This window comes from Penicillium antarcticum, assembly GCF_028974205.1.
Source record: "Penicillium antarcticum strain IBT 31339 chromosome Unknown utg000003l_segment0_segment0, whole genome shotgun sequence".
Lineage (NCBI taxonomy): Eukaryota > Fungi > Ascomycota > Eurotiomycetes > Eurotiales > Aspergillaceae > Penicillium > Penicillium antarcticum.
Window position 1 is genome coordinate 2,895,844 of NW_026695301.1, and position 424,691 is coordinate 3,320,534.

General features: G+C 48.4%; 148 protein-coding genes across 148 annotated transcripts; 70 read left to right on the plus strand and 78 right to left on the minus strand.

Moving 5' to 3' along the window:
- Positions 1 to 746: 746 nt before the first annotated feature.
- On the plus strand, positions 747 to 2,561 carry N7508_003800 (indoleamine 2,3-dioxygenase family protein; the record flags this gene model as incomplete). The annotated part of the gene is made up of 5 exons (XM_058461866.1): positions 747 to 1,240; positions 1,332 to 1,648; positions 1,702 to 1,862; positions 1,923 to 2,225; positions 2,343 to 2,561. 5 exons carry the CDS (start codon positions 747 to 749, stop codon positions 2,559 to 2,561), a joined length of 1,494 nt encoding a protein of 497 aa, XP_058322443.1.
- Positions 2,562 to 6,420: 3,859 nt separating this feature from the next.
- On the minus strand, positions 6,421 to 9,883 carry N7508_003801 (putative nuclear pore complex subunit Nup85; the record flags this gene model as incomplete). Its single annotated transcript, XM_058461867.1, has 2 exons — positions 6,421 to 6,881; positions 6,934 to 9,883. 2 exons carry the CDS (start codon positions 9,881 to 9,883, stop codon positions 6,421 to 6,423), a joined length of 3,411 nt encoding a protein of 1,136 aa, XP_058322444.1.
- A 521-nt stretch (positions 9,884 to 10,404) lies between these two features.
- Positions 10,405 to 12,534, plus strand: N7508_003802 (Zn(II)2Cys6 transcription factor domain-containing protein; the record flags this gene model as incomplete). Its single annotated transcript, XM_058461868.1, has 2 exons — positions 10,405 to 10,887; positions 11,398 to 12,534. 2 exons carry the CDS (start codon positions 10,405 to 10,407, stop codon positions 12,532 to 12,534), a joined length of 1,620 nt encoding a protein of 539 aa, XP_058322445.1.
- Positions 12,535 to 12,604: 70 nt separating this feature from the next.
- N7508_003803 (RTA1 domain-containing protein) lies at positions 12,605 to 13,624 on the minus strand (the record flags this gene model as incomplete). Its single annotated transcript, XM_058461869.1, has 3 exons — positions 12,605 to 13,068; positions 13,154 to 13,402; positions 13,462 to 13,624. 3 exons carry the CDS (start codon positions 13,622 to 13,624, stop codon positions 12,605 to 12,607), a joined length of 876 nt encoding a protein of 291 aa, XP_058322446.1.
- Positions 13,625 to 14,203: 579 nt separating this feature from the next.
- Positions 14,204 to 15,304, minus strand: N7508_003804 (NAD(P)-dependent alcohol dehydrogenase; the record flags this gene model as incomplete). The annotated part of the gene is made up of 1 exon (XM_058461870.1): positions 14,204 to 15,304. The coding sequence occupies one exon, from the start codon at positions 15,302 to 15,304 to the stop codon at positions 14,204 to 14,206; it is 1,101 nt and encodes a 366-aa protein (XP_058322447.1).
- A 202-nt stretch (positions 15,305 to 15,506) lies between these two features.
- N7508_003805 (uncharacterized protein) lies at positions 15,507 to 17,292 on the minus strand (the record flags this gene model as incomplete). The annotated part of the gene is made up of 4 exons (XM_058461871.1): positions 15,507 to 15,701; positions 15,751 to 16,929; positions 16,986 to 17,066; positions 17,116 to 17,292. The coding sequence occupies 4 exons, from the start codon at positions 17,290 to 17,292 to the stop codon at positions 15,507 to 15,509; spliced, it is 1,632 nt and encodes a 543-aa protein (XP_058322448.1).
- Positions 17,293 to 17,691: 399 nt separating this feature from the next.
- N7508_003806 (Leucine Rich Repeat domain protein) lies at positions 17,692 to 19,732 on the plus strand (the record flags this gene model as incomplete). Its single annotated transcript, XM_058461872.1, has 6 exons — positions 17,692 to 17,829; positions 17,882 to 18,013; positions 18,065 to 18,175; positions 18,252 to 18,379; positions 18,427 to 18,964; positions 19,019 to 19,732. 6 exons carry the CDS (start codon positions 17,692 to 17,694, stop codon positions 19,730 to 19,732), a joined length of 1,761 nt encoding a protein of 586 aa, XP_058322449.1.
- A 1,045-nt stretch (positions 19,733 to 20,777) lies between these two features.
- On the plus strand, positions 20,778 to 21,632 carry N7508_003807 (NAD(P)-dependent oxidoreductase; the record flags this gene model as incomplete). The annotated part of the gene is made up of 2 exons (XM_058461873.1): positions 20,778 to 21,175; positions 21,269 to 21,632. 2 exons carry the CDS (start codon positions 20,778 to 20,780, stop codon positions 21,630 to 21,632), a joined length of 762 nt encoding a protein of 253 aa, XP_058322450.1.
- Positions 21,633 to 25,162: 3,530 nt separating this feature from the next.
- Positions 25,163 to 27,049, plus strand: N7508_003808 (MFS transporter; the record flags this gene model as incomplete). The annotated part of the gene is made up of 6 exons (XM_058461874.1): positions 25,163 to 25,212; positions 25,279 to 25,450; positions 25,508 to 25,870; positions 25,939 to 26,688; positions 26,745 to 26,858; positions 26,915 to 27,049. The coding sequence occupies 6 exons, from the start codon at positions 25,163 to 25,165 to the stop codon at positions 27,047 to 27,049; spliced, it is 1,584 nt and encodes a 527-aa protein (XP_058322451.1).
- A 534-nt stretch (positions 27,050 to 27,583) lies between these two features.
- Positions 27,584 to 27,938, minus strand: N7508_003809 (uncharacterized protein; the record flags this gene model as incomplete). Its single annotated transcript, XM_058461875.1, has 2 exons — positions 27,584 to 27,728; positions 27,787 to 27,938. 2 exons carry the CDS (start codon positions 27,936 to 27,938, stop codon positions 27,584 to 27,586), a joined length of 297 nt encoding a protein of 98 aa, XP_058322452.1.
- A 496-nt stretch (positions 27,939 to 28,434) lies between these two features.
- Positions 28,435 to 29,544, plus strand: N7508_003810 (alpha/beta hydrolase; the record flags this gene model as incomplete). Its single annotated transcript, XM_058461876.1, has 1 exon — positions 28,435 to 29,544. One exon carries the CDS (start codon positions 28,435 to 28,437, stop codon positions 29,542 to 29,544), a length of 1,110 nt encoding a protein of 369 aa, XP_058322453.1.
- Positions 29,545 to 29,652: 108 nt separating this feature from the next.
- Positions 29,653 to 31,024, minus strand: N7508_003811 (uncharacterized protein; the record flags this gene model as incomplete). The annotated part of the gene is made up of 4 exons (XM_058461877.1): positions 29,653 to 30,152; positions 30,211 to 30,665; positions 30,713 to 30,846; positions 30,905 to 31,024. 4 exons carry the CDS (start codon positions 31,022 to 31,024, stop codon positions 29,653 to 29,655), a joined length of 1,209 nt encoding a protein of 402 aa, XP_058322454.1.
- Positions 31,025 to 32,131: 1,107 nt separating this feature from the next.
- N7508_003812 (uncharacterized protein) lies at positions 32,132 to 33,071 on the minus strand (the record flags this gene model as incomplete). The annotated part of the gene is made up of 5 exons (XM_058461878.1): positions 32,132 to 32,254; positions 32,319 to 32,609; positions 32,669 to 32,716; positions 32,791 to 32,934; positions 32,994 to 33,071. The coding sequence occupies 5 exons, from the start codon at positions 33,069 to 33,071 to the stop codon at positions 32,132 to 32,134; spliced, it is 684 nt and encodes a 227-aa protein (XP_058322455.1).
- Positions 33,072 to 34,494: 1,423 nt separating this feature from the next.
- Positions 34,495 to 36,285, plus strand: N7508_003813 (GMC family oxidoreductase; the record flags this gene model as incomplete). Its single annotated transcript, XM_058461879.1, has 3 exons — positions 34,495 to 34,780; positions 34,847 to 36,020; positions 36,078 to 36,285. The coding sequence occupies 3 exons, from the start codon at positions 34,495 to 34,497 to the stop codon at positions 36,283 to 36,285; spliced, it is 1,668 nt and encodes a 555-aa protein (XP_058322456.1).
- Positions 36,286 to 36,630: 345 nt separating this feature from the next.
- N7508_003814 (nicotinate phosphoribosyltransferase) lies at positions 36,631 to 38,188 on the plus strand (the record flags this gene model as incomplete). The annotated part of the gene is made up of 4 exons (XM_058461880.1): positions 36,631 to 36,871; positions 36,924 to 37,543; positions 37,599 to 37,920; positions 37,968 to 38,188. 4 exons carry the CDS (start codon positions 36,631 to 36,633, stop codon positions 38,186 to 38,188), a joined length of 1,404 nt encoding a protein of 467 aa, XP_058322457.1.
- Positions 38,189 to 38,423: 235 nt separating this feature from the next.
- N7508_003815 (uncharacterized protein) lies at positions 38,424 to 39,425 on the minus strand (the record flags this gene model as incomplete). Its single annotated transcript, XM_058461881.1, has 1 exon — positions 38,424 to 39,425. One exon carries the CDS (start codon positions 39,423 to 39,425, stop codon positions 38,424 to 38,426), a length of 1,002 nt encoding a protein of 333 aa, XP_058322458.1.
- A 460-nt stretch (positions 39,426 to 39,885) lies between these two features.
- N7508_003816 (transcription factor domain-containing protein) lies at positions 39,886 to 42,253 on the minus strand (the record flags this gene model as incomplete). The annotated part of the gene is made up of 2 exons (XM_058461882.1): positions 39,886 to 41,604; positions 41,654 to 42,253. The coding sequence occupies 2 exons, from the start codon at positions 42,251 to 42,253 to the stop codon at positions 39,886 to 39,888; spliced, it is 2,319 nt and encodes a 772-aa protein (XP_058322459.1).
- A 1,297-nt stretch (positions 42,254 to 43,550) lies between these two features.
- On the minus strand, positions 43,551 to 44,027 carry N7508_003817 (uncharacterized protein; the record flags this gene model as incomplete). The annotated part of the gene is made up of 3 exons (XM_058461883.1): positions 43,551 to 43,734; positions 43,788 to 43,837; positions 43,899 to 44,027. 3 exons carry the CDS (start codon positions 44,025 to 44,027, stop codon positions 43,728 to 43,730), a joined length of 186 nt encoding a protein of 61 aa, XP_058322460.1. The 3' UTR covers positions 43,551 to 43,727.
- Positions 44,028 to 44,326: 299 nt separating this feature from the next.
- On the plus strand, positions 44,327 to 46,504 carry N7508_003818 (beta-catenin-like protein 1; the record flags this gene model as incomplete). Its single annotated transcript, XM_058461884.1, has 9 exons — positions 44,327 to 44,350; positions 44,399 to 44,453; positions 44,506 to 44,741; positions 44,793 to 44,899; positions 44,946 to 45,180; positions 45,228 to 45,321; positions 45,367 to 45,881; positions 45,930 to 46,214; positions 46,259 to 46,504. 9 exons carry the CDS (start codon positions 44,327 to 44,329, stop codon positions 46,502 to 46,504), a joined length of 1,797 nt encoding a protein of 598 aa, XP_058322461.1.
- A 458-nt stretch (positions 46,505 to 46,962) lies between these two features.
- N7508_003819 (DNA-directed RNA polymerase II subunit RPB2) lies at positions 46,963 to 50,777 on the plus strand (the record flags this gene model as incomplete). The annotated part of the gene is made up of 2 exons (XM_058461885.1): positions 46,963 to 50,564; positions 50,615 to 50,777. The coding sequence occupies 2 exons, from the start codon at positions 46,963 to 46,965 to the stop codon at positions 50,775 to 50,777; spliced, it is 3,765 nt and encodes a 1,254-aa protein (XP_058322462.1).
- Positions 50,778 to 51,027: 250 nt separating this feature from the next.
- N7508_003820 (uncharacterized protein) lies at positions 51,028 to 52,605 on the minus strand (the record flags this gene model as incomplete). Its single annotated transcript, XM_058461886.1, has 9 exons — positions 51,028 to 51,133; positions 51,194 to 51,622; positions 51,692 to 51,878; positions 51,924 to 51,952; positions 52,001 to 52,041; positions 52,092 to 52,164; positions 52,209 to 52,250; positions 52,300 to 52,433; positions 52,585 to 52,605. The coding sequence occupies 9 exons, from the start codon at positions 52,603 to 52,605 to the stop codon at positions 51,028 to 51,030; spliced, it is 1,062 nt and encodes a 353-aa protein (XP_058322463.1).
- A 1,373-nt stretch (positions 52,606 to 53,978) lies between these two features.
- Positions 53,979 to 54,758, plus strand: esdC (GTP-binding protein EsdC; the record flags this gene model as incomplete). The annotated part of the gene is made up of 1 exon (XM_058461887.1): positions 53,979 to 54,758. One exon carries the CDS (start codon positions 53,979 to 53,981, stop codon positions 54,756 to 54,758), a length of 780 nt encoding a protein of 259 aa, XP_058322464.1.
- A 1,835-nt stretch (positions 54,759 to 56,593) lies between these two features.
- N7508_003822 (uncharacterized protein) lies at positions 56,594 to 57,715 on the minus strand (the record flags this gene model as incomplete). The annotated part of the gene is made up of 3 exons (XM_058461888.1): positions 56,594 to 57,199; positions 57,260 to 57,549; positions 57,601 to 57,715. 3 exons carry the CDS (start codon positions 57,713 to 57,715, stop codon positions 56,594 to 56,596), a joined length of 1,011 nt encoding a protein of 336 aa, XP_058322465.1.
- A 1,653-nt stretch (positions 57,716 to 59,368) lies between these two features.
- On the minus strand, positions 59,369 to 60,066 carry N7508_003823 (uncharacterized protein; the record flags this gene model as incomplete). The annotated part of the gene is made up of 2 exons (XM_058461889.1): positions 59,369 to 59,383; positions 59,578 to 60,066. The coding sequence occupies 2 exons, from the start codon at positions 60,064 to 60,066 to the stop codon at positions 59,369 to 59,371; spliced, it is 504 nt and encodes a 167-aa protein (XP_058322466.1).
- Positions 60,067 to 61,451: 1,385 nt separating this feature from the next.
- Positions 61,452 to 62,696, plus strand: N7508_003824 (putative PHD finger domain protein; the record flags this gene model as incomplete). The annotated part of the gene is made up of 1 exon (XM_058461890.1): positions 61,452 to 62,696. The coding sequence occupies one exon, from the start codon at positions 61,452 to 61,454 to the stop codon at positions 62,694 to 62,696; it is 1,245 nt and encodes a 414-aa protein (XP_058322467.1).
- Positions 62,697 to 63,157: 461 nt separating this feature from the next.
- Positions 63,158 to 64,276, minus strand: N7508_003825 (RPC34 RNA polymerase subunit family protein; the record flags this gene model as incomplete). Its single annotated transcript, XM_058461891.1, has 2 exons — positions 63,158 to 63,971; positions 64,032 to 64,276. The coding sequence occupies 2 exons, from the start codon at positions 64,274 to 64,276 to the stop codon at positions 63,158 to 63,160; spliced, it is 1,059 nt and encodes a 352-aa protein (XP_058322468.1).
- Positions 64,277 to 64,603: 327 nt separating this feature from the next.
- sti1 (Hsp90 cochaperone STI1) lies at positions 64,604 to 66,504 on the plus strand. The gene is made up of 4 exons (XM_058461892.1): positions 64,604 to 64,679; positions 64,735 to 64,928; positions 64,978 to 66,269; positions 66,333 to 66,504. The coding sequence occupies exons 1-4, from the start codon at positions 64,615 to 64,617 to the stop codon at positions 66,483 to 66,485; spliced, it is 1,704 nt and encodes a 567-aa protein (XP_058322469.1). The 5' UTR covers positions 64,604 to 64,614; the 3' UTR covers positions 66,486 to 66,504.
- A 1,969-nt stretch (positions 66,505 to 68,473) lies between these two features.
- On the plus strand, positions 68,474 to 73,224 carry N7508_003827 (uncharacterized protein; the record flags this gene model as incomplete). Its single annotated transcript, XM_058461893.1, has 4 exons — positions 68,474 to 68,680; positions 68,742 to 68,804; positions 68,856 to 71,526; positions 71,576 to 73,224. The coding sequence occupies 4 exons, from the start codon at positions 68,474 to 68,476 to the stop codon at positions 73,222 to 73,224; spliced, it is 4,590 nt and encodes a 1,529-aa protein (XP_058322470.1).
- Positions 73,225 to 75,140: 1,916 nt separating this feature from the next.
- Positions 75,141 to 76,866, plus strand: ugp1 (UTP glucose-1-phosphate uridylyltransferase; the record flags this gene model as incomplete). The annotated part of the gene is made up of 2 exons (XM_058461894.1): positions 75,141 to 75,236; positions 75,403 to 76,866. The coding sequence occupies 2 exons, from the start codon at positions 75,141 to 75,143 to the stop codon at positions 76,864 to 76,866; spliced, it is 1,560 nt and encodes a 519-aa protein (XP_058322471.1).
- Positions 76,867 to 77,762: 896 nt separating this feature from the next.
- On the plus strand, positions 77,763 to 83,550 carry N7508_003829 (C6 transcription factor; the record flags this gene model as incomplete). The annotated part of the gene is made up of 9 exons (XM_058461895.1): positions 77,763 to 77,936; positions 78,043 to 78,774; positions 78,891 to 79,042; positions 79,089 to 79,265; positions 79,319 to 79,666; positions 79,712 to 80,337; positions 80,720 to 81,297; positions 81,407 to 82,134; positions 82,188 to 83,550. The coding sequence occupies 9 exons, from the start codon at positions 77,763 to 77,765 to the stop codon at positions 83,548 to 83,550; spliced, it is 4,878 nt and encodes a 1,625-aa protein (XP_058322472.1).
- A 477-nt stretch (positions 83,551 to 84,027) lies between these two features.
- On the minus strand, positions 84,028 to 86,679 carry N7508_003830 (uncharacterized protein; the record flags this gene model as incomplete). Its single annotated transcript, XM_058461896.1, has 1 exon — positions 84,028 to 86,679. One exon carries the CDS (start codon positions 86,677 to 86,679, stop codon positions 84,028 to 84,030), a length of 2,652 nt encoding a protein of 883 aa, XP_058322473.1.
- A 790-nt stretch (positions 86,680 to 87,469) lies between these two features.
- On the minus strand, positions 87,470 to 88,889 carry N7508_003831 (TDT family transporter; the record flags this gene model as incomplete). The annotated part of the gene is made up of 5 exons (XM_058461897.1): positions 87,470 to 87,613; positions 87,666 to 87,951; positions 88,005 to 88,301; positions 88,351 to 88,719; positions 88,765 to 88,889. The coding sequence occupies 5 exons, from the start codon at positions 88,887 to 88,889 to the stop codon at positions 87,470 to 87,472; spliced, it is 1,221 nt and encodes a 406-aa protein (XP_058322474.1).
- Positions 88,890 to 90,559: 1,670 nt separating this feature from the next.
- On the plus strand, positions 90,560 to 90,829 carry N7508_003832 (uncharacterized protein; the record flags this gene model as incomplete). The annotated part of the gene is made up of 2 exons (XM_058461898.1): positions 90,560 to 90,733; positions 90,755 to 90,829. The coding sequence occupies 2 exons, from the start codon at positions 90,560 to 90,562 to the stop codon at positions 90,827 to 90,829; spliced, it is 249 nt and encodes an 82-aa protein (XP_058322475.1).
- A 303-nt stretch (positions 90,830 to 91,132) lies between these two features.
- Positions 91,133 to 92,785, minus strand: N7508_003833 (uncharacterized protein; the record flags this gene model as incomplete). Its single annotated transcript, XM_058461899.1, has 2 exons — positions 91,133 to 91,998; positions 92,062 to 92,785. The coding sequence occupies 2 exons, from the start codon at positions 92,783 to 92,785 to the stop codon at positions 91,133 to 91,135; spliced, it is 1,590 nt and encodes a 529-aa protein (XP_058322476.1).
- A 1,882-nt stretch (positions 92,786 to 94,667) lies between these two features.
- Positions 94,668 to 95,767, minus strand: N7508_003834 (polysaccharide deacetylase family protein; the record flags this gene model as incomplete). Its single annotated transcript, XM_058461900.1, has 4 exons — positions 94,668 to 94,812; positions 94,865 to 94,968; positions 95,026 to 95,603; positions 95,662 to 95,767. 4 exons carry the CDS (start codon positions 95,765 to 95,767, stop codon positions 94,668 to 94,670), a joined length of 933 nt encoding a protein of 310 aa, XP_058322477.1.
- Positions 95,768 to 96,634: 867 nt separating this feature from the next.
- Positions 96,635 to 97,360, minus strand: N7508_003835 (uncharacterized protein; the record flags this gene model as incomplete). The annotated part of the gene is made up of 1 exon (XM_058461901.1): positions 96,635 to 97,360. One exon carries the CDS (start codon positions 97,358 to 97,360, stop codon positions 96,635 to 96,637), a length of 726 nt encoding a protein of 241 aa, XP_058322478.1.
- Positions 97,361 to 97,563: 203 nt separating this feature from the next.
- Positions 97,564 to 100,211, minus strand: N7508_003836 (FMN-dependent dehydrogenase; the record flags this gene model as incomplete). The annotated part of the gene is made up of 9 exons (XM_058461902.1): positions 97,564 to 97,807; positions 98,362 to 98,527; positions 98,582 to 98,869; positions 98,925 to 99,295; positions 99,345 to 99,484; positions 99,532 to 99,653; positions 99,708 to 99,855; positions 99,911 to 99,962; positions 100,021 to 100,211. The coding sequence occupies 9 exons, from the start codon at positions 100,209 to 100,211 to the stop codon at positions 97,564 to 97,566; spliced, it is 1,722 nt and encodes a 573-aa protein (XP_058322479.1).
- Positions 100,212 to 100,629: 418 nt separating this feature from the next.
- On the minus strand, positions 100,630 to 101,768 carry encD (Fe(2+)/2-oxoglutarate-dependent oxygenase encD; the record flags this gene model as incomplete). The annotated part of the gene is made up of 4 exons (XM_058461903.1): positions 100,630 to 100,968; positions 101,017 to 101,183; positions 101,243 to 101,494; positions 101,543 to 101,768. 4 exons carry the CDS (start codon positions 101,766 to 101,768, stop codon positions 100,630 to 100,632), a joined length of 984 nt encoding a protein of 327 aa, XP_058322480.1.
- Positions 101,769 to 102,200: 432 nt separating this feature from the next.
- On the plus strand, positions 102,201 to 103,933 carry N7508_003838 (uncharacterized protein; the record flags this gene model as incomplete). The annotated part of the gene is made up of 5 exons (XM_058461904.1): positions 102,201 to 102,344; positions 102,485 to 102,650; positions 102,709 to 103,250; positions 103,293 to 103,687; positions 103,738 to 103,933. 5 exons carry the CDS (start codon positions 102,201 to 102,203, stop codon positions 103,931 to 103,933), a joined length of 1,443 nt encoding a protein of 480 aa, XP_058322481.1.
- Positions 103,934 to 104,338: 405 nt separating this feature from the next.
- N7508_003839 (uncharacterized protein) lies at positions 104,339 to 106,850 on the plus strand (the record flags this gene model as incomplete). Its single annotated transcript, XM_058461905.1, has 3 exons — positions 104,339 to 104,489; positions 104,539 to 104,952; positions 105,001 to 106,850. The coding sequence occupies 3 exons, from the start codon at positions 104,339 to 104,341 to the stop codon at positions 106,848 to 106,850; spliced, it is 2,415 nt and encodes an 804-aa protein (XP_058322482.1).
- Positions 106,851 to 106,940: 90 nt separating this feature from the next.
- On the minus strand, positions 106,941 to 108,210 carry N7508_003840 (alkene reductase; the record flags this gene model as incomplete). Its single annotated transcript, XM_058461906.1, has 3 exons — positions 106,941 to 107,548; positions 107,598 to 107,928; positions 107,992 to 108,210. The coding sequence occupies 3 exons, from the start codon at positions 108,208 to 108,210 to the stop codon at positions 106,941 to 106,943; spliced, it is 1,158 nt and encodes a 385-aa protein (XP_058322483.1).
- Positions 108,211 to 108,768: 558 nt separating this feature from the next.
- Positions 108,769 to 111,865, minus strand: N7508_003841 (Monooxygenase FAD-binding; the record flags this gene model as incomplete). Its single annotated transcript, XM_058461907.1, has 10 exons — positions 108,769 to 109,641; positions 109,696 to 110,006; positions 110,054 to 110,420; positions 110,475 to 110,649; positions 110,700 to 110,789; positions 110,908 to 111,062; positions 111,107 to 111,163; positions 111,217 to 111,577; positions 111,630 to 111,805; positions 111,857 to 111,865. 10 exons carry the CDS (start codon positions 111,863 to 111,865, stop codon positions 108,769 to 108,771), a joined length of 2,574 nt encoding a protein of 857 aa, XP_058322484.1.
- Positions 111,866 to 112,126: 261 nt separating this feature from the next.
- N7508_003842 (uncharacterized protein) lies at positions 112,127 to 113,684 on the plus strand (the record flags this gene model as incomplete). The annotated part of the gene is made up of 3 exons (XM_058461908.1): positions 112,127 to 113,016; positions 113,260 to 113,587; positions 113,634 to 113,684. 3 exons carry the CDS (start codon positions 112,127 to 112,129, stop codon positions 113,682 to 113,684), a joined length of 1,269 nt encoding a protein of 422 aa, XP_058322485.1.
- A 267-nt stretch (positions 113,685 to 113,951) lies between these two features.
- On the plus strand, positions 113,952 to 115,292 carry N7508_003843 (aromatic ring-hydroxylating oxygenase subunit alpha; the record flags this gene model as incomplete). Its single annotated transcript, XM_058461909.1, has 3 exons — positions 113,952 to 114,754; positions 114,822 to 115,047; positions 115,101 to 115,292. 3 exons carry the CDS (start codon positions 113,952 to 113,954, stop codon positions 115,290 to 115,292), a joined length of 1,221 nt encoding a protein of 406 aa, XP_058322486.1.
- A 162-nt stretch (positions 115,293 to 115,454) lies between these two features.
- On the minus strand, positions 115,455 to 115,790 carry N7508_003844 (uncharacterized protein; the record flags this gene model as incomplete). Its single annotated transcript, XM_058461910.1, has 1 exon — positions 115,455 to 115,790. The coding sequence occupies one exon, from the start codon at positions 115,788 to 115,790 to the stop codon at positions 115,455 to 115,457; it is 336 nt and encodes a 111-aa protein (XP_058322487.1).
- A 652-nt stretch (positions 115,791 to 116,442) lies between these two features.
- On the minus strand, positions 116,443 to 117,963 carry N7508_003845 (uncharacterized protein; the record flags this gene model as incomplete). The annotated part of the gene is made up of 1 exon (XM_058461911.1): positions 116,443 to 117,963. The coding sequence occupies one exon, from the start codon at positions 117,961 to 117,963 to the stop codon at positions 116,443 to 116,445; it is 1,521 nt and encodes a 506-aa protein (XP_058322488.1).
- Positions 117,964 to 118,335: 372 nt separating this feature from the next.
- Positions 118,336 to 119,842, minus strand: rhgB (putative extracellular rhamnogalacturonase; the record flags this gene model as incomplete). The annotated part of the gene is made up of 4 exons (XM_058461912.1): positions 118,336 to 118,811; positions 118,860 to 119,061; positions 119,126 to 119,164; positions 119,216 to 119,842. The coding sequence occupies 4 exons, from the start codon at positions 119,840 to 119,842 to the stop codon at positions 118,336 to 118,338; spliced, it is 1,344 nt and encodes a 447-aa protein (XP_058322489.1).
- A 983-nt stretch (positions 119,843 to 120,825) lies between these two features.
- N7508_003847 (uncharacterized protein) lies at positions 120,826 to 121,259 on the minus strand (the record flags this gene model as incomplete). Its single annotated transcript, XM_058461913.1, has 2 exons — positions 120,826 to 121,184; positions 121,238 to 121,259. The coding sequence occupies 2 exons, from the start codon at positions 121,257 to 121,259 to the stop codon at positions 120,826 to 120,828; spliced, it is 381 nt and encodes a 126-aa protein (XP_058322490.1).
- A 431-nt stretch (positions 121,260 to 121,690) lies between these two features.
- Positions 121,691 to 123,334, minus strand: N7508_003848 (uncharacterized protein; the record flags this gene model as incomplete). The annotated part of the gene is made up of 1 exon (XM_058461914.1): positions 121,691 to 123,334. The coding sequence occupies one exon, from the start codon at positions 123,332 to 123,334 to the stop codon at positions 121,691 to 121,693; it is 1,644 nt and encodes a 547-aa protein (XP_058322491.1).
- Positions 123,335 to 129,311: 5,977 nt separating this feature from the next.
- On the minus strand, positions 129,312 to 129,539 carry N7508_003849 (uncharacterized protein; the record flags this gene model as incomplete). The annotated part of the gene is made up of 1 exon (XM_058461915.1): positions 129,312 to 129,539. One exon carries the CDS (start codon positions 129,537 to 129,539, stop codon positions 129,312 to 129,314), a length of 228 nt encoding a protein of 75 aa, XP_058322492.1.
- A 975-nt stretch (positions 129,540 to 130,514) lies between these two features.
- N7508_003850 (uncharacterized protein) lies at positions 130,515 to 131,890 on the plus strand (the record flags this gene model as incomplete). Its single annotated transcript, XM_058461916.1, has 2 exons — positions 130,515 to 130,549; positions 130,597 to 131,890. 2 exons carry the CDS (start codon positions 130,515 to 130,517, stop codon positions 131,888 to 131,890), a joined length of 1,329 nt encoding a protein of 442 aa, XP_058322493.1.
- Positions 131,891 to 132,013: 123 nt separating this feature from the next.
- Positions 132,014 to 137,498, minus strand: N7508_003851 (uncharacterized protein; the record flags this gene model as incomplete). Its single annotated transcript, XM_058461917.1, has 6 exons — positions 132,014 to 133,008; positions 133,057 to 134,090; positions 134,147 to 135,848; positions 135,905 to 136,226; positions 136,276 to 136,524; positions 136,575 to 137,498. The coding sequence occupies 6 exons, from the start codon at positions 137,496 to 137,498 to the stop codon at positions 132,014 to 132,016; spliced, it is 5,226 nt and encodes a 1,741-aa protein (XP_058322494.1).
- Positions 137,499 to 139,184: 1,686 nt separating this feature from the next.
- Positions 139,185 to 140,659, plus strand: N7508_003852 (uncharacterized protein; the record flags this gene model as incomplete). Its single annotated transcript, XM_058461918.1, has 4 exons — positions 139,185 to 139,271; positions 139,321 to 140,196; positions 140,250 to 140,343; positions 140,403 to 140,659. The coding sequence occupies 4 exons, from the start codon at positions 139,185 to 139,187 to the stop codon at positions 140,657 to 140,659; spliced, it is 1,314 nt and encodes a 437-aa protein (XP_058322495.1).
- Positions 140,660 to 141,469: 810 nt separating this feature from the next.
- N7508_003853 (putative cholinesterase) lies at positions 141,470 to 143,704 on the plus strand (the record flags this gene model as incomplete). Its single annotated transcript, XM_058461919.1, has 1 exon — positions 141,470 to 143,704. The coding sequence occupies one exon, from the start codon at positions 141,470 to 141,472 to the stop codon at positions 143,702 to 143,704; it is 2,235 nt and encodes a 744-aa protein (XP_058322496.1).
- A 646-nt stretch (positions 143,705 to 144,350) lies between these two features.
- Positions 144,351 to 145,944, minus strand: N7508_003854 (uncharacterized protein; the record flags this gene model as incomplete). The annotated part of the gene is made up of 2 exons (XM_058461920.1): positions 144,351 to 145,775; positions 145,846 to 145,944. The coding sequence occupies 2 exons, from the start codon at positions 145,942 to 145,944 to the stop codon at positions 144,351 to 144,353; spliced, it is 1,524 nt and encodes a 507-aa protein (XP_058322497.1).
- Positions 145,945 to 146,498: 554 nt separating this feature from the next.
- On the minus strand, positions 146,499 to 148,784 carry N7508_003855 (Zn(II)2Cys6 transcription factor; the record flags this gene model as incomplete). The annotated part of the gene is made up of 5 exons (XM_058461921.1): positions 146,499 to 147,191; positions 147,243 to 147,749; positions 147,799 to 148,377; positions 148,437 to 148,671; positions 148,726 to 148,784. 5 exons carry the CDS (start codon positions 148,782 to 148,784, stop codon positions 146,499 to 146,501), a joined length of 2,073 nt encoding a protein of 690 aa, XP_058322498.1.
- A 1,679-nt stretch (positions 148,785 to 150,463) lies between these two features.
- On the plus strand, positions 150,464 to 151,375 carry N7508_003856 (uncharacterized protein; the record flags this gene model as incomplete). The annotated part of the gene is made up of 3 exons (XM_058461922.1): positions 150,464 to 150,602; positions 150,656 to 151,144; positions 151,326 to 151,375. The coding sequence occupies 3 exons, from the start codon at positions 150,464 to 150,466 to the stop codon at positions 151,373 to 151,375; spliced, it is 678 nt and encodes a 225-aa protein (XP_058322499.1).
- Positions 151,376 to 152,433: 1,058 nt separating this feature from the next.
- Positions 152,434 to 152,753, plus strand: N7508_003857 (uncharacterized protein; the record flags this gene model as incomplete). The annotated part of the gene is made up of 2 exons (XM_058461923.1): positions 152,434 to 152,540; positions 152,594 to 152,753. The coding sequence occupies 2 exons, from the start codon at positions 152,434 to 152,436 to the stop codon at positions 152,751 to 152,753; spliced, it is 267 nt and encodes an 88-aa protein (XP_058322500.1).
- A 493-nt stretch (positions 152,754 to 153,246) lies between these two features.
- N7508_003858 (putative acetamidase) lies at positions 153,247 to 155,140 on the plus strand (the record flags this gene model as incomplete). The annotated part of the gene is made up of 4 exons (XM_058461924.1): positions 153,247 to 153,287; positions 153,339 to 153,745; positions 153,794 to 154,264; positions 154,317 to 155,140. 4 exons carry the CDS (start codon positions 153,247 to 153,249, stop codon positions 155,138 to 155,140), a joined length of 1,743 nt encoding a protein of 580 aa, XP_058322501.1.
- Positions 155,141 to 156,337: 1,197 nt separating this feature from the next.
- Positions 156,338 to 158,126, plus strand: N7508_003859 (uncharacterized protein; the record flags this gene model as incomplete). Its single annotated transcript, XM_058461925.1, has 2 exons — positions 156,338 to 157,332; positions 157,379 to 158,126. The coding sequence occupies 2 exons, from the start codon at positions 156,338 to 156,340 to the stop codon at positions 158,124 to 158,126; spliced, it is 1,743 nt and encodes a 580-aa protein (XP_058322502.1).
- Positions 158,127 to 159,120: 994 nt separating this feature from the next.
- On the minus strand, positions 159,121 to 161,094 carry N7508_003860 (Zn(II)2Cys6 transcription factor domain-containing protein; the record flags this gene model as incomplete). Its single annotated transcript, XM_058461926.1, has 8 exons — positions 159,121 to 159,251; positions 159,299 to 159,398; positions 159,448 to 159,554; positions 159,600 to 160,383; positions 160,429 to 160,718; positions 160,765 to 160,959; positions 161,007 to 161,035; positions 161,084 to 161,094. 8 exons carry the CDS (start codon positions 161,092 to 161,094, stop codon positions 159,121 to 159,123), a joined length of 1,647 nt encoding a protein of 548 aa, XP_058322503.1.
- Positions 161,095 to 162,422: 1,328 nt separating this feature from the next.
- N7508_003861 (putative MFS transporter Fmp42) lies at positions 162,423 to 164,501 on the plus strand (the record flags this gene model as incomplete). The annotated part of the gene is made up of 3 exons (XM_058461927.1): positions 162,423 to 162,795; positions 162,848 to 163,010; positions 163,058 to 164,501. The coding sequence occupies 3 exons, from the start codon at positions 162,423 to 162,425 to the stop codon at positions 164,499 to 164,501; spliced, it is 1,980 nt and encodes a 659-aa protein (XP_058322504.1).
- Positions 164,502 to 164,743: 242 nt separating this feature from the next.
- On the minus strand, positions 164,744 to 167,430 carry N7508_003862 (putative C6 transcription factor (War1); the record flags this gene model as incomplete). Its single annotated transcript, XM_058461928.1, has 3 exons — positions 164,744 to 165,774; positions 165,819 to 166,102; positions 166,151 to 167,430. 3 exons carry the CDS (start codon positions 167,428 to 167,430, stop codon positions 164,744 to 164,746), a joined length of 2,595 nt encoding a protein of 864 aa, XP_058322505.1.
- A 563-nt stretch (positions 167,431 to 167,993) lies between these two features.
- N7508_003863 (phosphatidylinositol-3-phosphate-binding ubiquitin-protein ligase) lies at positions 167,994 to 169,514 on the minus strand (the record flags this gene model as incomplete). The annotated part of the gene is made up of 2 exons (XM_058461929.1): positions 167,994 to 168,539; positions 168,588 to 169,514. The coding sequence occupies 2 exons, from the start codon at positions 169,512 to 169,514 to the stop codon at positions 167,994 to 167,996; spliced, it is 1,473 nt and encodes a 490-aa protein (XP_058322506.1).
- Positions 169,515 to 170,764: 1,250 nt separating this feature from the next.
- Positions 170,765 to 174,187, minus strand: N7508_003864 (uncharacterized protein; the record flags this gene model as incomplete). Its single annotated transcript, XM_058461930.1, has 2 exons — positions 170,765 to 173,558; positions 173,607 to 174,187. The coding sequence occupies 2 exons, from the start codon at positions 174,185 to 174,187 to the stop codon at positions 170,765 to 170,767; spliced, it is 3,375 nt and encodes a 1,124-aa protein (XP_058322507.1).
- A 5,060-nt stretch (positions 174,188 to 179,247) lies between these two features.
- On the plus strand, positions 179,248 to 184,288 carry N7508_003865 (uncharacterized protein; the record flags this gene model as incomplete). Its single annotated transcript, XM_058461931.1, has 6 exons — positions 179,248 to 182,062; positions 182,112 to 182,309; positions 182,356 to 182,407; positions 182,453 to 182,989; positions 183,053 to 183,197; positions 183,257 to 184,288. 6 exons carry the CDS (start codon positions 179,248 to 179,250, stop codon positions 184,286 to 184,288), a joined length of 4,779 nt encoding a protein of 1,592 aa, XP_058322508.1.
- A 223-nt stretch (positions 184,289 to 184,511) lies between these two features.
- Positions 184,512 to 184,769, plus strand: N7508_003866 (MoaD/ThiS family protein; the record flags this gene model as incomplete). The annotated part of the gene is made up of 1 exon (XM_058461932.1): positions 184,512 to 184,769. One exon carries the CDS (start codon positions 184,512 to 184,514, stop codon positions 184,767 to 184,769), a length of 258 nt encoding a protein of 85 aa, XP_058322509.1.
- A 276-nt stretch (positions 184,770 to 185,045) lies between these two features.
- N7508_003867 (uncharacterized protein) lies at positions 185,046 to 185,730 on the minus strand (the record flags this gene model as incomplete). Its single annotated transcript, XM_058461933.1, has 3 exons — positions 185,046 to 185,130; positions 185,187 to 185,515; positions 185,572 to 185,730. 3 exons carry the CDS (start codon positions 185,728 to 185,730, stop codon positions 185,046 to 185,048), a joined length of 573 nt encoding a protein of 190 aa, XP_058322510.1.
- An 888-nt stretch (positions 185,731 to 186,618) lies between these two features.
- N7508_003868 (FAD-binding oxidoreductase) lies at positions 186,619 to 188,263 on the minus strand (the record flags this gene model as incomplete). The annotated part of the gene is made up of 4 exons (XM_058461934.1): positions 186,619 to 186,945; positions 186,996 to 187,191; positions 187,241 to 187,721; positions 187,771 to 188,263. The coding sequence occupies 4 exons, from the start codon at positions 188,261 to 188,263 to the stop codon at positions 186,619 to 186,621; spliced, it is 1,497 nt and encodes a 498-aa protein (XP_058322511.1).
- Positions 188,264 to 190,369: 2,106 nt separating this feature from the next.
- N7508_003869 (exoribonuclease II) lies at positions 190,370 to 193,683 on the plus strand (the record flags this gene model as incomplete). The annotated part of the gene is made up of 2 exons (XM_058461935.1): positions 190,370 to 190,555; positions 190,609 to 193,683. 2 exons carry the CDS (start codon positions 190,370 to 190,372, stop codon positions 193,681 to 193,683), a joined length of 3,261 nt encoding a protein of 1,086 aa, XP_058322512.1.
- Positions 193,684 to 193,823: 140 nt separating this feature from the next.
- On the minus strand, positions 193,824 to 194,498 carry N7508_003870 (MARVEL domain-containing protein; the record flags this gene model as incomplete). Its single annotated transcript, XM_058461936.1, has 4 exons — positions 193,824 to 193,959; positions 194,011 to 194,136; positions 194,187 to 194,299; positions 194,352 to 194,498. 4 exons carry the CDS (start codon positions 194,496 to 194,498, stop codon positions 193,824 to 193,826), a joined length of 522 nt encoding a protein of 173 aa, XP_058322513.1.
- An 895-nt stretch (positions 194,499 to 195,393) lies between these two features.
- N7508_003871 (Frag1/DRAM/Sfk1 family protein) lies at positions 195,394 to 196,368 on the minus strand (the record flags this gene model as incomplete). Its single annotated transcript, XM_058461937.1, has 5 exons — positions 195,394 to 195,539; positions 195,596 to 195,804; positions 195,857 to 196,126; positions 196,182 to 196,263; positions 196,314 to 196,368. The coding sequence occupies 5 exons, from the start codon at positions 196,366 to 196,368 to the stop codon at positions 195,394 to 195,396; spliced, it is 762 nt and encodes a 253-aa protein (XP_058322514.1).
- A 323-nt stretch (positions 196,369 to 196,691) lies between these two features.
- On the minus strand, positions 196,692 to 198,859 carry N7508_003872 (putative C6 transcription factor; the record flags this gene model as incomplete). The annotated part of the gene is made up of 5 exons (XM_058461938.1): positions 196,692 to 197,256; positions 197,305 to 197,652; positions 197,699 to 198,036; positions 198,087 to 198,455; positions 198,503 to 198,859. The coding sequence occupies 5 exons, from the start codon at positions 198,857 to 198,859 to the stop codon at positions 196,692 to 196,694; spliced, it is 1,977 nt and encodes a 658-aa protein (XP_058322515.1).
- A 524-nt stretch (positions 198,860 to 199,383) lies between these two features.
- On the plus strand, positions 199,384 to 199,563 carry N7508_003873 (uncharacterized protein; the record flags this gene model as incomplete). The annotated part of the gene is made up of 1 exon (XM_058461939.1): positions 199,384 to 199,563. The coding sequence occupies one exon, from the start codon at positions 199,384 to 199,386 to the stop codon at positions 199,561 to 199,563; it is 180 nt and encodes a 59-aa protein (XP_058322516.1).
- A 1,781-nt stretch (positions 199,564 to 201,344) lies between these two features.
- On the plus strand, positions 201,345 to 202,908 carry N7508_003874 (uncharacterized protein; the record flags this gene model as incomplete). Its single annotated transcript, XM_058461940.1, has 2 exons — positions 201,345 to 201,483; positions 201,548 to 202,908. The coding sequence occupies 2 exons, from the start codon at positions 201,345 to 201,347 to the stop codon at positions 202,906 to 202,908; spliced, it is 1,500 nt and encodes a 499-aa protein (XP_058322517.1).
- Positions 202,909 to 203,210: 302 nt separating this feature from the next.
- Positions 203,211 to 205,222, minus strand: N7508_003875 (acyl-CoA synthetase; the record flags this gene model as incomplete). The annotated part of the gene is made up of 5 exons (XM_058461941.1): positions 203,211 to 203,251; positions 203,317 to 203,543; positions 203,610 to 204,526; positions 204,573 to 204,868; positions 204,919 to 205,222. The coding sequence occupies 5 exons, from the start codon at positions 205,220 to 205,222 to the stop codon at positions 203,211 to 203,213; spliced, it is 1,785 nt and encodes a 594-aa protein (XP_058322518.1).
- Positions 205,223 to 205,375: 153 nt separating this feature from the next.
- Positions 205,376 to 205,893, plus strand: N7508_003876 (BolA family protein; the record flags this gene model as incomplete). Its single annotated transcript, XM_058461942.1, has 3 exons — positions 205,376 to 205,510; positions 205,556 to 205,662; positions 205,722 to 205,893. The coding sequence occupies 3 exons, from the start codon at positions 205,376 to 205,378 to the stop codon at positions 205,891 to 205,893; spliced, it is 414 nt and encodes a 137-aa protein (XP_058322519.1).
- A 383-nt stretch (positions 205,894 to 206,276) lies between these two features.
- On the minus strand, positions 206,277 to 207,475 carry N7508_003877 (syntaxin; the record flags this gene model as incomplete). The annotated part of the gene is made up of 4 exons (XM_058461943.1): positions 206,277 to 206,341; positions 206,400 to 206,679; positions 206,729 to 207,409; positions 207,470 to 207,475. The coding sequence occupies 4 exons, from the start codon at positions 207,473 to 207,475 to the stop codon at positions 206,277 to 206,279; spliced, it is 1,032 nt and encodes a 343-aa protein (XP_058322520.1).
- Positions 207,476 to 208,429: 954 nt separating this feature from the next.
- Positions 208,430 to 209,042, minus strand: N7508_003878 (uncharacterized protein; the record flags this gene model as incomplete). The annotated part of the gene is given in 3 exon segments (XM_058461944.1): positions 208,430 to 208,531; positions 208,554 to 208,925; positions 208,944 to 209,042. The coding sequence occupies 3 exon segments, from the start codon at positions 209,040 to 209,042 to the stop codon at positions 208,430 to 208,432; spliced, it is 573 nt and encodes a 190-aa protein (XP_058322521.1).
- Positions 209,043 to 210,863: 1,821 nt separating this feature from the next.
- N7508_003879 (uncharacterized protein) lies at positions 210,864 to 211,067 on the minus strand (the record flags this gene model as incomplete). The annotated part of the gene is made up of 1 exon (XM_058461945.1): positions 210,864 to 211,067. One exon carries the CDS (start codon positions 211,065 to 211,067, stop codon positions 210,864 to 210,866), a length of 204 nt encoding a protein of 67 aa, XP_058322522.1.
- A 296-nt stretch (positions 211,068 to 211,363) lies between these two features.
- On the minus strand, positions 211,364 to 212,281 carry N7508_003880 (uncharacterized protein; the record flags this gene model as incomplete). Its single annotated transcript, XM_058461946.1, has 1 exon — positions 211,364 to 212,281. One exon carries the CDS (start codon positions 212,279 to 212,281, stop codon positions 211,364 to 211,366), a length of 918 nt encoding a protein of 305 aa, XP_058322523.1.
- A 40-nt stretch (positions 212,282 to 212,321) lies between these two features.
- On the plus strand, positions 212,322 to 212,534 carry N7508_003881 (uncharacterized protein; the record flags this gene model as incomplete). Its single annotated transcript, XM_058461947.1, has 1 exon — positions 212,322 to 212,534. The coding sequence occupies one exon, from the start codon at positions 212,322 to 212,324 to the stop codon at positions 212,532 to 212,534; it is 213 nt and encodes a 70-aa protein (XP_058322524.1).
- A 2,065-nt stretch (positions 212,535 to 214,599) lies between these two features.
- On the minus strand, positions 214,600 to 216,422 carry N7508_003882 (peptide MFS transporter; the record flags this gene model as incomplete). Its single annotated transcript, XM_058461948.1, has 2 exons — positions 214,600 to 216,331; positions 216,391 to 216,422. The coding sequence occupies 2 exons, from the start codon at positions 216,420 to 216,422 to the stop codon at positions 214,600 to 214,602; spliced, it is 1,764 nt and encodes a 587-aa protein (XP_058322525.1).
- An 885-nt stretch (positions 216,423 to 217,307) lies between these two features.
- Positions 217,308 to 217,869, minus strand: N7508_003883 (uncharacterized protein; the record flags this gene model as incomplete). The annotated part of the gene is made up of 3 exons (XM_058461949.1): positions 217,308 to 217,331; positions 217,394 to 217,509; positions 217,794 to 217,869. 3 exons carry the CDS (start codon positions 217,867 to 217,869, stop codon positions 217,308 to 217,310), a joined length of 216 nt encoding a protein of 71 aa, XP_058322526.1.
- An 878-nt stretch (positions 217,870 to 218,747) lies between these two features.
- On the minus strand, positions 218,748 to 221,456 carry N7508_003884 (alpha-L-rhamnosidase; the record flags this gene model as incomplete). Its single annotated transcript, XM_058461950.1, has 1 exon — positions 218,748 to 221,456. The coding sequence occupies one exon, from the start codon at positions 221,454 to 221,456 to the stop codon at positions 218,748 to 218,750; it is 2,709 nt and encodes a 902-aa protein (XP_058322527.1).
- Positions 221,457 to 221,915: 459 nt separating this feature from the next.
- N7508_003885 (sugar porter family MFS transporter) lies at positions 221,916 to 223,549 on the plus strand (the record flags this gene model as incomplete). Its single annotated transcript, XM_058461951.1, has 4 exons — positions 221,916 to 221,988; positions 222,033 to 222,224; positions 222,277 to 222,603; positions 222,654 to 223,549. The coding sequence occupies 4 exons, from the start codon at positions 221,916 to 221,918 to the stop codon at positions 223,547 to 223,549; spliced, it is 1,488 nt and encodes a 495-aa protein (XP_058322528.1).
- A 101-nt stretch (positions 223,550 to 223,650) lies between these two features.
- On the minus strand, positions 223,651 to 225,211 carry N7508_003886 (putative C6 transcription factor; the record flags this gene model as incomplete). Its single annotated transcript, XM_058461952.1, has 2 exons — positions 223,651 to 223,995; positions 224,042 to 225,211. The coding sequence occupies 2 exons, from the start codon at positions 225,209 to 225,211 to the stop codon at positions 223,651 to 223,653; spliced, it is 1,515 nt and encodes a 504-aa protein (XP_058322529.1).
- A 1,216-nt stretch (positions 225,212 to 226,427) lies between these two features.
- N7508_003887 (carbohydrate esterase family 1 protein) lies at positions 226,428 to 226,775 on the minus strand (the record flags this gene model as incomplete). Its single annotated transcript, XM_058461953.1, has 1 exon — positions 226,428 to 226,775. One exon carries the CDS (start codon positions 226,773 to 226,775, stop codon positions 226,428 to 226,430), a length of 348 nt encoding a protein of 115 aa, XP_058322530.1.
- Positions 226,776 to 228,480: 1,705 nt separating this feature from the next.
- On the plus strand, positions 228,481 to 228,849 carry N7508_003888 (uncharacterized protein; the record flags this gene model as incomplete). The annotated part of the gene is made up of 1 exon (XM_058461954.1): positions 228,481 to 228,849. The coding sequence occupies one exon, from the start codon at positions 228,481 to 228,483 to the stop codon at positions 228,847 to 228,849; it is 369 nt and encodes a 122-aa protein (XP_058322531.1).
- A 1,754-nt stretch (positions 228,850 to 230,603) lies between these two features.
- On the minus strand, positions 230,604 to 231,420 carry N7508_003889 (eukaryotic translation initiation factor 4E; the record flags this gene model as incomplete). The annotated part of the gene is made up of 3 exons (XM_058461955.1): positions 230,604 to 231,071; positions 231,120 to 231,191; positions 231,247 to 231,420. 3 exons carry the CDS (start codon positions 231,418 to 231,420, stop codon positions 230,604 to 230,606), a joined length of 714 nt encoding a protein of 237 aa, XP_058322532.1.
- Positions 231,421 to 231,915: 495 nt separating this feature from the next.
- N7508_003890 (Mpv17/PMP22 family protein) lies at positions 231,916 to 232,662 on the minus strand (the record flags this gene model as incomplete). Its single annotated transcript, XM_058461956.1, has 5 exons — positions 231,916 to 231,962; positions 232,026 to 232,331; positions 232,386 to 232,491; positions 232,547 to 232,601; positions 232,652 to 232,662. 5 exons carry the CDS (start codon positions 232,660 to 232,662, stop codon positions 231,916 to 231,918), a joined length of 525 nt encoding a protein of 174 aa, XP_058322533.1.
- A 527-nt stretch (positions 232,663 to 233,189) lies between these two features.
- N7508_003891 (40S ribosomal protein uS5) lies at positions 233,190 to 234,181 on the plus strand (the record flags this gene model as incomplete). Its single annotated transcript, XM_058461957.1, has 3 exons — positions 233,190 to 233,459; positions 233,604 to 233,861; positions 233,924 to 234,181. 3 exons carry the CDS (start codon positions 233,190 to 233,192, stop codon positions 234,179 to 234,181), a joined length of 786 nt encoding a protein of 261 aa, XP_058322534.1.
- Positions 234,182 to 234,866: 685 nt separating this feature from the next.
- Positions 234,867 to 236,279, plus strand: N7508_003892 (uncharacterized protein; the record flags this gene model as incomplete). The annotated part of the gene is made up of 2 exons (XM_058461958.1): positions 234,867 to 235,771; positions 235,820 to 236,279. 2 exons carry the CDS (start codon positions 234,867 to 234,869, stop codon positions 236,277 to 236,279), a joined length of 1,365 nt encoding a protein of 454 aa, XP_058322535.1.
- Positions 236,280 to 236,566: 287 nt separating this feature from the next.
- On the minus strand, positions 236,567 to 237,765 carry N7508_003893 (opsin family protein; the record flags this gene model as incomplete). Its single annotated transcript, XM_058461959.1, has 5 exons — positions 236,567 to 236,645; positions 236,697 to 236,831; positions 236,905 to 237,392; positions 237,512 to 237,578; positions 237,623 to 237,765. The coding sequence occupies 5 exons, from the start codon at positions 237,763 to 237,765 to the stop codon at positions 236,567 to 236,569; spliced, it is 912 nt and encodes a 303-aa protein (XP_058322536.1).
- Positions 237,766 to 238,065: 300 nt separating this feature from the next.
- Positions 238,066 to 241,061, minus strand: N7508_003894 (isoleucine--tRNA ligase ISM1; the record flags this gene model as incomplete). Its single annotated transcript, XM_058461960.1, has 2 exons — positions 238,066 to 239,440; positions 239,491 to 241,061. The coding sequence occupies 2 exons, from the start codon at positions 241,059 to 241,061 to the stop codon at positions 238,066 to 238,068; spliced, it is 2,946 nt and encodes a 981-aa protein (XP_058322537.1).
- A 327-nt stretch (positions 241,062 to 241,388) lies between these two features.
- Positions 241,389 to 242,955, minus strand: N7508_003895 (UPF0183 domain protein; the record flags this gene model as incomplete). The annotated part of the gene is made up of 2 exons (XM_058461961.1): positions 241,389 to 242,842; positions 242,892 to 242,955. The coding sequence occupies 2 exons, from the start codon at positions 242,953 to 242,955 to the stop codon at positions 241,389 to 241,391; spliced, it is 1,518 nt and encodes a 505-aa protein (XP_058322538.1).
- Positions 242,956 to 243,283: 328 nt separating this feature from the next.
- On the plus strand, positions 243,284 to 246,929 carry N7508_003896 (putative kinesin family protein (BimC); the record flags this gene model as incomplete). The annotated part of the gene is made up of 3 exons (XM_058461962.1): positions 243,284 to 243,748; positions 243,799 to 245,946; positions 245,997 to 246,929. 3 exons carry the CDS (start codon positions 243,284 to 243,286, stop codon positions 246,927 to 246,929), a joined length of 3,546 nt encoding a protein of 1,181 aa, XP_058322539.1.
- Positions 246,930 to 247,257: 328 nt separating this feature from the next.
- On the minus strand, positions 247,258 to 248,301 carry N7508_003897 (uncharacterized protein; the record flags this gene model as incomplete). The annotated part of the gene is made up of 1 exon (XM_058461963.1): positions 247,258 to 248,301. One exon carries the CDS (start codon positions 248,299 to 248,301, stop codon positions 247,258 to 247,260), a length of 1,044 nt encoding a protein of 347 aa, XP_058322540.1.
- A 524-nt stretch (positions 248,302 to 248,825) lies between these two features.
- N7508_003898 (anaphase promoting complex subunit 11) lies at positions 248,826 to 249,256 on the minus strand (the record flags this gene model as incomplete). The annotated part of the gene is made up of 4 exons (XM_058461964.1): positions 248,826 to 248,854; positions 248,904 to 248,967; positions 249,018 to 249,049; positions 249,115 to 249,256. 4 exons carry the CDS (start codon positions 249,254 to 249,256, stop codon positions 248,826 to 248,828), a joined length of 267 nt encoding a protein of 88 aa, XP_058322541.1.
- Positions 249,257 to 249,396: 140 nt separating this feature from the next.
- Positions 249,397 to 250,478, plus strand: N7508_003899 (sulfurtransferase; the record flags this gene model as incomplete). The annotated part of the gene is made up of 2 exons (XM_058461965.1): positions 249,397 to 250,355; positions 250,421 to 250,478. The coding sequence occupies 2 exons, from the start codon at positions 249,397 to 249,399 to the stop codon at positions 250,476 to 250,478; spliced, it is 1,017 nt and encodes a 338-aa protein (XP_058322542.1).
- Positions 250,479 to 250,922: 444 nt separating this feature from the next.
- On the plus strand, positions 250,923 to 252,244 carry N7508_003900 (uncharacterized protein; the record flags this gene model as incomplete). Its single annotated transcript, XM_058461966.1, has 2 exons — positions 250,923 to 251,043; positions 251,112 to 252,244. The coding sequence occupies 2 exons, from the start codon at positions 250,923 to 250,925 to the stop codon at positions 252,242 to 252,244; spliced, it is 1,254 nt and encodes a 417-aa protein (XP_058322543.1).
- A 590-nt stretch (positions 252,245 to 252,834) lies between these two features.
- N7508_003901 (RPEL repeat-containing protein) lies at positions 252,835 to 253,414 on the plus strand (the record flags this gene model as incomplete). Its single annotated transcript, XM_058461967.1, has 3 exons — positions 252,835 to 252,965; positions 253,027 to 253,127; positions 253,242 to 253,414. The coding sequence occupies 3 exons, from the start codon at positions 252,835 to 252,837 to the stop codon at positions 253,412 to 253,414; spliced, it is 405 nt and encodes a 134-aa protein (XP_058322544.1).
- A 378-nt stretch (positions 253,415 to 253,792) lies between these two features.
- Positions 253,793 to 254,619, minus strand: N7508_003902 (translin family protein; the record flags this gene model as incomplete). The annotated part of the gene is made up of 2 exons (XM_058461968.1): positions 253,793 to 254,444; positions 254,489 to 254,619. 2 exons carry the CDS (start codon positions 254,617 to 254,619, stop codon positions 253,793 to 253,795), a joined length of 783 nt encoding a protein of 260 aa, XP_058322545.1.
- A 251-nt stretch (positions 254,620 to 254,870) lies between these two features.
- Positions 254,871 to 257,600, minus strand: N7508_003903 (beta-mannosidase; the record flags this gene model as incomplete). The annotated part of the gene is made up of 5 exons (XM_058461969.1): positions 254,871 to 255,668; positions 255,716 to 255,951; positions 256,001 to 256,431; positions 256,481 to 257,431; positions 257,485 to 257,600. The coding sequence occupies 5 exons, from the start codon at positions 257,598 to 257,600 to the stop codon at positions 254,871 to 254,873; spliced, it is 2,532 nt and encodes an 843-aa protein (XP_058322546.1).
- A 739-nt stretch (positions 257,601 to 258,339) lies between these two features.
- N7508_003904 (uncharacterized protein) lies at positions 258,340 to 258,546 on the plus strand (the record flags this gene model as incomplete). The annotated part of the gene is made up of 1 exon (XM_058461970.1): positions 258,340 to 258,546. The coding sequence occupies one exon, from the start codon at positions 258,340 to 258,342 to the stop codon at positions 258,544 to 258,546; it is 207 nt and encodes a 68-aa protein (XP_058322547.1).
- Positions 258,547 to 259,223: 677 nt separating this feature from the next.
- Positions 259,224 to 261,609, plus strand: N7508_003905 (uncharacterized protein; the record flags this gene model as incomplete). Its single annotated transcript, XM_058461971.1, has 3 exons — positions 259,224 to 259,453; positions 259,510 to 260,572; positions 260,626 to 261,609. 3 exons carry the CDS (start codon positions 259,224 to 259,226, stop codon positions 261,607 to 261,609), a joined length of 2,277 nt encoding a protein of 758 aa, XP_058322548.1.
- Positions 261,610 to 262,080: 471 nt separating this feature from the next.
- Positions 262,081 to 263,477, minus strand: N7508_003906 (DUF3712 domain-containing protein; the record flags this gene model as incomplete). The annotated part of the gene is made up of 3 exons (XM_058461972.1): positions 262,081 to 262,742; positions 262,797 to 263,221; positions 263,272 to 263,477. 3 exons carry the CDS (start codon positions 263,475 to 263,477, stop codon positions 262,081 to 262,083), a joined length of 1,293 nt encoding a protein of 430 aa, XP_058322549.1.
- Positions 263,478 to 265,421: 1,944 nt separating this feature from the next.
- Positions 265,422 to 266,800, plus strand: N7508_003907 (glycosylphosphatidylinositol-alpha 1,4 mannosyltransferase I; the record flags this gene model as incomplete). Its single annotated transcript, XM_058461973.1, has 3 exons — positions 265,422 to 266,405; positions 266,453 to 266,560; positions 266,615 to 266,800. The coding sequence occupies 3 exons, from the start codon at positions 265,422 to 265,424 to the stop codon at positions 266,798 to 266,800; spliced, it is 1,278 nt and encodes a 425-aa protein (XP_058322550.1).
- Positions 266,801 to 267,274: 474 nt separating this feature from the next.
- On the minus strand, positions 267,275 to 268,980 carry N7508_003908 (uncharacterized protein; the record flags this gene model as incomplete). The annotated part of the gene is made up of 2 exons (XM_058461974.1): positions 267,275 to 268,542; positions 268,593 to 268,980. 2 exons carry the CDS (start codon positions 268,978 to 268,980, stop codon positions 267,275 to 267,277), a joined length of 1,656 nt encoding a protein of 551 aa, XP_058322551.1.
- A 601-nt stretch (positions 268,981 to 269,581) lies between these two features.
- Positions 269,582 to 271,851, minus strand: N7508_003909 (DNA damage response protein RcaA; the record flags this gene model as incomplete). The annotated part of the gene is made up of 5 exons (XM_058461975.1): positions 269,582 to 271,325; positions 271,380 to 271,531; positions 271,579 to 271,658; positions 271,705 to 271,767; positions 271,815 to 271,851. The coding sequence occupies 5 exons, from the start codon at positions 271,849 to 271,851 to the stop codon at positions 269,582 to 269,584; spliced, it is 2,076 nt and encodes a 691-aa protein (XP_058322552.1).
- A 129-nt stretch (positions 271,852 to 271,980) lies between these two features.
- Positions 271,981 to 273,869, plus strand: N7508_003910 (Y-family DNA polymerase; the record flags this gene model as incomplete). The annotated part of the gene is made up of 2 exons (XM_058461976.1): positions 271,981 to 272,103; positions 272,157 to 273,869. The coding sequence occupies 2 exons, from the start codon at positions 271,981 to 271,983 to the stop codon at positions 273,867 to 273,869; spliced, it is 1,836 nt and encodes a 611-aa protein (XP_058322553.1).
- Positions 273,870 to 274,374: 505 nt separating this feature from the next.
- Positions 274,375 to 276,189, plus strand: N7508_003911 (uncharacterized protein; the record flags this gene model as incomplete). Its single annotated transcript, XM_058461977.1, has 1 exon — positions 274,375 to 276,189. One exon carries the CDS (start codon positions 274,375 to 274,377, stop codon positions 276,187 to 276,189), a length of 1,815 nt encoding a protein of 604 aa, XP_058322554.1.
- A 448-nt stretch (positions 276,190 to 276,637) lies between these two features.
- Positions 276,638 to 277,832, minus strand: N7508_003912 (uncharacterized protein; the record flags this gene model as incomplete). Its single annotated transcript, XM_058461978.1, has 3 exons — positions 276,638 to 277,037; positions 277,091 to 277,677; positions 277,728 to 277,832. The coding sequence occupies 3 exons, from the start codon at positions 277,830 to 277,832 to the stop codon at positions 276,638 to 276,640; spliced, it is 1,092 nt and encodes a 363-aa protein (XP_058322555.1).
- Positions 277,833 to 278,836: 1,004 nt separating this feature from the next.
- On the minus strand, positions 278,837 to 279,974 carry N7508_003913 (uncharacterized protein; the record flags this gene model as incomplete). Its single annotated transcript, XM_058461979.1, has 3 exons — positions 278,837 to 279,437; positions 279,497 to 279,712; positions 279,766 to 279,974. 3 exons carry the CDS (start codon positions 279,972 to 279,974, stop codon positions 278,837 to 278,839), a joined length of 1,026 nt encoding a protein of 341 aa, XP_058322556.1.
- A 305-nt stretch (positions 279,975 to 280,279) lies between these two features.
- On the plus strand, positions 280,280 to 280,774 carry N7508_003914 (FAD-dependent oxidoreductase; the record flags this gene model as incomplete). Its single annotated transcript, XM_058461980.1, has 1 exon — positions 280,280 to 280,774. One exon carries the CDS (start codon positions 280,280 to 280,282, stop codon positions 280,772 to 280,774), a length of 495 nt encoding a protein of 164 aa, XP_058322557.1.
- A 2,020-nt stretch (positions 280,775 to 282,794) lies between these two features.
- Positions 282,795 to 285,206, plus strand: N7508_003915 (uncharacterized protein; the record flags this gene model as incomplete). Its single annotated transcript, XM_058461981.1, has 5 exons — positions 282,795 to 283,225; positions 283,282 to 283,624; positions 283,941 to 284,068; positions 284,123 to 284,675; positions 284,715 to 285,206. The coding sequence occupies 5 exons, from the start codon at positions 282,795 to 282,797 to the stop codon at positions 285,204 to 285,206; spliced, it is 1,947 nt and encodes a 648-aa protein (XP_058322558.1).
- A 332-nt stretch (positions 285,207 to 285,538) lies between these two features.
- Positions 285,539 to 286,868, plus strand: N7508_003916 (uncharacterized protein; the record flags this gene model as incomplete). Its single annotated transcript, XM_058461982.1, has 4 exons — positions 285,539 to 285,734; positions 285,783 to 285,917; positions 285,978 to 286,147; positions 286,203 to 286,868. The coding sequence occupies 4 exons, from the start codon at positions 285,539 to 285,541 to the stop codon at positions 286,866 to 286,868; spliced, it is 1,167 nt and encodes a 388-aa protein (XP_058322559.1).
- A 16-nt stretch (positions 286,869 to 286,884) lies between these two features.
- Positions 286,885 to 287,217, plus strand: N7508_003917 (uncharacterized protein; the record flags this gene model as incomplete). The annotated part of the gene is made up of 2 exons (XM_058461983.1): positions 286,885 to 287,012; positions 287,034 to 287,217. 2 exons carry the CDS (start codon positions 286,885 to 286,887, stop codon positions 287,215 to 287,217), a joined length of 312 nt encoding a protein of 103 aa, XP_058322560.1.
- Positions 287,218 to 287,653: 436 nt separating this feature from the next.
- On the minus strand, positions 287,654 to 289,231 carry N7508_003918 (histidine phosphatase family protein; the record flags this gene model as incomplete). Its single annotated transcript, XM_058461984.1, has 1 exon — positions 287,654 to 289,231. One exon carries the CDS (start codon positions 289,229 to 289,231, stop codon positions 287,654 to 287,656), a length of 1,578 nt encoding a protein of 525 aa, XP_058322561.1.
- A 991-nt stretch (positions 289,232 to 290,222) lies between these two features.
- On the plus strand, positions 290,223 to 291,040 carry N7508_003919 (MARVEL domain-containing protein; the record flags this gene model as incomplete). Its single annotated transcript, XM_058461985.1, has 2 exons — positions 290,223 to 290,659; positions 290,719 to 291,040. The coding sequence occupies 2 exons, from the start codon at positions 290,223 to 290,225 to the stop codon at positions 291,038 to 291,040; spliced, it is 759 nt and encodes a 252-aa protein (XP_058322562.1).
- Positions 291,041 to 291,630: 590 nt separating this feature from the next.
- On the minus strand, positions 291,631 to 293,286 carry N7508_003920 (DnaJ domain protein; the record flags this gene model as incomplete). Its single annotated transcript, XM_058461986.1, has 5 exons — positions 291,631 to 291,780; positions 291,831 to 292,870; positions 292,933 to 293,026; positions 293,085 to 293,128; positions 293,181 to 293,286. 5 exons carry the CDS (start codon positions 293,284 to 293,286, stop codon positions 291,631 to 291,633), a joined length of 1,434 nt encoding a protein of 477 aa, XP_058322563.1.
- A 287-nt stretch (positions 293,287 to 293,573) lies between these two features.
- erg9 (bifunctional farnesyl-diphosphate farnesyltransferase/squalene synthase) lies at positions 293,574 to 295,049 on the plus strand (the record flags this gene model as incomplete). Its single annotated transcript, XM_058461987.1, has 2 exons — positions 293,574 to 293,641; positions 293,699 to 295,049. The coding sequence occupies 2 exons, from the start codon at positions 293,574 to 293,576 to the stop codon at positions 295,047 to 295,049; spliced, it is 1,419 nt and encodes a 472-aa protein (XP_058322564.1).
- Positions 295,050 to 295,805: 756 nt separating this feature from the next.
- On the plus strand, positions 295,806 to 296,410 carry N7508_003922 (hemerythrin domain-containing protein; the record flags this gene model as incomplete). The annotated part of the gene is made up of 2 exons (XM_058461988.1): positions 295,806 to 295,919; positions 295,979 to 296,410. The coding sequence occupies 2 exons, from the start codon at positions 295,806 to 295,808 to the stop codon at positions 296,408 to 296,410; spliced, it is 546 nt and encodes a 181-aa protein (XP_058322565.1).
- A 1,415-nt stretch (positions 296,411 to 297,825) lies between these two features.
- Positions 297,826 to 298,635, plus strand: N7508_003923 (A4/G1 family peptidase; the record flags this gene model as incomplete). Its single annotated transcript, XM_058461989.1, has 1 exon — positions 297,826 to 298,635. The coding sequence occupies one exon, from the start codon at positions 297,826 to 297,828 to the stop codon at positions 298,633 to 298,635; it is 810 nt and encodes a 269-aa protein (XP_058322566.1).
- Positions 298,636 to 298,809: 174 nt separating this feature from the next.
- On the minus strand, positions 298,810 to 300,205 carry N7508_003924 (FAD-binding oxidoreductase; the record flags this gene model as incomplete). Its single annotated transcript, XM_058461990.1, has 2 exons — positions 298,810 to 299,547; positions 299,597 to 300,205. 2 exons carry the CDS (start codon positions 300,203 to 300,205, stop codon positions 298,810 to 298,812), a joined length of 1,347 nt encoding a protein of 448 aa, XP_058322567.1.
- A 413-nt stretch (positions 300,206 to 300,618) lies between these two features.
- Positions 300,619 to 301,536, plus strand: N7508_003925 (aromatic alcohol reductase; the record flags this gene model as incomplete). The annotated part of the gene is made up of 1 exon (XM_058461991.1): positions 300,619 to 301,536. One exon carries the CDS (start codon positions 300,619 to 300,621, stop codon positions 301,534 to 301,536), a length of 918 nt encoding a protein of 305 aa, XP_058322568.1.
- Positions 301,537 to 301,718: 182 nt separating this feature from the next.
- Positions 301,719 to 302,252, plus strand: N7508_003926 (uncharacterized protein; the record flags this gene model as incomplete). The annotated part of the gene is made up of 1 exon (XM_058461992.1): positions 301,719 to 302,252. The coding sequence occupies one exon, from the start codon at positions 301,719 to 301,721 to the stop codon at positions 302,250 to 302,252; it is 534 nt and encodes a 177-aa protein (XP_058322569.1).
- Positions 302,253 to 302,753: 501 nt separating this feature from the next.
- Positions 302,754 to 304,340, plus strand: N7508_003927 (uncharacterized protein; the record flags this gene model as incomplete). The annotated part of the gene is made up of 8 exons (XM_058461993.1): positions 302,754 to 302,855; positions 302,906 to 303,031; positions 303,086 to 303,160; positions 303,215 to 303,400; positions 303,455 to 303,713; positions 303,766 to 303,957; positions 304,008 to 304,208; positions 304,258 to 304,340. The coding sequence occupies 8 exons, from the start codon at positions 302,754 to 302,756 to the stop codon at positions 304,338 to 304,340; spliced, it is 1,224 nt and encodes a 407-aa protein (XP_058322570.1).
- A 1,244-nt stretch (positions 304,341 to 305,584) lies between these two features.
- Positions 305,585 to 306,644, plus strand: N7508_003928 (class I SAM-dependent methyltransferase; the record flags this gene model as incomplete). The annotated part of the gene is made up of 7 exons (XM_058461994.1): positions 305,585 to 305,622; positions 305,676 to 305,703; positions 305,767 to 305,911; positions 305,946 to 305,971; positions 306,045 to 306,205; positions 306,261 to 306,310; positions 306,439 to 306,644. The coding sequence occupies 7 exons, from the start codon at positions 305,585 to 305,587 to the stop codon at positions 306,642 to 306,644; spliced, it is 654 nt and encodes a 217-aa protein (XP_058322571.1).
- Positions 306,645 to 306,932: 288 nt separating this feature from the next.
- On the plus strand, positions 306,933 to 308,726 carry N7508_003929 (LipA and NB-ARC domain protein; the record flags this gene model as incomplete). The annotated part of the gene is made up of 1 exon (XM_058461995.1): positions 306,933 to 308,726. The coding sequence occupies one exon, from the start codon at positions 306,933 to 306,935 to the stop codon at positions 308,724 to 308,726; it is 1,794 nt and encodes a 597-aa protein (XP_058322572.1).
- A 188-nt stretch (positions 308,727 to 308,914) lies between these two features.
- Positions 308,915 to 310,077, minus strand: N7508_003930 (TauD/TfdA family dioxygenase; the record flags this gene model as incomplete). The annotated part of the gene is made up of 2 exons (XM_058461996.1): positions 308,915 to 309,924; positions 309,975 to 310,077. The coding sequence occupies 2 exons, from the start codon at positions 310,075 to 310,077 to the stop codon at positions 308,915 to 308,917; spliced, it is 1,113 nt and encodes a 370-aa protein (XP_058322573.1).
- Positions 310,078 to 310,424: 347 nt separating this feature from the next.
- On the minus strand, positions 310,425 to 312,145 carry N7508_003931 (proline permease PrnB; the record flags this gene model as incomplete). The annotated part of the gene is made up of 2 exons (XM_058461997.1): positions 310,425 to 311,875; positions 311,959 to 312,145. The coding sequence occupies 2 exons, from the start codon at positions 312,143 to 312,145 to the stop codon at positions 310,425 to 310,427; spliced, it is 1,638 nt and encodes a 545-aa protein (XP_058322574.1).
- Positions 312,146 to 313,864: 1,719 nt separating this feature from the next.
- Positions 313,865 to 314,992, plus strand: N7508_003932 (zinc-dependent alcohol dehydrogenase family protein; the record flags this gene model as incomplete). Its single annotated transcript, XM_058461998.1, has 3 exons — positions 313,865 to 314,714; positions 314,761 to 314,856; positions 314,901 to 314,992. The coding sequence occupies 3 exons, from the start codon at positions 313,865 to 313,867 to the stop codon at positions 314,990 to 314,992; spliced, it is 1,038 nt and encodes a 345-aa protein (XP_058322575.1).
- A 769-nt stretch (positions 314,993 to 315,761) lies between these two features.
- On the plus strand, positions 315,762 to 317,550 carry N7508_003933 (uncharacterized protein; the record flags this gene model as incomplete). Its single annotated transcript, XM_058461999.1, has 4 exons — positions 315,762 to 316,346; positions 316,406 to 316,605; positions 316,659 to 317,239; positions 317,294 to 317,550. The coding sequence occupies 4 exons, from the start codon at positions 315,762 to 315,764 to the stop codon at positions 317,548 to 317,550; spliced, it is 1,623 nt and encodes a 540-aa protein (XP_058322576.1).
- A 263-nt stretch (positions 317,551 to 317,813) lies between these two features.
- On the minus strand, positions 317,814 to 319,265 carry N7508_003934 (uncharacterized protein; the record flags this gene model as incomplete). The annotated part of the gene is made up of 4 exons (XM_058462000.1): positions 317,814 to 318,109; positions 318,162 to 318,290; positions 318,348 to 319,058; positions 319,109 to 319,265. 4 exons carry the CDS (start codon positions 319,263 to 319,265, stop codon positions 317,814 to 317,816), a joined length of 1,293 nt encoding a protein of 430 aa, XP_058322577.1.
- Positions 319,266 to 321,593: 2,328 nt separating this feature from the next.
- Positions 321,594 to 323,355, plus strand: N7508_003935 (sugar porter family MFS transporter; the record flags this gene model as incomplete). Its single annotated transcript, XM_058462001.1, has 2 exons — positions 321,594 to 322,580; positions 322,693 to 323,355. 2 exons carry the CDS (start codon positions 321,594 to 321,596, stop codon positions 323,353 to 323,355), a joined length of 1,650 nt encoding a protein of 549 aa, XP_058322578.1.
- Positions 323,356 to 325,845: 2,490 nt separating this feature from the next.
- N7508_003936 (uncharacterized protein) lies at positions 325,846 to 326,232 on the minus strand (the record flags this gene model as incomplete). Its single annotated transcript, XM_058462002.1, has 1 exon — positions 325,846 to 326,232. The coding sequence occupies one exon, from the start codon at positions 326,230 to 326,232 to the stop codon at positions 325,846 to 325,848; it is 387 nt and encodes a 128-aa protein (XP_058322579.1).
- Positions 326,233 to 330,450: 4,218 nt separating this feature from the next.
- N7508_003937 (putative pectin methylesterase) lies at positions 330,451 to 336,022 on the plus strand (the record flags this gene model as incomplete). Its single annotated transcript, XM_058462003.1, has 2 exons — positions 330,451 to 330,589; positions 330,639 to 336,022. The coding sequence occupies 2 exons, from the start codon at positions 330,451 to 330,453 to the stop codon at positions 336,020 to 336,022; spliced, it is 5,523 nt and encodes a 1,840-aa protein (XP_058322580.1).
- Positions 336,023 to 337,879: 1,857 nt separating this feature from the next.
- On the plus strand, positions 337,880 to 339,630 carry N7508_003938 (uncharacterized protein; the record flags this gene model as incomplete). The annotated part of the gene is made up of 8 exons (XM_058462004.1): positions 337,880 to 338,031; positions 338,096 to 338,109; positions 338,170 to 338,242; positions 338,297 to 338,987; positions 339,039 to 339,242; positions 339,290 to 339,317; positions 339,376 to 339,491; positions 339,544 to 339,630. 8 exons carry the CDS (start codon positions 337,880 to 337,882, stop codon positions 339,628 to 339,630), a joined length of 1,365 nt encoding a protein of 454 aa, XP_058322581.1.
- Positions 339,631 to 339,831: 201 nt separating this feature from the next.
- Positions 339,832 to 341,971, minus strand: N7508_003939 (alkaline phosphatase; the record flags this gene model as incomplete). The annotated part of the gene is made up of 3 exons (XM_058462005.1): positions 339,832 to 341,504; positions 341,562 to 341,764; positions 341,859 to 341,971. The coding sequence occupies 3 exons, from the start codon at positions 341,969 to 341,971 to the stop codon at positions 339,832 to 339,834; spliced, it is 1,989 nt and encodes a 662-aa protein (XP_058322582.1).
- Positions 341,972 to 343,646: 1,675 nt separating this feature from the next.
- On the minus strand, positions 343,647 to 345,041 carry N7508_003940 (Major facilitator superfamily domain general substrate transporter; the record flags this gene model as incomplete). Its single annotated transcript, XM_058462006.1, has 1 exon — positions 343,647 to 345,041. One exon carries the CDS (start codon positions 345,039 to 345,041, stop codon positions 343,647 to 343,649), a length of 1,395 nt encoding a protein of 464 aa, XP_058322583.1.
- A 2,178-nt stretch (positions 345,042 to 347,219) lies between these two features.
- Positions 347,220 to 348,019, minus strand: N7508_003941 (alpha/beta fold hydrolase; the record flags this gene model as incomplete). Its single annotated transcript, XM_058462007.1, has 2 exons — positions 347,220 to 347,411; positions 347,465 to 348,019. The coding sequence occupies 2 exons, from the start codon at positions 348,017 to 348,019 to the stop codon at positions 347,220 to 347,222; spliced, it is 747 nt and encodes a 248-aa protein (XP_058322584.1).
- Positions 348,020 to 350,299: 2,280 nt separating this feature from the next.
- Positions 350,300 to 362,994, minus strand: N7508_003942 (AMP-dependent synthetase/ligase; the record flags this gene model as incomplete). Its single annotated transcript, XM_058462008.1, has 2 exons — positions 350,300 to 357,049; positions 357,106 to 362,994. 2 exons carry the CDS (start codon positions 362,992 to 362,994, stop codon positions 350,300 to 350,302), a joined length of 12,639 nt encoding a protein of 4,212 aa, XP_058322585.1.
- Positions 362,995 to 364,074: 1,080 nt separating this feature from the next.
- Positions 364,075 to 368,354, plus strand: N7508_003943 (ABC transporter ATP-binding protein; the record flags this gene model as incomplete). Its single annotated transcript, XM_058462009.1, has 8 exons — positions 364,075 to 364,278; positions 364,332 to 364,447; positions 364,503 to 365,210; positions 365,267 to 365,864; positions 365,926 to 366,499; positions 366,552 to 366,724; positions 366,772 to 368,277; positions 368,328 to 368,354. 8 exons carry the CDS (start codon positions 364,075 to 364,077, stop codon positions 368,352 to 368,354), a joined length of 3,906 nt encoding a protein of 1,301 aa, XP_058322586.1.
- Positions 368,355 to 372,403: 4,049 nt separating this feature from the next.
- N7508_003944 (uncharacterized protein) lies at positions 372,404 to 373,684 on the plus strand (the record flags this gene model as incomplete). The annotated part of the gene is made up of 2 exons (XM_058462010.1): positions 372,404 to 372,745; positions 372,821 to 373,684. The coding sequence occupies 2 exons, from the start codon at positions 372,404 to 372,406 to the stop codon at positions 373,682 to 373,684; spliced, it is 1,206 nt and encodes a 401-aa protein (XP_058322587.1).
- A 5,984-nt stretch (positions 373,685 to 379,668) lies between these two features.
- On the minus strand, positions 379,669 to 383,501 carry N7508_003945 (LysM peptidoglycan-binding domain-containing protein; the record flags this gene model as incomplete). The annotated part of the gene is made up of 7 exons (XM_058462011.1): positions 379,669 to 379,882; positions 379,935 to 380,473; positions 380,528 to 380,587; positions 380,636 to 380,821; positions 381,716 to 382,141; positions 382,191 to 382,383; positions 382,450 to 383,501. The coding sequence occupies 7 exons, from the start codon at positions 383,499 to 383,501 to the stop codon at positions 379,669 to 379,671; spliced, it is 2,670 nt and encodes an 889-aa protein (XP_058322588.1).
- A 1,313-nt stretch (positions 383,502 to 384,814) lies between these two features.
- Positions 384,815 to 390,325, plus strand: N7508_003946 (CAZyme family GH18; the record flags this gene model as incomplete). Its single annotated transcript, XM_058462012.1, has 9 exons — positions 384,815 to 384,889; positions 384,945 to 386,841; positions 386,931 to 386,996; positions 387,053 to 387,794; positions 387,863 to 388,723; positions 388,787 to 389,406; positions 389,606 to 389,643; positions 389,700 to 390,093; positions 390,156 to 390,325. Coding segments are annotated over 9 exons (4,863 nt in total), but the record flags the coding sequence as incomplete, so codon positions are not given.
- A 22,727-nt stretch (positions 390,326 to 413,052) lies between these two features.
- Positions 413,053 to 413,412, minus strand: N7508_003947 (uncharacterized protein; the record flags this gene model as incomplete). The annotated part of the gene is made up of 1 exon (XM_058462013.1): positions 413,053 to 413,412. The coding sequence occupies one exon, from the start codon at positions 413,410 to 413,412 to the stop codon at positions 413,053 to 413,055; it is 360 nt and encodes a 119-aa protein (XP_058322590.1).
- Positions 413,413 to 424,691: the final 11,279 nt, after the last annotated feature.

Consider the following 424,691-nt stretch of genomic DNA (forward strand, 5'->3'; position numbering starts at 1 on the left):
CGAACGCTAGGGAAGTTTAATTTTGGCTTATCGTCCAATTAGATGACGGAATTTGATGATCGGGCCTTGGCACGGCATGACATATAGAGCAGACATCATGACTTGTAGAGCGTTCATCCGGGAATTATCCGTAATATGTCCTCAATAAGTGGTCAATTCTTTATTATAAGCAATTTTAAGATCTGACTGGTCATTCGCCACCACAAAATCCAGTCAATTCCAAGAGGAGGATGACAAGTATCTTTGACAGCTTCTACTATATTAGGCCTAGCGCGTCCCCGTGACCATCCCCTGCCCTCTCTCACTGGGCAGTTGTATAGTTCAATTGTATAGACAGAAGAAAGTCGAAATGTCTTGTTTTGGACAAAAAGTGTCCATATGAAGTGCCTCGAGTGTCCTCCATGATAGATGGAACCCATTTGCATCACGCAGCAGAGGATGTCATCAGTCCCACGCTATTCTTAATCTCTTTCGTAATGGTGGACTTGAGGCCGGAATTGATACCGGCCTCAAAGTATTATAAGAATCTGCTCCTCACCCGCCCAAATCCTTGAGTTTCTGTTCTCTCTATCATCCTCACAAGTCTCCTGACTTCTTTTTCCTCTTTTTTTTTCTCATTTTTCTTACTCCCCGGGTTCTTGACTTGGTCTTTGACCTTCATCTACCTTCAATCTACCCTACCTCACTGTCCTACACCAACCATCAAGACATCTTGTCTCATACCTTGAACATTGATACAGTTCATCATGACTCGTACTCAAGTGCCCTATCCCTCCCCTGCTACCCTGAAGCGGTTCCCTCACATCCATGATGACCCTTCAAGCATCTCCCACTCCCTAGACCCCTTCACCATCACCACCAAGACAGGATTCCTGCCCTATGAGACTGCCCCTACAGAGCTCCCGGAGGCGTTCAGTGCTCTGCTGTCTCTCGTCAACCGCCTTCCTGTCGTCAGACTCGATGGTAAGCCCGGTCTGCTGGCTACCTACGAGCTTGGCCCTGCTGTCAAGGCCGAGCTCACTGACCTGACTGATGAGGTTGAGAAGCTTGTTCTCCCTGATGGCTCACCTGATCGTTTCACTGTTGCTGCTGTCTTCCGTGACTATACCTTCCTCGCTTCGTCTTACCTTCTTGAGCCTTGCTGGGAGCACTGGAACAAGGACCCTGAGGGTGGTTACGGTCTTGGCCGTGATATCCTCCCTATGGCTGTTGCCCGTCCTTTGTATCGCTGTGCGGAGCTGTAAGTTCTATCTTTCTCACATTCTTATCCTCTCACCATCCCATCGTCTCATACTTCCATTATATTATGACATTGCCTAACTCTATCCCAGTTTGGACCTGCCACCTTTCATGTCCTATGCCGCCTCTTATGCTCTCTTCAACTACACCGTCGCTGACCCTGCCAAGGGGTTGAGCGAGTACTCCAACCTCCGCCTCATCCGCTCTTTTGAAAGGGGCCTTGACCCAAAGAGCTCCGAAGCAGGCTTCATCCTCACTCACGTGGACATGGTCAAGGAGACCGGCCCCTTGATTGCCGGTGCTCTGAAGGTCGTCGACACTCTTGAGCAGCATGGTTCTCGCCAGGAGATCAACGACGGATTCCGTGAGATCTTGAAGTCAATGGAGAAGATTGAGACCTCCATGGAAGGTATGCCACCAACCCCGTGCCCAAACAAAGAAACCAAAAACTCACATATATAGACATGTGGGGAAACTCCAAGCCATCTGAATACCTCTCCTTCCGTGTCTTCATCTTCGGAATCACCAATCAATCAATGTTCCCCAACGGCGTGATTTACGAAGGCTGCGAAGACGACAAGCCCCTCTTCTTCCGGGGCGAAAGCGGTGCCAACGACAGTATCGTAAGTAGCAGATCTCCAACCCCCAATCCAACCCAAATCCAATCTAACCATTCCCCATAGATTCCCCTACTTGACCACCTCTGCCAAATCCCAATGCCCTCAACCCCCCTCACAAAAATTCTCCACGAATTCCGCGCGTACCGCCCCCTCCCCCATCGCGAATTTCTCACCTACATTCGCGAAAAGTCCGAGGAAATCGGCGTCCAGGATTATGCAGTGCAGGATTCCGAGACGGCAGTGCTATTCCTCCGCACATTGAACCACGTTCGCAGTTTCCGCTGGAGACATTGGCTCTTTGCGCGTGAGTATATTATTCGTCGCACGCCGCATCCTACTGCCACTGGTGGTTCTCCTATTGTCACTGTGAGTTCCCCCCTCCCTACCCAACAGAAGATGAGAAGAGGCTTCCAGAGAATGCTCTTGTTGCATGCCCTATTCTCTTTCCGTTCATGAGGACTTCTGGCTAATTTGTTCGAAAAGTGGCTTCCAAACCAACTCTCCGCTGTCATGGATCTCATGGTTAAGATCTATGATACCCATCTCGCGCCTAAGGAAGGTGTGACTGTTGTTGCGAATGGTGGACAGGATTTGATTGCCTCGCACCGGAAGCAGGTTGAGCCTATGATGGAGGTTGTTCGGGACCAGAGGGAAAAGTTGGCTAAAGAGGTTGAGAAGTGGTGTCAGGAGCGGGGAGTTTAGATCTTTCTTCTTCGGTTCTGGGGGGTTTCTGTTCTTTTGCCAGTTTGCATTTCTAGATTGCGAATTTGATCCTGGGTTTTATGCTTGTTCAGACATATCTATGTTTTGTCGTCTGTTTCTAGCTGTTATCTTTTCTCGTGTAACAATTTTATTTCACAGAAACCCATATCTTGATCTACATCCAGTCCCGATTCAAGCCGATGCATGACGGGATTCTACACGTAGGGTAGCTATCTCCCCGCTTTGAGCTCTAGTTGGCATATTCTGAGTGATTCTACTGGTAAACGAGAATGAAGATCTGCTGATTTGTGATTCTGGCAATTTGACTTCGATTTCTGCATCAGCTGATCCAATATCAGGGGTCTGTGCCAGTTCAGTCTTGACCGCATGTTCTTTTCCGAGGTGGTTGCGGAATCCAAGATTCCTGCACTATGTTCTTTGTACCTGATTGGGGGGGGGGGGGGGGGGGTTTCAAGTGGGTGCTAATCTCAATTTGTGAAGTAGACTCTACAGAAAAGATTATTTGACTGTATGTAAATACCCAGAGTGAAGAGTATCTATCGCTTTGGTGGATGCTCTGTGCGAAGCCGCAGGTATATAAGCAACGTATCGGCGGCATAAAGCTGGAGCAGTAATTGCTCGTGGCTCATATGACCTAGAGAGGTCTTGGCACAGATAGAAAGCGAATAAGAAATGCTTCTCTGTTTCACAGCAGTGGTTCGTATACTCCTACTTCTCTTTGCTCCTCGAGGTCCTCCAAAGTTCTTGAGTATGTGTTAGCAACGTAGAACAGCTTGATATACAGCCAGTCTTTGTCTAGAGCCACATGCTCAACAGTTGGTGGAAGTGGATGCCGCTGGGTGAAAGGCGATTCACCCATTCGAAGAAGTCAACAACCAGGGGAATCCTCTCGGAAAGAGCCTTCGGTAGACAGGAAACACCGTAGAAATATGTGATACCCCAAAGGAGCCATGAAAGCCAAACAATCATATTTGAAGCGGTACTTCGATCTCAACCATAACGATGGGGCATGGCCTGTGGTCTTCCAATGATACGAATAAGGATAGTAAGATATGGTGAGAATAACGGTACGGATAACCGCTAGATCACAGGCCACACACCTTGATATTGCATGTCTGTTTGTCCCTGCATAGGAACTCTGCATTCATTTAGCATATCCAGTCCACCTGTGAAACCAATGCTGTATTAATCCACGACAAATGTAGTCCATGGTTCACTTTCTCCTGCCCACATCTCTCTCGTCTGCATACATCTCGCGTCTGCGCACTTTTCTTATCGGCGCACTTTTCTCTTTACGCAGCATTTCTGTCTACACCAAGGACATTGATACCACAAAAAGAATGGATGCAAAGGATTATGTATCACTAGGGGAACCGGCCCCCTATGCAAAGAACGCAGTACCTATCGACGGACACGCTCAAGACTCACGACAAGAAAACGCCACAATGCATCATCATCATCACTCAAAACATACCCTTCATCAAAACATTATCCATATTACATCCCACATCCAGCATCCCTCAGCCCTCACTCCCACACACACACCTAAGCGTCTCAGACATAACAAACCCTTCTCAATCCGCCACAGGTCACTCCAACACCGGGTTGAATTGCCCCACTAACAATCGAATCAATCGTTCTTGTCGTGGAGAGCTCTCCAGGAGCGAATAACCAAGCATACCAATTTCACAGCCAAGAGCAGCAGGGAACACAGACGAAAGCGAGTACAGCACCAGCACGTCACAGGTCATCCCACAATTCCATCGACAGAGCTTCTCAGTCACAGACTGCCAGCAACCAGTACCGACAAGAAAAAGCCCATCCAAGATCTCCGATGCATTCATCTTGGCATTCCCCTCAGCTGCGTCAACCACCCCGCACTCAATTCACAACAGCAACGATGATCATCCAACAATGATAACAGGCCACCCAGTTCCTCACCACAACATGAATACAACACGAGTACTACCGACAAGACCCCTTCTCACTAGAATACCCCGAATCAAGCCACTTCCCCGCACCAGTCGCAGTAGGTGAAGACGAACTGCCGCGAGTGGAATGCGTGTCACACGCATACCCGACGAGGACAGTTTTCTCTTGTACGGAGTGGCCGCGTTGGCCGTAGGCTTGGCAGGGATCAATGGAGTGTTGAAAGTAGAGACATTTGCAGACGGAGTAGCGTTCAACGACTTTGTAGCACATTTTGATAGCTGGTTCTTGATGATGTGTCGGTATGTTGCCGACGGGATGCGGCCGAGGTGAATCAAATTGGATTGGATTGGTGTTTGGTTGAGATGGTTGGTTTGAACTGGACTCAATGAGTCCAATGGGATATGACGATGCGCGTGAGTCGGGGTATATATTAGACAATGACGAGAAAGAAAAAAGGAATAAGGAATGAGAAAGGACGTAGAGAAGAAAGCACAGAGGAAAAGGGAAAGAGACAGTCAAGCACCAGACAAGACAAGATCAGAGACTCGATAGGGAACGACTGGCACTCGGAAAGACCGAAGAACAAACCAAGGTACATGGGGGTAGGATATAAAGAAGCGAATAACAGGGTCGAGAGAAACGAGTAGATCCCAAACCGGAATAGAACAATACAAGAGAAAAGAGAGTCTCAGCCCTACGGCCCTAGGCCCCAGGCAGAAAGGAAACGGGCCCTGAATCAGAAGGTCGGCTTAGGTGGCTGCCGATCGTCCAGTGACTCTCCTCTACCCTGCACTATGGGCCCCTCATCCGCTTTACCATACATCAATACATACAATCATCCACATGAGAATGTATAAATAACAATCGAGACTCATACTCAGCTGCACTCCCCCAGAAACTCAAACGAGAGCCTCCCTCACCGGGCTAGACATGCCCCGCCGATCACCTGCAGGAGGGCGGAGGAGCCGCAAAGACGGTGAGAAGAGCGAGGAAGGAGGGGACTCTGTGAGTGCCCTGTGCCCATGAGTCAATCCACTAGAATGTTCTGGGAATTAGCTCGGTGGAGAATAGATGGGGAATAGATGTGGTTGGTTAGGGCAAGCTTGGCTGATGGATCGGGCGTCCAGTATCTCAGCCTCTGACTTCAACGGAAGTGTGCACAGCCGGAGTTACACTGCCACCGTAGATTGTGTTTATGTTTGTGTTGATACTCCGCTGGCTGACACCGCTGGATCTGTGTCGGTGACATAGTCAAGTTGGTAATGGTCTTTCTTTTTTTTTTTTGCTTTGGTTTGGCGGTGGGTTTGTGGGTTGATCTTGTGGAGTCGATTAGGCTCCCGCATTTCAGTGTTGGTGACGCTAGCCCTACAATGATACACTGCACTGTTACTGGGATCATGTCTGGGGATTAGGTGCCGGGTACGTTTAATGCTAGCATGTGTAGACAGCAATGGTTCAATGGAGGTGGCAAACAGTAGGACGACCAATAGGTTTAGTTCTAGTTCTATGGTATGGTAGCGAAAGGGTACAGGATATCCAGTGTAGACTGTCATGTCACACTGTCAGGTATGCAGACTGCGTACACATGCATACCGGTACCGTCACAAGCCAAAGCCGTAGGGCTGAGACAAGTGGAGACAGGACGACACGGGGTACTATTCTATTCTGATCCATGGTATTCCGTCATAGTCTACAGTATACGTCGATGCAAGTAGAAAATGAGAGTCTATCCCAAGGATTAGAGGCGTAAGACGGTCCTGATAACGGAATGATATCGTACACAAGAGCCTCAAGGGCGAGAACAAGTGGGGGAGTAGCATGAGTCCCCATCCAAAATGAACAAAAACTCCGATTTTCAAAAGCCGCCCATCTTCGTCTCTTCAGCTTTCACGCCCAGCTGAACAAGCTAAACAGACCCTAAAGCACCGTGACTCAACCCACGTGCCAAACCAGACCGCAACAAGCGCAGAACATCCTCGCCCCTTGCTGATTCAGGCAATCCAACACGCCAGTCCCAGCCGCGATCACCAACTGCAGACATGTCGCTCGGACGAGGGACAAGAACGCCCGATCCACTCATCGAAGCAGGTCCGGAACCGGATCCCGAGCCTGAGCGTGTACGTGCTGAATCGAGCATGCCGTTGCCCATTAGAGAGAAAGTTGACGCGTTGAAATTAGTGACGGATTTTTGAAACAGTGCGCGCGGGGAGGGCGGTGCGCGGGAGGGGTCGGTGGATGATGCTGCTAGGAGGGTTGAGCGGAAACATTCTTCGCATTGGGCGTAGACACGTGGTGTGACTGTTTCCAGGTCTTCGATTGCGGAGAGGATTGTGAATTGTTGGGAGACTGTTAAGACGGAGGTTGGTTCTGTTTTGGTTAGTTTCAATGCTGATAAGTGCTAGTCATGGTGGGAACTTACGGCTCACGAATACTAGGGCTTCGCCGAGTAGTGCTAGCAGCCCGTCGACTTGGACGGCCGAGTCACGGTCTGGGTCGTAGAGGCCTCCGTAGATGTTATCGGCTGCACTGCCGATGACGGCGGCGAGGGCTTGAGCTGCGGCGCGACGTCGAGCTAGGGGCTTGTAGCGTGGTCGCTCGCCTTCTTTCAACTCGGATTCCTCATCGCGGATCTCGTAGAACCGGCGTAGAGTTGCGTAACCACTGAGATAGAACTGGAGGATACGAGCTGCTTCCTCGTCAATCTCGGCAATTGAAGACAAGCATGCCTTTGGTTCTTTCATCATGGATCGGAGGTATGAGTCCAGGTCTGCCGTCGCAGGGTATGCGCGTGACTGGACCAAACTGTATGAAATCAAAAGGTCGACGACGGACTTCACCTTGCGGCGGCTCTGAGCACGGGCGTAGCACACGAGAGCAAGACCGAAGTTTTCAGACTTTGATGTTAGCATGTCACCGAATCGCTCGGAAACTCTGCGTCCCTGTTCCTCCAAGTCAAGATCCGAGCATAGAACAACCAACTTGTCCAACTGATCGGAGTTCTCCAACGGGAGCTTATCAACTATCTCAGAAACAGCCTTCTTCATCTGGTTGGTATCATTAAGTCGGCTTAATACCTCGAGAGCTAACTCCCATCCTTCACGGCTGCTAGTTTCATTTTGAATAACAGGAATGTCATACAGTCCAAAAGCATAGTCACGGAGGATATCGTCCTTGCGCAGATGACGGGATGGAGCCTTGTTATCCTGACCATAGGAAAGAACCATCAAGTCATTCTCTGACAGACCGGGGAACCTCGTCTGTCCCTGGTGAGATTCAAACCACAGCCCTTGGCTGGCAATTTCTGCCACGGTGGCAGCAATGCAAAGAGACCATCTCTGAAGTAATTCCAGAACACCCTGTACATTGCCCTCGAAGACAGATGCGAGACCGACTTCCACACTGCTCAGAGAGTTGGGTTGGAAACGGCTACCAGATTCGCTGGTGGCGTTGCTGGAAGCCAATGCGAGACGATTGATGTAAGCTTCCCGGTAGTTGATGGTGACAGCACGGGTCTGCTTCACTTTGGGTCCACGCGAGCGCAGGAAATCGTTACCGGATGTGGTAGGATCGAATTCCATGTCTGCACCGTCGTCATCCTCACCATCCCACCAGGCGGTCAATGCGATAGTAGCCTCCACCCAGTCCTGGGAGTGAGCCTTGATGGCCGCGGGGTCACCGAGAAGGATTCGGTAGATGGATCTCAAGCTCTGGTAGATAGACCAGGGGATACGACTTTCGGCCATGCGAGCGGATTGAGTGAATGACATGGGTTTCTGGTTCAGGTTATTCAATCCGAAGTTGATGGCTTGGAATCGGTTGTCCGGGACTGGTACGATGGACTCGTCTTTCTCCTCACCCTCTGCAAATTCTTCCAGTTCGGTGATAGATGTCACGATCCGTTTCCGATATGTAGCCCACTCTGCACCATCGACGTTCCAGTTGTCCAACTTTGTCCCGGGGCAAGATTCAAGGATGAGAAGAGCCCTGTTGACCTCGCGCTGGATGTTCTGCAGCTGCGCGCCGCGGTATCCAGGCTGTGGTAGTCCATCCTCCATTGCTGAGCGGGCATAGTTGAAGTCCGCAGAGCGAAGAACCTTGGCAGCTTCGTCCAAATGACCACGCAGCACTGACGCAGTAATGATATCCCAGAAGTTTGACGAGGCAGTCGGGTTTGGTTCCACATATTTCAATTCCTGCAGGCCCTTCGTTTGCGGCGCATGGTTCTCATTAAGCCACTCAAGCAAAATCTGAGGGTAAGGCTTGGGGCTGCTGGATCGTGCCAAAGCTTGTACCATGCCAAGACCCATGTTGGAGGGAGATTCACGGGCAGGTTGGTTTATCTGAAGGAGCAATGAAGCAATGAAGCTTGCTTTGACCAGGTTAGGAGCTTGCTCTCCGGGTCCAATGCCGGACTGCGCATTGTATGGCCGACTAATTCCACTGCGATCAGCAGACGCCTGCCAGGTTGTTGCCAATTCTTGCGAGATAGCAGCCAACACAGCATCGAAATCCACATGTCTTTCTTCTGCGGCCTTCATCTCATCGGCAAGCTTGCCGAGGATATCCTCCGTGGCGAGAATCATGTCGCTCGGCTCTTTGACAGCAGGCATACGGGTCCGGGAAGCTAGGTTGTGCAGAATTGATGGCATGGCGGATGCCTTCTTCGGAGAGAGCTTGGCTTTGCGGGGTGACTGATTAGTCCAGTGTTCGTCAAGCTTTGGTCGCTTGGCGTCACTGGGATTCGAGTAGATGGGTTTGCGCTGGGGAGCAGGAGCGGGAGCGGGAGCAGGTTGCGGTTTTCCGAACATCGACGTGAAGCTAAAAGGCTTTTGCTGAGGCTGAGAAGTCAGGTCCATTTCCTCCTCAGCTTCCTCAACCTCCTCTTCCACTTCATCCTCGAGCTCTGGCTCCATGTCTTGGTTCTCCTCCTGGTAGTCGCTCATTTGTGACGACGCAAATCCATTGGAGTGGCCAAAGTTCATCGAGTCACCAAATGCGGTTCCATTTGTTGCGATACTGTAGCGGAGATTCGACGCGGTAGTTGGTTTGGTCGAGGGTTGGTTTCGGGGCATGGCATAATCGGTCGAGCCAAACGAGGAGCCGAAAATGCTATCATTTGTGTTGATGTTTCCGGACTTGGTAAAGACAGAGTTGGAGAATTGGTTCGTGGAGAAGGAGTGCTCATTTCGTGAAAACGCCATGCGCGAGCCACCTTCAGTCGATGTTGGCAGCCCTTGCGGTGTGAATGACTTCGCGCTGGATGGCGGCGGGCCAGCAGGAGTTGTCGACACGTTACTCCATAAGCTGCGAGAGCGATCTTTCTCTGGGGTCTCTGGGGGACTGGATTCGTAGGGTACTTGGAAGGACATTGTGACGGATATCACAATGGAGAAGAACGGGTAGGAAGCATCAGAGAAAGTAATTGGGCCGCAATACTCTGAGATTGGGAGAGAATTGCAGTTAATCAAAGGGAGTTTTGCACAGTTATTGAAGGGTGGATAATGTTTTCAGTATGAACAGAGCTCCCTCGTCTCCGAGTTGGCGTGTTTTCACTTGACTTGACTTTCTGCATCGACGCGACGGCGAAAGTTCTCAGGCAGCAAGGCATACATCATGTGATTGCCAGTCACGTGAGAGAACCTGGTACTATCACGTGTGGTAGAAGTCACGTTACAAAGTCACGGATAGCATCACGTGGGTGACATTGGCAGTGCATGGGGGCCAAACCCTCATTGGATCGGGGCACTGCCAGACAAGGCTCAGCTCGAAGTGCCCGAGACGATCTCAAGACGTAGCAGCCTTGGCGAGGCTGAATCAGGAGACAGCTTGTTTTATATAATGGAGCGACCCTCCACATGGACACATAGTCAACTACAGACAAACCACCACCATGTCTATAATATCCGCCCAATACTTCGTCAAACAGAGCCTCTTCCGGAACCACTACACAGTGACGCTCGCCGGCGATAGACACCTCTACCATGTCCAGAACTCCAAGCTCACACCGGGCAAGCCCGATTTAGCCTTCCACAAAAGTACCGATGCCAACGGGCCCATCGCGGGGATTGTCAAATTCCGACACTTCTCCAACGATGCAGAGATCGGCCTTGGCGACCCAAAACACGGAGCCAAGCAAGTTTTGCACAGAGAGGGATTTCTTAAGAAAGCCCATTGGTTCCGTGTGGCGCTTAAAGACGGTGCTCAGACTTTCACTTGGAAACGCACCCACTCTCTTGGCCGTGGGTCTGAATGCTATAAACTGGTGGAAGGGAGTAGTCAGGCTGTTGTGGCCATTTTCTCTGCAGGTTCTTTAATGAAGCGGAACGGGAATCTTGAGATTTATGCACCGTTGGGTGAGGAGTTTTATATGATGGTGCTTATTACTGGGATTGCACTGATTGAAAAGTCGAGGCGGCAGAGGGCTGCAAGTGCAGCAGGAGGAGGGGGAGGTGGAGGTGGAGGAGGTGGAGGGTGTTGAGTGTTTTGTTATGTTTAAGCTTACGAAGAAACGAGATAATGCAACTGCCTGGAGGTTATATTGTGGAGAACTGTACTCGATCGATTCAAGACACAAATCTCGGGGAGTCCGAGGGCCCCGAAACCCCCGAGGCAGTGCAGAGACATGTTTCACACTAGACAAGCCTTTTTTCCACGTTTGATCGACAGGGTTCTCTTATGTAATCCTATACAATATCCTGTTGCCTAAGAGAACAAAACTTTAGCCTCATCTTCTTTACTTCAATTTTAACTATGGCCGATTGACATGGCACTCCGACGACCACATCGGAAATCCCGTCACGGCTGTGTGGAATGCAAGCGACGACGAGTAAAGGTAACATCATCACATTGTTACCCCGAAAAAAAATCACTCATTCCCTCATAGTGCGATGAGACCCGGCCCTCATGTTCCAATTGCGCCAAGCGCCACGCAGAATGTGAATATGAGTCGTCAACCTCTCTTCTCTGGGCAAATGAAGAAGCCTCACGCTCTCGCGCCTCCGGGTCAGAAAGTGGCCATCAGGAACTGGGGACATCCCCCACCTCAACAGGAACCGACTCACTCGGCCTCCTCAGCCATCTCAGCAATGCATCATCAATCCCCAGCCCAGCGCTGAACATCCACGATCTAGAGCTGATGATGCAGTGGTGCAACACAACATACCACACGCTCTCCCGCAACGAGCACACCGATCCTGTCTGGCGCAACATCGTCCCAGAAGAGGCTCTCTCCCACCCTTTTCTAATGCACGGCATTCTCGCCGTCTCAGCTCTCCACCTCGCCAGGACAGGGCCGGACCAATCCAATCGAGCCTCGTATCTCAACCGCGCAGTAGCCCACCAGAATCAAGCGCTAGCACTGTTCCGCGAGCTCCTAGGCGATGTCAACGAAAACAATGCGAAAGCGATGTTCGCCTTCGCTGGCATAGTCGTCATCTATACGTTCGGGTTCCCGCATACACCTGACGCACAAGATGCATGGGCCTGCGTCGACGATCTATACCAAGTTCTCATCCTAACCCGGGGCGTGCAACAGGTTATCTACGCGCCACGCGATTATAGGGATTTCCTCCGAGACAGTAATTTTGGACCCATTCTGCAGGTGGATGAAGTCCGCGGCGTAATTCCCGATGAAGCGAATACGGCGTTGCGCAGACTATACGAAGCCAATGATGCCTGTGCGGGTGCCGATCAGGAGGTTTACCGGTTGGCCATTGAGAATCTCGAGGAGATGCTTAGTTGGGTTTATGGCGGGATAAGGGCCAATACGATTGCCGGGCGCTGGGCGATCCGCTTGCCGGGGAGATTTATGGAATGTTTACGCGAGCGAGAACCCTTGGCTCTCGTCATGTTGGCGCATTATGGCGTGCTTTTGACTTATTTGCAGCATCGTTGGTGTTTTGATGAATGGTGTGTGAGAGTTGCTAAGGCTGTGTGGGCGATTTTGGATGACCAGTGGAGACCGCTGGTGCTTTGGGCTATGAAGGAGACTCTTGGTGTTGATTTTCTCGAGCGGCTTTGATTTTTACATATACCCATGCGGCAATTCAATTACCGAGACTAAATTAACCTGAAACACCAAACAAACTCCTTTACCCAGATTCAGTTAAACCATAACACATAACACCATTTTCAACTTTCAACCCACCCATCCGAACAACGGCCCGTCCCCGTCCAAGAAGGTAATTAACCTCGCTAGGATGAACAACTACAAAAATAACCATAAGCACAAACATCAAAAGCCCATCGAAAACATAAATAAACGCCTCATGGCTCATAATATACCCGTACGTCCCCTGGATATACTCAACAACACGAACAACAGAACGAATAAGCACAAGAATACTGGACGCATGCAACGCCCACATATGCTTACGCCAGGGGAATTGATTTGCAATACTTTTCGCAGCAGCATCAGCCCGCATCCGCATTTGGAAGACCAATGCGCTAATTAGGAAGAAGCCAAAGAAGATGATCTGAACGAAGAGACCGCCGATGATGACGTTTTGGCCTGTTGATGTTGAGCTTGAAGAGCCTGTGACCATGATGCCAGCACCTTACCAAACACAAAATTAGCAATTGAACACGGACATCAAAATAAAATAACCTGGAATAGGTTACTCGTAGAGAAGAGATCATACCAGAAGCCTGCATCAAGAAACTAAACACATCGCCCGCGACGAATATCTTCGTCATCCACGAGACACGTACGAGTGCCAATTTTTCTCCTTGGACCATTCTCACTATCCGGCCGAGCTCCATATAGATGCTCGCTGCAAAGAGGGCTGGTGCTATGAGTAGGAGCGTGCTTTGCATAACGTAGGGTCCCAGTGTCCAATTTGGGGATTGGTGGGCTGACATTGCGCGGCCGATGTAGCCTATGAGCTCGACTATTTTATGTTAGTATTTAAATCTATAAGCAGGGAATAGAATTGGGAGGATGACTTACAGTATCCGCCGATCACTAGCGGGATGAAGAACCATGTTCGTGTTCGGATGAGGTGGAATGTGTGGAGGAGGGTTATTACTGCGAAGAGGATGACGAATATCACGGCTGCTGCCATTGAGGGGTTGTATGTATAGGCAACCCAGCCACTTTCGGAGGAGACCATTTTGTTGGGGTTGTGTTGGTCGTTCTCGGATGGTGTGTTGGCGTGGAGTATGCTCGAGTCAATGGAGGTTCGGAGAGTTGGATGAATTGAATGTAATCAGAAACTAGAACTGACTTGTAAAGACTTATATACCCATTTCATTCAGATTTTTCCTGGATATAAAAAGATTGGGCACATGCAATGACTGGAACGTGTACTGTTCGTACACTCGTATCTATGTCCCAATTTGGTTAGTATGTGATCCACTAGTCCGTATATGGAACTAAGTACGAGGATACGAATCTATATTTTCTTTTCTCTTTCAATGTACGCGTCCCATTCAAATTTTCAAGCGGATTTCTGGATTTGAGTGTCTCGATCAGCCCCCTATTGTAATATTAGGGGCCTGGGAATGCTGGGATCGGATGCTTGTCTACTTTACGGCTAGACCCTGAAACGCAGGTACCTCGGCAGTCTGCAGGGTCCTCATTGGTGGCTGTTAACTATATCTCCCAAGGACAATTCATCGAAGTATTCACATTCAAAATTCATATCAACAAGCTACAGCGAATATACATATATAAACCATCAACATCATATTCACAACTTCGCTTGTTCCCCATTCTCCAAAACAAACCGAAACCTCGCCTTTCCCTCATGCATATCCCCCAAAGCCCGATTAACATCCCTCATAGCCCTCCTCTCAACCCAAGGCAAAACCCCCTTCTCAGCCGCCAAAACCAACATATCCCTCACATCCCCAGGCGACCCAATATTTGACCCGGTAACTTTGACCCCCTTCGAAATAAGCGACCAAGCCATAAGCGGCGGCAAAGCCTCCTCAGGAGCCCCAACCTGCACAAAAACCCCATCCCGTTTAAGCAACCGCAAATAGCCCGCAAAGGGCATATCATGCGCAGAAACGGTACATAACAACACATCCATCTTCCGCGACCATTTCTTCTCCCATCCCTTCTCTTCGCCAGTCGCGATGAACCCATCAGCCCCCAGTCCAGCCGCATCACCCTTCTTAGAACTCGATCTCGAAATCCCAATGACAGAATCCGCACCGAGCGCCTTCCCAAACTGAATACCCAGATGCCCCAACCCCCCAATTCCGATGATACCAACCGTCTTCCCGGGTCCAATACCATATTTCTTCAATGGCGCGTACACTGTTACGCCGGCACATAACAACGGCGCGGCGAGGTGACTAGGCAATGAATCTGGAATTCGAAAAACGAAATGTGCAGGGCCGCGCCATGAATCGCTGAAGCCGCCGTAGGATTTGCTTCTGTTGGAGTCGAGATAGCGCCCGTTATATGTACCTGTCATGCGTGCACAATAACTTTCTTGGCCGTCGGCGCACGCCTCGCAGTCGGGTTTTAGGCATGAGCTGCTTTGGGCTCCTATTCCGACTCGTTCGCCAATTTTGATATCCCTTATACTTGGGTTTGTTGGGTGGTTTGGGACTTGGTGTCCGATGCGTCGGACTAGGCCGATTATTTCGTGGCCTGCTACGCAAGGATAGTCTGTTGGGCCCCAGCCTGAGTTTAGGGTGTGGATGTCTGTTCCACAGATTCCGCAGTGGGTTATGTCTACTTCGATGTCGGTTGCTTCGAAGGGTTTGGGTGTGTAGGTTGTGTAGGTTAGGGGTGTGTTTGCTGAGGTTGAGACCCAGCCTTTGAATGTTTCGGTCATGCCGGGTGGTTGTGGATTCAGGTAAGTGATAATTGAGTAGGCAAGAGCTTGGTAGGTTTATGGTATAGAAAAAGGAGTTGTAAAGATTAAGAGCAGGGTTTACGGGACGGTTAACGTGAGGGTTGCATGCGGAGACAAAAAGTTACCGAGGTTGAGCTTAACTCCGACTCCACTAATTGAAAATATGTACATCGGGGTATCATTACCGGGCTACGCCCATCAGATCATCGAGCTCGTCAGTTGTGAGAGTACTTCGTCGCCGGTTTGCTGGCCGAGCTTTTTCTGGACGACTCCTCTTTCTTGATTCGCGCTCTTTGCGTTCATTTTGAGCTGCGCGTGCTTCGTCTTCTACCGCGGCTAGCTTTTGGGGAACGCTCATTTGTGATTCATTGGGGGGCTATACGAAATTAGTCCTGGGGATCTCCAGAAGGGATTTTGGTGCATACCTGATGGGTGTCCTTTGTTTCGGTCTTTCGTCTTGAGGATCTCTGCGTCACGGACGACTCGGGTTTGTATGCTTTGATCGGTAAGGTGTCATCTTCCGGGGCTGACACAGCTGGTGAGCCTTGTAGACCTGGTGTGAAGGAGACCTTTCGGGGACGCTTTGTCATGGCGTTGTCACTCCGCTCTCTTAAAGCTCGGTCTGGTCGCTCGGGTACTTTGCGGATCTTGGACCTGGTCTTTGGTGGTTGGGCCATTTCGGGCTCTGGTGCTTTCTCGGATTCACTGTCCTCTTCGTCCTGGTCTTCCAAAATTGTTGGGATAGGGTTGGACTCTTGCATACTGTCGTCGGTCGAATTAATGCTAAGATCGAGGTTCATGCCGCGCTTCAATTCTTCTGCCCGGATAGAGTCTCCTCCATCTGCAAGGCGACGCTGCCAGCCGCCCATCATAGTAACTGCTTGTTTCCAGCGGCTTTCCATCTTGACCCAGCCTTCCCGCAGTCTCTTAATCTCCTCATCTCTCGTCTCAACTTCTTCCAGAGGCACGAAAGAGGGGTTGGTAAGGAGTGTCCGTAGATGATCCAATACAGTCTCCATATGAGTAGACAACTCTTCGCAAGAAGTTGGAAGCGAAGTAACGGGCCCCGACTTGTTCGGTCCCACACTTGCAGCCATACTTGCCTGCTCATACTCACTCTTCCCATGCTCAGGCTGTGGAATCCCTTGTAGATCCTTCAAAGTGTGAACAGTGCTCCGGGCAAGCTCAATCAATGTATCATTCTCATCGCTGAGATTCTGGCACAGCTCCGTCAAAAAGTCAGTCGTTTCCTGCTTCAAGCTGTATCCGGGATCATTAACTCGATCTCCACCGCTAGCTCCAAGTCGCGATCGATCGGCTGCAGGATTGATGTTGATTGTGGTGACGGTCAAGCCGTCGCGCTTTCCCCGCCGTCTCTCGTCCAGATGCGATTTCAGCTTCTGCATTTCCAGATCCCGTTTGCGGATATCGTTAGCGCATTGCGCGCGCACTTGCTGGACCGTACTCTTCATGCGCTGGACCTGTTCTTTGAATCCTCGGATCGTAGCTTCGGCACTGGAAAGGTTGGATTTGAGCGATCGTTCTTGCGCCTCTGCGAGTGCTACTGAGCGGGTCAATTCTGCGGATTTTGTTTTGAGTTTTCCCTAAAGACATGCGTTAGCACTGTAGTCGGTATCCAAGAAAAGGGGTATGCGCATACAATCTCCATCGTTTGCTCCGCCTCGGTCGCCTGCAACGTGCGAATAGTAGTTGATAAGCTCTCGCGGTGCTCAGCTTCGCGCTAGAATATGTCAGTCAGCGTATAATTGCATGGAGCGCAATACACGCACGTCTCTCCTTAGCACGAGGTCATTCACCAGGTTGATCACCCGGGCCATGGTACCATCCGTCCCTCCGTCCTCATTTTCAGGATCGGCAAAGTCAATAGGCCGACCGCCTTTCAGCAGGCCCCGAGCCAGCAAGATATTGTTGACATAGGTCGAGGCAGCCTCCAAATTGTGCTCCATTTCGGCGTCGGAGCATCTGTTGCTGTGATGATACCGAATGGGGAAGGAAGTAAACACGGCAGGTACGGGAAGCGCGGTGGACCAGGTGTGCAACTGGTATTCTGCCAGATTCATGCCAGATTTCGAAGGCAGAAATCTTGGCCAATCAACGTCTAGCTAAGCCTTGAAAATTCCAAGATAATTGTCTCACAGATAGTATCCAGATGTGCAAAGGTTTGACTGAAAGATTCAGTACGTCCTGTCATTATTAGGCGTAGTACATGCATATGGTGCGTGCGGCTGAAATAAAGTGCGTGTGCATGAGGCTCAAGCCAATCTCCTTTCCGCTAACTTCCGCTTTGTCTATTTATCTCACTCCGCCCCACAGCCTCACTACATCCTTCTCCGTCAATCTTCCTAATGACTACAGGAAACCGCATAGGGCGCGGGCCCAGCTCAAATAGCATTGACCAAGAGAAGGTTGACTCTCTAAAACGCACCGGCCAGAAGGCATTCCAGGCTGGTAACTTCCAAAGCGCGCTCGAGTCCTTCACCCAGGTACGCCCTAGCTTGCTTACTTCACCGAACTAGCCGATGACACTTCAATTAGGCTTTGGCTGAGAAGAAAGACGACATTGGCTTGCTTGATAATCGTTGCGCCACATATGGAAAGTTGAAACAGTACAGCCTGGCTCGCAATGATGCGAGAGCTATGGTAAAACTGGCACCGACTGACGAACGTGTAAGATCCACAAGGGCATCTACAGGATAAATCGTATGCTAAAAGACACAGGGTTATCTTCGTTTGGGACAGGTCTTGATTCGAGATGGGAGCCCTGAAAAGGCTCGTGCAATTTATGAATATGCCCTGCAGAAGCTCCCGGAGGATAATCGAAGCCGTGAGGTACGTTTGCTTCGCAATCCACATGACATACCACCGAGTCATGTTTTCTTTTTGCCAAACCTGCTAACTGACTGAGGCTCTGAACCAACTGCTTAAGAAGGTGCAAGACCACCTTGCTGGAGGTAACCGACGGGATCCATTCACAGTGCTGCCACTAGAGCTTGCAGAATGGACTCTGAGGAGCCTATCATTCAAGGAGAGGGTGTAAGTGTCCGTCCATCATTTACCGTTCACCAACTCATGTCATACAGAGGAATTTTACGTGTCTGCAAAGGATGGAACCACTTTCTAAAGGGAATTCCGAGCCTTTGGATGGACGTGGATCTGACTGGTGCAAAAAAACGCGTTCCCTGGACATCAATTAGAAATTATATACACCAATCCAAGGTGACGCTCACCCATGCGAACATTCACAATATTGTGCCAGCTGCTACGCCAAAAGTCCTCGACATGCTGAGCCGATGCCCTCGCTTGGAACATCTCGAGCTGCACGCTCAACACGATAATCCTGCAGAGTTTTATGCCAAAATCAGAAATTTCAAACGCCTGAAGACCCTGGTCTGCCAAGTTAAGATCTCGCATGCTTGTGTGGGAGGAATCTTGTCAGGTCTTCCACTGCTCGAGAAGGCGAAGTTTAATGATATTTGGGAGACCAGACAGGATAGTACCGAAACCTGGCCAGAGCATCTCCCGAACTTGAAAAGCCTCACTATTGGCTCTTCCTACCGTCACCCCAACAATCATCTTGTCCCATTCATGCACACGAGTGTGATTCCTAGATTGGGCTCGGTGAGTCTATTTTTTCATCCCTTGATGTTATCGCCTGTGCTTATTAGATCTCAGACCACACAGCCCACTTATCCCAATCTGGAAGAACTTGAAATTGCGTGGAATCCACCCAGCTCGGCCTCATTTAAATTCATTACCCTGCAGCCTGGGGAAACTCTACCTCCGATTCGGAGGCTGACACTTCTAGGCGCTCAAATTCAGCCTAACTTTTACGCTACGCTTCCCGAATCCATTGAGTCTCTGCGTTGCTACGCAGGCTCAGTCGAGCATTGGGCTCCGGGCCTACAACTTATGATGGACGAGTCTCCGAAAAAATTCCCCAACTTGGAAGATTTGATATTCGAAAGTGTGCCATGGATCAACAAGAACAATTTATACCTCTTCTTATGGGACTCCCAAGCGCCTATTAAAGCCCTTCACATAAACTACTGCCACAACATCAACGCCGAGGATTTTATCACTATCTTTATCGACGACAGCGCGCACGTCAACACACGAATTCGCAAGATAACCAACCTGGGTATCGCCGGCATGGCAGGTATAGATGACGCTCGTGTCAAACACATCTGCACAAAACTTCTAGATCTGAAAATTCTCGAACTATCCGAGACAAGGATCACTGGATGTACCATTCGCATGTTGGCAGATGCCAAGAATGATGATTCTTCCATGGCGAAGCTTACCGGGGTAATTATCAAGCGCTGCGATGACGTTGATAATGATGCGATTGAATATGGACGCGAGAAGGGTCTTTTGATATTGACGTGATAAATGCGATATTAACGATTTTTGGCTTGTGAGATTAATCTTCTTATTAGTTGGATCTAGATTATGCGATGATTATACTGATTATACCGTGATCAATCAGATTATTAGTATTTCATGGACACGGTCATGTGGGAATCAAATTGACAATTGATAATTTGCCTGGTACTCCATAGCGATCTTTACAATGCATGACTCGTGATACTAGTGTGCGTATGTAGATGCGTAATCAGAACCCGTGAGATTAACTAGTTCAGAAGTTAGGGTTTGTCTAGTAGTAAGCTATAAAAATCTCACAAAAATCCTGTATGATGCTGGTTCCTAGGCACACTGATCTTTCATCGCCTTTAGCTGTTATTTCACAGGACGAAAAAAGTCGTCTTCCATAGTAGAGCGCAATAACAAACGAGCTTCGGACAGATCCAGAAATAGAACCAAAAAGAAAAAAGACAATGACGACCTGAGTCGAGAGCCGGACCCTTACGACGCCGCGGGATAGCTTTGATTTTACCAAACGCGGCAGTGATCTGTATGAAATAGGATGCTACACCTGCTAAGCGCCAAAGATCACTTTTTGATGTGAATCCCTCCTTTTAAAAAGAAAGTTCCGTTCTCCGTAGTAATGGAATGTTCGAGTACAAAGTGAGTATCTGAGTAGAAGATTAAAAGCTTGTCTTTGCATTTGCATAAACAGTGTAGTATGCAGTGCCACTATTACGTGAAATTCTACAAGCGATTTTATCGTTTCACATCTTCGCCAATTTTCTAAACATCAATATGCAAACAGGGGTGAGCGGACTTAGGGTTACGGATTATGGCTGTATACAGTAACTCCGCCTACCGCCGCAGCGTTGTGAGATACAAAGTTACCCCGAAGCCGGGATGACACTTGTTCGCGCCACAAGGCTACCAAAACCATCCGTCGGCACAAACTTATCCCGACCATCTGTATATCGTCATGATTTTCCCGTTTTCCCCGTATTCACTTAGCAGCCTACATCTCATTATACCAACCTTATTTAAATAATTTTACCCTGATTCAAACAACATGCGAGTCCTCTTACTCGGAGCAACCGGTAATCTAGGCTCCCGCCTACTATCAGCCCTCATCAAAAGAGGCCACACAGTCTCAGTCTTTGTTCGAAATCCATCAAAACTAGCACCAGGCGTTGAAGACAAGCTTTCCAGTATCGAGTGCGGCGACGCAACAAAGAGTGACGAAATCAAAGAAGCCGCACTCCGCACCAAGTGCGATGCTATTGTCAACTCGGCTGGACTTGCATCCGTCTCGCCGTGGGGTCGAAGTAACCTGCCTGAGGTCGTTGAGGCGGTTCTTCGCGCTGCGGAGGAGATCGGACGTGAGCGTGGGCATCCTTTAAGGGTTTGGTTGCTTGCTGGTCAGGGGATTTTGGATATTCCTACTCAGAAGTATATGCTTGTGGATTAGTATGTGATTTCTTCATTGATATGATGCTCTACAGTTACCATAGCTACCTAAATTATTGGAAGGTCCGAAGAATTGGCTAACAAGATGATTAGTATTCACATCTTCCCTGAACACAGGTTGACATGGAAGAAAGTTCAGGCCGTGTCGCGCGAGGCTGTTGCTTGGTCTGTCCTTTGCCCTGGAATAATGAACCCCTCGAGTCCGGTCACATATCCACTTGCAGAAGCTGCGTCTGCAGAAAATTTGTTAGTCTCTGCTCGTGTGCCACCTGAATGGTCGCTCAAGTTTCTTGGTGTTCCGTTGATTGGAGGTTATTTGAATCTCTTGAGCCAGGCGTTGAGTTATGGACCGACGACGCTTGAGGATAATGCTGATCTCATTGCGAGTGACCTGTTAGAGGGAATGGATAGCCCGTGGGTCTATCAAAAGGTTGGCGTTAAGGAGCGGAAGAAGTGATAGTGTACGAGGGCCGCAAATCCAAATTTGTTTAATAATGGTCTCCAAATTGAATTCATGCTCCTGCGGGCTTGTCCTATTGTATATGTTCTTACTTTGCTGTGCTTTAAAATCACTTTCTTCACCTCTTTCGCCAGGCTTAGATACTGAACGTGAAATGCTTATTTGTAGTATTCCGATCCGGCTATCTAGAGAGCCTCGCCCCAAGGGACAAAGATAAATGAATCTACGGTGAACTTCAGATCTAGGACAAATGATGTGAAAGAAACTCAAATTGCTATTGGATAGGCATATCACATACTCCAGCCCCAGACTCACCTCGGGGTTCTGGAACGAGTGAATTTTACTCTCTGATCCACTTCACTCTTCTCAAAATCAAGTCTCAATATCTCTCCAATTCTGACTATATACGTGCCGTGAAGACAGAAGGCAGTCTATACGTCAGTGGATCAGACGAGGGTAAGTGGCATCCAGCTCCATCATGCCGGCTATACTCGGTATAGTAACAAAATGGGTGCGAAGTGGGAAGTTGAACTGCCTCTTGGCCTCAATCCACTGGATCATTCCCGGCTCGTTCTTGAGATACAACAGTGAGAAGAGGATCCGGCTTGGACGGGAAAGAGATGGAAGGTTTGCCAAAATATTGAGGATGATCGTGGGACAAACGATACATAAGATTATATCGCAGTAAAGACCATACAATATACGACCATACGCTAGCTTTGAGCTATACATGATATAGGATGATGTACCATGGCAGGACGACCGACGTCTATACACGATCTACGCGACTAGCAACAAGACGAACCGGAACCAGACTTAGTAAAAAGCACTTTTATCGACGGCATGCTTCCTAGATAAATACTACGATGTGGTAGATTAGCTTTGAGTAAATTGCAGCATGCATCTTCTCAGTTTCTTAGTAGCTTTATTTGAGTACGAAGTAGCTGTTTATATTCTCTAACCCCTGTTCAGCAAAAGTTGCTCCAACAACAAGGCGAAATATAAAATCAGTCAGCAGGAATGGCATCTGTCACTTTCCCACCAATTGCCCCGCATTGTATGATCATCAAGAACATTCCCATGAGTTGTCTTATGGGCGACGGTATGCTAATAGAACTCTAGAGATGTCATGATACCTGAGCAGTGAAAATGCGAACATTGAAAGATAAATTATAGTATTGGTTCATATAACACTTTTGTGAGGCCTACTATATGAACTAGCATCATTGGTCTAGTGGTAGAATTCGTCGTTGCCATCGACGAGGCCCGTGTTCGATTCACGGATGATGCACATTTCTTTTTGGTTTTTCCCCCACCTTTCCTGATTTTTTTTGAAGCTTTCAACTTCTTTTGATATTTCTGCTATGTTTCACTGCGAAATTCATGGACATGGTTAAATTTAATTGGCTCGCTATGTGTCCGAAATAACATTTCAAGGTCACAACTGGGTTCATAAGGTCATCGATTTTGAAGCTAGTATGTCTGCACTGTAATCGCTAATTTTTGGCAAAAAAGGGTCGTCTCTTGCTCTATTCGTAAGATGAGAATAGACGCGCTGGGGGTCGAAAGATTTATCGTGGCTTCCTCCAACTTATCTAGATGTGCCTGTTGCAGTCGGAAAGACAATCAATTTCCCGTGTGGAGATGACTGGGTCTCAATTCTGGGCTTAAACTTGGAGCGAAGCCTGTACATGTTGTTTTACTGATTCAGATCTCCAAGGAGAACTAGATAAGCTGACAGAGGCTCTTTGGAGGATTTCAAAAAGATAGGGGTAACAGCCCCGAATCTTTCAGGTTGAAATTGCGTCATAAGAAACCCTCAGCTGCATATATCGCCTTAATGCCTCATTGAGGACTTTACAATTATGAAGAATGTATAAACTACTTTCAAAACTACCCGTGAGATCCAGTGGCTTAAAGCGAATAAAGTCGTCGTTAGTAAGATGATTTATACTAAGTTATTTAAGAAGATGTATACGTTATACAAAAGCAATTACTTACCGTAAAATAGCACTTGGACCCTACCTCCACTCATTTTGACTTGATGAGGACTCATATCGTAATTACGTTACATCAGCTTTATGTAGTAAAATGTAAGATGCTTCGATGTATTATGCAGCGCCCTAGTCGAGATAAAGTACCCTAGCCCTTATTCACCGACCATCTTATACATCGCAGAGCCATAATAAGGAAGTCTATCTTACTTTGGAGCCATAAGCAAATGAGGAACGTGGTTTACAGCGTTTAGCGTGTGACCTACTAAGAATAACTCAATTTTACTACGAGGCATCAAAACAAATCGAAGTATCTAGGACTGATCTTTGCCTTCTTGCTAAACATGTATAGGTAACAAGTCTGCGATATAAGATCTTATAAGGCTTGGAGAGTCCAAACATCGAAGACGTCTTTGCCTTGAACTCGAGGCAGACCTGGCCGCATTGCTCATTTGGCCCTGAATAAGTTCCAACGTCGTTACATCAACATCAAGGGTTAATTCAAACAAGTGCTGGATGTTCATGAGGTCTTGAAATCTTCTTGAAGCCACCCTAAGATTTTGTCTTGAACTTTTTATTGCAGACTGATATTGTATAGAGATTTAGTTGATGAGGTAGCAGCGCTGACAACGGCCATCACAGAAGGAGTAGTGTTAGAGAAAGATTTCTCAAGATGATAGACTCTCTATCTAGCGAAGGGGCCCTTGATAGACTCCCTTTAACAATGAGATATAGAAGAGCAAAGGAGGACTGATAAAGGATCCATGCTAGACTATGTGAGTCTTCTTTCGAGTGGGTGCATACACCATGGTTGGCGCCTACAACTTCCTTTGATCAAAACTCTCTACTAGAGTGATCAAGAATGGAAGTTAGCTAAGTAATCAATTCTGTATTGATAATTGATTGATATGGATATAATTTGCACCGAGAGCCTTTGGCCTTATATAGATGCCAAACATCGGGCCCAAGGTTCGGGCTCGTATAATCTCTTGAAGAGATGACTGACTGGCTATCTTTGGCCCCTCCGGAGACATCCGGCGACCCGTTGAATGTTCCGGCCTACGAACGCAAATCCGCTCGTGGTCCCTGCACAAGGCTACTAGTGCGATGACAGTTATTGGCCTGAAATAGATTTATAATCACCAAATTGTATTATTCTTGATCTAACAGGGTCAAGAGTATTAAGCCGATACGTGCAGACATCAGATTGGTAGGCCTCGAGCAGCGGGATAGTTATGCAAAGTATTACTTGTTATATAAGCAAAAGGGTATGGTATGACAACTTCTGCGCAGTAGTCACAGTGCCTTGTTCTGTCTAATGCGAAATTTGAATCAGTATAAAGCGGTGCCTATAAACCTGACTGGTGGAGAACGATACGTAATGATGAAGGTATCTGACCAACTGCCTTGATACCTGTTTCCGCTCGGTTATGTCATGCTTGAGGCGAATCTTTATACTTCCTATACTAGTGTTCCACGATGATAGCTGCCCGATTAATCAAATTTCCCTCTGTGCATTTAGAATAACACGCGATGGGAGTGGACAATCACCATACACCTGTGCAACAGGGACAATCTTCATAGTAGGCTCAAATGATCTAGAGTGCCCCAAGATTCGTACAGTCTCGCTCAGTATTGACGTTGTACAGTTGTCCAGACTCTACGAGCTCAGCAGCGTCGAGGAGTAACAGCTCAACAGCATCGAGGAGCAACAACTTCTCCCTAGATGCAGACCTTGAGAAGAAACAGACACCTGGAGAGCTTGACGAGGAAACCGACCGTGACCCCAACCTAATCGAATGGGATGGGCCCGACGACCCAGTATGTGTTCAGTCTGCCTTCATGCTTCTGCCCTCGGAACTCACCTCACTTCACTAGGAAAACCCTCAAAATTTCTCGGCATGCCGGAAATGGCTTATAACTGTCGTGCTCGGTCTGATGACCGTCTCTGTAACCTTCGCATCCTCCGTATTTAGCACTGCCTCGGTCGTCACTGCGGAGAAATTCGGCGTGTCGCAAGAAGTGATGGTGTTGGGAACCAGCCTATTCGTTCTGGGATTCGCTTTTGGGCCCATCATTTTCGGCCCTCTGTCCGAGTTATACGGAAGGAAGAAGCCGTTGATCATCGGATTTTACATCTTTGCTATCTTCCAGATTCCCGTGGCTGTGGCACAGAACTTACAAACCATTTTCGTCTGCCGATTCCTTGGAGGACTGTTTGCGAGCGCACCATTGGCAATCGTAAGGATGAGTTCAGTTCCAATGCAAAAGCACCCGCACGTCTTCCTAATTTGTGTTCTCTTCGACAGGTCGGAGGCATGCTCGCAGACCTTTTCGGTCCTGTCGACCGGGGTATCGCCGTGGCCATTTTCGCAGCCAGCACCTTCATTGGGCCCGTCGCTGGCCCCATCGTCGGCGGCTTTGTCACCATGTCGTACCTGGGCTGGCGCTGGACCGAGTACATCACAGCCATCATGGCGTTTTTCTTCGGTACAGTCGGCCTGTTTGTCGTTCCCGAGACCTTTGCACCGACGCTCCTTCAGCAGCGGGCGCGCAACATCCGCTTCCGCACCAAGAATTGGGCCATTCACGCCAAAGCAGATGAGCACGAGGTTGACTTCAAGCATATCTGCTACGCCTACCTGCTGCGCCCGTTCATGATGCTCGCCCTCGAGCCAATCCTAACTCTCATCACGCTCTATATGGGGTTCATCTACGGATTTCTGTACCTTTGCTTCGAGGCCTACCCCATTGCGTTCCAAGAGCAGCGGGGCTGGAATCCCGGTGTCGGTCAGCTCCCGTTTCTCGCTATCACTGTCGGCGTACTCGCCGGCTGTGCTATCATCATTACATTCACCAAGACGAGATTCCAAGCTAAGCTTAAGCAGACGGGCCAGGTCGTTCCAGAGGAACGGCTGATTCCTATGATGATTGGTGGTCTGCTGTTGCCAGCCGGAATGTTCTGGTTTGGCTGGACGTCTAGTCCCAATATCACTTGGGTGCCGCAGGTCATATCGGGTGGATTGCTGGGTGCTGGTGTGTTGTTGATTTTCTTACAGGTCAGTTTTCCTGCCCTCATATATCTTCCGTAACAACTGGATGACGTTTGATTTAGGGCCTGAACTATATTATCGACGTATATGCCATGAACTCCAACTCGGCAATTGCCGCCAACTCCTTCTTTCGATCGTGGCTTGGAGCTGGATTCCCTATGTTTGCGACTGCCATGGTAAATATCCATATCCATTGGTCCAAGTATTAGAATTAATGACTGATGACGACTAGTTTCACACTCTCGGCGTGGATTGGGCGATGACTCTGTTGGGATGTTTGACGGCCATCCTCTTCCCCGTACCCATCATTTTCTATATTTACGGCAAGAAGATTAGATCGTGGAGCAAATTCAGCCCGACTCTATAGAAGGGTTGGGCAATATTAACAGAAGACTTTATAAGCTGGACTGGATGGCGTTTTCGTTCGCCACATGGGCAAGATTTACTTACCAAGGGAGATAATGCTGTCGGCCGAATGGTGTATCTTTTGCTGATAAAAAAATATTGCATTATTCTAGATGCTGGGACTTGCGAGCATGATACTATTGAAAACAACTGCAATTAAATTGTGTCCACATTACTATACTCCAGAACTACGATCATCCAACACCACATCAATTTGACACTTGATACATTAAATGGCGGAAAAAAATCCATGAGCTTCCCAGCTGTGTACCGGAATTAGTAACACTAGGCTACCTCCACAAAGTGGCCACAGCAAGCAGTGTCGAGCAGCACGTTAAAAACATATAGCAAGCATGCTTTGGATCGGGCAGCGACTAACGCAGGAGCCTATGCACCTGCGTTATGCCTAAATTTCAATTATGCACTTTTCGACGCATCGTTCCACCACATTCTCCCTTATATGCCTCTACCAAGTCGAAAGTAGAGCACCCCCGGGTTACCGGTTGCCCTCCGCGCTTTCCTTATACTCTTGGTTGGCACCACGATGCTCGCCCACAGTACCACTGACTGTGTTCGCATCACCACTTCTATGCCACACATAAGCCAAAAACGGTAAGGTGACGCACGCGGCAACAATTAGCCTATAAAGTGATATTGGAGTCAGCCAAGGCCACATTGGTATAACGGAGAAAGACCCACTTCCGTTGACCGCCGGGTTCTGTCTCGTCTAGCTTCCCACTGGTGAAGCATTTCCGAGGGGGATTCCGTAGAGATAGCTGAGCAGGAGCAACTCCTGTCCGGAGCGGCTGCTTTGACGCAGTGCGTGTAATAAAATGGCGAATAAGAGCCATAGTGACCGTTCAGCCAAGAAGAACAAGCTGGAGATCCTTCGGGGCAAGTAGATTGAGCTCTGGGACACAGCGAGATAATTTGATGAAGTTTGAACAGCGACCAGGGGAATTTGGGGAAAGAAATCTGGCCAAGGAAACAGTGATGTAATTCTTATATAAGGACTCTTTCCTTAAATCAACGGATGCATATACGAAGTACGTGTATATCAGGTCGTTTCGTGTTGATGTCATAGTTTTGAATCATGCACCAATGAAATGTTGCTTTCCATTACTTGATCGAGCTTGATCAAGTTCTCCAAAACAAGCTTTATGGCGCCTCATGGGAGAGACAACTGATTTGGTCGCATTATATTCATTGCCATCCGCCATTCATCTTTACCCCAAGCTCTTGCCACAAACAAGGACGAAGCTTGGCATCGTTGCTTCTTAGGTCTATCCCTTGTGACTCGTTGGCTTCACTATTACAGCAGCCTTTCCTGTCTATACGAATTGCTCCATGTTCTCTTCGCCGAAGGACACCTCGATCTTCTTCCTTCCTTTCTTTGCGGTCGCGTACCTGCATCCTGGGCACCGGCAGGACCAGAATTGGACATATCGACAAGCTATTACAAACCATGTTCTTAAGGTCTCTCTGCGAGTATTTTCAGCACTCCGAATGAGACCATCTCTCTCCCTAAGCCCGCATATCGAAGGTGAACGGTTTGTCCTAGTGGAGCCTGCACAGTCCAATCTGTACACCGGCGTCGCAGTAAACGAAAAGATCAAGCCAGAGACGATAGGGGGTACGTGGTACCCAAGACGCTTCTCACAAGGCTGTACCATCCCCAAAGATGAACACGTCGTATTGCATTTTCATGGTGGATCGTACATACTGGGCAACGGCCGAACAGCCTCTTGTGGCTTTTTGGCCAAGAACTTTCTGGCGTACACCCCATCCGCCTATGTATTCTCTCTTCAATATCGATTAGCTGGTGACCAGAAAGGTCGCTTTCCAGCCCAGCTTCAAGATGTCATTTCGGCTTACTCTTACTTGATCCATACCCTGCATATCCCTGCATCGCGCATTGTGCTTAGTGGCGACAGCTGTGGAGGGGACCTTGTGTTGGGACTATTACGATATATCGTGCAATACAACTGTACGTCTCTTCTTCCAGCACCAAAGTGCGGCTGGGTCTTCTCACCCTGGTGCAATGTTTTGGATGCCAATGACCCCAGCGCCTGGATCAAGAGCGCAAACTACGAAACGGAGTGTATTCCCGCATCGTTCCCTGCCTGGGGTGCAAAAAACTTCCTGGGTGACTTGCAGGTAACTGAACCAGTCGAGGAATACGTGGCTCCTATACGACACCCGTTTCATTTGCCTTCGCCTGTCCTGATAATCACTGGTGGCCGGGAGGTGCTATGTCAGGAACATCAAGAACTCGCAGAAGCTTTTAGAGCGATTCCACAGAATAAGTCTTCTGTTGCACTTTTTGTGGAGGAAAATGTGCCTCATGACGTGTTGATGGTTGGCTGGCTCATGGGATTTCGGACAGAGGCGCGTCGGTGCTCAGAAAGAGCTGGGGAATTTGTGAGAGGGCTACAGTCGGTGACAACGAATGCCTAGCTCACGACAACACGATGTATTATCTAAAAAATGCCTCGAATGGATTGTAGAGTTCATTAGGAGTATGTAGACCTGCCTGTCTCTGAGCTCTTCCGATCTGCAGCATCCCTAGTACCAAGTTTCATCAACTGTCCTGCCTCGTCTCTGAGCAGGCTCACTGCCAGGCACGTAAATATCTTCAAAAAGAATATTGGGATGCTCTTCGGGTGCAGGCATCTCCTCTGCCTTTCGAACCTCTTCATTCACCATCGTCCTTATGTTCTTTTCCATTGTCTTGACTTCAGCGTCTGTCATGATGCCCCAATCGATTAATTTCGCCTTCAAATTACTAAGTGGGTCATTGGCACGGTTCTGTTGCAATTCATCCCGGCTTCGATAGGCAATTCCAGGATCCGACATGGAGTGGCCGGCGTATCGATAGGTGACATATTCGTAGATTACAGGGCCATTGCCGGCTTTGACGAATTCTCGTCCGTGTCTGACTGCGGCTAGCACAGCCAGGACGTCCATTCCATCTATCCGGAGACCAGGAATGTATTGACCTCGCTTGTAGTAGTCTGTCATGGCAGAAGATCTTTCAGCCGAGGTACCCATTCCGTATTTGTTGTCTGGAAGGAGAGCTGTCAATGGTGCGTTTCCACAACTTGGGACAATTGGCAAACTTACTCTCACAGCCGAACATCACGGGAAGATTCCACAACTTGGCCATGTTAAAGGTCTCGTGCACCTGTCCTTGATTCGCGGCTCCGTCTCCATATAGATTGACAGTGATTTTTCCGGTCTCGTCGTATTGCTGGGCGAACGCAATGCCAGCGCCCAGCGGCACGCTGGCACCAACTATTCCATTTCCCCCGAAGAAGCTCTTGGTGTACATATGCATCGATCCGCCCTTTCCATGGGCTATACCGTCTCGGCGGGCGAGAAGTTCGCCAAGGATGGACCTGATGGTAGCGCCGCGCATATAGGTAAATCCATGAGAGCGATAGGCCGTGATGAGCTTATCATCTCGTTCAATCGCATGCTCAATTCCTACCGCAACTGCCTCTTGCCCTATCGACAGGTGACAGAAACCACGGATCTTTCTGTCTTTGTATAATCCGTCGGCGGCCAGTTCCATGCGCCTGGAACGGGTAAGCCAGGGTATCAATATTGCACGGAGAGAACAAACCTGACTATTGCCATGTCACGATAGAGCTGTTTGAGTTGATTCTTGGTGACAGTGACGGAAGAAGGTGGCGGCTCGAAGTTGTAGGTGTCGAAGCTCTCGCCCGAAATAGGCACTGTAAAAGGCTTATCATCTTCCTGTTGCCAGTTCAGTGAGCTAGGTAATCTCAATCAGTATCAGAGAAGTTATCCGTACCGTGGGAAAGTTCTCAGAATTCATGACTTGAGCAAATCCGCGCCACCCGGCAACTAAATGCGGCGTGCGGGGAATTTCGCGGCTTAAAGGGAGCCGCATCGCCTTTAGTGCGGCCGACATGGTAGTTGAGAAAATGCAAGCCCGGTGAAAGTAAGTTCCCAAAGTAGGACCGAAACAAACACAGTATTTGGGTTTTCTATATTGATAACCTTCACTGTGACGTAATGAAGTGGAGATTGAAGTCAGGATTACATTGTACGTGCAGTGAGTATGCCGAGTCAGGTATGCCGCTCTTGATCTAGCCAATGAACTCCCAGCATTCGAGAAATATGCTGATATCTGTCGTTTCTTAGCCCCGTTAGGGGCAACTAAGATCCTTTCGAAGCGGAAACTGGTATTCATAATTCACTAGATGATCTAGCAGTTGATGCCTCATAAATCAGCGACATGGATGTTGAATTCAATCATGACGAAACTAACAATCATCTCATCTTCGCTCCCTCCGACAATAAACATGTGGTGATAGCTTGGATGAAGAGCAAAATGACTTCGCCAAAACAAAATAAAGACACTCTGTCCAACGAACATAGAAAATGTCAAATAAAAGCCAGAAAAACCGATAAAATCAAAGAGAGCCGACAATTCTGGTGTCAACTTTATGGGGGAACTTGCAGCCCTTGACCGTACAATTTTCGCGTGGACAACGATGGCCACCGACACAACGCTCGTTATCACACCGCAAGCCCTTTGAGCAGGGAGACAATCGGGCAATCCACATCAGATCAACTACCTCTTGATTAGCAAGCTGTGGTTCATGCTTATGAGTACAAAGCTCTCCATAGGAGCAAGATCCCAATATATGAAACTGATTGCAGAATTTGTGCTGCTTCAGAACATCAAGTTTGGGCCTCGTGGAGTAGTGCAACGGACTATCAACCCGTTCACCATCCACATTCCTCTGCACGACTAACATTGAACTGTGAGGTAACGACGTTTTGGTGGGCGGTTTTGTCAAAGGGGAGCCGATCTCTGATACTAGAGGTGCGGTTCTCGCTACAGAGGCGTAGTTTGAAGTCGGCGTCCGTGGTGGTGTGATTGCTGGTGCGACCGGTTTACTGCCAAATGAAACTCTTCGAGATAATTTCTTCGATCGAAAGACGTGAGGGAACGAGGTTGTCTTGAATTCAGTTGCCAAGTCTCTCAACTCACGAGGGAATGGTGGTCCCTCTACAAGTGAAATATGGGTCGATCCGCAATGGGGTCCCAGTACCCGGGCATAGCCATTATCTGCAGATCCACAGAAAATGATGTGTTGGCAATGGACATCGTGAAGATAGTGCTCAAAATGCGCTGGGTAGTATGTTAGCGATCTCTTCACCCTCGGAAGTAGGAACAGAACATTCTTACCTCCAACCTTCACATCAGAACATTCCTTCCCATTACCTGCATCCACAAAGTCACACAGAGTATTATGCATGTTGAAACCTTGTATAAAGTATCCCAGGATATCCGCTGAGCTCAGAATGCCAGTATCGGAATACGTTTTTGCTAGACCAGCCACATTTGCGTACACCCGAATCTTGAATTGGATGTTCGGATCACTATCCGGTTTTATCTTTCGGACATGATCTCGGGCCGCCTCGATGAGAGCTTTAGCAGCAGAGCGACCCCCCTTCTGTCCCCCTTGAACCAACTCGTCCATGAACTGCGTTATAGATTTTAGTTTAAGTCGAAGCCACCGTCACAGAGAAAACTCATGCTCACGTTCATATGATCGCCATCGACCAGTACTAATCCGAAGCTCAACCTCGCCTGCACGTATATAGTCAATACCAGGCTGGGGTTCACGGAGCTATTCAGCAGAAAGGAATAAACGCAGAGCATACTTGCTTGCCATCCTTCTCTTTCAACTGGCTCATACATCTCTTCACATCTTCTCTGTAAACCCGGACTAGCTTCTTCTGGTCCTCGGACTCGTTCTTCTCGTGCTGAAGTGCTTCTTGAAGGCTTTGTACCTGAGAGAAAAGATCCTATGGTGAGTTCATCTCATTAGTCAAGTATAGCCTGCATCTATACATGAATTACATACCTCGATTATCTTGTCCTTGTTGTCTTCGGTAACTCTGACGAACTCGTACCTTTCTCGCAGCTCGTTCAGGTCCAACATTGTGCTTGCTTCCCAGAAGAGAAAACTGGGACATACGCGAGAAATATACCTGGGATATGGAGCCGCTCCGTCTGTTGAACTTTGATGTTCTAATCTCCTACTGCATGCGAATTCAGCCCCAAAACCAGCTGCCACATAAATTTGGGGCAGTGTACATGCATGCATCCTTGAATCTATATCTACATGGTTAGTTATCAAGAAAGCATTGGCCTAGCGTTAGTCGCCATGTCACCGCCTCATTCGATGAGTGGTTGTGGCAGGGGTATGGTGAAGCGCCGCAACTGCGCTTTTGGTACCCCGCAGTCCGCCTGGAATTGTGGCTGCTGCCTATGCCACCGTCCACACTCTCTCTCCGCTTGAGTCTGTATGCGCAGCGATCGTTGCCTATCAGCACCACCTTTGTATTTCAGTTGGCGTCTTGTTATAGATGCCCACCTCTATCTTGCTGCGGTGCAGGGATAGAGTAATAGGAAGCCTACTTCCATGAAACACTATGTCGGGAGCTAGAGTCTTTTGTACGAAAGTGGGCAGTAAATATGATAACCTTGGGATATTCGATCAACTAGTAGCTAGACTTTAGGGAGTCGATACACTTATGTTGTCTCTCTCCCCTTTCTTTGTTTGATACGTTCGTTTCTTCTGATCCTATACAGGAGCTATGACCTTATCTATTACATAGTGTTTTATAGACATAAAGAAAGCTGAAATACTAGCGTTGACAACACTAGAGGCGATAATAATAAACTAAATATAGCCAAAGCTAGTTAAATAGACTCGTTTTGAACCTGCCTAAATAGCAGTGACAATGTCTAGTATTTTGAGACTCCGAGCGTAGCATAGCGAGTAGTCTGGCTCTAATACACCTTATTTATAGGATGTCTTCGAGCGTCTTATTATTTGCGTAGAGCAGGAATCGACACCGGACACATTAAAGGCTAAGTGGAAGGATACGGATGCGCAGTCTATGTTGATAAAAAGAGATCTTTGTCAATCGCTATTGATGGCTCGAGATGTCGGGGGTGATATAACCCAGGCTCTGTCCTTTAAATGCAATAGTCATTTTTCATGAGATGAAGTTGAAAGATGTCAATAAAATGACTTGGAGGACTTACATATTGCTGTGACTGCAAATGGGTAGCATGTTTAGGGTTCGCCAACACCACGTGGATGCATAGGAAACGACCAACAAACAACCCTGGGGCTGTGGCCCCCTGTGACTTGTCTATAAGTAAAAGTGTTGATCGACCATTATCTAGACCACTTTGATCCTAAGGATCGTTCATGACTTATCCCTGTCGGCCAAGAGATACTAGACGCACGGGGATGTAACGGCCCAATCGATCTCCGGCTACCCCTCAGTAACATATCTCTCTATCACTCATCTCCAACTCGAAAATCTGTCCTTTCTCCTATTCAAATATTCATGGCGACTCAAACATTTGATTATATTATCGCGGGCGGGGGAACAGCAGGTTGCGTAGTAGCTTCCCGTCTCAAAGAAAAGAATCCCACGTTGTCCATCGCGATCATCGAAGCCGGTCCCGATGTTAGCAAGCACCCCCTTGTACCAGATGCAGCAGATTACCCTCAACTTCTCGGCTCTGAGCTCGATTGGAACTATACTACAGTACCGCAGAAACATTTAGATGGGCGCTCTGTTTCCAACCATGCGGGGAGGGCGCTTGGTGGTAGTAGTGTGACTAACGCCGGTGAGTACTGGGACAGTTGCTCAATACAAAAAGCGTCTTGTCTGATCTGAGGCCTTAATTCAACAGGGGGCTGGTTCCGAGGCGAAAGGGCAAACTATGACCTCTGGGGACAGACGGTTGGCGACTCGCGTTGGAGCTACAGTGGATTCTTGCCCTACTTCCGCAAGGTCGAGTCGCATTTTGATCCGAATGGCGATAAAGAACAGCATGGCTTTGGTGGTCCCATGAAAGCAGAATCTGTGACATCCACGGGTCGCAATTATCCCCTGCGTCAGTCGGTGAAGGATGCATGGGCTGCTGTCGGTGTACCTTTAGTCCCGGACATCAATAATGGCAATCCCATTGGATTGGCTGAGATCGTCGAGAACAAAGTCAAGGGTATGCGGCAGACTGCAGCCTCTGAATACCCACTCAATGTTACTATCCTGACGGATACGATGGTCAAACGCGTGGTTTTCGAGAAGCGCAATGGGCGAAAGAGAGCCGTTGGCGTGGAGATTGCGGGAGAGGAATCCCGTGTGATTTCAGCAAAGCGTGAAGTTATCATTTCAACTGGCACATATCGAACGCCTCAGATATTGAAACTTTCAGGTATTGGGCCAGCCGAAGAATTGAAACGTCACGGCGTGGACTTGGTACTTGATTCACCAGACGTTGGCCGGCATTTCCAAGACCATCCAGGGGTAGTCCAGTGGTGGAAGTTGAAACAGCCAGAACGAGGACTCGCAGTTGGATCACCTTTTTTCAAGGATCCCTTGTATCTTAGAGGTCAGCCAATTGACTTCGCAGCAACACAACCTGTTCCCCTGGATGGATTGCGCGCTGCGTTACTTCGCGATGATCCAAATTGCAACCCGGATGAACATCCGTTGATCGCGCAAAAAGGACACCTGGAAATGCTAGTCTTCTACGGAGCAGGAAATCCTGCCAATCCGACAATTGAGATGGACGGTTCTCATATTATCTCCATCGTGGTTGGTATGCTTCCAACTTCTCGCGGGAGCATTACCCTCCGTGATAGCAATCCAAACTCTGCGCCACTTATCGACCCTAACTACCTCGCAACTGAGGCTGATAGGTATATGATGCGCGCGGGGATTCGGAAGATTCGCGAAATGATTCGTGATACAGAAGCCGGACGGGAAATGATTGACGATGAGACGGTCGAAGACGGGGCCACCCCAGTTAGGGTGGATACCAGTGATGCAGAGATCGACAGTATTGTTCGAGGTCGAGCTATGTGAGTTTATGAAGATGTAAAAAAAATCATTGAGCACAAGCTGATACCTCGTTTTAGGACTATGTTCCATCCCGCTGGAAGTGCGTCGATGGGCAAAGTGGTTGACAGTCAGCTCCGGGTACGAGGGGTGGATGGGTTGCGCATTGTTGATGCAAGTGTCATTCCTGTTCCATTGACTGCTCATATTCAGATGTGTGTTTATGCTCTAGCAGAGCAAGCTGCAGATATCATAGGTGATGGTGAGAGGTCTGCGCATAAGCTGTGACGGTACTGAGTAGACAACCCAATTGACAATTTTGAAATAATCACAAGCTGGATTTAACAACTACTAAACAAACAAGCTTAGTAGGAGTAACAAATAGCCAACAGAAAAGGGAGCAGGACAAAAGGTGACGACAAACTATACAGAATGCAAACAGCGCAAACATTTATCGATATCGCCGTTTTCCCCGCGCTAAATGAACGAAGCGACAAAGAAAAAGACCAGAAAGCATTTATAACAGGTCATTTTCCCCTGTATATCTGCTCATTCAACTCTTCAAATTCTGGCGATCTCCCAGATCTCTTCAATTTATTCCACATAGACCTGAACCTCAGGTCAACCAGCAAAATGGGCAACGAGTCCCAGCTGCCAGCAGGCATCGTCACCCTGCTGGACACGGACCTGTACAAGCTGACGATGCAATGTGCAGTCCTAAAATACTTCCCAGATGTTTGTCAGTACTCTTACTCCGAACTGGGCGATACCCAAACTGACACACGAGCAGCGGTGACATACGGCTACACAAATCGGACCCCGCACATGAAGCTGCGCCGCGGGGCATACAAATGGCTCCTGGAACAGATGGACAGTAAGCAATACCAACCAAGCATCCGAATAGCAACTAACATCAACGCGCTCAGAACTAGCCAATGTCCGCGTAACAGCGGAAGAACGCCAATTCCTCCGCGAAAAATGCCCTTACCTAAACGACGCGTACATCACCTTCCTCGAAACCTTCCACCTGAAACCGGCGGAACAAATCGAAATCAAATTTATCCCGGTACAAGATACAGGCAGCGATGACGACGAAGGCAATATCGAGTACATCATCAAGGGATTGTGGCTGGACACGATCCTGTACGAGATCCCGTTACTGGCGCTGACCAGCCAGGCCTATTTCATGTTCACCGATAAGGACTGGGATTATGAAAATCAGGAGGACAAGGCTTACCGGAAGGGCTGTACGTTGCTTGAGAATGGGTGTGTCTTTTCTGAGTTTGGATCGCGTCGTAGACGTGATTATCACACTCAGGACCTTGTTATGAGGGGTCTTACTCGTGCTGCAGAGGAGGGGAAGAGACAGGGTTGGAGTGGTGTTCTGTCTGGTACTAGCAACGTTCATTTTGCCATGAAGTATGGTGTACCTGCTGTTGGGACTGTTGCGCATGAATGGTATATGACCATTGCGGCTATTACAGATGATTATGAGAATGCCAATGAGTTGGCGTTGAAGTATTGGCTGGGTTGTTTCGGGGAGGGGGTACGTGTTCTTGTTGTCTCGACGTTCGATGTGCTATATGCTGACTGATTGTTAGGTCCTTGGTATTGCGCTCACCGATACTTTCGGTACACCTGCTTTCCTGGATGCTTTCAAGAGGCCAATCTCGGTGCCGGATCAGAAGCCTGATCCATCTGCTAAGAGCTATGCTCAGGTTTACACTGGTATCCGCCAGGACTCTGGTGACCCGACCTACTTTGTCAAGATGGCTCGTGATTTCTATGATGGCCAGGGTATCTCCGATACAAAGGTCGTTGTGTTCTCAGATTCCTTGGATATCGAGCATTGTCTTGAGTACAAAACCATCGCTGAAGAGGCAGGCTTCAAGCCTACCTTCGGCGTTGGAACATTCTTCACCAGTAAGTCTTATTTCCACGGATGCGTTGACCACCGCTAATTCTTGCAGATGACTACGTCAGTAAATCAAGTGGTGAAAAGTCCAAGCCCCTTAATATTGTCATCAAGATCGCAACCGCAAATGGCAGCCCCGCTGTCAAGCTCAGTGACAATATGGGCAAGAATACAGGTGACCAGGACAAAGTCCGGGAAGTCAAGAAGAAGCTTGGCTACGTCGAGCACTCCTGGGAAGAAGGCGATGAAAGCAATCGCTGGAAAAAGCAGGAATGAGCAGTTCAATCTCGCTTCACGAATCTCATACTCATAATCTCATAGATTGGGCAGGTTTAATTGCTAGAGTTCATTTCCGTTCAGCATAATGTGACATTCCATAGAGAATAAGAATACATGATATCCTCGCTCAATCGACGAATCTAATACAATCACCAAATACCAAACACCACACATCCTTGGGTATCATCAGTCCACATAAGAATACAAGTAATTCACAACTTGATCCAAGAGCTCAAACCTGAAAGAAAAATCCATCTTCTAGTTTCTGAGCCACATCACCAGCCCATGAAGCAGATTGCATCGTGAAAATATCCTCGCTAACTTCATCAATGGAGCTGTACAGACCTCGCCAGCATTTCTCAATGATATGACTGCAAACATAGTCATCTCTGGGAAACTGGGTATTGCGAAACCGGTACTGAACCTCGACTGCATGTCGAACAGAATCCAACTCCGGAAACACCTCACCGCCCGTGATGATATGATACATCGCCGAGCCAACAGCGAAGATGTCAGTTATTTTCTCGGCGTGATAGGGGAATGGCCGTGGCATGCTGGATTTCGAGCCTTCGCGACTCAAACCGTCCAGCATGTATTCCCCTGCGCTATTTTTCAGAATTCCTTGGAAATCAGCGAGGATGATGTTGAGATTGATGTCTAGAAGGATATTCGATACGTCGATGGTGCAGTGGATGACATTCTTGGAGTGAATGAATGATACCGCTGCAACGAGCTGCTGGCACCAGTCCAGCCGAATCTCGAGACTGACTTCTGGATAACGGATCAGGTAGTCGCCCATGTTGCCGTTGGGGTAGTATTTGAGTACCAGGCCATCTTCGGTCAACCCTTCTGATTTCATGATGGAGGGATGGGGACCCAGCTTATCGAGGATGTCGAGGATTCGAGCTTCGACTTTGATGCTTATCAACCAGTTTCTGTCGTTTTCGTCCCTGGTATACTTGAGAACCTTTGTGCATGGTGGTAGTGGTTTGTTGGGTTCCCTGACAACGGGTGTTTGGTCGTAGAGGCCCACGATGCATCCGCCTGATGAGATGATTTCTCTGACACCGAGTGGAAGTCGACCTGTGAGCTGGAGAGGACCCGTGAGCGAGGGAGGGCTGCTGGAAGACGCCAGCTCTGGAATGGAGCGCATGTCTAGCCGTTGGAGGTATTCGCGTATGGGTGGTACGTGGATGACTTGCAGCGATTCCGGGGAAAGACTCCAGGGTGTCATGGTCACCTGTACTGAATGAATGAAAATGTACAGGCTGAAGAGATAAAATGGATGATTAAAGAAGAATTGAAAGATAGAGACACGCAAAGAAAGGGTCTTCGAGGCCAACCCGCGATATAGAGTAGAGTGCCTTCCTCCTATGTCCTCCCTCCAATGTGCGAACTATCCAAATATAATGGTTTTATCCTCATATCACGACACATATTTAGCCTCAAACGTTATTTCAGAATAGGGATGTAATAGCGAGGTCTCAACTGGTAAGGCTGATATCACAACTCACCGGGAACAAGCCAGTACACGACCTAGTTTATTGACTTTTACCTACCACGGAATGGAAGAAGAACACTTGTATAGAGAATCTTATTTTGAAGCATATACTTTGTGAAATAACACGTCATATAGTACAAGATGGCAGCTGGAGAAGGTAGGCCCGGAATAATAATCAACCTCGTTCATGAGACTAAAACATATCATCCCCGGACTGGAACCCTAGATCCCGATCAAGATCCCCAGTAATACCAGACCTAGCTTCACTCATTGATTGATGGCGCGAGTGTGTTCCAGATATGTTTTCATCCATTCCCTGCAACTCAAACGAGAAAGGGTCCTGCTCTTGTTCTTGCTGGGGTATCTCCTGTGACTCGAAGGTCTGTGCCTTGTCATATTGACTCATGTCCGTGTCTCGGAATAGGTCTTGTGTCCAGTCTAAATTATTGTCTTTTGCGGTTGATGATATATTGTTTCCATCCGTGTTTGGATTCGTGGCAGGGGTGGGTATGTCCGGGAATGAGTCGATATCGATTGAGAAAAAGTTGAAGGGGTTGTTGTCGACGGTGCTGGGGTCGGCAAATTGGTCGAAATCGTTGGGGAAGAGAGGTAGAGAAGTATCCTGGATGGTTTCTGTGGTAGAGTTTCTTGGTGTTGGGAGACCCCCTGAGCCTTGGGTAGGTGTGGCTTGCCTTCGTGAGATCGGGGTGTCAGGCTTGGGAGTAGGTGGCTCGGCAAGGAGTGGATGATATTGCGGTATGGGGATTGGTTCTTGGTTTCTTGGTTCTCGTGTTGTCAAGGATATGGCTGGGGCGTCGAGGTTGTATTGCATGACCTGGAAGAAGGTGCTGGAGGCGCCAGACTGCATTTTAATGGCGGCTTCGATGTTGGCGAACTCTTGGTCTGCGGCCGGATAGATATCCTTGAGACAGTGCAGCACTTGAATACAACGGTGGAAATTGTATACACTGCTTTCGCGGACAGCCGGATTGTCGGACATGGTGTTGGTTAAATGTGCCACGGCAGCGGGTAGAATCACAGTGACCCCGGATTGTGGCAGGAACCGCGTCAGATTGAGTTGATTCAACCCCTGTATAATATGTGTGATTCCGCTGGCAGCATCGTGCATTTTAATGCGGGCAGTGTTGCACAATTCAGTGCGTGTTTTGGATTGATCCTTCGAGGCGACTGCCCAAGGCCGGTGAAGTGCACTACTTGTAGCATGATAGAGCATACGCAACATTGCGCCATGGAGCAAGAGCACGTCCTCTCCATCACGGAAATTATTCTTCGTTTTCGGTATAAATTGAGCATCTTTGGGGAGAGTACTGAGCCATGAGTCGAGCTTCTGACCGCATCGCGCAAACTCAGACTCTGAAGCTTGTCGAGGAACGAGGGTGACAGTTGTCCGATTCGTGGCGCCAAATTGGCGTTGCGAAGGTGTGTATTGGGCAAACAATACCCTGCCAATACCCTGACAAAGCTTCATCTTTTCAATAAACATAATAGAGAGACGTTTTTGATGTGACACATCTTCCAATTGGCGGCAGCGGAAATTGGAAATAACGGATGGAGCGAAGGGTTCAAAGTCGAAGTCGTCTAGCCTGAGCATAGGCACGTTGCTTGTACCATCATTGACTTGAAGTGGGCGACGCATACCCATAGCAATGAGTCGGTCTCGGGAGTACAGGCACCACCAGAGCCGAGCGCGGAGTCGTCGAGTCCTTACGTCCATATCGCCTGATGCAGGGTCTTTGTTCAACCCGATCGATTGTGCCTGTGTGTTGCATACACCAATCCAATCCCAGATGTCTCGCTGTGGGCTGTTCTCCGGATCAGACCAGTAGGTCATCAGTAGTAAAGTTTGTAGAATCACAATTCGGTCCTCTTCGCAGTCAAGAGAGTAGAGTAGCTATATATGGGTTAGCTGGGCTCGAATTTTTGATCACTGGTACACACACCCTTAAGCGAGTGAAGAACGCACTCCGCGCGCTCTTTCGCGTCGAATATCCCGCATCCTGCAGATGTTTAAGATCGACAAATGCCGTGCCGACGAACATCACTGCCTGAAACAGCAAAATGCTAACATTTCCCTCCGGATCATTTTCTGCCACACATCGCAAGAATTCCTGCAAGTTCAAGACCGGCATAAAACTATGCACCCACTGAATATAACAGCGAAGCAGTTCATCCCGCAGACCGCTCTCCGGTAGTGAGAGCGCACCACGAAATCGCAGGAATTCCAAATCTTCCGGGGCGATGCGAGCTGGCAGCGGCTTCAAAAACCGAGGCTCATCGTCCAACATCGCCGTCAACGGATCGAAGTCTGGGTCAATCAGATCCTGCACGGCAGACACCATATTCGCCAGCGGTAGGGAATGCTGCACACCAGGGGTCCCTAATGTGCGCCATCCGCCAGGAGGTTTGCCCTCATATAGCCATGGGGCCTGCGGATCATATCCAGACAGGCTATGGCGCTTGGCCGTCGACTCCAGGCCGGACTCTGCACTCAGTGACTTGCGCTTCAGAGCCTGCGCCCGGTTATCGGGGGTTGAAGCCATTGCCTCTCATATAGGAGATGTTCCTATTATGGTAGGAGAGATGACGATATGGTACCGGGAAGACCGAATCAGAGGATGGCCAAAGATTCAGGCGGTGGCCGGAACTGGGGGGAGATGTGGGGAGCCCGTTTTGCGGAGACCAACCTTGGCGCCCGGGGAAATCGCCACGTTGGATCGGCATTTGTTGATGGCAATTGGTTGTGTAGGTGATAATCATTTATCCACTCGATAGACAAGGTTGGCCAAGGTGGTAAACACCATTTGTTGGACTCAACGCAATATATATACCGCAAACACCATTAGAGTCTCACAAACAAAAGAACAAGACTAGGTCACTTTTCTCAGGGTTAAAATGTAATCGGGAGTCCAAAGCGGATCTATAGATTGTAACAGATTCTCTTTTTAAGCATAAACATGGCACCGCTCAGATCTGCCACCAATCCCATCCTAGATATATGAGCGTCTACTTTAGTCTCACCACTGCAGAACTTCTGAGGAGTATTAATAAGGAGTTTCAACTCACTGATCAGCTTGAACATATAAATTTATATTATCCTACCAAAGTACTTCCAGCATGTGCCGTAGATATTTATAGCAATAATGTTCTGGAGGTTGATCTGTGATTGATACTCTAGAGATGGTCACGGCCTCATGTGCAAAACTATTGTCGGGATGGTTTCATTGCACATAATCGCTGCTATTAGGTTGGATGTTGCACACTGTTCTTCAGTGAAAGATCATTCTCCTGCCTGTACGGTGAAGGTTCTTAACATTGGAGAAGATGTCATAAACCAAGTATAATTTTTTATTTCGATATATCTAGTAAATTGCCACGTGAAAGTGGTGGCAATTTCGTCGTAAGGGTACCCATATATATTTACACATATATTGACGACATTTTGTGTAGATGGGAAGCCAGGGAAATACGACTCGATTGAAGGTGGACTGTCATATGAAATTTCTTGCTAAATATGAAACGTAAGGTTTCAAGTCTACATTATGGCCACTGCAACCCAGCTTATTCTATGGGTTCATTCTGCACCAGCCGCTGTCACATATTGAAATCCATGTCTTTCCTTACGCCCCCATGACCCGGGGACGACTAGCCGAGTCTAGATGCGCCGGTTTTGTACCACATGGCCCATCACCAGCGAGTAACCTCCTCAAGCAAGGCATTGAAGGAATCTTGGAAAGCCCATGTGTCAAGGCACAGGGCACATACGATAGAGCAGTAATGGATTCAAACCACACTGGACACCCAGTAATGGCAAATTCCTGGTATTCATGAAACAGGAGCAAAACATGCAAAAGGATACATGCCCTTCCAATAAACTATTGTACAAATTATCCAATCGAAAACCACCGAGCGAAATGTCTATTCATGTGTTTCCTTTGACCGACGCCGTATGCTTCGACAGGATTGAAAAAGGGAGGTCCGAGTCGTCCCACCGGAGGTATAAAAGGCGTAAAGATTTTACATGCTGCGTCGAGTCAGAGGCTGGTCATTGGGAAGGGACTGATGGGTGCGACTTACGGAGGGAGGAGGAACTCTCCGAGGCTGCTGTGGAGGAATGCAACACCGGCCTAAAATGAATATGTTAGCTGGTCTTATTGCCTGATGTAATGATGATGGAGTCGAACGTACACCGAAGATCAGGAGGCTGCGGACAATGGTCTTGTTCTCGGGGTTGGTGGCCTCATCGTAGACGGTGCTGACGAAGCCCTTCTGGGCGCGGCCAGAGCCGGAGTGGACGATGCGCTGGTTGGGGGCCATTGTGTGTGTGATGGAGGAGCAAGAAATGAGAACGTGAGTTGATGTTGTTGTTGAAGGTGATGATCGGACGTCGAGAAATCTGCGGACTCGGAACGGGCTTGGCGTCACTGCGTCTTTAGCTCCCGCGCGCAACCGTATATCTTTGCCCGCGTGAATGCGACAGCGCCTGCAGTGATCTTGACGTGATTCATTCTATTTCAGCTGTTTTTGCGCGTCTATTCTTCGTTCTCTCTTTAGAAATTCGCGTGAAGGACTCGAAGTCCCAGTGTTGCCTCGCGAACAGGCATCCTATCGCAACCATGAACGTCGACGAGCTCTTCAAAGTGAGTTTGAGAGAACCCTTCAGGCCATTTGCATATCTGACATAATAGAAACCTTCCTCTGGAGGCAATGGAAAGCGCAAGTTCGAGCCTCTCCAAGATCCCAGTACGTCTCCCCTCGCAAAGACGCCGATCGCAAACCTCTAACAATACAACAGACGAAGTTTACAAGTCAGCGAAGCTAGATTCGAATGGCGATGCGCGTTCGAAAGGAAAGGCACCCATGGTTGAAGATGAAGCCGACGACGGCGAAGCTGGACCCGAGCTCCCTCCGGACTTCGACCAGGAGGACGTGCCAGATGACGAGGAGGGACGTTTCTTCGGCGGTGGAATGGACCGAAAGACAACACAGGCAATGGAATACATTGATCAGCAAGAGGAAGACGAAACTGCGGTATGGACAATTTGCTCCATGAACACTGGCCAGGTGCTGACTCTCATCTAGCCCGAGAAGTTCGACTCCGCATGGGTACGCCGTTTCGCATTGAACTTTGAACGGAAGATCTCGAGGAATGCCGAATTGCGGGCGAAGTTCGAAAGTGATCCTCAAAAGTACGTGAAAAGGGCGAGATATTTGTGCTGGTGCTGATTGAGTTAGGTTCATGATTTCCGAGGCCGACCTCGACACTGAAATCAAGGGCCTGTCGATCCTATCTGAGCATTCTGAGCTCTACGAAGAGTTTGCGAAGATGGGATGCGTTGGCTCCTTGATTTCTCTCTTGTCGCATGAGAATGCTGACATTGCGATTGATGCCATTCAAATCATCAGTGAACTAACAGACGAGGACGTGGACGCCGAGCAAGAGCAATGGGATGTTTTAGTGAATTCCATGGTATGTGGAACTCCCAATGTTATTGGGCAACTACTTACTAGTTATAGATGCAAGCCGATCTCATTGAATTATTGGCTCAGAATCTCTCACGACTCGATGAAGCATCAGAGACGGACAGAGCCGGAGTATACTATGTGCTAGGTCGGTCATAAAGCCCAGAGATGAAACGATTGCTAACCAAAACAGGTGTATTGGAAAACCTTGCTTCCCAAACCTCCCACGCCGAGACTATTGGACAGGATGGTTCAATCCTACCATGGATTCTCTCCCGTATTCAAAAGAAAGAAGCCGTTGTCAGTCAGAACAAGCAATATGCTGCTGAAATATTGGCAATTCTTCTACAGTCATCACCAAAGAACCGCTCCAAGTTTATCGAGCTCGATGGTATCGATGTTCTTCTCCAATTGCTCAGCGCTTACAGGAAACGTGACCCAGCGAAAGACTCTGACGAAGAAGAATATGTCGAGAACCTGTTTGACTCTCTTATCTGCCTCGTCGAAGAAGACGTCGGCAAGGAGAAATTCGTGGAAAACGAGGGCATTGAACTAGCGTTGATCATGCTCAGAGAGGGCAAGTTCAGCAAGTCTCGCTCACTGAGGGTACTTGACCACGCTCTAGGTGGAGTCGGAGGTGCTCCAGCATGCGAGAGATTGGTGGAGGCGGCTGGCCTGAAGACCATTTTCGGGATGTTCATGAAGAAGGTATATTTCTCTATGCCCGTAGCATTGGCTAAACTAACATCCATCTAGCAAGAGGGCCAAAATATCGAGCACTTCTTGGGAATCTTTGCTTCCCTTCTGCGTCTTCTGCCTGGTGGCTCCGCACCACGCATCCGGACACTAGCAAAGTTTATGGAGAAGGACTACGGAAAGATTGAAAAGCTCGTCAAGCTGAGGCGTGAATACGCGGCGCGCGTGTCACCTGTAGAAGAGGCTATCGTGAAAGAGCGTAGAACCTTTGACAAGGAAGAGCAAGAACTTATGGCCGGTGAATGGCTGTCAAGGCGATTCGATGCTGGTCTGTTCTCATTACAGGTATGTTTCTCTCGCACAAATACTATTCCCTGCTAAACATGTAGACTATCGATGTTATCTTGGCATGGCTTATTGCGGAGGATGATGGAGCCAAGCTGAAGATTCTTGCACTTCTCGCGGACCGCGATGAAGACCTATCTCTGGTTCGCAGCACACTACAGGGTAAGATGTATGCGCCTCTACCTTTGGACAAAGCTAATTTTCGCAGAACAACTAGAAGGACTTGGGGGGAGGAACCTGGTCAGAAAGACTTCAGGGATATGCTTAGCACACTTCTTCAGTTTGTTTAAGCGATGCAACCTCTTGCATTAAATATAATCTACAATCAATCAACCCTTGAATTCTTAACATAACGCGCAAGTGATTATAATATATGCGACTGAACCATAGTTTGTCTACCTTGTACTCCGAGGCGGTGAGAGCAATTTCACGTGATGGAGACCCGAACAGGACTAGCGTCTGGCTAGCGGGCTCAGAAGCATCAAGAGTCTGGAGATCAGTCCCTTCATCTCATCATTGTCGGGGAGTTTCTTTTCCATCCCTTTCAGATTGTCAGGCTCCACAACGCATCTGCCTCTGACATTCTGATTCCTGCCGACATCAACCTCCATCACCGACAGGCGGGCTTGCAGCGCGTTGGGTGATTCTTCAGATCGTGCACCTGGCCGACGCGCCTCCCTTCGTTTTTTCAGATCAACGCCTTCTTCCATCCGCCTCCGACCTGACCAGGTCGCCTCCGATCGCCACCATGGCGGACTACGACGAAGCCTACGAGGAGGAGTTTTACGATGATGCGGACGAGGGCATCACCTCCGAAGATTGCTGGACCGTGATCTCTTCGTTTTTTGACTCGAAGGGTCTTGTGTCTCAGCAGCTAGACTCATTCGACGAGTTCATTTCTTCGACAATGCAGGAACTTGTGGAGGAACAGGGACAGGTCGTTCTCGATCAAACTCTCCCCCTCAACGAAGACGATATCGACCCCGTCGTTGTGCGCCGATATGAGCTCAAATTCGGAACTGTCATGCTTTCGCGACCATCAGTCACAGAAGGCGATGGTGCGACCACGATCATGCTGCCGCAAGAAGCGCGTCTCCGAAACCTCACCTACGCTTCCCCTCTCTACCTCGGCGTAACAAAGAGGGTTATGGAAGGTCGCGAGCGATCATCCAATCCCGATGACGATGATGCGAATGAAGGCGAAGGCGATCAGAAGAACCGCGGCACATACCTCCAGTGGGAGCAGAAGCACTTGGAGGGTGGTGGAAAGGAAGAGACGGTTTTCATAGGAAAGATGCCCATCATGCTCAAGTCCAAGTACTGTATCTTGAAGGATCTGAACGAGGCGTCTCTTTACGCCTGGAATGAATGCCCCTACGACTCTGGTGGTTACTTCGTTATCAACGGCAGTGAAAAGGTGTTGATTGCACAGGAGCGCAGTGCTGGAAACATCGTCCAGGTCTTCAAGAAGGCCCCTCCCAGTCCCACGCCCTACGTTGCTGAAATTCGAAGTGCCGTCGAAAAGGGCTCGCGATTGCTTTCTCAGCTTTCTCTGAAGCTCTTCGCCAAAGGAGACAGTGCCAAGGGTGGATTTGGTCCGACGATTCGCTCGACTCTCCCATACGTTCGCGCTGATATCCCGATCGTCGTCGTTTTCCGTGCGCTGGGCGTCGTGTCCGACGAGGATATTCTGAACCACATTTGTTACGATCGCAATGATACTCAGATGCTGGAGATGCTCAAGCCTTGTATCGAGGAAGGCTTCGTCATTCAGGACCGTGAAGTGGCCCTTGACTTCATTGCTAAGCGTGGCTCATCACAATCAAACCTGAACCACGATCGGCGTGTAAAATATGCCCGGGATATCATGCAGAAGGAATTGCTGCCTCACATTTCGCAAAGCGAGGGCAGTGAAACCCGCAAGGCATTCTTCCTGGGATACATGGTGCACCGCCTTCTCCAGTGTGCTCTGGGTCGTACCGATGTCGATGATCGTGATCACTTCGGAAAGAAGCGTCTTGACTTGGCTGGACCCCTTCTGGCCAATCTTTTCCGTGTTCTTTTCACCCGAGTGACCCGTGACCTTCAGCGCTACGTGCAGCGCAGCGTCGAGACCAACCGTGAGATTTATCTTAACATTGGTCTCAAGGCGGCTACACTCTCCGGTGGTCTGAAGTATGCTCTTGCCACTGGAAACTGGGGTGAGCAGAAGAAGGCCGCCAGTGCAAAGGCTGGTGTGTCCCAGGTGCTGAGTCGTTACACTTTCGCCTCTTCATTGTCCCATTTGCGACGTACCAACACACCCATTGGCAGAGATGGAAAGATCGCCAAGCCACGTCAACTACACAATACCCATTGGGGTTTAGTCTGCCCAGCTGAGACACCTGAAGGTCAAGCTTGTGGTCTTGTCAAGAACCTGGCACTCATGTGCTACATCACTGTTGGTACGCCGAGTGAGCCCATCATTGATTTCATGATTCAGCGAAACATGGAAGTGCTCGAGGAGTTTGAACCTCAAGTCACGCCAAATGCCACCAAGGTGTTTGTCAACGGTGTTTGGGTTGGTATTCACAGAGACCCTTCGCATCTTGTGGCTACCATGCAGAACCTTCGTCGACGAAACATGATCTCGCACGAAGTCAGTTTGATTCGTGACATTCGTGAGCGTGAATTCAAGATTTTCACCGACACAGGTCGTGTGTGCCGTCCCTTGTTTGTTATTGACAACGATCCCAAGAGCGAGAACTCTGGCGGATTGATTCTCAACAAAGAGCACATTCGCAAGCTTGAGCAAGATAAGGACCTGCCGACCGATATGGATCCAGAAGAACGTCGCGAGGCTTACTTTGGATGGGATGGTCTGGTTCGCTCTGGTGCAGTTGAATATGTCGATGCCGAAGAAGAGGAGACCATCATGATTGTCATGACACCCGAAGATCTCGAGATTTCTCGGCAACTCCAGGCTGGTTACGCCCTTCCCGAGGACGAGACCAATGACCCCAACAAGCGTGTTCGCTCGATTCTCAGTCAGCGTGCCCACACCTGGACCCATTGTGAGATTCACCCGAGTATGATCTTGGGTGTTTGCGCCAGTATCATTCCTTTCCCCGATCACAACCAGTCTCCTCGTAACACATACCAGTCTGCTATGGGCAAGCAAGCCATGGGTGTGTTCTTGACGAACTTTGCACAGCGTATGGAGACCATGGCGAACATTCTCTACTACCCTCAGAAGCCCCTGGCCACTACTCGTTCCATGGAGTTCCTGCGTTTCCGTGAATTGCCCGCCGGTCAGAACGCTATCGTTGCCATTGCCACCTACTCTGGATACAATCAGGAAGATTCCGTCATTATGAACCAGAGCAGCATCGACCGTGGTTTGTTCCGCAGTCTGTTCTACCGAACATACACGGATACCGAGAAGATGGTCGGACTTTCGGTGGTTGAGCGCTTCGAGAAGCCCATGCGGACTGACACCATTGGTATGCGCAAGGGTACTTATGACAAGTTGGATGACGATGGAATCGTTGCTCCAGGTGTGCGTGTTTCTGGAGAAGATATCATTATTGGAAAGACTGCACCCTTGGCCCCTGATGCTGAAGAGCTCGGCCAGCGTACCAAGGCACACACCAAGATCGACGTGTCTACACCACTCCGAAGCACTGAGAACGGTATTGTCGACCAGGTGTTGATCTCGACTGGTAACGATGATCTCAAGTTCGTCAAGGTCCGCATGCGTACCACCAAGATCCCCCAGATTGGTGACAAGTTCGCCTCTCGTCACGGTCAGAAGGGAACTATTGGTATCACTTACCGCCAGGAGGACATGCCCTTCACTCGTGAAGGTGTGGTTCCCGATCTGATTATCAACCCCCACGCCATTCCTTCTCGAATGACCATTGCCCATTTGATCGAGTGTCAATTGTCCAAGGTCTCGGCTTTACGTGGTTTCGAGGGTGACGCTACTCCTTTCACCGATGTCACTGTCGACTCGGTTTCCCGTCTGTTGCGTGAGCACGGCTATCAGTCTCGTGGATTCGAGGTTATGTACAACGGACACACCGGTCGCAAGATGGTTGCCCAGGTCTTCCTTGGACCAACTTACTACCAGCGTCTCCGCCATATGGTCGACGACAAGATCCACGCCCGTGCCCGTGGTCCTACTCAGATTCTGACCCGCCAGCCTGTCGAGGGTCGTGCTCGTGATGGTGGTCTCCGTTTTGGAGAGATGGAGCGCGATTGTATGATCGCCCACGGTGCCAGTGCATTCTTGAAGGAGCGTCTGTTCGATGTGTCGGATCCGTTCCGTGTTCACATTTGTGACGACTGTGGTCTGATGACTCCTGTCGCGTAAGTTCCTCCCTCTTTGATATCTGTTTATACATACTGACTCCTTGTAGCAAACTCAAGAAGGGTCTCTTCGAATGTCGCCTGTGCAACAACAAGCACCGCATCTCGCAAGTGCACATTCCCTACGCCGCCAAGCTTCTGTTCCAAGAGCTGGCCTCCATGAACATTGCCGCCCGGATGTTTACCAACAGGTCCGGGGTGTCGGTGCGGTAATTCTGGGGTTTCTTATCTGTATTTTAATGATCTGCGAAAAATGCGCATATTCTGGCCTGTTTCTGCGGCGTCTGGGGGGTTCGCATTTGAAACTTAGTTCTTCGGCCATACATAGTTGAATCACATCGTGCACATCTGTCAGTATATCAATTTGTACTCTGTAGTCTACATAATCATAGACTCCGTCCATTCCATTTTGTGTCTGACCTACCCTGATAATCCTGAACTATACACCCATCCCATATACACATCACCTAACCTCCTCCCTCTTAATCAAAGCAATACCATCCTCTTCCTGCTTAACATGAATCCCACTCATCTCCTCAACAGTCGGCTTCCTAGCCCAAACCCTCCTCCTAAAATTCGTCAGCAATCAATCCAACAATCCCATAAGAATAAGAAAAGATAAAACCCACGTATGCTGAAACATATGCAAATGAGGATCCTTCAACTCCTTCCTCGCCTTAGCAACAAGAACCTGCACTTCCTCTTTAGTCCAAGGCTTCGGAAGCCCCCATTTAGTAAGAATAAACATAGCCCACCCCTCCATCCCAGTAGCCCAATGATGATAATGCAACCGACCCGCCTCTTTGAGTGTAGCATCACGCGCCCACGGCCCGATAGGACATCGATAGCTCTTTTCATGGATATCTACGAACCCGGCCTTTTCGAGCCCGGATCGCATTGTGCGCACTGTGTCTAGCGGGTGATTCCAGTTCTCTGCTGCGTCTAGTACTCGCTCGCTGAAATTCGGTGTGTATGCGTTTGGCGGGAGGCTGTTGTCGCTGCAGCTTATTCTGGGGTCCATTTCTAGGTGTTCAATCCAGGAGCCGGGTTTTAGGTTGCTTTTGCTTTTGTTAGGGCTTGGACGGGGAGGGAATGGGGTTAATGGCAGGGGTAGGTGGTGCGCTTACTCGTAACAATGCTTGTATACGATATCCCATTCATCCGGTGTGAACGAGCCTAGCATGTGTCGTAGGTGGATCAGATCGAATGGGTCGCGCCAGGTCCATTCTTGGAGGATGTCGTCTACTTCCATTATGCAGTTTGGGGGGAACCAGTCTCCTGGTGGGGGAAAGAGGTCTACGCCTCGGACGATTGCTGTATTTGTTAGCTTTGATGTCATATTGGAGTTTGAAGACTTACTCTCTGGGAATAGATCTGCTGTGTCGCTGCTGTTTGTTAGTTTGGATACATGTATCATGGATGATGGGAATGCGTACACGGCCCAACTCCCTCGGCCTGTTCCTATGTCTAGGATGTGCTGAATTGGTGAGCTTTGGTTTTTTTTTGTGAAGGTTGATAGATACATACCTTGGGATTTTCAACCGGTGCATAAAAAAGCGGATTTTTCCTGTGCGAGTCTAGGATTATCGCGATGAGATGCCTGTCGGGGTCAGCTTTGGTCTCCAGTATAGCGAGTAGACAGACCCTGCCTCTAGACTCTCCCACTGCTGTTCATCTGATGGAAACCTATAAAATAGGTTAAATTTATTCAATGACCTTGCTGCATGGTATATACCAGGATCTTCCCTCCTTGACAACTTGGTAGCTATGCGTAGTTAGCGGGTGCCCCTGGATTGATATCACAGCCCATACCGTCTCCCATTTTCGAAGACCCCGCGATAGATGGTTGATGCGAGGGAGGTTGTTTCTCTAATGGATCAGATCAGATCAAATATATCCTCAGTCGGTGGAGATATCTCACGATTCAAAATCCCCTGGTTTATACGGCCGAGTGTCATAACAGTCGGTATCCTGGCATTGTTAGTCCGGGAGGCGCACGCGGCCTTTGCGGCTTACTTACGACCTCGAGTATGTCCGACATGTTGTATTGGATTGGCTGAAGTCAAATTTATATTAAAGTGCGAAAGATACGCACATTCTCGTGGGCGGATCCCCTGAAACTAAGCTTGAACTCTGTTAAGAGTTTTCTTTGTTCACATCCACTCAACAACGCGATGTCCACTTGACATGAGGCTTGTTGGCCTATCTAGGATCTGTAGGCATCGGGTGATAATCCGAGTCCAATCTTTTTTTTTGGCGGAAATACGTCCCACTTAAGTGTGTTCTACTATGCGGTATACTTTGTCCGCTATAAAGTACGGGATGTATGATCTGTGCGATGTCATATGTTCTTTGTGTTTGTGTTTGTGCTTGTACTTGTACTTGTACTTGTACTTGTGCTATGTAATATGTACGAATATGTAATAAGTGCTATGACATGCCCTCCATGCCCCAAGGCTTCTAAGACCTGCATGCGCCGTCACTCCGTCAGCCCACTTCCGCCTTCTGACTGGCTTTCGACTTCCCGTCTCTGGTCTCGGCACATTCCTACAAGTTGAGAATTCAGAATTGAAAATTGTGAGGGTGGGAACTGAATTATCCGAGATGAACGAGTATGGGATATCGAGTGTGTGTCCAGGTATTCTGCCTGCCTGTCTGCCTGTCTGTTTGGTGACTGCGCAACCACCACCACCGCCATCAACAACAACCAACCAACAACCAACAACCAACGACTAACACAGAGATATACTGCGCAACAGTCTCGACTCTTAATAGCCTCTTCTTTCCTTGGTTGAGGCTGACTTGTCTTCACAAAACTCTCCCCTCACTTGGTCTGACTCCAGCGCGAAATCATGGCCCATCATTGGCCACCGCCACGAGGGTATCTCATCACTGCGCACCACCGCATTGAACCAACCAACTTCGCCAAATAACCGCCCAGTCGAGTCTGTACGACAATTCTGCAGGCTCTGTGGTCAACTTGACTTAAAAGATGCCATAGCCACCCTAGGCGGATTTCTTTCTTCTTTCCTTCAGCGAGCGTTTGTTGTGTTAGTGCTGCATATTCGATCGATCCTGGCACTGGTTGCCCGATCTTTTTTCTTTCTTTCTATACTATCTTAATTCTTCTTTCAACTTTACTCAAACGAGCTGTGCTCTTTGAGATTCTGCCTTGCTTCGGATCTTTCGACTTTTATACACAGGATTACAGCTTGTCGCCGGTCGACCAGTTCTACTTCCTCAGTTTCTATTACAACAAACCAACTTAATTAATCTCGCTCGATTATCTTCATTTCGTGGACCGGTTCCCGAAAGAGTCTTTATCAGCACAACGAACTCTGGTAGTCTCGTTGTCCCAACTATACGATACTCTTTCACCTCTACGATTTATTCAAGTTACTACATTTGTTCATTATGGCCGCCGTTCAACTCAAGTTCTCCCTCCGGACCTCGTCCAACGTCAAGACCGTCCACCTCGTCGGCTCCTGGGACAACTACCAGCGCCAAATTCCCCTCTCCGCAGAGGAGAAGCCCGGCGCCTGGGTCGGCAAGTTCCGCTTCCAGACCTCAATGCTGCAACTCGGAGGCCGCTACTGGTACTACTACATCATGGACGGCTACCACGTCTCGCACGACCCAGCTGTCGAGCACACCGTCGAGCCAACCACCGGCCGCAAGCTCAACATCCTCGACGTTCCCGGCGGCAAGTCTACCAGCTCCAGCACCCGCAAGCCCCGCGCCAGCGTCGCCACCGGCCGTGCCCTGTCCCCCTCGCGCATCCACCACCCCAAGCCCTCCAAGCCCTACGCTTCCCGCCAACTCCGCGAGGCTGACTTCGCACCCACCGTCGACGACTTGACCCGCCGCTTTGCCGGCTCTCGTCTGTCCGATGAGTACTCCTATTCCAACTCGCCTCCCAGCTCTGCCGGCTCCAGTTTGTCTTCCCGCTCGTCTGGATCGACTTCGCCATCGTCGCTCTCGTCTATGAGTGACCCGCCTGTGCAGTGCCGCTGTGAGCGCTACGGCATTACCCGCAAGGGTGACCGTGTCAAGCTTGACTGCGGTGGTTCCCGCTGCGGCTATCTCACCGAGTCTTCCGATGATTCTTGCTCCGAGTCTGAGTATGAAAGTGATGAGGAGTACTGCCGTGCTCGCAACGCTGCTCGTCGCCAGGGTATTGTTGTTCGTCGGTAAATTGCTACCTTGGGGTCTGGATATGGTTTTTGACTGAGATCTGGATCTTGTGTTGATCTGTCTGCGCTTGACTATAAGGTCATTGCGTTTTGATTTTTGGAAATATGAAAAAGAAAAAAAAAGCCCGTAACCGCGGGTGAACCGGTTTCACGCCGCGGTTGGGCGGGGATGATAATTGTGAGATGCGAAGAGGTGAGGAGAAGTGAAGAAGAGAAGAAGAAGATATCGACGTACTCCTACATCGATATACCGACAACACCACCTGGATCTGATCCAGCAAAAGTGGACGCCGACAAACTTATCTTGAACCGGTCAAGATACCGCAACCCGGCACAAGCTATAAGATCCGACAATATTCGCATGGACATGAACATGGATATCAATTCCAGAGTTTATATCCATCCAGCGAAGCATGAATCGGCATCTCAACGTCAATACAACCAAGGAAATCACATATCTTGATGTGATGCGCCTGTTTCTCGGCGCGAGCTTTGGTTTAGATAGATCTTACTCGAGATGCCATGAATTACGAGATATGATCTGCAATTCTTTCATATGCGTAAAAGTAGCTTAGTACATTGTATTTTGTAAAATGTAGATGGTAGCTCTTAAATTAGTTGGCTCTCTATGTAGGGACTATGGACATCTTTGGTATATAACAGGGGTCTTGTCTCCTGTCAAGCCCTCAGCTTTATATTATCTGGGAGGCTATTCCCAGGAGAGCCTTCTAAGTTAAGTAAGAGAATTTCGACACAGGGCCATAGGATACATACACCGGTGGCCTTGAGGTAGCTCAAGATAGTGTCGAGAAAACATCAATGCCCTTAGCGGTCTTGCGAGATAGCTGACGGGCCTGATAAAGTCATTGCAGTCAACCCCTGAAAGAGAGTGTGCTGCTAGAACACGTGTGACACAATTGCCGAAGACGTCTGACCTCGGAGGAGGTCTTGTGAGATTCCAACCTCATATCACATCCCCACAGAACCGATAATGAATGACAAATGGAACCCAAGCAGCTCAATATCCTTTTGGCCATCAAACGACGGTCTTTCAACGCGAGACACGGCCGAAAAAAGATGATTGAAAACTGGCTGACGATACCACAAGGCTGCTGATAGCATAAGATAGCTCTACTCTCTAAGCATCGGTACACGAGAGGTAAGCGAATGGCGGCTCGGTGATAAACCTGGATTACTCACGGTGTCTCTGGCGCAGTAGATATGAAAGGGACGTCCTTTGCACTTCGAATAAACCTAGTGTGATTGAGTCTTGATCGGATATCTTCGCTACAAGGGAGCTGGACCAATTTCGAGCGCATCATCTTTCCGTACTCGTTTTGTGAGGCGATTTTGGCTCTCATCCTGAAGACGAGGCATCTATTTTTTGATATTAGAAATATGAAATAGAGAGAAAGCAACGAAGAGGGGGAAAGGAAAGAGATTCATAATAGAGCATATTATATCTGATCAAGAATCACATATATACTTAATGGATGACTATATAAAGAAGAAGGAAAAGAAGGGGGCGAGAAGGTCAAATGAGGGAGGGGTATTTATGAATAGACATCACTTTACAGTGACAAGCGACAATTGAAGTTTGTTTGTCTTTGGCAGAGTATGAATGAAGTTAAGGAATGTATCTTTGACTGCTTAGTGAATGTGTATCGTTTCAGCCATTCACATTCCATGATTATTCATGTAGTTCGCAGTAGACTGTAACACGAAAAGAATAGCATTAGCAGAGCTTATCTGGTTTAGCTCCAGCATCAAATTTAATCCAAGTAATATTGATAGCTATTGAAAGGCACATATATGCCGGTAAAGTATAGGAAATATCTAATTGAAGGCTGTTGTTTGAGGTCCTTTCCCAATAATTGTCTCCAAGAAATCGAATCCCTCCCTTTGCAACCACCAGGTCTTCGAGCCAACCTTCATGAGCATCGCAAAAGTATGTTCCTCCCCAGGGACCTCGGTCATGCCACACTGTACACCAGCTTCCTTCAATCGTCCGTACAATTCACGACTAAGCCCAATAGGAACCATTGTATCTGCAAGGCCATGGACGATCCACGTAGGAGGGAACTCAGCACTAACATTCTTCACCGGGTCAATCCGGTCCATTCCTGGGTCTGTAGTTCTGCTTTCTGGGTAGATAGCGTCCATAACAGTTCCATTGGCAATCTGAGTGAAAGCGAAGGCGTCGCGTGGTCGGGAGAAATTGGGACCTTTGCTTCCTCCAGCTTCGGATTGGCCTTCTAAGGAGACAGAGCTGTCTGTTGGTACTGGGATTTCCTGATATACTTGAGAGAGGAATGCTGGGTCCATGTTTGGAGGGAGTTTTGCGGCGACGTGGGGAAGAGGTGTTTTCCAGAATGGGTCTGTGAAGTGGACTGCGCCATAGAGAGATAGAATCGCTTTGACTGATTTCGAAACATTGAACCCCTGGGGTCTCAGTTAGCGCCGGTGTTTCTTTTGATGGAATGTATGTATAAAGTGACATACCAGCCCCAGAGCTAGAGTTCCACCAGATGATGTGCCGAATGTAGCGATGTTGTCAAGATCGGCGCTGTATGCTTCATGACTAGAAAGCTCTTTGTCCAGATGCCCGTCATGGATCCAAGTCAACAAGTCGCGTATATCTTGCATTGGTCCTTCGAGGATATTCACTCCCGGACATAGCCTGTGGTTTGGAACTAGCACGATCCAGCCACGTTCGAGGCAGTCTTGCACCTGAGGAAGGGAGACCATGCGTGAATGGCCGAGCATAAAGGCACCGCCATGAATGTCAATTACTGCTTTATGTTTAGTGATGGTACTTATGTTGGGGTTGACGTGGTACTCACACACAGGGTATTTCTGTGGTGACGACGAGGATGTGGGCGGGATGTATACATCTGTGGTGATTTTGCTGCCATTGACCTCTTTGTAGATAACAGTTAAGGGATTATCGAGAGACATGATGTTTGCGTGAAGAACAAATGCCTGACGCGCGGTTCTTATGCAGTGCGGGGACGGAAATCCCAAAACTGGGGATCTCGGCTTTTCCGAATCACCTCGGATAGCTCCATCGCTTATACACGCTCTTTTTATTGTTTCGCTAGTTGTTGATTTTTCGAACGGCCTAAGTCTTCGAGACCCAAGCCTTTAATGCGCTTCAGAGAGTATTTTGCATTTATCCTAGAATATATAATGTCGACTATATATACGTTTGGTTTCTCTCAGTAGGATCTTTGATGTCGTCTTTATACATCCTTAGGTTTGCAATTTTCTGCCTTATTATCGGCTTCCTTCACAATCATTTTGAAGGCTACCTTACCCTACATCGAGCTAGAGTCCTCTACAAGTGCCTCGTCTATTGGGCTAGTATTGGTAATCGTTCAAAACACTCATATACGAACATGTACGTACACTGAGTATCGTGACAGAACTTGAAACTCCACGAAGCATATAATGTTAATCAGTAGTATTATGTTACCATAAGAGGAAAGGGTGGACTGTAGGGAACTGCTGAAGAATGTGTCTAAATTGCAGCTATGAGCCAAATCCGTCGCATATTACGTGGGCTATGAAAACGCACTATTGAAAGTTAGATACATTTCAAGTAGCTTCAAGCCTACCATCTGTGAAGAAACCAAGCGGCAGTATATGTGAGGCTCGAAGGTAACTTTAGAAGCGTGGTCCAAAGCGGGCCTAACGGTCACGTTCAAGAGTAGCACCAACGATGCAGGTATTATGCTTTCCTACGGTTGGAGTAGGCGCGAATTGCAAGAGAAGAGATATATAACAGTAATTGTCATGTAGCACATGGGATATAGAAACTCCAACTCAATGCAACGTAGAACAATACAAAATGGAGAATGAAGGCCCGGGCTAAGAGTTTAGCGGAAAAACTGATAGGAGATGTGTGCTAGATAGATATAACAATCATCCTCGAAAGTAGCAAAGTACAAACTGTGTATAATTAGTGATAGAGGGGGCATAATCGGGCTCAGCTATCTCAAAAGTCCCGTGGAGTGTGATTTATCCCACTGCAGATTCAATTAGGAAATTGACCAAAATACGGGCGACTTGTCAGGTAATTTGAGCAGACATGTGATCCACAAGCCCGAAAGGCTTAAACAGCGAATCTGTCACTCGAATGTGGGACACTGTGTTCATGTTTCGCCAGGCTATCTGCATCTAACTCGCTTGATTCCTCGAGGTCCGTTTGTGCAAGACCAGCAAAGGAGAACCACACCGCACATCCTTGGATCGAGTGACCCATCTCATGTGACTTTGCAGAGCTGTCTACTCATTGTTCCCAAGTCCAATTGCTGCCCGGAATCTAAGTCATTTCTTCTTTGACTCTACTCTCTCAAGGTTCGCCAAGCCTTTGAGCCGCAATTTGTTTCTACAAGCTCCACCTCTACTTATTACCTGCTTTCACCTTCCTTCTTCCTCTCCCTTTCAACCACCAGATAGCCTCACCCAACTCAACCTTCCCGAAATCCCGACAACCGCGTGTCATTTATAATCACCTCTGCACATCATAATGCCGGACGTGTTCAACAAACTCCCTGAGACCCCTCCCCCAGATGAGGGCCTTGCATTCACTGATTTTCCCGATTTTCTTCATGGAATTCCTTCCTGCCCAGGTCAGCAGCTTGCTAGGTAGAAAAACAGAATCACCCGTGAGCTCTACTCAAACTGCGGTCTCATCGTCCACTAGCAGTCGAACCTCGAGTGGCAGTCCCTCGTCTTTCACAAATTTCCCCTCCGCCACATCTGTGAATATACATGAGCCAAGACGCTCTCAAGATTCCCAAATACATGCAGCTTACGCTTCCTCGGCCAGAGACGGACATCGGGTCTTGACCAGCTGTGACAGCAACCAAAACATCGGCGAGTGCTTTATTCACCAAGATGGGTTCATTAACGAAGCAAGCCGGGTCGGAGGACCATACATTTGCTCCCTGTCCCATGACAGGGTGGAGGCTCTTCGAGTTGTCAACACAATGGGAGCATGTGAGGCCGAGGATAACGGTTTTGATGCCTTTGCCACTGTCCTTGAACTCCACTTCTACGAATCCACATGTGCCGTAAGCTAAAAATTCATCGTGAGGCGCGATGCTATTGTCTGAGCCCAAGGTCGTTACCGAACCGTGAGTGAGACGACCAGTGCTGATTGAGGGCTGGAAGTTCCCAATAGCGCGCACTGATTTGCCGCAGGTGACATGAATCTTTGTATGGCAAAAGCCCTGACTATGGAGGAAACTGCGGATAAGCGCCTTGGTTGTATCGGTATTCGGGGAGGACGGGTCGAGGGCCATACCGACTATGGTATGGCTATTTTCCGGCGATGAACCTCTTCTGAAGCATCCCAGACTTGCAACAAAGGTTATGCCAATTGAATACAGGATATCAAATTGCAGTCTGTCCCAACAGGGAATAATCGGATTATTTGTGACCACCGGAAAAAGCCCTGCGGGAGCTGGATGAGTTCATGGCATCGTGCTGGCTATTGAAAATATAGGGTGACTAGCAAAGGAAGTCATTAGGAGGGATGTCCAAAAGGTGAGAGCAACGACCCAAAAAAGGACTTGGAAAAAGAAACGAAAAAAGAACTGAAAAAAGAGCTAAAAAACGAGCCGAAAGAAGAGCTGAAAGAAGAGGGAAGGGGAGACGTGCAGCAAGAGTGAAGAGTCCTTATAGCAAAACCTGAGGATGGACGTGTTGCAAGACTCAAATATTGAATTGGTTGTTTGTTCGCAAGGCTATGGTCAGTTTTGAAAACGCTGTTGACAACATTGCTTCTGTCAACAACACGCCAAGCAGATTGAGTGATATTTACCTTCCTTTGCTTACGTGGTCTATGTCACTTCTTGAGACCTACAACCTACCTTGTAATCTTTCATGAGGTCTTTCATGAGGGCTTCTCTAGGGACTTTTCTAGGGTCCTTTTTAAGGTCCGTGTGAATACTTTTCATTTGGTCCCTAGCTCTACAAAGGCTATGCTTGATTAGCGTTCAGATGTCAAGCTCGAACTTTTAAAGATCCGCTGTAAATTACCAGAGAAATATAATAAAGAGCAAGCGTTCTGATAAAGTATTTCATTCGCGTGGAAACTTGTACGTTTTCGATGTCATTGTACATTCTTTCTAGATGCTCGTTATACTGTGAAGTTGGTTCAATGCATCTATCGGAGATACAACTAGATATTCGACTAATGGAAATACGAAGAGCTGAAGGATCTACGAAAAAGCACCACGAAACTCTATTTTCATAACGATCTAGAACATCGATCTGTTTAAATAGTTCGAATGCTGTGCAAATATTGTGTATAAAGCTAGATTCCCATAATTTCATCATCGCTATAATGTTAGTTGCCTGGATTATCGAAGACATTTTTGTATTCTCCAGCATTGCCAATGTATAGACTTTGACGTCTAGCCCTAAAGCACGGGGTCGCGGGATGCCGATCTTTTCCGTAGATGACTCATTTCTGAGTCAGCAACGATCGACTACGGCCAATTTGTCCCCTGCGATAGACATTATCGACGCGATCGAACCCCAAGCATTTTATTGTTCATCAAAGACTCGACTGGACAATTATTTAACAGGCTCCGGGGTAAAATTAAACCTCGTTGACGCTCGCCCGACACCTCCAGCACCGAGGCACCGGCCAAACCCAACTCGTCCTGCGACCGCGTCGAAAATGGCACATGGCGCGGAGGACTGCGCAACCGTCCTGGAGCAGTTTGTCCACGATGTGGCGAACCTTCCGGCTGAAATCAACCATTTGATGGAAGAGATCCAGGCCAAGGACAAGGTCATGCAGGAATGTCGCGCCACTATCAACTCGCGCGACGGCAGCATCCAGAAATTCATTAAGATGAACGGCAGTCTGGCGCCGAACCCGAAGGAGGAGCAATACGGAAAGACTATTCTGGAAAACATAGACCAATCTTTCGAACTACAGACCGAGAAGATCCAGCTCAGTGAGAAGGCATGCGTTCTGCTCGATCGCCAAATTAAACGGCTGGACGTGCGCATTCGTGACCTGGTCAACGAGGGCCTCCTCATCAACGACCCTCCTCTCCCATCTCTGTTCGACTCGAAGAACAAATACCGCAATCCGCCCAAGGTCTTCTTCCCTGATTCTACACCCTCCGAAACCCCCGCCTACTCCACACCTCTCAATCCGACCTCTGGAAATGCGAATCCTATTCTAGCTGCTGCCCAGCGCCTTAATCAGTCCACAGCACCCCGCACTCCAGGATCTATCACCCTACCAGGCCAAACCGCAGTGCGCAGCTCGGCACCAGCTACACCAGCCGCTGCAGTCGTCCACCTCCAGCAACGACAGCGCGAGTCCTCCGCCGGAGCAGTGGATAGCAAGCGCCGCAGACTCAACCCAGTCCTCAACACCCTCCCTGTCGCTTCATCAAACCTTCGCCAGTCATCCCTTGGTCCTGGAACGCCGAAGCCCGGCACGCCTGCAGGTAGCCGTGCAGGCAGCGCCGGCCCACGTTCCAGTGTCGGCATCAAGAAGGCACTGACCAAAAAGGTCGCGCCACACCACCAAGTCAAGAAGCTGAAATCCCACCATGGCAAGCCTCTCAAACGTTCTTCCAGTGCAAGTGGTCGCATCAAGACGTCTAAGAAGTCTCCTAATGGCGAGGGCGATGAGGATGATGATTCTATGCTCAGCAGTGCGGATACCTCCGACTCCGATAATGATGCCGCAGGAGACGAGGATATGGATGATGATGACGAGGATGAAGGAAATGAGGACTCCAAGGTCTACTGTACCTGCCGCACGGTCAGCCATGGGGATATGGTCGCTTGTGATAATGATGATTGTCCCTACGAGTGGTTCCACTGGAAGTGTGTTGGGCTTACTCGTGAGCCTGTTGGGACTTGGTACTGTGATGAGTGCCGGCGCACCCTCGGCAAGTAATTTACTCTATTCTGCTTCGTTTTCTATGATTTGCATGACGGTTGATATACCCATGGCGTTTGAGGGAATTTTGTGGTGTTAGGCAGGCCGGGGGTGACCTGTCTCGGAATTCATACCTGCTACCTTTGTGCTACTTGAATTTTACCAATGTCTTATGATATGTTGAACAGAACCAAATTTGTATTCGTCTAATATGACAAATCTGGCTTTTATCCTGTGGCCCCCATCCCGTCCCCAAGTGATGGGACCAAGAAGAAATCCTTCGCAAGATTCCTCCCGTATGTCCAAGCAATAAGCAACAAGCCTCCAATCCAGGGAAAGCAAGTGCCTAACCAAACCAAGTCGAAAACGCCATCGCTATATGCACACATATCCCCGTTTTTTCTTTTCTTACATGCAAACGTGTTGGCACACAGGAACATTGAGTGCACCGAAATCAGAAATTCGTGGTTGATACCCACTTAGAAACCGAGCCCGTTGCTCAGCCAGGGGTCGAAGTACTCGCATGTCTCCGGGCTGACTGCACCACCGGGAGAGCAGAGTCGGAAGACAGGGCACTGGCCGCAGGGTGCTTCGGTCATGCCGTTCTTCACTAGGTGCTTGTTCACAACGGCGAGGTCGTCGCCTTCGGTGGGTGGCTTGCGCTTTTGGTTGGCCTGTATGACGCTGGGGCTTTGTAGGGATCGGTAGAATTCGCCTGCTCCGAGGGATACGAGCTTGTTGTCGTAGCAAAGCATCTCCATCAATTGGACGACACTCTCCTCTCCCAGGCGAACAGGTGTGATGCCACTGCTGTTCACAGCGCTGGTGATCATCTCCACGTTCGGGTACCCCTTGTAGCCGTGCGGGTAGGGGAGGTAAGTCTTTTCGTCGGACTTGACGTCAGCCTTACCAGAGGCGGTTTTGATGCGCTTGTTTCGGCCGCTCTCTGAGGCTGGCACTTCGTACCAACTCATTTTGCTGACTGTAAATTCAATGAAACCGGCGACCGTGTTGATGAAATTGGCATCTAGCACACCGTCTGTAAACCATGCTCCGCCTGTGACCTCCTCGCTTGGAGCGAGGCCGGCCAGCATGTACATCTTCCGGCTGGGGTATTTGACATTGTGCAGAGATTTGATGTAGTTCTTTCCTTCGAGGGATTTCAAACAGCGGTCCAGGATTGACTTGTGCAAGTTTGTGCGGCTTCCGATGTGTCGGACCCAGATGCCTGTTCGTCCTGTCGAGTGGATGACATTGTAGACCATGGCCTCGTCGGGTGTCAAGTTGCGGAGTCTAAAGAGAAGTCGGGTTAGTCGATGTCCATGAGCCGGTGTAATACCATGTAATGCCTACTTCTCAGCGTCCTCGCGGTCAATCAGTCTCCAAGTCAATTTTCCATCTTTCTGAAGGAGTCTGAAAAGATTTTGATCGACCAAGCTCTGGGCGCATTGCAACAGTAATGCGACATCATTTTTGGGAATGATTTTGAGATTGAGGAAATCGTTCTGGTAGAAGAGGTGGTCCGGGTCGAACTCGTTCACGCAAGCATCGTAAAGCTTGGAGGCAAGCTCGGCCACTTGGGACCCCGCGGAGGCCATTTTTGAAGGTGCGGAGAGATCAGGGAAAGTCGAAATTCATGCGAAAGGGCTGGGATCTCATATTCAAGGGCGCATAGTTGGTTAGAGCAGCATGGTCAAAATTGAGTCATGAATGAATCACGAGCGATGTTTTTTTGGACTTTTTCGCAGCGGGGAATGACTTTGGCCCGAAATGGTTTAGCCCCGATAGCTTCAGTGTCAGCGTGATGGCCTGAATTGTCAGGCTGTGACGACCTTGGAAATTTCGAGAAGCTGCGGGCGACAAAGCTCACCAACATTCAGTTCTGGTCTTGCTCCATTGACCATTTCACTTCATTTTCATATATCAAACTCTCATAATGGCTGACGCTTTGAAGGCAGAGGGCAACAAGGCCTTCTCTGCTAAGGACTATCCTACTGCTATGTACGAGCTGTACCCCACCTTTGTGACTCCGTGAACAAAGACTGATAGATCGCAGTGAGAAATTCACCGAGGCTCTTGCCATCGAGCCCCAGAACCACATCCTCTTCTCCAACCGCTCCGCTGTCTACTCCGCTCAGAACGAATACCAGAAGGCTTTGGAGGATGCCGAGAAGGCCATTGAGATCAAGCCCGACTGGTCCAAGGGTCACGCCCGTAAGGGAGCTGCCTACCGTGGTCTTGGAGACCTTTGTATGTGAATTCGAACATTATATACGGTGACGTTGCTAACCGATGGCAGTGGCCGCATACGATGCCTACGGTGAGGCTCTGAAGATCGAGCCTGGTAACGCACAGGCCAAGTCCGGTCTCGATGCGACTCAGCGTGCTATCAACGCTGAGGCTACCGCCGACGGTGTTACTGGTGACCCAACCGGTGGTCTCGGTGGCATGTTCAACGACCCCCAGCTCTTCCAGAAGCTCGCCAACAACCCCAAGACTGCTTCCCTACTCGGCGACTCCGAGTTCATGGCCAAGCTCCAGAAGATCCAGAAGGACCCCAACAGTGTTGGCGAAGAGATCCGGGACCCTCGTTTCCTCCAGGTTATGAGCGTGCTGCTCGGTATTGACATGAACTTCGGTGGTGCCCCCGAGGGAGCCGACTCTCCCATGCCCGATGCTAAGCCCAGCACCTCCCAGCCCAAGAAGGAGCCTACCCCCGAGCCCGAGCCCCAGGATGAGGAGGCTATTGCCAAGAAGAAGGCCCAGGAGGCGGGTGATGCTGAGAAGAAGATCGGTAACGACTTCTACAAGAAGAAGCAGCTCGATGAGGCCATTGAGCACTACACCAAGGCCTGGGAGCTGAACAAAGACATCACTTACTTGAACAACATTGGTGCCGCTAAGTTCGAGAAGGCCGACTACCAGGGCACAATCGAGACCTGCCAGAAGGCTATTGAGGAGGGCCGTGACCTCCGTGCTGACTTCAAGCTGATGGCCAAGGCTTACACCCGTATTGGCACAGCCTACGAGAAGATGAATGATCTCACCCAGGCCATTGAGTTCTACAACAAGTCCCTCATGGAGCACCGCACTCCCGATGCCCTGACCAAGCTACGCAACGCCGAGAAGACCAAGGCCACTTCCGAGAAGAACGCCTACGTTGACCCCGCCGAGGCTGAGAAGGCTCGCGAGCTCGGCCAGCAGAAGTTCTCCGAGGGTGACTGGCCCGGTGCCGTCGATGCCTTCACTGAGATGGCCAAGCGTGCACCCAATGACCCCCGTGCTTACTCCAACCGTGCTGCCGCTCTCATCAAGCTCATGGCTTTCCCCGGTGCCGTGCAGGACTGTGACGAGGCTATCAGACGTGACCCCAAGTTCATCAAGGCCTACATGCGCAAGGGTGCTGCCCTCATCGCCATGAAGGAGTACAACCGCGCTTTGGACACTTTCACTGAGGCCTCCGAGAAGGACGATGGTACTCACGCCCGTGAGATTGAGCAGCAGCAGCAGAAGTGCCTGGACGCTCAGTTCAGCGCTCGCGCTGGTGAGACCGAGGAGCAGACCATGGCTCGTATCCAGAACGACCCCGAGGTATGTTCCCCTTGACATATTCCGCCTGATTCCACCTTCAACTTATACTAACATATTTTCTAGATCATGTCCATCCTCCAGGACCCCGTTATGCAGAGCATTCTCCAGCAGGCCAAGAGCGACCCTGCCGCACTCCAGGAGCACATGAAGAACTCCCAGGTGCGGATGGGTATCCAAAAGCTGATGGCTGCTGGTGTTATTCGCATGGGACGGTAAATCCGGCCTGAGGATTGAAGTGTTGGAAACGATTGCCACGAAATATTTGCCATCATAGTTTATTCCATGTTCCATGTTGCTAAAATTCGATGACATACTTAGCATTCTATATTTTTTTTAACCATGCCACGGGGATGTATAAAGCGAATCAGTAGTAACACTCGTAGTATATAAACAGCAGGAAGTGTCAATATCGAACATTGAACATTGACCTGTCTGCAGTGACCAATGTGGCCGGGTGTACACTGTGCAACAAAATATCAAACACATATTTAGTGTAGCGTCTTGGCCGTGTAAAGTTGGAATTGGATCCGGGCAGACGATCAAAATATGCCTCCCCAATCCCGGCACTACAGCCAATTCTCACATGCGATCTTCATACTACCCTCAGTACGGAGTAGAGTTTCAGTAGATCTCAGACAGTTCGCCGATCCAACCCCGAAGAAAATACCGCGAGAAAAAAAGCGCCACATATAAGTGGGCGAGTGGAGATGCACAAAGAATCAGATTTCACCGAACACCTTATCTAGCCAATCGCAACAAGAGAGATACAATTCCCAGACACAGACTACAGCAAGCTACACATGCACGGCATACGACTAACAGAAAAAGGCGAAGAACGGGAGAGAAAAAAGGCAGAGCCGATGTGGCACAACCCCTGCAGTGGGAATAACCTCTGCATCAAGACCCCAGCGTGAAAGAGCCCAGGTCCAGCCCAAAGAACACTTTTCGGCGCGGGACGGGGGACGGGCAGAGGGGATGTGATAGATCGAATCATGCAGCTGCAGTGCGTGCAGTACGCTCTCCCTCGGCAGAGCACAATTGCAGGGAATTGGGTGTTGGTCAACACCGCTGGTTTAGCATATACTGTACAATGTTCTGTCACAGCGCTGCATTGTGATCCAGTATCCAATTGAGTAGTTTAAACCGAGAGTGTAGCGGGGAGAGTCGAACCTGCCACAGCGGATCACCGAATCGGGGTTAGATCGGAGTATAGCCTGTGATGTGCGGTCGATAGTCGGTGATTTTGGGGAGGGGGTTATTGATTTCTTGGGTTGGTGTTCGAGGTATGCCACGTGTACTCCTTGCAATGTGTGTGGCCTGGGAACAGGAATGGGATTCATGTTGCATTCCGACATTCCCCTTCCGGCGTTAGTGAGAATTGTCGCTGCCTGGAGCTGTAGGGCTGGGGTGCCTTTCATGTTAGCCTGTTCGCCTGTAGTCTCTTAGCCTCGGAAATAGCGATCTCCACTTGATTCCTCAAGGGATTGGTCTGTCAGTGGGTTCTGTGGGCTGGAGGCATCCACGCAATTGTCAACCCTGTGGCGGTGCTGTCCCACAGCTCGGGTCGAATCTAATAGTTGCTGTTAGTGGCTGGAGCCCCTGAGGAACCAGGAGATCAGGGGAAGTATCTGTGGCGGTTGTATACTGAGTACAGAGAAATTGGCAGAGATATTGATGTGAATTGTGAATGCCAGAGTAGTTGTAGAAAGAAGAGTTGCCCGATCGAGATACGTCATTGATCTCCGATCGACCTCGGAGCTCGCGATCTTCCTCTTTGCCAACTGCAATGGGAAGTCCAAGTCCCTCTCTGCTGATTTTTCACTCTGTGATTTGTAGAGTAATATATTTAGTTCTACAATTAGTACCAATATGATATCAATATTTGCCCAGCCCACGTAATTACCAGCCACAGTTCCCCTTGACGCAAGCGGCTGGGCGACCTGAGCTGCCCCAATTGGTCTCTCCACCTCTTTTCTCTTCTTCTTCCTTTCTACTCAGTACTCCTTGTGCATACACATACATCCATAGCACAGGTAACATCTCTACTAACCCTTTAGATCCTGGTATGCATGTCAGCATTCACAATCTTCCCCTCCCCCTCACCAAGTCCAGCCACACCCAAGTTACCTCCAGCTAATCACCTTCCAGCCCAACACCTGGCGACCACTCTGATCCCCTGAGCGCCGTATTCGACAACCGGCGACATGGCGTCCGCCGACGCGGAGAAGACGGAGATGAAGATCGAGGGTACACTCGAGGCCGCCGAGGAACTGAACAATGACCCGCAGTCCCGTGTGAACCCGGAGAAGATCGAGGCAATGGTCGTGGAGGACGCGCAAGAAGCTGGGGTGCCTGCATACCAGTTCGACCCCGATGCCTCACCAGAAGCTAAGGCCAATGCGGCGAAAGGGGTGCGTGGGCGCAATTGTTCGAGTTCTGATGCATTCATTCACCTTGCTGACTTGTTTCTAGCGCTTGCCGCCGGATTTCCATCACCCCAAGAAGCCTGCGGGCGTTTCAGTAATTACGGATAAGGTGAAACTGCCGTACACCCTGCGCATTGCCTTACATGCTAATGCGACTTAGGTCGATGGGAAAGCCGATTATGATCTGCCCCCCCCGCAATCCGCGACCGCCATTATGGCTGAGGATGCGACATTGGCTGCGGAGGGAGAGAAGCCTAATGATGACGATCTACGATGGGCGCGCAATCGAACTGGGTGGGCGCCGAAATTCGTTACTGAGAAGCTGGCCAGTCTTGACGAGGAAGGCACATTGCTTGATCACCAGGATTTCCTGGAGGGCAGGCTCCCGGATAAATTCTTCGGTGATTGGTATCACAATGCCGCGATCATCGTATTCGCTTGTCTGTCCTCGTGGATGGTTGCCGTTCTGGGAGGTGGTATTGGGTGGGTGTTGATGGTCATGGCAGCATGCAGCACCTACTACCGAACCTCCATTCGCCGAGTGCGCCGTAACTTCCGTGACGATATCAGCCGCGAAATGTCCAAGCAGCGCCTGGAGACCGACACTGAGAGTCTTGAGTGGATCAACAGCTTCTTGGTTAAGTTCTGGCCTATCTACGCCCCGGTGCTTTGCGACACCATTATCAACTCCGTCGACCAGGTGCTCAGTACCTCGACCCCAGCCTTCCTCGACAGCTTGCGCCTTAAGACCTTCATCCTCGGTACCAAGCCTCCTCGTTTGGAGCACGTCAAGACCTACCCCAAGACCGAACCCGACACTGTTATTATGGACTGGAAGTTTAGCTTCACCCCCAACGACACCATGGATTTGACTGCTCGCCAGATGAAGGACAAGATCAACCCCAAGGTCGTACTGGAGGTCCGTCTTGGTAAGGGTGTTGTTAGCAAGGGTCTCGACGTGATTGTGGAGGACATGGCTTGCTCCGGTTTGATGCGCGTCAAGGTCAAGCTCCAGATCCCATTCCCCCACATCGAGCGTGTGGACGTTTGCTTCTTGGATAAGCCCGAGCTCGACTACGTCTGCAAGCCCCTCGGTGGTGATACTCTCGGATTCGATATCAACTTCATTCCCGGTCTGGAGCACTTCATCAAGGACCAGATTCACGCCAATCTGCAGCCCATGATGTACGATCCTAATGTCTTCCCCATTGAGATTGCCAAGATGCTTGCTGGAAACCCCGTCGATCAGGCCATTGGTGTTGTGGCCATCACTCTGCATGGTGCCCACCAGCTCAAGAACCCCGATAAATTCTCTGGTACTCCCGACCCGTACGCTGTGGTTTCTCTGAACAACCGCTCTGAGCTTGGCCGTACCAAGATCATCCACGATACGGATAGTCCCCGTTGGAACGAGACTATCTACGTTATTATCACCTCGTTCACTGATGCCCTGTCTATCGCTGCTTACGATTGGAACGAATACCGCAAGGACAAGGAAATGGGTACCGCTAGTTTTGCATTGGACAAGCTTGAACAGGAGCCTTCGCATGAAGGTATTTACTTGGAAGTGCAGGCCAGTGGCCGTAACCGTGGTGCCATTCAAGCCGATATCCGGTTCTTCCCCGTCCTCGAAGGCCGCAAGTCGGAGACCGGCGAGGCGGAACCCGCCCCTGAACTCAACACTGGTATCGCTCAGTTCACTGTCGAACAGGCCAAGGACCTGGATGGAAGCAAGAGCCTGGTTGGCAAGCTGAACCCCTACGGTGTTTTGCTTCTGAACGGCAAGGAGATTCACATCACGAACAAGCTGAAGCGCACCAACAACCCTATCTTCCAGAATGCCTCCAAGGAGTTCCTCGTTACGGATCGCAAGAATGCCAAGCTGGGTCTTATCATCAAGGATGATCGTGATCTCATGGCCGACCCCATTGTTGGTCGCTATCAGATTAAGATGAATGACATGATTAAGATGATGGAGCGCGGCCAGCAGTGGTTCCATCTCCACGGTGCTAAGAACGGTCGTGCCAAGATGATGCTGCACTGGAAGCCTGTTGCCCTGGGAGGCATCGGCAGTGCCGGCTACATCGATCCTATTGGTGTAATGCGTTTCCACTTCAAGAGAGCTTCGAACCTGCGCAACCTAGAGGCCATGGGCAAGTCTGACCCGTACGCTCGTGTGCTGCTATCTGGTATGACTCGCGGTCGCACTGTTACCTTCCGAAACAATCTTAACCCCGAGTGGGATGAGGTCGTTTACGTGCCTATCCGCAGCGTTCGTGAGAAGCTGACTGTCGAGGTGATGGATGAGGAGACTATCAACAAGGACCGTACTCTTGGTTGGTGCGATCTCAATGCCTCCGACTTCGTCCGTGAGAGCGAGACCGGCGAGTACGAAATCGACGATGAGAAGCAGCCTATCAGCAGCCCTCTCAAGATCAGCGGTGGTTCACCCAAGGGTGAACTCCACTACACTGTTGCTTTCTATCCCACTGTTCCTGTTGTCAACCCCGAGGACGAGGACGAGGAAGAGGAAGAGTCGGATGCCCTTGGCACTCCAGGCCCTGACGATCCTCGGAAGAGCACCGAGTCCAAGGTTCGGAGCACGCACGCTAAGTCTGCTAGCGTTGACTCGAAAGCTTCCAAGGCCTCTAAGGCTCTGTCGAATGGCACTACTCCTAATGGTACCAATGGCGACTCCAGCGTTAGCCGCAACAGCCTGGAAACGAATGGATCCCGGCCTGCTACTGGACCCCTGTCCGAGACCGCATCTGTGCGGTCGATCAAGTCTATTCCCCGGACTTTTGTCAGTGCGGAGGATCTGGAGAAATATGGTATGTCTTGGATAATTGCCTCTTGCTTGTTCACTACTAACTTTTATAGAATCCGGTTTCATTGTGTTCAAGTTCCACGAGGGTCAACTGGCTCATGCCCATGTGCAGCTGGAGGTCTTGATGGATGACTACATGTTCCCCTCATACATCTCATCGAAAATTCACACCACGACTGCTAAGTTCACTGATGTCGGTGAGGCCTTCGTCCGTGAGCTCGAGTTCTCCAAGATCACCCTCCGTCTCGTTCACAAGGATGACCCCAAGGATTCCAGTGAGGAGAACACTGTCGCCAAGCTAACCGGCGACACCCTGCCTACCCTCATGCGCATGCTGTATACCCCCACCGAACTTGTCCTCCGCTCCAACACCGGCGAGGTGAGCAAGGTCACCGTCAGTGCCCGCTATATCCCCACCCAGATGAAGCTCGACCCTAGGGAGAGTATCAACAACATGGGTACTCTGCGTGTTGACGTTCTCGATGCCGCCGAACTTCCCGCCGCCGACCGCAACGGCTTCAGTGACCCTTACTGCAAGTTCCACCTAGGCGATGACAAAGATAGTGTGTTCAAGACCAAGGTGCAGAAGAAGACTCTTCACCCAGCCTGGAACGAGTTCTTTGAAACCCCCATCAAATCCCGTATCGGCGCCAATTTCCGCGTCGACGTCTTCGATTGGGACTTTGGTGACAAGGCTGACTGGCTTGGTGCTTCTCCAATTGACCTCGAGATGCTCGAGCCTTTCCAAGCACAGGAGGTCACCCTTCCTCTGGATGGCAAGTCCGGAGTCATCCGCCTGAAGCTCCTCTTCAAGCCTAGCTACGTTATGCGCTCTCGCCAAGGCTCCTCTACCTTCTCGGGTACCTTTGCCGTCCCCGGAAAGATTGTGGGTGCCCCCGTGAAGGGTGTCGGCTTCGTTGGCGGCAACGTTGTCCGCGGTGCTTCATTCCTCAAGCATGGCCTCATGTCCCGTCTCCATAAGGACAAGGGCGATGATGCTGCTTCAATCATGGATAGCATTGAAGAGCCCCAAGCCAGAGGCGACCGCCTAACCCCCGCCGCCTCCATCGCCGAAGCCCCCACCACCCCCAACGCCAACGGCTCCTCCCCAAGCAGCCCGAAACAGGAACACAGCCGTAACCGCAGCTCGGCCTCCCAGTTCGGCGATCGCCTCAGCGTATTCGGTGGCAATAGCCGTGCCGACACAGGAACGGCTAACATCACCGTCGTCTCGGCATCCGGATACCCTACCTCGGCCAATGTGCGCGTCATCGTCAGCCGCCCTACCTCCCGTGGCACTAAGGAACTCCACAAGACGAAGGCCCACAAGAACTCCAACGGTAGTGTAATCTACGATGACTCCTTCAAGGTCCCCAACATCACTGCCGACAAGCAGTACTCCATCAAGGTCGTTGACCACGCCACCTTCGGCTCGGACGATGTTCTCGGCGAGGGAGTCTTCTTCGTTGACGATCAGGGTTCAGTCGCGGGTCAAGACAAATCTATTTCTGCTGGCGAGGGTGAGGTTGTCATCCGCTCTAGCTTTGCGCCATCCGAGTCCAACCTCAGACCAACTACCTCGCACTCAACGGCCGGCGCCGGCGATATCTCCGAAGGAGCCGAGAGTCCTGATTCTCGGAAGATGCCTCGCAGAAGTTTCTTGAGTAAGAGAGGTGGTGAGAGGAGCGTCAGTGGGGCGTAAGCCTCGCCACAGCTGAAATAAGATGGGATGAGACTGTCTCTGTAGAAGAGTATATGAAAACATGATTTCCCTTTTTGTCACATTGTTAACGTCTGCTTACTGTTTTGTTCTTGTTTTTGTTCCTGTGTTATGGTGATATCCTTATTTTCTTTTTTTTTTCATACAGTTCTTACTCTATCCCGCTTTCGCTCTGCTACTGCGTTGAGCTGGATTATAATCTGGATAGCGGAATGGAATGGTATAAGAACTTTACGAAGTGGCTGGATAGCTGAGATACTGTATATGAGATAGAGCAACCCCATTTGAAAACTCGATATGGACTTCAGCCCCAAAAATGAGACCTCGAGTATTGCATTAACTATTGAGGCTCTATAGTTATGTCTCACCCGCCCTAACCGGCAATACACGATGCTATACAAAAATAGACGGGTGAACCCCTAAGGCTGAGAACGCCAAGAATAAATGGCGGACATGTAATTAATCAAGAGGTGTAAAAATAACCAAGCTATTGGTCCACCCTGCCACTACCGTACAGCATCGGAACGCCATGTCTTAGACATCCCACTCACTAACCGCGGAACCTAGAGTCCGCCAGGCTATTGGATTAGCTTGGTCTTTGACCCTTGTTTCTTGTAACTGTACTTGTATGCGCTAGGGGCTTGTATATGTATGTAATTCTTGCTTTGCCACTTGTATAAGCCAAGTATACGTGTAGACAACGTGTGCATGTAGATATAAACTGCAATATTGACGTGAAGCCACTTGGACCCCAGCATGAACCCTTCCCCGAAACTCTGTTGCTTGCACAGCCCGAGATGATCTTTGATCTGCGGGGGGGGGGTACGTGTTCTGGAGTATGTACAGTAGATAATGTATACGCAGGTGTATTGTATAGTGTATATAGGTGCAGAGCTATAGCTGTAGCTATAGCTGAGCTAAGCTGAGATACGAGTATATCTACGAATAGAGAATAAGCTAACGTTATACGAGAGGCAATGTCAAAAGTAAAATAAATGAGAGAAATAAATCAAGTAATTTTAGTGTCGAACCTTGGAAGTGCTGGGACTTGGTGGGGGTGTAATTTTGTGAGGTCCACTTGTTCCAGACATTTAATAGGGGTCTAAGAGTAGAGTGCAGCGCAGTAGAGTCATGTACAGTATTTGCCAGTCTGTGGAGATATTTTATTATGTAGTTATTATGTAGGTATTATGTACTGTACCTAGGACTACCTGTGTACGTACCTATGACTACAGGGACATGACGCATTCGGAAGTGTGTAAATAGCTCCCCCCTTCCAACGGTCAACATTCCACATTATAATTAGCCCAAACGTGGCCTATCGGTAGGCGGTCAGCCGAATGCCATTGAAGCCGAAACATTCGAGTCTGAAACTAAGTGCTAAGGGAATTAACCGGAGCTTGCGTGGTGGGGCGTAGGTTGAAAAGGGGGTCTGGACTGGTGTCCTCCGTAACAGTTGAACACTGTTGGAACAGTTGGGGTTGCAATTGTACAGTATGTGCAATGGCTGTAGCTGTAGCTGGAGCTGTAATATGTAGCTATCGAAATGTGTAATTGTGGCGTCTGAATACGTGCACCAGGAAGGAAGTAGCTGAAAACAGGAGAATGAAGGTCAGAGATTAAATGCCTTGACATATCACGGGATCCCCCACCTCTCCTTTATATTATTGTACATCTTCACCTTCTCTCCCTCTTTTTCCCTTCATCCTGCACTTCATATTTTGGTAAGTTCTGTTTGGTCGCCCCATCCCCTCGCTTTGCCAATGACGGCAGCTTGACATCTCGCTTTTCCGAGATCGACAGTGGCAATCCCCCCCCCCCTCCCCTCCTTTCTCTTAAGAACCACGTTTTCCCTCCTTTACTGACTCCCAGTTCAGCAGTATCTTCATCCTATAATCATGGCCTCCAAGGCGATCCCTACTCACCTCCGCGCCCCTGTGGGCGACGGTGCCGAATTCGGTGGAAAGCACCACGGCAAGTCTCAGTCGCACATGGTAAGTGCCGAGTCGTGGTTTCCATGGGTTTGACTGGAGCTCTAAGCTTCACTATTTTGCCTTCTGTCGCGCTTTCTATCACGTTTCCTCTATCGCATTTGTCTCCGCATACATATCCCTCACTATGGCTCTATCCAATCCACTGACGCGTGCTCCTTCTCATCAGGCCTTCGAGAATGCCTCCACCAGCGTTGCTGCGTCACAGATGCGCAATGCTCTTAACGCCCTCGGCGACAGCGTGACCGACCCCAGCGAGAAGAAGCGTTTCGAGGCTGAGATGGACAACTTCTTTGCTCTCTTCCGTCGTTTCCTCAACGACAAGGCCAAGGGTAACGCCGTCAACTGGGACAAGATTGCCCCTCCCCAGCCCTCCCAGGTTGTCGGCTACGACGAGCTTGGTGCTGATGCCTCCGTTGAGTTCCTCAACAAGCTGGCTGTTGTCAAGCTGAACGGTGGTCTCGGTACCTCCATGGGTTGCGTCGGTCCCAAGTCCGTCATCGAGGTTCGTGAGGGCATGTCCTTCCTCGACCTGTCTGTCCGCCAGATCGAGCACCTCAACCGCACCTTCAACGTCAACGTTCCTTTCGTTCTCATGAACTCCTTCAACACCGACCAGGATACCCAGTCCATCATCAAGAAGTACGAGGGTCACAACGTCGACATCATCACCTTCAACCAGTCCCGCTACCCCCGTATCATCAAGGACTCCCTCCTCCCCGCCCCCAAGAGCTTCGACGCTCCCCTCCAAGACTGGTACCCTCCCGGTCACGGTGACGTTTTCGAGTCCCTGTACAACTCCGGTACTCTCGACAAGCTGATCGAGCGCGGCATCGAGTACATCTTCCTCTCCAACGCAGACAACCTCGGCGCCGTGGTCGATCTCCGCATCCTTCAGCACATGGTTGACTCCCAGGCCGAGTACGTCATGGAGTTGACTGACAAGACTAAGGCCGATGTCAAGGGTGGTACCATCATCGACTCCGATGGCAAGGTCCGTCTCCTTGAGATCGCCCAGGTCCCCAAGGAGCACGTCAACGAGTTCAAGTCTATCAAGAAGTTCAAGTACTTCAACACCAACAACATCTGGATGAATGTCAAGGCCATCAAGCGTGTCGTTGAGGAGAACGAGCTCGAGATGGAGATCATCGCCAACGAGAAGTCCATCCCCGCTGATAAGAAGGGTGAGGCCGACCAGGCCATCTACCAGCTTGAGACCGCTGTCGGTGCTGCCATCCGTCACTTCAAGAACGCCCATGGTGTCAACGTTCCCCGTCGTCGTTTCCTGCCCGTCAAGACCTGCTCCGACCTGATGGTCGTCAAGTCTGACCTCTACCGTCTCGAGCACGGCCAGCTCGTCATGGACCCCAACCGCTTCGGTGGTGTCCCCGTCATCAAGCTGGGCTCCGACTTCAAGAAGGTCTCTGACTTCCAGAAGCGCATTGCCAGCATTCCCCGCATCGTCGAGCTGGACCATCTCACTGTCACCGGTCCCGTAAACCTTGGCCGCAATGTCACCCTTAAGGGCACCGTCATCATCGTTGCCACCGAGGGCAGCACCATCGACATTCCCCCAGGATCCGTTCTGGAGAACTGCGTTGTCCAGGGTAGCCTGAGAATCCTTGAGCACTAGATTTGATAAACCGTTTTGGCAGACTGCTATGTCTGTTTAATTGACTTGCTCTGGTGCATCGAGGCTATGGATTCAGGGTGCAAAAGAAGTACTCGTATTACATTACAATAATCCAGCGTCTTTTTTCTTTCTTATCTGATTGTTTTGGGTCTTGGGTATTGGACTCCTTTCTTTGATTTTCCCAAGTACTGACAGTCTGGTCTATCCTCAATGCATCGAGTTATTCATTATTCATTCCACTGTAGTAAGTCTTGTAGTAAGTCTTTGTAGTTTGTTTCGGCTTTTCGTTCCGAAATACCAGTAGAGACCAAACATGGTTGGCTACAAGTACGAAGTATGGAAGTACGAAGTATGGATTGAACCCGTGAAAATCACACCACCGTAACCACAAGACTAATCCATTAGTTCCAGGTCTTTCTACCACCATCATCTTAATCTAAAATACACTAGTGAGCCGCGATAGGTACCTAATTCAAAAAGGTGATAGGCGGGTAAAACTCCCTAATGATCGCAATCAACGTCATGTTCAGGCAATACGAGCCACCCAATTTGCCCTATACACAGCAAAGAGAGCCACTCCTGATAAACCTGTGATTTCATATACTGTATTCAATTCATAAACTCCTTGATATTTGAAGACCTTGATACCTCGTCTACATGCAATCTTGATTGTACATTTCATCTTTTCCATTCTTTATTCTTGAGTTTCATTCTGTGCTATTTGTTTTGTTTTGTTTTGTTTTTGTATATCTGCGTCCTCCACAGAAGAGTACATACCTCATACGTGCAGTACATATCATCTTCACATACTTTCGATTCTTCTATACATATTTCATCTTCCATCTTTTGTTTTATATTCATATACAATTACATATTCATACATCCATCGCAGTGCAATGACCGAGTCATATCGCCCGCTTGTACCAGGTCCTATGTCTGATGATCATGACCGTAACCATGACGATGATGACCGTGGAAGTCCCGCTCCTGATGAAGGGAAGGGATCGAGTGGAACATGGAAGAAGAGGGTTTCAACAGCCTGTCTGGCTTGTAAAAAGTCAAAACGGAAGGTAAGTCTTACACTGTTCGCCATGGATCTATAACCTTGCATCTTACTACCATCAACCGAAATCCCCAACCCAGCCCAATAGATACAAATACTAACAATTTACCCAGTGCTCAGGAATAGCCCCCTGCAAAAATTGCCTAACCTTCAAAAGGACCTGCATCTTCGACGAAAGCCTCGACCAACGCCGCCGCGTCGCTGCCAAACGCACAGCTGACGAACTAAGCTATCACCGCGACCTCTTACAGGATCTGTTCAGGTTAATTCGTGAAGGGAATGAGTCCCATGCCTTGCAGTTGTTGGATATAATTCGGGATAATGCGCCGTCTGATCAGATCCGGGCGTTTATTGAGGAGACACTTGCAGGTCTGGCGAAGAGTGGTTCTAATCCTGCTTTGGTGTCCATATCTACATCAAAATCAGCATCTGGTCCTGCGCCAGGGTCGATATCCGGATCTGCTTTGGGATCAACGTCTACCTCAACGCCGGAGTCGAAATCTATGTCGGCAAAAACAGAGACTGAAAAAGAGACAGCTGCTAAGTTGGAGGATATGCGCAACCTGATCAACGTGGAAGGGTCAAGCCCGACTTTCAGACGGAAGGTTATGGATATTCATTTCCTCTGTGATGATGCGCCTTGTTCTGTTCCTGCGAAGCCTTGGACGAGTGTTACCCAAGACTCGGATCTGGTGTCTCATCTTGTGTCGTTGTATTTTGCTTGGGATTGGCCGCTTAATGCGTTCTTGGATCAGGAGGTCTTCTTGAGGCATATGGCTCGTGGTGATCTGGGTTCTGAGTTTTGTTCGCCCTTTTTGGTTAATGCTGTTCTCAGTAATGCTTGTGTGAGTTCTTTCTTTCTGTTTTCTGTTTTCTGGTTTTTTTTTTTTTTTTTTTTTTTTGTCGCAGGCTGAGGTGAGTAGTTGTGTTTGTGGTGATTGCTGATACATGCTGGGTATAGTATTTCTCTGAGTTCTCTGAGGCTTATGTTGTTCCTGGGGATATATCTTCCAAGGGAAAAGATTTCCTTGCTGAGGCTGAGAGGTTGAGGAATGAAGAACCTGAGCAGCCTAGTTTGGCGGGGCTGCAGGGGACGTTGTTGATGTATGAGAGGTACGTATAGATCTGGTATTCATTTGTTCAACACTGACGATGGGAGGTATGCAATGTCTCGCGAAGATGACCTCGGATACATCATGCTTCACCAGGCCATTCGCATAGGCGAGTCACTTGGCCTTGTGGGCAGCAAGGGGCCCAGGCTGGCTCTCAGTGAATTATCCAAGGACATGGGGATATCGTGCAAAAGAACAGCCTGGGGGTTATTCAACGTCGACACGTGAGTGGTACTATCCTATACCTCACATTCGAATGGTACTCATCACCACACAGCATGGTTCACACAGGATTCCTTCGTCCCAGTCTGATCGATCATGTCAATATGACCCGGATTGACCGCAATGCCACCGAAGATCAAGTTATATGGCGCCCCTATCCCACCCATCGCGATCCTCGCCCGTCGCTGTTTAGTCAATGCTTCGATGAAGCGTGCAATTTGTCCACGATCGCTCGTGATATCTCGCGCAGTATGTTCGCAGCCCACCGGACGAATAATGCCATTAAATCCGTTCAATTACACAGTCGGGAAGAATTATACGACCGTATTCGTCGTTGGCATGATCTCCTCCCTGTCGACTTTAGCACACAGGCTCACCCGGCCCCGCATATCATCTTGCTGAAGTATATACACCTGCCTCGTTTCTTACCACCCTGCTAACCGCGTAGAATGCGCTACCATGCCCTGATAATCAATCTCTTCAGCTGCATCTCCGACGACGAAGTCCCACTGCCAGCCTTCGAGCCCAAAACTCCAGAAAGCTCGCCCCGCGACACCCCCGAGCCCAAATACAACGCGGGAGAAGTAACTCAAACAGCCGCACGGGGCATCGCAGCCCTAACCAGGCTGCACCGCCGTGAGTTCGGAGTCAGTCGCGCCCACCAATTCGCCATGTATGCGATGAACCTGGCTCTATTCACGATGTTGGAACAAAGCACCTTCGATGTACTCGACGAGGATTTCCTCTCGCTTTCCAGTGCATTCTCCGTTGTCGCAAGTCGCTCCGCACTAGGTCGGAATCTGTTCCATATTTTTCGGCAGTCTGTTCGGGCCAAGGCACAGGGTCATCGGATTCGAGACGCTGTTGCTGTCTCCGACGAATTGAAGGATTTGTTTGATGAGGATTCTTCTGGAAGAGGCCATAGTCGATTTGATGATTATGCCGAAGGACTGGAGAAGCTTAATCGCGATGCCAAGTATCATGGGATCGGGGGTGAGGGTGTGCTTGGGCTGCAGGAATATCCTGGGCTTGGACTCTCGGATATGCTGGATCGCTACGAGAGTTTGAGTTTGGGTAAGGACGATGTATTGGCTGAAAGGTGCCGACCTGCTGGATGCTGAATATACCGGTGTTGAGGTATGTTGTAACTTATAGCTCCAAGTGGCGAGATGGTTCTGATCTCATAATTGTATAGATCTGCGACCAACATTGACCAGCAATGACCAACCGCTAAAATCACCCAAGACGATCGCAACACATTAACCCCAACTTGTTCCACGACAGATACAAATTAATAAGTTTTCTGTTCATCTGGCGTGAAGCTGGTTGGTCGAGATATGTCGTCTGACGTCAAATCCGGCTACCCTTCAACGACCCACCGGTGGCAATCCCTGACCTCCACGTCTACTTCACACTTCCAAGCTTGAACCAGGATCCGATTAGTTAATCGTTCTAGCCTTGAAAATTGTGAGAGTTTTTATCACACAGTACACGCATTCATGTCGGACCTTCACCATGGACAATCGCGACGAAGAAAACCCGCCTGATCCCAGCTTCGGCTCCTGGAGTTGGGTGCCACCTATGAGTCCAGTTCCAGCAGACCAACAACCATATCCGACGCCGAATCCTTTCTCGCCGTCTTTCCAGACCCCTAATGCGCCTTCTTACCCACAGCCTTACCCGTCGGCAGCATCATCTTCATCTTCTGCGCCGGGATCCGCCTTCAGAGCCGCGCCAAAGGTGGCAATTCCGCGCCTGGCGGGCTCCGAGACAGGTCTTGGCGGGCGCCGCCGCTCCGCTCGAGCTTGTGAGCCTTGTCGCCAGCGAAAGATCAAGTGCGACGGGCTCAGGCCGTCCTGTGGCCAATGTATCTATCACAGCCACCGGTGTTCTTACGAGGACGTAAAACGAGTCCGCGACCAGAAACGGCTAGGTACGTTGGCCAAGCGCGTCGAAGCATACGAGGCCCTTTTACGAGAATTGGAGGGAGAGGTTGATTTGCCTACCGCGCGACAGATCAGGAAAGTATTACAGGTAAGTCCATCTGAGAGCGCAGCCTCTGAGTCTGCCTCTGGGACTCCTTCCTCCGAGACTCGGGTTTCAAACTCAGAGTGCTAAGTCAGGATTTTGACATTTGGCAAAGGCCAAGAATGTAAATACTGAGAAGAACGACGATGCCTCCGATGATTCCTCTACCTCCTTGGGTTCGCTCGATGCGATCGACCAGGTCGATGAAGACCTGAACCGGAACGAGAGTAGCCGCGCTGCGGGCTTCTTTGGAAAGAACTCGGAGGTCAATTGGATTCGCAAGTTGGAGAGTGGAGTGAGGATGACCAGTCCGCCAGGTGATTCTGGTACTTCTGGGAGTTCGCTGAATCCTTTCCATCCGGACAGTCAGGACTCCGCTCAGCGACAGAGTCTCGAAAGGGTTCTTCCTACCTCCATGATGGATTATCACCTCGACAATATGGAAATTCCGTTCCTCGAACACTGCGATCCTTATGCTTTGCCTCCCCGAGAGCTGGCTGATCGATATTTCGATGCATACTTGACATATGTCCATCCGACTTTTGGTGTTATTCGAAAGTCCAACTTCCTTTCTCAGTATCAGAAATTCTTTGAGAATATGTCCACCACGCCGCGTCCGCGCAAGTGGCAGGCTATTTTGAACATGATATTCGCTATTGGCAGTCGACATTGTCGACTAATGGAAAATATCCACAGCATGAGCGAAGAGGATCTGGTCTTCCTAAGCAGAGCGCGGCTCCTAGGCTTCGATTCCGGCGTGCTGTTCGAGCACAGCGATCTCCAGCAGATCCAACTAGAAGCTTTGATGTCGATATACCTCCTCTGCCTAGGACAGGTCAACAGGTAGGTCTTATTTGCTGCTCCATATCAGCCACGTTCAGTCACTAACCCTTCAGGGCATCTAAATTCTCCAGCATGGCTCTCCGCTCAGCGCTATCCTTGGGGATCAATCTCCGTCTCACCGACACCCAAACCCCAGAAACCGCGAAAGAAGCCCGTGGCCGTCTTTGGTGGTCCATCTACTCCCTAGAACACCTCATCACATCAGTGACTGGCCGCGCCTCCGGCGTAACAGAAAGCATCTGCTCTGTACCGGCCCCATTCCCCTGCGAGGAAGAAACCTTCGAACACCCCGAAGCAAAGCGTCTTCTCCAAGACCCAATCCTGCGCGAAACCCATCTCCGCCCAACTCTCTTCGAAGCATCTAGCCAGGGCCACCCTCATTCATGGACAACAGCCTGCCCACCATGTCCATCCCTCTTCTTCTACCAGCTCGTCGACTTAAGCCTCATCACCCAAGCCCTCATGAACAAAGTCTACAGCATCGAAGGCCTCCGCAAAGGCCCCTCTAGAATCGAATACCACGTACAGAAATTCGGTCTAAAAATGGATTACTGGCTCGCTAAATTACCCCCAGCGTACCAATTTACTCTCCCAGACGCTGGCCCCTGGCACCTCAACCACCCCCAACTAGACGACCTAGCCGCGCCATACGTCCGCGAACGCGTCTGTCTAGCAATGAACTATTACTCTGCCAGGATCACCCTCTGCAGACCATGTCTCACCCACATCCACCCAAACACAAACACCCGCTCCTCAACATCTCCAAACCCAAACGCGGACCTATCCTCCCGCACCAAACTTCGTGTCGAAATGGCCACGCATTGTCTCCAAGCCGCCTGTGCTCTCATCTCCATCTTACCCGAGACTCCTAACCTCCCATGGTTAGCGCGCACCGCACCCTGGTGGTCCGTCCTCCATTTCATAATGCAGGCAACAACAGCCCTGCTCCTGGGATTATCCTACCGTTCCTACAACACCGGAGTACAATTTCAACGACAAACCCCCTCTGACCCGCTTACGCCTGGAACACCCAGTTCGGCTGGAATTCCGTATCCGCCACTTCTAGAAACGGATCTTGGGACGGCGATTGCTTCGGCTAAGAAAGCTATGCTTTGGATTCATGCTACCTCGCAGGTGGATATAGCGTCGCGGAGGGCGTTTCTTCTTTGTGAAAATGTGGTTAAGAGGATTGCGCCTGGGCTGGGTATTGATTTGAGGGATTGGCCGGATGGGAGTGCGTTTGTTGTTGATTTTAGGGAGGGGAGGAGTCGGGGGTCTAGTGGGAATGTAAGTCGGGCGAGTGAGGGTGATGGGAATGGGAATCTGGGAAATAGTCGGAATAGTAATGGGAGTGAATGTGGGAGTGGTATGGAGTCTTTTGAGGAGTTGGTTGATTTTGAGGGTGGTGTTTTTTAGGAATTTTTAGTATGCTTGATTTGTATATGAGTGATGTTGTTATAAAAATATGATGCTTTGATGAACGTTGTCACTATTCATGAGTTGTCGCATCTTGGTAATATCGACTGGTGGAAACTGTTTTGTACATACAGCCGAATGTTATTGAAGCCACCTCAGCTCTGGTGATAGATCAAACTGGACAGATAATTGACAGTTGAGATTAGGAATAACTATATACTATACGATAACATTAGATATGTAGACAAACAACGAAAGACCAAGGCTAATAAACAATAATCAGAAAATGTCGGAGATGCTGAGATGCCGATAACGTGACTCAACGCCGACAGACCACAAACACATGGTAAAAGACTTCATGGACATGAAAGAATCAAATGCATATGGCAAATTCAGAAATACCCGTACCAACACCCGCGAATTGTTATATGGAATGGGATGAACAGATATTTGACATGTAGTGGTCACAGAACAGCCTTAGGTTGGCTGTGGTTGCATTTGGATTTGGAAGGTATGCTGGTGCTCATGTTGAGGGGCAGGCGGAGGGGGTGCCTGGCTGCGTTGTGGGATGGGTGCTCTGCGCTGCTGCTGTCCTTGCATTCCGTGGACGGGGGACTGGGCTTGCACGGGGTGTTGCATTTGTTGTTGCATGGGAGATTGCATGTAGGATTGTTGGTGCGGAAGGGGTCGAGGTGGGTGAATAGGAGATTGATGATGCATTTGAATGTGTTGGGGCATTGACAGTGGCGGCCCCGGTTGCTGGGACAAGCCATTGGGCATATGCGGAGGCTGAGGAGAAAGATGCTGAGCCTGTTGATGCATGTGTTGGACTTGAGGCTGACCAATATGCTGGCCTGGCTGCTGCTGCACAGGCTGACTCTGTTGGAACATGTGGGCTTGCTGTTGCGGCAAAGTCTGACCTTGATGCATCTGGGATGGACTTGGTGTTGGACGTTTGCGTGGTTCCTCATCAACTGCAGGGGCCGCATGTTTTTGAATTATTGTTGCATTAGCGCTTTCATCAAATTGACCTTGGCCAGCTGTTTGTGTCTGATCCCCATTGGCAGCGGCAGCGGCAGCAGCAGCCGCCGCGGCCGCCGCAGCCACATCGGCTTTTCGAGGTCTTCCACGCGGCCGGCCTGTGCCTGGTGGCTTTGGCTTCGCCGAGGATGGCTTTCTCGGTTTAGGCGGTGGCAAGGGTTGACCGGTTGCAGCAGCCCACGCAATCTGATCGGCCTTGCGTGGACGTCCGCGTTTCCGCTTCAAAGGAGTCCCATCCGGTCCGATAATAGTCGCGGGTTTGCCTGGCGCTGGAGCACCTGGGGCGGTGGGGGTCATGTTTGAGGTGAAAGAGGCCTGTCCTGGCTGGTTCATTCCGGGAATAGGCTCGCCATTTTGAGCGGCAGCAGCAGCCGCTGCGGCAGCCCTCGCAGCTACCTCTTCTTTGCGTGGTCGACCACGGCGACGCTTCGCAGGCGGAGCAGCAAGCTCACCACCTGCTGATGGCACAGGGGGAATCTGTCCTTGTCCGTTAGGGAGAGTAGGAGGGGCAGTGGGAATAGCAGCAGGGATATTAGGTTGCGGTTGAGGAGGCGGTGGCACCTGAACGGGTTCGGGTTGAACAGGGGCAGACTTCTTAGGTTTGTTGTTCTTCTTCTTGGGCGCAGGGCTTAGCTCATGGTTCATGAACGGACTCTCCTCTGCTGCAGAAACAGTCGGCATGGTTGTCTGAGATGCCGGAACACCAGCTGGATGCGAGGCTGGCTGGTACTGGTGGAACTGAGCTTGGTGCGAAGTTGGTTGGAACTGGGGTTGCGTCGGTTGAGCGAACTGGGCCTGGTGCTGGGCGAAGTGCTGCGGCTGATACTGAGAGGGGTGGAACGGAGGTTGAGAGTGTTGAGCGAACGGAGATTGTTGTTGATATGGGTTTTGGACATGAGCCTGGGTCTGTTGCTGCAACTTCTGTAATCTCTGTTGCTCCAACTGTTGTTGTTGTTGTTGTTGTTGCTGTTGCTGCTGGCGCTGTTGTCGTTCTTGCTCCTCTTGTTGCTCCTTTTGATATCGAACTATATCCTCTGCCTCTTGACGTCTCCGCTGTTGCTCAAGTTGCCTCTGCTGTTCCCGCTGCTCCCTTTCCAAAATCTCCTTTTTCATTCGTGCCTCCTCCTGCTCTCGACGTCGAGCTTCTTCCTCGACCTTTTGCTTTTGTAAAAGCTCCTCGCGCTCCTTTTGCGTCCGCTGCTCTATGCGCTGCTTTTCCAGCATCTGCTGATGTTGCTGTTCCTGCTGGTATTGTGCAACGCTCTGCTGCATGCGGTGATCCCGTCCATATTCCTGGTGTTTCATTTGTCGTTGCTGCTCCATCATCTGCTGCTGCTCCATCCGCCGTTGTTCTAAACGGTGCTGCTGCATCTGCTTTTGCTGTTCCAACCTTTGCTCCTGGATCCGTTGCTGCTGTTGAAACTGCTGCTGCTGAAGTTGGTGCAATTGTTGGTTTGTCTGTTGAGGTGACTGCGGCTGGGATTGAGTCTGGGTCTGTCTTTGTTGTTGTTGGATAGCAAACATTGATGGACTAGCCATGGACGGACTGGCGGAAGGATGATTCTCTCTCTGTTGGTGCATACCAGCATGAGGAAGCCTATTCATTGTCTGCTGTGGAGAGGGAACATTCATCGGATGACCATGGGCCATTCCAGAAGGACTCATTCCAGTTTGCGGACGAATATGCGCCATTGGGTTGAAGCTACGCTGGAGATTCTGTAAAGCCATGGGATCCGGATTACGAGACATCAAATCCGGGGAGCTTTGCGGCGCATACTGGCCTGGAAATTGGGCAAACCCGCTGCTGGTGGGGTATCCACCAAGTGAGCCCGATGTCGGGGTCATCTTGCGTAAATCCGGCGACTGTGACGCAGCGAAATTCTGCTGAGGTTGCCCTCGGAAAACGGGCTTGTTGCCTGTGAAAGGACTGCCATGCTGCGGAAGAGCCGGACCGTTGCCTAACAATGGTGACTGACCATGGCGTGGAGGCTGCGGACCTAACGGATGTTGAGGTTGAGCTTGATGCTGTTGCGGTTGAGGCTGCTGCGGCTGTTGAGGGTGGAACGCATGACCCGGGTAGTTCATCATCTTGACTATTGATATAGCGCCACTGGGCCTTGCCGTAAGCGGCAGCTGAAAGAATGATCGCTTTGTCGAGCGGGACACATGCAAGGGAACAAAAACTAGTCCAAAAAATAAACTCAGGAACTAAGTGGAATGCCAGACCATGCGACTACCCCAGAAACAACTGTCGTTCGCGCCAGCGCCGGCAATGCTCGAGAATCGCCACTTGAGTCGCGCCGAGGCCGCGTGTTTGTTGTTCTCCTAAGGCTGCAAGGCTGCAAGGCAACGAGGCAGCGAGTGAGACCCGTTCCCAAAATGGTTTAGCGGCTACGGCGGCCGAGTCTTGCCGATCCGCGCAGTTCGAGAAAATGAGTCGGTTGCGCACTCCAGGGGCTTCAGGGGGGACAAGCTGGGGGGATCCAGAGACCCAGCGCGACAGGTCCCAACCTATTTACTGAAGGTCTAAGCAGACGGCCGGACACAACAGCAGTAGATTGGAGATGAAGTGGATGACGCTGGGCTGGAATCCTCGATGGTAAAAAAATAAAAAAAATAAAAAATAAAACGAAAAAACCAGTTGGAAAATCTCCACATCACGTGAGCCGATCGGGGGCCACTATAGATTGAGTGGAGATTTAGATTTATTATTTTATTATTTTATATTGTGTGTTTGCAGCTTATATTCTATTGTACATTTTATTGCCAGTCTTGCTTCTGTACCTGACTTTGCTCGGTTATGTCTGGTTATGTTCCGCAATCCTTGCCAAAGTATACACGTATAGTGCAACCCAGGAAAGTCTCTGCAAACTATACATCACGCTGCTTTTCCTACATCTTTGTCTTCTTCAATCCCCAGATCTGCCAAACAAGGTGCGAAGAAGAGCTTGCCTGAAACAATCCCCTTCAAAGTCCCGAGACTAACTATGACCCACAAAACTACCACAAAGAGGGAGAGGATCTGCTTTCGTTAGCCAACTTAAACCCTGCACTACACCCGACATGTATCATACCGTGCCAAGAATATTAAAGAATTTGGATGGAAGTTCACTGCCCATCTGGCAGGTACTAAGAGCAAATACGCCCAACGGGAATGTGAAACCCCACCATCCAATATTGAAGGGGAATTTCTTGTTGTGGGCGATCGAGGCAATGGCGAAGAAGAGCCAAACCAATCCAAATGACCACAACAGCAGTGCAACCAAGAAACCCAGAGTGTATAACGTGGGACCAGATTCTGCCTGGAGGGTATGAGTCTTGGGAAAGATTTCCTGAGCACATTGTCCCAGTTTCATCACTCTATACAGCTGTCAACGCATTCACATGAAACATTTGATATAGACTTTACTCACCCATATCCACCTGTTCCTAATGGGCCCAGTGGCAGAAAAACGCTAACGATGACAGTCTTGGGCGGCAGTTTGTGGAGCACGAGACGCTGGAGGTAAATCACCAAGACCATCAATGCAAGGGGGAGTCCTATACCCCACAGAACATAACTGGCGATCACTGTCCACAGGGCATGTTGAGGATTGGGAAGTATCTCAGCCACAATGGCACCCGACGCGGCGGCGACAGTACAGGTGACAATAGGGAGAAGCCAGACAGCAGTCATGGAGGATAAATGCATCTCTCCACCATTAGCCATTCTAAAGAAAGATTAGTGACTGAAACGAACATGCGCTTGGAAGGGCTCACAGTATAAACGGCAGAGAAAGAGCAGTCAGCACTGAAACCACCGCATCGAAAACCCACAGTCCCCATGCGAAGTATGCAGCCCATTTATCCCACACGGGGACGCAGACTAGACAGAACATGTTGACGATTGTAGCAAGGCCCATAGGGAATGTACCTATGAACATGGACTGTACCGGATGCTGGATCATAGCCTTGAATACCTCTGGATACAATGTGTATCGCAGGGTGGAGATGATAGATGCAGTAATAAAAAAAAGCACATTCAAGGCAAATATCACAACAGAAGCCCAATATAGCCAGTTCCCATTGTAGGGCAAGCTGTGCAGTAGGAGAGACACGATCCCCGTACCCATAGTTACAGAGAACCATCTTAATATGTTAACAAAGAGAATTCAATTCCAGTGATGTACTTACGACGGTGTAAAGTTGCGCACGACTTTCCTCCAACCGTGATCATATTTTGAGGGTTGCAATCCTGCGTTCTTGCATGGTAACTCGGTGGCGTTGGATGCTTGACAAGCAGACACCTGAGGTGCCATTTTGAAGCCACCCTCGATGATACTCTTCTCAGCAGTCAGTCACTAGTGATCTGTTTGGAATTGACGAAATTTTAGACTCGGGATCTCACATTCGGGATTTTCGGCCGGGATGGCAGAACTTTCGCATCCACTTTGACTCCACATTCCATTGCCATTTTGGGACTGAAATTGACGTTAATATATCTTCAGTCTGATATCAGAATTACAATTATGTTATGTGCTTGGTTTACTTTGTACAAAAGGGCAGATAATTTCACGGGAACTATAAAGGGCGGAATTATATTTCTGGTTGTCTTCCATGATATCATCAGATCTGAAACGTTAGTCGACTATTTCAAATCCCGAAGAGGTAATAATTCAAGAATATGCGAAAAACCCCAGCCATACTACTTGAACTAATTTTTTTCTAGATCACCTGGAAGAGTGGCTAAGCTTTATGTCATAAATCGACAAATAGATCTACATTTACCCAGGTGTCAGGTCCTAATCAGCTTGGCGGCCATGTCGGATACATTCAATGGTAGTTCAGACAATCAAACCAACTAAAAACCCCGTATTTTGGATCAAATACCCCGCAATAACATCATCTATGAAACCACGGGTATACACGACCCCATAGTTTCCATCGGCAGTGAATAGGAACCCCTATCGGATAGAGAACCTTAATCCTGGTGGAGAGCCGTAATTCCGGGAAATGCTGTATGACGCAGTCAAGAGTAAGAAGAAATGGATAGATTGAAGTATCAACTGTGCTTTCTAAATTTGTCTTCTTCATTTATATTACGTTCGCATATCGCATCATGTCTACTACCAGTGCATTGGTTGTTCAATCTGCCGGGGCTGAGCCTCAACTTTAGACTGTCACCTTGGATTCGCTACAGGAAAACGAGTTGAAGGTTCAGATACATGCTACTGGTGTTTGTCATACTGATCTGGCTTGTATGGTGGGACACTTGCCGGTTGAATTTCCGATTGTGTTTGGTCATGAAGGTTTATGATACAGTGGGCTCCTCCCACGCACGGATATTAATACTTGGCATAGGCGCCGGAGTCGTCCTTGAGACAGGCAGCGGAGCTAAAGATATCTAAGTCGGCGATAAGGTCCTTCTCAGTTACAATTTCTGTGGTGAATGTGGCCAATGTACTTCGGAATTTCCTGCATACTGCGAAAAGATCATGCAGTTGAATTTTGGAGGGAAGGCGACTAGATGGGACAAGTGCTCTCCATCTATCTCTGATCAAGGCCAGGAAGTATTGTCCAATTTCTTTGACTAAAGCTCCTTTTTCCAAATCGCTATTGTTAGCACGTCTTCGGCTGTTAAAGTTCCATCAGACACAGACCTCCGACTATTCGCCCCACTCGGCTGTGGGATGCAAACTGGAGCTGGGGCAATTCTCAACACTCTCAACGTGAGGCCTGGGACCACAGTGGCGGTCTTTGGAACTATGTGTTGGGCTCGGTGCGGTTATGGCTGCTTAAATCCGGAAAAGCAGGATCATCATCGCTGTGGGTCGTCGACCTGAACGGTTGGATTTGGCTCGGGAGCTGGGTGCTACTCACGCATTCCAGGGTAATGATCCCTCAAGCTTTGATCACGGACCTTTGTGGGTCGTCGCTTGGTGTCCACTTTGCGGTGGATTGTTCTGGTGCTATTCCTGTCATTGCAAATATGATCGCCACTCTGGAGATTCGTGGAAAGGCTGCTAGTGTTGGGGCTCCGGCTCCGGGGAAGAAGGTTGAGATAGACGTTTTCTCGCTTCTGACCATGGGTCGTCAGTATGTTCGGTGTCATCAAGGCGACAGTATCTCGACAAAGGTTTGTCTCCTGCCATATTGCGGCACGGTGTGTATTAACGGATTACAGACTATTCCGTACCTGATGGAACAACATGCCCAAGGTAATTTCCCGCTGGAAAAATTGATCAAGGTCTATGAATGAAAAGGCTTTTTGCAAGCAGTTCAAGATATGAAGGATGGCAAAGCCTTGAAGCCTGTTCTCAAGTGGGTTTGAAGTACAAGACAATCCTAAAAATCTTGGAAATCGTTAATGGGTATTTTTGCAGTCATGACCAAGACCGCAGAAGAAGATGTGAAAAAAATAGGTGTACTTGATTACTGTAGAAGACGGATGATAAGTCCATCGGTATTGGCTTCAGATGAGGCCAGGCATCTATAAGTACATGTCAAATATTTATGGAACAGAAAGTCAACAGACATATCTTTCTGATATCACCCCCATAATCTATTTACAGACAAAGGAAGAAGCCTTATTAGAGTTACCACCGACAAAGGTCATGACCTTAGGCCAAGGGCACAAGCCAGCGGTGCGCAATGGCGGCTGCGCACCTCCAGTAGCGGAAGGCGTAGCAACAGCGTTGAGAGTCTCAGGTGCAACACCATTCTCAACCCAGTCCATCAGAGCCTTCATGCTTTCACCCGGATACCAGCCAGGTCCACCACTGCAGTGCTCCACACCCGGGGCAGGGAAGAACCGGTAGAAGTCATAGGCCTTTGGGTCACGCTCCAAGACCTGGCGGTAGTAATGCTCGGTACCGTTGAAGAAGATAAGCTGGTCCTTCATGCCGTGCCAGCTAATCATCTTTCCGCCAGCTTCCTTGAACCGTGTGAGATCGGTATCGCGGGTTCCAATGGCCGAAGCATACTCGTTGACTGATTGGCGGAACAAGTTGTCGAATTGTTCGTAGCCAACAGTTGAGATGTCGAAGGTGCTATTTTTTTCAAGGAACAATTGAACCCACTGCGAGGAGATAGAGAAGGGGAGAGATTTGCAGTCTGTGAGAGATGTGCAGTTTGTTCCGCCAAGGTAGATGAGAGGAGATCCATAAGGAAGGCCGTACCAGAGGGCAGATCCATCCGAGGCCTTTGCACCAGACCAAATGGCAGCCGCAATTTGAGCGGCCTTCTTTGAGATCTTGATTATCCCGTCAGGAGATGTGCACTTTACAGTCTTGCCGACAACGGTCAGGGGGTCGAAACGGCACAGCCCCTCCATGGAGATGATGCCGTCTTTAACGCCGTCTAGCTCGTCACAAGCGTCGACTGCACTCTGAGTGAGAGCGTTCATTTCACAAGACGAGGGATAATGCTCTGTTTTCACTAATCAGCAAAGATATCTTGAGTGATTCCTATGGGAAAAAGTCGAGAATTTACCAAGTTCCTTCATCATGACCTGAGGCCAGTACTCAGCAGGGATGAACTTGTCCCAATTGATAGCAGGAGCTCCAGCCAGGATACCGTCATACTGAGTAGGGTATCTTTGGGCCATCATATGTCCCTGTCGACCTCCAGTCGAACATCCGTTCCAGTAGGAGTACTTGGCTGGACGACCATAGAATATCTTTGTAGCAGCCTTGCCCAGCGAAGCAGCATCATCAAGTGCAACAGAAGCAAAATCATTCAGGTTAGGCCAGTTTACATTGCCCTCGCTGGCCAGAGCCCAAGACTCGGTAGTAGCAGACGCGCCGTGTCCACCGTCGGTGGATACAGAAGCAAATCCTTCAAATGCAGCCTGGCTGTTATGGACCAATTTACCGGTAGTATAGCCACCACCACCCATACCTGTGAATCTTTCATTCCAGGAATCCATGGGCAAGGTGATCCACGTGGTAACTTTGTCCTTCCAACCTGGGTGGGTATAGTTCACGGTCAACTGGCAAACTGACACAGTGCCGTTCTTGGTGATTCCGTAGGAATTGGTCAGATCGGAGGTGGATGGCCAAGCGACGTGTTTGGAGGTGACATCAACAGAGGAAATCTTGATGTTGGAAAGATCCAGGGAGAAAAAGGTTTCCGAAGTACAAGGTTTAGAGCCACTGACGCTTGCCGCAGCTACACCAAGCTGGGCCACAACCAGGTACGCGAACTTTGAGAGCATTTTGAAGAGGTGAAGATGAAAAGATCGATCGGGGAAGAGACCCACAGGGAGAAACTCTTCAAGATAGAATTCAGTGCTTAGGGCCTATATCCGTGGTGTCGAGGATCGACACAAGATATGCCCAAAAAAGTAGCTAGCTTAAATAACTGTGGATTTCGCTCTTTGCTATTTTCAAAGGATAGAATGGCATTCTCCGTAAGCGGAGGGAAGTAAGCATCATTTTATATACGATGGAGTTTGGTGTCTTACTTCCGAAATCGGATAGCGTGTCTGGGGTACATATAGAAGACGGGGTAACGGGTTAGAGTATCGGCATGTAGCTATGCAGATTGACGACAGGGGAATTCTGCTGACTGGAGATGACATCAGCCACAACCCAATTCGGTCTGGGCATTTGCAAACCTTGAAAGATTTGCCGAAGCTTTGCCGACCTCCTTTTTGCAAATTGGGGCATGATCGGCCGGAGATTGATGTGGGGCGATCTGTAGATGAACTCCTGGAGATCCGAACAGCTTATACTTGCAAGATGCCTGGAAATGTTAATTCTTTATTATGTTGTTACTAAGGGATATATACTTCGTAACTATAGAGCATAACGTTGATGTATCGCAACCTTTCAATTGATGTAGAAATATATATCCCGGAATCATGCAGCACACCGAAGAATACCCTGCTTCGAGCGCAGTCTGCAATCCAATTCGTCAATACCGTCTTGGTCAAAGGGGCTTTTGCGAAATCATCAAACGAGTCCGCAGCGGTAACCGGGATAAAAGACTTGATAATAGCTGCCCCCTCTGCCGCGCACACTATTTATCTTTGAATGCACACTTCGATTCCATAACGGCCCATCCGTTATATCCGTACTGCATGAACTTCCCGAAAATACCCTTGAAATCAACCTGGCCATCACCCAAGGCTTTAAATCTTCCGGCTCGCTGAGTTCAGTCCGCAAATCCACCATAAACACCTTGGCGGCCGTCTGGTCGGAACTCGGCATCCTTCACGTGGAATGCTTTGATCCGGTCGTGATATACATCGAAAAATTGAAAGATAGTCCAGGCATTGGACTACAAAGTGACTGGGATCAAAGAGAATGCATGCTCGTGGATGGTGATCCACAGCTTCCAAGAATCGTTCAAAGGAGACACGATCATGCAGGTCCTCGCCGGGATGAGTTTCATAGCAGAGATCCACACCGCATTCATCAAAAATTCGAGAATTGGTTTCCAGCGAGCAGCTAGCTCTTTGAATGCTGTCTCCACAAGACCAGCGGGACGTTGGGGCCAGGGATAGAAAATAGAAATAAGGCCAGGCAAGTGCACCAGAGAAAGTAGCATGTACTTTGCAGTTAAGGTTTTTGGACGCTTTAGCAGCCAGACAGAGAGTCTCAGTTACCCATTGTTGTCTAGCTCTGGGATCATTGTGCAAGTGTTCGGGTGCAAATCCATCGAAAAAGGGCGGCATAATGAAGATGAGAGGACAGCTCTGTCAACGCAGTTTCGTATGTGCTTAATATATCCTAGAGTGACTTGCAATAATCTAGGTTTGTGGCGGCTTGTTCGATGTCGATGAGTCGTGGGTCTATGGGTAGTTGAATGCCTTGGTAACCATGACTGGACGCCCATTTGCATATACCTTAGATGGACGCCCATCAGAGAGGTACTTGGCAACAAAAATAGCCGGTCATTTGATATCTGGTCTGCTCATCATGACTAGAAACCGTGTATATATTGTTCAAGTGATGAAGTTGGAATGGCCATGGCGGGGTTTATGCAGGAGCAAATATAATCCGACATGGTGCCGATTTACAACGAGAGTACGGCAAACCCTAGAACATTAACAGTAAAACAATTGAATTCATTTTCTCGTAAAAGAGGCCTAACTATGGTTTATCTTTGGCTATAGCCCTGGGAGCAGACGGCATCAAAGCACCTTCAGAAGGCTTGTTTTTGCTCTTGAAATCGTCGCTCATTTGCTCGAATGTCACCCATTCCACTCCTTCGTGTTTGTTGATATATTCAATGAGTCTGTCAAAGGATAAATGGTATGGTCTGAAAGAGATCTGCCGCCACAACTCACCTTTCATGCATGAGCAACACATGGGCCCGACCGGAGACATCGGGATGGATTGTCATTGGGAAGACAAACTCGTCATACTCTCGGTAAAAGTAGTCGAAGTGATCCTTTATAGCGGGTTAAGTCAGCCTTGATATTGAAAAGAAAAGAAATCATGGACCGACCTTCCAGATATCCTCAACATCGCGGGGATTTACCCAGCCATGACTATTGGCCGAGTTCTTGATAAACATCATCGGAGGTAGATCATCGATGTACCAACTACCAGGAATTTCAACAAGGCCAGTAATCTTGCCTCTTACCAAAGGCTTCATCCATGTCTCCGCCTTCTGGCTGTAATCAATCCTCGTCCACGTATCTCCAGTGCGCAGCCAGTACATCTGACAATCTTCATGCGACATGGAATGATCATACTCGATTCCATATGCCAGCAGAAGATCAACCATCTCAGCACTAGACTCCCACCATGGCGCGACGATGCCACGTGGAGGCTTTCCACAGAAAGTGGTTAACAAATTGTATGTTTTATCGAGGATGTCGCGCTGCTGCTCGGTTGAGAGACTGGATGGATTTTCGTGGGTATAGCCGTGTAATCCGATCTCGTGTCCTGCATCGCGAACCATTGCGCACTCTTCTGGGAAGGTCTCGAGGGAGTGACCAGGGATGAACCATGTTGCCTTGATCCCGTACTTTTCCAATAGCTTCAGCACTCGTGGTGTGCCGACGTGTCCTGCCCAAAGACCTGCATTTATTCATCATGGTTAGCCATTGATTCTATTGAGAACTGGAGAATTTGATACCTCGGCTAATGTCACTGACACTGTCCTCGCCTCCGTATGAACCCAGCCATCCAGAGACTGCGTCAATGTCGATGCCGTACCCAACGAGAACGCGCTTCTTGCCCATATTGCCTAATTGATCGGATTGAATTGGAGATCGAAGAAACGATTGTAAGTTTCACTCACTAGAATTGCAGGCGAAAAGATGTCAGAATGAAAGAGACCTTCGGAATATTTATGAGAGCTCCCCCAACCCCCCTCAAAGGCACCTTGGCTCACAAGGGTGGGGGTCGGCTCTCCCCCTACTCTGCAACTTTCAGATAGTGGTGATACGGTAGATATGAATCGCAGAGCTTGGATTACAGGAATGAAATTGACATGCCCAGAAACACGGCGTGTTGCTATAAGGTGCAATTGATAAACATACTCCAGTTTAACCCCATGTTCGACTTTGTCTTCTAATATTGAGAAACAGCTTTTGAGGTTGACCTTTACTTTTTTCTGTTTCATTTGGAGTTCAGGACTACGTTATTCGTAGAGACCAGACCGCTGTGAAAACTTCCAAACTAACGTGAATGTGAATTCAAATCTGAGATTTACATTAGTATCCAAACACCTATAATGTCAACCCATCGAAGAAAGCTCTTGTAGTTCCTTATTCATATTTGATTATCTCAGGTAATTTGCTATATGAGAAATGACCCGTTTAAAAAAACTCAAAGCTTTCCCTTCACGATGACCGAGCTTCCAGCGTCAAGATATTCCATCCCACCATAGATATCACGTTGTAGCCTGCTTGTATTAACCTATCAGAAGATTATTAGCATTTTCCCACGAGATCTGTGGCGAAAAATATTCATCTCACAAGATGGGGACCAAGGTCCTCCACAGTCTTCGCACCAAGTAGACGCATGCATGTCTTCATCTCGTCAGATAGAACTAAGAATCAATATTTTACGTTAGTAAAAGGCACTGCAAGAAAGAAATTAAGACATTACAGACTCTGTAAAGTCCGTTCAACTCCCTCAACGCCACCAGCCGCGAGTCCCCAAAGCGCCGGTCGACCAATACCAACACCTTTAGCACCTAGACACATTGCCTTCACGGCGTCTGTACCTCGGCGTATTCCACCATCTACCCAGACCTCCAGTTTGTCGAATACACGTGGGCAGTACTTTCTGATTTCGAGAAGAGTGTGAACAGCAGGGGGTGCTGTATCGAGCGATCGTCCTCCATGATTCGATAAAACGATAGCCTTGACGAACGGTGCATGTTGCGCCGCCATGAGAGCATCCTCATGCGTTTGAACTCCCTTTAGAACAATTGGCATTGTAGTATGTTCCGATAGCCATTCCAGCGTCTCCGTCCATGTGAGGAATGGATCGGTCCCGGCAAACAGCTGAGTGCTTACGCTTCCAGTGGAATGAAACTGAATATTGAGTCGTTCGTCGTCTTCCCTTTTGCCGGAGACTGGTGCGTCGAGTGTCAAGACAATAAACTTGATTCGACCCAAACGATTGATGCGTGCTAGCATCTCTTCACTTGATTTCCGGTTTAGCTGGACATAGAGCTGCCACCCGAATACCTGTGTTTCTGGTGCATCGGCAACAACTTGTTCCGGAGACAAAGAGGAATTAGTCGCGATGATTTGTAGACTCCCAAAAGATCGACATCCCTCGGCGATTCCCTTCTCGCCAGCTGGATGTCCCAGTCGTGCCATCGCAGTTGGGCTTATAAATATCGGGAGGCCGACTTTGTTTCCCAAAAGTGTTGTTTCCAATTCGCATATTCGGCAGTCGACGAAAATCCTCGGTCGGAATAGGATTGAGCGGTAAGCTTCGGTGTTGAGAAATTTCGAGATCTTGTCGTCTGCTGCTGTAGTATGCCCATGCCTTTTTATTGATGACTCGTGTCGCCTCCTTTTCAATCTCGTTCAAGTTCAGCAAAGTTAACATAGATGACTGAGGCTTCGTAAGAAGGCTCAGGATCAATGGCGGAATAAGAGTCATCCTGTGGCTCTACAGGACCCAGATGTGTTGCTTCAATGTCTTTCAAGGTTTCAGGAGGATGAATTAGGTCAAAGTCTTCAGTCGCATCTCGTCCGGCAAATCGTAATATTGCTTGCGCTCCGCCAGGATGACTCTGAAGTAAACCTGTAGCCTCGTTGCTTTTAGAATTCAGCAGATTAATGATCGCCGGGAAGAGGTTCGTACATTGTAGACATTTCCATACAGAATTACCCAGCAGCTTTTATCACTGTTATGCTTTGACACTGATTCCATGAGTTAGAGAGCATGTTTTTTGAAAGCGTTAGCGCTTACCTTCAGACTGGGTAATCATGGTGATTGAATTGTCAGATTCAGTCGAGTACGACCACAAGATTTGTACTAATATCCTGAACTCTTTGTGTGAACAACACAATATGATAATCCCACTCGATTGGAAGAAGCTTGAGCACCCCCACTTTCATATTATAGTACTTATTGCAGGTCGAGGTGTAGCGTCTCCGAAAGCTATCAACCCCCATCTTTATCCGAGCATCGGGATCCACACTACATAGCAATAACGAACAGAATCAACGTTGATTGAAATCATATCATCCAATTTGCTCTGTTAAGTTCGCCCAAACTTCCGTGCTCTCAAGTTCTTATCAATTACAAAGCGTCATGACCGTGGGTCTCAAATGGCAGGCCAAGACAGAAGACCCCCACAGTAACCCACAGTGCAGCACTGGCATAGATTGGAGCACTGGTAAATCCAGTCTGCGAGGATATGACACTGGCAACAAGTCCACCCAACCGAAGAAGGGCTGCAGCGGTTCCGACGCCAGTGCCGCGATGAGGGGCTGGGAATGACTCGGGCGTAAATGCGTACATGATCGCATACTCTGAGTGTAGAATTAGAAAATGCCTTCTTATGGATAGTAAATAGATTTACTTACCAAAGTTAGCTAGAAGACTGGTAATGCAGGAAAAGGCCAGATCGGCAGCTGGGCTTTTGACGCCCACATAGGCGAAGAGGAAGACGGCGGTGACAACAGCGGAAATTCCCATCATCCAGCGTCTTCCCAAGCGGGTATTGACAGATACTGCAGCGGAAAGTGGACCAACAATACCAACTGCTGATGTGATGCAGTAGTTGCGGTACGTGAGGTAGAGAGATGAGTTCTCGGTGAACTTGGTTGCTAGGTAGGATGGCAAGAAAGCAAAGAAGAGCGGGTATGCGATTCCTTAAATCAATGTCAGTATCAACCTCATGGGGCAGATATTCAGAGATTGACTTACCAACAGTCAACCAGATGGCCCAGATGATAATTGTTTGTCTGCCGAGTGTTGGAGTAGCAAACAAAGCTTTGTAATGCTCGCCCCTGAAAGCCTGCATGTTCTCTTTGACAATTTCCTTCGTCGTCATGCGGGTTGTTTCGCCTTCTTCGTGAAATGGGCTTCCCATTCGAATATCGATCTCCTGGAGCATTGCTATTGTCAAGGGCTCTGGTTTGCCATTTTGTCTTGCGACGTGGTTGACAGCATCCACTGCCTCCTGATCCCTGCCTTGAGAGAGAAGATATCTTGGAGTTTCGGGTAATTTGAAAATGAAGATGCGAACGAAGGTGAATGTGAGGGCTAGACCACCGAGGGTAATCAGGGTATATCTCCTATTGATGTGTTAGCAACGAAGAGGCCTGAGATGGGCGGCACTCCTACCATCCCATATTTTGGCTGCGAGAACAAGTCTCTGGTGTAGTGTCGGTCGGACAGCTGAAGTTTGCCAGGAAGACCCAAGCGATTAGCGAAACAATCAATTGACTTAGGTTCCACCAGGCTGAGAGAGCCGTGAGAAGGTACTGATGGCTTATAAGGGTTAGCAGGACGAAAAGAATTCTTTGAAAACCACTTGCCTTCCAGGCACAAATTCTAGGAAGATCATTGAATCAACCGGGACGTTTCCACCGGCGGCTGTTCCGATAACGGCCCAAAGAGCACTAAAGGCGATGAAGTTCATCGACCCAGCAGCTGCACAAAGAAAAACTCCAGCAATGAGCAGGGTACAATTGAATGCGGGCTTACGGCCCATCAAATCACTGGAAAGACCCCAAAACGAGGCACCAAGAATAAGCCCAACATAGTAGGCCACTGAGCTGTAACTGACTTGCACAATGTCGAAGAACTCCTGTTTGATGGGCGGTTGAACACTTCCGATACCTTGAGACGCAAACTTCCCAAATAATTTAGCGCAAGTAGTGGAAAGGGGGTAAAGAGGTAGATCTTACATTGTCAACAATCCATCCAAAGCCAGTCACCACAAACAGTTTCCATTGAAACCTAGTACTGTCAACATTTACCTGTCATAAACCGAGTGGACGAGAAACGATATACATACCAGCCCATCCCAATCTCCTCCATAAATTTACCGACCAACTCAGACTTTAGACGATATGACTGTGTAGTAGAAGAGCCATAGAAATTCTCAACCTCCAAGTCATCTATCGTAGTAATTTTGCCAACATCATGGTCCAGACTTTGATCCTGATCTGGCTGAGCACATTTCTCATTGGCCTGAATGTCATCCATAGTGAATGTGAATTCTTGCTGAAATTGAGGAATTCCTGCTCATCGCAAGCATGATGCCTCGAATACTGGTCCCTTTTAGGGCTCTGTGTTATACTTGCCTAACTTGTGATTGGCTATAGCTATCTGACAGTTGATCTGATAGAGGCCAGACTTTGGGGAAGATTACTAGTGCCAAGGGTGGGATGGACGATATGCTATCCCCCTCCCACTTTTAATAGATCTGGGGATGTGCAGGGATATCTTCGAGTAAGTGCATTACATCACTGCAGCAATGGAATACGACTGGGTTACGGAAATTCATTTATTATTCCCAAAGCTTCATCTATATATATATTTATATAGATTTGCACGTGGTGAACGAACGTAGAAGGAGTGCAAAAGTCCAATTTCAATTTAGTTACAAAGCTGACAATAAATTTTAAGCACCAACTGCTGCAACGGCGGGCAATGGCTCCGGCTTCTTGCCTTCCAAATCCTTCTTGTACTTTTCTGCCCGGCCATAGCTCTCCTTGTAAGAGGCAGTAACCATATCCTGCACTGTAATTGGTCCGTACTTGGCGTGCTCTCCCTCTTCACGACAGTTAGGCAAGCACTCGCAAATGTAGTCTGGGTTTCCACTGAAAAAGAAGGGAATGGAGTACCGCTCCCGGGCAGATTTGTTGATGACCCGATGAGTGTTAGATTTGTACTTGTCATTTGCCATGCGCATGAATAGATTGCCCAAATTCACCACATAGGCGCCTGGAACCGGTTTGACCTATTACTTGTTAGCTAGATCTAGAATATATTGTAGTTCGGGACTCACATCTAGCCATTGTCCAGTTGGAGCATCCAATACTTGCAACCCATCCACCTCATCCTGTAACAGCAAAGTAATGCATCCGAAATCGGTATGCGCTCCAATTCCACGGTTCAATTTCTCATCAGTATCCTTCGGCTGAGCCGGATAGTGCAGGTATCGCATCGTAGCGACTGCGCCATCAGTGAGGGGTTTAAAAAATGTCGATTCCACTCCAAGTGTTTGCGCGAGCACTCCCAGAACATTTTCGCCAGTTCGAATACTTCGTGATAGTATTCCATAGTTGTCTTTTGGAATTCCTCCTTCTCCGGTACAGTCAGGGGCCACTGGTTGGGGCCACTGTTCAATTTATTTTCGAGGTAATATGGGTGGTCTGTGGGAATTTCTTCGCCAATGTATAGGCCTTCTTTGAGCTCGGGGCCGGTGCCTACCTCGAGCATTTGCGATCGCAGGAGTTCGTAGCCTCTGTTAAAAGAATTGTGGTCTATTTCCGTCAGTATTTTGCATGAAATAAATTTGAGTCAATGCCTACTCTTGTCAATCTTGAGTTTCTCCTCCAGAGGAAGGTCGAAAAAGCGCCTTGAACAATTCATCACGCGGCGCTGTAAGTCAAGCGGAACGTGGTGACCAGTAATTTGGAAGAATCCATTGTAGTGGCAACACTTGCGCACTTCGTCGATCAATTTCGACTTTGCTTCACTGTCTTCTCCATAGAAAGGAGAGAAATCTAGAATTGGTGCGGCGGCGGGCGTAGACATTGCAGCTACACAGTCGGTAGAGGAATACAGTTTGCGTTTGCCTTCGAGAAATGATCCCGCTCGAATATATTTCCCCAAAAGCCATCCTAGACTACCCCGACCATCTTCGTTTTCGCAAAGAACTCCGACATCCCCACGCCACTTGATGTTCTTGGATTTGTTAAGGATGGGGGTGGTGTTGGGATGTCAAAGATGGGGGCGAACGCGTCTTCCCGTCCCGATAAGAGGGCGGGGGTAGTAGGGGGACTTGAGGTGATCCAATCTATCTGTACTTCAATTGGTCGTATCTAATAGTTCTTTTTATTGAATGTTGAAAGTTGTACATGGCTGTCAGGTGTCAAGGGATTGGAATGTTGTACATTGTGTAAACTATTTATAAGAGTCCGATCGCGTCGACTTCGCGTCAGACTTTGCATAGCTATTCAATCCAATATGTCTGAACCCAAATCATATGATGATGTCAAAGTCATAGACCCCGAAATAAATAATGGAGAAAATGCGCCATATACAGACCATGAAGCCGAAAGATCCTATGTGAAGAAGATTGACTATATCGTACTACCTGTGCTATGTTTGGTGAGTGTTCTATCTTCAGCTCCACACGAAAAAAAATCGCTGATTAATAATACTTTATGCGATATAGATATACTTTTTTGACTGCATGGACCGAGTATGTATTGAGATCTGTCGTTTCCGAAGCCTGCTAACGGGGCCAGAGCAATTTGGCAAATGCAAAGACAGATGGGCTTGACGAAGATTTGCACCTGGTGGGAAATGACTATTCCCTCTTGATTCTTCTTTTTTATATTCCATTTGGTATATTCAACTTGCCATGGAATCTTCTAATTAAGCGATATTCTGGTCGACTCACGCTCTCATCCAGTGAGTTTATCGATACTTCTCCAGATTTGATATGCTTGAAGGCTGATTGAAATCACAGTGTCTGTTGCGTGGGGAATATTAGCTCTCTGCCAATGTGCTGCTAGAGGCTTCGGCTCTCTGCTTGCAATTAGACTTATACTCGGCGTCTTTGAGGCTGGCTTCTTTGCAGGCGCGACATTTTATTTGACACTATTTTATACTCGCGGAGAAATGGGATTTCGCTTGGCTATCATACAATCCTTTGCTGTTCTAGCTTCTGCTTTCAGTGGGCTCATCTCTTTTGGATTATTCCAAATTAATGACCCAGCTGTGAAGGGATGGCAATGGCTCTTCATCATCGAGGGATCAATGACCCTTATTACAGGAGTTGGTGGTTTCTTCTTACTACCGGGCAGTGCACCAACAGCCTGGTTCTTGAGCGACAGGGAGAAGGCAGCGGCGACAGTACGTCTTCTTCGCGACACTTCATCCGAAGTCAACACTAGGTTTGATCTGAAAGCTTGCTTTGAGTCATGGAATGACTGGAAGTTCCCGGTTTGGTGCTTTATCACTTTCACTTACCCTGTTGCCTATGCCACTGCGATGAATTTCTTCCCCTTGGTAAGTCTGCAGAAAACCATTTCATACATCAACTAACGAAAGAAGATTGTTCAACGACTGGGATACTCGGTAGTGAAGACTGACCTTTGGACTGTTGCACCCAACCTCGTGGGGGCAGTCTTCCTGCTATGTGTCGCCAAATGCTCTGATTATTTCCGAGAGAGAACGTTCCATATCATCTTTTCATTGACAGTATCACTGGTTGGCATGATCATATTGACTGCTATCGATGTGGAAGGGAATAAAGGCGTGGCATACTTCGCCTGCTTCCTCATGGCAGCTGGCTCATACATACCATCTTGTCTTGTTCATGCATGGCATAACAATAACAATGTCCATGAAAATTCCCGTGCTGCCAATACGGGATTCTTTGTTGGTTTGGGAAATCTAGCAGGTATATTGAGTGCAGGAACGTTCCGAACACAATATGCGCCCAAGTAAAAGACCTGGCCCATTCAAAAGCAAACTTACTAACATGTTCTAATAGGTACTTGCCGACTCTCATCGCAACATGCTGCTGTAACGCAGTTTGCATTGTTCTAGTGCTTGGACTCGGCAGCTGGATGCGCATGGAAAACCGCCAGCGAGACAAAAAGCAGGGTCAAACTATTAGAGAAGCTCAGATTGACACTAGCCGATTTCAAGAGGGAGAGAACAGTCCGGAATGGAGATATTTCCCCTGATCTAGGAGATGTCTATGATTTCATTGAGTCGCGAAAAGATTGCAACATAACTAACAGATTTGATACATATTACGACTTAATGCGATAGTTCACACAATTGATAATGTCTTACCGGCCACTGATAGAAAATCCCGCGACCTGGCTAGTTTTGCCTCTTCACTACCCACAGAAACATTTAAATACTGTAGGTTCTAAATTCCTACATATACTACCCGATGCAGCCATGACAAATGCACTGCAGGTTGTGATAAGCGAACACATACCAGGGCGAAGTATACCAATCACCCGTCAGCGCCACGCCTGCCCCCGCATCCTTATCAGCTGCTCTCGGTCTTGACTCCGAACTGTCGAATTTATCTTCAAGAATGGGGAGCCTTTTCTCTTGTATAATGCATTCAACTCAATATGAAAAATCATGCATGCCAGCATCCCGGGTGTAGCAAAAGCTTCACCCGTGCAGAACACTTGCGCCGACATGCGTTCAACCACGAGCAGCCGCGCAATGGATATACTTGTGAGCGGTGCTCTGTTCATTTCCAGCGTCCTGATTTACTAGGTGTGAATTGTTTGTGATAACCTAGTTGAAGTCGTGCTAATTGTTATAGCGCGACATATGGAACGGCATACGAAACGCGACCAGGAAGCTGGAGGACCAGGACAAGGCTTACTCAAGACGCGAAAGAGGACCAGACGGGCGGAAGATGGTTCTATCGTTGTACGGCCTTCACAGCGACAAATTAGAAACGCATCGAATTCCACGGGCACCGCGAACAGCTCTGGTCAGGATTTAGAAGAGTATCAACAACCTGAGGGGACTGGTCTCCCTATATCACCACCTGGCTCGGGTACGGATCCAACATCAACTGAACTAGATGAGACAGACCCATTCCTAGCACCTCTCATCCCCATCGGTTCTTTTGAACCATATGTTGAGCCGATTCCGGGACAGTTTGATGCTGCAGATGGGTCATCCAATGTTGAGCTTGATGGAATAGGCGATTATTTTGGCATGGACACAGGTATGCCTGGAATTACCTGTAGGAAATGCTCAATCCTGATATTAATAGCAACCGACTTCAATCTACCATTTGCTGCGACTTGCAACTACAACTGGCTCTTTGACGTTTCCTCCCTCGACGACGCTTTCCACCAATTTGACTCTTCCATTGGATTCGATGTAGTCGCATTTCAAGAAATGACAAATAACATTCCAACGGAGCAGCCAGATGAGAAATATGACGGCCCTTCGGCGCTTTTGATGGCATCCATTATAGACAGAGAGCCATTTCAGCAATCTACCTCACCCGTCCTCCCCAGTCTCCCCGATTTGGACTGGATGTCAGGGCCTGTCATGCTAGATCCAAACACTCCGCCTCGCCTACCACAGATATCAGGAGAAGCCCGAAAGGGAATCATGTCTGTCGTAGCACATGCGCGCCCAACAAATATCGATGGACAACCCATGCTTCTCGAATCGCCTCTTCTGTCACTAGCTGCACTCCAGAGCTACAGTGACCTCTTCTTCGGCCGTTTTAACACTACATACCCATTAATCCACCAACACACATTCAACCCAAACACTGCAGCACCAGTCTTCCTCGCGTCTATTCTCTTTATGGGTGCAACGTACAGCACCCGCGAAGCCCACCAACTAGCAGTTGAAGTACACGATACTCTCAGATGCCAACTCCTATGCCATCCCGGATTCTCACCACAACCAGATCTCTGGGTCTTACAAACAATGCTTCTGATTGACTGCTTTGGAAAAATGCGAGCTGGTCCAAAACAACGCGAACGGGCACAACTCTTCCACTGCGTCCTCATCAAACTAATCCGACGCAGTAACTATTGTACCATTCGTGGATTGTCCTCTTTGGACCAATCGGCTGATCTGGAGCAGGTTTGGCGACAGGCTTTAGACGAGGAACAGCGCAAGCGAGTCGCGATGCATTGTTTCATGTGGGATACCCAGCATGCAGTCCTATTCTCGCAGTCTCTATGCATGTCTGCATTTGAAATTAGGTCTTCGTTGCCTTGTAGCACTGCGGCATGGGAAGCTTCCTCCGCGCGAGAGTGGGCGCAACATGCTTTCCGCGAAGAGAACCGCTTGTTCCTTTCCGTGCTGAAGGGCTATATCACACCAGCAGCTGTGTCCCGACCTCGAGATTTGAATGTCTTTGCCCGCATCGTTATTCTGCACGGTTTGATGTCAGTATCTGCGGACCTCAAACGTCGCGATCAGACAACTTTACGGTCGGAAACACCCGATCGCGTTGGGGCATGGACACCGCGTATGGGTCGTTCGTACGATCTATGGAAAGTCGACTTTGATTCGGACTGTCTTGCGATGAAACTGGCACAAACTGCTAGTCCTCGCCAGTTCACGGGACTCAAAGTCTCTGGACATGCCTTGTATCACGCCGCATACCTTGCGTTGCATGTTGAGGTCTTGGATTTGCAGATCGTCGCTGGTGCACCACATATCCTTGGGCGTCTAGTCACCGATGCTGATCGAGCGCGATCGCTTCAGAATATCACTAGATGGCTGCAGGAGGATTCCGAGCCCCCATGCACGGCTGCCCAACAAGCTGCATCGCTCTTGCAGGATTCTGTCTTGAGTCTTCACGAATGGGAACAGGCTGATTCGTTCCATTTCCCGTGGTGTTTGTACCTGTGCACGTTGGCCTGCTGGGTATTCCACCGTGGGCTTGATCTTACTTCTGATGAGAATAGGACAACGACAGATTTATCTTCGTTGATCGTGATGATGACCAACTGTCCCACTCCGTCCGAATTGGGATCGCTGTCTGGCAAGTATTGTCCACGACCCCTTGCAGCAGCTATGGCACAGCAATTAGCAACAGTTCGATGGGCAGTCGTTCACGACGCGATGAAAGTTTTAGTAAATTTATCTTGATCGTCTTGATTTGATTCGTGAAATAGGCAATTTGTTCTATCTGATATGTTGTTATATATGATTTGTTCGAACCGTCCCTTGCATCTCCATCTATGCACTATAGAATGGATAGTCAGTATAGCCCTTCTCAGCAGGATCAGCACCATAGAAGGTCGTCCGGTCATAAGGAGTCAAAGGCAAGCCCTCCTTCAAGCGACGCGGCAGATCAGGGTTCGAAATGAAATAACGGCCAAAGACAACCGCATCGGCGCCATCAGTCGCAAGCTTTGGACCCGCATTGTCGGGGTTGAAGTTTCCAGCTGCTAGGAATTGGATTCCTCCTTTCTTCAGTGTCGGCCGGAATACCTCTAGCGAAGGCTTCTCTGTGGCCAGGGAGTCGATCTTGGCCTTTTCATCGAGGACTTCGTCGAAACGAGGCTCGATCATGTGTACGTATGCCGGTCGGGATTCTTCTGCCAGGTTGGCGATCATTGAGCACAGTTTTGCCCAATTCACGCTGGGGTTGGAGTCGCGTGTATCCTGGAAATAGTTGTATGGCGACAGACGGATTCCAACCCGGCCGGCTCCAAAAGCGGCAGTGACTGCTTCAATGACTTCCAGTATGAAACGAGCTCGCTTCTCGATGCTGCCGCCGTATTCGTCGTTGCGGGTGTTGACGTTGTCGTGGAGGAACTGGTCGAGGAGGTAGCCGTTTGCGCCTATTCAATTAGCCATGGTGCATATATGAAACCTTTCAAAAGGTCTCACCATGAATCTCGACTCCGTCAAATCCAGCTTCATGGGCTCGCTTGGCTGCATCGACATATTCCTTGACTGTTTCTTGGATTTCCTCAATGGTCATAGGGCGTGGTGGCGAGGCTGCATACTCGGTACCATCAAGTGCATTTCCAGTAATGGGAATTTCACTAGCACCAAGAACATCTCTTCCTTCGATGAAAGAAGAGACAGTTGCACGGCCGACATGCCACAGCTGACAGTAAATGAAGGCGCCTTTAGCATGAACTGCATTGGTAACCTTCTTCCAGCCGGCAATCTGCGAGGGCGTGAAGATCCCCGGGACTCCTGGATATCCAGCCGCCTGATACTGTTAGTCTTGTATGGCCTAGGCGGTACCCCTGGTATTGTCAATGACTTCACATACGTGTCTGCTAATGGGAGTAGCCTCCGTCAACATGAAACCTCCATCAGAGGCGCGTTGCGAATAATACTCGACATTGAGATCATTGGGCACGTATACACCCTCTGACTCCTTCGAAGCTCTCATACGCGTGCATGGTGCCATAATGACACGGTGCTTGAACGGGAGAGCTCCCAGACGGAGGGACTCGAAAAGGAAATCTTTGGTGGCAATTGAACCCATGGTGTGTGATATTTTTGGTTTGGTAGTCTATTGAAGCAGTGTATCTATTGTATATATAGCTAATGCCCCCTTTTACCTCCCGCTTTTGTGTAGAAAGTGGGATGCATGGAGGGATATTTTTAATAGTGGGATGAAGCTCTTGCAGCTCTATTGATAGTGGCGTGCATGAAACACCCCCACTGCATATTAGCTCTACCCCCATCTTTCGTATGCTCTCCTCATTCTTGCTGCAGGAAAGTAGTGAGGTGGCAAGTTTTGGTTGTTTCCTTTGTCTAGCAGTTTCGAGTTGGAAGGTCTATGAGAGAACTAGTTCAGATAAAGTCTAGCAGACTTCAAATCGATTGAAACCCCTGTAGTTATGAAGTGCCCAATCAAGATCAGAGCTCTCACTCAGAAAAGAAACAAAGCGCCAACAAGTAAAGGATGTATGTCAGTATGATAGTAATAACACGAGTTAGGAACATGAGCACATAATGTATAGAAGTGTGAACTTAATTTCCAGTTCTTTCTACAGCAATGGAGATAATACAAAAAAAAATTCAAAGACACATTCATCTATTACAGCATAAACGAAAAGTAGTGCTTCATCCACTGTACCGCGCGCTCTCCTTCGCTGGTACCCCAGGAATCGATAGCCCCAATATATCCATCGGGCCTAACAACGGCAATACCAGCCTTATCTGACCGGAGATCACCGAACCACTTCTGCGTACAACTAGCCTTTTCAGCATTGTCCAGATATAAGGTCCAACGACTCTTCTGGAAAAGATCTGGTAGATTGGCAATTTCGAACTGGGATTGAGGAGACCGTGTCACCATCGCCAAAGTGAATGCCTCTGAGACAGCCGTGTATCGATGAGACTGGACAAACTCATCAGAGGGAGCGTAGCCTCGAGGTTGCTTTCTGTAGGATTGTTCAGCCTGAGATGTGATTTTGACGAAAGTCTTCTTCAACGCCTGAGTGACATCTTGCAGGAACCCCAGGGACTGAGAAACCTCCGGAACAAATGTGTAGATCTTGAATTGGCCGAGAAGGGGAACATCCAATTGAATATCGACTGGATTGGCATCAAGGTAGCGAGTAACTTTGGCAGGAAGCTGTAGCATTCCAGGCTTGAGTCTGCTGTCGTTGGCCGAAGCACTCGTAAGCATTCCAGGACCATACTCTGCGCCAACACCGGAGATAAACCGAATATTGTTATCGAAGTTCTCTGACAATGCAGCTTCGCCCTCTGCAAAGGCTTTGCAGTGCTCCACGTCGAATTTGATAAGATCATATGCAATCTTTTGTCGTTCTTCTTCATAGGTGTGCAGTATAGAAGGCCTAGCCAACCCTCTGCTCAGGAAATTGATCTTCCATGCAAGATTGAAGCTATCGTGCATGCTGGTGTTAGCACCCTGAGCAGCAAGTGCCGAATGACAATGGCCGGCCTTTGTAAATATCAGCGGAAATCCAATTTCGTATATAGTCGGATTGAAACATACGTCACCCGCAATAAAGATCTGTGCCTGCGGATCCATAAAGTGTCTCGCAACACGTTGTCCAACAACGTATGTACCGAACCACTCTACAGATTTCCACTCAAGTTGAAAAGGCTGCATTGCATCTCTTGCGCGTTGCATCACATATTCAGTGGTAGCTTTAGCCTTGTCCACTCGTTCGCCATCCGTTGAGCTCAACTCAACGTACAACCTAGTCATTCCCCTCTCGCGAGGGATCCAGAGGATGGACCCGGCGGAGGCTGATCGCAACGCGACTTTGCTCCATAGATCGGGGAAGTCGGTATCGATCACCCCTATCTGGTGAGTTGTTTATTCATCGTATATGACCGCAGAGACATACCATCCAGCACACCCCAGGCCGCGTTGGTGAGTTCTCCCTCTAGATCAGCATCTGGGATGAATCCCCTGACCTTTGATCTGGCTCCATCGCATCCAACCAGGTAATCGGCTTGAATCTTGTGGGAAGTGCCTGTCGAGATATTCTCGTATACAATTTCCAAGTTGTTTGTCCCAGACAGGCGCAAGCATGAGGTAAATCGGCTGTTGCGCGTGATGAATACACCCCTTGACTCCATGTCGTCAATCAGGACCTCCTCGACCATGCCCTGGTGTGCTAGTAGAATATATGGATCCGACGCGCCGACGAGGTGCTCGGGGTAATGGGTTTGACGGCCTGTTCGACGAAGGGGATGGTCGGCGGTCGATTGCTATTTTTTTTTTCTTTTAGCGAAGCCTCTGACATACGAATAAATTGAACCCACCCAGAACGCGATATCGTGGACTCTAGCTGCAGTTCTTAACAGTGGCTCTGCGAGACGTAATTGTTTGAATGTCTCGATGGTCTTGGGTTGCATTCCATCGGCCTTGCCTGTAGATGTTTTATCGGGGCGATCATCGAGGATCACCACTGCAATTCCAAAGCGGACGAGGTTGCAGCTGTGGTTTGTGAGTATAAAAATAAGTTTGACGCTTCCAATATGACTTACGCCAGCATCAAGCCCGAAGGCCCGGCGCCCACGACAACCACAGTAGTAGACGCATCGACGGAGCCAATGCGATAGCCTTCATGGTCAGCACTTGGAGACATGTTGATAGTTTAGCGTCCAATTCAATGCAATTCTCTATCTTGGTCTTCCTATTTATTGCAATTCCTCTTCTCATATGCGGGGGACACCCCCACTCTTCAACTATCACCATCCTGTCACCCCACCGTCCACGACGATGTCCGACCCCGTCATGTACAGACTGGCGTCGCTGGCTAGAAACACACATGCCCCCATAATATCCTCGGGCTCGGCAATGCGGCCGTTCATTGCCTCTGATTTCCAGCCTTCCAGAAGATGGGGGAACTAACCCTTAGCACTCGATTGGAAAAGTGGGAATGGGGCCTCACCGATGCAGTCATTTCTGTTTTCACATATCCTGGCGAGATGGAATTCACTCGAATGCCCTGTTTCGACTTAGTAGCCTGGTGAGTTGACTGAAGCGGTGGGGTTGACTCACATATTCAGCCAGTTCCTTCGCAATGGCAGGACACATGGATCGGACGGCACCCTTGGATCCGCAATACGCAGAGCACAGCTGGCTTCGCACGGCAATGTGGCTGGCCATGCTTGCCACCAGAACGACGCTACCATGTTTTGTGCCATTTGCGATCATCTGCTTTGCCGCAAGCTGTGCTGTGAAATACAGTCCCAGCACGTTGATCGAGAGGAGATCCTGGTGGTCTTTGTATGTGAATTCGAGGAAGGGAAGGTGGCGATTGATCCCAGCACAGGGAACGCAAATATCAAGCGCATTGTGGAAGTCTTTCTGGAACTTGGCGAATCCTTCCTGGAGACCTTCTTTGGAGGAAATATCGACTCTTCTTGAATCAGCAATTGTAGTTGTATACTACGGTGAAGGTATAAACATACTTGTAGTACGCAGTTTGCACGCCCCAATCTTTCTCAATTGCGTGGAATGCTTCTTCCGCTGGCACAACATCGAACACTGCGACATTTGCCCCTGCTTCTGCGAGTCCTCGCGCAAATGCCAATCCGCAGCCCCGCGCGCCGCCTGTAACAAGCGCTGTGCGTCCTTTTAAAGAGAACTTTGCGAGTGAGTTTTAAACTATACACAAGTTAGCGCATAGAGAACTTACTCTCGACATGTTCAATAATGCTTCCTGTGTGATGGCTTCCTGATGTTTTCCTGCAGGCATGTCTACCCAAGGCAGCCTTTTAAAGGCATCGGGTAACGGCATGAGCAGATCAAGCTAACCCCCATCTTTGAGTTCCAACTACAGTCGCCTGCTATCGGTATGTAAATATCTCCCTGACTTCAGAACTCCGACCTCGTGAGCGATTCAAACACTGTTTCAGTACAGCACCTCTCCCAACTTTGTACAGTTTCACACTCGCCGCGCGTCACCATGGCCCCTCAGATCCCCATCAAGCAACAACAATCCCGGACCGAAACTTGCAAATTGAAAATTATTCTTGTCGGCGCTGGCCTTGCTGGTCTTGGTTCTGCAATTGGCTGCGCTCTTGCTGGCCATGAAGTTCAAGTCCTTGAATCCGCCTATGAAATCAGGGAAGTTGGCGCTGGGATCCAGGTGCTGCCTAATAGCTCGCGGGTTCTCCAGCACTGGGGGTTGCAGGAGGCTCTTGAGCCTCACATGACTTATCCTCGGGTTTGCAATTTCCTTGGTTGGAAGGGAAACGCTATCTCTTCTATGGATTTCCACGAATCGGAAAGTAAGTACCCTGGGACTTGGTATCGCGATTTCCATCGTGCGGATTTGCAGCAGTGTCTTGTGAGGAGGGCGGGGGAGCTTGGGGTTGTTGTTACTTGCAATGCTCGTGTTGTGGATGTATCTGTCAGTGAGGATGGGGCGACTGCAACTGCTACTGTGGCCGATGGAAGACAGTGGATTGGAGATTTGGTTATTGGGGCTGATGGTATCTTTGGGAAGTTGACGGAGGGCTTCCTCGGTCGAGTTGATCCACCGGTCAAGACTGGTGATCTGGCATATCGTCTTTTGCTATCTACAGAAGAGATGCTCAAGGATCCTGAGCTTGCGGAGCTTGTCACGGATCCCCAGGTTAACTATTGGTTGGGCCCAGATGCTCATGCTGGTATGTTCAATATCTTCACATTGGAGACCAAGACTAACGGTTCAGTGAACTATGTTCTTCGAGGCGGAGAACTGTTCAATATGGTTCTACTTGTCCCCGATGACATTCCAGAAGAATCTCTCGCATCTACAATCGAGGGCAATGTGGATGAGATGTGTGCATTGTTCAAAGATTGGGATCCACGGTCAGAACACCTTACCTCAAGTATAAATTATCAACTGATAGTAACAGAATCCCCAAACTCCTCAAGTTATGCCAGTCTGTCCAAAAATGGCGTCTCTGTATCCGATTCGGAGATTTCGATTGGACTCACCCATCTGGTGCATTTGTCATGCTGGGCGACGCAGTCCATGCAACACTGCCATACTTGGCATCGGGGTATAAATTACTATCTACGTTGCGCTAGTCCCTTTTCTAACAAACACAGTGCCGGAATGTCCTTTGAAGACGGGGCAGTTCTAGGAGAATGCCTTGCCCGCCTCCCAAACAATTCCAGTACCTCCAAGGCCTCGGCCGAGTTCCTACAAGCGAAAAAGCACGCCCTTGCCGTCTTCCAGGAATGTCGCAAACAGCGCACGAAGATGGTTGTTGAGCGCGGTAACGTCCAGCAACATCTATACCATCTCCATGACGGCCCGGAACAACAAGAGCGAGATCGCAAAATGCAAATGGTGCCTACACCTGAAGGTGAAGCATTGGCTTGGCGCGACCCCGGTCTGGCGCCGAAGTTGTTGGGATATGATCACATTGCCGATGTATGTTTTTCTATACACTTGAGTGAGAAATTACTAATGATTATAGGTCAATGCCCATTGGGGCGAGGAGGATAGTTCCGTTCAGTCCAGATTGTAGTTTGTCATTGTCATAAATCGAAGTTCTATAAATATCCCTGCCACTCTGCTTATCGGCCACCCCCATTCTTGACACTGGAATCGCTATAGAGTCAATATGGGGGCAATGGACGAAGTACCAATTGATCATATCTTATCATAGACCCCGCTCTCCCATTCTCGTGCATTAGCTCCCCGCAACGGAGTGTATAGTTAAAGTAGATGATATAGAAAAGCATTTGCACCAATATGCTATCAACTTCACCCAGTAGCTCTACAATCAATCGAAATGTGGAATTTCTGGAGTTCACCAGCCAAACAACCTCCATCCCCTCCAAAAGGCCTCCCGGCATCATGGTACCGCTCAGAAGCAATGTACCAACTGGAAAGACGAGCAGTCTTCTCCAAACGCTGGATCCTCCTCACCCATTCTAGCCGCTTGAAGAAAGCAGGAGACTACCTCTCCTTCACAGTGGCAAACTTTTCCTTCTTCCTCATCCAAGACCGCGACGGCAACATCAACAGCTTCCACAATATCTGCCGTCACCGCGCATTCCCCGTTATCCGCGAGCGATCCGGCACAACTTCCATCCTAAGCTGCAAATACCACGGCTGGTCCTACGGTCTCAAGGGCAATCTGTCAAAAGCACCTCGCTTTGATAATGAGACAGTTCCGGATTTTGATAAATCTCAACACTCCCTCTTCCCTGTCCATGTCCACGTTGACAGAGCAGGTTTCGTCTGGGTGAACCTACAAGCCGGGGACACAGACGTGAAATGGGAAAAAGAGTATGACACAATTGACGAACAGCCTCGCATGCAGGATTTTGACTTTGCCGGCGAATTCAAATTCGATCACTATTGGGAAATGGAACTTGATGCGAATTGGAAGGGCGTTATTGAAAATTACAATGAATGTTACCATTGCGCTACTTCTCATCCGCTGATCAATGGTGTTTCAGATTTGCCGCGCTATCGCGTTGAGCCTAAGGCTGCTTATATGGAGCATCATATTTACAATAAGGATGCTGCTGATAGTCAGTTTCGGAGGGCTATTACTTATTTTAATCCTACTACCTCGGTTACTGTTACGTGGGTTTTTTGTTTCTCTCCGGGAGAGAGAGAGAGAGAGAGAGTTGTGCTAACTGGATTCGATTAGGGATAAATTCTTTTATATTCAACGTATGATTCCGGTCTCAGCCACGAAGAGCAAGATCGAGAATGAGGTTTATCGTCATCGAGATGCTACGGATGAGGAATTCGAGAATATCAATGCCTTCTACAGACAGGTCCTGGATGAAGATAAGGAGCTCTGTGTTGGAACACAACAGAATCTAGATGGTGGGGTGTTCACCAGTGGCGAACTACATCCTAGCAAGGAAAAGGTATGTATTCATTTAGGATGATTCAAGAAACTATCCTAATACTTGAATGGCAGGGACCGATCCACTTTCAAAACAGCGTGCGACAAATGGTGATGGAACATCGCCAAAAAGAAGAGAAAGAAGGCTGTGAGATCTGGCCCGCTCTCCCAATCACACCTTGGATTAGCAAATCCGATGAGGAAGAGACATTCTGTTCGAAATTGGATGCGGCAAGGTGTACAACTAGACCCGAGTTGGCATGGTGATGGTGATGCGATGAGTGTTAAGGAACGTTGATGAGATTGTATACAATATTCAATCAAATATTATCCATATCATAAGCGACCGATCGAAAATAATAAACACATGATACCCAAGAAATTCAAGATTCCGTTACTCGTAGAAAAGAATACCCGAGTGAGCATGGCTCACTCGTTCAAACCGAGAGGATTCTCAGCAGTCTGCTTCTTGCCTCCGACGCTGGACATTCCATTTTGGATTCCCTCACCAGCTCCCTTCGCAGTGTTTCCCACCCCTTCGGTGGCGCCCGAGACTGTTTGGCCGACACCGGATGTCGCGTTGCCGACTGTTGAGCCTAGGCCGCCGACTGTGCTGCCCACAGTGTTTGTTACGCCGCCGACTGTCTTGCCGAGTGTGTCACCGAGGCCGCCGAGGAGACCGGCTAATTTTGATATGTGAGTATGGTTGACAATGTTGTGCGATTGTGTTGGTGTAGACTCACGGTTCTGGTTGTTGTTGGCCATGATGTAATAGGGTAGATAGTATGGAAGTGGTAACGTGTTGTTTGTAGACTGGTATTTGCAAGGTATGTTTGTTTATAACATGTGAACAACCAGAGGCGACAGAAGCATTTATATGTCAACGCCACGAGTAAAAACCGGTTGCAAACGCATGATATGATGGGTGCAACGTCAACCAAGCCAGCCACAGACCTGTCAGATGAAGTCCACCCCCGGTACAATTGGATTCTGACGAATCATAATATCGGACAAGGGGCGTCGATCATGAACAGCCACTTGATCGGATTTATTATTGTACGATCTGACGTCTGACGTATAGTTGGTCCCCGTGGCTAATGGAGGTGGATGTGATTATTGGTTGGAATTCTCCGATTGCGTTAGTCTAGTGGCTGATATTGTTTGCATGAAGTTATTTATATTAAAGTATTGTGGCGAAACAGAGATGAGTGGTGAGGATTTGTTGTTGTGATGTTTCCAATTGGGGATGATGTCATTCTATGCGACTGGGTGGAGCCTTTGATATTAACTGTGATCTCATGTCGCCAAATCATCTGGACATAGATTTGCTTCTATGTTTGAGATGCCGTGAGAGGTCTCGCAGCATTCCTTTTTACTTTCACGCAATGTTCCTCGGTGCCAGTGAAGGAATGAGTGATTACAGACTAGCCTTTCCCCGAGATTCGTACGGCATCAGCAAAACCAGCAGTCCAGCAGCAATGAAAAGTGCCCCGCTCACGTATACTGGGACAGCAGTTTGAAGATCGGCAAAAATTGCGATGATAGGCGCCATGATGCCAAAGATCCGATTCGCAGACGCGGTCAATGCATTGCCCGTGCCCCGATCTTTGGTCAAAAAGATCTCCGGGGTGTATGCATAGAGCACTGCATACAAGAGACTGCTCATGAAATTGAACGCACAGTTCCAGCCGAGTAGTGAATTGGAAGTGGTTGCTGTGGTCGAGGCTAGGAGGAAAGCTCCTGTCAATACTGTCGACGTGCTCAGGGCACCCTTCCGGCCGAACCCTGGTAGCTCCACTAGGAGTCCACCTAGGAGGCAACCGGGGATCCCCATCACGGCGATAATCAGTGAGTTGCGGTAGGTGATGTATGTTGAACCATCTCCGAACTCGGCGCCACGCGATTGTTGGATATATGGCAGGAAAGCGTTGTACAATGGATAACCAAGGCCAATGAAAGCCCAGACAAGGATGATAAGAGTTGTCGACCAAGCCCGCTTTGGTGTGTCGAACAAAGCCCGAATGTGATCGAATCGAACCTTCTCCAGTCGCTGACGGGCGATATTTGCAGCTGAGATATCTTGCGTCTCGCCCTGATCGAAATCATCGAGTTCCTCCTGAGACAGATCTGACAACTTCCCATTCCTCCTCGCAACCTCGTTCACGACTTGTACGGCTTCCCCATTCCGCCCTTTACCCATGAGATATTTGGGCGACTCATAAAGAGTGAAGAAAGCAAATCGAGTCACAAACATGATCATGGCAAGCCCACCCGTCGCAACGAGAAAGTATCTCCATCCCATATTATCAACTTTCGTGCATCCACCACCAGAGTCACAAGTCCTATATCCGAGTAAAGGCCACGCAACCAAGTTGGCAAGCACCTGAGCAAATGCCCAGTCAATAGACAGGATCGTCAAAAGATATTGATGCGACCCAGGCAAGAACTCCAGAAAAATGGCCGAGTCGACCGGTAAATTTCCGCCAACACCAACAGACCAAAGTGCCACAAATGCACATGCCGCGCCGAAGTTTGGCGATCCAGCTGCGACCAGACCAAACACCGCTGTGATCCCGATGGTCAAATTGAATGCCCAGCGCCGACCGAAAATATCACACCCAAAGCCCCAAAACACGGCACCAATCAACAATCCTATATTTTGTGACAGGGTGAGTAAGGGCGCCTTAGACGGGTGGAACTCGTAAGATATCGGTGGGAGGATCAAAGATGTGACAATAGGCCAGAGATTATCGCTCGCCCAGCCAAATCCGATTACCACGAAGAGTTGCCATTGGTATCGGCCCATGCCAATATTTTGAATTGCACGGTTGAGCACCTCGGCTTTGCCGATGTAGCTTGTGTTTGGATCATCGGGAAGTTGGGTGGGTGCATCGGTTACTGTAGGCTCGGGGCCGGGACTTTTGGGCGAGGTTGACATGTTGTCGTGTTTGGTAAACAAAGACCTAAATGTCAAAAATTTGCGGCTGGAAAGTTGAGTTTATCATCGTGTGCAGTCGATCCTAAATTCGATGGCTCGGACTTTGTATTGGTTTGATTCCATTGGGCGTGACTGGCGTGATTGCCTTGCATTGTTGTGTCAGTGACTTTCCCCCACATCACGTGGAGGGTTTGGTAACCTGCAAGGGATATATTGTGAATGTTGGATTAGTAGCTTGGATTGGACAAAAATATGGTTATTCCGAACGAAAGGGCAAGTATATTGTGTGTTGACTGCACATCCGCTCTATATACAAAGTGGACCCAGGTGAGGTGATCGCACACCATTATCGCTGTTCGGCTGCCAACCTATCTATGTCGAAGTAGCCTGGGCGCCAGCAAGAGAGCTGTAGGGAGTAGCGCCAGGGTAGAACGAAGTAGGAATGGTAGGAATAGGGATAGACGAGGCAGTACCGAAAGCTGCGGTCAGATCCGAAGCCATAGTAGCAGCGGAGTAGCCAGTAGGGGCAGACTTGACGGTGACACTGGTGGTGTACGAAGTGTAATCCTCGCTATCCTTTAGGCATTCACCGGAACCGTAGGCGCTCTCGCAGGTGTTAACCTGATAAGAGCCGGACTCGGTCCACATGGCGAAGTCCTCAATGGTGATGTCCTTGCAGGGGGTTTTGGCGGCGCACTTGACCTTGACGGGGCCGCGCTGGGCACCGTTGGCTTCAGCTCCCTTCCAGTTCTTGACTGTGACATTGGTCAACTGGACACCGTCGCCGGAGACCTGGCTCATGCTGCTCCAGGCACCGTCGATGTCGAGGGAGTAGGCGTTGCCGTGGCCTATATTTGTCAGTACTTCTAGAATATATCGGGCGGATGTGTTCTTACCGATGAAGTTCTCAAGCAGGAGGTTCTCGACATTGCCGCTGCCACCGTTGCTCTTGACCATGTACATCTGATTAGAATTCCAGGTGTAGATGTTGCGGTAGGTGATGTCGGAGATATCGACGTCGGTGCTAAGGGAGCCCATGGCACAGCCACCACTCCAGTTACAGTAGACGTTCTCGACCAAGATGTTCTTAGCGGGGCTCTATTATGGTGTTAGATATACCTCCCAAGATTATACAAGCAGCTGTAAGTCAAATGTCACATACCTTGACAGTCACACACTCATCCTTGTTGGTAACCTCGACCTACTCTAATCAGCATCAATCTCAGTATAAGAGGAAGCAACAATCACGCACATCATGAATCCAGATGTTAGTAGACCAAACATCAAGACCGTCAAGTCCACCCTTGTTACCACCGCGAATAGCAACGTTGTAAACCTCACCGTTTTCACAAGTATCAAGCGACAAGTGGAAGACGGGGGAATCAACAAGAGCAATATCGTGAACGGAGAAGTCAGTAACATCAAACAGTCGCAAGAGACGAGGACCACTAGTCGAACCAGACTTGTGGAACTCATATCCCAACCCCTGGATAGCACCCTTAGATGTTGAACTGAACATCTCGAAGTTGGTGGTGTGCTTAACCATGATCATGTTTCCACCATCAGTACCAGTCCGATAGAGGATACCATCCAACTGGATGGCAGTGTTTTTACCACTGCTAAGAGTAACCCATGAAGAGAACCCGTAGTCTCCAGGTGGGATGTAGACCACACCACCGTCTCGGCAAGCAACCCAGGCGGAGTTAAGAGCCGAACCGATATCGTGCGACTTGCTTGCCACGGCACCGTAGTCGAGCACATTGCAGACCTTGCTGGCGGATTTTGTTGCGGCGGAGGTTGTTGGGCCGACGGAGCCGCTCAAATCGGCGTTTGCAAGCAATGGCGCCAGGCCGATTGCGAAAAGAGAGTAAAAAAACATTTTCAATAAAAGCACAAATATAAATGAAAGAAGTGAAACGAAGGGGTGGTTTGGAAAGACTCAAAATCTGGCCTGGGTGAGATTGACTATATGTATAGAGCCCCTGAAGTGGTTCAATGTTTTATTTCAAACATATTCAGGGCTGGCCTTGCCGTGACCGCATCCGTGTCAGTCGACTGAAGTCATGTAGTGGGGAATCTAGGGCGTTTATAGGAGGCGGCATGGAGGAAACAACGAACTGCTTCACATAGCCCGTCAGGCCCATATGGCCGGGGACTCACCCGCCAAGAAATGTACAGCTCAAGTGGGGAGAAGGGGTCAGGGGTGCATGAGAAGGTGAGGAGAGTAGAGGGTTAAGGAGGGTGTTTTGTGTTGATTGATTGGCGTAAATCGACCAAGGACGCTAAAGGCCGTTCTCAAACGGTACCTTGCCCCATCGTATTTAGCTTGTTTCATCGCGAATTTAACAACTTTTCGTCTGCTGTAATATACTCAGCTAGCTACAGTGGTAATTGCTTATTGAACATTGCCATCTATATTGAGTTTAATATGTGGATGGCAGATATTCCAGCTAGCGGACCCTGCTGCTCGAGCGCAAGGCTTAGTGCGATCTACTGCGTTGGGCCAGGTGCGCTATGGTGATGCAATTCTTCATTGCGCTGGCTCGTGTCCACTCCACCTTGGAAAAGCGAAGAGCCGATGATTCGGAATTGATATGACGGGTGGTTAAATGGAGACCAATCTATAGCTTACGAACATCTCAGACAAACGTCCAAGCTACGAAGAATATTCAAAGTTCAAAGTGTCTGAATTGTCCATCTGCAGATGCAAACAAACTAGCTTCCGAGCAAATATTGCCAATTGTCGACCCAGCGGCAAGAAGTCCACATGTCACAGGGAAAGTCCTACCACCAGGCTAACGAGCCATTCACAAGCGACATACACCAAGTCCAATTCCTTCCATATCCTGTCTAAGAAACATCTTAGATCATGAGACGCTCGACCTGGAGCTTGATCTCGCGAATGGAAGCAGCGAGGTCACTGGCGTCGTTGGTGGTGATGGAGACGGCGATGACGGGGCGGGAAACACCGGTGGCACGACCGAGAGCCATCTTGCTGGGGACGTAGACGTAGGGGACGTTCTTGTCCTCGCACAGCAGGGGAAGGTGGAGAATGATGGGGAGGGGGGTGGTGTCGGCGGCAAGGACGACGAGCTCGGAGGTACCACGGTTCAGGGTCTTGGTGGTCTCGTTGGCACCCTTCTTGATCTGGCGGTAGTGTCCGGCTTGCTGGACGAGGTCGAGGAGGCTCTGGGAGAGAGTCTCGTCGGCGATGGGCCAGGCTAGAGATTGTTAGGCGGTCTGCTTCACACACAAGGCAGGGGTTAGATCTTACCGGCGGTGGAGTCTTCAGCCATTGTTGCGTTTGGTAGATAATTCAAAACACCAGATCTTGGAAAGAAATGGCTCACTCAGAGGATCACGGCCTTGTTGTACAAAGGAGGTAGTAGGGCGGTTGAGGTTGAGGTTCAGAGTTGGAGATGGGAAATTTTCTGGGATGGAAATGGAGGAGTATGTTCACCGCCTGCTATTTTGCGAACTACTGAAGATTTCTGCATGGTCACGTGTATCCCCTGATTGGTCGCTGATTTTGATGTTGATGCCTGGTTTGTAAGGCAGGAGTGTGAATTTTACAGTTGGCATTTGGAAATTGAAGTAAATGCAGTGGAAACTTTTGTCCTCTAATATTTGAGGTTTCAAACCCTCAATCTATGTATGTACTCCGTAGTATGTATGCTCATAATGACATATGCGTTGACACGCTAAAATCGCAAGAAATGACAAATATTTACTCGCCTCTGGCAGCACTGACAGTGGCGCTGGCAAGTCTGGATCGAGCGCGCAGCGCAGGACCAAACTTGTACAGGATGAAAGGAATGAAAGTCAACAAAGTGGCAATGAGGGCCAAGAGCAGACCGGCGTACTGACTACCAAGGTTGTGGAAGAATTGCGAGGCGAACAGGGGCGACACAGCACCGAGGGTGTTACGCATGAAACCCTGACCAGCAATGGCAGATGAGGAGTGCTCGCCGTAACAATCGGAGGTATAACTGTAGCAGGACTCGAAGATGAAGAAGATACCGATGGCAATGAGGACGAGACCGATGTTGGGACCAATCCAATGGAGACCCTTGTACTGGGTGAAACTGTAGATAAACAGACCAATAGGCAGCCAGACAGCTCCGCAGAGGGCTCCGTACAGACGGGACTCGGGGTCAACGACGCGGTTGGGGTCGGCAGTCAAGGCCTTGTACTTGCGGATCTGGAGGAAGTTCAAAGCGAAGCCGATGGTGGTTCCGATACAGAGAGAGATGTAAGGAAGGCCAGAGACACCCTCGCTCCAGCCACGCTTCTCCTGGAAGGTGATGGGGATCACGGACAGGAAAAGGAAGGCAAGGAACCAAGCGAAACTGATCCAGAGACCAAAGGCAAAGACCACGGGCTCGGTGAACAGCATTTTGACGGCCTTGACGGACGAGTTGTGGAGCATTTGCTTGATACCAGGGGCCTCAAGGTCGTTGTGGGTGACGTAACGCTCATCACCAGTAGACTTGCGGAGAGCCTTTGCACGCTTGGCGAGGGCTACACCTCCACGAGTTTCGATGAGGAAGACAGCGATGATGATCACGAGGGGAATGTTGGCCAAGCCCTGGATGCCCTCAACCCAGCGCCAGCCCAAAGCCTGATCAATAAAACCAGCGTAGATTGGGGCGGCGACGGTACCGAAGATGGCAACGAAAGAGAATGAGGCCATAGGGATGGCACGGTGCTCGGGGGTATACATGTCACCGAAGGTACCGCCGACAAGAATAGTACCAACGCAACCGAAGAGACCGAGCAGAGAACGGCAGACAAGGATGGTAGCAATGTTCTTGCCCAGAGAGAGACCGATGAACATGAGAGCAAAGCAGACGTAGGCGCCGACGTAGACGACTCGGCGACCAGCAAGCTCACAGAATGGAGCCAGGAACAGAGGAGCCAGGGCACAGGTGAAGTTGAAGCAGAACAATCCAAGCTGACCAATCTCGTTAGTAGTTCCAAGGTCCTCTACCATGCGCGAGATTCCGGAACTATAGGCTGTTGTGGCGAGACCGATGAACAATGTCATCAGACAGAGCAGGGCACTAATGAAAGCCTTATAACCTCCACTCCAGTTGAAAGGGTTCTCCTTGTCTGCCTCGACAAACTCGAGGATGATGAATTGTTGTCCATTGTGTTCGGTAGGCTTAGTCACGGTGAGAGGCAAGTCGATGTCGACCTCTTGTAGTAGACGGTCATATTGTTGTGATTGTTCCTCGGACAGCTCGTCACGATATTTTCCTCCGACGATGAGGCCCTTCTTAGAATATTCAGGTCGAGTGACTGTTTGAACAGTCTGAACATCTTCATCATGGTCAGCCGAGACAGGCTGGGGATTCTTTGATGCCTTCATGATGTTGTGTATATGGGTGGGAGGTGGGAAAGGAGTTGAAGAGAACTGGTCTGAGAGAAGATGGGAGGGAATGGTCCAGCATATAAATTTGCACCGGCTATGCCTTGCCGCTGTACGTCATGCTCCAGACTCCGGAATTGATGAGAACTGGGGCTTCGTGCGGGATTATACGGAGAGTGGGGAAAAAAATTTCAGGCAATGATCGAGGGCTCTTCGAGAAACTTGCCCGAGAAAGAATCATCCGATTAATCACTGTTGGCAAGTGACCAGTAAGTGGGTACAAACAAATCTACATAAAAGACTTTGTACCTTGTACCTGAATCACGCTTCGTTCCATCATTTGAATATGTTCAAAGCCAAATCTCGAAACAACGACGAGCACGATCCCTTCAACTCGAGCTTCCCGTGTCCCCCTGCTTTCTCCATACTCAAGGATGAACGCCCGGGGCTTGACTTCATGTCCCTTCACAATTTTGACACGAAACAGGCAATGTGGACCTGTAGTTTCTCCGACAAATAGCTAGTAAGAATAATAGCGCCACGCTGTAACAACAGACCATGTCTCGGACGATAACCAGAGAGGTCAAGATTTACGAGTATAGTCCCGACAATGGACCGAAGATCCTCCCGAGCCGGGTGGATCTGATTGGATACAGGTTCCACTTATCCAAAAATGAGGTCGGCATGCCGTATGCCGTCGGCTTCCGTGAAAATTGCGATCATAGAACAGGTCGTGATACAGGGATGGCGTTATAAGCACATGCAGGAAAATAGGAAGATGTTTACAAGTGGCAGGCAATCCGAGACTACGTAGAGGTAGATACTGGTGTATGAATAAACTTTTGTTGGAGACTTTCGGGAAGGTCCCGATACCCAAGTAAAGATCTCGGTGAGGCCGAGATCAGCAGAAGCCCCGAGGTTTAGCCCGAAATTGATCCCGAGGCTATGATTCGCTGGCTGATTCTCGGTGCTCCACCAAAGATTTGCACTCCGATTTCCAATAATATCAGGTGCTTAACTGCTGTTGATCATGCACCCAACGCTTGTATGCATTTCACGCCTTAGATTCTTGGGGCCCCGAGGGTTGAATCCACTCGGGGCTCTCCTCCACTGTTAGATGCCGTTACCTCCGTACTAAATGTGCCATGGGGATAGCATAAGAGCACAGGGGTTAGCTTGCATAAAATGGCATAGCTTGGACAATGTGATTGGCTCTGTATAGCTCGCTTCGCTGCCGAGTCATGCCACGGAACTCGCCTCGTTATGACAGCGTTCGGGCCTCGTCCGAAGCCATGGTTCCAATCTCGTGTTGATGAACCTCAACACTTTCTCTCCGGCTTGACCCGTGCTTGCATGATCAGGCGGCTATACCGGCTCTTCGTTTTCCCCCACCTTTTGTTCTGATACATCGACCTACCTAGAAGAGAACGTAGAGGCTGCACGTGACGCACTACATGGGGGTGCTTGTCGATTGCAATCGCCGACTATACCTGGGCATTGTATAGGAATACAAACTTCTAGATCCACTCCCGTAAATGCTGCAATTGTCTGTAAAAAAAAGAAACAAAACAAAACAAAACTTAATTGCCTCGCTCTTTCATTCCAACTTTCGCCACGAGATCATCATTGACAGGTGTCGCGACCCCGACTTCTTTGTCCCGTTTTACCCTGCCCATTGATGAACTTAATTTCTGTTTCATGCCCCGCCCGGAGGTCCCACACCATTGAACACGTAGTGTGGAATGTTTTCTCGGTGATCGCATTGACTGTTGCTTCCAGTTTGTCGACTACAGACCGCTTTTTGAGGTTTGATACATGCTGCAACTCTGGTGGTGCAAATACCACGTTCAAGATCTCGGTCAAGATCGTGTGTCTAGTTTCAGTAATTGTGAAGAAAAAGCTATTCTCTGTGTCATGCAATGCACAAAATGGATTACAGAACACGCTGATCGCGAGGTTTTCCAGCTGAATTGGAAAAAAACCCGTATGCGTATACTCCGTGGCATTTAGGAGAGCTGAGAGTGGGAGATTATCGAGGAGATAACTTGAGGCTTTTTCTATTCCGTGGGTCGGGTCCTCTGTCGATCTGGGGACTGGGCCGAGTGACGTCGCTGCGAACCCGGTGTGAGTGATGTGGAAGGACTTGTGCAGAGTGACGCCATGCGAGATGACACCGAATAGTTCGGACGTTTGTTCGGATTGGGGAATAGTTGTGCGTTGACTTCGTCGATCGTGCTAAAGCCATGTTGAAGGCACCTGGCGTTCAACTGGGGGTAAGGTGTTTTTGCAACGATCGTAATGCAGAGACGGTCTGTGTAGTCTTTGCGGCTTCTATGAGGTTCTCAATCACGCCGGATTGCGCGGAACAGTCACTGCCCTCTATTCTTGAGCTTTTCTACCATTTTCCGTCGCGGAAGAACTCAAGGTCATATGCTTTCATTTCCAATTTTTGTCTCCTTCTCTTGTCTCCAAGAGGATTCGGTTTCCGTTATCGCGGTAGGCGTCGAGGAGGGAATGGCGGTGGCAGAGAAGAGTGACAGAAGGAGGCTCAAGGAGTTCACATAGAGTGTGCAGCAAATGTACCAATACTTCCAGGTCCTAGCAAATGGACCCTTGGCCTCTGTGCGCATACCGCAACTTGGGCAGAACTATGCATACAGCGGCGTAATAGGTCCGCTCGGGAATCACACGTGGCAGAATATATATCTGAACAATCTATCCGAATACCAACGACGACCTGTCTCATTATGCATATTCGAAGATATACCAGCATCACAATGTCCGTCTGCCAAATCCCGATCCGAAATCCTTTCTCACGCCCTACGCCTTGGGCCCACTTTCCTCATGATGCGGTCAGAAATGGGGTTGCGCAGAAAATCTCGCAATCGCGAGTTCGGAATTGATGCCGATGACACATGATCGAAATTCAGAGATTTAGTACAATTTTTTCTCTCGTCCCCGAACACAGCGGTGGTGGTCGCTGAACCCTGAATGTGAACACCCACCCCATGGACCCACACCCGCGCCCTAGGGAGATAACCTTATTTTTCATCGCCACTTCAGGTTTTGCCACCTTCAAGATCTTCAGGAGTGAATCTATTCATTGAATATGATTTGTTCTCTCTAGAACTTCGGAACCAGAGGTTCCACTTCATTCCCAGGAACCTGTAGATATCCTGGCTGGCAATGCAACCCGCGGAATGCCGAAATTCACTGGCCATTGTCCACCCAGTCTGGTTCCAGTTATCCTCGCAATCGTACAATAAACGCTTAGACTCTTGCTGTAACATATAATGCGTTGGAATGACACCATGTTTCATCGGTTCCCGGGCGTATCGGCTAAGATGCATAATTGGAATCTCAGTGAAGGAGCTGAGTTCCGACTGCGAGGAGAAATTTTCTTGGAGAGATTGAAGGGGTTGAGGATACTCCAATTTCTGTCCCATTCCTGCGTTAGATGAAATTTAGAAGAAGTGGTCACGGCAATTGACGTCTATCGCAAAAAAAGGGAACCATCTCAGCGATTCAGATCCAATCAGGTAGGGTGGTAACGCGTTTGTGACTTGCGCAGCGAAAGGAAATGGGAAGTCGTGCTGCTCGCCGTGCCAGTCGACCATCATTGCCCCTTCTCTGTAATGAGATGTGAAGTCTGGTGTCTCTAGACTCCAATCATCGACCAAATGCCATGACGTCCAGCTTGTGTACCAATCGAAAATGTTAAACAAGTGGTCCTTCTGACGGAAAACGCGAGGCTCTGTTGAATCTTCATGGCATGCTAGATGGTAGTGTTGCTCGAGATGATCTGCGTTTAGTTCCAAGGTATGGTAATAGGCACAGTGCGGGCGCCTGGTGGTCATCGAAAAGTTTGCCCCTCCATAAGGCGCACACACCCACGCTTTCAGTTTTAGATGCAGGGACTTTTCGTGTCGCGTCAAATAGTATCTGCTCTTGAAGCGGTCACAGCAAAAGGTGCAGCAGAAGATACACTTATGATGGGTACCTGGTTTTCCTGAACGGGATTTTTTAACCCGTCCGTCCTCGAGAATTTCGAGGTCGTAGTGTAGAAGAGTTTCTGGAGGACCCAGAAATTCCGGAGTTCTCGGATCGCCTGGATTTTTGAGACGACATGCTGTTACCGCTTTCACCGTTATTGGATGATGCAGCACGTCGATGGAGACGGAATGCATCAGCAGATTGCCGAATATTGCCCACGCTAGACTGAGATAGATCTCCAGATTTCCGTTCCGGTGTTGTCTGAATGGCATTCATAATTGCCGATAGATCCGCCGGCTCATCTTCCAGAGGTGAGTCTTGCCATCGCTGCATCGGATCACTGTCGACGTCTGCGTTAGGACTTGGCGCTATATAGACGGGTGCCGGATTGTTGCCCAATCTTCTGGTTGAGTAGCGCCTCCGATGCCTCGGCAAGCCTGATTGGGGGGTTTTCATGTTTTGTCTTGTGCGGGAATGAAGTCCCTCCAGTTCCGAGCTTGCACCTGTTGATTGCTCTGCACAAGAAAGACTTGGCTGGCTGTCTAGTGTTTCACCTAGATTCCAAAGGCCGCCTGGATCCAGGGGACTATCAAAGACCCCCAACTGAGGCGGTGCCATGAATCCAAAATCTTCTGTCCAGGATCCCTCGGGTTGTGCGCTAGTATCATGATTCGTAAATGAGTTAGACAGGCTGTTGCTTGAGGCGTTGTGATCCAACATGGATGTTAAAAAGTCTAGATTTGTAATATGTTTCTGAGACTCATTTTCATGATGGCTTGAATCACGCTCTTCAAGCCAGTTCCACTCAGAATCAATATTCACTTGACCGGATCAGCAGGCGCAATGTGTAGTGGGTTGACGATACCCACATTCAATTCCCGTGTATGGCGCACCAGCAGGTTCATCTCGGTATTGAAACGCCATACTTGGCTGTCTGGTGATGATCCAATATAGCTTTTCATAGATATCCTGGACTTGATGGAATTAAGTGAAAGACGAGCACTGAGTTGGGAATGGCGGCATCGGGCTGCTCAGTGATTACGTAATGACTTACCAGTGCCAAGCCTTCAAGCAACTCATGACTTAACGCAGAATATATTAAATTCTATGTCAACGTTAGTCTGGACTTGCTTGTTACTTTGAGGCCATGACGAATGTCAGAGGTAACTTGCAGCTGGCAAGCTACACCCCGTAACAAGCACTTGGATCTACTTCCTGTAGTTATATATTTTGAAGGACATCAAAGATGCAATAGCTATCCATTCCTTTACGGTAAGAAAATTAAATGGATGTCTGTCTATCAGAAAGGGGAAGCCACTGTAAAGTTGTTCTAACAAAAATATCGGAGTGTCAACAAGAGACCTCAAGAAGAGGAATTTTCCCCATCGACCACTAACAACCAGTGTTTCTGATGCAACGGTCAATTTAAACAACCTGTACTTGACTGGTGGCTCAGGCATTGTTTGACCTCTCCAGATGATGTTGTGCATTTTAACCACGAATATAGGGAGTTATTGGAAGCCAGAAGGAGGTCCGCGGGTCTAGCGATTCGGTGTAGGCGCCACTGCCGACGTGACATATTGCGACACAGCCACCGGTAGCCCCTGCTACAATGTATTGGCTGTTAGATGAAAATGAGAGGCTTTTTTTGGTCTAAAGCTCATTTGCTCTGCACCAGTCTGGACGTCCCAGACTGTGGCTCAAACATTTCCAAACACAGATACCAAATGTCGATTGTTGGGCGAATGGCCGACTGAATCAATTCAAAAATTCTCACCAGCAATAGTTCTCATGCGAATGCCACTGGCAAGCTTCCAAATTTTTATTTTTCCTTCTTGGTCTCCTGAGGCCAGATTACAACCATTGACGGAGACCGCTGTCGAGACTTATTATAGAATGATCGTTGCTGTCAGATTTCCAAATCTCGATGGTGGCAGAATCTATTACTCTTGCAATGTAAAGATCATCTGGCGAGAACGTAACTTCAGTTACCCCTTCGCACAGTCGAACGATATTCCTGGGAGAGACCAATTTTGGCAGTGATTTGAGGTTTCTGGGTCTGCTCAATAATTTGGCATATCATGTGCTCGTACATCTTGTTGAGATACGATGGCATCTTGCGGACAAATTCAAGAATTTCGTTGGCCAGACAATTGTCTCTCCCAGCTTGGTGAAAGACGAGAGAGACCCAGAGGAAAGTGCCATTAGCCATGATTCGAAATTCTTTTGTGACCTCGCTTGGTGACGACTTGACACAAGCCACATGACGCGAGATGATGGATCCAATACAGTATCGACAATGATTATCAACAAGTGTTTGACATCTGACTGGTACTCATCGAGAGCAGCCACACCATCAACTATGTAAAGCCAAGGCTAGGGTTACGTACCATGCGCACGAATATTTCGGACAAGATGAAAGGGTGTTCCTTCCTTTGAACAGCTTTGAACCTGCTGTATCCAATTCTTTGCGAAGATGAGATACAAGTGACGGTCTTTGAACAGTCAGCCTTTAGCTCAACCCTATAAGTACTACCGTGGCATTGTTGAGGTTTTCGTCCTGCTCCTGGCAGAACAACAATGACAGCAGTCTGGATTCTTGATTCCAATAAGAAGCATTGTCTTTACCTTGCCATGGCCACTCTTGATTCACAGTAGCCCAGTATTGTGATCTCTTTTCCACCGTGAAAAGCTGTCTTCGTTGAGAATCCACCGGTAGGACTTCTCTAAAAGCCAATTTTTGTTGGCCTCAATGCGCTTCATATCAGCTACTGGGTCGATGAGGCGCAGGTCCTTCAGGCAGTCGTAATACCTATCATCCTCCCGAGAGTCTCTTTGAATAGAAATCCCAGCCTGGAAGCTCCCGTGAATGTCTAAAGGACTTAGCGTAGCCGTTGGATCTTTGGATCTTATAGAGAGATGACGTCATACTCGGATACTCGGATATCAGCCCACTTCCCCTCACGATATTCAAGGAATCAATACAATTGACAAGAACACTGGAGCTTTCAGAGTCCGGGGCGTCATTCTGATGCAATAGTATCATTGTAAGCTGCGGTATCCATTGCCCTATAAAGATCGTCCCGTCGCCAAGCCGATTGTCACAGTCAAGCTTTTTGTTCAACTTTCCCCAGATTTTAGTTTATTCTTTGTGGGACAATTACCTTTTCCCGTATTACCCTTCAACATGAATCAAGATGGCTATTCGCACCACCTCCACAAGTATGAAGCCCACCTCAAATGACACCTCCAGCCTCTAACCATACCAGGACGGGCAATTGGATGCCAGCCGACCACAAAGTTCACAAAGAATGGCTCGGCGGAATAATGAAAAAAGTCGACGAAAACCAGACGGCACTCCATCCAGTCCTCGAAGAATTCAAACACCTTATCGAGACAAACACAAGAGTATACATGCTCCTTACCTCAATGTTCAAAGAAGTCCCCCGCCGAAAACGATACGGTCATGACCCAACTGGAAACCCAGAAATCCGCGATTATCCTCATTTCTTACAAGTCTTGAACCATCTCCTTACCACTGCCCCTTCATGGACTGATAAATCTCACCGTGTGGGTCTGGTTGGGTTGCCTATCAATGCAGTCCTCGATTGGCCAATGGGTACACCAAGTGGTTATGCAGCATTCCTCGACCCAGAGATAAATGCAATGATCAAGAAAATCCTCAATGCCTGGGGTGAATATCTGCGCTCGCCCGCTTCAGCCGATGTCCTGAGTACCTCTTCTCACGGCTGGTTCGGCGAAACAGGTCGTCGTGACCTAACAGCCGTCGCAAAGATCGGTCCTACAGCCGCGACGGATCTGCAGTTCGCCGACATGTTTGAATGTGACCCCTCCAAACCCAACCACGGGTTCAACTCCTGGGATGAATTCTTTACGCGAGTCTTCAGGGAGGGGATCCGTCCAGTCGCCGACCCAGAAGATGGAAAGGTCATCGCCAATGCGTGTGAATCGAAGCCATTCAGAACTGCGCATCACGTGAACGCGCGTGACAAATTTTGGATTAAGAGTCAGCCGTACTCCGTTCTTGATATGCTTGGTCATGATGAACGCGCTTCGCATTTCGTTGGTGGGACTGTCTATCAGGCTTTCCTTTCTGCTTTGAGCTATCACCGCTGGCACGCGCCCGTTACTGGAAAGGTTGTTGGGGCTTATGTTGTTGATGGTACTTATTATTCTGAGCCGTTATTTGAAGGGGTTGGGGATCCTCAGGTTTCGGCCAAGGAGATTGATATGGCTGGCCAGGTTACCTCGCAAGGATACATTACTTCGACTGCTACCCGCGCTCTGATTTTCATTGAGGCGGATGAGCCTGCTATTGGGCTCATGGCGTTTATCGGTGTTGGTATGGCTGAGGTGTCGACCTGTGATATCACTGTCAAGGAAGGAGATCGGGTTAACAAGGGTGATGAGATTGGCATGTTTCACTTTGGTGGCTCCACTCACTGTCTTCTCTTCCGGAAGGGTGTTGATGTGTTTGGGTTCCCTGAACCTGGGATGGAAGACAATATGCCTGTTCGGAGCAAGCTGGCTATTGTTTCATGAGCAACTATTGGTTGGAGTGATGTAATTCAAAAAGATTCAACATTTATCATGTGTAATTAAGCTAGTACCATAGATTCGTCAATCTCAATCTGATAACAAGAATCTCTCGATACAAGCAAACAATTAATGAGCAGCTAAGTGGTTAGACATAGTGACCTCATCTTCTTCGCGAACAGAAGATCGCTGGTAACGACCCCGACGACGACCATATCCGTATCCATGTTCCTCAGATTTAACCGCCAGCCTCTTGGCAACCTCGTTTGCCTCAAATAGACTGACCAATCTTCTCTTTGAAGGAGTTTGTTGAGCTCGGCCTTGGCAGACACGCAGCATGATGTTCACATCATGGTCTGGAACGCTGATACCTTCGACGAAGTAAACAGGGCTACGAGAAACCATGTTCATGCGTTGGGGTGGTAAGTTCCTGTTCTTGTGAGGACTCTCAGGTGGCGCCGAGGTCTGCTGGTTCACCCAAGAGTCCACAGCCATTTCAAGCGCAGTGGTTCCGGTTGCATTCTCGCGGTATAGAAGGTCAGGGCGACGGTCCAGGATTTGTTCCAAGACATCGTGTTGGCCTCCCTTTACTGCATCATGAGCCACAGTGTTTCCCGCTCCATCGAAGAGCTCCAAATGTCTTTGGTTGGAAGAGTTTGCAAGATTTAGGATCAGGTTTGTCATCGAAAGAACCATTGCTTTGCCCTCTTTCTGGTCGATACGATGGTCTGAACTGGGGCAATGTCTCAGCCAGCGGGCGAAAGGCGTCTGTGAGCTATCGCCTGCTCTTTCGATCAGCATGATAGGGATGAGCTGCTGATCGAGAAGATTGATAAGCCTGCCACATCGCTCGGAGTTCCTGCAATTGCGACCCTCGGCCGAGTGAAGAATAAGATGCAAAATATTGTTCGCTTCGGAATCACGAGTTGCTTGATTGGCTCCCGCGGCTATAAGGATACGGGCGAATCGAACCCGATGGAGAGACATAGCCAGGGCAAGGGGTGTGAGTCCACCACTGGAGCGGACCTCGATGCATTCAGGATGATGATCAACAAGGTACTGCAAAAGACGCTCTGTTTCGTCAGATGGCCGACACATCACAGCACAATGGATCACAAGGTTATCTGGAAAGAAGTCAGTAAATGTGTTTAGTCTCTTAGCCAGCAACTTACTTCTCGTCTGCAACCAGCTCAACAGGGTTCCTTCCACACCAAGCTGGGACTCGGCGAGTCTCTTGACGTCTTCATCATCCGGAATTGAGTTCAAATATTCAAGGTAATACCTTCCAGGGCCAGTGCCAAGGAAGAATTCTGTACTCGCAAGATTGCCCTGAAGGGCTGCAATCAGAAGCGGTGGGCGCTGATCTGGATGTCCGATTTCTCCACCTCGTCCAGCATCGGCCCAGTCAGCACGCTTGGTGCCACGAATCGATAAGCCAGGATAGTATTGAGGCTCCTTGCGAGCTTCAACTCCGCAGTCTTGACTCAATTTGGCAAGCGGAAGTCCTGCTCCAGTGCTTTGAATGAGCTTGGAAAGGCAGTCGATGCGACCGAGCCCGATGGCAAGTTGGAACTCCTCACTTGAGACTGAGTATTTGAGCTTCCCATGGGGGTTGCTCTGAGCGAGATCTTTTCCGGTTTCCAATAAGAACTCCAAGAGGGGAAGGTCGTTCTTGTAAACGGCGTACTTGACGAGGCTGTTGATCTTGACATTGTCCTGGGATACCCAATAGTTACCGTTGTCGGGGACAATTCTGCAAAGGTGCTTCGGTGGGAGCACGTCTAGGAACAGAAAAGCATCAAAGTCCTTTGAAAAAGCTTGGAAAGGAGTTACGTCACTTTCAACTTGGCTGATGTCTTCGCCAACGTTGTCATGAGTGAAGGTATCGTCAACTTCATCACCCACGATGTTCAAGTGGTCGTCATCATCCTCGTCCTCCTCTGAGCACTCATCGTCATTGATTGCTATCTCAAATCGCGTTTGCTTGCTTCCACGGGGCTCTTTAACCTTCAGCTGTGCGCGCAGGATTTGAAGAATTGACTTGGCGACATCCAAGTGGCCACGGATGATGGCAATTGAGAGACAAGAAAGACCCCTTGAGTCGCTGACAGCAATCTCGAGGGGAAGCTGATCCTGAGTTGCTCCCCACATACCCAATGTCAATTTTCTGATGGTGGCAATGTCACCATTCCAGGCAGCTTCAAATCTGTGAAATTCATGTCAGTGAGATAATCCTCTTTTCAAATATAGGAAACAACGCACAGAGTCAAATATCCTCGTCGGCAATCATCAGTAATGCCGACCATGCGGAAGTTGAACCGAACTCTAAAGACATTCTTCTTGGGTTCCCTCTTCTCGGGCTGCACCTGAGCAACCACGGTCTGCTGTGGCTGATCCACAGGATGAAGCTCTTTGAATGTCTTTCCACCTTTTGTCAACAGCTCAGCTTCAAGATCGTCGTATTGGCGGATTAGCTCTGCAATGGCTTGTCTCTTCTCAGCAGTTCCTGGAGGATCAGCCGGCACAATTTGGGCTTTCTGGAAACGCTCCTCGGCATCATGGGCCCTCTTCCGCGCACTACGCAGCTGAACACTCGCAAGGAACATTTTGTAGCTCCCCGGCACGAACTCTGCCAAGTACGACTCGTCGTCTTTGTCAAATACCATCGCATTGGGGTCTGATGTTGGCGGTCTGTAGCTAGGGTCGGCCATGTACCCACGAAGGGTCTTCAGAATTTCCCGTGTAAGATCCAGAACAGTCTGACCGGTCGCTTGGTATCGTTGCTTTCGCTCAGTATTGACATTGGCCCCGCGCTTAAGAAGATCAATGGCAACCAAAGGAAGATCACTCTCAACGGCTTGCAAGATAGGCTGGTCGACACTGGACTTGAACTCTTCTTCAACGTCCCCATAAAGATGATTGGTCTCTCTTTGAGCTTTGAGGGCTTTCACAAATTCAGTAATCTTAATCTCTGGCTTCGCGCCTGTGTCCAGTAGCTTCATTGCCACTGATGAGCTCTTGGCAGCGAGGGATACCATCAAAGGCGAGGAGAACTCAGGAGACCAGCGCGAACCTCTGGTTGCTAGGTGGTTGATGGCCCGCCTCACTGCTGGCTCGTCGTGATGAAGGTAAACATCAAGCAACTCACTCTCAGTAGAATGAGCAATGTAATAGAGAGGTGTTTTCTGTGCCAGATCAGCCTGGGCAGGCGAAGCTCCAAGTTCGAGAAGAGTCTTTGACATCTCTCTCGCCTTAACCGAAGGAAGTGAAAGAGCGAGAACCAAAGTAAGAATTGCTGCCTCTGGCTTTTTGCTGTAGTCGTTCAGAATCTTGATTGGCATCAGAACATCGGCTCCAAAGGAGGTAACAAGCTCCTTCACAACCTCAATGTGTCCGTGAAGAATAGCAAGATGCAGTGGAGAGGTACGGCTATCCCAAGCAACCACATTGATGTCGTAGACATCTGGTTCAAGCTCGTTGTCCTCGAGGGTGTCATATGTCGTCATTTCCGTATCCTTGTCTTCGTTCTCAATCTTCACGTAAGACTCAGATGTGAGCGACATATCATCCTTTGTCTCGTCTCCATCGATACTCATAGCATCATCGTTGTCTTCTTTCTTGTCATTCTTCTTCTCGTCGTCCTTCTTGTTCTCTTCTTCCTCTTCGTTTTGATTGCTCTTGGTCAACAAAATACGAATAATCTCAACGTCTCCTCGGGCAGCGGCAAGATGCAATGCAGTCTTTCCATCAGCCATGCGTGGGATCATCCGAGCACCACAGTCAACAAGACATTGAACAATCTCGGCAGTGGACGACATGCACGCTAATTGAAGCGGTGTTCGTCCAGTGTAGTCCCGGCGGTCTGGATTAGTGCCATCCTCAGCAAGAAAGGCCTTGACGGCTTCAAGATCGTTCGACACAATGGCCTGGCAAAGTCTTTCGGTCCGGCCGACATAAGCCATTTCTATGCCATATTATCAGCCGACTATTTCCGCACATGAAAGGGTGCAGCATTCTTACCAGTCCAATCCGTCTCGGTGATTGGGTTGAAGCTGCCAATCTCCTGGCGACCGGGGTCATCCTTGATGAAGCTCACATCACCAGAGATGTAAATCTTGCTCTCCTCTTCGGCAACCTTCTTTTCTTCCTCGTTGGCCGGTTGAGGACAGAAGCCGCAGCAATCATGAATAACGTGCTCAGCCTCACCAAAGAATGCAGGGTGTCGATGAAGATAGACTTCACGGTCCTTAGGCTGATTCCACTGAGCGTTCAAGAGCAAGTCCTTCGTGTAGAGGAGCTTTTCAATCTTCCTCGCATTGAAGTTCCTGCCGTAAGGAATAGTCTATCCTTGTCAGCAGAAAAATCTAGAATATAAAAGGAGGTTTGCTCACAAAGGTGTGGTAATCAGACACTTGGTCTTGCTCTTGCCACTCTGGAACCTCGTCCTCCCAGGCATCTTTGATGTTTCCTCTCAATTCCTTACCCTGACGGCGGCGCATATAGATGTTCAAAGCAGGACGACCGCGCTCCTCGCGTCTCTTTTGGAGATAATTATCTCTGTCTTGGGACAGGGGAAGCTTTTCCAATACTAGAAGCCGGGCGAGACCTTCAGTCCTAGTGAAACTCCGTTCAAAGATAGTCTGTTTGGTAAATTAGATGTACATCCCAAAATGTATGTGTTTGCACTCACCGGATCAATCTTTGATCTGTCAAGTTGAGGCCAGAAAACCTCAAAACCTCGATGGGAATATTTGGAAAGCCGGTTTTCGTATGATGGCGATCGCCGAGTCAAATCAATCTGATTGACTTGTGTCATGTATGCTGCAATTGCACGTGGAGAGGCAAACACCTGCCTGCCGTCATAGGCAACGCAAGAAACATCAACGTCGAACCCGGTAAGAATCTCAGCAATTGAACGGTAGATGCGAAGAACGATCTGGACATGTCGGTTGGGATATTGCGAGGCAATTGTGATTGTGTTCTTAGTTCGAATAGTCGTGGTTTCATACAGAATAGTATTGCGGATCTTGTCCTCGATATGCTTGATCTTTTCGAGTGCCTGCTCCTCAGTCAAGCCGTACAAGAAAAGGTCCACATCGGACGCGGGCGCAAACTCTTCATGATAGTATTGGCGAAGACCTCGCTTGGAGTGGCGATATTTCTCCGGGACGGGCAGGAGGGAAGTCACGACAGCACTACCAGCAGCGACCACATTCGACCAGTCAATCTCACTGAGCGAACCCTCCGTGAAGAGAGCAAAGTTATGTTGGAATTCATCCATAGTCGGCACAACTGCGGGCGAATCATGTGGCTTTCGGAGCTCATCGCTCAATGGCAAGATGTATTTCTCTTTTTCCTCTGGTGTCTCGGATGCAAGGTTTCGTGCCCGAATACGAACATCTGTGGAACGACTTTGATCGTATAGTGGCACAATGTTGACATAATTGTCTTGAATAGAGGCATGAGAGGGAGCTTGGGCAAATGTCTGACGCAAAACAGCATCATACTTGGCAAAAGGCTCGATCAGATCTCTCATAGGCCTTTCTGGTTTGGATTTCACATAGGCCAAGAAGTCATTGTGCTTGACAGGGAGAGAGGGCAAAGAGAACGCCATTGTGTAGATGATGTGATGCAAGGGTATCTGGTGTATGAGAAAGGAAGTAGGATATTAATGAAAAGAGTGAGCAAAGTGAGGTTTAAGTAGAATGAAGTCGATATTTTGGGTTGTTTTAGTTCGGCACTTGGCATCAGGGGACCAGGCAGCGTTAGGCAACAGACCCGCTATCCGTGGCATTGACCAATGATATCGGTTTCAGTACGACCGCCAAGCATCAAAAGATCTCACTTCGCTTACACTTTTGATGTCGGCAGATAATATGCACAGTTGTTCCACAACTAGCTACACAGCAGGTTTTAAGCACAGGCTATTCCAGGCAGCATCGACCTTATGCCTAGTTCCTTTCGCCGGTCTATGCAAAGCTATGAATCATACTTTGCTTTGAGACCGCACAGTTGATGCTTCCAGATGTCACAACATGTATGTCAGTTGCGCTTCAAATCTTTACATTTCTCAACAATCTGCTGTGTGTCATATTCTCCCCTTGTTGAGCAAGTACAACCAGATCGATTTCTTGTTGTTTTTGTTGCAGAAGACCCACTGAAGCAGAATGAACCTATCATATCCGTATCTCCGACGCCACGAGTCTCAACTTCCCTGTCGTCAACAGGACAACAGGGTGTTTGTTGCCTCTTGCCTGACACTTGTCAAATTGCCCGACCCGACAGATCTGCCATATGAGTTGATTGCTATGGTGCTTGACTTGGCCTTTTATGTCAAGAATCTGTGCGGCCTGTCTTTTCTGAGCTACAGGTGACATAGCTTTGCTTGGCCACATATACAATAAGTGGACATTCTTTGACAGGATTCTAGAGATCTGTATGCACAGCCCCCATTAATGCCTATATCGCATTACTGGTGCGAATTTTGGTTGTTGGGAATTGGAGCTTCGTTGGTGGTGGACCGCCAAGTCAGATCTACCTGCTGCCAAAGGAGAAAGGATTGATTCACAGCGCTACACGTGAGATAGACTCGGCAAATCTTGAGACGCATCTTTAGAAAGTCTGTCTCGGCGAGATCATCGTCCTTTGATGACCATTCTTCTGGTATCTCTTCCAAGTCTTTCGTTCCTCTATGCCCATGTGCCGTCTTCGGATTCTATTCTGAGATATATTCTAGAACAAAGCCTTGATAAAGGTGGCTGGAATCATGTTGTTCTCTGAGTGGGCTCAAGTAACTGTACTTTTTCCCCGAAGAGTTCAATTACCCGGCCCATGAGCGGTACGAAGCAATGTTAGCGGTACGAAACAATGTTAGATGAATACCTCGATAAACCATATGAATTCCGTATATATAATCATTTTATCAAAGTGCCAGTGGAGAAGGTCGGAAAGTTGTTTGACCTCAGTTGTGGTTTCCACAGTACCGCGCCATAGTGACAGACGAAGATAGTCAAAGACACAGGCTAGAACTCGCTGAAAATCTGTGGCTACATACAAGCTCATAGCGTTCGGTGATCACCGTAAGATCGAATTGGAGTAACTCGTCGCTTTGACAGCAAATTTTACATGGGGGTTAACTACATAGCCGGCATTCGTCCCCGGTGATTGATCTCGGGGTCTGATCTGAATCGTTGATTGGCCAGCCCGCGAGTATTCAAACGGATCGGCATAAATGAAGAAAAATCGCATTCCCCCAAATCGAGGTCTGTTGTCATTTTATAATTCTATTGCAACATTGAAGATGGAAGTTCCACCCGATGGAGGTTATGGGTGGGTGGTTGTTGGTGCGATCTTCTGGAACAATGCACACCATTGGGGTCTTGTCTCGGTAAGTTGCACCAAAACGCTATAGCAATTACCAGACTGATCATGTTTAGAGCTATGGTGTTTTCCTAGCATATTTCCTCTCAAACTCAGATTTCACTGAAGGTACTAGTCTTGACTATGCATTCATCGGTGGACTTTCCGCCTCACAGGCCCTTCTTATGGCGCCGCTTGCTTCTATTATAAATCGGCAATACGGCTTGAAAGTCGCAATGAGTCTGGGTGTCATTCTTGAGACGGCGGCGCTTCTGGGAGCATCGTGGAGCACAAAGGTTTGGCAACTATATTTGAGCCAAGGAGCCTGCTTTGGCTGGGGACTGGGTCTTCAATATGTCTCGACCATTCCGCTCATCCCGCAATGGTTTGCGAAACGCAGAAGTCTTGCGGCGGGTTTGGCTGCTGCTGGCAGTGGCACTGGAGGCTTGGTATATTCCTTAGGGTCGAATGCCATGCTTGAGCGATTTGGCTATGGTTGGACATATCGTGTCCTAGCTATTGTGCAATTCGTTGTGAACTGTGGCTGTTTGCTGCTCATTCGAGACCGCAACAAGCTGACCGGAACTAAGACCTCAAATCTCAAGATCTCTGATATTTTCAAGCGATATGAGCTTTGGCTATTTTGGGGTTGGAGCTTCTTGAGCGTCATGGGGTTCATGATCATCTGGTATTCGCTGGATGATTTCGCTCGCAGTCTGGGACTCAGTTCACACCAGGGATCTGTCGTCACAGCAATCATGAATTTGGGAACAATCATCGGGAGGTCGGGTACAGGATACGTCAGTGATCATCTCGGAAGAATGAATACGGCATCCTTCGCTACGTTTGTTACCGGTGTGCTGTGCCTTGTGCTTTGGACCTTGGCCCGCTCCTATGCTGCGACCTTGTGTTTTGGCTTTTTTGGCGGGCTGGTCTTTGGAACCTTTTGGATGGTGTGTGCTTCTCCACACCTTAATCCGGGCTTCAGTACTAACCTAGGATATAGGCCGTGGCTCCACTCGCAACCGAGGTGGTTGGGTTGAGATACTTGCCTTCATGCTTGACACTGACATGGGTTGTTTGCGTGATTCCTGCAACTTGTAAGCCAGATATTTACTTCTGAAATATGATTCATCCTTGAGATGCTAATTTACGACAGTCGGAGAAGCTATTGGTCTCGAGCTCAGAACCAGCGGAGATCGCGAATATCTTCATGTCCAGCTATTTGCTGGCTTCATGTATATTGGAGCCTCAATATTCGTGTCCATGCTTCGTATTTGGAAGATGTCGACTCTTCCCGAGGTATCTAGCGTGCTGCATACATCGGAAGACTCCAAGGAAACCGCAGTAGTCTCCGTGGAAGCGAATGGTCCCCGAAGCACACTGAAGCAGTGGTTGAAGGCAAACAAAGTGTGAGACTGAAATGGGACTTGGCCTTGTTCAAATTGTGCAAAAAAAGAGTCGACTTCAAGCCCCACCGTTCAGAATTTTAACGACATGCATATAGTAATGAGCATACAGACAAATGAACACGATAATATCTCTTTTTAATTGTTTGCCGGGCTTTTTGGTTATTGAAATTGGCATTTTGTGCCAAATGAAGAACAGTATTTCGTTGCTCAGTCGCTTACTGACACCCTTTCCTCTCACTTGCATAACACGAGTCCGACAGCAATCTCACCAAAAGATAGGGCTTTTTGTGATCTCACGCTATATCTCATGTGCGATAATTATCAGCCCATATAATCTCTGAAAGTTCGCTGGATCTGACTTAAAACCCACCGAGGCTCATACATATCACACTAACCCAAAAGGGAAGTCCTTGAGAGCGGGCCCTGAATGCCAACCTCTTCCATCTCTCCACAACGCGTGAATCGAAGCGAGCTGCCCAATCATGAAATCGCGTTCGGCTAACAATATTAAACAGCTCATTCAGTCACTAATGTACCCCGGAATGCATCCACCCAGCCACGCTTACTCCTTCTTCAGCTAGGACATTTAGTGGCGTCTCCCCGCTTCAAGCTGATCATCACTTGGCAAGGACAGCCAAATCAAGGAAATGTACTCTGTAATCTACTCTGTTGTCAGCCCGCGGACCTCCGGTGTATCCGTGATGTCCATCTAAGCGACCCGTTCCACTTGTATCTTGGCAAGGAATGAAGTAATTAAAATGAATGGCACCCCAGGCCGGTCAGGTCAAGGGCACAGGAACAGCAGTGTCGAAATATGAAGTACCAGTTTCTGCTAAGCTCACTGCTCTTGGTTAGCCAAGCTTTCGCGGCTCCTTCTCCCAAAAAGAATGATAAGCCTTGTGTCAGTTCGCACGGGGGTCTCCGAGTCTTGCATTACAATAACTTGGGCCCGCGGAACAATGGGACATCTGCTGTCCTTGCATATAGCCGCTTGACCTACGCAGATGCTGTATCCAAGTGTGTCACCATTGGCGAAAACCTTCACCCCTGGTCTTCGAAGTGCCGCGATAACCAGACTCAACTCGGGTACGAACTGGACTATCTTATCTTCGCGAAGGAGCTTCAAATCCATGATTTTCTATGGATTTCGAATGAACAACAACATGGGAAAGACTGCTACGCCTTTTCAATTTCTCACAAGAAGGTCGTTCAAAGGGAATGCAAGGACAAGTATCCCGTTCTCTGCACATCTACTCCTCCCCCAACAACCGACCAGGACGGAGCTGCCAGGGACACGACAAAGTTGAGTGTTCGATCCAAGGACTACACCCTGACTGGATATCGTGATGCCCGATCCTTCCGCTTCCTCGGTATTCCCTTCGCCAATCCCCCTGTCAAGGATTTACGCTTCGCACCGCCACAAGCGTATACCGGCCCCAAGGAACTCGATGCGACTACCATGGCAGCCTCATGTATTCAGTCTCTGTCGAGCTTTGGAACACTTGGTGTTGGTGGAATCTCCGAGGATTGCCTATATCTGAACGTGTATACTCCAGCCCTTCCTGCTGAAGTTACCAAGAAGACTGCACTCCGCCCTGTTGCTGTCTATCTCTATGGAGGTGCATTCACCAAAGGTAGCTCAGCCATGGTCGACTATGACGGCGGTAACTTTGCCAGTCGGAGCGATGTGGTTGTTGTAACTCTCAATTACCGTGTTGGAGCATTGGGATACTTGTCAACCGGAAATCTCACTATTGGAAGTTATGGTACTCATGACCAGATCATGGCACTGAAATGGGTTCAAAAGCACATTTCGTCTTTCGGTGGTGATCCATCCCACGTCACTGTCTTTGGGCAGTCCGCTGGTGGTCAAAGTACTGTAGCTTTACTTTCTTCAACTCAAGCGAAGGGTCTCTTCTCTGGTGCACTTGTGCAGTCTGCACCCATGGATCTCCCATGGTTCCCTCGGGATCTCTACGCTTACTATATTGCCCCTGAAGTCGGAAAGGCAGTAGGCTGCGAGAACATCACATCGGAGAAAGCATTCCTGAAATGTCTTCGTTCAGTTCCTGCTTCGAACTATCTGGACAACTCCACCGATTTCCAAAGTGCCACCAAAGCCATCTCATCCAGCATCGCCAAGCACTACTACCAAAACACAGAGTTACTCTCTGCTACCGAGCCCTTCATGCCAAAGGTCGACGACTCGGGCTCAGGAGTCATTGACGACCAATTCCACACCCTCCTCGCAAACAACAAACTCCCAATACGGGTGCCGACGATGTTCACAACTGTCCGTGATGAAGCGAGCCTCTATACAGGCCGCCAGGTCCCGAACCTCGGTTCTACACAAGTCGCACTGGACATCCTACTCAAAACCACATACGGCAGTGAGCTGGCCCCGAAAATGATTTCTTCGGGTGCATTCAATGTCAAAAAATCGGACTCAGATGGTGTTCGCAATGCCGCTTCCGCTGCACTTACCTATAGTGAATGGACCTGTGCCCAGGGTTATATTCTCAATCAAGCCAGATCGGTATTGCCATCACTGTACGAAGTCGAGATTACAGATGGTCATATTCAGACTACTGTCAATGTGCCGGATATCTGTTCCCCAAATAGCGTTTATAATGCTTCCTGTCACTCTTCTGATGTCCTGCTCGCGTGGGGGACATTGAACTCCAAGACGAATAATGTTGATCCCTACCGCAATGATGAAGAGATTCGTCATTCGCAAATGCTTCATGATATCTTTGGTTCATTTTTCCGGACTCGCAACCCCAATCCTGATTTGGAGTTTTTGGGGGTTCGCGGCCCGGCGTATGCTGCTACACGTGAGATCTTTGCTGGCGGGGAGAAGATTTCTTCGCACCATGAGCATAGCTGTGGTGATAAGGGTTACTCTATTGAACAGTATCATCCTTCGCAGCGAAACCTGACTCTTTTGGGGATGCCGCCTTCACAAACCATTAACTTTGAGGACTCGGATCAGTGTGCTGTTTTCCGGGACTACGGATTTACTTTCCAGAGGGCGATGTTGACAGATTAATTTCACATTCTGGGTTGACTTTGAAATAGAACATTGTGTCATTGAATCATTTTCTTTCGCTATCGCAACTCAAGGCATATAATTTATTAGGAACAGAAGCTTGCTTGGACTTTTGCCATCGTCTGCAGACTAAATTCATACACAATCCTGACTTGAGATGAGCTCCAAGATTGCTTTTGGGATAAAAAAACCAGCTCTTATAGGTAAGACCTTTAAGTAGATAATTGGACGCGTAAAGGTATTGTGGGATTCAAATCGGTAAGAGTTTCTTAACTTCTTCTGAACGGGGCTTAGGGCAAGACCACAGATCCCTTGCATGGCCAAAGATGACGCTATCGAATCCGATCGTTCATAGACACAGCCTCGCTGTTAAGGCTATGTAATATGACATAATATTCGTAAAAATCATAACAGAGTATTTTAATAAAACAAAAACACTAAAGCATACGAGATGGGATAATATGAGAATAAACTGAGCACAAAACGCTAGAGGAAACCACGCCGAAACAGGATGAAAGTGTAATGCTGTCGTGATAGAGCTGAGATGTAACGATAATGCAAGTGAATGATAAATGCAAATCGAAAACGCCGAAGAATTTATAATCATTGCAAGAGCATGTAATAATCTGCAGTCATGTTAAATCCGTCATTCGTAAATCGGGACTCTGCGCGAAGGGATATATCCCGGATCTTCATGAACTGTTTCTGGGGTGTATCGCTTTGCAGCTGCGCTTCTTGGACTAGCCCAGCCTGGGCCACGGTGGAAACCTGCACTGCTGTATGATCTTGGTCTTTCGGAACTGCTTCCTCCGCTGCCTGGTCGGCTGCCGCCTGTGCTTCCGCCGCTGTAGCTTCCTCGTCTCATTTCTTCTGCGGCGTAGGGATCTAAATGGCGTGGGACTGCTCGGGGTGGGGGTGGTGTGGGTGCTCTGTATAGTGGTGGGTCTGGTGCTGCTGGTGCTGGGACGGAATCGCCGAAAATGAACTCGCGGAATTTCACACCTGCTCCTGCTCTTGAGCGAGAGCGGTCTTTCGTGTGCACTCTGGGCGATGATTCAGGATGGGATCGGCTGGACCGGCTTGATCTTGAAGAGTGACTTTCGTGACTCCGGCGCTGTCCCCGAGGTGCTGATGGGGAGAGATCTCGCATTGGTCTGCGTGTGTATGCTTCGTGAGAGTGTCGCCTGGCACTACTGCTGGAAGGAGGTGAGAGGTTGCGTCGCTCACGATGACGGTGCTTTGATGCACGCTCCTCGGACTTGCGGTGGGTCTCATCAGACGATATATCTGAAACATCCGGCATCTCGCCAGTTCCGGGGCTAAGTGGGTGACTTTGGAAAGTGGCATGGTCTCGACCCCTTGAGCGGGGCGGACGCTCAGGCCATGGAGGTGGAGATGAAACTCGCGGAGTTGAGTAGCCCGATCTAACGCCTGGTCTGTGTCCCATAAATGCAGGGTACTCTGCACTCGGACTGGGCCGTCGATGACGATGTCCAGCGCGTTCGGGGTCCACATGACTCTGACGTTTTGATCCACTGCGTCTTGAAGTGCGGAAATAGTCATCCTCATCGGGCAGAGGGTCCTTGCCACTGAAATGATAGTGATATGTTGCAAAGTCTGGGGGTGATGCGCGCTTGGAGTGTCTTTTCAAGTAATCATGCTCTAGTCGCCGACTCACGCCTTCATGCCACTGCAACATTTCGGGGTCTGGTTCAGAGGGAAACGCGTCCCTAGGGATGTCTTTGGGAAATATTCGACCCTCCGCATCTGTAATATCCCACAGACTAACAGCATTCTGCAAGTACTGTGAATGTTCATCCGGGTCCATCAACAGTTGGATTGTCTGCCATCGCACAAAGCCATTTGGGAGTAAGGACGGGACTGAAGGTGGTTCGTAGGGGTTTGAGGATGGCTGGAGACTGTGAAAGCATCCTAATGACTGGTAGATAAAAGACAAGGCCTGCGACTTGGTCTCGAGGAATAGAGGGTCGTAGTTACCCCCGACTTTACGATAGAAGCTCGCCAGTCGCTCGGGGGTGATATCGGTGGTGCCGTTGGTATCAAATGTAGGCTGATATATCAGATCATGTCAGTATCATTCTTCCGGTCTCCACTTTCAGGCTGTAGACGCGGGGGCTTACCAGCAACTGCGCGATTCCCAGACACAGATGCTCCAGTAGCGGGGCTGGGCTTTTGTCGGGATTGATCAGCGTACCCCAGTAATTCTCTGCAGAAGACATGGCAAGAATGTGAGAATATGCAAGGCGATTGCAGCATGTTCAAAGTCCAGTTAATTCTGAAGTCCGAAGTCCAGAAGCTCAGCCCGAAAGATAAAGAGAGCGGTCAGGCACGGGACCCACTGCGGGGGAACCAAGGAATGCGAAGTATATAATTGTTTGTTTACTCAGTAGTTATACTCAGTAAGTATTTGTATATGCTGATGTATATGATAGAGCTGAGAGCTGAAGGCTGAGAATGATACTTTGAACTACATGTGATCTTTCCCGTGACTCACTTGCTCTCATGTTGCGTGATGTTTGAAGCCTAATGTGGCGCATTGTGACCCAATCAGCGGATGATGCACTCGATCGGGCTGAGTAGGAACACTTTGAATTAATATCGTTAGATTTGGCTTCTGTGCCTAAATCTCACTTGGTACTTGGTCTTCGGGTATTTCCACGTTACTTATGTCACACTATGCAGACTGTCGGAGTATATTCCTATATCTGTTCCGACACCGGTCTATGGTTCGCCACAGCATCTCATGTCACAGATGAGGTCACACCGAGCCTCCTTATGCAGTCCATAAAGAGAACTTCGGCCACGAGGACATAGCATCAGTCATGGAAGGATCCAGGAAATCAAAATCAACATCAGGCTGTGCTAGGAACTCCTCCATACCCTCTCCCAGGAAGGACATGTCGTTCGTAAGGTTTCCTGGTGCAATGGCCTCAGGTACACTGCCCACAAGGCTCAAGTCACTTGGTCTTCCGCCTAAAAGAGTGGGCATCATTGAAGGATGTGCACCACTTTGATCGTTAACAAAGGACCGATCGAATTGAAGAGAAGGACGCGACTCAGATGCACCCTGTTGGTCCAAGCGCTGTCGGACACACTCAAGATTATCATAAAATTCGGTCGCAGCCAGATTTCCATGGTTACTCATTGCCCGAAGAATCTCGAATGCTGCCTCGAACAGAGAAAAGTCACCGCTATTCTCTGGATACACTTGACTTGAGATGACCATGATAAGTGCCGAAGAAAATAGATAATGAGCATAGAAGTAGCCAAAAACTGGGAGCGATCCGTTTGTCCACTCATCCACGATAAGTGAGTGGGTGTGTCTTGCTGCGTGAATGCAGGCATCGCTGAGCGTTTTAAGGGTTTGACGGATATTTGGGTGGGCAGCATCTTCTTCAGGTGGCTCTGAATATGTAGTTTGAATAAGAGCATACAAAAGGACCGGTCGACTGGCTAACATAATACACTATGCTCAATTAGGATGGAGTGTTTCATCTTTTACTCGGCCGTGACTCACTTGGTTGAATTGCAAATGCAATGATATGACATTCTTCAGAATCGGACCTTCGCAATTGAGTCTGATATTCGGAGCCAGAGCGCAAGCCCATTGTTTCAAAGAAATAAGAAGCTTCTGTTCGCGCTGCAAGAATGACTCGGGATGTTTCTTTCGGCTATACACCCGGTCGATAACCTGTCCTGTGATCCTAGCAAGTTGAATACTCGCTGTCAAGAACTCCGTGTCAGAGAATTCCTCGTTATGAATGTCACCAGGCACCGTGGACGGCATCTTGACATGAATATCCTCATCGGCAATTTGGATTGGCCAGCCGACTTTCGAGCCATACATTCGGTCAAAGACATAGATCCCCCACCATAATCTTGTTCGATGCTGGCGGTCAACTGGATCAGGACATTTGGATTGCGGTATGTCATGATTCAATCCCAAGGTCAACCCCAGGCGCATCGCGCTGCCAACAAGCAAAAAGGCAGAGTGGCGTCTGTTGAGGAAGAATGAATATAGAGACTGAATAAATTAGCTCTTGATCATGCGACGCAAAGACAGTATTTCATACCAGAAGCAACAAACTCTCAATATGCGTCAGACTTGGACGTTCAGGCAAGATAAGGATCATCGTCATCGCATTTACATAATAAGCGGCGCCAGGAACATTGCATTCAAGCGTCGAATTCGATCGTGCAGAGTATGCTTCACCAAGAGCAAATAAAGCGAAGAATTTGCAAGTTAAGACAGGATTGTCGAGGTTTCTATCTCGGTAGGCATCTTCCAGCTGATCAAATGTCGACTTGCGCAGCACCAAATGATACACCCGGCTAACCTGGCTGAATACAATCTGAATCAGAAGCCGAGCTTGAGGAAGACTGGGCCATTCTATTGCTGGGTCGCGGATCTTCATCAATGTGGATTCGGATGTATACTGTGTCCGAGGCATGTGGATTGTCGTCTCCTTCTTTGTGAGAACCTTGCGTAAACGAGTAACGAATGCTGTACATGCTGCTTCTCCAATGTGAATTGGTAGTGACGATGGGTCATAGGGTTGAAACCAGGCTCGTTCTCCCAGCATTGGGTTTTGAACATGTCTATCTGCGGCCGATTCATTGGTAACTGAAGAAGATGAGCAGTGGTTTTCGGGCTGAAAGATAAAGGATTACTTTGATCCGGAACTGAATACTCCCTTGGGGAAAGAAATACTGGCGACTGAGACAATTGATCTCGCAATCGCTGATTTTCAGCTGCGAGCTCGTCGATATAACTTGGACCGTTAGCTTTGCCACGGCAGATTCGCAGTGGATCATACCTCTCATGTACTTTAATTTGGCGATCTCGATTCACATAATGGCAATCGGCGGGGCAACTGGATTGCCGACATTTAGTACATGGCTGGCCTCCACTACACTTCATCTTGTGTGCATGGCATCGTTGACAGCTGGTGATAAAAGATCAGCGGTTTGGTCTTGCTGGAACTGGGTGCCACACTTACGTGATTGACTTCTTTTTCTGTCGCCGAATAGCCGGGTCAGATGTCTTGGACACTTTCATTATGGAATCTGACTTTGGCCTCGGTGTAGATGAAGGAGATGCAAGGAGGTGAATTCTCTTGAGGCTGACGACGTTGGCGGTCGGCAAAACCTTATGTTGCCGAGTGGAGAATTCCGCATCTGGCAGAGAGTGATATAGACATCCAAGTAGTTGGATAGAATTGAACTATCATACTTCTGAATTTAACAATTTGGCAAAAGAATCTCAATTATAGCATATTTGTGGTTGAATTGTACAATCAACGTGAGGGACTGCCCACCTCGTGCAGCTCAGCTCCGTTCGGGAAAGTCACTTTTCGCCGACACCTCAAAGTATACCAGGATCTATGAGTTTCCAGTTTAGATCCAATACGGGCAGCTGCTGTATTTGTTGGTCTATCATATGAACTATATCTCTTTCTATTTCAGACCCAATCATCTTCTGAATCGCAAATGATCCCAAGTTGACCGGTTGGCTACAGTAGGACCAACATTAGCTCTTCTTTCTATTGACCCGTATCCATTCACAACTACCTCTCTCGACGCCAATCACTTGGCAGACTGGTCTAGTTGTACGTATTGTTATTGGGGCCGATCCGAGGCAATCGGCCTACCCCTGTCAAAGATGGACCCGTCCAAGCCGGTGATCTCCCTATAGCATGGGTTCGGGGCCACAAATCAGTCTTGTCGGGTACACGCAACAACAGGGATTTGAACCTTCATTGATTTTATCCGATATCAGAATGGTTAGGGTATCCCTGTGCACACCACAGATATCAGTCTGCCAGTCTCTTGGTGGTCGATCGTTTGAGGCTGTGCCTTATGAGAATCTCGATAAGCGAAGGGAAATTAGTATGTTTCCCTCTCCGGTGCTATTTACGCTTTTGGAGAGTGGGTTGTGTATTTCCCTCTTTCCGATGGGGTGGTTCTATATACTAACGAAGGCACGCTTTCTCTGTTTAAGTTGAATTGAAGTACCAAGTTGGCATTTGGTGGATTTTACCGCTCATTCGTGCCTTTAGATGTAATTTGATATCGTGAATCTACTCCTTGCTGTGTCTGGAATGAATTGAGGAATGCTGTGCAGCTAATTATATACCTTGTAATTCCTACCACGTGATGAATAATAGTTCGACTAAAATCTGCCCTTCCAAGCTTCAACTATGCTAGCCTCTAGACTTGAAGAAGCCTATTTGACTAGTAATCATTATCCACGAATGGCTTTGGGTCGCAGTCCCAGATGATTAGGTGCTTACTCTCTATCCCTTCATCGGCTTGATCAAGGCCTTGACAACCCTGGAGAGGACGAGAAGTGTGCACTTGATCCTCTGATTGCGACCCGATACAAAATGCAATCTCACGGTAGAAACAAAAGTCGAACTATGATTGAGAAATGCAAATTTAGCTAGGAGGGCTCAGCTGATGATGATCGAGCTGACCCAGCCCTACTGCTTAATCGCCAAGAAATAAATTCTTGAGTCATATTCGATATCATCCGTCAAGTTCAAAGGTTGATTAAAGTATCATATCTTTGTTTAAAATGGGGCATTGGCATGTATGTGTCCTTCCGCAGTGCGAACTCGTAAATCGGCAATATGAATTTTGACCGACACACCACCCGAGGACTGACACGTCAGGAATAGTACTTAAATCATCCATACCCAGCCGGTTTAGCTATATGGAAATGCCAAAGATTCAATCATGAGGACCTCTGATATACATTTCGCTGTGAATGCATCGGAGACATGGGTCTACAAGACTCACGACACGGTCGATGGAGTGATTCTATTTACACCACACCAAGATACCGACATCGATGATATCAACGTCTCATTTCAGGGTAAAATAGCAGATTTGAATTAGAGCAAAATCGGATGTTAACGTGATAAATAGGAAATGCACGAACCGAAGTTGAGAACATGAACTCGCATGTCCCACTCCCATACAATGAAATCCGAAAGACCTTCCTTCGCATGGACATAGCACCACTCGACTATTTACTAGACACGAGCATCCTCAAATCCGACAAGAAATATCGAGTCTCGTTTGTATTTGTCGTCCCAGACCAACTCCCCATCCACGCCTGTCACCATGAATGCGCCAATTCTCAAATCCGTCAAGAACACCTGCACCCTCCCCCAAGTCTCAGTCACCAAAAGCACAAACAAAATATCCACGACATGTCACCAAAGATGGCAGAGATTGCATACAGCATAATCTTCACATTATGGCAGCGAAGCGGCAAAGGAGGACGATCCAAGAAACTCCAAGAAGCAACATATCCAATCCAAATCCAGCCTACACGAGAAGAACACGCTCCAATCCTGATCCCAGAGAAGAATAAATACTACCAACTCCATTCTCAAACGACAGTCTCAAAGGGTGTGTTGCGACATACTCTAGGCAAGCTGGTTGTATCTTCCACCCAACCACCAGCAATCCAACTCCACAGTCCCCAGCCACGTAACGGTTCTTCAACCACGGTGAAAATTGATTTGCGGTTTCAAGCTTTGCTACACATAAGAGTCATGCACCACCTTCTCTGTTAGCTGCGCGATTTCAGCTAAGGGCTTTGACATTCTTTGGTCTGGAGCCGTGAAGGGATTCCCCTGATTTGTCTGATTATTCCACATGGGGTTCTCGTCAAGCTTTTTGGTCTGAACATGTGGCTTTGAATACAGATCGGGATATTACTGTGAACTGGAAATCCCAGATGGAGAATGGTCAGATAGTTTTCAGGGCTTCAGTTCAGGTATCTGTTTCACTGCCGTACCATCGACGTTATCCTATTACGTTTCATTCGTGTTTGATGTCTCGTGTCTATTCAGTGAAGGTAAGTTTGTTCTATCGGGCGCATGAAAAGTCGAAGGGGACTTCATCTATATCTCTGTCTGTTCCAGTGGAGCTTTGTGCTTGAGATTGTTTGACATGTATTTTTATATCCAACCCTTAAGACTGGCGCTTGTTGAAAATGAATAACAAAGTAGCAGTAAGCAATAAGTTAATCAAAACAGTTTCCATTCCTTCCAAGAGAGTTCTGTTGCCGAGACGATAGACTTTTTGTTTCCCACGCGTATGAAGGTTCAATATAGATCGATCACACCTAGACATCACCGGACTATCAAATGCTAATTGACGGCTATTTGACAGCTAAAATTCCCCTAATATGCTTGTGTCAGATTGCATATTGACCGTGCATTGCAAGTCAGATTATTTCGCATTTCTACCATCAAGTTTTGGGTTTGGACATTCCACGATCGACATGCCATCCACAGGTGGCATTCAACACAGCCAATTGACTTGTGTATAGCATAGGCTGGGGTATTCCAGAGAACATCAACAGTGGCAGCCTGTGGATCATAACTAGACTGGTATCCCAGCCTTCGATAGCCCGCGCCGCCCTTTAGAATTCCCTTGGCATTCATTGCTGCCGCGCCTCTTATCTGGACAATAAGTGCTGTCGATGCCCCTATCTAATCTTTCGTCTTACAACGATCGATCTCTTTCTTCCTCATCCGACCATCTAACTCTGGCTTCAACATCGTCAGTTTGATACAACTACATCTGCGCTGGTCCTGTCTCACAACCAATCGACATCCCTTGACTCGTCTGTCAACACAATATAACATTTACCAACCTATTCCGCCAGCTTGACACACCAGAACATTACCATGGCACTTGTGAGAGACCCATTCTTCTGGAAACGCTTCTCAACAGCAGTCCACATGGACGAAGAAGCCAAAGCTGTCGACCAAGGAACACAAACCGCACCAGTCTCGTATGTCCCTTTCATCCCTTACTTGCGCCTGAACACCGGCTTACAGACACTAGAGCATCATGGCTATCCCGCGAACGACGAAAGCGCAAGAGATCTATCATCTGTGGCTTCGTGATCTTCTTCGCCATTGTCTTTGCTGTCGCCGCTGGAGTGATCATCTGGTGGCTTGCTAAGAACAATTGGCTCCAACCTGGACCTGATGAGACTCCCTGAACGTCAGTGACAGTGATGGTGATGGTTTCATTTGCATTGAGTTGGAAGTGTTTGTTTTTGGTCTGGTTAAAAGGAGTTATGGGATTGCACGAATGGAGATATACCCGCCGCTTGCTCCAGTGGCTTGCATTATAGATATTCATATAGTTCAATATACATACAATCATACAATATCATACTAAGTATATTCGCCTATCTTCTTCAAATCGCCTATCGCCCGAGCGCATGCACCTGCCGCAATTGGCCTAGTGGGTGGTGTTATCAACTCGACTTCACCTCTTGATATTCTTTCTCTCTTTCTTTCTTTAAGCTTCAATTCATTCACAGCTACTTATTTTTTGCCCCTTAACCCTTGCTTATAACTTGACTGCCACACTTACAATTACCCCAGACTCAAAAAGGCAAACACCGGCTAACCTCGGCCTTATCGCATTCTCCACTCCCCCGCATAAATAACCCCAACTTCTCTTTCTCCTCCTTACACCGCAACATCATGTTACCCCCATTCGATTACTTCGCCTACAGGCGTCTACGGTAAGCTATCCCTATGAATTTACAACATGGTTAGTTGTCTCACAATCACAGAGCTCAAAAACAAAAAGAGCGCAAACTCCGCTTCACAACCGGTTTGCCGCACTACTACCACCAACGCATCGGAGCAGCAGATAAGAAGATCATCAACCAGCCCATCGAACAACTCGTTCACGATGTGCAGGACTCCACTATCTCCGCTCTTGATGTGTTGCGCACCTATGGCAAAGTCGCCGTGAAGGCTCAGAAGGAGTCGAACTGTATTACTGAGCTGCTGCTCCCCGAGGCGGAGTCTTGGCTGGAGAATGATGTTAACCTCAAGGGTCCTCTTGCTGGAATCCCTGTTTCTCTCAAGGATTCTATTCATGTTAAGGGCTTTGATGCTTCGGTTGGGTATGCTGCTATGGCAGGTAAGCCCATTCTGGAAGATGGGCCTATGGTCAAGTTGTTGAAGGATGCTGGTGAGTATCCTGTCAAAACTGTAATTGGATGGCTGCTAACCTTTGAAGGTGCCGTGCCATATGCTAAGACTGCTCTGCCAATTACTTTGCTCTCTTTTGAGTCGACTAATGGACTCTGGGGTGTATGCCGGAACCCGCATTCCCCAGGTTACTCGCCTGGTGGCTCAACCGGTGGAGAGGCAGCTCTGTTGGCCCACGGTGGCCGCATCGGTATTGGATCTGATGTTGCTGGTTCCGTTCGTGTTCCTGCTGCCTGGAGTGGTATCTATTCCCTGCGCTGCAGTACCGGCCGTTGGCCCAAGGGCGGCGTGAGCACCAGTATGCCCGGCCAAGAAGGCATCCCCAGTGTCTTCAGTCCCATGGCTCGTACCCTGGATGATCTCAATTACTTCACCCGTTCCATTATTGGCATGGAGCCTTGGAAGTATGACCACACTGTTCACCCCATTGCCTGGCGCGATGATCTCGAGGCTCAAGCTCAGAGCAAGGTTCTCCGTATTGGTCTAATGACCTCTGATGGTACTTAACGTCCCCTTCACCCTATATCTCAACTCACATCTAACCCGGCCAGGCGTCGTCCCCCCTACACCAGCCATTGAACGCGCCCTCTCCACTACTGTTGCAGCTCTCACCGCAGCAGGCCACACGGTAGCAGAGATCACCACTCCGCCAACAGCAGACCCCTTCACAGGCCTGAACCTCGCGTCGCAGCTCCTCAACTCAGACGGCTGCCACCACTTCAACGCCCCACTGAAGAGTTTCGAGCCCTCAGACCCAGGCGCCATCCAACTCTCCCGCATCGCACACCTCCCCAGCCCCCTGCGCTACCTCTACTACCTCTACGTCCGCTACATCCGCCGCGACGCAGTCTCAGCAGCCCTGATCCGAAACTTCGGTCCCAAGTCCTCCGCCCAGCTCTGGACTCTAACAGCTCAGCGCGAAGCCTTCCGCGCAACCTGGCATAAATGGTGGGACGCAGAGACCCAGCAATTCGACTTCATCCTCTGCCCGGTCAACGCGACCCCCGCTCTGCCCCATAACGCCATGCACGATGCCGTATCTTCTTGCGGTTACACTTTCCTTTGGAATTTGCTTGATTACTCTGCCGGCGTTCTCCCCGTTGGTCACGTAGACGCTACCCGCGACGCCCTCGTCACGCCTTATAAGACGGCGCTTAAGCGTCTAGGCGCTGATCACGGTATTGCCCGTGGCGCGTGGAAACACTACGACTCCGCTAAGATGGCCGGTCTACCTACTGCCGTGCAGGTTGTCGGTCGGCGCTGGCAGGAGGAGTCGGTGCTGGGATACATGGCTATCGTGGAGAGGGCCTTGGACGCGTACCGCGACCCGCAGACTGGACTGGGCTGCAGATATACCCTGCTCGAGGTGGATTAAACAGAATATGAAATGGGATATGATTTGAGCGATAGTGATCTCCCGTCCATACAGTAGTGTCTAGTATGCATGTACATGTATCTACACTAATCTCGTTATCTGGCTTGCATGGTTTCCCGCTCTCCGAGACCAAAATTACTTACAACTTACTCTCCCCAACCTATTGTAGAGTGAGCCTCCCACTCTGACACTAATCCAACAGCGGCACCTGTGCCGCACAATACGAACCTGAGACGATCTAGTTACCACCAATGCAGATCTATGACCCAACACCCCCCACACCCACTACCGATCATGGCTTATGATTCGTCTAGAAGCAACACGCGGGCGCGGATGCGGATGCTCTGCATTTTGCACCATTTCTGCAACCATTTCTGCATTGCTGTCTCGGTTTGGATGTTGGTTTGTTGGTTCTTTTGTTGATTGGGCTGCTTCTCTATTTTTTTTTTTTTCTTTTTGCCACTATACCGGCTTTTACAGGATCAACAAGGGCTGTGTGTTGTTTTTACGAGGGATCGTCGGTTGTAGTGTTTGCTGGTGAATGGCATTGTTTCTGGTTCGTGTGCTGAATTTTTTATGGTTTAGTTATTGGTCGGGGATTTCTCTATGTATAGACCGGGTCAGACTATTTCGAGTCCACTATAATTGTTGCTTTGCTTTGTTGCCGAGTCTGCACGGTCATTTCTGTTTCAAGTCTGTTGTCTATTTATGTGAATGTGATTAGTCTGAGGCTGGTTCGGAATTACCAGGCCAGGCTAGGTGTGTATTGAATGAGAATTCGGAGTCCGAAGATAAATACTAGCGCCGAAAGTGGGTTAACAGTAGTCCAGGTTCTTTTTGTTTGTTCTATTTTGCCGATATGACCATACCTGGTGGTCTGATGTCTGTGATCTTTTTTCTATACTATTCCTCTTATTGGCTGTGAGCCTTGCGGCCCTGTCGCACGGAGATTAGTTGGCGTGAGTGTGAACTAGTAAGGATCAGTGCGTTAGTGGCTAACAAAGAAGTGTAATTTCAGGGGGGAGAAGGTACTACAGTACATATATACCGTATAACTTGACTTCCCGCTGACGTTACTTGGACTCAGTAAAGAAGTCAATTTGGTCACGGGGGACCCCCCCCCCCCCCCCCCCACTTGCAGATCCACGGGCATTTTTTGACACTCCCCACACTCCACCTTCTTCAAGATGCTACACAATGGCCTCGAAAAAGAAACAGAAGGATGGCATCCATTTTGTCAACGCCAGGCCAGCTTCCGAAATTGAGAAACTGAAAGCCCAGCGTCTGGTACGCGCCCACGTCGGCCGCTGGATCTCCGACCAAACAAAAGACCGCTCGGAAGCTGCTGTGCGCCGTCCAATCCGCAACGCCATTTCCTCCTTATCCGCCAATGACCCTGGTGTCGGTCCGTCCTCGTATGCCCTCGTGTCGCGCTCTGGAAATCGCAACGTCTCTTTTTCGTTTGCGCAACCTCCCTCGCCGTTCCCGCCGTCGCATCATAGCGATAGCAGTGATAGCTCCAGTGGGGAGGATACGTTGAGCGTGATCTTGACCGAGAAGCATGGCGTCGTGCGATGGCGCAAGCGGTCTTCTGTTGCCCGTGAGATCTCGGGTGTCTTCGATCCTTTCGGTACATATCCCTCGCCCGCGCATTTCGATCCGGAGGTAGTTGATCTGTCCGAGCGGTATATTACGACGGTCATCTGGCCGGGTCTTGCGCCGCGGCCGAATACTATCAAGGCGGCGGGTGAATCATGGTTTCCCTTGTCCATGGCGGACCCTGCGTTGTTCAGCGCGTTCATGTTCGGGTCGCTATGTCATCTGCGCGTTCAATGGCAGAATAACTGGGTGCCGGGGACGGTGTTTGGTCCGAAGCAGCAGCAATTATTACAGCAGTGTGAAATGGAATCCATCAAGTTGATCAATCAGGCGGTGCGGGATCCCACTCGTGCGGCCAGTGATGCGGTAATATTGAGTGTCATCTGTATGGCGCATCACCAAGCCGAGGAGAAGTTGGTTTATCGACATCAGAAGACGGCTTTCAACCCGCCATTCCCGCGACTACAGTGGATTGATGTGTATGGATGTTTACCGCCAAACATGATCCACATCCAAGGCTTGATACAGCTGGTCAAGATGCGAGGTGGATTGCGAAATATCACCACAACCGGTCTGGCCGCGACAATATGCTTGTATGAATCTTTTTCTCCAGTTTCGGTGACCTACTAACCTTTTCAGTTCCGCCATTCTCACCTGCAGTTCCCTCTGTGTAAACCCAGGCTTCGAATTCTGGCCCCTAGATGAGAACCGCCTGGATATGGGCATCTATGAAGTATTGGATTTCACTCCATCAGATACAGAACACGGTTTCGCCCGCCTCCAAGCAATAGGCGCAACCTACGAAATGGCAGAAGCCTTCCAAGCAGTCCAGAAATACATCGGAATTATCAAAGCCAGTCCAACATCCACACTAGACGTCTCCCTCCTCGCCGATCGCCGTAATATAGTACAACACACCCTCATCTCTCTCAAGCCTGCTTCAGAGTTGCAGCCTTTCTTCTCGCATCCCACTCATGCATCTACATATGAAGCATGCCGTCTCGCCGGGCTGGTCTTTGGCGTAGGCGTTATCTTCCCCATTCCCGCTCAAAATACCCCCCTCCACACCCTCGCTCGCAGTATCCAGTCCATCCTCCTTGAGCCCACTTCGTCTGCATTGTGGTCCTCGCCTTCGGCCCGCTTTGCGCTCATTTGGATTTTGACTTTGGCTGGTATTGCTGCTCACAATGCGCCGGAGCGTGCTTGGTTCGTTTCTGCTCTCGCGGATATCACTCGTCGGACTGGCTTGTCTTCCTGGGGAAGTCTTAAGTCGGTCCTCGGCTCTATGCTTTGGTATGATACTGCTTGTGATCAGGCTGCTGAGGATGTCTGGTTTGAGGGACAGCGTACAGATCAGCAGCATCAACGTACATATGCGATTAAGTGATATATCAGACGCTCTCCGTGAAATACCTGCAGCTCCTGTCTTCACCCTGATCTTTCTCTCTCCCCTACTCCTCTCTTTCATTCTCATCCTTTCCTTACAACCGAGATATGAAACGTGATCCCGCGACCGGACACATTCATGTCATATACTATCAACATCTATCCCCCTCAGTCAAGCAGAATATATTAATGATACCCATACAGTGACAACCCAGTCCTGTACAAATGTGTGGATTACCCTGGACACATTATCTTTTCTCTTTCCTCTCTCCATCTCCCTCTCTTCTATGTTTCCTTTCTCTTTCTCCTGGATGAGACATACGGATTGGATGATAATGCATACCGCCCTCAACATCGATATCAATCAAAAGGGTGGGCTATTCTGGATAATTGGATTATATCGCGTATACTTGTTACACTCTGCATACTTTGTGGGTTGACATTAGAGATATAATATATAAGATTCTAATGCTACATACCGTTTACCAACAGGGGTAGTTTATCTTGCGGAGCTTGACCATTACAATAGAGTCGTAGGTGAGATAGAGGTATACAAACATAGTCAATCAAGCAGTCAACCATGTCCTCCTTTCATTCTATCCTAATAATCCATATACACGCGCATTATATACTCGATAACCGAGCCAAGCGCCAATCGCTCAAATCAAGAACCAAAACAAACGCCAATCCCCACGGGGGAAAGTACAAACTGGGACAGGATCGTCGTTCCTATAATTGAGACGACCCGCACTTTCACTTTTCATCTTCGGGGGTATTTCGGCGTAAATATGCCGGTGTGTAGGGCTGAGACAGTTATGCGCATAAGACTTCGATTATGGTTTGGTTGTATAAATACATCAAGGTTCTTCTCTTTCTGTCGATATGATATGTACATCTGGATTGGAAGCGGGATGGATGGGATATGACAGAGGATACTTTGACATTCTAGTCACATGGACGTATCCATGCCCATATCTGTACAGTAGCTGTACAGACTACATCAATCTCCAAAATTCAATGACCTTTTCTCGTACGTGGGCTAACGGCCAGCCATTTTCCTTCTCTATGCGTTGGAGAAGGTCGAAAATTAGGTTTTGGGCGAGGGGGTCGTCGATCCATGAGCCACCTGGTCACGTCAGTTGTGTTTGTATAGCGGGCTGAGGTATGACTTACAGCCACGGAGGACGTGGGAGGCTGTGATTCGTAGGGGAGGATCGTCGTCGGCGGAGAGGGCGATTCCGAAGATGAAGTAGAGATTTTCTGTGAGCTCATGCTAATATCCGTTAGCTGTGTTCGTATCATAGCATGAAAGCAGAGCATACCTTTAATCGGACGGGCTGTTCCAAATGCCTCAGATTTGGACTCCAACCCTCCAGTTCACGAATGAACATCAATGCCTTGGCAAGGCAAACATGTTGTATAGCAGTGGCTACAACAATCAGCACAACCCATTAACCAGCAGAAGAAGACATACCATGGCAAGAACTAGTAAACCAAGCAACAGGAAAAGGCTTCCCCCTAGCACGATCCGGCGGCGTAACATGCAACGGCGCAAAAGAATCAGGCCTGCCAGTCTCCCACTCCAGAATCCTCCGTCGAAGCGCAACTTCACCAGCGGAGCCAAGTCGGCCCCCGTAGTTTCGGCCCGAGACATTCCAGCAGAAATCCACTGTTTCGGCTAGCAACCAGATCGCACGGTTTGTCCAGTCGCCGTCGCTCAGGATCGGCTTGGCGACCCACCATCGGCGGAGAACGTCGTCGAACGGGGCGAACGTCAGCCGAAGACATTTTTGGTACGTAAGTGCGAATTGGATGTCTTGGATCACAAAGAGCCAGAAGGACGCTGTTGCTAGCCCTCCTGATATGGCGCAGTCGACGTGTGAGCTTATGTAGACTGAGCCTGCTAGGAGGTGGCGTTGGTGGTCGTTTGAGGGGTTGCAGGCTTCGACTTTATTAGCTGAGTCGGTGGTGGGTGTGCGTTGGTACGTACAGGAGACTTGTTCGAAGAAGCGGAGCATTACGGTTGATGAGATGAGGATGTCGATGCCGATTTCGCTTTCCTGTTTGTCGAGGACTGGGAGCATGATTGAGATGCAGCGTTCATGATACATGTCTTCGAGGTCGGGTGGGAAGTTTTCTGTTGTTCGGGATAGGTGGCAGGCTGATACTGCGAGACATGCATATAGAAGTAGGGACGATGTGGTCGCGCGTTCGACTACATCGGTTGAAAAGTGTCGGCGAGGGTCGCATGCGTCGAGCTGCGATGTTAGCATAAAGTGGGAATTGATCAGAGAGAAACTCACCCATGGTGCAAGGTGCTTTTGAAAATGGCGTAGGAGATACGCCTCGTTGATGTTGGTTAGTTTCGGCTGGTTGACTGGTGTCGGTGTCGATGACTGGGAGGTTGCCGAGTTGGACCGCGAGCCATGATGTGAGTATGGAAGGACCAGGTTTGGGGTGGCCATAGATGATTCCATTGCTGATGAAGGCGTTGAACGAGCTTCAGACGAAGATCTTGACGCTGATAGTTGCCTTGCTACAGGTACAACATAGTATTCAGCCGCGGTCTGATCCGTTTCATCCTTGAAGTCGACTATGCGGTCAGCACAGCATCCACCAGTATGAAGAGACAGAAATACACTCGGAGCGGGTCTCAACCCAGATCTGATCGTCCGGAAAGGCAAGATCACTCTCGCCATATCTCGGGGGACCCTTTCCTCTTAACGACGGATTTTGACCATGTCGAAAGGACACTTCCTCCGACTTGCCGGGAGCCGGCACACATTCGCGGCCAGATCGTTGACAGCGGAGACATTTGGAACCGGATTTATCACCTATTCAAGTCAGTAGAAGAAAGACTTAGGGAGAGATATTCACCTACATTTCAGATGGCGCAGCCGACATGTGAGGCTGGAAACGTTAGCAATCCATCAACTTGGTACGTGATTGAAAACTGACCATCCCCTCATTACGCCAGAGTCCAACGGGGAAGGCTTCCAGAATCAACAGAGAGGCCCCAGGACATATCTAAATAAATAAGACCACAGACCAGAGGTGGGGGTTGGCAGATCATTTGCGTATGTATGTTGGGGTATTATCCAGCAACTACGTTTCGTTGGAGATTAGCTCAAGGAGCGGAGCTCGGGTTTAAAATATACTGAAACTCGAATTGGTTGATCTGGATATAATCTCTGGATGATACCCTGAACAGGAAAACGTCCAGTGCAACACTCCCCACACCCATGGCTGGGCAAACGCCTGCTGAACGTGGTTGGACAACGTCCCCCACAACACAAAGTTTCGGCCTCTGCCATCATGAAACGATCCTTGCCCGAACAAGAAGGATCTCGGGTGTGTCAAGTCGGCTTGGGTCGGGAATTCGGCATGAGAAGAGTAAGAATTAGCGAGTCGCCTTGCCAAGGGAGTGTGCTGCAGAAGTATCATGGCCGAGACAACTCCGTTGAAATGGCAGATGGAGTCAGGGGAGACAACAGCAAGAGCCAATAACATGGAGACGGGATGAATCCCGCAGAATTGGTATAAATCCGAGGTCAGAGCCAGAACCTAAACGGGCGCAACAAGCTTCAGCGGGTTGATATTAGCCTCCCATCTCTTCAGTTGTCTCCTTTTCATTTGTCAGAAATCTTCACCGATTCTCTGGTTGAGACCCGGACCCGCGCCGAGAAATTTGCTGCTCGTGCGCTGCCAGGACCACACATGGGGGAGAAGGAATTTTCAGGATTGGACCGGACACGCCGGGATCGACTCGACAAATCCCGCAAGTTCCCCTGGTGGGTCTTTTGCGCTGGAAATACCGGCATTAGGAGCAGGTAATTTCACTTGAGCCGTGGATAGGTACAGACCCGTCGAACCCTGTCGATCTTGGGGAGACCACCTCTCCGAGGCAGTTGAAGCCGAAGATCTGATTCGATTGTGTTGGATGCTGCAGCAAACCTAAATTTGAGGGCCCGGAGTGTGTGGGTATTATCGAGCTGCCTGATTGAGCTTGCTCCGAGATTACATTCTGTCAAGGTGAAGAAGGAGTGCAAAAGTTGGGATATTTAGTCGACAGTTGACTATTGACTGACGGAAAAGATGAAATGAAGTTGTTGTCAGGTGACAGGAATGGTAGCCTGGTTTTCAAGGCCACCATGCAGGGATGTAGATAACTAACACATTTGTCATTTCATCGAGTCTTATCTACACAGCTTCAAGCAGCTAAGAGTTAGCAGCAGTTAGTGTTGAATATATTTCTCCAGGACTTCATCTCTTTCCTTCTCCACACCCATGCAATAACATGTCCCTCCCCCGTATCTCCTTCCTCGAAGGATGGGAGCGCAACCCCACTTATCCCTCCGACGATGAAGACTACCAAGATCTTCCCGAGGGGTCTGTGTCGTCCTCTTTTCCCTCCACCTACAGCAGATTGAACTTCAATCCTTATGCGGGCCCGGGCTGGAACGAAAGACCAGACGATCACGACGATCGATCCACCTTCTTAAATCTGTCTCCAACTACTACGCGCGAGGGACGTGCTTCACCTGCGCCTGTGTCTGCGCGTGCGCAGTCGCCAGAGAGACATGAGCCGGTTCATGTAGAGGTTATTGCGCGCAAGGAACCGTGGGCGGATACCACTGGTGCTTATGAAGTGAGCGCTGCGAGGAGAATTGGTATGTTGCTTTCCCGGTGGGGTATACTTCAGCTAACTGGTGCGGGTCATAGCCCAGGTTTGTACCGCCGTTGTATATTGCTTTTTGGCGGCTGGTGTTGTATTTGGATTCGCAGCTATCAAGCCAATTCTGATTCGTGAGAATGTATATCGCAACCTTTGCACAAAGGCGGAGCTTGATGAGGGGGTTGATGTATGCGATAGGCAGGAGATTAGGTTAGTAGCTCCCTCTTGCTCCGCTGGTTCGATTCTAACATTGGCAGGTTGAATCTGATGTTCACCATCGCAGCTGTGGTAACCAATGTCTCGGCTCTCCCTGTTGGGACGATCTTAGACGCATATGGACCCCGCGTGAGTGGGATCATTGGCAGTTTCTGTCTCGCTATCGGAGCACTGCTGTTCGGAACAGCGCATAAACTACCATTCGATGGATACATTCCTGGGTATTTGTTCCTCGCGCTAGGTGGACCATTCGTGTTCATCACGTCATTCCATCTATCAAATACGTTCCCCGCACGATCAGGTCTAATCCTGTCCATGCTGACAGGAGCATTCGATGCCTCGAGTGCTCTATTCCTGATCTTCCGCCTTCTCAACGAACATACCGACGACCTTGTATCAATCCCCAGTTTCTTCGCGGTCTACCTCATCGTCCCACTTTTCATCATCATAGCACAAATCTTCATCATGCCAGCAAACTCGTACAAAACAGCAGGCCAGCTAGTACAACAGGCAGAAGAACAAGTCGCAGATGAAACAAATGACCACATAGACGACTCAGTCACCGACCAAGACGAACGCGAACGTCTTCGCAAAGACAGACGCCTCCGTCGCCAAAGCATCGTCAACCAAATCCAAAGCCTCCTAGACGACGGCACCGCATCCGTCGTCTCAGCCACCACAATCGACGACACAGTCTTCCACATCGACGCCCACCTCTCTCCACCCAAACCTTCTCCTCCAGTCCTCCCCAAATCCCATCCCCAACCCCAGCCCTCCCAAGGCGGCGTCTGGGGCGTCCTCCACGGCCGCAGTGCCCTAAACCAACTCCGCACACCATGGTTCACCCTGATAACAGCCTTTACGGTATTAATGATGCTCCGGATAAATTACTTCGTCGCAACCCTCCGCAGCCAATACAGTTACCTGCTTACACCCCACACAGCAAAGACGATAAACACCTTCTTCGACATCGCTCTTCCAATCGGTGGTCTCCTCTCTGTTCCTTTTATAGGAACTTTCCTGGATACCTTCCAGACCCGCACCGTCCTGCTCATCCTCGTTTCCACAGCTACTGCTATTGGAATTCTGGGCTGTATACCGGATAGTCTACCCGCGGCATATGGAAATATCATTCTCTTCGTGCTATACAGACCTTTCTATTATACCGCCGTCTCCGATTACGCGGCCAAGGTCTTTGGTTTCCAGACTTTCGGAAAGGTATATGGTCTTGTCATTTGTTTAGCTGGGGTTGGTAATTTCGCTCAGGCCGGTTTGGATGCGCTTACGCTTATTGTTTTTGGGGGAGATCCTATTCCTGTTAATGTTGGGCTTACGCTTCTTGTTGCTGTATTTGGTGGTGGGCTTGTTGCTTTTGTTTGGGTTATGACGAATGTTTTGGAGAAGGAGAGGGTTGACGGCGTGAGCGGGCAGGGGGAGAGAGCGCCTTTGCTAAGTGAGACTGAGGGGAGGAATTACGGTGTGTAGGTGATGTCTTTGTTTTTAACGTTTATATCCATATTCATGTTTTATGTAGATATGTTTGCGAGCCATTGATTTTATTCTCCGCTTCTAGTATATAGTTCGACGCGCAACAGTGACCAAGACAGAATGAAATATGTTATCTGACTATGAACAAGCAAGCGAGTGAGACCAGATTCCTATATACATGTAGATGATCGAACGAAGACCTAACTCGCATGGGTATAAAGCAAAGAAAAAATAACAAACTAAAAGAAACCAAAATTTCCATCAAAAGAAAGCGGGAATGTGAATAATCCCTCATCAATCATATTATTCAACGTGTAGTAAGGATCCCCAAATCCAGCTCCAGCATTGACACCAACCTCAGCCATTCCCATCGGTGGTGCCAGTTGCATTCCTGCTACTGACACATCGGGGTATCCCTGCGTCACGGTGGTCTGGATATCGGGGTATGATTGTGGTTGTTCCGTTTGGGAATAGGGTTGATAGTAGGATCTTGATTCGAGGGTTGGGTCTGTAGCTGAGAGGGTGGTTTGGGCTTGGTAGGATGGCCAGGGTGTAGGGGGTGTTGGTCTCTTTGCCTGAAGCGCTGGGTCGGGATAACTGTTCGATGATGGGGTTTGCGTTCTTTCCGGACTTTGGTCTGTTGGGTATACCTGTCGTTGGGGATTTTGAGTTGAGGGTCTGTTGGCTGGGTCGCCCATTGCTACTTCGCTTAGGAAGTGGAGCGGTGTCATGCCTGGTGCCATCTGCTGTCGTGGCTGCGAGGGTTGATTGCCGGCTGAGAATAGTTCTTTCAATTCTTGACCGTGATCTCCTTGGTCTCGTTTTTTGACGAACCAATTGCGGAGTAGGACCAGGATGTTTCCGAATTTGGCTAGTACACGACCTCCATCGCGCGCTGCGCCGGCGCGATACTGTGCTATCACTTTGTCGAGATAGTAGTCCAGTTTGAGGCTTTGCACGTCGAGGATCTGGCCTATGCGGCTGTCTGGTGACATGTAGAGAGAGTAGATCTTGATCAAGCCGACCACTGGATATGATGTTCGAGCTATAGACGATGTAGGCAGAGAAATGAGCCGGTCAATCTCAATTGAGGAGATTATGTCGAGACTCTGGTGGATGGAGCGTATTGTGGATGTTAGAGCATCGATGACAGCAGCCACAGATGCACTTGGCAAGTCATGCGGTGAGTTGTTCACCGTGTTATAGTCCAAACTCATGACTGATTCGTGTATAAAGATACTCAAAACACTCTCAGTATGAATCATCGGTCCTGGAATTGTTAGCAGAATTCAACAATCCGGAAATTGTACTCACCAGTATAGACTTCGCGTGGTACCTCAGCTCTCCACCGCGATAGCCGATTCTCAAACGCCTTGATCTCATGCCAGGCCCTACTATCCGCAAATGTGACAATAGAGCCAACGTCATCCGAAGAGAAGCGTACACCAGCGTCTTCCATGATATTTCCCAGTCTTGCCCACCACTTCAAGTTCCGGTCAGAAGGTAGAGCATCTGGATGATTATCCAGGATTTCAAGACATTCATCCATATATGGTTGCCAAGTGACAAGATGCACTCGCCTCAAAGCGGCGGCCATTCTACAAGAATTAGCATTGATACTGACACAATGATACCAGGACACTCACTGGACGGAGAGATAATAGCACCCAACCCAAGTCCTCCTCGCCTCCGGTCCTTCGGGATCAAACGCCGGACCCGATGGCTTTTTGATAATCAAATCACGGATCATATTGAACCCCTTCTTATTCACAGACAACCGACGATTCATACCAAGTTCCATTGCCATAGCCACAGCCATCTGCGTCATCGTGTAGAACTTGATCTCATCGAAATTGTCCGGCGGCAAATACCAGATAGTACCAACCATAATAGCTTGAAGCAACTCCAAAGTCTTGTGTCCCTTGACAACAACCTCCTCAGCAATCGAACGGTAGTGTTCATTAATGAGCGTCATCTGTGCCTCAGGATTAAATGTCCCAACAGCAATAGCCATAATAGCAAGAAACAGAAACGGCTTCGTCCGCCTCACGTCAGCCATACCCGTCCCAGGAGGGAAAATCACAAACGGAAACTCCGGAGCCATCTGATAAATATACCGCTCAAAAGCCGAAGTGGCACTTTTCAAATCAATCACACCGCGATCAATCATATCAACAAACTCACTCGCAGTCTCATGTTTCGCCGCATCAACAGGTCGTCGCCACTGCTTCGAAGCCGGCTGAGAAATCTGCTCAGCAGATGGACTCCCAGGCCTGGAATACCGCGGTCCGAGAAGCCCACCTCCAGCAGACTCCTTCGCCTCACCACCATGGCCCCGCTTCGTCCCCGCCAAAGTCGACTCCCCAGACCCAGAAAGCCACCGCCGACTAGTCGCAGGGTGATCATCCAAAGACGGCGAACGCTGCGTCGTCGCTGCAGACCCAGCCCTAGACCCAGACCCCGCAAATAACGATCCAGTCGCATGAGACGTCTGCAACGTCGCCGTCAGAGCATCAATCTTCCTCTCCAACTCCGCAACCCGACTATCAGTCTTCTTCTGGCGCTTACGCGTCGGGGCAGTAACGATACATGTTCGCCGCGCTTTCGCGCACCGCTTACATGATCCATCTGGGTGTTCGGGGTCTGGGTCACAACGGACCTTGAGCTGGCGACAGGGCTCGCAGGCGCGAGCACGTTTCGCATCGCCCGGTCCGTCGTTTGGGTCTGGCGATTGGTTGGTTGGGACGTGCTCGGCGCCTAGACTCTGGCTGTGGCTGTATGATGATGGGCCCGCCGGGTCCCGGTGTGGGTTTGAGATTACGTGCATATGTGAGGGTGGCTCCGGGTAATCCGCGGCTATGGTTGTTGGCGTGTATACTCGGGGCCTCCCGTCGCGGGCGCGCTGTAATTGCGGGTCGATGTCCATGTAGTGTGGGTAGGGGGTTTTAGCTGGTTCAATTGGGTATCTGTGTGCATTGTGTGTGTTAGCTTTGGGTCTGTTGGTGTGTTTCGTTGCTGTTTGTTCTATCGCTGTATACCACGCATGAATGATGTGGCCACTCGAACCACGCGGAGGACGGTGATCGCAAACACCGACCACCGACGTGGGTGATCAACGGTCCCAATGAACTGTGGGGGGGCCGGGGTTGAGACTGAACAATGAAACTGCACTGCGTACCTCTCGCTCAAATCACCTCGTACCCCTAGGGCTGGCTGTCATAAAGTGAGCGAAGTTCTTTTCGAAATCTTTCGATGATTTCACGGGGCTAGCACGTGACCGGTATCGACTGGACAAACTACATTTGTTACGGAGTACCCGACAGTTTACTTTGGACTCATTTTCAGTATTAATTCAATTCAGATTAACGCTCAGTAGGATATCAGAAACACATGTCCCAAGCGCCACAACTCAAACCAAGGAAAGAGCAAGAAAACAGTCCGACGACGATGAGACATCTCAAAAATTACTAAATATCCAGATTTATGTATCTAGGATACTTTGTGCACAGGGCATTCTTCCTTCCTATCAAACCAGTCTACAATGCAGTGGCGGTGGAACTTGCAAAGGCACTCCAGGCGGGCCAGGGTCTGCCCAACCTCATAATCCTCCATGCAGATCGTGCACTCAGCTGGTTGACCATCCCCACCAAGACAATCCTTCTCAGTAGCCACAAACTTGAGCATGCGGGCTTCAGGCGGAGGAGGGGGTAGTGGAGGGCCCTGCTCAGGCGAGTCTCGGCTTGCCGCAGTTGGTCGCAGATAACCTTCAATGCAGTCCCGAGTATGGGCTTGACGGGCCTCAATGGGATGATCTGGACCGAGAGGAGGGAATTGGCGACGGCATACCGGGCAGAAGTCAGCCTCGTCGAGTGCTGGGCGACGGGGCAGACCGGCATCACGGTTGGAGAATGAACGGTATTGTCGAGTCCCGGGGAAGGGCTGCCGGCTTTGTGTCAATTGTTCCAAGTACTGGGGTCGATCACTTGAGCCCACAGTGCGGCGTTCCTGGCGAGCGTCGTGGATATGATTATCTCGCTGTATCGCGTTAGCCACTGGTCAATACAGAGCAAGGATAGAACTCACTGATAGATTCTGGAATATACCGGGCATAGTGGAGGAAAGAGAGTGCGTAGAGCGATGACCAGATCCTCGGACATTGCCGAAACCCAGAGGGTTTGGGTTGGGATCCGGCACACAGGGATTGCAAAGGCGTACTTCCTCGCCTCCCCCAAGCGCGGGATTAATGGTCGAAGAGGGTGTGGCAGGCTCATCATCGGTAAGATCAACCACTGGAGGTTGGGACGGAACTGGTGAAGATTCGAAAGGCTCGGAATCAGGAGGGCGGACAATGAATTGCCTGGGGATAGTGATCCGATGAGGGGAACAAGAAGCGCATACAACTCTTCCACATTTTCGACAGTGATGCTTTCTGTACCAGAAGCTGAACACAGTCTCGCAGATCGGACACTCAGTCACATCCGAGTCAGCCTGCCAGGTCGGGAGCGACATGTCGATGAAAGCCTGATTCGGATTGTTAGGACCAGACATGGCTTGGGCTGCCCAATTGTAGGACTCGCGTCTATAACGCCTGGGGAGTTGCTCAGAAGCAAAGGAACGGGGTATTTCGGGGGGAGAAGATGAAAGATCAATGGCGGTGGCATACGAAGAGCCAGCCGAGGCAGAAATCGAACTTCGTGTTCGAGACGAAGGCATCACCATCGAAACAGATCTATGCGGTAACGCAGTGCGGGAGCTTCCCCCGTTATCTCGGGCTGGTCCAGCCAACCCTGCGTGTGACCACTGCCTGGTGTCCTCACCAGTACTCGTCAACCGCCTTTTACGTTCCGATCCAGGGCGGATGGGGAACGCTTGGGGTCTAGAGCTCCCTTCAAATCCGCTATAACTGGCAGACCCATGTGCCTCTGGTCGTTCGCCCATTCTGCCAGCCCGGACCCTCGGCGGCGTACCTGATCCAGTCGGACTGGATGATGCAGTGCTCGACCCAGGCATATTATATCTTATCGTCGTTTTCTTTTTTTTTAAACAAAAGTGGTTTCACCAGTATTTTCCAACGCAGGCAACGAGATCAATCTCGGCCGTCAGGGCGACGGGTCTTCATGGACCAGGTGGCGATAAGGATGGACGATGGCCGAACAGCAGGAATTTCGGACAGGTTTCGACAAAACAAATCGATGTATAGAAAGGGTAGTCCTCTATGCAATCTCAGGCTCAGCCTCAATGACGTTGACGCCTTTTGCCGAAGATTGCATCCAACAGTGAAAGGATGATGCTTATCATGGGGTCAAGATGTGACTAGGCAAGGATGAGGTCTCGTGACTATGTTCTCAGGCGCCAGGATCGTAATATTGCTGCCGGCAGCTGCAAAGAAGGTTCTCAAATAAACCAAGCAGAAATCCCTGCATGAAAAAAAGGAGAAAAGAAGATGATGATGTAGCGTGATGTTTGGCTCTGTTATCGTGGGGCCGGGCGGTGAGGGCGGTGGCGACAGGCAAATTCGGCCCGATCTGCCCGTAGTGCCCAGTTAGGAGCCTCATTCCGCTATGCAGTTGGAGTGATTCAATAGTTTACTTGATATTGTTGCTGTGTTGAACAGGGTGGCATTTTCTACCTGACTGGTTGAGGTATCAATGACAGGCTCCTTATCTCCGGCAGTTCTTTCACGCATAGCCGCAGCCTCCCTGCATGATATTGGGACTAGACAGAAAGCCACGCAGGTCCTGGCACAGCCTGGTCTCAAATATACTTCAGTTTCAGCGGTAATTGACAGGTAGTGGAGCAGTGATGTATATCAAATATGCAGTATGGATCAGAGTCCTACATTTATTACAAATATAGAAGCAAGCTTGGGAAATATAGAAACAAAATCCTCACGTATTATTATCTCGATACTCAAGTTATGTCCTTAAGGATTCATACAAGAATAAAAAATAGAAACAAGATAAGCAAAGCCTCCAAAGGACACTGGCGGCATAAATTCGACGGCCAAAACCAGTCTCCATTAGGTGTACCTCGGGATCACAATCAAAACGCCGTCGCAGCAATTTTAGATAGAGCAAGCAATAGATAGACACAGGAAGGAAAGGAAATTCGTAGGCGTGTCATTAGGGCGCCGGTTTTGGGGTATGACAGTGATGTGGAGGTGGTTGAAGATCGAGAAAAGGGAGGGTGGATGGAGAGAGGGGAGAAGAGAAAGAGTGATGATATAATCCGAGTTCAAGACACATAATTTTGCATTGTTTCTAGTTTTCGTGGTGTGCAGCTTCATCCACAAGTTCTGCAGAGCTGCCAGCAAAGGATGGCTCATCTGGACTAGCTTCATGGATGTGATCATGTGCGCGGTGTTGCGCTACATAACCCATACTTGAAGGCCGTTCGCCTCGTCGGCCGTCCCGTCCCGTGCCATGGCTAGACGCTATTGACCTTGACCTGGAAGTGGAGGTCATTGATAGACCACGTTCTCGAGAAGGTGAGCTACTGTCGCTGAACGGTAGTCGGGCGGTGGGAGAGGGCTGCAGGTGGTTCCCAGAATGAGTGGATCGTCTGTCCGAACCGGGCTGTTGTTCTTGGGAGATAGTCTCGGTGACGACTGGAAGGGAAGTCGAGGGTGCATCTCCTTCCTCAGCTGGTGCTTGGGTATGGCGAGATCCCTGTCGACTGGGTAGCTCGATACCACCGCCAACAGATGTGTTGATTTGCGGTAGAACCGGCGGATGTGTCCCGCTCAATCGCTTAGACTCATGCTCGCCATCCAAGTCTTCATAGGGAACATTACCAGTAGACACATTGCGGGAGTGACTGCCACTGGGAGCATCTGGATCATCTTCATAATGCTCGTTGTAGTCCCCAACAGGCGGGAACAAGCCAGGCGGGGGTGCCCGAGCACTTCGAACCACCTCAAATCCCTTGGCGCTATCCTTGGTCTTTCCTTGGAATAAGCCTCGGAACCAGCCTGTTGCAGACGAGACCGGACCTGTCGGGTCAGCTGGACCAGTTTTCAACTTTCGCGTGCCGGTATGTGAGAGGGGGGGACCCCGGACTCCGTAGTAGAAATCGACCTCACGAACTGCGTAGTCTTTTCGCGATTGCCGTTGGTCGTCCAACTCCAAATCATCCTTTGCTGTCGGTAGATATGCCGGTACGGGTGTTGCACGGCCGGACATCGGGACATCTCCGATTTCATCATCAGTATGGACTGCTCGGCGAAGCGATCTTGACAAGAAGCGCTTGGAGGGACTCTTGCTCGGGGCCTTGCCCTTCTCAAATGACACAGTGCCTTGAGGTCCTTTTCGTCCAGGGCGAGGTGGCCGGTAGTAAGGATCACGGGGACTCATTCCCATCATTGTACCGCTGCTAGGTGAACTGGGGAAGCCAGGTCCAGGGTAAGCTGTTGATGTGGGTGTAGGGAATCCTCCACTGGCGGCACGACTGTGCGAGCCTCCTTGAGAACTGGCATAGTCAAAGTAGGCGCTGGCTCGGCCATCACTGCCCGTGGCGCGGTTCAAAAGGAGAGCGGAACTGCCAGATAGACTACGAGGACGCGATCCATCGAATTGAGCAGACAGACGGTCGTCAGCGTGTCCGAGCATAGCAGCCTCTGAGCCCATACTCTGTCGAGCAAGATCGCGACGTGGTGTACGTCTGGAAAGTTGACGCATACCGAATACCTTGGCGAGACCACCACGAGTAGCTCCACCAGCACCTGCGAGTCGAGCCAGAACTTCGATCAACGTCTGCATGGCATTGAGGAAGAATCCGAAAATAAGCACCATGGCATGAAGCACGAGAATAAGATATCCAATCCAGCCTCGGGCGGCTTCTGAGACCGACAACGATGGAACAAACACCACGCTGAGAATAACAGTCAAGAAGCGCACGATGGAGAAGAGACAATGGTACAGGTTCATGTGAGTAGGACCGGAGAAAGGTCGGAAGGCAAGTAACGTGAGCACAGAGACGACTTCACAGATCGCAAGCATTACCACCTGGGCAATACCCGATGGCTGCAAAGCACCCACAGCGACGCCTCGAGCTATGTTCAAGACGATTGGAACTGCGGCAAATGCAGCGGCATCGTCACAATAGGTGTTGAAAAGAGGACCATACAAGAGCACGGTAGGCAGGTCATCGAAAAGATGTGCTTTAGGCCTTGTGGAGACAATGACGCGGATGAACCAGAGGGAGAAGCAAATAAGGACGACAATCACCAGAGCGGCCAGAGCCACATTGTAAGCGGGGGATTGGCCAGCTATGACCAGCTGGAAGAAAGAAAGGGAGACAATGGGGAAGAGAAGGTAATTGAAGACCATGCGGATAATGTTGCCAACAGTAAATGGCAAATTTCTGGCGCGCAGATCCTGATCGGTGTTGTTTGCCAATTCACGACGAAGCCATCGAAGTCCAAAGGCGATCTGAACCAGCAGCGTGACGCAGACCAAGATGACCAGAGTCCAGATTATCATACCCGGCCAGATATCCTGAGATGACTGCATCCCAACCAACTGATTCATCCTGTCCAGGCCGTACGTTCCATTGAGGGCATAGACTCCGTCGACAATCGGATCCCGTCCACCGGGGTTCACAAAACTTTGATTGAACATAAGAGTCGACCACGCGCCTTGGCTGACCGCTGGCTGGTAGAAACCCGGGTAATCCAACGAAAGTGCACCTGTCAACACCACGTATTGGAGGTACTGCAGACAATCCGCAAATCCGGGTGTGACCAAACGGAGAACATCCTCGTCGCGGCCGTAGTTGCTTGTCCACCTAAACAAATCCGTTGTACCCCAAGGACTATACATGGCAGCAGTGATGGTAGCAATTCCCACCAGCAGCAGTATGACCAGAGGCACATAAGCGAGTGCATTTTTCAGAGACGTGCTGAAGTCGGGCGTGACTTTCACTGTCAAGCAAGCAAGCTGAGCTGCGGAGGCGTCACCGGATCGAATCGTTAACGAGGGGTTGATGGTCCCGAAGCGATAGGTAGAGAGCATATCATGCTGAACGGAGAATGCGTGCAAGGTTGACAGATCGCTCCTGTATGGATGTTAGAACAATGCTACTGCCTGGTCGATCATAGCTTACATGTTGTAGTTGAAGACTGGGCCCATCGGTAGCGTGCCTTGTGTGAGCGAGTCGCGAAACCGTGAAGCATTGTTGAAAGGCGAAAAGCTCAATACGTTAAACGCTGTCATCAAAGTAGTGTACTTGTAATTCGTGGTGCTCAAGTCGATAATCTTCCCGTCCGTCCAATTCGGATTTGTCCAGTCCGCAGAATCCATCGAGGGATAATCCGCCGTTCGGGATACGGTTCCCGATACATTTCCGTAGACCGTCACATTGAGCGGGTGTAGAGAATTGGTGAGGTTGAATACGACGGAGACGTTGGTGGGGACGAATTGTAGCTGAAGAGGGTCCGACTCGAGGATTGTTTTCGACAGACAGTTGTCAAAGTCCAGCAGGACAGCGGCGGCGGGGGAAGCCAGGAACACCAAACAGAGCGTAATCCACCACGAGCTCCAAGTTCGTCGGCGTTTGGAAGTGTCGCGCCAGGGCCGACCTTGCGAAACGTGTAATGCCTGTCGCGGGCACCCGTGTGTCCGTCGAGCGGAGTCTGGGAATCCATCCCGATCAATATCCGAGTAGTACATGTCCGCTTCGGGCATCTGGGATGACCTCCTAGGGGAGGTCAACCCCCTGTGTAGATGATCGAATCCACGTTGTGTTGACAATGGGTCGGTGTCAGGGTTCGTCCGCATGCACCCCGGGGTCGAAATCGAGGGATCAGGTACAAGGATGGGTACGCCTCAGTAATGAGACACCCTGAGAAATCACAGAAGTGAGAAGTGAGAAGGAGAAAAGTGATGCTGCGCCTTGTTTGGTCTGGCCCGGTGGAGATGGCTGACTACTCGAGAGGTATGTTCGCGGGTGCTAATAATAACTTCCCTTTGCTTCATCTATACGGGGTTCCTCTGCTTATTATATTATATCTCCCTTACTACAGACCCCTAGTTACAGATTACGTCTATTAAGTCATCCCTATTCTCTATTCAATATTCAACTATTCCCGGAAATAGTAATCGGCCTTACCTGATCCGCGCTAGACTCTGCAGTTACGTGTACTTCTCTCTATCTCTACTACTTTCTGTTAGGCCGCCTAATTTCAGTTCCGGCTTTCGCTCCCAGTGGTCCGTCTAACATTATAGGCGTTTTGATGTGCACGTTTTGCACGGTTTGTGTGGGAATTGGTCTCAGTCCCACGATGTGGGTTGTCTCACTTACTGCTGATCGATGACCACACAAATTGTCGAGCAAAAGGCTTTCATGTCGATCAATATCGCTTAAGACATGTCGGCGATGCCGTGAAACCAGAGTCACTATTGGGGACTTCTCTCGTGGCACTGGCGCTGTCTCGGGTGACCGCGTTCAAGCCACAGAGACCTGAAGTTGAGAGGAGCAAATCCCGTTTTGGCGAATTGGCTTAGGCGATGGAGTATAGATGGAGTATATGCCTACAGCCACAGCTCCAGGGTCCAATGCCCTGCGCCCTATGCACGGTACAGCGGGTTCTCGGCAATAGTCTCGGTTTTATGGTGAGACAAGCGTGGTGGCTTGGGGCTTGCTCGTATATGGACTGGAATAGCCTCTTGGCTTTTTAAATGGGCATCAGCCAATTTGTAGAGTTATTATAAATACATAATACAAAAATTGATATCAGATGTTCAATAGGTTAGGTGGTATTCTCAACAGGAATAAATATTGGCGGACGGTGGACGAAGTAGAACGCGAACATAGTGTTAGTAGATAGCTGTGAATTTGTCTGAGTTGCCTGATGTGCTGTCAATTGAGACAAAGTACCAAGCAGATGGTAAATCGTAGTTTTTGTTCTCGTTCTTCGATCTTGCTTAACTCATACTCATCTTTCCACTTCTTGTGCGATATCCGAATGTAATTATCACATCTTCTCTATTAAGCACACCCGGTATAGTCCGGCCAACTCCCGAAATCAGCTCCAGGCAAGACCTGTTGTTATTCCGAAAATACAACACATATCTTCCTTTCATCGAGAACTGTCCGATCGTGCCCTTGCTAGCTGTCGACCTTCCCTTTCTCTTCCTCAACACATCACAACCCCAAGCGAGACCTGATCCTCCCCAAGCCACCATGAGTAAATCGAAATCCACGGCTACCGTGAACAGGGCAATTTCATCCCGAGCATCCAATTCAAGATTGTCGGCTTGGAACATAGCAACGGCGCGAGCTCGTACCGCAGACCCAGATTGAGTCACGGATAATCGAACGGATTCAGAACCGAGTCGGGTTGCAAAAGCTCTTTCTTGTTTGCGGAAGGAAACATCCGTCACTGCACTTTCCCCTGTGATGTTGGTTTAGATGGAGACCAATTTCCAGTCGACAGAGTTCTATCATGATGTTTCCCAAAGCAACTAACAGCTGATTTGAATGCTCAAGCAGACACATTGGACATCTCGACATTTGAGTCTAAGCAAGCAACCTTGCACTGAGCTGAGCCGCATCTTTTTAGTTTAACCCAAATTTCAAGACAGCCACCAGCCACCTGAGATCCTCCTCGCCTCCGCCGAATCCTATACACCCCCGTCCAAGTCCAGCCACATGAACACAAACGTTATTCCTGTCGAGAACGCCATGTTTCATGGAGGGATTCCGGACTCGAGTCCACTCATTTATACTGTTGAGATCTAGTTCGACAATCGCTCTCCGGCATGGATATACCCTACGAACCGAAGGCTAAAATCATTATAGATTACCTCGGTTGAAATCAATACACACCGATGCCTGGTCTCATTGGGCTACATTTTGCCTTGGGTATCGCTCGTTCTGGGCTAAACTTGGAACATATACCGCCAATGACTATTTGTTTGTGGTTTTGGTTGTGATGATGGGTGATGCCTGATAGTAGGCAAGGGATACCCTTGAAAATGTGTGATGTGATGGCAGTGTAGCTCATGGTTCTTTCCTTGTCTTAGCTATACGGTAGGGCCTGATTGTTAGCAATGAAGTTCCTGGATCTGCTGCTGTTTCTTTTGCTCATGTAGCAAGGAGTGGGTGTTCCGAATGGTGCGCTGTGGATGTTTATTGGAACATCTGACCTGGGGATGTATTTCGGATCAGATTACATAGACTCCCCTGCGCGGATTTCAAAGAGAGGAATTATACAAAATGTTTGTAGTATTTAGTCGTTTCAACAGTTTAGTACGGTTTTCCATGTGGTACCAGACGATTCTGTGATTTACTGCCATTACATATTCTGTGACGGTTCCCTAGGCGAAAAGAAGTTTGCCATCGATTAGCACGAACCTAAATCATTGAATATCAGCTTTGCACGAAAATAGAAACTATTCTCCTACGCACGTCAGAGGCTTGATGTTTGGGGGTGCAAATGTCTTTCAATAGCCATGGAATGTGTGACTAAAAATGGCAGCCTTGGCGAGTGATTGTGGGGAATGTGAAAGACATTGTGAAATGTGATATCAAGACCTGTAAATACCATATCGGGATTGAATCAATTGCCCTGTTTCGATGTCCCTGGATTTTTCAAATAGTAGGTCGGTATCCCACCATAGACAGACGTAGGGGTCATCCTTCCCACCCCGGATACACGCCATCGTCAGCGACGGCTTTCAGAATGTCTTGGATTAAGATGACGGGTTCAGAGTCATACATCGATATCGCCATTCCATTGACAAAATCAGGTGCGAGTCGGACAGTAAATATGTCCATATCATTCTCTTTATTCTGAACTTGAAGCAGGAGTAAGGTTTGATCTCTGATTGTCTGGTTGTCTGCAATGTGGAACAAGGTTTTCGCTACTGTGTCTCCAGTAACACCTTGAAGTATACGAATTCGTCATTGTATTTTCCGTGGGATGCAGATGTTTAGTACCCCAGAAAGGAAATCTCAGAAAGAATTGCGTTATCTTCAATGTTGGTGCCATTTTCAAGGACGTATTATAGGCTCTTTGATCGGAGAGTGCTTCTCAGGTAGGCTGTGAAGACAAGATGGCAAAGTATCTATGGATATGATGAGATGTGAATATGGGATGCATGAAGGGTCTCTCTAACATCATGTGGAATATGCTGTATGCAGTCAATGGGGGGGGGGAAATATGTCTATTCGTGTCGTTTTTGCTGAAAGCGAAGAGAAGGTGGGCGCAAGGAGAATGACCCAAAGGGCTAAGTGCAGGCAGACTAGTATAATACAGGGTAGGCGGTCAAGCGGCTCATTTCCGGAGAGGCTGTCATTTTCGTCGGTTTATAGTCCGTTCTATGAGTCACATGGGACATTAAAGTCTTGAGAATGTGTTACCATTAGAAGTCAGTGAATAGGTGTAGATAGGGATGAAGTTGACACATCTGGAGTTGGGTGGGTAAGTAAGCAGTGATGAACTCAGACGTCAAGTCTGACAGATCCATGCGGGGTGGTCCGAACCTACAATCCTTACATCTCTATGTCAATTGCAATGACAATGGCAAGTATGCCGATTTATGTGATTTAAAGATGATGTCGGTGTAGAATTAAGTCACGGTGGACATCCAGATAGCGGTGTCGACCATTGCATATAAGTATACAGTATACTTGCAGCTACAATGCATATTGCGTGCAGCTTTCAGAGAGTGTGTAGTCCATTCAGATTGAATATATCCATGGACGGATATCCGAGGACAGCGAATGGGAGGCTTGCAGAGGACAGGGATCCGGCATGCATGTTGCTCTGAAAGTCCCTGGCAACGGTAGGACCAAAGGGGCAAGCCGCCGAAATGGACATTTGATCAGATGCCAGATTGAGAGGCTGGCTGGGATGTCTTAGCGCTTAGCCACGAGGTGTCAGGGTCATAGGGCGCCACAGGGGGCTAAGAGATAAGGACATAGACTCATATGCTAACACAGCATATAAATGTAGAAGTAAGTTATATCCGTACATGTAATCAAATGAGCTTGAATACGCGTCAGAATGTAATTGACTGAATTGCTCGAATATCATAGGAAGATCACAGAGCTCAAAGCGAAAGACCTCGTCAGCGACCCGCCGCCCCTCTTGTCGCAGCCCAATTGGAACTAGCGCAGTTTCACTATGAGACGAGCGGGTTGTCTGTGCTGGAGATATCTTAGTTAATTATAGCTATTTATTATTAGTTAGTAGAGAGAAATTGATTAGAATGGAGTAGGCTTCAAAATAGGTTATACTTAGTCGGCTAATTGTAGCTGGTTAAGTATATTAATATTAAGTACCCCCAGATACTTCCTCCAGTGTAGCTCCACAGCGGCAATCCTGGTACCTGCGGAGTACTTGTATCGCATCCCCCCTGATACGGACATTCCTATTCTTTACGGCTGCTGGTCCAGCTTCATTGCCAACTTCCTTTTGCAATCTCCGAGGTAAGTGACTCTTGCTGTACACCCCCAAGCACATTGCACATGTGCCCGTGTACTTGCACTTGTACCCCGTTCCCCACACCTGTTGACTTTGGGCTAATTTTATTTTGTCTCAGTGGCTCTTTTTCAGGGACTCACCCCTCCTTTCTCTACTAGGCACTTGTTTAGCCACAAGGCTTCATATTCGCTTATCAGCCCCTGTCGATCCCTTTCTCACCTGGGGGGAGGGAATCCTTTGACGAGGACTGGTCTCCTTGTCTGTGCTTAGATCGTGCGATGTGGACTGGATCTACTCAGTACCTTGTTTCTCGATATGCCTCCCGATGACCCATTCTCGTTCCTGCCGGAGCAGCCTCAGCCTCGGCCTCAGCCCCAGCCCAAGCCCACAAAGTCGCTATGGAGGGAGAAGTTGTTCTCCAAGAGCAAGAATAAGGGTGCGTCGCATCAGGAGATCGCAGACTTCCTGGGCTCGGCCAGAGGAGCGCCTGCGCCAGAACCAGTTCCAGTACTGCCGACAGTCGACCCACGATACCCTCCGCAAAATGTTGCCCGTACCCCTTCCTCTAACGATGTCTCCGTCCCGAAATCAGCCCCGCCACCTCCCCGCGACAACTACGCCGCCTTCGACTTCTCGCAGTCTACGCAACCCTCACCAACAAAGCCGCGTAAAGGAAAGGGACTACGTGTCGGATTCTCAAATAAAAACCCAGATGTGATTGGAGAAGGAGGTGATGAGTCGGAGGCTCCTACAATTGAGATCTCGCGTGCTCGCCAACGATCACTCAGTAGCAGCGCGTTGTGTGGAAATGAACCCTCACCCTCAGAATCACGATCTAATTTGCCTGCGCTACGAGTTGACACATCGCTGGGCGATGGCGATGCGCGACCACGGCGAACTGCCACGAAGCGGGACCCCCATGGGGATACCAATTGGAAACCACCCCTTATGCATAATGTTCAGGATGCCGATTTCCTAGCGACATTGTCTTCCAGTGGAAGCGGCTCACGATTGTCATTCCGAGGCGATTCTGAAGAGGCCTCGTTCGCAGAGCGTGTTCGCGACAAGATGTCAGCGGAGGAAGGCCGTGCATTGCACCGTGCGTATGAGGACGATACACCTTCTCCTGGAGCCGATTACGAAGATCTGCCCACTCCTCCCAGCCCTCCCAGCCCAGAACCGCCATTGAAGGAGGATCATGCATCGGAGTCAGGCTATGATACAGCCCCAATGTCGGTCACCTCGACTGCGCCCTCGGTCTCTCTATCTATGAAGTCCATTGTACACTCGATTCGTAATCCTCCGAGTCCTGTCGCTTATCGTCAACCAGAAAATCTCAGTCCCGTTGACACTCGCATGCCCCCGAGTCTCACACCAGGTAGCCCCGGCAAGGTTTCGCCAACACGCGCTAACCCAACACCCCCAGAATTGCCTCCCTCAAACCCCGTGTCACCTCCCAGTCGCGAAGGACAAGATCCACCGCGCAACCCTCAACAACCCAAGTTTTCTTTGCGCAACGTTGCCAATCAGGTCAATGACACTGCGTTTGCGGAATTTAAAGAGTACAATGCGAGATATGAAAGTCTTATCCAACTGGCAGCGGAGAGTGTCAAGCCATTATTCGAGACGTCTCTAACAGAATGGGTCCGGGCTGCGATTTGGTGGTTTTTGCGAGGAAAGACGCGATTGGAAGTGTATGCCCGCTCCCGTTCAACGGCGCCGCCCAGCCTTGCTAGACAGGCCGTGATTGATCTCGGAAAGGCATTATGGATCAATGAGCACATTGTTCCCAGTCACAGCGAATTAACCAAGTACGGGTCAATGAGTGTCGATGCTCTGCTTGCAGTTGCAAGCACCACTGGCGATAAAGTGTTGGCCGATCTTCTTAGTCTGCATCAGATTCTTTCCAACCACCTTCGGTCAGTTTCTATGTCTATCAAGCGAAACAATATCCTTGCAGCGGTTATCTCAGACGATGGGTCACCTACTCAACTGGACACCACTATCTGGCTGCGCTATCCTTTCTACGCGCCTGATGTTTCTGCGGTTTTGTCTGGCGCGGCAACAAGATCGATGTTGGCAGATAGCGCCAGCAAGACGCCAAGCCTGGTTCATATGATGCCTCTCAGCGACACAGGTCGTTACTTCAGCTACGGCAACATGTTTGTCCAAGTCTGCGTGAGCTCTAATGACGACGATGGTCAGCAGCAATACGCCATGCCCTGTGTATTGACTATTGTTCGCGAGCGCGCAGATTGGTATGTTTGCGCGGCGATCACCAGTCAAAGTCAGCTTGTCAACATTTTGGTTCAATCCGATCGCAAGCAAGGACCGACCTGGGAGGATGTGGACTGGCAAGTCCGGTCGAACTCCATGCGAGTCAAACTTCCTCGAGGTTTCGAGTTGAATGTTATATTCAAAGAAGAAGATTTCAAGGGGCTCTGGAACATTGTCAAATATACCCAAAAGTCGGAAGCCAGTCTACACCCCGAAGCTGGCGAGACTGTTGTTTTTGAGAATACCGTTAAGATGTTCCAGTACATGGACCCGGGTACGCCCAGGGCATTCCCTCCTGATCCCTTCGAAAGGTGTCGAGTTCGTCTGTTTGAGCGGTCAGTCACCGTGACAGAAGGCACCGGAACTCGCAATGCGCACAGGGGTTTCAGACTTGTTGTCTTGACCAGTCCCAAGGTGAAGACTTTGAGCAGTATTCGTCATATCCTGGGCCACGGCTCACCGATCGTATTTGGTCTTTTGCGCGGAGAGAATGGTGCTCCTGCTCTTCTTCTCAAGGTCACTGAAGATGGCCGCCAGAGATCTATGTTGATGACTTTCCATGAAGTGGAGGAGCGTACCAGTATTCACTCTGTTCTCCTCGGCATGGTGCCGAAGGAAGGAGAGCTCAAATCTCCCGACATTCCCATCTCATCTTATTGCATTGAGCAGCCGGCAGATCCAGTTAGTGGCCAGTCTCCTGTTAAATATGTGCAGTTCCCCGCCGGAAGTGTGTCTGTCATTGATCAAGAACATGCCTACGTTGAGCATGGCTATGGTCCCACAATCCTATCAGAACATCTGAGGGCTTTTGTCGCTACCGAATGGGGCTCTGTTACAGACCGTATCAACTTAGGTGGGTGTCTTTACACTGTCAACTTTGAGCTATTACTAAATCTATCTAGGTCCTGGTGAATTGAAGATTGGCCTGGATGTTAATCGTCAGAATAGTATGAGCTTATTCCGCCAAGCGCAGCAGGACCTGACTCTCTCGCTTGCGGATAATCTTATTCGTCCCGAGATGCCAGATCAGTTAACAGGCTTCCTGGAGAAGATTACTGTGAAGCCCATGGTTCGCCGGCTAGAGTTCCCTACGATGCAGGGTATGTTCTTTCATCCGAATGATTGCATGCGATACTGATATTACAGATCTCCACGCATTCGAGCAAGCGGTCACTGGCTTCCAGGTCCTTTACGATGGGTATGTTACCTACCTCTGATATTTGGTACTTGCTAATTTGTCCAGTATGGCCACGTCTTTCACCATTTCCCGCCGGCGGATGGTCGTTCCAATCTACAAGAAGTGGGAAGCATCTCTGGCTCGAATCCAAATTGTTCGACAGGAGAGAGTCATTCAGTTGCTGGTGTTCTTCGCCGATTTCCAGCACGGCACTTGTATGAACTTTGTTCTGAAGGGCACCGATCTCATGGAATCGTTCAGCCGGTCTGGAAAATTCGGTATCCGTCTCGTAGATGCCAAATTTGCACTTCCTAAGAAGGACGAGGATCCTTCTTCAAACTTTGTCTGTCTGGACATGCCCGAGTATCCTATCGAACACGACGATCTTGCCATTTCGTTTGATACAGAAGCTGGTGAGCCTATCCTACCTATTACATTTTCAAGGGAAAAGCTAACCATTCAGCCCGCGCCTCCTTCCGAGCTGCTCTGCCAGGATCAGTGCGAGAACCATCCCGCATGGGCTCAATCCGCCGTTAATCCCTCCACCCACGTGACTGCTTACGTGCTTCCCCCTCATTCCCCCGATATCCTCCATGTTTCCCTGTTGGTGTATCATAACCTTCTCTGTGCATACAATTCAAGAACATAGCATACTATGCATACTAGCGAGTCCGTTGGCGCTTCCACGCGTTCCCTACACGCCGACGATGCCTTCAACGTCGTGACAGACGTTGCCCCTCCACTGCATCTCTCCACCACATTCCGTTACTCAAATGATCCCAACGAACTAATTCCCTACTCTGATCTCTCCGTATGCCCCCTCTTTCAGTACTCATTATATGAGATAGAAGTCCAATCTAATAAAAGTAGGCGACGAGCAACTCAACAACCCACGTCTACTCCCGCGCCACAGCTCCCAACCCCTCCCGCCTCGAAGCAATCCTCTCCTCCCTCATCCACGGCGAATCAATCACCTACTCGTCCGGCCTCTCAGCCCTCCACGCAGCCCTGACCCTCCTAAACCCCCGCCACATCTCCGTCGGCGATGGCTACCACGGCTGCCACGGCGTCATCGCCCTCTTCACCCGTCTAACGGGCCTCAAGAAACTAGACCTGAATTGTCCAGCTGATGCTCTGGAGAAGGGTGATGTCATTCTCCTCGAAACGCCGGTCAACCCGTACGGGACGGCTTTCGATATTGCCCACTACGCTGAGAAAGCGCATAAGCGTGGTGCTATCCTTATTGTTGATTCTACCTTTGCGCCGCCGGGACTGCAGGATCCTTTCATCCATGGTGCTGATATTGTTATGCATTCTGGCACGAAGTATTTTGGTGGTCATAGTGATATGCTCTGTGGTGTTCTCGCCACCAAGAATAAAGAGTGGGCGAGCCAGCTAAAGACTGATCGTGTCTTCCTTGGTAGTGTCATGGGTAATATGGAGAGTTGGCTCGGTGTGCGCTCTCTACGCACGCTCGAAGTCCGTATTCAGCGGCAGAGTGATAATGCCACTCGGTTGGTTGCCTGGTTGGATTCCTGTTTGAGGGTTAGGGATCCCGATGCTAAGAGCGACGCTGCTGTTGTGCAGACTGTTCTCAAGGAGATCTATCATGCTAGTGTGCAGAAGGTTGAGGGCGATTGGTTGGAGAAGCAGATGCCTAACGGCTTTGGGCCGGTTTTTGCTATTATGATGACCGAGGAGCGCTTTGCTAAGGAGTTGCCTAACAAGCTGGGGCTGTTTCAGCATGCTACTAGTCTCGGGGGTGTTGAGACTCTTATTGAATGGAGGACTATGTCTGATGCTACTGTTGATCGGAAGTTGTTGAGGGTTAGTATTGGGTTGGAGAATTGGGAGGATTTGAAGAATGATTTGGCTAGCGCTTTTAGAGAATTGCTTGCGTAGATATAGTTAGTATTTGCTAGACATTCTGTTGTTTGCTTTGTACATACATCAGCCAAGTATATCTTGACTGTGTTGATTACCCCGCATTGACCCTCTTATTGGCCAATTCTATCTTCTTCGCTTCCTCTCTTCCTCTCCCACCCAAGTCTACCAATTGCTTCTCCTCCATCCAGTGCATACTCCCACTACTACTGCCACTACACTGCTGTATCAAGAAGACAAAATGTCCACCTTCACAATCCACTACTTCGCAACAGCATCGCAATATACAGCGAAAAACACAGAATCCCTCTCGGCACCACTCCCACTCCCAGATCTCTTCCATCAACTCGAGAAGCACTATCCTGGGATTGTGGAGAAAGTCTTATCCAGCTGCGGGGTTAGTCTCAATGGCGAATATGTTGATGTGAAAGAAGATGTCGACGTTGTTATTACGCCAGGGGCCGAGGTTGCTATTATTCCGCCTGTTAGTTCGGGATAAGTTTGTTTGTATGAGGGGCTGTTTTTGATTGTATATATTGAATCATTAGTTTGGTGCCATGTAATGCCATGTCCTTTTGACTGGATCCTGTTTGAATTGATTGGCTTCACATGTAAATGATTATTAGGGCACACGCTATGTTATATAAAATCAAACAAACGAAAAAGAAGAAACAAATTCGACCATCCATCCATCACCACGCTTTCCCTTGATACCATCTAATACCATCCCAGACAACTCCCATTCCAGCTTAAGCACTGCACACCCAGAGCCAGCTCACTCAACAGCCTTCTCAGCAAGAACCTTCTTCTTCTGCTGCCACAAACAAACAGAACAAATAGTCGAAAAGAAGAACAAAATACTAAATTAAGTCAGCACACTCTCAACAAACCCCAAACCAAAAAGAGAGAAACTCACCAAAGAGCAATACTTAATCCCCAAATAGCCTTCATCTCAAGACAAATCGCCTTACTAGCCCCAATCCAAGAAACATAATCAATTCTCCCACTAATACTAGCCAAATAACTCGACAACCGGCTCGCGAATGCGTACGCCGTGGCATCTTTGTCGCCCAGTTCGGCTAGTGTCGTGCATTTCAGGTAGGAAAGTGGCTTGCCGATTATCACTGCTACTACTATCAATGCGATGAGCAGGAGGAGGTCGAGGACAGCGCCAGGGAGGAAGGGGAGGATGTCGTCTTTGAAGAGGATGGTGCTTATTATGCAGTATATCGCTGCGATGCAGGTCTTTTTCATTTCGTTAATTCTGCTTCTTGGCTGGATGAACTGGGGGCTGAGCTTACCACGCTGATTGTGCCGATTACTATGTTTGGTGGTGTGGCGTTTGATGAGACGATTACTGAGATAAATTTGGCGGTCATGCCGATGATGGCGATGAGGGAGCAGGTCTGGAAGAGGCGGGAAATGTAGAATGTTGCACCGAGGGCTCCGTAGCGGGACATTTTTATGAATGAGGGACTCGAGGTTGGTTTGGAGGTGGAGTTGTTGCTGATGGTTGGATAGATTTTAGGTCTTGGTCCGAACAAAAGAAACGGTCGAGAATGCAGATAGTTCTAATCGAAAAGAAGGCTTGAAGACTGAAGACCGGAGAAAGAAGAACAGAAACAAAGGGAGTGTGTCTGAAAGAAGGTGAGCTGATGAATTGAAGTCTCGGCTGGGTCCAGTCCTGTCTTATATAGCATAGCAACAAAGGCATCGAACAATGACTTCAACATTTTACCATCCAGATTCTAGACCGGATTAATTTAGCAGCATTCAATTCTAGACCATCTATTGACCCAGCTCTGCCGTCTTCTCATTGTGCGTTACAGGTTGTCTGGGGATCAAGCGCCCCGGCTGAGAATGTCCAACCCGACTGGTCGCCTGCGAGAGCTCTATGCTAGATCTGGCGATCGGCATGGATCACAGCTTGAGAAGCTCAAGCTCTGAACTCTGAACAATTGGTCTTTTGCAGAAATAGATTTGGTTACTGTTGGGTCCACCCCGGCGCTTGCGGGAAACCCTAACTGGTTCCCGATGTTTCTCAGCCACTCGTTCGCTGGGCGTTTACTCATCTGAAGCAGGCGCTTATTTGATACTTGGTAACTCATGTATTGTAGATCTTGTTTCATCCTTGTCGTTGTTTAGTTTGTTTGGTCTGCATTCTGATGTTATTTTCCGATCCGCGTGCGTCCAGGGATGAGGTTAATTTCACCAGTTGGTAAATATATCACGGCGGATCGCCTGCGACCTATCTATTTCTTTCACTGCGCCTCAGTCTTGAAATCCATTGTTAATTGATTAATGTGTCCTAAATAAAATTATAGACGAGAAAATATATTTCAAGACGTTTACTCGTTCAATCTCCAGCCACCGCTGGTCCGCTTCTGGAAGAACCCGTCAGGGTCATAACGCTGTCTCGTCTGCAGGGCCTGCGCCTTGGATGCGGGGCTAATACGTCCCCAGTAATCTTGGCGGTAGTATGCGTCGTTCATGAATAGTGGACGATACACGTCGGGGAGGAGACCTTCTTTGATGTTCTTCTGGACTAGGTTGTCCATGCCTTGGTAGAGGTCGATGTTGGCTGCGTCGATCTTGGAGTCATCTAACGATAGGGCGTAGGAGAAGTCGAGCTCGATGAAGATGTATGGGGTGTCAGTAGGGACGTCGAGGAGATCCTGGGATTCGTTAGTAATTATCTTTTTGACTGGTGTTGGATGATTCTTACTCCGCCGCGGTCCTTGGCCTTCTGAGAGAAGGTTCTGGGCACGGGCTGGAAGGCAATCGAGCCCAGAACTCCAGTTACTTCCAGGACTGACTCGGTCACGTTGAACCAGTGGTCGTAGTACTCCTGGAGAACATCCGCGCCAACCGTCTTGTTGGGGAGAGGAGTGGTCTCGGTAGCGATGGTGTAGCGTTGTCCGCTGTTACTAGTCAGTATGTATTCTATATATCTATAATATGGCGACTCACTGGAGAATGAAAATGTCGTTGTTTTTCAGCAGATCATAATAGCTGTCCCAGGCCTTGGCAGTAGAGGTGTGCTCAATGTCGGTGAACTCGTCGAAGACACCGGCAGGGGGCTCAGGGCCGTCGTAGAAGACGAACATAATCCAGAAGTCAATGACAAGGCCATGCTCGGAGGTCAAAATGATAGCCGCCTTGTCATCGGGATACTCGTCAACAAAGTTGCGCAGAGCCTTCAGAAGCTGAGGAGTCTTGTCCGATGTGAAAATGAAGTTTCCACCCCAGACCTTGTGATCTTGAGGATGCGTCTGCATGGTGTATGCAGTCACCACGCCGAAGTTGTTACCACCTCCCTTCAAAGAAGCAAAAAGATCTGTGTTCTCCTTCTCATTCGCATGAACAATAGTGCCATTGGCCAGGACGACTTCATAGTCCTTCACGTTGTTGGCAGCCCAGCCATATTGGGTGCTCAGGAAACTCATTCCACCTGAAGCTGTTAGAATGTCAATCCTTAATGCTGAGAACATCTCACATACCTCCAAGCATATATCCGCCAATTCCTACACCTCCCAGGCGACCTCCAACGACACACCGTCCGGTTCCATCAAGGCCCTTCTGGGCCTCCTCCCAAGAAAGACCAGGTCCAATAATAGCAGTGTTATCTTGAGGGTTATAGTCGACTTGATCCAAGTTCTTAGTCGAAACCAGCAATCCATCCTGAATACTAGCAAATCCATTATTCGGCATATGACCACCAGACTTGACAGCAAATAGAGTATCCACGTCATGCAGGTTCTTAATGATCTGAGACATCTCCGCTGCACTAGATGGAGCGGCGATACATGTAGGCTTGAGATCGCCGCATGCTGCGGACCAGTACTTGGTCAGGTCACTGTTGTAGTTGATTGAGAGCGGATACTCGATGTCAATGCCTCCGTCTTTGAGTGTCGAACAAATATCAGCCATTGCATGGGGAGCAAAGGCTGCAATGGATAGCGCCGCGGCGCGCCATCTGTTGCTTCCAAGCATGTTTCAAAGAGTGTGGGTGGTATACTAGACAAGTATTGAACCTATGTGATAGAACGGCAGATAGTAAAAGAGAGAACTGTAGCGTCTGGGAGGCCCTGCGGGTACAGATAAAGTCAAGATCGAATTGCAGGACCAGGAATCAGTATAAATAATCACCCCGAATAGCCTCCAACTAAATCGGAGAATATTTCTCAAGCCACTCCGTGGAGCCGGTGAGAATGGATCTGATCCACCGAAAGCAAACAATTCCACCTTGAGAAAAGTCTAGAGACCACATCGAATCCAACCGAGGGCCCACTACACCGGTTGGGCAAGGGGCCCGGCTGTAGATTCCGCACTCCAACCGTGGCTATCATTTGTGACGAGTTCATGACCGACTTTGACAAAGTAGGGTTCGGCATAGATGCAGAACGAGCACATGGAAGCAAATGTAGAAACCTCGGGTGAACCCAAGAGCAGTACGGAGTATGAACGAGTCAGTTTGCGTTCGGATCAAGCATTTGCATAACCGAGATGACTTTCTGCGCCGATCGAGGGCCAGATAGGTATAGCCAGGGAACTACAACGGCAAAACAGGGGTTGGGCATGATATCGCATGCATTCGTGAAAAACCGATCGGGCAATTTCCGTGTATATCGATGTCATGGTCGTCAAGCCATAATCTCGGGCCCATGATCGACACTATATGCATTCCGCTGCCTTTGACCAGGGATTAAATTGGCCTGCTAAGGTCAATGGTTTCCCGCATCGCAAACCGCACATTGCTTTGGTATTGGCGAACTGAATTTTCTCGAACTCCTATTTACAAGTGGAGTGAAAGTGAGACACTGATCGACAGGCGCAGCGCAAATCCAGGAACTTGCGGGGGATTTCCCCTAAATGGGTTTTGAGACGCCACGCTCGGGAGACCCAGCTCGCTTAGACCGGCGAGGAAATGATATTCGTAACCTGTCAAGTTTGAGCTTTTGTAGATCGACTTAGCGTGGTTTCTTACTGGTTTGGTTCTCGCATGAAGTTGCGCTTCTCTCCGAGCCGGACTATACGATGATAGCGGAGACGCCATATTTCTCGCTGCTTCTTCACAGCGATCGTCAACTGTCCCTTCGGTTAGAGTTGATGTGCATGTAGAAGCCGTTTCCAAAAATGAGGGGTTGGATATACTGTACAGTAGTTGCGCGGTTTGTCAACTATCAATCCAACATTGAAATAACGACACAGTAGCACAAAGTATAACAGGGATGTACTCGGCCATTTTGCGCAAAGAATGGGCTCTGTCCGATAGGCCAAAAATGACAGCGACAGCGCACGAGTCGCACACGACCCCCCTGTCTACCCCCTGTCTGTAGACTGCCGATCCAAGGAGTTCGCTCGGGTCATGGCGACTATGGCTCGGGGACTATTGTCTCTTGGCGAGGCCAGTGAGTTGTCTGGGGAAAGATTTGATGTACAGTGTCATTTGTGTGGAGCTCCTTTGGCACAGTGGATGCGAGCCCGTTTTTGAGTGTCGATCATATCCTAAGAATAGAAACTTGAAGGATTCGCTATGATAATGAGTTGGAAGCAGCGAACAGCGCAAGTGATGAAACAGGCCTTGGTAACCCCTTACCTATTTACTCGTTCAATCGTTCAAGAAACTAGAATTTTAAGTATAGGAGAACTTACAGTTTTTTGGTGTATCATCTCGCTATTACTTTATTTTCTCACAAATCTGGTTTCCATTTTCTCTCTTGAGCTCAGTATTTTCAAAACCTGGCCTCTCATTGTTAGCGAAAGTATTTCTCTCTTTACTAAACAGTCAACTCCAGGGCGGATGCTTGGTTGATCGACTGGGAGGTTTTGCTAACCTCTGTGATCAGTTAATATGTAGATCATGCTTCGGGTTGAAGGCATATAAGTGAGCTACTGCTACTATTATATAAACCAAGTTAGTTTTATACCAACGCAGAGCTCTTTGACAACAATCGATCTTCCTCAGCTCATACTTCACTACAATGTGATTGGTTGGACCTTTTGATGTACCGCCTAGGGCGGTAGTAGAATTGCGGGCAGAATAACCAGTTTTCCAGCGACAGGAACCTTCATCAATACAATGCGTTAGATCTGGCCATGGCACTTATGAAGATAGGGGCTTTGCAGAAACTAGCAGCTGCCCGGAGAGTTGGCTTGCGGCCTACATGGAGCCAACGCGCAATTTGTCCACACACTGCGCCTGCACGTCTTCCGCTCACGGCGCGGTTTTTGTCCACCTCGAACTCGTTGAAACTGACCGAAGCTGTTGAAATAGAGAACAAGGTGAGTTTTATCAGTCTGTGATGTGTGATCTCAAACTAACCTTCTCCCTGTAGCCATCGGCAGAGACGGAAGAGCGGCAAACGGCCTTCACTCCCCCCCAGCTCGTATTCGAAGAACATGGGGATATTCGTGAATACTTGGCCAAATGGCAGGTCCTCAATCCCCTGGACATGGATCCGGTGCGACAATCCAACTCCACTCACCACAGGGAGCCAACTCCAACCGTCGGATCGATGCCTAACAACCGCGAGGCGCTGGATGTTTGGGGTGTTCGAGAGAGAAGGAATGAGAACACGGAGAATGAGATGTTTGGCAGTGACCATCTGGAACCAGGTGATCTGATTGCCCGTTTGGATTCATATGGAGCGTTTAGCTACGGCATTTACGTGCGATCTATCCACAAACAAAAGCAGTTCTATATCACCAACGGCAATTGGCGCATTAGCTCGACTATCGAGCTCGACTATGTTATCAAAGGGTTTGCCCCACCTGAGCTCCTTGAGCCTTTGAAGGAATGGTTCCCAGATGCCGAAGCCATTCCACAAGCAGATATCCAGGTGGCCCCTGAAGGAGGTCTCCCCAGGCCAGTTGGTGCTCCTCTTTTGACAATGATGAGCAACTTCAAAACACATATTGTGGAATTCTACCGGCAACACTCTCAAGCCCTGGACAGTCTGCATGAGTTGGTGGCAGATGATTCCGAAGTTACCTGCTTAACCCTTGATCAGTTGACAATGACTGCTCTTGGTATTGAGGAGTCGGAACTGAACAGCGTCAATACATTTGCTGTTCACCAAGCTGTCCGGCGTCATCCATTCCTCATTGAAAGAGACAACGTCTCAGTCTTCAGCCAAAACTATTTGGTGCAACCAAAATCAGTTGCAAAAACGATCAATCAGGTCGTTGAATGGACCCATGAACACCAGGATTATTTGGTTCGGTCTGTGATGGGTAAAGACGTACCGGGGGCTAGGGACAAGCCGATGCAGCAGTTTCTTTCCAAAGCACAGCGGTTGATCCGCCTCAGCAGAAAGGTCCGTTCTCCGACAATAATGTCCAGCGTGGGACCATCTGCCCAGAAGTTCCAGCCTGGTCAGGATGGAAACCCTCTGGTTTACCGAGACTTCACTACGGAGACTTTCAATGCAAATGATCAGAAGATTCTTGAGTTTTTACAGCTCTACGCGGTCCCTTCCACTGTTATGCCGTCTGGCACATTGAGATCAACAGCAACGCACATTATGCGAGCAACAGGAATGTACAATGCTCTTGGTTTGAGTGAGGCTTCAACCCGGCTTTTCCTGCAGGAAATCGGTGTCATTGCTCCGTGGGAGAATCTCTACCCCCTAGACCAACATTTGATGCTTCCTGGACATGGTGGTTCTATTATGAAGGAGTTGGAACATGAGGAGATAGAAGAGACTTGCGCAAACATGACAGCTGATCTGCTTCAAGATTCAATGCAAGATCTAAGAAAGGATTGGGGCGATCTCCCAGTCTACTGCGTCGATGACGCAACAGCAGAAGAGATTGACGACGGTGTGTCCTTGGAAAAGATCCCAGGATCCGACGATACATTCTGGGTGCGCATTCATGTTGCCAACCCAACTGCTTTTTTGAACCACGATGATCCTATCATGCGAAATGCAGCCTCACGAACTACCACTACCTATATCCCGGAGCGGTCTTATCCCATGCTTCCAAAGTCTCTTACTCAAGAACACTTTAGTTTAGCGCCTGGTCGGCCTGTTCTCACATTCAGTGCTAAGATGAATCTACAAGGAGAGATTTTAGACACTGAGATCAAAAACGGGAGAATCCACAATGTCATTACGATCACGCACGACACCCTCCGCAAACACTTCAACAAGGGCTCTCAGGAATCTAAAGTCACTTGGACGGTAGGCGGCGAGATTACCGAACCACAAATATCCAAAACCAAGAATGTCCACGAGACTTTGCTTCCCGAAGACGAAGAACAATTCAATACATTGCGTCAAATCATGCTCGCACTCCGCCAGCAACGAGTCAAAAAAGGTGCTATTGACCTGACACCATTGCATGCTTCAACCTCTGTAGCAGTCCGAATGGGAGGACCAATAAAGCCATACGAGATGCAAACCAGCGAGGGACGGTACTATCTCGGAGACCCAATCATCAGTCTCGGTGTACACAACATCGATCCATACGAGGTCCGTGACGGCTCCAAAGATAACTTGATCTCCCTGATAATGAACATGGCTGGAAGTGTCACTGGCCAATTCCTCGCCGCCCGCAACATCCCTGCTGTCTTCGATGGAACATGGTATGATCCAGAGTACCAGCGCGTCACGAAAGAGAACGTTTCCGAATTCTGCGGCAAGAACTATTACGCTCTCAGTCCGCCATTGAGCCACACGAATTCAAGCCCTATCCCTCACCATACGATGGGTCTGGACGCGTATGTCAAGAGCACCAGTCCGCTGCGTCGTTTCGGCGACATCATCGCACACTACCAAATTGAGGCTGCCCTACGCTTCGAGCACGAACATGGCCGTCCGTTCGATGCCCTCGTTGACAGTCCCGAAGCAGTGGAGCCTGCCATTCCAGAACTCAAAACAGAATCTGCAAATATCGAGGAACTCGAGCCTGTTACTTCAGGAATCGAAGCAAAATCTGCCAATATCGAAATAGAATCCAACGAAAACACCCCTCCTTTCTCCACCTCCACCTCCACCTCCATTCTCCCCTTCTCCAAATCCGACGTGGATGCCCAACTCGCACACCAAGCTCCAATCCAAGCCCGTCTCCACCAAGTGCAAGACTTCTCAACCGAGCACTGGATCTGCATGTTCCTCTTCCGCGCATTCTACTTTGCCGAATGCGACCTACCAGAAACATTCCCCTGTCTGATCCGTATGCCGCGCAACAGACCTCGACATGAAGACCCGGGATATGCTGCTTCAATCACTAACCTCGGTCTAGAGTGTACAGTTACTATTCCCCCGTCATTCCCGGATAGTGATAAACTTGAGTTCTTTTCGCTGGTCGAGGCCAAGATTATTTCGGTCGATATGGCTACTCTGAGGGTAACGTTGGAAGCGGTGAAATTCGTCAAGCCGTTTCAGAGGACGGGTGAGTGGGCCTGATCTAATTGATCGGGTTGAATGTTTGTACTATATTGTATCATATCAAGGCCTCGCCAATCATAGACTCTGTATAATTGAGATGAGATTCCACTACATATCATACTGACAGCTCGCCGTATCTGCTTTGACCAGTTCATAGCTCAATGAAGCACACCGGCAGTTTGCAGGTTCTCCTGAAGTCTTTCCTCTGGGACTCTTTGCTCCATAGGCTGCGAGTCTTCCTTAGGGAAGTAGATATACAAGATCTCAAATAAGCCAGCTCCCATGGTCATGAAGCTGTTTTCAGTTAGCGCTGTAAACGGTGTTCTTGGGACTGGGATTACCCACAATGCAATGAAACTGAATGCCTCGGCAGCATACTTCCGACTGCAGACAACCTCCCCGTTCCAGCGATGCACGCTGCAACTGACATGGTTGAAGTCCAAGGCCAGGAAGATGAAAGACGTGAGCCAGCTAGGTATCTATTAGCACTAGAACATGAATTCTTGGCTCTGATTACACACAGGTAAGAAATTATTGCATCAGAAAAGAGTAGTGGGAGAACATGCCATCTACGACGATTGGCGATGCAGCTCGTGCTGAGGGCTATGGCGTAAACGACGGGGGTTATGACAGACTGTGTAGAGTAAGTAGGTTATTCAATAAATATCAGTCTGTGTGAAACTTACAATGACCAATGTGAAAATCACCGTCAACGTATTCGTGTTGGTGACTGCCCAGGCTGTGATTCCGAGGACGATAATCGAACTAACACATTGGATTATGTGGGCGATGGTTGAGATCGTGCCACAGGGATGTTCATAAAAGCTCATCATCTTAAAATCGGGTCTGGAATGAAGATAATCAATAATTATTCACTGCGTTGTGTTTCGGGGGGTGGTTTGGGCTTTTATTTCAGCGTCCGAAATGTATGATATCACCACATCTGGGAACCAAAGGACGAGCTTCACAACATGGTATCCTCTAAACTGGGACCAAGTATGATTTGCTCGTCTTTTGTTTTATTTCCCCCCTTGACTCATACTCGGATTGTTAATGGCTACCTTGTTCTAAGACAAATAGCTACCATAGTCTGTTATGTATACAGTTACCCACCAACCAATGATAAGTAGTTTTCAAGAACACAATACCATCATATGATTAGTCCTGTTAAGCAATATATGCACACTCCTTAAATTTAAACAATCTCGCAAACCCCACATCATAAGCCCTATTGGATACGAAGTCTTGTGGAAGTAGCTGATGCTGCCAGAGGTACAGCCAGTTGGGAGTACGAACTTTGTCATTTTGCTGGACACTGAAAATATGTTATCCAAAAGGAATAGGATTCAATTTCTAGAAATGTAGAATGAAACGGAGCAAGAGAACCTTGATTCGTCATTAAGCCATACTTGCGAATGCCCGTTGCGAGGACTTTGTGCCTCGAGGGTTTAGCACGGGTAGTTCGAATCAGCTTCGACGCGTAGATATTAGATCTTAGAGGGCTAATCTACTTCAAATAAAGAAAAAGGTCTTATACTTCCCGACGCGCGTAACCTGATACATCGTGATTTACACGTGTCTCGCGCCAAATTGGGGTCTGACGCCAAGAAATGAGGCGTTGAATACGACGTCGGTGGAATCTCTAAAGTTAGATTAATTCTATAAATGATCTCAATATCAAAGTCTATAAAATAACAAAGAAAGTAACCAATGGAGAGCAATCAAAGCTCAGAAATCAACAAGGCCCCTTGATCTGCTGCGAGGTTCCGGCATGATATACTTCTCCCCCTGAGGAACGCGTTTCTTCGTCCGAACAGATGGCAACAAGTCAGGAATTATAGAGAACACAAAAAATGCGAAGATCAGCGCAGCAACTGGTCAATATTAGCTTTTGATCTTGTCTCAAGATGTGAACTTAACAATAACATACCCCATTCCAGGACCGCGCCTGCATTCTTGCTCTCTTTCGAGCTGGATCTCGAACACACCCCGAATCCGATGGCAACACCAAGCTCGCAGATGATAAAGACAGCCTTGAGATAGAAGCTGACGAGCAGGATGCGAGCTTGGGGGTGATACCATCGGCCCATGTGGATGTATTCGAGACAAACTAGGATGGCGCAGACTACGTAGCTTGCACTGTGAATGGGTGAGTATTTGAATCATCCGCAGATAGGAGAAGTGTTCGTACATGAACATGCCCAGAAATCCATAATGAAGGTGTTGGTGGTGCTTCGTGTCGAAGATGGATAAAAGAATGACACCCAATGCGCCGGTGAGCGCAAAGAAAATAGACCCTATGGCACACGACTTGTCGAAAAGATCCCTATTCCGTGCCAGTTGGCCGGCGTGTCGAAGCCATCGCTCCGACAGTAGCGACAGGGTCATGAACACGCCGGTGACCACGCAACCGGCAATGAACAACGGCTTGAGTCTTTCCGCGCCGATATGGGAGATGTACCTGACCAAATCAGTTCTGATCATCGCAGACAGCATGCCCTTAAACTTGAACTCACGGAATCGACAACTGATCGCTCATGGTGCTATAATGCGGCTTGCCGTCCGCCGCCCAGCAGGACAGCATAGCAACCAGCATAGCTAAATGGTCAGTATCCATACTAATAAGACATTTCGGAGACAAGTCTCACATAGCCACATGCATCCGGACACCACGGGGAACAGCCAAAATGAAAGAATCCACATCGTGTGGTGAAAGAGATTTTACTCTCCGAGACGGGACGCCGCGGGTTTGTTTGTTCCTCGATGAACAAAGGAGTGACAGGAGTGAAATGATTGGATGCAAGGGATCTATAGTAAACGAGTGTGTCGACTCCCTCTGTTCCTGCAGGAGGTATGCAAGGGGAAAAATGTATCGCGACACACGACTTCTTGGCGGATCGCCGTTAGGCCCCCACTCATCGGGGCTTTCTCTTGTTCGGGGCGTGCAGTTACAGATTGATTGTTCAGATGTCATGCTTTAGATCAATTGATTGCAATCAGTGACGTCGAACGTGTAAATAGCCTCATTATAGATTCTCCATAGCCCGTATCAAATCCTCCAAAGTCTGATGGCTAACCGTCCCAGCAGTCTGAGCATTGGCCTTGCTAGGAACGCGTTGAACAACATAATCTGCCGAAAGAGAAGCCAAATCGGTCGCGGACCACATCTCGCTATTCAAATATTCGAAAATAGCAGTCACCTTGATAGGAACAAGGGATGGATCTGGGTCACTGGATTTCAGGACCAATTCAATGGTCCGAAGAAAGGCTTTGCATAATCGACCCCAGCCAAGACTCATGTGCCAGAGGCCGACGACGCAGCTTTCAAGGACGAGGGCCCATTTGGGGTTGTGCGCGTCTAATTGGGTGGTCGCGTGCACGCCGCCTAAGCAGAAGTAGTGTAGCATTACGATTGGGATGGATTTCCAGCCGTGGCGGTGTTTGAACACTAGAATGAGAGAGCCGATTGTTTCCATCGCTTCGGATTTGACGTGGTCAAAGTCGATTTGATGGTTGTTGGGGTCTGTGGTTGGGTTTGCTTTTGTAGTGAACAGGGTACTCAGTGATATCAGAGTTGCTTGGTGATAAAAGCTAGTGGATGAAGTTAGTATCCATCCGAAATAGGAGGAAAATACTCACTGTAAGCAGAGAATATGCGGAGTGGTATTATTTTCAGGCAAGATAGTCGGCGGCAGACTTGCTCTCCAGGTGACAATCCTTTCATATAACTTGTAGCAATATTTCTGGTCATCCTTGGTCATATTTCCGGTGAGTCGGAGTGAGAATGTCGCAATCTCATTCACAAGGGCTGCCAGTGCACTTCTATACCGTAAAGTGGTATAGTAGTTCGGACGAGTGACTGGATAGTCGAAAGGATAGGGCTTCCATTCCATATTCTCATCCAGCTTTGCTGCTTGTTCTGCAGAGCATCGTTGGGGAGGAGGCACCGACCAGTGGGACACTTTTCTATAAACCTGCGAAGCGAGTCTTTTCCAAGTTAGTGATTTCCATAAAACATGAAGGGATTTCCCACGCTTGAACATCAAATATGGCCCACGAGACCATTTCTTGGGACAGTTCAGCTGAGGAGAGTTCACTTTTCTTCTCGCTATGCTCACTACTACAGCGTTCAACCGTATCAAAACTTGATTGGAGATATAACTTCGCTCCATTCATGATAAACTGCGTGCCCAGCCGATCAATTCCGAATGTACAGGAAAGCAATCCGAGTAGAATTCCGGATTGAATTGTAGGAAGGTCCGGAGTCCCCTTGTCACTTTCCCAGAGAAGTTGTATCTGGTCGTAGAGTTTCTGGCCTATGCCTTTCTCCTCTCGGCGGTCAGTAATCCGGTTCAATCTGTATGAAAAACTCTACGATTTGTCAGAAGAGACCACCAATAATCAAGTATAAGGAGGCATACACAGCCGAAGAATAGCAGCACATGGACTAGTAAGCGAGAACAATATCTCCCCGGATGATGGGTCTCCAAATCTTGGACAAATGTTTCTAGATCGATCAGATTCCAGGTTGGATTCTCCCAGGTAAAATAGAACGACAAGAGGTGGCTGGCGGTGTCATTCTCCACAATCGAAGTCCAATGTTGGATTGATTTCACTTGGACTGGAGGATCTTTGGTGATTGGCCGTTTTAACTTTGCATCGTCGGACATCGACTCGATGTACATCTGGCCCAGCGAGACTCTCGAATTTGGCACTTGAACATGGTGCCTGGTCAATGACTCCGAAAGTAGTATATCGGAGAATAGCTCCGGAGATGCCGTACAGTGTTTCTATTGGCTCAGTCACAGTTCACATATAGAAAGAGCTGTTCACAAACTTTGATGATATTCTTGACAGAGACGTTTTGATTGATCTTGGCCTGAGAAATAATCTCGCCCAGCAATTCTTCATAAACCTCGACTTTGCGTTGCAGAGAGACAAGCTGAAGCTTCTGATTGTCCCGCTTTGATCCGGTGTAAGTGCAGGCCCTATCTAGTCGGGTACAGTTCTGACATCTAGGGCGTCCACCGTCACATTTAGCCTTCTTCTCGCGGCAAGATGAGCACGCGGAAATTGTCCGAAATGGATTTATTTCAGGTAGCTCATTTGGCAGGCGGGGGATAGCAATCTTGCCCTCGACACCATTTGGGGGTGTGGGAGTCGATTTCTGGCTTTCAGAGGAAGAACCACTCATTGGATCAGGTATGTTTCTGCGATAGCAGCCCACAAGCGCACTGCGGTCCTCCAGGTGGTCGCACAAATTGAGGCGTAAAAATTCTCGAAATTTGGATCTTGTCTTTTGTATGGCGGAATGCCAAGCCGGTGGACGGTCACGTGTCAGTGGTTGTATAGATCACATCTATTATGCCAGTAGGAATAAAACAAGTGTGACGGAAATTATAAGTAGCTTCCAGTGAGGGCCAAAGTGATATATATCGCCTGTCAAAGCAATGTATGTCCACGGAATCGGGCATAAGTTCATGGCACTATTAATGCCCATCGATCCAATCGAGATGTCGTCTACAATTCGAATTGGTTGGATTCAATCCTTATTTCAAGCTTTCGAAGTTTCAAAATGTTCGATACACTTGCTTGGATCAGCATATTCGCAATTGCACCCTTGTCACTATAGTAGTCGAAAGGAGCCTCAAGAACGCTTTGCAACGACTCTTCATCAACGAAAAGCCAAAATCGATAGCCTGCGGTTGCGAAGTTGGAATGCCGGAGCATATCGGGAGAACCGACTTGCTCCTCCTGAATGGCAGTCGTTGCCTATTGCTGGAAATGTTCCCGGATCGTGGCTGTGCTCGCACCTTTGAGATCACTGTCTTTAAGAATCAAAAAGTCTTCGAGGGTATTTTCAAAGACAGTGATCTCAAACGTATCAAGGAGGTATAGACCGTTGTGTTCCTTCAGACATTCAGTGGCATACCACCGGTAGCGACGCAAGAATCACTCCGATATGTGCATCGATAAATGGGAAACCCCCAATATCGGAAACCAGCCTCATTCAGGGCTTTCTCGATACGAACAGCATCATTAAATATAAAAGGCCTGTCAAGTGTGCGTTTCGATAGGGTTTTAGTCGATTCCCGAGACATTCTGGCCAGTGCCAAAGCTTTTTGGGTGAGCATTTTTGAATAATCCGATAAAACGTTAAGTTTTGATAGCTTTGTGCAAAAAGTTGACAGTGATTAAGTAGGGGCGGTTTGTTTTTCCATTAAGAGAAATCACACTCTGTAGAGTGGAGTGTTCCGGGATTTGGACCGGGTTTGTGATTTTTTTGGGTTCTAGAAAGATTTCGGAAAGATTTCGAGCTACGGGAAACATGACTTCGGCTAGTATTGGTTAGTCGGAGCATTTCCTTCCGAGATGGATAATAATATGCGTCAATCAGTTCCAGAGGCATAGGAAACAGTAGCAAGAAAGAGAACAAGGTGGAAGGTGTTTTTAGCCAGGGTCATGTCACGTGTCACGTGTGTACCAAAGTACGAAAGCAAGCCCTGAAGCTTTGAAAGTACATGAAAGCCTTTTCTAGTCTCGCCAATTCCCCGTCTCCATTTAGTTTTTTAGCAAGATAGATCACACCAGGGGGTAGTTTCGGTCAATTCCAACCATCTACTTCTATATTTAGACAGCGTTTTCATTGGTTACATGGCCATATTATCGGAAACTAAGAATGCCAACCTATTTCGCTCTTCTGGGGGGCACCGGTGGTCTGGAATTAAGTAGATACCCCACCACAAATAGCAGTATCGAAAAGTGTCTGACAATCATCATAATAGCTATTTTTCACTTATACAATTCGGCGAACGTGATAACTAGATATTGAAGCACTTGAAGATATAAAACTGGAATCGCTTAGGATAGAACAGCACACTCACCAGCATGAGATAAAGTGTAGATCTATTCGTCCACGAATTAGGACATTATGGACAAGTGATTATTCAGAGATGTCAAAGCAGGGAGTGAAGTGAAGTCCAAATTGCATCACGTGGTATAGATCGTCATGACGTAACCCAACACCTGTGGACTTCAGTTCGCCTCATACCTCACTGCATTGCGTGGGCTGCATGGTTTGTATCTTGTTCAGATACGTCAATATAAGTTCTTGTGTCAGACTCCAAGGGAGAATCAGCCACAATGGAAATCCAGCCTTATATGTCGATCATTACGAACAGCCACGCAAGTTGAAGTCCAGACATCAGAGATCTACATGAGCAATGATCTCATGTCTGATATTGCACTACGGTTGGTCCAAAATGACCAGGATGAGAGAGGAATAAGTTGCAAGATTCCCCAGGGACTTGGCAAATCCGCCTGCCTTGAAACATGACGCCATCTCTGTAGTGCAACTAAACTTGGCCCTGAACCTGAAACTGGCCTGAACCAGGATATCAACCTGGAAATGAATGTCGTCCTGTTTGTTCATCATTTCTCTTCTCAGTACCTGTGACAGAACCCTGCGCAAGTGGCTGAAATTATACATGAACCTATGCCAATAATAGAGCCGAAGGCGTTTGTTCTCATTGACGTTGCTTGGTGGACTGTAGGCAACAAACGCGTCATATTTTGTTTTGGTATCACATAAATACTCACTTCTCTCCCCAGTCTTTTCTCTCCTCCATAATCACCCACTTCAATCATCTTCCACAACTTTGATATTACCTACCTTCATCATGGATTTCGTTCGTAAGGCCGAAGAGGCCTTGACTGGCAAGAACAAGGAGTCCAAGGAGTCGACTCAGTCCTCCAACCATGGCCCTCACTCGTCCAACCTGGCCAACAAGCTTGACCCCCGTGTTGACAGTGACCGCGGTATGCCTTGCCCACCCTTACCCTCCTGTCAACAACATTGATACTGACTGATACTCTGCTGTAGACAACCGCGCTGACCACACTGGTGTCCACCACACTGGTGCTACTGGAACTACTGGAACTACTGGAACCACGGGCACTACCGGTGCTACCACTGGTGCTACCACTGATACTACCACAGGAAACACTGGCACTGTCCACAAGTCCAGCATTGCCAACAAGCTCGACCCCCGCGTTGACGCTGATGCCGCCAACCGTGCCAATGTTACTTCCACTGGCACCACTGGCACTCACGGTGCGGGTACTACCCACGGTACCCACAACACTGCCGGTACTACTGGTCTGACCGGTACTGGTACTCACGGCACCCACGCCTACGGCAGCACCAACGCTGGCCCTCATGACTCTAACGTCGCCAACAAGGTTGACCCCCGCGTCGACTCTGACCGCGACAACCGTGCTAAGCATGATACCTTTGGCACTACTGGTGCCACTCACGGTACTTCTGGCCGGACTGGTTCTCACGGTACTGGTGCTACTCATGGTACCTCTGGCTTGACCGGTACTCATGGTACTGGTGCTACTCACGGTACCTCTGGCTTAACTGGTACCCACGGTACCCACGGCACCACTGGAACTACTGGTACCGCTGGCGTGGCTGGCACCCACGCTGCCACTGGCACTTCCCACACCGGCAGCACCAATGTCGGCCCTCACGATTCCAAGATCACCAACAAGCTCGACCCCCGTGTTGACTCTGACCGTGACAACCGCGCCAAGCATGATACTTTCGGCACCACTGGCACCACTGGTGCTACCGGTACCTCTGGCCTGACTGGCTCCCACGGCACTACTGGCCTGACCGGTACTGGTACTCACGGTACTCTCGGTACCCATGCTACCCACGGCAGCACCAATGTCGGTCCCCACGACTCCAACGTCGCCAACAAGGCCGATCCCCGCATCGACTCTGACCTCGACAACCGTGCCTTGCACCACGGCCACACTCACGGCGCTGGCTCTGCTGGTTTCGAACCTGAGATGCATGGTGCTGCTACCCGCACTGCTGGAACTACCACTGGCACTGGCATGACGGGCTCCGGTCTTGATACTCGGACTTCGGGTGCCCCTGCCGGTAGCTCTTACACCTCTGGTAATACTGGCCATCTTGGTTCCACTGGCACCGCTGCTACTACCGGCACTGGCATGACTGGCACCGGTCTTGATACTCCTCGTACTGTGGGTGCCCCTGCCGGTAGCTCTTACACCTCTGGTAATACTGGTCATCTTGGTTCCACTGGTACCACTGCTACTACCGGCGCTACTACTGGACCTCACGACTCCAAGATCGCCAACAAGCTTGATCCCCGTGTTGACTCTGATGCCAGCCGTGTTGAGTCTGCTGGACTCCAGCGCCAGCTCTAGGTGCAGCACCACTTGTTTCTAGGGTGGATTAATTTTCTTCTTATGGTCTCTTTTACCACCCCGATTCAGTTTGCTTCAGACACTGGCATCTGGATCTTTGATACGATGTTACGACTTTGATCTTTCAGCAAGCAAACTCGTTTTAAGATAGGATACACACAAATCAATTCTCTTCTTTTCAATATGATTGCCTGAAGTAGATATTATACAGGAGTAGAGAATCACCAACCTCTAACCCGCCAATAGCACCAATATCGAATATAGTACAGTACACTCAGAGTCGTTTCTACAATCCAACCAAATCAAACATCAAACACCTCTTTAATAAGAGCCTTCTTATTAACTGCAACAAGTCAGCATCACATACAAGCAACACTTCCCACCCCGGAACCAAGAACGAAGACTCACCCTTTCCCATCGCATTCCTCGGAATAGCATCCAAGACTTTCATCTCAGAAGGAATCTTATAAGGAGCCAAATGTTCCTTCAAAGCCCGTCTCATATCCATCGGACCCCAAGACTTCCCACTTCGACCCGAAGAAGCAGCATCAGGATGAAGAACGACGACAGCAGCGACCTTTTGGCCCCATTTTTCGGAGGGGAGGCCGACGACTGCTGCTTCGGTTATTTGGGGACTATACATATTAGTAAATATTGACAAGAGAGACGAGATGGAAGGAAAGGGGGAAGGGGAAATATACAGCGAAAGCAACTCCCTCTCAACCTCCAACGCGCTAATCTTCTCAGCACCACTTTTGATAATATCAACGCTCTTCCTCCCCTGAATGAAATACATGGGTCCTTTCGCCCATTCACCACTGCTGCCAGACCCGGCACCATTAACGACCCTCCTCGTCGCTACATCGCCCGTACAGAACCATTTGCCTTTTCCATCTCCACTTCCATCATCGACGAATCCTTCACGGGTGGCTTTCTCATTACCCCAATACTCACTGAAGATAGTATCTCCGCGTAACTGGATCTCGCCTTCGAGTTCACGGCCTTTGGGGTCGATTTCATCGCCGACTGGGATGACCTGGCCGTTGTCTGTATCGACTAGACGGGCTTCAACGCCTGGTAAGGGCCAGCCGACGCTTCCGTCGACTCGGTCCGCATTGTCTAGTCCGCAGCTTATTGCCATGCCGACTTCTGTCATGCCGAAGCGCTCGAGGAGGACGTTGCCGTTGCTTAGATTTGACCAGGAGGTTTTAGTCGGTGTTGGGAGCGCGGCGGAGCCTGAGATATTTAGTCGGAGGTTTGATGGGGAGATTCCTTCTTTGGCGGCTTTTTGGGTTTCTGCTTGGAGGGTTGGGAATGTGTTTAGAAGTCTGTTGTAGATTGTTGGGACGGCTGTTAGGAAGGTTATTTTTGATGGTTTGGTGGTGGTGGTGGATTGGAATGGTGCTGCGAGGCGTTTCCAGACTTGGTCTGTGTTGAAGGGGTACATGAATTCGATGGATGAGCCTGCTACTATTGGTGCCACGATGGCGTTTACTACACCGTGGATGTGGTGGAGTGGTAGCAGGTGTAGGAGGCGGTCATCAGGGGAGTAGTTCCATGCTTGTAACAGGGATGAGGCTTGAGCTGCCAGTGCCGACTGTGGGATGAGTACGCCTTTCTATGGATTGTTAGAATCCGGTCCTTGCTTGTGGAGGTGGACTCACCGGTCTATTGGTCGTGCCAGATGTATATAGCATCATTCCACCAGAAGGCTTCTTCAATGCCTCCAAAGTGACGCTCTGCCGGGCACCACCCTCCAATAGCTTCTTGCGAACATTGAATAAAGGCTCACGATCCAATCCCTGATGGAGGACCTCCATAGCTTTATCCGCATATTTCTCAGTGGCAAGCAAAACCTTCGCCTGGGAATTATCGAGAATATACTTCAACTCCCCAGACGGAAAAGAAGGCGACAACGGCAACGCAATAGCATCACTAGCAAAGATCGCCAACAGCGTGACTAGTACCAGTCAATACATCATCAAAGTGAAGGGAAAGAAGAATACCTACCTACGTAGTCATAGCTATTCTCGGCCAGAAACGCAACTCGCTCACCGGCCAATTGACCCGACGCGTTGGCGTTGGCAGCTTTGCGCTCGAGATCATCCTTGGCCGCGACAACATCGGCTATCAGACTCCCGTATGTAAATGAGCGCGCGGACGAACTGTGAATGACAGCTAGACTGTCCGGGTCGTGGTCTTGCAGTGCGCGGAAGATGGTCGTGTTCGGGAGTGTCGATAGCTGTCTGGCGGGGATGCGAATGCGACTGCAATTGATGCGCGCGCGTCGGGTGAGTAGCGAGATCATTGACATGTTCGGGATATCAATTGCATTGCAATTGCATCTGTATCTTTCTTCTTCTCAAGGGAGGAGGGAGTGGTCAAGTTGATGTCATGAGCAAAGGTCCGAAATTAAAAAACGTCCGATGGGCCGGCCTCATTTGCCTTCTTCACCTCTTCACTCCCGATGCTTCCTCGCTGCCTACCGGGTCTTTTTCCCCGTCGACTGTTCTCTGTTTCGAGCAGGATGGCTTCCATGACTCCGTTAGAGGATGCCATGCGCGATAAGGCGAGTTTCTCGGTGGTGGTGGTGGTGGTGGTGGTGCAATGGGCAATGCAATCCTAACGCTGCTCTTCTCTTCTCTAGATCGCTCATGCCTTTACACCCTCTACGCTGATTATTCGCAACGATTCTCATAAGCATGCGCACCATGCTGCTATGGAGGGGTCGACGTCCAAGGAGACGCATTTCCAGTTCGTTCGCCGGTCCCTGCATACCTGTGTCGAAGTCGGACTGACAGCTGTTCCTATAGTGTGACGATTGTTTCGGATTCCTTCGAGAAGAAAATGCAGCCTGCTAGGCATCGGATGGTCTATGCTTTGTTCAAGGAGGAGATGGCTCGTGAGGGCGGACTTCATGCGCTCCAGCTGAAGACGAAGACGCCGGCCGAGGAACAGCGCGAGAAGGAGAAGGAGAAGGCCTAAACAGATCAGATCAGATATTGGTGTTCGAGTATAGTCAGATACCCCTCGAATGCATTGCATTGCTTTCATTCACCACATACATGGACCTACAGTGCGTTTTACTCTTGGACTTGGGGACACAAGAAATCAATTATTAGACGGTATTACATAGATTCTAGCGCCAAACAGGCCAACAGAAAAACAATCTAGTATATACATCCATGCGCCGCGACCAGAACGTGAGCGCGGGCAGCTGTACAACAGAACAGCTCAGCAAGACATAAGGAAAGCACGATGGAAGGCATTGCTTTTACACAAGAGAAGAAAATGAAATGCAAGGGTGGTGGTATAACAACGAGGGGAAAACAAAGGGAATGGCCGGTCGTACAGGGAGGATTATAAGATCAGTTCTTCTTGTTGGACTCGACGACACCGACGGCGACACCGACAACAATGGCAATGATGATGACTGTGGATTTTAAATCAGCGACTATCAAAAACGGGAAACGGAGTAGAGGATCACTTACTAACGATGATCAAGGCATACCACTTCCAACGACGGGCGTTCTTTGCGCTCTTAATTGCGCTGTCCAACTTGGTGTTGGCTTGCTCGACGTTGCGGTGTGTCTCCTGGGCGCCCTGGTTGATTTGTTCAACAGCTGGCTCCTGCTGGTGCACCAGCTCGGCGATTTCGTTGTACAGCTCGCTGAGCGCGATCAGGTCTTGTTCGATCTTGCGGATGGCGGCGGAACGCTGAAGAGTTGCCTGGCGGGCATCGTTGGCCTGGCGAGTACGGGTACCGGGAACCTGTTCGGCAATTAGAAGTGATCATGCACTCTGCCTGATATGTACATACCATGAAGCTCTGCTCTTGACCCATAAGAACGTTCTGCACACCTTGCTCCAACTCCTCGGGGGTAGCCTCGGGGTTGGCGATCTCGTATCGGCGGCGCACTTGCTCCTCCAGACGCTTCTGAAAATCGCTCTGTGTGCGCTGGTATTGCTCGATCTCACGGCGGAGGTTGCGGCTGACGTTCTCGACCTGGCCGGAGACACGGCTGTCGCCTGATCCGGGGGTCTCCTTGATGCGCTTGAACTGATCGCGCAGGTAGCGCAGCGCAGTGTTGATCTCATCCTCAATGTAGTCGAGTGTCTGACGTGAAGCCTGGTCCTCCTTTCCGGTGCTCGAGTCGAGCAGGGCCTTTTGGGCGTGGGCGAGCTGAGTCTCGCGCTTTGTGGTCAATTCGGCGATTCCCTCGTTGAGCTCCTTGCACTTGTTCAGGATCGCGGTCGGTCCGCCGCCGGAGGGCTGGTTCATGTTGGACATTTCTATATTATCGTCAGCGCGGGTCACCACGACGCGGTCGAATTGACACATACCGTAGCCACCGTTTCCAGACTCCATGGCACCGGCCTGGCCGTAGCCACCACCGTATCCATAGCTCTGCTCCTGGCTGCCGTAGGGATTCTGCTGCTGACTACCGTACGGGTTGTACTGGCCGTAGCCCCCTTGGTTGTTATCCCCCAAGCTCTGGTACTGGGGAAATTCGAATCAGTCCCATACATCCGCCATTCATGGTCAATCGGGTTCACTCACACTCATGACTGCGAAAAGGGTTGGTAGTAAATGTGCAAAAGGGGGGCGGGTGTGAGATGAAGGAGGGAAGGGTGAGACGGGAGATGTGGAGAGTGGCAGAAGCGCCGGCGGTAGCCAATAACGAGGTTAAGGAGAGAATTAAGATATTAAAGAGATTAAAGAAGTAAAGCCAGGGTAATGAAAGGGTGTCAAGGTATCAATTGGGATCCCCTATTTTATGAAATTTGCCGTACTCGTACAGCCTCCTTACGTGGACCCAGCAGAGATTTGGCTGTTCTATTTCTGACGGATCGGCCGTTGTACTGGGTACTTGGCTCATGCTGGTGTGGTCCACTCTGAGACAGGTACCCAATACCCACGTCAGGGTCCGGTCTGCACGTCATGATTATGATCTATCGAGAGCTACATACATATTTCATGCCATTCCAATGTTATTCCAATGTCATTCTACAATATACTCGATATCTTGTACAGAAATCTGCACCGGTAATAGCACGCGCAGGCAGAAATGGAAGAAGACCCCGAAAATGGACGAGGCCAATCAGCTGAAGCTGCCAAAGCTAAGCCTCGTTAGATCTCAGCTTGTTCTCAACGTCCGCACTAGGGAAATATAGCGAATGACCTGATTCAAGACAGACATCAGATACGATAGGCTTCAGTGAATCCTCCAGATTATTCAAGATACCACTACATACCCATACAATGTGATTGCCGCCTGGAAGTGGCGGACTATGTAGCCGCTGGACTCCGTACTCGTCTAGGCGCCCACCCTTTGGAGGGCAGACGGACTCTCCCCCCCACATATCACGCCAAAGAAATAAAGTGGCCTATCTAAATATAGGCAAAGTCAACGGTTGGTCTGGCAGTTAAAATATATGCCTAGCAGGCATCATAGCTGTTCATTCTCACTTCCCCGTCGTCTCTCGCCTACTTCCTCCGCCCTGACGGCCTCCCCAGTGCTTAGATCGTGGGGTTCTTAAACAGCCGCAGTTGATAATCCACAATCTGTCCGACAATGTCATCCAATGCGCGTGGCTTGAAACTAAGCCCGTGCTCCGCACACTAGAGAGGGACGAATTGTGACCATGTCAAACCCTGGTTTATGTGCAGAGACGATGGCTTTGGTGGCCTGCAGTGCCAACATCTTGCTGACCTGGTAGAGAAGCATTGCCGCAGGGGGGAAGGGGTGCATATCAAAGACGCAACGGAAGAGGTGACAGATCCTCTGGATGCTCGCAACCTTGGCTACCTTGGAAGGAATGGCTGTGGTCAGGTTGATAGCACCTGGGAAGTAGTCGGCCTTTGATGTTCCCTTACGAAGAGGCGAAGCAACATGCAGAACATAGTCGACTCCGACCAGATGTCCGGAAAAGGCGTCTCGTTTGGTAATGTCCGGGATAATGACAGACTCCAGGCTAGCCGAGTAAGATGATGAGGCTGCTTTTATCCACGGGATCTGCGCTTCATTTCATACGCTCAGACGAAGGCGATTCCCGGGCTGTAGCCTCTCAAGAGCTGTAGCGTAACCGACGAACCTGGAGACTCCGGTAACGAAGACGAGTCCTGCCGGCATAATGGTTGCGGGTGAAGAGAGCAATAAAATGGACCGTTAATGGTGTTGGAGCGACTGGAGGTAAGAAAACTCCTAATACCAGCCTGACCAAGAGAACAACAGTATATAAGTGTGAGAAGAGCATCATATCCTCCGTCGAGCTTACCTCCGTGAAACACCGTTAATGATGAATACACTGACCCAGTGCCAATATCTTGTAATTATTTTACTCTGTCTGTATGCTTTCCAACAAGGCCGAGTGTGGATTGGTGCAAGGATATCAGGGGCGACCCGTTTGAACCCTAAGTCTAACTAGGATTATTCAACATTTCGGCACTTTGATTCAGATACATGCCCCATCTTAATAGAAAGCTGTATTGCTGAATGTCCAGGAGTCTCCACTCCTCCACTTTAGGTCACCCAATATTTAGGAATGGCAGGTCGAGGGCAAAGAGTGGCGCGGATTGCTTGGACACGCAGTGTCGCAGTGCAACAGGCGGCGATTGGATCGTTTGACGCTGAGACTAGGCTTTTTATAAGGCCAAAGCAGGCCGACACACCCGTGTTGGTCACAAATGGAAAGGCCGATATCATGACACCGACTTCGAACAGAATATGATAAATGTCGCCAAGCAAGGGACTGTAGGAACCATCATGCTTACGTGCAACCATAGAAAAACTCTCATTATTTCATAATAGCATCATTCCAATGACGTTGCTGACATGGTTTACCAAGATGGCTGCTACCGGAGTCCATTCATCAGGGTATTTCATGTCTGTATCCTAATTTGTGGGGAACACATCGTATCGCATGTCTTACTCCATCTGGAACGAGCTCTACGTGTACATATATACCGGATAATGTCTGGCAATTCTTGGCTTTCCCTTTCCGTTCTAGTGCTCACCCCCTCGCCGCTTTTACTCCCTGAGTAGAATTGAGCACGCCCCTGACCGGCCTGAGCTGATCAGTGATCATTATATAATCAAACTGATCTGAGCCATGATCTGATTAAGTTAGTTATTCGATGCTCTACCAGGAAGTAAGCACCAGATCTAATTTATGCTGAGCTGTGGAGTCTCAGGCACAAGATCAGGCACTCATAAGTTATCTCGCCCTCTTGGTCATACAGGCTCGACTTTACCAGAGGGAAAAGGCTTCGTCGTGGTGCTTAGCAACTTATTTCAACTAAATAAAGACCAGACGAACAAAGTAACCCAGGCTATTCCTCGAGAACCCTAATCTGGAGCCAAGAGTTGACCTTTTTGTGATGGCCACAGAGATTGTCTAGAATGCCAAGGCAACTTAGGATAACGTAGTTGCTACGTGGTCTTCCAACTGTGTTCCTGATACCGCAGCAAGGAATTCTAGTGTTTACAACAGTATCTTTCAGACGAAGGACTTTCAATGTGGCAGTCGGCCAGATCAGAACATGACGGGAATCAATACTCAAAAGCAACATCTTTGTGCTAATTAAGGACGAATAGTCATTCGATCTTCACCACTACTATCACGACATCTGGGCCTTCTTATCCTAAGTTCGTGGTGAATGTATTTGAAATGATTGCTCTGTCTTAAATCGGAGATTGGATACGGACACTCAGATCTATGTGCAATCCTTTCATTTTCAATGTCGGCAGCCTCCTTTAGATATTTCCCTCCATAGTCAACGAAACTGCTTCTGATGATCGATTGTTGTGGCTCACGATAGAGTAAATAACCCCCTGGTCCCAGCCACGATCAAAGGCTCTGCTATCAACATTACATATGACAGGCCTGTGAATAGTGTCAAGAAGCATCATGGCACCTATGTATGCCAGAGCCCAGATACCGGCAAATTCCGCCTATGTATTACTTTTGGTGCCAGGACAGGTCGTCAGTCCGTAGTAGTGATCGGTTGCATTACCCTCAGCGATATTTGGAGCATAGATTAGGATTTCAAAAGTACTAGTCATAGCCAAGTAAATATTCATGTGCAAGGAAGTCTTGGGTCCTACATGGGATAGATAAAGCTCGCAGTTAATGATACTGTGGAAGATACCAGCCATGGTGATGGGAGTGAGTTATAGAAGATGAGTAAGATAAGGAGAATTGGAGTTGAGAGGACCAAAACTGGATATAGACCAAGGCACGCAGATCGTTACCGGAATCAGAATCAAGACCAGGATTAGAGGTAGGGAGAGGGTAGATAAGTGGGAGCGTGACTAGTTATGAAATAGAAAAACAGGCTAGAGCAGAGGAAAGCAAGCGAACAAGAAAAGTGGTATCGCGGAAGGAAAAGAAAAACAACATCATTCAGATAAAGAATATAAGATAAGGATACATAGGTATTTGAGAAAATAAGCTACACATGCTGGATGTTCCATATCTTTGTTGCGACTTTGATCAGTGATTGTACCGGGATATCGGCGTCAGTTTCTGGCGGAACGGGCGCACGGCGGAGTAGTTCTTCGCAAGATACATGCAGAGGTTCGGCCGGCACACAACTGACTGGCATTGTTGAGCCGCCGGGAGGACGTGAAACCTCAATTTTTTGGCGTGTAACTGGCTGAAATCGAGGCCGGCCATTGCGCAGAGTTATGATCGGTTGCGAATTGATGATGCTCTCGAAAGTGATATTCGCTCGTTCTTGGTCAACAAAAATCAGAATCACGACTTTCACCTCCCCCTGGGAGTTGGCAAGCCACCAGCTAGCGTCAAGATGGAGTCTTCGCGATGATTCAGAGTATGCAACTTCCGCTACAACAGAAGGCCATGTATCGTCGGTTGGAGGAGGAGTTGACGGGATCCATGAGCCATCTGGTTCTTTATAGCACATATTCCCTTTCACGCGACCCGAGCCTGTTGCTTGGGTCTCATCCTCCAAATTTGCCTCAACTATGGCCGTTTGGAGCGCAAAGGCAAAGTGTGGAGCTGCCGAATCATGAATTCGCCCGGGGATCGTAATGATTAAAATTCGCGACGAGGCGTCGTACGACTGGCGGCAGCCTTTGGATATGTAATTTGAAGCAATACTTGGCGGAACATTACTGAACTTCAAATACTGGGTGCCGTGCTTAGTATCTTCATACTTCTGCGTAATGACTTTTCGAATTCCAGCGACCGAGGAGCCAATGAGATGGGTAGCATATGGAAGATTGAAACGGTCATGATCGATCCTTTGGAGTTCAAGATCGAACATTTCCTGTTCTGTAGGGGTTCGGTTTTGGCGGGTTTGTGGTCTCGGTGGGGTAGCTAGGCCAAAGTCCACTGACAGTGACATGGTGGCGAGTGGGTCGGCAGAAACTCGGAGCACTGAAAGTATGCGAGTGGAGGGACTCCGTATGGTCGGCGGTAGGACTCTTGCGCAACGCCGTCTTCCGACCGGTGGGTCCTCGAAAACCTCACCCAATCGGAACGACCCGTTCGCAGATCCACCGCTTGTGATGTTTGGGGTACGACTTCCAGACGACAAGAAAGCTCTTTCTGATGATGGAATCGATGAAATCTGGATAGAAACGAATGGTATTGAATGATATGGTCTCTTCGTGGATGCACGAAGAAGAGAAGTTAAGAATACATCATAATGAGAAAGATAAACCCCCTTATAGTCACCTGATTGAATCCGAACCATGGCTCGGAAAAAAAATAGTTCCTTTCGGAATAATAATAATCCCCCGTATGTACTTGTAATTTTGAGTGGTTAGTCATGCACCATTCCCAAGGTATTTTCGACCGGCAGAAAAAAAGGGACCGCCTGTCACACCGTGCCCAACTTTACTAGTGTCCCCCATACAAATTTGGACTAGCAGATATGCCCAAGTCCCGCACATAATTGATGAGATTGGGCAATTTGTATGGGTAGGAATAGTTTCATACAGGGCGGCTATGTTACAGTGCCAAGAGGCTGTGCGTATCAGAGTGTGTCCAAATTTGTATGGGGAACACTAGTAAGTTTGGGACACTGATAATACAATTGGTCTCTATGGCGGTCAGCCCAAAATACCTTGGCATGTCTACAGGGTCCGTTGCCGTTATGTACATACTCTGTATCCGTACAGTATGTACAGTGACGCAGCAAAAGTTTTAGCACCCTCAATCAAAATTCTTCCGGCAATACGATCCTAGACCAATAGGAGTTTTAATGCAGCAAGCGGTATACCCATGTGAGAAGGCGGTACGGACAGGGGTGTTCAGACATTTACTGTGTCACTGTATGTATTGAGCACCATAGCCCCACCTATCCTCAGTTCCCCATGCTGTCGATCCTTATCATATATAGTTAGCCACAGCATGCTAGATAAGTCGTATGTCTCTGGGGTCTCTGTACTGATTGGATCACCGTAATGTCACAATACCACAGACGCGAGAAAAAGCCTAAGCGGACAGTCTGAGGAAAAGGGACATCATGTAACTTCGCTTTTGTCCTTAGCTATTAGATTACCTCTTGAGGTCTAAGGTCCCCTTATCTTTCTGTTACCTTTTATATTTAAATGCTGTAGTGGGGATTCCTGCCCTCAACATCAGAGTCATGTGATTAGGGCCTTAGCAACAAGGCAGCCATTTTTGTTTCAGGAGATTAAATATTTTCGTTCCATAGCATCAATCTAATATCATCATGCATGTTCCCCTTTATGTAATGTTCTCCTGAGGCTGCTGAGGTTGCGGTATTAGTATATTGCTCATGAAAGGTTCTGTCGTCTGTTCTGTCGTCTCTCTATAGCGTCACGCTTTGTCTACGGTGTCCTGCACTTTTGCGAGTGGTGGTTTTGTCCCCTCTGCGATCGACCCGTCTGCCAACGCAGACTGCCAGCGAGCATTCCCATCTTTCAATGTGTAATTAGAGAAAACACAGATTAAACACTATAGCGCTGATCCAAATAAACGGTGTATCCAAATGCCAGGTCTAGTACCTAGGTATCGAATAATTACTGAGCAGTACTCAGTGATCCCTAAGCAGCCCTGATTGGTCACTGAGCAATCAGTGTGTCTTAGTTATATCTTACGTAACTCAGGTGATTCGATCACTGAGCCTGAGCCCGTACTGGCATCTACTTACTGAGCCTGAGCCTGAGTGCCCTCATAAAAGCGGCGGCAGCCGAGAAAGGAAAGCCCCACCTGGCAGACAAAATCCGGTGTATATAGGTGCATATGCCCGCGCTAGATCAGCTCTGGTTCAGCTCCAGGTCCAAGCGTTTTGTCCACATCATCAAATATGCGACTTGATCGTATTTGATTCTGTCGGGAATTTGGGATGAAACATGATCTGACTTTCTTCTCTTCGCTGGCTGATAGCCAGTTTCGTTGTCTTTTCTGATAGACATAATCTCCGCTGTCGGAGAACTTGGATCCTGACAGATGTGACATGATGAAGGTACTATAGTGAGAGGGAGTTTGGTATTGAAATCATCGATTTATAAATATATACTATTATGATCATAATCATAAAACGTCTCCGATGTGCAAAGAGGAACCTGCTCAAGATGCAAGCAAAATCCGACTCCAGCGGGGTATGAAAGATGCAGAAACACCAATCACAAAATGCAGACATGAAAAAGGTGGGAATATGGCAAATAAATTACAAAGATCACCAAGCTCAGCTTAGATCTTGGGTGCGGACTCGCGGTTGGATTCGCGGCGAGACTCGGAGACGGCAGCCTCGGGCATATCGTCTTCCGCGTCCAGGGCGTTCATGTCGTCTTCCTGGGCGTTGAGGTGGTGGAAGACCATGAAGAAGACCAGACCGCAGACGAAGGAGGCGCAGGCCAGACCGACGAACATCCACATGATGGCGGGATCGAAGGCGGCGGGGGTCAAGGCCTCGGCGATGGCGGATCCGAAGGCGTTGGTGAGGAGGTACATGGACTGCACGAAGGACTTCATGCTTGGGGGAGCCTTGGTGTAGGCGTACTCGAGACCGGAGACCGAGGCGAAAATCTCCGACACACCGATGAAAACGTAGGCTGGGGTCTGGATGGCGATGTGAACGTTGTTACCTTGGGCGGCACCGTCGACCTCGGAGGCTGCGCAGAGGGGCTGGCCGTAACAGGGTCCGGCGGAGTAGATCAGGTGCTGGACGATGGCGGCGTACATCATGGCCAGGGCGGCGACGATGAAGCCGAGGGAGATACGGGTAATGGGGCGGAAGGGAATCTTGAGACGGCGCATCACGGGGTAGACGCAGGTCTCGAGCAGGGGGATGAAGACGATAATGGAGATGGGGTCGAAGTTCTGCATCAGATCGTTGGGGATACCGTGGCCCCGCATCTGACCGGCCTGGGTAACAAAGTTGCCGGAGAACTGGCCGTAGACGACCCAGTAGATGGGGTAGAAGGCGAACACACGGCATGCAACAAGGGCACGCTTGAGCTCGTCAATGAAGTGGTCATCCCAGGGAAGGGAAGCCTGGACTCCAAGGTTTTCGGCTTGCCAAGTAGGCTTGGGGGCATCCATGTTGCGGTTGCGGATCATGATCCAAAGAGCGCGGAAGGCATCGGTAATAATGGATCCCTGGGGAGGGCGGACGACGTAGAATTTGCGGCCGAGGATGACCACGAGGGTACCGACCATGAACATGCACAGACACAGCAGGAAGGCTGACCAGAAGCCGATATAGAGCTCCATGTAGGGAGTGGCGAGGAGAGACAGCGAACCGAGGTTGATACATCCGTAGAAGATCATGTAGATACGCTGGATAGTCAGGGCAGGGTCGATGATGACACGCTCACCCTTCTTGGTGGTGGAAACGGCCATCTTCTTGCGCTTGTACTGGTCGGCAATCAAGGGTGCCACGTTACTCTTGATACCACCGGTACCCAGACCGATAATCAAGATGGCCACAATGAAACCACCCAGACCGGAGCCATGTTCCAGGGCCGAAGGAATAGATGTGCAAACCAGGATGAGCAGGCCGACCATGTAGACAATACAGAAGAGCACGATAGTCTTGTACTTGCCAAGATACTGATCGGCGATGATGGCACCAAGGATAGGAGTAACATAGCACCAGAACTGGAAGAAGGTGGTGAGACCGGTAGCACCCTGGTGAGCCATACCGAGAGCACCACGTCCCTGACTGCCATCTAGTGGGCGCTGGACGTAGTTTTGGAACAGACCCGACATTCCGTAGTATGTGAAACGCTCGCACAGCTCGACCACGGCGACCAACCAGGCGGAGATGGGCAGGTTCTCGGCGATATGGCGCAGAGAAGACTTCTCATGGAGAGTAGGTTCCTCTCCATCAGGAGTGACCTGGTTCTCCTTATCCAGGTCGGCGTCCATGGCGCCCTTTTCGTTCACGACGATTTCTTCGACGGGGACATTGTTTCCTGATCTGGAAACATAGGGTTAGCATGAGTCATAAAAAAAATCGAGTCGAGTCGAAGCACATACTGAGCAAGCTCAACCTCACGCTCGGTCGACATAATGGCTATAGACCAGATGCGGAATCTCCTAAATGGTAGGAGAGAGGGCGATCAGAGGAATAGAGAGGAGAAAATCCGGACGACCGCGATCTTATGCTATATATGCAATTTTAACGTGCGAGCCTCGGTGGGGAAAAGCTCTTATCGAACCGAAAAGTCATAAATAATAATAAAAGGGACCAAATCGCCCCCATCTCCACCACTAGAGCCATCTGAGAAGGTCAAATTAGCCCATTGTTCGCAATTCAACCGTGGACGCGATCGGCAGTGTCTATCGCACAACGGCGAGTGGCTCGGTCCACGGATGTAACCCCACGGCTGAAGCGGAAGCGAACGAAAACTCGCAGATGGCGACAAGCAATATGCCGAGCACGCGCAGAGTGGAACTCGTCGGATCAATCAGAGGTCACGCTTGGGTCTGGCATCTGGTGTCTGGGGATTTCTCGAAGGGCTAGTCCGTCCCTCCACTGTTATCGTTGGCGAATCACATCGGTATTTCCAGTCGGAGATTGCCGGTGAGGTTGAAAATTTCCCAAATGAGTAGAGTACTTCCGGTCCCTTGCCACGAGATATCTTTTCTTGCCCGGAGTCCACTCCTTGCTCCGGGCTCACTTAGACACCGGATTATGTTCGGGATCTGGATTTTTGACCGATGCGGGTATCGCGTGATCCAGGGATGTGGGTGAATCACGGACACGACAACCTGACAGTGAGGTACATTAAGGTACATTCCAGTCTGTCGATGTATCCACGGGTACACTGTTTGCGGGCGGCTGTTGCGGGAAAGTTTGGACCTGTTGCTTGTTAATTGCTTGTCGGGATCCCCTGGACCGCCACTTTGGCCGCATGCAACGTTGGGGTTGTTCCCCGCGTGCTTATCAACCCTCAACAACCAATGCGCATCGTAGTCTTTGTCCACTTTGGTTTGAGTTTCGGAGATGTCTCACTGGTGAGCTCCTAGTGCTACATACCCCGGAGTTGTCCTGCTTTGCTGGGGCCACGGTATCAATGATAGGTTCCGCGATAGATTCCGAGGGTCCATAGTACTTGTATCCAGCCAATGCAAGTAGCGGAGGGGGAGTCGTCGCTGGTTTCGGTTGCGATTCGGTTCAAGCCGTGATATCCGGGGTAATTATTCTCTCGTAACAGCGTGTGTTTGAGTGTTCAGATGTTGAGAAGGTGGATCAAATCCGCCAAGGCTCATGATAAGGATTGGTCATGGTGAGTAGTCAGCTGTAGTCAGTGATGGTCAGTGATGGTCAGTGATGGTCAGTGATATTTGAAGTTCAAGATAATCTGTAGAGTGTCACATCATTGTATGAAGAAGTCAAAAAACTCAAGTGATCAACGGGGACACAGCCGCATATATACCAGGCATGGCCACGCCCTTGGCCGCTTGGCCTCCGACTTCGCTTGATAGGCACGTCCCACCAACAGCAGCGCTCATCGTCAGCAATCTCTCTCTTCCCCTCAGATGGCGCAAGTCCAAGACCTTGGCTAGTCTGAGCCACCAATGTTATCAGCCACGCTAAGAATTGGCAACGGCACAGGGGATGACCAGAGACACGGTCGCTTGTGACAGACATGCTTCCTTTAAGAACTCAGAAGATCGACTCGGATGGCTACGGTATTTCTATGGGGCTGGAACCGCGTCATCCGGGCTCTATATGATCGCCCCTATACGACAGGCACGACCGCCATACTCCTCTCAACGCCCGACTATGCCCTATAATTGGGCACTGTTGCCTATCGCTGCGCTGAATACGGGCGTACTTGCTTACTTCCGGTTTGGTTGGCTTAATTTGACAGATACACCGCTCCGACATCGCTCGGTCTTCAACCGAAATGGAGTTTAGGGTTGCTTCTGGGGATCGGAAATCTGATATTACGACATCTTTGGCCAGTTAGAGGGCTTGTATAGGTGATCCACTGTTGCTCATGCGGTCTCGCGGGTCGAGTCACGACTATAACAGAGCCGGTGTGAAAGGAAAATCAGTACCGAACCATGTTCGTAATTGATCAATGAGGACATTCACTTTTGAGAAGTGAGTCACGAGTACGGACTACTTCCGACTTTGACTGGCAGAGGCCCAACACAATAGAGATCGGCAAATCATCGGAGAAAGACAACTTAGGTCTGTCAATCCGAGCATCTCTTATTGGCCAACAGATTCAAGCTTACCATCTACTGTGAGCTACTGCAAGGTGAAAAGACTAAGCTTCAACCCCTGTCAAATCCATCTCGTTATCACAGATGCCTATACCAATGCAATAAAAAAGATATCATCTATCCTACCAATCTATCCCAACCAATAGTGCATCCCACTAAGCAATACTCCCCAGCTCAGGCTTCCTCATAATAGGAGTAATCGGCTTAGGAGGCCACCCCTGCGAACAACTCTCCTTCAACAAACACTCGAACGAATACTGGCCCGATCCAATCCACACACCATCACTCTCGCCCTCGCCCTCTGGCAAAACAACCAAAGCCCTTGAATTAGCCGGAACAACCAACTCCATCTCAAACCGTCCCCCAACAACCTTCCACTCACACTCCAACCGCCCATAAGCAGTCTGATAAACCACCTCGGCAGAAGTAACAGTCCCACCAGGAATCGGAGCAACACGGATCTCCTTCCACCCCGGTGAAAGAGGCGTAACACCACCCACACTAGAATGAAGCCAATTGATAATTGACCCGAGAGCGTAGTGGTTGAAACTGGTCATTTCGCCTGGGTTTATCGTTCCATCTGGAAGCATGCTGTCCCATCTTTCCCAGACTGTTGTGGCCCCCATTGTTATCGGGTACATCCATGATGGACAGTTTTTTTCTTGGAGCATTCTGTAAGCGATTTGCGCGTGGCCGGTCTTTGTGAGTGCGTGCGTTATTATTGGTGTTCCTGCGAATCCCGTTGCTACGCGGAATTTGGCTAGTCGGACTAGTTCCACGAGTCGGTTTGCTGCTGTTTTCTTTTGGGAGGGCGTTGGAAATAGGTCGAACATTATTGCTAGGCTCAGGGCTGTTTGTGTGTCACCCACTAACAAGCCTGAGTGGGCGATGTATTTAGCTTGGAAATGGGTTTTGAGGGTTTGCGCGTCTGCTTGGAAGCGTGTTGCATCTGCTGTTTCGCCTAGAACGGCGCTGACTTTGGACATTGTTGCTGTCACATGGATTAGGTAGGCGTCTGCTACTAGTGTTCCGTTTGTGCGGGCGTCACCTGGCTCGATTGGGGGTGCCGTTGGGTCAAGCCAGTCTCCTAGTTGCCAGAGGGTTGAATCCCATAGGCCGTCTGGGCCTCTTCGGATTCCACGGTCTATCCATGCTAGCATGCTGGAATATTGGCGACGGAGGATATCGGTATCGCCGTATGAGCGGTAGAGATCCCATGGTGTCAAGACGACGACATCGTCCCAGATTGCTTGAGGGAGATGTGGCCATAGTTTCTCGCTGATGACATTTGGGACGACGAATGGGGGAACGCAGCCATCTCTTTCGAGCAGTTGTTCGGCGGCGACATCTTTGAGCCAGTCTCCCAGCATTCCAGCGGTATTGTATAAAAAGCTGGCAGACGGCGTGAATATCTGAATATCACCCGTCCATCCAAGCCGCTCATCACGCTGGGGACAATCCGTCGGGATGGAGAGGAAGTTGCCGCGCATGCTCCACCAAGCATTGTTATGGAGTTGGTTGACCATCGGGTGGGAGCAGGAGAACCATCCCGTACGGGCCATGTCAGTGTGCAGCACCAAAGCCGTCAAGTTAGTCAACAGATCTGGATCCTCGGCTGTCCAGCCATCGACTTGGACATAGCGGAACCCATGGAAGGTATATTGCGGTGACCAATCTTGGAGTTCTGTCCCAGAGAAGATGACTTCATCTGTACACGCTGCATGCCGCAATGGTCGCGTACCCAGCTCGCCATGCTCCAGAACCTCTGCATGTGTCAAGATTACTTTGGTTCCGGACGGTTTGTTCAGACTGCCAATACGCAGTCGACCAACCAAGTTCTGACCAAAATCAACCACAGTCTTTCCCGCGGGCGTTTCAAAGACCTGCACAGGTTTGATCTCCTCGGTGACCCGGACAGGTGGCGCATCCGGTGCGACAAGAGTTGCTGTTGGGAATGCCAATCCCTGTACAGGATCCCAAGGGGCTTTATCTGTTTCGAGAGTGGGCATGTTCCAATTGAGATCTTCCTCGCGTACATCATACACTTCACCATCATAGATTTCACTTTTGATAATAGCACTCGAGCAACATGTCCAAGTTGAGTCCGTAGAAATCGAGAGGTTAGGCTCTTCATTACGAATTTGGACCTCCAGTTGAGCAAGCGCTGCCAGACGATCTCCGTATAGCTGTCTGCGTCCACCTTTGAAGCCCAGACGGGTTGCATACCATCCCTCGCCGACCTCTATCGCAATGACGTTCGGGCCATTGGGGTTGAGGAGCGGTGCGACATCGTAAAGTTGATAGTTTAGACGATGCTTGTAGCTCGTCCATCCTGGTGCCATACACTGACCCCCGATCTGGTGGCCGTTGATGAAAGCACGGTATACGCCAAGACTAGTGATGTAAAGGCGCGCTCGATCGATGGCCTCGTTCCCAAGGTGGAATGCCTTGCGGAATCGAATGGGTCGTAGAGGACTTTCGGATTGTGTGTGTTCTGGGCTTGCGATTGGTACGGCGGTCCAGTCGTTGCGGGCGAGTAATGCGCTTTCCACTGTTCTCCATGGGGACCAGTCTGTCACATCATGAGAGTTGCCGTATGCTCGAACACGAATCTGGACGATTTCGCGCGATTTCAATGGCTGGCTTGGCCAGGGAACCAGGACGGATTTGTTGCTCGTCACTTTGTATGTCTCAAGAGACTTTGAGGAACGAGAAATCTCAATTTCGTAGGCGGTTTGCTCCCATCCCTTGACTGTGTCGTCGGATGTCAAAAACCGCCAGGATAGGCGAGGATTGGCGATTCCAACTCCGAATCCTGTCGCATGATGCTCGACAGTAGGAGCTTCAATGATTGGGAAGGCCATGGTGAAATCAAGCCTTCACAAGAAATTGGGGAAAGAAGCCGGGGCGCCATGGGGTCATTCACATACTTATATTTTTACCCCAGAGTGAACACGCGGACGGACATAATTGACACGAAGGCCGAAAGCATATCCAATGCAGCAGTCTGGAGATTTTTGGGCATCGAACCAACCCCCACGCGAACAGAACGTTGTATACTTCTGCGGTGTCCCCCGCGGCGGCGTTATTTATCTCGGATTGGTCAGTCGCCGCTATAGTCCCCACTTACTCACATGACTTTTCTCGTCTCCCATGGGGAAGACTCTCTCTTTGTTAGTTATGCCAAATGAATCATGAGGATACTGTATTCACGGCTGAACGGCTCGGGCTGTTTATGAACCGGTATTACGCCCCGATCTCTATAAATACAGTCCTCTTGCGAGCAGAATGCACCAAATATCGGATATCTAGTTGCAAGCAAAATGGTGCCTTTTACCCTTGTTCTCATTGCTCTAGTGGTTGCTCTGGGTGGTTTTGTGTATGGAGTGGACTCAGGTATGCTGATGGGTGGTCTTTCTTTGCAAAGCTAACAGGGATAGGTATCATTGCGACGACGTTGGCGCATGATACGTTCAAGTATGCCATGCTGGGCCCGACTGGGACCAATGCTGCCCTAACTGGTGCTATCGTGTCTCTGTATAATGTTGGCCAGGCGTTTGGTACTTTCGGTGCCGGATACTCGGCCAACAAGTTCAGTCGACGATGGACCATCTGTGCTAGTGCAATGATTGGTAGGTTTGTTTCTTCTGCTGTATGAGCCCTGCTAACATTGTTCCTCTATAGCAATCGTTGGTGCCACCCTCCAGACTGCAGCAGTCAATGCTGGCATGATGATCTTCGGACGCTTTTTAGCCGGGATGGGATGTGGAATCCTCCTGGCTGTCGTGCCCACCTATATCGCCGAGATCTCCCCTCCCCAGCATCGAGGAATGATTGTTGGTCTCCAGGGATTCATGATCGCCATTGGCTTTTTTATTGCCAATTGGATTGGCTATGGTGGTGCATATGCGAAGGGTGACGCCCAGTGGCGGATTCCTCTTGCAATGCAGATCCCAGGACCCATAGCTTTGGCCCTTGGATGCTACTTCATTCCATATAGTCCCCGTTGGTGTAAGTCATATCTCACGAGCATGCCAAGAAGAAGGACTAACATCTTCAAGTGGTTCGACAGGAACGGTATGAAGAGGCGCATGCCGTCTTGACCACCTTGCACGGCGACGACGAAGAAGCAGTAGCTCGGGAACTCGCAGAGATTCGACACCACATCCAAGCTGAAATGGCACGAGGGCCAAGTTTCAAGGAGTCTCTCACAAATCTCCTCTCTCGCCGATATGTGCACCGTACATCGATGGCCTGCTTCCTTCTCGTCATGGGCCAATTCAGTGGTTCTTCTGTTATCCAAAACTACCAGAGCAGTTTCTATGCAGCGGTTGGATTCACTGGAAAGACTTCTTTGTTGATCAGTGGTATCTATGGCATCATGGGTGTCATTGGCCAGGTGATCTACCTGTTCTTCGCTGCTGACAGGTGGCCTCGCACTCGAACATTGTGGGTTGGTTCTGTTTTTTTGTCGGTGATGATTGCCATCTGCATGGCCCTTTCCGCGTTTTACGGTGACGCAGACACTGGAAACATCAGTGGTGCACGGGCTGCCATTGCCATGATTTTCCTGTATTCCTGTGGATACGCTGTCTTCTTTAATGCGACAATCTGGGTGGTGCCATCGGAGATTCTTCCTTTCTCCCTTCGAGCAACAGGTATGGGCCTTGCGGTGTTCTGCAAGTCTATTTCTGCCATTATCTTGTCACAGATTACACCCACGGCACTTCAGAATGTCGGCTGGCGGTACTATTCCCTCTTCATTGCCACGAACCTGGCTGCAGCGTTTGTGTATTTCTTCCTATTGCCGGAGACCAGTGGTAAGACTCTGGAAGAAATTGAGGAACTGTTTGGAGACACCGTTGTTGCGGATCGTGAGGCCAAGTTTCATGACGGGGATCAAGCAACTGTGAAGACTCCAGAACCCAAGTCCTCCCATGTTGAAAGTGTCGTGTAACTCCCGACTGCACGAAACTGAAGTCAGATGTAGATGTTGCTTGATCGATGGAATTGTAAATATTGCCAAATACCATTTTCATTGAACCATTTCTTCTGGAATTACTCCAGTAGCCAGTCAATGGCATGGTTAACAAGAGCTTCGCTTGTCACATTTTCGTCGTGTAACAGGTCAGATAGACCCTGCACCTCAGAACCAATTTCTAGATTATCGATTGCTTGGGGAGCGCCAGTCAGTTCTGGATGTTCCGCAGTGAAATCAATATCTGCGCTCTTATGACGTGTAATGTTCTGTTCTATAACTTCCTCAGGCTGCATTATTGGCATCTGGCGCTCAGAGAGATCGGAAGAATGCTCAGTCAGGAATCGAGACATCCAATTATCGAGCACGAATGGATCTGATATCGCATCCTGGCAAGAGTTTTGGAACTTGCGTAGTCGTGCTACCTGAGACAGTTAGCTTAGTGTGTGGCTGGTCGAATCCAACACATACAGAATGATCCACCACAGGCCAATATGATTTGATTCTCATCAAGTACTCAAAATTCGAGACGAGTTGTTGTCGTGCCATCGTAAGTTCCTCGGCGTTGTCACTAAAGAGCAATGCGTGAAGGTGGACGCAAGAACTGATCACAGCAATGTGGCCATAAATGAAATAGTTCAGATCGCAGCCGTCGATATCTGTGCTATTTTTTATTATTTCGGAGACGGTGCTTGCGCTCTGTTTGCATTGGGCTGCTCCTTGTGAAAAATTTGGTGTATCCCGGTTGCTGCGTGCATCGAGGAAAGGGAAGAAGAGCATTTGGCGGAAGTGGTGACGGCCAATATGCATTGCTAGAAATGTTCGACCAAGCCGATTTTTGACGCAGGATAGGATATTTTCCATGTTGTATTGTAAATTTGGAGGCAAGTTTTGCTCCCACTTATCCAGGCTGTGTTCTAGTCCCGTTGCTTCTATGCAATAATCACCAAATGGTATCAGACCTTGGCTTAGCTGTCGAAGAAGTGCACTGGTTCTGTTGAAAATTTCGAGTGTCTTGGCCATATGCGCCCACATATTGCACGGTGAAGTTATCTGTGGCGGATCTGGGTCGAGACTAGCAAATGTCACATCATCGACTTCCAGTGGCGTAAATTCCGGGCCATGTGCAAATGACACAGACTCAATAGACATATCTGTTGCTGTCCAATGACTTGCAATATGGATAGAGAGCCAAGTACGACGATACTCCTCCTGGCGCATGATAGTGGCATCCTTTGGAATATTGGGCATCCCCAGAGCTTCCGCATGCAATCTAGCGAGTCCACTATAAATGTGCTTGGCTTTCGTGTTGCCTTCCCCGCCGTAGTAGTAGCCGATTAATATCAAGGCCTGTATTGTTTCCAGGCTGGGTGTCGTGATAGACTGGTGGATGAGACTCTCCACTGCGGAGGCGCCTAGCTTTCCACGCTGACCACGGGCAGTTTCCTCGTAATGTGGGTGGTTGGAAAACCTCGCAGCAAGTGAGTACATGGCATAAACCAAAATGGGTGGCGCTTTGCTTTCATATAATCGATGCATGAAGTTTGCTTCGTGAAACATGGTATGGGCCACATTGTGGATGTAACGGAAGTACAAAGGAGTCAATTCATGGTAGAGTTCGTGGCCAGTTTGGACGGACATCTGTCTAGTATCGATGACCCTTTGGAGGCTGTTTGACTGACTCGAAAGCCCAGTGGTTCCATCGAGACTGCAAGTGGCCCCAATAGACTGGCATGGTCCGCATCTAAGACTATCCTCTGCTGGAACGCATCGTCTTTTTCGAGTGCTGGCTTCTTTAGTAAAACACCGTCCGCATATGATGTCGTACCTACCGGCACTTCACACAGGCTCCCGCTCTTGTTCTCTTCGGGGGAGGCTGCATGTTTGAGGTCGAGTTAAGAGAGTATAGTTTTACTACTCAACGATGAACGGCAGAAGTTCAAAGGAAACATCGAACCTCAAAAGGTGGGATTGATGCTGAGTCATCCTGTCTATAATCTCAGTCGCCGGCTGATTGGCTGGCTGATTAGAGGCATCTATTGAGCACGGACACCTACCATCGGCGGAATAAGTTTCTCAGCGCCACACAAGAGATATTTCTTAATAATTTATCTGTTCCATATAACAGTCATTGTTCCCTATACACAATGCGTAAAATATCGTCGCGGGAGCATGTAGACGCCTAGTCTGAAGCCAAGAGCTAGATTAAAAGATGCTTACAACATTTATGGTAATTTCAGAACTACAAATTTCACAAATAAACTCTCCTGCATAAGAGCCACCAGTGGCATCCTTGAACAGAAGAGGCTTTCACAGAACCTCCTGGCCAAAATGCCGCAGGCTATTGGCTCAGGTTTTCCAATAGTGGAAACTATACGGTGGAATGCGACTCAGGAACGGCATCTCCAAGCTTTGCATTGCTACTTGCAGTGCACGGATATGGTTGAAAGCAATATCAAACAAGCCCGCCGCGGCGAAAACGCCTTTCTCGGCTAGCGTGGGGTTGTTGCAGGACATGGCACTGTTAATGTACTGATCAGTGTGTTCGGTCCTAAGCCCCTGCAGAACATGCCGAAGTAGCTGAAATAATCTGTGGCGTTGATGTACATTTCATATGTGAGTAGGTAGCCTAGTGAAAGGCCGGAAAAGGCGCGCTTCTCGAGGTCTGTCGAAACTTTGGAATTCTCTTCGGGGTAAGGGAAGAGATATTTCATAAAATTCTCACGGACACAAGCAGTGATGGGTGCTTTTGAGAATCCGCTGACTTCATAGACGAATAAGTATTCCTGAGCAATATTGTAGAGAGATGGCATCACCACAACAGTAGGCTCAATGTATCCGCGAAGGATGAGATTATCTAGGACTTGATGCGGCAGTTCTGGCCATTTCCGTCTCCTCTATGGGAGAGACGAAGAATTGGGTAAGCTTTCCCGTGAGATCTTTCATAGTCCTTGGGAAGGTAGATGGTGAACTCATGGATATCAGGCGCTGGGTGGATAGATCCCGGCGAAGTGTAATTCACAATTGAGACTGCACCCCGATATTGTTTGGCTACAGGCAAGACGAAGTCAAAATTGAAGTCCATCCCCGCGCAGCCTCGATATTTCGAGCCGTACGGGATTTGAAATCTTAACTGGGGTTGGTCGCCCTTGACATTGACAAAAAGCCGATTGTTGGGACCCATGACATAGTTTCCTGCTTCCATAGTGCATTGGGCTGTTGGTTCACAGTCTATAAGGAACGCAAACTGATAAGTGCCAGACGGAAGGGGTGTTATATATGCTCACTGGCCGTTGCCGTCTCTACTCATATGGCAGAGAACATGTTGAGACAGGCCAAGAGAACGAAATCAACCGGGCTGGTAATCATGAGGGTCGTAGTTGGCACCTCCATGGCATTTGTGACCTGTAGTAGACGAAAGAAACAGTGTGATGGCCGACGGCCTCGGTGTTCAACTTGCAAACCTCTCATCTACGGTGCACATACGATAGTTTCCTATCTTGAGATTTAATCATGTATTTGCAGAAACAGAGACCGGAGTCAGCTCTGAGAGCATATATAAACAAAAGCAAGGGCCATCATCTGAACCACTTGAAAATCCTATCGTAGCGTAAGGTTGGGACTTAATATGAAAAAAAACCCCATATCTGACATCCTTCGCAGCGATCTTTGCGAGGCAGTCAATGAGGATAACACAACAAATCTAGGCACCCAAGAATCTCTAGATGAAAATATGAGTGCTTAATCCTTGGACTTGTGGGATGATGACTTCTCAGGGTTCATGGGAAACTACGATGTCGCCTTATCCGACTTCGAGTTCAACGTTCCAGTCCCAGACACAGAAGCTTCGAGAGAACTTGAAATTCATGACTCGTCATTTTCGCTGATACCAGCTCATGGCTCCAGCTCCACGTTGATCCCCTTCAATAGTACCGATAATGTACAACCATCTGCCAAAAAGCGACGAATGGACGAATTACCCACGCACCTGCTGGCACATCATTATTCGAGGGAGCTAGCAGGTTGATATACATTCAAGCGTTCAGGCTGGACATTCTACACCTATTTTTTTCACCGTTTTGCCGAAAGCCATCCCTAGGTCCATTCTGCGATCTTGACATGGACATCGGCAAATCTTTATTATGCTGGGCAAACAAAACCATTGGATGATGTTTTGAAACATTAAGATGAGAGCTTATGAGCCATGTTTGAAAAGTATAGGATTATACAAGGCGAGAATAGACATGCGACTGAGGAAGGGCTTCTGAGCTCCTCGTCCTTTGGTGGCATGGATTCCTTGTTCGTCGCATATTTCTTTTTGGCACTCATGGACCTTGTTACGGTTCGATCCAATCGATTCAGAGTGACTTTTCGCCTAGTTGCGGCGCTTTCAATGACACCTGGGATTCAGTCTGAAATTACGGGAGTTCAAGCACGTGTGACGTCCTGAGTAAGTAATGACCCAGTCTCTTCGACTTCTCTCCTCTTTTTGGTCTACTATATTCATAAGCACTGATCATGTCAAGTTCTGCAATCTTGGTGGGAAAGCATCTGCAATTCAAGTCGGAGAAGGGGTTGTCCTTGAGTTTATAGGCGATGAGGAAAGCTTGGTGAGAGCAGTCCGACTCTCATTCACAACTCTCCAAAAGGCCTACAGTGTCACATATCCTGATGAGGAAAGGTGCTCTGATAAAAATCAACATCCACTTTTGAAACTGATGCTCCGACTCACCTTACTGCTACATCGGATCACTCAAGTCAAAGATAACAATCTCTGAATTCATGATGTCCATTCAATCCGAGAAACGCTGGGTTCGTACTGTCTGGTGATTGAGCTCGATTTCGGTCAATATGAGAGTCGAAGTCGATGTACCTTTCTCATTCTCTGTGCGCTCTATCACAGCGTCGAAATGTCACTCTCGCAGTGTTTAATGTCCGAGAAGCCTCGACATGCTGCTAAACAACACGCAATGGACATCATTCAAACTTCACAGAAGCTTGAAGCTACGCAACCTGTTGGTGCAAGATCCTCACCACCACCACCACCACCCACCAAGTTTTGGCCCTTGCTTCTGGTTATGGCGGCGATTGAAGTTAAGGACTTGATATATCGCGAAGGGGCAATCAATATGCTTGAAGTTAATCAGAAAGTGGCCGAGGATAACTACTCCTGGTTTAAGAAGTTTGTCGAAATTGTTATCGAGCGTAAAGATCAGGTCTCTGTGCGACTCGATTGGGGTGTGATTCTTGGAGGACTAAAAGATGGACTCGTCATGTGAGGCCAAGATTCGTATAGAACCGCAATGAGCTAGCAAAATCGCATGTTTATTCCACTGCGCACCTTCATATGCTTGAATCAAGATTTTCCATGCGTTATCAGTCCCCCAAAATCTCTCCTTGGATCAATAGACTACTGACATCGCGAGATATCACCCCTTACATAATCACCCGATCCGGAAACCCCAGGTAGATCAGATCGAGAGATCGACATACAAGATCTCAAATCTTTCGCTAAACACAAAAATTCCCCTGAATCTCAATTCACCCAGTCAGCTACAAATATGAGACTCTTCGCATTGGCTGCCCTTTTTGCTGCCGCGAGCAGCGAGTTCACCTGTATCAAACCGGTCAACCCGATTCCAGCAGGCCTTCCCGGTTTATGTTGCAAGGATTTGGTCCAAGCTCCTTTATTAGAATTTGTGTATACTGGTGAAACATGTATGGTTCTTGTTTCATAGTATTTACTTTGGATTCTCATACTGACACCTTGGAAGGCACTCGTGCGAATGAATTGAGCAAAGCCGATGATGGTAGTACCACTTATAGCTCCTGTGAGGAGGGTGAGCATGCGGCTTGCTGTGATCCGGCAGGTTTGAGTTGACTCTGGCGTCTGGAATCATCTTGCTGATTGTGTATAGCTTTTGTCGGAGGTGACCCTGGCAACTAACATTGCTTGTGTCTTGCCCTCGTCGTAAACACGGTTTATCTTGCCTGTTGGGGGCTGAAAAGACGCTTTCACAGGGGCAGTGGACTTGGTAGAAGGTATATCGAGGCTTAGAAAGCTATTATAGAGCTTATGTGCAATAAATTTATGAACATGGATTTAGTGATGTATAAAGATCTGGCCATGGCTATTACCACTACTTTAAATATCTTCGTAATAGTTCTACTTATAAATCCTCATTGATCTTACATAAATAAAAAGCGAAAATGTTTGTTTGGTGCTTTGGGCAATAGTGTTCGGGATATATATATGTACATACCAAGAGACAATGCGTAGAGGTAGCCAGTCGGACCGTGTCGATACCGACACAGCTTATTTGCGACTACAAGATCGGAGATGGTATGAATAATAAGGAAGCTTACCTATACTAAGCCACCGGTTGAAGAATACCAGAAAATTTAGCTGTAGTGAAGCCCTGTGTGAGGCTTAGATTTGGAAGCAAGCTAAAATGTAAGTTTCGTAGGTTTATATAAAGGATCGAGTCTCTATCCTCGAGTGTATAGGTTGTGTAGTTACTCCATTCTGGTAATTGCAGGCCATGATAGGAGCCAAAACTTTGAGTGGTATCCCTACAGTACCAGCGATGAGTGGGAACAAGATATCTACAATCCTACGAGGACTTCCATCTCCTCTACTGTCGAGATTACAGACCTCAGACCCGCACCGGACTCTCGTCAGCAATGCATCTATCAATAGGGTCATATTTGTACTCGATATAGAGTAGGATAATGTGGGAGTTCTCCCAAAGTCATACAAGACCAAGACACGATCAGAACGGCATAAGCGTAAAATGTGTTTGGTAGAGTAAGATACAAGTCGCAATCAGGTCGTCACTGCAGAACTATGCAGCGGGGGTGCATAAGAGAGTAAATGGGGTTCCCTATGTCATTCCACACGCCCAGCACCACCCATCGAGGGAAGACTTTCCCACTCGATTGTTTGGTCCATTATCGTGAAATCCGCGTCCTCCCCGTCCCCTTTCCCTTTTTTGCTTCTTCAAAGTTCGTCATCGAATTCGTCTCGTCCCCCTTAAACAGTGTACTTGGCCTTGGCGCGCGTGCTGCCGCTGTGTGCGCTGTCGGTGTGGCCCGAGAATTCCACCACGTCGGCCTCCTTCAAACGGAGGACGTCCTTGAATCGCTGTCCGATCGCCTCGAGAATCTCCTTGCCCTGCGCGGGTGTGCGGGTGTTCTTATCGCCTTGGATGCTCTTGCCGACGGTGCGTGTCCATAGACCAACTCGGTAGAATCCCTTGCGCACGTTCACAACCACTCCCATGACTTCATTGTCGGCGTCGCTCTCGAGGGTCTCGCCGATCGCGGAGAGCTGGGCGTGTAGCCACAATTCGTCGATGGGGACCGATCGCTTGTCCTTGAATTGGTACGACCACTTGCCACCGTGCTTGTTCTGGGGGTCCTCCCACTCGGGCCGTACACCCTTCTTGAAGAGATGGTAGTCGGCCTTGAGACCGAGTTCGGAGGTAGGAGTGATGTTGTTCTAGAGGGGTTAGTGTTGGGAGTTGATCAGTGGTTGGGCTGGACATACGTAGATGCCCCAGAATTCTTCGACGGAGCTGAAAGTGACAACTTCCTTGAGGAGGTCGTTCCAGTTATCGCCCTGGTAAAAAAAATGTATCAGCATCAACTCGACAAAACCGTCAATTATATTTTACCTTTCCGCTAGGGGGCTTGGTGAACCAGAGGGTCCATTCGTGCATCAGAGGGTGCTTGACGTTGAAGTCCTCGGCGTTGTGGAAGACGGTGACCGGCTCACCGGACTCAACCTTCTCGACAGGCGCGGTGTTCTCATCGGCGACAGCCGGGGTACCATTCTCGACGGCGGCCATGTTGGGTGTTGGGCGATGTGGGGTGAAAGAAAGGTGAAGATGTTGGATCAAAGGCGGCAGAACTTTTTTAAGGGAAAGCGCAATCGGCTTTCACACAAAGAAAAGGAAAGATGAATATGAGGAGAGAAAGGTCTGCTCCAGGCAGTGAATGGTGAGTCGACAATTAACCGCAAAGATGAAGTTTTGAAGTTCGACAAAAATTGCCTTCCGACGAACATCACCGCTTTCCGGCCCTACAGAGTACTTGTCAACTCTCACTATTTGTTTACTTTATACATTTCTTTCTTCTTTTAAATTTCTCATTCTGGTTACTGCTTTCTTCTTCTCGCTCTTTCTTATTGGATAAATAAATAAATTGTCTAAACACAATACGACCTTTTCCTATTGACCGAATACGAATACATGTATAACCAACCGAAATCCTATATGAAGCGCCATGTAAAGCAGAGGAAAATTGACAGACCAATAGGCCAGGGTATCTCTAAATCAAGCCCTCTAGTTATCATCACCGCTGTTCATAATGCTCAGCAGGCAGTTCCAACCTAAGTATCATGTTAGTGGCCGGTCCTCTCGAAGAACAAGCATTTAAATGAAAGAGTGCTCACCTAAGCTGACCACGTTGACCACCAGAACACGCAGCTCTGGAGGCACAAGGGCAAAGTTGGCTCCCTGCACAAAGGGCCACACCATCAGATTGGCCTTGTAGGCAGGAGCAAAGGCACTGCGCCACTTCTCCACGGGGTCACTGCCTTCCATGATAGCCATTGAGGACAAGAAACAAGTGAGCTGAACCGGGGCAAAGCAAATCTGATCAGCTGCGACACGCGCAATGGTGGTGGTGGTTGCGCTCTTGAGGACGACATGGCGCTGGAGGATGCCGAACCAGGTGGTGGCCACGGGACCGAAGACGGCTGGACAAGGATGTGTGAGCAATTGTAGAGATCAAAGGGAGAAGTGTAGCTTACCTCCACCGTAGAGGGCCATGCGCCCGGTTCGGCTAAAGTCGTGCTTCTCGAGACCGCGGCGGTCAACCGCTTGTTGTGCTAGGACATCACCGCTGCCGAAAAGGATCTGTATTTGAATGAGTATGGACGTGAGGGATTGGCTGAGGAATCGAGGCTCGTACTGCACTGGTGATGCTTGCGGTGAGGATTGGCTTCTTAGCCAACTTGGACTGGTACCTGAACCAAGGTTAGACGTAAATGCAATCCGCGATGAACAAGGGGCTTACCAGCGAAGCATGATGGCGATAGAAATGCTTAGGAACAAGAAACACAGAAAAGACAAGAAAGACAAGGTAACGCTGAACGAATTCAAGGAAGCTGGGGGAACGAGGATCTTTAAATTGCGGAGAACGAGATACCCTGTCGCATTACCTGATTAGGAAATGCAGCCGCCAACCAGATTTTGGAGTGACGTAGGGGGTTTGTGTAAGTTGTGAACAGGGACTCGATTGATCAATATATTATATGAATTAAATGTATATTATTCTTAGTTATCTGTCTTCACTAATGTACTTATTTTCGTACTTGTTAGCTATAAGTATTGTTATTGTCATTTGTTGAATTTCATACAAGTAGATCTAGCCCATCACGTGATAGATAACTTATCACACGTGCCGTCCCAATGCAGACTTAGGGCTTAGGTCTCCACTAGGGCTCTCACTCGCTTAGCCCACCCGCGCAAATTTCGGGTCAACAGAGTGAGCCGGTATACCTCGACGACCAACCTCAATTCGACAACCCTCCCCGTCACTCAAAAACATCAAAATGGCTGACGCTGCTCCCCGTGGACGTGGTGGTTTCGGTTCGCGCGGCGACCGTGGTGGTGACCGTGGCCGTGGTGGTCGTGGTGGCCGCCGTGGCCGTCGTGGCCCCAAGCAGGAGGAGAAGGAGTGGCAGCCCGTCACCAAGCTCGGCCGTCTCGTCAAGGCCGGCAAGATCACCTCCATGGAGCAGATCTACCTCCACTCTTTGCCCGTCAAGGAGTACCAGATCGTTGACTTCTTCCTGCCCAAGCTCAAGGATGAGGTTATGAAGGTACGGATCGACAATCGCTGAAGGAATGGGATCGGGATCGAATTGCGACAGTTGGGCACAATGCGCACAATTGCGCAATGAGAGACCGAGCTCTTTCAAGGAATGGAATTCAAGACCACGAACTAATGCAATTTCAACCTACAGATCAAGCCCGTCCAGAAGCAGACCCGTGCCGGTCAGCGTACCCGTTTCAAGGCCATTGTCCTCATCGGTGACTCCGAGGGTCACATCGGTCTCGGTATCAAGACCTCCAAGGAAGTTGCCACCGCCATCCGTGCCGCCATCACCATCGCCAAGCTCGCTGTCCTCCCCGTCCGTCGTGGTTACTGGGGTACCAACCTTGGTGAGCCCCACTCTCTGCCCGTCAAGCAGAGCGGCAAGTGTGGTTCCGTCTCCGTTCGTGTAAGTATTATTATACAGGAATTCGACGATACAATAAGCAGGGTTTCTAACGGATTGTCTAGCTCATTCCCGCCCCCCGCGGTACTGGCCTTGTCGCCTCCCCCGCCGTCAAGCGTCTGCTCCAGCTCGCCGGTGTCCAGGACGCCTACACCTCGTCCTCCGGTTCCACCAAGACCCTTGAGAACACCCTCAAGGCCACCTTCGTCGCTGTTGTCAACACCTACGGTTTCCTTACCCCCAACCTCTGGGCCGAGACTAAGCTCATCCGCAGCCCTCTGGAGGAGTTCGGTGACGTCCTGCGCCAGGGCAAGAAGTACTAGGTCCGCCATGATGCATGATTTTTGTTCCACAATTCCAACGGGTTTCTTTTAAAAATTCTCCACTGTGCTTGGTGAAATATCGTGTGCGGGAGACATCCCGTACCACTGGATGTATCTAGAGGGACACAAAATAGCGAAGTCCACGGTCTTGCCAGCCAAATGTTCCGTGTAGATGTTTCCGTAGCTCTAGAGTGCAATTGAACCTCGAACAGAGCCGCATACTATAGTCAAACCTTATTTCGGTCTACGTCAAGTTGGTCTCGACCGCTGGAAGAAAATAAGACAATAGGGAGTCATATTTAATGACGTTAGTTGAGGCCGTCCATATCAATCTAGTCCTACTCTATCGGTCTGCTTTGAATGTCCAGTCCCAACATGAATGGTTCGAAATGGGTAGATAGTATATGAAACATGATATCAGGGTATTCGCATGCCGTCAAATACAAAGATATACAATCAATCTGTCTAGGAACAAACTCCAGGAAATGCTACCTGAGTATGCTGTTCAGCTGAGAGTCACTCGGACGTCGCAGGCAGTGGTACCTGACACCTTCCTCTCCAGGTTGTTACCTTCTGTACCTTTACTCCCCTTTGGTGTTCTCTTCCCTTTCTCTAATTCCCTTCTCTTTCTTCGACTCTCATGTCTTTCTTGTACTCTGCCTCGGTTCAGACGTAACCTTGCATCATGGAGGAGTATTCAGCCCACTGGAAGAACACTCTCATGGGAGCGGACTTCTGGAAAGACGCCGCCATCTACGAAGAGGAAGTCGCTAAGAAGCTTCAACGAGGTACGGCATCCCTCGTTCTCATTAGTTCGCATCTTGTCGCTTGTATCGTCCAAGTTTTGGTCCCGCTAACATCACCAGCCCTAACTCTGAACCTGCACAACCAGTTCCCCTTCAACATGGGCGCGGAGCAAGGTCGCCGTCTCCAAGATATCCCAAAGAAACGTCGCCGTCTGAGTACTGCGGACCTCCTTACAATTTCTGGTCTTCGACGTCATCCTAGCGTGAAGGGTACCACTGCGCGTATCAAAGGACTAGCCCGCCATGTGCGAACTGGTTCGTTTAAAGCCGCGTCAACTTTGGATCTAAAACTATCTATCGATACTACTTCGAAGGTACTCGATGCTCCCAAGAGTACTACTGCTCGTGCCGTTGAAATCGTGTCTCCCCCTCCGGTTACTCTCCTCAGTTCGCCTACTACTTTAGACCTGGCTACGCCTGTCAAACTGATTCTGCTCTTCCGCGGCGGTCCATCTTGGGCAGAGCTCCCCAGGATCAAGTCAACTCTGGAACTAGATTTGTTTTCTACTATCGACAAAGAAGAAAAGGATGATGGCATCCTTACTATCGTTGAGCTCAAACCGCTGTGTGAATTTCGGAATCTGCGTTCTCTCAAGCTCACTGGTATGCTGCGCTCGTACCAACTGTACATTTGGCAGGCTGTTTGGCTGAACACCAAGCTTGAAACTCTCGTTTTGGGTATGGCGCTTGAGCCGGACATCTTTTCCGCCCCCGGTTCCCAATGGAAACAAATCAAGACTGGTTGGAAGATGAGTGGGAGGATGTATGCTGATCCGGTTTACTAGTAAGTGCATCTTGTCCAAAGTTTTGATACTTGGCTCATTGTTTCTAGTGGACATTACGGTATTGGCGAGTTGAACCCGGATATTGGATACGGCGAGTATCTCGACAAGCATGCCATCGAAAAGGCCAAGATTTGTGCGATGGCCATGGGCCCCACTGTGAAGCGCCTGCGGATCAAGAGCATCTCCCTGTCCGGATTCGTCGTTGATGGCGACCCTTTCTTACACTGGTTTGACCCGGAGAAGCTGCGAACTATCCATTTCAAGGCGCACTGTGTGGATGCTGGATTGTGGCTACCTCGCAACATGCGCAGTGTGACTATTCGACTATCTAAGCCTTTTGACCTGGAGGCCGTTCCCACGGGCCTGGTCAAATTGAACCTGTTAAAGGATTTGAACATGATCACATTGAAGAAGGGGCGCAAGGTGAGCCAGGTTCCGTTTGAGCACTGGCAGAAGGAGGATTGGGATAGTCTTTCCAGTCCAAAGTCCAGATCTCCTTCTGGATGAGGTTCTACTTTTACGATTCATGATGAATGAGGCAGCTCAATACCCAGGATGGGAGGTACTTTTCAAATATCATTGAATTGAACGGCAGTCTGCCAAGTAACCTGATTACATTCAACGAAATGCAGAACGAGAAACAATAATGAATGAAGCAATATCGACTGTGGAGTGGAGAACAGTAACTTATGCCGGGCGTATAAGAATCACCCAAGCACCAAACACATTCTGATCGACCGAAAAAGAAGATATGTCATCCTTCGAGTCTCAGTATGTAGGGTAGCATACTTTGCTTAAGCACCCTCTTCCTCAATACGAATGGCACCTTCGTTGCCAATGCCATGGGACCAGAAGCCATCCATGTACAGGTTACTATGAAGGTCAGTAAATGAATATGAACATGGACAGGTAGGGAATACTTACATTCCAGGAGAACTATCATGCGTCAGAAGAAGCCAGTAGCCAAGGATCCCCTGAGTCCAGACATCAAGAATGGCAAAAAGGATAGTCTCTGTACCGACGCTGAGCTGGAGAGCGAGAGGTCCAGCTGCGAGTGAACTGTACATACCGTTAGCATCACATTTCTCATCCTTATCTACGTCCACATTGTAAAGCAAAAAGGAATACTCACATAGGGAACAAAGCCAACACAACAATCGCAGACCCAGAAACAGCTCCGAAGAACCGCCTTGTGCGAGCATCCTTCGACTTCGCCGCTCTCTGGGCATGGAATCCAATATGATGGATGACAACCAGGTAAGCAATACAAGAAATAGTAAGCCAGACCCAGCGCTCGCGGCCGTGACTGGCGTATGAACCGAGCAGGCCAGCGGAGAGCATGACCAGGTCAGCAACTATGGCCAGTAACAGGTTCGCGCCTGGCAGGCCGGATAGGAGGGCGAAGTTGATGAAGATCAACGGGGTTGTTAGGGCCCAGTTCAGGTAGCGGAGCCAGAGGATTTGGCGGAAGACTAGGGTTGTTGTGTCCGGGACGTGTTTGTGCTTTTCGTGCAGCTTGCTGGAGCTGTAGTTGCTTCCTAGATTTGTGGCTAGGGCCAGGTAGACAATGAAAGAGATTGTTGTTGTGATTGAGGTTAGGATGTGGAACATTCGCTTTGGCTGGATATTGTTAGTATGCTATGAATGTGTCGTGGTATAGTGATGCAAGTGGAAGAGTAGAGTGTTGGATGGCGATGTATAGAAGTGGGGATGCAGATCCGGGGTAAAGATCAACTCACCAGGGGAGCCCGAGCTGCCAAGAGGTAGAACACCAGCGAGGAGATGCCCATAAGCACAGTAACAACCCTACTATGGTTAGCATCTTTCTGAAATCATGTAGAAGCACTTACCAGAGAGTCCGGATGCCCACATCGTCAATCTGCTGCCAGGTCTCGGATCCCGGGATCACAGTGGGGATGGGCGCCACAGAAGAGGTGGTGGCCGGGCCCGTCACAGACGGAAACTCGTCAAATGGAGGAGGAGGATAAATCATAATGGATGGTTATGATGAGTGAAGCATTGAGAAAGAAAGAGAAGAGGAAGCAGTGGAAGTTGGAGTGGTATGATGATAAAGCAAGGTCATGATTGGCAAAAGCGTCATCAAGTTGACCTGTCGTCATACTCAGAACTTGATCTTGTTCTTCTGTACTTTGTTACGTTGGACTTAATAATCACTTTAGTTACTATTACTATTGTAATTTTTCTTTTCTTTTAGATGTTTGCTACGGTGACGCAGCGTAGAGTGGAATTATCAAACTGCATCAAATCTATAGTACAAGGGTATACATGCATATCAAGCATTTGCCTCTAGTTCACGCACGACCGTCTCACACCGGTCGCAGATCGTATTTTCGGCCACTGGTTCCATAATAGCATAGCGCCAGCATCGGGGGCATTTACCTGCCTGTGGCGCGTACACGTGCACTGTGCCCGGTTGGCCACCAAGTTCAAAGGCTTCTTGGTATTGCCATTCGGCTTCGATGATTTCAGTGGGAACAGGGTCAGCGTTGGATCCCAGTGTAATGGAAGATACAACAAAGAGATCGGGGAGTTCGGAGAGGTACTGGTGGAATAAGCCTGAGCTGTTGGGGAGGGCGATGTGCACGAAGGATTGCAGGGATGAGCCGAGTTGCTTTTTGCTGCGGGCTTGCTCCTGTAAGTTCTTGATGGCGGAGTGTACCACTGTCAGCTCTTGGTAGCTGGTGTCCAGAGAGGCATCCTGCCATTCCGGTGCGGGCGCGGAAACGATGCGCTGCAAGGGGTGCTCGGTCTGGGTGCGGATAGCCTCGGGCGTGTGTTCCCAAGTTTCTTCCACGAGCATTGGGGTGATGGGGGCCAATACCTCTTGGAGATGACCGAAGACGTAAAATAAGGTGGTTTGGGCAGCCCGACGGCTCAAGCTGTTTGCACCCAGGGTGTAAAGTCGGTCCTTGATCGCTTCCATGTAGAATGCGGAGAACTCGAGGTTGGCCCATCGGTTCATCATATTGACAGCCTTGTAGAATTCAAAGTTGTCACATGCCTTTTGAGATGTGAGAACCATGTCCGAAAGGTGCTTCAGGGCAATCCGGTCCACCAACTGCAGCTGCTCATATGGGACAACGTTGTCGGGTCGGAAATCGGCGAGGGCACCCAGAAGCAGCTTGAACGTCACACGGAACTTGTGGAGACTGGTGTTGACGGTCTGGAGGACCTGCTTTCCAATTACCACGTCCCGTGTGTAGTCGCTGCTGGCCGCCCACATGCGGAGAGCATCGGGGCCAAGTGCGTCGTACACAGGTTCCGCTTTCTCTGCTTGTTTCTTCCCTTTGCCCTTGCGGGGCTTGAGAGGAGGCAGCAGAGTTCCATCCATGATAGTTTGCGGGGCAATGGTGTTGCCAATGGACTTGCTCATCTTCCGGCCATGTTCATCCAGGGTGAAGCCGTGGGTGATGAGGTTCTTGAACGGAGCACGAGGGGTCGTACCCTGTTCGGAGCCGAGCTGGTGCGAGATATACGTGAGAAGTCCGGACTGGAACCATCCACGGTGCTGGTCGCTACCTTCGAGATACACGTCGGCAGGGTGACTCCGACCTTCGGTGGGCACATCAATCTCTGCCCAACTGGTACCGCTGTCAAACCACACGTCCATGGTGTCTGTTCCACGTCGATACCCTGCTCCCGACTCACTGCGCAAGTTGGGGGGATCCATGCAACATCGTCGGCACTATCAGTCCACCACGCATCGATACCCCGCTCTTCAATCGTAGTCATGATGTGTGAGACGCTGTCTTTGGTGAGGACGGCCTCTCCAGTGGTCCGGTGATAGATTGCGGGAATGGGAACACCCCACGAGCGTTGTCGTGAGATACACCATTCACTACGATTCTTCACAAAGTTCTCAAGTCGGTGCTTGCCAGTTTCAGGGACAAATCGGACATCCTCCAGGGCTCGAAGAGCACTGCCACGGATATCCGCTACGTCGGCAAACCACTGCTCGGTTGCCCGAACAATAATTGGAAGCTTCGATCTCCAGTCGTAAGGGTACTTGTGCTCGTACCGATGTTGTGCGAGCAGCTGATCACAAGATTCGACATATTCCAAGACTGCGGTGTTACCTTCTCCAAGAACTGGCTTTCCAGTCAATCGAGTAGGATCGAGGGGCATGGCTTTCTCGGTGAATCTGCCCTCATCGTTGACGGGGGCAAACACAGGAATTCCGCGCGCAAGACAAGCTTCGTAGTCATCCATTCCATGTCCAGGCGCACAGTGAACCATACCAGATCCAGAATCAGCAGTGACAAAGTCGGCAGCGATAATACTCTGGCTTTGAGCTTCCGGGCCCCTGAACAGAGGTCGATACGTAGTTTTCTCTGCCAACTCCGAGCCCATAATAGAGGGAACAATGATAGATAGGTCCTCATTCAGCATGTTCTGCAGGTATTCGAACCGGGATTGGGCGATGAGAAGGTGGCCATGTTTCTCCGACTGAACAATAGTGTATTCCAAAGACTCATGGACGGCAATGGCAGCATTGGCAGGTAGCGTCCAGGGGGTCGTCGTCCAAATAACAGCACTCAATTCTTTTCCCTTGAGAAGAGGGTCTTCAACAAGGTGTTTCGGAACATCAACCAGAGGGAATCTGATCAGCGCAGCGGTAGACACGTGGTCCTCTTTGTATTCTAGCTCTGCTTCCGCAAGAGCCGTCCCTGTTGAAGGCGACCAGTATACAGGCTTGAATTTGCGATAGATCAGACCTCGGTCAACCATTTCCCGGAAGATACCCAGCTGGCGCATCTCGAATTGTTTGTCCATCGTCTTCCAGTGGTTCTCCCAGTCGGCCATGACTGCAAACCCACGGAATCCTTTCATCTGTTCCTTGACGGTCTGTCGGGCTAGCTGACGCGCTGATTTGCGAATCACAGCTGCACTGACTGATCTGTCGGCAATGTCCATGTCGCGCAGGCCTTGGAGAGCCTTGAGTTCGATCGGCAGTCCATGGCAGTCCCATCCTGGCACGTAGCGAACCCTTTTACCCCGACCTAATTGTACGCGACAAATGATATCCTTCAAAATTTTGTTCAAAGCATGTCCAATATGTAATTCGCCATTCGCGTATGGTGGGCCATCGTGGAGGACGAAAGGGTTCTTGGCCGGTCTTTCGCGGCTTTGCCAGGTGTAGAGGTTATCGGTGCATCGTTTTAGGTATTTGGTTTGATCGACAAGCGAGACTCGAGGTGGGAACGAAGACTTAGGAAGCTTCAAAGTCGACGTCCAGGAACGGGGTATCGACCGCGCCAGTTCCGGCATTGTCCAGCATGTCGGAGGAGTGAAAGTTCGGAGCGCGGAGTTTCACCAGCTAACTATGGAACAATGTGCTTGAGCTCGCACTCATATGAATTTTCATTAATGGTCTATACTACTATTAGTCTGGAATTTATATTCGCATTTCTGTTATTTCTTTCTTACAAATGTGTTCCTCGCTTCCATTTGGTTATTCATGTTAAATATATATTTTGCTGTGTGCTCTACATATACTTACCGCAGCTACCCGCCATCATGTACCATCAAGACTGTTCTGTCATAATTCATAATGCATTTAAACTAGCTATGTATGTACCAGCATCACATGAACAGTCAATACACGGTAAGACAGCTCACAGCGCCATTCTTAAGCACCTCAAATAACAGACCAGGGAATCCAAAAAGCTCTGTATTGCCCAATCCCCCATCTTGTCCATCTGCACCACTCCGAGGACCCTTTGCAGTACTCTCCTCCCAGCCGCCTAGGAATTCCACGCTGCTCTCGGGGCTGTCACCCCATCCGCGGTTGAGGACCATGGGTCGCTGCAAAGCCCGCTCTTCGGCAGCGCTAGCGTAGGCCCCTTTCCAGGTCTTGCGGAGTCGCTCAGTAATCTCCTCATAGGAGGACTCAGATGATAGGAAGTTCGCCGAGTCACCCATCGGGATGATCCAGCGGCTTCGACGGTGGCGGTTGAAGGGATATGAGCCTGGAACGTTGCCATGGAGAATGATCTTTGTTACTGTCAACTGGGACGAATGTGGCTGTGGCGTGGGGTCTGGTATATCGGAGTCTGGGAAAGAAGGACCGGGTGTGGCGGGGTATGAGATGAATGCATCGAATCCATGATGGAAGAAGTTCAAAAAGCATTCTGCGGGTAGTGAGGTCGGGTCTCCAACAAAGGCAGCAGCCTCATCATCTGAATCTTCAGTAACACTGTTATTGGATGAGTGATCGGCATCCGGCATTTCAAATCCTCTGCCTGGAGAGGGACTCAGGTGTAGTTCACCGGCGCCAGTTGCACGGTGGATGGATATCCGGCGGTCATTTTTACGGTAGATCGCATCAGGTGGTCCAAAGTCGGCTATCAAGTCCTGAGGAGTAGTTTCTCCAAGGGTGATGCCTACGGGAGCTCCTGTTCTGCGAAGCACTTCCAGCTTGCCAGCCCCAAGAACCTGCCACTCCTCAATCTCGTCTGCAAGTGACTCCCGAGATTTGCCAATCAAAGCGGATGAGCGAGGGTATTGGAGTTGTTGTATAAAGAGCTTTGCTCGAACCTCTGGCCAGGAAGATCCCTGGAAGATCGACATGGAGGTGGCTGGTAAGGCTGCCGAGGAGGAGAGCAGTGCTACAAAATCACACTGGTCGGACCAGGCCGAGTGCTGAAGTGGAAACGAGAACGCGACTCCAGGATAAGATAAAACATATGTGCCGTATGGGGACTGATCTGCCGGCGGTACGTATTCTCCTGGGTATGAAGGACCAAACAGGCGATTGTAAACGTGCCGGAAGCTGGGGCCATGCGAAGATACTGGGTGCTCTGATTTGGCTCCCTTTAGCACTTCCTGATTCTTGTAGACAAGATTCACTTTGGTAAAGTCGAGAACTTCGATCAAACGAAGTCTTTGGTCAGGACCATCGAAGCGAAGACGCAGGCCGTTCGAAGGTAGCTGCAGTACCACGGGCTTGCGGAGCGGATCTGCGGGGGAGTATGCAAGGTCGATGGCGGGGTATGTTTGAGGATAGGATTTGACTCGGGTCAGGACATTATGAAGCGAAGCTCCTAGGGCTATGAAGGTATTAGCAAAAGCAATCAGAAGGGTGAACGGAAGACGTGCTGATAAACCCCAGTCCTTTCCCAGGGAAGATCTGTGCCTGCGAAGTAGTAGTAGATGTAGTCATATTGATCTAGGATGTGCTTTCTGTTTTCACGGCCCAAAGCTGAGCAAACGAAACTCCATGCGATCAGTAGAGAGCTTACAAGTGAAAGGAGGAGACCATGGAGACCTCGGGGGAGGGGCGATAAGATATGACGATAAGGCCAGCAGATCAGATCATGTGATCAGGCGAGAGGGGCATCACGTGGGATTTGTTTATGTTTTCCCATTTGAGACAAAGCTCCACAGCTATACACAACGACTCAAAATCAGACTGGAGCTGACTTAGCTACTTTCGCCGGTTTTATTTGGAAATTAACCTTCAACCGACATATAATTGTCGCCTCGCTACCATGGCCGGCCCTTCAAGGCCTCCATCCACCCTCCCGACCACCACGAGGAGGTCGGGTTTGCGCCAACCAACGACACGACGAGCCGGTTCCGCCGCACCAGAGAGACATACGACACCTGCACCAACACCGTCAGTGCGATCGTCTGCAGTTAGCGCTGTCCGCCCACCGAGAAGCCCCGAAAAATCAAATGCACCAAAGAGAAAGGAGAGAGAATTTGAGCGGGAAATCAACGAGGATACTAGCATTCATGTGGTGGTTCGTTGTCGTGGTCGCAGCGATCGCGAGATTAAGGAAAACAATGGCGTTGTGCTCTCAACTCCAGAGGGCGTGAAAGGCAAGACACTCGATCTGTCAATGGGACCAAATGCAGTCTCAAACAAGACATATGCTTTCGACAAGGTCTTTTCCCCGGCTGCCGACCAGACCGCTGTTTATGAAGATGTGGTCCTACCAGTTGTCAACGAGGTTGGTCAAGTCCCCATGTACTGATTAAGTGCTGCGCTAATTTTGTATAGATGCTGGCAGGCTACAATTGTACAATTTTCGCATACGGACAGACAGGAACAGGAAAGACATACACCATGTCAGGAGACATGAACGATACACTGGGTATTCTCTCCGATGACGCGGGTATCATTCCACGAACACTTTACTCCTTGTTCCACAAACTCGAGGACACAGAAAGCACCGTCAAATGCTCCTTCATCGAGCTATACAATGAAGAGCTGCGCGATTTGCTGTCTTACGACGATAGCACAAAGCTGAAGATTTTCGAGAACGAGAAGAAAGGAGGACACAGCACAATGGTTCAAGGAATGGAGGAGACCTATATCGACTCGGCTTCTTCCGGTATCAGATTACTACAATCCGGCAGTCACAAGCGCCAGGTCGCGGCAACGAAATGTAACGATTTGAGTTCGCGAAGTCATACAGTGTTTACCATCACAGTTCTCACCAAGCGCACAACCGACTCTGGCGAGGACTATGTTAGCTCAGGAAAGTTGAACCTGGTTGATTTGGCCGGAAGTGAAAACATTGGACGAAGTGGCGCAGAGAACAAGCGAGCGACTGAAGCGGGTCTCATCAACAAGAGTCTGCTCACCCTTGGCCGAGTGATTAACGCCCTGGTCGACAAGAGCTCGCACATCCCATACCGCGAGTCAAAGCTTACTAGACTACTGCAAGATTCACTCGGTGGACGAACAAAGACATGCATTATCGCGACGGTGTCGCCTGCCCGCAACAATCTCGAAGAAACTATCTCTACTCTTGACTATGCCTTCCGCGCCAAGAACATCCGCAATAAACCCCAGATCAACTCCATTATCTCGAAGAATAAGCTTCTGCGAGATATTGGCATGGAAATCGAAAAGCTCAAGAGCGAGCTCATCGCTACACGGCACCGCAATGGTGTCTATATGACACCTGATGCATTCGAACAGATGACGGTCGAAAGTGAATCACGACGAATTGTAAACGAAGAACAGCGCGCTAAGATTGAGTCCATGGAATCCAGCCTCCGACACAAGGTCCAAGAGCTGCTTTCCATAACTGGCAATTTCAACTCGCTGAAGCATGACAACGAGGAGACACAGTCCAAGCTCAACGAAACGCAAGACATTCTCAGCGAAACTGATAAATATTGGAAGGATTGTCAAGAACAGCTAGACGAGGAGAAGACAGTACGGAAAGCCCACCAGCATACAGAGAAGCAACTTCGCAACATTGGTGCAGGACTGGTGTTTACTCTGAATGGCACGATTCAAGATGTGAATGGGTTGCATGCGAAACTTGATCGCAAAGACAACCTTGAAACGGAAAACCGACAGACCTGGCAGACTTCCACCGGTGAAGTCTCTGATATTACCCAGCAGATCGATGCTCGCATGGAAGTTTTCCAGACGCAGCACGCCAAGCTGCTAGAGGGCATGTCGGGCAAGATCCATCGATTTGTGGACACTGAACTGAGCACCGTGCAGTCTGCTCGCTCTCAACTCCAGACTCTTGGGACCTCCTTTGACAAGGTTGAGGTAGAGGCAAAGAACAACACCTCCTATGCCCATACTGAGATGAACGAGGTTCTTGAAGAGATCAAGGTCCTGCGGGAAGATGTTAAGACAAAAGTCGGCGAAGGTCTGAATGGCTTATCCGCGGCAGCTGCTCGAATCTCCAAGGAGGTTATTGGCGAGTTCTCTGAGTTCCATACACAGCTTCACACATCATATAGCAGCCTTAGCAAGGACTTCAAGTTCATGTTTGAGAACATGGCTAAGCATCTGGATGAGCAAAAGTCTGAGGTCAACAGACTACGGGTTGAGCTGCAGGCAGCCAACCGTCAGACCGTGGAGGCCAATAGAAAGGCTTCGTCCAACCTTGCTCAGGTCTTGGAAGAGGAACATGCCAGCGCACAAGCCGAGCGTGACACTCTGATGTCTCATATCCGGGGACTCCTCGAGGACTCCAACCAACGACAGAACAACCGCCTTAAAGGCAAATTCGATACTCTTCGCACAGATATCTCGGCCACGGGAGACTCGCTTGAGCAAGCCACTGCGCAGCACGATAGACACATTGACGAATGGATCTTCAAGGAGGAGCAATTCGCCAAGGACGTTTCTGCGTCTAAGGATGAGATCAAAACGAGGATGCAGAACGATTGGGAGGTAAGCTACTTTCCAGCACAACATTTTTGAGCATCAACTAATTCGATCAGGCGTTCGACCAACGAAATGCCTCGATTCACCGAGCGACAGAGTCTGTTCACCAGGAAACCGTCCGCATTGTGGATGCTCAAATGAGCGATATGGGCACTCAGATGGAAGCATTGGATGACTTTGTTGCCAAAGCACGCTCACAGAATGGCCGTTTCCACGAATCTCATATCGGTAGCCTGAGCACTATGGCCCAGAACGTTCGCGAGTCCCGTTCAACTGCCCAAGGACAACTGGACGGATTCACCCAACGTGTTGGCCAATTCAGAGAGGAAGTCGATTCGCATACCGAGAATCTCCAACAGTCCACCGTTCCTCTGCAAAGAGACGTCCGCCAGCCACTTTCAGATATGCGTTCCAATCTCCTAGGCCACCCTATGAAAGAGTATGTGCCCACAGGTGCAACGCCCCAAAAACGACGCTACGAATACCCTTCGGAAATGCCCCAAACTGAACCTCATGACGTCCGCTCTCGACACCGGACCTCAAAGCAATTCACTGCTCTCCCCTTTAACGAAGAAGATGATCGCAAATCCCCCGTTGCTTCCCCGGAACCATCACCAGCCAAACCCTTTGTGTATCACGATACTGCGGGACAGGTAGGAACCCACCCTGTTCTCTCCGCAACCCCATCCTCCAACACTGGCCTTAGGGAAGTCGATCTAAACGTCGCCAGACCAACCGCATGTGACGAGGACGCCGCTGTGGCTACCAGCAAACAGGAGACCCCCGCGCTGAGCACATCCCTGGACCTGGACGAGACACCTGAAAAGGAAGAGCCGGAGCAACCTATCCGCAAGCGCCGCCGCTCAAATTCCGCTATGGTTGAGAGTAAGGTCCCGCAGAAGATGTCGAAGAAGATGTCTAATATGATGGAGGGTCGCGAGAATCAGATCCCTGCAGGTCGAAGATTTAGAAACCGAGGTTCCGATTAGGTCCCTTTCACGTTTTTGTTTATTGCTTTAATTTTGATACCCGATGTCGCTGGGCCTTGAACTTTTCTGGGTTGGAGTTGGGAACAGTGCGGATTGGTCATTCTCTTGTGTTTCTTATGTTCACGTGCTATAGGATGGCACCTTTATTTGACTTGGCGTTGTTGGATTGCATCGGTATTCCTATAGGAATGTCGTCTTCATCTTAATACACATCTTGATCTCCCGTGGACTGGTTCTTGGCATGTTCAATGTAAATCAATGAGGTATCTGGCACTAGTCTGGGAATTGACTAATTGTACGCCTTCTCCATAATTAAGTATTGCTGTCATTAATCGAAACGTAAGGCTGCATCCTCTTCCAGTATTGTTTGGCCTGCATCCTCAGAAGGATCATGTTCCAGTTCCTGCTGTTCATCCGGCTGGGTCTCCGCTTCCGCAGCGTCGATGATAGTCTGCAACTCGCCCATCCGCTTCGCAAACTGCTCCATCATTTCCTCCAGTCTATGCGCCCCCTTCTCCTTCCCGGACACCTCAACTGGCATCCCGCCCGTACCGCGGATCTTCAACATTAATCCCTGCCCCGGTGACTCGGGGGTATTATTCTCGAATGTCGGTGCGGACATAACTTCCGTATCGAGGACCTGCCACGATGACGAAAAGCTTTGTGCGGATGACACCCGGAACTGGGGATGCTTGCTCGATCCAGGTTTTCCCTCCTGTGAGGGTATGGATGGGTTCGCTGGTGACGATGACATAGACTTTGCTCCCTTTGCTTGGTCTGTTTGGTTCTGTGCTGTGTCACTTGTGGGCGGTACGGGCTCCATGTCTAGGATGAGGTAGTTCTCCCGGACTCCTGGTACTGGTGGTGGGAGCAGTGTGGTCGTTTCCGGGTCAGCTTCTGGATCTGAGGGGTCTTTCTCGTGGGGATTGGATGCGTGGGTCTGCGCGATTTGGTCTTTCTTGGATTCCGAGAGGGCATCTTGTTGGGCGGTTAAGCTGCGCAAAGCTGCTTCAGTTACGATGTCTGTGTCATCGTCGGAGAATATGTAGTGGACGTTGGGGTGATAGTAGTCTGATGTATGGGCGTCTTCGACTAGGGCGAAGAATGGTTGGAATGTGGGGTTTGATGGGTGTTGTTCCTGAACTTCGGGTTCTTCGGTACTGTCAACGGCTCCATTGTGGCTTGAGGATGTGACGATCTCTTGTGTAGGAGTCTCGTCTATGGATGGACGGCCCTCGGGTGTCCCTCTTGACTGTCGATCACTCGGCCGCGAGGCCGTCTCTGGTCTTGAGAGGACCTCTTTGCGAAGAGACTGCCGAGATGAGGAGGAGGATAGTGGCTGCCGATAGGGAGATGGACTGTTCGGCGACATCTCCAAAGCCGGGACTACATCATTGAGACGGAAGTTGAATGTCAAGTGCGGAGAGCTCTTATCGATAGTGGCACGTGACGTTTACAGTATGAACACTGAACGAGCATACTTTGGACGATGATCATATACTTAAGAAGCTTACCTTGAAATTCTCGAAAGATCCTAGCTGAAAGTTGACAGCTGTGTTGGACTTGACACAGTCTAGTCCGGCTGTAAGCTAGTTCGGGACATATACCGCTAGAGATCAATAGATCTTAAAACACTTGAACATTGATGACATTCACAGGGCTGAAACTGTGTTTCAAAGAATTGGTCATGCATTGAGAATGATATCGATCTGTATAATTAAACGGAGCTGACATGGCCTGGATCGGTCAATCCGTCAAGTTCCCGCACTCTCGCATTGTATACTCGCTAGATAACTTCAGGTTTCCACCAAGTCAAGTATCATCAAAGAAAAAACAAAAGGGTATCTGAAATTCATCCGCAACGCCGTGGTAATATGTGGGAGAAAGAATCGGTCGTCACTCGTTGCCCTGCTTCCATTCGAATTCTGGAGACAGTTAGATATATACCATATAAGTAATAAGAAGAAAGCATACTTTGTCGGCACATTGGGCAAAGACCCTTGGAAGACTCTTGGTTGATCCAAGTCAACAGGCAATGCTGTTTAGACGCGTCAGTCCAGTTCCTTACTCATATACCTATAGTCTCACCATATGGAATGAATGCCCACATGTTCCGACCACTATAAATCAAACACAGTCAGCATCAAAAGTTGATTGTAAACGCTTGGATAATAGGTTCACTCACAGAGCGCGCATTCGTCGCCGGGAAATTTGCAGGTTGGACAGGTGCCATCGAATTGCACACGGCAGATACCACAGACTTCATCTTCTGGGATATCCCAGTGCCAAGTGGCAATGGCATTCCACTCTTTGAGGGTGACCTTCATGTTGTGTGTGTAGAAGGAAGAAGTGACCGCGGCCGATAAGCATTGTTTATCAATCATGTGAGCACTTCTCCGCACTCCACACTCGCGCAATAGTCGACTTGTTATTGCTACATTTGCATCTTTCTCTTTCCTCTGCAGCCATGGCTTTCTCTGCCATGCGGTCCTTTGCACCTGTCCGCTCCTTTCGAACCATGTCTACCCTAGGCCAAATTCAGTCTCGCAGTGTCTCTTTCTCCTCGTATCTAGTCACCCCCAAACAGCTCAATGAAGCTCTCAAGAAGAATCCCCCGACCAAGATCTCCACATCACCTCGTGTGATTCCAATCTGTGCAGCATGGTTTATGCCCAATGACCCCGAGGGTCGCAAGGGAATTGACTCGTTCCGCAACTCTCGCATCCCCCAGGCCCGGTTCTTCGATCTAGACGCTATCAAGGACCCTGATTCACCCTACCCACACATGCTGCCAACATGTGAGACCTTTGCTGAGGCCATGAGTGATCTGGGTATCCGTCGTGACGACGAAGTGGTGGTCTACGATACTGCTGAGCTGGGTATCTTCAGTGCGCCCCGCGTGGGCTGGACACTGCGTGTATTTGGCCACCCCAATGTGCACATCTTGAACAACTACCGCCTCTGGGTTAAGGAAGGACTCCCAACTGAAAGCGGAGAGCCTGCACCCGTGGAGAAGTCCAAGTACTCTGTGCCGACCTATGACTCCAGGCTGGTGATTACTTTCCGTGAAATGAAGGAACTAGCTTTGGACTATGGCAAAGAAGGAGCTGAACCAGTGGAAATCCTCGACGCCCGCTCCTACGGTCGCTGGGCTGGAACCGACCCTGAGCCTCGCGCTGGTCTGTCCTCTGGCCATCTCCCAGGATCGAAGAGCATGCCCTTCCAGCAACTACTGGACCCCGAGACCAAGACTTACCTTTCTGGCGACGAGTTGCGGAAGGTCTTTGAAGAGAACAAGGTGGATCCATCTCAGACAATCATCAGCTCTTGCGGTACTGGTGTGACTGCCTCCATCATTGAGACTGCCCTAGGTGAGGCGGAATTCGGTGACCCTCACCTTCGCCGTGTGTATGATGGCAGCTGGACGTTAGTGCAAATCCCTCAAGTCTATTGAATCTCTGACTATAGTTCAATCATGCTAACTGTCACAGTGAATGGGCGCAGCGAGTCAAGGAATCGGATGGGCTCATCAAGAAAGTGAAATCATAGGTGTCACAAAAACAGCTCTAGGAGGAACTCTCAGCTCACGAACGACATGATCTCTTTTACTTTTAGATTGTATCCCAGAACATAGAATCTCTCAATTTCTCAATCTGTCTCATATGTCTTCATCTTCTCTTCTGTTCTCTGTTCACCTGTAGCTGACTAAGCACATCTCGCCCACGCAGCGCATCAAATCTCACGCTTTCTTTTGCTTCAAACGAACCGCTGGGACTACAAAGATGCGGATGGAAGATTACTATCAACAGGCTTCTCATCGTGAGTGAAAATCACCTCCTTCGTTTGCGCTACCGACACCCGCCTCCCCCCACATTCTCCCATGTCCCTCCAACCTCCCTGGCTCTTTCTAGGCTGACCTCTCAGTCGTGGTCAACACTTCCAGTCTTCCGATATAGGGCGCTTTTAGCCCTGTATCTCACCTTATCTTTCATCATGTCGACCGGACGCAAGGTCTTTCATTGTGCCGTCGATGAGACGGCCTTGTCTACCAATATTAGCGAGATCAAGAAATGGACTACCAACGGAGCAATCGATCTTGTTGTTCCTCTCTACAGTGAGTTCCTACGGACTGAGATGATCTCAATCGCTTTGCGCTTACTCTGGCTAATAATTACTTTCTAGCCCTTGAACGCCTTCATGCGCTGAAGCGAGCCGGATCTCAGGTCGCTATTAACGCCCGCGAGGCTGTGCGCTTTCTCGACCGAGTCACTTCTGGCAAGGATCATATCGCCGCCGACCGAGTCGTTCTCCAAGGTCCGATGGAACAATATGAACGCTGGGAAGAGGCCGAGAAATTCTTCCTTCCGGAATTCGAGGAGGACCCCGAGGCGATTGACGACGCAGTGACCAACGGCGAGGCGACCGAGCCCCTCACAAAAGAAACCGTCGCCAAGACCGACCAGAACGACCTTTCGCAAATGCTCCTCTCCAAACTGAACTTCAAGAAGGACCCAGAGGCTGCGTCGATCACTTCCGTCGGTTCGCCCAGTGGACCTGGCTCGCGCACGTCCTCTCGCAGCTCTCGCACCAGTCCTGAATGCGCTCAGCACGATTCAAGCAATGGAACTACCAAGAACGAGAAGAACAAGACCTCTAACCACCAGCGCTCGCTCTCCGCATCCGTCATCCCGACCGCACCGGCCACCCTTCGCCCTCTACTGAGTGCTTTGCTTTGGCGCTTGCACAACGGGCCCGACGCCGAGAACTCCGCAAAGACCTGCATTCTGATTACCAACGACCGCGCGACCCAGGTTTGGGCGCAGAAGTTCGGGATCGGCGTCAAGAACATTCTCCAGTTGCGCACCGCTATTCAATACGAGGAGCGCGAGTATAAGAACCGCTGTAAATACGTCGAGAAGACCCAGACTCAGCCCGCCGAACCCAAGACCTTGTTGTCCTACGAGGAAGAAAGCGACGATGACGAGCTGGTCTTTGTTCCCCGTGGTCGTGGCAAGGGTGCGCCTCGTGCTTCGCGTGGTGGCCAGCGTAAGGCTGCTGCTAAGCCTGCCCCGAAGCCCGCGCCTGCTCCCGCTGAGAACACCGTCGAGGTTCCTACCCAGCCCATTGATCCTGACTCGTTCAGCCGGTCTTTGGGTGGCGCCACCAAGCAGCCCACCGCGGACGTGAACACACAACCAGGTGCTACCCGGGGGAACCCGGGCGCCTCTCGTCGTTCTTCCAATGGACGCAGGGGCGGGCCTTCTCGCAGTGCACGAGGCAGTGGTCGTGGCCGGGGCAAGCTCTGGGTTCCTTGATTACACGAGTGACGGTCTACCGACTCTATCATTTGATGGCATGACGTAGACTGTGTTGAACTAATGCATTCATAACCGGACAAGGGTATCTCTTTTCTCTTTGCAGGGCACCACATCTTGCTGTGATTGCTTGATTGCCCACAGAGTGTGTTTCCCCCTCTCATCCCCGGCAACTCCAGACCACGATCGGATCTCGGACTATCTCGACCTCGAACAGGACATGCATCCAGTGGAGGATTCAATCCGCGGCTATGTGCTGCATGGATTTGTTGAAGATTGACCCCTTTGCCCTGTTTCCAAAGTCCTCCCTCGAAGGAGGGAGGCGTTGAAATGTTATTTTGGAGGGAATTATGATAGTTGGTTTTGATTCATCTACCTGCACATGGTCCGTAATGTAGTGTAGTGGCAATCATGCATGATGTGAAGTATCAAGTGCGTGAAGTATAGAACGGGACTTCCCCGCGTGATTGTCCCGTCACTTGACTTTCCACTAAACTTTCTCTCTTCTCTTCTTCAACTCTCTTTCCTCTCCTATTCACTACTCAATACTCACACAGATTAAGCTTAATTCAATCCAAACGAATATCATCATGTCCGTCGATCAAAACCCCCTCGACTCAAACTTCGAGCGCCGCAACTCGTTGGAGAAACACCTCCAAACCCGCCCGGACATGCAGGATCTCAAGAACCGCCACATCCTGTTGGATACCAATGTAGCCCCGTATATATCCCAGAAATAAACGTGGAACATGTTGGAAATGGCTTCACTAACGCACCTCCAGAGCTCTCCAGTCTGCGCGCCAGGAACTGGATCGCCAGCGTGCTTCTGATAACTTGAAGAAGAGCTTGGAGAAGAGGCCTGAGAAGGATGAGCTGGTTGAGCGTATATTTCCCTTTTCCTCTCACTCCAACACTCTCTCTTTTCTTTGTGGCTCACTTCATGCTCTATTCTATTCTCCTTGGTATGCTTGTTTTGATCTATACTAATCTCGCCAAGGCAATATCCTCCCCGCCTCATCAGCCGCGCCCGCACTGCAAGCCAATGCTCGCGAACTCGAGAAGCACATGTTGGCCGATAATCTCGAGCATAAGATCCAGAATCGGCCACAGCCCGAAGAGCTTATTTCCCAGGGCATCTTGTCTGAAGATGAGGATCCTCGCTCCGCGTGATTTCCTACACTACACTACAATACAATACCGAGCTACTCTACTGAACTCGATGATTTGAAATGAGATATGGACAGGGCTGGCGTTATTCTTTCTTTCCATTCTCTTTGAGGAGTTGGACTTCTGACTGTTTCTGTCTTTACCGCGATGTGGTGATGTCACCGTGACGGATCCGTCGATTGTCAATATCAATTTTGATATCAGTTGCTGCTTAGCTATTATCGTGTAATTTGCGATATTAGAATAGGATGTAAAGCTAGAAATTAGGGTTACATATACTGTTGGATCTTCTCTGGTTGTCTCCTACTTCGTATTGCCCATTGCAGAGAACGTGATATCATTCAATGGCATCGATCATAGATCATCTCATGAAAAAAGTATCTAGTGACTCTCCACCTCAGCAGCAGCAGAAAGATCAGGAGTCCACCCACTAGGTCTCTCACTTCCCCGAACAAGAATTCCATAGGCCGCCCTCTCGACCTTCTCAACACTAGCCTGCATAACCTCTAGCTTCTTCGCCAGATCACGGAGCATATTGTGGCGACGAGGAACACTGAGCCCTTCAAAGCGTGCCCGCATAGCCCGTAGATCAACGACAATATCACCCTGCGACGGGGCAAGTGTCGGTGCCTTAGATTCGGATTCTACCGCGGCTTCGTCTGTCTTCGTTGCGGCGGCGTTACCTGAACTTAGGGATAGGACGGCAAATCGCATCATCTCGCCTGTTAGATCGAATAGACCCAGCAGGTAGTCTTCTTCTGTGACGAGGATTTGGGCGGGCACGCGGGCGGCGACTTCGGCGTGGGAGATTAGTGTCTGGGTGCGGAGGTAGTGGTCGAAAGAGACGGCTTCGATGAATTCTTGGATTCCTGGGCTTAGTTGGCGCTGGTAGCGCCAGCTGTTTATGCCGAGTTGTTCTGGGACGACGGCTTCGAAGAGAGCATTGATTTGGTCGAAGCGGACTTGGTTCTCTTGGGCGATTTTGGGCGGGAGGGGTTGGTTGGTTGCGCGTACTCGTTGGAGAGCGAAGATGCTGCTTTTGTTAGTTTTATCAGACAAATTGAGTGAGAAACGTACATCTTCTTGCTTAGCGCGGTGATGTCGCGGCTTTTCTTGATGATTCGTTCGCGGCGATCATGGTGCTCGTCCAGCTCGTCGCGGAAGTTCTCAAAGATGGATAGAACTGTAGGGGGGCTTGTGTCGGTCATTATTGTATCTTTAGGATGCAGCTCAAGTGGCTGACCTTCCCAGTCGCGTTTGGTGCCCATTGAACAAAAAGTTGGAGGTTGCTGAGTTGACCTCCACGATAAGAGATAGAGACATCTCCGATCTTCACTTCACCTTTAAGCTGGACTTGATATATGAAATACTGGGATTGTTTATTTGATTTAGATTTGAATTGCTAAGCTACTGGCATTGAAATGCTCGCTTTAAAGGTGATACCACAACTAGCTCAGACTCAAGCCACAACCTCACAAGATTCCTGCCCCAAATACCGATACCTCAGGCTGCTCTTACCAAGACCAGTCACTTTGACAGTCTGCTCATCACCAGGAACAATGTCAATTGCATTGTCCTCGAGGATAACACCCTCCTGTTCTTCAAAGACAAGACATTTAACCGGCTTGCGGGCATTGATAAGCAACACTGTCTCACCGGCTTCTCCTTCTTGTTTCTGAATCTCCAGCTGTCGTCCAGTCAAATTGAGATATTTGAATGGCTGTGGCCAATCCACATCTCGTGCCACGATCTGGTTATTTACCCACAATCGTGCTGCGAGGACATGTGGCTCTGGCTCGGCGATGTGGTCAATTACACCATCCGTGATGATATCAGTCGTTCCATTGGCCGTGATCGTGATGTTCTCGTGTACAATCGGCGCTCGGATATCACGGCCTGTGTTGACAGATAGGAAGCGCAATTCAATGCTTCCATGAACGGTCTCAGCTTTGTTGCTGGCAATCCAGAGCTCGTACTTGCTCGTCTTTGGTGGTTGGGCATGTGCGACGCTCCAGTCGTGGTGTTCTCGGCGCACTCCAACGGCGATTGGGTTCAGGACCCGCTTCACAGCGTAGTAGGCTGGCTTGGGCTTGAGGAAGTAGTCCACGATTGCCCAGGAGATGGTTGGCCAGCAGTCATTTAGTTGCCAGAGGAGGGCACCACCACAGTGGCGCTCATCGCCCCATTGGCGGCGCCAGCCTCGGTAGCCAAACATCATTGTCTCGGCTTGCACGACTTGCGTGAGGTAGGTGTAGGTCTGTATATATTAGCCTCGAACTAATCAGGACTGAAGATAAACCATACCTCGAGGTCTGTGGCAGTTCGCAGATTTTCTACGAGGTACGTCGCCAGTCTTCGTTCATGACCATCAGCCTTATTGTGGAAATCGATGACATGAGATTGAGGGAACCTGTCCTCTTCTTTCTCGACAAAATAGTCGATTGTGGAGACATGCGGGAATGCCTCCATGCCAAACTCGCTGTTGAATCGACCGCCGAGGGTATCGAAGATTTGATATTTCTCTTGCGTTCCGTGCCACACTATTGTTGTTGTTAGTACATACTTTTCATTCTGCTTTGATATACTGACCATTCCACTGATGCATATCACCAACCGTCTTATCCGACGAGATCTTGCCATCTCCCCATGGACTTCCAGGGTGGTAGAATGTGCTGGGTGAATGTTCAGCCACCACCTCTGGGAGGAGCTTTTCATAAATATATCGTGCTGGGAAATCTGTCTTCAACCAGCTTTCTGGATCCTTGTCCTCGTAGTTGTAGGTCAAGCCCTCTGACTCCTGAACTTGATAGTCCTCATTGTTACCAGCATAGAGCACAATGGATGGGTGGTGGCGCATGCGCTTCACGTTGTAGATTGTCTCTTGGCGGACTGAGTCCAACATTTCGGGCCATGCTGGATAATTTCCACATCCAAACATGAAGTCCTGCCAGACCATCACGCCTAGCTCGTCACATGCTTCGTAGAAGGCGTCAGCTTCATAAATACCACCGCCCCAGACACTACCATCGTTAGTGCGATTCATATAATCGGTAAGTCAAACTGTCATACCGAATCATCACTTGTCTTCCAGCCACCATCAGCTCTATCCATTTTCGGTATCGCTCAGCACTGACGGCCGGCAAAAGACTGTCGGCCGGAATCCAGCATGAACCACCACAGAAGATGTCCATTCCATTGATGCGGAAGAAGAAAGACTTTCCATGCTTGTCAGGTTGTTGGACAACCTCAGCAGTTCGGATACCAAACATCTTGGTTGAAGAGTCGACCTTTTCCCCATTGCGAAGTAGCACCGCCGATACGTCGTACAAAGTCTGTTCACCATACCCATGAGGCCACCACAGAGCTGGCCGATTGACTCGGAAAGTGACTTGAGCTGTATTCCCACACACGGGAATGTCCTGGCTTGCGATCTCGTTGCCATACAGCCCCAATTTCAACTGGACTTTATACTCCCCGTCTATAATGCTCTCTACTTCAACAACGGCAGTAACCTCGGCTGTTTGATGATCCGTGGCCAGCTGGACCTGAGGCCACAAGCTAACAATACGGGCGTTGTATACCTCGAAGCGGACAGCGCGCCAGATGCCCGCGGTCATCAGCACTGGACCCCAGTCCCAGCCCCAGTGATACTGAGCTTTCCGCACTGCCATGCGAGCTGGATCTCCGTTGAAACCGACCCATCGGTGCTTGGTGTCTTGTGCTCGCAGCTCCCGGGCTTTGAGAAGGGCACAGTCGAACTCGATTTCGAGTGTATGTTCGCCGTCTGCGTCCAATGTCTTGGTCACATCAACCCGGTGGCCCAGAAACATGTTCTCGCTTTCGAGAATGACCTTGCCATCTAGTTTGACCTTGGCAAATGTGTCTAGTCCGTCGAATACGAGCACCATTGCAGACCCAGCTGGGGCAACTGGCCTCGAGAATACATTGCGATAGACCCAGGACTTCTCGTTGACCCAGCGAGCATCCAACTCCTTGAATCCAATGTAAGGGTCATCAAGCCTGTAAGTAAAACTGTCAGTATCAGATCATGGAAGCTATCTGAGAGAGCTCACTTTTTATTAGCAATCAGGTCCTGTTGCACCACAGATGGAATAGCAGGCACAGGCAGCCATTCATCAGCATCCCGGTCCCTAAAGGACCAGCCAGAAGACAAATCCACGGAATCCATAGTTGATGACAAGAGAAAGCTTTCCCCACGTTTATACTTTTATACTTGGTTTATTGCCTGAGGTTCCCCACATTCCTTCCCTTTTCGGGTAAGGACACTCCGTGACGGATTTGGGACTAGAGGTATACAACCCCCATAAATACAGTGAAAATACACAAATCTGACCATTGTGTAATTCTCAACTGTCTTTTTCAGTTCATGCACCTCATCATCCGGATTTGGTAACCTCTAACCTCCTTTGCTAACGGCAATGATCCCGTCAAGCTTCTACTGCCGTGCATTGTTTCCACCCGGGACCGTTTGGCAAGAACAAACGTTCTCCGCTTCTCCGATTTAGGCACCCATATGGCACGCTTCCACCCCCATGCACCTGCGTGCTTTGGGCTATTCGCACAGCCTCTCATACTACGCTGATTGATTAACTAGAACATTACCTGCATGACTCATAACCGAGCCAATGATCGGTCTCAACGGACATTCTCCATCTCAGAGGCTTGGCAGCTGATCCCAACAATGAAGTGTTGGTTCGGGTGTGTTGGAGTTGATGGCATTTCCTAGATGAACTATTCAACTTTCTGATTATTAGTACCATATCTACGCATCGACCCTCCTATCTCCTACCTTTGTTTTTGCACCTTCACTTCCATCTCCAAAGAAGACTCAGACCGGTTGTCAACCACTAGCGGAAATCAATGATTCTCACCGGAGTCCCATCTCGGGCCCTTGACCAAAATGAGACATGGCGCCCGCGAAACGTCTCGGCAGTGAATCCCCTCTCGCAGAACCAGGTACGCCCCTCCTGATCCAGGGTAAAGCTCGAGCCCCTTCATACTCGAAATTCCCTCACGGCGTCAAGGGAACCGCTGAGCTAGAGCCCAACATGTGCCTGGTCCTTGAGAAAATGATTGGATTATTGCGAAGGAGATCTGGTCCCAAGGAAGTCTGAAGTTGGGCATAATATTCAAGTCAGGATTCTGTGGTATTGAGTATCCATTTCGGCTTTCAGTCCCACGGCTTCTCCAGACGATCGATTGTCTGCAGGGTTCGGTTCTAACAAAGGATTCCCTACAGTCTGGGGAAATGCCCCTCTCAAACCCCACTGCATCATGACTGTGGCGTGTGAAGACCATGCGGAAGCGAAATTACCCAGCGTCACTCTGCACCCCTGGTCATGCGCGTGGCACTCGGATAGAATGATGCAGCTTCGGGATTCGCAATCCATGTCTTTCAAACCTGGTTTTATATGCCGGGAATTACTTTGCTGACGCGGACTCCCATGTAAAGCCGTTTCAGGGCCGTTGAAAATGGAAGAAATAGTAGCGAGGACTTTATAGTACACCGAGAAGGGAGATCATATAACTATATAACCAATCAATTCCAACCGGTTGAACCGGACAAGTTGCATCCCCAGACCAAAAAATGCGGGGAGATTAAGCGGATCAGCCTATATTTCGTCTATTTCCTTTCGGTTCTAGTGCTTTTTGCTTTTCCTCTTTAATCTTTTGATCCCTTCGTTTATGTGTCTTCCTTCTATCATACGATCTTAATTCTCCACCCCTTATGTCGCCCACTCAGTGACCCGTGTGGTCAGATACTAAACCTCGTCTGTGATTCTTTGTTAATATGTTCCATACATTTGAGGGGTTCGAGAACCCAACGGCAGCAACTCCTGCCCGCAATCGGGCTACGAGTGAACGGCGTGAGTCGATCAGTCGCCGTGTGACAACGCTACGTGCTTGCACATCTTGTCGCCATCGCAAGATCAAATGCGATGGCGAGAAGCCATGTGAGGCATGTCGATGGTATAAGAAGTCAGAGCAGTGTCACTATTCAGACCCGCGGCCTTCGCGAAGGTGAGTCACCTGTCTATGGTATCAGTGTAGCCAGTTTACTGATGAGGGTCTAAAAGACATGTTGAAAAACTATCTACAACTCTAGAGGAATACAGAAGTATCCTCGACAAATTGTTCCCCAACTACTCTCCAGATTCCTTGGTCAATTTGTCCAGGGAGAAACTTCTCGAACTAACAACTATCGCGGGGCCGGTCCAAGGTCACCCCCATCATGCCGAATCACCAGCTACTTCGGCTTCAATAGAGGCCCATGTTTCGCCTTTGTCAAACGACGATGACAATCTCGAGTCTCTGCAAAGCATGCCGGAGGAGCTGCCAGATAGCCGCAATGCTAGCTCCACAGATCTAGTGGAAGGCGTCTCAGACGACGTTAATGCGCTGTCTCTGTCAACCCGACAGCCTTCATCTTATTTGGGTGTTTCATCCATCCAGGCTGCTATCAAAGTCATTGTCTGGCTAGACCCAGGCTGTGCGTCTTACTTCTCGCGAACACCTGCGAGTGAGCAAGAGGCGTCTGGCTGGCCACATCATACTCCTATAACACCTCCACAACCAACGATCCCGCCGTCAGAGATGCAAATGCTCGACGCTTATTTCCTTTATTTCCAAGCTTTTGCGCCTATGATCGACGAGCGATCTTTCCGCGAGACTTATTGTGCTGGCCGCCGCAGAGATGACTACTGGCTTGCCCTATTGAATATCGTTCTCGCTCTGGGTAGCATCGCAGCTACAGGCCCAGATGACATGACGCACCAGACATATTTCCTACGATGCAAGAACCACCTGAGTATCAGTTCTCTGGGAAGTTCTCACATTGAAACTATCCAGGCGCTCGGCCTCATCGGAGGCTGGTACTGCCATTATATCAGTCAACCCAATCTGGCATATACCCTCATGGGTGCTTCACTGCGCATGGCAGCAGCTTTGGGCTTACACAAAGAGTTTGCAGAAACTCGCCAAATCCCAAGCCCGGCTAAGATCGCTTCCATGGACTTGAAGCGCCGTGTCTGGTGGTCTCTCTTCTGCATGGATACATGGGCTTGCATGACACTGGGTCGGCCTAGTATGGGTCGATACGGCTCAACCATCACAGTCAAACCTCCCCACTGCCGCGACAAGGTAATGTACTCCTCGACCAGGTGTGTCCGTTCTATATTAACCACTTTGAATAGGAAAACGTTCTCGGCATTCTCCCCCTAGTCGAAAACATCCGATTCGCCAAGATCGCAACGCAAGTGCAAGAATTCCTGGCAGCAGCACCCCTAGTCAAACATCAAGAAATGGCTCATGCAGACGCCCAACTCCTTGATTGGTGGGATAACCTCCCCGCCATCCTCAAAGATCACCAGCCCTGTTCCGAATCCATCAATACTGTCCGCACTGTCATGCGGTGGCGATACTATAACCAGCGCATGCTACTCTACCGACCCACATTGTTCAGCTATGCCATGCGGCGCGTGCCTTACATTGCCCTGCGGCTGGAGGAACGCACAGCCATCGAGAAATGTCGCGAGGTGGCACAGGAATCTATTCAGAATATCGCTGCCACTGCTCAGCTTAATCAGCTTTGTGGCTGGAACGCTGTCTGGTGGACTTTCCAGGCTTCTATGGTTCCGCTGGTCGGGCTCTTCCTTAATGACCCTACTGTCGATGATCCGCGGGCTTCGGTCGAGTCCTGCCAGGCGCAGGTTGAGACTGCTATGATGACTCTGGCTCGCATGCAGTCATTTGGACATACGGCGAAGAGATCGCTGGACGCTATCTCGCGAATATATGAGGCGAGTAAGCGTGGACAGGTCGCTGATCCGGACCCTTCTGGTATTATGAGTGGCTCTTTTCCTGCTGGCCGGGATATGTCTGCTATTTTCTCACCGGCTGAACCTGCTCGTACTACTATGCCCATGACTGACAGTGGGTTCCTTGACCCGCTGAGTACCCCTTTCGAAAACGATTCCGGAGGTCAGTATCTATGGGAGTATTTGAGTTGGAGTGACAATAACCTGTGGCCGGGGATCGCCGCGGACATCGATGGACGCAATGATGCCATGGCTTTGCTGACGCCTGAACATGAAAAAGGGCCAAAGTACGGAGAACAGCCGTATTTCGATCCTATGCCTGATCCTGGGTATTTTGTAAATCAGGCTCTCTACTACTGATCTCTACCTGGGTTGCTTCGCATGTTAGAATAGGGCGCACTGGAAAGGAATCACTTGTAATTATTCAACACTTATGCGGTCAGCTTACCGTCTTTGCATTAGTTCTATTCATATCCAGCAGATACTCAGATACCCCCGACCATGCATAAACTGATACCTTACAGCCTAATTGTCTCGGGTATTTTCCTCCAAAACCGGTTCTTCAGTGGAGATGCGGGGATTCAATCATCACAGTGAAAGATGATCATCGGGTCTACCACTTCTATTGGCATATTGGATTTTAAGTGAAGATCTGTATCCACAGTGGACTTCGTAGCCAGTGAAAATCCATGAATACATGCACTTATGACTACGCTGTGGTTGGAGATTATTTCGACCTAATAGTTCATGGACAGCACCGTAGTCATATATCATAAATAGTCATTGTCCAGCTATAAAGGTATCATCAAAAGTCCAAATCCAAACAGAAAATCATAAAGAAGCATAATATCTCGCCAAAGAATCTATCATCGCATCTCGTTTATCATCGTCCTCATCCTCAAAGACCTTCTGAACATGCTTATTCTGTTTCAGACTTGCAATCCGGTTGAAAGCGATACTGTTGCCAGCTGGCCCGCGCCTCCGAAGATCGTCGGTGAGGCCTGAAAGCGCACCGGTCAGATTCAGATTGGGGTTGGAACCTAGGTAGCCCAGGGTGTTTTTGAGTACGTCGCCAATTCCAACGTTTGCTACTAGGGGTAGCTGGCCGAGGACGTTGGTGTAATATGGAATCAACGTGCCATTTGAGATAATTGTTCGGGTCATTGCTGTTAGGGCTAGTTTTCCGTTCATGAGAGAGGAGCTTTGGGAGGCGATCACTTCTGTCAGGTTTGATATTACTGTTTTGAGGTCGAGGACTCCTTTCAGTGGGAATGTGTTGTTTCCTGGTCGGAGGGTCACGTTGTCGACTGTTGCGTTGCCGATGACGAGGTCTGTATCTCCGCTCTTGAGATCGAGTGTGATGGTGCCGACTTCGAAGGAGAGGGCGGTTGGATTTGGAAGGGTTAGGTTGGCGATGAGGTTAGTTCCGTCGTCTTGTGCTGGGAGCATGAGTGTAGTATCGGCAATAGAGAACCCCTCGAATTTATTCAATGCTGTTGAAAAGGTCTTAGCCGGATGATGAATAGAGTAAAAGTTAAAAGACTCACATGGTATAGTTACGTCTTTATCCAAGGTGATGTGATTTTTCAAGACGCCCAAATATGCATAGGTGACACCGTAAAGTGACAGGATTGTCTCTTTCTTGAATACAGTGTCGTGGACAAACGATTGCCAGGTAGTAGCGTTCAGGATTGGTATGTGTTGGTCGGTGACTCCCAAAGTATAGTTCCCCTTGATCGTTTGTCCAGGGATATCAATTGCTCCCCAAGAGTTTTCGTGTCCATATTTTCGAACAAAGGTGTAGAATTTGACAGGCTCAATACGAACGCCCAGTGCAATCTTCAAGTCCACCTTTGCTGCTAGCGTCATCTGTACCGTATCTGGCGTTGGATGCATCACTTCTGCGTTGACCACCACCAGGTTCGACTTGTTGACAACAAGCTGTGCAATGGCTGGAATAGCAACTAGGAAGCTTCAAGAATCCGTTAGAAAGGCTAAGAAAGGGAGTAAGGTATTGCATACAAAACAGGCAAGAAGATAGCTAAGAAGATGACATTGCCGATCAAGTAGCAAAGCCAAAATCGTCTGCAATGTCGACGAAACTTATCCTTCTTAGTAGCCGACCTCGTCGACGACTCAATTTGCTCGAGCTTTGCAAGGTCATCGGGACCTGGATGGAGGAGGCCCCGATTGCCTCCAATGATATACTTCTCCTTCTCTTTAGCCATGATAAGGTCCAGGCAAATTGGACACAGAACGCGAGGAAAGCTCTCTATATAAACCCACGCTAGTCTATGCAGATGTCATATGTCTATGAAAGATACCGAGGACCAGGAGACAATTAGGTTTATAACTTGGTGGAAACTCTCTTGCTGTTTGCGGGGGATCGCCAATCACGACTCAGGTATATTACATACTTGGTGATATCGTGTGATATCTCAGGGCTACCCTACCTTTGTCTATATTTTACTTTGGCCTGTCAGACATGTATCCTCCTTGAAAATAGACGGGGCTTGATTAGATACATGGCTAGGTCGTGTTACTTTTGCAGCAAAAACAAGTCTTATCACACCTGCTGGGTGACCTATCAGACCCAGCTGTCCCAATTTGAACAGTCAAATTGCAAAAGGGGCAGTCTATCTTATGCGAGAGGTCTAATGCAAGGCCCAGCTATGTAACAGGCTTGGCTGGGTGTGTGCTCACTTCTACACTAGCGTCTACACGGGCTGAGTCGAGGTCTCGTTCTCTCCTCGGTGCCTCGGAGGTACTCATCAGCTTACAATAAGGCTAATGATAGCCCTAAGTATATTTGGGCACTGACACAAGTCCGATCATCGAGATCGCCTGCTACACCCATGCCCACTTCGCCCACTCCACCAGAAGGGGGTCTATATCTACCTCAATTTGGTCTTGAGCAAGTTGACTGGATAGTGATACAATGTTGAGATTGAGCGTTAGATCCGTCATCTATCACTCTTGCTTTGTAGTCTTTTAGCAGTCTTGTCGTGGTTAAAGCGATGACTCCAGTTTCAACAATATATCGAAATACCAACAGTCGACGGCGTCCGGACTGTAAATACCACCCGAAGATAGTCAGAGAGCCTTTTCACATGAGCTTCTTCTCGGTCTATTGAGATATGAGGCACATAAGAGAAATCCCCCAGACTGTGTCTCAAGAGCTCTGAGTGCCAACCCCTCAGTGGCGGGCGTATCACCTGCAACGGTTCCAAACGAGATGGAGCTGACTGGCTCGCTTAGAAAGCCTGCGAGTAACCATCGTATCTATGTGGCTGATCGTACACACTGACATCACACTGTGCAGTTGGCTCTGGAAGACTTCGTTAAGTTGATCCCCGCAGTTCCAAGAATGGGGCGTTTCCCCCGCATATTTACAAGTTTTGGCGATCGGTGGAGATTTGACTTCATTGGCGAATATTCCGGGGGCGGACGCGTTATTCTCTTTGAGGTCTGACCGTTCTGTTTTGCTTTGGGTATCTGAGACCGAACGGCCTTGGTTCCTGATAAAGCGGAACATATGAGAAATGTTCCATCAGTCAATATATCCTGTAGACAATATATCCCACAAGCTCTCATCCAGGAATTCATACTCGCATAATGCTTCATACTTCCTGTTCATCAAAAGAGGTATTCTCAGAAATACTCGAGATCGGACAAGCTGAAACCCCTATTTGATTCTCCTCCTGATTCATTTGAAGTACCCTTTGAATAACCCTTCAAACAACCGATGAACTATTCAGATGAAACCGAAAGCCATTCTTGTACTGAACCTCACATCCACAAGCATCTAAGTCAAGAATGAAGATGAATCTATACTTCTCTCATGGAAATCCGGGGTCAACGCACAGACCACTCTGACTCAGCACATCGCGGAAAATGGCTTCATCAAGTCCACGTAAACAACAGCGCTGGATAAATTGATAATCACCGATATCGATTCATCCATCGAATACAGTCCTGACAGATATCGCACAGAACCAATCAGTGGTGGCTGACCAGCTCGGCAATCCACCCACGATATCTGCTAGGGGGTTCCAAACCACCGAAGGATGCGCGCTACCCGCAACCACCGCTCTAGCAGTTCTTGACATCTGAAATTCAATCCATCTTGCCATTTGCAAGCAGAGAAGAAAAGAGAGAGAGAGGGAGATAGAATGTCTCTCTTCATCTCGCAAACGCGGGTCTTCCTCGCAGCCACGGCTCTGCGGCTCATCCTCCTCGTCTACGGGGGGTGGCAGGATGCTCATTCGGCCGTGAAATACACGGATATCGATTATATGGTTTTCACCGATGCCGCGCGATACGTGGCGAAGGGTCAATCGCCTTATGATCGTGATACGTACCGCTATACGCCGCTCTTGGCGTGGATGCTTGTTCCTACTGCGTGGGAAGGTGCTGCGCCTTGGTCTACGCTGACTTTTGCTTTTGGTAAGGCGCTCTTTGCTTTGTCAGATGTGCTAGCTGGGTGGCTTGTTGTCAAGTTGCTTGTGCGGTGTTATCGGTTCCCTGTTGAGCGTGCTTTGCGGTATGTTGCTGCTGTTTGGTTGTGGAATCCTATGGTTGCCAATATTAGTACGCGTGGTAGCTCCGAGGGGCTACTGGGTGTGCTTGTTGCTGCGTTGCTTTGGGCGACGCTTACGAGAAAGCCGATTGTCGCTGGTTTGATCTTGGGTCTGGCTGTTCATTTCAAGATTTATCCTTTCATCTATGGTGTTTCTATTTTGTGGTGGTGGGACGCTGAGCGTGATGGGTCTGCATCTGCGAACTCAAATCTCGTTTCGCGGGTCATTGGATTCATCACGCCGTCTCGTGTGAAGCTCACGCTTGCGGCATTGGCCAGTTTCGTGGCCTTGAACGTGGTCATGTATGTTCAGTATGGCACGCCGTTCCTGCAACACACCTTCTTCCACCATCTTACCCGCATCGATCACCGTCACAACTTTTCTCCATACAGCACCTTGCTATACCTGTCTGCGGCAGGTGGAGCGGAGACTCACTTTGAGGCTTTGGCATTCATCCCACAGCTGGTCCTTGTGGTCATTGCCCTCCCACTTGTCCTGGCAAAGAAGAGTTTGACCACTGCGATGCTTGCGCAGACTTTCACTTTTGTGACTTTCAACAAAGTGTGTACTAGCCAGGTAAGCCAGTATTCTAAGATGGGTTGAATGACTGCTGACTTGTACAGTACTTCCTATGGTACCTCATTCTACTGCCATTCTACCTTCCTTCTTCAACTCTTATCCAGAAGCCGGCTCTGGGATTCACAGCTGCTATTCTCTGGGTCCTTGGACAGGTATGTTACCACATTGTTTGCACGAAGATCATGTCCCTTACTAACGTGACATAGGCTCTCTGGCTATCACAGGGGTACAACCTTGAGTTTCTAGGCCTCCCAGAATTCGTGCCTGGGCTCTTCCTTGCAGGACTGTTCTTCTTTGCAGTGAATGTCTGGATCCTGGGCATCATTGTCCGAGACGGAGGAGAGGGTGCGGGTGAGATCGAAGGTGAAAGTGAAGATCGCAAACTACGCTGATAGAAACATCGCGATTGAGCAATTGTATAATAACAATAGACAGTGCAATTGAATCAGTACATTATTTAGCTACTGAGAGCCCGTATTACCTCAAACACCACATTCAAACTGACATGTAAACACCGACACGTGACATCTGTATGCTGTAGTAATCGTATGAAGCGAGGTATCGTATTGTCGCGTTGTATTGTCGCAAGGCCGTATGTAATGTCACATGTTCCGTTTCGATCAGATTAGATCGATCTCACTCAATCACAAGGTCGTGACTGTTGCAAGCCAAAAATGTGCAGCACCGCGCCTCCGAATGGAATCCCTAATCAAAAAAGCGACCATTAGATCAGATAGGTATTTTTAGCCTGTTAAGTGATAGCATAGATAAGCATATAGAAATAAAAGCAAAGAAGATGGGGTATTTGGCTAAATGACAGGATATAGAGTAACAGAACGCTCCAAATTGCTTAAAAGAATCTTGGATTAGAACTTGTTCACGTCGGCGATTATTTTGTACATGGCTGCATTGATGCTTTGGGGTCGAGTTCGTGGGTAGATGGCCCCGACCATTTGGTTGTTTTTGCCATATTGAGGGTAGATGCCATCTGCGAGTTCGACATAGTGCACGTTGGGTCGGTTGAGCTGGAGTGCGGTGAGAATTTCATGACTCCATAGACCCGTGCACTCATTGTTGGAGAGTTGGAAGTAAGGATTCAGCAGAGGACAGGTCGAGTCCAGGTCAATGTAGCGGATCCGGATGTAGTCGAGCTGGGGCAAACGGGCTAGACCCTTGACTGCCTCGAGGACCATTGACTCGAAGATGTAGATGAAATTCATGTTGTTGATTCCGGATAATTCTGGCGTTGGGGGTACCATGAAAGCTTCCTTGTTGGCTGCTTCATCGCGACAACATGACTTGACTACAATGTCGAGGGACCTCAGACGGGAACTTGTTGTCATCTTCCCCAACTCCGATTTCATAGCCTCAAAGAAGCTTGCGCAGATTCTTCCCGTGAAGGAAAGAGACTCGAGGTGTGGTGCTGACTGGCCAATTAAAGTGCAGATTGGCGGAAGCACAGCTCGGGGAATGGGGAATGAGGTCTGCGTAACATCTTTGTTGTTGTAAAAGCCCTCTAGCGTCAGATTAAGATGTCGAATTGTAGGCGGAGGACGAATCAAGATGTGCATCATGGTGATGTAGGCATTCGGCTGGGGCTGAGCGTAAGAACAGTGCCATTCTCGTAAGGCTGGAAGCGCCCGTGAAATGTGATGCCAGTCTTCAAAGTCGCGCATCAAGTTCCAAGCACCGCGCATAACGAGAGTTTCGATATTCTTTAGCACGGGAAGCTGCCGAAAGCTGAAGAATGAAGTAGGGCGACCGGGAAGTCCTCTGAAATGCTGGACCATGGGCGGATTCTTACAGTGACCTCCCTCGAGTGTGAGAACGCGGGCAGCGGCGAAGAAACCCTGCGCCAGTTCAAAGATTTCCTCTAGTGTAGCAGTCCGAGATGCAGTGTGATAGTGGATTTCGTTTGTGCTTTGAGCCTCGGGCTGAGCCCACCATTCTAGCTGTACGGATGGATCTCCCCATGGGGCAGGGCCGATCGAACGAGACACACGAGGTCGATGGACTCGGTCGCCCCAGACGGGAATCCAAACCTCGATATGACGGACGTGGAGAATAAGATGTGGACTAGTTATGAACCATCGTGCGCATTCGGCCAGGCCATCTTGAGTTCCTTTGACCTTGACTAGTAAAACCCAGTTAGCAGAAAACCTGGCTGTCGGTCGCTTTACTTACTGTGTCTGTAGATGCGGCTCTGGACGAGTGGAGTCCACACTCGGCATATCAAGGCGAGATTTGAGAGTGCCTTGCGCCGCGGATGACGAAAAGCCTTGCTCCAATTTTGCGCGGAAGTCTTAGACGAAGCCGCCGCTCTCTCGCCGAAGATGTGATCCAGGATATTCTCGTGAATTTCAATAGGCAAATTCGCGAACTGAGTCTCGTCTCTGCCGAGGCCAGACGAAGTGGGGACTGCGGGGACTGTATCGATCTCCACTGGGAGTGAGAGGCTATCGCGAAAGGGAATCTCTGCACTTGTGCTGCGGACTGTTTTGCTTGGAAGCGGCAACTGGGCTGGGGCTCTGGCGAGTGAATTGACCGACACCGGCCGGGGCGGGGCGATCATGGCAAGAGATCGGGGGAGGTTTGGGAGTTCGAGTGAGTGCGGGATTGGTGAGTCCCTAATCTATTGGAGATGAGGTTCTATTCTCACATCAGCAAGCAAACAGGTCATGTCGGACGATGCACATACCCACGGTGGTAAGATGCCAACTGAAGCTGAGATCGAAACACCGAGTGAATACAAATGCAATATCCCAGACAAACGCGGAGTTGATAAATGATGAGGGGTGACGATCAGGCGGTTGGGCGCTAAATGAGGCGCATCGGGAGAAACCAGAGATAAAGGGAAAAGAAAAAGAAGAAAGCAAGGCGAGGGAGTTGAAGGAAGAGAGAATGAAAGAGAAAGGAAGCTGGAAAAGAAGAGGGGAGACCAAGTTCTTCGCACTTTACTTGAATCAACTGAAACCCGAAGAGATGCCCCATCTGCACGGATCGTGGTTTGATCATTTGAGCTTGAATCTAATTTACCACTATTTATACATGTAGTTTAGTCTAGTTTAGTCTAAGTAGTAGATGCACTAGTAAGATGATATGGATCCACACGCATATACAATAGAGTAGAGGGTATCGATGAAGAACAGTACGCTACAAATGCAAAATAGATCCTATCGCTTGCGCCTGAACCGGAACCGGAGTCCATCATCGCTGTCCGAGTCTCGCTCCTCACGCGCTCTCTTCCGAGAAACTGGAGTTGGATCTGCAGTGGCTTCAGGCGATGCGTGTATGGCCAATAGCTCGGACGGGACCATTGGACTCTCGACAGATCGATCTGGCTCGGCTCTTTCAGGGGAATTGCGACTCCAATAGTGATCACCGATTCCAAAGTCCTTGCGCGTCACTTCTTCAAGGGGAACAATGACCGTCTGCACCGTGCGACTACGGGGTTCACCCTTTCGCCGAAACTTCTTGAAATTCTTGCGTCCATTCCATTGCGCTTCCCAACGGTCAGTCGTGTCTTCTACTCGCGTGGGCGGTGTTCGAACTGGAATGTCCATCTCTTCGACAATCGCGAGGTTTTTCAACTGACCGACGTCGACGTCGCCCATCTCGGCTGGGTGTGAATCTTCTTCCGCCTTGCGCTGTTGCTCCTCTTCAAGGTGCTTCCGGGCGGCTTCTAAGACATCGAGCTTGGGGCGTTTTCGTTTAGGCGTTTCCGTTTCGGCTGCTGTCTGCTCCTCTTTCCGGCCGTGAGTCATCTCTGCACGACGACGCTTCATCGCGCGGGCCCCTGGGAGCAGATCGGAGACCACGTCTTCTTCGGCTTCTTCCTTTACCGGGTCCAGGGGCTGAGTTGGCTGCTCCGGTTCTTGAGTGTCCATATCCATGACTTGAGTGTCGGCATTGCCCTCTCCCTCCGCAGCATACATTGGAATTGAGTCCATGTCAAATCCATCGTCAAATGTCTTCATTTTACTGACATAGGGGCGTACGCGAGGAGTTCTACCCCGAGATCTCGATGGTTGGCTGGGCTGGCTAGGCTCAAGCTCAGGTGGTGAGACCGATGAAGTATTGGCTACCTCTTGCTCACTCGGCAGTTCAGGTTCGGGAGCAATAGGTGGGGATACCTGGCTGGACGCTTCCTCTGTAGGCAATGGACGACAGAGGGAGGAGGCATCGTTATTGAGGATGGCATCGAGAAACTCTCGTTGTTCGATGACACGTTGATCGGTCATCAAAGCCACCTCGTTTCCAATTTCAATCGACCAGGGCTCATGCCCGCCTGGTGCTCTGAATCGAACAAGAACGACACCACCGGAGCCTCGACGCTCGCTACCCACGCCATTTCCTCGTGCTGACTTTTTCATGAAGCGGACAATCTCCGCAGCCGTTGTCACTCCATTTTCCACCTCGTATAGAAGAGCCTTACCTTGACCATTGTTGATGGGTGCCTGGAGATTGTCAAACTGCGATCGATCACCGAACACGAATGTATAGCCCTCGAAGACAGTGAGACGGGCGGGATTTGGCGCGAAAGCCGAGGCGGGTCGGTTGATGGGCTCTTTGCCGGCAGGCGGCAGGTACTCCCTTGGATCTGGCCATGATGATTCGAAGTCGATTTCGAGAGGACAGAGAGACTCCAAGTTCTCGAGATCACTGGGCGTGGCCGCGTAGACGACAGCATCAATGTATGAATCATTCACAATGTACTTTCCATTCACAAGAGCTTGGAGACCCTTGGCTGTGTTTCGTTTACTCTGTACCACATGAGTAGTGTGGTCGACGAGATAATCAATGACGGTCTTGATATCGAGGTCTTCCAAGCGTGAACGCACATGGACCAGGGGATCACTCGCTCGCATCTCTCTAGAAGAGAAGGAGAAGCTTAATACTACTGGCTCCCATTTGATACTGTAGAACTTGTCAGTCACAGTCACCACTGTGAGCCCGGGTCAGCATACATACCGAAGCGTGTGTTGGTATTTGGCCAGTTGGATGATATGCTCATCGGCCTTTTCAAGTTTGCGTTCGCCTTCGATCCTCTTGTCATCGACGATGGTTCCCTTCTTGGACTGCAGGTCGGTTATGGTGATATCGGATCGTGCTCGTGGTGACAACTACCTCCCGTCAGCAACAGCATCGAGTATCGGAGTGGTAATCGTACTCCATCCTTCGGCTTGACGGCGGCAATCTCGATGGTCATATGCTTGCGAGAGATCGAATTGTGATTGACGGCATGGCGGACTATCCAGAGTCAGTATCTGATCGTCAATCACAATGTGGGCCATACCTCCATCTCGTTGGAATCGACCGAATAAATACTTCTTTCCGGGGCGCAGCCATACGCGCTTCCCTGCATAATATCAGTAGTTGCGCAGTCAATGAATCATTACCAATCACCTTCTAGGAAGTCACCGCTCGAATCAAGAACCCACATGTTGAGCCCGCATGTCTGGGGAATGAAGAGGCTCAGGCGCCGCACGTGAAATTGAAACGCGTGGGCACGTGACTTGGCGTTTCCTTCGCCTCGTCACTCTTCAGTCAGCGAGGTGCATGTATATCAACCATGGAGTCCTCGGGCGACAAGCCTGCAAGTGAGCCAGAGTTGGAGGATTATGGCACTCTGAAGTATCAACTGCTTGGCCCGTCTCTGACGAAAGCGGGTCAGGATTCGGTTGATCAGCAAAAGGTGTGCTAGCAACTGGATTCCGGCTGTTGAGCAATCACTGAAGTCGATTATAGGTGTCGGAAATCATTTACAATGCCTCCAAAGGCTCCAAGTTCTTTAGTCATGAACAAGACCGTGATCGAAATCTAACGCTTAAGATTGAACGAATCCTGAAAGAAAAAGCCCGGCTAGAACGATTAGATCTGAGCCATGAGTTACGACGTGCAGATGAATACCTGGCCGAGCTGGAGTTGAGTCGCGATCTCTCCCAGCATATCATTCATGTCGACTGTGACGCGTTTTTCGCCGCCGTTGAAGAGCTGGACCGACCAGAGTTGAAGACGGTACCCATGGCAGTTGGCAAAGGCGTTCTAACGACCTGCAACTACCTGGCAAGAAATTTTGGTGTCCGCAGTGGTATGGCTTCATTTGTCGCGAAGAAGTTATGTCCACAGCTTGTTCTTCTGCCTCAAAATTATGAAAAATACACCGCAAAAGCTAAGGAAATCCGAGCCATCATGGCCGAGTACGATCCTCTCTTTGAAAGTGCAAGTATCGACGAAGCCTATCTGAATATCACTGCATTCTGTGATGAGAATCAGATGGAGCCAGCAGAAGCTGTCCAGCGAATGCGCGCACAAATCTTAGAAACTACCAAAGTGTCTGTTTCTGCTGGAATCGCCGTTAACGCGAAAATCGCTAAGATCTCTTCGAATATTAACAAACCCAATGGCCAATTCCAGGTTCCCAATGAGCGTCAAGCAATCATGGAATTCATGCGGGATCTCCCAGTACGCAAAGTCAACGGTGTTGGCCGAGTATTCGAGCGAGAGCTGCAATCAATCGGCGTCGCGACCTGTGGAGATATCTACCCAAATCGTGCATTGTTGACCAAGCTATTTGGAGAAAAGGCTTTCCAATTTTTGGCACAATGCTACCTTGGCCTGGGGCGCACCAAGATTGAACCCGTGGAAAACCATGAACGCAAAAGCGTCAGCACAGAGACTACGTTCCATGAAATCGGAGACAAAGAGGAACTTCGAGCAAAGCTCTGGTGGGCTGCACAGGAACTAGAAAAAGACCTCACGCGAACTCAGTTCAAAGGCCGCACACTCGCCCTGAAAGTCAAACTCCATACTTTCGAAGTGCTAACCCGCCAGACAGCTCCATCTCGCCCGGTGTGTATTGCAAAAGACTTGTACACATTTGCTCTACCGATGCTAGCAAAGCTTGAGAAGGACATTCCGGGTATGAAACTCCGGCTTCTTGGGTTGCGCTGCTCAAACCTGGTCAGCACGCAGAAAGTAGGAATCAACTTTTTCGGTGTTTTTACGCAGCCAAAACCCACCCCAGAACCTAGTTCGGAATCTACTCCGACAGAAAAGGCAGATCATGAGATTGACGCCGAAGAGGCCTTTGAATCAGCCGCTCGCCAGGAAATCCAAGATGAGATGAACGACTTGGAGACCCTTAGTCAAGAAACACCAAATGTCCCTGTCGTCCGCGAGCCAGAGGAACCCGCAGTCCCCGAGAAATCTACGTCTGAGACAGTCGAGCCACCTCCCATGTGGGACTGTCCAATTTGTTCCCGGCCCCAAATTGCCGATGATCGCATCTTCAACGAGCATATGGACTTTTGTCTCTCTAGACAGACAATACGTGAAGTGGTGCAGGACAATACAGAAGAACCAACACCCTCGATACCCGCAAACAGTCGGAAAAGAAAAACACCGCAGACTAGTCCCCCTGAAACGGACCCAAAACAGAAGCGACTCTTCTTCCAATGAGCCAATATGATCTAAACCTGTACAATCAAACCCATGGACTGAATATTCTTCACTGCACAATCACCCTGACGTTTGCTAGTGCCAGCCTAATCACTTAGTGGCCCCCTAGCGATGATTTTCATCAATAACAGACTCACCGTGTTTCCAGTCTCCACTTGACAGGCACTAGAGTCGGGATAGAGACACAAACGGGATACCCAGTTGCGAGGCACACGGCGAGTATGCCTAGCAAGCCATGACAATAATTGCACCCTTTATATCAAGGCACTGTAGAACTGAGATGTCATATCACTTCAATAGTCGGAAGTAAGGAATTCCACGTTGCGGTGAAGCGCCGCCCTAAACCCAATCGGGCGGGAATGTTTTCGTGACTTGATTCTCTCTTTTGACTTCTCCCATCAGGCCACCAGAAGCAAGACTCTATTCTGGCTGATTGTTGGATGTGGCACCATGCTGATGTTCTGTGGCTCGAAATGCCATAACAGACCCAGCACTCCCCGCAATTATGACCTTCGATAAACAAAGCAATGGCAATCTCGCCAAACCGTTCACTCCCACCCTCAGCGCTGCTTTTCACCGGAATAAGTCTCCTTTGACACCGAAGCTTGCCAGTCCAAGCCCAGGCCCAGGTTTCTCTGCTGGTCGCCGCCTCGCTCAACCCGATCACCCCTATTCCACCCCCTCCAAAGATCCCCCCGCGGTCCCTCCGACCTACCTCAGTGCCAATGTTACTCCACGATCCGGTGCCCGAACCACTCGTCGAGATGGCACCAACGCCTCTCCAACAAATACACCTGTTCCCGCTCCACATACACCTTACTCTCAATCAACAATCGGATATGGCCGCCGAACAGACCGCAGCCCGGCTCGCGGGGTCAAACCGGCGCAATCAAGGAGCTTGAAGGGCCCCACGCTGTCGGCGGAGAACCAGCCTATTTCACGTCCGAATTCCTTCTCCGACATGGCATCGGGGTCGCCGTTGTTCTTTCATGCGTCGGACGCTCGTTCATCACATCCCTCTGAGGTGGAGGCCCTTCCGATAAGACCTCAGGGGAAACCGTCCCCAGCTTCAAGCTTTGTTTACGCAAATGGAGATCAAGAACGAAAGTCACTGGGAGACCAGTCGAGTACCACATCGTCTGTTGTAAGACGTCGATCTGGAGGTTACTCGCGACCCTTGCCCACCGTCAAACAAACAGCTTCACCCTCGCCTCGGCTGAGCTCAGCCAAGCTCTCAGATGCCACATCCACTCCGCCAGATGTCACGAAACCTCCATACCCCCAAAATGCCGAACAAGGTCTAGGGATAGTCCACCGTTTTAGTCCCCCGTCAAGTACGGTCAGCGATAGGCCACCCATCGGCCGGCATACCAAATCATCTAGTGTCGACTCTAGCCACCACGCCCTTCCGCACGACAGTTTACGATCTAGTCCGGTTATTGTACCTGGAAACTATTTCAGTGAGGGATCAGCACCTGTAATGTCAGAACAAATCCCGACTCTTCGCCCTCGAATCTTCAGCAATGGCTCTTCCATGAACGGTTCCACCGTCTCGAATGAAACATATCCCCAAGCACCTTTAAGTCCTGGAAAGTCAGATGGTCCAAGTGAGGCCGCTTTGAATGCGCGTACCGAGCGAAAGATCATGGACTTGGAAATCAGCAATTCTTCACTGCTTGCCATTAACCGCACCCTAGAGCGAGAAATGCGTAAACAGAATGCTGAGCTCCGCCGATTCCGCCGATTGAGTCGCTCGGGCCGTATCTCGATGGCTCCGTCAACACGTTCGTTCTCAGGGGCAGCCCTCTCGACAACGAGTGAAATGGATGAAGGTGCAAGCGAACTTTCGATGCGATCACAGGATGATATGTCAGATATTAGTGACGAAGATTCCCTTGCGGATGATGGAGTTACGAGTCCTGGCTCGCTGGCCGAGCATGATGTTAAGCAACGTGCCCAAGATGAGAAACGATTTATGCTTGACCTTGCAAAACACCAAGAACTATTAGCAGACAGCCAAAAGATGAACCAAAGTCTGAAACGCTGTCTGGGATGGACAGAAGAGTTAATCAGGGAAGGCCAAAGGGCCCTTGAGTACAACGTCCATGTTCAAGACATCGAACTCGGTGGCCGAGTCCTGGCACCTGAAGAGCTGGGCGAGGTTGGCGAGAGTGGTCGGGGCCTATTAAGCCCTTCTACTGAGTATGACGGTGTATTTTCACCCGTCGAATCTTCATCTATTGGTTTCTCTGATGAGCCATCTATTGCATTATCTATTGATTCACCTGTCCCACCATCTGCCCCTGAACTTACTACATGATATTTCTGTTTGCTCATCTCCTGGCGGGATGATCCACTCTTTTCTGCTTGCTCATACCCATTGCACAATACCCCTTTGATGCCTTTTCATCTTGAATTCGTCCTTTCATTTCTTCATCTGATACAGGCTCTTCTCATTCTTTTGACCCTTGCACGTTGCACCTTGTAAAATGAGATTCTCGGCTTGATTTCTTCATTTCTTTTCCCAAATGGTCAATGTTAGATATACCCGATCATATAACCCGTCTTGACGACTGTTGCTGGCTACTTTGATACCCGATGTGCAATTATTATTTGCGTGTGTTCATATTCTGCGATTGCGATCTCTTACTATGTACGCTTGTTGTGTTGAGAAACAACACGAGCACTAATTGACCTGAACGCTAATAATGATACTTGACACTCTGGACTCATCCGTCTTGATACATATTTGCCTTCATGGGCACAAATCATGGAAAAGGACATTGCCCCATCCGCTCCTGACGCAGAGTCTCTTGTATAGCCTCAAGTTCCTTTCGTCCCTTTCCTTCAAAATACTTCGGGCCCAGATCAGGTGTATAATAACCCTGGGGGTAATACTTGTCGCCATCATCACCAGGCAAAGGCTGTCCAAGAGCCCACTTGAACCATGCCACAGGACCCCAACGATTCCAAATCGTGGGCTGCACGTAGAATGGGGCCCCCTCATAGATAAGTACCCAATTTCGACCATGTTCGTTAGGCTTCTCAGTGAATACATCTAACCGCATGAAACTCGGGCGTGGGAGAGCCAGATACCGAAGGCATAACTGACGTAGCTTGAATATTGAGGCGAAAGTGAAGCTAAAGAAGGCTGGAGGGGGTTCCATCCTAGATCATGAGTATCAGCTCATATCTCCATACAGTCACCCTGTGAAACATACATCATGGCACCTCGCAGACGTTCATCCATCAAGAATGAGACGAAATACTCGCCAAGTGGCTTCATGAATCCAGGCAGACTGTATACCAACACATCGATGGTTTTATCTGCGATTTCCTTATTGCGTGGGTGAGGCTTCATGTGCTGTGCCTCATATTGCTCGCTCCAAGCATTGATCTCTTCCAGCCAGTGGATTCCATCTTGGAAACCATCCTTACCGGAGGGGAGGACATCATAGCTGATTCCCAATGCGTCACCAAGACTTTTCCAGTATGTACCCACGGCGCAGCGTTCCATCTCCGTCATCTCGCGCCACTCATATAGTTTCACGAATCGGATTGGTTCGATGGCGAAGAGGCTGAGTGTGTACAGCATGTCTGCTTCGAGAATTTTTCCGCTTGCTCGATATCCTTTGTGGAGGAACTTGGTTCGGGCTATTGCTGTTTGGGCTCGATCTGAGCTTGGGTGAAAAGCCATGAACTCGCCGATTAGTGCACCCGTGTCGGCGTATCGTTTAAATGAAGTGGCTGAGTCGGAGAACTGGGATGTTTTTAGGAGAAGGGTGGAGATTGTTGGGATGCCATATGTCTGTTCGGGTCAGCTATATCATAGTGCCGCATGGCATAATTAGAGCTTACACGAAAGAGTGCAAACTGGAGTGACTTGAGAACCATGAAGGGAAACTCAGTCTGCATGATGGTCTTCTGGATTGCCCAAGCATCATGATCGGTCATTTGGCCCATTGATTGCCTTGTTGAGTAGTAACTATATTGTCGGTGCAGAGTGCGTTGCCGTTGGAATCGCAGGGAAGATACCAGGACCAGATAGGTAATTACACCCAATGAGACGCATAGCATTTGCTGCGAGAGTGAGGGAGGCCATAGAGCACCGAGTAAAATCTCATCCTCTGGTGATCGGAGTATAGAGAGCGATGCCATGTCTTTCAAGCCGAGATAGAGCAGATATAAATAATGTGTCTTTGCAGTGAATGCCGCAGATCAATATGTTAGTGCCAGGGAACTACTGATTTATATATTCACGCTCAAATCTTCTGCTCAATTATACCAGTAGCTATGCAGCATATCCATGGCAATGAAGATAACCAAAGAAGACAAGCTCGTGTAGTGGGTCATCTAAAAGAATGAGCGGACCGAGGAACAGGCACAGTCCCGCGCGGGGAAATACAGAGCCTTACTGCAGAATATGAAATCATGACAGCCGGATGCCACAACTAGGTGTGTTGTATAAGGTAGTCCTGGCATACGGACGAATGAATAGCGTTCTGAGTGGTATGACAAGACATATAGCCGAGGTTGCCAATCAAATCCGAATCATTCGATGCCTTCAAATCGTTGACTTGGGATTGTGAAATAAGATCGGCCAACCAGATACTAAGATAGAAAGCATGATGACAGCATAAGTGTTCGCATACTCGGTATATCGGCCGGACGGGGATGCACCGGTGTCAGACCACCCGAGTTCGATATCAGCAGCATATCTGTACCAAAATAGGGCTTCGGAATACAAAGATGCCGGGGGATCAACACTGGACGCATGGCGTTGGTGGATGAGGGGGATCAGCATCACATGAAGCCAAGGCCAGCCTCATCTTCTACACAGATCAGATATTCGACTATACAATGATCATAGCGCCAATATGTAACAATTAATTTTGATTCCTTTATGTCACAAATAGCAGAGTATCGTAAGCTATGATCTGCTTTGATCTATACCAAGCGTCCACAAACTAAGTCTTGATAGAAGGTATACCAGTGAGCTTGAAAGCCCTCTCACTTAGAAGTGGGTCAGCCAGCGGCTTCGAACGATTATGAGGGTCTTCCTTCCCATCCCTCTGGGCGACATTGGTCCCAGTATGCTTCGCATTCGGCCAATGCGTGGTACCAACACGGCGATCAAACGCGTCCTTCTTGCGCAGCAGGTCCTCTTGTGTCGCATCTGCAACCGGCATGAAGCAGGTATAAACAGCAAAGCGCGGCTCGTGTCTCTTTGGGCTCAGGTTGTAGTGAGGCGTGCGTGAGTCCCAAAGAAGGAGATCCCCAGGCTCGGCGCTGAGCTTTTCCCACTTGCAGCCGTGGTCTTCGAGCCATTTCATGCCGTGCTCCGTGAAGCCATACCATTCTGGTGTCCAGGCTGGGATTCTCTCTTCGTCGGCCATCTCTTTGTGGAATTGCTCGGAAAGGAGGTGGCTGCCTCGGCAGACAATTAGTCCACCGTCTTCTGGGCCGTTGGGAAGCAGGTTTACCAGTCCTTGCATGCAGCGGAAGCCATGCTTCTCGGGGTCTTGGTCCTGGTGTGGCCAAGGCTTATTGGGAGCAATATCGGTACGACTAAGAGGTTATTAGAATACAAGGGCTATGCCATCAAAGATATGAGGACTTCAACATACTTGGGGAATTGAAAGTTGATGGCATCAAAGGACACAATAAGATCCTCATCATCATAGATCTTCTCAAAGGCATCGACAACACCTGGCTCACTTCGAATGCCCCAGACGAAGTTCTCATGCGGAAGACCGTAGTGCAGACACATGCCCTTCTCATTGATCAGGGGAAGTTTGTCTTTGTGGACAGTAGACAGATTGTTTCTGTCGAATCCGAGTTCACTGTGTTTTTGGCCAGTCGGTTTCAGTGGTACCTTCGCTCAAGTATAACTTACAAGCCTTCTAGCCAGGAGTACATCTCATCCGCATACTTTAAAGCCTTTTCTTTGGGAATAGCGCCTTTGACAATGGCGAAACCATCTCTAGTCAGATCGTCTCGAAAATCACCGAAAGGGCGATCAGTGCTATCAACACGCATGCGACCAAAGCCATGCAGATTTGGGTTGACCTGAACGGTCGCAGCAGTGGTTATTGTAGAAGACATACTGACACTTGGTTATAGAAGTGAGCTGTGAAACTTCAGCATGCCAGCTCCTTAAATGAACAACAGCTTCTGGGGGGAACTCCAGTCTCACCAGAGCTGCCCACTCGGAATCACCAGGTGAGCTTTGATTGCTCCAATTAGTTCCCAGCTACTCAACAATGTGTTGCCACAGTGGTCGGAAAGTGGAGGTGGGGGAATGGGGGCCGTGTAAGATGGGGGAAGTCGAAGGCTGCTTGGCTTCTCTCGATAAAACAGCAGATAATTAGAGTGGAGTGCGTAGACTATTCAGTGTAAATATTTCCATCATGGCGCCTTTTCATATCATTATCGTGGGTGGTGGCATCGCAGGTTTCACGGCTGCCATTGCCCTCCGTGGACCCAATAGACATATCACGATTCTCGAACAGTCAAGCTTGAACAAAGAGATTGGTGCTTTGATTTCTTTGCAACCAAATGCCTCGAGAATCATGAAGTCCAAGTGGGATTTGAGCCAGGAGCTTTCGGAGGCGCAACAAATGGTGGATGAAGGGTTCCGGATATACAACACAGACGGACATTTGGTCAACACTATACCCCTGATGACAAAGGAAAAGTATAGGGCGGAACGCCTCTTGTTTCATCGCAGAGATCTTCATGAGGCATTGAAACGTGCAGCTGTCTCACCCACGCGGGCAGGAGATCCAGCCACTGTGCGAGTCACGTCGAGAGTTGTGGACTGTGATGCCTCCAAAGGAACAGTGACTTTGGATGGTGGTGAGATAGTCAAGGGTGACTTGATTATTGGTGCAGATGGAATGTAAGATGTGAACTCCTTTGAACGAGTATGAAAAGCTAATATAGACGTGGCTTAGCCATAGCGTTCTTCGAAAACATGTACTTGAGGAAGCCATCAGCCCTATGCCGACTGGTCATTCTGGTGAGAGAGACTTGCATAATTGTTATGATTGATTGAGCTGACCGTCGTCCATAGCATATCGCCTGATGGTTCGGTCTTCACACATCATACCAACAACCTAGCTGATGTCTCTAGATGCCAACAGAAATTCTTGAACAGGAAGAACCTGAGTTCTGTGCGAAGATCAATCCTCGTGATCCTTTCACATCCATGATTGTGGCCCACGACTGCCGCCTCATCATGGGCCCCGGAAGGCAAGGCGAGGTTTATGGGATTGTCGCTTCAGTGCCGGACGGTATGCACAGGTTTAACTTTTTTGAGGAAATGCTAACAGATATACAGACCAAATGAACGAGGATCCTCAGGCAAAACAGTCTTGGGTTGCAGAAGGAGATTTGGAAAAGTTGATGCAGACTTTTGCCGAATTCCTATCCTGGGTGAAAAGTTTGTTCAAGTATGACCACAGGACCACTCTCAAATTTTCATAGAAGCCTACTCACCATTTATTAAAGGCACTCGGCCGACCTAGGGCTCTGGCAATTACGGGATCTTGTAGGGTCACCAATTGAATGTTTCTTACTTAGCTAACAAGTACAGAATCCTTTGAAGACATGGCATCGGGGCCGTGTAATTATCATTGGCGATGCCGCACATGCAATGTTACCAACGCAGGGCCAAGGAGCCAGCCAAGCAATCGAGGACTCTGAAGCTCTTGGTGCATTCTTTGAGGAGATCATTGAACCACCCTCTCCTGAAGTCCTTAAAAGGGCACTCAAGGTAAGAAATCCAGTAAAATAATAATTGGAATTCATTTCAACTGAACAAATGCAGGATATCTTCCAGGCACGCTATGCACGTGTGAGTTTGATACAGGCATATAGTCGACAAGCAGCCAAGCCAGCAACAGCCCGGGGAACTAAACTGGTTACGATGTATGTATGAGGAGTACCTTTGGCTGAGCATAGACTGACTCATTAGGAAACCGGATGAGTTCATGGACTTCAACTGCGGATATCGCGGGGCCAAAGAATGGCAACGGGTTTGAAAACAGTCAGGCTAAGATATAGCCAATCTTTTCTTTCTTGAATGTGTAAGAAAAAGCCAAAACCGGGGAGACGAGAATGAACCGAATTAGCAAAAAGAATCAAAACCCAGCCTCTAAAGACTGTAAAAAGTTTCCAAATCCCGGGAAATACATCCTCGCGTGAACTTATCAAGCCAACATTTCCCCGCAAATGTGGAGTGTGAGACTGTAGGTCGCATATAACTGGCTCTATTGGACGTTGAGGGGCCAAAGTGGCCCGCAAAAGAAGCGTGTCCCGATCGCCCATATAAACGGCCAACTTCCTCACATTCCCTAATTCTCTCGTTATGCCTGATGTCCGACATTCATGCCCGTCGACGCTCCTCGCGGAGTAAATCTGGCCACCATCACTGTCCGCACTGTGGCAAAGGGTACGAGCGACCAGATCATTTGGCGCGTCATTTAGACTCCCGTGAGTGTCTCTTCTCACCTCGGCAGATGTCTGGTTGACCAGGTTTCAAGATCGCAACGAAAGAACATATCAATGTCGGATATGCCAGCGTGGATTTAATCGAAGGTGAGCATATATTGCTCCAGGAAATTAGTCACTGAGGTAATAGAGTCAGAGATGTCCTTCAGCGGCATCAAACAGTCCACGAAAAGAATAGCAATGAGGGCAAGAAAACACCTCGTCGCACACGAGAACGAGCGGCTGAGGCTTGCAACACTTGCGCGACCGCTAAATTGAGTTGTGACAACGAAAGACCCTGTCAAGTAAGGATTCCTGGTCCTTGGCTTGGTCGCCTGTTAATGGTTGTAGAGATGCAAATCAAAGCAAATTGAATGCGATGCAAAGCGCTCTCGACTCGGCAATCATGCTTCACACCCTCGATTTTCTCCGATGACTACAACACCAGATTCAAGTTTCTCGGATCTCAGTGTACTTCCTGCGACGGAGTACTCAGCTGGCCATGAGATTTATGACGCCAATTTCGCGCAAGATTTGACACTAGATCCATTTATATCAGATAATGTGCCGGTATATCCTAATTTGAACAATTTCCCTGCCTTTTTCGAGCATGGTATGCTTCCAAACGTGGAAATGGAAGTTCCACAAGAAACACAGCAGCCTCGGGGTGTGTTTGACTTCATGCTCGATACCGATTTCGTTTTCCCTGAAAACGATTTGTTCGATGCAGACTTCATGCCCGATCTCGATCGAATCCTAGATGCTGGGCCCTCCATATGCGGATCTAAAGACCAACAGAATCCTCAACTTGGTGATCATGAATCAGCCAGCAGGCGAGCAGCTGCATTTCGAAAATCATTCTGGTAAGTGAATGGTAGTGATCGATATCAATATACGTGTTTAATTCCAAATTTCATAGGCTATGGGTGCCAGAGAAGAACCAATATGCCTTCAGCGAGGAGAGAAGAATCCCTCTTCGTGATGGGGATGCTATTTCGCCGAATCATCAAAACCGACTTCAAGCTCTTCAAATACCGGGAAAACTATCCATGCGCTCGCGGGATGATATCTTCAAATTGGTCGTGCGAACAGCCGGCTCTCGGCTTTCAATTTCTTCATTTCCTTCTGCTGAGTACCTTGATACGCTCATCAAAGTCGGTATTGGAAAGCGAATAGAGACGGATGCATGGATTCATCCATATACCTTTTATGATCAGAAGTTGCGACCTGAATTGTTAACCGGCTTGGTCGCAGCAGGATGTGTTTGTTGTGGATTGGCGTCCATCAACAAAACTGGAATTGTTCTACAGGAGATTACTAGAGTATCTCTGGCACAACTTGTATGACTCGTAACCCTCAAAAATTCTTCACTGTTGGCTGACTATTTGTCTGTTTCATCAGGTCGAGGATGATAACAGTGTCTTGCGCGATCTGCAATGGCTACAAGCCTCGATGCTGTGATTGGATATTGGTATCTTCTGTGGTTATCGACGAAAGATGCAAATAGCAGAGAGCTATCTACAGCCACTGTGTACTGTAGGTGCACCAAAGGATAAAACGATTGAGCTAACTTTACAGGCTTTCCGACGTGCTGCGGCATTTGACAGCTCCACGTACTCTGCTGTAACACCTTCTATGACTGGCGATGATGAGCAGTCTTTGAATAATATATGGCATGAGTGGGCAAGACAAGAATCACTGAAGCGGTACGTAGTGACTTCGATATTTGAGTAGTCAAACCGCGACGCTAACAGAACTAGATTAGCTTATCATCTATTCAGCCACGATGTAGAGGTTGCCATGGCTATGAACCGCCCAGCTCTTACTTCGTACACGGAGTTCACACTACCCTTCCCTGCTGCAAGAGACCTCTGGCTCGCTCCTACAGCTACCGCATGGAGAGATCTTTGGGAGGCGAAGTACCGAGTTGTAGAGGCGTCCGACTTCAGTTTGCGGGACTTGTTATCCGATCCGTCCTTAATTACTCGTGTCCCTATTGAGATGGACTTTGATATTGCAAGGTCTGCACTATTACAAGGAATGGCCAGTCAGGTGTGGGAAACTCGCCAACAGATGGTTTTATCCCAGGGATCAAGGCCTGACACGCGTGCTTTGACTCGACTGTGGCTGCAAAGCAGACAAGACGAGCTGTCAGTTCACCACCTCCTCTGTCAATTTAATGCTGACTGGGCAAGTTATACCACATTGAAGTCTATACCTGAGAATCCACCGGCGCCTCCACCTGTCACAACATTACTGAACCAATTTATAATGATGTACCTTCATATTGATATCGATGCTATCCAACGATTTGTAGGTAAGCTTGGGGAACTGGATGCCCGGCGAGCATAGCCGGGCCTTCGGGACTGGAGCCATGCAAGAGAAGCACGGACAAGCATATGGCATGCCGGCCAGACATTGCGTGCCGCGCGAACTGTCAAGACTTATCAGCTGCGCGGATTCGATGCTATGGTTATCTACCACGCTGCTTTGGTTCTGTGGGTATACGGGCTTTTTCAGTGTGGAGAATTGAAGCAGCTTGAAGACAAGACACCAATTGGTGAAACAGACTTGCCACCATGCGTGTCACTTGATGGCCTAGAGGATACGGCGACCAAAGCGTTCTTGGGTCATGGAATTGGTCGCCCAGGTCTGACAATGACCCGAAGTGGTCCCGATGGGGATACACCAATGTTCTGTGAACTAAGCAAGCCGCGCTCTGTCATGGCTGTTGCTCGGCAAGTCTTTGAAGGGAATTGTCCTTGTCCTTCTCCGGACGACCGTCTGCCACCAATGATCCAGAGTCTGTGTGAACTGATAGAGGATCTGGGGAATCTTCCATAAGAAATAACCTTGCAAAAAGTACCAGTCAACTAATCAACTAGATAAAATGATTCCGATATGTATCAATCCCCATTTGCCGACGTGATAATTTGAGCCAATGAGCGAAGCCCTAATTCCGTCGGATTATGGGGGAACTCCGCACGGGGTAAAACGCCCTCGGCAATTGTGGGAATGTTGAGATTGATCAGCTCTTGGATTCTATATCAGCCACCTAAACTATGCCCATCGAGCCGCGGGGGAGCTGCACTGCAGAAAAAAGGGGGCTTTGTCTCTCACTTTCTGTTTTCCCACTACCTCTAAGAGCGCCATTCCAGACATACCACACAACCGTCATGGCGTCTAATGACCAAAAGGCCAAGACTGAATTTCTCGAAGATGTCGGGTTTAAAGAGACCGTAAATGGTGAGGTACTTGTTGATGAAAGGGGGGAAGTTCAGCGATTGCCTGTGCCTAGTAGCGATCCCAATGATCCGCTAAACTTCACCAAGTGGGAGAAGTTAGGTGTGATTTTCAGTTGCTGCTGGTTCTGTAAGCCATTCTTTGTCTGTAGATGTGAGCACTGCTTACATATTTCAGCGATCATGTCCTTGTCGGTAGTTGGAGGATTGGGCGCCATCCTCGGTGTCTTCTTCGAGCTCTATGTCCCTCTGGGTCACAGCTCGGCGCAAGTGGTCTGGCTGGCAACATTCCCATCGTTATTTGTTGGTATCGGTTAGCAGTCAACCTCATATGTGTTACAAATCTTGCTTCTTAATTCTGACTGACCGGTAGGCAATTATCTGATCCTCCCGTTGGGTCTGGTATATGGCCGTTGGCCAGCCACGATCATCTCAATTGTTGTGCTTCTTGGGTCAACAATCGGTTGCGCTCTATCACAGACATTTGAGCAGCACCTTGGACTTCGCATTCTTCAAGGGCTTGCTACAGGTGCTACGGAATCGGTTAGTTGACCTCTCAATTTCCAATTGTCAAAACCTTACTTAAACATTTTGACAGCTACTCCCTCTCATACTATCCGAGGTCACGTTTGTGCATCAGCGCGGTACAATCTTTGGTGTATATTGGGCAACACAGAATGTAGTGACAAGCTGCCTGAATCTGGCCAGTTCGTACGAAGCCGCCGCTCTGGGATGGCGCTGGTTCTATTGGGTGTATGCCATTGCCATCGGAGTCGGACTGGTCATTGTTGCATTGAGTTGCTTCGAGACAAGATACCAGCGGCCTGCGCAAATTCTCAATGGGCAACTAGTCATCACTGATGAGTTTGGAGTCACCCAAGTGCTTACTGGAGCGCAAGCCAATGCTTATCTGCAAATGCAAGAGGCAGAGGATGATATAACTATCCCTGATGCATCACGACCAAAGAAAGCCTATGTGCAGATGCTTACTCCGATTGGGCCTTCCACCAAGAACCCTGTTCGGACTGTGTTGATGGCTTGGTTCCACATGTTCGAGGCCTTCTCTTCCCCGGGAATTCTATACGCAACTCTTTTAGCTTCGGTGGTGCTAGGGTCTTCTATCTGCATCTCGCTGACGTATGACGCCGTGCTTCAAAGTTATGGCTGGCCAGCCCAGAGTGTTGGTTTGATCAACTTGGGTGGTCAACTTGGGTGGTGTATTTGGTGGCTTTGGGGGTATGCTATACGCCGGAGTGTTTGGTGACTGGTTTATTCTCCGGATGGCCAAGCGCTCAGGTGGAGTTCATATCCCAGAACATCGGTTGATTCTGCTTATATTCCCTGGAATGCTCGCCGTTGTGTCCCTGTTCATCTATGGTGTCCCTGTTCCTCTATGGGTTCACTGCCGGTAACAACGCCACTTGGGGAGGGCCATACATGGGATGGGCGCTTTTCCAGGTGGCCTTTGTCTCTGTGTTGATTCCGTCAACTTCATTCGCGGCAGAGGCCTGAGAGAAGAACCCCGGACCTGCATTGGTAGCCGTCGTTGGAACCAAAAACATTATCGCCTTTGGAGTCAGCTATGGTCTCACACCCATGGTGGCCAAGTATAGTTATCCGACCGCGATGGGTATTTTGGCTGCAGTTACAGGGACCATATTCCTGCTTGGAATCCCTGTTTATTTCTTCAATCCAGCTGTGAGTATGCCCCGGGATCTAAGTTTGACGGTAGCTTATTGACATGTAAACAGAGGCGCCTTTATAAGCAACGACAAGAATTGAAGTAATCAGCTGGGAATTGGCTATGGTGGTATGGTATATAGGCATGATGAGTACCGTAATATCCCACTTAATTCTCTCGCGAGTCTAGTAAAGAAACTCATGCATTGCGTACTGTCTCAAACTCAGACCTTTCGCAATGCAAACTTGTCGCGGAGGTATTAGTAGTTCATTCATATAGAAATGAGCAACTATATTCGAGCATGTTCACCATAATGTGGGTATCGATAAATCAGGCCCAACAATCTCTTCCACAGACCCAGCCCTCCCTCAAGGCTTTCGAGGCTGTCCATTACCAACCTGATTGGTAATATTATAATCACCAAAGCAGGCTTCTTGATACATAGCCTCCTTTTTTAGTTCTGCGATAGAACTGAGGAACTTCTCAACAGGACAGAAACCATTCACAGAACCATCACAAGCAGTCAACCCATCCACGGGTACTGGTGCGTTGTTCAGAACAAAGCGAATGTAATCAGTAGTATTAGAGTCTGATGATAAGTCAGGGTTATTGTATTTCTGCGGTTGGAGATGCTCGAACGAGAAATTCTTCGGGCAAGTCCAGAGCTCGGAAACCAGACGAGCGCCGAATGGAGTCATTTGATTTAGGTTGAAGTTGCGTCTTGGAGCGTGTGAGACTGATGTAGGCATGCCATGAGAACTGTACTTGAAGTAATCCAGACCCAGAGCTGTCAATACAGATACAATAATATCATCATGAGACATATCCATATAAATTGGCTGATCGAGCGGGAAGGTCTTGGTGTTATCATCGTAGGTGTAGTTGATGCTGCTGTCGCTGCTCATGATTAACTTTGACTGCAAACGTGCAGCCAACTCCTGAACATAGCCAATTCCCTGGGCGCGCCCACTCGGGGAACCAAATCCATAGTTGCCATAGAATTGGAGGTCGGCAAAATATTCAAAGTCGCCCCATTCCTGCTCGGTGAAGAGGGCACAGAAGGAGGATTGACCCCAGGTCGCATATTCGTACGGGCACATGTTAAACATGGCGACAATGTCAAAGGTATCCAGATTCAGATCCTCGGGCAAGTATTGAGCGAAGCGTTTCTGCGCGTTCTTAACAAGAGTTGGGGCAAAAACTTTGCCGGCATTGTCACCTGGCTCTGTACCTTTGGGGCAAGAATCAGTCGCTGATAGCGTATTATTGAAATCATCGACCTCAGGAATGATGACCAAGTTATACTCGGAATATGAGCCATTGGCTCCAATATTGCCAAAGAAACCGCTTAGCCACCAGCGAGCACTCTCCAAGATGCGGGGGTAGGATGTCGTCCGGAAGGTGGGCTTCGGTCGTGACGTGCCATTGGAATACACATTCATTGATGCATTCCAGGAAGCATCACCGCTTTCTGCTCGGTAAAGTAGCCGGCCGTATTGGCTCCAGAATAGTGCGCCGGAGGTGGCTTCGGTGGCGGCGCCGGTGGGAAGTAGTGTGTTCAAGCCAAGTATATACTCCCAGTCGTTCAAAAATGCCAGAGGACCGGTACCAATCTTCTTGGAAGGGTGGTTCCTTGTATAATTCGCTATTTTCTGAGCAAATGTCTCCATTCCCCCGCCATCCAGCGGCCATTGCGTCGGATACCGCTGCGCATGGCGATGGAGTACATGCACCTGCGAAAGTTCACATTCTGAGGGAAAGCCTTTGGAGACATTGAAGTCCCGGGCGTCGGTGTACGGGCTAAGATTGGCCCAACTGGTTTTCATGTCAAAGCCCGAAGGATACGACAAACCGGTAGGACCGGCAGCGGCTGGGCTAGAAGAAGCCATTGCGGCACTCCCGCTCGCCAGGGCCAAGAGGGCGATCATAGATTGCATAGATGCCATGTTCGGGATCTGAAAAGTCACAAAGCGACTGACTCAATGGAACCTCCATTTGTAAGACTGACGGTTTTATATAGCTATTGCAACTGAGGGGAAAGATCGGCTGAGTCCATTCCTAGTACAGGGGCCCGGAGGCTACAGTAACTTCTCCGCATGCATGACGCAGAGGATCATGATCTTGGCCAAGTAGAGTAACCTGTCGCGAGACTCTTTGTTGGAAGTGGAGAAAATGCTTGACTGCGACGGATGAACATTATACTCCGGAAGCTGGCTTTCTCCGTAGACCGACGGTTTCCTGCCAAGACAGTTGAAAGACGACGAGAAACTCGATTTGCTCCATTATGTCCATTTTGGGGATGGACAGGCTGCGCGCTTTCTATCGAAGTAATATCTGGGTCGATCAATGTTCTTCAGAAGGGGCAAGAGGTGTGTCGATCTCAACAACACAAAACCAGGCTATACGAGAAGCCCCAAGATGCCCTCGTATAGTATATGTTCATCTTGAGGAGCTGGGGACCTAGGGACCTGCTTTAACAAGCGAGGAGTCCTGCACTGCAAGACGCTTGTGACTCCGACTTTGACTCATCACATTCGAGCTCCTGCAGGTGGCGCAACGCACCGCTGGCAGGATCCCTTGCTGTACCGATGAAGAGCTTCAGCTGCACACCAATATATGTCCGGCCCGAAACACTCATTCGCTTACCTTGTACCGATTTGGGTCAGGGTGCGCGCCAGGGGAATGTGGCTGCTCGTATCCGACACGAGTGGAGGGATCCTTCACGGGTTTGTGGTGCCAAGCGCCAGCCCAACTGGGTCGTGATAGCTAAATAAGGCTGATCGTGGGTTAATTTTCCTCGATCACGAGCGCGATCTATCTTGAGCCGCACGTGAGAGACATTTTAAAGCGCAAGGGACTCCCCCTTTGAGGCCACTGAAATTTTCTCTCACTGTTTTGATTGTTTCGCGCTCCAAAGTCGGGCATATCGACTGCATTATGCTGGCGCTCAACATCGTCTTGTACGCCCTCTTGGGTACCTCCTTAGCCTTTGCCATTGTGGAGCTGGGTCTCTCGGCTTTCCTCACTTCTGCATATACCGGAACACGTGAGGTCGCGACTTGGAGTTCCTACTCTGGGTATTCGTACAGAACAGTGAATCTCAAGGCCCCAGCTATTCTCGCTTTCCTGGTATTCGCTTCCTGCTGGACTATCCTAGTGACTGTCGCCGCGTTAGTGCTACCATGGCATTTCGCAAAGAAAGGTTTTGTTAGTGCAAAGCTGAATACTATTCTCGCCTCATGTTTTGTCGGTGTTTACTTTGTCACTATGGTCTTTTGGCTGGCTTGCTTCGCCGATCTCGCCTCCCTGCTTGGTGGAGGAACCAGCGAGTCGTCGTACTTTAACGCTATACTCGCATTTGGTGTGCTCCTTTGGTATGTTTCTCTGGCTGTTGTCGCCTACTCAACACGACTAATCGATATTATACGTCTAGGTTACTTTTCGTCGCTCTTGTGGTCTTTACAGCTCTTGCCATGTGTGGTGTGATGGTTTCTGACTGGGCTGGCTACCAGTCTTTGAGAAAGGACAAGGGTGCTGAGGGGCCCCAAGCCAGTGGGCATGCTCATGATGTGCCGATGAGTACGACCCCTGTGGCTCCAAAAATGTCGACTCGGGATGCTGAGGGTCTACATAACCAGCCGAGCAGCCAAACGCATAGTATCTCTTCGCCATCGGCCGTTCATAGCGTCGAACTCAGCGGCGATAGCGCTCAGAATCACCACACAAGTCGAACAGTGCAGATCAGTCCAGTTTGATTGATCCTGTAGCCCCGATTCTCCTGTGTCATTCGTGTCATACGCTTTTTGATTGACGATGGTTGCTGTGCTGGAATATGGAAGTATTTGCATGTTTGATCGTTACTGATACTTTGATACCACTTATAGTACTAATATTTTGCTGATATCTTCTTTATTTCTGTTACTATGAGTGTAATCATATATACATGCCTATCTTCATCGGAATACTCGTAGCGAGATACGTCATCGATATATTTATGGACCATGTGCTTATGATAGCCACCACTGGATTACATGAATTCTTATGCCAACATAGAGATATGTCAAACTGACGTGTTTTTCTTTAATTATGCTGCGTCTATGTCCGTACAATGGTCATCAAGTCCCTGTCCTGCTGGAACGGAGGGACATGGGAGGTATATAGGCCAATCTATCGCTTGAACTATGGGCATGTAAGATGACCTCTGGTCACTGTAAACAAGGAAAGGACTGGTCCCTAGAGGGGGGAAATGAAATGAAAAACAAACATGTATGTCCAGGATATAAAAGCCGGCTGCAAAGAAATACCAGGCACGCAATGAGACTACAAACAGAGGCTGGGGGTGCAATTAGGCGGTGGTCTCCTCAACAGTCTCATGTCCCTCCTCTTGACCGTGCTTAGACTTCTTCTTCTCCTTTTTGCCCTTCTTGCTCATGGCCTCGGCCATCAGTTCTTCGAAGGCCATGTAATCACCCTCTTCTTCGGGGTCGCGTGCAGCCTGTAAGAGTTGTTAGCATGATGTATTCCGAACAAAGTAAATATACATACCTTGGCGTATATGTTTCCGGCAATCACCAGCGCATGTGCACGCTCAACGCACTTCTCAAGTCGAGTACGCTTGGTGTCCAAAATTTGGTCACAAACATCACGCAGGACGCTCTGGATCTCGAACTTGCTGCCACGCCAAGCGGCCGCCAGAATTTTGCCAGTGACCTTCTTCTCGTACTCGGCTTTCTTCTCATCAGTCCAGTCTTCACCACCTCGTTCTTCCATCTTGGCCATCTCTTCCATGGTCATCTTCGCATCAATGGCCGTGGAAATAGTAGTCCAAGTCTCCTTAGCAAGAGTACCCTTGTCCTTCAGGCGAGAGAAGAAGCCAGAGATACCAAGGAATTTCTGTGACTTAAGGAAGGAAGTACCCTTCTGAACATAAGTCTGGCCAACGGCGTGCAGGATCTCGAGACCAAAAGATTCCATTTTCAGGTTCTCAACCTCGAGTCGGATCTTCTCCTCAAAGGCATGAGATACATCCTTGCCCTTGTCGGTTTCGGTCCACACGCTCAATCGGTCAATGAGCTTGTTGGCCAGAGTGTTAACCCGCTCCTCGCGAGCCTTCTTCCGCTCTTCCTCGAAAGCGGTCAAACGCTCCTGTTGCTCTCGGGACAGACCCTTCTTCTTTTCCTTCTTGCGCAGCTCCTTCTCCTCCTGGGACAGACCAGCTGCCTCCATGCGCGCCTCTTCCTCGGACTTGTCCATCAGTGCCTGCTGGCCGAACTTCGGTCGTGGAGTGCTGGTGCCAGAGCTCTGCGAGGGAGTTTGCTTCTCGGCGGGACCGGCCGATGATGCAGCAGCTCCAGTCGTGGTATCGTGGATTTCGGAAGCTGTAGCTGGATCGCCACCTGCAGCCTTCAGCTCCTCGTCGTGGATGTGAAGCTTCTCCTCTGCCGATTGGGCTAGTTCCTCCTCTTCCATCTCCTGCATAGTAATGTCCATAGTTGCAGTCAAGTCCTTCATGAGAGAGATCTCGCCGATCAAATCAACGAAAGCCTCACCACCAAAGATCATGCTGAAGAACTCAGATGGATCCTCTGTACGAAGGAGGTCAGAAATGTCAGCGCGGGCACCAGTTTTATTAATAGGGTAGACCAACCGAAGCCACCACCAGGGACCGACTCTTCCTTGCCGAACTTGTCATATCGCTTTCGTAGATCTTCGTTGCTCAGAACTTGGTAGGCCTCGCCGATCTAAAGCATGAACGCGTTAGCCTCGTGGTGATCCATTTCTGTAGATTGATGTTCATACAGCCTGGAAGCGTTCGTGTGCGGTTTCATCGTTGGGATTTTTGTCTGCAAAAAAGAGTCAGAGACGTCACGACAGTCGCGATCAACGAGTCCCTACCAGGGTGAGTGACGATGGCCAGCTTGCGGTAGGCCTTCTTAATCTCGAGTTCGGTGGCCGTGGGCGGCACGCCAAGGGCGTCGTAGTAGCTCGTATCGGCGACCATCTCTGCGAACTCAAAAGTAGAGGAAAGTAAAGTGAAGCCAAGTGTTTAGGCGGTGATATTTTTCGCTGATATCATGTGGGGGTTGTATGCATGGTTTGTTCCGGGTCACGTGGCAGCGAACTCTGCATTTAATTTCGCGGCTTCTCCCCTTTTCCCTTCTCTTCTTCCCCTCCCCTATACCTTTTTTCCCTAATTTTTTCTGTTTTTCTTTTACTACTTTAATACTGAGCTCCGCCTTTCATTCCCTGTAAGAGCTCTTTGGACGTCTGCACGTCCCTTCTCCCAACATGGGTCTCCTCGGCAATGCTGTCTACTACACTTTCCACCCTATGCAATTGAGGTCTATCCTCCAATGGTATGTTCCTGATCCCAGCCATTCTAGCTTGAGCCAAGCTAATAATCCACGTCACAGGAAAGTCTGGCACAACCCTCCCCACGAGCGTAATGAGAAGAACGAGACGGAAAATCAAAAGCTTTGCTTCAAGTTCCTGGATAAGACAAGTCGCAGCTTCAGTGCCGTTATCAAAGAGTTACATCCTGAGCTGTTGCTTCCTATTTGCATTTTTTACTTGGTTCTCCGTGGGCTGGATACCATCGAGGATGACACCTCTATTGACTTGAAGACCAAGGAGCCTCTCCTGCGGGACTTCAAGGATATCCTAACACAAGACGGCTGGAACTTCACCGGCAACCGTCCTGAGGAGAAGGATCGCGAACTGCTGGTTCAGTTCGCTTGCGTCATTACTGAGTTCAAGAACATGAAGCCTGAATACCAGGCCATCATCAAGGACATCACTGACAAGATGGGCAACGGCATGGCCGACTACTGTGTAAAAGCAGAGAAGGACGACGCCAGTGTTAAGACCATTGAGGAGTACGACCTGTACTGCCACTATGTCGCCGGTCTTGTCGGCGAAGGTCTTACCCGTCTGTTTGTCGAAGCCCAGTTTGGTAACCCTGCTCTATTGAAGCGTCCCAGGTTGCACAAGTCGATGGGACTCTTCCTGCAGAAGACCAACATCATCCGTGACATCCGCGAGGACTTTGATGATGACCGACGCTTCTGGCCCAAGGAAATCTGGTCCAAGCATGTCGACAACTTTGAGGATCTCTTCAAGCCTGAAAACTTGGATGCCGCTCTCAACTGTGGCTCCGAGATGGTCCTGAATGCCCTGGAGCATGGCGAAGAGTGTCTCTTTTACCTCGCTGGCTTGCGTGAGCAGAGTGTATTCAACTTCTGTGCAATCCCGCAAGCCATGGCTATTGCCACCCTCGAGTTGTGTTTCCGCAACCCCGAGATTTTTAAGCGGAACATCAAGATCACCAAGGGCGATGCCTGTGATTTGATGCACCAATCCACCCAGAACCTGCAGGTCTTATGTGACACTTTCCGCCGACTCACCCGTGCTATTCACAAGAAGAACACCCCCAAGGACCCCAATTTCCTTAAGATCAGCATCACCTGCGGCAAGATTGAGAAGTTCATTGAAACTATCTTCCCGTCGCAGTCTGCCGAGGCCGCTCAGCGGAAGGCCACCGGCGAGCTTACTGCCGCCGAGGCCAAAAAGAGGGAAGAGGATGCTGAGAACAAGCAAGACATTTACTTCATGATGGCTCTTATGGGTACCATTGTTGCTATCGTCGCTGGTCTCATGATCTTCACAGCTTGGATGATGGGTGCTCGGTTTGACCTTGCCTTCAAGGAACTCCTTAACGGAAACTTCCGCCCGCCACCCAAGCAGCTCGAGCATCCCGAGCTTTGATTCCTATTCCAATATCTACGGCGTTACGACCTTACTTTTTAATATTCGATTCCCCCTCCCGGCGGCACCTTGTTTTACTATTCCCGACCGCGACCGGTGCCGCGATGTGTCTTGATAATAACATACTTTTTCTTCTTTTTTCCTGTGCATTTTAACATTTTATCACACAGCTTTCCAGCACGGATGTCAAATTGCGATCCGGCCCTTTCATGGCCGAGGTTGTGCCGAAGAAGTGCTTATATTGAAAGGAGTTTACTCCCTTTAGCCAGTGAGTACTAGATCTTTGTCCAACGGTTCGTCCGAGGTGGCAAACATCCATTGAAGATCTGGAACATACCTGTATGCGTAGACTTGTCCATAGTCAAATATTATGATATTCACTTTACATCTTGATGTTTCAATTTTTGCCCTTGTACTTCGTATCATGTATTGAACAGTTGGACTCAATACACCTGGTCAGTATCTTCGTGAAGATGCTGTAGACATGTAGACTAAGCTCAGACTCGGAAATATATGGAAGAATTGCTGATAGTGGGCCCAACCCCCGTCGAATCAAAAATCTCTGTTTTCTCATCACCCCGGATTGCTGTGCATTCCCACCTTTTCCTTTGATATTAATTACCTTGAGTCGGCAGTGATTACACGTCCAACTGCCGGATGCATCGTCGGACACCTGTGAGCCCACGATTGATTTTGCGGCCATCCTTTGTCCCTCAAATCAGACCTTTTTTCTCCCCACGACGCTTCTCGGACACAATGGTTTACAAGAAGAACATGTCTTCAGCATCGGACGCTGGTGAGGGTCTGCCGGCACTGTCTCCCAGTGAGTTTCGAACTTACAACCGCATGTCAGAGCAAATGGAAGCATTTGTAAGCTTTATCAGTCCCAATGTATACCACCAGAGCCAAGATCACTGACTCCCACCTAGCATAGTCATTTCCGTTTAACATGGAACCAACTCTGGGAGGCTTGTAACAATACTGGAAAGCGACCTAGTGGTCTGTCAGCTCGTCAGATGATCATGATGGGCCTGCAGTTCTGCTCGCAGTTGGACTTCCACCATTCCATTGAGGAACAACATATTTTTCCAGTGCTCGCCAAGAAGATGCCGGAATTCCGGAAAGAACTCGAGCTGTTGAGCCAGCACAGACAGATCCATGCCGGTCTCGAAAAGCTTGAGAAGTACCTCGGAGATTGTCGCTCTGGTGAGGAAGATATGCGCCGTGAAGAGGTGAAGCGGTTGATGGAAGGATTTGGAGAGGTCCTATGGACGCACTTGGATCAGGAGGTACAGATTCTACGTGCAGAGAACATGCGCAAATTCTGGTCACTGGAGGAGATGCGTCGACTGCCTATGTGATGTTGGATATTTTTAATGACTGCCCCTTGATGATTATGTTTCATTTCTACTTCGCATCTGCTGCATGACCACCTTGCCGTATATGCTGTCTCATTTTGAGTTAATCTGTCGCTGAATATGTTACTTTCATTCTCAACCAATGCTTGACCATGTTCATCTCTGGAAAATGTTTTTATTCGACCTCCGTTCTTTGCCGACGTCAGGCCTGACCATCTTTTGTTGAACCCAAGCCGCGCGACAGGGATCAGAAACCATTCCCAACAAATCATTGGCTAAGAGTGAGATCTGCAAATTCATTTGCCGATCACCAGATGCAAGTTTGGCTTTCAATGTCCGACAATCTAATCCGGTCTACGCCAAAGGAGCTTTACAATCAAGCCAGGCAGCCAATGCATGAAGGCAGTGAGCCAACGCAAAAAAAAAACCCCCCTGCTAGCAGAGTGTCCTGTTCGCGGAAGATGACTTTAGCAACAAGCCAACCACAGTGGAGTGCAATGGCCGAGGAATGCGAACCTGTTGCCATCCCTTGGCTGGTATTTGACTTAACTTCTTCGACGAGGTGGCGTGATGTCGTGAGACGCACATTTCCATGAGTCCCGTGCGAAAAGAGGTCTGTCAGTCCAGACGCCGAGGTACTGGCATGTTCTATTCGCGTGTCTGCTTGTCTGCGTACAATATACATGCCCGGAGTGTCAATGCATGCCATACTGCTGGTGGCCCACTTCAACTGTTGATTTGATGGAGTCAGCAGCTATGCAAGGAGAACTCTGAAACGCATGAAACACGGGATCTGCACACAATGGCCATTGTTTAATTCGAAAGGCATTGTCTGCTACTTAAAATAAGGCGGATCTCGGGACTTGCACATTTCGGGATCTGGCATTGCTGATCTTCGTCTGATCCGTCGCAGCTGTCAGATGTTCCTGTCCCCAGGAATGTTTCACCCAGACGCGCAAGCTCATAGCGAATGAGCTAACTGCAACTTATTGTTCTCATGACGATAACGGAAACATGGCCCAGTGACTATGGACTACTATGGATTGATTAGATGCTGGACACGCGGAAAAAGGGGAAGATCAACGCAGAACACATGCAGGAACACCAATAAGCGTACTGCTCCTTGCAGTGTCACAGCAATATGTGGATAAACCTGCTTTTCGTCTCTCTCCATCTCTCCACTCTGCGGGTCCCGGAGGATGTCTCAATGTCTAGGTCATCGGGGTCACTGCTACACCACGAGCCTAATTTCCCCATGCGGGGGGAATCTTGCTGGGCCGCATGCAATTTATCTGAGCAATAAGATATAAGTACTATCGAGGCCACCTGAACTTCCCCATGTATCTCACGTTGCAATCCCGTGCCTTGTTGTTGTATACTCCCAGGATCAATCCTACTCCACGCCTACCACCGCCATCATGAAGTTCACCTCCACGATCATGGCCACCGCTGTTCTGGCTGGCACATCTCTTGCTGCTCCCCGAGCTGGCCTGGCCGAGCGTCTGCAGGCTCGTGGCGTCCTTTCGCACCAGTCGAACCCCTCAGATCGCAATGGCGTTTTGCTCAAGGAGGGATCCGATGGAGCCAACGTCGAATACAGCAAGAACTGGGCCGGTGTTGTGCGTGAGCAACCTCCTGCCAGTGCTACCTACACTGCGGTCTCTGCTACCTTCACCGTTCCCGAGCCAACAGCCACCGACGACTCTGGTAACATGCAGGCTGTATCCGCCTGGGTTGGTATTGACGGCGATACCTATACCCAGGCCATTCTGCAGACCGGTATCGATGCCTACATTCAGGATGGCCAGAAGAGCTACGATGCCTGGTATGAGTGGTACCCCAAGAATGCCGAAAACTTCGACATCGGCTTGACAGCCGGCGATGTTATTGTCGCCAAGGTTGAATCATCCTCACCCAGCCAGGGTGTTGCTATCATTGAGAACAAGTCCACCGGTCAAAAAGTGACCAAGACTCTAACTGCGCCCTCCACATCTGCCACTCTCGGTGGCCAGAATGCCGAATGGATTGTTGAGGACTTCAACTCTGGCGACAGTATGGTCCCCCTCGCCAACTTTGGCAAGGTTGATTTCACTGGTGCACAGACCGAGGCCGATGGTGCCAGCTATGGTGTCAATAATGCGGCTATTCTGGATATCCAGCAGGGCGGCTACGTTAAGGCTCATGTCAAGGTCCTCAGTGACACTGAGTTCTCTGTCAGCTACGAGTGATTCGTGTATATACCCAAAGATCGTCGATACTTGGCGTTGGTGGTCTGGCGTTTCTGTTTACTGGGACGGTGTTATTTGCTTTTGTGCCTTCAAGGCATTGGGGGAGTGTGGCACAAACGGATTCGAGAGCTATAATATTTGCATTTACTTTCAGGTCAATTCAGTTCATATTGTTCAAAACTGAACCAAAGTATGCTTGAACACATTATCTGGATCATACTCTTGCTTGATGCGCTCTAGCGTCTCGTACTTATTCCCATACATAGTCTTCATGTCAACCTTCTTCGGCTCAGTAAGTGGAAGATAGGTTGATGGCAAAATGTTCGATGATTTGGTGCCCATCATTTCATCGTAGAAGTTGTGAGCCCATTCAAGTGCTTCGTTCAGCCTGTCTGCGTCCAGAACAGTCGGCAATATTTCAACAACAAAGTGCGGGCTACGAGTGTCCCAGACATTCTTCCTTATGGGCTGTGGAGTGCAAGCGCGCAACTCATGTATCGCAAACATGGTCGAAGGGTCGCTGGGCTTCAAAGCCGCAAACTTGCTGATGACAGCGACGATTTCAGCTGTCAGTTGACGTAGATTGAGAGTGAGACACAGGCCGTAGGCATGAGCATGACAAATGCGCTGAGCACCCTCGTTGAAAGCCATCATATCAGTCGGCGCAACGGTACTCACGGCCACAGGTGTCCAGGAGCTGACTTTGGACAACCATATCTTTCCAGATTCAATGTCTGTAGATGCCCAAACGAAAAGAACTGAAAATCTTTTGCCTGTCGGGGTGTTTCCGATACATTGGAAAAGGCTAAGGCTGGATGGAATGCCTTCTTTCTGTTGACGCCATGCATCATTGTATCGCGTTATGGTCGTTGATATGTCACTGGACTCATACGTGATAACACCTGCAAGGACCTGGTTCATCATTGAGCATAAATAACCTTGCAGAAGAGGATCTCCATACCTGAGCCAAGGGATACACCTTGATTGTGAGCTCGACGATGATGCCTAAAGATCCTCCCCCGCCGCGAATCGCAGTCAACATATCTTCGTCTGCATCACGGATCATAGCTTGTGAGTCGACGAGTCGTGCCTGCAGGATCTGATCTACTCCAAATCCATACTGAGCGCTGAGTAGACCGTATCCACCATGGGTTGCCCAGCCCACGAATCCCACCCCCGGAATGACAGGATGAGGCACCACCATGCCATGTTGCTTCAATTCTTTGAGTACCTCCATGAACAGTACTCCACCACCAAGTCGTGCAGTGTGTGTTTCAGGGTCCACGTGAACGTAGGCGATCTCGCGCAGATCTATAGTGATCGCCTCATGAACCTGCGATCGACCAAACATGTCATGACCACCAACCCGAACGGAGAAGGGGAGCCCATTTGCTTTCAGAACAGTAACCAAAGCCGCAACATCGTCGGCTGAACGAGGTCGAACAATCATCGCTGGAATTTTGGCGTGATCGAGCACATATCCTGGACGTAAAGTGTCATAGTCCGGTGACGAAGGAGTGGCATAGTGAATACGTGGGGTTTGCGCTAGGAAGTTCGTAAGTTCATCCATGATTTTCGCTCTGTATGACTTTGCAGGAGGAAACCCCATTCATATAAGGAATAGGCAAAGCAATCGATCTGCAGCCGAGGAATGTGGGATGTGGATAAGCCATTTATCGAATAGACATATCAGAAGGTATTGTAAGGTCTTATTGAGGTTGACTTGGCAAGACTAGGGCCAATAGTTCTGTCGTAGTGGGGGAATATTAGCAACCTGCATAAAAAGATCAATGACAAGAGCGCAGATCCTCTTCTGCTTACGATGAGCGAGTGGCGCATCTCAACATCGCGATCCTTCCGACTCGGAGACATAAGCCTGCATTGATAAGCAAGTCGGCTTGGCGAAGACATATAAACAGAACATAGGTATCTTGTGATGGTAATACCAATATAAGCCGCCGGATGCGCAGCATAATCTGCAATATGAATAGAATTCTCGTTATTGGCGCTGGCGAGCTAGGAACTCACGTGCTTCGGTCTTTGATCCAACACCCATTCGGCCAAAATGCCACCGTGTCTGTGCTATTGCGATCGGAGACTATTGGGTCAGCCGATCCGGTTAAACAGAGAGAGGTTCAATCCTTACAAGAAATGGGAGTAAAGTTGGTTCCCGGGGACATTGTGCATGACGAAGAATCAATTCTCATCTCGATCTTCGCCGAGTATGACACCATTATCGGCTGCACAGGCTTTGTTTCTGGAAAAGGGGCCCAAGTCAAGTTAGCATCTGCTGTCCTTGCAGCGAAAACGACCCGGTATATCCCCTGGCAGTTTGGAGTCGACTATGATGTTATCGGGCGCGGTTCTGCGCAAGACCTATTTGATGAACAACTCGACGTTCGGGATATGCTCCGCTCACAAGCGACGACCAAATGGGCTATAATATCGACTGGGATGTTTACAAGCTTTCTGTTTGCGCCATCATTCGGAGTGGTGGATTTCGACAATACCACTGTCTGTGCCCTGGGAAGCTGGGAGAATCGAGTCACCATCACCACACCTGAGGACATCGGGAGGTTCACTGCGGAGATTTTGCTTGGAAAGGACTCGGATGCCCTCGTTTCTAATCAAGTCATCTTTGTTGGCGGCGACACGATCGCCTACGGGGAGTTGGCGCAGTTGGTGGAGAGACTGGCACAGAAGCCGTTCGAGAAAAGGGTTCTCATGGTGACCGATGCACAGACTGCCCTTGCGAAGGACCCAAGCAATGGATTATTGAAATATCAAATGGTCTTCGGCCAAGGACGCGGTGTTGCATGGGATCTGAAAGAGACGTGGAATTTCAAACAGAGTCTCACCGCAAAATCAGCAGAGGAATGGGCCAGAGAGAATCTTGTGTAGTGTAATTGTATATAATTGAAGTACATGAGAGCGTGATACACACAAATATAAGACTGTCTAAGATCGTCAAGGGAGCAAAATCTCACCTAGCCGCTCGGGGAACGAAAAGTCCGCCGATTTCGATATCAGCCAACTTTCGCGTTTCCTCACTTTCACTTCGCTTCTGCACTTCATCGCCCACCATGGAAATAAAAATAACTCCGGCGCAATTTCCTGAAGATGCGAAAGCCATTCTCGTTTTGTTTTCCGGGTACGCCACCTCGCTCGACATCGACCTGAGCTTCCAGTCATTCCAAGAAGAGCTCGACTCACTACCGGGAAAATATGCCTCATCTCAAGGCGGTGCGCTATTGATCGCTCGAGACCAGACTCGAGTAGTTCTCGAGGTTGGTGAGTCGGCTGGTTCTTCTGCCCCGCGATATCCCACTGCCCTCGGATGTGTCGCACTACGACGCAGTCTCGATGGCTGGTGTGAGATGAAGCGTCTCTACGTCCTCGAGGAAGCACGAGGAGAGCGACTTGGCGAAAAACTCGTGGAAGCCATCCTTGCACAAGCTCAAGCTTTTGGCTATCGTGGTATCCGACTGGACACTCTGCCGGAGATGACCGCGGCACAGCGACTATATCGAAAGTACGGATTTGTGGATATCGAACCATACTACGAAACTCCAATTGAACGGACTGTATTCATGGGCTGTGAATTCTTGCAATCATGAGATGAATGGTCATGGGGATGATTTTGAAGTCTGACATTACTAAATAGACTGCATGCACAAATAACGGTTGATTAGATGAACGTCAAATTTGATATGCAAGCTCCCTCGTTCCGGGTCGTAAGACATGTTCCAAACCATGACGAACCTCGATACCAATATGGTTGAAACAGAAAGTCGCGTGGAGATACTTTTGACAGGGTATCATTTCCGGAAGAGGAACTCTTGCCACTTCCGCTTATTCATCAAGGGGCCATGAAGACACCAAGCCTTGCTTTAAAACGGCTGAAGACTTGTAGGTCTTGTTTCAGATGAGTGCACTTGCGCGTTTCGTCTGATTTGAACGTCCGATCTACTGGATCTCTTCCTTTTCTGTTCGGCCTTCGGAGATAGTGCCCGGAGATGACCAGCTTCCGAATACTGTCCGATTAGACACAACAGTATAAATTCGTTAGAGGGGTTGGTGGCTTTGATTGATATCAGCTGCCCAGAGATATTTCAGTCATGACTATGACAGATACGCCTCTCAATGTCCTCGTTGTTGGAGCGGGGATCGCGGGCCTCTCCGCTGCCATTGCTCTTGGCAAACAAGGTCATCGCGTTGTGGTAAGATCACAGAACTCAGGAAAGACGTCTCATCCTGACTGCGAATTCAGATTTTGGAAAAGTCGGCATTTTTGAGAGAGGCCGGTGCTGCAATCCATCTGCCACCAAATTGCACGGCAGTACTCCGCTGGATGGGCGTTGATCCTCTTGATTTTGGAGGTACATTGATACAGGAGGTGTGTCAAGACAGTCAATAAAGGCTGCGTAGCGCTGATTATTCCGTCTTTTAGATTCACCGATACGGATATGAGGGAAATTTGAAGTATAAGAAGAACTTCACGGATATACGCCATCTCTGGCAAGCAGTAAGTGGATGAGAGATACTCCATGACGCTTCTCCAAGGTTGACTTGAAATTAGGAGTTCTATCTCGTTCATCGGGTTGATCTACACCATCATCTCAAAAAGCGCGCTCTGGAGACCGCAACACTCCATACTCAATGCAACATCATCAACGTAGATCTTGAAGCAGAATCCCCTTCGGTCACACTCAAAGACGGTCGCATTTTCAAGGCCGACCTGCTTCTCGGTGCAGATGGAATCCATGTATGAGCTTCCTCTGTTTATGACATTGACAATTATGTACTAACCCTTCCAAAGTCCCAGCTACGTCAAAGTGTCGCTCCTGGTTCTCCAGCTCCATACGCTGTCGGAAAGTCCTGCTTCCGTTGGCTCCTTCCAACGGATGAATTGAAACAGTACGAGAACACCATCGACTTTGTTAAAGATCCAGGAGTGTTTATTGAATGGGCTTCCGACGACCGACGACTTGTAGCCTACCCTTGCTCTGATGACAAGATGTTCAATCTATGTGCCTTTATGCCTTCAACAGAAACAAAAACAGACACCCATAATGGCGGTAATTTTTGTGTCCATATTTCAGCTGAATTTTGACTCACAATGTGAAACAGGATCCCAAGCAGCGGGCGACAAGGCAACGATTGTTAACGCCTTTTTAAAGTTCTCCCCGGGTGTGCGAAGAATAATTGACAGCGCAGAGAATGATCTTAAGGTCTGGGACTTGTATGACATGAAGTCGCTACCAAACTGGACGAAAGGCCATACCGCTCTTCTGGGAGATGCAGCACATCCGTTCCAGCCATGTAAGTGTTGAACCAAGCTACATTCCTTTCACTCACTGATCACTTGCTAGACATGGGTCAAGGAGCAGCCATGGCCATTGAAGATGCCGTTAGTATTGCGACCTTACTTCCACAGGGAACTGCGCCTGAGAATATTCCATCGCGTCTCGAAATGTATGAGAAATCTCGCCGGGAACGGGTCGAGTTTGTTCTTCATTACACGCGATTGAATGGGCGAGATGAAAATGACACCTCCAGTGCGAGGATGACGGGTGGGTTCTGTGTGTTCCTGACGATGAACCTTGAAGCTGACAATCATAGCCGAGGAAATGGTGAAGGTCATGGAGATATGTTTTTCGCACAACGTGATTGACCACTCCACACAGTTGCTGGAGGGTCAATAGCCTGAGGATCTGAGTCAACAGGATCGGATCGTGAAAAGGTGATGTGCAACCGGCAATCATCCAATGAAATGACAACTTCAGGCATTTTTGCATTTTTGATTTCACCGCTACCATCGCAAGCTTATTACTTAATAACTCACGAGCGAAGCAGTCCTTTGGGCACGAATCACGAGCCTATTGTTGCTCTGCGACATAGCCATTGGCTTACCGGAGCTTATCCGATACTAGAAGGCAATAGAAACGCCAAATGCAATGCGCAGTAATCCAATGTAACGTCGGGGATTCTCAACCTGCCCTGCCAAGCCCAGTGCTGTCGACTACCGCGAGGAATTTACAGTAAAGAATTCGCTAGCATTAGCAGAATATCACACGAGGGCTGACTCGCGTTTTGTCTGTCGTCGATGCTCCACTACGCCCCTGTCTGCTGAAGTGGCATTGGTCACCGAGAACCAGGAGAAGAGTGGTGTTCAACGCTGATCTGCATGCTCTTTGCGTACACGAGATTGTGAGAAGAAGGAAGTGACTTGTCGAAATCTAATATTGGACTAGTTGTAGGTCATTGAAGATGAGAAATAGAAGACATCACTTTCACTTGTGATACATCAGGTCAAATTGCGATCTCTAGGGCCCTAGAATAGAACATTGTTAGACTTGATGTGCGTTTGGCGTTATCTGCCGATCTCTAAAAACTCTGAAAGTGTGTCGGATTTTAGTAATCAATGCACTTCTTCAGGCCTAAGGAATGAAACAATAGCCATTATACCCCCGAGATAAACGTGTTTTTGGTGCACTGGCTTTGGTGGAGAGTGCCAAGGTAAGATGGTCTTACTGTCTTCTGGCATACCCGTCGGCGTCCTCTAGGGTACCAGTAACTTGGGTCATAGACTATGGTATGCAGGCCACCATCGAATTGTCGCACTGTGGAATTTGATTTGGTAGTTCTATCATACGGAATTACTTTCTCCGAATCTTCCCCGCCCATTCCTTTATTCAATCTGGCTGAGATGCAGCAAACCACTGGCGCCTATTTGGATATGACCCTGGAAATGGCAGATGGAAACCCGAGCACAGTGCTGCCAGGACTTGAAGCAAACACAGAAAAAGTGGTGAAAGACCGCGAGTCTCAAAATTCTGAAGCCAACTTGACTCATTCCGATTGCTATCGTAGTACCCAGCCGAAATTGAGAGTATCGCAAGTGACCTCACATCATTGACCTCATCAATCTATTCGCACGTATACGAAAATGGCCGTACTTACCATGCATATCGGCCAGGAACTTATGTGTGTGAAATTTCTGCTAACTACCACAATGTGGCACTTTTAACGCCTACCAGCTTCTTCCCAATGATCAGCGGGAACAAGGTATGTATCTTCTGGTTCTGTGCTAGCGTGAGGTCCCAAATCTGACAAATATTCGCCACGCAGATAGAGTTGCATCATGTATACCGTCTCTGTCTAGAAGGAGACCTGTGCAAGACACAACTGCAGCACCCACAGCGTGTACTTGATATAGGCACTGGAACAGGAATTTGGGCAATTGAAGGTGACATATATGCCCTTGAAACCAGTGGTGATTTTAATATTCGGTACTGATATCTGTCCAGCTGCAGACGAATTTCCATCCGCCGAGGTGATTGGGGTAGATCTCTCCTATTCAGCCTAAGTGGTAAGTGCCTACCTTCGTGGCTATCCAATACCAGTAGAATACGCTGACCTCCAAGAGGGTTTCACCAAATGTCAGCTTTTTCATCGTCGATGTCACTCAGGAATGGGCATTTCCCATGGACCAATTTGATTTCATTCACGTCCGCGGTCTCTCGGGGTGTATAGAAAATTGGTGCGAGTTCTTGTCGCAGTGCTACAAGTATGTAGGGAATTCTGTTATACGATATGAAATGCATCATTTAATACCTTCGCAGTCATTTGAAGCCCGGTGGCCAAGTTGAAGTGACAGAGATTCGACCGCGAGGTGAATGTGAAGATAATTCATAGGCAAAGAATTCGTACTAGCTCAAATGGCAGGTTAATACCACGATACTCTTGGTAAGGTTTGGTTCTTAATTCTTGTCCAACAGAAGTAGTTTTATCGCCTGGCAGAGATCCAAGGTCGGAACTGGGACCCTACAACCGGTTTGGTAACTGTTCTTGAGAATACTGGCTTTGAAGATATTCGGTCTACCAGCTACTGCTGTCCTGTGGGGACATGGTCAAAGGACCCTAAGTTGAAAGAGATTGGGCGGTTGACCCGTCCTCAATTCCTTCATGGAGCCATAGACAGCTATACTCTTGCAATGTATGACTGACTTCAGTAGTTGCTTGTCACGGCGCGGAAGGCGATTCGTGTTGAATGTTGATGTATGGTTTATGGAGATGAATTATCCTTACATTAGAACAATTCAAGAGACCAGTCTTTTATGAGCAGAATGTACTATGAACAATAGATGTTGAAATATTGAAAGCCGGTGTTGCCTTAAAACTCAGGAGTCTTTGTGCCTCAGGTCTTAGGCTGCCAGACCTCCAAGCTCGGACCAAGTCGCGTTCCCCGGACTATCCGCCTTTCCTCTTTGTCCCTTGTTCTGCTCATGTAGAAAATGGCCTCTGGGTATATGCAGCCTGAAAAGCCAGACTCATTTCTCATCCGACGGAAGCCGGTGTCCAACCCAAACTTAGGGGCCACGTATGCCGATCACCGGGCGGCAGCTGCCAGCACCCCATCGCTCGTGCCCCCGTCACCCCCGTCTTACACCGAGCTCTATGGACCACCCCCGATTTCCAGGTCTCCGAGTCCCGGGCCAATTCCGAGGCCTCGCACGGCAGGGCCAACAGCTTCGCCAGCCCCTCCACCGCCGACACCTGTCCAAAAGGCATACGGTGAAGCTCGACATTTCCTCGGTGGCCTGATCAATCATCCAACAGAGTCAAACAAACATGTTACCATCCTACGACACTCTCATGGTCTAGTATTTTACCGTGGGAATACGACATCTGTCACGATATCAATATTCTCCGATACTCCTTTACCAATTGATCGCACGCTCTGGTTACAGAGTAAAGGGTGGTCGGGCAAGACTGGCATGCGAGCCAAGTCTTTACTTCGTCTGCGAGATAGCTGGGTGGACGTCACTCCGGGAATGCCATTACGAGCAGACCAGGTGAATCCGGATGATGAACGCGCCTGGCAGCGCGACATCAAGAAGTTCAAAAAGAAGGCACCGGCTCGTCCGCGTGATACACATCACCTGCGTGAAACTGCCGTTGTTCGTATTCCTGCTGAAGGAGGAGATGGGTATTTCCAGCTTGTGCTCTGTCAGGGGCCCAAGAAAAAAGTACTCGGCAACAGTCCCGTGTTTCGAGTGCTCTCTACATCCACCAGCCCCAGCTCTATTCGCGGTGCAAGTCTTAGTACCCTGCCTCTTGAGGTTGGCGCACTGGTAGTTAGCCTTTATGCTCAGACTGCTGTCCGAACCATTGCATCTCCAGCCGCAGTCGCGGTTCAATCCAAGGTGCAGGCCAAGGTCGATCCATTTCGTCCCTCCTGGGTGAACAAAACTGCAGCCAAAAAGGTCTATGTCAGTAGTGGTGCCCAAGATCGTGTGGGTGGTATCGTAAATGGCCCTAATGGATTTATTGGACGGTCTCCGACAAATCTTGTGGCACCGCAAGTCATTGAGAACAATCCTTTTTGCGTTGAGGCTGGCCCTCAACCGCCATTCCCAATGGTATTCAAAGCCCGTTGCCAGCCTGGTCAAACCCCGTCTCCCGAACCTTGTGAGTTACCGAAACTGGCATTGACGAAAATGCCCGATTGGGTGGTGGAACAATTACGGGGTTACTTCTTCGGTTGGGCAAGATTTGAAGCCTCGTCTAGTAAGGAACCGGCCGGTCCATGGTGTCCTGCTATCCTCTCTGTACGAGCATTGGACCCTCTACAGACCGCACGGGTAAATCTAGCCCAGATTGCGAAGCGCCTAGTCGCATTGCGCCTTCTTGAAGATATTCCGCTTCAGTCTACCAAAGTCGAGATTCGCGTGCTGGGATACCTGCGCGCTGAGATCCCTCCACCTACAGGGAGCACCAGTCAACAGCTCACAGAAGCGCAAGAAGCAGCAGCAGAGGCGGCCGTGCTCGCTGATATGTATGATGCGTCTGTAGTGCAGGACACTTTGTCCCATCCTGCATGGGCGTCAGGAAATCCAGATACGCACAATTTGCAACGTCAAAATACAGGCTGGGTCGATCGGACACTGGAGGCTTATGGCAATATACAAAGTCAGGGACAGAAACTGGTACAACAGGTGCCATTGCATCGCCTTGGCGTACGTTCTGCCGTTGATGAGATCAGAGAAAGCCAAGTGGCTGTGAATGGGTTCTTTATCGTTCGGTAACCCCTCATGTCAACGTATATGCGCAGCGAGTGCATTGCGTTGATTAATTTGTACAATACTGCCAACATATCATAATGAATTTCCAAGCTAATATTCTAAGTCTACATAGATCGCTTTCAACATATTTATAAACCACAATCCCAAGACATTGCAAACACATAACAGTCATTATATCAATACCAAGAAAATCATGGTCCGACTGGCGGATCAGAAGCAGCCAAATTGCACTGGCGGAACAAACGAACCTCATCGGGCTTGAATGCACCGACTACCGAGTGAAGCACTCCACGGTTGTTGAACAACACCAAGTCGTTGTCCACCCAGTCATGTGGATACACGTATTGGGGGCTGATCGCTGGTCGCTGCAATTTGTAGACGATCTCACGCACACGAGCCAAATCTTCAACCACAGAGCCATCAGCGCAATGAATCCTCCGCACGGCAGATGGGTGGATCTGCAAAGCCAACTTTCCCGTCACGGGATTCTTCCAGGTCATAGGAAAGACCATGATCTTGCTAGGGTCAATGGGCGGAAGGTCTGATTCTGGGAGCTCGAGACCCTCGGAGTGCATGCCTAGTCCAGTGGAGCGAGATCGAGCTGGGCTCATCCAGATATATGGGTGAGGGGCATATTCCATCTTGCTCGTCTTAACAAACTCCTTGTCCTCGGGCGAGAGAAGTTCAAACATGCGTTCACCACTGACAAACGCCGTTGTACCTAGGGGAACATCCATTGTTTCTCCCGTGCCATCATCATATAGGAGTGTCTGACGGCGACCTTTCGGTACATTCACGGCCATGAGTGTCGTCACCTGGGGTGGGTATAGATCATAGAGGGCAGCATCGATGTGCCAGCGGTAAAACCGAGTGAAGTCATAGTCTTGATCATCAGGGACGTGATCCTTGTGAAATGTACGGTGGTGAGGGTGTCGCAATGTGACTTCTTTCAGACCTTCATACGCTGGAACGAATCCATTTCCAATGACCTGAACCTGTGGCTGATGGGGAACGGTCTTGAGATCGGGATGAAGAATGCTTCGCTTTGCGTCAATGGTCTTGCCATGTCCATAGTTGTCGGAGGCCGGATCGAAGCGCTTGGTCAGCTCATATTGAGCTTTGGGAGATAGTCCCTTCTGATTCTTGAACACGACCACATGATAGCGGTAAAGAGCGTCACGAATAGTCTTGAATTGCTCGTCTATGAATGTTTCAGTTGAAATACTCGCAACACAAGGGTCATTTTCTTACCGGTCAAGGTTTCCAAATTAGCACCCTCAATCTCAGCACCAAAATCAATATCCGAGCCTGGTGGAGGCTGAATCGGACGGACGGTAAGTGGTAGCACGGCCATTTCGGTAAAAGTATTCGGGATGTCAGACTGTCGACAGTGCGCCCGGCAGCTTTTTAAGTTCGAAGTATATAAGGTCGGGCCGGGGAGAGACGGTGGACGGCGTACACCGGGCGAACACAGAGCTATTAAAGGAATTCAGCCACACTTGCTCCATCTCGGCTCTTTTGATAAGATGAACTCCGCATTGCGGAGAAACAACGCGACCTGATTGGAAAATATGGAAAGCTGCATTTCGATAAGGCGGGCGAGTTGGATAAACTCATCCGCAGTCAATTTCTACCTTCTCCGGCTATTAATTAATTTGACTAATAGTAAACACTGATCTCCCTCAATTTACATGTAATTGATTACCAAATTTTCCACCAAGGTCCACGTGGCTGCGCAGGTAGCTCAGCAGCAAGAATCTCGTCTAAGCCAGTATGCAAATCGACCTCTTCAGGACGCCACGCCCAGGGGTCACTCCAGTAGAGAATCCGGTGCCCGAAATAGAGAATCACAAAGGCCGGAATACCAATATATGCAGTGAAAAAGCCGCTGACGGACCACTCAGAGGGGAAGAAGACCGTGAAGCCATTGATGAGCAACATGAGTATGGAACCCGCCAGGCCGAAATAGGCGCCATAGGGCTGTAGCCGCGATTTGTATGGTTGTTCGACCCCCTGGGCTTCCACGGCTTTGCGGAATCGGAAGAACACAATGCAGCAGCAGATCCAGGAGATAAAGCCGGAGGTGTTGGTAAAGTTCACGAACCAGTTGAAGACAACTGAGCTGGAGTTGCCGAGAGCTAGGTAGGCCAACGCCGAGAAGCATGCCGATACTCCGACCGCATAGTATGGAACACCCCATCGGTTGCACGACTTGAAAACACTTGGGGCATTTCCAGACATAGCCAATGAATAGAGGGATCGTGATGACATATACAAGAAGGAGTTACCGGCGGACCAGGCAGAGGTCAATACAGCGGCATTGACGATATGGTCCAAAACGGGGATTCCAGCATTCTTGATCCCAATCACAAAAGGCGAAGAGCTCACCGTGCCGTCGCCCTTGGTCAGGCGGGAGGCATTGGATGGGCAAATCACGCCAATTGCCAGGACACCGAAGATGTAGAAGAAAACCAATCGGTAAATATACCGTCGGGCCGCTCGAGGCACGTTCCGTCGAGGGCTTTCCATCTCCCCTCCACTGATCACAATCAGCTCGGGGGCGAAGATGAAAGCAATGGCGCTCGACACGGTACACTTCAACAAACCCACGAATCGGCCGGCATCTCCCGTGGCAAGGTACTCATTAAAGGGACGAGGGTCTTTCCAGTAATGAAATCCCAGTCGCTGCCGATTAGGACCACCACCCCAGAAAAGAATGAAAGAAACCATCAAAAGACCAATCAAGGTGATGATTTTGACACCTGCGAACCAGAACTCGGACTCGCCATAGACTCGCACGGGCATGAAGTTCAGGGCAACAATAACCACCATCATGATGGTGATCCACACAGCGATGTTGATCGATCCACTCTGGTCCCAGTATCCAATAACCAATCCAGCTGCCGTGATCTCATAAGGCACCAGGATGCCGAGAGAGTACCAGTATAGGTAGCCCATGGCAAATCCCATGCTTCGTGATACATATCGGAATCCGTGGTAACTCATCGTGCCACCGTGTACTGGAAGGTAGGCACCAACCTCGGCAATGGCAGTGACCAGGCCATAAACCATGGCTGAGATGAATAGGTATCCCAGAAGAAGCGACGCGGGGCCTCCAGTAGCTAGTCCTTGACCGGAACCAACAAAGAGACCTAAGTCGCGTTAATCTTTTTTTTTTTTTTTTTTTTTTTTTTTTTTTTTTGAGTAAGAACTTTTTGTAATAGCTCCAACGTACCTGTTCCAATCGTGCCTCCGAGGGCCATCATCTGGACATGGCGGTTCTTCAGACCACGCTGAGTGGTGGTGTAGCGCTCATCGAGTAGGTCGGCTTCGACAAGAGTTCGAACTGCCTTACCTTTTTCGCTGATGGAATGACGAGTATCTTCATGGGAGACATATGGTGCATGATTTATGCCTGCCATTTTGACTAGCTGTTAGACGGTGAGGTGCTTAGAGAAAGTTTGGAGGATGAGGAATTGGATAGCCTTAAATGTTTTCTCCGTCCGGGCGGTTGCATCTCGAACACATAGCCTGGCCAGCCACGCGGGATCAAACTGCCTCGATTCTGATCCATGACTGGTCCAGGCGAAGAAGGGTCAGTTAACCGACGTGACAGCCAAGCCCCGCTAAATGGAAATTCCGGGGTAAGCCTCGTGGCGGCAGATAAGGTAGATTTTCTTATTTTCCAACTTGGATTGTATAGGTCTATACTCCGGGGTTTGGGGATTCCTTGTCACAAGGCTTCTCTTGTCTGAAGGGGTTTTTTGGTGGTCAGAAAACCCCCAAGCCCACCACTTGGTAACGCTCAAATCTGCTTCAGCAGACCTTGGCCTCGGGCTATCAAAGACCGCTTAGATGAAAGAACTTTGATTTGAGCAATGCTTTTTTTCTTATCTCTTCATGATAACTGAAAGCCACACCGGCCTGGCAACCGGTTGACCGGAATGGTATCTCAAGTTAACATAGCCGACATACTGAAGTTAACATACTAAATACACATTAAAACCACAAGACACCGGTCCGGCAACCGGTCCGGGGGCAGAATTGCTAGGCAGTTTCTCTGGGCACATCTTCAAGCAACTCACAGGACGTGGCCTTATCGGCAGGAGTGCAGGGGTCAAGAAGCGAGACACAACGCAGGGCGTAGATAGTTGGATCCAGTCCCAAAAGGGTAAAGTCTGCAGTGGTAACCAATAAACAATGATACGCTAAGCCTAACCAAGGCTGGGCTGGGTAGTGCTAGTCCCAAACAGGAAATGCTCTCTACTCTATCATTTACGGAGAGGAGCTAATCTTAAACAAGCTTAGATTCGAAGGTACATGTCAATGTAACTATGGAATACGAGTTCTGTATTATAGGCAGGCTACCATAGACATATTTCTGCTGTATGCCGCCTAAATCAACAACTCCTGGTAACAAGCTGAGGGGTGCAAGCGATAAACATATATGTACATAGTACCCTAACATCAGACCGCAAGTTTGAATATTTCCAAACAGAATTGAGCCATTCCATCAGTCATGCTAATGACCTAGCTTTTGACTTTATTATGGGACAAAACCTCCATGCCAACCGCCGAAAATATGGAATACAGAAAGACAGAAGCCTGAATGCGACAAATTCCGTATTCCATATTCAATGACCTCCAGGTGGCCTGGCCTGGGCGAGACTAGATTGACAACCAAGGAAGTCAGCGTAGGGATTTTGGTCAACATCGCACAAAAACGATGAGATGTGGTTACATCATACTTTGTGGTCGGTTGAACGCTGTGTACCCGTTGCTTATTCCCCCCACCCACCAGGTAACACAATAGGAATACAATGTTGCTATCGGTAGCAGCGATCTACATCGATAGCATGCTGGGAAATATGTATACATATATCAAGCCCAACCTGACCAGAAATCTGCACCGTTTTTCACTTATGGCATGATCTATAATATCACTTCTCCACTTCCCCCGCATACGAACCGAAGGGATTCGGGAATCGGATGATGCCCGACATACAGACTCGCTGATGTGTCCGAGATTCGAGACGACGACAGTTGACAGTATATTCTGACGTCGACTCTCCATACCTAGACTGCAAACAGCCCAAATGGATCCTAAAACTACTCCAGATAGCTTGATTCAATTTGACACCATGAAAGCACTGGTCTACACTGGACCGGGAACCGTGGAGGTCTTGGATCGCCCAAAGCCGACCGTGCAGGCCCCCACAGATGCCGTGGTTCGTCTCCTGCACGCCTCTATCTGCGGAACAGATCTCCATATCCTCAAAGGCGACGTACCAAGTATCGAACCGGGGAGGGTGCTAGGACATGAGGGTGTCGGAGTGGTCGAGTCACTTGGGTCTGCTGTGCACACCTTACGACTTAGTCAGCGTGTTCTCATCTCTTGTATGACATCGTGTGGTGCCTGTCGATTCTGTCAGCGAGGCATGGCAGCCCATTGTACAACGGGCGGGTGGACGCTGGGGAACAAGACTGATGGCACCCAGGCTGAGTACGTGCGGGTTCCTCACGCCACCCTCTCCCTGCATCCGCTGCCCGAATCAATTGACGCACGCGCTGCGGTCGCGATATCCGATGCTTTCCCTACGGGCCTTGAATGTGGTGTGTTGAGCGCGGGTGTTCAGTTGGGAGGTTCGGTGGTGATTGTGGGCGCGGGCCCTGTTGGGATGGCCGCACTTCTCACGGCCCGCTTATACACCCCATCGTTGATAGTCATGGTGGACTTAGACGAGGGGCGACTGGCGACAGCGCATTGCCTCGGAGCACATGCCACAGTGGTCTCGGGCCCCGACGCCGAGACAAAACTCATGGAACTCACGGGCGACCAGGGATTCGATTCGGTCATCGAGGCAGTGGGCATCCCTGCAACTTTTGAGTTGTGCCAGAAAGTGGTCGCTGTGGGTGGGCGTATCGCGAATGTAGGTGTACATGGAACAAAGGTTGACCTGCACCTGGAAAGACTGTGGGAGCGAAACATCAGTAAGTCGAAGTCGAGGGAAGTGGCAACATGCAACTGACACCTCAGGTATCCACATGTCGTTGGTCAATGCGACGACGACCTCCCGTCTGCTGCGACTCGTGGAAACGAACATGTTGGACATTAGTTCTTTAGTGACCCATCGTATGTTTAAATGAGGCTGAGACATTCTCATCTAACCGTCCCAGATTTCCCATTCACCGAGGCTCCCAAGGCATTCGAAACATTCCAGGCCGCCTCTCAGCACCAGGCGCTGAAAGTGGCGATAGATTTTGCCTGAACATTCTGTGATAATGAATGAGGAATGCCACGGTACTGGACTTATTCGCCCTGCCCCTTTCCCCCGGCCCCCCTAAATGGAGCTTATCTACGGGATGGCCGCACGGCACACGGCTGAGATGTGGTACCGACTTGCGGGTTTTATTTGCAGATTCGGGGCTGTTAATCCTCATAGTGTTGTGATTGGTTGCGTGGGGTATTTGGCGTCTTTCTAGTCTTACGCGGTTAGAGAAGTGCGCCTCTGATATCACCTTTGCACAGTAGCGCTATCATAGTCTCATGGAATGATAGCGAGGGAGATAGATGTAGATAGATGTAGATTGACGTAGATATAGCCTTTGTCAGACGTTTCAAAGAGGAAACCACTACCTAGTTTAGTATATGTACATGCGGAGAGATCTTTGAAATCTGTTTATCTGTTTCTCGAACAATTTCCCAAGTATTTTGATTGGCCCACCGTATCTCCGTAACGGACTCTAGTTGGAACCTTCGACGACGTTGCTCTGACTGGCTCTAACTTAGTTTGGTGGCTTTAAACGGCGCATTTCACTGGCTACAGTGTCCAAGTAGCCACTCAAGTGGCTCTGCTGTCTGCTGGTCATCTCCGTCTTACTCCACTTCCTTGTTCGTTTTTTTTTTGCTTTTTTTCTTTTTTTTTTCCTCTTCTATTTTGCCTACTCTTTTTTTTTCTCTCTCATTTTATATTTATTCAGAGTTTTCTCTCTGATATGAACATCAATCACTAAATCCTTTTTCCTTATTTCTTCAATATGGGTCTCGTTGAACGTCGCCCGTCCGGGGAGCAGGGTGTGGACACTACCAATGCCGATCGGACTTTAGAGGACATGGGCTACAAGCCTGAGTTGGCTCGCAATCGCTCCATCTGGCAAGTGACCTTTATGTGCTTCATTCTTTCTTCGGTTCCTTACGGTTTGTCTACTACGCTGTACTACCCTCTTGCTGCTGGTGGTCCCGCAAATGTGATCTGGGGTTGGGTGATCATCTCGTTCCTGATTCTATGCGTGGCCATCTCTCTGGCTGAGATTACCTCGGTGTATCCCACAGCCGGTGGTGTCTATTACCAGACCTTTGTCTTGTCACCGCTATGGTGTCGTCGTGTTGCATCCTGGATCTGTGGCTGGTCATACGTGGCAGGCAATATCACGATCACTCTTGCCGTGAATTTCGGAACAGCCTTGCTATTCGTGGCCTGCTTGAATGTCTTTGAGAAGTCACCCGGCGTGGGCATCACAGATGACTTCCAGACATACCAAACCTTCCTGATTTTCCTGGCCATCACCCTGTTGACTCACGCCATCTCTGCATTTGGCAACAAATGGCTGCCGTGGTTGGAGGTATGTTCTGCACGTGCCATATTACCCCATGGGGAATAGGACTGATATCTTTCATCTAGACATTTGCCATCTTCTGGACGTTAGCTGGTCTGGTTGCGATCATCGTCTGCCTCTTGGCCATCGCTAAGCAAGGTCGTCACTCCGGTGCCTGGGTGTTTGGTCACTTTGAAACTCAAGCTGGGTGGCCTGCTGGATGGTCCTTCTTCATCGGTCTCCTCCAAGCAGCCTACGCCACCTCTGCCACAGGCATGATCATCTCGTGAGTTTCTCATTGAAGTGAAACACCGCAGAAGCTGAGCTGACAATATCTAGTCTATGCGAAGAAGTACGTGAACCCGCTATCATGGTCCCCAAAGCCATGGTCGGAACCATCGTTATCAACTTTATTGCCGGACTTCTCTTCCTGATCCCAGTGTGCTTTGTGCTCCCTGATCTGACTTATTTGGTGAACCTCGCATCCGGTCAACCTACCCCGGCGATCTTTAAGGCCGCTGTCGGAAACTCGGCGGGTGCTTTCTGCCTGCTCATCCCCCTGCTCGTTCTGGGAATCATCTGTGGCGTAGGCTGTGTTACTGCCACATCTCGCTGCACCTGGGCCTTTGCCCGTGACGGTGGAATTCCCGGTTCCGGCTGGTGGAGCACGGTCAACCCCAAGCTAAACATCCCTTTCAATGCCCTGGTGCTAGGTATGGTTGTGGAAATTGTGCTTGGAGTCATTTACTTTGGCTCTACCGCTGCATACAATGCCTTTTCCGGTGTCGGTGTCATTTTCTTGACCACTAGCTACGCCTGCCCGATTGCTGTCTCCCTGATTTTCCGCCGCCGCGAAGATATCAAGAAAGGAAGCTTCAACTTTGGAGTTTTTGGGCTGATTGCTAACATACTTGCTTTGGGTGAGTCGGAACTTGTCCGCTGTTTCTCTGGGAACTTTGCTAATTATTCTACAGCCTGGAGCATTCTTGCTATTCCTCTTTTCTGCATGCCGACTCTCATGGTGGTGACCAAGGAGAGCATGAATTACGCCTCAGTGGTCTTTGTTGGATTTGTTGCAATCGCTGCTGTCTGGTATGGAGTCTGGGGTTACCACAACTACCGGGGCCCGCCAACGGATGCGGTGGAGCATGATGGAGCCTCATCGCGACCCACCTCACCTCCAACTTATGCCGAGGTTCCTGACAAAGCTGAAAAGGTCCGCGATGACTAAATGGAGATGATTAAATGGACTTGGTGACTGTGGTGGCGTTCCGCTACGATATTTGTATCTGTCTCTTAACTCACCTGAGAGGTCTTTAGCATCTCCGATATGAGACGTATGTACGTTAGCATAGATACCCGTTTTGTTCGAATTTACCTTGTAGCTTAGTAAAAGCACAACCACACAAGAGTTAAAAGATGCATGTAATTATTTAAGGCTCGAATCGCGCCGTGGTAAGACTCGAGCACGGAATGTCCTATCGACATCCATCCCTAGGAACCGATGGCTACCATATGATCGGTCACCAGACAAGTAAAGTCGGACGTCCCGTAATAGAACGTGTTACCGTCATCTGGCGATTTTCCATAACTAAGTGTGTCCCCATACTGCCAATAGAGGTCAGCCGCAACACCAGTGGCCGATAGCGCCGTTGCTTGCCACGGTGCCTCAATTGCACAGTGGTCAGATGTAACACCGTACTCCTCAAAAAGACATGGCTTGCCAGCAGCTGCACAGGCGGCTCCGTGGGAGGTGATCCACCCGTTGCCCCAGTCGTTAGAAGTGCCCCCTTATCAATCAATTAGCAACAGTCATCGCTTAAGAGAGGGAGATATGCGTACAGCTCGATGGATAGAGATGGAACGTGCCAAAGTCAATGGTGTCAATGTCCAGGTTCATGGTGAAGTTCAATCCCTCGCTATAGGAGTAAGGATAGCTGCCATCAGAGCCAGCGTCAAGTCCAAAGCCCTCTTTAAATGTTGTTTTTAGCCATTGACATCCCTAGAAGATCATCTGCGCTCACTCACCATCACCAATAGCTACCATATGCTTTGAATCAAGAGACTTGATGTAGGCACTGGTAGACACAATCCAGTCGTAAAGGACCGACGGGTTGCAACCGTTGCAACGTGGCTCGTTGGCTAGTTCCCAAGCAAAGACGGCGGGCGAGTCAATATACCGGGATACAACTGCCTTAATGTAGGCGCGGTAGGCTGTCTGTGCGGCAGTGTTCGTGTACCAGGTAGTTTGACTTCCACCAAATGCTGTAACATAGGCTGCCATACCTCCATAGTCAGACCAATTGTTAACAAAGTTGATGATTAGCTTGACGTTGCGTTTCTCCGCGGCTGCAACAACGTAGTCCAAGCGCTGCAGGCCGTCCGCGCCGGTATTGATTGTAGCTCTTCCGTCGGACAGGAGCTGGTAATAGACAGTTCCAGATGACGGTACAGTATTCACATCGTTGAATCCCCAGACTCGGAGAATGCGAAGTCCGGACTCATCCATGTGATCTAATACTGTATCGACATCAGCATTATTTGTGAGAAATCCGATCCAGTATGAGTTGGAGCCAGCAAAGTAGCTCGTCTTGCCATTAATCTCAAACTTCAGCCCGTTCGTAGTCGGGAAACCAGTCCCTCCAGTGCTAGAAGTCGTGGTTGAAGTGACCTTGGTAGTGCTGGTCGACGTGGTAGAGACTTTTGTGGTGAGCGTGGTTGTGGTTCCACCACTTGATGCTGCAAAAGTCAGGAATGAACATTATTCAGATCTGCGAGACAACAATTACATGCTAAGCATTGACTATACCAGTCGTTCTGGTACTGACAAACCCAACCTGTTGTGCATACTGTCGTCCCAGAGTAACCGCTTCCACCGCATTGTCCGTAAGGTGCGACTTGAGCAGAGACCAGACCGGCCAAGGAAAGAGCTATTAATACTTTCATCGCGACTTAAGTACTCGATTGCTCCCATGATTCCATGTTGGACTCATGCAGGTATTTAAGTGAACATTGGCACCAGATGATGGCAACGGGAAAACGCCCCGAACTGAATTAGGACATCAGACTAACAAGCAAGGCCTGGAGGCATCAGTCCATTCAGCGGTAACGAGGAGTCCGTCTTCATAGGCCCCCCGTGTTGTTTGTGGAAAGGCAGATATAGTATCGCCATGACGAATTCAAGGACATTAAGGCCGGACCTAATTTCCCCAATACAATCCCTGCTAGTAACCTGCGGGGTAATTAAACACATAAAAGCACAAATCAATTGCGATTGCGGGGGTTTCATGCAGGAATGAAATGTGGAGGGCTTGTTAAGCCAGCGGAGTACGCTTGCCTCGATTTGTCAAGGCGTTTCAGCCGTCGTAGTTAGTCAATAAAGCCGCATTAGCAGACTGTGATTGTACGGAAGAACGGACAGTTGAACCGATCGTACGATGTTCAGATACCAGGGATAATGTGGTTTGCGGATAAAACCGACAGGGGCGAAAGTAGAGTAGTATCACTCTGCCTGCAAAATTTTGATCAGACCACACTGATCGGGGTGGATTTCGGGAGCTAGGTTTTGTTCATGACGAAAGATCCAGAATGATCTTCCCCGCGGAGTGCCGGAAAGACTTGGAAACCACAGAAGTGGCGGAGGCACATTTAGCAGCCAGCTTTGTTCCAACAATATGATAACAGCGAATCACATTTCAAGTCAAACGACCCAAGGTGGCCTGATAGTAGGTAAGCGTGGCTCTAACAAGCACCATCTACCTAGGTTGACCATTTTCACAGGAACCACTTGTTCCTTTGGCTGGCTCCGTCAATAAGCAAGACGGGTCTGCGAGCCGAGATTCCTTCCGACTTGGCACGGGGAATGAAGGATCGATCGGCACAATGTTGGCGGAGTAGAACTATTCCGAGAAGGAAGACGCCGATACTCTGACGTGGACTCTAGTATCGGCGAGTTTACTAAGATTCGAGGCCGTCGTGATAACTTAAGCAAATTGGGACACTTGACTTGTCATATCCCCATGTATAGCTGGACAAAAGGGGTATTGACAAGTTAGAATGAAAACTATAGAGGGTTTTGGCCTAGGTAACGTATGCCCCCTGAAGCCCTGGGGCCGGGGAAGATACCCACACAAAACCAGACAGACACGCGTAAAATTGAGAACTATTTGTTCTAGAAAACTTAAAGAACACCCGTGTCAAGCCAGAAATGCCACAATTTCATCATTTCCAGGGCGATGTGAAAATTCTTCAATGACGTAACGCGGGTGTGGCGTCCCAGAGACCGCCACTGACGCTCTCGGCACGCACTTTGCAACTATACCCGGGCTTCAATCGGGGATGCTTTGACACGGCTGCCCGAATATGCCTCAGCGGGTCAAAGTGCAGTAGTTTCAGTGTTCTTCCAATGCGATGCATGCGATAGAATGTGAAGTTGAGAGGGTTTCACCCCGGAACCTCCAGACTCCGCATTTTCCCCTCAGAGCAATTCTCCTTCCTTGTCTGGAGATGCATGGCCGGGGAAGACACTCACCGAGACACTGAAGAGGAATGACTTGCTTTCTCAGTCCGGAGACTCCTCTGGGGTCGGAACGCCCGGCTTTTCGCTGACACATGGCCCACCTTGTTCTCCAGACTCCAGAAAGACTTATCCGGAGTATCAAGGCCCTCTCACACCACGATTTCAACATAAAAGATGTATAATTGAGGTCCTGGATCACATCTCGGACCCGATATACCTGATCCCGAAGTTTAGCCCGAATATTAGCTCTTCGGCATGGTCTTGGCTGGCGATAAAATGCCGAGTCGGGTGAATTCGCCACTCGCTTGGAGCCCGACCCTGGCCTCTTCGGACATTCGGCTATCCGTTTGAATGGCGAACCAGAGCCGATGACCACATGGAATTGCCTCTGTATGGCTTCTCTCCTCTTTCTGTGGAGTCTATCGGGCCGTGCGAGTCGGCTTCGGCCGGCATGTTGCCTGACTACCATCCTCATTTGTACAATTGGCCATGGACATCGTCATCTCGCGCGAGTAGTCTCTCCACACTTCTCTCTCCACTTGGAAATGTGCCGTTTTTTTTTCTTGATTTCCTGTTGATTACAAAAGGGGCCTGTCCCCCATGTTCCCCAAGACTTTCTGTTGTTCCCCATGGGCCTGTCCCCCCAAAATCATAATCTTTTTTTTTCTCTCTCACATCACTACCGGCTTTGGTCTTAGTTTCATATACAATATAACTTGAAGTCCCTTCAGCCAGACATCTTCCATCTATACACAATGGGTGTCGAATCCTCTTCCCACCATGGGGAGTCTATCACCCCGGCTCAACAGCCAACCCTCCATACCTCCTCCCAAAACAGCCCTGTTCAAAAGCCCATGCGCCCCGTGGGTGTCGATACCCCCATCCCTCGGATAACTGCGCGTTCCTTGATCATGGCCCTCTTTGTCTCCATGGGTGGTCTCCTGTTCGGTTATGACACTGGTCAGATCTCCGGTTTTCAGGAAATGAGCAACTATCTGGAGCGGTATGGTGAGCTTGGCGCTGATGGCTCTTACTCTTTCAGTGCCACACGATCTGGTCTGATCGTCGGCTTGCTTTCCATCGGTACCCTGATCGGTGCCCTCGTCGGTGCTCCCGTTGCTGACGCGCTCGGCCGCAAGTGGTCCATCACCCTTTGGTGCATGATCCTCAACATCGGATTGATTGTTCAGATTTCTTCCCCAGATGGCCACTGGTACCAGATGGTCGTCGGTCGTTGGGTCACTGGTCTTGGTGTGGGAGGTTGCTCCCTTCTCGTGCCTATGTACCAGGGTGAAAGTGCCCCCCGTCACATCCGTGGTGCTATGATCAGTTGCTACCAGCTTTTCGTTACCCTTGGTATTTTCCTAGCCTACTGTATCAACTTGGGCACCCACAATATGGACGGCACTGCTCAGTGGCGCATTACGCTCGGTCTTACCTTCCTCTTCGCGTTGGTCCTTGGTGGTGGTATGATCTTCTTCCCCGAGAGTCCTCGCTATGAGTTCCGTCACGGAAAGGTGGAAAGTGCCCAGCGCACCCTGTCCAAGCTTTACGGTATTCCTGAGAACCATGTTCGCATCATTGAAGAAATGGATGAGATTCGTGAACAGTTCGAAGCCGAGTCTGATGATCAGAAATGGCATGAGTTCATCACTGCCCCCCGCATGTTTTACCGCATTGTTCTTGGCATGGTTCTTCAGTCGCTGCAGCAGCTTTCTGGTGCTAACTACTTCTTCTACTATGTAAGTTGCATATCAACCCCCTACCCCCTTCTTCCGCCAACGCGATTTTGCTCTATTCTTGCATTGTCCTTTCTATTGAAGGAAACATATGCTAACATTCATTCTCTTCAAGGGTACCACTATCTTCGAAGGCGCCGGTATCTCGGACAGTTTCATTACCCAGGTGATCCTTGGTGCTGTGAACTTCGGAACCACATTTGGTGGTCTGTACGTTGTTGAGAACTTCGGCCGACGCAAGTCTCTTATCTTCGGAGCCATCTGGATGTTTGTCATGTTCATGATCTTCGCATCCATTGGTCACTTCGTGCTGGACGTGGAAAACCCTACCAACACCCCCAACGCCGGTAAGGGAATGATTGTGGTCACATGTTTCTTCATTGCAGCATACGCCATGACCTGGGGTCCTATGGTCTGGGCTATTGTCGCTGAGCTGTTCCCGTCGAAGTATCGTGCTAAGGGTATGGCTCTTGCCACTGCCACCAACTGGTTGTGGAACTTCCTCATCAGTTTCTTCACCACCTTCATCACCAATGAAATCGACTTTGCCTATGGCTACGTCTTTGCTGGTTGCCTTTTCTTTGCAGCCTTGATCGTTTACTTCTTCGTCATTGAAGGAAAGGGTCGCACTCTGGAGGAGCTCGACTGGATGTATGTCAACAAGGTTGTCCCCTGGAAGAGCAGCAAGTATGAGATTCCTCAGCGCCAGGAGTGGGCCGCCGACGAGAGCCCTTATGGGCGCAAGGAGGAGCAGATGTACCATGCCGAGAACGCATGAGTACTCAGTGCATGAGCATTTGAGCATTTTCTTTTCCATTATTCACAATCGGGGTTATTATGGATTTGCATTTCACGATATCAACTTGGGCCTGGCGTACTGAGTGGAATTGTGTGGATTTCTTTTCTTTGTACATTTAGGTGATTACATACATCATGCATTATAGAACCTAGACCAATGTTTACATTACATATGATCGTCATTTGAACCCGCAGCAAGATATGAGACGCAGAAGCGCTCACAGAGCATATACACTTTTTGTTGCAAATCTTGCTGCCATCCGTCGATTCAGAACCCAGAAGACCAGAATCTGCAAACCAACCAAAACCAACCCCGACGTAACTAGAGTAATCATTATCAACAAGCCTCTGGGGTAACTGGTATATCAACCCATAGGACGTTAGTGGAACGAAAAAGATCACCATAAATCATCCAAGGAATACGTACAACATCGAAGATTCGTCATCTCGGAATATTTGTGTCCCTGCCATAAGACCGGCAGTAGCTGACATTACAACTGTGTCAAGTTAGTTTAGCATGGACTATACCAAGATATAGATATCGGCCAATCATACACATTCTAAATGTTCATAGCATGACTGAATTAGTTCATATCGTATGTCGATTGAAGGGTCCCGAGTTTCAAAAGGAATACTCACGCAACACTGATGCTTCTCTCTTCGGGGCTCTGACAGTTCATCTGAATCCAAGCGTTATGGATCGGATGATAGCCAACTGCCAATCCATTCACCATTGTCCATAGACCAAATCTGTCCCATTTCTCGACCCGATGCTCCATTGTTCTCAAAGCGGCCAATGCGATTAAGTAGACGGAGATCGCAATCATAACAGTCAAGCCCCGTTTATTCGTTTTGTCGCTCAACCACGCAAAAAATAAAATGACAGGCAGAGTTGCAAAGCCTCCAATTGCAGTCAATGAGTTTGCTTGGATTCGATTGAAGCCCAATGACATGATAATGCTGGGAGTGTAGGTTGTAAGTGGGCTCCACGTAGAAAAGACACAAGCCGTGGCAATGAAGTGTGGCCACTTTTCAATTTTAGTCAAAGTATCCCACACTAATCTCAACGGTATCCCGGCTTTGTTAGACCGAGCCAGATAGTCCTTTTTGGGACAAGTGTTCCTGGTCGTTGGGCCAATTGAGAGGCAAGGGGATGTCGCGCAAATGGTCTCGTGTTCAGGAAGGAAAATAAAAAGCACGCTTGACACGACCACCGAGAAAAGACCCTCCACTGCAAATAGTTGAGTACTTTTGTCAGTTGAAACTCGATTGATTATCTTACCTAAAAAGATCCATTGCCAACCAGAGAGATTGGCCCTTCCGTCCAGTTTGAGCAATCCCGCGCCAATTAAAGGAGAGATGGCTGTTCCTCCGAACATGCCGAAGAAGAAAATGGCGATTCGCTTTGTAAATTCCGGGGGTGTGTACCAGGTTGAAAGAGTGTACATTGCACCAGGGATATAACCAGCTTCGGCAAGTCCAAGAAAGGCTCTGGTGACTAGGAAGCCAGCTTTGTTGCGCAGAAAGATCTGTAAACAGCTCACAAGTCCAAATATAAAAACTTGTCCACTGATCCATTTGCGAGGACCAATCTGGCGACCTTCAGCTTTTGGTCGATTTGGGGAGATGAGTTCAAGTACCTTGTGAAGCATCATATTTGAAGGAATCTCCAGTATAATCACCCCCAAAAACATAAGTTGGTTTCCAAGGTTGATGGTGTTTTGGTCCGCGGAGACAGCTACTGCAAAATCACCCGTAAGTGCACTCGCGATGTTCGTTCTGTCTAGCTGATAGCTGGCAAACCCAATAAGTAGCAGTGGCAAGACCCGAAAGTCCGCTCTGAAAAACCTTTACGTTAGAATTGCATTGATGTTTCGTCCGCTTACTGATACAACAAACGTACGTTCTCCGATAGACTCTAGAGCTCATGCTCTTACAATCATCTTTTTTTGCGAGAGGATCGAGTTGAGCTTTTGTATAATCTGTCATGTCAAGTGTCCAATGCTTGTCAATACATTAACATAGTCCGGGCTGTGGACAGTTGCCGGGCTAACTTTGGGGATTCTTGTTCACCACGGAGGGGACCTTGGGGGCAATCAAATTCAACACCTTGTGGACGATAAGATAAATGCACTCGAAGCCAGAGAAAACAAAGATTTGCTTATATCTTCAACTTAGGTGTGCTGTTGAATTTCTTGCCCCTCAGATCATATAAACGGGTACTAATTTTCGGGTACTAGAAATATCAAAATAGGGATGAAAAAAGCAGAAAATGTGCATCAATTGAACTTTGAATTATTTCCATACAGGCTGAGAAATGATTAAGTTAAACCCGAAATTCTCATATACTGCCCAAGAAAGTTTGAAAGATACATCACAGGCTCGCAGTCGATAACAATTCGTCCATGCCAAATTTCAGTAGACGATTGTCTTCTCACATTAACGTCGCATCACCTGCACGAGAGGAGATTTAGGCGTGACAGTTTATCTGAGCGTTGTTCAGATTGATTGGAACGACGGCATTGGGATTTCCATCAATATCAGCATAGGTGTGCTGAGCAGTCAAGGTACCGATGACAGCACCATTGTTCTTGATGACACAGTTGATAGATTGCGGGAACGCAGTAAGCTGGGCAGCATTGGCCTTAACGATGCCACCAGCCCCGACAGAAGTGCTGCCAAAGAGGGACAGGATACTCTTGTCGGTTCCATCCGCGAGGAAACCCACGCCAGAGTATGCTCCAGATTGGTCATTGGAAAGTGCGACAGTGACTTGACTCCACGCGCGAGCCTCGATGGGCGAGGCGGCGGCGAAGACTGCCATGAACGGGACAAGTGCAGCGAAAGTAAACTTCATTTCGATGATTTTGAATGATATTCGAATAAAAATTTGATTTTGTGTGGTTTTATGGTCGTCACAGGGGATTGAAAGATGGATAGAGGTTTTTGTGCTGTGAAGAAGATGTACTACAACTTGTAGGAAGCATGCCGGATTTATACCTCCTTCACTGGGATGTTGAAGTGTAGCCCAGACCGCTGTTTTCCTGCCAACAAAGCTATTATTAGGTATTCAGCTTTTGATACGACCTGTAAGTAAGGCTTTGAGTACAAAAAAAAAGCAAAGTCCCTATAAAAGGTTGTGCTTTCACACAGCCTTGAAAAACAGAATCAGCTGAAGTTTGATTCAAGGCCTCCTACTGCAAGAATGAACTCGCATTGTAAGACATTTGTCTTGCATAACGTGGTTGGCATTAGCCACGCAATGCACTATCCATTCTTGAAATTTATGTTAAATACTTGTGGGCCGTGCGATTTATCCGAAGCATCAATAGACCAGGCAACTAAAAGCTGCATTCTGTCACTAGTGGATGGCTTGTTGTCGAACCAGACACTTGATCGATTCACTGGCAATGCTCATTATTCTTGAAGACAAATTTCTTATTATCCGGGAACGGAGGTTCTATTATTTCGAGAAATATTTCGAGTCAGCTGTGGGCGTAGTTCTCGGTCCCTCTGTTGCATGTCTAGCATTAAAAATTTGCACTATGACAGTATTGGCAATGACCATGGGGTTTCACAGCTGCCGCCTATTTTGTCTTGGTATTAGAATGCTCTGCGAAGCTGACACGGGAGCTCACCGCGTTATTGCCAAGCTGCCGGCGCAGAGTCCTTGGAAAAGTTTGCAATATTAAACTTCATTTCCTCACTTTTGAGTTTTTAATCACAAAAAAATAAAGCTATCACTAAAGTTTTAAGCATAATAGTTATTGAAATTCACACGCCGAAAATAGAACAATGTTAGACCAAAGCAAATGGAGCTCCAGCCTATACACAGAAAGATATATCCTGTCCAAGCCAACCCGCGTTGAGATAATGAGCATGGTGCCTAGTTGCCTCAATTTTGGTGACTTACAGAAATACGAAGAGGAGTCATCATGGAAATAGTAAGCACACTTTTTGCACGGCAACTTCGTATTCACTTCTTGGTGTCTTACAATCCGGATCGTACACGAGGCTCACCTTGACCTAACTGGAATGCCATAAGCCAAACAGAATTCAAGTTTCCAATGAGATGAACACCGATCTTTAGAGTTGAAAGTAGTCATGTGCCAAAATTTGACTTAGCATAGATACAACCGGTTTCCCTGAGCGTTACGCTAGGTCAAAAGTGAGTATCCGGGGAGGCCTTAAGGCGCACTAGGCTTTCCGATTTTAATTGGACCTTCTCTGTCATGGTAAGTAAATGTACTGGTACAAGCTTGTGCTGTCCTGCACTCCGACGTTCCAAAAAGCACTGCATGCCCCGGGCTATTGGGTTAAACTGAGTGAATATCGCATCAACATAGAGCACACACCACAAAAACCAGAAGTAAGCAAATTTAGAGGAAAGTCTCTGGTGGAGTTTTGGAAAATACAATGGTAGGCTATTTAGTGACCTACGCTACGAGTTCATTGTACCCCTTTGCCTAGAAAGGTATGCTTCCCTGGCCTTACTTCTTCTCACCCCACTTCCCCCAGTGGCTTGGCGGGGGCGGCTTCGGGCTTGGACCTTCGGGCCAAACCACGTGTGCTCTATTACACAGAGTCAATCATATTGCCTTTGAAACAAAGGCTTTAGTCAATTAACATGATGTTGGCCCTAAAAATGTGCCATGCATAAGAATTTGCCAGAGCGTTTGCCACTAATTCATATGTACACTTTGATGCAAATCCCGATTAGGAAGCATTGTACTGTGCAGTCCTACCTCGTCTCAATCCGGCATAGCATATTATATGCGTAAATCGCTACGTAGTATTCCGATATATCTTGCTATGGGTGTGTTTGACAGCAATATCGGCTCAAGCAGCCCTTGGGCTTCCACGGGCGGGGATAGTTGACGTGTTCTTACTTGACTGGAATCTACATTATCTCACCATTGCGCCAAAAAAAGAATGACTATACATATAATGTTGCTCAAATGCGGTCTGGTCCATTGAATTCCAATTATGTGGCGGAGGATTTCTGCAGCAGAGCAGACTAAAACAATACGCATTTAGCAGCGCATCTTGCTAATAATGACATGCTGTATAGTTGAACGCTGGCTTTGTAGCCGAGGAGTATATTTGGTCTCAAAGAGGCAAATTAGAAGTCAGGTTCTCAACGTTTTCTCATTTCGATGCCGGTGCATCCCACGATGAATCACAGTCTATATGCGCGATAAGAATATTATAAAACAGATACCTCATCTATTGAAACCTTCTAACATAGAAAATTAAAAAGTAGAAAGTCTCCTGCTTGTGCAGAATGTATACTCAAAGCCGGCATAAAATTTCGGATCACGACGTCTTTTGCTCAGGTTTACCCATATGGCCTCATGCAGTAAGCTACCTTGATTTTGTACCATTTTCTTTGTCTACCGGTTACGAAAATTCTCCACCGTCCTATGAGTAACATACGTAGGTGAGTAAATGTAAACTTTTAGGCATTGTCTAATGAGTTAGCCGCTGGGAAACAGAATATCTCTATGAGGGAATATGAAAAGCTGAGAAATTATGAATTGGGTGAATTTCTCATTAGCTAGGGGCAGACCGAAGCTTTGCTTGGATGCCAGAACTGATCAAGTTGCCTGAGGTTGCACCTAAAGACGATATGACCGCCGAACACAGAAATGGGTGTCAATTTAGATGTGGGATTTACATTCACAATTCGGGTCATGATTGTAAGCCTGGAGGATACAGTCAAAACTGAAGGAATGCATACCCGTGGCTGGTGACTGAGGAAGCATAATAAATGGTAAATCAAAGGACATGTCCAATATCGATCACGATTGGAATATCGTCTAATCTTTCCCGACTACACTTGGTGTTCGTATTTATCTTTTGCCCAAGAGCTGATAGTATAGTCATCACTCGCGAACCATAAATATAGCTGTCTAAAGCTATGTCTTCTGTAAGTAAGGGGTGAAAAACAAACAGTACCACAGATAGCTTCATTTTGCCGTTCGAACTGACTTACGTCAAACATGTTTTTGTTTCACGTGAAACTGGTCCGCAAGGCATGGTGATTGCGAAAAAGCGAAATAAGTCATTTATATCTACTGTTGCGAGGCCCGTGTATGTGTATTGTTCTCACCAAATTGAAATCTACATGATGCGGAACAAGGGGCTGTAATAAATTAGTCAAGGTGAAATGTATCTTGCAGATCATACCGCTCTAACTTTTCTAGGATATCAAAAAAGCTCAAGTCATTCCTTCCAATTCCGAAGGGCCTTAAACAAGTTTTGTTCATACAATTCTAGCAAAATTGTACCATTCAGTAGATAGACCCATTCTATGCTAATGAAAATTCTAAGGAAGGGGGGTATGTACAGGGGTGAAATTCAAATACCCGTCGGCGATTCAACAAAGGGGCTTATTTTCAACTGCCGAGGCATTCCAGAAAATCGAAAAGGAAGCTTGGCGATCGAGCGGGTGCTCAACCAAAGATGGCTTCACATTCGCCACAAATTCTACAATCAATGTTAGACAGAGAAAGTTATAGACCTTGGGAGACGTTGCTTGATGACATAAAGGGAGACGGATGAGGCACCTGAGTATCTAGAGGGTATTACCAAGATACTACGTGTCTGTGTAGCCACCTAGTTCTCCTCAGAGATAAGGTAATGTATGAAGGGTCCATAGCAGGGAAGCTATATCTGACACAAATGAAAAAGTATTAGTTTTGGTCGAGTCAATTTACAACGCACAAGCACAAGGAATTCGTAAGGTCCTACAAGTATTCCCAGCATGCAATTGCGATTGTTTCGCCTGCAATAAAAACGCGACTTGTACATCCAGTGTAATCTTGCCGACTTCCCATTGGTTGAGAGTAGATATCCTAAGATCGTAATCGTTAGGGCCGATGCTATGTTCAGGTACGCCCATTGCCTCGATATGGAAATGATATGCCGGGCTTCCCAATCAACTGGCGTAGGAATGTGACTTTGTTATCAACATGACTTACATTCTCTGTGAAAACTTACTTCACAATAGACTGCTGCTTGTTTCACGAAGCCCTCGGATAATCGCCGTTCCAACGTATTCAATTGTCTTAGTATGTGGCTCCCTTTTGGCTTAGGCCTCCTCGGCTTTGCCGCAGCCACAGAGTTAGCTGAGAGCCTTTGTTCAAGCACAGTTTATGTTACAAAAACAGCAACTGCTCCTGCGGTATCTGATTCCAGTTCACCAACATCAGGTTAGTGTGACAAAACTACTTGTAGCAGACACCCGCTAACAAATCTCAGCCTCGGGAAAGAGTATCACTGTTGCCACCGACGCGAGTGGACAATTCACAGCAATTGGTGAGGCCATTGCATACGCCCAGGATCACCAAGTTCCCACTGTTACTGTACTAGCTGGGACATATCCAGCCGTGACCGTATCTGCCACCCCTGTTGTTGCTATCATCGGCCAAAGCAAGAACAAAAATGATTACTCAAAGAATGAAGTTGTTGTGTCTAGCACAGGCATGGCTCTCACGATTTCAGTCGATGTGACTCAGATCACTTTTGAAAATATCAATTTCGTCAACCAAGCATCGGCGGATGGTGCAGCGATGATCCGTGGGGGGAAAAAAGGGTTCTATCAATGTCAGTTTGTGTCCGGCGGCTCCGGCATAACAACCGACCTTGGCTTAGCTGTGATCGCAAATAGCTACATTGAAGCTTCAGAAAGCATTATTTCGGGAGTTGGGACGACGTACATTTACAACACTGCTATCGTTCCCACGGACAGCTTGGCTACAATCGCTTTCATTGAAGGCCATGTTCTTGGGAATACGCTTTACAATTCCACAGTCATCTTCGATCACAGCACTATTTCTTCCAAGCCAGGCAAAAGCATTGACAACGTCTACCTCGCTGCAGCTAGTGGTCCTGGATCTGTTGTGGTCTTTCGCTCATCGTCCCTCGACAGAAGCATCGCTTCTACGGGTATTCACTTGGATAAAGTTACATTGGATGAGCAGAACTTCTATGGTGAATATGGTGATATTGGGCCTGGAGCATATGCAAACAATGAGACGGCTAGATCCAAATATGTGACTCTGTTAGATCGCTCCGATTTGGCTCGTTATACACTGCAAGCCGTTTTGGCAGGCGCCTACCCAACATTTGCAACGTCGAGCACTTCGTGGATTGATCCTACGGTTCGGGCTGCGATTCATAGTGGGGATGTTCTCATTCCATCCCCAATTGACTCGGCCGGCGATACATCTACCGCGTCATCGGGGTCGGGATCTTCAACATCCGCTCCTACTTACGTGGTCTCAACAGATCCATCGGACGGTCAATACGCAAATATCACCAGTGCCATCAGAGCTATCCCTGATGATGGGAACGATTATGTCATTTTCGTTGAGAGTGGCACCTACACAGAAAAGATTGTTATCAACCGGGCAGGCAAGCTCACCATCCGCGGCGAAACTTCCTTTGAGAATGACTCTACTTGTAACAAAGTCACCATCCTGTTTTCATCCGGAGCTTTACCTGGCTCTGAGCATGACGACGATGCTCCCGTGCTTGATATTGAGGATAAAGACGGGAAGACATTGGTAGCTCTATACAATCTCAATTTTCGCAACACATATCCCCAGTCCGCCGACACTGCTGTTCTTGCGGCCGATATTTCAGGCACTGTCGCTGCGTACGGATGTTCGTTTCTTGGCTACCAGCTGACCCTGTTCGCAAACAAAGGTCTCCAGGTCTCTTCTAATTGTTATATCGAAGGCTCTTTTGACTTTGTTTCGGGTTACTCGACGGCCTACTTTCACCAGACATATGTTGCAACCAATACAGCTGGTGGTTCAATTGTCGTTCAAGGCCGGAACTCAGAGACAAGTGACGGCTACGTGTTTGATACATGCGTTGTGACGTATACCGACTCGCATGGTACCAAGTATCAAGACACATACCTTGGTCGGCCTTTGTCTGAATATAGTCTCGTTGTCTTCAAAGGGTCTTATTTGGACAAGCATATCAATCCTGCTAGCTGGAGTGTGTCGTCAGAGGAGTCTCCCCGAATTGACCACGTCACCTTTGCCGAGTTCAACAACTCAGGACCAGGAAGCTGGAATAGCAAACGGGCCGCTTTCGCTACACAATTAATTGAAGAAGAGGCAGAGGCTTATTCTCTTTCCAGTCGGATTGGTGACACTTCCTGGATTGACATGGCAACATACAGGCTCGTTCCATCATATAACCTGGGTGGACCAAGTCCAACAAATTCAAACGCTGCAGTCCCAACTGACACTTCGACGCCACCAACCAACTTGGGTCATCCGGAGACTGGAAGTACACCTCCTGTGGGTGCAATATCGGTATCTGTGGACGGCTCAGTTGAAGGGACATTTGAGAATCTCACTGATGCGCTGGCATCTCTTCCGGCAGATAGCAGCACACAAGTCATTTTCATGTATGCCGGGTCTTACGAAGATCAGGTGCCTTCTATCGATAGAAGTGGGCCTGTCATTATCATTGGATACACGGAGGGAAACCCAGGGCAAAGTTTCGCTGACAACAGGGTCACGATCACATTCTCTCGTGGGATTTCAACTTCTCCTCTGCCAAACGGTCATACCGAAAGCGAGACCGCGACCATTTCAACCAAGTCCGACAGGATTGCGATATATAACATTAACATCGTGAACACCAAACGCTCGGATACTCAAGATACGTCCTATGCCACTCTAGCGGCTTCTTTGTTTGGAACGCACATTGCATTTTATGGCTGTAGCTTTGTCGCATGGCAGGACACCCTCTTTACCGGAAGTCGGGACGGCTATATGTACTTTGAATCAACGTACATTGATGGAGCGATTGATCCTATCTGGGGTTATTCCAAAGCTTACTTCAAGGGCTGTACCATTGGGGCGAAGATAAAGGACGTTGCCTTCACGGCTCAGGGACAAGCCCCTTTAGCAATGGGAGGCTACATCTTTGATCAATGTTATTTTGGCGCAGCATCCGACACAAGTGTCGATCTCACAAATTCCATCTATCTTGGACGCCCATTCTCAGAAAATGCTCTTGTGGTGATCAAGTATTCCCATCTAACCAATGTGGTGAACCCATCTGGTTGGAAAGCCTGGTCTGCCACAGACCCTCGAACCAAGAACGTGAAATTCGCTGAATACAAAAATGTTGGTGCTGGAAATTGGGAAAATAATCAAGAGGCTCGCGAGGCAGTAGAATTCTGCAAATTGTTAGAGGCAGATGACTACACGCTGGAAAATGTCATGGACTCTACTGATTGGATTGATCGCACTTATTGGGATTCTATTTCTGTGCCTGGACCCGAGGTAAGCGCATTAGATGCAGCAACAGGGACAGCAACAGGGACAGCAGCAGGAACAGCAACAGGGACAGCAGCAGGAACAGCAACAGGGACAGCAACAGGAATAGTAACAGGGACAGCAACAGGGACAGCAACAGGGACAGCAACAGGGACAGCAACAGGGACAGCAACAGGGACAGCCACGGGTACAAGCGCTCCTTCGGGGACCGATGGTTACGATAGCACAAAACCACCGTCCGGGGCATACCTTGTGTCCAAGACCAGTATTGAAGGCAATCCAACCTACGCCACTGTCCAGGACGCTCTGGACGCATTATCGACTTCCGCCCAAAAGGAAGGGACAATCTTCATTTATCCTGGCACCTACGACGAACAAATTGAGGTCAAGACATCTGCCACCGTTGTTCTCATTGGATACTCGGAGAACACTGGTGATTACTCAAAGAACAAAGTCACAATCACGCATAATAATGGAAGCGATGCGCAAGACGAAGATTCTGCAACTACTGGGGCCACCCTTTACGCGACAGGAGGCTACTTGCAGGCAATCAATATCAACTTTGTGAACACAGCAAACACAGAAGGCAACACCGCATCCGTCGCATTCGCCGTGAAAGACTCCGTACATGCAAGTCTTTATGGTTGCAACGTTGTTGGAAACCGAGGTGCTTTGTTAATCAATGGATATCTTTTCGTTGCCAATACTTATATCGAAGGGGGTGTCGACATGATCTGGGGCAATGGGGCAGGCTACTTCCTGGCGTCCACTATTTCTCCAAATCAGGACAGGGTCAGTCTTACCGCAGACAAGCGATCATCAAATTCCTCACAGGCAGGGTTCGTCTTCGACCAGTCCACTATTAGCCCTGCTGCCAACACAAAGTCTCTATCTGATATCTCCCTTGGTCGGCCTTTGAACCGCTATGCAAGAGTTGTGTATATCTACTCCTCTCTGGACTCATGCGTGGAAGCTGCTGGCTGGAAAGAGTGGTCCTCCAGCAGCCCTCGAACTAGTGACGTCTTGTTTGGGGAGTACAAAAACCACGGCGGTGGATCAGATACCTCAAAGCGAGCACCCTTTGCTGTTCAACTAGATGACGAAACGGCGGCAAATTTCGAATTGGCCAATTTCTTTCCTAGCACAAATTGGATTGATCTCAGCCACGTGGATACAAGTCCGTTCAAGGCTGGCCAGCCAGCACCAGGCTCAGCAGAAAGTCCCACTCCAACGTCCACGACTGGGGCTGCCAGTGAAACAGATCCGACCAAGACAGCAACTGAAATATCGACTGTTCTCGCCACTGTGACAATTACAGTGGATGAAGTGACTTCCACCGAGACTTTAGTCATTACTCTCGATATAGGTACTACTGTAGCCCCAGCCTCAGTCACCGAGGACAATACCTACGAGACTACGACGACTACCCTTAGAACACTCACTGGTGACCAATCAGCTACCACAGCGATAAGGACAACAACTACAACAGCAACTATCACTGCTCCTCCATCAACGATCACGTTTGTCAAAACCACCACGACAACGGTAACTGAGACCATTCAGCCAGAAACAAAGACCATTACCTCCATGCTGGTCGTCAACATAGGCGATAGAGGCATAAGAACCGAGATAGCCGATGCAGTGACTATAACTTCGACAGTGGCGGTAACCCAGACGACTACGACAAACTCGATCACAACTCTCAGCTGTGTTCCTGATGACTTCCGTGCGACAGCGAGAGAATTAGCGGTTCCCCATGTGGTTGAAGCCAGTTCCACAGTCACCGCCAATCCCACTGTGACGGAATCCGTCCGAAGATCTACACCTCCGGTGTCCACACCACACGTCACTGCATCGAGCCAGGCATCTGCAAAAACAATCACCGTGACTTCTTTGATCACCCAGACATCCTCGACTACCTCTGCACGGAGCACTTCCTACGTCACAATCACTCATACAGCATTTGTTCGCAATATGGCAAAGCTAGATGCATCTACTGTCACCAAAACTGTGACAAAGCTCGCCATGAAAACATCCGACGTGACTTTGACGGCCCCGAAGATAACGATTACAAGCTTCAAGACCATCACAATCAATTCCACAGATCAGCCACCGCCTTCTACGACCACAGTTACAAAATTCTCCACCATAAGATCTTCGCTAGCACTGCCGCCCCAAACTTCTGTAAGCATCAGGGCGACAATGATTCGCGAAACTCCAATAGTAACGATCACGGTGCATCCCACATCGACCTCAACCGCTTTTGCCCGAACTACCTCCACAGTCACTAGGACAGTGACGAGGTTTGAGAAGGGCGCCTCACTATGTTCTAATTGAACTCCTCGTTACATTAAGAGGTACAGATTGCCCTCCCAATATCTGGGATCTTTTATTGTTTTTCGATTTTCCTCTTTCCTCTGCCTTTCCTGGGGTTTCTGACTATGCTCAAAACCTAATAATTTTTGTCGAATAGAATATGTGTCTTTAGTGTGAATCAGTGGGTTTATGCTTGGATCTAAAAAAAAATTAACATTAAATTAGAACGGGTTTACTGTGACACTAACGAACCGTCAATATTGATGATCCACGATATCCCCGGACGTTAAACCACACCCCTGCTTGTCAGAAACTTGTTCATTAAAAGTGGTCCATCTCAATTTGGGCTGTTACCAAGTAAAAACGGTGTAAAATGCAGGGGTGTGATGTCATCAGGGACCAGGCCACCCCTTGGTAGATCTTAACGTCATTTTCAGCCGGGGGGACTCATCGTCCTTTATCTTGCAGGATTTAACCCATGAGCGATGTTGGTGATCATATTTTTATGCAAATAGTTTGACTGCCGTAATTATCATTCTTTCAAGCCTGTGTTTGATGTTTGGTACCGAGTACCTTGGATAAGCACAGATATATATCCGCATCGGCGTCCCTTCAAGCGCCAAACATGATAGTTAGATATTAATTATTATTACAACTTATACCTAAGCGCTACGCTATTCCCCCATGCTTGAATCCAGGCTAAGCTTCATCTAGGATTCAATGTTCTGTGGCTTTGATGGACCGCATTTAGACGCTGGTTGCTCGTGTGTACAACAATTTTTTCTTAGATGATATGGAAACATCACCAGATTCAACGATACTGACAGATTGGATTGCCATTTTTACAGTAATAGCGACGTGGTCTCTGATTACATTGCCAGCTGTTGATAGACAGGCGGATCTTATGATGAGGTAATACGAAACCGCGAGAGAAACATTCAGGGAGATGTATTGTGGCAAAATCGCTTAGTCAAGGATTGTTACATTTGAATGAGGTGCATTAAAATTCGAAAGGCAACCATGGATGTATGTGCATGCATGCTGCACACGAGCACAATCGTACAATGCATATGGATTGTCTTGGCTGAGGGAATTTCTGGGGTCTGGGTAGCCCCGGAACAGTCTCCTCACTGCCCCCAGTTTCCGGCAACGTGGCTTAAAATCGGGCTTGTACATTGACCCCATCATGGATCAACAAGGGGGATCGCTGCCAGAAAATCCAATTTAAGTCCTTCCAGAACAGTAAGAGCGCCTCGGCCGAAGCCCTCCACACTGACATCAAGGTCTTCCCCAAGTCTTCCCCCAGTCTCCTAGGATAGAGCCACATTAGAAGTCTGGAGTTTTAGCGTAGTGGGGGCCTTGGGGTATAACATTGACTAACATGCTCTATCTGATGTTATCAAAAACGTCTATGGGGGGCCGGGGTTGCGCCGGGCCGGCCACGCCGGCCCGGGCAGACGCAAGCAGCCGGAGGTGAAGGCAGTCCGGGCAAGTATATAGCGAGTTGGTTGGTCAATCAAGGCCGATTTCCCCACAATTCCGAGATGCTTCGGTGAAGATATTCGGCTTAGGTAAGCATTACCCGAGTCTGCAAGAACACACATAGGCGCGTTTCACGACATGCTGCTTCTTATTGGCATGTCTGCTCGAACGGACTGATTCAATTGAACTCTCTCCACACTTTTGCGGAGTAATTTATCAAACGTAATTATAAATCGTTTATCAACTTTTACCCCGGTCCGACTCCATCGCCACATGAGCACGCGCCAAGGAAGCAAATTTTGGTCTCATCTTTTGGCCATCTCCACGTCGCGAGATATTTGATTTCTTTACCACTCGTCTTCTCGGTCAATTCCTCTTCCACATCAAACTATCACCATGAGTGTCCCTGAAGCCCCCCATCCTATCCCTCACCGGTTTGAGGTCGACGACGAGACAGATATGGAAAAGGTCAAGCATGAAGAGGTGCCAGATGATCCATTCGGAAATGAAGAATCTGGGGAAGTGAAATACCGTATCATGCCGTGGTGGTGAGTACCTATCCTGTGATTCTATGCATGTATCATTCAAGCGCGCAATCTGACCAACTCACAGGCAAGCTGGAATGCGTGAGAGCCCACTGAGACAAGTCATTTGCCATGCATTTATCATCTAAACTAATCTTATAGTGATGGTTGCCGAAAATATTTCTCTGGGAATTCTGTCCCTTCCATCTGCTGTTGCAACCCTCGGAATTGTCCCGTAAGCATCTCTGTGCCTGCAGGCAATATGGAGTGGCTGCTAATACGATACTAGGGCATTTCTCATTATTCTTGGTCTATCCGCCATCTCATGGTACACCGGGTACATCATGGGCCAGTTCAAGCAGCGTTACCCCCAGGTGCATAGCATGGGAGACGCTGGAGAGCTCCTTCTAGGGCCTATCGGACGCGAGGTATTCTATGTCGGCCAGCTGCTATTCATTATCTTCTTGATGGCCAGTCATATTCTCACATTCTCTGTGTTGCTTAACACAATTACAAAACACGGTACCTGCACCATCGTGTTTGGAGTCGTTGGGTTGGTTGTCAGCTTCCTCGGAGCCCTTCCGCGCACAGCAGAGAAGGTGTTTTGGATGTCTACTATTTCCGCCCTCAGTATTTTGATTGCCACCATCGTATGCATGGTTTCCATCGCCGTTCAAGCCCCTGATAACGTCGAAAACGATATCATCACGTCTCCCAGCTTTTCAGACGCCTTCCTCGCGGTGACTAACATCGTCTTCGCCTTCATTGCCCATGTCTCTTTCTTCGGCATCATGTCGGAAATGCAGGACCCGAAGGAATTTCCGAAATCTTTGGCTATGCTTCAGGTCGTGGATACCACCATGTATATCGTGACTGCTATGGTCATCTACTGCTACGCGGGGCCAGATGTAGCATCCCCGGCTCTATCATCGGCTGGTCCTCTCATGAAGAGAGTTGTTTACGGTTTGGCCATTCCAACAGTGCGTCTTTATCCAAACTAAATTCAAAATTTCTATGCTGACTCCCGATAGGTCATTATTGCTGGTGTAGTTTTCGGCCACGTTGCGTGCAAATACATCTACGTGAGAATCTTCCGAGGCGAGCGCTCTCACCATATGCACCAGAGGAGTTTCTTAGCCACGGGAACCTGGGTCGCGATTGGCTTGGCGACGTGGACCGTTGCCTGGGTTATCGCAGAGTCGATTCCTGTGTTCAATGAGTTGTTGAGTTTGATTGTACGTTCCCCCAATCGAGATCTTGTGCATTGCTAATACCGCTACAGAGTTCTCTATTTGGAAGTTGGTTCAGCTGTAAGTTTATCGAGAATATCAAAAAGACAATGCCTAGAGGGATACTAACATGGAATAGATGGTCTCCCTGCCATTTTCTGGCTTGTCATGAACAAAGGAAAGTGGTTTTCCACACCCCGGAAGATCATCTTGACGATTGTCAACTTGATTATCCTAGGTATTGCCTGTGCCATTGTGAGTTCGGTCCTATTTATTTTGACTTTAGGGTTAATGCTAATCAAATCAGTGTGGACTGGGACTCTATGTTTCAGGCAAGGCCATCAACGAGAGCTCATCCAAGTCCAGCTGGACTTGTGCCAACAACGCCACTTGAAGTCGGCCAATTTCACTATAAAAGATATAAGGTGTGACATCTTTCGACTGCTTATTCTATAGATTTGTTCGGGTCTATGCGATATTATATAGACATTTTGTACGATTTCTCGAGATAGAGTACATTTTCAGCCGCGAAGGCGAGCTCAATCATTGTACATATTCATGCTCAGTCACGACTAGATCCATTGCTCAAAATTTCCTAGTTCTTTCCGCCATGAGGGTGGCCATTGTGCTTTGTCTCTGACAATCCCAAGCATTCTGCCATATTGAAGAAAATATCAATAGAGTTGTAGACTCCACCAAACAACTCTTGGCATGGACCCTGTGCAAACACGGGAACGTCAGTCAATGAGTGGACTCCCTGACCCGCGTCAACTGGCAATGTTCCGTTGACCAAGAATCCAGTGACTGCATCCTTGTAGGAAGCATAGTACCCATTCTTCTTGTTGTCTTTTGAGGTAGTGGCAGGGGTGCGTGGGCCTTCACTGTGAACCTGGTAATTTTCGCGATGATCGGGGAAGGCAACAACGCCTGAGTGAAGTGTATAACGCGGATCCCAGCGTTGCGGGAAGTGAACGCCTTCCGAGTATCGCAAAGCATTTGCACCGCCCACGGTATATTGCGATAGCCCGGAGTCCTTATAGTAGCCAACGGCCTTGCGCTTGTCGCGATCATCCTCTTGCGCATCCATGTACTCAGTGTCGACAGAGCCGGTGACATCAAATCCGTGGCCATGGTCAGCTGTGACGATAATGAGAGTGTCATCCAGCTCTCCCAGTCGCTTCAGGCGTTCAATCGTCGCACGAACAGTATCATCAAGCTCCAAAAGCTCACCCAAGGACCGGTCATAGTCCAGTGTATGCATCTGCTTGTCAATACTGGCGGCCTCAGACATGAGGAACCATCCTTGGTCACCGTGTCGCTCATGGAGGACGTCGATTGCCTTCAGAGTCATATCTTTGAGCCCGGGCAAGTCCTCTGCATCACGCTTCGAACCATCAGGATAATTACTCTGGTTGTGAAGGTTGGCTTGGTAGACATTGCGGTCCAACCAGGTAGCGAGATTCGAAGTTGAGAAGACACCCAATAGTTTCTCATCTACTGGCGCATCTTTCAGTGCGCTGTTGTTCCAAGCAACGTTGTACCCCTTCTCGGAGAACAGCTTGTAATAATCGCGTTGGTTGTCTTCGCTTTCAAGGAAGTCTTCTGCGCCAGCGCCAAGGAGAACATCAGGACCATCCCAGTCTGTCCACTTATACTTGGTCAGACCTTCATAATAAGCGCTGATGACATGGTCATACTCTCCACGATCACTAGTATGAGCCGCTAGTCCAGCAGGGGTGGCATCTGCCAAGAACGCGGTGGAGACAATTCCGACACCGGCGTGCGGGTGACGACGGCGGAAGATTTCCGAAATGGTCTCAAATTTGGGGTCATCGAACGGATCACTGGAGGAGTCGACATAGACATTCAAGGCATTGACGGTGGTCTTATGGCCCGAGTAGAGGGCAGTGGCGGAGTTGGCTGAATCGGTAATGAACGAGTCCATCGAATGGGTCATCTGGTGTCCAAGCACAGGGAACTTGTCCAGTGCCATTTTTGTCATGTACTTGCCGTTGATGCTGCGGTGAGCAATCAGACGCGCAGCAGTAATCATGTTTGTCGTCATGCCATCGCCTATGAACAGGATGACGTTCTTCGCTCGGCGCTTTGTGGGGAGATCACGAATGAGCCAGTTCGCCACGGTTTTCTGAGTCCCATAGTAGGTCAAAGTTGCTTCGTATTCACCCGGCTCATACAAAGCAACTCTGCGGAATGCTTTGGCTGTAACATTGACCATTGAAGGCTTGTTCATGTCTTGCGCAAACAGATCTGTTTCCATTAGAAAATGGGCCGAATAAGCGACTCAATTACAGAAAAGTAGCTCACCTTCGTACCATGTAAAGTTCCACCCTTCGAGCTTTGGTTCCTCGACATTGAAGAACTTGGTTGCTGGAATAGGCTTACCGCCTTTCTTTGTGATGGTAAACGTAAAGTTTTCATCCGGTCCTCCAATACGCTGCTCAGAGCCATTGATAGGCGAATGTACTTCGAGCCTAATATCAAAATATTGACCAGCAAGGAAATCTGCCCTATTGAACAGGTTCCATTAGTCATGGGAAACCCAAGGGGGGCACGATTTGGAGATTTCATGGCTACGACAAGAACAGAAGAACCAATACATACTGATCTGGTGGAAACACACATCCCAAGTCAGGGCAACCACCCAGGCGCTGGAATGTCTGGGCAATAGTGCTCGAGAAAAGGGAAACCAAGACAGCAATTGGAGCAGCCCGCATGTTGATTGCCAAGCTATGATAAGAGGTCGAATTGATTACATGTTGGCAAGGGGCAGAGGCTCTTTAAGTAGATCGAGATGAATGTGACTCCGTAGATTAACAATTTCCGTTGCGCCATTAGCTCTTCGGTCACGTTCAAAGTACACTTCGAGAATCCTTGCTGTCGGAGCTTCCTCAGTTCCGCTCGGAGGATATCTACATAACGCTATAACAAGCCGATAATAAACACCAAATGACAGACCAGCATGCTGAGCACGTGCAGAGAACTTGGCACTTTTCTGGCAAAGTCAAGGATTCTTGCCAAGCTGAGGGGGCGGACAGCCAAGCCAGCCAGGGAAGTATTGGGCGTCCGCCAAGATCAGTTTCTTGGCCAGCGCTCCCACGTGCCGTCTTCTGTTGGTACCTGGAAGAATGTGAAGTCCAGAGGACCGGATTAGCGAGTACTCCGTAGACGCCATTAAACAGTCTAGGCATAAGTCGCCTCGGCTGCGGATAGGGTGTCGCTTGATCAGGACCTGATCCAGACTGTGGTCAGATGACCGATTTATGGAAAGTATGCGTTATAAGCGACCATAGATAGGATAGTATAAGCATGAACAGGAGAACTTGACCGAATGTTGGATTGCCATTTGTGCATATAAAAGAACCTTAGAATCGCATATAATCAATCTGACAACCTGTCAAAGCTATTTAATAACCATCAAAAGCCTGCTCTGGAACTTCCAATTTATTTCCTGCTGTCTCTTTATTTGTAGGCTTATTCATCATGCTCATGATAATCGTTGTAGCGATCTCATCACGGACCTTTTCTTCGGGAAACCTAGTGGCACCAAGCTGGGAGAAACGTGTGACGGCGGACGTATGATCTTTATACTTCGTCTAGAAGGAAATTCTGAGTCCATCCTTTTTATAAGAACCAAATATCTCAACGTCGTCGATCGCCTGGTGTTTAACTAAAAATTAGCCGATCGATCTAAATTAGAGCTCCCAGGCATCGGTGACCAGCCCGTTACTTCCAACATATTCAAAGCATAGGATTGACTACATGATTGAATTCCAGGTCCAGATGGAACAGAAAATAAATAAACGATGAAATCGGATGCTCTAGACTGGTAAAAATTGCTGTGATTGGGGCAAGGCATCAAAGGAGACGATCACGTGACCACGAAAAAGAACAGCCAAAGCGATTTGTCAGTGCTGAATTCATGAATACTGCTTGGGAATCGGAATTATAGTAATTCCGAATAAGCGTATTACTAATGATGAGCATAGCATAACGTTAAATAGCAAGAATTAGCAAGTAATAAATGACAGAGATTTCAACGCCCTTATTGGCTGAGCAAGTTACGGGAAACATCACTTTCTGACACGATTTACCCCGCAATAGTTGTAGGGCTTAGTTGACTGAAATAATTCTCTTAAACACAAAGCCTTCGGTGAGAAGTGTAGAAGAAAGAACCGCAATGGACAACATTCGTTGGCCTACGACTCAACATGGATACTCGTACTGTATCGAATGTCCTCAATGGGAGGAGAGCCCCTCTGACGGAGAAGATTATCATATGGAACTGAGTATTGTCTATATGGTCATTAACATTAAGTGAGTTCTATAGTCTATATTATATGCGTGGAATCTTTCCTGTCACAGGGCATCGAAAAAGCTTTCTGGACAGATTCAAACTGCGCCCACATCCAACTTCTTCCTTTCAACAGCGTCCCTCCAGACAACAATGACCACAAACACGACCGAGAATGAGCAGAGAATCGCTAAAATTGTCATCCACCACCCGTATCCGATATTTGTTGCTGCAATTGGCGACAGTACAGTGCCAATAGCAGCCAGAATATTCCGGACCAGATTCAAATCAGCCACAACGGATGCTCCAGCTCCCGGCTTGACATCAACAAGGAAAGGCATGACCGTTGAGGTGACTAGCATGAGTCCTAGCCCAAAGAGGAATGCTCCGACGAGAGGAGCAACCCAGAAGACTTGTCTTTCAACCAACCAGCCATAGATAAGTAGGCCCGCTGGGACAAAGCCAACACCATACCATACAGTCTTGATTCTTTCAACTGGGCGAATCTCTCCGCTGTGGGTCAACTGGTACTGACGAAGTTTGGCGTCGCTCAGCTTCCCACCAACAACACTGCCAATTGCGTATCCGAGGCAATTGCTAATGTAACAGAGACCAATTTCGATTGCAGAGAAATTGTAGGGTGGCGCTGAGTATGCGTATGGAAGGGTTGTGTTAAAGCAGTAGAGACTGGCAAAACAGATGCTGACGTAGGCAATTGTCAAGGCAATCGAAGGAAATGCCAATAGTCTCAGCTTTGGCAAGGGGGCAAAGGCATCACGGTACATTATTTGGTGCCACCGCAACTTCTCCTTGCTTTCAATGGGAAGCTTCACAAGTGTCTCCGGTAGACACAACATGGTAAGCATCGCGGTACTGAACGTGAAAATGGCCATGAAGTAGAGATTTGCGCGCCACCCAAGCCATACTTGAATAGCACCTCCAATGATCGGGGCAATCATGGGTCCAATCAAGGTTCCGAGGTAAAACCACCCTAGAGCTGAGCCACGCTCGGTCGGAGCGAATATGTCGCTGATAACTCCTGCTCCAACACTCTGAGCGGACGAACAGCCGACTGCCTCGACCATGCGGAACACGATAATCAACGAAAGCGAATTGGACACAGCGCAGACGATCACGGCAACAGCCGATATAAGGAAGCTGAATACCAGCACGGGTCGACGACCATACTGCTGACTCAGTGTGCTCCACCATAATGGAGCGACCGCAAGACCGAGGAGAAACACTGTTGTTGTCAGGGCGACTTGGGTCTCTGTCGTATGGAAATGATCCACAAGAGTCGTGAAAGATGGGAAGAGAATGCACGAGGCGAACGGTGCAGTAAAGGCTGATAACGTGATAATCAAAACTATACTACGCTTCTGCCATATAGAGTGGCATGTTGGATCGTCACGTTTCCGAACAAAGCAGAAGCGATCAAACCATGTTTGAGGGGTTGTTGTAGACGATAACTCGGCGGATTTGAGTTCAGACATGATTTTTTGAAGATTTGGGTTTTTTGGTTCCTTTGCAGAGTGAAGTTGGATTGTTGGATGAAAAGCATGTTCGACAAAGAGGGCTTAATATACTTCGTTGGAAGGCCTCGTCGATTCGGGAATCCGGGAATTCGGGACTTTGGGGAAATTCCCGAGAAAGCAGTAAGCAGCAATCAGTAACCGGTCAGCGGTCAACGGATCAGACCTGCGCACTTTGAGCGCCCCAAAACGCCACAGTCGGGCGCGGGTGAATCCGGTGATAGGATCTTGGTCTTTCTCACTTGATCTCCTTCAAATCCCCGATATTCCTGTGCTAGGCCAATTTAGGACCATGAACAGAAGTTGTATTGCCTGTGCTGAATCTAAGCTCCGATGCGATCTTAACAAAACGGATCCACCATGTTCTCGATGTCTGCAAAAGGGCTGGGTTTGCGTAAGGGCGGAGCGGAAAAAGCGCGCGCGAAAGATCAAGGAGACCAGTTCCCTTCCATCACCACAGACCGGAAGCGACGATGGGCCCTACAAGGTCACCGATCTAGCAGTACTAGACGAACAATCTGTAGATCTCTCATTCCTCGACAAATATTTATCGGAAGAAGTCGACTTCCTAGCTCAGCTAGCCGACCTCGAGAATTCTGTCGATATGAGCCGTTTCACTTGGACACTACAAGATATGCCCTCGATCATAAGTGACGACAGCCTGACTCAATATAGCATCGACCAACCGACATGTGAAATGAATGTCGCGCAGATGACGATGAATGTGGGATTTCTATGTCCAGACAATTTCCGACTTCCTGCCGACTACGTCTTGGAACTAGAAGGTCCCAGCACCGTCGCTGTGGACCGATTGGAGACATATGCTAGGCTCTTTTTTGCTCACTTTCACTCTTTTCTCCCTATACTGCATATTCCCACCTTCTGCTTAGCCTCGTCCCCCTCCGTACTTGTCAGAGCGGTCTGTTTCATCGGCGCTGGATTTGAAAACACCGCAATGTCAAATTCGGATGCGAAGCTTTTCCATGAGTCCCTGTCATCACAACTCGCCAAATGCTGCCTTCATTACGACAAGGCCCCCCCAACACTTCAAGAGCTTCAAGCACTTGTGCTCTTCCAATTCGCGAGCATGGCAAATGGAGGAAGTGCAGCGGAACGGGCTGCGTCACGACTCCTGCACCCGCTTCTTGTCGCGACCATACGGCAAGCAGGGCTGCTCAAAATACATGGGGAGTGCTCAAAAGCTACACGTTCCTCTTATTCTTGGCATTCATGGATTGAAAAGGAGTCCAAAAAGAGAGTCCTTTGGGGCGTCTTCACAGTAGACTGCTATCAATCCGTTTTATGTGGAAGTAAGCCCCTTCTCCTGCCAACAGATACACGCGCTTCATTCCCTTGCAACGATGCAAGCTGGAATGCTTGCTCTGCTTCATTATGGGCTGCAATGCCCGCGCAAGATCCGACTAGCTGTTTTCTATCCTCGCTTAAGGGGCTCATGATCAGAGAGGCCCCGTCGGAGTCAAATTTAACCAATTTCGGGATGAATCTGTTAATTTTGGCAATCCACTCGCTATTAATAGAAGCTCAAACTTCAATTCTTCCTGTTGATCTTTCCGCCTTAGAGGGGGCATTGCATACATGGCATACATCATGGGAGCAGCTTCAAAGAAACGGTCAGCGTCATCAGTCTGAATTGAGTGTGGGAAATATCCTTATTGCAAACAGTCTCTCGCTATACTATCTGGCGTGCCGCTTTTTGAGAAACGGACGCCCAGTACTAGATGAGAACGCTTATTTGGAGAAATCTCGAGTTACAAGCAATCCTCATATTATAAAAGAACAGGCGTATCAGGACGAAATGATGAGATGTGTTCGGGAATTGCTGGATGAGTTTCAAGAGGAGGAAATTTCAACTACAATGATTTTTAAATAAGAATGTGATATCGATGAATGTTAATCATTGGTTGAAAGACATGGAAGAATGAACAATTAACAACCGATTTGTAGTCTTACCTTTGACAATTCAACAGAACTGGAGTGAAGCTTTATTCAAGGTCATAAGAAGCTTTACAGAAAGAATTGAAACCGACTCAATACCATGATATGACAAGCAAAACCTATCTCGATATATTGGACTGTATTCAGTTCTAACTACAATTGTTCTCCGTCCTGTTCTTCACTTCAAATGTGCGAGCTCTGTTGTTTCAACCACGGTATTATGGCCTCGAAGACGGCTTTACCCTGCTCGGGAAATAGCGCATGAGACGCATCCGCAATAATCTTAGACGTAGCTCTGTTCGGATACAGGTTTGTTGTCACATTCCACTGCGAGTTTGGTTGAAATGGGTCATCTGCAGGAATCAGCTCGAGGACCTGTGTGGTATCGGCACCCCCCAATGTGAAGTCAAGCTCCCATAAGTTTGCACAGCCGCGTGCTCCATAGCAAGAACTTCGGGGTACCACCCGTCTAGCCAAATATGAGCATCGTGATTTGGCGCAAAGAAAGCTTTTTGGAGAGCTTTGAGTCTTTCGGGGATCGGTAAAGATGTATTTCCAGTGATGAAGGGCATTTCCGCCATATTGCTGGGTAGATATATGCCACCTGGGGCTGCTAGCACAATTGCTGGTATCTTTTCCGGGTAGATCACAGAGCTGACTTTGGCAAGGAAGGTACCGAACGCATGGCCGATGACTATAGCCTGGCCTCCACCCAGTGTATCAATGACCGATGCAATATCCGCCGACAGATCCTCCAGTGTAACATTTGTCATTGGTCCCATAGATCCAAAAGTTCCCCGTGGTTGAGGCCGCAAGACAAGGTACCCAGCATTCACTAGGTAATTGGTGAAAGAATTGTAATCGTCGCCTCCATCTCGTCCGTACGAAGGGATGATAATGACCGTGGGACCTGCCCCTTGAACAAGAACTTCAATGTTTGCCTTCCCACTTCGAACAAACTGAGTGGGCCATTTATAGCGCATGAGTGGCTGAGTGAATGCTGGTAGCGCATGTACACATGTCATCATTAAAGTCAAAACAAGACCCGAAGGAAAGAGCATGATGAAGATTAGAGCAACGGGAAGCTTTCGATTGTGATTGTTAGAGATTTCGGTGTAAATTGTAGGGAAATGAAGCTTTTTATATGAATTTACTGCTAGGCCAGGCTCTTCTCGGGACCGGTTTTCAACACGCTGTTTTTCAACACGGAAATTAAGACAAATGACCGCCACAATCTGCAATTCCAGGCCGGGAATCCTATAATTGCGTGAGAATATTCATAGTCGCATGTCTGCAGATCAATTCGTTGCCGAAACCCCGATTACAAAATTGAGAAACCACCTACATCACTGAACGCCCCATATAGATACGGGTTGGTCTCCTTTGCTAGCGTTAGGCCACTTAGACTGAATATTTTGTTAATAAATGGGCCTTCATACTTCAGTTGCTCTACTTTAACATCCAAGTTTTCATTGATCTGTTTCTATTTGAACATTTGTCTCTTGCCTGGGAAATTGCACCAAAGTACTGTAACACGAGAAGAATGTTACATTGTACACAAAGTAACGCATGAGGCCTGTATCTTAATGGCAGATTCTAGACAATCGGGCGCAGTCTAAATGATATCATTTCGAGTTTAGTGGGACTTTTCAATGTTCCCAACTGGGTAAATGGTGTTGTCGGAAATACAATTTGAACGGGTCGGGATTTCGGGAAAATGAGAATATCGCCCGTGAATCTTGTTCCGAAACCTGGCTTGAGCCCGATATTTTCGATGGATTCAATAGACGGCGTTGACTTGTGGAAAATCTACACCAAATATGAACCTCTATGAGTTATGATCTCATCATATTTCGTCCAACTTGGGCTTGGTGGTGGGCGGTGACCGCAGTTCTTTCATTTTACTATGGATTTTCCTTGCAAAGTACCGAGCCACTTGGTATTATCGTTGAGTCACACAGCGCGGTATCTATATCTTATTACGGCGCGTGCCACGGCATGACAACACTCAATAATAGTATACCTTTAAGGACCATTATTACGCTACGCTCTAATTAGTAGTCTGCGTACTCGGAGTTACTGTAAATCCGGTTTCCAGGTAGCATTTATGAACTTGGCACTGACAGAGAAGAACTGCGTCAGGCTCGTTTGTCACCGGATTCCACGCTATAATATATATGTATATATATATATATTGAAATGGGGATGGCACGATGGCAGTCTGACATAGCAGACGGGTCGATACTAATGAAGAGGTCACACAACCACTCCCATGGCCTGAAGGCGTAGAGAGCGGTCCCTGAAGGTGTAAATCGTACCGAGCCTGATGCTATATCATGAATCAAGAAGTTTTGCGAGTAACTGTAGTCATATTGAGGTTGTTGGATCATGCTCCTCTCTCTCTGTAGGAGAAGACTGCATGTCTCCTGAGGCATCATAGATGCCTCAGGCCATTAAAATATGTCGGAACTTGCTGTCTTCCGTAACTTGCTCAGCCAATGAGGGCATTGAAATCTCTGTCATTTATTACTTGCTATTTCTTGCTATTTATGCTATGCTCATCCTTAGTAATCCGCTCATTCGGAGTTACTATAATTCCGGTTCTCAATCCGTATTCATGAATGCAGCACTGACAAAATACTACTGTCACGGGATTCACCACTACAATACTTAATAGGAACCACGTATCAAGTTTTGCCAATGACGCGAATTGTTTAAATTTGCATGGGCTCATTTTTTAACAAGAAAAACAAGAAATTATATGATAAACAATCTAAGGTTATAGACAAAACATCAACCTTGACCATATGGATGTCAGGACTCCTGTCGCGCCCATCAAGTCATCCACGGCCGCCAAATTCTTGGTGGTCATCTTTGACCAGGAGCTATGGTAGAAGCAATACGCGCAGCAAGCCGTCAAATGAGTTACCGAAATTCATTTCGATGGTACGGCTTGGTTCCTGATCCACACCAGCCTCATATCACAACAACGATGATTTTGTTACGCAAGTTTCCTGTGAAGCGATCTAAGAATAATATTTAATTGCACTTTTGAGTTCTTTGAATTATGATCTCACTGTAAAAAGATAGAGAATTCGTGCTAAATTACATACGAAACTTTTTTGACTAGCCACTATCTCACAAAAGGACTGTCAACATCATTCTGCCTACCAGAGTCACATCACGAACATTCCTTCATTTTTGGGCCATGCCCTATCAATACACTTCTTTCCAAAATTTCCTACATCTAAAGTCACGGCATGTCACTCTTCAGATGTAAGACAAGGTCTGCAAGTGTGGATCTTACTTGGCAGCCTTGCCAAACGGCACTGCGTAAAGTTTGAGAACAACTGAATGGTGGCAATCAGCTTCTCTAACAAAAGCTGAACGCCACGTTGATCCATGGTCTCCTCAGTAGCTGTAATCATAAGCTCAAGCTGGGATTCGTGTTCCACGGAAATGATACCCAGCTGACCGTGTGCCAACTTGGAGCTGGCCCAATCACAACCAGACGACGAAAGAACACCGCCCATTTCGAAGGGCTTTGTCGCTTCTTTGCTCTGGTGATGAACAAGACAAGCCATTTTCGATCCAGGGTGCCACTCTGTGCAGGATTCCGCGATAGCATCGAACGATGCCTCGTCATGTGCAGTGATTTCTAGTTGCTGTACCTGAACATGATGCAAAAAATCCTTCACCGTCCAGTTCGGTTCAACCCTGATCCTAACAGGCAGGTGATTTAAGCAGGGCCCAATGGCTGTATTCGCGTCCAAAAGGGAGCTTCCACGTCCGTGAACAACCTGACCTAAGATAATATCAGATTGCGAGGTTTTCTCAAACAGGATCCATGAGAACGCTGCTTTCATGAGTGTTGACATGGTAATGTCGGATGGAAGGGAGGGAATCGCTGTGTAGTGCTTTTCGACTATGTCATTGTCCGAAATCCGTGCCTTTCCAATTTGGCGAAGGGGATCGAGAGCAGCAGACGGAGCACCTTGAAGGTATTGTCGCCAGAATAAAGTCTCGGGTTTGTTCAGATGGCCCATCCGCTTATAGGCAACATCCTTGAATTGCACAGCTTGTGGAAGAGGCTCATCATGATAGGCTTTTGTGATTGCCTTCCATAGTAATGGTATAGAGGCTCCATCATACTGCGCATGGGATATGCGAAGAATCAATGCAGAACACTGCTCAATAGGGCTTGTGATGAGGGTAAAGCTGGTTGGAAGCGTACCCTGGGATGTAGAGGGTTGAACCTTCTGTTCGGATTCTCGAGCAACATAAGCCCGTGGATCATCATGTTGAACAAAATGCAGAACAGGCTCAACTTCCCGAAGGATAACCTGGAGGAAACGGTGGTTGGTCTTTAAAAAGATCGTGCGTAAGATGCTGTGGTGAGCCACAACCTTCCTGCACGCAATCTTCAGTTTATTGATATCTAGGGTCACCGGAAATATTTGTGCCATCGAGACCGGTGATGCGTGGGTTATGTAGAAGACTTGGAATGGGAGCGCCGGGATGATATCTTCCACGTTCTCTTTGACCATCAAATGTTTCTGTACGAATTGGGAAGCAAAAGTTTCTGCACGTTCGTGATCCGTAACCAGGGAGTAGGGTATATAGGACCACGAGGAAAAATCTGCAGTCACTATGCCATCTATGGCATCGGCGGAGTTCACGATGGTGGCCTGTTTGGCAAGGCGCATTATTGTTTTCCACTGAAACAAACTCTCCACTGAATGCTGAATCCCAGCTGCCCGAGCCCTCGAGGCAACTTTCAGAGCCGAGATGGAATCACCTCCCAAATGGAAGAAGCTGTCCTCAGCACCAATCTCGTCAGCTGCAATATTGAGTACTTGTGCCCAGATTTGCTGCAAATGCCGCTCCGTCCCCGTGGCGGGCACTCGCTTATCTGAAGGGGCTTCAGCGAACAATGATTCCAGCTGCACTCGCGTTGCGCTCGCTCCCGAGTCTCTTAACCGCTTTCGATCAACTTTGCCACTAGGCGTGTGAGGTATCCGTCGCAGCGGCACGAACGCAGAAGGTAACATGTAATCTGGGAGGATATCACCGAGTTGGCGTTTGACAGTTGATATCTGGATCGCAAAGTCGGTCGGGGCAACAATATCTAAGGAAGGGATCGCTGAGCGGGATACCAGTGGAGACATCTCAGCCTCTTTTGAAGAGACAAAGACAACCAGGCATTTGGAATTCATCGAAGCCATCGGAGTCACAATCTCAGCCACGATGTCGGTCAGAACTTCGGGCCAAACCTCCTGTAGTCGATTCTCAACTTCTGCAAGCTCAAAGCGCTGACCTCGTAACTTGACCTGGAGGTCGTTTCGTCCTATAAACGAGAGAGATCCGTCTTCTTCATAACGAACAAGGTCGCCTGTTCGATACACCCGGTCTTCCTTTCGATCACTAGTGGAGCCAAATTGCCGCATCCATGTTGGAGATGAGATGAAGTTTCCAGCTGTTTGGTCCAGACGGTTCAGATATCCGCGACCTACTAGTGGCCCTTGAAGAAGCAGCTCGCCCACAGCCCCAATGGGAGTGATTCGCTCAGGATTTCGTGGATCGGCCACCCAACAGGCCCCTGCAATCGGTTTTCCGATATTCCCACCCTGCAAGCTAGAATCTATTGGGGACTGTACAGTAAACACGACAGTGCACTCTGCTGGACCGTAAACGGGCACGATCCGTGTGTGTGGCGCCCACTGCTTAATATCACTAGACCTAAGGGGTTCTCCACCGAGCATGATCGTTTGCAGTGTTCCCAACTCGCTCGGCATCATTGCGCGCAACACACTGGGGGTCAAGTGGGCATGAGATGGTTGTAGCACTTGCAACGCCTCGGTCAGTCGCCCTCTGCGCTCAGACTCCGTTAGAACGCAGACGCAAGCACCCGCAATCAATGTACCGAGTATTTCCATAATGCTTACATCGAAAGCATAGGAAGAGAAGTTCAGGACGCGGTCACCTGGGTTAATTCCCATAAGACAAGAAACTTGTTTGGTCATTGTCATAAAGGAACCATCCTCAATCACGACTCCCTTCGGCTTGCCGGTTGAACCAGATGTAAATACTGTATAAAGAGCACGATTTGCGCCTAAACGGGGTGTCTTGTGATATGGCATCGGTGCACACTCGGAGATGCTCTTAGGCATGATCACAACATCGTGGAACAACGCCCCCGCTTTATGACGATGCTCGGGTAACGTGAGTATGAAAGAAGGCTTTACTTCTTCGCAGATATGCCGAAGCTGCGCTTGTGGATGTGAGGTGTCTAGGAGGACGAAAGCTCCCCCTGCCTTCAGCACTGACAACACAGCTACCACAGTCCAGCATGACCGATCCATGTATATTGGAACGAACGTTTCTGATGAGATTCCCTTCAACTGCAAAAGACCAGCGATATTGCTAGAAAGAAGGTCTAGTTCTTGGTAGGATAGGCTGAATTTGGAAGACGAGACCGCAAAATTCAATGGTTGCCTCTCACAATGCTGAGAGATCACCTCGGTGATCGACAGCGGACATCTTTCCGGGAACCCAGTGTTCCAGGCTTGCAGCTGCTGGATATCTTTGTCATTCAGTGTAGCAATTTTGTGCACCGGGTTTTCTGGGTGCTGGTGCACCTGCTGCAAAATGTGACTGAACTGGTCTAGCATACGTTCCACTTGCACTGTTGGAATGACAAGGTCATCATTGGAAACCGCAACAATTACCTCATCAGGCTTGAGGATAACGGCTAGTTGGACGGCGTAGGTGTTTGACGCAGCATCCCCCGATGATGTTCCCATAGGTTCCATAAGACGATCTTTGCCAGTGCCTAAGCTTTCATCCTCCCCTCTCCCCTCCACAAGTAGGATTTGAAAAGAACAGGCCTGCTTGGCTTCCGGTCCTATGGCAGCAATTTCAGGTAGCCCAACTTGTTCGAATGGAATAAGCTGTACCGTCCGCTCTTGCAAGTTTCTAAGCGCCTGTGAGACGGTCACATCATCATCGATTTTCACACGCAAAGGAAGCGTGGCAATTGTTGGACCAGCCATTGCTTCAATGCCATTGACGAATGCTGTTCGGCCCGGGGACACAATTCCAAATACTACATCATCATTACTCTGGTATTGAGACTGAACAAGAGCCCATGCGAAACGAATGGCGGTGGTTCGACTAACACATTCATCCATCACTGGGCCGGTCTCAATCGTTCGTACTGTTTGCTTCGAAGCCTGAGGCCGATATGATGTGGAGGGGAGTGCAGGGAATGGCTCGGCGGTAAGTTCCTGGAATTCACGACGCCAGTGTTCGAGCGCGTCCTTTTGTTGAGACATGGAATATTTAATGAATTCTTTGAATGGAGTGTTGTCGGCGGATACCATTACATGACCCTGGTAGGCCTCTCGGGCACGGTGCACAAGCAGAGGTAGTGACCAAGAGTCATACAGAGCATGATGAATGGTGATAACCAGGTCACGTCGCTGAGCTATATTGGAATGCTCGCTTGACAAAGGGATGACTTCGAACTGCACCAATGGCTGGCCGAGAAGAACGTTCCATTGTAATTTTTTCTCTTCCTTCATGCCCGGCCAGATCCAGTGAAGCTCGCTGTCTTGTACCAGGACCTGCATGAAGCCAAATTCTGACTGAATAAATCGAGTGCGTAGGATACCGTTGTGCTTTGCTACCATCTCCCAAGAATTTTTCAATAAGTCTAGGCTGATATTTGGCCCTAGACGGAATCGATGGTATGCGATATATGACCCGGGACGCTCGGCTGTCAAAGCTACCATACCGGCCTGCAATGCAGTACAGGGATATATGTCTGCGATTTGCTCCATTGGGAGGTCGCATTGTTCCATTGCCTGTGATTTCAATTCTTCCTTGTGGTTGCCCGGGAGCATTGAAAAGGGAGGCACGAAATCGTCCGATTCTTTTGGTTCGGAGTTTCGCGATTCCTTCGACCCTGGAATTGAGCAATTAAGAGCAAGGTCGCTAAGCTTAGGATGTACGAAGATTTCTGATACTCCCAGTCGAATGCTGTGCTCGCAAGCAGTAGCAGCAAGCCTCATTGCTGCAATCGAGTCTCCACCCAAGCGGAAGAAGTTGTCGTCAGGTCCGATTGTCTCTGCAGGGCGAGCCAGCACTTCAGCCCAACAATTTTGTAATTCGCGTTCCGCCCTTGTCAATTCTCTGAACTGTCGCAGGTGGCATCTTGTTGCCTCTCGGCCAATTTGTACTCGTAGGGCTTCAGATGCTGCATCCCGCACTTTTCCCCGGTCAATCTTTCCATTCACCAATCGTGGTATTTGATAGATAGGAATGAATGAAGAGGGAATAAGAGAAGCAGGAACATGTGCCAGAAGATGTGATTGCATTTGCTCCACAGCTGCCTCGAAGGTTTGAATATCGCCACTGTCTTCTGGTTGAACAATTGAGGCTACCAGGTGTGCATTTTTGGTATCATTTGGTGCGATCAAATCTGCAAAGACTTCAGGGTCATTGATAGGGAAGCACTGTTGAACATGATGCTCAACTTCAGCAAGTTCAACACGCTGCCCGCGCAACTTGACTTGACGATCTTTCCGTCCGATGTGTTGTATAGAACCATCCACAAGACGCCTCACAAGGTCTCCTGTTCGGTACAATAATCCCTTTCGGGAACCACGGAGCTCGGATAGCCAAATGGGATATGGGACGAATGCCGCTGACATGGCCTTCGGACGATTAACGTAACCGCGACCGACAATAGGACCCTCGATGAGCAGTTCTCCGATAGCTCCCACAGGTACGAGCTTCTCTGGTATGTTTGGATTTGCCACCCATGCGACACAGCCAGCAGGGTGTCCGATGTTTGATTCATCTTGTAAAAGATATTGCGATGACGACTGGGCCGTGGCAATGACAGAGCATTCCGAAGGACCGTAGGCATTCATCAGGCGGACATTCGGTGACCAGCGACGAACATCTTCCCGAGTCATGCCTTCTCCACCAAGCACAAGTGTTTCTAAGTTCGAAACATCTTGCGGGTCTAGGATGCGTGCCACAGACGGGGTCAGCAGCGTCCAGTTCACTCGCATCTCGCGGATTGCATGACCAAGGTTTTGGTTTCGGTCTTTATCGGAGGGAATGCAGATACAGCCACCGACCAAAAGAGTGTCGAGCATTTCCACAATACTAGCATCAAAAGAATAAGAGGCAAATTGCATGACCCGGGCATTTTTATTAAGGCGAAGTACCTGGGTATGTGCAGCCGATGCTGATAGGAAAGACTGGTGCTCGATGACGCTTGCCTTTGGCCTGCCAGTTGACCCAGATGTAAAAACAGCATATGCAGACGAATTTGGACTAGCCACCGACGGAAGATTGTCTTTCTGAATTCCTGAGTACAATGATTTGCTTAATTCTTCCACGACGATGGGGTTCGGCGCTAGACTGGCTGCAAGTTCGAGGTACTTCGAGGAGGTGATGATAATTGGGCACTGGAAGTCCATGTGCACCATTTCTTGCAATCTCTCTGCTGGATGCGACGGGTCAAGCAAGATAAATGCTCCACCTGTCTTCATGATGGCGATCATGGCGATTACTGTCCATCGCGATCTTTCACGGCATACTGGTACAAATACCTCGGGGCCGACACCAAGTAGGGCCAGGTCTTTGGCCAACAGAGATGAGAGGAAATCGAGAGTCTCATATTTGAACTGGCCATCCCAGGCATCAACTGCAGGGGATGATGGCTGCACCCTCGCCATTTGTTGTATGTCGGTGTGAATACAAGATCGTACAGCTTGTGGTAGGTTGCAATTAAAGCGAAGCATCTGCCTCTCATTCCTTCCCGTTGACAGATTGATGTTGCTAAGATTGATGGTTGCGGGGTCAATAAGCTGCAGAACGATGTGATGGAAGGTGTCAGCCACCAATTCAGCCTGAGCTTCAGTCACCGCGTGCGTCCAGTAAGTTAAATCACCATCGATGGTCTTTTCACGCGAAGTGATATTTATTGTCAAATCATACTGTGCTTAGTGAGTGATACGAACCAAAAGAACGTCTCATACTATTCCACACATACCTCAGTTGAGTCAATTCCATCTTCTGGTTGCAACCTAATCCTTTCAAACTGATCTGAAAACAGACCTGTGGCATCTTTTTGTAATGACATTGCGGTATTGAACAAAGGTTGACCAGAGAGATTTAAAGAATGCATCACCTTTGCCAAAGAGCAATGTTGGTGATCAAGGCTTTGGGCATAGGCCGCATGGTTTCCAGCAAGTGTTGACAGAACAGATGATTCATCAGACAAGTATAGGCGACAAATCAGAAGATTGATCAAAGGTCCAGAAATGTCATGCGCATCTTGCACCGGAATATCACGGCAAGCATTCAAATACCCGAAACATATAGATTCGCTCCCTGTGTATACACGAAGAACTATACCCCAAGCGACTTGCAGCAAACTGGAAATAGTAATACCATGATGCTGGCAGAATGAGCGGAGATCTCCTCCAATACTCATGGAGAATGGTAAGCATTGTAGAGAGCTTGAGGCGGTCCCATCATCTTTCAATCCAATATATAGAAAGATACATGGATGAATATCAGCCAAGTACTCCTTCCAGTAGGATTCCGAGGCTTTGGAGTCTCGAGTTTGCAGATAATCCAGGTACCGGCTATAGCAGCCCGCAGACTCGGCGTCTAGTTTTCCATTGCATGCTTGGTGAAATTCTGACAATAGTCTCTGCTCCGTGATACCATCAACAAGAATGTGGTGAATAGCTAGCTGACAGTAGGCCCCACCATCAGGCTCAATTGCGACGGTAAGATGATGGGGTGGGCGACCTTTGGTATTTGACGATTTCGGATTTAACAGGAACTCATCCGAAAGGGACGGAATCTGGCCTTCCGCACGCAATTCCGATCCTATCAACGTCTCGATACTTACCTCACAAGTTCTCAGAACGACTTGGACAGGATGACCGTGCCCTGTGACGCCGTCAATAAAGACAGTGCGCAAGATGGGTTGACGGTCAACAACCTGCTGCCATGCTTGCTTGATCTCGTTGATGTCAATTTGATTTGCGGATGTTGAGGAAAGAGACCAACGTATATGCGACCAATATACTTGGGGGTTTCTTAACTGGCTCAACCACATTCCAAGTTGTATAGGAGAGCAAGGGAACATATCCTGGATGCCAGACGAAGACACATCAAATCGACCTGAGACTTGATGGAGTAGTCTGTGAAGCTGCTCTTCGCTTGCAAGTGATAGTAACGGAAAGTCGACAGTCGAGAGTCGCTGTTCCTGCTGCAGCTCCATGGGGAGTTCCTCGAGGGTTTGTAGGCAATTGCCGATCCATTGATCTAGTCGGTCTTGGTGCTGTAATCGATTATTATAGATGAAGGACAAGTTGAGAGATCCATTCATGACGGTTGCGTTCACATCAATGAGTGCCATGCGCGGCAAATCAGCTGCCATGGGGAGAAGGGAATCGTCTTGGACTGATGTCATCTGCAGAAGGGCACCTGGTCGTTCAAATTGTTGGAAAAGACCTGTGTAGTTGAAAAGAATCTCCATTGGGGAATGACACTGGAATTGTTTCGGTCCATCGGGGTGGAGGAATCGCGACGCAAAGTATGCCCATCCGTTAGTGGACATGCTGCGGCGGGTGCTTTTTGTCAACTGCAAGATCCTCCTGACGCTGTCCTCTTTCTTAACATCTAAAAAGTAAGGTGCGATAGTGGTGAACCATCCAACTGTGCGGGATATGTCGATATCTGCGTCCCATGGCTCTCTCCCATGCCCTTCGCTGAACATGGTGGGTGCAGATCGATTGTCGAATGCCTGAACAAAGGCGTAAAGGATGGTTGCCTGAATGATTTCTACTGGCTGGGTTTGTAGTGCACCATTTGCAGTACCAATTATTGCGTCCGTTGTTTCCTTTGATACTGTGATGGTTTGTCGCGTTGCATCTGCCCAAGTATTCTGACTCAGGATGTCCTCCGGGCCCCAGTACTCCATCGATGGACGTGGAATTTCTGTCTTCAGAGTTTCACTGGGAGCGAGGGACGCTCTGGCATAGCTTTGTTGCAGCCGGCACCATTGTTGGAATGATATGGAGAGAGGTTGTACCGTACGGCCGGTGCTGAGGATATCTTCAAGGTCTTGTAGAATGACACGCCATGACACTAGGTCAATCACAAGATGATGGGCCATCAACCCCATAAACTGCTCCCCTATGTCTGTAGTGATAATGTCAACAACAATCATCACTCCCTGGACGATATCAAGCTTGCTCTGGCTGGTTGACAAAATTGTCTGCAAGGCTTTGCGGTCATTTATAGATGGCATCCGATGTTCTCTAAATCGAAGGCTTCTAGACACATCAGGACCAATAATTTGTCCCCATTCATCATCGTCTCGATGTTCAAAACGGGTACGGAGCATTGAATGAGTAGCGACAATCTTTTCAATCGCTCTTTTAATCTCAGGCGGCGGAAGGGGCTTTCTGAGCCGGAGAATGAACTCGAGAGTAAACTTATTGTGACCACTGGGCACTCGTTCAAAGAAAAGTCTCTGGATCGGAGAAAGTTCAAACCACACCTCCGTCTGCTCATCCTCCCCTGGTGAGGCAAAAGAGACGGACCCAGAATCTTTGATCCTTTCCGCCAGTTGTCTGATGGTTGGAAACCGAAAGATATCAGCAACAGCTACTTTGAGTCCGACTGTACGACAACCTGCCGCAACTTGCATGGCGCTGACCGAGTCCCCTCCCAGGCGAAAGAAGCTTTCTGTAGTCCCGATTTCTTGAACAGTTCGATTTAGTGTGTTTGCCCAAATCTGTTGAAGCTTTTCCTCGCGAGAAGATGATGGTGCCTCTGGCGTCATTTTCACAGCCCGATAAGCCTGTATCTCCTCCAAGGATAGCTTATTGGCCTGCTCTCGGATGTAACGTCGATTGGTTTTTCCAGATGGCGTTAGGGCTACATGAGATAGAGGTAGGTAAAACCTCGGTATCATGAAGGATGGTAGAACATCAGACATGTCGGCCTCTGCTGCAGCACAAGCTTCACGAAAATCGTCATTTGGAGGAAGAAACCCGGCTCGATGATGGCCGTCTTCATTTGGAGGGGACGCAGGGAGACATATAAACGCCATCAGAATAGCCTCTGGACGGTGATCATTGATACCGTTTTGAGAGGACGAACGGAGAACATCGGCAAGGGTCTGGCGGGCTTCCGGAAATGCTTTGTAAAGATGGTACTCAACATCCGCCAGTTCCAGACGCTGTCCGTGTAGCTTGACCTGAGTATCCTTCCGACCGAAGTATCGAAAACTGCCAGCACCGGTAGCCTGCACCAAATCTCCGCTTTTGTAGAATCTTTCGTATGGAACAGAGCCAAATTGCAGGCGCCAGGGGGGTGCTTCAACGAAGACCCGAGCCGTCTGCTCGGGCAGCGATAGATAACCCTTGCCAACAATTGGTCCTTCTATCAATAGTTCTCCAGTGCATCCCAGTGGCATGAGCACTCGATGATCATCCGGATGAACAACCCACCCAGATCCCCCTGTACTAAATCCTATGTTCGCTGGGTCATTACTCTTGATATTTGGTTGTACACTGAACACTGCCGAGCATTCCGCTGGGCCGTATGCATTTCCAACCTGTACAAAAGGCTCCCAGCGAACAATGTCGCTAGCCAGAACTGCCTCTCCGACAAACATTAAAACCTTTAAAGTGTCGACATTTTCAGGACTGATAATCCGGGTGACACTGGGCGTCAAGCAGGCGACGGTCACTGCAAAGCGGTTCATAGATTCGACAAGATTACTGTGACAGTCGTCTATTGACGGAATGCAGACACAGCCTCCATGAATCAAAGTACTGATATGTTCGATAATGCAAGAATCGAATGCTGGAGAGGCAAATTGTAACACACGCGACTCAGGTGTAATGTGGTATGGCTTTCCATGAGCCATAGAACTTGAACAAAAGCCTTCGTGATGAACAATTACACCTTTGGGGGCCCCCGTAGATCCAGAGGTGAATGTCAGATAGACGGGATCCTGTGGGCTGACCGAAGAATCCCGAGGTGGACTATTGCAATACAGTTGCTCTGAACCAGAATCATCCATGTTGAGCAACGCTTGAACTCCAAGCTGGGCCGCCAGCTCAATATGCATACCGCAAGTCAATACCAGGGGAGCTGTAATAGCTTCACACATATTCTGCAATCGGGACCGTGGGTGTGATGGGTCTAGCAGCACAAAAGCAGCACCAGTCTTCATCACAGCAAGCATGGCGACAGCCATCCACTTAGTTTTTCCCAAGAGGATCGGTACAAGAGACCCAGAGCCAACACGCTTCCAGGAAAGATAGCTGGCCCAAGCTGAAGATAATTTATCAAGGTCTAGATATGAATAACTGCCATCCCAGCTATTGATGGCCAGGGCATCTGGCTGCTGTTGCGTGCGACTTTCAATTAGAGAATGTACACACGGAATAAGCTGAGGACGCTTTGTCGAGATATTTTGGCGGCGGAGATTGTTCAAATCTTCCGGGCTCACGACACTGATATTGGAAAGACTTAGGCCCGGTTTAGTGTCGATCTGCTCATAAATATGAATGAATTGGAAGAGAAATCGCTCCATTTGGAAGGGCTCGATTACTGCCGGATCAAAAGTAGCCTCAATAGACATTGTTGTGGCGGAGGGGCGACATCGGAGGATTAAAGGATACATATCATACGTCAATTGGGTTGATCGACTCTGGGAGAATAAGTCGGGAAGGTCATGGCCATCTCGAGGCTCGACAGATAGCAGGGTCTGGAAATGACACGCAGCCGCTGGACCAGGCCCAAGGCGAAGCAAATTTTGCAATCCGACATGCTCGAACTCCATGGATGCTGCCCAATCATCCTGTACTGCAATCAAGGCATCTGCAACGGTATTCCGTCCGCATAAATTGATGCGCACCGGCACGCTAGCGAGTGCAGGTCCGCTTAAGTCTTGCATTCCCGCAACAGACACTGCGCGACCGGCATTGACTGCTCCAAATAATGTGTCGTCAGAGCCAGTATAGACCGATTGCAGGATCGCCCACGCCAATCGAATCTTGGTTCCGACAGTGCTGGAGGAACTTTTGGCACATTCAATGCTAAAAGACCTCTCTAGTCTTTTTGTTGGTCTGGCAGCATGACCCGCTGTTGGTAGTTGAGGAAACGACCTCATCGTGGCCTCGTGGGCATCACTGAACTTGGATTTCCAGAAAGCATTGCATTTGTCTTGGGTCCGCTGTACATGATCCACTAGAGGCCGAAAGGGGTGGAAAGACAGTTCCTTGCCTCTGTAGGCGGCGGCGGCTTGACGCAACAACAATGCCATAGACCAGTGGTCGCAAATAGAATGATGAATTGTCACTTTCAGCTTATGTTCGGTGACATTGAAGATGAAATACGCCAGCGGAGCCCCTGCTCGCCATGAAGGGTTGGCAATCTCACCATTTACGCCGTCATCGGTCTCCTGAACCTCCCATGGAATTGATCCTCGCACCACTGCCTGCACACAACCGTGCTGACTAGTTGGAATCATACGAGTCCTCAATATCGGGTTGGCTTGGGCTGTCCTAATCCAGGCCTCTTTCAGATCATGGTGGCCAATCTCTCGCGGCAGAGAGTATTCATGTTCGATGGTGTATGCTCTTGGATTTCGAAAAGTGAGAGCTATCATTGCCTCCTGGAGGGCGGTGCAGGCATATACGTCTTCGATCTCGTCCAGGGAGCAGTGGCATTGATCGGCCACTTGTTGCCAGATTCCCTCCATTCCGTTCTCGCTCTCAGTTGACGGACTAGGGGGCTCTTTGTTGAAAGGTGTCAATCTTCCCTTCAATGAGTCTCCTAACTCCATCGAATCTTCCGGTGGAGTGATGGCCCCTGTCGCAGGGATATCCATCGATGGCCTCATACTGGAGTTGGGGTGCTTTGGTACCAGTATCTCAATTTCTCTGCTCTCTATTCGATTAGAAGATAAACCTCTTATTTTGGGGCTCATATTAACGGACCTGTGCCACTCAATCGTAGGAGACTTTCCGGTTTTATTCAATGCACAACCAATCTCATCGGCAGTGTCAACTTCTATAAGGATAGCCAAGATACAACTTGGCATGAAGTTCATGCAAGAACATCGGTGAGTGACATTCAGGGTACATAGGGCTATGGCGGAATAAACATAATGCGCCCTGATCCAAAGAAGGTTGCATAAACCGTGGTATACGCACATGTTAATGTAACATGATGGTTTCCTTGACGTACACAATAAGCCCTACACCGACCAAAAATATAATCTTATGCAACGACTTCTCCTTTTCCGGCGTTTTGAACTTCATCCTTTGCGTTCTGTCAAGTTCCTACCATGTGTGTTCATCATCGATTGAGTTCATACCATGGTTTTTGATAAATATGATCAATACTATCGAGGAAGAATTATCTTCCGAAGGGGGTAGTTGCTGTAAGTCTCAACCTCAGCTGTCTGCGGCATAAAACTATAAAGTTATCTAAGATTAGATTCCATCCGCGCAGATCCCTTTGTGCATCGCACGTTGACCCACTTTTTGAACCATGTCTTGATCCACTTCTTGACATCACTGCTCGCCCCACCCACACTGCATTATTCTATTTGGTCAATGTGAGAGCTGATCGATTACTATGACCTTGAGACTATTGTGGATAAGTTTTGTTCGATGAGGGGTCTGAGCGATAGCCTTCTACGAATTGTTCACGTCACGCGTCACTGGTATCTGAACGCTAATGTTTCCATCGGCTGATTCTTTGTCATCTGGAAGTACTCAGGGACTTCTGACACGTATATTCAACTTCCCAGTTACACGCAAAGATAAAATCACGACGATGGTGAGGAAGTCCATCTTGATCGAAAAAAAAAGATTCTTGGTCATCGAAACGCTGTTCTTCGTCAGCTTCCCCACATCGTGTCGAAACGCAGGACATACCGATACAACTAGAGAGTAACTCTATCACCAGTCCAGATATGGTCGGTAGCACAGTGAAGTCAAAAGATGAGAAAGCCAAACCAGCGACTCTCGGTAGCTATGCGGTAGGTTTTGATATATTGATGGATCTGTTTTGTCTACTTGTGCTCACAACCCTCCAGAGGATTCTATCATATGGTGCCTCTCATGGGGGTATTTATATTATGATCCTGGGGCTGGTTTGTGCCATGGCTTCAGGAATCGTACGTTATCCCAACTATCGACCTGTCCTCAAGATCGACTAATGAAATTCCAGGCTCTTCCGTTGATGAACATTGTCTTTGGCCAGCTGGTGGGGAACTTCAATGAGTACTTTATACCGGGATCTGGCATCACAGAGCAATCATTCAAGTCCTCGGTCAACCAAGACAGGTGAAAATCATACTCCATTTCTCATAGCAGCGAGTAACTTACCGTCTCCTTCTAGCTTGTATATTGTGTATTTGTTTATCGGAAAGTTCTGTCTCACGTACACGTCCATGGTAAGTATATTTGTCTACCTCCATAACTCCGCTGTTACTCATACGAGACAGATTTGTTTTCGATTGACCAGCCTCCGTGCCTCAGGAGCCTTGCGCCTGGAGTACACCCAGGCTCTCTTTTCACTTCCTGTGAGCAAGCTGGACGAAATGTCGGTCGGAACCGTTACACATGCGATCACGGCGCTGTCGAATACGATCCAGCAAAGTGTTTCTGATCGACTCGCCATTCTTTTCCAGTCACTTGCCTTGCTCATAGCGGCTTACGCAATCGCATTTCGTTATTCCTGGGCGCTGACGCTTGTTGTCAGTGCGGCCATTTTATTTGTGATCCTTGGCTTTAGCCTAACAATGCCATTTTTGGTGAAGGCGCAGCAGAGCGTGGACCAAGCGGATGAGAAACATGCAGCTCTCGCTTCAGAAGTATTCGGCTCTATTCGAACAGTGTTCTCCCTGGGTGCTGAGCAATCACTGTTCAAAAAGTATACACGTTGGGTCCAGGAATCACGAAAGCGTGGCCTTGGTATGTCTTTAGTCAGTGGAATTCACCTTGGAATGCTCTTCTTTGCAATGTATGTCAGCTTCTCCCTGGCCTTCTGGTATGGGTTGAAGCTGTATCGCGAAGGTCACATCGCTAACATTAATATCGTGATCACGTATGATTGTCTCATCTTTTGACTACCTATGAGGCCATATTCTGACGATCAGTTAGGGTCTTCTTTTCCGTGCTCCTCGTGGTCACCATTTTGGGAGGCATTGCGTCGCCATTGATGGCTATCACAAAGGCCATAGGTGCATCAGGTGCTTTTTTCGGTGTCATTGATTCCAAACGGGATAATCCACCTGGGGTTCGAGATCTGGAGGTCTCCCATGCCGATATTGAGTTTGAGAACGTGACGTTTGCCTATCCCACACGACCGGAAATGGCTGTGCTTAAGGGATTTAATGCACTATTTGAGCGGAATAAAACCACGGCTCTAGTTGGATCCTCCGGTTCCGGGAAAAGCACTATTGTCGCTTTGATTGAGCGATGGTATGAACTTGAGACCAAGGAAGAAGATGAGTCCGTGTTGGGTCATATTCGTGTGGGAGCTCACAACTTCAATGACTTAGATGTGAAGTGGTGGCGATCTCAGATCGGACTTGTTCAGCAAGAGCCTTTCTTGTTCAACGACTCGATATACAATAACGTTGCTTTTGGTCTGATCGGATCTCAGTTGGATAATGGTACGGAGTCCGTGAAGACAGAACTGATCACCGAAGCTTGCAAGCAAGCCTATGCAGATGAATTTATTGACCGCCTTCCCATGGTATTATTACCCGCTGTCTGCATTCCTTTTATTTTCACTTCATCTAATTTTTCTTTTTTAGGGTTATTCGACCATTGTTGGGGAAGGTGGAATCGCATTGAGTGGCGGACAGCGCCAAAGAATTGCCATCGCACGAAGCATCGTCAACCAACCTCAAATTCTCATCCTTGATGAAGCGACCAGCTCGATCGATGTTCAAGGAGAAAGCATAGTGCAGGCCGCCCTCGATCGTGTGTCCAAAGATCGCACTACAATTATGATCGCTCATCGCTTGTCCACTGTCCGCCGCGCGGACAAGATCATCGTCATGAAAGAAGGCACAGACATTGAAGAAGGCTCTCATGAAGAATTAATACTCAAGAAAGGGATATATCATACCTTGGTTCATGCGCAACGGCTAGATCCACTGACAGATTTAATGGATGCTGACGTGCCGCGTTCAATTTCTTCGCATAAAGAAGAAGTTGAGCCTCAATATCACACTACCATAGAAGGCTGCGATCAAAGTTGCCAGAATATCCCCGAACGTGAAAGAAACTTCGGCTTTTTCCATAGCTTTGGGGTGCTCATTTATGAAAATCGTGGCCATTGGGTCTTATATGCACTGACACTGATCGGGGCTGTAGGGGCCGGTTGTAAGAACCCTCTCCCGCACATTTCCAGATATAAGCTTACAAATTTCAATAGCTGGGTTTTCCCTACAAAGTTGGCTTTTTGCCAAACTTGTGCAGGTATTCCAGTTCACTGGCAATAAGCTTGTGCAGGCTGCAAACTTCTGGGCATTGATGTTTTTCATCCTCGCCCTTGCCATGGCGACTTTCTATTTTATGCTAGGATTTGCGTCAAATTCAATCTCGATGGTGAGTCTACATACTTCCTTTCACTTTGATCAAGGCTAAGTGTTCAGTTTGTCGTATCCACTTCTCGGATGGATTATTTCTACAATCTCCTGTCCAAACCGGTGTCGTACTATGACCGCGAGGAGCATTCCTCAGGTAGCCTGGTTTCAAGACTCTCCACTGATTCGAAGCAGTTGCAGGAGATGTTTGGTCCTGCTGGTGTTTTCCCATTCATATCGATCTTCAATATCCTTGGATGCGTTGCAATTTCCTTCGCCTTTGGATGGAAGCTGGCGGCTGTTACATTCTTTGCCGCAATGCCATTCATATTTCTCTCTGCCTTCATGCGCATTCGCTATGAAATTAAATTCGAGAGCCTGAATGCCGAAGTTTATGCGGATAGCTCCAAGTTCGCAACAGAGGCGGTCAGGGCCTTCAGAACTGTCACTGCTCTAACCATGGAAGATACAATTTTGGAAAGATATTCAAATCTGCTGAAAGACCAGCGTCAAAAGGCTATTCGGAAGGCGTGGTATGCAACGTTGATATTTGCATTTTCCGACAGTGTCGAGCTATGTGCTATGGCTCTCGCCTTCTGGTACGGCGGTCAGCTACTCGCGTCCCGCGAATATGACCCAGTTGCATTTTTCGTGGTCTATATTGCCATTATCCAAGGCGGCCAATCTGCTGGGCAGTTCTTCAGTTTTGGCCCAAATATTGCTCAGGCTAAGGCTTCTGCCAATCGCATTTTGGCTGCACGGCCACCTGCCCAGGAACAGATTCAGCATGTTCCGATGGGGCCACTCTCTTGCTCAGAGGACACCCCTAGTTGCTCCGTTGAACTACAAAATGTCTCTTTTCAATATAGTTCTCGCGAGGTACCAACATTTGTTAATTTGAATCTCGCCATTGAGAGTGGTCAATTCGTAGCATTTGTCGGACCTTCAGGCTGCGGAAAATCTACGCTTGTTTCGCTACTCGAGCGCTTCTATGACTGCACTCAGGGAACCATTCTATTTGGTGGTCGAGACATTCGTTCTATTGAGATTCCCTCTTATAGAAGTGCTTTGTCACTCGTCTCACAGGAGCCGAAATTGTTCGAAGGTACGATCCGCGAGAATCTCCTTCTCGGTCTGGAAGCCCCCGATAATCCGACTACCGAGGACCAAATGATTCAAGCATGCAAGGACGCCGAAATTTTTGACTTCATAGCATCCCTACCAGATGGCTTCTTGACGGAACTTGGCGTCAACGCTCAGGCCTCGATGAGTGGAGGGCAAAAGCAGCGTCTTTGCATTGCGCGAGCCCTGATCCGAAAACCATTACTACTTCTTCTTGATGAGGCTACATCCAGTTTGGACTCTCAGTCGGAAAGTGTTGTACAAAGTGCTATGGAGAGATTAGCAAGCAAGCGAGACATGACTATCATTGCAGTCGCGCACAGACTGGCAACCATTCAGAAAGCCGATGCAATTTTTGTCTTTGGAGAAGGGGCGTCCTGGCAGGGATCAAAGATTATTGAGTCCGGGACGCATCATGAATTGTTGCGCAGAAAGGGGGCTTATTGGTTGATGGTATTCCCTCCCTGAACCCCATCTACTTCTTATAACTAACGTGATTATAGTGTCAAGCGCAAGCTCTAGACCGGTGATGACATCAACCTTTCAAGCAGCACTCTTTCATTCATTCCTTTCTCTTATCTCATGCTTCGATACCTCAAAGGCTAGCGAAATATGGACTATCTGCCTCCAGTTTGGATTCTATCCGTAGGTTCCGGGTAGGGAATCCCATTTCTATCCAGACACATCTTAGTAGCTGGTTGCAGACACGAAGGGACCAACTTTAAGAAGTGCTTTAGATGACTTGCGATCTAAAAATATCACGCTCCGTGTTTACTGAGGGAATCAATGCGGCCTTTCGTGGTCGCAAGCGTTTCCTTTTCAACAATTTCATGTATTTTTTTAACTCTCTTTTCAGAGTGCCGCGACCCTAGGTGATCCTCACACTTCTCTTTCACGGCGTAGGCCCCTATATTTATGTTCCTCTCCCACATGTAACCTGATACATACGACCATAGGGTGTGGAGAACAGGGCTTCCCGTCCGCTCAGCTGTACTAAAGTGGCTAGCTCTTGCATGGCCAATTCTCAAAGAGCACTGAAATTCTAAAATAGCGATAGAAACTCTGGTCTGGCTCCGCGCTTTTCATTAACGAAAACTACCGCTTTCTCTAATAAATGTTCGAAAATGAAATGACATGCTATCTTTGGAGCTCTTTGTTCATGAAGAAAAGAGAAATATATATATGTAACTATTGCAGTGGGGAAATTGCTTACTACATGATTCATGAATTAGCGGTGTATCGGATGACTCGGGCTTTTGTGATATATAAGACTTTCTACTAGTAGGATAGAGACACAGACACACCCTCTTCTTCACTACCACCTCTATGTGCTCTCCTCTCTTATACTCCTACTACCCCTAGTGGCCGATCTGGTTCGCAGACAGACATGCAGGGTCGGGTTCCCCTTCGTGTTCCCCTCTTCACTGTATATATTGTAGTGGTGAATCCCGTGACAGTAGTATTTTGTCAGTGCTGCATTCATGAATACGGATTGAGAACCGGAATTATAGTAACTCCGAATGAGCGGATTACTAAGGATGAGCATAGCATAAATAGCAAGAAATAGCAAGTAATAAATGACAGAGATTTCAATGCCCTCATTGGCTGAGCAAGTTACGGAAGACAGCAAGTTCCGACATATTTTAATGGCCTGAGGCATCTATGATGCCTCAGGAGACATGCAGTCTTCTCCTACAGAGAGAGAGGAGCATGATCTAACAACCTCAATATGACTACAGTTACTCGCAAAGCTTCTTGATTCATGATATAGCATCAGGCTCGGTACGATTTACACCTTCAGGGACCGCTCTCTACGCCTTCAGGCCATGGGAGTGGTTGTGTGATCTCTTCATTAGTATCGACCCGTCTGCTATGTCAGACTGCCATCGTGCCATCCCCATTTCAGTATTTTATTTTTAACTAAGTTGGATTTTGCGATGCTTAGTTTGTAGGAAAGGAGGCACACATATCAACCAAGAATGTTCTTTACGGCTGATCTCTTTTACTAACGTGATGACTATTTGATTATTCCATGTATGAATTAGATCTTAACTTACAGGGTTTAGCAATAAACAATGCTACTTCATTCCTTTACTTTCAAACTAGGGCTATGGTGAGAACTATTCACCCACCTTCTTTGGTAACTTTTTCGCATTTATAAAGATATTCTTAAAGCCCTTGAAATTATAAATCGCGAAGTACAGTATGTCCAGTAAACTAATACAATACAAATGAAGGACAGGTCGAATTTAGATGAGGCGGTGACCGCAGTATGGCGACGGTTCGTGATACGGATACTACCTCATACCGCACATATGGCCTTCCTAGCATCTATAATACAGTTTCCTTATCAGCCATGTTGTGTGTGAACAGTGAAAAATACATGAACTGAATGTTAGGACTCAAACGTGTCATTTACTATAAATTGACGGTTTGACATGGTGTCTGTATCGATGTGTTCCCCTCATCAGGGCAACGTTTTCAAACACTTTATAAGATCTATGGAAACCATCTTTGAGACACAGCGACTTTAAAGACGAAGATTTGAACAAGGAAGATATGATCAATTCCAATCATGAAATAGCCTCAGGCTGTTGTACGATTGTCTGTGGACTACTTCCCGCTTTTCGACGATCATAAATTTTATATCCGATCCATGCACCCACTACCGTAGTGATGAAGCTGAGAACACCTACAACTATTCCAGCTATTTCACCAGCATCAAGTCCACTATTGCCATCATCACTTCCATCGATCGGATCGTTTATAGTAGCAGTAGGAGTAGTTGTGCTGGTAGGCGAGGTTATCGCGGTGATAGCATTTGTAGCTGCGAGGAAACTTGTATCAGCCAGGTTATGGAAGTACGTGACAGATTATAGAATTTCCACGACTGAGAATAGGGGGTGTTTATCTGGGAATACCAGAGTGTATTGATCATTTCGAATGGAAAAAGTCTGTACCAATAGATAGGTCAAAGTTGAGTGAATATGAAACATACCAGAGTTGGTTGAAAAAGATGATGCTCCTGTAGCGGTCTCTGAGCCGTAGCCGTTGCTTGAACAATAGGACTTGTAAAAATTGGCAGCGCTTTTCATATCATTTTGATTCTCGCATGATTTATTGACGCAGTTTTTAATAAAAGTTGACGCATCGTCTTGGAGGTCAGAGCGGCAAAGACACTCGATTTGAGATTCCGGGCGAGTTTCGCACCCGATGGCATTTGCAACTCGGTCATAGAGACCATAGAAGAAGCAATTACGTGCGCATGGTCGTAAGGATTCAAATGCAGGATAATCAGCGAGAGAAGTGGTCTGCGCATTGCTTGAAGGGACATTGGCCCAGAGAATTAAATAGGCGAGTAATGGAGGAAGAAATAAACCCCCTTTGAGGTTCCTCATGGTAAAAGGGAACTTGCCTTATTGCGCTCAAGTTGATGCAATAAAAATATGTGTAAGCTCTTGTGACAAAATGGTTTTAGTTCTCGCAAGGATAAAGTGGGAAAGACATTATATAAGCCTTGAAGAGAGAGAAAGCGCGTCTCTGAAAACAGGTCAAAATGTCTGAAACTGATAGATCTAGGAAGAAACGATATTTTTCCATCTTGTGATACACATACTAGAGCGCTCTCGGCACCGAGCCGCATTTTTCGACTTCGTGCATTGAGACAGGCTTGGAGTCTTGGCATTTTCGTGTTGCAGTACAGGATAAAATCCAGTACCAAGACACATGCGCTAAGGTTAACTGTGCTAGGTATAGTACACGCTTGTGGCTTCACGCCTCGGGGCTGAGTTTTCTTGGCAGCTTACCCAGGGGGCCAATGAGCTTTGCTTGGGTCCCGCAGATACGAGGTCAGGCTGAAGTACATGAATCATGCGAACAGGAGGCGATTATCGAGGCGATTGGGTCATCGCAGGATATCCGCAAGCGCTGGTATTGGGGTTACCAGCTATAAAGCCATTGACTGACTGAACTATTAGAACTCTGTTGAGATGGTCTTTCATCCATACTAATTTTGTTCTACCATGCGAAACCTCAATCACATTATGTCGGAAGCCGATTTATAGCGTGTATATGCTAGCATGTTGAAACGCGCGAGGTTTTAGTATAATAATCTGGTAGACGGTCTTCAAATCCAGGCTATGAAATCGTGCCTGATGTATGAGAAGTCAAGTACCTCCTGAGTTACACCATTGTAGGTTAGCCGGACTATATCCTAAAGAGTAAAACTAAGCGATCCCCTGGCTAAATTTGATGCCTCAGAGACCGAGCCACCACAACACCGGTAAGCGACAGCAAAAGGCGAACTAGATGGTCCAATCCGAAAACATGTGTTAGAGCAGATTTCGGACTATCTTCACTAGTTGACTTGTTTCTTGGCAAGGCAGCTTCCGGCGTGGCTGGGTTGGCGACGAAAGTTATTGGTTGGGCGTGTTATCACTTACAAAGGTAGAAGTATAAAGCGCCCAGCAACTGTTCAATACGATCGGAAAGATAAGATATCTTTATACTCCACCAGTTTTCTACCCACTTGGTCTAACCTACACTTGCATTGTGAAAGCTTCTCCAAGCATATCTCGTCATGGCCGGAAATATCGACACCAACAATGATATATACAGACTCACTGCACGTCCCTTCATACTCGAACGCGAGGGAGAATATGACCGGGCAATCAAAGTTTACCAAAACGCAGTTGAGATCTTGTGTATGTCCATTGAAAAATTCAAAAAGATGAATGTACGCAGGGTCAATCGCAAGATGTTCGAGCGCCAGGTACAGGTCCATCGCGACCGACTTGCCTACTTGCAGACACTCAAGCGTAAGGGGAGCTTTGACGGTATCGTCCTGCCACCGACAATCCTTGACGCCATGGAGGACTTAGCTGTGAAGGATGGTGATAGCAGCCCATGGACCCTTTCACAGGTAAGTCGTTTACTGTTTTACCAATACGATTGTCCCATTGTGGAACTGGGCTGATCTCATACTGCCATTCCTCAGATGAGGCAAGCCCTTCATACTTATCGGTCCATGACCGACGAAAATAACAGCACAAGCGCCAAAGAAGTACCGCACCACTTGAAGCCTATCCTGGAGGCCTCAGACTCTACCCAAATACCGTTTTTTTCACCATCACTAGCCACGACCGCAGAGCCGCTGACGTACCGCATAACCCATGATTCCGAGTTTGTCGAGCTGGGTGCACGGTCCCACTGGCTCTTCGTCAAGGATGCCACTAATACCCATGTACTTTACGCGCTCCAGGCTATCTGGAGCGACCAGATCCCAATTACCGAGGCTGTTTTACGTCGTCCAGGCGAGTTCCTTCCACGGGTTGGCGCCGTGAGTGTCCGAATCCGCAAGACACCCGGTGGCAGTTTTCGTTTGGTAACGTCCACAGTCCCTGACATAGGGATTATTGTTGAGATCCCTGATAGGGAAGCAAAGAGCAAAGACTGGTCTCCGCGGCGCTTCCAGTATGGCGGTCGGAACTTTGTTTGGAGGAGCGGGCGGAAAGACAGCAGAGAAAAGAGTGCTGATGGTGGCCTATTCAAGTCGTTCGCATGGGAAGCGCTGTATGAGACGAAGCGTGTATGGCCTAAGCAGGGGAGCCAGACAGGTAAGCTTGAGGATGAGACTGTCGGAATGTGTCTGTGTTGGGGAGAAAAGGGTGGAGGCAATGGGGCAGCGCACTCGATATATATGAATCCTGGGTTGGATATGCATTTCAGGGAGCACCTACTTGCGGCACAGCTCGCGAGATTTGTGCGTTGCAAAAATCCACCCCATAAGGACTCGAAGGGAGTCGAGGCAGTAGCGACTGGACAGACCATATTGTCAATTCTTGAGATGGCATCATCTTAAACACAAGGGTACAGTCAGCAGTATGGGTGTATAATTGACTTAATCCGGCCCCTCATGGAAGTTGGATTTTTGTCCACAGTTCAATAGGGTGGGTGCGGATTCGTAATTAGTTTAGTCGGGAAATCAACCATTGAAACGACATGCTAGCTATCTTTCTTTTGGTTTTCTTTCTTTTAGTCGATTAGTCGAGAGCTCCAGACAATCAAAGAAATTCTAAATAAAGATATGCTTAGTTCAAGAACGAGTAGTAGTATATACAAAAATAGCTATGTTAAACAAAGGAGATAGTCAACCACCGCTAATCGTTGGAAGTAAGCTAAAACTAGCTACTGTAATGGTGAACCTGGTAACCCATGTCTTGGCAAGCATTCAGTATTCTTCTTCTTAGAGACCGGAGATAATCAGAGAATAACGACGTAATAGCCGATTTGAAAAGCAACGTGTTAACATCGGAGGAAGCAGTAGCGGCAGATATTTTGCCAGTCGTCGATGTCGCTGCCAGCATAGCAGTCAGCGATGCAGCAGTATGCTTGTTACCTTATTTTTTCGTCCCCAGACATTGAAATTAGGAACAGATTACCTTAATTGCCGTCAGTGTTGGCGTCAGGATAGTCGCTGGAATTTATAAGTGCAAACTCTGTTCTCTGAACAGTGCTTTGTCAATTTGCTGATATTTCAGTCTACCTATTGGGAGAGGTTATCCAATTCTCCGAAAGAGGCAGCGCTGACGCCTCCCCAACTACCTCAGTTGCTAGCACGAGTCTCCTAACGGCATCCCCAACCAACCCAGCATCAGCAGCTACGACCTCATGCACTGCAGCCCCAACAGTGACCCCAATTGGCGTAATAACCAAGTCAGGAACTACACTAGTGCAGTTCAATGAACTGGTTGCTATCTTGCCTCAGGATCTCAAAAGTACCCAGCTCACAAATTCATGGCAGTCAAATGCGAGTCTCTTTTTTTCTTGTAGAGTTTTTATCTTCCTAGTGCTGACGTTCTAGGAAAAGTAGCCGAAATAGGTATGCAGATAGCTAAGAACCGTTCAATGAAATGGCGGTAGAACCCAGCGTACCCTATAAACTGCTAGACGTCGAACGCACATTCAGGGATAGGCTATTCCTATATGGTTTTGACACGTTCCTTTTCTATACTTACCCCTTCTAGGGTGATCACAAACCCAAGGAATGTGACCGAATTGGTATGGAAGCGGCACTTGCTACGTTTTGCGTATAGCTAGTAGGTACGTAGCGTCGAAAGACTTCTCGAACATACTCGACATACTCTTCCTCGTTCTAAGAGAATATTAGGGTGTCGTCTAGATAGACGACACAAAATTGGTCGAGGAGGTCACAAAGCGCCCTATTGATATACGCTTAGAATATGGTAGGGGCATTCGCTAGTCCAAATAGTATAACTATGTATTCGAAATAGCCGTATCGCGTACGGAACGCCGTCTTCTATTCGTCTCCCTCCTTGATTCGGATCCTATGGTAGGTATCCCGGAGGTCTAGCTAGGTGAAGATTTTTGCGCCCGATAGTCGGTCTATTGTCTCGCTCACTAGCGGTAGGGGGTAGCGGTTCTTGATAGTAATGTTGTTGAGACCCCGATAGTCCACGCATAACCGCAAAGACCTATCCTTCTTCTTGATAAAGATAATTGGTGCGCTAGCTGGACTCTAGGAAGGCCGAATCTATTCCTTGGCTAGCATTTTATCAATATAGTTTCTTAGCACCCCTAGCTCGTTCGGGGAGAGAGGGTAAATTGGCTGGTGTGGTGGCTGGGCGCCCTCCTCTAGTTCGATGGCGTGATCCAAATGTGTGGACTAGGGCAGTTTGTCCGCGCCTTCCTCGCTGAAAATATCTTCGAAGTCCCTATACGCTTCTGGGATAGTTTCGCCGTCGTCAATTACTGTGTGGAAGAACGGCACTAGGCTATCTTTGTCTGATAGCTGTGGGTAGATAGCTATGACGAATGCTCCGAGCGTAGCCTTATTATAATATACCGCGGCGGATATCCTGAGGAGCTGCGTAGGTTCATTTTCACGGTAATTCCACGTGTGTTCTTTGTAATTGATATCGGGGTTGGCTGAGATAAGCTAGTCGTATCCAAGAATTATGTCGTACCCTTGGATTTCGACTGCCTCGCACGTAATAGGGTCTTCTCGAATAGTTCCTGCGCTGTCGGTTATTTTAAGAAGTAGCTCGTGCGCTCTAAATAACCGGATAGTCTATTCGTTGATGGCCCTAACCGTCCGCGGTCTAGCTTCGCTATCTAGGAGGTGTTGTTTGGCCTATTTTTGGTTCACGAAACTTGCCTCTGCGCCGCTATCCACAAGGACGCTTATAGGGATGCCCCTGTCGGCCAGGATAACAACCGCTTCGCAGATAAATGCCTTTTCTCTATCTAAATGCGTCTTGGCGGCCCCGAGTGCGATTGCGGCAAGGTTCACTAGGGCTGTCTATTTTTTGGTATTTTGACGGTGGAGGCTCTAAGGTCCGTCTTCTTCCTTATGTAGGATCTAGTGAGGTGACCTATCTCTCCGCAGTTGAAATAGGCGCTATCCTGCACCTTTCTTTTCTTAGCTGGGTTAGTCGAAGTGCTGTGTCGTAGTGTCGGATCCTGTCGTGATCCGTAACTACCCCTTCCTCGTCCTCGACCTTTGGTCCGGAAGGTAGGGTTACGGCCGAAAGTGTGTGGTTGGGGCTGATTTCCCCGGTCCGGTGGAATAGCCCCTTTAGCGTCCTTCCTTCGGTTGGACAGGGCTAGTTGTCGGGTAGGGATATTGTTCTCGACAATAGTAAGATAGTCGATATACTCTGTAAGGTCTATTTCTCTCTAGACGTCGAATTGCTCCCTCCTTTCTTTGATAGAGGGTAATACCGAGTTACGAAGCCGGGTGTAGATTTGAATATCGCCTGTCCGTTCTTGTTCTTTTATCTGGCCCTAGTACTAGATTAGGCGCGTAGCGTATTCGCGGACAGACTTAGTTTCTTTCTGAGTAGCTAGGTCGAATTGCTTAGACATAGCTTCTTGTAGATTCTTGTGCTTGTTGATCAATCCGATGGCCTAGTTCTTTATATCCCTAAAACGAGGGGTATCGTGGGGAAACTTGACCTTATATAGCTCCTTCACCTGGTTCGAGCAATAGGCTAGCGCCTATCGCGTCTAATAAGGTTGGTACTCGAACTAGTCTATATAAGTATGGTTAGCCTCGAAGAACTCTTCTAGTGAGAAGACCTATCTTCGATACTCGTCGTTGTCTTTTGCCTTGTAGATCACTAGGTTAGGCTGATCCCGCGGTTTCTTGATACTACGTCGGCGTAGGGTGAATAGGGCCTTCCGATCAGATTCCTGGTCGGTAGCTTGTGGCGGTCGATAGTTATTGAGCTCGAATAGCTCGTCGGGGAAACTAGTTGGTGGCATAATAGCTTCTTCGCCGAATGCGATAGGCGGCTAGGTTGTCTCCGATTGCGACGTACTTGCTGGAGTAGACGCCCTTATCGGTGCATTACTAGGTGCAGTAAATAGCGCATTGCTAGGTGCGAGTGGAGGTGGTCTTATCTCTGCTTGTTGCGTGAGATAGCCCTGCTCTCGGCGAAGTTGCTCCATGACCCGGGCTCTCCGTAGATTATATACTTCTCTCTCCAATTCCTCTAGTTCTCGTATCTCCTGTTCGGTGACCGCTCCCTGAGCTGCCCTAGTTGTGGAAGATTGTTGTTCGATTATTGGCGTTGGTACCCGGAGAGGTATTGGTTCGGTCGGCGGGAATGGCCCAGTCGGTTCTTGGGTGGTTTCCATGGTCGAGTCTTCAACGCTTTCGGTGACCTGAGGCCTAGGGTCGTGCCTAGCTGGCCCATTCAAGCGGTCCTCACTAGATTGGCTCGCTTGAAGCCCTTCGGTGAGGCGTTGGGAGCGACGCGAGTTCATGGCTTGTTGGTGAGGTTCTACCGGGCAAACCGTGTTTTGGGAAGCGTTCAGAATTGTGAGACCACGCAGAGTCTCCGGTTTAGTTAGGTAAGCGAAGTAGAAGCCTCAGCTGACGTGTAGTACAATATGGTTCTATTGTAGAAGAGACTGAACGCTGACCCTTCCCAGGGTCAGCGGGGATGAACTAAATACAGGCTGGCCCAGCTTCCGGGCGGTGAGCAGTACTATACTGCCACGATTCCTGAGGCACCACTCGTGCCTCAGGTACCAACATAAGTAGTCGAGGGTCCTGACACACGCGTTGTTTCTCGGCTCGTAATCCACTGCGTCAGCATCAATAACGAGTATGTAAGAGGGGCTAGCTAGTTAGGTCAAGGCAGAATCCACGCGTTTCTCGCCGCAAAGGCTCATGACCAATGACCGTCAGTATGTAACCGCTGATATTTTCAATGTCTGCTGTTTGCCCGTTTACGTGTTCTCATCCTGGTGACATGCATAATCGCTCGCGCCGAGCACGCTTAGGGTCTGTGAGCTGCTTCAAATGACAAGCTTTCCCACTTGCGAGATATTTCCCCTCGCACCCGCTCGACCAATCAATTATGACAGGGATGAAGCAATCTTTTCCGAAATCGTCCTCCTGAGGGTGGTGACCAGTAGTAAGGGCAGGCTCGAACTCGCACGGTCCAAAGGAACTGGGCATAGGGCAAGAGGGGGGGGGGGGGGGGATTGAAGGGGATTTGAATTCCAGTTTTGCCATTTTGAGCGGAATTGTAGTCTTTTACCATGGATGACGGTCGCCAGTGACGGGGAAATTGCTTCTACCCATCACAGACGATCCCGACCAGCTTCTGAATCCAGGCCATTGCATCCTAACGACGCGAGACCACACCAGCTTCACAACCCATAATCACGGACTGTAATTCACCGGCAACAATTCCTATTAACCTGCGCGGATGGCCCTTGCGATGCATACCCACACTAGTCATGAGCCGGTTATCATCCCGTTGGCCATTCGATAGGTGAGGGTGGGATTTTGGTATGGGTTTCGCAGTCGCAATCTGGTATTGGCCGCAAGATGCAGCATTGACAGAGATCAGGGGCGTGTGCGGTATTTTCGCCATTGGCCTGTATCACCGGGCCGTGCTTTTGAATATTCATCGACCGGGTGTAGAGGGACCGGAGAGACGGATGATAACGAAAACTGAGCGCCATGGTATTCGTGGCCAGGCAACCGAGAGCCATCTGTGACGCCGGGGCTGTGCAGTGTAACCTCGGATAGAGCGGACGGAGCGGGGCATGCGGCGTGGAGGGTACACCGGCACTTTACAGATGTGGAGGAGGCCGGCGGTATCAGAGCCAAACAAAACTCACTAACAGAGGAAAACCTAGATAGCTTCGTAGCATGGTACACAGTCACTCCCTTGGGGAAGGAGTAGGAGTTCGAACTGAAGCCACACGATGCCGCTGCGGGCTGGGTCATTCCAGTGGTTCTGCTCCTGCGCAATTACCATTCCAGCCCGAAGAGCGAGAACAAGCTGGGGCTCGGATCGAGCGGCATCTCCAATAAAATGAAAGGGGCAGTGCGTCGGGCTGCAACAAGGCGCAATGGTCGGTGGGGGCGAAAAAGGAAGAAAGGGGGCGGCGATGAGTGCAAGATAGAGGTGTTCCAGGGAGGGGAAGAAGGAGAAGAGAGGCCGAAAGGGCGAGGTCGCGTCTTTTATGTCGAGGCGACGCCCGGAGAGGTTACAAAACAGCGTATTAGGGTGCTAAACCTAAAAAGGCAAAACTAACCGCATGCAGTAATTCACAGGTCCCCATATTACAATATAAATAGTACCTAGTATGTTATCAATCGCTCCGGGGTATGAGAATGTACTCCGTATCCCGTACTGTAGCTGTAGTCCACGGGTACCTGCAGCAAGTGCCCAATTATTGATTCTTTGGGGAGGCTCCGTGGGCAAGGTATATTCGGTAGAGATCTCCATCCCTGCCGGAGGTAAGGGGTGGTTGCCAGTTATGTACTCCGTATCTCCCATATAAATAACCAACGAGACTTCAGGAGTACATGGTAAAGTCTAGCTCATGGTCACTTCCATGATCTCTGACAATCAGGGGATTTCCATCGTTCGCAAGTATCCTTTCCAAATCAAATCCGATCGCTAAACCGTCACCCTGCTCCTCCGCCTCGCGAAATCCTGGCGCATAGTCATCCACCAGATCGACTTCATTCCCTTTGTAGATTTCCACAAGCGGCCGTCGCATATCGACTCTAAGCACCAATTAACATAAACCATCTCGTAACCAAGAATGGACAGACTCACGGTTCATCCTCCAAAATCTCTCTTGGATCTGCATCTTCGTCGCGGTCTATGTAAATTTCCCGGTCCTCAATGTAATTGAGCGCCTGGTCTATTGGGACTCGATTTCCCGGACCGATTTCCCGATAAAAGTGGGCGAATTCCTCCATCATAATTTGACCCCGACGGGCTATCTCGTAGATACCGTTGGTTGCAAAATCAACCCAGAGACCTAGTCCGGTCTCAAGGGTCCGGTCATCGATAATAAGCTTGGGGGAGCAGTCTCTGAAAAGTACAGTTCCATCAAGCGCCATGTGCATATCGAGGAAGTTGGGTCGCGCGACACTTTGATGGAATTTAAATGTCTCGAGAACATTCCCCTTATTGTCTTCAGGGGGAACAAACACTATCATTTCGTCTGCTAGAAAGTCCCAGCCGTCTTCCCATGGGAATAATCCCAGGATACACTTGGCGAGCAGGGCTTCTTTCTCGGGGGTTAATTCGGTGGTGCAGAAGTAGACCATGCAGGAACTTTGAACGTCATTGGCTCCGAAAGTTTTATCCTATACTTGGATTAGGACAAGTCAGGTAGTAGGATGTATTTAATTGTTTCATACCGCAAGTTCAGGACCTTCAAAAAAACTAGGCTCGTCCTCTGGGGCTCGTGATTGATAGCTCTGTCATGGTGTCAGTGAAAAATAAAAATTCTTATCCAAAAGACATACATCGCGGAATTGTTGGTCTGCTGTTGCCCAGCGTTCGATCAACGCTCGTTTCTGTTGATCCGCGCCGTCGCCACCGACCCACTGCTCACGAACAAAATGCCTCCATGCACGAGAGGCGGCATCAAAATTCTTCCGGGCCACGGGTTCCTCATGTCGGCGAATGAAAGAGGGGATGCCTCTAGGCCACTGGCTATGTGATCTTGTTAAGGACATGATCGAATGGTGGTAGTTCCGGGGGTTGAAAAGAAGTTTAGTGAGGAACGTGGGGGGCGGGAATGTATTTAACGGAGTTTGATACATGCCCGCCCCAAGTTTGCACTAAGGCATCAAATCTAGTTATATTTTCAAAAGTTCCTGTACAAACTCATCTCAAACACACTAAACCTGTATTATGCGACCTTGGAATCTTTACGACTAAGCTTTGATAGGGGAGATTAAGTGGTTGCGAGCTCGGATATACACCCCTGGAGTGGGTCTTTGGCTTAAAGGGTTTTCGTTGAAGTGGATCGATCACAAACTTGGTGTGCACTAAGTAGCGTCTTTTCCGGCCTAGCCGCTTGCTTTCAAAATTCTGGTTGTAAAGTTGTAAATTTGTGCCAAAATCATTGAAATGTAAGCGAAAGTTTGATATTCATAAATTCCAGGTTTCCATGCACTACTATGTGCCAGTTAACAGCCAGCTGGTAAATCCCAGTTCTATATTCCAGCAATTAAAACTAGAAGAAAATATGGCATATATAAACATTTGACATGCCTTGAAGACCATAGCCGAATTTTGTCCGACAGTGAACTTTAGAACTCTAGGGCATTGAGTGTCCCACCCCCAAACCAAGATCAACCACACGAGCCATACTTAGCATTACAATTGGCGCTGGAACAATACTCCGACGAACTACCACAATAACCGTAGTTACTACAGCAGTCACCAAATTGAGATCCCAAACAAGTCCAGTCCGAATTAGACGGGCCACAGAGACCGTTCTCCGAAATCGTACTCGTAGGAGTCGCAACTGTGGTAGAGGTCGCCGTAGTGACCGTAGATGATGCGTGAGGGCTAGCTGTTTGGCTAGAAGTGAATACCGTCGAGCTTCCCATACTTGGATCATCGGTCAATGTAATGCTGAAGTTGAACCCGGTGGTCGGGAAAGAACCGTTCACGGGAGGATAGCACACGCGCTCGTATTCACTTAGCCAGACTTCATCGTGGTACATCTCGTCTGTTAGATCGTCATCGGTGATGTTGTACACTGAGTTGACCTGGTCGCAGAGAGTGTAGGTCGCGAGAGATGCGAGGTATGCTGAATCAGGGGTCCAGGTTGAGGCCGTGGTTAGGTCGGAAGGGAATGACCAGAACAGATTGGTGGTGCTATGGTTTGCTGTTCGGGTTGCGTTGAGATTCATGGTGCTAGCAAGTGATGTGCGTGTTCTTGTGGTGTTGGATATGTAGCTTGTATAGGTGTTGATGTTACCCACTGCTTGAACGCACTGTGGAGTGGATGGGTTAGCCTGAAAAGAACGATATGTCTTGGTTATTTTCTCGTGTAGAGAGACGTACGTAGCTGTTCCCTTTCCAGAGGCTGCCGCAACTGGAGGTTGCATTCAATGCGGCCTGGGGATTTAAGAAATTGAAATTATATTGAGAGATGCTGAATTTGTCGCACACGGATTCACAGGTATCACCATCTTGGATCTGATACCAGTGACCACAGTCGGTGTTGGAGCTAGTGACTGCGTCGGTAGGAAGAGACCTGTATATTTGATTAGCATTTTCACTTTCCGAACAACCGAGCGAAACAAAATAGCAGACAACATACACAGCGGTGCTTGCGGGCCTAAGAGCCAGGGTATCGGGGAGTGTGAGAGTACCCGGAGGACTGACGCAGATGTACTTCCCCGAAACAGCCGTCAGATTCTGCGAGCTTTGCGCTGAGTTGAGATTGGCATTCCATGCAACAAACTGAGGCACAGAGACTTGACGCGATAGGCTCGCAACGATTTTGTCAATGGTATCCGTCTCCTGAACGCGATAGATCTCACAAACATCGGGAAGGCAAATCTCTGCCCCAGCAACTATATGCGTACACCCCGTATCAAGGCTGTTCAAGTTTATCAAGGCTGAGGTTGAGACATTTTGAGCTGCTGAGATAGAAAGACAGGTATCTCCGGATTCAACCTTGTAAACAGTTTGATCGGGGTCAGTCGTGTTGCAGCGACTAGCGGCAACAGTGGCCGAGGCAGAGGCCGTGGAAGAGGCAGTCGAGGTTGGTGTATAAGTCACAGAGTATCCGCTGGTCGAGCAAGAAGATACTTGACTCGTTAAGGCCGACGGACTGAGCAAAATATCCTGACCCCATTTGGAATTCACTAGGGCTGACATATACTCCAAATAGCATGCGCTGCATTTGATGTTTGTTGTGCCATTCGAAATTGCATTTTGGAATAGGGTGTTGCAATAGGTGCCCGAAGCCGAATCAGTCAAGCAGGTTGCATCGTAACGCCATTTCATTTCTTTGCCTCTATCCGAGGCAGTTTGTGAGATACCGGAGATGTTGTACTGCGTACTTGTGCCGCAGGCTTCGTCCACAGAGGAGACATAGCTTGACAAAGCGGAAGAGCAACCGCTGGTACACATTTCCGACAGTGCATTGGCTGACCATGATGTCGTCTGGGTGACTGCCTGGCTCAAGCCGGCATAGCATGAAACATTGCTGGACATGGCATTCACGCATGCTTCTGAAGCTGATATATCAGCCAGAGTATCAGAGTTGTAAATGTAGAGAGTGTCTGAATTTCCCCAAGCAGCGGCATGATGAGACTGTAGCATCAGAACTACTGCCAATGCAGCACTTGCCCTCAAGAGTGCCATAGCTCTATGACTGAAAGAGAATTCAGAGCGCGAATTGATTTTCCTTGAACCTGGGACATGAGCAATCCCAAAGGAGGGGGAGTAATGGCTACTCAAACTACTTGTTCGGCAGGGAAACTTCGGTGTTTCGTATTGACGCCTTCATACCAACCAATTTACCACCTTATCAAAAGGAGCTAGAAGTGGGGAGGCCCATTGGAAGTTCAAAGTACCAAGCTAAATCTGAGACATCCGTCGAAATCCACTAAGCGAGGTACAGGAAAAAGTGGTTCGGCTTGAGCACTAGACAGCCCATTCAAGTGGAAAAGTGGGTGAAGCTTTACCCTATACATCAAGTCCCGAAGCCAGTCCCACTTAGCGGGTAGGGGCCGAGATCCCCTGAACGTGTTAGAGGGCCCCATGTTGGGGGCCAAGGGGGCCAAAATTTCCACATGGGTCCGCCAAGAATAATGGACTTAAGACGATAGAAAAGAATTGTAGACAAACAGATCAATGGCTGAAGCTTACATTCTTGGCTATAGCTTGGCTTGCTAGGATGCAGATGCGGCTCTAATGCCAAGTAAAATGTAGGAATTAACAGTATACCTTTCACATCGGATGCATTCTGTAGAGATTGCACAAACCATTGAATGCAGGGTTTGTTCTAAGCGAGCTGCACAGCTGAAACTTCCGGGCCTTGCCCCGCCGATGAAAATTTTTGAAGTGATTGCTTACAAGATTTGAAGCTACGAAGTAGTGTAACAGGAGGCTTGGAACCCGGGGGCCAACTTAAGGCGCCACCAGGTGGTCCGGATGTATTCGGCACCCATAGGAGATACTAGTACAGTACACCGGTGGAGTTATGCAGGGTATACATTGACCATTCCAAACTCTGAAGGGATTCGGTTTCTCACGAGATACGACTAGCCTAGTAAAAATTGCAAGTCTAGTCCACAAATAGTATTGCGTGCGCTGAGGGATTAAATTAGTAGATTAGATTAGTAGATACACTTGTGGGACTTCAAACTGAACTGTATCAGCGTCGGATACTTTAGGCTGCCGGACTGTTGCGAGCTTAGGTAGTCTCGGCTGTTCATTTCGGACCCCGTCTGTTATCTTTATGATCCTAGTTCCTCTTACTTTTCTTATTCATTCTCTTTCTCCTTTGACTTGAATCGTCCTGGGCAAGCTTTTACTGACTTGTTCAGTATTTCGGACGAAAGAGCCGCACCATGAGGATATACAGTTCGCGGGCGGAGTTCTTGTCCTGCCATTCTTTCTTTCTACTTTCTTTTATTATACTTTCACTCTTTATAAATTTCACATCGGCCCAGTTCTATGTCTGCAACTTGACAAGTCCATGTGTCAACGGTGCATGCTGTGGTGTGAACGATGGTGAAACCAATGGCGTTAGTTAAGCCTGTCTATCTTATCCATTAAGCCTCGCTGACCCAAAGTATACAGCTTTGTGGCTATGATCCCGACAAATCTTGTGGCTCTACATGCGTGAGCAATTGCAATGCAACTGCAGAATGCGGCAAATGGGCTGCCACTGCTGGCACGACCTGCCCATTGAATGTTTGCTGCTCCGAGTTCGGTTTCTGCGGTACAACATCCGAGTTTTGCAACGCCGGTACAGACGGCGGCAAGTGCCAAAGCAATTGCTATCAACCAACGCAGCCTTCCTGCAAATCGAACGACGTTCTCAAGAAGGTCATTGGCTATTATGAGAGCTGGTCTGCTGAACGGACATGTGATTCATGGTCTCCAAGCAATCTCCCCGTGCAGAGCCTGACACACATCTATTGGTCGTTTGCTCTTTTCAAACCCTGGAATGATGGCTGGAATGTTTACCTGATGGATGAGGACAAGATATCGAACTTGAATGACATGGTGGCTGATTTCATTGCTTTGAAAGATGACAACCCGTCCTTGAAGTGCTTCTTGTCTGTTGGCGGCTGGTCATTCAATGACGGTGATTCGGCGCACTATTGGTCTGACATGGCATCTACTGAATCTGGCCGAAAGTCATTCGCCAAAGACTTATTGCGGACGTTGCAGCAATACGGCTTTGACGGTGTTGACTTGGACTGGGAGTATCCTGTCGCTTCGGATCGTGGTGGCAGCAAGGATGACATGGAAAACTACGGCAAGTTGATCAAGCAAGTTCGCTCAACCTTTGACGACAGTGGTTCAAGCCTTGGAATCTCATTCACCATTCCATCGAGCTACTGGTATCTCCGCCACTTTGACGTGCCCGCCTATTTGCAAGAAGACGGAGCCGACTGGGCGAACATGATGACCTACGATCTTCACGGTGTCTGGGATGGCACAGACCCATACATTGGGAATATCACTGGAGCGCACACAAACTTGACAGAGATTCAACAATCCATGGACCTTCTTTGGCGAAACAATGTTGATCCATCAAAGATTGTTTTGGGCATTGGTTTCTATGGTCGATCTTTCACACTCAAGGACTCTTCATGCACTGGCGTCGGATGCCCCTTCACTGGAGGAGGGCAGCCTGGTCGATGTACAGATGCTTCTGGGATTCTCTCATATAATGAGATCATGGAGATCGTTGAGAATGTTGATGTCCAGGGTCCCATCTGGGAGGAAACTGCAGCAGTCATGTATGTCACCTGGGACGACAACCAGTGGGTATCGTACGACAACAATGTCACAATGAAGCAGAAGGTCGATTGGGCCAATGATCACTGCCTAGGCGGAGTCATGATCTGGGCCTTGGATCAGGATACATACGACTGGCAAGCTTTAACTGCCCTGCTGAACAAAGATGTCAGCTCCGCTTCCCTGCTAGAAGGAGGATCTGAGAACTCACTGAGTGCCAAGGCATTAGCACATGCATACAATCAATATACTGGTACTGATTGTTATGTCACTGGATGCGTGGACTATAACTCTGGATCATGTAAAGCGGGTTACAGTGTTTTGGATTACGTTCACAGAGCCTCTTACGGAACCATCACTGACCCCGATGATCATCTTTGCAAAACTGGCGATACGACCGAATATGAGGATTCAGACTCAGAATATCGTCTGATCTGTTGCCCAACAGATGCAATGCCGACATGCCAGTGGACTGGCGGCTCATCCGATGGCATGTGTACTGGTGGAAAGGAGAAAACATGTGGCTCAAATGAATTTGAAATTGTCAAGGACTCTTACTCTGACCGGACAGGGTCTACCCCGTGCATGGTCAATAGTCGATCGCTTTGCTGTGCCACCGACCCCAATCTTGACACTATAGTGAACTCGTGTTTCTGGACCGCCTGCAACGGAGAATGCATGAAAACTGATATTGAGTACCCGGAATATGCTCTCAAGCCCGGCACTAGTAAGTCACTTCACACCTCACCATCACACCCCCTTACCTCCCCCCGAGTCCACGTTGAAGAGGAATGTGAACGTCTGACAGGATTTTAGATCTCAACGAAGACTCTGAGTACTGCTCTGGAAGTGAGGTTTCGACCTTTTGCTGCCCATTTGACAGTAAGTTATGGCACCTCATTCGCAGCAACTCCGCTAATGGGACCTCACGAATCAAGATGGTTACGAGAATTGTGAATGGACTACTTGTACCGAGTCTTGCGCTAGTGACAAAGTTCTCCTCACCCAACGCTCAGCTTTACTAAATGGCAGTCTCCCCCAATATTGCCATGAAGGAGGCATGTACAAGTTTTGCTGTGATGCACCTACTCCAACTGTCAACCCTCCCGTCGACCCCTCCGCCATATTTGAGTACCCAGATGAGAAAAACTACAGCTATTACCTGAAGCACGAGGACACCGACAACAACGAATCATCCGACTTCGAGCAAGAGAACCCTTACGCATTTGTGATGGTGGATGGTGACACGGATGCATACGACGAGTCTCTTGTGGATCAGTGGACATTTTTGGAAGATGGAGGTCTCAACTCCAAGAGAGATGGCGGTCCACGCAAGAAGCGAGACATCTTCACATTCCGCGAGGACACGTTTGACAACGTCGTTGAGACTTACATTATTCGCTGTGCGAGCCTCGATGAAGATACCGGGTGTAAGACCATTTTCTCCGGTGGTGCATCAAACACCATTGTCAAGATGCCTTCTTACCACGGATCTGGACCCTACGCTCGTGTCATCAGCTTGGTTCCACAGCACTCTTCAGAGAAGCGGAGTAATATCCTACCGCGGGACACAAACCAGGCGTATGAACTCACTGTGGATTATGACCTGGCTTCCGCTTCGGAGGAGGAGAAGGGAGACGTCAACTTTCGGGTCGACTATACGAATTTGCTTGACTACTGGTAAGCTATGACTGGTGACTCCCTGTCAAAAAAAATTAGTCGCGACTAACATTATTCATCGTCGTTAGGGAGGATATTACGGAGGATCCACCCCAGAAGAGGAAGAGATGGTTTGGCGCCTTCAAGCAATGGCTGAAGAAAGTCACCACAATTGTCAAAAACAGCTCTGGATACCTACCTCTGAACTACTATGACACGATCAAGTTGTTCCATTGGGATGAGAAGTGCAGCGGCAAACAAATGTCACTGGACATCGATTCTACTCTCGATATAGGTCTCAATGCGCAATACGCGTACTACTTTGAAGGCGCGATTTTGCCCACTCCCAAGTTGATTTCTTCTTATGCATACTTTTCGGTTGCTCCTGCAGCAGAGATTCTTCTGACCATGCGAGGAGAAGCAGCATTCCAGACCAGCAGCGACAAGATCGATATTATCTCCGGTGTGACATTCCCTGGGCTTTCCATCAAGGGACTTATCAGCATCGGCCCAGAGCTCGCCCTTTCCGGTAAAATGGATGCCTCGATGGTGGTTTCAGGTGAACTTAACGCTGGTGTTGTTGTGGAATTCCCTAAAGCAGAAGTGTTCTTCCCACAAGATTCAGATGGTGAGGATGCCAGTGTTCCCCCGTCTTCTCTCAAAAACGAGGATGGCAAGGATGCCCCGAATCAATTCTCCGTCACACCTCAGTTCGAAGCTTCAGCGTCGGCATCGGGCAACTTGGCTTTGACTCTTACCCCTGAGGTCAAATTCGGTATATCTGTTCTGAATGGAAAGTTAATGGAAGGCTATGTTACCGCGGGAGTCGAGAACACTGTCAGTTTGGGTGTTAGTGCTTCGGCGTCGACAGGTCTATCGAGCGGGTCTTCTGCAGAATTCTGCTACTGGGCAGACTACGATTATTCGGTATTTCTGCAAGCAGATGCCTCGTAAGTTATATCTACTTGAAGGCTTTTGGTTATCCCGGTCAGTGCTAACTGATAAATCCTCAGATTCCTTGGCGACGTGGCATACTGGGGTGATCGATATGAGATCGCCTCTCCAGAAGATCCCATCGCACTTGTTGACAAAAAATGTCTAGCTTACTCGAGTGATGTGGATGAAAAGAGGAAGCGTGATTCAACAAGCTCGGCTCTGGTCAAAAACACAACTGGCTCACCTTTCTTTAGTGGATGGTGTCAATGTGCCAACAAGAATACTCAACTTACTAACGAAACCTTGAGTTGCTTGGATACAGAAGACACCTCGTCAACTGCTAAGCGTGCTAACACCGCACCAACTTGCTACCTCCCACCGGCGTTGTTTTACAACTGTGACTGGTTCCCAACAACGAGAATCAACAACCTCAACACTGACACAAATGGACAAACTCCTCACGTCGATCTCAGGGGCATTTGCGAAAATGTCAAGAAATACCTGGACCGGAACTCGGGCAAGCAATATGTTTGGCCCAATTGGATGCGCCTGACCTATCAGCCGGATCCAACGCATGCTAACCGGGTCGACGCATGTACTCAGAAATCGAAGGAATGTACGAAGTTGAAGAGGTCCCTTTGGCCCAAGGATGGAAAACAGCCCCAGGCGCTGACCATGTCCTGTGATGAGTTTCCCTGTATGTCAACATTGCACTCTGGATCCACTTGATTCAAGGCCATCTACTGACACGACACTCGTCCAGTCAACTCAGCAGCAGAGGGGGGGCACAGGCGCTGTAAGCTGATCTTATTCTCTTTGAAACTTGTTGCGTGAAAACTAATCTGATGTCCTTTAGGAGGTCGCATGTGTTCCGGACGGTCAGCAGAAGTATCAAGCTAAGATCAATGGCCAACTTTCTTACATCAAGTACACCGTGAGTCAAAATTTTTGTACCTGGCAGCATCTATCAAATGTTTACTAATTAATCAGCCAACGGGCCAAACCGCATCGAAATACTGGAAGGACTCGTCATGGACAGGGCCGACAAGATACTACACCATGAACCTTTTCAGCTACACGAACACCCAGAACAACCTCGGGACAGTAGGTGGTATATTTTCCTCAGGTGCCACGAACAATCCTTCCATGAACCCAGGGACAGGACTCCTCCATGTTTTGGGTGGTATCAACCTCCAGGGAAACCCTGAACTTTCACTGACCAACAACGGCATCTGCCTCGTGTACCCTTACAAGAAGAAGGCCCCTGGTGCGCTTAAGGTCGATATGCTGGAAAGCAAGCCCTGCAAGATCCAATTCGAACCCCCGGCTACCATCGCAGCCAGAGGTTTGGACCCTAATGACCCTGACAACTGGGTGGTTACAAGTAAGTTGATCAAAACCAATTGATTGATGAGACATGACTAACAAATACTGTCCTCGACTCAGATGTCACACTTAGCGACGATCCCTTCGAGGAAGATAGTCCGTTCAAGGAGATGGCCGATCAACTCAACGAGATCGGCTTGGCGCATGATGATGATAGTACAGAGCCTGAATTTGTCACTGCGAAGCGGAGTCACAGTCATCACCATGGCTCACACAGACATCATATATAGATACGGAATTTTCCAATATTAAAACTTTAGAACGAAGTCAAGGAATGGATCCAGAAAATTTTCAGCCGGTCACTTATATATTCTTATACGACATTCATGAATTGTTACATAGCATTTTTGAAAAAAATGAGACCAATGTGGATCTATAGATATTCATTGGAATTGGTGTGAAACTTGGTTGTTTAGCTTGAGCCAAATCGACGGATCCTTCATCCCTTCCGGCTGTGTCTACTCGGTCACTTTGGAAGATCCCTGAGAGATTTTAATTAAAAATGTTTCAATTGAGTTTGATCAGGGTCCGCTTAGTCAGAACCCGATGAGTCAGCGGATATGAAGCCCTGAAGGACTCCCGAGCCCGGCATTGTCAAGGATCGCCGGCAGCATGAAGCTGGGCAATATCGGACCGGTATTATATATCTTAACATTCAGTCTGATCCCGAGACTTGATGGGTGTTTTCGTCCGTGATTTTCGCCCGCATGATAGATAAAAGAAGGGATCCCGTTAGATTTCTTGCGATATGATCTCCAAAAGCGATCCAACAAACGCATAACACAATAGTCAATCGCTAAGCAGGTCGTCAGCTTGAAAGAACCGTGTCAGCTTTAGACAATCTACTTGAAGATTAAATTGCATCTATGGAGCGAGATGATGACACTGTCTTAGAAGGTCTTACTGGAACGTAATGAGGCTATACAGGAATTGTATATATGTGTAAAGAGAGAAGGGAAGAAGAAGAGAAGCTATAGATGGGCAAGTATCTAAAAATAGTAGACAGGTCACGTGACCCACCAATAACAGGACTTACCTTCCAATACCCTTCATGAGATCATCTATCTCTTTCGAAAGAGCTTCCTATAAAGTGTTACGGACATGCTAGTCACCAATCACATGTGGGGACTGCAACCACCAATGGGCCATCGAGAGCCAACCAACCTATCTGGCATCCAGATCACGTGCAGCACCCAATACCCAGGCGCCCCCAGGTTTTCAGGAAAAGAGAAACCACGATCATGCTCAGTGAGCAAGAGCTAGGCCTCGAGATGGGGCGGGGCGGTTCTAAATTTTTGAACCACGAACCGCCCCTCGTAGACCCGCAACCATCCTATCTTAGAACCGCACCGCCCCGCGGGTCTATGCGGTTCGGAAGCGGGTCGACCCTCATAGACCCGCGAATGCATAATTTTGCCAAGAGTTTCCTCTTTTGGACGTATAATTTGATAAATCATCTTTATTATTTACGGTTATTAAACACTGTTTTGGTCTTACCCTTCTGTCTATCCTAAATAACCACCAACCGTTTTGAAATTTGATGAAATGTAATTGTATATAGATTATTTAGCATTGACATTACCTACTTGCCCTTATAATAGGATATATTAGCAACATTGTTGCGAGTTCTAGTAAAAGGTGTAGTTTGTTCGATGTATGCGGTCGGAAATATATATTTGAAGTATCACAATATCAAGTGCAATATAGCTATATTTTCTGACGTACGTTAGAAAGTCACCTCTCTACTACTAATTCCCTCACAAGTATAGATAAATCCCTTAGTATCATTTATTAACGTACCTCAGAATTTGAGGGTATCTCCAACCTATATTCGAGATCCCTTAGTATCACTTTTTAACACACCTCAGAATTTGAGGCCTTTTTCGATAACTTGTGCGGTTCTTCTTGCGGGTTGTGCGGTTCTTCTTGCGGGTTGTGCGGTTCTTCTTGCGGGTGTATAAGGTTCTTCGCGGTTCTTTGCGGTTCGAACCGCAAGGAACCTCGATATAGTGGCGCTCTCTATCCAATCACTAGATAGAATTCGATGTAGTCTATCCATATCTTCTATTAGCCCTACTAGTAGCTAATTCCCTCAAGATTCTAGTATGTCTCTCTTCTTTACCTTCCCCCTTTTTATTTTATACTCAATTCGTCAAAATGTCACAGAGCTAGACCTCTTAGTTCTTAGATAACTATCCCTCATCGATTTTCGGCGATAATCTAGTGGATACCCTCTCCTTCCTTCCTTCTAATGGGCCATTTAACCTCGACAGGCGTGACACGCCAAATTCCACCCCTGACGTGAACTTTACCCGACTAGTAGTGCCTCCTCCGATTCCCGAAACACTCTAACGCGTTAGCCCTCCAAGAAAGAAGATCTATATCCTCTAGACTAAGATAGCGAATAATGATTTCATTGTATAGTGGCTATAGACTAAGTTTGGAAGTCAGATAAAACGGAATATCTTTGATGTCAAGCACTAGTTAGAGTGCTAGGATCATTTTGAATAGGTTGCAGCTGCTTAAGATAGAACTCCTAAGGTTATATGTAAGATTTGCAACCATATCCTAGCTTATCCTGCCGATCGCCACCGGGGAACAACCTATATGAACAAGTACTATATATAAGGGGTCAATTGTCGGAAGCTAGTGCCTCGGTCGCAAGATATTAGACGGATAATATCAAACGGGGTATATAGAACTCTTACCTTTTATCCTTTTCTTTACTAATATTATAAAAATCTCTTACTAGGCACACTATACACCCTAGAGACTATATTTTACCTAGTAAGCCTGGATAGAGAGGTTAATTACCTTTATTACTGCCTCGCGGTTACTATTCCTCCTTATTGAGTATCCTAAATTCCGCGCCCTTATCGAAATAGCCCGACTTGCTCCCTCTATGCCTGAAATCCCTTCCGTATTTATAGTCCGCCGGCACCTTAGGGAGATAGTGGAACAACGCTAGTATACTCTTCTTCGCAAGCTTCCTTAGGGCGCAAAGCTCTCTATTGTATTAGATTGCTGGACCTCACCTTTTCGCTAGTCTTTTATGGCAGTAACGGGCTACTTTCTTGACCAAGAGTGGAACTACCGTGAGATCTTACTTGGCTTTGAGCCACTATATGGCTCGCATATAGGGGCCTATCTAAGCATAGTTCTCCTAAACCTTCTTGAGAAGTATTAGGTTGTTCACCGGGTGTTGACTATTACTACTAATAACGCGTCTAATAACGGTATATTGCTAGGTAGTCTTCAAGAGGCCGTCGAGTCTCTAGAGTTACCTAGGTATATTCCGGTTATTTAGATACCCTATATCGCGTATGTTATATAGCTTAGTCTAAAAGAGCTTCTTGGTTAGATAGATACGAACCCGCGGAACGATCGGGAAGAGATAGAATAGGTAGAGGAAGGGACTAGGGCCCGGCAAGAGAACAGGAAGATTGTGGTTACACTTAACAAGGTCTAGTGTTCTCTTACTTCTCTCTTATTTTATATACTAACTATTCTGTTATCTTCTAGGTTCGCAAGGTTGTAGTTTATATCAACAAAAGTCCCTAGCGCCGTGAGAGTTTTATGAAACTTCAGACGGAAGAGCCAAAGCTTATGCCTATCCAAGATGTTCGGACACGCTAGAATTCAACGTTCCTAATGCTCCGGCGTCCCCGGCGGCTATAGTCTGCCTTTGATAGCTTCTATGCTAAATTCAACCTTACTAATATAAAGATAGATAAAGATAAATGGCGATAGGTTGATTATCTTCTCTCAATCACCTATCCCTTCTTTAAATTCACTTCATCTCTCTTAGCAACCACAGATATTACCGTTCATAACGTCTTTGGTATCTACAATACCTTGTTCACTTATATTGATAAGGCAAAAGCCTAGCTAGCGCGAAAGAGGGTTGGTTAGAAAAAGGTGATAAAGTCAGCGCTAGATTATGCACGGGATAAGCTTGCTGAGTATTATAGGAAAACTGATGATGTTCCTAGCGATCTCTATGCAATTGCGACTATCTTAGGACCACGGAACAAGCTAGCGTTCTTCTCGGGAAAGGAATAGGAGCCTCACTAGGCGCCACGCTATAGGAAGTCCCTAGAGACTTATATTTAGCCTTACCAAGAGCGCTACAAATAGTCTCCGTCAACGATCTAGTCTATAAGAAACGATATATCTGATATTGATATCCTTGTGACCCCTGCCGAATCCCTCTAGTCCGAAACGACTGCTATAGATGAGCTCACGCGGTATCTTGGAAGTAGTAAGTCTATCCCTCTATATCTTACTTCTTATATACTCCTTCGGTTTCCTTATACTAACCTTACTAGGTACTATATAGGCAACCCCTCGGGTGTACTAGAAGGAACACCAAAAGGAATATCCTATTCTGGCAAGCCTCGCCCGAGACGTCCTCACTACCCTAGCTAGTGGCTCTAGCGTTGAGCGGTTATTTAACTCCGCTCGCGATATCTGTCACTATCGACGAGGCTCGCTAAAACCGCAGACTATCCAGGATTTGATGATGTTTATGTGTATAGCAAAATTTGATGTGGACTTAGAACAGCTTGCTTTGATCGAGGAGTACCTTTCTACCCAAGAGAAGCAAGCAGAGAGTGAGCGAAAGGATGCAGAGAGGAAGAAAGAGGAGGGATTTGATTCAATCAGTGATGATGAGGAAGATCCTTCTACTACTAAAGCTACCCAACCTTCTAGTGAGCGTACACTTGGGAAGAGACGAGCCGAGACCACGTCAGATAATCTTATCCAACTAGATAATACTGACGAGGTTCCTCTACCTGATAATAGCCACTTACAGGAGGAAAGTGGCACTCAGCGGCGTTCGTCTGGGCGCGTTCCAAAGCGCTTAAGACAGGATGAGGATTTTGTATATAATTAGTAGAAATAACGTAATTCACATGCGAGCTGGACACACAAGCGAGCTGGACACCCCACCTAATCAATCAATTTTAAATGCATTTATCTCAACCAAAACGCCATTAAATTCAATGAATTAAACTCGAGATCTATCAGGACATGTAGTCATTCTATGACCCTGAATTCCACAAACGCTACACTTCGGTAAGGCTCTCGTACGTGGCTGAGAAGGTGTCGGAGCTAGCTCTGCCTCGCGGGGCAATGGTGCTAAAACTGCTTGCTCTGACTGCGCTATTAGAGTAGAGGCCTCTAAAACTGAGAGGCCTTCTCCGGAGGGTATTTGCCTTGTAGAACGAGCCCTTTTTTGCCTCTTCTTCTCGTTTTCAGCGCGTAAATCGCTTACTTCTTTCTCGAGTAAGGCAGCTGATTGCATCGTGCTTTGACAGGCTTTTAAAACCTGATTAATCGCGGAATTTAGCGGACTCGGTGGGCTTTTTGAGCGTTGTTTAAGTAAGGCTTTTATTGAAGAAGCTTGTTTTTGTAATTGGACGTAGTTCGAGGGCGTTTTCGGCGACCACTCGCTTCCCCGGCTCGAGGGGGGTGTCGGGGTTCGAAGCTGAATATCAAGCTTTGAAATCACTCGATCGGGGTTATACGGTATTAGACCGGCAGCGGCGAAGCTATTTTTAATAGTCTTTGATTCAAATGTCTCGTTTCGGGCAGACGGGTAGGCTTCGAGGAATTCTAGTTTATCGACGTGATTGATATTCAGCCGAACTTTCGATTCGACTAACCGACCGTACGCGCGCTTTAACCCCGCAAAACAGCCAATATCGAGAGGCTGTAAAAGGTGAGACGAGTGCGGAGGCATACAAATTGCGATAATATTGTTCTTCTCGCAAATTTCGTCGAATTTCGCGGTTAAATGACTTCCGTGGCCGTCGAGTATCAAAAGTCTATACTTCCCTTTCGTACGCGAAGAAGTAGACGGAATAAACTGCTTTTGAAGCCACCGAAGGCTAATTTCGTCGGAAGTCCACCCGTTCGAACTAATATCGAGTCTCTAATCAAGCGGAAGGCCGTCGAGCCAAGATTCAATAAGGACTTTACCCTTAAAAATGATATACGGAGGAAGCGCCCACCCTGACGCGTTTATACACTCGATTGTAGTCACCCACGCGCGATTTCCAGGCTGTAAAAGCGATCTCCGACCGTAGAATTCCTTTCTCGTAATAACTTTTGCGGTCGCAATTAAGCCCATTGCAAACCCGGTCTCGTCAAAGTTATAGATATCGTCGAGATCGATACCGTACGTTAGAATCGTTTTTTGAACGAGAGAGAACCATTCAGAAATGATTTTCGGGTCTTCGCATTTTGCTCGCTGATAATCGTAGCGTCTCGAGAATCGGGCCGATAGGTCAGAATGCCTTTTAACGAAATTCGTAACCCAATTTTGGCCGACCGAAGGAGGAGGGATAGATCCACGCGCCGCGAGTAGTAAGTCTGCTATTTCTCGTACAGTAGAAGGCCGAGGGGCTGCTCCACGAGAATCCATTGAGAGAATCCATTTTCGAAGCGATTCCTCCTCAATTTCAGTCAATTTGTATGAATTTGCGCGAGATTCAACGCGGTTTTCAACCCCATTAAGGCGTGTAGCGAGAGTTGAATTCGGTACTTTGAATTGGCGTGCTGCTTCACGAATAGAGGTAAATTCTTGCTTCCGAATAGCCTGAATAGCTAATAAGATCCTACCCTCTTGCTCCGTACGTTTTTGAGAGGATTGAGTACGAATTGGTGGCATAGTGGGTGGTTAAAGAAGAGAGATCTAATTAACTAACGCGTTTTTGGTGGGGTGTCCAGCTCGCTTGTGTGTCCAGCTCGCATGTGAATTACGTTAAAGACCATTTCGGCAGAAATTAGTTAACGCTTAATAAAGGAATAGTCATATTAAAACCTTCCGTAATATCTATAAATATGACTAGGCTGAAAGCAAAATACTAAAAAATACAGGCCGATTCTCTGAGGATGTCAGGGTTATAGGATCATGTGATAAGAGGAAAGGAAGTAATAAAGAAGAGAGTAAGAAGAATAAAGTGAGAGAGAAGAGTATAGTTATTTATTTCAGTCGGGGTATCACTCTCTATTTATGTTATTTCCCCTAGGTGGCAAATGCTCTTGCCACCTAGTTGATTTATCAGCATTGGTAATTTGATTTATCAGCAGATGCTTCTAGTTCTTTCTATTAGCTTCTATTGCCGATAGTATCCGAAGGTATTCGGTTATAGCCGAGATCTCGGTTCTTATTGGTTCGGGATCTTATCTTATAGATAAGATCCACTATATTATAATTGGTCTTATAGGAAAAAGTGGCTTTTTCCTACCCTCCATTATAAAAAGGGTTCTTTTATAGTCGTATAGACTTCTTATATTGATAATATTTAGCCTTACCAAGAGCGCTACAAATAGTCTCCGTCAACAATCTAGTCTATAAGAAACGATATATCTGATATTGATATCCTTGTGACCCCTGCCGAATCCCTCTAGTCCGAAACGACTACTATAGATAAGCTCACGCGGTATCTTGGAAGTAGTAAGTCTATCCCTCTATATCTTACTTCTTATATACTCCTTCGGTTTCCTTATACTAACCTTACTAGGTACTATATAGGCAACCCCTCGGGTGTACTAGAAGGAACACCAAAAGGAATATCCTATTCTAGCAAGCCTCGCCCGAGACGTCCTTACTACCCTAGCTAGTGGCTCTAGCGTTGAGCGGTTATTTAACTCCGCTCGCGATATCTATCACTATCGACAAGGCTCGCTAAAACCGTAGATTATCTAGGATTTGATAATGTTTATGTGTACAGCAAAATTTGATATAGAGTCAGAATAGCTTGCTTTGATCGAGGAGTACCTTTCTACCTAGACCTAGACATTTCCCATGGGACTAGCCAAAATCTAGTCCCATGTCCATGGGACTAAGTCCCATGGGAATTCCCACGGAGGTTTAGTCCCACCAGACCCACTCCCATGGGACTAGATTTTTTTTTAGTTTCACCATGGGAATTCCCATGGGAGTCCCATGGGAGTATAAAAATTTCCCATGCATGCATTAAGATCCCAAAAGAGGTGGATAAATTGCTGAGTTATCCCGATAAAATACCGTCATTTATAGGTGTTTTGGTAAGTATTAGGACTCACCAAGCCCTCCTAACTGTAGATTTATCCTAACTGTAGATTCGTCCAATATAGACATTCGTCACCTGAATTCTAATTAATCACACTTTCTGACTTACCTTAGAAAGTGAGGCTTAAGACAGATATACCTACATCCAATTAATCCTGATTTAACCCAGAATATAAGGCTTTTGTGAGCACGTAGTACACCAATTCTGATATCGCCAGCGACTTAAATATCCGCTTTCTCACTATTTTAAACTCTTTCTTCTTTATATTTTCATGGGAGGTCCGCCAAACGGAGAGACTTAGGTCTCTCTAGCCGACCTCTAGAACGATAAGGACCATGCCTTCCGCAAGGTCAAGCTCTATGTTGAGTTCTTGCCCTAGATCTCATCGACACGGAGCTTGACCTTGCGGAAGGTGTGGAAGTTGGTCAGGCATAAGAACCAGGGCAAGAACTATCTTACCAACTTCCACGGCCTAGACTTCACTATTATCGTCAAATTCTTATTCAATAGTGAGCCCTTAGTGGCACTATAAATACGCTGTCATTAGTATTTTCACTTTCTTTATTTTATACCGCAATAAACCCAAATTTCATGAACCAACTTTATAGACTCTACGTATGTTTGTAGTCTTATTTAGAGACTGTACGTACTATAGATTAATCATTATCCCGTGCCTTGACTTTCTGACTTAAGTCAGAAAGTAAGGCTCTAGATGTCAATAACCTTATAAGTGCCTAATTAGGAAGGTATATATGCCTAGTACCCCCGTTTTCAAACCTTCTCTTCTATTTTCCCCACCACTCTCACCTATGTAAGTGACGTATCTCAGAATTTAAGGCTCTTTCTTCCCTCCCTTCTAGACTTAGGTATTCCTAGCCTATCTCTTTGACTTATGTCAGAATTTGAGGCTCTTTTATTGATTATTGCTAACGCCACTAGATCACCACTCTAACCTACGCCTACCTCTTTATTCCCCCGCTATTGTCTACTATCTACTAACTACTTCCCCCTCTTCTCTCTCTACTACCCGCTATTATGGCATCGACTAGGCGATCTAAGTAGATCGGTACTATCAATTACTCCCCGGATTTCATTAGTAGCCTAGAGAGCTTAGCCTCTAAGCTTATAGGTTATTACGGCTTCCCTTCTACCGCACTATTCCATAAGATCTATTCTACCGACCCTAACTTCCCTCACTCTAGGCGTATTATCGATGGTTTCGCAGCTAATCGTGCTAACGCATTCGACTATCCCTATATCGCTCCTAGGAACAAATAAGTCCGATTCTCTATCGTGAAGCAAGCGTTTAAAAATACTGTTAAGTGGAGTTCCGCCCTCGCTCACTCTAATCCTCCTTAAATCGGACGCTATAATATAGATACCTCCTCTATCTTCGAAATTCGCACACTCTAGTGGATCGTGCGCCTTATAAGAACCCGAAACAATGATATATTTAGAGTATCGCAAGTGACCACCGCGCCCTTCTTATTTAATGCAAAAGACGTTCTCTACGCGTGGAAGACTCTTATCTTCTTTGCTAACAATATCAAGAAAAATAAGGACTATATCAATACAGCACCCTAGTCTTCCTAGGCCGTTATACCTAAACTTATTACTAACATACGTTTAACTATAACCATAGCTACCATAGCAAATTCGTCTAGTATAGAGAATTCCATTGTACTTGAAAACCTTCACAACGATCCCCTTGATACTAAAGATTCGTTGCCACCAGATATCGACCTCCTTGATATATCACTTTTCGATGGCGCTAGGTACCAATCCCTACTTACTAGAATTGCGGATACACTAGCCCACCCTATAAAAACCTTATTGGTTCGTGGCCCACTTATCCTAGCCGACCGTGACAGCTTAGTCGAGGCTCTTATAAAGGGGCAATAGGCACAGAAATATGTCTTTTACTAGGCTCTGTCTACCAAGATATCATAGGCACTAGACCTCCTAGATAAATTGCAAGCCCTATCTTCTAACCAGCTAATCTCCACAAGCGAAGCACTAGCTAAAATTGCTAATAAAGAGGCTAAGAGGCACGCTTACCGGGACCGTTAGCTAAAGGCCACTTATAACGATCGGCCCTTATATATCCCGGACCTACCCGATTAGGTCTAGTAACAACGCTCTAGTATTACCGTCTCTGCTACCCTACTAAGCTTCAATGATAGTCTAGCCTATGCCTATATCGCGACTAATTCTAATAGCAATGCTATTATCGACCCCCTAAACACGTATAGAGTGCCTCCCACGACTCTTATGCTATAGTAAGCTATAGCTACCTTATGGATACTACACCAAGAAGCAAGTCTAGTGGCCGGTAGAATTATAGCCGATATATGCGGTTTAGGAAAAACACTCACAGCTCTATCGCTCGTGTGGCACGCCTCCCAATACCAAACGGTACCTATCAATTTAGTCACCTTCCGACCTACTCTAATCCTAGTCCCCTCTTCGTTGATCGATATATAGGCGAACGAAATCCAAACTCATTTCGGCGATGCGATTACCCTCTAGGTGTTTCACGGTTTTATTACCCGCATAGGCGATACTTCACGGAAATAGTAGACCCTAGATACCCTTACTCGACTCTAAGAGAAGCTTGCCTTGATAAATCCTAATAAACTCGCTACTAGTCGCACTATCGTCCTTAGTTCATACACAATATAGGCTAAACGCACACTTATAGAGATTCTTGCCGATAGTACTACGAAAACTCCCTCGAAACGTGTCAATCAGGACCACGATAGAGATATTTCGATACTAGACCAAGACTACTAGAATAAAGATAACTTAGACGTTATAGAAGAGGACGACGGCCGGGATCACTAACCAACTAGTTCTCCCCTCACTTCTCCCCTTATATCTCCCCTTAGTTCTCTACTAGGGACTCTATCTATGATTTCTTCTTGCGAGGAGGCTGTTAAAGCCTTGGCCGCTCTATAGGATAACGATACCTCTACTCTAGCAGCTTTCAAGGCTAATCTCCAAAAGTCTAGGAAGAAGAACGTCCGCCGTCGCTTCGAGTCACTATTAGATTTCCACTTTAAACGCGTGATTTGCGATAAAGGTTACCGTGTGAAGACTATCTCCTCCCGCTAGTACCGTAGCGTGTCTGCCCTAAAGCGCAACTCTATCTAGTTCCTTACTATAACTCCGATGTGGAATAAGCTATTGGATATCGCGGGATATCTTAGCCTTCTCTAGAAGGAGGAGTAGGCTAGTATTAAGGAGACTCTAGCGAAGATTCTACCTACCGCTTAACCTAACGCCAAGGACGACCTTCTTTCCTAGTATCGCCTATGGTCTTAGGAGATAGAAATTCTAGCCTCCCCGTCTAAGCGACCGTACCACCTCCTAAGCCCTAAAGGACTTATGTCAATTGTTACGAAGTCCTAACTTACCCTAACTAAGGGATATTAGGTCCTTCCAATCATCCTTCGTCTTAGTTGCCTTCGTAGAGAGATAGGCGAATAGATAACCGGTGCTAATGGAGCTACTTTATATATTGGATCCGATATTCCCGACCTTACTATATAGACAGTAGAGTTACGGTATACTACGTAGGCGCAACGCAAGTATAATAAGGTCTATTATTTGTTACACAAACGCCTTAAGAGTTTCTAACCCAAAGAAAGTAGCATAGAGTCCCCGGATTCGGGCTAGACTATGGATTGGGTAATATTCCGACGTCTATGTCACCTAAGCGTTTCCCCGAAGTTAGACCTATTTCTACAGAATGACCCTACTAACGTGTTGTCTACTAATATTTCTAACTATATCTCCACGGGTTCCGACCATGGCTTTGGAGTGTTCTAGGAACGCATAAGTGAAGATCGCAGTACTTAGGTGCCGACTTGTCGGGCCGCCTAGGCTATCTACCTCGCACACGAGAGCCTACGTCTACGCTATCTATTACACCTTCTTGCCACCAAGGGTGCATTTAATCTAGTAGGAGAACGCCCCTACTTCTTAGTGTTTTGTAACTAGCTAATGACTTTGTAGGTTATGTCTATGTTCCTTAATGCCCTTTCGCTCGATTTTGTGGAGATCCGCGTAGGTATATCCATAGAACTACGCACCGCCGCCGTAACCCGCTTTACAGAAGCCGCCTCGACGACCTAAGTCCTCCTAACAACATACAATTGTGGGTTAAGTGGCCTAAACATATATCATAAATATAGCCGAGTCGTCCTATTTAAGCCCGCGCTAAACTATAATTCCCTATTTCAGACTATTAGGCGCGTCTATCGCCTTAGATAGTCTACCACCTAGAGTGCCTGGTTACTGTTCTAAGACCACACTATTCAGAGGTAGATTAAAGCGAACTATACTAAGAAGGTCCTTCCTCAAATTGCAGCTCAATTCTAGGATAGTCTAGCGATATACGTTAAGACACTTCACAATACGATCTATCACAAGACCTAACCTCCCCCTAGTTAGTGGGTATCGCCATAGGCTAAGCCTCCTACGGCCAATAAAGATAGTAACCCCGTTCCCCTAGACCAAGCAATAAAAGCTAGTTAGCTTAAAGCTAAACTACTTAACGTCCCCCGACTATCTAAGATACTTCTTCGTGACATACTAGGCGTCGCTCTAAGCTATGCTATACGAACCGATTTCGAGGACTATCATAACCTAGGACTCGTGTATTTCACTGACCGCCGGTTATTTGACATTGACTACTCAGAGGTTAATAGTATCTCCCCACGGATACCGATATACTTATTAGAAGCTCCTTAAGCCGAGCCTACTACACTAAATCCTAGGGCTAAGAAGCGAGTGTTTCCTACGGATGGTACTATAGATAGCGTAGTAGCTTACGGTCTAGACATATAGCCACGCGATATATCAAAGGAATATAACCCGTGTACTATTTAGGCTGACTTTGGTGGGGACGGGGCGTGTAATAACTAGCCTATCCCTTACGCTAGTTTCGAGAAGCTAGCCCTCTCTGATAAGTCTGATTTAGACGTAGACTATAATCAGTCGTCTTTTGAAGGTTCCTACGACACTAATTCTTGGTCCGAAGACTCGATCGTTTTCTTTTTCTAGGATATAAATAATAGGTGATATAGATAGACTAGTATTAAAAGTTGTAAATTAACAAAAAAAAATTGAAAATCAAGGGGCCACTAGCTCGATTATAACAATTTCACTTTCACTGTAGAAGGGACCTTATATTCTAACTTAAGTCTGAAAATCTACGATTGAATCTTGCTGTCTAGAGCCTCTCTTTCTAAGATAAGTCAGAAAGTGAGGCAATTAATAAAGGTGTAACGTTTATATATAGTGGTCCCACCACTGATATATATATATATCTAAGGCCTTCGTTTGACCTAGGTCGGAGGATTCAAGCTTTTATAAGCATCTAGTATAATTGTTCTTAAAGTAACATTATCGTCTATTAGATTATTGGGTTACTTCCTCCCTTCTTTCCTTTTATATTTAGTACCTAGGCTCTTTAACGTCTTCTATAGTCAAAGTATTTCTATGAACTCTTACTACCTATTCACCGGAAGTCTTTTCCGACGGGGGTAATTAGTCCTATAGGAATTCCTATAGGACTAAAATAGGAATTCCTATCGAGCCTACCAATTATACCACTATCTATTATAGGGCTACTATTTATTTTATGATATATCTTTTAATACCCCTCTCTTCCTAACATTGTACCTCTTATCACGCCTATATAGACTTTACTTCGTAAGACCTTCTCCTTCCTATTCTAATACTAAAGTCAATATATCTTAATTAAGTCGGTTTTCTGACGCCGGCACTTCCTTATAGATCCCGAGTGATATACCTAATTTCTCCTCACTCCTCTTAGATAATTAAACCCTTTTCTTCGAAACCTTCGATAGCTAGCAAACAACCACCTCTTTACCAAATTCTGAATTCGCTACCCCTACTATTGCTCCTCTCACTCTCGAACGCGCTAGCCCCCGAATAAGAAAATCTGGATAATCCGAACCAAAATAAATAAAGACTATTTTATTCAATGGTAGATACAAACATAGATAAGGGAGACACCGTACCCACTTCGCTGGGAAGCGAAGCGTACCTCGAACGCTTGGGATTATTTTGACTAAGTCGCCTACCACACTTCTAGCGAGCCAATAGTTTTATGCCGGAAGTGTGGGTAGGCACTTCCTCACCCTTAGTGGACCTCGAATAGAACCAATTCTATAAAGCGTTCTATCAAAGTAGGCAAATATCAACGGTCTTCTTTAATAAATTCGAAGCAAAGAAATATTTATGAATCGTTAGAATTAGCGGTATCAATACCTCTTGCCTACCAATTTCGAAGTAATACTAACGGTTTACCTCTACTAACAGGCTTAATATGCCCAATCTTCAAAAAGGGCATTCGATATCGATCGGTGGAATCGTCTATAAGTCACGTTAATTGCTAAATCCTCGCTCCTATTCTAATTTCTCGCGTACCGTGATTTCTAAGACCTAATCGCCGAAGCCTAGCTATCTAATTCTATGCTAGCTTTACTTTCTCCTAAGACTACACGACGTCGGCTTTAGATAATAGTGAAGGAGGAACAAGAAAAGGTTCTATCGGCGCTACCCAAAGGTGCAAAGATCTCGATTGCGCTTGATTGTTAGACTTCGCTATTTTAATAGGCCTTTATAGCTATTACTAGGTATTTTCTTGATTGTGACTAGAAATTCCGTGAAGTTCTTCTAGGATTTGAGCCGCTTTATGGGACACACTCCGGTGTCAATCTTAGTGCTACGGTGTTTCTATTACTCTAGAAGCATGGTATTGTTGATCGAGTATTAGTAGTGACCACTAATAATGCCTCTAACAACACTTCTATAGTTAAGAGTATCCAACAATCGATCAACTCCCTTGAACTTCCCGACCAATTGCCGATCGTCCGGATTCCTTATCTCGCGCATATGATTCAACTTAGTCTACGTAACCTTCTAGGTTCTATAAAACTAGACCCGAAGAATAAGACTACCGACCGGCAGTAGTTAGAAGATTAGGAGTAGGTACTCCGCGCTAGATAGGAATAGCAAGGGGTTTCCTTCACACTATCAAAGGTATATCCTAGTATTTCTCTTTTTACAAATTTCTAACGTATTTTACTTAGATTCGTGGCCTAGCGATCTTCATTAATGCTAGTCCTTAACGCCGCGATACCTTCCTTAACCTTTAAGTAGAAGAACCGAAGCTTACTCCAATACAAGATATTCGCACTCGCTAGAATTCGACCTTCCTAATATTAAGACGGGCAAAATATCTTACATTAATCTTCGATAGATACTATATCGAGTATAACCAGCCTCGCTTCAAACTAGATTATAAAGAATAGCGACAGGTCGATTACCTTCTCTAGATTACACAGCCATTCTATAAGTGGACAATAGGTCTATCGCAGATTAAGGATATCACAATCCACAATGTTTTCAAGGTATATAACGTACTCTTTAAGCATTTCGAGAAGTCAATTCGTCAGCTTCAACGGAAAAGGGTGGCTTAGAAAAAAGCTATGATTCAGGCACTTTGTGTAGGAAAAGAGAAGTTATCTATCTACTACAATAAGACGGAATAAGTTCACGGGCATCTTTTCGCGATTAGGACGATTCTTGCACTAGAACACAAGCTAGACTTCTTCTCGGAAAAGGATTGGACTAACAACGATTACGAATAGCGCCGGATATATCGAGAATCTCTACGGCGGTATCTTATAAGATATCAACAATAGTCTACCTTACCCTCTCTCCCTAAGACTCTAAATCGGCCCGTAACTCACTTTAGTGTTCTGTTCAACGATGATCAAGCTCTACGGGAAGAGTCCTTCTACTCTAGCTTTGAATCTAAGCTTGATAAGTATCTAAACATAGGTATAAACAGCCACTTCTATGATTTTTTAGTTTACTTAGTCTAACCTTTTTTTATAGGACGACAGAGAGACCTTGACCTATGTAGCTATTGGCGCTCTGCCGAACGTCGGTTTCCTACGCTTGCTAGTCTAGCACGGGATATTTTCTCAATTCCTGCAACCGGCGCTAGTGTTAAGCGCCTTTTTAACTCCGCCCGTGATATATACCATTACCGACGTGGCTCCCTTCACGCCTCCACTATCTAGGATCTAATGATATTTCGTTATATCTCGAACTTCGAGATATAGCATAAAGATATTAGTTTAGGGGAAAGAGCCTATACTCGGGAAGAGAAATAGGCCACTAAGGAGAACATAGAGGCAGAGCTTCTATTGGAAACCATGACTACGATCAGTGACGACAAGGAAGAGCTAATAAGCGATACCTAGTCTTAATTAATAGTTCAAATCATAAGTTAACGCGTCCTTAGAAAGAGACAGAAGAGTACTATTTCTCTCTCTAGTATTGAGGATACTATAGAGGACTAAGCACTTCCAATACTAGTAGAAAGTGATGTATAGGTGCGGATGGAAACAAGATACCAAGGTCAGAAGCGACCAAGGCGAGAGCATAATGACTTTATTTCGTATTAGTAGCATAGTGATAAAATAAGCATTACTCTAAACTCTTAATACTCTGTTTCTTAAGACTAAGCTAAGTAATTGAAATACTGATAAATACTGCTAAGAAATACATAATTTATGTCAGTCACGAGCCAGTCAATGTTTGCATTGTTTACAGTCCCATGGGAATTCCCATAAGTCCCATGGGAATTCCCACGGAGGTTTAGTCCCACCATAGGAATTCCCATGGTGGGAGTGGAGCCACTGGACCCACTCCCATGGGATTAGACCCACTCCCATGGGAGTCCCATGGACAGTCCCATGGCGGACGTCCCATAGGAAATGTCAAGGTCTATTTCTACCTAAGAGAAGCAAGTAGAGAGTAAGCGAAAGGATATAGAGAGGAAGAAAGAGGAGGGATTTGATTCAATTAGTGATAATAAGGAAGATCCTTCTACTACTAAAGCTACCTAACCTTCTAGTGAGCGTACACTTAGGAAGAGACGAGCCGAGACTACGTTAGATAATCTTATCTAACTAGATGATACTAACGAGGTTCCTCTACCTAATAATAGCCACTTATAGGAGGAAAGTGGCACTTAGCGGCGTTCGTCTAGGCGCGTTCCAAAGCGCTTAAGACAGGATAAGGATTTTGTATATAATTAGTAGAAATAAAGACTATTTCGGCAAAAATTAGTTAACGCTTAATAAAGGAATAGTCATATTAAAACCTTCCGTAATATCTATAAATATGACTAGGCTGAAAGCAAAATACTAAAAAATACAGGCCGATTCTACATAAAATATACGTATCACGGGGTTTTAGATGTTTGTTATGTTTGTAGACCCGCCGGGTCGAACCGCAACTTTGAGGGTCGGTTCTACTCATCCTGAAACCGCCCCGCGGGTCTAAACTTTGTAACCAAGAACCGCCCCGCGGAGGGGCGGGGCGGGGCGGTACGCGGGTCTTGCGGTTCCATCTCGAGGCCTAAATTGAAGCTTTTCAGATAAAGAAAACTGATCGACGAAGTCTTACAATATATTTCTGTTCTTCTTCTTTTCTTCTTTTCTTCTTTCTTATAGCTGGGTTTGTATCTAGTAAAGACATTGTAGACCTAATAGGGCATTCCAAGGTTACTAACGACTAGACCTCGGCAAGGACCGCAAGGGACCGGACCAGACCGCGGACCGGACCGGACTATACAGGGCTTAGTCCTTACTATCAGGACCGCTAGGCGGTCCCAACTTTTATAGGACCGCACCACTACGGTCCGGTCCGGTCTTGCGGTCCTACAAACGGGACAAACATATAGAACCCCGTGATTTACATAATTTATGAAGAATCTATTGGTATTTTTTAGTATTTTACTGTCATACTTTGTTATATATAGCCTAAACGTATTCTTTCCAGAAATTTTGAGTACTTTTCTAGAAATTACTTATATGCATGATTCATGTTGAAAGGATCAATTGTCCTTTATATCTATTAATTATATACAAAATCCGTATCATATCTCAGTCTCTTTGGAATACGCCCTAACGAACGCCTCTAAATGTCAAAATCAGGTAGAGGGATCTTATCATTATCAATAGCCCTTCTCTTCCCTAGCGCTCGTAGGCTAGGCTACTCAATAGATACTTCTGCAGAAGTTTCTATTGTAAGATCTTCCTCGTTATCGCTAATAGGATCAAACTCTTTATCCTCTTGCTTAGCATTATCCTACTCCTTCTTCGAATACTTCTCTTGGGTAGAGAGGAACTTATCTACTAGCGCAAGCTACTTAGACTATATATCAAATCTAGTTATATATATGAACATCATTAGGTCCTAAATAGTCTATGGTCTTAATAAGCCCCGGCGATAGTGGTATATATCCCGAGCAGAGTTAAAAAGTCTCTCTACCCTAGAGCCGCTAGCTAGAGTTATAAGGATATCTTGGGCAAGGCTTGCTAAGATAGGATACTCTGCCTTATAAGCCTTCTAGAAGACTAGGGGTGTTGATTGGATAGTACCTAGAGAGATATAAAATTAGCAAAAACAAAGATTTGATATACAATAGGAGAGAGGGATATTAAACTTACTACTTCTAAGATACCTTATAAGTTTATCTAGAGTAGTCGGTCTTGACTAGATAGAGGTAGTAGGTCTTAGAAGTATATCAATATTAGAGATATCGTTACTTATTGACTAGGAACTTGATATTGTCTATGCCTCTATATAGCGCTTCTAGTAAGGCTAGATATAAGTCTCGAGGGACTCCTTATACCGCGGTGCCTAGTATTTCTCCTATTCTAGTGTCAAGAAGAACTCAAGCTTATTTCGTGGGCCTAAGATAGTCCTAATTGCATAGAGATCATTCGGAACATCATTAGTCTTGCTATAATACTCCGCAAGCTTATCGCGCCTATGCTCGAGCGCTAGTTTTATTACTTTCTTCCACCCAACTTTCTTTCGTGCTAGCTACGCCTTTGCCTTATCAATATAGGTAAACAAGGCATTGTAGATTCTAAACATATTATAGATAGTCATATTAGTTATAGCTAATAAAGATAAAGTGAACTTAAAGAAGGGATAGGTGATTGATAGTAGATAATCAACCTATCGCTATTTATCCTTATCTATCTTTATATCAGTCAGATTAAATTGTGCACAAAATCCATCAAATATAGTCTATAGCCGACGTGCGCGTCGAAGCATAAGAAACGTGGAATTCCAGCGTGTTCGGACATCTTGTATTGGCATAAGTTTCGGTTCTTTTGTCTAAAGTCCAATAAAGCTCTCGCGGCGCTAGGGGCTTTTATTGATATAGACTACAATTTTACGAACCTAAAGGATATTATATAGTTAGTATCAAATAGAGATACGATAGTAGAAAAAGGAGGGGGTAGTATACTTTGTTGAGGGTTTGCACAATCCTTCTATTCTCTTGACGGGCGGTATATCTCTAATCGGCCTACTCTATTTCTTCCCTATTATTCTGTGGGTTTATATCTATCTAACCAAGAAGCTCCTTTAGACTAAGCTATATAATATATGCAATACATAGTATACGAATGATCGGTATATGACTTAGAAGCTTAAGAGACGAAACAGCCTCTTCGAGAGTAGTTAGTAATATACCGTTATTCGATATATTATCGGTAGTAATCGTAAGCACACGATTAGTAATTTGATACTTCTTAAGTAGCTTAAGTAGGATACTACTAAGATAGGCGCTAGTGTGGGAGCCACGAAGAGGTTCAAAGCCGAGTAAGATCTCACGGTAGTTCCACTAAAGGTCGATAAAGTAGCCTATAACTGCCATAAACGCCTAACGAAATAGGGAGGTCTAGCAATCCAATGCTATAGAAAGCTTAGCGCCCTCTAGGAGGGTTTGAAGCAGAGAATCCTAACGTTCCTTGACTATCTCCTAAAGATACCGACGGATAGTCCTAGCACTAGGTATTTCAGGGATAGATAGGGCAGAGGAAGCCATTTCGATAAGGGCGCGAAATTTAGGGTGCTCAATAAGCTAGAATAGTAGGCGTAGAGCAACAATAAAGGTGGTTAACCTATCTATCCAAGCTCCTGGTAAAAACCCCTATTTACGGGAGGGAAGATTTGTCTATAGAGAACTATATAAGTTAGTATAAAGTAAGCCTTATAGATAGTATTTATACCCTATTCGAGATCATCTCTCTGATATCTTATGTCTTACTCCTTCCCTTTTGATAGGTAGCGGCTTGTGAGAAATGCCTATTCATAGTAGATATTCCCCGGTGCCGGTCTATAGGATAAGCAAGGATATAATCATACTACTTATATATCACCTTAGGGGATCTATCAGAGATTATAGCAACCTAGTAGAAGTGTTCCCAAGAGCCTACTAGCCGTTTACCATCAAAGATATTCCGTTTTGTTACACTTCTATACTCGGTTTTTAGCCACCAAGCGACAAAATCCTCGTTAAACATCTCTGTCCAAAGGATATAGTTCTTCTTGCTAAATAGACTAATACGCTCAAGAGTTTGTGGAATCGGGATAGGTACTACCGGTCGTGTAAAGGCTACACTAGGAGTAGATATTAGTGTTACGCCTCCGTCTAGGTTAAATAGCTTATTAGATGTAAGGAAAGAGAGTATATCAACTAGGTTGTCCTCAAAGATAGATAAGGGATAATTATCCGAGAATTGGGATACGTGGCTCTGTGACATATTGATGAATAATTAATAGATATTGGGTAGTGTGGCTTTAGAGTGATGGTCAAGACATACTATTATCTTTTATCTAGGCAAAAGAATCCTAAGGGGTATTTATATTCAAGAAAATGATTTTAGATAGAATAGGCTAGATTATAGACCGTAATTGGCTGATAAGACCCACTCTACTTAGATCTATGCGGTCTTAGACCGCGGGGACCGTATAAAGACCGCAAGGACCGTATAAAGACCGCAAGGACCGCATAAGGACCGCAAGGACCGTATAAGGACCGCAAGGACCGTATAAGGACCGTAAGGACCGCATAAGGACCGCAAGGACCGTATAAGGACCGCAAGGACCGTATAAGGACCGTAAGGACCGCATAAGGACCGCAAGGACCGTATAAGGACCGCAAGGACCGTATAAGGACCGCAAGGACCGTATAAGGACCGCAAGGACCGTATAAGGACCGCAAGGACCGTATAAGGACCGCAAGGACCGTATAAGGACCGCTAATAGATCGCCAAAAGACCGCAAGGACCACTAAAAGACCACGAGGACCGTATAGAGACCGTATAAGGACCGCTAACGGACCGCCAAAAGACCGCAAGAACTAGTAGAGCTTATTAGATCCTACAAATAATCTATATCCAACGTATATAAATCGGCCTAAATGATAATAGCTGTTAGATATCTAGTAGGAATATCAACAGTTTCTAGGCAATAGATAGGCTCAAATTCTGACGGCCGTCAGAAATCTAGTGGGGATATCAACAGTTTCTAGGCAATAGATAGGCTTAAATTCTGACGGCCGTTAGAAATCTAGGCTAGGGATATTAATGGTCATGACTCTTCCTAAGCGTACAAGTGCTCCGGTGTAGAAAATATATATATCTTTGCATGATCAGAAGTAAATTCTAAAATGTCAACCACAACAGTCCGAAATCGAAAGTTCATTCGTAATTAACTTAATACCAAGCTTTATGAAATCAGATACAAGGTAGTTTCAACTGTTTTATTGATTGTTAGACCTGATTCATTATCAAAATTTGTGTAGATACCAGAACAGTGTTAAATAACGGTAAAAAACGTGGCTGAATAATCAGTTTATACGACCAAACAAGGAAGGTCTTGGCATAATTATGAAATTGCGGGGGACCGCATAGGGGACCGCAAAGGACCACGGGGGACCGTGGTGCGGTCCTGACTACTTTGAAAAAAGACCAAAGACCGCATGGTCCGGTCCCGGTCCTCAAAGTTAGGACCGGACCCGGTCCTTGCCGAGGTCTACTAACGACCTCAAGTACCATGATTTAATCAGGAACGGTAAAAAGTAATATAGCTACCCACATACATTGCGATAAGCAACCTTGAAATTCTCAGTTGGTACACATGGTAGTGAGTGTAGGTATGAAATGGAATATATATTATCAGAGCAAAAAAGTGTGTATACTTCGATTGGCTACCCCTCGCATTCACGAATATCCAGAAAAGTAGAGTGTTCTAGCAAGCTCAGGAACACCTTCTTCTTTTTTGGCGTGTTCCTTGACCAATTCTTCTCTCAGCTCTAAGGCCTCAGTTGTATCTATCGGTGGTATAGAGCCGACGCTATCGCCTATTATCCAATCAAATTGCTAGGGCAGAATATTGCGAGTAGAACAAAGCCGGTAGGTCGGGTCGACAAGGGAAAAAGTGAGAAAACGGCAGTGGCCGGGTTTGGTCTTATCCTCAAGCTGCAACGGGCCTATTCGGCTCTAGAAAGCGTTAGGGAAGGAGATCAGGCGGCCTACAGGCATTTTCACCTCCCCAAGCTCTTGCAATACTAGACTACTTTGGATGTTTTCACGTCCGAGAAGTATCTCTATATACTTGAGGTCCTAGTGAGAATTCTTGAAGTATAACGCAGGATCGTTATCGTCGCTGTCCTCGTTGGAATCCCAAGGGCTAATTCGGTCGTAGACCTAAGGACTACCTAGCCTGCACCGCTGTCTAAAGCTGATTTACGGCTCGGATATATTTTCTGAGCTAAGCGCATAGATAGAGTTGGCGACTATATACTCATTTGCGTTTCCTTCGGTGTGCCACTCTTCTCTAGCGAAGCTTGGCGTCTTAGGGTCTAACTCTATGCTATGAACCCGGACGACGACCTAAAGACCCTACTGCCGAAACTCATCCTACAATGCAACCGTGTAGAATTCATGGTTGGTATATCCCTCTTCCTTTGGCATATACATCTATTCAAGATAGACTAGCCAGGGGTTTTCCTCCATGAATTGAGACCGTTTGAAATCCGGGCGGCAGACATGGTCGTTGTGCGGTGGGCCAACAATTGCATTCTGGGTCCTCCCAGCTTTCCAGTCCGCATAAGAGTATGATGTTCCTAGATCCGAGTGCTCAAAGACAAAAGTGCAAGCATACTTATTCAAAGCTGTCCGAAGTAGACCCCATCGGACTTTCCAATCCTCCGGGATGTGTCGTGTTTTTAACATAGGCCAGAATACTTCGTCCTTGGAATTAGGCTGTTGAATGTACGCTTCCACTTGAGCACACATGGATTCGTATTCCTCCACAGAGAGTTTACTCTCGTCTTCCATGCGGGGTAACGTTTTTGCCCATTCAGGGAACTCGGTTTTCCACTCTACTCCGTAAGTGTGTATCCGCACAGGCTCACGTGGATGGGAGACGTGATATTTGCTTACCATATACGAAATCATGACCACGACTTAGCGCAACCATGCTTTAAAAGAGTTAAAATATATATTGTGCGTATAGAGAATTACCGTGGCATTCCGAATATTCAACGTTTATTTCGATAACTTGAATATTCATAGAGTTATGGTCGTTTGAATCTGATCATATTTGAGGCTAATACGCTGATATAAGCATACACTAAACCTATTTGAATTTCGTGGTCAAAACTAAACCCTTTTTGAATTTCGTGGTCAAAACTAAACCTCTTTCGGAACACAACTTACTTTTATCTAATAGATTCGATTTTACGTTCGATTGCTATGCTGACTGGATTTTCTCGGGGCCCCTATTCGTATTATTAAAAAAATAGAGGCCTTTCTCGCTGCAGAAGTTCGTATCGAGAATACCCCCACTAGCTTATTATAGCACCACTATTAGACGCTCTAACACGAAAACGAGGACGACCGCGAATATACACGTCTACTTAGGCAAAACAAATATCAAATACGACGCAATAGCGGAACCGGCGATAGTTTACCCGCGCTGTATATCGTGACTAGCAATTCGACTAGCACTATTCCGCTATAATACCCCTAGACCCTATGCGCCGCCCAGTCGGGGGCTGACTTGCGATCCCGGCCGTCCGATTGGCTGTCGGTGCGTCCCCCGAGACGCATCGGTGCGTGTCTCGTACTGCTACCGTCTCCCGGTCGTCCGATCGCGCTCAAAATCGGACACGTTCTATCTCACGAGTTCTGCGATACACAGTGCAATTTTTAGAGCGATCGAGCCACAGAATCGGGGGTGGTGGATGATTGAAATTCACGGGGGAAAGATTTTGATGGGGTGCGACCGACGGGTGTTAATACCGTAAGCACTGTATTAGCCTTAAGTATGGCGGCCACTACTAAATAGATTACGCTGTATTCGTATCTTACACCGGACTATTCAGTGATTCAGGGGCTTTATATAGATGATCAGTCTTCACGATTTCACCTATTCCATCTACGTACAATATCTCTGCGAGTACTAAACATAGAACTCGAAATATTTCACTAGCCTTCGACTGCCCTAGTCATCATTTATAAGAAATGCAAGGTCGTAGTCAGGCCGTAGTTTATTACCCAACACCTCCGGGGATCATACTATCGTTTAAACAGCGCAAATGCACAGAGTATCTACACTCAGATATAGCAATAGCCCAGTATTCAGCAATGTATCGAGTGGGACGTTCCCGCTATTATAGACGAGCCAATCCCCAATCTACCAGTTTACTCCGACGGTCTTTGGTGTAGAAAAGACCCAGCTTGCCAGTTTATCGGACGAACCGTTAAGACTATACGCCAGCACTGGCGTGATCAACATAGCTGGACTGCACCCATCAACTATGGCGGTGGTAGAAAGCCGCCAGGGCCATCGGCCGCCGAGCAGCAGATTCAGCAGTTTACGCTTACGGTCCAATGCCAGCGCGCGTTTGCCCAGGGGCCAGGGTCTCATTATATCCGCGTACGTATAGTCGGAGCAGAGGCAGTCCCCGAGGCCGAATCGGCACCGACCGTACTCAGTGATCAGGTTTTGGATCAGATCGAACAAGCATTCATCGAAAAACAAGAACAGCCCCAGTTGATCGAGGCTAGTCAGCGTGACGACGCGAATCCATGGCTTCGACGGACCCAGTGGGCCGTGTATCTACGTGGAATCGACCCCCAAGACTTGCGAGACAGCGTTATGGCACCCGATACCGAATCGGCCGATTCGACCGAATTAGCTGCTTCCGCTATTTGGGATTCAATGGCTACAGTAGCCCGAATCAGCCAGTTGATTTGTACGAAAACTAGCCATTCCATTCGCACCGAGGCCGTCCGTACGGAGCGGGACCGATTGCCGCATCAGCTATTGCAAGCGTACATAGATGCCGAGAATATCGAGAGACATACGATCCCATGGCAGCAAATCTTGATGTTTTTCGTACGTACGCAGGCGTCGCACGAATGGGCCAGTCCGTATTACCGGTTTTCGAAACGCCAGCGTTTAGCGTGGAATTCGCTTTGGAAACTGGCCCAGCCAGGATTCAGCGCGCCAGCTAGTCCAGCTAGTCCAGTCAGTGCTAGTTCCGACAGGGCCGGTTTAGATGATAATAGTCAGCGAATCGCCAGCGAATCAATAGCGAATCGACGCATCAATAGCAACTCGCCGTTTCAACTAGCGCCCATTGACACCTCGTGTCTAGACTTTTGTATTGAGCTTCTGAACCATCGGACCAAGGTGGAAGACTACGAAAGTGCCTTGATTTGTGCCACGGCAGTGCTTGGTCAGGGCGAGGCTGGCTGGCGTACCGCGCAGAGCTATCCACCTATTTTATCGAAGCTTATTAAGATCGCACGGTTTATGGTGGTCCACAAGGCGTTGAAGCTCGATCCGACAGCGGAGGCAATACTGTCACAGCTTACAGAGCATCAAATGGCGGGCGAATGGGATACCGAAAGTCCACTAGATTCACCTGAATTCGCATTTTTGACGCCGCCGACGTCGGACGACGACTTTTACAATTTCGAGACTGGCCTAGTTCTAGTATCGACCCAGTCATCCCATTTTGTCCAATTCAGCCAGGCTTAGCAGGGCCAGCGGTCATTTCGTGAGTGGGTGGCTGAAATAGTCAGTCAATTTATGGTCCGTGGAACGAATAGCCCGATGCAATGGCTGTTGGATCTCCGTACTTACGGCTTAAAGATCCATTATAATAGCACGACAACTGGCCACGTTGGCTGGATGAATCAAGATCAGCTATTGTATCAGCAATACAACTTTTCCATAGGGGACTTCCGGGGTTTTGTCCACGGGCTGATTAGTTCGACACGGCAAATACTCCGTGACGAGCTATTATTGAGCATGGAGACTGGGTCAGTTCCCGCGATTCCGTGGCAGGATATCTGCGATAATCCCACAGAGACGGCCCAGGGATGGAGTTTTTTGAATGACACCCGTACGCCGTGGCCCGTGGCTGGCAGTGAATAGATGATGAATCAGGTGCGAAACGGACCGCTACGGCATCGTTTTATTGAAAGCAATATAGGCCGGCTACGAATGACGGCGATTGACGTGTATCTTCAACGGGTGGCCCATTTTCGGGAGAAGCTTGCTATTGCCGTTCATGTCAGTAGGGGCCAGCCAGCACGTGCCCCAGAGCTACTAAGTATTCGACATTATAATACGAATAGCGGCGGCCATCGCAATATTTTCATCGAGGATGGGCTAGTGGCATTTGTGACGCAGTATCACAAAGGGTTTTACGCATCGAATGACACCAAGGTGATTCATCGGTATTTACCCCGAGAAGTCGGTGAATTAGTGGTCTGGTATTTGTGGCTAGTACTGCCGTTTGTCGAGAGATTGGAGGCGTACGTGGAGAAGGTGCGGAGGATGGGCCATTCCGAAATTGAAGTGTAAGTCATGTGGTCCATTGGCCACGGATCCGTTATATATCGGAATTGCTGGGTTTCCATTATATATACCGGATTTATTGGGCAACTGGCCACTGAAGCGTTATATATCGGAATTACTGGGTTTCCATTATATATACCGGATTTATTGGGCAACTGGCCACTGAAGCGTTATATATCGGAATTGCTGGGTTTCCATTATATATACCGGATTTATTGGGCAACTGGCCACTGAAGCGTTATATATCGGAATTGCTGGGTTTCCATTATATATACCGGATTTATTGGGCAACTGGCCACTGAAGCGTTATATATCGGAATTACTGGGTTTTCCATTATATATACTGAGTTTATTAGGCCACTAGCTACTGATCCGTTATATCACGTTTCGATGCTAATTCCAATCAGTCATCAGAGACAGGCGTTTTTATGGTCCCCCGACCCCAGTACCGGCCGGGATTGGTCATCCGAACGACTCCGTGAAGTGCTGAAGCGTGAAACCACCATTGGACTTAATGGGCACGCCATCAATTTGAACGCGTATCGTGATATTGCTATTGGCATTAGCCGTCGGTTTATGCGGCCATCCAGTGTATTCCCGAACAACACGCGTCAGGACGTACGAGCGGAGGCATCCCAAGAGGATGATGAAGAGAGCATGAATGCGGAGCAATGGATGGGCCACATTGCCGATTTGCAAGCGGCCCATTCATCCCACGTGGCCGGCATGATTTACGGCCGTGGGATCACCGAACAGCCCGGTACGACGGCCCACCGGCGAGAGATGTTTCGGCTCAGCAGCACCGATTGGCATCGGTTTTTAGGGTTTGTGTCCACGGATGACGGGGGTGCCGAGAGCGCATTAGGACTGGGCCAGTTTTCGCCGTGGCAAAAAGAAGCCGAAATGGGCCGTATAGAACGTCGATGGCAACTAACCCAGGCGGCTATAGAGCCCGAAATACAACGAATGATGGGGAATCGCGCGGTGCGGCTTCGGGGGGTACAAGCACCGGCGTTGGAAGCTATTCAGCAGGGCCAGAGTCCGGTAGTGGCAGTGATGCCAACAGGGGGTGGCAAAAGCTTGCTATTCATGCTACCCGCGTGGATCAGCCCCCGTGGGGTGACGGTGGTGGTCGTGCCGCTAATTGCATTACGCGGAGACATGGTCCAGCGGTGCCAGCGACTCGGCATCTCGTGCGTAGAGTGGGAGAGCCGTCGGCCGGCCGATCAGGCATCCATCGTACTCGTGACACCCGAATCGGCCATTACAGAGGATTTTATGACGTTTTTGAATCGACAGCGTCTCGGCCATCGGCTTGATCGGATCGTGATAGACGAATGCCACGTGGTACTCAATGATCAGGCCAATTTCCGGCCCGCCATGGCCCAGCTAGGCCGTTTAATCGTGGCTCAGGCTCAGATGATATACTTGACCGCTACGCTGCCACCCACCGCGGAGGATCAGCTTTTACAGCGATTACGGACGACGCGAGAGAAGGCCCATGTGTTTCGAGCACGGACGAATCGGACAAACGTGGCATATCGGATCTGGCAGCCCACGCTGTCGAATCGATATCGTAACCGCTACGATTGGATCGAGAGCCCCGACGTGATCAGCTTTATCAGAGACCGTATCACGCGCGCGCGTGTGCAGACAGGCCGAGTCGTGATCTACGGGCCGACCACCAAGACGGTGGAGCAACTGGCCCAGCTGATTGACAGTGAAGCGTATCACAGCCGCACGTTAGACCGCAAGGGCGTACTTGCCCGCTTTCAGGCCAATGCTACGGGGGTAGTAGTGGCGACTAGTGCGCTAGGAATGGGCGTGGATATCCCCAATATTCGGAGTATCATTCATATTGGACTTCCCCGGAGTTTATTGGATTACGCGCAAGAAAGCGGACGGGCTGGCCGAGACGGGCTACGCAGTGAGGCCATTATCATCCAACCCGACGGGTTTGAACGGCCAACGTGGGATCCCATTCACGAAGACCCAGTGAAGGCGGATGTCGAGCAAGACCGACTAAACCGATATATATATCAAGGATGTTGCCGACGGGTTATATTGGATGAGTATTTGGATGGCCACGTACGGCAGTATTGTGATACTACGGAGCAGCAGTGTGATCAGTGTGATCAGAACTGGCAAGTCAATAAAGAAGTGATAAGCGAAACGGCTAGTGAGATAGCTAGTGAAATGGCCAGTGAAATGGCCAGTGAAATGGCCAGTGAACGTGAGAGTGACAGGAATGGGCCATTTCCAGCATCGGATCCCATGGTTTTGTCCCATGTTTTGAATCAGTCAGCGGAGACCCCCGTGCAAGCATTATGTACGGAGCCCATGGAAGACGTCTAGTATAGCTCCGTGGAGAGAGGTTAGGGTGTCGAAGAACTGAGCCAGTTTCCAGCCGATTCGGAAGCGAGTGGCCAGCGAAGTGACAGCGAATCCATTGGATTTCGGTCCTAAGTCGGATCCGTTAGTCCGATATATCGCCGGAGTATTGAGCCAGTGATACGCCGTCAGCCAGTGATACGCCGTCAGCCAGTGATAGGCCGTCAGCCAGTGCAGTCAATTCAGCCAGTGGCAACGCAGTCAATTCAGCCAGTGGCAACGCAGTCAATTCAGCCAGCGGCAACGCAGTCAATTCAGCCAATTCAGCCAACGGCAATACAGTCAATTCAGCCAGCGGCAATACAGTTAATTCAGCCAACAGCAATACAGCTAGCGGCAACGCAGTCAATTCAGCCAGCAGCAATACAGCCAGCAGCAATACAGCCAGCAGCAATACAGCCAGCAGCAATACAGCCAGCAGCAATACAGCCAGCGTCAACTTACGTGCCAACACAAGCTATTGAATGTTTCCAGCGCCAGGACCGAGAGAGACAGGCGGCCCGAGTCGTATACCAGGAAGCCCATCAAGACATTGCTAGTGAACTAGAGTTTTTGCAACAGCAGGCCCAGTTATGGCATGAACGATGCTGGTTTTGTACGCAGCGTGGACTCGATGACCGGCATGATTTGTACGAGTGTGGGATCCAGCCCCGAACTAGTCAGGATTCAGCCAAGAACTGGTGGATTCGGGTACGCCGGCAGATCAAATTTGCCGCATTTAGTGGCTGTTACGGGTGTGGAATGCCGCAGACGATGTGCAGCCGTTTTATCAATCCAGGGAGCCAGGGGTATTGCGTTTATCGGGGGTTATTGTTATCGGGGCTGGCTGTTATGGTGTACGGCGAGGGAAGTGAGGAGATCAAGGAAGCATGGGCACGCCGGTTACGTACGCAGGGGGTTTATATCGATGACGAGAATGGGCTTGTACGGTTTTTGGGGTCACGGCATGACGGAGACACGGTGAAATTAGTACACGAGTATATTTGGGTTCGAAAGCAGTGGATCGAGCGTGGCGAGAGGGTATAGTTTAGAGGATTGGAATATAGCAAAGGGACGGTAGTAGTAGTAGATATATAGGCTTAGAATCAGAGATATATATATAGTGATAGCAATTAGAAAGGAGTAGTATTAGAGGATTGGGATACGAGATATATATAGTGATAGCAATTAGAGAGGAGTAGTATTAGAGGATTGGAATCCGAGATATATATAGTGATAGTTATTAGGATTAAGTAGTAGAAGTAGAGGACTAGAATATGAGATATATATAAATAGTACCGGCTATTAGAAATAAGTAGTAAGAATAAGGAACTATTATAGAAGAGATAACAATTAGTAGCGATTAGTAGTGTAGAGGGTGAGGGTTTGTAGTTAAGGGGTGAGGGTTTGTAGTCAAGGGGTGAGGGTTTGTAGTCAAGGGTGAGGGTTTGTAGTCAAGGGGTAAGGGTTCGTAATCAAAAGGAGAGGGTTAGTAGTCAAGGGGTAAGGGTAAGGGTTATTATAAATAGGTCAAAAAAGCAATAAAGTGTGACGGCTGTTAATATTTAGTAGTGAGTATAAGAGGTTTAGAAAAAGCGCATAAGTAGTAGTAAAAGGGTGAGGGTTAGGAGTGTAGAGGGTGAGGGCTAGTGGTGGAGGGTAAGGGCTAGTGGTGGAGGGTGAGGGTTAGGAGTGTAGAGGGTAAGGATCAGTGGTTTCGAGAGTAAGGGTCAACGGTATAGAGGTAAGGGTTAGCGGTATAAAAGGTAAGGGTTGTAGTAGTGGATTGGAATACGAGATATATATAATGCGTAACGGCAATCAAAAAGAAGTAGCAGAAGTAGAGGATTAGAATAAGAGATAGATATAAGGAGTGACAGCAATCAGAGAGGAGTAATATTAGTAAAGAACTAGTGACGGCTATAAGGTATAAAAGAGAGAGTATAGTAGCTATATAAGAAGTAGTAATAGGGTAGTAAACGGAAGAGGGTGAGAGTTATTATAAATAGGTCAAAAAAGTAATAAAGGGTAACGGCTGTTAGAATTTAGTAGTGAGTATAAGTAGTAGTAAAAGGGTGAGGGTTAGGAGTGTAGAAGGTAAGGATCAGTGGTTTAGAGGATAAGGGTTATAAGTATAAAGGGTAAGGTTAGTAGTGTAGAGGGTGAGGGCTAGTGGTGTAGAGGGTGAGGATTAGTAGTATAGAGGGTAAGGTTTAGTGGTTTAGAGGGTAGGTTTAGTGTAGGATATTTGGAAAAGGCGTATATAGGATTTAACGAGAGAGTATAATAGATATAGAAATCATAGTATAGAGGGTGAGGGTTATCGTAGTGATAGCAATCAAAAAGGAGTAGTAAGAATCGGGGATTTGTATAGAAATAGTGACGGCTATAAGGATTAACGAGAAGGTATAGTAGACGTATCCGAAGTAGTAAAAGGGTAGGCTTAATAGTGAAAGGCAAGGGTAAGGGTTATTGTAGATAGGTCACAAAAGGTATGAAATATAAGAGTAGTCCGGATTTAGTAGTGAGTGTAGGAGGTTTAGAAAAGGTGTATATAGAATAGGAGAGAGTATAATAGACGTATAAGTAGTAAAAGGGTGAGGGTTTTAGGATAGAGGGTGAGGGTTTTAGTGTAGAAGGTAAGGGTTTTAGTGTAGAAGATAAGGGTTTTAATAAAAAGGGGAAGGGTTATTATAGGTAGGTCAAGAAAGGCATAAAATATGACGGCCATCAGAATATAGTAGTAAATGTAGGCGGTTTAGGAGAGGTGTATATAGAATATAAGAGAGTATAGTACACGTATAAGTAGTTAAGGGGCGAGGGTTAATAGTGTAGAGGGTGAGGGTTAATAGTATAGAGAGTACGGGTTATTGTAGGTAGGTCAAAAAAGGCATAAAAGGTGACGGCCGTCAGAAAATGGTAGTGAGTGTAGGAGGTTTACAAAAGGCGTATATAAGATTCCAAGAGAGAGTATAGTGGACTTGGAAGTGATAATATAGAGGGTAAGGGTTAGTGGTGTAGAGGGTAAGGGTTAGTGGTGTAGAGGGTAAGGGTTATAGTAGTGGAAGGGTAAGGATTAGCGGTGTGAACGGTCAGGGTTAGTAGTGTAGAACGTAAGGGATATAGTGTTATAGGATTTGCGTTATATAGATAGGTCAAAAAAAGCATAAATTGTGACGGCCGTCAGAAAATAGGAGTAGGGAGTATAGTAAGCGGAGAAGTCATAGTAAGAAGTAATAGTAAGAAGTAATAGGCAGAGAAGTAATAGTAAGAAGTAATAGTAAGAAGTAATAGGCGGAGAAGTCATAGTAAGAAGTCATAGTAAGAAGTCATAGTAAGAAGTCATAGTAAGAAGTCATAGTAAGAAGTCATAGTAAGAAGTCATAGTAAGAAGTCATAGTAAGGGAGTAATAGGCAGAGAAGTAATAGGCAGAGAAGTAATAGTAAGAGAGTAGGAGACGTATAAGTGGTCAAAACGCTAGGAGAGGGTATAGGTAGGGTGTTTAAGTACGTAGGTCAGATATTTCGGGGTAGAAGCCCGTAAGCGGGGGGTGTACGTAGCTTATTTCGGTGTAGGTAGGGTGTTTAAGCGTAAGTAGGGTGCTTAAACGTAGTAGGTAAGACGTTTAGGGGTGATAGGCCGAGTAGGGTATTTACGCGTAAGAAGTATAGTTAAGTAAGTAAGAAATTTCGGGGTGAAAGGCCGAAGGGGGGGCGTATAAAACTAGTACAGCGCCAATATATAAGTTAGTAAAGCGAATTGGATTCCAATAGCGGTTAGAGGGTAGGGTTAGTATTATAATAAGGGAGGAGTTTTGAATTCGCAGAGGATAAGAGTAATAAGTCGAGGTAAGGGGTTTATAGCGAGAGTATTGGTATATATTCCAGGGATATATTGTATTAGGGTGAGATAAATAAGGGAAGGGAGTATAATAGCGGTAAAAGGTATAATATAAGGTAGGTATTAAGCATAGTATTATAATAAAGGATTCAATATATAAGGTAGAATGAATTCCGAATAGATCGAAGGAAGGGTTAGAATAGTAAGAGGGGGGGAGGGTTTACAATAATACGAGGGGGGGAGGGTTTGCAATAGTGATAAGGGAAGGGTTTGCAATAGTGATAAGGGAAGGGTTTGCAATAGTGATAAGGGAAGGGTTTGCAATAGTGATAAGGGAAGGGTTTGCAATAGTGATAAGGGAAGGGTTTGCAATAGTGATAAGGGAAGGGTTTGCAATAGTGATAAGGGAAGGGTTTGCAATAGTGATAAGGGAAGGGTTTGCAATAGTGATAAGGGAAGGGTTTGCAATAGTGATAAGGGAAGGGTTTGCAATAGTGATAAGGGAAGGGTTTGCAATAGTGATAAGGGAAGGGTTTGCAATAGTGATAAGGGAAGGGTTTGCAATAGTGATAAGGGAAGGGTTTGCAATAGTGATAAGGGAAGGGTTTGCAATAGTGATAAGGGAAGGGTTTGCAATAGTGATAAGGGAAGGGTTTGCAATAGTGATAAGGGAAGGGTTTGCAATAATACAAGGGGGGAGGGTTTGAATACGTAAGAGGGGGAAGGGTATATAATAATAAGAGGGGGGAGGGTTTAAAATAGTAAGATAGGGAAGAGGTTTAGTTAGTACATAGGGTATAAGTATAATGTAAGTAATAAAGAGATTAGGTAGATAGTAAGGAGATAAGAGATATAAGATTAGTAGTTAGATATAGGTTAGTGATTATTTCATAGATTAGGAGGGGTATAAATAGGATTATAAGTCGATAAGGGGGATTGATAGAATTAAGGGTATAATTATAGTCCGAGGTATAGGAAAGACATAATAAGGGTAGCAGATATAGTAGAGGTAAATCGGGATATAGTAGTAAAGGTTTCAGAACGATTAGATCGGACAATTCGGTAGATAGCGAGATAGAAAATTCGAGGATATTCGAGGGTATAGTCGGAGAAATATATTCGTGTAATTCGATTCAGTTATATATTATACGGTTGAATACATATTCCAAATTGCAATTCGAGGATATATATGTAGATTGAATATCGGATCGGAAAGGATTATATCGGTGATTCAAATTGGGATAAGATTGGTAGGTAAGAAGGAATATAAGCAAGATTTGTGTTACGAATAAGGTAGGGAATATAAAATGATCGATAAGGGGAGTTGATAGTACGGATAAGGTCGAGGGTAATAGAGAAGATCGAGTCGGTAGAATAGAGGGGGAAGGTAAGGGTGAGGGTGAGGGTGAGTAGTATAAGGGTAAGGGTGAGAGTGAGGGTAAGGGTGAGGGTGAGGGTGAGGTTTAGGGCTTAGGGCTTAGGGCTTAGGGCTTAGGGCTTAGGGTTTAGGGTTTAGGGTTAGGGCTTAGG

Coding starts and splice junctions, on each gene's coding strand:
- sti1 (XM_058461892.1), top strand. CDS start 64,615: ATGGCTGACGCTTTGAAGGCAGAGGGCAACAAGGCCTTCTCTGCTAAG. Junction 64,929..64,977: donor CCGTGGTCTTGGAGACCTTT/GTATGTGAATTC, acceptor AACCGATGGCAG/TGGCCGCATACGATGCCTAC. Junction 66,270..66,332: donor GTATCCAGAACGACCCCGAG/GTATGTTCCCCT, acceptor CATATTTTCTAG/ATCATGTCCATCCTCCAGGA.